The 576716-nt window shown below is 45.9% G+C and overlaps 1 protein-coding gene across 4 annotated transcripts; it reads right to left on the reverse strand.

Annotated features, from left to right (window-relative positions):
• Positions 1-28659: 28659 nt before the first annotated feature.
• SLC20A1 (solute carrier family 20 member 1) lies at positions 28660-312856 on the reverse strand. 4 transcript variants are annotated; one of them, XM_069619005.1, is made up of 11 exons: positions 312610-312856; positions 53928-54529; positions 49882-50022; positions 49701-49786; positions 44354-44450; positions 42050-42169; positions 36749-37036; positions 35447-36005; positions 33839-34024; positions 32884-32968; positions 28660-29586 (listed from the first exon to the last, which is right to left on the reverse strand). In XM_069619005.1, the coding sequence occupies exons 2-11, from the start codon at positions 54274-54276 to the stop codon at positions 29431-29433; spliced, it is 2067 nt and encodes a 688-aa protein (XP_069475106.1). In that variant the 5' UTR covers positions 54277-54529; positions 312610-312856; the 3' UTR covers positions 28660-29430. The 4 variants fall into 4 exon arrangements, with proteins under 4 accessions (XP_069475106.1, XP_069475108.1, XP_069475105.1 ...); XM_069619007.1 differs by lacking the exon at positions 312610-312856 and adding an exon at positions 59416-59565; XM_069619004.1 differs by lacking the exon at positions 312610-312856 and adding an exon at positions 58840-59078.
• Positions 312857-576716: the final 263860 nt, after the last annotated feature.

Consider the following 576716-nt stretch of genomic DNA (forward strand, 5'->3'; position numbering starts at 1 on the left):
GCAGCCACTTGAGGTACTAGGTATTCATTAGTTATGGGACCAATTGCCACGGTAGCTACTTGCACCTGGCATTCAATGATATATCTATTTCTCACTGCTCCCAACTGCAACTCATTTTGATAACTGCATGCTGTGTGCCCTGGGAACCGTTATCTGGTGGTGTTTCAGCTTCTAAGCAGAACTCCTATCGGCATACTGACCTTGGTGCTTGGGCTAATAGAGTACTGTGAGGCATGGAATTTTGTGTTAAGCAACTTTTATGTCAGGATGCAGTATTTGAGAATTTAGGCCATGCTGGATTTGGTCTGAGTAATGGTGGTACTTTGGTTCTTCCTTCGACATGTTGGTGTTCTTTGTGTCTTTTGCGTGCCACCATTTATTATTCCCTGTGCACATATGCTGCAACCTCTTCCTACCTTCCCATCTCTACTACTTGTATAACCCTCTGGGTATTCTGCAACCTTTCCCTACTTCTGTGAATGGACACTACTTCTCGACCTACTTGTGTTGCACAACCTATTCTACTATTCATGGTGGCTGCGTGACCATTGGTGTTTCACTGAACGTTACTCAGCTTGTATTTTCGTTCATGATTGGGAACAGGTAGGTGGGGGCGTGGCTAGACCCAGTGCAACTCATATGCACCATTCTCCTCCCCCTGTATAGGAGGTCGATTTCTTGGGACAATTTCATGCTACTAGCCTCCCAGAGGTCAGGGGGGACCCATGATATGCAAAAGACAGCTAACTACTAGCCGGGAGGATGTTATTGATCACTCATCTTACAGGCTGACAAAAAGAACATCTCAACTTTGTACTGCATACGTCACAATTGTATATATGGAAACAGATTATGAAATCATTTTATGCTAAAAGGAACCTTATATTTCAAATGGCTTTGATTGGCCATTTTACATAAAGGTCAAATATCACTTGTTTCCCATTGGACTTCCTGGAAAACATGACTTCCTATGCTAATTAGCAAGACTAGGTAGTTTCACAAATTTCACTAAACCAAGAGCTTTATGTTGCAATCTCAAAACTGAACAAAACAAGTTCTAGAAATGACAGACTTCTTCGGACTTCTAGTACATTCTGTTCAAGGTCACCTCCCCTTTCTGATCTGCTTCAACCCACTGCCACATTTTATTTATAAAAACCCTTTCAACACCACTATTAGGTACTGTATATTCCTACCATTTAAACTGCTGAATCACCACATACTGGCTTCTGTCCACTGCACTCCACACTTTCTGTGCTTCCAGCACTTCTAAATCTTCATGGAGTTTTGAGGCCTGTAGCTAACTGATACAATGGCTGCATTTTGCAGACATATATTCTACATCAGCAATCTATATTATGTTTGAATTATGCTGTGTGCAATGTAAGCATTCCTTTATGTTTCCCTAAATAACTGTGTCCATTATCACCCATTTCTAATGTTCCTACTTTTAATAAGGGGAGCCCAGCTGCCTCAATGGTCAATACTCCTGACCTTTATAATATTGGAGAGGAGGGAGGGGTATAGACCCTAAATACCATATTTACCTGTGTCACCAGAGAGAAAAAGACTGATCCTCTACACCTCTTTGACCACACCCCCATTTTCCTTCGTCCTGTCAGATCTGTATTTAGGTATCCAGACCACCTTAAGCTACCTCCTTGTTCTACGTACTTCTCTGGTCCAAATGTCATGAAGCAACCGTCTCCTTCACAATCAACCCAGGGTTGGGTGTAATTGCCATGGTCGGGAGGGGGCATGAACCTGGTGCAGATGGTCTAATAGGTCTTACAATTACATGCATCTGAGGTGTTTCATAGAGTGTGGACGTGCATCACTATCATTGCCCAATATTATCGTCATGTGCTGCTATATTACCCTTTTTCCAGTTTTCCTACACTGTGCTACAATTATTTGCAAGACGCAGAGGCCTGTTATTACCAATACCAGAACTGTTATTATAAGTTTCCTGGAACACTGTGTGCCAATTCTGCATGGAAGTTATTGCTTCTGTGAAGCTCTCATTATGCTCATCATGTGCTGGTTTGAATGTGCAGCCACTTCAGTCCGTTTTTGCACATACGCCTCTGGCAGCGAGTAGGTTGAGGACATCCCTATTTTGGAGAGTCATCAATCTCATAGCTCTCAGCTCCTCAATCACATTAAGCCCTTTTTCATTACTGGCTCCAACAGGGTAAATTTCATAACTGTGGTCACCATTTTCTTTTCTTTGATAAAATTATCTTCATAAAGCAAGTGTGATTTTTTTCACCCATTTTAAAGGAAGCCAAACTTCCCTGAAATCATCCACTTGTTTTGCATAATGCAATGTGCCCTGTTTACTGGTATTTCCTCAGCCACGAACAATCTGGACACACTCGAGGTGTATGGAAGGAGTGAGCATACAAAACAGTTTATCAGATTTCTCCCTTCCCACCTTGGTCATGTGTCTGTACCAAAGTTTATTTTTTTATTTTTTTAGCATGACCCTCAAAGTGTTGCCTTAAGAGGTATTTGTCATTACTCCCATCTCTCCTAACGTGTGTCTTCACTGCTAACTTCTCTGCCCTACCATCTTCGCGACTACAGCCTCTGGCCAGTTTTTCGGATGCTTCTTCTCTTGTGCAACATTAAATGAAGCTCTCTGACCTAGCCCCATTGAAACTGAAAACCATCAAACCAGAAACGCATCAGAACACTTGGTTCTCAGGGGATATTATCTCCGGCAGGCAAGCCAAGAGAGCCCTGGAGAGAGCTTGGCGGACAAACCCTAATAAAATGACCTTCACTGCATACAAACAATCTGTCAAGAAATGTAAGGCCATGATCATTTCTTCTAAAACCACATACTACAAGAGAATCAAACGCCCGATCGAATGTTGGGGAACGTTTAAGATTTTAGCTGACGTCCAGGACTCTCCCTTCCATAAATGACAATTCTGTAAAGGACTCTTCCTGGTGTCAAGAGATTTATAATAGCTTCATGACCAAAATTGCTGCTCACAAAGAAACCATCAAGAATATCCAAACTTCATCCCTTGAACCTGTTGCTCTGCAAAAAATCCCACATGGGCCCGCTCGTCATACCCATGATATCCCATTCTTTTCTTTTTGCCATTACTCTGAAGAGCAAGTGTGTAAGATCATTCAAGATTTAACGTCCACCTCCTGCCCCGTGGATGGTTGTCCTAACGATGTTTTTAAGGACTCCCTCGAACTCTTGGTGCCTCGGATGACAAAACTCATCAACCTTTCGGTTGGTGAGGGATTAGTTCCATCCTCCCTTAAGGTAGCTTGGGTTACACCCCTGCTTAGGAAAGCCAATTTGGATCCCTCGGTGAGTGACAATTACAGGCCCATTACTAATGTGCAGAATTTGGGGTTTGGAACCCTGTTGACCAGTGGCACTGGATCAGGTGTTAACCTGTTTCAATTTGAAGTGCTCAAGTTTCATTCCTCAATGATAATTGACACCATTTTAGGCTTTTGCGAAAAGATGCATTTATTGTGCCAGATGGTCAGTTGCACATTTTAGACAGAAATATTTGTCGCTTGTGTGACATGCAGCTTAGTGTACAATTTTTCAGACTTAGGTCATAAACTGCTTGTTTTTGCTTTCAGTGGACACGTGTTTCAACCATAGGTTTTTCTCAAGGCTGTGCAGTTTGGTGATGGTGGTGCAACTGTGCAGTAATAGTGACAAATAAGTGCAATTTGTATGGACGGTATGATACATGTTACAAGACCAATTTACATTCAGGTTTTCGTGGGGTATATGTTTAAGGTACATTGTATGAAGTATACACATTTACCCTCATTTTCCAGGATATTTTAAGATCATAAGTGGTGAGCCGTGAGTAGGGCACGCAGTGTGTTGCACGTGCGTGACATGTTGATACAATAACAGTGAGTTTAGTAGATATTCAGTTAAGTACATTTTAATAAGATCAGTTTTATTGCAATCCAAAGGAGAGAGGAGTAGTGGTGGGTTTCATTTGTGGTCTTGTGTAAGGCTGTTGTCAATAAGATTATGTAATTTAGGAGATGCTTACCAAGAACGTAGTTGCTTCCTGTCCTGTGTGGGCCTGAGTCAAGTATGGGCTCTTTGTGGGTATCTATGTAGCTTCTGTAGGGAACATAGAGCGTTTTTATGTAGGGACATTGGCCATAGCTAGTAAGGTAAAGCCATGGGGAATGTAGTGCTTTCAGGATTTGATGGGAGGCTGGTTAGTGGTTGGCGAGGAGGCATAATGATATGGCCGTTGCCATATGGGTTGTGCACGTTTGTATTAAGTGTGGGCGCAGTGGTCCCTGGCCAAGGTGGACAAGGGACATGTTGCGTAGTACTGTAGAAGCCTTGTGATAGGTGGCCCGTTGGGGCTGGGACAATGTGTGAGCAAGGCAGAGTGCTTGGTGGACATAGTGAAGCCAGGTTAGCCCAGTCGCAGTTATTCTTGTGTGCAGCATGGCGCAGGTTGGTCCCGAGAGTGCCATGTGCTGCTGTGTGGCAGGTTAGTGTGAGGAGCAGCGCAGGTAGAGGTGCGTGTGAAGCCAGTACCACAGGAGGTATCGCAGAAGGTTGGCTGGTGTAGCTGGTGAGGGGTCGAGTTGCATGCGTGGGGGTGATCGCATGGAGCCAACTTTAGTGAAAATTGCAGTTTGCAAAGGTCAGCCGATTTTAGTGCCTGGTTAAGGCGGGCAGGGTTTTATTGCTTTAAAATCAGTGTGCCCAAGGATGAGTAGGGATTTAGCCGTGCCGTGCAAAGAATGAGCTGCTTGGTCTCAGTGATCGTCTTATTAGCGATCCCGTTGGGCTTTTCCGTGTATCTTTATTGGGAGAGTTCCTATTGGGTGTTGGCAGCATGTTGCCGATTGGATGTGGGCCTATTCGTCATCGTGACGTACAGGGAAGTGAGTCAAAGAATAAGGATGTGGGCTGTCACATCATTCTAAAGTGCATGTCCCGAATTGGGCGGTTCAGTTAATTGTTGTGGACAGGAGTTGCGAGAGCGCGCATGTGATGTCCATAATAATGACGTGGGCCGTGAGGTGTTCCGAGGTGCGTGAAGTCCAGTGAATGGAGGACAGGAGTTTGTGCATGAGGCCAATTAAATGGGTGTTCCCTTGGCTGTTGTGTTGTAATGTGTCTTGCTAGCTGAGGGGATGACATCACTGTACATGGAACGTAGTGAGGTCAGTGTGAGTGGAGTGTTGGTGTGTTGGATCTGAAGGGGGTTCTATGCTTGGCAGTTGGAGATATGCTGGCTTGGATAGGACATGCCAATGTTTTGTTCCTGGCAATTGAACTACAATAAACCTACTTAATATCTTACCTGCTGGTCCGGGTGTTCTTCAGGTACCAAGATATTACACTGGCGACGAGGATGGGATGCTGTCGGAAGGGGACGGCCCAGAACCAGGAAACATTGCCCTCCATTGAAATCATGTCCTGCCAGCAGGTTTAAGCCCTGGTATTTTTAACTGGGCTGCAGATGCCTTTTCAGCAGACCTGGTGGTGCTGAGCAAAGGATCTGATCGGCACACAGGTCGGTGTGCGGTGCTGGAGGGGCAAATTGTTGAGTGCACCAGCGGAAAAGAAGGGGCCTTAACATATGTCCTGGAGGGTGCGTTGTCCATTCACAGTAAGCGCTTATGGCGTTCTATTAAGCGGCGCTGTGGTGGAGAGACAGCATTTGGCTTGTGTCCGGAGCACCCGGGTTGGAAATGGGCGCTGTGAAGCAGAGAGGCGCATGAAGGAGCGCTCTGATGCAGAGAGGCACATTGCGCGGGACCGGATCCAGCCTCCTGCTGTTGCATGGTGGTCCGCGACATTGCCCCATAGAGAGAGAGTCCGGGAGGTGGAGTTGCAGGGGCCGTGGACTTCAGTGGAACCGCAGCCATTCATGCGAGGCGGAGTTGTTGCCTCGCCGGCAGCTTAGGCGAAGTAATGACGTTGCCTTCCATTGGGCATGTGTTCCAGCAGCGGATGCTGGAGCGTGTGCGTTTATTGGATTCCATGCTGAACGTTCCCTACCTGTGACGTTGCCCGGAGCGCTGCGTGCGTTCCAGCCTGGGGAGCTGGAACGCAAGGAAGCATTTGGTCACGTCGACTATATCAGGTGTGGGGAAAAATTGGTCCGTTATGCCTGGTCTTGCCGGAGGAAAGGTGCATCAGTGGAAAGAGGGCATGGAGGGCGGTTTCAGAGTTTCCCCCCCTCTTTGTGTGGTAGCAAGCGGATCACAAGGTTGTGACATGGCAGTAATGGATCAAGGACGATGCGGTTCGTCAGTGAGGCGGATTTACCTACATGGGCGGACGTTGTTTGAAGCTGCAGGATCGTCTTTTGTGCGGCGTATACGTTAGATTTCTGCAGGATTGTCAGGGCAGGTATAGTGGAAAATTGCCTGTGCCCTGTGACTTGAGTTGTGTGCTGCGCGGGCTGGCAAGCAGTTGAGATATGTTCACTGCAGCCCGCCGCGAAAAGGAGAAAGTTCCATTTATACGGATATTGATCACTAGTGAATTAACATGCCATTGTGCTGGCTGTGTTGGGGTGTAGTGTGCGTGTGTATGGGCCCTTGTGAGTGAGTGGATGCGCGCGCTGAATGTTTTGTTTTGTATGTGTCTGGATGTGCGTTGTTACGGAATTTAGTGTTATTTGCAATTGCTGTGCGAGTGCGATTTGAGTGTATGGGTGTATTGTGTCTGAAATAGCATTGTGTTGGTGCCTGAAATTACATTGTGTTTTGTGTAACATACTTTCTTGCAGGTTTGCTGAACTTGTGGGACACTGGACTCGTGGGTGAGGGTATTCTCCCGCACAGACCAGGGGTTATGGTCTGGACATAATGTGTGTACTGAAAAAGAGTCTTCAACATTTAACAACTTTTCTCGCAGGTCGGATTCCCATTGTTGGGTTGCAAGGACTCGTGGGTGGGGTTACTTGCGCGTTTTGATTGTGACTGAGTACAGCATTGTTTTTTTTTTATTTCGGAAAAGGATCTTGATGTATTGAGTTACAGTCACTGTGTTTGAACATTTGCTAATTGCTAAAATGATTTTTGCACATATGCCACATTTATGCAACGTTTTGCGTGTATGCTCGCCCAGCGTGAGTTTGGAGGTGTGCATTTGGTGCGTGTGGTGAATACTTCAGTGTGTGGAACTGGGGTCCTGGGTGAGTGTGTATGCTGCCTTGGTGCAGTTTGGCTGGACCCGGGGTCCAAGGTAAGGGGTAGGTGTGCTTTGTGGTGCAGTAGGCTGGGCCAGGGGCCCATGGTGTTGTGGGGACGCTGCTTTTGAGCAGTTGGCTGGGCCTGGGGTCCAAGGTAGTGGTAGGTGTACTGCGCTTTGCAGCAGGCTGGACCAGGGGTCCGTGGTGGTTGGTGTGTGTGTGTCTGGTTTTTGTGGTTGGTCCTGTTTCCGCTTTCTTAAGGGATTTCTTCACGATTGTACAGGGTTTTTGTGGTGTTGTGGCACCCTTATGGGTGCTGTGGTGAACTGTATTGCGTTGTTGTGCTTGTTGCTCTGTTGAGCTGTATGGTACGCGCCCGGGGGTGGCAGCCCTAGTGTCCTAGGGGGCAGACTAGGACGGAAGGATGTTTGTGCACTGAGGGTTTAGGATTGTAAGGTAGATTTTCCATGTGTGGGCGCTGGGTCGTGGCAGGGCCTAGATTCCAAGGGGCAGCTTGGACAGGTGGAGGTGCTTAGTTTTTTATTTTTGTTTCTCGAAGGTTTTCCAGTTCTGTTCATGGGAGGAGTTAGCCCTTAGTAGATTGCGTTGGGTTCCTCACTGTTTTGGTTTTAGAGGGAGGAGTGGAATTGGTGTTGGAGTTGGGTGTTGGTTGACACGGGGTGTCATGTTGCACAATGTGTTGGCACGGGTGTTAGTATCCTGGGGGTGCCATGTAGGTATTATTGGGTTCTTATTCTTTTGGTGGAGCACTTTTCCCGTTTCATAGATCTTCCTTGGAGTGCTTGGGGTTATAGGTGTTATCTGAAGGCAGTTTCTTGTCGCCAGTGGTGTTGCTTGTTGGTGAATTACGTGCTGGACACACGTGCATGTCGGGGTTTTGTCTGGTGGTGGTCTTGGTGTGAACTTTCTCTGTTTCAACAAAGGAAAGGAGGGAGAAGTGTTGTAATGTGTCTTGCTAGCTGAGGGGATGACATCACTGTACATGGAATGTAGTGAGGTCAGTGTGAGTGGAGTGTTGGTGTGTTGGATCTGAAGGGGGTTCTATGCTTGACAGTTGGAGGTATGCTGGCTTGGATAGGACATGCCAATGTTTTGTTCCTGGCAATTGAGCTACAATAAACCTACTTAATATCTTACCTGCTGGTCCGGGTGTTCTTCAGGTACCAAGATATTACATTATGATGTGGAGTCCAGTAGGTTAGAGGAAGGGAAATGCGAGCGGGCGCATGCAGCCAGATACAAGGGGTGTTCCCTTTACATAATAGATGGTGGCAATGATTGGGCATTTCTGCGGATAGGTGTTCGTGAGTGAGGTTTAAGGTAGTTGTAGGTATGGTTGGGCGAGGGAGAAGTCTGTCAGGGGTTCAGGGTGTTTAACCCGCTGTACAATTCTAAAAGTGGGACTGCAGGAGCTCTGTCCCTTTGGAACCGCAGATACAGGCTGCAGGAAATAAAGCAAGCAGACAAATACCCACTATTTATGGATAAACAAATGGGTGTATGCTAGTGCAGAGATCCACAGTTCCATTGCTCCAACCACCCGACCTACTATTACTAATGTGCCATTTATCTTAAAAATCTTGGATAAACTGGTAGATCTTCAGTTTCAAAAACACCTTGAAGAACACAAGATCTTGGGCCTGCAACAATCTGGCTACAGAGCACAGCATGGGATGGAAACTGCCATACTGGCCCTTAAATCCACTGTGGCCTGAACGGCGGATAGAGGTCATCTAGCCCTGCTGCTGCTTCGGGACCTCTCCGCAGCCTTCGATCTAGTACACCACTCTAACTAGTGACTAGACTCAGAGAGGTTGCCCACTGTTCCACCCTAGCATCCAGTTGGATATCATCATTTTTGGGACCCCACACTGTCCAGGTATTTGCTGGGGATGATTACTCTGCACCAGTCCCCCAAACATGCAGTGTCCCCCAGGGCTCCTGTTTGTCCCATATTTTATTCAACATTTACATCCGGTCTTTGCTTGACCGGTTAGACGCCCTGAGTGTCCGTTACACAAACTACACCTATGACAATCTGGTTGTTGTTGAGCTCAGTGGTCATTATGATCAGGACCTGTTTGCTCTACAATGCCATCCAGGCATGCAATTCATTAGCACTTAATTGTAAGAAAACAGAACTCTTGATTGTTGCTTCTAAAGCAGGCTTGAGCAAATTGGCACCAGAGTACTCCAACTCTAGGATTGCGGGCAATATCATTGCAGTCTCGAAGAAAGTCAAGACCTTGACGAGGATCTATCCATGAGGCCCCATGTCTCTAACATTCGATCTACATGTGGTCTCATCACCAAACGTATAAACTACATTCGTCCTTTCCTCACTGTTGAGAACTGTGCCTTGCTCGCCACTGCTCTCGTCAATTCAAGACTATTATTCTAACAGCTTGTTGGTGGGTAACAGTTCTCAACATTCAGGCCCTGCAAGTGAACCAGAATAATGCTATCTGAGCAACCATGGGACTTTCTCGGCGTGCACATGTTTCTGTCGCCAGGAGAGCATTGCACTGCCTTCCGATCAAACAGAGGATCACCCATAATCCGGCTTATCTCTTAGATCGCGTTAAATCAAATTTCAATGCAAGGAACCTTCGTTCCTCTATGGCGCCTACTTTTATTCAGCCTAGATTCAAACTGGTATGCCTTGGAGGGACCAGTTTTGATGTTCAGGCAACCCTTTTGTGGAATCTTCTTCCTGCTTCCATAAATCAAGCTGTTAATCTGACCACTTTCAAGAAGGCAATTAAAACTCATCTCTTTAACCTCAAACTGGCCTAATTTAGTAGCCTTCCTCTGTTGCCTGCTCAAATCTTGAACCCTTTAACCTCAACCCGCACAAATTTAGTAGTCTTCCTTTGTTGCCTGCTCTAATCTAGCTTGAACCCTTTTCTCCCCTCAATTCTCTGTTTGTCTTATGTTCATTGTGTGCTCTGAGGCCCATGGGCGTGTGGTGCTATAAATTATTTTTTTTAATGATTGCTACATTGATACTATTATCACTAAAACATTCTTACTGCCATGGTGTAGGCAAACCAGAAAAAACTGCGATTATCGTGATGAAGATTTTCTCCAAATACCTCTCCTGTTGAAATAAGAGAAACGGTGTCTTTTGCTCTTGAAAAATACAGTTTCCGGTCGTGCATCGTTACATCTTACTTTGCTGGTCAGCACCCACCATCGCCCTTATCTAGGGTCTGGTCAATACTTCTTGCTCCTCTTCATCTGACAGGGCGGCGTTGCCTAGAATTCAAATCACCTATATGCACTGCTTTCTTTCTGTGCACTTTACTGTCATGCGGGTTGCATACTGGACAGAATGGGCCCTAGAATCGTTGCTTGTGCTACTAGCAGATGAAATTCCACACAAATTAAAACACCTGGCAACAATTGCAAGTGGGCTTTTACAGCATTTACATCTACAATTTCCTCACTTTTGACGTTGGTTTCTTCTTGCACCCCCCCGCAGTCATCCCCCCACAACACCTTTATCTTCCGAGAAATGATTTTCAAGTATTTAGTCATGGCAGTTAAATAATCATGCATTTAATTTCTGAGCAGTCACAGAACTCTGCATCCAATAGAGCACGTGTGAGAGGAGCAATGGGGACGCGTATCTGTCTGCCTGTCACCATTTCACGGGGCGTAAGGTGGTGGTCTGAGCCAGGCTGATTGCTTAAGGCAAAGAGACAGGGGAAGGCAGGGCAAGCAATTTTTGTTCAATGTATTTATCAATTTTGCTATGCATTCCTTCAGTAGGCCGTTGATGTGTTTCACTCTGCTGGCTTGTGGATGATGAGCATAACACAGTTTATACTTAATGCCAAGCAGGGATGTTACCTCAGAGTTTGGCATATTGTCTGTCTGCAGCACTTCGCACACTCCCCATCGGGGAAACACCTCACATACGTAAAACTCAGACGACTTGGCATCAGCATGGGTACATGGTCCTGCTTCTATCCAATGTGAAAAAGGACACCACCACGATCATGCATTGGTATCTATTACAACTTGGGGCTGTAAGGCAGGGTATTGCGCCTCATCTTTCAAGGTATGTCCAGTTGGCACATTGCACAATTAACAATAAGGTTCACATGTTCATGCAGATTTGAGATGAACCACTTCTGAAATATCTGTTGCCATATATTCCCTTGTGGTATGTGCTAGGCAGTGTAATTATTCCAGCTCTACTGTAAGTAATTTAAGGGGCAGTACAGGCTTCCCCGTGCTATTCGGTCACCATAGCAGGTCAGTGGGGGATAATGAACATCCCTGTTTAATCCACAGATCCTGTTCCGTCTGTGGTGCACAACCCTGTAGTTCCACTACTTGTCTCATCAGTAATGCATTATAGCCCTCCTTTACCTTCATGTTGAGCATTATTTTGTGTGGGGCAATTGTTCCCTCTGCTACTTGCAGGAAGTATGCTGCCCTTGTTGCATCTGCTGCTTTGTTGCCACAGGAAATTAAGACTGTACCCCTAGTGTCACCTGAGCACTTCACAGCAGCTGCCAGTGCATCTAATCTTCCTAGTAATGGGGCATGCTGTACTGGTGTGCTGTCTGCACACAGGAAGCTCCTTTTCCATCATGACAGTCCTGAATGTACTGTGGATGTCACGTGTGGAGTCCGGATAGTCACTAGCTGGTCCTAATGCTATTTCAATGCCAATATCTTTGCTGCCAACAGCTGCCTGCGCAGACAAATTTGCTGGTAATCCAATATTTTTCACAATCTCAAAATCATCACCCCTACACCTCATCGCCGCCGCTCCCAAATGCCTCAATCCAGTGCTCTGATCTATCATCGATAAACTGTCAAAGACCCCCCTCTCACCTCTCACCCACCCCCCCCACCCCAACTTTGTTTCTTTTACTGGGGGTACATTGTCATGTATGTCTGTAGATTGGTGCCACACGTTCTGGGTGAAAGGACTACGGCTGGGGCTGTGCGCGTTGTGCATCCTACTTGTAGCATCGTTGGCGTCAGCTCGATGGAGGCCCTCGGGGGTAGCGTGTCGGCATCGTCGACGCGGACACCGGGACTTTTCTGGGGCGTCGCGGCTGTGGTGGTTGCCTGTCGTGGATATGGAATACGTCGGACAACCCATCGAAAGAACGTTACCAGGTAAGACTGACCTAAAAGAGTAGGAAGATGGGCCAAATCTAGATTCCCGAAAGACCGGGCTCAAACCACTTGACAAAGCGGTTTGTTTTTATTTTTCAACACTTTTATTTAAACACAGATGTGCCACATACAAAGCCACTAATAAATTGTCATAATCCACAGGTCACAGTAGTATGAGAACACAGGAAGCCATTTTGCGTGTATGGTACTCAAAATGGCATTCTGCAGTAATAAAAGGTTTTGCGCTGTAGTGCACTGGAAAAAAATAAGTAAAAAGCAATTCAGTGCCACCAGAAGGTGTGATGGGCATATCACAAGGGCATATAAAATGCTGCCAGAGAAAGGGGAAAACAAAAAACCCTGAACCTGTCCACTTAAGGTGGTGTGTGTGGCAAAACATCAACACAAGAAAACATGAAAGAGAAGCACTCTCCGTGCACCGGTAGCCCCATGGGGCACCGGTAGCCCCATGGGGGCACCAGTGCCCCAAAAGTGGAGCAGGTAAATGAAGCTAACAAGTTTCAGAACATATTGAAACATGCTGGGGGTTCTATTCAAATGAATAGAGGGAAAGCGTCCAAAAGAACATTTTTCTGTAACGGGTAGGATCGAGTGAGAGCTTTTTAGACAAAGTAGTTGCCATCGCATTCTTATGTCCCAAAATGAAGGACAGGCCGGTTATGGCTATGAGTATTGGGGTCTACACGCTGAAAATATTCTTTGACACGCAGTGGGCATGGATGGAACAGGGGCAATGATCGCCCAAACTGACATATTATCTCAACTCTTCCCCCCTCAATTGGCTGGTGGGCAGCCTACACCTAGACAGAATTCTAAACATTAGCCTGCACCGCATCCAGATAGGATTGTGAAGGCCAACAAGTGCCACACTTAGACAAAACTGTGAATGCTAGCATGCTAAAGGTCAGGCAACCCACTAACCAATATAAGCTCAAACTCTGCATACTTTTCTCACTGAAAAAACTCACACAACGATCTCTCACACAACAAGCAGCACGCACTTCACAACATTGCACCACCACATAAACCGGAGCAACAGCACACGTGGACTGACACCGATCCAATACCCGCACCAAAGCTCAGCACCCGTGGTATTCCGAGTTGAAGCTGCCAACAGAACACCACTCCTCTCACTATCCTACTCCGTCTTCACCTTACTAACCCTTCCCACCTTATCCTTTACAGATCCACCAGAGCGCCTGGGGACCAATTCCATTGGTGACAGTGCGCGGTAGAAATACCTTTATTATTTAACATTTATATGTATTACAATCATGAACCCATTCTCCTCCCTCCACTGGTTCAGCAATGAACTTTGCAGGATTCACCGTTCAGCATCTAATGAGGTTTACTGATGAATTGGATATTATAATTTCATATTCAGAGGTTCCCTGTTCAGCAAACAAGGCATGTTCCACATACAATGTTACATGCATGCTACATACCTGCCCGTTACTGCAGACTTCTCCATCGCAAAGGATGCTGCAGCCAGTGCTGGTTTACATGGAAAATGTCCTCCTCACTGGGTCTACAATCCCATTGTAATATGCCAATGGTTTGTGTCTTGCGTAAGGACAGCTGCCATTGCATATCCATTTGAACATGAGAATACAAATCATCCTTGTAGTCCAGTATTCCTAACACAGGGGATGTATTTATGCTCGTTTCAGTGCCTCAAATTCATCCATCATCTAGTCTGTCCACATTAGGGGGCTCTTTCTGGGCTTCCTTCAATCCTTCTTAAAGGGCCCAAACATACATGCTGCAGTCAAAAATCCATATGTGACAATAGTTACATAGCCCCAGGAATTGCTGTAATTCTTTCATGGTCTATGGACTGGGTGTATTTGCAATTGCCTCTGCTCCGTCGGGAGCTATCCCCCCCCCTTTCATAGTATCTGGCACAAATATAGTACTTCTTCTGGCAATACTGCAATTTTCCTTTGTCCACATTGTATCCTTTCTCAACCCGAACTGTTAATAACGTTACCGAGTCTGTTCTGCAGTCATCCTCTGTGGTGCTGCACACTAGCAAAACATCAACATGCCGTATAATGGTTCTGTATGTTTCCCAAGTCCATCTGTAGCACTCTGAAAGACAGTGGCACTCACAGTACCCCTGTGGGAGTCGTGTGTTGGAGCCTACTCCTGTAATACACAAACGCTGTAAGATATTGGGAGCCAATGTGAAACTGAATGGAAAATAACACGTTTTTCTTTAGGTCAATCACTAAAGTGTGTAGTGGTAGGTTACACAAAACTGGAGTCGGGTTGGGCACAACTGTAAATTGCACCTTTACAATATTGTTTACGGGCGTAAATCTTGTACGATTCTTCAAGATACTCCTTTCGTCTTTTTCACTGGGTACACTCATGGCGATTGAGATGGCACAATGATACAGTCACATTAAGGCAGCAATTGTTTCATAAATGCCTTAGTCTGCCTCCCTTGACATGGGATGCCGTTTAACTCGTGTTAAGTTGCTCCCTCCTGCAATTTTATTTGTACTGCTCCAGTCCCTTCAAGCAGACCTACATCGTAAGGGACGCTAGTCCATAGTACACTTGATACTTTTACAGAATCTTGTTGCAAATAAGATGGTACCTTCTTAGCCAACAATATTAGAGTGGTTTCCCTGTAGTGTATTTTCAGTTGGTATGGAACAAATTTGTATCTGTATAGTCTTTGAACAGCTCATCTGTCATGTCGCTCAATCGCCGTGTTGAGTCCAGTGCTATGGCTGTGCACTAGGTAACACCATCCTCATCTGTCCCAGGTAACACTACTCTGCCCTTTTGCACCCCTGCTGCTTCTAAATGTATTATTACCTTCCTCTTCTGCACATCCATGGGTAATTCTGTTCTGAACAAAGACTCTGTGGGTAATCTTACAATGTATCCCGTTTTTTCCCCACAGAAGCCATCCTGGCACACCTGTATCCCGTAAACAAATAATTCTTAATTTAAAAAGGTATCCCTCATAATGCTTTCTGCACGTGCAATGCTCTTATAAAGTCTCTTCCATTTGCATAATGAACGCCCAGTGTGCAGCATGAAATCGTGTTTAACTTACTCAAGTCCCTTACCAATGTTAACCAATGTCTTTCGAGAATACAGCAATGGTGCAGCCATCGTATCTTCTATTGTTACAGATAGCTCGTCTGTGAATGAAGCCTTTGTCATAGCTCCAGAGAATCCTTGTGTCCATCGTTATTTGTTATGGTGGTAACCCCCCACTTCCCTGACAAGATCTTGTCGATCCAGTGAAAAACAAGAAAAAGAACATCCTATCCCCTATTATCACCACCATCTTCTAGGTCGGGAGTTGCTAATAGCACTGGACACTCCAAGCTTATCTCTGGCCGGTCTTATTGGGGATAAATGCTCATCCCTATTCCTGTAAAAGAGTTTGTGGCATAAAGTTCCTCTCCCACTGTCTGGGCCGTTGTGTTTGCATTTGTAATGGATTCAGCGATTGTTGTACTTGTGGCTGTGCAGTATGTTGTGGAAATGGTTGCTGTTGCATGTATTGAAATGTGCCCTGCTCTTGCTAGGTCTGTGCAGCATATTGTGGGGGAAATACAGCCCCCCCCCACTTGGGCTGGATGGATGCCATCCTTGGTTCATTGCCCCTCTGCTCCTACACACCCGTGCAGAATACCCAATCCTCCCAGGCAAACACTGCTCCAAAACCTCCAAATCATGGAACCCTCCCACCAAAACTACCTTCACATCCATATCCACCACCAACCCTGTGCCCTCTTCCCCTGGGTGTGTACCTCCTCTCCCTGGGGTAGTAATGACTTTCTCCTCTCCCTCCAGAATATCTGCTTGCTTCCTGCTTTGGATATTCTCTCAATGTTCTCCCCAATGTTAGTTATTGCTCCCTCTACTATTACCTGACAATTTCCTTTGCACCAATTTAGCTTCTTCTCTCTGCCCATCTTCTTCTCTTTCCTCATTCAACAATCATGGACATATTCACTACATTTCGGGTCATTGTTTCATCTCAATCCCTACAGTATTCTTCCGCTGTTATTGCGCTTTCAGGAGGACCATAGCATAAAATGTGATAAAACATGTTTATTTTTGTCCCACCTTTCCCCTGGTTTCTAAATGCCACTTTTGTGTTTCTTGTATATATGCTGCTGGATCCTCCGTTCTCATTTTACGTGTCATAATCGCCCTCATGTCTCTGGGTTTTGCACCCTTAAATCCCTCCAAATGTCCATTCTGCAAGTGAAAGGCAAACCATGTGCGTTACTTGGTGCCGTCACATCGGGATAACCTGCCTTTTTCCCTACATTATCCGATTGTTCTAGTAGTAATAAACTCTTCACGCCCCCCATTACCAATGTCATTTCACCGTCCTTTTCTCCAGCTCATGAATCCACTTCCCTGCCACTACAGTCAACGATGGTAAGTTAATCAAATGGCTTTTATCAGTTTGTGGCCACAGTACATACAGAGCTGCCCCCTCGCCTTTTGGAGCAAGTGTAACTGCATTTTCCCGGCCTTGCACACATGCAAAACCACCATCTTCGTCCCTTTTGATGTTATTGCCATGTGGCTTGTTCAACAGCTTGGCAAATTCCTTAATCTGGTCCCGTTTTTTCCTTCCTCAATGTAGTGGGAGAAGCTGGAGGAGCGATGGACCTGTGCTCTATAGTAGCTCATCATCCCACTAAGTGGATACTCGTGTGTGTTCGGGCACACTGACATGTTTGTGGCATTTCTTTATATCTCGACTGCCCCGCGAAGGAGGCTGGGCTTTACACTCTACCAAACGATCTTCCCCAACTACTGTCAAAATATCTGTCTCTTCAATACTTTTTCAACAAACAGCCTCCCACGCAGGTATTTTCATGCAGATACACATCCTACAATGCCCACGGTCTCCCCCATCTGCCAGTCCCACCCTCTGTGCCCAGCATGCCAACTGCAATACCAGGCAGGACAAACTCTTAAGTATGCACTCTAACCTCTCCCTATAGACTCTCTGCTGTCTAAGGGAGACATGGCAAGGAGCCCTCTACCCTTCAGACATTGGGCATCTCAGCAGTGCCTCCAAATGTTAGGATAGGCCCAAGTACAGCAAGAAAGCAAAAAACTCACAGCAACTCCAAGTGCATGAGAAAACAGCTTTATTCCGATACAAACAGCAGCTGGGAAACATACTAATGACGGTCTCAAAATGGCATTAGTAACAAGGTTTCAAGTAAGAAAATATTCATATTTGTCAGTTAATCATAAAAACGTATGCTCCTTGCTCGATTGGTTAGTAGAATATAGAACAGTTACCTATAGGTGAACCTTTTACTATTGCTCTTTCTTAACCAATAACTCCTAGGTACATCCTTCTACAAATGATACATTCCAATCCACCGAACCATTGGTTGGCACTCTACTACACTAGTTGATAAGAAACACAATTTGGTAGGTCAGTTTGCTCATCCGATCTCAAGCACTTTTATGCAGTGCCATGGTACATGCAGGGGAACGAGAGGTGGGTGAACCACTACAATCCAGTTTAAATAGGTTATTCCCTTTTCATTCCCAGGCTTGCCAGTCTGCTCGTGGCTTTGTAAGATCGTTTCCATGTCTGGATGTACTAACAAATTGGCAGGTGCACCATCTAATGGGGGCTGGAATAAACAACCATTGTTCGATCATGTGGTAGAGTACCACTGTTCAGAAATCAATTTAATCTATTGATTGGATTTGCTGCTATTGTAATGTGCGTGCTTTCCTTCGGCAGCCATTTGGGGCGCTGTTTCTTCATTTGTTATGGGATCTGCGCCTGGCATTCAAGGGTATATGAATTGGTCAATGCTACCAACTGCAACTCATTAACTTTGATAATCACATGTGGTGTGCCCTGGGAAACATTATCTGGTGGGTTTCAGCTTCCCCTCGGCATATCTACCTTGGTGCTTGGGCTGAGTATTGTGAGGCCTGGAACTTTGTGTTCAACAATGTCAGGATACAGTAATCGAGCCCTTGCACTATTGATTATGCACAGTTTATTCCGAGTAATGGCGGTACTTTGGTTCTTCCTTCGCCATGCAAGTGTTGTCTTTTTTGCATGCCATTTATTATTCCCTGCTGTGCATGCTGCAACCTCTTCCTACCTGCCCAGCTCTATGCTACGTGTATAACCCAGCATGGGTATTCAGCAACCTTTCTCTACTTCTGTGAATGGACACTACCTTCTCACCCTACTTGTATCGCACAACCTATTCTACTCTTCATAATGGCAGCATGACCATTGTTTTACTGACCCTTCCCAGCTTTTCGTTCATGATTAGGAACAGGTGGGGCATGGCTGGACCCAGTGCAACTCATCTGCACCATCACACCTCTTGAGCAGAAGCAGGATAATATGCAAGGCCATGTAGGTCAGCAACCCGAGGCAGAGATGGTGTTGAGTCACTCCACAAGTGACACCAGGTGCTGCAATGTTCCTATGCAAGCCAATTAACTTTACTCTCTGAAAGACAAGGCAGTGTGCCCATTTACATACAGAGGGGATCTGGTTCAATTATGAGGTAATCTATTGATGAAGACCTTAGTCAAAACAAATATATGTTAAGAATTCTAGACATTAAATCCTGAAGAGTGGTGGATACGCTCCAGGCTGGAAGCAGCAGAGCCAAATCAGTAGCTCAATATGGATCCACTATTTACATAGCTAGGACAGGATTCCATTCTTGCTGCTATTCAGCCAAACCATCACTGAATATCCTGGAATCCTCGACAAAGATTTTTCAGATGTGGGCTTACAAACACCAACTCGGGTAAAGTTGACATGCTTTTGTGGTGATTCGTAAGAAACCAAACAAGAGCATGGAATACAAAAACGTTGGAAAGAAAAGCGTCCTGTAGGCCAAGGAGAACTACGGTCAATTAAAGGAAATTTCCGTGTGGGGCTAGGTGTGGGACATTGTGCCAAAACAAAACCTAGGGAGGATTGAGCTAGGATAGCTAAGAGCACGGAAGGTAGCACCTAAACCGTAGCAGCCTTAATGTAAAACAAGTGATTGCAGCGCCATAAAAGGAAAAATGCATGTCTCAATGTGAACTTACAGGGACCAAAAGTGGGCATGGCTGGTGGCCACATACAGCCAGGTGCTTGAAGTTAATGTGCTTGCACAAGGTCAGATAGCCCAGAACACACATGGCGGTCCGTGCACCTAAGGAATCTACATGGACGTTCAAGGCAATCTAAGGACGAAGGGCAGTGACCAGATGACCCAACAGAATGAACCAGAGGGTGGCCCGGCTAGCAAATACAACCTGTTGGGGGTATTTGATACCGCCTCAATAAGAAGCGAAGAGTTAAACAGGCGCACGCGAGACAGAAGGTTGTGAATGGCGATTGTGAGGAGGGGACACCAGTGTAACACATTCATACCATACAAAGATTTTTTGGGATAGTTGGGAAAGAGGTATTTTGTGAATAGATGATGCTGTGCTCCATGCCCCCCTCATTGTGGAGAGCTTGTGTTAATCACTGAGACTTGGATCTGTGAGGTAAAACTCTGAAGGGCCAGGAAACTGGTATTGCAACATTCAACGCTCAGAGCAACAGCAGCTGCGGTCAGTTTCGGCCTATGGCTATTGTGGAGGAGAGATGTAATCAATGACTACATTCAATGACTGGGGATTCCGGCCACCTGGCAGGGCTGGGATTAAGAGGCGGACAATTAACGTGATGAACAAGTTACTTTCTTACCTGGTAACGTTCTTTCGATGGGATGGTCCGACGACGTATTCCATATCTATGACATGTAATCACCACAGCTGTGCTGCTTCGGAAACTTTTTCGGCGTCTGCGTCCTGTGTCGATGACGTCGATACGCCGTCGTCGAGGACCTCCTCCGACGTCATCCGATGTGATATGTAGGACGCACGACGCCCATAGCCTCAGTTGTAGTTTTTTCCCCCCAGAACGTGTGACATAAGTCAACTGCCAGTCAGACACAAAGCCTTGCGGAACGTAAGCTGCAATTGCAAAAGAAATTCTGCAGCGGGGAAGGCCGGGCGGGAGCGATATGGAATACGTCGTCGGACCATCCCATCGAAAGAACGTTACCAGGTAAGAAAGTAACTTGTTCTTCGAGGGGATTGGGTCCTCTGACGTATTCCATATGACTCCCAAAGCAGTACCAAAGCAAGGAGGAGGGAAAGAATTTAGAATAGCCAATCAAATAGCAGAGCAAAGGACCGCCTTGCCAAAGGCCAGATCCTGTGCCCGGATGGAATCAAGGGAATAGTGACGTACAAATGTATGTACTGAAGCCCAGGTGGCTGCATCACAGATGTTGCGAATAGGAACACCCCTCTGCAGGGCAGTAGACGCAGCCATACCCCTGGTAGAATGGGCCCGCAAGCCAGCCGGTGGGTCCTTACCCGCCAAACGGTAGCACTCCGAGATGGCCAAAACAATCCAGCGAGACAAGTCTGTTTCGTCACAGCTTGCCCCAAACGCTTTCCAGCGTAACCAATAAAGAGTTGATCATCCACTCTGACCCGGGACATGCGTGAAACATAAAAGCTCAAAGCTCTCCTAGGATCAAGCCTATGGAGCCTCTCCTCTTCCTTACCAGGATGCGGAGGAGGATAGAATGCCGGAAGAACAACCTTCTGGGCCAAATGAAATTCCGTCACTACCTTCGGAAGAAAAGAAGGACGAACTCTAAGGACAACCCTGTCCTTGTGAAATACAGTGAAGGGAGGCTTAACTGAAAGTGCCTGTAACTCACTCACTCTGCGAGCGGAAGTAACCGCAACTAAGAACACAGTTTTCAGAGTTAACAGCCTCAAAGGGCAAGAATGCAAAGGCTCAAACGGAGCACCCATAAGAAACTTAAGAACCAAGTTTAAACCCAACCGGGCACCAGGAAAGGTGACGGAGGGAACACATTAGTGAGCCCTTTCAGGAACTGTGAAATCAAAGGGATTTTAAAGTAAGAACACTCCTCAGACGAGCGCTTAAAGATGGACAGCGCCGCCAGGTAACCCTGAACGGTACCCACTTGCAAGCCCCTGTGGGCCAAAGAAAGCAAAAAGGACAGAACCATGGGGATGTCACACGCAAAAGGATCCACATTCTGAACTCTGCACCAGTCGCAGAACTTACGCCAACGGTACAGAGACTTTGTTGCCGGCCTTCGGGCCGAAAGCAACACCTCCATCACGTCCTCAGGGAGGTCCCAATCCTTATACCTCAACCTTTCAGAAGCCAAGCGTGAAGGTTGAGGGATCTGACCTCTGGATGGAGAACCAGATCCCCCCCTCCCGTGAGAGCAGATCGTCTCGGTAGAGAAGACGACGTGGAGGGCAGATGGATAAGTCGAGAAGGTCCGGGTACCACGTCCTCCGAGCCCACGCCGGGGCAATGAGGATCATCCGGGAACCGAACTTCCGTAACCTCCGCAGCACTTGCGGGATGACGGGGACTGGAGGAAACGCGTACAGCAGCGGGAATGACCACTCCACCACGAACGCGTCTCCTAAGGCTCCTTCTGGAGGAAATTCCCGCGAGCAAAACCTTTCGCACTTCCGGTTGACACTGGAGGCGATCTCCAGGAGAATCTCCTGAGCCAACTCCCACTCGTGAGAGATTGCGCTCTGCCTGCTCAGAGCGTCCGCCGTCCTGCTGGATGGCCCAGAACTCGAGCTGCATCGCCTCTCTGCACAGAGGAAGTGACCCTGCCCCCCCCTTTTTGTTGAGGTAGTGCATGGCCACTGTGTTGTCCGTCAGGATCAGGACAGTCTTCCCTCGCACAGACGGCAGAAAAGCCTTCAGGGCTAGCCTGACGGCCCTCAGCTCCAACAGATTGATATGGAGTCTGGACTCCGACGGAGACCAACGACCGCTGACTGTCAGCCCGTTGGCATGAGCTCCCCATCCCGTGAGGGATGCATCCGTCACAACCGTCACCTCCGGCCAGGGAAGCCAAAACGGAGCCCCCTTCATCAAGTTGCCTTCGACGGCCCACCACAGAAGGTCCCGGGCGACCGAGGACGGCACCTGAACCGAGTCCGACATCCTGCCGGAGGACTGCGACCATTGCGTCTCGAGTGCCCACTGCAAAGATCTCATCCGCAGGCGAGCCTCTGGCACCGGAAGAATGCAGGATGCCATGAGGCCGAGCAACCTCAAGAACTCGAACGCTGGGAGCGTCTGGGCATGCTGAAACTTGTGCACCATCTGCTGAATGTGAAGAGCCCTCACCTGGGGAGGAAAACACAGCCCCAGGGAAGTGTCGAGCACTGCTCCGATGTACAGGAGCCGCTGTGTTGGTGACAAATGGGACTTCTTTAAATTGAGGGAGAAGCCCAGCCTGTGAAGGGAGCGACAGGCGATCGATAGATGATCCAGGACTTGCTCGGGAGAGCTCCCCCTGATCAACCAATCGTCCAGGTAGGGGTAGACGTGAATCCCCCCTTGCCTGAGATGCGCTGCCACCACCAACATGAGCTTGGTGAAAACCCTCGGGGCGGAGGCCAATCCGAACGGCAGGACCCGAAACTGAAAGTGCGAGTCGCCAACCGCGAACCTCAGGTACTTCTTGTGCTTGGGATGGATCGGCACATGGAAGTAAGCATCCTTGAGGTCGAGTGACACCAACCAGTCCTGAAGGCGAAGGGCCTGGAGGACGAGAGAGAGTAACCATCTTGAACATGTCCTTCCTGAGGAGTTCGTTCAAACCGCGCAAGTCCATGATGGGTCTCAATCCCCCGTCTTTTTTCGAAACCAAAAAATAAGGGGAATACCATCCCTTGTTCCTCTCCGCCACAGGCACCAGTTCTATGGCGCCTTTCTCCAGCAGGGCTTGAATTTCCTGCGCAAGGAGCGGATCCGGACTCTGCAAAGAGAGGTTCCCCGGCGGATTGTCGCGAGGCCTGTGCCGAAAAGGAAGACAGTAGCCGTGGGTAATGATCTCCAGAACCCACACATCTGAAGTAATGGCTTGCCACTCTACAAGATGCTGCGCCAGCCTTCCCCCAACCGGCGAACCATGGGACATGGCCTCACGACTGAGTGGGAGCGGCTGCGGCGTTACCTGAGGGCAAAGAGGCGACTGCCCGAGCGGCCTTGGAACCACGGGCACCCTGTCGTCCACCTCTGGTACCCCTACGTTGGCCACTTTGACTGCCAGCTCCTCTCGCTATACTGAAGGATGAGTAATAGCGAAAGGAACCACCCCACCACTGCCGTCCCCTAGGACGAAAAGGCGGAGGTTGGCGAACTGCAGCGCCCAACGACTTCGCTGCAGCTTTTGAGGTCTGCAACCTCTCAAGGCTCTCGTCAGCCTTGCTGCCAAAAAGGCGTTCACCATCAAAGGGCAAGTTGAGGAGCCGGGACTGCACATCAGGAGCAAACCCCGACTTCCGCAACCACGCAAACCTGCGTATCACGGTGCTCGCCGCCATGGACCTACTGACGCATTCAGCCAAGTCCAGACCCGACCGAACGGACTCACACATGGCATCCTTACCATCCTGGACCATAGAAAGGAAACCAACCCGTTCATCCCCTTCGGGAATACGTTCAGCCGCTAACGCAACACAGTTCCACAGAGTGTGCGTGAAACGAGACAAGGCACAAATGGAGTTGGCCGCCTGAAGCGCCATACCACCAGAAGAAAACACATTCTTCGCCCAGCCATCAAAACGTTTGTCGTCCCTATCAGGAGGGATGGTAGGGTACGACGCCTGCTTTGCCGGGGCCGTGGCCGCCTGCACCACCAAACTTTCCGGAGTGGGGTGCCTGGTCAAGTAGCAGGGGTCGCTACTGGCAGGACGGTATTTACGCGACAAGGATCTGCCCACCGCCGGGAGACTCTCCGGAGCAGTCCAAGCCGCCGCCACCCTTCTCTGTAAAGCCATATGGAACGGCATTACCGGGTCAGTTGGGGGACCAACATCAAGGATGTCCGTCAGATCATCCTGCACAAACTCCCCTGGGGGAGCAGACCATCCCAGATACTCAGACACCCTAGCCATAAGGCGCCGGTACGAGGAATCGGCATGGGAGCCAGGCTCAGGCCTACAAAATTCCACCTCCGGAGAGGTGTCCAGTCCACTGGCATCATGCAGTGACTGCCTCAAATCGTCAAACTGACTAAGGCCCGAGACAATTGCATCTGGCACCAGACTAGGAACCAGGCCATCAGAATCCTCATCCGCCTCCGAAATATATTCCAGGTGGCGAAAAGGCACCCGAGAGTGCTTGCTCTTAACCAGAGCCTTCCTAGGGGGCACACCCGTGACACCTCCGACACGAAAGGCGTCGAGCGAATCGGCGTCGAGGAAATCGGCGTCGACGTCAGATGCAGCGCCTCCAGTATCGGCGGCGTCGACACAGCCCTCGAGGCCGGAGCCCCGAGCGTGTCCCTCGACGACCTGATCGTCGACGGCCTCGACGACGTCCTCGAAGCCGGAGCCTCGAGAAAGCCTGTCGACGCCCTCGACGCCTCAGACGTCGATGTCTTCCTCGAAGACTTCACAGGAGCACACGGTCTCGAACGCGTCGAGGACCGGGACCTGGAACGGCGAGACCGCTCCCGTGACTCGTGCCGACCACTCTTGCGAGCGGTGTCTCTCGACCTCACACTGCCGACCCCACTCGGGGGCGCGGACGGCTGAGTACCCTGCGACTCAAGAATCGCCAACATTTTCTTCCCGAAGGAAGCCCATTCCTCCGGCGTCGCACGGCTGGTGGGGTAACCGACGTGCCGTGCAGAATCCTCGGAAGAGGACCTGGAAGGCGACCGGTGACGGCGCTTCCGAGAATGCCTCGAAGAGGCTGAGGAGTGGCGAGACCCACTCCTAGAAGAAGACCGACGAGACTTCCGACGATGACGCGGAGAGTCACCCCTCGAATCATCCGTCGAAAGCCCCGCCGACTTCGACTTCCGGGGCTTGGACACCCGACCTACCGACAACTTATTCTTACGTTCGCGTAAGGCCTTGGACGTGAGCGACTGGCAGTCGATACAGACATCCGTGTCGTGGGCCTCCCCGAGGCACCAGAGGCAGGCGTCGTGCGAGTCAGTCACCGACATCTTGGACCCACACTCCCCGCACTTCTTAAAGCCCGGACGCGGGGTTGAAGACGAAGTGGAAGACATCGTCCGAAGGAAATTCACAAACGAACAGGTTCGAAGAACCAGAAAGAACAGAACTCCAAAGAGTCGAGGCTTAGAACCGAGAAACACGAAGCAACACGTTCGCGGAAAAAACGGAACTGAGGCTATGGGCGTCGTGCGTCCTACTTATCACATCGGATGAGGTCCTCGACGACGGCGTATCGACGTCATCGACGCAGACGCCGAAAAAGTTTCCGAAGCAGCACAGCTGTGGTGATTACATGTCATAGATATGGAATACGTCGGAGGACCCAATCCCCTCGAAGCAAGGGTTACTTGCAGGCGAGGTGCACAAATAGATCATGGATTTTAAGTTGTCAGGGTGTGAGACCATGTGTGCCACAGAATTCCCATAGTTTGGAATGAAACATGGAAACCACAAAGTTGTTTGGGGGGGGGGGATAAAACCAGCAATCAATAGATCAAAAGGAAGCTTGTTTCCCTCTTCACATCAATGGAATTTCCATAGAATGGCAATGTGCGTCACAAGTGGGGGTAAAGTTTTCCAATCAGATGGAACCGGTAATTGAAATCTGTAGTTGTGTAACTACGCGATGGGGCTGTGACCAAATATGGAAGGAACCCACAGAGGGATGTATTGTAAATATGAAAAATTCAATTAGAAGTTTAGAGGATGGGGATTAACCCCTTAATTGCTGAGCTTTAATCAAGTCTATGCAAAAGTATTGGCAATGAAGGGGATCCAATTACATTGTATACGTTTGGCCCATCATGTGGGTGGTGGAGGGGAGTGGGAGAATTGATGGAAGCCCTGGGAATGTTTTAACTGTTGCAAAAACTATAAATGGGTGCTCGGTGCGATTTGAAGAGACTGGTTAGTTTGACTCCTTTATGTCAGCTAGCCCCTCCCGGCTGTTTGCACAATAAACTTGCTTTACGGACAAACCCGTACTGGTGGTGGGCCTACTTTGGGTTAAGGTGATCAGGGTCCCACTCCCTCCAACAATTCCATGAATACCCAAAGCACCAGGGCTCAGTGTTGGGCAGAAATGTGAGGCAAGCAGTGGATTTATGGTGTGATCCACACAGGTAAGGTGATAGAGGAAAAATGCAAAGCACTCTTTAGGACTATAGCAATTGAGCCCAGAAAAGTAATCTGGATACGGGTACAGTGTTTCTGGATTGTTACAAAGTCTTTTCTACCGGTTATAACTTAAGACATGTAGGATAGACTTGCAGAGGGAACACAAGGGTTATGAATGTTTTGTCAATATGCTTTCATACTGTGCAAGCCACCAATGTAGTAGAGCACCTACTGTTGGCCATGGAGTGGTGTACTGTTGCCCCACCAGGGATATCCAGCTCCCCAGTCTGAAGGTCAAACATTAACAAGGGAAGATAAGAGGGTGAAAATAAGGCCATCTGCTACAATCATGGTGAGCTAGAGATGCAACAAGGGAAAATGCTGATAGTCTGGGCGCATCTCAGTCCTGCTCGGTGGACCATATTAGAGACAGTGGAGGGGTCCTAAAAAGTACTGTTCATTGGGTTTCCAAGGCAAGTGCTGGGAACTGCAAGTTGGAACACATTGGAATGTGGGATGCATGAGGAGCGAAAGTGTGCTCAAGCAACCCTGGGAAGTGTTTTATATTCCCATACATTGTATCCATTATTTTCTGGGACTTTAATATCTGAGCCAAGAAAGGCATAGTTCAAAATAAGACTAGGCAAGGTGAATGTTGCTGGTAACATATGGCAATGGAGCAGTTAAATGAGTAGAGCAAGAGTTTGCTCCATATCATGGTGAGACGGGGGTAGTATCAAAGTATAGTCTTCTATAGTGTGTGGGAAGGAGACTTCAGGAGTTATGGCCCTTTTCAGAAACAGAGTGCCACACAAACAAGGAGCCATGGTTACCCTGCCTAAAAGCTGAATGAGTGTGTAAAGAGCATAGATTCAAGTTAAAACACATTAAAGAATTGGAACAAATAAAACTCAATAGTACCGCGTAAAAAAATAAAAAACAAGCATGGAGTGAAGAACAGTGCAGCCACATAGCACAAAACATGCCCATATTTTGGCATAATATAAACCCCCGCCCCCCGAACTCCCAACAAAACAGCACCACAAAAGGTGGAATGTCCCAAATAGGTGAGTGGGTAACAACCCATTTTCCAAACATGCCTAGACAAGTTTGAGCACTGCTGAGCCAAAGACTGTACTCCTGTGAAACTACACTTCTGCAGTTGTGGTGAACGGAAAGACAAGGAATTCCAGGTGGACCAGACCACATTTAAGGAGAACTGTAGGCAATGTTTTAGGTACCATGAGAAAAAATAAATTTGTGGGAAGGCACAAGACGGCTGGTGAGAATGCATGTGCCATCCAGGCAGCATCAGTCTGGCAAATTCTTACAAATCCCACTAGACCCGCAGGGAAAGTTACCTTCGTTATATACTCTTAAGAGAAATGCACTCGCTCCATGGTACCAGACTTCATAATTGGTGTGCTGCCACCCTAACACCAGGCATGCACAGTGAAACATTTTGCCATTTACTGCAGAATTTAGAAGTACATTTCAAATCCAATCTTCAAACATGCTATACTAGCCAGTATAGTTGGAGTACCATGAAACTGGTACTCTCAAGTCATAAAATCTCAACCAAGCAAGGGGGGTAGATTTTGCTAGCCTGGAAAAGGATTGGCAGTTGTAGCCTATGGCAAAGGGGGGAAGCCCAAAGCACAGGGATTTTTTTAATTAAATCTGTTGGGCAGTCTAAAGGGACAGCAGATCATAGTATTGATAAACTGACTGGGCCATTAAATAAAGAGCACCAATCAATCCAAGCAGCAGCGAGCCTGTGGGGGTATGGCAGCTAGAGCATGTGTAAGGGAATAAGTGATGCCCTGCACCAATGCAACAGTTTCCTTGCGAAGAACAAATGTTTTGGTGCCTACCAGTAGCTATTACTTACCCACTCTGGGGTGAGAAAGATAGCCCAGTCATCCGATTTGAGGGGTTAAAGTTTACTTGGGGCTTTTTGTCATCATGGTCAAAAATATCAAGCATGTAGCACACCAGGCCATGTCGCAGTGCATCGTTAAGATGTTCATCGAACCAATTACTACTTTTAATCTACACAATTCAAACTTTGCTCAGAATGATACATCACAAGGGGTTGGGTTTAATGCTTGTTTATTGTTTATTTCACCAGCAACAAGAACAAACCAGTGAAAATGGATGTAAGCTGGAGAAGTTAAAAGCCCGCTACATATTCAGTGGCTACTCTCCTGGGCCGCACACCACATCACAACTGCTGCCTGACCTCCCCAAAGGTCAGCAGTGCTGCACACTCGGACCAAGGCCGGGCAAGACCGAGTAGAAACCTCCTGTGCCCCTGCAATTCTTAAAAACAAACCTGAAAATGTCGGTTTCCTTTTGGCTTTATTGGTTAAAAAAAAATCCCCCCAGCCCCTTCTTAGTAAGTAATGGGATTGGCTTTAATATCAATAGTGTACATTTTTCCCAACCTTGACCAGCATGGTAAGGGGACCGCAGCCTTGACATGAGCACCAACTCACTGTGCCAGCCAGTTATTGGGATTCTTAACCTCCCTTGCCCAAAAAGAGGGAGAAAACAAATCAATTGTTGGGAGTTTGTCGTGATAGAAAATAGAATACAGTGATCCACAGCTTTTTTTTTTTTTAACACTGAAGATAAGTGACAGCGATACAGTACATTAGCTACGTTTTGGAGACAGCAGTCAGATACTTAGTAGAAAAGCAGTTTTACAGCACAAATATACCGATATGGTTGCCCTCTCGTCCCCCCTCCTCATTCTGAAAGGATTGTTAAATCTTAGTAACACATGGAGTTGTTCGATTAAGGGAGGAGCAGGGAGTGCAGTCCACAGCGAGATGATACACAAGTTACGTCAGACCACTCTCGTTCACAGGATGGCGAATTTGAAGAGTGCCATAATAGCTGCACTAATAAGGCCGGAGATGGGAACGGTGACGAACCATGCTAAGAAGATGTTCCTGAAGAGGCGCCAGTCTACTGCTTTCCGCGAGCGGAGCCAGCCAACAGAGACAACTGAACCAACCTACAAGAGAAAATGAGAGCCTCAGAAGTGGCAAGCAGCTACATTTACTTCATACTGAATTCCACACAGTATTAAACCACCACTTCAGGTACTAAATCATGAGGCCTATGTGCTCTGGTGGCCGGCAGTCCATTGGATCACGTTAAACGACTACATTGGACACTAAAACATTTGTTTTTCAAATCTCACCCATCATCTCTCCAACAGACCACCATTGAGAGTGATCAATTGGTCTGTGTGTAGTCACCTATGCCAAATCCTGCACACATGCTACTGAAAAATGTACAAATCTACAGAAACATTAAGGAATTACACCTCTGCCGTTATTCTCTGGGAGACTGGATGCAAACTAAACTGGGTGATTAAGACGTGGTACTGATCACACCAGCTCGCCCGCTAATCTATGCCAAAGAAATTGGTCTACTCAACATGGCTGCATGCAGATCCTTCCAAATACAGGAAAATAGTTAGCCAGTCTCATACAAAAATGATCGGTCATGGTCATTAAAAAGGAGCAATTCTGATTTTAAACAAAAAATTGATACATGGTGCAAAGACATGCAACATTCCCGATTCTATCATGGCCAGTACACAAAGCAAAAGTCTAAAGGTACTCAAATATCTAGATCATCAAGTCCAAAGATGCAAGATTAAGCTTTTCTGTAGAATCACACGCCAGCTTTACTGCATCCATTTGAAGTGGGTTCCTCTATAGAATAGAATTTTTTTGGATATTTTGAAATGACCTTCACACAAGTACTTCAGAGACCAGTGGGCCAGAGTGTAAAGGGAGGAGTGCAATTCCGCAGTATTGGCATCTACATGAACCCACTGCAAGAGTGGACACATCTTTCAAGCAGCAAAACTAGTTTGTTTATTTGGTAATGCGCTCCGAGCCCGTGGGCATCTAGGCGCAACAGTACAAGAGGACTCGAAACTTAGTTACAAAGCCTGACACAGGCTAACACAGCAAAACAGTGGACACATACAGTGGGTGGTTCAATGCATATAAAATAACAAGGTTTAAGCACATAAGAGTAACATTTTAGCAGGTTGTGTCGTTTCCGCTAGGGTGAGGGTCGTTGCATGTCATTGTTGTGCAGCCATTTGAGAGCGTAGGATCTGAATCTTGTGTAGGGTAAGGGGCATCTAAGGTCAGAAGGGAGTATGTTCCATGCTTGTGCAGCTCTAACTGGGAAGCTAGCACCGCCCGCTGTGGTAAGTTTGAATCTGGGGACTTCCAATAGGAAGGTGTTGGCAGATCTCGTCAGTCGGTTAGAGGGTCTCCAGTTGATTCTTTCCGCTAGGTAGGAGGGTGCTTGATTGTTGAGGCATTTAGAAGTGAGGGAAATAGTTTTAAGTAGGATTCTGTCCTTTATTTTTAGCCAGTGGGCTTCTGTCCGGTGTTTGGAGATATGTTCTCTGCATGGGATGTTCAGTGCTGCTCTAAGCGCGTTATTTTGTAATCTCTGGAGTTTGTCGGTGACCGACTTGTTGGCACCTGAGTATAAAGCGTTGCAATAATCCAGTCTGGACATGACAAGGGCATTGGCCAAGGTGAGGCAGCTGGTACTGGACAGGAAGGGTCTAGCGGCCCGGATGAGTTTACACGTGTAGGTGGTTGAGGAGGCAAGGGAGTTCACTTGCTTTTTGAGGGTGAGAGCTGAGTCGAGGTAAAAACCCAGGGTTTTGACCTCGCGCATAACCTTGATAGTGTTATCATCAATGTTAAATGAGGTATAGTCCGGGGTGAGTTTGGATAATTTGTGGTCTGAACCAAGGAGCAGGATTTCAGTTTTATCGTCGTTCAGGCAGAGGCCATGTGTGGCCATCCATGCTTGAATGAGGATGTAAATTTTATTCACCAGAGCCAAGTCCACTTCATAGTTGCCCGAAAGGGGTATGAGGATCTGGGTGTCATCTGCGTAATTAGTGTGACGCCCAGTCTGTCCAACTTGTCGAACAATGGCTTGGTGAAGATATTGTACATAGTGGGTGAGACACAGGAGCCCTGTGGGACTCCACATGTGATTTGGATAGGGTCAGCCCACGTGGAAGTAGTAACATAACTAGTTCTAGATCACTGTCAGTCATAATTCATTTGCTTCGAAGATTAGGTCAGGTTGGGACTCTTAACAGCATTTCCATGGAAGACATCCACAGGCTCAAGGCCTCCCTCCCATTGGTCCGTGTTGGACGTCCCATGCTGACCGTAAGCTCATCCCAAGACCAAATTCCTACTGTACCAACACCACCGAACACCCCGAGATCCAGACCCAGCTCCCTATCAACTTCAAGGGCTTCAAACTCCAGCTGGCCACCTGCTCCAAAAGTCTCTTGGGTGAAACATTGACAGACCACTTTCCTTCAAACAGTATATTGCAAGGAAGACACAAATTGATATAAACTCTCGGCTGCGGAAAATAAAGCCCTTAATTCCAGCTGTGCAAGCATTTGTCCTCTCCTACCCGGATGCTGGCAACAGACTTTGGCACCTTGGAGCGGTGTGCTACATGTAGCAGCACGACTCAAAAATTCGACCTCATCACCCGTCCGAATTTCCCTGGCTCCATCTAGAAGCATGCACCATCTTCAAATCCCCACCATTAGCTATGGACACTAAAGGTTTGTCTTATGCATTTACCGTGGCAGATTTGGCATCCCTCTACAATTAGAAATGTTGGCAGGGTGGTCAAATACCAGCTTTTAGAAACAGAATGCTGAGTCATCCTAAACTGTGGGGGTCCTGGTTTGTAACCAGGAGATCGGCCACTGCCACCACTCCGTTCCCCCAGCATCAACACCGTGCAAGAGTTGGCATCAAAGATACTGGCTTTACAAAGCCATCAACCTGCCACCCCACTAGCTTAGACAGGGGGCGGCCACTCCCCTCTCCAAGAGTCTTTAAAGTAATTATTAATTCCAAAGCAAGACTGTTCCAAGAGTACCCTCTTGTTTCCATGATGGTCAGACTAGCAGATGGGAGAAAAATCCAAGCGCTTCAACCTGTCTTGGGTCCTAAACACTTGTGGAACATGGTATTCACAACAGCTTTTAGCCACAACCATGAGAGAGTCGTCATACACGCTGGCAACTCCATTTCCAAACATTTTTGATCTGGCAGAGATGGACCAGAATAATCCAGATTGCTTCTAAAGTGGCCATCACCCTAAATGAAGCCAACAAGTGGCTATAAATCTCACCACCAAGAAATCAATTTTTTGACTTGGTCCACCATTTTAAAAGAAAGTGAAGTCACAGGAAAAAAATACAAATATCAAACAATAGAGTACTTACTTTACAATGTGTTGTGCTGATGGGAAGGCCAACATTTGATGCAATCATGACTGTAAGAGCAGATGCCAATTCAATGCTGAAGCCACTGAAATGGAAATGTAAGGTTAGAGGTGATGCCAGGAAATAGGTTTAAAACACAACTTCATTAAGATGCACAAATTGTGCAGATGACCACGCAGAAAGTAAAATTGTGGGCGCTCCGTGACATGCAAGCTCTCCCCCCAACCCCCCCCAAGAGATTGCGCTCCCGTCATTGTTGAAACCCGCTGTGAGCTCATGTATGTGCACTTTTGGGCTGAGCAACTGGGGTTTGGGATTTAAGATCATCACTTCCCACACTGGCAAATTGCACTAACGGTTTTGCCATGCCACATCTCTCCAGGGCCCACCAGCAATGTTGCTCCAATTGCAGAACATAACCTGAAGCCAAGTGGCCATGGCTATCGCCCCTATCACCCAGCCTAGTAAATAACCAGATCCCCACTAGACGTGGCCACAGCCTTGTCCATTGTTGCAAACAGTCTAAAATACCACGACCAGCAGGCTGGACCTATAGCCAAAAGCATGTATTGTTGTATTCTTTAGCAAGCAAGGGACGCAAGAGCATGTAATCACTAATTTTGGGCACCTTCATTTATGCTCTGGTAAATGAACCGCAAAAAAAAAAAATAACTCATTTACTGGAGGGACTAGGAAAACGTGACAATGTAAAAGCTCCATAACCCTATTCCATTACCAGCCTTTCACACGCCTGTTGTGTGACCCGCACCCCTGAAGGGAAGGAAAGGGGGCAGAGGGAATAAACCGCACAAGTGCAAGAAGCTGAACAAAGGTGTGGATGAGTCATGAACCTGCAGCTATGAGATGTAGAATGGTGGAGTGCATGCCTTAAAAAAAGCATAATCCTACAAAACAACCTAAATAAAACAATCTGGAAGTAAACGGCTGGTCTTACCTGGAGGGGGTTATTGGGGTCAAGTCTTTGCCCATGGTCTGAATCACTCTCCTTCCCCAGACCCACAAACCAATGCAAATGCCAACACCTCCATAGAGAAGAAGCCAGATGGGGGTAGATGCTTTGGTAGCAACGTCACCTGTCTGATAGACCAGCCAAAGGGCAACTAGCGGTCCAATAGCATTGCTGCAAAATAAAAAAGAAATTCAGCAAGAATACTAAAAAAAACAACCGACTGTTCATAGCTCAGCATTGCAGAACAATCTCAAAGTTCCCCTGCTTGAAAGACTGAAACTGACAGTATGACCAGTCATGGCTGAGCTGCACAAATTACTAGTTCAAATAGGCGTAACCCTAAAGTTTTTATTCAGTCTTTTTTTTTAAAAAAAGACTGCCTGACAAAAAGCACTTGGAATGACGCGAAAAAAATGGACATCTACTGCCATCTAGGCAGGATGTGAAATTACAATTAGATGAGCCCCAGCATGCCCCATCTGTACTAGCCATGTCCCACTGTCATGTAGCTAAGGCACCAATTTGCTTGGGGAGCCAAATGTAGCGCCTGGGAGCGGTTGGTTTAAAGCTAACCAGTCTCTCCTAGGTTAGAAGGAGGATCTAAATGTCTCCCAGCAATTGTGAACCTGCTGGTTCAACCGATGCTAGACTATCATAAAACAAGAGTGCATAGTGCACTACCTGTCAGAAACGCTAGTTGGTCACCAAGGTGATGGTACAGCACTCTGCCTTGGTTTAGTAAAGGTCCCAAATAAGCAGAGGCGCATCCTGCAACACTGTTCTGGACAGGCCAATGCTTGTTAGTGGGTCTGCCGCTACACAGCGAGGCTGAAATCCTAACCAATGCGAAAGCAGGTGTTAAATGACATGTAGTACACACTTTAAATCCCCGCCCTCAGAGAGCGTGGAAGACTCCTTCAGAGTGAAAGCAGTCATAAAAAATGGCCAATACACCAACGACCTGTTATTCCAAACACATTGTAGTCGAGAGAAGACCAATAGCCATTTAAATATTACACCATTATAAAAATGTACATTACATAAATTTTTCAGAAAGAAACATTTCCTTTAAACCAATTTGTAAAATGCTCACTTTTCTATCTACATTTTCAATTCATTACCATGTTCAAGTGTGTTAACATACTGCACACAATTGTTTACATAAAGCATGTCCTTCGCATAGACCGAGTACCCAATAAGAATAGCAAAGACATTTTCTCCAATTAAACGAATTTCTATTGGTTATTCTTTGAACTACAATGTAGAGTAGTAACTGTATGCCGTAATTTGTGGAGAGTTTAAGGACATCACCACAATAAGCTTCTGCCCATTTGTATTACCGCAACTCATTTTTCAAGCACAACACAAAAAGACATTCCATAATCAGACAACCACTTAAAAAAAAAGGACAGTAGGTGCTAACACAAGGATAGCTTTGTTGCGCCATTTCATATCAGCACAACATATGCATTCCTATGGAGAGTTCTGTACTCCGCTCAAATATATACTAACCACACGATTTTAGAAAGAACAATGCTTTGTGACAAGCTGAACCGATATTGTTAAAAAAAAAAAATACACCAGTCTGCTCACCTGACGTCGTTACCGCCATGTGCAAAAGATCCAAAGCATGCAGTGAGGATCTGCAGGAACTGGAACAGCATGGAAACTTCGGGCTTGTCCTGATCATGCCATTCCTCTAGAGAGTGTGTGCTACCCTTTGGATCCTCTGGGCCCAACTCCACCTTGCCTTCATCCACCTCTGCCACTTCAGGAAGCGGGTCTGCCACTGCGTTACAGTAGCTGGTGTAGCTGTCCATACGAGTGCGCTTCTTATTTTCAGTCCCAGTCCAAGTAAGCTTCTCCAGCTCATCGCCCTTGGGTTCTGGGTCACGGGGGCGGAATGAATCCAGGGGCATGCCACAGATTGCCATGGTATAGGAGGTGTAGCTGTTGTTGCGCCTCAGGGGTCTGTCAGTGTTGTCCCCCATGCAGTCGCCCACCTTTGCCAGATGCAGCTTGTGCAGGAGGTCCTTGTAAAGACCAGAATCCTTGTGCACGGTATGATACTGATACTGCCCACTGGAGTTAATTTGGTTGCTGACGGTTTGATTGAACTGAACATGATTTCCACTTGGCAACTGTACACGACCTAAAAGGAGGAAAGACACATTCTTGTACAGTTCGATCACAGAATCGGAGCAAAGCAACACTGAATTCTGTGGTTTCTAGGTTATTATGCAACTAGCCAACATCATCTATTTTACAGACGGGACAAAATAAAGTTGAATTGAATACCTAGAGGTGGCTCACACCTAAAAACAGGGCCCACTCAGTGCCCACTTTAAAGAACAAGACAGGATTCCAACATCAAAAACGGAAGTGTTCACCCTCTAAATTCAGAAAGGTCATTCAAAGTCTTACATTTAAGTATACATGTGAAAAAGCGACACTAAAAACATCCCTTTCATTTGTCTTTTAGAAGCAATAGCTTACACCTCAAACAGGGCTACTGCAATGCAAGCCACGCAACTGGCTTGGGCAGACTCACCTGTGCTCCGTCTCCGACAGGCCATTTGGACCAGGTCTATTTGGTTCAAAGCCAAAAAAAGGTTTGCAAAGACATCTTTCCAGTAAAAATAACATATGGGTCCAGATAGTCTGCCATTTTGTTCTTTATTCAGCACAGACTCCTTAGATCGATTACAAGGAAGTCTGTCCTTGAGTGTACATGGCAGAAAATTAAGCCCATTCCCATGGAGTGTGAACCGAGTAGTACGTTTTTATTTGGAAAACGTACATGAACAATACTGAATGAAGCAAGAGAAGGGCTTCATACTGGGTTACCTATTCAGTTTGTTCAGAGTAGATTTCGAAGCATTTATCAGAACTCACCATTCATTGCACTGTCTATATTCGTTTCTTTCAGCTCCTGGCTAGAGTACTTCTCCCTCTCAGGCACGTCATCCGAGTCCCCGAGGTTGAAGGAAACAGTCCGCTCCTCTGCAGCAGCCCTGGGAACGACTGGCGTTTCTTCCCCCTCTAGGGGGCCCTTGTTCTCAATGCAGATGCCATTACAAAGCGGAATTTTCACCTCCTCCGTATCAGACTTCCGCAGGGAAGAGTGTCTTTCTCTGGACTTGATTGCCATGAGAGGGCTTTCGGAAGGGCTAGACTTGTGTCCTGTAGAAAGAGGGGATTTTACAAGAGCTTCCCACATAAGTGTTAGTGCAGATAACTACATTAGACATCTATAACAAAGATGCTATAATTGTTTGAGAAAAACTGGAGCCAGGCATTGGTTTGGCTACTTAACTATGAATAGGTTGGTGCCAAGAACAGCAAAGACATTCGCAAGCTACACCAACCTTCACTGAATCAGCGTCCCAAACGGTAAATTATACCAAACCATCACTCGCATTGTGTGAGGGAGCAGGGGGGGAGAAGACTAGCAGAACTAGGGAAGTCTTTCCACAATCCCCAGACAGTCCAAACCTTTGCAATGAGCACCAAATATCTGTAATTTTCCGGCAAGCAGCTTGGGGCAGACAGTTGACCAGTGTCAGCATTTGATGGCCAACCGTTAAAAAGGCCCTTTGAATGCCTGTATTAAACATGTAAGTTTTTTTGTTGTGCATTACAGGTCATCTTTTGGCCATGCCCATTTGTTTGTGGGCCCGTGCCCAGCAGTAGGCCTTTGCGCCCCCTTCCTCTCCGCAGACCCTTCCTGGTTTCCCAGCCCGCCCGCTTCCCGATCCGCACTCCCTCCCTTGGTCCATGCACTGTAGGCATTGAGTCTACCGCTTCCCGACCCGCCCAGGAACGCTCGCACTGGTCCACCTACACTTCATCACTGGTCCTCCAGGGCAGCCCTCTGTGGCTAAGGGCCCCAAGGCCAAGGGCGGCTCCTACATTGTCGGCTCCGAGATGTGTCTGCAGGTGTCCTCAGGGGAAGCCAGTGAAGCCAGCAGCCAACAGACACCAACAAAAACTGAGTGTGGCACGGGTTGGGAGTAGAGCAATCACTCCACTCCAGAAAACCACTGCCAATCTATCTTACTTCCCAATAACAGACTGCCATGGACTCACACCAGGTAACCACCAGACTGAACTTATCCACGACAGGATTGTAGAAGTTGCCTTGCATTACATAGTAACAGTTGTCAAGACCAACACGCACCGCATTTAGATGGAATTGTGAATATTGGCCTGCGTTGCATTTAGATAAGACTTTGAATATTAGCATGTGCAACACTCGTATGGAATTCTGAACCCTAGCTAGCGTCGCATCTAGATAGAAATGTGATTGTCAGCATGTGCCGCACCTAGATGGAATCCCATAATTGCAGGGACAGCAATGCCAACTAACCAACTAACAATATCATCCCTCTGCATACACCTCTCAAACTCTAACCAAGACAACCACAAGCCCGCACAAACTTCACCACAATGCAACAACTAAACAAACCACACAGACCATGCACAACAGCACACGACGACTATCGACCGTAAAACACCCCAAGCCCAGCCAACGGACCCACCGGGCTGAGGCTGCCAACAGCACATCACTGCTCTCTTGCACTTTTTCCAGCTTATTCCTACTAACCCACCCCCTCTCCTCACCTTTTTCAGAGCCGCCAGAGCGCCAGGGGACCACTTATAATGTTAAAGGACATTTGTACCGCGCACTAACACACTGGAAAGGTTCCTGCCCACTTTTGTAAGCAGTGTCAAGCGGTGGTGGTGGTGCAACTGTTCCTGGTATAATCCACTAGAGCAAAAGCTATGCTTTGGTCCAGCTGTCAGCAACAACTAAGTGCACCCAATTAAGGTGGCATGTCACTGCTCCAGAAAAGACATCACATTATGGATGATTTGTCTGGTATGCCATTAAAAAAGGTCTACAGCTAGAGTATAAATCATGCCCAGAAAACAGACTAAACAAGCTTAGACTCTGCGGATTCAGTATGCTCAAAGTGACTGATGGACAAGGGTAGAGCACAATTAAGTAGCCAATTAGTGATGACTGTGCAATAGGAAACAGGAAACCAAAAGGGTGAATAAAGCAAGGCAACAGCCAGGGAATGCACAATCCTATCAAACCACCCGACCTCTCCCTTCCTCACAAAAGGGACAGTCTGCAATACATAGAAAGGCCATTCCACTTGTTCTGATAGCTGCCAGGTCTTAAATTAGCCTCATCTTGGGGCAAACTCGCTTAACGAGGTGTGTGTGCCTGCGTGCAGGGGATTGGTGACTTGCATTGCAGATAAAAATCTGGTGAAGTCCAATCACAAACGCCCAACTCTTTGGGGAAACTTCTAGAAAGGGGACAAGTCTCTCCCGTTGCCTGGTTGACATACAAGCGGTTACATTATTCTCGACAAAGTCATGATTCATTAGTTAAGGTGTTCTTGTGTTGACATTGACCATCTGCTTCTTTGATCAAAATGGTATCTTTGATTATCCTTTATATTGAAGTCCGATTGTGATCCCTCATTCTTTTCACGAGACCTATTCAATCATCCCAACATGAGCCATCATTCACATTGTGTTTTACTAGTACTGTAGCTCTTCAGAGATCGAATAAGCTTAGGTTTATGACCGAGATGTACTATGGCCCCTTTACTCGTGGATAGAAAAATGGGTAAATATTTTCAGAAAGCAGGCAAACATGTGCTCATCTGCTCGATGTTTCCAATATGGTTTGGTAATTAGAGTATGATCATTTCAAACAGACGCCAGTCCTCAATTTTGAATTAAGGCCAGTTGAACTTTCTGAAACCCTGATCAAATATTTGATCATGAAAAGCATGTAACGTTTGTTTCTGCATTTATAATCATTTCCCCCAGAAGAGCTCCAGTAGTGAAACAGGTGAACAGGCAGAGGATGCTAGAATATATGGAGCATGATGCACGGTTTGAATAAATCGTGTGAAAAGATTATCAGGATATTCATCGGTTGGGATACTAGGATAAAGATGATCATAGATACTATTTTGATCAAGTGGAGGCTAACGAGTGGAGTGGTCAGTAGACTATAATAAACAGGACATCATAAAAATGAGAAAAAGTCAACAGATTACCTAAATGAAGCATAACTGGAATATAAAGATGTACAGAACACTTGGTTTTCCATTCAGTGATACATCAATTTAGAATGTAACCTCTAGGTCAACATCAAGGCAACAGAAGAGACTTTTCAAACTCCTTAGATCCGTTTCTTCCGTTCACGAATTTCAAGATAGTGACATTAATTGTTATACTTTTCAATCCATCAATTGAAAACAATGTTTAAAGCAGTTTTTTGCATTTCCACATTTCATATTCTACTGGGGCTAAACAGGCAGTGCATTCTTGAACTACCAAGATCGGGCCACACAATTAAGCCTCTAGAAAGGTTTGTGGGAGGATTGTTTTGCTACATACCTGCACCAAGCTAGATTATCTATACCCTGCCCGGTTTTGAAGCGATACACTCAGTATGGTTTGCTACACTGTCATGTGACGCCATTTCATGTTTTAAGCTGTAGAAACAGGTGTACGATTGTTCTATTGGGAGCAGGAAGCGACACCCTAAACACGCAAAAACAGGAAAACCCAGAAGGTAGACTTTGAAATATAATCTGTTAACTAGACCATACAACCTTGGTTTCACCCAACATTTGCATGGTGCCCTCCCTTAACATGACAGTAATTGAAGCCTAGGATGAGGCTAGTCAGAGGCCGGATTTATAGTGCCTAGGCTTGGCCTAATAGGATTCCTACCCAACACAAATATAACCACCATCTTCTAGGTCGTAGCAGGACTATGGAAGCTCCAGGAATGCTGAATTGGGGCTTCTGCTCCAAGGTAGCTGTGGTCGAAATCCTACGCTCAGTTAAATGTGCCCCCGCCCCCCATATGTATAGCTCCTGGCTGCTTAGGGCGCAGGTTAATAGAGGGGCTTTGCATGCTGTGTTTTCTTGTGCATGGTTTCTACATGCCTTGGCTCAGAAGGACACTAAGGCTCAGAAGTCTGACGATCACATGGTGATGTCCCTGTTCAGCAGGAACACAAAAATAATCCTGTAAACAGTAACCAAGAACTGTTACCAGGAAACCGTACACAATTCATGAACCCGAGTAACTAAAGTTGCCTCTTGCACGATCAGCAGGTGGAAATCAGTCTCAACTGGAAGCCATCCTGGGACTCACATGCAGCTTAGGAAGCACGAAATGTTAGCCAAGTAAACCACAGGGTTAGATTCTTCCAGTACACTGAAGGGGCTCCTGAAGCACTATAATCCTTCATGCCTGCAACATGACCTTTGCAGACTTGGTATACTTAGAATCCAGCAAGAGCTCGTTAAGAACGAGCCAACTGAGGGAGCAAGACGGGAGGGGCTGTTAAATCACCCGCCCAGGTCACTTTGAACAAGCTACTCTAGTCACTGGAAGAGTTTTAGATTTTAACGTGAAACTAAACTTTTGAAATCGGAATTGCGTTAATAGTTTATAGCATCACGATTATATTGTGCATACATTGATGTTACAATACATCAGAGCTATAAATAAATCTACCAGAGGAAAACACTGCAATAGAAACAATCCAAGGAAGCATCAAAATAAAGTAAATGGTTTTTTAAAAAAAGGGAGCGCGATTAACTATATAGTAACATGGTTTGGATCAAAAATAAAAAACGCGTTAAGTATATAATTCCAAGTCTTCTGTCTATTACCTGAAAACACTGCCTACCAAAGAGACGCCAGTTAAAAGTAGCAGGCATTATGGTTAAAGTAAACAGGTGATCACAAGCCACACCCAAGTGTAGCAATGCGCTAGTAGCACTTAATCATTTTAGCACAGCAAGTCCCCAAAAGCCGAGTTTGTATCAGTATGTTAATTGTCAACCAATTGAGATTTGTGTGGGGCAGGAGAGCAATCACTTTTTTTTTAAACAAAAAATGACAAACATCTCGGTTCTCAGCTTGCAAGCAGGCCAGAGGTTTTTGGGAGTGATTCACATAGTAGTACACCCCTGCAGGGTGAAGGAGAGCTGCAGTCTCAAGACGCTGGAGCCGAGTGGCAAGGCTGGGGAGACATCAGCGCACAGATAGTGATGGGCAGATAAATGAGCCCTCTAACAGTGCTTGCAGCAAAATAAGTTAGCCATTCTTCACATTTCATAACAGCAATTCAACATACTACTCACGCTCAATTTTCCTTTTCATCCGGGGACAGATGACGAACCAGACAAAAATCGCACATAAGACTGCGCAGCCCACAGCAATCAAGATGACACCCCAAACAGGAATCTTGTCAAAGCCAAGCACTGGAATAAAAAAAAAAAGTAAGTCCCAAGGCATGCAGCAATTGCCCCCTAATCCAAAATAAAAGTTTCTAGATACATCCCCTTTGCAGGGCCCAAGTGAGGAGGAGAAGCAAATTAAAAGAATGATGGGCCAACCAAGTACTAGAACTTCACAGAATTAATCTTTGTAAGTATGGGGCAGACTGTGGCGCTCCGACTTCTAGAAAAGCAACCCTAATCTACTTTAAGGGTAAAAACCCAGTGGGATTTCAATATGGGGGGGGCCAATGCAGGATATAGATGGGGTTGGCTTAACCAAATATGTAGCATCCCAGCAGCAATTTTGAGATGAAGTGACTGCTTCCAGGGTTGTCCATCTCTAGGCCCGGAAACCTGACAGGTTTTCAGGATATCCATGAATATTCATATGAAAAATGTTGCCTACATTTAGAATCATAAGCAAATTTCTCATTACCATTAATGAGGGGTATCTTTACGACATGGATCCAGGCCTCGAGGCCTGGAGTTGGATAACCCTGGTTTAGAAGCTTGAAACTGTATTGTATGACACCACTGTGTGTGAAACTCAAAATCCAAGCACAATCAAGGTAGTATAGGGGCTGCCTTTTCTATCAAGCTTCATACATCTGAAAACAGGTAATCTTTGTTAGGCCATGTATGCAGCAATACAGGCTCTGGTATCGTAACCTCAAGCTAGATGACTTCAATAGCTATAGCCCTAGCACTCTGACAGTCGGCTATATTATTTGAAAATCAAACCGATATTGCACTCAATTATGAGTAGCAATGAGTAGCAATGCAGAAGCAACTTGGAAGCATTCTCCCTTAAAACGTGTAGGTTTTTCAATTATTGCTTGCAATCCCTTGAAGAACGCAGTTTTGGTAAACTTCCATATCAGCATGTTATGGTCTTCAGAATATCCACGAAACAGCGTCTGCATTATCTGCCAATGAGCAACACCCAAGAGTGAGCTGCAGTTGTGCAGCGCCAAGATAAAGATGTAGGTCACGTGCAGCCAGCATCGCCTCAAATCAAAGAGGCCCAGCAAAATAAAAACAAGTAAATGTGTAAGTAGGTACAAAGCTGTCCCATCGCGATAGTTCACACAAATTCAGGGTTGATTGCACAAACTCAAGGTGTAACCGTAAGTAAACATGCCGAAATGATGGGTGTTTAATGTACATTTGTGCAGAGCACACTAATGCACTACGTCTGCCGGCAGAATGCTCAACAAATTCAGGCAAGAGTATGCTAGAGGTACTCCTCAACACCCCCCACCCCCCCAAGTCATCAAACCCACAGCAGGTTACAGATCTGAATAGATTTCAGCTCAAGATGGTCGCATTTTGAGGCTGCATTATCTTCGGCTTTTACCAACAGTGACGAAATAAATCCAAGAACTCTTGAAATGACCGCTTTTGAAGCCCTGACACTAAGTAAGTTAAATGCCCTTTGAATCGTGTCACTTACTGCAAAGATAAGTAACAACGCTCTCACAGGACAGCGTGGAAAAACGAACTAGCTGCAAATAAGTCAGTGGTCGTTTGTTAGCACATACCAGCATACTTCGGCCTACCAACTCAAGCTGCCCAAACTATTCAATGTGCTTTACTTAATTGTATGTCACATATGCGAGTAAGAAACCGCCCGCCCTTGCCAAAAAAAGATAAGAGCACCGCTTCAACTAGAGCAGGGGCCTGCAATATTTGGATGTTTTGGACAACTCCCATGATCCCTTGGTACAAACCATTGGTAGCGCCACAGGTCGCAAACCCCTGAAATGGAGCGGATTTAACCATGTTGCTCCAGAGGGACATAACTCTGTGCAAGCACAGCTAAGTCAAGCCACCCATTAGGAACCCAGAAAATCTTCGGTAAAATGTTCCTTTACTTCAATAATCATTAACTCTTCAAATCCTAGACATGGGAAGGTAGAGGGTACCCTGCTGGGGAGAGAAGAGTAGGAGTGCTCTACTAGTGTTGTGGGGCGGTAGACAATTCCAGATGTAATCACATCTTGTATACCTCTGCCCCCCACCCCCAAAAATTATCAAACACAGGAGTAAGACTGAAGATGTGGTTCCCCGTGTTAATTACCAGACAACTCCCACCCAAACTCCCTACATTACACACTTGAAATGTAAAGAGGCACTGGTGCCCTGCAGGACCCAATGCGTACTTACAAGGTGCGCCAGTGTACATGATGGAGAAGAGGTTGATACCAATTGTGCAGGCATAGAAAACCGGTAAAGCTCGCAGTCCATTAGGAACAGGATCAGCCTACGGGAAAAGAAAAAAGTAATGCACAAATTGCAAACAATTTTTCCCAACTAGCTATCTCGTATCGCCCATCTTATACGCACGTTTAATTGGGTTGATAATACAAATCTAGTCAAGATGCACTCAGCGGGTTTTATTGGCCTGTACCACAGTACATGTAGTTTTCCTAGCAGGCGTGCTAGTGTTTTTCAGCACACTCAGTCCTAGTATAGCCTCTCCCTAAAGTCGGTATGATACGGCTGCCAAGGGAACAAGGCCAGAAACAGAGGCCAAAACCTGCACTACAATCAGTGAACAAGGGGAATGGTGAGTCAAACAGTGGCTTAATCTAGCATAAATACCAATCCAAAAAAATGGGTATCAAACCGCAATCTTCCCTGCCCGAACCTGAAAAAAGTCATTCAAACAGCAAAAGCTTGGAAAACACATTTATGCTGCATTGAATAATCCAAAATGCAACAAGATATTAACACCAACCATCTACCAATGACAAGCGTAAAGGTAATCAATGTATTGCGTGGCGCGAGTGCAGCACCCATGGGTCTATTGTGTAGACTACATCCGGATTCTGCTCCTCCAGCAGCCCGGTGCCCTCAGGAGAGTGCCCACTTGACCACAGAAAACAGGGCCACCTCCATGCAACAGTCCTTTGTGCGCCACCACGGCCTAAACTTAGTCTGGGGCACTCATTCCCAATCTATGCCATTCTGGCAAATGACAACAGCACTTGGAAGAGCCCAGTCACTTCAACGGGCTGTGAGCCACTATCTGAAAGGGCTTGTTGCTGGATGCCAACCAGGTATTCAACTTGTAGGCCGAAATGCTCAGTGGACAGGTTAGCAAAAACTTGCTCCATAGCTTCCATGGGATGATCTGGGACCATGCAAGGACTGCCCCAGGACAACAAAAAAACTACAACCCTTGAGAAAAACGGAAATCAAGCTCTCCTAGCTCATTCCCTCGGGTGGAGGATCACCACAGTGATGCACTCGTAGACCACAGATATCAGGCAAACTGACTGCATCCATCAATTCTGCTCCTTGGTGTCTGGGGATTTTCCCCTGGAGGTGATTTTATGCCACTGTCAAATATGGTAGTCATTTCTTCATGCTACCTTAGATTCAGTCCCTCAACTGATGTATCCACTGCTTTGAACATGAGCCCAATCCAGGGTGCCACAGGACTCTGAAATTAACCACAGCCAAGGTACCGCTTTGCCAGAACAGATGAAAATTCCAAAGTCCGAGTTCTTTACAGATTTCTCCTTGCACTAATAAAAAGGTTAAATTACAACAGAAAATTCATCCAAAACCACTCAAAACAGGACAACTGAACACGCAAAGATGAGACTGATACACCTCTTTAAAAACTCCAAATCAATGCTTCTCCCAATATGGGTACACGAGCCTTGCCTTTGAACACATACAAAACACCTAGAAACAGGAGTTCCGAGTGCTCTGCATGCATCCACGCGACTGCAAAGACATCGTGCATTGTGCTCCTCCTTCGCCGATCAGCCAAAGAACGAAGACCATGCAAACTGCAGCAGAGTGCAATGTAAAGGCCAACATACGAAGACCAGAGGGGTTCCCATGGATCAGGTGCTTAGAAACAATCACCAACAAGCAGCTTCGTGGTGCACCGAATATGAAGGGGAGGAAAATACACAAAAAAACCTACATAAACCTTGTAAATGGCCTATTTGATGCTAAATGTGGGCGTTTTGAGGAGTAATTTCAGTTTACCAAAAGAACCATAACTGGTTTTTATAGAAACGTGAAGCAAGAATGCTGGTTCTTAACGGAAGTTGGTAGTCATGAAAGATAGGCAATCTCAGTAGATACAAGTTACCAAGATCCAGCTAACACAAATCAGACAAAAGCTGCTATGAGACAGATCATAAAGATAAAAAAGGAGAATACCAAATAAACAAACGAAAAGAGCTGCTCCGCTTTCACAAGTACGCCATAAACTGCGGAAGCTGATGAACAGCCCCCACCACCCCCATTTTGTGCATTAAGAAGGCAATAGTAGGGGTGCAGGTTTGAAGAAGCATGATACTGAAGCCCAGGGTCCTTCATTTTCTCGTTTGTAGCACCCCTTTACAAATCCATGCTGATTTGCTTATTTGCTTCAGCCTGGCTACAAATGTTTTATTCATAAAGGATATCACCCGGCCCAACAGTCACTCCATGTCCCTGCTAGTGTCAGAAACACCAAGCTGAAAATGGCTTTTGCAGTCAACCTGCAAAAGCCAACTCGTGATCAAATACATAAAGCATGTGATCAGAGCACAGCCCTGCATTCACAAAGAATAGCATCGAGTAGCCGGTTTTTGAGAAGATGCTGGCTATTCGCAATGTTTTCCATCCACGAAGCAGCCTAAGCCTGTCTTTTACTACAAGGAAGTGTACTGTACAGGTAAGGCTAGTGCTCATTCCTTGGTACAATCTCAGCAGTCTAATCCACAGCAGCTGCCATGCTGCAGTGTCTTGCTGTGGTGGACAGCAACAGATTTACCAAGCTGCAATGGTAGTGTGGGCATTGAAGTGAAAGGGAAGCAGAAAACACCCCCACCCTTCAAAAGAGGAATATGCTCCAAAGGTGACCACCCCTTTCCCCAAAATCGAGGCATTGAAGGGGTGGGGCGCAGTGCAACTAAACCAATCAGTTAAAGCTGCACAAGAGACCTAGAACTGCTACCTTGAGGGAAGGCTTTGTCAAGGAGAGCTTTCTCACTGCCTGTGTGTGCTCACTCACCACTTAGTCTGCATACATGTCTATCAATTGTTGGTTGGGGCATTGCCATTTGGGAAATCGCATTTCACTCTACAGTGCCCATGATAAGAGACTAGGGCTTAACATTACTATAAAAATGAGTCCTCATCTTACTTGATCTCTCTTCTGCCTTTGACACGTTCAACTATGCCATCCTGATCAACTGTCTGAAAACCTGGGCATCAGGCCCTGGCTTGGCTGACCTCTCCAATCGACCCTCCCAGGTCCAACTTAGGTCCTTCCTCTCCTCCATCTCCACCTGCGGTGTTCCCCAGGGGTCTAACCTCTCTCCCTGGCTGTTCAACCAATACTTGGCATTTCTTGTCCACCACATGGCCGCGATCTACCCCAACTTTCAGTGCTATGCGAACGACTCCGCTAATTTTCAGGCTCCCTTCCGCCACCTCTTCTTTCATCTCCGACTGTCCGTTATCCAGGAATGATGTGGCACTAACTAGCTCTGCCTTATGTAAGACAGATTCTCATCGGCACACCTGCTCCCTCCTTTCCTGTCACTCTCTGCCCCGGCCTCTTGGCCCTCTTCCTTCTCCCACCTGTGAGGCCAAAAACCTTGGTGTCATCTTAAACTCCACTCTCCTCACATCTCTGACGTCAGAAGTCACACTACCAGCTGCACCTCCTCAGAGGTATTCTTCCTTCCCTCTCCTTCCCCCAGAAGCTCACTGTCTCTAGAGCTCTGGTTCTCTCTAGGCTGGACTATTACAACAGCCTCTTTCTAAATCTACCTGCTTCTACTGTCCGCCCTCTGCAACTCATCCAGAACAGGACTGCGAGACTGGTCCTTGGCCTCAAGCCCAGGGATTGCATCTCTCCAGTACTGAAATACCTGCACTGGCTCCTGTGGCTGCGAGGATTAAGTTCAAAACCCTCTGCATTGTCCACAAGGCCTTCTGGGGCCTCATTACCGCCAACTCCCCCTTGCTAAATATCTTCCTCCTCGAACTGTTCGCTCATCTGCCTCCAACTCCCTCAGGGTCAGACGCTTCTCCAAGCAACGAGTTGGTGGTAATCTCTAGCCTCCCCAGAAACTTGAGAACCATCTCCGAAAGCACCCCAAGACCTTCCCCTTTGCTTCTGCTGTCTCTCCTCCGCTGAACTGACGAACTGCACTGGTCACCTGGCTACCCTCTGATCTTGGGCCCAGGTCCCCCTCCCCCACCAGCTGCACTTGGGGGGCTGTTTCTGTATCCCTACAGTTACCCCAGCTCTTTACACTTGCACTTACCTTAGCACTTGCCACTAGCTGGCCGTACCTTTACCTATTGTTTTTATTTATTCTTTACTGTTGATACCATGTATTGCACTTTCCCCCCTGGCTCCCCCCTGTTTCTAGGATGGTCATGGAGTCACCTCACAAATACATTTCAAGGTAATTAGATTGTTGTACAAAGACAAAATAAAATACAGCAATAAACTAACTGCTTCACTACAAGGATACAAATTTGAAAAGTTAAAAATGACACCTCAATACACAGAATAAAACGGTCTAAAAAAATATTAGATTACAATTAAACATTCTGAAAGGTAGTGCACCACCAACTGTGAAAGAACCCCAATAATCAAGATAATCCTATTCTTGGCTACCAGGGTTCCCCCAAGAGACTTCTCCTAAACCCACTGCCCTCCATCTATACTTGTTCAGTGCCAAATATTACAGTGCGGTTTAGCGTGAGTGCCCGAACTGACAGAAACAAACCCCCTTTGTCGCAACACCGGTGTTATGATTTTCATACTAACAGTTTGCAGAACAGAAGAAAGTGATCCAAAGATTACCACTCCACTGGACAAAAGCAAGTCCGTGTCAGCACTTTCCAGATATAGGCAACTGAATTACGTTTGATGAGGTTGAAACTTATTAGCACCAGGTTCATATGATGTGCAATAAATGGGCACTAGTCCAGGTATGGTTCCAATCTAATTGGAAACGAAATTGAGACAAGGCTTGCACAAGCTTAGGATCGAATAAGTCAAAGGGGACCCCTGATATACCAAGTATAGCTGGGTCAAACTCAGGCCTAGATAATTTGGGGTGCCTTGCACTGGATTATCAAACTACTACTGTATTCTCAGTTTAATATACCCATTGAATTGAGAGGAATTTAACAATTCATGGCGTTCCAATTATGTGCAAAATTCTCCGTTGGTTGAAGACAGACAAGTCACTCAACAGAGGCAATTCTAATGGTTCAACCTTGCCAAAAGATCTATGTTCATAGGCACAGTGCTAGGACATTGCGCTTCGGAAAAGTCTTGCCCCACATAAAACTCAAAATGCCTAACCAGAAATTACTTGTCTTAAGAAGGTTCCCAGCCTCATTGCTATGATGAGAAATCAAGCAAAGAGATTAGTGTTTCTGAATCGCGTTACGAGTTCTAGTTCAATCCCATCCAGAAAAAAATAAAATGCAATGATCTGCCACTTGGTTAGGTCAATACATTGGTGATCCTTACCTTACGCAAAATGAACTGCCGGACGACGAAGAAGAGCAAAGCAGACATGATACCAGAGAGAAGCGGTGAGATAAACCAAGACAAAACTAAAATGAGAAAAAAATATATATATTTTATACAGATGTGATTCTGCAGACAAAAATCAAATGCATTCACTAGATGAAAAGTTGCAACCACTTACCAATTCTAAGCAGCTCAATCCACTGGACTCCTTGCTGCCCTTTGGCCACCAGAGAGAAACCAATTGTGGCTCCCACAATACAATGGGTACCGGAAATGGGGAGCTTCAAAAACGAAGCAACTAGCTGCCATACAGCCGAACCTAAAAAGCAAATGACAAGCACTCGTTAGATTTCGTTGGTTGAAGAAATATCAAGGGATTGAGGCATGGATAAGGTCTAGGACTTTGAACATAGGATATAGTGCGATGTCACTTCCCAGAGAAAACGGAGCCAGGTGTGTTCCCAGTCCTTATGTGTCAGGGGCACCATAGGCCAATGCAGTCTTGGTGCGTAGCTTAATCAGACTCCCAATCCAAAACAAGTCTCAGTAATTGAGGTTCTAGACAAACAGTAAGTGCACATCCCTTTTGGAACATCTTACCAAGCACAGACCACTTCCAAGGTGTCCACCAGATGAAATGTAATACTCAAATCGGTCCTCGTTAGCTGGGAATGCTGTAAACTGTGTAAAGCATGCAGGTACAATGTGTTCATGCCAGTAGTGAGTTACCATTTAAGCGTTTTGTTGCCAGATCATGGTTGGCTTGTAAAACAAGAGTATTTATATTTGTAAACGATGTAAAGAAGTATCTTGTAAAGTTATTAGCAACCTGAGAAAAACCTACTCAGTTCAAGTCATTTGCAAGCAGATCCAACAATGTGCCGAGAGAGCCTCCAGTAAAGCATTAGTTTCTGTATAATGGCAGTTGCTTTGATGCTGGTGAGGTTTAGTTCCGAGTAGATACTCGGACATCTTGAGGGTAGTGAGATTTGTTTACAGTTTTTCCAATTGGGCAATTTTGCTAAAATGTGAAAAGCCCCAGGCCTCCACTCTATACAACAATGTGGTCTATGGGCAAGTCTTCTCTCACCCCCCCTTCCACCTAATCTCCCCCCCGCACTGTCCTCTTAATGTTGTTAAAATGAAAGGTCCATTTTTATAATCAAGTTGACACCTAGGTAGATATTCTTCCATGATGCCCAGGAACACAATATTCAATTTCCAAACAAACGTTGGTCTTAAATATCTCCTACCTACATAATTTAATTGGTGGGTCAGAAATATATGAATTGAACAATATTGGTGCGAATATGCAACCCTGTTCGAGACCCTAGAAGGTAGGAACATTCTTGGTAGTGTGCCACAATTGGGATACCTCAACCTCTGCGTTTGTGTAGAATGCCATTATTTGAATTAGGCCTGCTGCAGTTACCCATTTCAGGAGTTTCTGCTTTGATGGTATCAAAAGGCAGCATGTGCTAGGCTCTCGCAATACAAAGTTATTTTGCATGCAAAGCTTCCACACACAACTGAAAATGATTGCCTTCCACTGGTAAAGAAAAAAAATCCACATAGCAGGTAAAAATACCTACTCCATGGTTCTGCAACAGCCCTCGTCGGCACACTGAGGGATCATGGGAACTGTGGTCTACATCTGGAAAGCCAGACATTACAGACCCAACACTAAAACACACGCGAGTGAACCAATGAACGGTTCCAAATTAAAATAAATACATAATCTGGTCACCAAAACACCTCTTTGCACTGTTCCAATGAGTTTCACCAGAACAACCAGCCAAAGAATCACCACCCACTTCCTCTAGTAAAGGTGGTTATCCGACTACCACTTGAAACATTAGTTGAGGGGATTAACTCCAGGTAAAGCATGACGGGAGGAGAGAATATGGGAAAAATAATCTATACCTTCGCTATTCTAAGCAGTCATTGATAGCTGGAAGATGTCAGAGGGCTGTGGAGGAACAGGAAGTCCGTCTGTGTAGTATATATGTATGTGGGGGGGGGGGAGGGGGGGGGTTGATGCTGGAAAGGGCCCAGAAGGAGCAAGGGGTAGATTTGGGTTTTTTCCAGCGTTCACCCAAGAAACCTGGCCTTTTGTCAAAACTACAGACATTAGGTTAAGTGTTCCTGTATTAGGAGTAAAGCAGGAAGGATGTTTTGCTGCATTGCTTTAACAACGCGAGTAGGGTTATATTTTACTGTAAAAATCAATTTTGTAACCATGATCATTCTCAAGTCACCCTTTAGACACACCAGGAACCATGCTGACGTTGCAGTGGAGAGTAACCACAAGTGATGGGTGGAAGGTTTTGAATGAATCTGAACCACTGGTATTGCTCTGGGCAACCTTCCATACCACAGTTTTTAGCCTGTCTGCACCATTGCAAAGGCGATCCAGCCATATGTGGTACTGCCACCAATGGTGCATCCCAGCCCGAACTGGTAGGCCAGGTCCCCTCTGCATGGGAGCACAAGCAACCCCAGACATGTTTTGGCCTGGTTGGGCCTCCTTTGTGAGGTGCAGCGAGCAAGGGACCCACGTCTGGGCATACACTCTCACATAAGGAGACTGTTTGTCTCTATGTGAGCGAGGGTGTGCCCAGACGTGGGTCTCTTGCTCGCTGCGCCATAGAGGACCAAGCTGCACCTCACTGAGGAGGCCCAAGGCCGAAACATGTCTGGGATTGCTTGCAGAGGGGACCTGGCCTAGCAGTTCAGGCACAGCTGCACCCATCGGTGGCAGTACTTGACCGATTTATATATGACTGGATCGCGTTTGCAATGGTGCAGACGCTCTAAAAAACGATGGTGTGGAAGGTTGCTCAGAGCAGTGCCAGTGGTTCAGATTCATTTAAAACCTCTCCCCACCCCTATCACTTTTTTTGGTTATAGTTGCAGTGGAGAGGCCTTCACCCCAAATGCATTTGGAAACTAAACCATTATTTTCACATTTGAAGTAGACTAGTGTCACAGCATAAAATTGCCACTTTCCCCAAGTGCTCTACTTCTCCAGAATACACAGTTACCCCATAAATTAAGCCCCCCCCCCCCCTTAGTACACCAGGAGCAACGCAGCAAGTTATACATAAGGCCTTTACGGTAACAATGTGACCCCCCCCCCCGCCCCAAACCCCTAATGCATCCCACTACTTAAAACATGCATCCCTATGTGGGCCACGTTGTAAGGGGCTTTACAGATCAAGCTACGGTGCTCCAGTCTGGCTCATTCCCAGCAGCCTTTTTAATTAGCATGCCACTGACAATTTTCAAGCAAGCACTTGCAATGACTAAGAAGCAGATGAGGTGGACAGGAGAAGAGCCTATTCTCTTCTACTCCCCACTTCCAAGTCACCAGCTTTGATGCAGAGAGATGGTGTGCTATACAGGCCATCTTCCCCACCTTCAGTAAAAGATGGCATGTAGTTCATATTCATACACACCCAGAAACACTAAATAGTACAATCTTGATGATAAATTCCTCAGAACAAATGAGGCTGAAGTTGCACTCTAGTTGTCAGGCATAATAGCCAACACAGCCACTCGCTCACCACATTAATGCCAGTTCTACCTTTGTAGAGACACAAAGCAACCCATGGGTGAATTCTCATCAATGGTGCTTGCATGTGAGCGACAGGGCCTTTGTAGCGTGCCTGGTGTGAATGCAGGCGATTGGGAATGCATGAGAGAATGTTTGGTGTGCCTGAGAGAATGTTTGGCTGTGAGTGTAGGGATGCTTGTAGTGAAGGTTCCACTGCATGTCAGTCGGTGAGCTCCTTCCTGGATGATGGGAGCCAGTGGTTCATACTTGTCTTTTTATGGGATCATTACCTGACTGGAATAAAGCTAACTTGTGGAACCTGACAGATGTGTCCACGGAACTTACTTTTCTACAAGTGCCATACAATATATTCCAGTCCTGCCATTTTTTTTTTGATAAGCTACAGAACAATGCATTTCCAAAGGTCCGCTTACAATTGTCACCCAAAAAGCTTGCAATGGTTCGGCAGGTTAAGTTGAAGTTCAGGCTAATGGTGATAGTGTAAACGTAAATAACAAAGAAAGCTAAATTATCTGGTACATGTTAAACAAAATCCAATTGGCAAAAAAAGTATCCCTCCCAGCAAAATCATCGTAGCGTTACGTAAAATGACAGCCATGCACTCAAACAGGGACGGTGCTTATAGTCACATGCAGCAATTGACTTACCAAACATGGCACTCACAGATCCTGCCATCAGTAGCTCTTGGGTGGTGTTATACATCTCCACGTCAATAAGGCCCTTGCGGATCGTCTCGCTGACTTTAGCCCCCAGTAAGACAGAACCAACCGTCTCAAAGATGGATGCCAAGATGCATGCTTGTCGGAGGGTTACCACGCCAGATCCCACCGCTGTCCCGAAGGAGTTTGCCACATCATTGGCACCCACAGAAAAGGCAAGGATGAATGCAATGATGAAGCCCACCACAAGCAGCCAGAGGAATGCTGTCAAAGGCCCGCCACTCTCCAGCCCCACTGCACTTGTTACTAAACTCACCAAAGCTGTCGTTGATTCCATGTTTACAAAATATTAGTGGTTCAAAAAATATTACACTTGATATGTAAACAAAATGAGGTATGAAAATATTCAATAAATAATGTATTATAAAATTAAATAAGACTAAACTATGATATGTTTTGAGGTGTTAAAGTTATTGCTATCCTCTACGTATCAGCGTCTGTTTCCTAGAGTTCGTTTGGCGCTGGTGAGTTAAAGGAGATGAACAAAACCCCATTGTGTTGAAGGAAGATGTGCCAGCAGGTTCTTCATTCTGCAAAAGGGAAGGGAAAAAAAGCTTAGATGAGGACAGATGCAACATCGACGGAAAGGATTCAGTAGCAAATAGTGGCTAAAACATGTGATTTTACTATGTATTGGGGCAGTAGGTAAAGCAGACTTCACAATTGCTTTGTCCGCCAAAAATGGTTTAAGCAGATGTCAACACAGAAACTACTCAGTACAATGCAAAAGCTAGCATGCTTTAAAGGAAAAGACTTGTGGAGCACGGACTGATTTACTAAACATACTGAACAGCCGCCAAATGTAGTACTTGGGCGGGAAAACAATTACCAGCTCAAGCTTTCCATGGATACTTGCATCAACATGACCAGCACAGGGATGTTCAAAACGCAAAGTATTTCTATCTAGCTACTCCAACAGGAGGACACCATAAAAGGCAAACTGATCACAAGTACAGGACAGTCTGTTCCAACTTAACGCTACTTACCAGAAGTAACAAACCTCAATCAGATGAGGCATAACCGTTACTAGGGTAACAAATGGGATTGCCGGGAAAGATTCAGGCGTTGGATTTGTGGTGGCTTAGCAGCAGCACAGGCATTGTTGGCTCCACATTTTGTGAAGGTGTGTAGAAATAAGTTTCTCGGATAAACACTTCCGTGTGGTCTGCATATCCTGCATCTCATTAGGGAATACAGAGCATTCTGCTCATGAGAGAGGCGTGGGGGAGAAGTGTATTTTATTTCTGAATTGTTCCTAGTTTAACGGTCAAACACATTTCCTTCTGGTGCTCCCAAATGTTGAAATTACAGGGAAACGTGCCCATTCGCATAGGTAAACGCGAGAAATAAAACCTCGGTTCCACCGCAAACACTTTAACAACGAAAGGTGGGAAAAGTGCGGTTTCTTGCCAACACACAAACTACACAACAGACAGTTTGAGGACTTTATCGAATTTCGATAGTAATGCAACGACGACCGATTTGCAATCGGTCAACAGTGTTGAAATATGAGGCAAACCCAATCTACAAAATTGTAAACGTGATTGCTGCCCTGGAAACGTTTTACCCATTCGGACACGATCCCACTACAAAGTGATCTGGGCTGTAGATCCGACACGGGGGAAAATAGCGCACCTCCCGCCCTGGGTTTAAATTTGAAGTGACCTTCCCGCTCATTTTGAAGGACTCTGCAGAACAGCCGAGGAAACGGCTCTTCCCGCCCACCATGACCAGCCTCCCGCCTCGAGTCCCTCCCCCAGCACCAAAGCTAAAGCTGCCGGCTAGGGACGAGGGATATCAGTCATTAAATGATCCCAGTTTAAGATACGGAGAAGTCTTACAAGGAGGATGCACCTATAGTGTGGCAACATTGTAATGACAATATACAAGGAAAACGAGAAGGGACCGAGTCTTTCCAAACATAGCAAAAATACTTCAATAAATCTTCACAAAACACAAGTCATTTTTCGAAATTGCGTAGGCAATGCAATTCCAGGCTCCATCTCGTGTGCAAACATGCATGTGATACGTTGGCAGGGGGACAGAATAGCGTAAACCGATTGCACTAGCGTACACAAGCCATCATTTGGAGGGGTAAATTACAAAAAAAGCCCAAAGCACCGAGCCTCCTCTCCCTCCCCGACTAGAACAACACTTGAACCGCCAGAGCAGCCTCACTTGTTAACACCTTCGGGATGCAAAATACAAACTTCGCAGATGATAGATAAACCACTGGGCTTTCTTGCCACCTAGAGCAAATGTCAAATATACATCCACGAGTGGGATACACCGATAGCGTATGCATTTCAACACAAGGTTCCTTGATTAGATTAGCCCCCAGTTCATCAAACCGACAATAGACACCGCACCAACCCATCCAAACCAGCGGTCAGCAGTCCCATTTGGGTACCGCGGGCAGCTGAAAAGCGAGCAAGAGCTATTTATAAAACGAGACGCACCCTGGACGCTATGCGCGAGCTACCCTCCCGCTGGGAGCATGTGATCTCCATTCCAAACTTAAAGCAAGCTAATCATTGAAAAGGGACGATTTCTGGCCGAAAAGACGAGGCTCGAATGTGGTTTGAGAGGCATGATTACCAAAGTAGAGGTGATCACCCTTCCCTATTGCCAGAAGATTACACAACACCACAGAGCTAGTTCCCGCCGCATAAAAAGCCTTTCTTCTAGACTTGCATCTTGCTAAACCTGGCCGCCACTACACTCATACTCGAGGCCCACCAAAGGCACTCTCGCAATCCGACATGGCTAGACCAGCAAGCGCCCCACTGTGCTCGTCAGCGAAACCAGACTAGGGTGGAATCCACATCCTTACACCACTATAATCCACCGGAGGGGAGCTGTGACGGGCTACCCCGATCACGTGGTAACCCCAGGTCTCCAAAACCCTGTGAAAAACTCGTCTGGTGTGACGCATGGCCTAACATACAAGGCAAGGGGTCAACAAGGATGTAGCGGAACACAATGATTTAAGGGCAAGTACATTGGCATCATTCATTAACATTCAGTTTGCAATGGGGTCATACAAGACAATGGGCCTCAGTTAGGCAATAAATCCTCCAAAAAATAGCTCTGCGGAATTACTATTACCACTACTTGGTCAGGTGGAATTTCCACCTGAAGACAATTGGGGGTGGCAGTGTCATTCCCTGGCATTTTTGCGGAATTCTGCCAATTTTTCGGCATTGAGTGGGAAGATTTACAGCGAGGATTTTGCTAGAGGTAAATCCTCCACTTAAAACCCTAACTTTTGATGTAATGGTAAAATTGGTAGTAACTCGGTATCGCCAATTTTACCACTCACCGCAACTCTTAGTGAGGCTGTTTAGACTGCAAAAAAGAAACCAAGCAGGATGTAGGGGCAAGAAGGATTCCTGATAAAGCCTAAAATATTAAGGCAGAGCGCCCCTTGGTGAAGGCCACACGTGATGATACTTTAATACATAACTTAATCAGATTGTCAACACGAGTGCACAAGCTACCAGTAAAGCGGTGGTATTAAAACGTTTTCATACCGTGCCCACCGCTGGAGTAAAAATACCCCCCCCCCCCCGTCGTTAAAATGTAAGCAGATTATCTACTGTTTACATTAGCCTATTAAAAAGCAGTCAAATTAACAGTTTTTAAAAAAATTGAATCCTTTTTAAAGAACCTTTCGTCTCCCCCTTTTGAAGACCAGCGGGGTAGAGAATATCCAATAGGTTTGGTGATGTTGCTCATTCATCACGTGACCACTATTACCAGCATATTTTCAGTTAGTACAATTAAAAAAAAAGTGTCAGCATTTGGATTTTGTAACTATTAGCAACGTGTCCCATTTAGAATGGATACACACCACGAAGCAGAGCCCTTCAACACCCGACTGTGCACGCTGGTCTATCTCGAAGGACTCTCACCCAAAACAATCTTTCAAGAAAAAGGTGGTGGGGGCGTCGGAAGAAACATGCATGACGCGTTTCCGTTTAGTGAACTTGGTGTGCTTTTGCTTACTAGCTAACCCCGCCAATTCAGCACATCTCCCCACCTTTCTTGCCACGCTTTAGGTCAAGAGGACCTTCCCTGTAACAGACCAGTCGACAGCCAAGCATCTTGGGCTACAGTACCGATAATCATCAGTTGCAACAACGCTATAAAAATAAAAAATAAATTGATACCAAGTTTATTTTTGTTGCAAAAGCCTCCCATCGTCCCTGACCCCCGATTTTACCTCCCTCCACTCCCGCTCTAAGGGGGTTCGATGAAGAGCTCCTTCTGTGAAGCTTGCCCCCTTATGCCTCTGCCCCTTGTTCCGAAAGCTGGCGCCGGCCCCGCTGCACTGCGCGCACCATGTCCCTGGTAGACACGTGTTTGGTGTGAGGGCCGGGTGACAGACCTACATATAAGAGAGGGATAACACTACGACAGACATCGCTTGTGTTGAGGCGACCCTCCAAAATACTCAATGGGCGCCATGATTGCCCAGACGATGTGAATGTCAGGGACGAAGTTCCCGAGATCCAACGTGACATACAAGGACACGCAATACGGGGAAGTAGGGAGGTGGAGCGATGTAAAAGTCAAGTCTATTCAATGACACCAACACACATTTCACCGGAAGTACTTATAGAATACCATCTCTTACGCTATTCCCTCAGCCCTCCTAAATCGAGGTAGAGAAAGAAAGGCATATGCGTTCACCTCCCTAGGGAAGGCCAGCCTGTAGAAATCAGTTATTTTCTGGAAGAGAAATAACTGACAAAACGGCTCTAGCATTCACATGCACAAGAGTGGCTAATGGGACAGTGGCGGCCGGATACACTGCCTGAATATAGATTGTACTCACCAAACCCGGGACGTCACAGGCCGTACTACTTCGCCGCTCCTCACAGGCCACAAAACCGAAGACACGATCCCTCCGCCGCGCCTGCGCACACGCCGTCACCAATGGGTGAATAAACGGGAGAACCGTGTGGCGCTGAAACCACGCAAGCGGGAAAACACCGAGCTCGAGACCAACGTCACCGAGCGCGTGTTTTTTTAAAAAAAAAAGAAATAACCCAGTGCAGACCGCCGCCATTCACTGACAGGTCTAGCGCGCCGCCTGTATTTATAGAGCCTTCTCGGCACGCCCCGGCCGCGTCATTGCCGCACCCAACCAGCGCCGCCTCGGGGCGTCTTAATTAGATGATGGCCCCACCTCCATCCTGGTGTCACGTCAGTCATAAAGCTGGCTCTGCCCATCGACCGCCAACAAAACGTTCAGAGGGGTCCGGCCAGTGCGCTTCAGGGTTCACCCCAAAGAGCATTAGTTACAAGACAACGAGTCGCTATAATTATCTCGTTGGTTGGACCCTCAGTCACACACCAAACCCCACCCACAACCAACGAAAGTGTCAATCACAGCAGGGACCGAACCTACTCTGCAGGAGGCGACGTCCACATACTGGCCGCACCCCCATCCGCATAGAGAGCCTCCCACAATGACGGCTCTGCCCATCGACCTCTTTATTGCACAAACGCGAGGCACCCACCACCGACGCCCCTACCCGCATGCTGCAGAAACGTCACTAAATTCAGTCAGTGCCTCCTGTAAGCCGCAGTCAATCCAACGGCCGCCCCGCCCACCGGCTCGAAAAGGTTTAACTACCACTAACAAATACAAAGTGAATACGCACCGCCGAAAGCGCCACCACTCGACTTTCCAAAGTCCGCCTACCGTCTCAAGCAAACACACCACTTACACCAGAAAAACAATCCTAGCACAGAACAACGGCAGAGGCAACGTTTGGTGCCAGGGGAGTAGGGCATTGCCTCTCGTGAGAAGGAGAAATCGTGAATGCACATGCTTCGCTGTTCCATTTACAGTTTAGTACGAGACCGCCTTGTGCAGAAATGGTGCGATCGCTTACGGGTAATCTTGATTACTCCTAGTCCATACTTTCCTCGTCACAGTACTTACGTGTAAGGTCATCTACCTCTTTTCAGGAACTCCTTTTCTAACTTTATTCTTTTTCTCCTTGCTGTTCCCCACACTTCACTGAGGGTATAACCCCTTATTGGCCCCACAGACCTCAACTTATAACCTACTCTTTGCCCATTTCAGACAAGTAGGGCGGGAGAAGCAAGTCAAAAATACTGTGACGAAGAAAAGAAGGGCTAGAAGTAAGGAGGATTTATGTGAAGTAATCACCACATAACCTCCATGTGCCTTTTCCCCATCCCAGTACTTGTGAGGTATACCAACTTGATGTGATGGATGTGCCCAAAGAAAAACACTATCAATGCCAAGCGCATCATCCATTAACCGCATACCACGAAAGAGGATTCCCACACTCAAAACCCCAATTCCAAAAGCACCTTCCCCATGGATGTGCACACTTAATAGTGCTTTATAAAACCATTCAGGTTTTCCCCTGTGGCAGCATGGCATTGTATACTGCCCTTTATCAACACTCCTTGTGCTTTTGCACATGAAGCAGCAATTGTTTTTGTGGACCTTCCCTGGGGTTTGGGGGGGGAGGGGGAATCAGAACTTGATGACTGATAAGTGATGGAAATGGTTTCTCTCAGCCCACAGCTAAATAGGGTTCGAAATTGCTGGGAGCTAATTAGCTCCTGCTGCTAGCCCAGGAAAGCCTCGTTAGCTTAACACCAACCTCTCCCAGAAGCTTCTTTTGGCTCCTCATGCAAACTAAACATTTCTATGTGTCTCAACTTTCTGTATCTGGGAATGCATAAATAAGCATTAGATACTTCGGTGAGGCATTTAAAGCATAATGATTTGTATGCAAAGTTAAGTTTGCACACACAGAAAAGGTTTGTGGCACGTTTTGTGCTAGCTCCCGATTCTCTAAGGGTAGATCCTGCCTATAAGGTGATGGCAGAAGCCCGGGAGCTAGTTTGACCTCCAGCTTAATTTCGACCGCTGCTAGACATACGAACTGTGGCTTTCTGACCTGAATGTGCCACTCACAGAAGGGCTGACTCCCTAACGACCCGATACCTTTCTAGACAGATAGTGTGGTTCTACACTCTGAACCGCTAGTGGACTATAACCTTACTCCTCTGGGGAGGAAGGATTACGAAACAGGCTAGGAGGTGTTCCTCCCATCCTGTTTCTTAATCCTGCCTTCCCAGAGATACATGGAACTTGGAAGCCACGTTAGGAAGGAAAGCCAGGTCACAGATGAGAGAGAGGGCATCCTCGCAAATCACGAGATTTGCATGCAAAGGCACACATTTCCTCAAGCCTCCTGGCTGTTAAGGTTATTAGAAACATAATCCCAGGAATTTCAACTAAATTTCCTCCGATGGTTGAAAGGGATCCAATTGTAATATTTTCAACATGAGCGGCAGATCCCAAGGGGACAGCAATGAAGCTGCCACTGGTCTAGCAAGAGAACACCTTTTCAAAAGGCTATTCACCATGGCATAATCTTCAGAAGCCTTCCCCAGTTTCTATACAAACTGTCCTCTTGTTAAGGTAGAGACTGAAAGACACAAATTAAAACCTTCCTGAAGGCACTGTAGGATGTTGGTAACTGGGCTGAGGACTACTGAAACTCCTTTTTTAGCACACCAATCTTGAAAAATATCCCAGTGATTATTATAGGCCCTCAATGTGGAGGGTCTCTTATCTTTCTGAATTGCTTCAGCTAATTCTAAGGACAGGCCTGGCCATTGGAGCCTTTCCAACTCAATTTTCAGGCTGGAATAGTCTTGCCCTGAACCTGAAAGATGGGTACTGGATGTTTTTGGTCTAAGAAATTTTGTAGCTATTGTGAAACCAGCGCCTGCGAGGCCAAAATGGAACAACAACATGACAATTGCAACCGACTCCTTGATCTTTGGGTGCACCTTCAGGATTAGTGGAAGCAGAAGGCAGGCATACAGGGGGCCCTTCGGCTATGGTATGGCCCCTGCATCTATTTCCCACACACCCTAGCAAGGGAACCGTTCTGGGGTGATGCAAAGACGACACTGGTAGTCCCGAACTTCCTGCAAGTGCTGTGGAACACCTCCTCCTGAAGCTCTCTCAGCAAATGGAAAAACCCTGATTAACCTGTCTGCCGTTACACAGTCTAATCCTCGGATGTGAATTGCCTTGAGAGATAGGAGGTTCCTCTCCGCACAATTCCCCATGTTCTTTGTAAGAAGACCCAAGGCCCTGGAGCAGAAACCCACTGGTCTGTTGATGTAAGCGACTGCTATGGTAGTGCCTGTCTGGAGCAACACTGAATTCTCCTTTAGGGTTGAAGAGAAGGATGGAAGGGCCCTATACACCATTGCCAATTCTCTCAAATTCGAGGAATGAGCCGTCTCCCAAACTGACAGTTCTCTGATGAGATAGCTTCTTCCCCCTCTAATCCCTCACACTGGAGTCTGTGGTAAGACTGATCAGCAAGGGCCGATTTAAGGGAAACCCCATCAGAGGGCTGTCAAACTGAAGCCACCACTGAGATTGAGTCTCAGCCATGAGGGCACCAGGATCAAATCCTCAATGTCCTGGTGGTGGTCCTCTTTCCGGAACTTGTGGGCATTTCATAATAATGGTTTCATTGAATGCGGGCCCAAGGGACTAGAAACATACACAAGTTCATGTGTCCATGCACCTTTAGGAATTACCTTGCTGTCCCCTTGGATGAAGACCGAATGCCCCTCAGTCTCTCCTGTAATCTGGTCACTCAATCCTTTGTGAGCATGACCCTCCCCCACAGCTGTTCAGAATCGGTTACAACGAACCAGAGATCTTCGGAGGGAATCAACTGATTTTTCTATGTTGATGAGGAATTGCAGTGTCTCTAGGCACTTGCAGGTCTGGTAAACATATTGAATCAGCAGTTCTCTCGACAACACTTTGATCAACCAGTCCTCTAAATAGGGGAATACTTTAATTCCTTTCAGATGGAGATAAGCTACCAATGGTCCCATGACTTTCGTAAAGACACTGGGGGCAGACGTCAGTGCAAAGGGAATGGCTCTGAACGGAATGTGCCCCCCCTACAGAGAATCTCAGGAACTGTTGGTGTTTTTACCCCTTGGGATGTGGAAATAAGCATCCTGAAGGTCCAGGGATGCTAGGAAGTCTGTCTTGGACCACAGGAATGACCAGTTGGAGGAATTCTACCAGCAACCATTGTGACACAACCAAGATGAGTCTTTAGGTCTATGAGTTGGTAATTCCCAGATGGTTTGGGGACCAGAACACTATGGCATACACCCTTTATGGCCTTCTTCCATAGAACACTGTTGCAAGTAGTAATCCACACGGAAACCGCAGCAAGAGTTCTCATAGTTTAATGAAGGTAAGTGTAAAACACAAAAGGGCTCACACGGAGGAGACCCATCCTCACTCTTTCCCTCAAAGTGTCTACCCTCTGTCGCCTGCAACCAGCAACGTGTCCAAAGGACACAGTCACAGTAAGAGTGTAAGAGCGTGAGAGCTCCCGCTCAATGTTCTGCTTCCATTTATAGGCTAGAGCTTCCTTTTCTACAGTGGAGCACTATGTTTCAGCTCCTTGCAAAGCACAAGAGGCAAAAGCTATAGCCACTTCTTTCCCTTCTCCGATTTGGGTAAGCGCTGCGCTTTGTCCTATACTGCTAGCATCACTGGTGAGAATTGTTTGTTCAGAGTGTTAAACATTCCCAGAGGAAGGCACTCCTGCAATTTGTTCCTTTATGCTCTTAAAATCGTTTTCATGTGCTTTTGCCCATTCCAATTTGACCCTCTTTTGAAGTAATTCCCTAAGAGGAGTGCCCTTACAGGGAAAGCTTGCCATACATTTAGAGTCGAATTCTGCAAACCCTAAAATGCCGTATAGAGGTGGGGTGTACGAGCACCTCCTTCCCCCCGTTCCGGTACAACAGAAATGAATGGTGCATATTGCTACTGGAGTCTGCCTCCTCCTCACCATTATACCACCAAGGTGAAAGACGCCACTCACTGAAGCAGTCCTACAGACCATAACCGGACGACATCACCGAAGCATATAATCACTAAAATAGCGATCTCATATACCCCATCTCTTATGCTGGAATGAAAATCACACAAGAATACACAACTGCTTGCATGATGCAGAACGCAACTAAACAGAGAGGCCATGTTAATCAAGATGGAAGACACAGCCATGTTAAATGAATGGGAGCCATAGAGAGGCCTTAACACTGTAGGGAGAAACATTTAGTCTTGCCTAGGCAGAAAAAAAAGAGCCGAGCACGTACAGCTCACCAATTGCCAAGGTCATCATGGGAAAGCAGATTTGAGCCAGTATTGGAAAAATACAGACAATAAGCAAACCCCAGGTTAGAGACATAACTCCATCCGAAAAAACAGAAACACATGTTTCAGAAATGTCAGGTTCTCATCAGTTTACACCTGACACAGAGGAGAAAACATCCTGAGCAAGTCTCCAGAGGCCAAGGGAGGAGATAACATCCATAGTAAAACCAGCTTAATTCCTCACAAATTACTGAGCAGGATATTCTGAAATCCAGTCCCTACACAAGCAATTTGCAGTGGCAGATGTCTATTCAGAGACTTTCATTCCCATCCATTTCATTGGGAGAAAAGATACAATACAGCTTTTTCTTCAAACTGGGGGGCGCACCCGCCTAGGGGTGCATGGTGCAGTTTCCCCTCTACGTTTTATTTGCTACTCTGGGCCAAGAGAGCAGATGAAAGGGGGACTGGAAGGATGGGAGAATGACAGAATTAAGAGGGGCTAGGTAGGGGAAAGAAAATGAGAACTAGACAGGAGGGGAATGAGACTAGGAAGGAGAGATAATATGATTGACTAGGTGGGAGAGACAGAATGCAAGGGACAGACTAGGACAGAAAAAGGAGACCAAGTGCAGGGAGAAACAGACTAGGTGGGGGGCGTAAATACTAGAAGGGAGACAGACAAGGAGGGAGAGACAGTTAAAGCTGGAAACACAAAACAGGACGAGACACAGTAGGACAGAACGAGTGAGACAGGGAACAGGAAGGAGAGAGGATTGGAGGGAGACAGAATAGGAGGTATAGACAGAATAGGTGGGAGAGACAAGGACACAATTACATGAAGGCACAAAACAGGAGGGAGGGACAGTCCTGGACAGAATAGGAGGGAGAGGCAGAATGAAAGGGAGCGAGAATAGGAGTCCCAGACAGAACGTGAGGGACAGAAAAGGAGGGAGAGATAAGAGGAGACAGACAGAATAGGAGCGAGAAACAGGTTGGATAAACAGAAGAAGTGGGAGAGAAAAGGAAGAAATGGATGCGGTCTGGTAAGTGTGTGCTCATTCTCCACATTTCTGGATGCAAGGCTTCTGCAGTAGGATTCTGCCAAAAAAGCAAACTTCTCATCTCATGCTGCTTTTGATAGTAGTATTCTTATTGGACAAAAGAAATGCCCAATATTGAATTAGTGGTACCATCCCCATTTCACTCTCCTTAGAGACTTGAGATTGAGAGGCATATCAGTGTATTGGCACTCGGCATGCATAGTAGTTGACGTCAGAAGAAGGTTGTGAATAGGACATAGCGCATTGGCTCGTGGTTGTCGGCCCACAGTGGGGGCACCGACATGTCAGTGAAGAAAGGAGGAAAAGGCTTCCTTTAGTAATGATGTTAGGTGTTGACTGAGGAGCAATGGGCCTGCTAGCTCAAGAGTTTGAGGTTTTGAAAACAAAAAGATAGTACCATCGTAGTACCATTGGGTTGAGCTCAGGCAGCACTTTGAGGTTTGGATTGGTCTTTAAGGGCGGAGGTTAGAGTGGTGGCTTGTATTATTTTGTTTTTTTTGTGTTAGCGGTGCACCCAGGTATGCAGATAGTGTGTAATTGCATATGCAGAGGGCAAGTGATGTGGGTTGTGTAGTTTGGTTAGATAATGTAGTTTGTGTGCAAGTTGGGAGGTGTATTGTTTAATGAGATGCATGGCTAAAGTTGTTTAAGTTAGGTGTGCATCGTCTGTGCTTCAGCTTTGCCATTTGTCTAATGTATGCAAGTGTTTTGTCGCATTATTTGTGTTTGAGTGCAACATGTTCAGCTTCCGGAGAGAAATCCCCCCCCCACCCCCGGTGGTGGAGAAGCGAGGCCGTGTAAATGGCTGTCAGAAAGCCACATTTCATAGAAAGCAGGCTGTGTTCACAGAAAGCCACATGCGGAGGGCGGGGAGACGGAGCAGGCACTGGCTGTATGGCTCAGTTTCACAACATGTTTCTTGGAGTAACATAACATTTATTTTATTTATTTGCATTTATAGAGCGCACAACTGCCCTCGGGCATCGCGGCGCTGTTCAAGAAGGCTTACTTTGTTACATAAGTTCTTTTGAAGACATCCATACATACATGTTACATAGCCGCATGTAGCAGTGTGCAGCTCATTTGGTTACATAGTATTTGCAAAAACATGCAGTTTGCGTTACCCTCCTTGTAGGTCAGCAGCAGCATACTAGTACATAATTCAGGTGGCACAGACATGTTTCCCAGCCCCATGTTGCAGGGCAGCAGCAACATACAAATGCAAGGTCAAGATAGGTGGCACGGACAGGTTGCCCAACCCCTTCTTGTAGGGTGGCAGCAGCATAAATGCAGAGGTCAGATCAAGTGGTATGGACATGTTGCCCAGCCCTATGTTGCAGGGCGGTAGCAGTGCTGATGCGTTGAGACAATTTTAGATGGGTGTGGCTAGGATGGGATGGGATAGGAGAGGTTGGAAGGTGGGGTGTGGATGGCAAACTGGTGCCACATACGGGCGACCAAGGGGGTCGGGGGAGACAGCACCAAGCATACGGGCGACCAAGGGGGTCAAATTAAATTAAAATAAATTAAAAAAATTAAATTAAGTAGCAAGGTACAAGTATTGAGCATTTTGGTGGCTAATTGAAGTAAGGTTTATGGACCAACACCCTGAGAAGCCACATTTTGGAGGTATTGGAGAAGCAACACAGAAACATTTGAAAATAGGAAGAAGAGTTTTCTCCTTGGGAATGTCGATTTTGATCACATAACAATGACTGTAATGCAAGCATGCATGTATTAGGGAAGAAGCATGGGATTAAAGCGCTGTATTGACTAATGTTGGAATTGGCAATCATTGGTTGTTAACTTACATGTGAAACTAAGATGGCAAGTTTGGAAGAACAAGTTACTTTCTTCCCTGGTAACATTCTTTCGCCCGTAGCCTCAGTTGTAGTTTTTTCCCACAACGTGTGGCACCAATCTTCTGCCAGTATGACTACAGAAAGCCTTGCGGAAAACATAAGCTGCAATCGCATAACAAATTCTGTAGAGGGGCAGGCTCGGAGGGTGCGATGTGGAATACGTCTGAGGAACATCCCATCGAAAGAACGTTACCAGGTAAGAAAGTAACTTGTTCTTCGAGGGAATTGTGTCCTCCGACGTATTCCACATCTATGACAGACTCCCAAAGCAGTACCAACGTATGGAGGTGGGAAAAGAATTTAGAATTTTAGAATGCCCAATTAAATTGCAGAATAGAGGACCGCCTTGCCAAAGGCCATGTCTTGCCCATGGATAGAATCCAGGGAGTAGTGTTTCACAAAAGTATGGACAGAGGCCCGTGTGGCTGCTTGACAGATTTTACGAAATGGAACACCCCTCTGCAGAGCAGTAGAGGCGGCCACGCCCCTAGTAGAATGGGCCCGTAGGCCTACCAGAGGGTCCTTAACAGCCAGACGGAAGCATTCAGAGATTGTCAAGATAATCCATCTGGACAAGGTCTGCTTAGTAACAGCTTGACCCAAACGCCTTCCAGCGTATCCAACAAAGAGCTGATCGTCCACTCTGACCCGGGACATGCATGAGATGTAGAAACGTAAAGCTCTCCTAGTATCCAACCTGTGGAGTCTCTCCTCTTCCTTACCAGGATACGGAGGAGGATACAACACAGGAAGAACTACCTTCTGGCTTAAATGCAATTCCGACACAACCTTCGGAAGAAAAGAAGGACGAACCCTAAGGACAACCCTGTCCTTATGGAACACAGTGAAGGGTGGTTTGGCGGAAAGTGCCTGCAACTCACTCACTCTGCGTGCGGAAGTAACCACAACTAAAAATAGAGTTTTAAAGGTTAACAGTCTCAATGGACAAGAGTGCAAGGGCTCAAACGGAGCTCCCATGAGGAACTTTAAAACCAAATTCAAATCCCATCCCTGCACCTGGAAAGGCGACGGTGGAAACACACAAGTTAGCCGTTTCAGAAACTGAGAAATCAAAGGGATCTTAAAATAAGAACACTCCTCAGACGAGCGCTTAAATATGGACAGCGCCGCCAGGTATCCCTTATTGGTACCCACTTGCAGGCCCTTGTGGGCTAACAAAAGCAAAAAAGACAGAACCACAGGAATGGCACATGAAAAAGGATCCACATTCTTTACCCTGCACCAGTCGCAGAACTTTCTCCAACGGCAATGATACAGGGACTTTGTTGCAGGCCTTCTGGCCGAAAGCAACACCTCCATCACATCTTCACAGAGATCCCAATCCTTGTACCTCAACCTTTCAGAAACCAAGCATGAAGGTTGAGAGACTTGACCTCTGGATGGAGACCCCAAACTCCCTCCCGTGAGAGCACATTGTCTCGGTAGGGAAGACTGTGTGGAGGGGAGATGGACAAGTCGAGAGGGTACGGGTACCACACCCTCCTGGCCCATGCTGCAGCAATGAGGATCATTCGGGAACCGAACCTCCGTAACTTCTGCAGCACTTGCGGAATGACGGGGACTGGAGGAAACGCGTACAGCAGTGGGAAGGACCACTCCACTACGAACACGTCCCCTAAGGCTCCTCTTGGAGGAAATTCCCAAAAGCAGAATCTTTCGCACTTCCGGTTGACACTGGTGGCGAAGAGATCCACTTGTGGGGTCCCCCAAAGGGCGAGGATCTCCAGGAGAACCTCCTGAGCCAGCTCCCAATCGTGAGAGACAGTGCTCTGCCCCCCACTCCTTTTTGTTGAGGTAGTGCATGGCCACTGTATTGTCTGTCAGAATCAGGACATTCTTCCCTCGGACAGACGGCAGAAAAGCCTTCAGGGCTAGCCTGACGGCCCTCAGCTCCAACGGATTGATATGGAGTCTGGCATGAGCTCCCCATCCTGTGAGGGATGCGTCCATCACGATCATCACCTCCGGCCAAGGTAGCCAAAATGGAGCCCCCTTCATCAGATTGGCTTTGACGGCCCACCTCAGATGATCCTGGGCAACCGAGGGTGGCACCTGAACGGGATCCGACATCCTGCTGGAGGCTTGCGACCACTGCATTTTGAGAGCCCAGTGTAGGGATCTCATCCGCAGCCTGGCTTCTGGCACCAGAAGAATGCAGGATGCCATGAGGCCGAGCAACCTCAAGAACTCGAACGCCGGGAGACTCTGGGCACGTTGAAACTTGTCCACCATCTGCAGAATGTGATGAGCCCTCACCTGGGGAGGCGAACACTGCCCCAGAGATGTGTCGAGCACCGATCCGATGTACTGGAGCCGCGGGGTAGGTGTCAAGTGGGACTTCTTTAAGTTGAGGGAGAAGCCCAGCTTGTGTAGGGAGTGACAGGTGACTGACAGATGATCCAGGACTTGCTCGGGAGAGTGCGCCCTGATCAACCAATCGTCCAGGTAGGGGTAGACGTGAATCTCCCCCTTTCCTCAGATACGCTGCCACCACCACCACCACCACCATGAGCTTGGTGAAGACCCTTGGGGCGGAGGTCAATCCTAACGGCAGGACCCAAAACTGAAAATGTGAGTCGCCAACCACGAACGCCAAGTACTTCCTGTGCTTGCGATGAATCGTCACATGAAAGTAAGCATCCTTGAGGTCGAGAGACACCAACCAGTCCTGAAGTTGAAGGGCCTGGAGGACTTGAGAAAGAGTAATCATCTTGAACTTGTCCTTCCTGAGGAGCTTGTTCAAACCACGCAAGTCCACGATGGGTCTCAATCCCCCCCGTCTTTTTTCAGGATCAAAAAAATAAGGGGAATACCATCCCTTGTTCCTCTCAGGCACCAGTTCTATGGTGCCTTTCTCCAGCGCAAGGAGTGGATCCGGAATCTTCAAAGAGAGTTTCCCTGGTGGATTGTTGCGAGGCTTCTGCCGGAAAGGAAGACAGTAGCCGTAGGCTATCATCTCCAAAACCCACACTTCTGAAGTAATGGCACGCCATTCTACAAGATGCTGCGCCAGCCTTTCCCCAACCAGCGAACCATGGGACATGGCCTCATGACTGAGCTGAAGCGGCTGCAGCAGTGCCCGAGGGCAAAGAGGCAACTGCCCGAGCGGCTTGGGCACCTCGAGTACCTTGTTTTCCACCTCTGGTACTCCTACGTTGGCCCCTTTGATTGGCAGCTCCCCCTGATCTACCAAAGGTCGAGCATTATCGAAAGGAACCTCCCTTCCATTGCTGTCCCCTAGGACGAAAAGGCAGAGGTTGACGAACTGCAGCGCTCAACGACTTCGCTGCAGCTTTGGAGGTCTGCAACCTCTCAAGGCTCTCGTCTGCATTGCTGCCAAAAAGATGGTCACCATCAAACGGCATGTTGAGAAGCTGGGACTGTACATCAGGAGCAAACCCCGACTTCCGCAACCACGCAAACCTGCACATCATGGTGCTCGCTGCCATGGACCGGCTGACACAGTCTGCCACGTCCAGACCTGACTGAACGGATTCACACATGGCATCCTTGCCATCCTGAACGAGGGCAAGAAAACCATCCGTTCCTCCCCTTTGGGAATATGTTCAGCCGCCAAAGATACACAATTCCACAGAGTGTGAGTGAATCTTGCCAAGGCACAAACGGAGTTGGCTGCCTTTATAGCCATACCCCCAGATGAAAACACTTTCTTTGCCCAACCGTCTAAACGCTTGTCGTCCCTATCAGGAGGGATGGTAGGATAAGACGCCTGCTTTTCTGGGGCCGTAGCCGCCTACACCAAACTTTCCGGAGTGGGGTGCAGAGACAAGTAGCCGGGGTCGCAACTGGCTGGACGGTATTTTTTCAGCAACATCTTATTCACTGTCGGGAGACTCTCCGGAGCAGTCCAAGCCGCTGCCACCCTTCTTTGTAAGGCCATATGAAATGGCAGCACCGGGTCAGTGGGTGGACCTTGGTCCAAGATATCTGTCAGGTCATCCTGCAGAAAATCCACAGGTGGAGAAGACCACCCCAAATACGCTGTCACCCTCGACATGAGACGCCTGTATGAAGATTCGGGTCGAGTACCAGGCTCAGGCCTGCAAAATTCAACCTCTGGGGTGGTGTCCAGACCACTGGCGTCATGCAAAGATTGACACGGCTCTTACAACTGGCTATGACCAGACAACAGGTCATCAGGAACCTCCTGAGGAACCAGACCTTCCACATCCGACCCTTCATCCACCTCAGAGATATAATCCAGAGGCTGGAACAAATCCCTGGATGAGGGCACGGAAAAAGGCTCAAACACAGGCCTCACTGTCTTACTCAGGGCCTTCCTCTGTGTATCCACCGGTCTCTGGGGTACCTCCAATGAAGCCTCCTCAAAAGGCGTCAAAAGAATCGGCGCTGACTGCTTCAAGGCCGGAGCCTCGAGCATGTCCTTCGACGGCCCCGGCACCGATGGCGTTGATGACTTCCTCGGAGGCGGAGCCTCGAGAGAGTCCCTCGACGGACATGGCGCTGATGGCGTCGATGCCTTCTCAGAAGGCCTCACAGGCTCCAACGGTCTCGAAGGCGTCGAGGACTGGGACCTGGAGCGGGCACTGCTAGAGCAATCTACCTTGTCCGATCGGGACCTCGACGGCTCCTGTTGATCGCGCCGACCGCCTGAGCCCAAAAGGCGTGCGAGCGGTGGCCCTAGCGCGTTCCTTGCTGGCTTCTCTCGAAGGCGCGGACGGAACGGAGCTCTGCGATTCGAAAATCGCCATCATCTCCTTACGAAATGCGTCCCATTCTGCAGGAAAGGAATGCTTGTTGGGACAAGCTACGCGCCGTCTGGCGGAGAGGTAGAGGAATATGGCGGGAACCACTCCGGGACCGAGACCCCCTAGGCTTACGCCGACGCAGAGAGTTGCCCCTCGAATTGTCGGTCGAAAGCCCAGCGGATTTCGACTTTTGGGATTTGGAAACCCAACCTAGAGATAGCTTCTTCCGCTCCAGCAAGGCCTTCGAAGTCAAAGACTGGCAATCATCACAGTCATTGGTGGCATGGTCCTCGCCAGGCACCAGAGGCAGACGTCGTGCTGGTCCATAAGCGACATCTTGTAACCGCAGTCCCGACACTTCTTGAAGCCCGACCGAGGGGTAGAAGAAGACGGAAGACATGATTCTTTACAAAAACCAAGAATGAAGAACCGATTCAATCAGGAGAAGAACCGAGGCGCGCCGAGATTCCGAAGCGAACATGTTCACGGAAAAGACGGAACTGAGGCTACGGGCGTCGTGCGTCCTACTTATAACATCTGGTGACATCGGCTCGATGGAGGCCCTCAAGGACAGCGTATCGACGTCATCAACGCAGGACGCAGACATTTTTTCAAAAGCAGCACAGCTGTGGTGATTACCGGTCATAGATGTGGAATACGTCAGAAGAGACAATCCCATCGAAAGGTGCTTTGGGGAAGAAAGAAAAACAAATGGCAGTGGCACAGAGACGGGGGCCTTGGAAAAGGTGGTAAGTTTGGACCTTTGACAAGATAGGCAACGGGCGGCATAAAGTGTAGCATGCGTATAAGATGTGACATTTCGGAGAAGGGGGCTATGAAGTAGGTTAATTAATGAGGATTAATCCCTTCTTAAGGGTATGATCTGAGGCACATAAAGTGAGCGCGCATGAAAAATAGATCATGTAGTCGGACTAGAACATATAGGAATAAGTAAGGCTAGAGAGGATATAGTTGTGTGTATGTATACGACTAGGGCAGATTGTTGAATAAGACAGGTTTTTCAGATTTGCAATTCTTATCTAGATCAGGGTGAAGCAAAACATTGTGCATGGTAAGCATTGCTGGTGGAGAGAGCATTAGAATGGGTGCGATTACAGGTAACTATTATTAATGTAGGGCTTTAAGTGGGCCGGGGTCCAGCCCCAACAGTATCTAAATACTGCCCCAGAGCCAGGACTCATTGAACTATGTAACTTTTTAAATGAAATATATGAATAATAATGTTTTTAACAGTGTAGGTCACTTTTGGGAACGGCTTGATTGACATCAGCAAAAGAAATTTGAGATCGAGTGGTTTCCAATCAATGCAGCACAATGAAAAGATTACATTAGTTGATTTTGTCACAGTGTGTTAAGTTGCGGTCATTAGGGTGTCTTTACTTAGTATATTCGAAAAAATGAATTGTGTTTAAGATCGTATGGGGGTACAGACCCCATCTGGTTTGATTTGTTCACATTTGGATATGTTTATGTGGGTTCAAATTGTATGTACGCATTTGTGACATTGGTAACATTTCTTCAAAACTAGGGATCATTTGTTTTCATTGCACAAACATTTGATTAGCCCCATCAGACAACTCATTCAATCACACAGGTCACTTCTCGGTCTTTAAAGCCCACTCACTGTTGGGGTTTGGGACTGTGCCACACACTATTCAAGCCTTGCATTAGGACACATTAAATCCCCCTGATTTTCTTTATCTCATTTCACCACTGCGAGTACTTTCATCAGCAATGAGCATGACACTTTGAAGGGCACACTACAGTGTGTATAGGGCAGTCACACATATGGGTAGACGCTTTGATCGAGGAAGGGAACCCCTTTTTGGTGTGCATGCACATTGCGGGACGATAAGGGGATGCCTTGCCCAATGTTTTACACACACACACCCACACCCACACACAAAGTAGCCCAGTAATGAGTTCAAGGGTCACTGGATGGGCCAACACATTAGGTATCAAGACAGGGTCACGCAGAGACAGACATAATTATGAGCAGTACAAAGCCCCAGATATAGATGCACATAGCTTAGCTGTGCAAAAGAAACACCACAGGAAAGGTGAGGAGCATGTAGGACGGTGAGAGAGCGCGAGCGCGCACGTTTAGGACACATTTCCAGGGCATGTAAGAGCAGGTGAGGGATGTAACAAAATTGGCAGTATAAAAGAGGGGGATGGCACACCCTCCACAATACAGTGCATAACCACCTGAATATTATGCCCAAGATCACACAATGACACTCAGTGACAGACGCATGCGCCGCGAGTAAAATCTGCATCACAGACAAATGCATCCACTACAGGCACCAATGCAAAAACTGACACACACAGGATAGGGGGTGTGACGGTAGTGCGGGGGTGTCCTTTTAGGAGAGCATGACCTTTGTACACCATTCATGTCAGCATTCTATGGCCAAAGGAGCATGCCATTAGACTAGGAAGTAGTCCCTCATGAAACACATATATGGTCAGTATGAGTGACACGGATAAAGGGCTGACTATTGAGATTACCAACAGTGCCTTTATCCATATAAAAGGCACCCATAAAGGAGGAAGATGGGCAAGTGGTTACAAGCGTGCTAAACGGCTGCAATAGTGAGGGAGTACAGAGCTATTTCACACGGGAATAATGAGGGAGTGAAGTGGGAAATTGAAACAGCTCTCGATGGGGGGTAAGCGTACTCATTTGATAGACTGAGGCATGTTTAAATTAATGGGTAATCAATGTAAGTTTCATATACCAACTAAAATTTGAAAATAGAGACAGGGAGGATTTGGCACTAGTACTATGCACACTGTGAGCTAGTAGTACGCATGATGGTCACACACTGAAGGGAGCAAGGGCAGTTAGGAACAGTATAAGGGATACCAGGGAATGGAACAACTGGGAAATAAGGGGAGGAGAAGAAAGCATGGAGTAAATGGAGGTTAAGTTGGGGGTGCAGAAAGAAAAGCATTGTGCACAAAATATGTGGAAACAGAAGGGTCTCTCATTGGGAGATTGTCAGGCTACAAAGGGGGGGGGGGACAATACCCACAGTAGAGAAGGATCTCATCCCACAATACCAGACACTATACCTGCAACATAAATGTAGAGGAGCAGCCGCATGCTTCACCAGGAAACACCACCCCCCTACCTCCTGTATGTCGGAAGCCTGAGATTGTGCCATGTTGCACACCAGCATTTGTGACCATACCACGGCGAGTATTAGAAATAAGGTACCCTCTGAGAAGACCCTATCGTATGTATCCCCGAAGAGATGACAATCTGAGGGAGGAACTCCCTGAAGGAATATGAAAAGGAGCAGAAAGAGGAGCTGTGATGTCACCAAAGAAGAGCGTGACGCCCTGAGAATACTGGCTGAAGAGAATGTATGGATCTTACAGAAACTGATGACGAAGTTAAGAATCTAGTAACCTTTCATATGTGAAAAGAAGATTGCACGTGAGCAAAGCACTGCAGAAAATGCAAGCCTGTACAGATGCTGCAACATAAGTAGATTAAGTAATCTTAGCAGCTGGCTATTTGTAATGTATAGACTGCGGGCGAAGCTGCCATTGTATAGAAACTGGACATTGGTGTCATGAATTTAGTAAGCAGGACCCATAGAGAGGAAAGGCAGAGCACTGTGTCACAGCAAGAATAAGCTGAGATCATGGAAATGAACGGCGAAGCTGCCTGGCCTGGTATCAAAGTTGAAGCAGCCAAGGCGGTTATCTATTCTTGAAGGTGGTGAACGCGCAAAGCTGAATCATCAGAAAGAACACCAAGCGTGCTAAGTTTTATATATTTAAGACATTTAAATGCTGCAAAATGGACAAATCGTAGTCTGTCATGTGAGCCAAGTTTGGAAATAGAGTTGAGCATGGAGTTCTAGAACAACGATAGTGAAGGCCTGCACTCCCATATATTCCCACAGACAAGAATACTTTGCAAGACCAAGTTTAAAGACAATCTTCATGGCAGAAGGCATGGGTGACCAGAGATGTTCGGCTAATTGGGTGGGGAGGTAAAGTCAAATCCACATCCTGGCACCTGGGTTTGAATTTACGTGCTGCTAAGTGAACCGAATGTTTCAGACATGGCATGAACGTGCCAACCAATTTTAGAGGGCCGTATAACAGTGGGCCTTATAGCTTGAGAGCCAATGATATATCGGGTACTTAATAGTGTTGAAGATGACATGTTTTAGAGGTAGCATAAGTTGTCCACCTGACAGTGGATAGCCAATCGCAATCCCAGCCTGTATAGAAAGTATACTTAGATGTCCCCCTTGAATGTATCACAATCCCTCGTTGGTTTTTCTTATTTGCCATGTATTAGGACGTCACGTCTGACGTATTTTCTGCATATAAAGGATGTTTTATGAGAAATGCATTGAGAGCTCGAGCAAACGTCCGTTGAGGTCCGTTGTAACTACCTCTTTAGATAATTGTTAATGAAACAGCACCTTTGCCATCTTCCTGAGTTAGTTTTGATTATTTTCTGCATCCCCACCCACTGCATGCACGATACCCAAAGGGCAATATGCTCATAAGCATTGAGTAGCAGAAAACAGATTCTTGATTAAACCTAAAACAAGGGCCAGGAATGAAGGGCTGTAAGGAGAAGCACAATGTGCAGAATGGGGACACTGCCAGCGCAAGGAAGCAACATACACGAGTAAGTAACACAATATTTTGTATATGTTTCATGGACCCTGGGTGTGTCATAAGGTCAAGGGATGTCATTCTTTCATATGGCCTCATTGGTGTAGCATATTACTGTAACTGGAAGGAGCAAGTCACGAGGAGGCAAGAACTCGTGGATGTGAAGGGAAGGTGAATAGGGATGAAAGGTAGGTAATGGGGGAAGCAAAATGAGTTTGGGATGTTCTGTATTGGTCTCCATGAAAGAGGAGGCACAGGTGAGTAACGGGTACAAAGGGGAGTAGAGTGGTTTTGAATTATTAGTATCTCTCGTATAGTGCAACGGGCACAGGTAAAGTATGGTACTCAGAATTCCTTTGTCTTGGATGGCCACCTTCTATTAGATGCAGAACATGTAAATGTATTGACATGGTGTGCAATGTTTTTGCTATATTTGAAAAAATGCATGTTGTATGAGAAGAAAGTATGTTGGTGTTATCGGAGACGGGACAGAGATGTACACATTAGAGATGATAGTTAAACTTGTGTACACATATGTCACACCTGCATACACACTTGCATCACAGCGCTTGTGTCAGGGTTAGGAGTTCGAGTGTAAGGAAAGGTTTGCAAGGTAAATACAAAATTATCAGTTATGTTATTGCCAGGACAGCACAGCAGGAAACAGCAACGGTTGCAACACAACACAAAGAAGCATCAGCAGAAACGAAAAACTCACGTTTTTGGAAAGAACAGGGAAAGGGTTTTGGACTTCACATAAAAGCCACCACCCACAGCGCGTTGGCCCCAGAGCGCAGAGATTGCCAGCCCGTCACATGCAGGAATCACACAGTGGCAAGGTCAACGCCGCACACGCAGAAGGGAAAAAGAGAACTCATTTAAAAGGGGAGTAGCGTTCTACCTGTTACTTTATCATGACTTTTTGTCCCCATTTGGTCTCTCAGGTACATAATTAAATTCAGCTCATGAACATACCTGGAAGAAGGAGCAGAAGTGGCAAAGACAGGGAATGGATTTTGTTACAGTCGTTTGTTTTGTCCTTTGTTTCTCTTTTGTGTGGTTAAAGGAAAAGGGGGCAGATACTCCTCCAGTGAAATTAAAAGTGACGCAAAATAATATTAAAGGCAGAGGCAGATTGGATAGTGAGCATGTGTAATATGAATTAGACAAAAGGAGGTGAATAAGAGGAAGGAGTATTAGTAGCAAGTATTAAGGAAATAGGAGGGAGCGATTATAAAATGTAGATGCACTTCAAGAAACTCACCTGATCTTTCGTTTTATATCAGGCACGAAGGGACTTTTAAACAAACACATGAGGGAGGAATGCGCATCGAATGACCCCGCGCAGAGACAGAAGGCCCTATCGCCAAGACGTGCCTGTGGGACCCGGCCTAACACCCAGATGCCATGGAGCGGGGCACGAGAAAAAGCCCCCCTCCCGATTGTGTACTCCACCCACCCTGGTGCCCCCCCCCCCATGGCAACATTGTCACCTTGACTGACTATCCTACTACCCAGCATCCAGCTCCCTGAAGTAGGGCCCTCACATAAATAAAGAGGTCTTTGGACTCATGGAAGGAGCCGCACTCGTAATGAGGCCCACGGTAATGCGCATGCACACTTGCAACGCATGGATTACACTGCTGAAAAAAATGGTAGCTAGGTTTGTTTTTGCATTCTGCTGCCTCTACTTCTTTACCCTCATAGCATTAAGAAAAGCAACAATGTATTCGGCACCTGACCAAGTATATGTTCCAATAGTTACTGAAATAATGACCCCGACCCCTTGATGGTACCATGAAAGAGATGTAGCAGCTCCAACGGAGCGTCATTACCAATTTTAAACTCATAAATGCTTGCATGAAGAATTCGGCCCCCACCACTAACAATATTTAGTACCAGCAGCTATGGGTATGGAGGCTTCAGGAGAGGGCTGCCACATAAGCCCTCTCACTTCCCAGGCCCTGAGCGCCTCCAGGACTTTAGTGGCTACCGAAATACTGGCAACTAAGGCACAGTACCTGCTGCACTTGGCACAACTAGGGGCCGGTTCTAGGGAAAGTGGGCTACACTACGATGAATGCCACAAAAGACTTTCCCACATGAGGACAGCTATATGAAAACACAGACAATGATAGAGGATTGCTGAAGCGCAGTTGACATGATACAATAAACAAAGGTTGAAGTGAGAATAGTAACACACAGGGAATTGCAATGCCCCAAGAGAGGCATTGGGAATGCCTGAATGCTGAAAGAGACCCCAACTACTAGTATATGGACAGGTGTTTACAGGAGAAGAATGGGCCGAAGGGCTTCAGGGATGCAAAGCACAAGCACTTCTGACAGTTCCAGTGGAGGTGGTGTGGAGAGAAAATGAGGGGCAAGGTGCTCCAAGTTGCTCACATGGGTAGGAACCAAGGCAGGCCCTCTGCCCATAATGCCCTCCTAGTAGAACACCACCATGTTACCAGGATGATGGTCCAGTAAAGGATGGACACAACAGCGGCTGCAGACCCATTTCGTAGGTACATGGCATGAGAGGAGGCACAGCAGTACTCGTGGACCATTATTAGGCCTAAAGCCTACATGCAGATGCCCCCCTCAAATAGAGGAGGGCTATGAACCCTGGTGCCATTGAACACACCAGCCTTGGTGGGGCCCTAAAGGGGCAAAGATAGATGGGTTCCGCAAACTGGACACACCGGAGGAAGAAAAGATCACTGAAGCCAAGCAGAGTGAAGAGGAGAAAGTATTATCCACCAGATAGGCTATTCTGCAGTACAGGAGGATGGTGCAGACCAGACGGAGTTCTGCTACATGACCTGGATTGTGGACGAATACAGAAGGAGCTTAAGCAACCCGAGGGGGGTGGCAAAGGTGTGGAACCACAAGACACCCATCATTGGGCAGGGGCCTAAAGTATGTGTGGTTCATGTCTGACCAGAGGGAGGATTGTATGAGCACACCTCAGCCCCTATTCTGGCGTGACAGACATGAACGGATGCATATCGCTACTGGTGCTTAATCCCTCCCAAACATTATACTGCCACAGTAACAGATGCCACTCACTGAAGCAGCCCTACAGACCCAGACCATAACCGGAGGACATCACTGTAGCAATGAACCTGCAGGTGATGGGGCAACTTAATGAGTTGCAATTACGAAGAGTTGTCTGACATCATGGCTGAACATACACACACAGATGCGTTAGACATGAAGCACACATGCATCCCTGCACAAAGCTACACAGACACTAGGTCAAACTACTCTTAGACACAAAGAACATGTTTACATTCACTAACATAGAGATCACATACACCCCATCTCTCTTATGCTGGAATAAAAATTGCACAAGAGTACATATAACTGCTTGCTTTATGCAGAACACAACTAAACAGAGGCCATATAAAGCAAGATGGAAGACGCAGCCATTTTAGATGAATGGGAGCCATCGAGAGGCCTGAACACCGTAGGGAGAAATATTCAGTCTTTCTGAGCCAGTGAAAAGAGTCGAGCCCGTACAGCTCACCAGTTGCCAAGGTCATCATGGGAAGGCAGGTTTGAGCCTGCATTGGAAAAATACAGACAAGAAGTAAACCACAGGCGAGAGACATAACTATCTGAACAAAGAAAGAAACAAATGTTGCAGACATGTCAGGTTCCCATCAGCTTACACCTGACAGAGGAGAAAACAGCCTTAACAAGTCTCCAAAGGCCATGGGAGGTAATAACATCCATAGTAAAACCATCTTAAATCCTCACCCATTACTGAGCAGGATAATCTGAAATGTGGTCCCTATGCACGTGACTTGCAGTGACAGAGAATGCCTATTCAGAGACCTTCGTTCCGGAGAGTGGTAACCTTATTGGAACAGGGAGCACCCTGAGGCCCTTCTCACCACCCCCACTGTGCTCATGTGCTGGTAATCTTCCAAGGTACGAAGGCTGAGAAAGCTCCCACTGGCCAATCCCTATCCATCTTTAACACACGCTCACACTTTGTTGCAGCAGCCATACACAACACACTAGCATAACATGCTTGTACTTGCAACATTTATGAGGTGGTCACAGGTGGAGCCACCAGATTATGCGTATCCAATCAGAGCACTCACCCCATTTAGATACTATATGTAGTTTGCCCCACTAACCAACCCGCCTTAGGTTTTCATGGTATAATGTCATTTCTAACATCAGAACCCGATAAAAGAGGTTGACAAACCTGTCACCATTTGAGGGCATTGGAAATCCTGAGATGTCCAGTACCATCCCTGTTTTCTGAAATCTCGGTAAATAAAGCAGTGGCTTTGTTACATTTCTGGACTTCTCGGTTTCTTGGGAGTCGGGATTTCCCCTGACCCAGACCTCTTGCTTTTATGATGGGGCTTTCCCACTCCCACACTTCAATGCTCTTAAGCTATCATTCGTCTCGGGAGGATAGCTCGGGGGCAACATGCACGTCTTGGAAGCAAGACGACATGGAGCAACACAGGTTCGATCCCCGGGTCTGCGTTTAGAAACCTCAGGGTATTAAGCATGTTATAAATAGCCCATCATATCATATTCTGTGGAGTAGGGGTATTACTTACTGCCACTACCAAATTAGGCTTACGTTGAATTCCTTTGTGACTACATGTTATGCGATGTAACACCTCCTGCCGTAGTTTATGGAATTGAAGTGCTTTGCCTGTCAGAGAGGCAAATGAGGAGTATGATAGAACATTCAGTAGTGGTAGGGAGAAGCAAAGTCGGGTAGATGGTTGGAGTGAGGGCAAGGGATATTTAAGAGGCGCAGGAAGGCATGAGAAGAAAAAAGTAGAAGAGCCAATTTGTACAATTGGATAGAATAGATTGTGGGACTATTCTATGGAGTGCAGCGGCAAGAGAAGAGATAGCTGGAGAGGAGATGTTCTCTGTGCAACGGAAGTATTTCTGGAACTTGCAGGGTTTAGTGGATGTAAATATGTTTAAACTATGAAAATACTCATTAATTGTAAATATCATTTGAACAGCACAAGACAATTACTGCTCCTGATGAAGGGACGAAATTCTCGAAACACGATGGGCTGCTTTTGATTAAACATGATGGAATTCACACTGAGAAACGTGGTTGAGTGATAGATACTGTACATGATTTTATTTCAAATTAGAAGCACGATGTAACAAAAAATTAATCCTTACTTGGAAACTGTATAACTTTGAATGCATTTAATTTAAAAAACTTCATTGAAAGTATAATTCAGAGATATCTTGGTACCTTCAAACATTACAAATTAACCTTAAATTGCTGTCTGACATTAGGAGTGCATGGTACTGGGGTATCCAAAGTTTAGTGTAGACAAGGGGCCAAATATGACCCTCATGCCCCTGCATGACTCCACGAAGACAGAGAACGATAGATGCTCCTCGTTTTTAGGCCCATCTCCACAGTCATCGATGTATCGCAGTTGTGAAAAACGGTATTCTCTTCGACAACCGTTCAGACCCTACCCAATTGATGCTTTGGACGACATGGAATTAACTTTGAGCGATCAGGACGACTGACTGCAGAACCAGAAATCAATGACATCACTGACATCGCAAACTAAATCGCGTTTATACATGAAGTATATATCCATCCATTCATGAAGCTTCACGGACCTGCACTAGTTTATTGCATATAGGTACGAAGCATATGTTTCTGAACCACTTAGGCAGAGGACGAACACACATACATGTTTTTGTATTTATATCTTTTGCCAAAACTGAAACTGCAAGACGCAGCAGAACATGTGTATATATATATATATATATATATATATATATATATATATATATATATATATATATATATATATATATATATATAGCTTGCCTATGCTTAAACTGCTACTAACATGGAGAAGCCATAAGGGAGGCTATAGAAGTTATAGGCCGCCAGACCCATCAAGAAAGGAGACAAGTTCGAGCAGCTGGTGTGTCGGGTTCTGTTCTCTCATGGTTCCATTCTTTTCTCGCTTACCGCTCGCAGCAGCTTTCACTTTAACCTTTTCTTACTGCGGTTTCTGCTTTAGTGTGTGGGGTTCCTCAAGGCTCTGCCTCATCTCCCACTCTCTTCAATATCTGCATCCAGCCTCTGTTCGCTGTGATCCGCTCCCATGGATTTAGATGCTACTCCTATGCTGATGATACTCAGATTCTTGTTCGGCAGGATCTTCATCCAGCCCATGTCACTCAGCTGCGAGACCGCTTGTCAGCTGTGGGATGCTGGATGAGCAAGAATTGGCTCAAAATGAATGGAGAAAAGTCTGAGGTTATGGTTGCGGGCTCTACTACTGTCCCGTCCCCTTTAACTTAGTCTTTCTGGCCTTCCTCTTTTGGTTCCATTCCTGCTGCAGTCCCTGTGGTCAAGAATCTGGGTGTTAAGCTATCTGCTTCTCTTTCCATGGCCTCCCAGATTAGCTCAGTCTGTCAGGCTGGCCATTTTCAATTGAAAATGCTCAGAATTTTGCAGTTTATTCCCTCTCATTTGAGGGCTCCGGTGGTCTCTGCTCTGGTCCTTAGTCGGATTGACTATTGTAACTTTATATTTGGCCCAGCCTGACTACCTGTCACGCCGTCTTCAGATTCTCCAAAATTCAGCTGCCCGTCTTGCCACTGGGGCTTCCTATCGGGAGCATATTTCACCAGTTCTCAATGCCCTTCAGTGGTTGCCAGTGGCAAAATGTGTGCATTTTAAACATCTCTGTTTGGTACATAGGGCTTTCCATGCTGTTGGGCCGGAGTACCTGCAGTCGAAGTTTCAACCCTATACTCCTGCCTGCGCTCTACGTTCTAGGGATCGCCCTCTTCTGACTGTCCCTAGATTTCGTCGTGCTAGGATAGGAGGCCGCTCTGTCTGGTAAAGCTGCCATTTTGTGCAATTGCCTCCCTATTACTCTTCGCGCTGTGTCCGGCTACCTCCAAATCAGAAAGGCTCTGAAAACGTTACTCTTCTAACCTTTGTCCTTCATCTAATTTTGCTTCCTCAGTCATAGTGCCAGGTTGCCTCTGGGTGTTGGTTGCGCTGTACCTTGGTACAAAAAACATAACATACCAGACAAGCTGACATGATCGCCGCAGCTCGAGGCCAGCAGAAAACAGGACACCCAGCTAAGGACGAAGGGGGAGCAGGAAAATTCCAGCTACCGAGATAGTGAGCCACCTGGAGAAATTCAGGCTAAAATCCTCAATTACAGACGAGAGCGCTTCATTTCGTGGTCTCGACACACGTAACCCGGACAGAGAAGACCGTTCCCAGAGAAAAGAAGATACAAGTGTTACCTACATTCCGTTAAATGACTGCACTCTCACAGGCTTGGGCGATCAGAGAATAGCAACATTAGAGAACGCTTCACACCTCATGTTCTTTCCCAGCACCTTGAAGAGGTACATTCAGTCCGAGAACTGTCTGGGCTCCCAGGGGTGGACACACACACACTGTCCAATCTAAATTCGCCTTCAGCATGGGGATATGATTTGTTGCAAGGGCCAATGGTCTTTCTGTGACCGTGCAACATTGTAGATGGGTGCTCTTAGAGGTGGTACTAGGTGGGGCCACTGGACATGGCCAGTCAATCTCTAAACTAACCTATGTATTTTCTATATGTATCCTGCCCAGACCGACCAATCCGCATAGTCAATAGGTTTCCAGGAGGCAACTAGTGTTTGTGACGTCACGCTGGAACAAAAGCGGGTGACACATGCTTAGAAGCCGAGAGCTCTGGACAAACTGTTTTTCTGGTGTAGTCCCTGTTTGTTTGCTAACAAACCGTGACTTTGTCCTATAATTGAGTCTTCCGTTCTTGTGGTTGGGAGTTTCTGATGGGCCCAAGTGTACTCTGCTTTTATCTGGGGTGACTGCTAGAGGAGCCCGGCCACACTGTACACTAGGATACTACTCTCTAATGTGTATTTTTTGTATCCCATGTGTCAGGTATATTTTACCTTCCCGTGCACCCTTACTTGTGCAACATCTTATTGCATAGAAGTACAATCTACAACACAGGTGTGCTAGAGGTGATACTGTTTGAACAGACTGAGCCTTCCATAGTGTCATGGTGAGCCAAGGCATGTAGAAAACCATGCCAAAGAAAACAGTGCGGGAATCCCCTCCACATATTCCTCTAAGACTCAAACGGCCAGTTTCTAAGTATGGCAAACTGGAAGGAAATATGGGCACATTTAACTGAGGGTGGGATTTCGACCACGGCTTCCTTGGAAGTAGAATCCTAGTCTGGTTTTCCTGGATGTTCCAGAGTCCTGCTAGGACCTTTAAGGTAATGGTTATATTGGTGTGTGTGAGGCAGGACTACTCTTAAACTGGTTGCTTATGGGAGTTTTTACATAATCCAGCCTTTGATTAGCCTTCTCCCTCTGGGATGCAGTTTTATGGTCTAGTTAACAGATTAGATTTCCAGGTCTACCTTCTGTTTTATTAATTTATTGCGTGTTTAGGGTGGTTGCTACCTGCTGTCTTATGTCGGCTGCAAACATGCTTGAAAATGTGACATTTAAAGCAAAACAAAATGGAACCGCAATATAATATGACCTAACCAGCTAGTATAAAAGGAAACTAACATTCTCCACCCTCCCCCAAAAGGAGTGAGGGATCTTCCTGGGTAGATTCAATGCTAGTAACAACATTCTCATACACGCCGTTCCTAAATGACAACATAATGAATGGGGTCTCAAATTCTAGTAGGATCAACATGAGAAAAGTGTGGTTCAAGCACAGTTTATCAGAGGTTGTTACAGTTTGGGCCAACTAAGGGAAAACAAAAAAACAGTCTCTACTGACAAACTAAGAAAAGAAAGCGAACAGAAAACATTAAATGATAGGACAACTTCCTTGAGTGTTAAACAGTCAAGTCGCATTTGGTCAAACCCTGCCTGCAGTAGATCAGTTCAATCAATCACAGCCCTGGACTCCTTGTCTGGTAAAGCATAGTCCCTGCTTCCAATTCTCAATTCCAGGGAGGCGTTCTGTCCTGGGCCTCTGACCCATGTGTGCCCACAGGTTAGGGCAAACAAGGGTTGAAGTTGGGCACAGCAGAGGTTGGCCAAATCCCCTTGTGCCAGGAGTCTAGTCATCTGAAATCATCCAGAGGCTTTCCCTCAGCCCGATGGCCACCTTCCTGTCTCAGGGGCCTGGCTGTGATCCCGTCCTCCCATTCCTCCTCAACTGTCACACCAGTCTCACAACTCAAACAGAATGCGTCGGGTCCTGTAGAGCCAGGTTTGCGGCTTGTGGTTAAAGAGGCAAACAGGCAGTGTTGGTACACAGAGTTGGAGGATTCCTTTCAGTTGGGATAGAACTGGGAGAGGCTGGTCCCAATAAGGGAATTTTATGGAGTTCATGTTGGGGGTGTTACAATTTGGTGTTTTCCTTAATAGATAGCCAAAGACAACAATGGCTAACCCATTTGATATGGTGGGGAGGATTCTGAAATACGTTTGGAAAACATTCTTTTGGCCAAAAGTGAACCCCCAGAACTGCCTTTAGTCAAGCCATCTTCAGGGGAGGTCCCACCCTCGCAGCTTCCTTCAGTTTTGTGGCCCAGTTTCAGGTTTTTCACAGATCAGAGTTTACAATGGGAGGTCAACAAGGGACATTGTGATTGGAGAATATTGTGGTGCAGTGTTGTCAGAGCTGCACGTCTTGATTCAGAGTTGAATTAGCTTTGCACATAAGGGAGGTAGAATTTACTGGCAAGGGTATGAAGGGGGGAGATTGGGGTTCGGCCACCAGAAGGATCCCATGGGTTAATTACTGCAGAGCTCCATAAGGATCCCATGGGTTAATTACTGCAGAGCTCCATAGTATATAGATTTTAGTAGAGCCCTCCCTGCGCTCCACTTTCCAGCTTTATGGTGTGGTTCTAACAAGGAAGATCAGAGAATATGTGCGACTTCTTGGCACTTGTGTGCGCCGTTTCAGATCTTCGCTGGAAATCAGCAACCAAAGGTGTTGCAAACTGCAGAACAGTATCGTCAGTGGCGCAGTGCACTTGAGCAGATTTTCGTCTCAAAGGCCTTAGCGTTTCAGGGACTGGTAAGTAGCGTCACAGTGCACATTAAATGGTGGAGTGGTGCATGGTGGAAAAAGACTGTGCTCCAATTTAGGTGTCCATTAACCTTTCGGCATTACAGTATGAGTTCAGTAGTGACATTTTATTTGAAGTATTGGCCCATATCATTGAGCTGCCCAATATCAACGTGAGGACACTTGGGCCTGTATAGTGTATCTCTAACAATATTATTTTGGCTTTTCTCTCACACTTGGTTCAGCTGACTAATGAATCTCTGCCTCGAAAGGCAATGACATGAGTATCATGTTTCAGGCTAAGCCACCATCTTGATGGCATTTCAGAACCACTGATCGGAACCTATAGCTCCACAAAAAGAGGTCACAAAATAAAAAGGTTTAATGGATGTGACCCATTCCCCAGTCTACCCTTGGGGGCCGACAAGGGCGTGGCCAAGGCCTGCTGTGCGCTAGTGCATGCTGTCCCTGGGAAAGATCTATGGGAGGACCACCAGACCACTGCACTGGGTCCCCGCACTAAGGCAGATGGGCGGTCACAGAAGCACTAACCACATAGGCCCACCAACGACAATCAGTACAAAGGTGTCAGGAGTAAATCCCATGAGGATCCTTCCAATCATAAAATGAGGGTTTCTAGAGAGCTATTCCAACCACTAAGCCTGACCCCAGAATGCTGGGAGCACAGAACGATGCGGGGAACGGTCCACTTCTGCCTCAATCTTCTGGGAGAAAATGTAATGTATTGTCAAGCCCTCAAAGGGTACATAATAGGGATTCGGTGGAAATCAGTTCAGGAACCCCAAAACATAACAACCCAAAGACAAAGACCACAGCGTTTGACAGGACACTGGAGTAGGGCCAGGACGCGTCAAAGTCAAGAACTTTGCAAGAGACATTTCCTTTGCTCATGATTCTTTTGTGAAGAACTATTAAACATTCAACATATCCACTTTATGTTCTTGCAGATTCTACAAGTACCATTGTATACAATTTGGATTTTTACTTTAAACAATTTTTCATTCATCTTCTGCTACCAACAATTATTATCCTCACATAATAAATAGTTCTGTCTTTTTTCTTTCAAAAATAGCTATTGTTTAATACTGTGAAAGTCACCTGCCTCATTCCCGGGGAAAGGTGGGTGGTCTGGGGATTTTACAGGCAGAGTCAGGGGAGTTCACATCAGGTGGTTGTTCTCCAGAGCCAAAAGAGTGTCTTGACCCTACAAAGAAGAATGTAAGATCATGTTTAAATTCTACAATCCCTCCTGGATTTCTACTGAGGGCATGTCACCTGGCTCAAAGAAAGAAGATGATTACGTTAATGCATCAGCTCCCCATGGTGTGCTTGGGGTAGGTGCTTCCTAGGCATGAGGACAGGACTGGTTCATCCTAAAAGTAGTCACCTTAACCATCGCAAGACATCCTGAGCAAATCAAATGCCTGGAGCTGGATGTAGAAATAGAAGGAAGCATTCTAAGCCATCAAGTATGCCCTCTCCAATCCCACCATGGCCTACTTTGATGCTCAGAGATCCACCTAGGTAATGGAGGATGTACCTTAATGTGGTCTTGGCGCTGTGCTGTTGCATTTGGACCATCATGTTCCCTTAAGACCTGTAACATATACCCACTGAGAGCGATGCCATTGCTGTTCCGTGAAACTATCAATTCTTCCATCACTATCTCTATGGACAACTGTACATTATGGAGACGGACCACAAACTGCTAGTATGTCTTTTCAATGGCACAGCCTAACACTACCACCCTAAGAATCGACAAATGAGTGCTGAAGCTCCATGAATACTAATTCAAGGTGAAATTCTGTCCGGGGCTGGCAACCCAGGTCAGTCGTCTACCATTCAAATGAAGTCCAGCCATGAGAGCTGATCGAAACTAGGCCCATCACAACAAAAAGTCAGCCAAGCTCATAATGACCAGTGCCAACCCAATTATTCTCAAGATAGGGGGGATTTTTTGTGCTACCCAAAATAATGAATGTATTCAAACCATAGCAACCTACAAGAGTAGCTGATTGCCCAAGCCACTGGAAGAGTATTGATAATGCACACCAGAAGCCAAGAAGGAGGCACCTGTAAGCCACAATGAATGTACATCATGACTGCTGCTCTGCAGGAAACAAACTGTCATACCTCACTCCCTTACCGATTGGATCATGCAGCTGGTTCAAATCTGGCACCATGAAATGGTAAAAAATAACACCACACGTGGCAAAAGTCCCATTTCCAACAGAACAGATGTCAAGGTTGAGGTGGAAGTAGCCATGGGCCTGCTCTATCAGGCAGCAAGAATAGATGAAAAAAAGACCCCTCTCATTAGGACAACATACTCCTAAGCCTTTTTGAGATGGTGAGCGATGACTTTTGCACTCTGCTTCATGGACAACTGCTCCTGTAGCCCCTCCTTTGGTCCACGACAGGATCAACCTCAGAGAGACCTGGAAGCAGGTCTAGTATGAATGGAGATTGTCTCATGAACAACCAGCCCCTGAACACAGCCACATTCCTAATGGAATGCAGGGCACAAGGCCATTCCATCTACTTGCTCCCCAGACAGCAATGGAGCACAGATCTGTAGCCCAGACTCAATCCACAAATTGCAGCAAGTTTGTTCTCTCAGGGTATTTCAAGGTAGAGTTAACATTGTACTTCTTGTTGCCGCTCTACATAGTTCTGCACCACGGGTCCCTGCTTTTGCGAGTCTGCCCATGCACCCAGGGAGACATTTTGGGGATTTGAGTTACTTTTGTGGGCTCTGCTCCATGCTACACCTGCGGTGAACGTGGCTCTGACGTTGGCAAGTTTTGGGGAAAAAAAATGGGATAACAGGGATGTCTTGCATTCTCCTTTAATTTTATGACATTTTTGGACATGAACTTTGTTTCCAATAATGATGTCCCAGATAACTGTTTATTATACAATAAACAGTACAATGAATTGTACTTTTCTAAATAAATGCTTTCCCTCTTAAGGATTTCTCTCCAATTCTGCATCGGCTCAGATAAAACCAAACTGATACTTAATTGGTTCCCTGCCTAACCATGGTTTTGGATGGTGGGGCCTCCAAAGGTGCTGGGTGATGCCATAAGCAAGGTGATGGATCAGTGGTGCAGCATAGGGAGGATCTGATGGCCACCCCCACAATGCCACGTGTAGCAGGAAGGGATTCATAAAAGTGAAACCACAGATGTTCCTGTGTCTGTCTTTAAGGGAACCAAGGAGCGGCAGTCCAGCGAAGCCTGCAGCGCCTGTATGCTCGGCTCCCCTTGCATGGGTCCAGAAACAACACCATAATCTACCAAAGGAAAGAAAGGCACTTAAACTAGGACAGGAAATCGCAAAGGCAGTCAGCCAGTCCTCCACTCTCATACAGGCTGTCCACTGCAAGGACAGAACCCAAGTGTGACAACTGGAGAGGGCCAGGCAACAAGAGCGGCTTGCCAGACCCAAGTTCCACCTCAAACCCGATAGCTATTTTCAGTTGTGGGACCCACTAGCCAGTAACTGTACAAGCAACCAAAAGAGGGAGAAAGTTAGAAACTCCAAGATGGTGGACATGGTTTTTGAAGCGGTGGTCCAGCAGACACTAGAGACCCACCCAGGCCCAGCAAATATGACTCCCCAAGTTCCCTATGACATACATGCTCACCAGAGTGCCCTTGCCCTAGAGCGAGGCTGGACGTTGGGACAGGGTGCGGCTGGCGGTTAGAGGACCGCCCTAGGGGACGGCCATGCCAATCCCAAGTCCAACACTGGGTCTGTAAACCATCCTCGACAGCCAATCTATCTCATAGCTACCAAACCACAGTCCCCTTACACCAAGAGAGGCAGGAAGGTGGGGCCAAAGACCTACAAAAACCCAAGGGCTCAGTCAGCTGAAGGGGTGTTAGGAGGAAGAGCTCACCCGGAGACGAAGTCACAGCGTCCCTGGAGCCTGGGTATAGCAGGAGACATGAGGCTGAAGAGCGGGCCTGAAGAAATGGGGTAAGGAAGAGACATGGAGGGTGCAGTTGAGGCCCAAGAACCTTCGGAAGAACATATCCTTGAGGTGGAGAATTATGAGAATCAGCAGGCTTGGAGGAGCAAGACTAGGAGGACTGAGGAGAGAAAGGTCAGTTTGGGGAAGATAAACTCATAGGGCTGGGAGAAGGAAGACCCAGAGAGCTGGGAGGAGAATGACCCAGAGGAGTGTAAGGAAGTATACCCAAAAGGGTGAAGATGGTGGGTGTGTAAGTAAAGTAGAGGATCCTGGCCATTATATGAGAGGTGCCCAAAGGTGTAAAGAAGGTGGGAGAGTTAAGAGAATTGGAGAAACGCAATTGTTATAAGAATTGTGTCCAAAGGGCTGACGAAGAGTAGGTGGCTAGTTCAAGGGCTGTACAAGATAACCCACATCCTTTTAGCATTTCTGTAATGGGTTTTAAGTACTCAGACTACTCATGACTAAAGCTTGGAAATATCCTTCCCCTCAAATGCTGAAACTACTACTGTATGTTTCAAATCAATTTATAGAACAATCAATTACAAGTTATGTGAAGCTGTTCAATAGTGTTATGGAAGCAATGTGAAGACAGTATCTAAAAGGACAGTAAACACCATCTGGGATGGCAACTGTGCCTAAGGTTCCTGCAAATCGCATAAAAATACAAAAATGGTTGATCAGCAAAGGGTATTGGATTTAATACTTGACAATGCTCAAGGTGCAAAGTAGGAACAGGACTGAAGGAAAAACATAAGCAATCATACTGCTGCAGGAAAGCTTACAAAACACCTCACCAAAACCTAATGAAGCGGGATATGGCAAATCAGCAAACAAGTTCCACTACCTCACCTTTATCTCGCTCACACCCCAAAAGGAAAGGAGACCAGTACTGGAAGTGGAAACATGAGTACGAATAAGATAAGGCCACAATCTATTTGCTTTTTCAGAAAGGTCTTACACCGTGAATAAGCCTTATGTCCCTGATGTACCTTTCTTAACTCTACAAGCTGAGGCTCTACCACTCACAGATATGGGCCTCCTGGCAGAAGAACAAGTTACTTACCTTATCTGGTAATGTTCTTTCGATGGGATGTTCCTCCGACGTATTCCACATCTATGACAGGTAATGATCACAGCTGTGCTGCTTCGTAAAATTTTCGGCAGAGGCCGTCCTGCGTCGATGACGTTGATAGAGGGCCTCCGTCGAGGGTCAACGTCACCGGATGTTATATATAGGATGCACGGCAACCGTAGCCTCAGTTGTAGTTTTTTCCCAGAACGTGTGGCACCAAACTCCAATCAGTATGACTGCAGAAAGCCTTGTGGAAACGGAAGCTGCAATCGCATAAGAAATTCTTAGTAGAGGGGAAGGCTGGGAGCTGGGAGGGTTCGATGTGGAATACTTCAGAGAACATCCCATCGAAAGAACGTTACCACATAAGGTAAGTAACTTGTTCGAGGGGATTGTGTCCTCCGACGTATTCCACATCTATGACAGACTCCCAAAGCAGTACCAACGTATGGAGGTGGGAAAAGAATTTACAATTTATAATTTTAGAATGCCCAATCAAATTGCTGAATAAAGGACTGCCTTACCAAAGGCCAAATCCTGCCCATGAATGGAATCCAAGGAATAGTGTCTCACAAAAGTATGGATAGAGGCCCATGTGGCTGCTTCGCAAATATTGCGAATCAGAACACCCCTCTGCAGAGCAGTGGAGGCAGCCACACCCCTTGTAGAGTGAGCCCTTAAGCCTACTGGAGGTCCTTTCCCACCAACCGGTAACACTCAAGAGATCATCAAAATAATCCATCTAGACAAGGTCTGTTTGGAAACAGCTTGACCTAAGCGCCTTCCAGCATAACCAACAAAGAGCTGATCGTCCACTCTGACCCGGGACATCCGTGAGAGATAGAAACTCAAAGCCCTTCTAGGATCCAACCTATGGAGCCTCACTTCTTCCTCATCAGGATGTGGAGGAGGATAAAACGCCGGAAGGATCACCTTCTGGCTCAAATGGAATTCTGACACAACCTTCGGAAGAAAAGAAGGCCGCACCCGCAGGACAACCCTGTTCTTATGGAACACAGTAAAGGGTGGCTTGACGGAGGGTTCCTGCAACTCAATCACTCTGCGTGCGGAAGTAACCGCAACCAAAAATACAGTTTTAAAGGACAACAGTCGCAACGGACAAGAATGTAAGGGCCCAAACGGAGCTCCCATTAGGAACTTTAAAACCAAATTCAAATCCCATCCCGGCACCTGGAAAGGTGACAGAGGAAACACATTAGTTAGCCCTTTTAGAAACTGAGAAATCAAAGGGATCCTAAAATAAGAACATTCCTCAGACGAACGCTTAAATATGGACAGTTCCGCTAGGTAACCCTTAATGGTACCCACTTGCAGGCCCCTGTGGACTAAAGAAAGCAAAAAAGACAAAACCAAAGGAATGGAACATTGGAAAGGATCCACATTTTGTACCCTGCACCAGTCACAGAACTCTAACGGCAACGGTACAGGGATTTCGTTGCGGGCCTTCTGGCCGAAAGCAACACCTCCATCACGTCTTTGGGGAGGTCCCAATCCTTATACCTCAACCTTTCATATACCAAGCTTGAAAGCTGAGACACTTGACCTCCGTGTGGAGAACCCGACCCCCATCCCGTGAGAGCAGATCGTCTCGGTAGGGTAGACAGCGTGGAGGGCAGATGACATGTCTAGAAGGTCCAGGTACCACGCTCTCCTGGCCCATGCCGAAGCAATGAGGATCATCCGGGAACCGAACCGCCGCAACACCTGCAGAATGATGGGGACTGGAGGAAACGCGTACAGCAGTGGGAAGGACCACTCAACTACGAACGCGTCCCCCTAAGGCTCCTCTTGGAGGAAATTCCCACGAGCAGAATCTTTTGCACTTCCGATTAACACTGGTGGCGAAGAGATCCACGTGTGGGGTTCCCCAAAAGGCGAAGATCTCCAACAGAACTTCCTGAGCCAGCTCCCACTCATGAGAGACCGTGCTCTGCCTGCTCAGAGCGTCCGTCACTGCGTTTTCGTATCCGGCCAGATGAACTGCTGAGATCAAAATTTCCTGCTGGATGGCCCAGAACCAGAGCTGCATCGCCTCAATGCACAACGGGAGTGACCCTGCCCCACCCTTTTTTGTTGAGGTAGTGCATGGCCACTGTATTGTCCGTTATAATCAGGACATTCTTCCCCCACAAAGACAGCAGAAAAGCCTTCAGGGCCCGCAGTTCTAACAGATTGATGTGGAGTCATGACTCCGACGTAGACCAACGGCCGCTAGCTGCCAACTCGTTGGCATGAGTTCCCCAAACCTTGAGGGATGCTTCCTTCGCGATCATCACCTCCGGCCAAGGTTGCCAAAACGGAGCTCCCTTCATCAGATTGCCTTCGACAGGCCACCACAGAAGATCCTGTGCAACCGAGGGCGGAATCTGAATGGGATCCGACATCCTGCCGGATACCTGCGACCACTGCATCTTGAGAGCCCACTGCAGAGATCTCATCCACAGCCTGGCCTCTGGCACCAGGAAAATGCAGGATGCCATGAGGGCGAGCAACCTCAAGAACTCGAACGCCGGGAGACTCCGGGCATGTTGAAACTTGTCCACCATCAGCAGAATGTGATGAGCCCTCAGCTGGGGAGGCGAACACTGCCCCATGTATTGGAGCCGCTCGGTAGGTGTCAAATGGGACTTCTTTAAATTGGAGGGAGAAGCCCAGCTTGTGAAGGGGGTGGCAGGTGACGGATAGATGATCTAGGACTTGCTTGGACGAGTGCGCCCTGATCAGCCAATTTTCCAAGTAGGGGTAGACTTGAATCCCCCTTTTCCTGAGATACGCTACTACCACCACCACCACCACCAGTTTGTTGAAGACCCTTGGGGCGGAGGTCAATCCAAATGGCAGGACCCGAAACCGAAAATGCGAGTCGCCAACCGCGAACCTCAGGTACTTCCTGTGCTTGGGATGAATCGGCACATGAAAGTAAGCATTCTTGAGGTCGAGAGACACCAACCAATCCTGAAGTTGAAGGGCCTAGAGGACTTGAGAAAGAGTTACCATCTTGAACTTGTCCTTCTTGAGGAGCTTGTTCAGCCCACGCAAGTCCATGATGGGTCTCAATCCCCCGTCTTTTTTCAGGATCCAAAAATAAGGGGAATACCATCCCTTGTTCCTCTCCGCTACAGGCACCAGTTCTATGGCGCCTTTCTCCAGCAGGGATAGGATTTCCTGCGCAAGGAGCGGATCCGGATGCTTCAAAGAGCTTCCCCGGTGGATTGTCGTGAGGCCTCTGCTGGAAAGGAAGACAGTAGCCATGGGTTACAATCTCTAGAACCCACACATCTGAAGTAATGGCACGCCATTCTCCAAGATGCTGCGCAAGTCTGCCCCAACTGGCGAACCATGGGACATTGCCTCATGACTGAGCGGACATGGCTGCGGCAGTGCCTGAGGGCAAAGAGGCAACTGCCCGAGCAGCTTTGGCACCTCGAGTACCTTGCTTTCCACCTCTGGTACTCCTGTGGTGGCCCCTTTTGACTGGCAGCTCCTCTCGATCTACCAAAGGAAGAGTATTACCGAAAGGAACCTCCCCTCCATTGCTGTCCCCTAGGACAAAACGGCAGAGGATGACGTACTGCAACGCTCAAAGACTTCGCTGCAGCTTTGGAGGTCTGCAACCACTCAAGGCTCTCGTCAGCCTTGCTGCCAAACAGATGGACACCATCAAAGGGCATGTTGAGAAGCCGAGATTGCACATCAGGAGCAAACCCCGACTTCCGCAACCACGCAAACCTGCGTATCACGGTGCTCGCAGCCATGGACCGACTGACCGAGTCTGCCGTGTCCAAACCCGACTGAACGGCTTCACACATGGCATCCTTGCCGTCCTGCACGAGGGCTAGAAAACCATCTCGGTCCCCCCCCTTGGGGAATATGCTCAGCTGCCAAAGATGCACAATTCCACAGAGTGAGTGAATCCCGCCAAGGCACAAACGGAGTTGGCTGCCTTCAAAGCCATACCCCCCCAGATGAAAATACCTTCTTCGCCCAACCATCAAAGCGCTTATCGTCCCCATCAGGAGGGATGGTAGGGTACGCAGCCTGCTTTGCGGGGGCCGTAGCCACTTGCAACACCAAACTCTCCGGAGTAGGGTGCGTCGACAAGTAGCAGGGATCACTACTGGCTGGCCGTTTCTTTCCCGGAAGCGACTTAATCACTGCCGGGAGACTCTCCGGAGCAGTCCAAGCCGCCGCCACCCTTCTTTGCAAAGCCATGTGAAATGGCAACACCGGGTCAGTGGGTGGACCTTGGTCCAGGATGTCAGTCAGATCATCCTGATCAAAATCAACAGGTGCAGCAGACCACCCCAAGTATTCAGTCGCCCTCGACATGAGACGCCTATAAGAGGATTCAGCATGCGTCCCCGGCTCAGGCCTGCCAAACTCCACCTCCGGAGAGGTATCAAGACCACTGGCGTCATGCAGGGACTGACGGGAGTTCCTCCAATTGACTGTGCCCAGACACAAGGTCATCAGGAACATCAGGAGGAACACGCATCTTCTCCTCAGACCCTTCCTTCACCTCCGAAATATAATTCAAAGGTTGGAACAAATCCAATCTGGGAGGAGGAACAGAGTAGGGCTCAAAAACAGGCCTCACAGATTTACTGAGAGCTTTCCTCAGAGGTTCCACAGCCCTCCTGGCAAATCCTCCACAAACGGCGTCGAGGGATTCGGCGTCTGCATCGACCGAGGCACTGACGGTGTCGACAACCTCTTCGAGGCCAGAGCCCCGAGAGTGTCCCTCGACGGACACAGCGCCAATGGCGTCGACGCCTTCCTCGAAGGCTCCACAGGTTCCGAAGGTTTCGATGGTGTCGAGGACCCAGGACCTGGAACTGGCACGGCTATGGCGCTCTCCCTTGTCCGAGCGGGACCTCGATGGCTCCCGGTGATCGCGCCGACCACCCGAGCCTGAAGGCGTGCGAGTCGTGGACCGCCCGTTCCTTTACGGCTTCTTTCAAAGGCGCAGACGGAACTGTGCATTGCGATTCAAAAATTGCCAACATCTTGCCAGCGGAATGAATCCCATTCGGCCGGCGATGAAGCCTTGGTGGGACAAGTCAACAGTCTAGCGGAGTCCTCCGACGAAGACGGGGAAGGCGACCGGTGACAGCGCTTCCTAGAATGCCACGACGAGGCAGAGGAATGGCGGGAACCACTCCTAGACTGAGACCTCCTGGACTTTCACCAACGCAGAGAGTCGCCCCTCGAGTCATCGGTCAAAAACCCAGCGGACTTCGACTTATGGGGCTTAGACACCCTACCTACCTTCAATTTCTTCTTCCGTTCCCGCAAGGCCTTAGATGTCAGACTGACACTCCTCGCAGTCGTCGGTGGCTTGGCTTTCGCCGAGGCACCAAAGGCAGATGTCATGCGGGTCCGTGATGGACATCTTCGACCAGCAGTCCCGACACTTTTTAAAGCCCGACTTTGGGGTAGCAGAAGAAGACATTCGCACAGAAGAATCGAGCGCGCCGAGATTCCGAAGCTAACACGTTTCGGAAAAAACGGAACTGAGGCTACGGGCACCGTGCGTCCTATATATGACATCTGGTGACATCGACCCTCGATGGAGGCCCTCGAAGAACAACGTATCGTCGTCATCGAATCGGGACGCCCTCTGCCGAAAGTTTTCCGAAGCAGCACAGCTGTGGTCATTACCTGTCAGATGTGGAATACGTCGGAAGACACAATTCCCTCGAACTATACTCTAAAACCTTGTTACAAGCAGTCAACACCATTGCCCAGTTTTCTCCACGTTAGACGAAACCAACCACACATTGCAACTCCCGGTTTACCCCCGACCTCTCAGAACTATGTGCCAAAAAACAGAGCAGAGCTAAACTGGAAAAACTCCCCTTCTGACATTCACAAGCGGTTGTTTGCAACCTCTGCCAAAGCATACAAACAAGCTATCCTTCAAGCTAAATCTGATGTATAAAACACCAGAATAGGTAATGCTAAATCCAACTCCTGTGAGATCTTCTCGATTCTCAAGGAACCAGAATCCACCACCTCCCCCCCTGCCAATATTACTAAAGATGAAGCCCCGTGCACCATGATACAGAATGCTCTGACAAAATATCCACCCTTCAAGAAAAAATTGATGCTAAACAAGCCACCATCAGTGCCAGTCCTCATCACCGTCCCCTTCCCAATCTCTCCCCTACACGCCAAAACCCCACTTTCCACTTCAACCATGTCACACAAATTGAGGTCTGATATTTTGAATGGTTTGAAATTAATAAGCAAAGGTGACGCCTGCCCAGCTGCCATCATCAAGGACGGTTCTAAAGCCTTGACACCATTCATCACTTCCTTCATCAATGCTTCATTCGCAACTTGCCAGGTCCCTGCTACTCTTAAGGAAGCTTGGGTGCTACCCCTACTCAGAAAACAGACCTCAGACCCAGCCATGCCTACCAACTATCTACCTATAACCACGGTCTGCTTCCGCCTCAAGATCTTAGAGCCACATACCTTCAAATTCTCCTTACCTGGAATAAAACCAAATTCTGGTGTTGCGACAATCTGGTTTCCGACCAGGGCACAGCACAGAGTCTGCCTTACTGGAGCTAAAGAATCAGATAAACGAAATCAGAGGCACAGGAACTACTTCTAGATCTCGCTGCTACGTTTGATTCGGTTGACCACAATATCCACATCGGCAGTCAACTTCTCACCCGAAGCAACAAGCTGGATCGTCTCCTTCTTAGAAGGCCGACCAATGAAAATCTTCACCGATAATGCAAGTACTCCTCCAGCATTCCTCAATGGTCCTGTGTCTCCCCCACCCTGTACAACAATTTTACAAAATCCCTCTTTGTCCTACTAGACTCTTTAGGCATTACTTACACCAACTACGCAGACGATACCCGAATTCTCCTTCCACTCATGGGTAATCGCGACACAACACAGACTCTGCCGCACTAAATGAGGTCTACCAAGCCATCCAGGTCTGAATGGCCACACACCGTCTGTGTCTGAAGGACAAGACTGAAATCCTACTTGTGGGACCGCAGCCACTTTAAAAAAAAATAAATAAAAAAAAGGCCTGGCTCCCTCTCACACGCCAAGAAACACCATCGCCTCGTGACCCTTCCTCTCTACTGACAGCTGTCTTACTAGTGCTCGGGCAACCATTGGGTCCAGACTGGACAACTGCAATGTACTATTTGCAGACACTTGCACGCGCAACATCCAGAAAAACATCCAGAAAAAGCAAATCACACAAAACGATGTGCTGCCCTCAACATATCCAGGCAAGCCCACATCTCAGAGGCTATACGAAACGCCCACTCGCTTCCCATAAAAGATCAGATTACCTTTCATTCATAAATGCCTCTCCAACTCAGCACCACCCTACCTTTCCAAGAAGATCACCAAAGCCCAATCGTTGAGACTTACCAGATCAGCCTACACCCACCACCTGCTCACGCCCAAGTTCAGGCTATCTAGAGGGGAGGGAGGAGTCTAGCTTCCCGCCTGTGGCAGCCAAACTTTGGAACGTCCTCCCTCTTCATCAGAGCAGAGCAATCTTATACTTTTTGAAAACGTCTGAAATCCTGATGCGTCACAGAAGGTAGTACCTGAGAAGCATGCAATTTGTTTGTTTCTAAGGATATTGTTTGCCAAGTGTTTGGCTTTTGCAAGTATCCCGCTTTGACTGCTGTGGCTGGGCAAGGAAAGTCTGTCTAGAGGTTGCCAAACCTACAAAACATCAACTCCGGACGCAGAGCGTTGCAGAGTGTTTGCTGAATGTTCGGGATGGGAGAACTGGGAGCAGGAAGATGAGCCGCATCCCTATGGAGCCCCTGCTGGAAGCTGGATGCCATCAACGCATCCAACAGCAGGTGCGTCTAAATTTGATGAACGAAGTAGTGGAACCCGCCCTTTTGCTATGTGATCGCGGGAGCCCAACATCAGATTCAAGAGTCTCCATGGACCTCACTGCACCCAATAGCTCGCTTGTCAGAGACACAGGTGTTACAAAGGCCATAATACATGTAGCATCAGATACGGTGCAGGACAGGCATCCAAATATCAGTGTCCCGTAGTGAGAACTCTAAAAAATGAAAAATTCCAGACCCTGTCGCCTGGGGAAAACAGAAGTCACCCCAAATGCCATATGCCCTGAGGGGGGGGGGGGGGGGGGGGGGGGAAGAGAACCACAAAACCACTCAGTCTCTGACAATGGTAAATTTTAAGCAACCCGAGTAACCCCAAACTCCAAGATACATGTCGCTCTAGCAAAAGATGCAACAAATATACAAAGAAGAAATGGAAAACCTGGAGATTTGTGGGATTCTCTCTGCGCTGAGCACCAACAACACAGAAGATGTTGGGGCTCCCGGCAAAAACCGGGGAGATGCTACTGATGGCTGGGTAGTGGAATTTCTGTGAACCCACGCACGCAAGTTCCCTTATCTACTGTTGACACTGAAAGAGAAAACCCTCCCCACAAACCCCCACCAACCCATCAAATGGCTCTCTCCAATCCTTCTGAGACATTGACATGTGAAAGGGATCCATCTTATCCCCAGCTCCCGTGTCCCCATGCCGCCAAGTTAGAACATGACGTTTCAACTCCTGGAGCAACCCTGAGAACCCAGGTGACCCCCAAAGGGCTCAGACCTACTGCCAGGTAGAAACCACAGGGAGGCAGGAAACCCAAACCCAAAACACCCGGAGGGGAGAAATATAAATCTGAAGCATCTAGATTGAGCAATTCAAAACGACCCAGAGACCACGAATGGCCATCCTAAAACCTGCTCCCATGACAGTGACCTCCATTCTGACACAAGGGAAAATCCTACCCAGGTGGTCTGCCAAACAAAAGACATGTAAGGAACTGAGCCCAAAGAGAGCAAAAAGCAATAGTGTGGAATCTGGAGCAGACCTGGACTGGGCAGACATTCCAGCAAAATAATCTAGACCCTGTGAGGTCGATACTTTATCAGGCATTTTAGAGTCCTGGAAGTGTAATCCACAACAAGGGCCCACCCTCTCCAACAGGAGTACACAAGGCAATGATAACAAGTACAGGAGCGGATCCTCCAGCAACGCATAATCCTCGGAAATGGAATAGTAAGGAGTCCTCTCCCCTGACAGAGATCAGAGAGCAAATCTGCAAGAAAAATCTGCTAAATTTACAAAACCAGAGGCGTGCAAAGGACGAAGAAGCCTTTCTGCCTTCCTAGGCAGCTAATCTGCAATATACCATTGTCTCAGCAGTTCTAATTACCCTGGCCCCCTACCTGAAACTGTACAAGAACCTGAGTGAAAACTATAAAGATCAAACTACTTTACTTGTACTGATGAATTCCAAACTGATCTATGTGGAGTCCTTCATAGAGTCGATAAGGGAGAAAAGAGCTAGGGAAAAAGAAATGGAGGGCCTTGTCAGGGCTGGACCGGGTAGGTGGTCTGGTAGCCGGAAAGGGCCTGCAGAGGTTCATAGGATAGGAGGTTGTTTCCTTCAGTATAAATATAGGAGGCTGCCCAAGTTAAGATGGAGGAATGTTCGCTTTATCCGATTGGTGGAGAGAACAATGGTATCGTTGCTCTGATCGGATTGGTGGAGGGAATCATGCTTGGGCATTTGGCTGGTGAGCAAAGATTCTAAACTGCCTTTCATCCATAGTTAGTTAGAGGCAGGTAATATGTTTTTTGAGTTCCTTAACTAAGGCCTATCCAGAGAATCCAGTTCAGAAGTAAGAAAATTGCAGTGACTGAAGGAGTTCATTAGAAGATCACAGGTGGGAGCTTTTCATTTAAAAGGTTAAGATATTATGGAAAAGAAAGATTCAGGAATGTAAAGAAGAGAACATACAAAGCTCAAGAAGTAATTGGTAAAGAATAACTTCCATGAAACCTTTAATTGAGACTGTATATTTATTGCTGTAAATAGTTAGTTGCAGGAACGTTGCACTACTAGCAATTCGTTTGAGAGATAAGAAGATATCTGACAAGGAAGTTGTTAGCGTGATGTTTACTAATGTTAATTCCTAACATTCGTTACATTCAAAGACAAAGAAATACTTGAATGCAGTTTCAGTGCGGCGTGTTTTGTAACTATTACCACGTGTTTAATGTGCAAGCATGTGTGAAAGATACTCAAAAAATAGCGTTGTGAAAGAAGTGCGCGGTAATGTTAATGAATGCTGTGCGCGTCTCAGTTTGGCCAGTGAAAGCGTGTCGCATGCTCGGAAGTTAATGAGGAAATCACACAGCGTTGCGAAGGCAGTGTGCATTTCAGTTGGGCTGGAGAAAGCGTGTTGCAAGCTTCGGTGAAATATTCAATATATTAATTTATGCGCAAGAGTTGCGCGGTGATGTATTCAAGGCGCGAGTTAAGTCCGGTAATCCAAGGACTAAAAGCGCATGTTGTGTATATATATTTAAAATCGGTGTCTCGTTGGCGCGTATAGAATGTGCTCGTAATATAAAACTCGCGTACTAACATTACTGCGTGTTAATTGCAGTGCCTTTGAGTTCACTTCATCAAACCTGTTTTCTCATTAACTCTTCAAATCAGCTATACATTGCGGAGAAAGGAACTCTTTATACAGTAGCACCCATGAAGGTAGAAAGAGGACTACCATAGTTTCCCCATCAACAAGGAAAAGAAGCTCTTCATTCAGCAGCATGCAGAAAAGTTACAACACCAGATAACATTTAGCTGAAGTTATTTGATAAACTAGCTATAGAGAAGAGAAAAGAAAAGAGTTGAAGACTTTTCGCAAATCTCCACTCATTTTCTCCACTTCAATTCTTTCCCACCACACAACCAAAGTCTCTACTAGCAAGCTCAAAGAACTCAGTGAAATATATACACCCGCATTAAGGTCCCCCAACCAACCTCCGCTGAAACAGATTCAGTTAGCAAACCACAAACTAACGTACCAATGCAAAAAATAAATTTTAGATTCCTTGTGTCCCGAAAAAAATAAATAACAGAAAACCCCCATCCTTAACATACTCCCCACCTCATCACCACATGTTCCACTTGGAATGTAAATGGATTGAATAATGTGAAAAAAAAGATGAAACTATTGAATTTTTTGGATGAGCAGAGGAGTGATATATGTTTCGTGCAAGAGACATACTTGGTGAAAGATGAGGTGGAAAAGTTGAAGAAAGGTTGGGTGGGGAGAGTGTATGGTGCTTCATTCAATACAAAATCCAGAGGTGTGGTGATCTTGATCGGAAAAAATATTCCTATTAAGGTTCTGAAAGAAGTATCGGACAAGGAGGGACGGATGATTGCTCTGCTGATTGATATACAGAGTCAATTGGCGTCTTTGTGTAATATCTATGCGCCATCAGTGGATGATGGGTCCTTTTTTAGATATGTGGCGCAGACGCTACAGGACATGGGATCTAGGAACATAGTCTTAGGTGGCGATTTCAATATTGTTTTGGACCCGAATATGGACAGAAGCGGGAAAACAGCCAAGGGAGGTGTTGATAGGCAATACTTGGCTATGGTTGATTTACTTTTGACACATGACCTGAAAGATTGTTGGAGGTTGGAGAACCCTTCCAGTAGGGAGTATAGTTTGCTTTATTCTAGACTAGACATGTTTTTGATAGCTGGTAGAATGACATAATTCTATAAAACGAGTGAGATTGGTAGTATACTTTTAACTACCATTCGCATGTAACTATGCATTTGCGGTTGAGGTATGCCTTAAACAAGCATACTTTTTTGGAGATTAAATACCTCATTACTTCAAAAGGATGATGTGGTGTATACGTTGCAAAAAGAGATTGAATGTTTTGTAACGTGTAATCATACAGGAGAAATGCGTCCTGGTATAGTTTGGGAAGCACTGAAGTGCACAATGCGGGGTCATTTGATTGGTGTCTCTAGTGGATTAAAAAAACGGAGCGATAACAGCGAGGCAGAACTAAGGAAAAAGATAAGTGATTTATCCAGAAAAATGGCAGATCCAGTGAGTGTTGATGCAGTGTCAGAATTGAAAAGGGTGAAGAGAGAGTTGAAATCATTGATAAATTATTGCGTTCTGTACGCTCATCTATCTTAAATGTGCATACTATGAGAAGGGTGAAAAATGTGATAGGTGGTTAGTTTATAGATTGAGGAAGAGAGAAGCTGAAAGATCCATACCTTTGATTCGAGATCAGAATGACAAAATTACATGTCAACTGGGTGAGATTAACAATGTTTTTTGTGAATTTTATGTGAATCTATATAAAAATGAGCCGGAGGTGACTGGCAGGGGTGAAGACTTTCTGGACAAAGTGGGTCTTTCTAAGATTACTGAGAATGATTCGAGGTTGCTGGAAGAGAATATTACAGTTGAGGAAATTAAGAAGGCTATTGGGAAACTGAATGTGGGGAAAGCCCCTGGCCCTGATAAGTTTCCAGTTGAATTTTAGAGGTTATTGCCGAATTCTGCAATCCAACTTTTGAGGGATATGTATATGGAGTCGATGGTTAATGGTGTGTTGCCGGAATCTACTAGACATGCTATGATTTCTGTCTTTCCGAAAAAGGGAAAAGATGACACCCTTCCTTCGAGTTATAGGCCTATAAGTCTTTTAAACAAAATTCTGGCGAAGATGTTAGCGATTAGACTGGAAAATTTGCTTCCGTCGCTAATTCATAACCACCAATTGGGCTTTGTGAAGGGAAGGAGGACTTCCAGTAACATCAGGAACATTTTGAATGCTATTTCGAAAGCGAAAGATCAACATGGAGACAGTACTATTCTATCCTTAGATGCTGAAAAAGCTGTCGACAAAGTAAATTGGAATTTTCTCTTCTCAGTATTGACCAGGATGTGTTTTGGTGAGAAATTTGTTTAATGGATTAGATTGCTGTACAATGATCCGACTGCTGAGGTTAACACTAATGGTATGCAGTCAGGGAAATTCAAGTTGGGTAGAGGAACTAGGAACGGGTGCCCTTTGTTGCCGCTACTATTTGTGATTGCATTAGAACCATTGGCTGAGACCATCAGAGCGGCTGATGAAGTGGTGGGGCAATCGAGCTGGGGATTACAGCAAAAGATTTGGTTATTTGCAGATGATATGCTCCTGGTCCTTGGTGATCTTAAAAGGTCTGTACCGGCGCTCATGAAGATAATGGCAGACTTCCGATTGTGTTCTGGATACAAGATCAATTGGACCAAATCGGAGATCATGCCTCTATCACATTTTGTTGATAGGAAATTTGTAATGGATTTAGGATTTCAATGGTGTGCAGATAAATTGCTATATTTGGGGATTTGGCTGACTCCTGAGATTAGAGACATGATACCGGAAAATATAAGAGTCGTGTGTAGTGGGTTTAAGGATTGATCTGGACAGATGGAGTTTATTAAACCTTTCCTTATGGGGCAAGGTGAATGCCTTGAAAATGGTCTCTGCCCCGAGAATTGATTATGTTTTGAGTATGCTTCCTTTAATGATGCCGTCGACATTTTCGAAGGATTTGGACAGAATGCTTCAAGAATTCTTTTGGGATAAGAAGCCCCCAAAGTTGAAGTTTGGAAATTGCAGTTGCCCCTTAATAGGGGCGGTTTAGGAGTTCCTAATTTCAGAGCCTATCATCTGGCTTTCATGTTGGAATTTGAGGAAGACATGCATGATGTGTGGGTGGAGGCTGAAACTAGCTTTGATGGGCCTTTGACACCACAAAGTATATTAACTTCTATCTCGAAAAAGAGTTGTGAAAAAGATCTGTTGATTGAGAACTTGAGGAATTCATGGAAGAATGTATGCGTATATTTGGGTGTGGACGCATTTAAGAAGCCTGGTGCCTCCATATGGTTGAACCCCACCATGGGCGTGATCTTAGGGGGTACAGGGGTGTTTGTCCCCCCCCAACTTTCATGGCACACCATTTTGTCCCCATTCATTTGGCTGGGGCACCTTTTCTTCATATGTCATGTTCCCCCCAATATTTTCAGCAAAGTTACTCCACTGAACCCCGCTATTAAAATAAATGGTAATGTAGTTTTATGGGCGGATTGGTTTTTGTGGTGAGTACGTTGGGTGGCTGATCGGTTTAAAAATGATATTTGGATGACTGCGAGGGAATTGCAGCAGCACTATAACAGAGAACTTTAAAACCTCTGATTACCTAAAACTTAAACGGGTGATTGGGATTGTAGACTTTGAGCGGAGAATTGATTTGAATCTGTTTACTAGGAAGGCGATAGGGGGAGAAGAAGGCCTGGCCAGTCGAGTATAAAAAGTGATAGTGTCAAATTATACTGGTAATGACTTAAGAGAGGAGTGGAGTAGAAGAATTGGATCGGATATCTCTGAAGATTTGTGGCAACAAATGTGTGTTAATGTTAAATTGTGCTCTTTGGGATTTACGGAGAAGTCAAGACAGATAAAGATTCTTAATCGGATTTATTGGAAGCCAGAGAAAATGTGGAGGAGAGGGATGTTGGGAGCTCGGATTGTTGATGCATGCATGTGTCGGGTACGTTGGAGCATAATCTGCAGGTTGGTGAGATTGTTCTCGGGTTTGTGATGAGGTGATTGAAGAGTTGCCTGTTCTGGACTTCAAAGTGGTGATATTGGGGAGTTATAAGCCTTTGGGTGATCTTACTCAAAATCAGAAGAAGTGGTTATTCAGAGGGGCAATAATTGGTAAGAAAATCATTTTGCGGAATTGGAAATCTACATTGACTTTGAATATTGAGACATGGTTGACTGAAATGCACACCTTGGCAGACATGGAGAGGATGCTTTACAGGAGAGAAGGGAAAACGGGTTTATTTGAGAAAATCTGGGGTACATTTCTTCAGTTATACTAGACTTGGTGTAGTACGTGTGTAAGTGGGGGGATGGGAGGGTGGGTAATTGAGAGATGCAACAGATTTGGGGGGGTTATATGATTTGTAGCTCGCACTGTACATAGTTGTTTTGCAAAATGCATTGATTGTTTTCAGTATTTATCTGTTTCATGGAATGTATTTTAATGTTTGTAACATGTTATATTGTAAATAAACGTTTAAAAAGAAAAAAAAAGCATTGAAGACTTGAAATTCAGTCATTTGTGTATTTATTTAAACTGGTCCTAAAAGCACTACTAAGCCTTTTGAGAAAGGTTCAAGGAGTTACCCCTGAGGAGTATACAATATACTTTTCATGGTTTTGCAAAGACTTTCGTAATGAATATTTATGCCTCTAGGAAATTAGTAGGGGTTTATAAGGTAGAGTAAATCACTTTTTTGTTGAATACCTAAAGTAATCAATCTTGCGGTTTGTGTTTATAACCTAAACATTTGTCTTTACTACAGAGTACTGAGATGGCCTGAAGGTTGCAAGGCAGCAGTATCTCTTATTTTCTCCACTTCCCCTTTCCCGTTCTAGCAGTTCTCGACCCAGCTGTAAAATATAGAGGCCAGTCTGCCCAGTCCGCTGTGCTTTTCTCTGCGTGGAGCTGCTTCTGCTGCAACTTGCCTGCCTGCTTTCCAGTCCGCGTTCTATTGTTATTGAGACTGTGCTTAAAAACCTAATTTCCGCGCGGAGTCCGGAACAGAGTCCAGTCTGCCCAGTCCGTCTGAGTCTGCCTAAGGTACTCGTATCCAGCATGGCTGATTGCATAGAACCTGGTTCTCTGCCTGGTCCTCAGACCCGCCACAAAACTCTCCAACAACGGCGGATGTTACACCCATGGACTCCTGCTTCCCAGAAAGGCCTGCTAGACGGCAAGGTAAGCAAGCTATGCAAATCAAGTAAACAGGCTGCTTCTGTAATGCAAAATATTCATGCTTCTACCTTGCCGATTGCGGTGCCCGTGGCTACCGAAGATGCTTCCATTCAATCCGTAGCGATGAGCACAATGGCTACCATTTCTCCACTTGCAAATGCAAATGTCACTATCTGCTCATCAGACTTGTGCGACCTTCCTCAGGCTGAAGTGGCCCTATGCCCGTCCATGTTGCTGTTGCTATCTAATCTCGCACCAATACCAGAGCCGGAGCTTAGTATGGCTCCAAGACCGTCACCCTCGAACACTGACTCTGCGGACATCTACTTCTCCCCGTTCGCCATAACGGACGCAGGGATCATGAGCGTCTCACAAGTCGTGCAGGCTGATTTTGTTGAATTTAATGCTGGCCCACCGATTCCATTGGTTTCTAGTTCTGCTGCTCTGAACCCATGTGATGGTGCGATTGATGACCTCGCCTCTGCTTACACCAACACGTCTGCGCCCCCAGAACTGTGCGCACCAACAGAACCTAAAATAGGTGAATGTGGTTCTCTGGCATTATCAGAAAAAGGCCTGGTAACTGCAAACCCGACAAACATGCTTAGCCCTTGCTTGCGCCCAGATATTCGTCTTTCTTTACCATCATATGATTTGCCAAAATTCACTATCCTCAGACCGAATCCCTAATGCCATATCACGAGGTTTGCCGCTTTGTCCCCTTGTTTTGGGAAATGCCGATTCCCCTTTGGCGAAGGGTAGGGGCCGACCTGCATACTGCACTTCGACTGCAAGTGTCAACAGTGGATCGCAGCGGCCAGGCCTGCGATTGAGGGATCAAAACGACTTTTCACAACTCTCGACCCTGCAAGCCTCCAATAACTTGACTTTGCAGACTTCTCCTAAAACTTCTGCAAGCACCTCGTTCCAGCAAATCGTCAACCTTGTCCTAGGCGCTTTCACTGCATCTATGCCTCAGCAAGTGCCTCCATGTGGTCAGGAGGATGAAATAACGGGACTTGTCAACCTGCCTCATCAATCAGCCGACCATACTATTCGTAAAAAAAAAAAATCAAGAGAAATTCCTGAGTCAGTCATTTGTTCACAGATTCAAACTCCTAACAAAGAATCATCACGCCGAGCAAGCCTGACTGCTGATTGTCCCACTACTCCATCTGTCAAATCAAGTCCATCAGTTACTGCAGCAATCCAAATACATAATAATGTTCTTGCGGCCTCTTCACAAGCGATGATTCGTTCGTTAAACTCTACGAATCCATGAATGATTCTATTTGCACCCAGGCTGCCATTTTAACGTCGTTAAGTACTAAAATGGAACAAATTGATAATTTCACCCAATTTTTGAAACAACAAATGCAGGCTGAAGCTGAATCGATGATGCAATGGCAACTTCGGCTCACTGACCTAGCGGCACGCCATCACTGTCATGCAGTAAAATGGATGCGCCAGAAGGTACATTCATCTGATGACTCATGTGGCTGGAAGCCAAAAATATTGAGGAAAGAAAATTCGGCCAATTTCGTTCGGTGTTTCCATTGATAACCAACCAATCATGAATTCCGTTCAGGCCTTGGCCTCTTGTGATGCAATGCACGTTGTACCGAGCGACCTTCCTCCATCACTATGTACTGACACAGTGGTACACTCGGAAATTGATGCGGCTGAGTCTATTTTGATGGGCAAAAAAATAAATTTGGTAACCTCAGTGGTGGGGGCACCTGCCATTGGGCCTGAAAGTCCATCTCAAGGACTGCCCAAAGCAGTCACACAAGCACAGCCATGCTCTTCATTTGGCATTTTGTCCGGCTCTGTGAAATAGAGTAATCTCTGCGGTTCGTTGAAAGAGCCGGCAGATTCTTCCTTTGCCACTCCAACACCAAAAAATGTATAAGAAATTTGACGACACCCGCCCCCGCAAGACTGAGTCTATTCTCACGTAATTCCAGTGCCGATGATTTAGCCAACTCTATAAAGTACCCAATTGCACTTTGCCGGCCGCGAAGCCATCTTCAAAAAGAAGGCGCATTAGCTCTGGTGATTGCTCGTCTGCGATTTCAGTGGTGTCTGAATCCATAAATCTTTGTGATTTATCCACGTACACTTGTTCTGAGGAGGAAGCCAGTCCCCTGTCTCATGCTGCTGTTCCAAATTCAGATGCGAGTTGTCCAAGCCGTCAAGCTAATAATGACAACTGTCTTCCTTCCTTGAATAGACATGTCGAGTTTCAATCAATCTTTAACTGGTCTTGAGGACGGAAGAGTGTCAAATTCACCTTCGGGTGCTCTGTACCTAAACCCTAAGCTTACTCAGAATCAACGCAAACATTTTACACATTTCAAATCTCGAGTTCACGACTTAAAGTCAACTCATCAAGGCGACTACAGTCGTAAGCTAAGTCTTCAGAATATCCACAGTGATGATAAAGAGCTGAACCTCAACCAAGGTAATGTGTTGAGACTGTTCAAGTGTGTTCTACCTCTCAGCTTGATAAATACAGACGATATTAAAATCGTGGAATACGTGACGGAGCAGTGTTCAGATTCAGTTTTGCTCCATATTGACTCAGCTGGGGTACGCAATACGCTTCTTAAAACAGCTGATGACTACCTCGTCTTTGGATTCTAAATTTCCCTGGAACCTATGAAGGCTTGTGGTCCGCACTCTACGGTTTCTGAGGATCCAAAGTTGAAGGCCAAGAAGATCTCTAATATGTCTCACATGCGAAATCTCATGCGCACTGTACCAACTCAAACCCGTATGGTGAACCCAAATGCTAGCCTTGTAATTCCAGAGAGACGCCCAGACCAGGCTTAGCCACGATTGAAGGTTACCTAAGTGCAATATTCCATCTTATGGCACACTTGTGGGTTTAAACATTTAATAACTTTGAGGTCTCCCTTGAGCATGTATTTGCTATCTGTTTGCAGGAAACGTGGTTAATAGACACCCCTTGGAGAGATGGCTATACTATGTCGATAAATCCAGATGTTAAAAATGCTCAAGGAAGACCGAGTGCTGGTTTATTGATAATGACCTGCATAACTCAAAACTGGTCATCACTGATCTGCATGAACCCTAATCCATATGTACAGGGAATCATTATGCACACAATGCATTTAAATCCAGTGCTCAAAAAATACCTTCCAATTGCCAATTCTTACTGGAATCCTGTAAAAATCTCTGCAAAGGTTTTTGTCAACACTATACGTAAATGAATCGATGATGCAATGTTGATGTACAACAACCTAACAATCAACTGTTCATAGTTCCATTTTAATCAGTCAACTCAATGTTACAAACGACGTCCCATGAGAGATGTAGCTGCTAGAGGGCAATTGTGGTCTGATGCCATGAATTTGTGTGATTGTGTAATGTTAAACGGTGCAGTAACGGGTGATATCCCGGCTCAGCCAACCTGGCACCGTGACTCTTCTCACAGTATCATTGATTACTTTTGGATCTCAAGTCTGGAAATTCAAACCACGTCCCATAGTGATCACAAGACACTGAAACTCAATTGTTTAATGGAAACTGCCTTTTCAGGTCCCCTATATAATGTACCGGTAGAATCAAATTGGACGGGAATCTTCGAATAAATGCCTCCCAAATTAGCCATCTCACTGCCAGATTCACCAGTCTATTGAATGGTGTCGACTACCCCATCCTATTATCCGACTACCAAAGCGCTAATATTGTTCTGGGTCGTAACCGAACTCCACATAAACAACAGTTTAGTTCTGTTATGCATATGGAAAAAAAAGCAATGCGACGGGACTTGCGGTTAATAAAAAAAACTACCCCAGAAAGTCAAGTCCAAGAAGCTGTGAGAGCGAGAAGAGCTAGCTACAGAAATTGGTTAACTTCACACAAATCTGTCATCACACAAGACAGCGCAGAGCTGATGATGAAGCAGATTATTACCAAGAACTCTTGTGAAATTTGGCAGGTATTGAAGGTATCTGCTGATCGATCACTTATGCCACAAAATACCATCTCAGGTGACAGATGGACCAGATACTATTCTGGTGTCTTTGCCAGCCCGACTACTCTCTTAGAGTGTCCTCCAATTGCAACCAATGAGCCTTGGGCAGTTACAATGTTGTGTGACAAAATTGAACTCGCAATTATGCGATTAAAGAACTCTCGAGCTGCTGGCCCAGATCTGATCAGCAACGTGATGCTCAAACAGAACCCAATGGCTTGGGCCCTCTTTAATGAAAAGCTGTTTGCCATCATTGCCTTATCTAAACGTCTGCCTGACTCATGGTTATCGGCAATTGTAGTACCCATTCATAAGGAAGATAGCTGGGACCTCCCTGACAACTATCGTCCCATTGCTTTGTTGGATTCGATCGGGAAGATTTTTGGGTTCCAGCTTCGCCTGAATCTAATTCTATGGGCTCAGTCAGCCGGCATTCTTGATGTACGGCAAACAGGCTTTACAAAAGGTGTAGGTGTGGATGTTAATCTTGTCTTACTTTCCATTTTCAAACTTGAAGCCAAGAAAGCAGGACATACTCTACATCTTGCATTTATCGATATGAAGCAAGCCTTCGATTGTATAAATCGAAGCCTGCTTTGGAACACACTAAAAGTGGAATTGCCCTTCAAATATTCTTGATCCTATAATTACTCTCCATTCGAATACAACAATTTGGGTACGTAAATGGAGTTCATCAGGGGTGTCCTCTTGCCGCTGACTTCTTTAAAATATTTTTGGAGGACTTGCCAAACCATCTCAGTCAGGTAAATTGTTTTTCTACAAGGCTCAATCGAGTTCCGGTATCATGTATTGCATACGCTGACGATCTTGTGTTGATTGATAAAACCCAAATTGGTTTGCAAAGACTTCTCACTTCTTTAAATGAGTACCTTGCGATCAATGAGCTCACAATCAACACAGGAAAAACAAAAATTGTATCCATTGGCGCTGTCTCGAACAAAAGGGCCAGAGTGTTCAGGTGGGTTGTTGGCAACCAATTTCTTGATACTGTGGACTCAAAATATTTGGGCGTGCAGTTCAATAATTCCATCTGCGAACAACATTCGGTGAACGATTTCAAATCGAGAACCACAATGCTTTCTCTTCAAGCTGCTAAAATAAACAAATGCTATGGCAAATTTTCTTTATCACCGGTCCTGACATTTTATCTGCAAAAGGTTGTTCCTATTCTAACTTTCGGAGCTGAAGCCAGCTGGAACATCAGTGAGGAATACTGGAATATTCTCAAAGGGCGATTCTGGCGATATGTCCTTAAGTTAACACAATGTGTTTCAATGACAGGTCTACGACATGAGCTGTCATTGAACTCATTACATAGTCACGTGGTTTGGAAATCAATCATGTTAATGCGAAAAATGAGCGCTGAAAAACCAATACTCGCTTATCAAATATTTAACAAAATCCATGTTGACGTTAATGTTTCTTTATGGGACATGTGGCTCCTTAGAGTGCATGCTTGGGTAGATGCTGAGGATATTTCTGAGTATGATCTCTTAACTCGACCACAACATGCAAAAAAAAAAAATTGAAATGTGGACTTGGATCACTAATCTAGCCAAACGGGAAAAATTGTCAACACACTGGATAGGTATCACACATAACAAACTTAATAACCAGTCATCTTATCTTCTATAAGGTCTATCTCGCTACTATCGTGAGCAATTCCTTAGATTTCGTTTGAACATCTTGAAATCTAAGGAAATATTATGGCTACGAAAAGAAAAGTCGACAAAAGACAACTTATGTCACTTTTGTTTCTTGTCAGTTGAATCACTAAAACATCTGGTTACTGAATGTGAGAAAACCAGTGCTTCCCGAGTTGTACATCTTGGCCAATTTGCTCCTTTAGACGCTGACATGATTGAATGGTGGGCTAGGATCTCATCTGGTAACAATACAAAACACGTTTGTGCTCTGGTAAACTACGTAGACGATTTACTAAAACATCCTAGCTGAGTAGTGTACAATTTGTATCGATACTGCCACATTCTGTTTTGTACTTTTTATTATTTTATTCCTTTATTTGTAAATTGGCTGAAATGTTATTTCTCTTCTGTGGTTTGCTACTGAAATTTCCTTTTCTTTTTTGATTTTATGTTTGCACTGGAGGGTTTGAGATGTGTTTTGAGTTTGTTGTTGTGGATTTGAAACAAAACGTTTTTATGTTAAAACTGTAGATATATATATATATATATAGATGAGAATGAGAGAGAGAATGAGAGAGAGAATGAGAGAGAGAATGAGAGAGAGAATGAAAATGAGAGCGAGAATGAGAATGAGAATGAGAGAATGAGAATGAGAGAAACTCCTGGTGAGGGTCTGTGGGGCCAGCCTCATCTCCTGTGGACTTCAGTAAGCCTGCCCTGACGGGCGTAATCCTCAAATCCCTGATTGATTTGATGCAAGATGCCAAGACGGACAAGCAGATTTTCCTGGATGGGGTCAGCAAAATCGCCTCTTGGTCTACAACCAAAAAGCAAACTCAGGACTCACAACAAGTCCCTCCTGAGGGAACTAAAAAAAGGGGTTGAACCCTGTGTTCAAGGTCTAAGGAAACCCTCCAATAGCCCCTATCCACTGGCCAGAGAGACCTGGGGGCGCCTGGTCCCGTTGACCTAAGAGAAAGGGCCCAGGATCCCCCACAAGATTTGGTCCCTTCCCCCATAGAACCACCTTGTATACCCATGACCATAGGAGCAGGCACAATGGTGGAACAAATTCGGGGTGAACCTGGGCAAACCCCAGCGGTGGAGGGGCCGCAAACTGTTGACTTGCTTGACCAATCTGAAAAACACTACACCAGAAGAAACCCTTTCTCCATTTTTGATCATTCTAAACCAACAGAGAGCAGTTGATCCTAGCACAAAAAGACGAACAAGCGAAGAAATAAAAAAACATGAGGAAACCAAAGACAATGAAACCCGGTGGATCGTGAAGTTTTTTAGAAATCTTAAGAATTTGTCCCCAAGCTTCCCGATAAAAACTGGGAAAAAAAGAGGGAGGAAACACGTACCTCACAAACTAGTGATTAGTGGGATCCAAGACTCTTAAAAGAATACTAAGAGCAGAAGACGGTCCGATTCTAAATAGATCAAATATCATGAATCTGTTATATCCATTCCTAAACTAAGAGTGATCAATACTGATGATATAAAGATAGTGGACTTTATCAATTAAAGTGGAAATGATTGAGTAAATCTGCACATGGGCTCTGCCTCCTTGGCCTCATTGCTCCTGGAAGCAAACGACGATCTCCACACTCTGGGGTTCAATTTAAGGAGAAGTGAGACCTGGAAGATGGCAGATCATCCAAAATCAGAGTAAGAAAGGGCTGGATCCCACGTTGAAAACTGCCAGGAACCTGCCGTTACGCTCACCTGGCTCCCACAGGGGTGTCGGTCGGACCCGGACAGCTGCGGTCTCCACCCACATGATGCGTAGTGCAGCGATGACTGACTGGATCCGCCCTCCTAATCTTGTCTGCTTAACCCGTAGAAATATTCTCCTGCAAGTGTGGAGATGGATTTAGCCACTTGTGGATTCAAGTGATGGCACCCCACAGTCCTCCCCAACTAATCTCCTACGAAATGCCCTCACAGCAATCTCACCTTATATTCTTGAAAGATGAGCTCTCCATCCTGCGTGGATTTGCAGGGGCGCGTCGATTCCAGTTACTTTACTGGTTTGAAGGCTCAGGAGAGTTTGAGAGTATAGATTGAGGTTCCTGGTGAGGACCAGTAAGTATTAAGTTCATAGAGTTCAATATGTCCGATGTTCACTCTTGTTCCCCCCTTCCTTTCTTGTCTTGCAGCTGGCTCGTGAAAAGATGCTCTTGTGGCAGCTGGTGGCACTCAGGTAAGAGTCTGTATTACCCGGCGCTGTCCGGTAAATGTTGCCCGAGGAAAACGTGTTTTGTCTCTCTTTACAATGCGGCACGTGAAAATATGGAGAGTCACAAAAGGATGCCTCCGGTGGTAATTCAGGTAAGTCTATGGTGGTAAGAATTATATGTTGGTTCCCTCGGATCACCTTGTGGTTTTCTTTTGTCTCCTAGGTGCCGAGGTTCGACGAAGAAATGATGGAGGCAGCGCCGACCCGAAGGATGCTGTGAAGACTGGGGAGTATGGTGCGGCACTGCAGCTGGAGGTGCGGCGCAAGCAGAAATGATGTTCTTTACAGGTCCGGAGACAAGATGGATCCAGAATCAGGTGTGGAATAGAAATAAGTTAGTTTTCTAACCTTGTCCCTTTCTTTCCTCTTTGTTTTAGGAGCTCTGGATTCCAGGCGGGCGTGGCAGAAGACTGGATGCAGGCTGCAGGCACGGTGAGTGTTACGCTGCTGGATGCAGAATAACGCGAAGCGTGTGTTGCTGGTCGGCTGTGGTTTGAATCGCCTCAAAAGTAGTCCCAGGTAAGAAGTCCCTAGAACCACACCCGAGTAAAAATTAGTTCCTGTAGAAAAATAGTCACTTTCAGGCTTCATGTTGGATTGGAGTCATTTGCAGCATGGTCTGCCTGAGGTAAGTAATGACTATGAGCCTGGCGCCTTAGGCACCAGGACTGATTCCTACTATGAGCCTGGCGCCTAAGGCGCCAGGACTGAACCCAGATAGCCCCTAGCCGGGGCTGCTGAGGTTTTACTAAATGTCTAGATGCCTGCTCCCGGGGCTGATGGACTTGGTCCGGATGCCTGGGGGTAGGCATCATGACACCTGCTCCGAAATGGCAGTCAGGTCCCTCATTTTTACAAATACAAAGTGAGGGGCTAACCAGCAAGACCCAGCACAAGATCGCAATACATGGGACCAACGTTGGAAACAAGCTAAGAAGGACAGTGATCCAAGAGCGCAAGGTAATTCCCCTTAGCCAGGAAGCGCAGTCATGGAGCTGGCTAGCCAGAGCTTTGGCGTCAAGCACCCATGAATAGAGTCAGAAGATAAAAGGTCCTAGAAATCGGGTCCTGGAACACTCAGGGCCACGTGCATCTTTTCAACAGGATGGTCCCAGTTATTGCAAAACTGATATGTTCCGGAATGGTAAAAGAAAACACAGCTACCTGCAAAGAAACACTACAACTAGGAGGGGGAGAAGTAGACTTAGTCTATTACCTAAAAATATCCCCCAGCTAAGAAGCTCCTTACTAGCATGGCAAGACCAAGATGCGGAAGGAGTCGAATATGATATCTGACTGCATTCAGAGAGCCCCCACAAAAAGATCTGTGACCGACACACGAACCAAGGCACGTATATGATAATGAGGTGGTAGCCCAAAAATAAACTACTAAGAAAGGATCTACAGGGACTACAAACCGAACCAAACAGAGGATCTTCTAAGGAAAAGGAGACACAAATATAAGAACAGGATCAAATCCCATAAAACCACGATTCTGCAAAAAGACGCAGAAATGAGGCTACAAGCACTAAATAACAACACCACCACCACCTTGTGGCAGCTCCTGAACGAGAAGGGGGGTGCCCCTTATCCATACCAATTAAACCCCATCCCAGAAGACACCGGGGTAAGTCATTTCGGAAGTTTGTTTGAAGCAATAGATCCCAGAAATAGACAAATGTCAGAATCTTCCGGGCCTAAATTGAGATTGACAGACGATATTCTAATGTTAACCAGATAAGCTGGTCCCGAGCCCCTGGTCACGACGGCCTCTCAGACGCCATATCAAAAGCAGCCCCTGAAGCGTGGGCAGATTCTTACCTTGTTCTCTTCTGTAGAATACGTCTTAAGGGAAAAATCCGGACGTCCTGGAAAGCTGCAGTGGTGGTCAAATCACCCTTTTGGACATCATGGGGAAAAGATTTGCCATTGTTCTCTTACAGCATCAGAACAAGTGGGTGTCCTATCAAGGAGCTATGCTACTTACCAAACAGGTTTCGTCAAAGAAGTTGGATGCAACCTAAACTTACTACTGATCGGTCTCCTGAAATTGAGGACCACAAGGGGAAATGGAAAAATATACCTTACATGTATAGACTTGGAGCATGCTTTCGACAGCATAGATCGAGAGCTATTGTGGCAAAAACTAAAATCACGAAGATGCCCAAAGGATCTACTGCTAGCCATTAAGGACCTAGATTCAGGGACCACCATGCAGATACAGATGGATCAGCAGGGAAACTTGACCAGGAAAATCTTCACCTACAAGGACTTAACACAAGACTGCCCCCCAGACCCTGCTCTATTTAATGTTTTAATTGAGGATATAAAGAAAGCCCTGGCTGACAAAACTACCTTCCCTCCAAAGATAAACGGAACAGATATAGGCTGGCTCCTATATGCAGACGATTTGGTGCTCCTGAATCAGATGCCAATTGGCCTGCTAAGAAAAGTAAACATTCTGCAGACCTATGTAGATAAAAATTCCCTCAAGATGAACACAACTAAATCAGAAATATCATTTGGAGACCAAATATGCCAAAAGAAAAAAAAGAGTTAAGCTGGCTAATCAATGGGAAACGTCCGCGTCCAACTAAAGAAATCAAATATCTTGGGTCAACAACAAGCGTAAACGGAGGTGAAAGATTGCCTAAAGAGGAAGATGACACATTTAACTTCTCAGGGAATCACGATTGACCGAAGGTTTCGAATATTTTCCCTTCTTCCATCAATACCTACTACAATCAAAAGGTGATACCAGTGCTTACCTATGGGGCACAGGCATGTCTGGGGCTCCGATGGAAAGTATGGGATTACCTTGAAGGATATTTCTGGAAGAGGGTTTTGCACCTATCTAAATTGATACCAGTAGCAATCCTCTGACACAAGATTGGTCTACTATAACTATGTGAGAGTAGTATGGAAGGCTCTGCTGCTCTTCAGGAAGGTGAATCTGACCCATAGCCCCCCGCAGTTTGATGTGATGAAGGTAAAAGATTTAGGTATGAGTGAGTGGGTGTTGAACTTGAGGCTGGATAATTGTAAACACACAAGGGGGGGTTCTCGGAGTTTCTCTACTAACGGCCTATATCCCCGGTTAGAGTCTCAGAGTCTTTAGCTCATCCTCCTTTGACAGAAGAGACATTTCCACTACATATCAGTCTTTGTCCTGGCCAAGGGCAGTCCAGCACTGCAATGCCTGCCAATTCCCTTCTGAAGAAGAGTACCAACAGCAACCCCAGACACATGTTTTGGCCTGGTTGGGCCTAGTCAGTGGGGTGGAGCTGTGCCTCTCTAAGAACAGTGAGCAAGGGTCTGGGGTTGCTGTTGGTACTTTTGTTCAGAAGAGAATTGCCTGGCATTTCGGTGCTGGACTGCCACAGTCAGGAGAAAGACTGATATGTATTGGAAATTTCTCTTCTGTGAAGGATGGTGAGCTAAAGACTCTAGTTGAGATTCCAACCCGGGATATAGGCCGGTAGAGAGAAACTCCCAGAACCCCCTTACTTATGCATATTAAGTAGCTTTGTGTTTTCACCCCAAGTTACTAGGGTATTCCAGACGTGGAATCCTTGCTCACTTTCTTAGAGAGGCACAGCTCCACTTCACTGACGAGGCCCAACCAGGCCAAAACAGATGTCTGGGGTTGCTGTTGGTACCCTTGTTCAGAAGAGAATTGCCTGGCATTTCGTTGCTGGACTGCTCGAGGCAGGACAAGGACTGATGTGTATTGGAAATTTCTCTTGTGTGAAAGGATGGTGAGCTAAAGACTCTGGTTGAGACTCAAACCCGGGATATAGGCCGGTAGAGAGAAATTCCCAGAACCCCCTTACTTATAGATCATTGTAAAGCCATCCTATGGAAGTTAGGCACTTCTAATGATGTCCTCTATAAGAACCCTATGTACGTGAAAAAGATCTTGTGGGCAGACGACTGGCACGAAATGGAACAAAGAAGATCAAATTCCACTATACATACACTTTCAAAAAGCATCTTTGAACTACCAAATGTCACCCTCCAATATCTGAGAAGATTTCCTAACAAAGTGATCTGTTCTTAAGATTTCGACAGAATGTTCTCCACACAAAAGTCACCCTACAAAGATATGGGGGCAAATCAGGGAATGACAAGTGCTGCATATGTGGTCTGCAGCCAGAATCTTTGAAACATCTGACTAAACTGAAAGATCTAAGAACAATATATCTATATAACCACATGAACGGAAAATTGGGCTGGACTCAGAAAGTTGTTGGGAGCACCCGTACGGGGGAAAAAGTCCCAGAACAATATATGCCTTGGTAAAATTCCTTGAGGCGATTTTTGGAGAAATCAAGGCGCAAGGATCAAAGTCACCATTACCCACCACCTAAAAAGCACATGGGCTACAACGAATGGAGGGTCATAACTAATATGTAACATGTTTTAAACCGAGTAGGATGTAATGTAGGAGGATGGTGAAAAGGTTTGTAATAAACTAAATGCAAATAAAAACACTTTTTAAAACTCCTTTGCATTTGTAATGTGAACTGTAAAATCGCCTCGATGCCTCTGGGCTTAGTGCGCTTTATAAATGTAAAAATAAATAAAATAATTACAATCATGGAAAGCCTGCTGTGGTCTGAAAATATCTAGTGGTCAAATATCTAGTGGTCAATCCAATTTGAGCATGCATCCAATGATTCTAAACTGCCATTTAATGACTGCTCTTAGCTCTCACTTGCTTTCTCAATTAGTGAGGCGCCTTCTAGACCAGAGTATCAGACCTTCACCATTTTTATCTTGGAATTATCCGTTTACCTCACCAAACCTCTGCCCTAATTTTACAAACTTTGGTATAATTTTGCTACAAGACGTTTGGTTGCTTACGTGCCCTCTGCTACATGGCTACTCTGGTCTTTCTACAGCCAACTTCTGCGGGACCTAAGGGTAGACCTTCATGAGTACTCCCAACTGCTTTTGCGATTAGCAGTTTTATGGACTTACAAACACTGCCTTCTACCATTTCTACCATATACCATTTCTGGTATTTTGGCTGTTTCTGATAAATCTGCCAACATGGGTCCTTTTCAGGAATTTCTTACACTGAAGATATTGGAATCCTGCTATGGAGGGTTTAGACCACATTTTGGACCGTCTCTGCTTTATTTTAGCTGTTTTGTTTGAACAGGGTTATCCTAATGACATTTTATTAAAATCAGGGATTTTAACAGTGTTTTCCCAGTCATTGTTGCGAATTCCCAGGTAATTAATTTAAATTCTGAAACCCAACACTCTAAGAGAGCAATGTCAAGGGGCGTTAAATGGCTCAGTTTTTTGGAGACTTGGGGTCTTTTCAAATTCGATGGTAACTTTAATGGGCTATACCTTCAGCCTCTACTTGGCATAACCACTTCACTTCTTTCGCTACGGATTACATTTCAGCTTCTTCTAGCATTTTTTTTATTGTGTGCCCACTTTGGCATAAATCACACTATCTTAAGTGATCACAACTGGCTGTATGCTGAATTGGAGTCTTTACTGTCAGAAGTGAAGTTCTATAGAAAATCTCATTCCTACACTGTCATCCAAAGGGAATCATCTCCAGTGGCATAAGAAAAACCTTAATATTTATACTTGGGCACAAGAGACCGATCATTTTTTGTCTTTGTGTCTTGCCCTGGTCACAAATGGAACAAGTTGCTATGCAATCAATGACGTCTCTAGACATAGGCCACCTCAACCACCTATGCAACAATTCCAGAGTCTTAGTATTTCCAGGATGCACTGCCACTAGAGAATCGTGGCACCAACACATGGCACAGAGTTGGGTTTCGGAATCAGGGATGTATATCTTGTCCTGGATATATGGTAGACCGTTGATAACCTACGTGTTGATATCTGTCACTTCGTCAGAATGAGAAAGCACCCAGGTATGTAATTTTGTCCCACAGAGACCCCTGTGGAGTACAGCCACAAGCCACCTGGTGAGGCAATAAGAGGGGTTGCTTCCCTTCTGGCGAGAAATCATCAACCCCTAGGCGAGATGGGGCATCCACCTTAGTATGGCGAGCAGCAGGCCTGCGAGTGATAAAAATCAAAAAGGGAAAAGAAAAAATGCAATTGTGCTTGCCTAGCAGATTAACATTGCACTGAACTTAGGTCCAATAAATGGGGACACCATTCCTTGAAAGCATCCCTGATGGCCAGGAGTTCACGTTCAGTGATAGTATAGTTCCGTTGTGAGTCTGTAAGGTTAGGTGAATAGAAGGCCACAGGATGGATCTCACCGGTACCAGGACACGATTGGGACAGGACAGCTCCAATGGCACATTGGAAGCATCAGCTTCTACCATGAAAGGTAACATAGGATCGGGATGCAGTAATACAGGAGCAGAGGTAAAGGCCTACTTAAGACGCACACACGTTTCCTGGGCATCAGGATTCCACCTAAAAGGCGATTTAGGACTTGTCAAGCTGGTTAAGAGTGCCACAATGGTGGAAAATGAGAATAAACCTCCTGTAAAAATGAGTATTACGAAGTACTTGAACAGACCATAGCGTGTTTTAAATGCCGTTTCCACTCAACCCCTTGTATAATGCGCACTAAATTATAGGCGCCCTTCAAATCCACTTGGTGAAGATGACAGAGGAACCCAACTGATCTAACAAAACAGAGAAGAGGAAGCAGGTATTGGTTTTTTACAGTTCTGGCATTGAGGGCTCTAACCGATACAGGGCCTGAGGCCCCCTTCCTTTTTAGGCACAAAAACAAGGGAGAGGCAGCAGCGGATCTGGAAGGACAGATAAAACCATTAACCAGGGCCGAATCCAGATAATCATTGAGGATCTGATCTTCCTTTATGGTAAGAGAATACACACGGCCAGAAGGGATCTTAGAATCAGATCTTTCGGACAATCATAAGGCCTGTGAGGGGGTAAGTGCTCTGCCTCGTGTTTATTGAAGACATCAAGATACTCCTTATAATAGACAGGAACAAGTGTCAGGATGCCTGGAAACGGCACAGATAGAGGAGACCACCTCAAGAAAAGCCTTGCAATGAGAAACAGCTTCAGCGCCAAAACAAGAATCTTGACAATGCGTGGAAAAGGAGACTTCATGAGTAACCCAGTCTATGTGGGGGTTGTGCCGCTGTAACCAGGGGATCCCTAAAATAACTATATTATGAGGGGCAGCAATGAGATCACAAGAAAGCTGTTCCTGATGCCCAGGACTGGTAGTCATAACGATAACAGGAGTTTGTTCCACCACCGGCCCAGATATTAGGGCGGTACCATCAAAAGCATTGACCATTTCGGGATTGGGTCGTCCTGACTGCAGCAATACCAATTTGCCAGACATAGGGGATATCGATATAATGGCTTGTGGCCCCAGAATCCAGTACAGCTGGCTTGTGTCTGGATATGCAAGCCATCAGACAAGTGGAAGGTAACAGACAAACAAGCAGTTAACAGGGCCACTGAAGACAAGGATTCCAAAGGATCAGCACCCGACAGCGGGACTCATACTGCAGCCGGGCTTTGGAGTTTCCCGACTTTCGTACAGGCTTTTTTGGGCAGTTTTGCAGCATATGTTCAGCCAAGCCACAATACATGCACAGGTTCGAGGACCGCCTACGTTTCCTTTCAGCTGAGGGTAAAAGGCCACATACCGGTCCAATTTGCATGGGCTCTGCATCCAGGGTTGAGGTGGCAAAGGTTTCTGTTCTAAGAGGGGGAACAGGGGAAGTTTTCTTTTCGCCTTTGCTTCCAGCCCTTCGAGCGTCTATTTGAAGGACCAAATCGAGGAGGTCCGGGTACTCCCCAGGTACTGTAGCAATAATATTCTTCAATTCATCGGAAAGCCCTTTATAAAGGTCTGCTGCCTTCTTCTCCTCAGGCCACCCCGTCTCAGCAGCCGACTGATTGAATCGGTCCAAATAGGTAAGTAACGAGGTGCCTCCCTGTTGGAGTTCCAAAAATTCCAAATCGGTGGCTTGCGATTTGCATCGGGTATCAAATACCAGGTTCATGGAATTAATTCGGGCATCCCAATCATATCTATTGGATACCAGTAGTGGATTGGCCCAGGCTGCTGCGGTGCCACCCAAATAGGAATATACAAAGGCTGCCTTAGTAGTGGAGTCAAGGAATGAAGCAGGGTGGCAGAGAAAATAAAATTTGCACCGATTGATGAAAGTATGATACGACTTTTGATCACCCTGAAACCGTTCCGGAGGCAGTAATGGAAACTGGGTAGACATTAATTCTGGGACTGGATCCTGCTGCAGTATGGGATAGAATGGGCCGTAACACCCGAGTAGTCCCGAGTCCCTAGATGAGGAACGCGCTAGTTCTTGCAGCGCATCCATTCTACGATGGACGTCCGACTGAGCAGTGGTCATGTCTCTGCGCAAATCCACAACTAACTTAACAGGCTGGACAAAGTATCTGCCACATCGATAAGAGGACTTCTGATTCTGTTATACTTACAGTGGTTAGTAGTGGACGCCCAATAAGCCTCTGAAGACCAGAGGATGTGTTGTTGAATCTCAATTGATCTGCCCTGTAAAGGCCTCCTTCAAGAGGGTGAACTTTCCTATGAAATACCACTCTGTCCGAGGTAACTAGACAGAAGTTAAGCTGGAAGAGCAAAATACCACTGGGTATTCACCAGCCTGAAAAGAAAGTAAGAACAATTTAGTACCGGAAGAATGAGGAATGTATAAGTAACAATTTTATGTTAAATGGAACTAACCTGAATGGGCTGGGAATTTGCTTAGTATGGAGGGTGGCAAAAAACTTTAATTCCGGTATTTTAAGTAACATTTCCTGATGGAACTCCTGGATATTAGTGGCAGGTTAGTAAAGGACCGGTTTTCCCCACGCGGAACAAGGGCGCTTTAATGGAAACAGAAGTGCTAGGGAAAACAGCAAGGCGTCCACAGTTCAAAGCACTCTGATTTAACATAAGCAGTTCTTAACAAGGGAAATCCAGTGACAATCCGTTAGGAGTTGTCGAAACAGAAAGTATATTGTGCCTCCTATTGTAATAAATATATTAATATTGGCCTACGCCAAGCTGCTCGAAAGTCGCTTGCGAAAGAAATCTGTGCTGCAAGGTCCTGACCTTAAATCCATGTAAGCCGCCATTTTATGTGAAACTGCCATTTTAGGATTCGTTGTGTAAAAGTCACCCTGTGAGCCGAAATGGTGGACGATGTCATTCCAGAATACAACATGGCCGTCTTAACCTCTGTACATAGCTAATATGTAATTTGCCTGCGGGCCACTTGTTGAGGTCATGAACTGAGACCTTGTCCTTCATTGACCTATGTGTAGAAGGATTACTCGTACAATGAAAACTAATCCACGAGCATATGTTGAGACAATGTATTCAAATACTGAACGAAGAACATCTGTTTAACTACATTGTATTAATGTTTAAGAAGGCCTGCATGGAAAACTTTAGAATACACAGTTATTGTATACGCTTGTTGATACATGTATTAAAGGCAAACCAGTTATATGCGGTTATTTGAGACTTGGCACGAACCCTAGATCGGTGATGTATTAAAAGGAATATTAACCCGAAGTGGGGCTGGACATCGCGCCCACTAAATGTATAAAAAGTGAATGCATTCTAATGTACAGTGTCTCTCACTGAACACACTGAACCACGCTGGAGTTCATTGCGTTGTACTGAGGGCCGATAGCTATCTGATTTTGCTCTGTTTTTTGTAACTGGGTTCAGTATAAAATAAAGTACTTTGTATGTTCCTTTGTAACCCGTGTTCGGTGTGTTTCCTTTTGGGGTACTCAGCCTCGATATTCTTTTTCTGTTTTCACAGAGTAAATAAGTCAAAAACCAGGTAAGCAAAGTACCAATTCGGGATCCAAGAGGAAAAATCCATTTACCAGTGTCGAAGTAGGAGGAACAAAGTCCGTAGAATGCAGGAGTCGGTAACCAGGAAACAACAAAGAATGAACGGGAGCGAGGGTTCAAAGAGGTCATAAGAAGCACTGGCGTATAGTATTGGGCTAGGCGTGTTGAGTGGGCGCAGAGGTGGGTGTATACATGAGCGTATACATGAAGTCCGTGTGCGCCGCGCTGACATTGCAGTCAACGGAGAGCCGAGAGCCGGGGGGGGGGGCGCCTAAGCCGCGCTGTTCCAAGAGGCGCCATGGCAACCTCCAAGTATGCTGGAGCGGGAATGCAGGTCTTCCGTGCCGTGGACAGCTACGGCGATGAAGGCTAGAAGCCAGAGCCGTGGCAATAGTGCTCACAATCCCGCCCCATTCTCTAAATACCACCACTCTTCAGAGGCAACTAATCTGGCTGAACCTTGAGAGGAGGGTCAAATAGGCTGAGCAGGAACAAAAGAGAACAGGGTCACATAGGGATTTATGTGCGTGGAGGACAGCGTGTAAGAAACTTAAGGAGCATCTTGCCGATAGAGCTGCGCAGGCAATGTTAAAGACTAAACAATTTTTTTATGCAAATGGGAATTGGGCCAATCATCTTCTGGTAGCCATGCTGCAGCGAGGGGACGCTGATAAACTGAGGATATTTGAGGTTCACGTTGGGTGGGTGTTTTGGAGGGGAGACTGGTCAGGCCCAATATTTGAGGGACGCAGACCCACTGAAGCTAACAGTTGAAACCCGTGAGGCTTTGAAGTCCAGATTGTGCCTGGGAATGTGGAATGGGCTATTAAAACGTTGACAAATAAAGCCCTTGGTCTGGTAGGTTTACAGCTTCCTTCAATAAAAGGTTTTGCTCTCTTCTGGTTGCCCCACTGGTATATCTCTGCAATTTGTTTTTGGTGTCTGGGAAGGTGGCCCGCCTCTATGGGTGCCTCCACCACTGTATTGATCCGCAAATCGGGGAAGGATCCAACGATCTACGATTCCTATCCCTCCATCACCCTTACCAATATAGCCTCAAAACTATTTTCAAAGATTCTCGCCCTCCACATGATGGAGGTTCTCCCCAGGGTTATAGACAGTGATCAGACAGGGTTCATCACAGGTTGCAGCACCCACAATAACGTCCAAATCCAGCACCACCTGGCAACCAACCAGATCTTGAGAGTCCGACAATCTGGCTTCCGGCCAGACCATGGCACAGAGTCAGCACTCCTTGACCTCAAAAACTAGATTGACGAGCTCAGGGATGAAGGGAACCCTGCCCCGTTACTCCTTGACTTATCCGCAGTGCTCGATCAATTCGATCACAAAATTCTTTGCCATCCCCCGACTACCTCAGCATCATTCTCACCAGAAGCTACGACCTGGATCGCCTCCTTCTTAGAAGGAAGAGCCAGGAGGGTCTCTGCTGAAAATGCAAGCGCTCCAACAGCTCCAATAAATTGTGGGGTTCCATATGGGTCTTGTGCCTCTCCCACGCTATACAATATTTTTGGTGTCCAGTCATTTGGTCGACTACAAACTGGTCGACTGCAATTTGGTCGACGTCATTTGGTCGAAAACCAAATGGTCGAATTTTTTTATTTTTTATTTATATATGTGTTTTGTGGGTTTTCGTTTAGAAAAAAAAAAGAAAGAAAAAAAAAGGGGTTTGGGGGGACCCCCCTCAAAAAAAAGGGGTAAAAATAAAAAAAATAAAAATTCGACCATTTGGTTTTCGACCAAATTGATTCGACCAGTTGTCCAGTCGACCAATTGTTTTCGACCAAATGACTGGCAACCATATTTTCACTAAACCACTCTTCGACCTCTTGTACTCCCTTGGGATAGCCTACACCAACTAGGCCAACGACACGCATATTTTTCTGCTCCTATCTGGAATCCAAGCCAAAGACGCAGACACCATGAGCTCATGGATGGCAATGCATGGACTATGTCTGAATGACGAGAAGCTGAACTCCTTCTGATCAGTCCTGCAACAGTGCTTAAAACTGGCCATTCAACATTGACAGCACTCAGATCACCGTCTCCCCTGCTGTGAAAAAGATGGGAGTATACACTGACACTACCCTATCCCTAACTCGACAGGTGATTGCAATTTCCTCCTCAGTAGCATACACCACTAATTTGAAATATGCCGCCAGACCCTTCCCGTCTACGGATAGTTGCCCAACGATTGCTCGGGCTGTGATAAGTGCCAGACTAGACTACTGCAATGCACCCTTTGCTGGCACGTACGCACACAGACAATCCAAAACAATGCCCTTCATGCAGCATTAAACATCTCTAAAATGGAACACATCTCCACCACCCAGAGAGACGTCCATTTGCTACCAATCCAAGAAAGGATCAGGTTCAAGACCCTTTCCATCATCCACAGGTGCATCTCCGGATATACCCACCCTACTTGTCCCAGAAAATCACCAAGACCTGCTCGTCTAGGCCCACCAGAACTCCTTACACACATAGCCTGGTCCAGCCCAAATTCAAACATGCCAAAGCGGGAGGCTCTAGCGATCCCCCCCATTGCTGCCAAACAATGGTACTCCCTCCCCCTTGCGATGAGAGCTGAACAATCTTATTGGGTTTTCCGCAGAGCTCTCATAGTGGATGCATTACCTCTCTGTGCCTTTGCATGTAACACACCACTGCTGTAATCTGCATGCAACTATCTTTCTGACTGTATTATTCATCGCCTAAATGGCCACTTGTAACATTCTGACTGTAAGCATCTCCACCCAAATTACCACATGTAACCGGTTCCTGCAACAGCGCCTTGATGCCTCCAGGTTTTTGTGCACTTTACAAATGCAAAAATGAATATTAAATAACGTGAGACGGTCCTTAATCTGCTAAAAGTGGGGCAGCTCTCGGGGTGGATGTGGGGATCGTCGCGCTGGACGCCCATAAAGCTTTGACAGGGTGGACTGGGGTTGCCTCGGGGGCGGGGTTCTAGAACAATTTGGGGTTGGTCTGAGGTTTATCAAATGGGTTATGGTCATTTATCGGGATAAATCGACCTCTCTCCATGCTAATGGGCGGCTATCGTCTAGTTTGCCAATAACCAGGGACACCAGGCAGGGCTGCCCGCTATCCCCACTGATGTTTGCGCGTAGCATGGAGCTGCTTTCCAGCCGTATTAGGGGAAACACAGGCATAGAAGGGATTGGGGGGGATAAGCTATAAGATCTCTCTCTCTAAGCAGATGACATCCTGCTAACTTTGCGAAAACCACCACGCCACATTGGTTGAGCTATTACGGGAGCTAGTAGATTTTGGTCAGGTCCCCGGCTTCAAAATTTATTTTGACAAGTTGCATGGGTTCGATGTTTCCTTGAGATCCCAAGATAGGTTGGAGCTCTGACCCAGATACAATGGTCCCGGGTGTCTATCCCCTACCTAGGTGTACATATCCCCAGTAGGATTTCAGAGGTTTTTCACTGTCATTTCCCGCCTTTGTTCCAGGAGTTGTCTGAGGATTTAATTTGGTGGGGGCGGCAGGAAACATCCTGGTTTGGCAGGTTAAAATTAATTTCATCCCTCGGGTACTTTACCTTTGTTCAGTGCTGCCGGTTAGGATCCCTGACTCAGCTTCACACACTTCAGGGGTGGATTCTCAAATTCATATGTGGTAATAAGCAAGACCCACAGGGCAGGTGGTCTAGGAGTCCATGACATATTTCGCTATAAACTCAGCGGTGCAGGTTTCACATGTGCTCACCTGGGGAGACGCCACTATGCAACCGAAATGGAAAGTAATCGAGCAAGCCCATTCGGTAGTGCAGTTGATTCATCTCCAATATGTAGAGAACAGCTGCATGATACCAGACTGCAGATTCTCACTCTTAACCACAACTTGAAACACACTTTACTATATGCAGAGGGCACTATGCAGCTGGAGCACAGCGCTAGGGGAGGGCCCGTTCGCACCTATCCGGAGAAATACAGGCTATGAAACAGTGTGCGATAGTAGGAGATTTGAGGCATGGGCAACTGGTGGGTTGGTGACTCGCAGCAAAGGGAGGGGAGCCCACTGACCTTTCAAGGGTTTCAAAGGAACCTTTTCCATGCCCTAAATTAGCAATTTCGCCATGCGCTTTTGAGACACTGGGCTTCCCACCCGCCCACGAAACGTGGGGCCACTAGGCCACTAAATGCTCTTGAATTGGTTGTTCCTGTGGGAAGGCAGGAGGGTGTTTCTCAGGGGCGGGTCTCCCAACTATATACGCTGTTAGACACAGTGGACCCAGTGGTGCGCTTGCCATATATGAGTAAGTGGGAGGGTGATTTGGTGGGCCAATAGAGGATGAAGCGTGGTTTAGAATATAGGCGAGGATGCATACATCCTCACAGATTATATTTATTTCTTATAAAGCTCAACATGCCGGTAGGCCTCAGTGTGCTACATAAAACATACAAGATAAGAACAATAACAAGAAATCATAAGCAGAACATCCGATAGAAAAGAAAAATCAGGAGTGCAATAATAGTCAACTCAACAAATCCTATAGGTGCACCGGGGTATCAGTACAGGATAATCCTCACATTGGTAGGAGATGACATTGTCTAGGTTCTTGCATAAACTAAGGAACTATGGTAGATTATTTTGGCCACATCCTATAATAATACAGTCTGTATAACTCTTAGTTCACCAGGATTTAACTTGTACCCTACGCAGAAACCTCAAGTCCTGGGTTTGAATATGGTTTTGCCCCATTCTTTGGTGCAACCATGACCAGAGCTTTGTTCCTAAGCGCCTCCCTTGGCTCAGGAAAATATGCAAATTCTCCACATTGGTAATAATGATTACGATTGAGACCCTTCTCTTTTTATTTTCTTCGCTTTCCTTCTAGACCCTAGACTGAAAGATGGATTTTAAGGATTTTCCAAGGAACAATCTTGTAAAAATTGTTTTTTTTCCCCTTTAAACAATTAAATCAAGTAAAAAAAAAAAAAGATTTTGTGTATCTATAAGAAGTCCCCTCATGATCTTTTCAATATCTTTAGGCATTAGGAATTTCCTAATACGAATGTCCTTTGGTGGTAAAACATCCTGGATGAATTTAGAGAGAACCACCGATCCAACTGGTTTCAGGTTGGATGGGATAGTACCATGGAGAGATTCCATTACGGAGCTCTGGACTGGGCAGGGCAGGTTAATAATATCTGGGGTTCACCTGTTTTTAGAATTCTACTATTCAATGTTCCCGAAAAGAACGTTTCAGTTGGACTGGTCTGGCTATATTGATAGCGTTAACAGGATGATCTGTTTGAGAACAGTTATCCGCTCTTTCAGCATGCAAATGTCGTACCCTCATATCCAGTGGGTCAACCCAAGAGCAGAATTGAGGTAGCGGATGATTCATTCTTGGATAAGTGCCCATCTTTCAACATTGATTACTTCAGCATCTGCCCTAAACATGTTCGAGGATTGTATCAGTGCTTCTGTTAGAGCACCCTCCTGTCAGAGGCTGCATAGTCACCGCCAATGAGGAGGCTAAGGTATTGGTGTTGCAGGTTTTGATTCTCCAGTGGCATATCCCCCAATTTATCCAAATGTTCCTTCAGTAATGGTTTAGTGGGAGGGGATAATACGTCCTTCCCCACCTCCATGCTGATTATAGAAGTATCCCTGATTAATCCCAATACCCCGTCTCAGCAGCCGACTGATTGAATCGGTCCAAATAGGTAAGTAACGAGGTGCCTCCCTGTTGGAGTTCCAAAAATTCCAAATCGGTGGCTTGCGATTTGCATCGGGTATCAAATACCAGGTTCATGGAATTAATTCGGGCATCCCAATCATATCTATTGGATACCAGTAGTGGATTGGCCCAGGCTGCTGCGGTGCCACCCAAATAGGAATATACAAAGGCTGCCTTAGTAGTGGAGTCAAGGAATGAAGCAGGGTGGCAGAGAAAATAAAATTTGCACCGATTGATGAAAGTATGATACGACTTTTGATCACCCTGAAACCGTTCCGGAGGCAGTAATGGAAACTGGGTAGACATTAATTCTGGGACTGGATCCTGCTGCAGTATGGGATAGAATGGGCCGTAACACCCGAGTAGTCCCGAGTCCCTAGATGAGGAACGCGCTAGTTCTTGCAGCGCATCCATTCTACGATGGACGTCCGACTGAGCAGTGGTCATGTCTCTGCGCAAATCCACAACTAACTTAACAGGCTGGACAAAGTATCTGCCACATCGATAAGAGGACTTCTGATTCTGTTATACTTACAGTGGTTAGTAGTGGACGCCCAATAAGCCTCTGAAGACCAGAGGATGTGTTGTTGAATCTCAATTGATCTGCCCTGTAAAGGCCTCCTTCAAGAGGGTGAACTTTCCTATGAAATACCACTCTGTCCGAGGTAACTAGACAGAAGTTAAGCTGGAAGAGCAAAATACCACTGGGTATTCACCAGCCTGAAAAGAAAGTAAGAACAATTTAGTACCGGAAGAATGAGGAATGTATAAGTAACAATTTTATGTTAAATGGAACTAACCTGAATGGGCTGGGAATTTGCTTAGTATGGAGGGTGGCAAAAAACTTTAATTCCGGTATTTTAAGTAACATTTCCTGATGGAACTCCTGGATATTAGTGGCAGGTTAGTAAAGGACCGGTTTTCCCCACGCGGAACAAGGGCGCTTTAATGGAAACAGAAGTGCTAGGGAAAACAGCAAGGCGTCCACAGTTCAAAGCACTCTGATTTAACATAAGCAGTTCTTAACAAGGGAAATCCAGTGACAATCCGTTAGGAGTTGTCGAAACAGAAAGTATATTGTGCCTCCTATTGTAATAAATATATTAATATTGGCCTACGCCAAGCTGCTCGAAAGTCGCTTGCGAAAGAAATCTGTGCTGCAAGGTCCTGACCTTAAATCCATGTAAGCCGCCATTTTATGTGAAACTGCCATTTTAGGATTCGTTGTGTAAAAGTCACCCTGTGAGCCGAAATGGTGGACGATGTCATTCCAGAATACAACATGGCCGTCTTAACCTCTGTACATAGCTAATATGTAATTTGCCTGCGGGCCACTTGTTGAGGTCATGAACTGAGACCTTGTCCTTCATTGACCTATGTGTAGAAGGATTACTCGTACAATGAAAACTAATCCACGAGCATATGTTGAGACAATGTATTCAAATACTGAACGAAGAACATCTGTTTAACTACATTGTATTAATGTTTAAGAAGGCCTGCATGGAAAACTTTAGAATACACAGTTATTGTATACGCTTGTTGATACATGTATTAAAGGCAAACCAGTTATATGCGGTTATTTGAGACTTGGCACGAACCCTAGATCGGTGATGTATTAAAAGGAATATTAACCCGAAGTGGGGCTGGACATCGCGCCCACTAAATGTATAAAAAGATAATGCATTCTAATGTACAGTGTCTCTCACTGAACACACTGAACCACGCTGGAGTTCATTGCGTTGTACTGAGGGCCGATAGCTATCTGATTTTGCTCTGTTTTTTGTAACTGGGTTCAGTATAAAATAAAGTACTTTGTGTGTTCCTTTGTAACCCGTGTTCGGTGTGTTTCCTTTTGGGGTACTCAGCCTCGATATTCTTTTTCTGTTTTCACAGAGTAAATAAGTCAAAAACCAGGTAAGCAAAGTACCAATTCGGGATCCAAGAGGAAAAATCCATTTACCAGTGTCGAAGTAGGAGGAACAAAGTCCGTAGAATGCAGGAGTCGGTAACCAGGAAACAACAAAGAATGAACGGGAGCGAGGGTTCAAAGAGGTCATAAGAAGCACTGGCGTATAGTATTGGGCTAGGCGTGTTGAGTGGGCGCAGAGGTGGGTGTATACATGAGCGTATACATGAAGTCCGTGTGCGCCGCGCTAACATTGCAGTCAACGGAGAGCCGAGAGCCGGGGGGGGGGGCGCCTAAGCCGCGCTGTTCCAAGAGGCGCCATGGCAACCTCCAAGTATGCTGGAGCGGGAATGCAGGTCTTCCGTGCCGTGGACAGCTACGGCGATGAAGGCTAGAAGCCAGAGCCGTGGCAATAGTGCTCACAATCCCGCCCCATTCTCTAAATACCACCACTCTTCAGAGGCAACTAATCTGGCTGAACCTTGAGAGGAGGGTCAAATAGGCTGAGCAGGAACAAAAGAGAACAGGGTCACATAGGGATTTATGTGCGTGGAGGACAGCGTGTAAGAAACTTAAGGAGCATCTTGCCGATAGAGCTGCGCAGGCAATGTTAAAGACTAAACAATTTTTTTATGCAAATGGGAATTGGGCCAATCATCTTCTGGTAGCCATGCTGCAGCGAGGGGACGCTGATAAACTGAGGATATTTGAGGTTCACGTTGGGTGGGTGTTTTGGAGGGGAGACTGGTCAGGCCCAATATTTGAGGGACGCAGACCCACTGAAGCTAACAGTTGAAACCCGTGAGGCTTTGAAGTCCAGATTGTGCCTGGGAATGTGGAATGGGCTATTAAAACGTTGACAAATAAAGCCCTTGGTCTGGTAGGTTTACAGCTTCCTTCAATAAAAGGTTTTGCTCTCTTCTGGTTGCCCCACTGGTATATCTCTGCAATTTGTTTTTGGTGTCTGGGAAGGTGGCCCGCCTCTATGGGTGCCTCCACCACTGTATTGATCCGCAAATCGGGGAAGGATCCAACGATCTACGATTCCTATCCCTCCATCACCCTTACCAATATAGCCTCAAAACTATTTTCAAAGATTCTCGCCCTCCACATGATGGAGGTTCTCCCCAGGGTTATAGACAGTGATCAGACAGGGTTCATCACAGGTTGCAGCACCCACAATAACGTCCAAATCCAGCACCACCTGGCAACCAACCAGATCTTGAGAGTCCGACAATCTGGCTTCCGGCCAGACCATGGCACAGAGTCAGCACTCCTTGACCTCAAAAACTAGATTGACGAGCTCAGGGATGAAGGGAACCCTGCCCCGTTACTCCTTGACTTATCCGCAGTGCTCGATCAATTCGATCACAAAATTCTTTGCCATCCCCCGACTACCTCAGCATCATTCTCACCAGAAGCTACGACCTGGATCGCCTCCTTCTTAGAAGGAAGAGCCAGGAGGGTCTCTGCTGAAAATGCAAGCGCTCCAACAGCTCCAATAAATTGTGGGGTTCCATATGGGTCTTGTGCCTCTCCCACGCTATACAATATTTTTGGTGTCCAGTCATTTGGTCGACTAAAAACTGGTCGACTGCAATTTGGTCGACGTCATTTGGTCGAAAACCAAATGGTCGAATTTTTTTATTTTTTATTTATATATGTGTTTTGTGGGTTTTCGTTTAGAGAAAAAAAAAAGGGGATTGGGGGGACCCCCCTCAAAAAAAAGGGGTAAAAATAAAAAAAATAAAAATTCGACCATTTGGTTTTCGACCAAATTGATTCGACCAGTTGTCCAGTCGACCAATTGTTTTCGACCAAATGACTGGCAACCATATTTTCACTAAACCACTCTTCGACCTCTTGTACTCCCTTGGGATAGCCTACACCAACTATGCCAACGACACGCATATTTTTCTGCTCCTATCTGGAATCCAAGCCAAAGACGCAGACACCATGAGCTCATGGATGGCAATGCATGGACTATGTCTGAATGACGAGAAGCTGAACTCCTTCTGATCAGTCCTGCAACAGTGCTTAAAACTGGCCATTCAACATTGACAGCACTCAGATCACCGTCTCCCCTGCTGTGAAAAAGATGGGAGTATACACTGACACTACCCTATCCCTAACTCGACAGGTGATTGCAATTTCCTCCTCAGTAGCATACACCACTAATTTGAAATATGCCGCCAGACCCTTCCCGTCTACGGATAGTTGCCCAACGATTGCTCGGGCTGTGATAAGTGCCAGACTAGACTACTGCAATGCACCCTTTGCTGGCACGTACGCACACAGACAATCCAAAACAATGCCCTTCATGCAGCATTAAACATCTCTAAAATGGAACACATCTCCACCACCCAGAGAGACGTCCATTTGCTACCAATCCAAGAAAGGATCAGGTTCAAGACCCTTTCCATCATCCACAGGTGCATCTCCGGATATACCCACCCTACTTGTCCCAGAAAATCACCAAGACCTGCTCGTCTAGGCCCACCAGAACTCCTTACACACATAGCCTGGTCCAGCCCAAATTCAAACATGCCAAAGCGGGAGGCTCTAGCGATCCCCCCCATTGCTGCCAAACAATGGTACTCCCTCCCCCTTGCGATGAGAGCTGAACAATCTTATTGGGTTTTCCGCAGAGCTCTCATAGTGGATGCATTACCTCTCTGTGCCTTTGCATGTAACACACCACTGCTGTAATCTGCATGCAACTATCTTTCTGACTGTATTATTCATCGCCTAAATGGCCACTTGTAACATTCTGACTGTAAGCATCTCCACCCAAATTACCACATGTAACCGGTTCCTGCAACAGCGCCTTGATGCCTCCAGGTTTTTGTGCACTTTACAAATGCAAAAATGAATATTAAATAACGTGAGACGGTCCTTAATCTGCTAAAAGTGGGGCAGCTCTCGGGGTGGATGTGGGGATCGTCGCGCTGGACGCCCATAAAGCTTTGACAGGGTGGACTGGGGTTGCCTCGGGGGCGGGGTTCTAGAACAATTTGGGGTTGGTCTGAGGTTTATCAAATGGGTTATGGTCATTTATCGGGATAAATCGACCTCTCTCCATGCTAATGGGCGGCTATCGTCTAGTTTGCCAATAACCAGGGACACCAGGCAGGGCTGCCCGCTATCCCCACTGATGTTTGCGCGTAGCATGGAGCTGCTTTCCAGCCGTATTAGGGGAAACACAGGCATAGAAGGGATTGGGGGGGATAAGCTATAAGATCTCTCTCTCTAAGCAGATGACATCCTGCTAACTTTGCGAAAACCACCACGCCACATTGGTTGAGCTATTACGGGAGCTAGTAGATTTTGGTCAGGTCCCCGGCTTCAAAATTTATTTTGACAAGTTGCATGGGTTCGATGTTTCCTTGAGATCCCAAGATAGGTTGGAGCTCTGACCCAGATACAATGGTCCCGGGTGTCTATCCCCTACCTAGGTGTACATATCCCCAGTAGGATTTCAGAGGTTTTTCACTGTCATTTCCCGCCTTTGTTCCAGGAGTTGTCTGAGGATTTAATTTGGTGGGGGGCGGCAGGAAACATCCTGGTTTGGCAGGTTAAAATTAATTTCATCCCTCGGGTACTTTACCTTTGTTCAGTGCTGCCGGTTAGGATCCCTGACTCAGCTTCACACACTTCAGGGGTGGATTCTCAAATTCATATGTGGTAATAAGCAAGACCCACAGGGCAGGTGGTCTAGGAGTCCATGACATATTTCGCTATAAACTCAGCGGTGCAGGTTTCACATGTGCTCACCTGGGGAGACGCCACTATGCAACCGAAATGGAAAGTAATCGAGCAAGCCCATTCGGTAGTGCAGTTGATTCATCTCCAATATGTAGAGAACAGCTGCATGATACCAGACTGCAGATTCTCACTCTTAACCACAACTTGAAACACACTTTACTATATGCAGAGGGCACTATGCAGCTGGAGCACAGCGCTAGGGGAGGGCCCGTTCGCACCTATCCGGAGAAATACAGGCTATGAAACAGTGTGCGATAGTAGGAGATTTGAGGCATGGGCAACTGGTGGGTTGGTGACTCGCAGCAAAGGGAGGGGAGCCCACTGACCTTTCAAGGGTTTCAAAGGAACCTTTTCCATGCCCTAAATTAGCAATTTCGCCATGCGCTTTTGAGACACTGGGCTTCCCACCCGCCCACGAAACGTGGGGCCACTAGGCCACTAAATGCTCTTGAATTGGTTGTTCCTGTGGGAAGGCAGGAGGGTGTTTCTCAGGGGCGGGTCTCCCAACTATATACGCTGTTAGACACAGTGGACCCAGTGGTGCGCTTGCCATATATGAGTAAGTGGGAGGGTGATTTGGTGGGCCAATAGAGGATGAAGCGTGGTTTAGAATATAGGCGAGGATGCATACATCCTCACAGATTATATTTATTTCTTATAAAGCTCAACATGCCGGTAGGCCTCAGTGTGCTACATAAAACATACAAGATAAGAACAATAACAAGAAATCATAAGCAGAACATCCGATAGAAAAGAAAAATCAGGAGTGCAATAATAGTCAACTCAACAAATCCTATAGGTGCACCGGGGTATCAGTACAGGATAATCCTCACATTGGTAGGAGATGACATTGTCTAGGTTCTTGCATAAACTAAGGAACTATGGTAGATTATTTTGGCCACATCCTATAATAATACAGTCTGTATAACTCTTAGTTCACCAGGATTTAACTTGTACCCTACGCAGAAACCTCAAGTCCTGGGTTTGAATATGGTTTTGCCCCATTCTTTGGTGCAACCATGACCAGAACTTTGTTCCTAAGCGCCTCCCTTGGCTCAGGAAAATATGCAAATTCTCCACATTGGTAATAATGATTACGATTGAGACCCTTCTCTTTTTATTTTCTTCGCTTTCCTTCTAGACCCTAGACTGAAAGATGGATTTTAAGGATTTTCCAAGGAACAATCTTGTAAAAATAGTTTTTTTTCCCTTTAAACAATTAAATCAAGTAAAAAAAAAAAAAGATTTTGTGTATCTATAAGAAGTCCCCTCATGATCTTTTCAATATCTTTAGGCATTAGGAATTTCCTAATACGAATGTCCTTTGGTGGTAAAACATCCTGGATGAATTTAGAGAGAACCACCGATCCAACTGGTTTCAGGTTGGATGGGATAGTACCATGGAGAGATTCCATTACGGAGCTCTGGACTGGGCAGGGCAGGTTAATAATATCTGGGGTTCACCTGTTTTTAGAATTCTACTATTCAATGTTCCCGAAAAGAACGTTTCAGTTGGACTGGTCTGGCTATATTGATAGCGTTAACAGGATGATCTGTTTGAGAACAGTTATCCGCTCTTTCAGCATGCAAACGTCGTACCCTCATATCCAGTGGGTCAACCCAAGAGCAGAATTGAGGTAGCGGATGATTCATTCTTGGATAAGTGCCCATCTTTCAACATTGATTACTTCAGCATCTGCCCTAAACATGTTCGAGGATTGTATCAGTGCTTCTGTTAGAGCACCCTCCTGTCAGAGGCTGCATAGTCACCGCCAATGAGGAGGCTAAGGTATTGGTGTTGCAGGTTTTGATTCTCCAGTGGCATATCCCCCAATGTATCCAAATGTTCCTTCAGTAATGGTTTAGTGGGAGGGGATAATACGTCCTTCCCCACCTCCATGCTGATTATAGAAGTATCCCTGATTAATCCCAATACTCCTGGCTCAAATGCATCAATAGATTGTAGCCTCCTAGCCTGGAGCCTTTGTTTCCTCTGACCACTCCGATCCATAACTTCTGCCAATTGACTACTGTTCATATTAGAGGCTGAAAACTCAGAAGGAGAGCCGGGCTGCTTAGTACCAATTCCAACTTGGCGGAACTAATTCCTTGCACCTGGTCTATGGAGGCGTGGACATTGGGGAGGTCTCAATTACAATTTCAGGCATCATTTCTGAAACATGGGGGATGAGCATGCACTCTAGTAACTGGCCTTATGTGGGCCACAATTGTTAGATTAATAAAGGCAAAAGGGGACCTAACCTGCTCACAAACAGTGGGTAGTAGTTCCCTGTACCCCAATATCAGTAGGCGTGAGCGTTAAACATTATGAGCGTTATAGCTCAGTAAGGGCCTATGACACAAATATAGCAATTTAGAAAAGGCCTAATGTTTTTTCTGACATGCTCTGTGCTTAGCCTCAGAAAGCTCAACAACATAAGGGACTCAACATGGCCCGACAGACTCCTGGGCAACAGCAGATTTACCAAGGAGGCATCGCAACATACAGAACGCCCACCCAACTGAAGCCACCGATGCACGGATCCCAAAATCAGAAGGAAACAACTCCAACGCCGCAGCAGTCCGGCAAAGCTGAGCGGCAGGACCAGAAGGCCCTGCAAAGGTGGAAACATTTGTGAAACAAGTTCATGACAGCCGAGGTATGAGAAGTCCCACAGCCTTCAGACCTGCTGAAGGGAGAGCTCAGGCCGCCACCCACCAACAAGCCGCACCGCAGCGTGCACACAAACATGTATGCACATGCAACCGGCTACCTCAGTCAGTTAGGGGCTGCCCCTACAAATTCTGTAACAGATGGTACCTCACGCTGGAGAGGCTTCACTGCATGTCAGCTGATTACTCTGAACTGCTGGCGTAGTTGCGTTGCAGTGGATTCTCTCTTTCACATGGTATGGACGTGTGGGAATGTGGGTCTTTTAAGGAGTGCTGTACAAAATCAAGGATGTCACAGGGTTGCCTCTTCCCATGGATCCCTAGGTGGGACTCCTAGGTTGCGGATCCAATGGCCACCCCGATTGGACACTTTATTGGCAGCTACATTAACTATCGCTCGAAACTGGAAATCTGTGGAAGGTCCAGTGCTCCAGATGTGGTGTGGAAAAAATGACTGCATTGTGTGGGGGGAGGTATAGCAAGTATGTGTCCGTCCGGAAGCTTTTCATTGACTTTACAGAAAACCGCCCAGTGATAGTGGCCAAACCCTCACTTATGCGACACTTTGTTTTAATGAGGCTGGTTTGTAAGGCGGCGTTAGGGTTGAAAGATTAATGGGCGGTGGGGGTCAGGGTTATTAGATTTCTCCTGATGCGCATTACATATGCCATTCCATACCTCTGCTATTGTATTTGTGTTCATGCATATGTCATTTCCCACATTATGTTAAATAGATGTTTTTTGAAGAAAAAGAAAGATTGCCATATCGGTACTTAATGTTTGAAAGGCCTGCGGGGCTTAGAAGAGGGTTGATATACTGAGCTCAGAGATTTCAAAATTCACTAAGTAGGTGGCTGGGTCTTCCCCATTATGCAATTTCTGCAGGATTGTAGGGGGCACAGAAGTTTGTTCCCATCTCTCCGTCATATAACTAACAATAGGGTAGGATCTTTCCATTGCTGAAGCATCCTGGAGGCTTGGCAGTCTGCTTCTATTAGCTTGGGTATTTCTCATTCGGCTGGTTCTTTCCCTGGCCTCCCGTATCTGTTCCAACAAACCCCTTTTCAATAACTCCACCAGGTCAGTGGGTTTCTCTGGAAGTTCTGCTCCGTTTGGGGTACCGTCATACCTGGCTGATTCCGAAGAGTACTTAGATTCCTCTGTTAGGGAGTCAAGACTAAGGAATTCCAGTTCCACGCCCACCTCTCAGATCCATTGGTGAAGGGTCTCAGTGCCCGCAGTCACCCAGGAGTCTCCTGATTTCTGAACGAGGCATTTGTTACTTCGAACCACCCAAGTCTCACTTGCTCTCATCTCTCTCGTGCTCTTGTACTCTTCACTTCTGTTCATTCCTGCTGTTACTTTACCTGACCTTTCACCCCGTAATCTCCATTTCTCTACCTCACGCTCCCCCTGTTATTCCGCCTTACCGCTACTACTTTCTCTGACCAACTACAGAATCCGCTCCACACTACACACCTCCTCCCACACTCACCCTCTTTCACTATCCAGCCAACTTGCTCTCTCAGTCTCATTTACTCCCCTACTCTTTCACCAAGTCTCAATCACCCTACTCACTACACACCCAAGTACCACTTTCACCAACTAGTACCTCATCTTCCCCACTCTCCCCGCTAGTCTTCTCCGCTCTCCGCTCCATTGTCCTTCCACCACCTGGTCTCTTGGTCCGCCTCCCCCACTTGATCTCAGTCGAACACCACACTATCCCATTCTCCCATCCTTCCCTTTTTATCCTGCCCCTAGCCCCCTTCCTTTGGCACTCAGGATCACCTGGTTCTCTGGTCCAATCTCTGCCTTGCTCTCGCCCAGCGGCCGGGTTACACAGGTGTGTAGCCATAATGCACCCTCTAAGCCCCGCCCCTTTCCAAACATGGTTCGGCCAGTGTTTGACATTCGCTGTTCCGGGTCTCGATTGCAAGAGTGCGTAGTCAGTTGTGGATGAGCATCTTTATTTTCGGTTTGCATTGAGCAACGTTCCGACGGCTATCCTTTCGCCACCCATCTCTTGCCGTTGAGTTGCATCCGATGTCCTCCGCCACAAGGATTTATGGGTAGGATAGTTCTGAAATGGAAGCGAGAAAACACTGGACAGCATGTTGTACGGCAGGTATGGGATTATTATGAGTGGTACTTTCCTTTTGCAATCAGGCACAAAAAGGGGAGTAGGGCAGAAACTGGAGCTCTCCCTACTCCCTCACCCCGCCTCTGGGGAAGGGCTGGCTCTGGCACACACTCTGGTAGGCCACCTGCCCCAAGTTGGACGCAGTCCCCATTTCCCCTAGACATAACATATATATATTCCTTAACAAAGGGCATGGTTATATTCAGCAGCATTTAATTCCCTAAATCCAACCTGCCATATCTATGACAATCAGACTTGTAGTGCAATATGTGATGCACCAGTTTCCTAAACAAACATTTTGCAACAACCTGTCACAATCTAGGGCTGAACAAATATCTTACTTTAGTTTCTTAAAGGCCACCTCCTGTGGTGCTCCCCATTTGAATAAAATGTGTTACTAGTTCAAATCTTTTCACTAAAGCTGAATTCTTTCCAGCGGACAGCCTATAAATGTTAGCAAACCTTTGTTACCACCATAAAGTGTGCAAAATATACAATCCTGTTTGCCTTGTACTTAAAAAGAAGATATGGTTTAACGGGAACTTAAAAAACACGGAATTCAAATTTCTCTAATTTGGCATCTAGGATCAGTGGTTTAGTGCTCTCAGTTCGGTGCGGTTTTGGAAATTCATTAAAGTAAACAACAAAATATAAACAAACAGCTCAACTATACAATTTTAAAAAGTTTACATCGGCTAGTGTATTGCATCCCTTTGTTAAAAACGGACCCATCTTTAAAAATGGACCTATCTTTTCTTAATCCCAAGGTTGTAAACCCAAGGGAAATAGGGTGGCTCCTTCCACTTGACCCTAACCACTGGCTGAAGGGAACCATCTCATGCTGGTGGTTGCTAAGGATGATTGAGCCGCTCTCTGGTTCTGTGGTTATATTAACCCAGCAAGACTGAAAATTGGTCTATAAGCCCCAAGACAATTTGCGGAGGGCCAAATGTGGTCCTCATTAAACTCCCTGTTGCTCCAGCAGATGCAACCCTCAGTCAAAGGCCAAACAAGGAGGTTTATAGGTACATCTGGTGCAGCCTTTGGTTTCAGGCTGAAAGCTCGTCTTATGGGAAGGGGAGGCTTAGTTTACAGCTTAGCACATGGATGCAAACTCAATAAACAGGGCCTTAGAAGGTTATTATAAAAAACGAACATTTTATTCCCAGAATAATATAGCACAATTAGAGTTTAAAAATGGCAAAAATGTTGGCGCCCCTCCACTGAGAGCAAACAGCCAAATAAACTGCTGAATGGCATGGTTCACATTGAGGAAGGTCCACAACCACCTTTTAGCTCATTGTACCTTAGGAGAAATAACAATTTGCATACAAGTCTGATCGCACCCACAAGCACAGTCCGGCACCAAAATGCTTGGTACATTTTAGAATTGTTATTTAGTCAAACTATGCTTAGGAAAAGTAAAGGAAAAATACTAACTGGACTACAGGCCTATCTCACGCCTGCAATCTACTGAAGCAATCGTGTTTGAGAATCTTATTTTTAAAATTTATTTGAATTCAGCTGAGTAAACTCAACTTTTTCAAAAACATTTTTAAATTGCACTTAAAATCTGCAAGTTTACAAATTTACAATCTCCTTGCTGAACACTGAAATCTCATAATATATATATATATATATATATCCAAGCTGAAGACTAAGAAGGAGCAGTCCAGTTACAGCTGCCGCATCCCCACACAAGAAATGTCCTGCACGAGGCACTCCTTGATGTATGTAGAAAAGTATAAAGTTATGTAATAGTAGTATAAAGCAATTATTCGGGGAGCACAGGTGCGGGGGAGAAGAGACAGACCTGGCACATGGGCTGTTCAATAATGACGTGATTAAGGGTTCCCAAAATTAGTGAACTTGCGTCCCCTGCACACTATCTAAAGCCAAAATTAGGCAAGACGTTTTATTGCGAATAAATCCTAATAAATATGTTGAGTTGTCTGGATCTAGACAAACATTTAATGTGTCTTTAGATACTCCACATTAGATAACATTCAATATTCAACAAAACATAATAACTTTTCTCAATTTGTTTTTGGTACAAAAAATAATATATTTTAACAAATAAAACCCAGCATGTTTCGAGAATTCATCTCTTCATCAGGGGTTCAACATTATTTCATATTCCTTCATAATTTCTAAAAATAATACAAAAAGATATACCGTATACATGTACTTGTCTTCAATACACAAATATGAATGTGAACATCATGAAGTTAAACTTAAGTAATAAATGTAATAGCATCTGTATATGTAAGTACCTAAAATTCCTCTGGTCCAACTTGCACAAATGTGCTATGGACAATGATAGATGGAGCTGTCCAAATGTGGTAAGTGGCCCACTGCTCCTTGAGGTACAAGATTGGATGTCTTTTCTAAACACACATTCAAACCAAAGTCCAGGTCACATAGGTTTCAAGGTAAAGGATGAAGGAAAGACCAACTATCTCACCTTTTCTTCTTGAAGCTCACCATGAGGAACTAATAGCAGTCCCAAGTCCTGCAGAATATGCTCCTCCCTATAAGGATGGAATCACCAAAACAAAGATAAGGGGCTATGTAATTGTATAGTGCATGCGATATATGCTATATATCTCAATAATGGAACTCCAGGACTCTGCGCCAATTATTCAAATACAATTACTGTGCTTTAATCACTGTTAAAACAAAAAAAGTGCCCTTGTTGATAACACGTGTTTCAGCTCAGCAGAGCCTCTCTCAAATCTGGGCTGAATCTATACAGATATTCCAATATGATTCTCGTCTCCTTGCACAGTAAATTAGAAATATTCATTTAAAATTGAAAGTTCGTGCTCAGCCAACGCGAGGGAATACTTTGTGCTGCAGAATGGATGAATATTTCTAATTTACTGTGCAAGGCGACGAGAATCACATTGGAATATCTGTATAGATTCAGCCCAGATTTGAGAAAGGCTCTGCTGAGCCGAAACACGTGTTATCAACAAGGGCATTTTTTTGTTTCAACAGTGATTAAAGCACAGTACCTGTATTTGTAACCTAAGGGGTTCGGCTTTAGGGCCAGGTACCTGCTCACCCTGCAACCCTCCCACACTGCCTCCAGGCCACCCCTTGCACTGGGGTCTGTATCTGTACCCATACAGCCCCACCTTTTTCTTCCTGCACTTATCAGACCTACTCTGTCTGCTGCCTTAAACCTAGCACTTGCAAATTGCTGGCTGCTCTACCACTGTTTGTTGCCTTTATTATTTATTAATTTATTATTATTTATCTGTTTCTCCTCTGCTCCGCACTTTCCACTTCTCCCCCCTTCCATGCACTTTTCCCCCTCCCCCTCTCCCATGCACTTGCGCGTTCAGTGTCACTGGGCCTAGTAAGATCGCTGTTTTGTTCTCCCCTGTTCCCCTCCCTTGCCTTGTCGCGCTCTTAAACACTTGTGTACGAGCGCGAGAGAAATAAAATATCAATATCAATATACCTTAAACTTAACCTATTAAGAATGTGGTGTCATAAGGAGTGGCCAAGCAGACCAGCTGTGATAAAAGCCAAACCTTTTTGATATCTCAATAATGGATTCAGAAACAGTACTCATCTATGCTTCTGTTCCCAATTTCAAACAGAAACCCTGGCCATCTACTGCAGCCTTCCGGCACCCACACCCACAATCCCATTGGACTCTGGGAAGAGGGCAAGTGCAATTCATGCATAGAGACCACCATTGATAATGCCATGGCAACCCAGACCCTTAGATTAGGGGTTAGTCACAGAGATACCTATATTTCTAGGAGCACAGTCCCTTAGGACCCATGTTTCTGAGACCAGAAACATCTCATGCAGACACTTTTTGAAATTGTGAACAGAAGGATTGGGGAGTTGTTGAATATTTATTGAACAAGCTCACTAATGTGAAGTATCCAAGGACACATTGAATGTGCATCTTAATCCAGACAAAGCAACATATTTATTAGGATTTATTCTCAATGAAACTTCTTGCCTAATTTTGTGCAGGGGACACGAGTTCCCCAATTTTGGGAACCCTTATGGCCGCAATCCTCACAACACGCCAGTTTAGTAGTGTACAAAGATGGGGTGAACCTCTGTCTAGACACAGACAGTACATGGAAAATTCGGGTGTGAAAATGTATAGTCTCCAAACCGTTGCAAGACTTCCCAATACTGCAAATATGGAAGAGTCCAAAGAGAAGTGCACAGATATAGAAGGAGCACACAGACTGTTCATAAAGTTTAAACAACCTCCTAAGGACACAAACAATACTTGATGCTTTATGCTCGACGGTTCACATAAAAATGGGAAGGTTGTAGCTCCTCAGTCAAGAGGCATGTGATGCAGGAAAGGGGATTTTAGACACTTTGCAACAAGTGCAGGCTCTATGTAATAACAACTCTTAAACCCCTGGATAGAATACATGCAGCAAGGCTTTTCCCCCCACAAATACTACAGTATAGGAAATACTGACTGGCACTGCAGTCCTTAAGAAACTCCAGGTCCCAAATTAAGGTATTGAAAAATGCAAATAAAGTTCTTTGAAAAAAATACTAGTAAATAATAATTCATATGATATAATAGGTCATCTATAACGTGCTTAATACCCAGAGGTTTCTAAGCGTGGACCCGGGTATCGAACCTGTGCTGCTCCGTGTCGACTTGCTTCCAAGGCGAGCATGTTGCCCCTGAGCTATCCTCCCGAGCTCTCCTCCCGAGTTTAAACATGAATCACATCTTTGTTGGAACATCATTTATTCATGCATAAAGCTCAGGGCCTGTGATGCCAGTTTATAAAACAAAAACAGATTAATATGGCCGTAGTAGAGTCACTCAAACAGATGTCAAAGCTTCCCAGAAGGATCAAAAAGTAGTGCAGACAAAATTATTTTCCAAAGAAGCAATTCAACGAAGACAAGACATTAACTTGACCAGTATCCGTCACAATGACCATCTTCAGTAGCCGACATTTTCCCCAAGAACAAAGAATATAGATAGCATTTTTAGGGAAGGAACCACCTAACTGATATTCATCAAGGTAAAACAACTTTAATAATGTATATTGTTAACAGGAGAAACTAAACAAACACCACTAATAAGAAGAACTATAAAAAATAATGAAGAAAAAAAAGAACAATCTGTGGAATAGAGTACAGAAGTAGAAGTATTTAAAGGGATGAAGAAAACCCAGTACCTCACACCATGGTACAGTCACCCACACCACGAACACCTACATGGCTGCTGACATCAAGCACCTTACAATGAGCAAGCAAAAATCCAGAAAGGAAAGAAGTACTAATTCAACATAATACACAAAAAACTAAGAATGTGCTAGAAAGTTATCTAAATGGAGGTAAGCATAAAGGCCAAAAAAAGAGCACAGAAAAGGAAAGCAAAAAATGAAAAAAGCAGACAAAGTTCCCCAAAAAAGCAAAGTAACATCACATAATAAAAAAATATACATAGCAAAAATGAACTACAAATATCAGGATGAAAACATAAAAATACGAATTAGAAAAGTATGAATGAACTAAATAATGGCACAAATCCACAAGCATCCAAGAAAGCAGATAACCAGAATCACAATAATGAAAAATCAATAGACTGACTCAAGCTAATAAGAATCATTCCGGCTGACCTTTGAGGAATAAAAGAGAAAGTCTCCATCCCAAATCTATGTCACCTCCACAAGGATGACACATGACGAATTCCAGAATCTGAAAATGTATTTGGGAAATATAATTATCATATTCTAAAAAGTGATGGGCCAAGGACAATTGCAGATTCTTAGTGTGTATGTTAGAATGATGATCATTTTGACAAATCAGGGCGGGCCGGCAGATCTCACCAACATAATATAGCCCACAAAGGCAACATGTTGAGTATACAACATTTGAGGTATTACAAGTAGCATAATGAAGCGGTTTAATACCTTCACCACTATAGAGATAGAGAACGGTCTCCCTGGACTATATGACGACATTTTTTTGGCATAGACAAGGGAGAATATCTTGCTTCTAAGTAACAATGGATGTGTGTCTCAGGGGCCATCAACCCTAATTAATAAAGTACAGTAATTGTTGCTAAATGTTTATATACACACATTTTCCAGACCAGGAATAATTCTGCAGTACAACAATGAAGTTGCATGACTTGCCAATTAGTTTGAATAATCCATGCTATGTGAGGACTTGATAAAGGTCACTGTTGGAGACTCCCAAAGTGAATGAGAGGAAAGTAATTATTGGGAGTGGGAATTCGTTATAGCTAATTAGTGGTCAATAGAGGTAGAGCAGGGGTCTGCAACGTTTGCCTCTCATGATTTGGGTTTACTACAACTCCCATCAGCCCTAGTCAGTTTAGGCAATGGTGAGGGATCATGAGTGGCAGTCCAAAATCTCTGGAGAGCCGGAGGTTGGGGGATTCGTAAGAATTTCTCAGCCTTTAGTTTTTCTTGTTTACAAAGTTCCACATTGTCGGACACCAATCAAGATGCGCCAAAATTGCAAGTATGGAAGATTGTTTGAGGTGGAAGACGTGACATGATTTAGTTTTAAATTAACCATTACTGAGTGAGATGTGTACTTCTAAAAAAAAATAATAAATCGCCACGGACACCAGGGGTTAATCGGAATTCCACACCATCGTCACATGAATGAAGGTTTAAAAATGTATTCAACGTTGGTATTTGTTAGCTACCAAATATCAAAAAGGTCATCAATATAACAGCACCATCAGTGATGCACGTGGTAACAAGTGTTACTCAATACAATCTGGTAAAACTCCAGATGAATGAGGCTATTGGCTTAAGCAGGTGCCATTCATTAAACTTGTAAATTAAATTGCTGTTAACATTCTTTTAAAAATGATAACAACGTGAAGGAACTAAAAGAAATGTGGTATGAGAAACAGCATTGGCTCATCTCAATAGTAGACATTGTGCAGCCATTTTACCATCCCTGTGAAGAATGATCCAGTAGAGGCTTTTGGCATCCAGAGCAAGGAAAATACAACCCGAATTGAAATCGTTCAAAGCAAAAAGTAGTTTCAGGAATCCAGAAGGGTTTGGTAAATATATAGGAGAATTAGTCACCAGTCGTCGTAGAAGAGCATCAATATGTATCCCCATATGTTGCAACACACTGCCAGTGGTGGCTACGATGGGGCAACTGGGAGGATGTAAAGGATTTGTAAATTTTAGTTAAGCAGTAAAAGGAGACATCACCAAATATATTTTTCTGAAAGTTGGCTCATACACTTATTGATTTTAATCTGGTGTATGTAAGGAAAAGTACCGCCTGCCCCCCCCTCCTCCCTTTTCTCTGCTGGTTTGATAGTTATAGGTCAACTGGAAGCTAGGCCTTTCAGTACTTTGCATTGATTAGTGGACATATTGCCACAACTCTAGTCACACCTGTAAGCTGATTAATATGTTCTTATGAACATTCTAATTTTTTTGTGCAACAAGCATCTTCTTCTTTAGTTCCACAAGCTCAGCCTCCAAAGTGTCTGGGTCACTTAAGACAACAATCTAGTCAGTGACCAGGTAGAGAGAACATCGCATTTATGGCAACTGATCCCAGGCACAAGGATGGGTGCAGCACACAAGTGAAGTCTTTGAACGGTTTCCAAGCTTACTCTTGAGGGTGAACACCAAGAATAGCTCTTTAAGGGGTGTCAAAAGACTTGCCCAGAAACTACATAGTAATATCGGTGTAAGAATGGGGTTGTCAAAGCCAAAGTAGCAGAACCTGACCCTAGTAAGTGGCAGCCAGTGTAATTTCTGCATGGTCATAGGACCACAAGCAGATGACCATTTCTGTATCGGAATTAGGATGTTGGCAATCCCAGCACTTAAAGAGGAACGGTACCCCACTTCTAGTGAAACATACAAGTGCAGCTCTTCTACTCCCGTAATCAGTCATTTCAAGTCCCAAGTGGGCTCCATTAATATTGAAAGGCTACACATCATGCATAAGGATGGCAACTCAGCTCACGGCTTCTCTGACATGAAGTATTACATTCATACACTGGATTGCCAAGCATAGCACCATTTCCAGTGTAGTGAGAGTTCTATTTCATTCTGGCTTTACAGAGCTCTCTCTATGGAGTAAATGTGGCAGCCACAGATTGGGGGTGATCTAAACTTAGAACCCCCCCACAAAAGTGTACTTCGGCCTTTATGTTCAACAGTCGGTTCAACAAAAGCAAGTTGAGTGGTCTGAAACTCACAGCTATATCTGGTGGAACTTACAACCAACATTCCCACCTACACCTCTATCATGTGATAATGGCAGGATTTCCTTAGCAGTCTCTTCCTTTGGTGCACTGGGTAAACTTCACTATAACTCATGGAAAGGGCGAAATTTCAAAGAGAAAGAATTGCAAGTAAAACATAAAAAGAAAAAGCAGTGGGGCTTTGTTTATCATAATGGTGTGGCAGCTGAACGCTGTGATTTCCTTTAATAAACCATATACCCAAATACTCTGTATTCTCTTTAGTATCACTATCAGGTCAAAGCAGTTATATAGTAACGTATACCCTCGGTACTAGGTGTCAGGGTATAAGATTGCTGTGAGCTATTTAGCTACTGCTTCTGGACTATTTGTCTCTTCTCCCCAGAGGCGTGCCACCCCCTTTGAGGCTAGTGAGGGGAGCCCACTCAGCAAGACCATCCATAGAGGTCTGGGCAATTGGGACGCTACTTGGATTGACTCCCCTCTTGGGGACAAGGACTCCCATTCTGAACCCTGCAAGAAACTCCCAGTTCAGTACACCTTATCTGCCAATATGAGAATTGAAAAGACATTTCTTCAATCTCTTTGGCTTCAGTAATGGTGGATCTCACCTGAACGGCACAGTCAAAGAAGAACGAAACACCCCTTTTGCTTGGGACACCTACGCAGAGGCGGGCCCATGAAGTGAAGCCATCCCGGAGGAGTGGAGCCACGCTAGACCGCGGAGCCAAGGGTAGCATGGAAATCAAATATATTGCTCACACGATGCTGAAAAGCTGGCGTCCTAACTAACCGAGAAGCCAAGGTCAGGAAAGAGGCAGAGACCTAAAAGCAACTATCTTGCCTGAAGGCATGACCACATGGAGACGTGGTGGGCCTGGGCCCGTTAACTGATGCCAAGACCAAACTGTAGAGGAGACCCTGGATTCCTGAGCTCTGCATGAGCATTGCATTAGCTGTCAAGACCAGCAATGGAATTGAAGCAAACGCTGCCGAGGAGGTGAGACCACGTACCAAGGATAGAAAAGGTGAAAGGAAGTGAGCCAGGATGGTCCCAGAGAGGCCTGCCATAGCTAGCCGGGAGATCAGGATGGAGTGGTTGACAGTGCCCCACTCCACCCTGTTCTACCAGCATGATCAAATCATCAATCACGGACGCCAGGACACACTCCGTGCCCCACCACAGGCGGAAGCAAGATTGAAAAGAGTCAAAAAACGAGGATAATTCCAAAAAAGAAGAAAGAAGAGGCGAGACTAGAGATTCAAGTAGCTTCATGGAAAAAGGGAGGAGGGAAATAGGCCGAAAATGTGCTAATACTGTAGCGTCGAGAAAAGGCTTTGTAAAGGGATGACTGTCGCTTGCTTCAGTTCCATGGGAATCAGACCTGCCCAACAGGCATAGTTCACGGCGCCAGTAACTAAGGGCAACAAACTCAGCATAATTGCCTTAAGTGTGGCCAGACGAATTGGGTCTGAGGGGGCGGCCGATTTGAGTCGGCGAATGGATCGATCGATGGCCTCTGCGTGGTAGTCTCGATAGGCATAGAAGACAAAGGTTACACAGCATGTCCTCAAGCAATGGTTTCCTGAATTTTTTCCATGTTTTCCTGAATTTTTTCCATGTTGGGGAAAAAAAAAATCCGAGAGAGAGTCGCACAGTGCCTGCGATGGCCGGACCTCTCAAGAGAGGTGAGAGGAGGATGAGAATGATCTCACCACCGAAAAATGTTCCCTGGGTTGATTCCGGGCACACTACCTTCTGAGTGCAGAACGTCCATTTGGCCACCAACATCTCTTGATAATAGCTTTTAGTGATCAATCGCAGCATAGCTTTCTCAGCCAGGCCATAGGAATGACGCCATTTTCGCTCTGCCTGTCTTCACAAGCAGTCAGGAGGCTTTCAGTTGGTCACTGACCCATTGTTCGGAGGGAGCCCTCCAAGTTTGCATCAGTTTCAGAGGGGCTACTTGATCAGCCACTTTACCCGAAAGTTAGATTTGTGGCACGCTATGCACCAGCTCCTGGTTCTCTACAGGTAACTCCTGCCTACTAGGTGATGCCCAATACCCAAGTGCTAGCTTTAGCTCCTGAAATCTTAATTTCTAATCCGAGATATACTTATCGCTGAACTGCAGTGACAAAAAGAAACACTTCTCTTCACACCAACCTGAATCAGAAAAATATAACTAAATGTATGGCAGTGTAAGCTTCAAGAAAGAACAAACATGTAGGGGAGCTCAGGCAAAGAGTAGCGCAGATTTACAAACCTCTACAAAGATAACCAGTTTTCTTCTTTATTTAACTTTCCTCCTCATGTGGCATCACTGTTTTAGTCCAGCCTTTTGCAATGGACACTTTCAGTACCTCTATTTCCTCACTCCAAGGTCCTATCAAAGGCATCGAATGATGGTACAATGATAAAACCGATGCAGAGATCATTTCCTTGTGGCTGAACGCCTCGGTATAGTCCCATTAGGCCTTAGCAAACAATACTTCTGTAACTCACATCCTTAATTTACACTTGCTTTGAAGCACAGGAACTGTACATTTCTTGCAATGTTCGAAGTCCTATTTAATTTATTCAACTGCACTTGTCAATCTTTCTACACAGTCGCTGCATTTAAGATATGGCAGGTATTTTATTAATAACACAGAACATGGGTGCATCAGTCACGTCAAATGATAGCTTTTCTTATTCATGGTTCTGTATACTTCTCTACAACAGGTATGGCTGACCGGTAACTCGGCCAGTTGTTAAATCAGATCAATCCACTGCTCAAACTAATGTAAGAACATCTCCTCCAATGGGCAATGGGATTCCGTATTCTTATGAACCAAGTATCCTACGAAACTCCCAGCTGCCACAGAGTCCAATGTTTTATCTTTGACCAATAATCGCTTCATAGGATGGTACCATTATCGTACTGTGAACCAATCACTCCAACTTTGTCTTTATGAAATTATAATTTTTCATACAGTCTTTTCCATAGTGGCTAGTAGACCACGGGTGCTTTCGACCTACATGTGCCCCCACCAACCTCCTTCTCACGGCTACTCTTCTGCATTATTACAAGTTATGCCACATTCTCATCTCCTGTACATCTTTCAGTAAAGGATTACCAGATTGAAGGCACATCCTCTTATACACAGAACTCCAAACATATGAACATTCCCCACATATGAACGCATACTATCTTCTCATTGACAGATCAAAGTCTGTCAATGAGAAGATATGCGTGAATTAGGAAGGACAATTGGCACAGTTTGATGACTAGGAACATTGCTAGCATCATGTGACAAAGGCGCCGTCAACAGAGTAAGCGAAAGAGAGGCCACTAGAGACTCTGGGTAGCTGGCCTCGCTGACCCACAAATTCCAGAGACAGTTTTAGGGTTGGGGTTGCCAAAATAGATTTCTCCACCAAGCAGACGTATTGCTACACAGTGCGTGCGAGGAGCACGTTATGCCAGTTTGGCCCTTGTGTGGCGAGTCAAAGGTAATTGGAGGGGACAAAGGTCACAGGTTTAGCTCAGACCTATATTCCCAGCGAGCACCTATGCATTTAGAAGAGCTGGTACCTTGCGGTCGCGTGGAGGCAAGCTTGGTTGGCGGAGTAGCTGGCAGGTGGGGATGTGTGATCAGGAGGGGGGAGCAGGTAGGCATCACCTTTCTTCAACGATGGCTGGTGGAGCTTAAACCCACTCACTGAAAGTTGGTGGACCGCAATTTTGAAGCTTTTGAACACAGAACTACACTCTATGGTAGGAAAATAAAATTTAAAAAACACCTGGAGAATTGATAGTTCGGTCAGATGCTTACCAATCTGAGGGCTCGGTTTCAGTTTACTATTTCTAGATTAAGGTATCCTGCACATCAGAAGGGCTATAAAAGGAAGAGAAGTTAGATGATGGGTTGGGAGATGGGAGTCGGTGTACAGCGAGGAGAAGGAAAACAGAGCAAAGGAAGAATAGGGTAGGAGAGAGAGCAGAGAGTACAAGGAGAATGAAAATCGCTGCCAGCGGAAAGGACAAGGAGGAGAGGGAAGGAGAAAAGGGAGAGGAGTGAGCGGGAGAGTGGAGTAGACAGAAAGTAGAGAAAAAGGGGAGGGGAAAAACAGGCCAGAGGAGGGGAAGAGAAAAAAAATAGAGGGGAGGTGACAAAGGCAAGCAGTGTACTCAGCAAAGAAAAAGAACAGAAAAGGTGGAAGAGAGAAAAGGGGAATGGGGATAGTGCACAGAATTTCAGTATTGGTAAAAATGCTCGAGTGGTAGGGAAGTCTCAGAGTGCGACCAGAGATTCTTAAGGCCTACCAATAGAGATTGCCCATTGCCAATGGGAGGAGGTAAACCCAATAACGCCTGGGGTTCAACGAGAGAACCGGACGCCTTCCTCTCTTCAAGATGACTTAGGGCACCAGGGGCGGAGGTCTTGCCTGGTAAACTAAAACTGCTGGAGGAGCAAGATGCCCCAGCCAAACCCAGAGCCAACCACAAAAGATCAGACGACGGACAAGAAAGAAGTGTTGGGTACTATAAATCCCAAAGAATGTGGTTGTTTGCCGCCAGGACGATGGAACGGTTTTAGGGGAGGAAGGGAAAGTATGAGGGGTACAATCATGAAGATTGCAGTGATTGTTTTGTGAGGATCCCAACACCTATCCCATGGGCCCAGTGAAGATATAAACCCACACTTGGCTTCGACCAGAGTCCCCAGTAAAATGTTCTGTGTAAGAAATTGCATAACCTTAATGTGGGGCTTCATCTTTTAACACTACAGTTATCTTGTAATGAAGTTTGTTTTCACTGGGATTTTTTCAGCTGTTTGTTTTTGTGAAGATTTATTTATTTATTTATTTTTTTTTAAAAGAAGGGGTTTACATTAATCCTTAAGCATCCTGGGGCTGCACATGCTAAATTCCTCTTTACTTATATGCCTAGGGCCATTTTAAAGTAATGCGCAACTGGTTCATAGTGATCACAAATATTTTGTTCCCCAATGCGTATTACACTAAAATTCTAGAGGGGATGAAATGTGTGCAAAGGGGTTTTATTCTTATACACTAGTAATACTCTAGTGAACCGCTGATCTTCAATAGATCTGAATATTCAAATATGTGTTTGGGCTACATGTGTTTAGCTCCTAGAACTTCTTCAGGGCCTTAGATCATGCATTAAAATGCCCAGGCGCCAAGCGCTATGAAAATTCTATAGAAATACAAAACAAAAAATACAAAATAAGATTCAGAGAAAATATTTAGGTGTTGCAAACAAACGGACCCACAAATCATTAAAGTGTATCCCGAAAACACAAAGTGAGCATATAAATACACATTGGCAATGAATTAGATCATCATTTTATCATCGCGGTTTATAGGAGGGTAGAGAAAAGAAAAACAACAAATGATATGACAATTAAAAACATACAATAAATTATATAGGCTAAAAAATAGTAAAACAAGATTTATATTAAAGAAAACATTAGTTTAAAAAATGTATGCGACTTCCAAATCAAAGGTTTTGTGTATACATCATTCATTGGGAAAGGGCTTAATGCTTATGATATATGGTATTTATAACGCGCCTATACACAAGTGTTTCAAGGCGTGACGAGGCAAGGGAGCGGGAACAGAGGGGAGACAGACAACGATCCTACTAGGCCAGGTGTCATTCAGATCGCGCAAGTGCATGGGAAGGGGGAAAATGCGGGGGAATCGTGCAGTGCATGGGATAATAGAATAAATAAACAATAAGTTAAAGTACAGCCATCTGGTGGCATGCGCAAGCGTTAAGTGCAGACATCAGGTGTCAAGTGCTGGTAGTGGGACTGTAGGGATACAGAAAACAGTTCCCAGGTGCGGGGGTTGCCGGGAAGGCAGTGAAGGTGTGCGACTGGCGGGGGAGGTGACCTGGGCCCGAGAACAGAGGGTGGCCAGGTAACCAGTGCAGTTTCAGTTTTAGCCAGGAGGTCAGCAGGGGAGAGGAGGATAAAAAGCAGAGGCGAAGAGAAAGGTTTTGCGGTGCCTCCGGAACCCGAGATGATTCTCAAGTTTCAGGGAGGCTGTTACAGAGGGAGGCCCCAGTCGAAGAAAGAGAACTACCACCAACTTGTTGCTTGGAGAAGGGACTGACCCTGAGGGAGTTGGAGGCAGATGAGCGAAGAGTTCGAGAAGGAAGATATTTCGGAAGAGAGAGTTGGAGGTATTGAGGCCCCAGCCTTGTGATGAAGAGTCTGTTCTGCCTTTCTATTGTTATCCTCGGTGGTGAAGACATAAGAAATGTTGGCTACTGTGCCCATGTGATGAATAGTATTCTAATATTTTACTGTTATATAGGACACAGCCCATGTTATGACTTCTAGAGGTATCTAATCTTTAAAATGAGGCACTCGCCTATTTAGATTAATTATCTGGCATTGGTTGTTGATGAGATGGGCCTGTATACATCTCCTTATATTCCAAATCACCAGATATTATGCATAGTTATTCCTGTTTTCAACATGGAAATTCCTGGTTATTTTCTAATTGCAAATGTATGCACCTATATGTGACTAGTTCATAGCTGCAACAGCCAGGGCTCAAACATAAGCCTCCATCAACTTGTGCGTACAATTTGTTTCCGAGGCTTTGCAAACAGTTAAACTTGGGATACACAAAAAGAAAAGGGCCAAGTGGCAAGCTAGTCAAGCTTCCCCCCCAGTGCATTAACAGTGGCTGAAAGGGGACTTCCTTAGAATGCTGGGGGTCTGATCCTCCCGATGAAAGAACGAACAGTGTGTGTGTTGCTTCTACATCTTTCATAGAGCATTACATTGCGCTGATGCAACTGCTTCAGAGCGCCTGGTTGTGAAGGAGTTCGATGGGGATCCAAAGGGCAGCCCATTGTTTGGATGGGTCAAGCACATAGTCACTGGCTAATCCCGAGTAGGTGTCCGTTTGATAGCCTGCCCGCTCCATTTTGCAGTTAAAAAGATAGCCTTGTTTTGAAGGAATTCTATCCTTCCATTACCTTGGTGTTATGGCAGCATGGAGGAGGAGTAGGCCAATCTGGAGTATGGTGCCTAAACATTATGTTTGCGGGGAGCGGGGGTAATGGGGAGTGGTATGGTAGGCTATACTAGCATGTTAGAATACCAGAGGAGGGAAGGATAGACAGTAAGTCATCAATGAGCTGATCACTGCAGTAAGTTCGTCTGCAGGCGCAGGTCAAAGGGGCATTGGGGGGCGGGGGGGAGCAAAGGGCATTAGAACTTCAGGGTTCTTCCATCAAACTTCTTGCATCTTGCCTGAATGATAGGCAATGGAATATTGGCGGCTGATCGCTAATGTCCGGACAGTAGAGAGGCTCCATTCAGTGCTGGTATAACAAATCCATCATTATGCCCAAGAAACGACTGTGGGGAGATGAATACGACGAGGGGAGGGGATAAATAAACGCATACATTTAATTTTGAAAAAGAAGCAAAATCGCCTTAAAAAGGAAACTGCCCTTCGGTAACATGGAAGGAAGAATTAAAATAAAACACAAGGATAAGAAAGAGTGGAAGACAGTTACTGTATGTGATTGTGGACATCAGTTTTACATGTTCTTACTGATCATTTTAAAATTGAATAATTATGCAGACTTGTTTTGGCTGTGCCATGCTCTTATCCGTGGCCTCTTGGTTAAGTCCAAACATAAGACACGATGTAGGATATACGCAGGGTTCTGCCTCATTTTACATAAAAGAAATGCAGTGGTACACTAGTTCCTTCTTCCAATGCCCCCCCCACCCCCGAGGGTTGGGCATACCTGCTTGGTGCAATGTGGGATGGTGTGACTAGATTTTGCAGGGCTACGTTTGGTTCCCAATACAGCAATGCCGAGCATGCTGCCACACTGGCAGCGCCAACAAGTACAGAGTTGAAGGTGGCCTTGCGGCTGAGATCTTCGCAGTAAGGAGTGAGTGTTTGCTGGTGAGAAGACACTTCTTTGCACAGGAGTGATCTTTAGGGCATGTTCTGGGCCCTTTCTGAGGACTCTCAAAAAAAGCCAGAATGAATTAGGTTGTGGAGGCTCGACATGCAGCCCCTCGGAGGTCTTTCTAATTGTGTACTCGTGGTGGCCATCTTGGATTGGTGTTCCTTTCAAATATAGCTAAGGCAGAAAGGAGCAGGGGGGAGCAAAGGAGGGGTTGAAGACCCTGACCATAATAAGAAAAAGGGGCAGAAAGGTGTCCCCAAAAGAATCATTGGAGGTGTGGACCTGACAAGTCAAGGGAAGAAGCTCCTTTGTTTTATTAATGCCTTACATGCGGCCCGACGTGTAAAGACAAAACTATACACATGGTGGTCAAGGCAATGGGGTCTAAAGTTCAGACAAAGGAAGCCATAGGGTGGATGGAGGAAAAGGTTGTTCATTGACACATCACTGTAACCCAGCAGTGACTCATTTGAGGGTACAGAGAAGTTTCATTGTGCTGTGGAAAACATTGGGAGGATATTCATGGATAACATGCAGAGAGGTGAAGCGATGCAGGTATTGGGGGGGGGGGTGCCCAGAGATCCCAGTGGAAGATTGGTGTATAAAATTGGAAGATGTTCTGGTGAAGTTGGATGGGCCACTGGGGGTAGAATGATTTCCCACAGATAATGAAAATTAAGGATTGCAACAGCGGGTGAGACAAGGATAGGTTGGGTGGAGGAACTGTGATGGCAGTGCAGTGGACAGCTGGGGTGAGGGCAAAGCTGCATCAAGGAGAGTTCAGACCACTTGAGATGTTCTTGAAGGACCAGCAGCTTTTCTTGCTTGACTTAAGTCTTTGGACGTGGTGCAGAAAGGGGCGTTTCTAAGACTATGGGCTTCGAATCTGTCTAAAGGTGGAACATCAAGATGATAACTATGGTTTCATTCAGGTGGATGCAGCCAGGTACTTTAAGCAGAATTCTGCTTCCAGCAGAATTAAGATTCTGGAAATTACAAGTTTAAAACCTGTGTTCCTTTGACCTTGGTGTATGTTCTTGTCATTGGGTGTGTGGGGGGAGCATTCGATCCCATGTTCAAGTTTATTTGGTGCTTTGTTGGCCCAGGGAGAGTTTTTCTTTTTAGAGCTTGTTAGAGTGGATTGAAGATGGCGAATATCCATTTACTCAACTCCCTCTTTCTGTATTCGCCCACCACCTTTGGTCGGCCCTCGACCACAGCGATTGGCTTTTTTTCCCGCTCAATGGGGGAAATTCAATTTAAACTAAAGGGGCTCTTAAGGGGAGATTATATTCAGATCTTGGAGCTGAACTTTATCATGGAGATTGCATTGTTGGTTTGTGTTCTTGTAATTTTGCACAAGTTTACTGTTCAAAAAATAGTTTTATGACAAAAGAAAGCTTTTGTTTGTATACACGAATTTTATTTTTGGATGCAATTTATATTTTTCCTGCTATAGGATTATTTACAACACTGATATTCCAGGATAACAATCTAAACATTTCCATGATAAAAAAAAAACAATAGTTGCAGAATAGAATTATCCTGTGCACTTAATAATAGTGTATTAATACGCAAAATCTTACTATTGCCACACAGCTGACTAGGATCAACACAAGGGTAGACATGAGAAATCCCTATAAAAGGCATTTATTACGATTAATTAAAATGTTGGGCCAAATCAAGAATGAAACGTAAAAAACCCAGTCACAAAAGCAGGATGGCTTCACTGTGCTTGGAATGGTTAAAGTCTTTTAGTTTAAATATGTCAGTCCGGATTCTCTCCCCAGTGTAGATCAGTTCTTTCTGGCCTCTTTGGTTCACTGTATTGGTCCTCTGCTTCTTGTCCTTTATGCGTTGAGCCCCTCGTCCGGGTTCTCTGGGTCCCAGCAAAGGCAGGAGGTGTCATAGGGCCATATGCGACAAAACCCCAGTGCTTCCACAAAGACGTCAGCAGAGTTGGTGCTCCTGTTCTGTCACCATCTTCCTGTAACCGATGCCTGGCACATCATCCAAAGGCCTGACCTTGGTTCAGCCTCGACATCTTGCTGCATTCTCCTATCTAGGGGAACTTCTCTTGTCCTTTCTATTCCCTCCTCTCTAGCCTTTCTGTCCTGATCGACCTTCTAAACAGTCCCCACATACTCTGCACTCGCCCTCTTCAAGGTTCGAAGGCCCTTCTCCAGACCATCGACCACACTTCTAAAGTGACTATTTTGAACTGCTCCTGAGTCCTTTCTTTCTCCAAAATTTTGTTCACTCTTCTTCTGCTGCTACATTTCTTGCTCTCATGTCTCCTCCCCTCTCCCCACGATTTCTCCTTCCAAACTCCTTCCTCTCATGTTTGATTCTCCAGTCTCCTAACATTTCCTTCTAATCTTCCCTTCCCACTCTTTTCCCACTCATTTCTTCACAAGCCACATCTCAGGCCTGCTCCTACTGGCAATTAGATAGTTGGTCAGACTTGCCTCTATTTTCCCTGGCTTTGGCGACAGGTGAATAGGGATGTGTGTCTGAATAAATGTGCTAAGATACTTCATACAAGTAAGAACACTCCTTAATGGGTGAAGACCACAGTTTTACATCTCCATGGTGAGTCTCCTGACACAGCACTAGGTAAAGAGGGAGGGGGGGGGGGGAGTCGTCCAGGAAAAGACGCTGGTACTTCCTAGAAAACGGAGGGGATTCCTGATCTAAATCTAAAAAGTTAGCCACACCCATTTCTGTGTACATCTTACCCGTAAAAGTCTAATTTAAGCAGTCTCCCTGATGGGGAGAAAGCCACACCAAAGATGGTCGATATATGCCTCCACCTTCTCATGCCCAAGCCCCACACACTTACTGTTCAAGCCCTATCCCTTTTCTGTGCAAACCCCATCCCCTATCCATGTCCCATCCCTTCCTGTCTATGCTCCTTTCCAATGAACTCCCCCTTTCTGTCCAAGCCCACCCCCCCCCAGATCCCGCCCACTTCTTGTCATCTCAGGAAGTTCCAGCTATCATGATGCATGACCAACCCGATTTCCTGTCTAACCCTGCATCAGAATTGACAGACCCATTTATAATGTTCACCAGGAACCAGAAAAGTCACCCTCTTCCTAGTGAAGCCAGACTGCATAAAGGGCACAGGTCACCAGAAGTCGTGCACCCACATGTATGAAGCTGGGAAGTGAAGACCTGCCCCAAGAGTCCCAGAAAATGTTTGCCTATTACCCCACTAGCCACAGCCCCCTGGAGGGTGGGTGCGATATTATATACATACACACATGTACACTCTCAGAACAGCCTAATATGAAGAGAAAGATCTCAGGAATATTTTGAACTCTACACAGGGTGGGACTAGGCCATAAAATTGTCTCGGGCACCAATGAAAAAGTTGCCCACAGTTGCAAATGGATATTCATTCCGTTTGTGACACTGTTTGAATAGTATCCAAGGGTTTTTTTTTTTGATGAAGTGTGATGCAAATCGTGCATTATAAAGAAGGTTTATTCAGCAACACTGGTCAAAAATACTAGCCGCAGAGTGAATTAACTCAAACTGGCCCAAATCTGCCAGAAAAGTGGCCCACTTTGACCCAAAAAACTGGCCCACACCAGCATTTTGTGCTTTTGGTTCGGCCATGGGCCGATTGCACTGTAGGCCAGTCCGAGCCTGACTCTACATAAAAGAAAAAAAAAAGACTTCAGCCAGGAAGAGAGAGAACTATTACTCTAAGGCTTGGGTACAATTGACAAGTATTGCTGCAATCCGTCTCGCCCACCATTGTTGGAGGATAACAAGCACCTTTTTCGTGACGAGCCAGGCCTTGAAGACAATACGAGACCAGGGCTGTTAAGCTGCACCTCGAATTGCCTGAGCTAATATTGCCCAGAAGTCTGAGTCGTCTTGTGAAGCGGTTGTAAATAAAAGAGAACCAGATTCGATGTCAAGACCGGAGACGGGCATTATGCACCTCTTTCTTTAACATAGAAGCTCAAGCAGCCAGATTAAAGCAATATAACCCGAGGAGGGGGGCATTACCTATGCAATAATGCCCCCCTCCACCAAGGGTTATATTGCCATTAGTACCCTGGCACGTTGTACCAGGGTACTAATTGCAATTTATCTTGAGTTGAGAGATGGTGCTGCAACAGTTTTTTTGACTGGAGAAAAAAAAAAAAAGCAAAATAAATTACAGCCACTGATCGGGAAAAGGGACTACATGTCAAAAATGTATGTAAAAATAAAATGAACAAAGAAAACGGCTGCCATTGAAGGGGCGACTGTACTAAACGTAGTCCTCCCTTGCCATGGTGGCCACTCGCAGAAAGAACTCCAGGGCGGCGGTGCTCAGTGCTTTTTACAAGTGCATTGACCCTCACCGGGTACTAATTAAGCAAACAAAACATTACACGAAATCAAGAACTTTTTAACTGACCAAAAAAAAAAAAGAACAGATCTCTGAGGCATCTGTAGTGCAAAACCAGGGACCAGCTGAATTCTTTACCCATCAGCAACACCCAGACCTTGAAAAGCCCCTTTCTACTCTGATGTCCTCTTTCCTAATTGTTCACGCAGCAGATAAGTAGCTTTCCTAATTTTCGAAATATGGCTTTTGTCTGGTTATAGTTTGGTCTGTTTGATGTGAAAGTGCAGGAGCTTAAAAGAACCTTTTATTCGGCACAGCATTGGCTGGCTTCTTGGTCACAGCCTCACCCCCCTTTTGCGCTTCCTAACAATACGTTAAGCGTGAGATCCCTAGTTTTAGGATCCGGTGCACACGCAATTCGTTTTTTCTTCACAGCAATGCTCAGCACTCTTAGCCACCGATCATGCATTGGACGTGCTTAGCCAAGCATCAGCTCTCGAAAAAAGGGCCATGCTGATCACCGGCTATGTCAGAAGACTCCTTCATAATGCCAGCTTCCTGCGCTGAAACAGTATTAGCTGGCGATCTTTTCAGGAAGAGTGCTTAGTCTGCTTTCCGTGCAAACATATCCTTAGGCGTGTTACACGGTCATTATGCAAGTCAGGGAAGCCGTCTGTGAGAAAGCTGAAGGTGTCTCACCCACTAATGCCCGGGGATCAGTCATCCAGTTGGCCAGGACACAGCCATCACTTTTGGATCCAGTTCCTGGGTGTGGACCAGTGCGGCAGGATCACCTGGATGAGGGTTCTTTGGGAAGTGGAAGTGGGACACTGAATGGTGAGACGTGGAATCCCCTTCCTTGTAAGACTTTTTCCCCATCCTACCAAGTAGAATACTTAGAAACTCAACACCCCCCCTTTTCTGATCAACACTATCTCACAGACAGTTCACTGTAAGAGAAAATGACTAACACCCGAACAGTATACCTGAAAATCCCAATACAATGGTCAGACAGGGCCCGGCAATTACTAATCATTACACACACACCTGACTTCATCACACTTCCCCCACACGGATAAAAGGCAGAGCACGAAAGCACACTGAGCAAGGCAAAGCACACAAGGAAGCATCAGTTCCAAGATGGCACTTTAACACAAGGAGAAAGACGGCAAGACCGAAGATGGTTGCAAGGAGGGAAGTGCTGCTGACCTTTTCAGAGAAAGGCCATAACGTTCAAGAGCCTATGAGGATAAGAAACGCAAGACCCAGAATCAATGCTGAAGAGATGTGCATTGTGTGTCAGAGGTACCCGGGGCTCTCCTGCGTCGGTAGCCCAGGCAGGGAGGATCATTTTCCGCCATGGTACTGTCCTTGGCTCCTACAACAAAGCAGCCACAGTAAAGTCAGCACAGCCGGTGAGTTGGGGAGACTGATACCAAACCGGTCTTTGTTGAAGCCAAGGTTGCAAGCAGCAACATTGTATAGAGAAAACTGAAGAGAACAGTGTGAAGTGTATGTGACTGGCGACGCAAATATAATTAAACAGCAGAGGAGTGACTGAACTTTTGAAGCCAAGACCGATACCATAAATGGAGTGGTCCGGCACCACCTGGGTGTTCATTCAAAGGTCTCTGTTAGGTATCCAACTGAAAGGTAGCAAATGTAAAAAGGAATCGCGAAATTGAAGTGGTCCTGCAGCAGGTCAAGCCAAACCCAGTGCACATTCAAGTCTTCGATAGTTGATGCCAACTGAAATTGGTCCGAACCCAACTAAGGCAGACTAATTGTAATAAGGCTGAAGGGGATCCAGGGTGAACCGTGAGTCAACCGAGAAAGAATGACCTACGAACAGTGTGAAACAGGATCTGATCCAGAATGAGGGAGATCCAAGGGGAACGAACATTGCATTAAAAGGGATCTGAGCCCGGCTGAGGGGGATCCGGGGTGAATAGTGAATCTCCTGAATTGAGAACTTGTAAGAGGAAAATAACTTAATTTGTTTTGATGTATCAGGCCCTCTACATGAAGATAATTTGATTGGCAGTGAGATTTGGGCACAGAAGGCCCTGGTGCTAATGGTTGAACTGTATCATTGTGCAAAAGAAGCCAAAGATTGTGCTATGCTCGAGTGAACCGTCTTGTCCCGTGTTGAAAACGTGTTGCATGTAGAGGTAAGGATTGGCAATAGTTCTTTTTAGTATAGGCCCTTTTACTTTGACAAGACACCCCTAGGACTGCATTTTTTGATGGTCGTAGCTTGCTTCCATCCGTAGATTTAGGATTAGATAGGCGTTTATCGTACCCTTGTTGAAGCTCAATAAACAGCCTAGAACTGTGGTCACTTGTGTGTCTGACTGTTGATGCCATGCCTTCATTACATATCCTAATACCTTCTTGGAACTGCAGAGTTTTGTGCCAAAGCCCTGCAAGCCTCGAGGCTCAGCAGCCAACTGAGGGCTTGTGATTTTTAAACAAGGACAGAGACCTAATTACAAGCCTCAGGACATATTTCGACCCAATTACAAGCCTCAGGACATATTGCGGCAGTATGGTGCAGCAGGCACCTAGGAGAGGCCGTCCATTCAAAGCAGGACCTGTTCCGGGCAGTCCCTTTTAAAAAGGTACTGGGCTCATCCGTAGATTACTTTTTCCTCGTCAACTCAGCCTCATCAACATTTAAAATTGAATGCAGGGGACCCCACAGCCCGTAATTGCTAACATTGGTAGTCCACTGCATGCAATTAAATAAACAGGTGGGTATGAAGGTTATTTATTATATATATATATATATATATATATATATATATATATATATATATATATATATATATATATATATATATATTGAAAAAAGAGGAGAGGGGCGCTCTCCAGTTCCCTGCACAGTAAACCTTCTCAGCCACAGGTGTTCTCCTCCGACCGGTTTCTGTGCCAATACACGTCATCAGGGAGGCTGTCTTAACTTGCAGCTCACAGCAAGTGCAGGTGTTAACACTTAGTGAGGATTCTGCTGCAAGGACTTCTGGTAGCTGTAGTCATCAGGTTTGCAAGGAACAGACTCACACCCAATCCCACAGTGGGGAAAGGGGGGGAGTAGCCTACAGTGAGGCACTCCAAAGTTGGGCATAAATTACCCCGGTGCAGCACCCTATTAGATTTCTGAAGATTCCACCCTTCAGAAAACTTACAAATGTGGTGAAAAAAAGAGGAGGAGAGGGGCGCACTCCAGTTCCCTGCACAGTAAACCTTCTCAGCCACAGGTGTTCTCCTCCGACCGGTTTCTGTGCCAATACACGTCATCAGGGAGGCTGTCTTAACTTGCAGCTCACAGCAAGTGCAGGTGTTAACACTTAGTGAGGATTCTGCTGCAAGGACTTCTGGTAGCTGTAGTCATCAGGTTTGCAAGGAACAGACTCACACCCAATCCCACAGTGGGGAAAGGGGGGGAGTAGCCTACAGTGAGGCACTCCAAAGTTGGGCATAAATTACCCCGGTGCAGCACCCTATTAGATTTCTGAAGATTCCACCCTTCAGAAAACTTACAAATGTGGTGAAAAAAAGAGGAGGAGAAGGGCGCACTCCAGTTCCCTGCACAGTAAACCTTCTCAGCCACAGGTGTTCTCCTCCGACCGGTTTCTGTGCCAATACACGTCATCAGGGAGGCTGTCTTAACTTGCAGCTCACAGCAAGTGCAGGTGTTAACACTTAGTGAGGATTCTGCTGCAAGGACTTCTGGTAGCTGTAGTCATCAGGTTTGCAAGGAACAGACTCACACCCAATCCCACAGTGGGGAAAGGGGGGGAGTAGCCTACAGTGAGGCACTCCAAAGTTACCAGAAGTCCTTGCAGCAGAATCCTCACTAAGTGTTAACACCTGCACTTGCTGTGAGCTGCAAGTTAAGACAGCCTCCCTGATGACGTGTATTGGCACAGAAACCGGTCGGAGGAGAACACCTGTGGCTGAGAAGGTTTACTGTGCAGGGAACTGGAGTGCGCCCCTCTCCTCTTTTTTCAACACATTTGTAAGTTTTCTGAAGGGTGGAATCTTCAGAAATCTAATAGGGTGCTGCACCGGGGTAATTTATGCCCAACTTTGGAGTGCCTCACTGTAGGCTACTCCCCCCCCCCTTTCCCCACTGTGGGATTGGGTGTGAGTCTGTTCCTTGCAAACCTGATGACTACAGCTACCAGAAGTCCTTGCAGCAGAATCCTCACTAAGTGTTAACACCTGCACTTGCTGTGAGCTGCAAGTTAAGACAGCCTCCCTGATGACGTGTATTGGCACAGAAACCGGTCGGAGGAGAACACCTGTGGCTGAGAAGGTTTACTGTGCAGGGAACTGGAGTGCGCCCCTCTCCTCTTTTTTCAACACATTTGTAAGTTTTCTGAAGGGTGGAATCTTCAGAAATCTAATAGGGTGCTGCACCGGGGTAATTTATGCCCAACTTTGGAGTGCCTCACTGTAGGCTACTCCCCCCCCTTTCCCCACTGTGGGATTGGGTGTGAGTCTGTTCCTTGCAAACCTGATGACTACAGCTACCAGAAGTCCTTGCAGCAGAATCCTCACTAAGTGTTAACACCTGCACTTGCTGTGAGCTGCAAGTTAAGACAGCCTCCCTGATGACGTGTATTGGCACAGAAACCGGTCGGAGGAGAACACCTGTGGCTGAGAAGGTTTACTGTGCAGGGAACTGGAGTGCGCCCCTCTCCTCTTTTTTCAACACATTTGTAAGTTTTCTGAAGGGTGGAATCTTCAGAAATCTAATAGGGTGCTGCACCGGGGTAATTTATGCCCAACCATGAATAAACCTATATAAAATGCAAACGGTAGCAGGAAAAAGTTCTGCAAAGTGTATATGTTAAAAATCAAGGGCAAATGCACACATCACTATGTTCTGGCCTGCCAAACCAGATTAGGCCAACTACATTTCATTACCTAATGAGCCTACTAGAAGGGACAATTCTCTCAGTCTTGCATTTGTTATTGTCTTCAGAATAAACGAGCTCATAGGGGGATGCTAGAAAGTAGCCCCTTCTTTCTAGTTTCAACACTTATCGTGTCCTAATGTAGACCATGTTTTCCTCAGGACTGGCTCCCTTGGTGTGATAATCAGAGGGGAATTCCTGAATCTGAAAAATATAACCAACGCAAGCTCATAATGGAATATGTGTCAGAGATAGCAACTCGAACTGTACTCCTAAATCAGGGACAGATCCAGCCAAATCACATGAATCATTTGCAGGTAGATTTAGGCCAGTTCATTTGCACAAAAATAGATGAGAAACCTGAAAGACAATCGAAAAACCGGCATCGAGTCAAGTGGAAAACGCTCATAGCTGTGATATTCAGAAAACTCAAAGATGGTGTAGCATAAGCAAAATGGAACAACTGTACATACTGGGGTATTTAAAGATGTAGGTTTGCCCTCAGATAATGACCGTCAATCAATTCCAGAGTTATTCGCAGATGGCACAGCAAAAATTAGTGTCACATAGTGCCCACCAAATGACCTGAATAACAAATATGAACACTGAATTGCCGCGTTCGGTTGTTAAGAAAGCTCCTCTAATGCCATGGTTTCTAAAGGTTTCAAGCAAGACTTTAGGTCAAAATCGGAGAAAATCAGTCAACCCATCCTATTTAGGCTTCTACATACTGTGAAGGCGTCATGAAATAAGACAGACCACAGACTTAAAGTTCAAACAAAAGATATTAACTTAAATGTCAGGATGATAGAAGGCCTAACTTGCCCTATGCTAAGGTGGCATTTCCCTACCTGAACAAAACTAAGGAAAGTCTGTGTCAAAGAGTTCAATTTAAAAGTCGGTCTGTGTCCAAAACCTATTCTTGCCCTCACAGCTAAAGCTAACCAATGTGTAGGAATGTTACTAACAAAACAAACCATGTTTAACTCAAAGTCTGAGTTTCTTCCAGCTCTCAGCTTTCTTTCAGCTCCCCTTCCCCAACTGCAAGAAAGTTCCATAAAAAGTCTCAAGAAAGTCTCAAAATTACCTGTCGCACGTTTAAGGTAGCACAGTTTCAAACAATCCTCTGGGTTCCTTTCCCCATGTTCAAAGCAACACAGTTCACAAATAAAGCAAAAGGGGTCTTGAAGCCTTGCCCTCAAGACAATGTGTGCAGTTCCTCAAGTCCTAGTGTTCCCTTCCTCAAGATTTCAACTCTGCCAAGTTTATTTCTGTCTTTTCAAATGTAGAACATAACTGGAGGTCAGCCTGACCCTCCTTCTGGTTTGCCGCACCATTTTGCTCGAAATGATTCTCCTTGGTTTCTTTCACAATGCCTTTGATTTCTCCACATTCAGAGCTCACTGGTCTAGGCGCACACTTGTCACACCACAAGGTCCACCCATCACAGGTCACGCAACCAGGGTTCTAAGGTTGTGAGGCCACACAGGTTTCTACAGCTCCTGCCCCTGTGTACCAAGTCACTTTCACTTAATTCCTCTTTGTTGGCCTCTTGGCATTATGTGCAAGTTTTACACTTCTCTGGCTTTTCCTGATCAACCTCTTGGTTCTGCCATCACTTGTCACACACCTCTTGCCAATCTGTGGCCTTGCCGTATTGCATTCACTCATAAAAGTTCACCTGTGTGGGTTTTTATTCATATTCCACCTTCTGTGGCATTTCATATCCCACCTTCTGTGGCATTTTTTTTTTCTTTCACACTTCTGCCCCTTTTCCACCGTTTATTTTCACATGGTCAATTTGGTTGTCCTTCGAGATTTGCTTTGCCCATAAAAGGTTTTATTGCTTTCAGTATTCAAATAGGTTTAACTTCAAGGTTTAATTTAGTTTGAAATTTAATAGTCATCTGTTATGTTTATTTTCACATTTTCATTCAGTTTGGTGTTCAAAATACATTAATTAGGCTTACATTTAAGTTTCCATTCAGTTCGATATTTCCGATGCATTCATAATGCTTCATTTTCCTTTTTCAGGCAGTTCAGTATTTACAATGCATTAGTAATATTTAGTTTCAAGTTTCCAGTTGGTTCAGTATTCAATAAGTATTTGCTGAGCTTAATTAAAAAAATGGTAACGTATTCATGGTCTGTTCGGTGCACCCCGGTGCCCAAGTGCTCTCCCAGACACTCACTGGCTCTTTGCAGCTCCTTCAGACGGTCCCCGCAGCTTCCTCTCTTCTTGCGAGGTAGACGGTCCGTCTGGTGCAAGCCCCATTCACATGCCGGACATTCGTCTCTGAATGCCGGCAATTGGAGAGGTTTCTCTCCTGACACAGAAGGCGTCCTCTCTCTCCATCAGTCGCCTGCAGCTCCCGCTGCTCGCGTTCTGTGCTGCAGGCCCCCACACCTGTAGCCGCGGCTCAGCTCACTTGTCTTGGGCTTCAGAAGTTCCCTGGGTTAGGTTTGAAACCAGAAGGTGTCTCACCCTCTAGTACCCGGGGATCTTTCCCTCTCTCTCCCTCTCTCTCTCTCTCTCTCTTTCTCCCTCTCCCTCTCTCTCTCCCTCTCTCTCTCTCTCTCTAGTGGCCAGGGCATGGCCATCGCCTTTGGATCCAGACCCTGGACCAGTGCGGGAGGATTACCCGAGTAAGGAGTCTTCATGGAGTGGGAGACCCAATGGAGAGACGCTGAATCCCCCTCCCTGTAACACTTTTACCCCATCCTACCCGATAGGATATCTAGAAACTCTACCACCCACCCCCTTTCCCTTCACGAACACTTCACACAGACAGTCAGCTCTGGGAGAAAACAGTCTCACACCCGAGCATTGTACCCGACATGTCTCGCTACTATGGTCAGGCAAAGTCAGGTAATTATTGGTATTCACTCACACCTGACACAGATAAAAGGCGGACCACGAGGGCACATACTGAGCGAGGAAAGGCACAAGTAGTAGCAGTACTTTTCATCTGCAGCTGAAGCTGAACGAGGGAAGAAAGATGGCAAACCAAGAAGGGTATGCAAGGTCTTTTAGTCGAGAAACCGTTAGTTTCCAGAATCCTTCAAACTAGAAAGTATAAGGCCCGGAAACCAAACTGAAGAATCCTGTATTGTGTGTCGGAGATACCCGAGGGCCCTCCTGCATGGCTGACAGAGTGGCAGCTCTGGGACCGTCCTTGGCTCCAAGATCAAAAGCAGCACCTGAGAGATCAACACAGCCGGTGAGTAGGGGAGACCAATACGAGGCCGGACTGTGTTGAGTCTAGGCTGCAAGCAGAAAAATTGTGTAAAGAGTGCAACGACGAAGACGCAAGGAAAGCTTAATTGTTGATGGATTATTGAACATTACAATGCAGAAGGATGCAATACCAGTCACTGAGTGGTCCGGCGCCATGTGGGTGCTCAATCAAAGGTCTCAGTAAAGGTCTCCAGCCAAGAAGTGACAGAAACAAAAGTAAGGAGATTGTGTGAAGTGAATCAAAGTGGTCCTGCGACGGTTTAAGCAAAACCCATCGAACATTCGAAAGCCTTCACTTTTATGATATCAAGAGGAAACCGTAGAAAGTGATATTATATGGTCTAAGCCCGAACGAGGGAGACCAAAAGGTGAATATTGTGCTAAAGGAATCCGAGGGAGATCCATGGTCCGAGCCCGAATGAGGGAGACCCATGATGAATACTGATAGCAAGAACTTGTACATGTGAAAATCCTGATAAGAAAGTAACTTTGGTGCTCGTTTGTGATGACAGGCCCTCTGCAGTAAGACTGTTGCTGGAAAGGAGATTTTGGCATACGGCCTAGATACCCATGTTGTGAACTGTATCCTCGTGGCCGAGAAGCCAGAGTGTGTATGAAGCTCGAACGTGCCGCCTTAAAACATGGGGAAGGGAGGCCAACTGCTCAACTATCCTGACAGATTATTTCTTGAACACTTTTCATTTGCATACACTATTGTCCCACACCATTTTATATTTATAAGGATTGGCAATAGGTTTATTAGTATAGGTCCTTTTATTTTGACAGACTCGACTAGGACTTCGTTATTTGATGGTCGTAGCTTGCTCCCATCCTTAGATTTAGATAGGCGTTCAACCAACCCATTAAAGCACATTAAAAACCCTTGAACTTTGCTCATTAAAAACCCTTGAACTTTGAACAATTGTGTCCGTCTTCACTGTGTGATAACATGCCTTCCTTACAGTCATCTGCCTAGCTCCTGCTCTGGTTCCACCACAGCTGCCTCCACACAAAGGGTCCCCTGTTGGTTTCTCCCACGCAGGCCTCCCCGTTTCTCCCCTGTCCTGTTCTTTGACCCTCATTTTATATACTTACAACCAGTTAACAGGTTGCAGGTGTAGATCCTCTTAATTAGGATTGCCTGACCATGATTAAAGGAACATGCCTGACTCTTTGCAGGTATTTTCTTCATCCCAGTACCAAAGTGGTAAAATAAAGGTGTAGGGTGTATTACTCTCAGTCTCCTCTTTCTCGTCCCAGTACCTTCAAATGTCAAATATCTGGAAATGAGGGGATAGTGCTTGCAATAGGCCATGAAGGTCGGGGGAGGGTTAGGTTGGTTATTAATAGATAATGGGTGGTACCATGTCTCGCTTGTGGGTACCCCACTTCCAATGCCAGAGGACCCTCCACCCAGGTGATTCCCCCCTCACTTCTCCACCTCCAGTGTCAGGATCCAAGAGCGATGGCCTACCCCTGGCCACCTGAGAAGAGGACCCAATACCCTCCGGTTTCTCACAATACTCTGCTAACCCGTTGTGGATCAAGCAAGTAGTTGCGCCGACAAACATTTGTGAACAAACTCCAGGCGGATGGTCTACACGTTCCATACTATAAAAAGCAGCTGCGGGGTGCTTTTCTGCACACACAAGATCAAGAGACCGGTAGGTCTAGATGCCGGACATGCATTTGTCCGTCCCATGTTAAGTGAAAATGTACAGAAACACATCATAGAAACAACAATTCTCACAATGGCAAGGATTGGAAGCTCAATTTTCATAGCACAGGCAGAAGCTCTTGGGTCGTATATATTGTGCAATGCCCAGGTTTGAAGATGTACGTGGGAAAAACGACCAGGCAGGTGAAGATCCAAGACTATGACCGTCCCATTAGTGGCACAGTTGTCTGAAAAATGCATACACTGCCAAGACATGCGTTTTATGTAAGAGCCTGAACAAGTTTTTAAAATGCAGAGAGTTTGCGCTATGTTTTAGGAATGCTTGTGCACACAGATCTGGTTCATGTTCAGAGAAAGTTAGTGTTATGTGGGTATATGTTTGAAAATCAAATGCTAGCAGGGTGCATGTTCACTGCACTTGGGAAGGTTGATGAAGAAACCCATAGTTACAACATTTGTGCGCCGTTCATAGGTTTTGTCTAGCACTATGCAGATTATTATAACAGGGTGCAAAGTATTAAGTTGCAAGCTACTAGTCAGCCATGAAAACGTCACTAGCCACCCGAATTCTATAGATACAAACAGCACATAATTTCTTACTTGCCAAAAGTCAAATGCAACTAGCCTGATTATAACTAGCAATGTTTTGAAATATCTCAAAATCGGATCTTGGCATTCTGCCAGAATCTGCAGAACTCTAAAGCATTGGACACATTTGTGCCAGCACACGATTGTCGGTCCTTGATGAATACAGATATCACCAAGTCTTGGCATCTGCAACCATAGACTTTATTGCTACAAGTATAAGAGATGACACCAAGGTGGCACTAATGTCAAACCACCATGCCAGCCATCTATAATCAAGTCAACAAAGTTGTGGGATTAACTCTAGAAAGAGTGACAATATTTACGCCTGTTGGGAGTATATTGAAATTAAATCACAAAAGAGCCCTGCTTACAGCTGCCTTTCCAATATGTCATAACCATAAGGACTCGGCAGGTACATTTTCTGATGAGGCACTGGATGGTAAAAACGCAGGATTTATCAAGATGGTCACATTTGCATTCCAGAGTCGTCCCTAGGATCCGATTGGACGTTTATATTCCGATCGCTTTGTTCAGGAGAAACCATTGGCCAACTGTGTTGATGTGAGCAGGGCCTCATATTGTTTGATAAGTGGCCATTAAGGGCCCTAGAAACGTTTAATCATCTTGGCCAGCTTGCTCATCAAGCTGGTGTAGGCCTCCCAACTCGAGGTTTTGCCTGCATGAAACCTACAGGTTCCCGAAAACCAAATATTCTGCCTCAAGACAAAGAAGGTGTCTCTGGAAGTCTTCAGCATCCCTGTTGGCAGCTGGATTGCAGCCAATGTAACCTATTCCTAGGTCAACTGCCAAATATCATCATACTAGGATTTTGTAGATAATACAGCTTTTTCAGTCAATTAAGCATCCAGCACTATTCAATTCAAGCACAACCACATACTATGCAACTATAATCCTCAATGGGAATTGAATACATAAAAAAACTGCATAGACCAAATTTCGTCTCACGGGCTAATAAGATGCGGAATGCTGTAACAGGGATATCGAAAGTGATGCTCTGCTTGCCTTCAGTTTGTCTCCAGTTTTAGACTCTGGAGACCATTGTAACCATATACACCTAACAACCTGTAACGACTAGTATGAACATACAAGTTTAATCAATATTTGACAATTAAGTTACAGATCAGCAATAAGTGGGAAATAGTATATGATTACATGCGAAGGTCTGGCATGGGAAGTCTGCAGTTGGACTTCTTTCTCAGGAGTCATTGAAACGCCTAACAAGCATCCTGCGATGAGTAAACAAGGCGAGACCTTGCAAATAAAATTCAGGTCCACATGAAGATGGCCAGCCGTGGAGGCCCAGTATCAAGGACCAGAGAGGAACAGCCTAGCCTAGCCCAGTCCCCTCAAAATGAAATACACAGGGGCGCAGTGGGTGGTTCAGAACACTTTGAGGGTGCAGCAGCAGGAGGCGGTGACCTGCGGGCGCCACTGTGCTCTTGTCTGTGACAAGGCCAAGGATAAGAGTTTCATGGACTTCCAGGTGGCGTCTACGAAGTATTCTAGGCAAAAATTGCGCCTCTTTTGAGGCCTTCCTCAAGCATTGTGTCGGAACCTCTCAACCCATCCATAGCTAGCACACAAACTGTATCAAACTTGTCAGAATTTAAGCAAACGGAAATGAGTTGCCAAAGTATACCTGACAGTTCATTATCAGAGGGTGTTTAGTTTATTCTACATTTGAACAATTATATGGGGTCTTATTTTTGAGCTACCGTTTTTTTTTGGCAATTGGGTTTCGAAAGAGCCTCTTATTAGTAGCAAAAAAAAAGAAGAAAGACTAGCCTGCGTTTATTACCTGCCATCTGTGAGCCCAGTCGGTCTGTAGCAGCCAGATGACAGGCCGCAGCTCGTCTGGATACAACAGCTGACCACTACATTCCAGACAGGGAGCCATCACCTCTCTTCTGATTAACTATTACCTGTGGACAGTGTCCGGATTTCAGATGCGAGGCCTCGGCAGACTCTCGGGTCCCACCTGGAGTGCCAAGGGGAATTTTCTGCCCGCTAGTTGCCGCCGTCATGACCACATCAGACAAACGGTACCTTCAGAAAGCCCTTTTATTTTGCCCGAGGGAACAGGGTTTTCTGGAATACTCCGGTCCTTCTGTGTGAGCGTGTCACTCCGAACGTCCTAAACGGCAGCTAGCCCTCTTGAAGATATCCAAGTCAGGCTTAAACTGCTAAACACCGGGCCTTGATCCCTGAAGTACGCAATCGTCGCTTATCACGGCTTTCAGGCACGCTAATCTCCACTGGAGCCCAATTAGCAAATGATTAGAAGTATGACTCGCGTTCTGTGAGCCGCAGGTTTAAATAGCAACGTGTAATTTTAATCCACAGATTCTGAACCAGCCATCCTAGAAAATGCACAAAGTTACAAGCGCATAATGATACAATGTATAGCAATTCTAGATGCGCACTTTCCATTTCTTCTCAAATGGAGCGGTTTAAAAATAAGGTCCAATTGCTTTGCAATTTTCCCGTGTAGAAAATAAGGAATTCGTGAATGTTTCAAAAAGCTTTTGCTTAGCCCCCGCTCGAAAAGGAGTGACTGGCTTGCAATGCTGCCGATTCTGTGACCGTTTGTCCAAGGATTGCGTCGATTGCCTTCGGATTAATGACAGTGCCGGCATTATAGACTAGCACACTTGTGTGGATCCTCCCCCCCGCCCCCCAGCACATTTCAAATTATTTTTGCAGGGGGCTACAACATCCAGTTACTGATGAAGTGTACAGGCCTCACCCACTGGATGGCAGAGGTGTGATTTTTTTCAATGGTTCTAATATATCTTTATAAAAGTGAACATGTGTGGGTTTGTGGCTGGGTTGTGTGGGCTGGCGAAGTGTTCCCGATACAAATCCACGCCATTTCAACAATCTGCACCAAATTTTGCATAGTTACCAGCTAGGACCCTCCAGACATTACTTGCTAAATGACATTTGGAAACCCCAACCCTGTCCGCGGATTTCAGCACCTTTACACGAGGCGGTTGCCTGAAATCGGCGAAACACCAGTATGGCATAGAAGGACCGGTCCTCAATCCGACAATGCACGGTTTCTGGGATATTTTCACTGCAATGCACCGCAAAAGACTGCACCCATGCCAGAGTGAGGCAACAGGAGAGAAGAAAGCACAGCAGGTCCCGGTGTGCAGCAGCACACCAGCTCTCACCGCTCCCCTACCCCCAATGTCTGCTCTGGGGAATGTCAGTCAGCCACACACACACCCATTCTCACTGCATTTTACTTCAGAGTGCAAAGCACATGAAGTGATAAGGGAATCGGAACAGCGACATACAGGATCATTGATTTTCACAATTGATGACAGTGTTGTCATGTCTGTCCACAAAACCCGTTCGGAAAACAGGTTCTTTTTGCTAGTATCATATATATTGAATGACTCATTGAAAGCTGGTGCAGATTCAAGCCCAGTGGAGGAATCGCTGTTTCTGGAACCTCAATTGCATTTTTCAGGCCCACATGGATTCATAGATTTACATACAGAAATGGTAAATAGCAAGGCTTCGTCTTCGGATGTTTGATTGTGACAGGTATTGGGCACATTGTCAGGCCATTCACAGCAGTACCATGGTGAGTCAGCCCGTCACCCCGTTTGTTGGATGCTACCTGAAGGTAGCCCTCCGTAGCTTGCTCTTGTGCACCTCTACACCTGCTGGGCCCTTAGGAGAAACTGATTGACTCTCGAGCCAGAGGTGCTCTCAGCCCTCGTGATGCTGCTGGGAAGGTCTGCTTAGGAAGGGTCTAGTCCATTGAGTAGCTCTTGGCAAATGACGGTCGGCAAATGACGGTCGGGGCCGCTGGTGTAATGAGAAAAACACACACAAAGTTCTGCTCTCCGAGTTGACTGGTGTCCGTGCCCCCTGCTCGCCCATTAGGCATGGTGACGTTTCCAGATGTCACTACATAGTTGCGTGCTGGTGTGCATGTGGGCAACGGGGTGTGCAGCACTAAACGCATTGCATCACATCCCTTCCCACTAAAAATAAACTTCAACAGGTCTGATTGTCGAGCTGTTCTACCCCATTACATAGACCTTAAATCGCCAAAGGAGTCCGACATCTCGTCTAGTAGGGCAACGGTGTTGCACTCAGCTGTTCTTAGCCACAGCTCCGACTTTCCTCCACTGGTTCTGGAGCCCGTTCATTCAGGTGGTCCCTGAATGGGTTTCATCTCCAACATAGTCTTGTATTTCTTCTCCAGTTTGGTCTTCCTCGAGGAGGGTGGTTCATCCACGCCATCGGTAGTGTTTCCGCATCTCGCCAGGAGTTTAAAACCCGATTAGTTTCTTGGAACAGATGTGGAGCCTCTGGGGACAGTTATCATGGTACCTTCCTTTGCTTTAACCACCATTGGCTCCGGGCCGAATGGCAGAAGGAACTTCTCTCGTGGTCTTGACTTCTTCACCAGGACAGAGTCCCTGACTTAGGCATCCGTAGATGGCTCTTTGCAGGTATCCCCCAGTCTCCGTAGCAATGTGTAGTGTCTTTCTAAGTGTGTGCATAAAGTTCTCTTTAGCCACAGTAGCTTGCAGCCAGCACAGCGTAATTCTTCAATGTTGTATTTCTAGGTTGTCTAGAAATTCTCTCAATTCACGTCCTCAAAAAGGGGTACATTATCTGATTTGATGTATACGGGTAGGCCATGCGTTGCAAATCTTTTTGAATTTGGGTATTACCTAGTTCGCTGACAGACTCAACTACTTTGACCCCTGGGTAGTGTGAGAATTCATCCACTACGACGACTAAAGTGCGTTTCCCATCTGGTAGGGATCCAAACATCTGGTAGGGATCCAAAGTCAGTGCCGATTATGTCCCAGGGTGTGCCGCCTCTGGGCATGGATTGTAAGAGTGCTAGGAGTGATGCAGCGGCCATTGCTTGGCACAGGCACCTCACAATGATAGTCTTGACTGTGGGTCCAAGCTCAGGAAACCAGACATTCTTTCAGGTGGGCCTTAGTTTTGCACATGCCTTTGTGCTCTAAATGGTTGAAGCGCACAACTTTGTCAGTGAAGCTGGGATGATAATTCAGGAGCCTCTTCGAAGAAGCCATTCTTCTGACCTTGAGAGTTCATCTTAGTGAAAGAAGAGGTTTTTCCAGGCGCTGTTGTGCAGCGGCAAGGCCATGCTTAATCGTAATGAGATACTCAAAGCTATCTATGGCTTCCTTGATTTCCCCCAGGGACAGGGTCCTGGGGACATTGCTCGTCGTGATGATGTGCACTTGTTCTTTCACGCAGATTGCAGTCTATTTTTCTCGTGTTGCGGCTTTGTGTGCGTTCTGTGATAGAAGAGCATCCAGTTTTCCAGCTCCAGGACAGGACTTATCTTCATGTTTAACTCTAGCAGCTGGAGTGTCCACTTTTCTGTGCCTCAGGGGGAGCATAACGAGGATCCGTTAAAGATGGGGGAATCCGCGATTTGTGATCTGAGGAGACCTTGAAAAGTTCTGCCATTGAGGTGCAGGATGAAGTGTCTATACAAAACCAAACAGCAGCTATGGCTGCTTTTTCGAATTTGCGAGTACCTGGTCTCTGGAGGGGTGAACGCTCGGCTTGCAAAAGCCACTGGAAGGATATTTCCCGATATAGAGCATTGGGTAAGAACAGCATCCAGCTCGTGGGGGCTGACATTCAAAATTTGTCACTGGTAAAAATTATGACATTTTGATGTCTTGCATCAGCGCATTTTGTGTGTACTTTAATGCTTTTTCTTGCAGCTAGCCCCATTTCCACATTTTCCAACAACTGCATCCGCTTTCTGAGGGGTTCTGTGAGAGTAGCAAGGTTGGGGATAAACCTCTTGCAGTACTTAACAATCCCTAGGAAGGTGCACCCTTCTGATTGGTCCTTCGAGGCAAGGTTGTCTTGAGGTCTTCCTCTTTTTGTGGGTTCCGCCGAGACCCTTTCCTTCTGGAAAACAGACCTAAAAAATTCTAGCCGTTGTTTGTGAAACTCGCACTTCTTTTTAAAGTCAGCCCATGGTGTCTCAGCCGCTGTAGACCGGTTGTCATCTGGTGATGGTGTTCAAACGACGTTATTGCAAATATCAGGATGCCGTTACTTGCATTAAGGATGCCTGCAATGACCCAGTGGATGGTGTTTTGAAAAACTTCAGCTGCAGAGGAGATGCCGAAGCAGAGTCTCTTGTAGTAATGGAGTGCTATGTGTTAGGAGAACGATATAATGACTTGAGGCTTTGTCTAACAGGATTTGATCATATCCTGCAGATAGGTCAAGCTTTGAAAAATAATTCACACCCTGAATATACGCAAGGAGGTCATCCAAAGCAGGCATTGGGTGACTCTCCTGTTTGATGGTGCAGTTAGGTAGGCAATGTCTTCACAGATGCGCACCTGGTCTGGTCACTTCATTTTCTGCCTGCTAAGATGGCCAATACCATGGGGTGGGGCCCACTGCCTTCTCAATGATGCCAACCTGTTCCATCTTGCATTCCTCTTCTCCTTGCGGCAGTAGGTCGAAGGGAATGCACCTGTGCTTGAATGCCACCGGTTGGAGGTCTTAACAATATGCAACCGTACCTCTTGAGATCGCAGGCAGTCGAAGCCTTGGAAGAGGTCTTATTCTTCTAGGAGGCTCTTTATCTAGTCTTCATGTCCGCAAAAGGCAAACTGGACCAACGCTAAATCCTCAGTAGCTCAGCTGTTTCAGCAGGAGTGATGGATATTTTGCTATGCACCACAACCTCTTCCTATTGCAACGTCGCCTTGGCCACAACATCGAGTGGAGTAAGTATGTCGCTGCCTTACATGAAAATCGTTACTTTGGTGGGTGTGCTTTGAGTTGTTTGAATTTCGTGCTGCCCATGACATTTGCGAGGGGCCTGTATCGATCAGCACAGCTATCCGAGTGCCCCCTACAATGATTCTGCAGCACGGTTGTCAACATCGCCATGAACTATGTATGGCCTAGTGTGCATGTGGTTGCTGCAGGACCAGTATCAGAAAGCGCACATGCAAACATTTTTGTATCTCTTCATCAGCAATGCTAAGTCACCAGGGGTAGAAGCATCCTAGATGGCAATACAAAAGTGGCTCCACAGTGAAATCATGGATTCCTACGTCAAAGTTGTACCCACCCAATGGGACAGTCTTCTACAAGCCCTTCTGCACATTGTCACTGTGGTATTAGAAAGTGCCATGACGTGGAATACTTGGTTTGGACATTCTCTACATTAGAACACTATAAAGAATCAAATGTATTACATACAAATAATAAGTTCCAGTTTATTTGAAGAAAGCAGATGTCAATTTCAAAATCAGAAATGGCTTATACTAACATATTTACAAATGGCAGACGCATTCCCACAAATGGTATCTGTACCCTTCTGAAAAAAGTAGGGGGACTCCGTCCACCCTCGACTTGAGCCCAGGCCTAGGACCCAAACACCTCTGAAAATGTTTGTCTTCCTCCTGCAACAGCACAAGGCCCTTCTAAGCTGATGATCAATTGAGGAAGCTCTCAACACCTTAAGAGAGCAAATACTACAGACTCCACGCTAGCTGCATGCTTTAAAAAAAAAACCAGAAACGGGCCACTGTAGTGAAGCTAGCTCATAAGCACATGCCCTCGATCTCTAGAAAAAACTGCTAGAGCGGTCTGGCGGTTTCATAAGATTGTTGTTGCGCGGTGAGGTCGCGCTTGTTCCAGCTTTTTAAGCAGTAGCTGGTGGAATACCACGGGTAGCAGGTGGAAGACTTAATGCTGCTACTAAGAAAGGGAAATTAGAAAGTCAGTCACGCTATGTCTGGTGCCCGAAATGAAGGCAGTTTTCAACAGGCTTGATTTACTTATGAAAAGTAATGCCAACCTGTAGACGACCATTCTTCAAAATTATCTGATTGATTTGGCCAGTAACAAAAAGTCACATCCTGTACACAGCTGATCCGTCAGCTCCAAACACACCTGAAGCCTCAATGTGTAGGCCCCCTTTAAGGATTTCTGAACATAGCCAGTGCTACAGGAATATATTTGATGCTCTTACTGTGTCCAGCCCTAGTTCTTATATACATTAGGGTGACGTAGACTGTTAAGGGTGCATTAAAGGCACACAGTATTTGCATGGAAAATGTTTGGGCACTGTGACAAGGTCATCTGCCTGGCTCCCACACTAAGGGTTTGTTTCAGGGGGTCGGGCACCACACTGAGGCAGTGGACGATGGAGACAGTTGCTGCAACCCTTTCTATGAACCTCTTGCCCAACCGAGATCCTAGAACCTCCTGTAGGCAGACCCAAAGCCAGTGCAAGAAAAACTTTTTTTCCACTTTATCCAGAGTCAATTGCATTTGACAGATGGTAATTACATTTGTCCTGGTTCCCGACAGCGGATTAGACGGCGCGTGATACAAAGTTACTAATTTGTTGTGCCTAATTATACATTTTCCAGTAATGGAAAAATATGGGCTTAATTGAATTAACGCCATTTTTTACGGCACTGCCAAATTTCAGGCAACATAAAGGAATTCCCACCGAAAAACATCGGTAAATCATCCAGTAACAATTCCTCTGGATGAACTAGTGCCAAAATGAAAGCATTAATTCCTCTGTTTTAAAAGGTGAAATAACACCAACAGTTGGTCGTAATTCCTTAAACAAAACAAATTAGTGCAGTAATCACCACCACAGGTGGAGGTAAATGCATTCCAGTGAAGCCACATCTGCATCCAATGGCATGCAAGTGTTCACAACCACACCTTCTCCAAACGCAAATCCAAGGAATCTGCAGAACGTTGCAGATGTGGACTATGGCCTAAACAATGTGCTTCCGTTTATGGAGTTGCAGAGACATGCAGTGCAGCAGGCAAGGATACCAACTCAACAACCACTGAGGAGACGTGTGAGGGCGAGGCCGTCCATACTTCTCTCCCGACCCTCCCACTGGACACTGATGGATGACTAAGTAATTGAAGACCATCAGATGAACCGGGACTCCATTGCAGTGGTTTATGGTCTTTCCAACGAAAACTTTCCAACGCAAGTTTTTTGCATCGAAACCTATCCATCGAAAATATTAGCTTCAAATGCATTTTTTTTGTATTTTTGGGTGGGGGTCTCCCTCCCAGCCCCCTGTTTTTCACACTTAAAAACCCACCCCAATGAAAATTAACCCTTTACCCTACACATGGATCGAATGCATATATATTTTCGATGGATAGGTTTCGATGGAAACATTCCACCACCACATCCTCGTGCAGCGCTGGTCTCTTGGTCCTCCTCCTGCCACCTCTGACCTCGCCCTTATAAGCCGGCTTCCTGTTAGCACCTTACATTCCCTCCCGTCCCCCCATCCCGTCATGGACTGTCTTAACCTAACCAATCTCAACTATTTCCATAGGGGTGTGTGGGTAGAGCATGGAAAAGGGCCTTTAACCCTGCCCCCCCCCTTCTTTCTGCGCAGGATGTCCACTTTAAGGCTAGAAAAACAAAAACAAATTTCAAAGCGTTCATGCTGGTTGCCTTCCCCAGCTATCATGACCTTTCTGTAGGCTCTGTTCAATGCAAGTGCCTGTGGGTTAGTGGTCTCACACGCGCATTCATGGCGATGGATCCAGATTCTTGCCACCTGTGGCACTCGGCTGCCCGACTCCTTCGATAGCCAGCCACAGCCCACACTGCAGAGCGGCATGCAGTCCCTCTCACTGTCGCGGCTCTGTCGCGGACTAGCTGGTGTCCACCTTCTGCTGTGCCCGCCACCCTCCCATCCATGGTGCTCACCCGCCTGGTCCTACTCCTGCATAAGCTTGCTCGCACCCGCCTGGACTGCAGGGACGTCGTTGCAGGGCCTCGGATCCCACCTCCATCAGCAGAAGGCCAGACTGACTCCAGAAAAGCACTGCCTCCATTCACTTGTGCACACGAGCGAGGGCTAGTATTAGGGACATCTGTTGTTGGACCCGATTCCCCAAGCAAGAATCCCTCTCGGCATCTTCTCCTGACAAGTCACAAGGGGAACAGGGGTAGTACCATCACATGTGATGCACTCATGCACAACCTGCCTAATGGATCATGCAAAGGCCTACATGAAAGCAAGATTACATGTTTCTGACTGTCTGACCCTTCCAAGTATTTTTATAGTTGAAGTGCTTTGTAGGCCCTTTCACACAAAAACCTGTATGGACTACAGTTCCCAAAATGCCTACCAGAAAATCCCTAAAATGTGTCATGTCCACTATCACTCCCCCACTCTACTCGGGGACAGTGTGATATGAGTGGGCATCATGCTTGAGCCCCCAGGTATGCATTAATGTTTGCACCCCAACCCTTGCGTATAGATAGGTAGGTCCACCCAACCACGAACAGCACAAGATGCAGAGGTTGATTGCAAAAGCACAACAATGAGTATGGAGACTTTGTAGTTGGGGATATGGAGGCGAGAATGGTGGGAAACAGACTATTGGGCAGCATTTGCAGTAATCTTGGGCCATTCTATATTAAAAGCCCCCCCAAATGTTGGGATTATATATATATATATATATATATATATATACACACACACACACACAAAGCCAAGCAACACAGTAGATTCATGTACACTCTCACTACAAACACCCCCTTCGTCAATTACTTCTCTTACATATTGCAGGTGCCTTCCACTATCTGCAGCTGCCATGGTGTAGGACCCCCCCCCCCTTCCCACCAGGAACCCCAGGATGCCACAGGAGCTGACCTAAACGAGCCACACGTCCAGACCATGGTGTGCGAATAGAGGGAACACGTGGACAGCTTGGGGGAAGATGGCTGCCTCCAGAGTCCAGACAGATGGGGCCCTATGGTACAGCCCTGAGAAAGTGGGAAATGTGGTCATGGTCTGTGCAATGCTGCACACAGTATTCATTAGGAGGAATGTCTCCAGGGCACCACAGAACAGCCACTCTTCCCAGACTCAGATCATAATTGTCTAGGGGTGGCTAGGATGATGGAAGGGAAGGACGCATCATCCACCAGGCGCTCATTAAAAAACTATTTTTGAACACACCTTTCACTGTACAGTTACTCAAGACTAAAATCACATCTATGACAGCTAATTATCACTGGATACTTTTGCTGGATTTAGAACTAGCCCATTTAGGTACACGCCTTTATCATACTGATGCCCTCGTCCACAATGTACATGCCATCCCAGCACCGTCATCCCCATAAGAATGTGGGATGGCATTCCCTATTTCTGTGAGGTCTTGCCACGAGCTGCTCTGGCGAGAGGCCTTACCAGAGAGCTGGGGCCAAATCCCTCCATGGATGGGTCCGAGGAGTGGGCGGAGTCACCCCCGTCCATGGGCGTAATTTTAGGGGGGGACAGGGGTGTTTGTCCCCCCCAACTTTCATGGCACACCCTTTGTCCCCATTCATTTTGCTGGGGCACTTTTTCTTCAGATGTCATGTACCCCCCAACATTTTCAGCAAAGTTACTCCACTGCCCCCGTCCCGCATCAAGGGCAATGGCCGTTGGCATGGACTCCTGGGGCGCCTGGGATTCCACCTGCAAGGCCTGCCTTTGCTAAGCATGCCCCAATAGACACCAATGTGCTTCTGGGGGCACACTGACTTGGTGCTGCATACCCTCCTCCCAGTGGGTGCATACTGCTATTCCTGTGTACACTACTCCCGGTTCATCTGGGTGTTCAGCTTTGCTGTGGCAGAGGGATCCATGTGATCACTGCAATATATTTTTGCCGAAAACGAAAATGTTACTTTAAAAAAACAAAACATTTCCCTGCAAATATATACAAGGGACACCATATAACCCCACACCCCATACTTTCTTTATATTTTGTATAAGCCTCCCCACCCCCCCACATATAATTGCAGAGATATGTGCATGTCGAAATTGGACTTTTTCGTTTCCGCCAATTTCCAGTTCGCAGGGATGACATGAGGCGGTGGCAGAGTGCTATGAGAGTTGGGTGGTGTGGCACTATGTAGTCATTCAGTGGCTGAATTGTGGGTCCTTTGGCAGCTGAGCCCTGCACATCCCTCTCAGCCTCCCTAGTGTGTCTACAATCCCCACGGTCTCTCCAAGGGCAACATGTCTGGGTGCACCAACTTCACGGGGTGCAGCATCTGTGTGGAAAACGCAGAATGTGACATTTTTGTGGGCAACCAGAGGATGCATATATTGCTGTCAGGGAGATGCTTTCACTGTTCTGGAGCAGATTTGGAACATCGCCTTTAACCTGCGGACATACAACATTGCAACCTCAACATCAAGCATCCCTTTATGCAGGACAGGCCCTCGCACATCTCTTTCCATTGCATCAGTGGGACCAATGTCCCTGCGCAATTACCGGTTTTTGGGAGAATACTGGTGGCCAGAGGCTTTGCTAGGGGGGGAGGGGGGGGGTAAGGGGCTATAGCCCCTGATCTTTTTGTTGTAGCCCCGGATAGAATCTCAGGAGCTACAACCAAAAGGTTAGCTAGCCCCCAGTCCCGTCAGTTCCAACATCAGCCTAACCCAGGTCTTTTTCAGACCTAGCAACAACCCTGCCGGTGGCATCCTGAGGAGACGTCATTTTGGATGGCTAGGCGGTCAGTCGGTGGCAGGCCTGCAGGGACAGCACAGGGGCGCACCGGTGATTTCCATGCTACACTGCATTCTGCATGGGCCACAAGAATAGGCTACTCTGTCTAACGCCCCACTCTTCTGCACAATGTAACAGCACACACACGTGCGCATGCACACATCCTGGTAATGTTTGGCCTCCCGTCAGATGCTGGTGTGGTGGGGTCTGATCCACTAATGCCCGCAGCTGCTCCTCCAACTGTGTGAGGGTGATGTCAGGTGATGGGCCTCCCACTGTGTCACTGGCATGGATATGGAGGTCTAACAACTTACGAAAGTCAAATCAACATCACCGAAACCTTAACATTCTCTTGCTTTATAAAAAAGAAAAACATCTTAAAGTCTTGCTCAATTTTGTGTTTCGTTTGTATACGGATACTGTATGTGTGCCTTTTTGTTCTACACATTTGCATTTTAGTGTGAACATTTGGTATGCCGGTATATTTTATTAGTGGGTGTGGGTGTATGCTTTGTGGTCGTTTAAAAGTATATATTATTTCTCTTTATTTAAGATGGTAATGTGTGTTTTAGAGTGCATGCTTGGAAAGGCTTTTGGTGGTGCATGCTGAGAAAACATACATATGCACCGATTCTACTTTTTACCTGCCATCTGAGAGGATGAGTTAATGTTGGTTTTGTTTTATGTTCTGCTTATTGTTTAATAATTCGATAAACCTCAATGCTGGCCTTTCTTAAAATTTATAGATTTTAACTTTGCAAGAATAGTAACATGGACTGTTTTTGAAAAGGAAGGGCCACAGATTTCCTCGTTTTTGGAGATGATGTATTTAAACGTTCACATGCATGTGTTCATACATCTGCATTCTTGCTAGTTTCTGAATTGACCACTGTTGATTTTGTACGATGATTCCCGCACCATACGTAGTTAACGCTGAACGATAGCTCAGCGGGTTGAGCACTCGCGACTGCAATCTGTGTATGATCTGCAGGCTCCAGGTTTGAATCCTGGCAAAGCCAACTCAACCTTTCATCCTTCTTCGGTTAAGTGATCATTGTATGTGAAGTTTCCTTTGTACAGGGCTTTGGTAAAAGCGCTATAACTAAATCATCATTATTATTCCGTGTGGCAGTACCAGCTATACCTATGAGAATGTCACCAATCCGGATTGTGGGAGGCTACTTAATACGAGTTAGAACAATCCTTCCATGCATACTGTCCCCCTCCCCCCTCGCTACAATGTGCATCGTCTTTCGAAGAATATTAGTTTGTATTTCACTACTATGGGAACTAATTTACCCTCAGAGGTTGCGTTTGTCCCACATGACACCTTATGTAAAAGGTCAATATTAGGCATTTGCTAGATGCACTTATGTGTATTGCAATCCTTTGTGTTAAATTAGTACTATTGCAAATGTTTTTACAATTTTGCTGCGCTACATTTGTGGAACTGAGCCAACACCCTCATCTATTATTTTTTTCTATTTTGGATTCATATTTTAATTGACTGATGTCCATGTTGATGGGAGTCTTCATTTGGAGTACACGTTCTATGACATTTGGCCAGCCAAAGCTTCAGCAGAGAGGGATCTCGTCTGTACATGGTTTGCAGCAGAAAGGGAAAAGGTTTCCGTTTGTGTGGTTTGCTGGGAGAGCATGGTCAGAGGTTTGGCCAACTGTTTGCAGCCTGACTTGCTTGTTCTGGAAGCGCGTGGAAGCGCAAGTTACAGCACGAGGCACTGCTTTGTTGCCCGTCTGCTGTCCGTTTGTTTTTAGTTATTCCACGTAGTCTGAGCGGTTAGGCGCGTGCCGCATGTGCATAGTGAGGAAATGCATTGTGTGCACTTGTTTTTGTTATGCATGATAATGGTGACATTCTATGATAGTTGTTGCATGGTGACATTATAGGATTCATCTCGCTTCCATTTTGTGTATATGAATTTTCAGATTGTATTTTGCATGCTAGTTTCGTTGCACCATCCCTGTCCTTATGTCCCTGTGACTGTGCCGCTATGACACAGTTACAGAATTTGTCATGGCATGTGTGGTTTAAAGCAGCGTAGGATGATTTAATCAGGCAACGTGATTTGGAGGAAGTTTCAAAATGTTCATTTATTTAATAACGTTCTTTTTATTAACCTGTGGCCCCCCCAAGTTAACAGTATTGATCCCATAGAGCACCCCCCCCCCTTTTGGGACAAGAAAATACACAGGTTTGCATTTATTAATAAAATATAAATAATTAAAACAAACAAATTACCAAACCATGAAATTCTAACATCAATGGATAACATGAAAGTAAAGCACAGGTGTTGCTTTGTGCACATTTCAAACATCCTGAGCGTGCATCCGCTATGCTTTGGTCCGCCATGCTTTGAACAGTGTACGAGGGCTCGAGATACAAGGGCCATTTTCTTTTTTAAAACATTAAAATCAGAACATTCTTACCAATCTAAACTTTCTACTTATTCAGTGCAACTAACACCCGCACCCCCCACCCAAATCAATAGACATGTCGGAATCTTAAACAGCATTCTAGAAAACGCAATTGAAACAAGCTACTCAACACTCCTGCATGTAAATTGCTTGTAAAAAGGAAAATGTATGTTAGATCGATTCTGTTCAATGGTGTTCCTATTGCATTGGGGTATATCAATTTAAATTTGCAGTGGCGGCTGTTGACTTTGAAAGGTGGTGGGGCGAACATTTCTGTGGGCGAATTGATAAGCGAGCGAGCCCAACCCACATCAAGGGAGGTCCAGGGGTTTTCCCCCACACAATTCTTGGAAAAATGGCTTCCAAAATGTGCAATTTACTGTCCAAACCCACACAAATAGGACCTAAAAACCATTCGGTTTTGGGTACTTCGGTAGGGTGATATTGTATGTAAATATGGTCTAAAGTGCTTTGGCGAAAGCACTATATAAATATTATTTCAAATGCAATACTGCGATGGAGTCTATTTGAAATGGAAGCAATGGCACGCCGTCTGTTCTGCATGCAAAGTATCTACTACTATAGTCTAGGCGTACTTGAAACCTGTTGCCCCCCTGCCTTTGGGGACACATCTTGGAAGGATGATTCGTTCGTGGGTGCATGTCCTAGGGGCCACGTAGGGGTGGAGACCACTAAAGAGCAACCACCATCTTCTGCAGGGCTCCTGGGCATATTTGATTACAATACGTTTCTGCCTCGCTGGTTTCCACGTGTGTTCTTCAGCACCACTGAGGCTGGATAAAACATCCACTTTACACTCGGTTTACCCAGCTCAAGCATCTGGCCCGTATACTGTAAAAGTAAATAAGACTCAGAGGACTCGCAGCCGTCCCTTGATTTAGTGAGTTCCCCTAACTGTAACTCGCAGAGTTTGCATATCAAGGTGCACATAGTTTGGGGTCCTTTATTGTGGGAGAAGTCATCACAGAGCACTTTCGTTGTCCCTCAAATTTAATAAATCAAGCCTTGTGCTAACCACTCATTTCAGGTGATTGTAATATCAACAAACAGCTGCCCAGCCTGCAGCTCACTAGTTTGCCTCTAACTGCCCAACCTGCGAGCTTCACCGCAGTTTGCAGTTCACCATAAGGGGACAGGAGCTGCATGCCCAGCCGCTGCATGCCCAGCCGCATCTCCCTCGCTGTCTAGGCTTCCAGACAAGAAGAAACTTTGCCTGTGACTGGATTAGTGAATTCAATGCTTTGCTTCATGGTCCTGCAGATGCTGCCACAGTATATAGCAGTGCTGGCTGAAGGGGAAACCTAGTAAAGTCCACCTTGTATTAAAGCAGCGTTAACCTTCTCTTTCATTAAAAGAAAGGCACCCCCGCTATTCAGTCTTTAGTGCATTTGAGACTCTCCTCCTATTGGGGTCATTTACTCATCTAGCCTATCTACAGACTGCATTAAAGCAACAGGGATGGAAGTTGCTCTCCCCAGCCCCACCTGCTCACTTTGCCCTTGGCCAGCTCTTGCACATAACAGAGACTGCACCTATCCCACATGCACCCCTTTTGCTCGAGAAAATTGCCTTACAGGGCAGTGCAAATTTCAACCCAAGAAAGACATTTCTCAAGGTTGTAGAGCCACACACAGCAACTTAGTTTGTTTCTAAACATGCCTCAATTCTCCTCCCACAAAGCTCTCAAGATGACACTGCACTAGTGATCCCTAATAAGGGTGAAAGCAGGCATGTAGTTGTCTGCAGCCTTGACAGATGTCCATCTTGGGTTGATAAAGCTACGTATAAGGGAAGTTGCAGAGTGTAAACACGTTATCATGCTACCAGCGTGCTGCTGCCAGTCCACGGAACAGTGTTTTTATTGCAGTTTTAAAAACAGGTTTAGCCTTTTATGCACCCCCCCACTCCAACTGCCTATTGTTGGATTCTTTTATTATTTATTTATTATTTATTTCTGTAGCTTGGGGACTGCTCACTACCTCATGTCATTGAAATGCAAATTGACACCCACAACAATGCCGAGAGGTGAACCACAATGCGTAGACGGTATGACAATTGCTGGTGTTTAAACACCAAAGAATACGTGGGAATAGGCTGGTTCTGCACTGAATTATCCAAGATTCGTGACGGGCTGTAGGTAATTTAAAATTACTTAAATATTAAAGAACAGCACAACTAGCTCCCCTGTCAGAAGACAGGTGTTCTTTAAAATCATCACAACTGTGTTTCTACGGTCTGTCCAAGTCCATGAACATTGTGGCCTTCATCACACAATCGCTGCCAATGAATAGTGCAATTTTGTTGCTGGACAAAAATAAGCTTAGTGCAAATGTCGTTTGAACCAATGCTTGTGCATCAGGGGACTACTCTGAGTGCAGTTTAGGAATAGGGCTTTGCGTGAAAATATTGAACGTTTCATATTTGGAAGAACAGTGGGGAGGAGGCTTTCTTCTAGCGAGAGTTTGCATCATGTATCGCACGCTGCGCAGTTCGTCAGGATGGGTTCTGTACATAATGGATAAAGTTAACAAATCTTCACCGTTCAGTAGCGTACCCAGACCGTACGTAGTTTAACCTCTGCGCTCATAGATGTGTGCTCCTTCGTGCATGCGCATACCTTTGCTGCTTTTATTATCACACCCTCTCCTCTGATCAGAAAAAGAAACAAGTTACTTATCTGTAACTGTTGTTCTCCAGCATGGGTCTGGCATGGATTCACATGCTCATGAATATTACCAGTCGTCAGGCTGGGAATCCTCGGTAAAAGAAACAAAAAAATCAGTTTCGTTTCTGAACTGTCTTTCTCCTAATAACCAATCACTGGTCTCTGGGTCATACTGCCCCCAGCCAATGACTGCCCTCTACCTAAGCCCCTCCTCAGGCAGCCATCTTCAGATTTGGAGGCACGTCAAGTGGCAGTAGGACCAAGAGAAGAACCGCAGAGGGGTAGGCGGGAGGGTTCGCATGTGAATCCATGCCAGACCCATGCTGGAGAACAACAGTTACAGGTAAGTAACTTGTTCCTTCTTCAGCATGGGGTCTGGCATGGATTCACATGCTCATGAATACAAGAATACATAGCAGTACACACATGCACAACCAAGGGAGGTGGCAAGGCTCAACATTAAGCATTTCAACAACTCAACATTAAGCATCTCTTACCTCCTCACCAGGCTCACCTTAAGTGAACAGGTTGCGCAGCACTGCTTGACACTCTGGAATCCTCCCTGGAATCCCAGTCAACGCAGTAGAATCTCATGAAGGTGTGCGTCAACCTCCACGTAGCAGCACTGCAGATGTCCAGCAGGGACACACCAGACAGGAACGCCGTAGTTGCAGCGATCCCGCTGGGCGAATGGGCTCTCGGACAGCCAGGCAACGGTCGGTTTGCCAACCGGTGACAGTGTGATGCAGCCGGAGAGCCACCTGGAAATGGAAGCCTTGGAGAGGGCCTTCCCTTGGTTCACAGGGCCAAAGTCCACAAACAGCTGTGACATCTTCCGAAAACTCTTTGTGTGGTCCACGTAGAACTTCAGCGCTCTAGCCACATCCAGCGAGTGCAAAGTCCTCTCATCCGGCGACGAAGGGAAGAAAACAGGTAACACCAAGGGCTCGTTGAGATGGAAGTCCGACGGCACCTTGGGCATGAAGGAGGGGTGCGTCCTCAGCACGACCATCGTTGCATGAAAAGTCAAGTACGGAGGCTTACAGGAGAGGGCCGGGATCTCTCCCACTCGTCGTGCGGAGGTGATGGCCACCAGGAATGCTGTCTTCCACGACAGGAATTTCAGAGGTGCCGAATACAGAGGCTCGAACAGGGGAGCCATGAGCCTAGTCCGCACCACATTGAGCTCCCACGCCGGGGCCCGCAGCCTTCACTGGCGGAAATGAGTGGAAAAGTCCTTTCATGAACTCCTTAACCAGGCGGTGCGACCACAGCAACGATTGTCCCAGAGTTCTGGTGTAGCGGGAGATAGCCGCCAGATGGATCTTGATAGAGGCGTGCGCCAACCCCGCCTTGGCCAGTGACATTAAGTATGGCAGCACTTGAGGGGCTGCAATCCGTAGAGGGTTTATCTTCTGTGCACGGCACCAGACGTTGAACCTCTTCCATTTATGTCCGTAGCACTTAAGAGTCGAAGAAGCCCTGGCCTTGACAAGCACCTCCTTACAGTCCGCCGGGATCTCGTATCCACTAAACTCTAGTGCTGCAGGAGCCAGGCCTGCAGATTCAGCGACGACGGGTCATGGTGCATGATCGCGCCTCCTTCCCTGGCAAGAAGATCTGCGTCCGCCGGAAGCTTGACTGGAGGGGACGCTGACAAGTCCAGAAGGTACAGGTACCATATCTGCCTCAGCCACGCCGGTGCGACGAGGATCATCCTGCACCGGGACCATCTGACTGTATGCGTTCCCAACAGTGGGAACGCATAGAGGAACAGGCCGTCCCAGGGGAATGAGAACGCATCCCCCCCATGCTCCCTGGCTGGAGATACCTCCTGGCGAACCTCCGGCACTTGCTGTTCGTTGCTGTCGCCAACAGATCGATCTGGGGATTGCCCCATCATCGAAAAAGTAGGTCCATCTGATCCTGCCAAAGTTCCCACTGCTGAGTGAGTCGGCTCCTGCCAGATGAAAGGGTTCCAGGTACATCCTTCGAGTGACGACCCAGCTCCATAGGTTCTGCGCTTCCTTGGAGAGAGCAGGCGATCTGGTGCCCCCCTGCTTTCGGATGTAGAACATCATCATGGTTTTGTCGATGAAGACTCGCACCACCCTGCCCTTGAGGAACGGGAGGAATGACTTGAGGGCTCAAACACATGGCCCAGAGCTCCAGGACGTTGTTCTGCAACAACTTCTCCGGGAGCCACAGACCTCTTGCGTGGAGATCTCAGGTGTGTGCGCCCCATCCCTCCAGGGAGGTGTCTGTTGTCGCAGTCTCCCGATGGGCCGGGGGTCTGGAAGTCCGTGCCCGCCGGAAGATGCGCATGGACCCCACCACCATAGAATCGCCCAACGGAATGTCTCGTTGAGGGTGATCCTGACCTCGAAGCTTCCCTTCCCCTGCATCCAACGGGCGTCGAGGAACTCCTGCAGCGGCCGCATCCGCAGTCTGCATAGCCGAACAAGGTAGATGCATGACAACAATGCTGAGCAGGGACTTGATGAACCTCACCCTGGCAACCTTCATGGCCAACAGCCGTTGTACCTTGCCCAGGATGGCCTTTATCCTGTCCTCCGACGGTGCGGCTAGACGCGCCACCGTGTTGAGTTTGGCTCCCAGGAACTGGGCGTCCTGCGATGGTTCCAAGCAGGATTACGCATAGTTTATCGAGAACCCCATCTCCGTGAGCAGGCGGACTGTCCTCGCTGTGTGTTCGACAGTGAAGTATTTTTTGAGGCAGCAGATATCTAGGATGGGCCGCCAGCCGCAGGTCTTCTACCGAACGAGGAAGTACCGTAAGTATACTCTGGAGCCCCAGAGCCTCTTTTGGATGAGCTCTATCACGCCCTTCTTTTTCTAGGGGTACGAGCAATGCTATAGTTGAGGAATGCGGTTCTCTTTCCTGGCCACAGGTGGAAAACAGGGACACTTCCTTTGGAACTCCATAATGTGCCCGTGGGCCAGGGCATCCAGCACCCAATGGTCGGTGGAGATGGATTTCCATGCGCCGAAGTTCGCCAGCCAGCCTCCCACTGGGGTGCTTGAGTGGGGGCCCCGACGTCATGGCTGGTTCAGTCCTGCTTCGCCGAGGCCTTACCACCTTGGACCCCTTGGCGACAACGACGATATCTGCTGGCCTTGTTGCGGCTTCTGATAGGCTTCCTGCAACGAAGAACGGGCCGCCTGACGGTATGAAGAAGAGCTGCCGCCGAATCCTTTTGAGGCACCGGATGACTTGCCTCCGGAGAGCCGAAAGGACGGCTGTCGATGGAGCGTGCCCAATACACGGGCCGTCTGTGTCTGCCTTAATGGCATGCAGCGACCTGTCTACTGCCTTGCCGAACAAGTTGGTCCTGTCGAAGGGCATGTCCAGTACCCTCGTCTGAACGTCCTGACAGAAGTTGGTGGCCCTGAACCAGCCCCGCCGGCGAAGGCAAACGCGGTTGCCCATCTGGCGGAAGCCGGTGTCGGCAATGTCTGAGGCCACTGTGATGGCGTGGTGCGAAGCAACCTCACATTCTTGTAATATTCCAAGGGCTTCCGCCCTCTTGTTGTCTGGGAGGAAGACCAGGAGGGGGACGATTTTAAAACACAGCTCCCTATCGTAGCTGGCCACAATAGCGACAGCGTTGGCCGCCTTAATGGTCGTCGCCGCCGAGATGACCCGACGTCCCATGGTGTCCAGCTTCTTCCCCTCGCCGTCCGGCGGGGAAGTGGAAATCGGCACCCCAGCCAATTTCTTCTTGGCTGCCGCGGAGACCACTATGTCCGGGGACGGCTGCGCTCTGAGGCACATCGGTGCAGAGTCCGGAACCCGGTACCTCTTCTCATACCGGTCCCTCTTCGCTGGGGCCAAGGATGGGTTCTTCAGGAGAGCCAGCCCCTCGTCCCAGATGTCGTCCAACAACGGGACCAAGAGCATGGTCTTCCTCTTGGCTTCTCGTTGTTGGTAAAGGATTCCCTGCTTCTGCTCTTCGGGGGATAGCTGAAAAAGCTCTGAGGCCCAAGCGATCATGGTATGAAAGGAGCCAATTTCGTTGGGAGGAGAAGCCCAGGGTGGGGGCGACGGGAGATCAGTTCCGTTGTAGTCATCGTCTGTCCCCAACGTTGCTGTCTCTGTCTCAGTCTCGTCCCTCGGGGGAGGGGTGGATGGACCCACCTTCGCTTGGATGGTGGGCTCTCTGAAGGTCCAGGCGCAGCTGGATTGTCCGCCGGAGGCAAGGGCATCCTTGTCCTTATTTCTGTGCACAGCATGTGCAAAGCTAGCAAGATGTTCTCCGACCTGTCTGCCAGTGGAGGCAGCAGTTGCAACGGTAGCGTCAGCAGCAGTGTAAAGTCCTCCGGCTCTTTGTCTATCTGCCGTTCCTCGCCGTCTCCGTCGCGTTCCACATCTGCCTCGTCGGGATCCTTCCCGTAGGCTCCAACATCGGCAAATTGCTTGTCAAGAACCGACTTGAGTCCTGAAGGCTCGTCCTCGGAGGAGATATCGAGTCCAATAGGACTATCGTGCCCTCTCCCCTTTTCTCACCCAGGGGCTTCATGGGGGTATTGTCGATGGGCGTGAAAAACTATTCCCTCCGGCCGGGCACGGAAACTCTTGGCTTGGGGGCCATCTCCACTGGGGCTGTCCCCGTGGTCTTCACCAGGGATGCTGCCACCCCCTCAATCGAGGCCTTAGCCTGGTGAATCTGGGCTTTCACGACCTTAGGCGCGTCTGAGGCCCTCACCGTGGGGGGAGGGCCACCGCCTCGCTCCCCCTTGGCTTTTTCCATCGGAACCGACTGGGTCTTCTCCAGAAGCTTCCCCGGGTTGTCCAAATTCCTCTTTATCGAGCCAGAGCGTTGTCTCGTGGTTGACAGCGTCGGTTATGCTGCGCCCGGCCTGGCAGCCGAGGAGCCCGTACCAACGGCACTCCCGGTGCCCGCGGTGCTTTGCCTTATGTTGGGGCCCCCCCCCCATCGCCGGAGCGCCCTCAAAGGTCTTCGAAGACCACTCGGATTTCCTCTTGGGAGAGGTACGTTGCCGGGGCTCACCTGCCGCCAGGCTCTTTGACTCCAGCCAGTCAGCGAGTAGCTTGTGACAATCCTTCATGGTCCAGGAGGACCTGTCCTTGCAGAACGTACAAGTCTCCTCAACGTGCGATGTTTCCGCGTGAAGGCGGTAGACGCACCGAGAGTGCCCATCCTCCTTGAAGGCGTGCTGTAGTCCACATACTGGGGAAATCCTAAACAGAGGCGTCGAGTCTTTGTCTTCGGCCATGACCACGAGGGGTAGGCCTCCAAGATCTTCTGGAATCCCCCAAGAAGTGAAATTCCAAATAACATTTAAAAAAAAAAAAAAAGTCTTGAGGGGCATAGAGATTTCCGAAACAGGTCCCCGTTGATCAGAAGATGAATCGGTGGAGCTTGTGGCTCAAAATGACCGAACAAATAAGAGTAAACTCTTTAGAAAACACAGTAAAAAGCTTGAGAGCTAAGCACGAGGACTCCCAACGCTTGAACATGCGGTAAAAATCTGAAGATGGCTGCCTGAGGAGGGGCTTAGGTAGAGGGCAGTCATTGGCTGGGGGCAGTATGACCCAGAGACCAGCGATTGGTTATTAGGAGAAAGACAGTTCAGAAATGAAAAACTGATTTTTTCTTTTACCGAGGATTCCCAGCCAGAGGACAGGGAATATTCATGAGCATGTGAATCCATGCCAGACCCCATGCTGGAGAACCCTTTAATACTGAGAACGGAAATGTTGAACTCTGGCAGCTGGCTACTGCTGCATGAACCAGAGGCCTCGAGAAGAGTGTAGAGCTCCTGGGTGCTACCCCAGCCAGCGTCACATTGCAGGAGTCAAGACTGCAGGCACACACCGGCAAGATTTGCTAAAGGCCCCACTGCTCAAATACCACCTGACACACATGTCCTGACCAAATGAAGGCCAAATTAAACCACCATTTCAGCAAAGGTGGTGGCATATAAAATCATCTTTGCAAGCGATACACTGACTTAAATGATTTTATACGCTACCGCCTTGGGTTCTTTGAACTCACACCGAGTTCAAGCACTCCCTCTTCAATTTTGGTGAAATCCAAGAGGGAGTTCTCGAACTCTATATGAGTCATGCCTGGGCCGGAATGCCCAAGTCTTGATGCCAGACTGGCAGCGGGAATTGGGAGCAAGAGCTGGTACGGAGTATTGGTCAAACAATGCAGTCCAGTAATAGACCTGTAGCTGCCTGTGGTTCAGGCCCAATTCCAGATAAAGATTTAATTTTTTGGACTCTGGGACATTAATAAGGATCTACTCCCTTCCTTAATCATAATAACAGCTTGTTTTGAACCAACAACAGTGACTGAGTTTAAGACAGCTCTCTTATTAAATAGAGGTGTAATAGCCTCAGTATACATACATCACAGGCTATATGTGTGTTTTACATATAACAGCTAATTTGAGCCGGGTATTTCACTGTGTTTGATACTAATGTTGTTTAAGTGTTGTATGTAATTATGCTCTTTTTCAATTAATTATTATTTTCACTCATTCCTCCCAAAATTTTTTTGCATGAACTGTATTTGTTTTTCTGTTTCTTCATTGATTATTGTATTGAATATTCCCAAAAAACAATATATTTTTTCACATTGGATGCTGATATGGTGTTCTCTTTTTCCTTGTTTTCTTGTGAGATGATGTACAGATGATTTCTCTCAAAACAGGTTGGACTGGGAAGGTTTAGATAATTGTACCTAGTAACCAATTATCTGCGTAACAGCACCTTTTCTTGTTTGGATATAATATATACATGCCCCAGACAGTTACGTTTCCCTACGGGCAGACCAACACCATCATTGGCTGGCCTCTTTTTGTGAATTCAGTGGTTCAGGCCCAGGCTGCAGGCACAGTTCTTCTTGAACTCAGTAGTTAGTTGATTACTTATAAATAGTAAGTTACTATTTACAGGACGAGTCCACTCCACAAGCAGCAAGACAACAAACTTAGACAAGGCTGCACCGCTCTGCTATCTCTAAGCAGGCCCTTGGCTAGGTGGCTGACCACACCCTGGCTCGCTTTACTGACTTCGAGTTCAACTTGAAGATCATTGAGATGGCGCGTGTTCGCCTGCACCCATCACACATCAACGATTTTCATTGGCAGCTGAGAACCAGCAAATGAAAATTCTGTTGCTATGCTACTGATTAGCATAGAATTTACTGACAGTGCCATTTGCGCACAAGTTAATACGGCGGGGCCACAGCTCTAGCGCCCCGCCAGCATCTACAAACAAATTATTACGTAAACCTATCAGCTGCATGCTGTTTACTATTAAAACGGAGTTAAATGGGACACGCCCTTCTGTGTTAACTTGTACGACCCAGCGCGATCCCTGTCAACGCAAGATAATTATGTATTTATTTAATGATAAAATACTGCAGCCATCCATGTGACAATTGTAAACATGCTTTGTCTGCTCCCGGGGGGGGGGGGTCTGCACCCCCACCCTAAATAAGTGGCCACCACTGTACATTTGTCATTTTTGACATGCAACTTAAAGGTGGGAAAATTGGGTAGCACTTATTACAACCCTATCCCCTGATTCTTAAATGGTTCATCGCCAGTAACCGAACTCTGCCCGATGATGCAACCAGGGAAGGACTTCAATTACATGCTTTTTCTAAAGTATGCACTGTGGCGATTCACAGGATCTTGCCACTTCTCTCCAGGGACAGGCAAGGGTGGTGAGCCTGCTATGCAACAATCTCTCTAGGGGTGTAAGCGGGACCTCACAAGAGCGATACCCCTCTTGGGGATAGGAATTCCCCAATCCTCTTTCCTATGAGACCCTCATTGTCCCAAGAAGTCCAACCTAAAGAAACAACTGTTTGCGGTAAGGTCTCTTCTTTTATTCAAGCAAGACTTGAAACCACTGAGAAGAGGAAGAGTAAAAGAGACATGAAGAATGGCAATGGGTTGGAACCCAATAGTAGTGAGAAGAAGAAGAGTGAAGGAGCAATAACAATTACTCCTTCAGTGAAGATACCCAGTACTGGGAAGAGTTGGCCCCAAGGAGGCATAAATAATACATCTGAGAAACGAAGAACTGTTATCATTCGCTGGGGATGACCCAGCAACAGAAGATAAAAGATAAGGACAGTGGAAGGACTTGATAAAGGGATAAGCCAGTGACAAGCCTGTAGAGCCCACGGGAACTCAAACCTGGAGAAGAGAAGTCCATGGGAAGAAGCTGGTCCTCAGTCCAGCGCAGAACTGACTTGGAAGCAATCCGTGAGCCGGCAAAGGGCTGACTCACTTGAAGCCTGGAAGAATTTGGACAGTGGCGTGACCTCAGGGAGGTTGACTGTTTGGTCAGTAAACAGCACCTGAACCGCCAAAGCTGAAGCTGAGAAGAGAAACGCTGAAAGCGCATACCGGAAAGAGCCAGCCTGTGACCACAGGAAGGTGGTGTTGGGAGCAGTGGGAGACATGGAAGGGGTCCGGGAATTTTTGAAACCTTAAGAAAGCTAAAGAGTGTTTACAGGAGTGATCGCCTTTATCACAGTAATTGTGAAGAAAAGGCATAAGTGGTACAGGAGATTGTGAAAACCCTAACAGAAACCAAGAGTGGTATGGCAGTAATCTCCCTCATCACGAGATTAACGTCACTTGTCCCAATAGCAGGAAGAACAGTTTGCTGAACCAAGAAACCAAGACAGAGAGAACATATGAACAGTTAAGGAAAAAACTGTTTTGGACACTGAGAGCCAATAGTCATTGGACACTTGAGAAAGACCAAAGAAGTCCCTTTCAGGAGCTGCAGGGGCTAATCAGAACCGTTACCAGGGACTATAAAGTGGTCAGTCATCAAGGCTGGGCAAGCATGGCCAGGAGAAGGGAGTCATTCTCCTGAGCCCCTTTTTTGTTTTCAGAGTCCTTTTTGATTAGTGGTAGGTTCGCTTTTGGCCAGAGTCTTTGCTTTGGACAAACCACCCTGATGACGAGCACCCTTTTTAGAGTTCTGTAGGGTAAGGCAAACCCTTTATTATAAGGAAAGGTAGGTCTTTTTCTTATTATTTCAATAAAAGCCTTGTGTAAAATGGCACTCTTTGTCGGAATACTACTTCTGAAACAGCACACAGTAAAATGTCCTTTTAGTTACCAAAATAATACTTCTGGCATCTCCCAGTATGCACACATTAAGACCTATTCTATCAAATACAGAATTCCAGAAGCACACACACTTTTGAATTGTTCCCCAACTTTTAAGGATGTACAGTCAATTTACATACCCACCAATACTTATGAATGATAGAGGGAATGGTTTATTCTACTCTCCTTTAGGGTATATTTGCCCTAAGAATTAGATTTCCTCTTGGCATTATAGTTACATAGAACTTTCTTTTGGCAGGTCTCACAGACAGGTGGGCAACCTCTTAAGGACTAGGTACATTCTCACCATCTAACCGCAGGTAAGCATCAGTCAGCAAAAGAGTGTTCACTTCCTTCCACAGTTGGTCTCCCCCTTTCTGTATTGGTACCAGTTGGCTGTCCTTTCCACTGTGGAAGGCCTGGGTCTTTAACTCCAAGTAGGTCTCTATTAATATTTCATTCTCCTTTCAGTCGTTATCAATTGTTCTTTCTCTCCATCAATGAGTGAGCAAGTGTCCCCAGAATAGATGGGTTTGAACACAGAGCAAAAAACACACCCCTTTAAGGGGTGTATCATTTCTCTAATCTAATTGGTCAATGTATGTGATTCGACAGTGTTCCAAAAGCAGCATCACAGTAAACCAACACCTCTGTAGTCATTGGGCACTTTAATGAGGAGGGTTGTCTGGTGGGAGTAATTTCCAAACCCAGTTCCCTCACATTTGATGTGATGTCATCTTTGAGATTTTGACATTAGGCATTTGTAACTTTCTAAAACACCATATTCCACACATGATCATATTAGTAATCGGTTCATCAGATTGCTCTCACTCAGGCAAATTAAATGATGCAGCCTGATCTTGGCAAGAGATTGGATGTGTGCTACACATTTGTCTTTTTTGCTCCAATACCTTTACACATACATACAATTTCCAGCTCAGAATAACAGGCTATATAAAATCACGCTGCCGGCCATTCTAGGACGGCCATCCGGAGAGGGCAAAAACCAATTCATATGGATGCTGATAATATGTCGTCAGATATACTGTATTAACATTATCACATTGACAACAAGACAGAATTAGTATATGTTTTCATCATTATATTTTATATTCAGATTGATCGAGTGACATATCCAATTTAAACATTGGAACCAACCAAACCATTACCAGACGATATTACCACACCTTGAAAATGAGGGTCATAAAACGTGTCAGGAACGGCTAATAAGATTATTTGACCAGAATAATCGAACATTAAAAACAGTATCTGCAATCAGCACTACTTACTATTCAGTATATTTATTGCGTACAAGCGCACACACAAGGAAGTGGTTGTTACAATTATATAAAATCACTAACACGAGGGCCATTTCTGTGCCAAGCTATGCATATTCACCCAATTGACCTGATTTTTATATATATATATATATATATATATATATATACACACACACACACACACACACACACACACACCCCCCGCCCGTATGGAACATTAAAAAAAAATAAAAGTCTCTAGGACCTTCAGTCTGAATTTACAAGCAAAAAAGTTCTCTGACCAGATATATTACATGTGAGTTGGGGAATTTAGGACTCCAGTGAATGCTGTTGCCATGGCAAATGTTGACTGTAGCGATGCTTGCAGGGCCATTTATGACTTCAGTCAGGCCACCCTTTGAATGTTTTCAGGCTCTCGCAGCCCCTTGCATGAGCCATCCAGTCTTCCCAGGCGTGAAGAGTTTCCTTCAGGAGAGGCCTGGCTGATTGAAATATCAGATTAGATAAGAGGGGACCCCAAATGACTGCTGATTCGAATACATTCAATGTATATTTAAGGATTGCAGCCCAAGTTCAGACACAGATCCAAGTTCTAATTGGGTGCTATTTGTATTTATTGCAGGGCCTGGAACATGTGAAGCAACTCCAGGCACAGCTATATGGTTGTTATGGTTCAGCTTCCAAAGAACCATGTCCTGTGGCTTGTGGGGGGGGGGGTCAGAAAAATGTCACTTTGCTTTCTATTCCCAAAAGCTGCTATTTCTCAAAAGAAGGTTTGAAATGTCCTTTTATTCTCTATGTTGCAATTGTTATTTCAAAAGAACAACATTATAACATTGTATTTGCTTATTCAAGTCCTAGCAAAGACTTTATATTTTAAAGCATCCGTAGGCTTTACAGTGCCGATTCTTAATCCTGTTAGGAAATAAAAACAAACACTAGCAGAAGAATGCAGGCTCAGATTTGTTTTGGGGGATGTTCTATGAAAGACTGCTTTTCATCCCACATTGGATTGTTTTTCCATTTCAATAAAGGTTTACTGGATTCTTCCATTTAACAATTCCTTTTTGTGCCTCATCAAATAATGTTAAACATATGCTTTTATTTCAGATATGATATATGGTATTTATAACACGCCTATACACAAGTGTTTCAAGGCATGACGAGGCAAGGGAGGGGAACAAAGGGAGGACGGACAACGATCCTACTAGGCCAGGTGTCATTCACATCGCGCAAGTGTGTGGGAAGGGGGCAGGGAAAGTGCAGTACATGGCAAGATGATAACAATAAGTAGGTAGCTGCCAGAAAGTGGCAAGTGCATGGTTAAGTGTAGACATCAGGTGTCAAGGGCTGGGAGGGGGACAGTAGGGATACAGAGACAGTCCCCAAGTGCAGGGGTTGCCAGGTGGGCAGTGCAGGTGTGAAACACTGGCGGGGGAGGACCTGGCCCCGAGAGCAGAGGGTGTTCAGGTAGCCAGTGCAGTTTCCAGTTACACTAGGAGGTCAGCAGAGGAGGGGAGGAGAAAAGGCAGACGCAAAGAGAAAGGTTTTGAGGAGCTTCTGGAAATGGAGATGGTTCTCCTCAAGTTTAAGGGAGGCAGGGAGGCTGTTCCAGAGGGAGACACCAGCCGAGGAAAGATCTACCACCAACTTGTTGCTTGGAGAAGCGACTGACCCTGAGGGAGTTGGAGGCGGATGAGTGAAGAGCTTGAGAAGGGCGATTTTAGGAAGAGAGTTGAAGGTATTGAGGCCCTAGGCCCCAGAAGGCCTTGTGAACGATGCAGATGACTTTGAACTTAATCCTTGCAGCCATTGGGAGCCAGTGCAGAGATTTCATTCCTGGAGAGATACGATCCCTGGGCTTGAGGCCAAGGACAAGTCTTGCAGTCCTGTTCTGTGTGAGTTGCAGAGGTTGGAGAGTAGAAGCAGGCAGATTTAGAAAGAGGCTGTTGCAATAGTCCAGCCTAGAGAGAACCATAGCTCTGGAGACACTGAGCTTCTGGGGGAAGGAGAGGAAAGGAAGAATACCTCTCAGGAGGTGCAGCTGGTAATGTGACTTCTTAGAGATGTCAGAGATGTAAGGAGAGAAGGAGCATGTGGAGTCGAAGATGACCCTATGGTTCTTAGCCTTGCAGGTGGGAGCGGGAAGAGGGCCAAGAGAGGCTGGCCAGCGAACTGCAGGGAAGGAGGGGGTGGGGGTGCCGATGAGGAGAATCTCACACTTACTGGCATTAAGGCAGACGTCATTGGCAGCACACCACTCCTGGATAGCAGACAGACAGTCAGAGATGAGAGAGGGAGAGGAGGAGGCCAAGGGTAGTCTGAAAATGAGCTGGGTGTCATCCGCATAGCACTGAAAGTTGGGGCAGAGAGCGGTGATGTGGTGGGCGAGGAGTGCCAGGTATTGGTTGAACAGCCAGGGAGAGAGGTTAGCCCCCTGGGGGACACCAGAGGTAGAGAAAAATATAGCGAAGAGGAAGGACCCAAGTTGGACCAGGGAGGGTTGGTCAGAAGAAAAAAGTCAGCCAAACCAGAGCCTGACCAGTGATACCCAGGTTATCACAGAGACGGTTGAGCAGCATGGGATGCTTGACAGTGTCAAAGGCAGAAGAGAGATCAAGCAAGATAGGACACGGGGGTGTTAGAGTCAAGGTTGGAGAGCACGTCATCACAGATGTTCAGGAGAGCAGTTTCCGTGCTTCTGGCAGCTCTGAAGCCAGACTGATGGTCATGAAGACAACCAACAGATTCAGTGTGGAGATTAAGCTGGGAGATGGGCAGTTTCTCCAGGAGCTTGCCCAGGAAGGGAGTGATGGAGATTTGGGCGATAGTTTGCCGGGAAGAGGGTGCAAAGGGGAGTGCTTCAGGGTGGGGGCGGCAGTGGGAAGACTCCAGTGGCGAAGGAGTGATTGCAGAAATCAGCCAGGGCAGGAGCCAGGGAGTCGATGTGGTCCTTGATAGTTTTGGAAGCACGGGGGTGAACCCGTTTAGATTTGTCTAGCAACCTTGTTTGCAGAGAAAAGGGGAAAGGCAGAGAAGGAGGGAGGGAAGGTGGCTGCAAACAGTGCACATTCCCTCACACGTTTTTCTTCAGATGCGGTGCGCAGGCTGAAGCTTGCATGTTTGTTTTTAAAATGGCAATTTTCTGTCTTTGCATTCTTTTCTTCATTATACTTTTACCTACAGTAGGTTTGGTTATTTAGTTGTAACATTTGCATGCCAGGATGCTCGTGTGACCGATGGTCCTGGTTCCTTTGTTTTCACGTCGTCCTACTCATTTGCATGCTGTGATAGCGTGTTGCAATGCAAGTGTAGATGTGGCATCACAGATGTTTTGCTTTTTAGATTTAGTGTGTGTACACGCCAGGGCCTGTACATGTTTTGAGCATTTTGCGCAGAATATTTTTGGTTTCATTTTGTCCCTCCAACCCTTATGCACATTACTGAATATTTGACAGAATATATTTAATTTTTCTGTACATTTTTCACTTAGTTTTGACTCTCTGCCCCTATCGCACATGACTGAATAGGGTTGTAGGTTTATGTCCATTTGTTGGGGGACTATTTCGTGCATTATGCAGCATATTTTCATTGCGTTTGTCCCCCTGTGAATGTTTAGAAACATCATTAATTTATTTGGGCCCTAAAAAGTGAAAATATCTTCAGATTGGCTGATGTGATTTTCAAACTTTTTCTGGGATGTACTACTTCAGCCCAAGGCTCTTGTCTCTAACAAAAGTCTCGAACATCGAAGCATGCAATTTTGAGATACTGTGGGCTAAAGTGATTTTTTTAGCCTATGCAGAAAGCCCTATGCAAAACAATAGTTTTTTTGTATCCATCATCTTCGGCATGAAACCGTTCATCAATTTTTGTCCAAGTTTAGCATGAGTGATCACATATGCAGACATCGACTGCATGTATGATGACATTCCATGGAGAATAAAAAGTAAAAAACTTTTTGCATTTTCCTATGTAGAGTTCAATGCAACTCAAGTTTACAGCCACAATCTCACACACATGTAAAAAAATAGATTTGCAAACACGACTCTATAGTGACGAGTACATTGACATTTTCATAGGACATGCAAAAAATGTTGTCCTCTGTACGTTTTCCTTTTGTGAATTTAAGCTAAAAACATTTGGCATGCAACTGATCAGGATAAACCTGGTGGAGTTTCATCATCGATTTCATGCATAAAATGATTGAGGGAAGTAAAAAAAAAAAAAAAATATTCTCCATGGAGATTTCCATAGTGGGAGTTGGGGGAGGGGCTTTGTTCGATTTATGTAATGGGGAGAAACTAGTATGTCAAAAAAATTAAGAAAAATGCACATTTCGGACATATGTTGCGGACTTAGCACCATTGTATGCGAGGGCCATAGGATGTGTTCTGGTGTGTGATTGTATGTATGAACGGTCTGAACATTTCTATGGCACCATTGTATGCGAGGGCCATAGGATGTGTTCTGGTGTGTGATTGTATGTATGAACGGTCTGAACATTTCTATGGCACCATTGTATGCGAGGGCCATAGGATGTGTTCTGGTGTGTGATTGTATGCATGAACGGTCTGAACATTTCTATGGCACCATTGTATGCGAGGGCCATAGGATGTGTTCTGGTGTGTGATTGTATGCATGAACGGTCTGAACATTTCTATGGCACCATTGTATGCGAGGGCCATAGGATGTGTTCTGGTGTGTGATTGTATGCATGAACGGTCTGAACATTTCTATGGCACCATTGTATGCGAGGGCCATAGGATGTGTTCTGGTGTGTGATTGTATGCATGAACGGTCTGAACATTTCTATGGCATTTTTGCAGTTACGGTTATATTTTTACTTCACGTTTAATGTTTTCTTTTCTATTTTTGCAGTGTATTTTCGAAGAGCGATTTCCGAATGTATGCCCACTGCATTCAGAGCGCGCAGCATTCCTTTTGAACAGTGAATCGTGATGCAACAGTGCGGGCCACCATAACGCAAGTGATTTTGCAGGGAGGCACCTAGCTCCTGGGCATTTACATCTCAGTAAGCAGGAGCTACTTCTGGGCAACCAGGGGTAGTTCTATTGTATTTCACAAATTTACCTCCAATATGAGGTGCAAACTAATACTCGTTTGTCCATTATAAATGACCCCTTAAGCTTTCAAGGTCTTCCAAATGTGTCCCAAGGATAATGTATACGCATTCACAAAGACACATTGTTAGTCTTACAAAAGTAGGTTTTGATGGGAGCAGCTGGCCTACTCCTGGTAGCTGTTGGTGTCAAGCTAACCGGGCTCTCCTGAGCTATAACCAGGAGCTAAATAGCTCTCAGCTCCTGGAAATTTCGAACCCAGAGTTTGTGTATTATTTGCCATATGTTTAAAGTGCAAAGTGTTGGTTAAAACCTGTCCCTGTTAATCACGGAGTCATTTTTTTTTTCATTTTGGCATGCGTTTTCATGGTCAGGTATGTTGTATTATTAATCTTTCCATGGATGAAATGCTGATCCATGTGTAGTGAGATGGTTATTCCTGAGCAGGCATGGTTTTGCTGTAGATCCACGGATGACATGTTCTGGTTAAGCAAATGGTGTCTAGTAAGGTTTTCTTTTTTTAGATGATGCATGAATTAACTAATCTGTCTGCAGTGCAAAATACGTAAAATATGCCATTCATTTCCATTAATCTTGCTTTGTGTTCTACGTTAAGTGGGTCTGTGTTAACCTGCTTTCATCTTTTGAAATTGGAACAGGATCCATGGAGTTTTGTGTACAGAATTTCATTGTTTAATGAAAATTACAGTGCACTTGTAGCAACACCTTTCATGTCTGGCAAACCTTGGGCATTTGATACATGCTACATCCAAAATTGTGTCTGATGCACGAACTGTAGAAAGACTTTAATGACGTTTCCCTAATGTGTTGAATGAGTACACAGGAAGCATCTGGCTTGTTGTCTAGATCAGATCGTATTCCCTTTGCATAATGTTGCAATTTGTGTTGCTGTATTGTATGCCATCTCAGTCTATGCCCAGGCATTCTTTATTGATTTTGAATTGTGGCCTTGGTAAAGTTGTGTCTCAACAATGTACGGTGTAACAACTGTCTCCATTTGTCTTGGTGTGTTCTGTGGAGTGTGCTACGGGATGTTTTTAAGGCTTAATTGTAGTAGTCTCAGCAGAAGTGGTTAGTTTTCTTCTCTGTAGTGCAAAGGCTGTATTCCTTTTGGCACCTCTGGATGTGTCTAGATGTCCCCAGTTAGGCCTTGCACCTGGTCACGCGTGATAACATAAGGAATAAACTTTCCTCTGCACAGTTGTGCAAATGCAAGTTGTTATGCATCGGTGGTGTAATGTTCCATATCATTTACTGCAGCCTTATGGCCATGTGACGCACATTAAGCGGTGGGTCGATTTCTTAACGTATCACTACATGCTGCAAATTAAATGACGATACCCATGATGGATGGTCCTACATGGTATGCACCATTAATGTTACAAATAATAATTCTATTCTGTTATGCAGCCTTCTTTTAGAGGGGTTCCTTAGTGGTGCTATGCATCGGTGGTATCATGTTTTGGATCCTTTAGTGGTGCGGTATGAACCTTTGATCCATATGTAGAAGGGATGGATAAGCAATAAGGTGCTTGACTCGAATGCCGGTTGAGCGAAGAAAATAGGTTGGAATCTGCTCGAGCCATTTGAGCCTCCATGGAGAAGACTTGCGAGCAGAGGCGGTAAATGTCTGACTCGGCTCAAATTGGTTCAAGCCGATTCCAGCCATAGATCACCATGGCTCAAATTGGGTTAATCAATATTGCAGTCCATATAGTTTTTAAGAAAGGATGGGGCAGATTCTAAAAACCTTTTTTGGTACAAGTGATGAGAGGTGCTTCGCCTCATCACTTCTGGCAAATAAAATGTATACCCTATTCTCAAAGGGCATTTGTGCGATTAAAAGTGCACCCTAAATTCACAAATAGAATGCTCTTTGAAACGTGCAGAACATGGTCACATTTCCCAGTGTCCATTTGGAATAGGCACAATGCAGGTCAGTGTCATTACAAACCCCGTCATTCATTTTCTGTCAAATGGAAATGCCCTGGTATGAACCACTGCTGTCCCACTTACATTTCTACCCCACAAACAGGGATATTAATGCTTTTTTATTTTTACCATTTCACAATGACCGGCTCTTCAAGGGCTTGTCACTGTGAAAGGTGCTTGCAGATCCCACTTTTTTACTGGGAGCCTGTCATACATTGTGTAGGGTGTGTGCTACCGAACTAATGTTTTAATGGGGGCTGGCCAGTGTATCATTTGCACTGGCACACAGCACCTCGGAAATGCTCAGGACCTCTGCGAACAAGGTGATCTTTTTTGTGGTGAAAGTGATCAGATCCGGAATACGGGTCAGGAGGTATGACCAATGTCTTTATAATTATTTAGAATTTCTGGACCAGACATCTCATCACTGGCAATGTGGATGGCGAAAGCTCAGTTTAGGTTTTGTCAAGCTGCAATTACGTGTCCATGGGTCAACATCTGGAAGACGTGTAACCAGCGTCTTCCTAGAGACGGCATGGGAGAAATGTGCAACTCCTGCAACAAATTCAAGCCCTAGATGCTTAAAAGTCAAAACAGCAGCATTGGAGAGGCCATATAATTAAGATCACCAAAGCAGGTCCTCCAAAGAAGACATCAAATATCTAGATGAAGTAGTGGCAGGGAAAGTTTGGGGCGTCAACCCAGACTACCAAATTAAAGGGGAATCCCAAAGCTCCTGCCAAGTCGATCCTCTTCTCTGAAGGGTCTTCTGAAAAAGCAACACAGGAGCCACCATGTGGTCTGAATAGGGCCTGGGCAGTGGCTATACCTAAATCACTGTTAAAGGCAGCAAAAGGGTCAGCACCCATCCCACCCTGAAAACAGGTGGCACTACCTCACACACCAAGATCCATAAGAAATCGGAAGCGGGGGGTGGAGGGGGTCTACCGACTCAAAGAAAAGGCACACATGACAGCAAACCACACCGTATCCAAACGCAGGGTTGAGTTGTCTCGGAAGACACCCGGCACTTGGAGTCGGGAATTCAACCTTAACCCAGACCATACCACATTTATACCCATTTTCAATCAACACTCAAAAACACAGGCATAAAGCCTGTAAATTACACCCCAGGATGGACATAGGTTTCCCTTATGGGGGTCGCAGGGGAGAGGGAGGGTTACAAAAAGGAGGATGAACCACTTTGCTTCCAGAACAGGACAGCTCCCACCATGCAAAACCAGGCCTTTGCTTGGGGTATGACCAATGCTGAAATATTAATATGCGAAAGAAGAAATGGAAAACGGGTCAAGTCTCATAAGGGTTGGCAGCCCGCTTCGAAGGTTACTCGACTAGACTTTGCTCATTCAGGAGATATTCTGGAGGACCGTGAAACAGTGTGTGTTCCAGGTGTATATCCAGAAAGGCAAAGATATGGGGAAGAGGACTACCTGATGAACTCACCTGATTACATTTTGCCATAGAAACGCAAGAGGAAGAAGCTAGAGATTTCATTAAGGGGGGGGGGGAGGACTGGTTGAACCTTGGCTATATGGCCCAATGTGTCGTACAATGAATTCCATAAAGACGCAGATGCACAAAATTGCATGACAAATCTCACACAACAGGATACAACCGATGGGCAGGTGTCCTGCTGGTCATCCCTGCAGGAGGTTAGCATTTTGGTGACTTAGAATGGGAGCTCAGTGAATGTCGGATGGGTGATGAGGCACGAGTGCCCTGAGGGTCACTTGGGACCTGAGCTGCCATTCCCGAGAATGGTCAGTGGGTGTGCTCCTATCTTCATGCAACTTCAAGAGTAACTGGAACTTTGTGACGAGTGTACATTAAATCTGTTCCGCTGAGTGACCTAGAACATAATACTGGCAACAAGCTGGTCTTCGAAAAGGAACCCTACATATGCTGGTGAGGGGGGCACAGCAAGGACAGCACCCCCCATAACCCGCAAACATTCATCCATCCTCAAGTGAGGTTTTGTTTGTTGCACTGAAAGTGATCAACCGCTACTTAAGTCAAGCGGTTTACTTAACTGGTAAAGCCATGCTACTAGCTCTGCTTTACAAGGGATTTTAGATTACTGCTGGCTTAACGTTAACGTAGCTACTCGAGGAAACGTTGTGCACAAGGCAGTGGTTTACACTTCCTAATAGAAGATTCCGGTCCTGTTGCAAATTACGGCGTCCATTTGGGTTTTGTGTTGATTGTCGAGCGCTTGGGTGGGTTTGAGACGCCTCACTTTCGGGACTGTGCAGTCACACAAGAGTGCGAGCCTCCCACTCTAGTGAATGCCCAGTCCCTCAGGTTCGTCTACCACGCCTGCCACCACGCCCCTCTGGTTCTGGTGCTTCTGTAAAGTGATGCTCCCTATGGAGAACCCCATTTTAAAATGTGTGCAATTTGGAGGTTGCAATTTCCCCAGGGGTGTCTCGCACCTCTGAGGTGAGTTTTTTTGGGTGCTGTTAAAATAAGAAGCTGACGGTACTCTTAGGTGTGTGAATTCTCCATAAATTCTATGGAGAATTTAGGACGTGCCGCTACTCCAAGGTGATTCTAGTAAGAAAGGAGCTCGAGTAATACAAATAAAGACCAGGCAGGTTTTGGCCATCCTAATTGAAAGGCGCGAGTATTCATCCCAGGTGGTTTTCCTTATTTATTTAATTTATTTGAATTTATAAAGTGCTCAGCGGCTCTAAGGCATCGCAGCGCTGCTACAGAAGGTTCGCTTGCATAGAGATAACACGTAACAATGCAAATGTTCAGTATGTTCCATGGTTACAGAGGAACTACATTATGCATATTCTAGTTGAACAGCTTAGTTTTCAATGCTTTTCTGAACATGGTGAAAGAAGTTTCTTTTCTAAGGTTGAGTGGTAGTGTACTCCACTTTCTTGGTGCTAGCACCGAGAAACTGACACCACCAGCTTTGGATCTTTTGAAGGTCGGTACTGATAGTTGGTGTGAGTATGTTGACCGTTTAGCTCCGTTTCCGGACACCTGGTGAATTTGTTCTGATAGGTAGGGGGCGGAATGAGAGAGGCATCTGTGGGTGATAGTAAGGGGAACCAGTATGCGCTCTTTGACTGGGAGCCAGTGGGCATCCCGTCTGGCTGGGAGATGTGCTCCCTCTTAGGAATACTGAGATCCGCTCCGAGCGCCTTGTTTTGTGTAGTTTAGGTTCTTGGATGAGGTGCCTAGGAGCAGGACATTGCAGCAGTCCAGCCTTGCACCTATGGTGGCTCTGGCTAGATTGTGGCAGTTATTGACCAAGAGATAGGGTTTAACCACATTTATGATTTTGATAACTGATGGCTGATGAGGATGAGATAGCGCTGACTTGATGTTTCATTGGAAGGCTGGAGCCAAGATATACACCCAGTGTTTTAACTGCGGCAGAGACCGTGATTACAGTATTCTCAATGCTGAAGGTGCTGTATTGGGTGTCAAGTTTGTTCAGAATTTCCTTGTACTGTGTACTCGGGAATCAGTCTCCCATTGTGAGCTCATTTACATATAACCTACCCTTCTGTACTCCAAGGGGGACTTCTTTTTGTATAGCTAAGTATAGAAACCAACAGTATTTCAAGGTTAATTTCCCCTTTTTGTATAGCTAAGTATAGAAACCAACAGTATTTCAAGGTTAATTTCCCCTTGTTATGGAATTGCCATTACTCCAAGGTGATTCTGAAATATAAATAACCTTCAATTACTCCAAGAGGAACTTCTCTTGTGTTTGGAGCCAGTATACACAAACACTATTATTTCAATGCAAGTCCCAGCTTATATTCTAACAGTATTTTCCCCTGTTTGAGGTGGCGTCTACTTTCGTGCCTTTGTGATTGAAGTGGTTTCACAGGGGTACTCCACCTTGGGGACTGAATGTGCCAATGAGATCTCCACATGGCTCACTCTTCCCCTTACTCTGGTTGCAAAGTGCTTCCTCCACAAGTACATGTTCTCCTCAAAGCTAAAGCTTCTGGTTTGTGCGGGAATGTTAGCGTCAGTCTGACTCGTTTACACATGATAAGGGAAAGTAATAGTTATGTACTCCTGTGCAAGTGTCCTGGTGGTCATCCCTGAATGTTTGAATGTTGGACGGGATAGGATTGTTGTGTTCTGGGTGTCACTTGGGACCCGAGCTGGACTGCCAGAGGGTGGGAGATGGGTATGCCCCCTTGTCTTCATGTAAGTAACTGGACCCTTTACGCAGTGGTCGAAGTGTTCGAAAAGTAGTGGAACTATGTTCCCTACGGGCCTACACCGCTCCCCGCAAACCCCATTGCCATGCCCCCTCCCGTGCACAATACAAACCCCAAAACACATGTGCCTGCTGTTTAAGGGAAGGTTCAGTGCAGTGCACTGAAAGTGCAAGTTTCAACTTCTTCCTAAACGAAACCATTCCGGAACGTTTTTTTTTAAATAAAAGTATAGGAACGGTAAAACCTAATTAAAAGACGTATGGCAGCACCGCTCCTAACAGCTCCCGCCCACTTCGACCACTGCCTTTACGACTTATGTGCAATAAAGCTGCACGCCTGCTGCAGCCAAATGCATCAATGCACGGATTGAAAAGAAATGCAATGCATCACCCTAGGACCTATTATTTAGAAGAGGACAGCTACAACCAGATTCCCTTTTAGTAGTAGTTGGTCATTTACATAGGGCCTTTACACCATTTGTACGGCCTCAACTCACTTGTATTGATATTGTATTTGTATCATGCTCATACACGTGTTTCAGAGTGCGACGAGGCAAGGGAGGGGAACAAGGGGGTACAAAAACAACAATCTTACTAGGCCCAGGGACATTGAAAACACGCAAGTGCATGGGAGAGGTAAAGTGGAAAGTGCATGGGAGGGGGGAGAAGTGGAAAGTGCTGAGCAAAGAAACACATATAAATAATACATAAATAGTAAAATGCAACAAACAATGGTAGTGCAGCCAGCATGTGGCAAGTGCTAGGTATAAGGCAACAGACAGGGTGTGAGTGCAGAAAAAAGGGGGGGGGGAAGAGAGGGGAGACTGTATGGTTAAAGATACAGACCATAGTGCAAAGGATCGGCAAGAGGCAGTGCGGGTGGGCAGCAAGGTGAGCAGGTACCTGGGCCCGAAAGTCAGAGGGTAAACCAAGTACACAGTGCTGAGACAGAGGAGGAGCGAAGGTAGAAACAAAGAGGAAGGTCTTGAGGTGCTTCCGGAAACGGAGATGGTTCTCCTTAAGTTTCAAAATGGCAAGGAGGCTGTTCCTGGGGGAGGCCCCAGCCGAAGGCAGATCTACCCCCAGCTTCTTTGAAAAAATACTGATCCTGACAGAGTTGGAGGTAGTGGAGCAAAGAGCTCGGGAGGGAAGGTATTTACGGAGGGACAGCTGAAGGCATTTTGGACCCAGGCCCCAGAAAGCCTTGTGGGCAATGCAAAGGGTTTTGAAATTAATCCATGCAGCAGCCACTGGGAGCCAATGGAGAGATTTCAGTGCTGGAGAAATATGATCCCAGGACTTGAGGCCAAGGACAAGTCTTGCAGTCCTGTTCTGGTTAAGTTGCAAAGGGCGGCGAGTAGAAGCAGGTAGATTTAGAAAGAGGCTGTTCCAATAATCCAACCTAGAGAGAACCAGGACTCGAGAGAACGAGGTTCTGGGGGAAGGATAGGAAAGGCAGAATACCTCTGAGGAGGAGCAATAGGAAGTTAGACTTTTTTGAGACATCAGGATGTGGGTAGAGAACATGGAGTCAAAGATGACCCCAAAGTCCTTAGCCTCACAGGTGGGAGTAGGAGGAGGGCCAAGTGAGGCCGGCCAGAGAGTTACAGGAAAGGAGGTTGACGGGGGTGCAGATGAGGAGGATCATCTTCTTGCTGGCATTCAGGCAGAAATCGTTGGCAGCACACCACTCCTGAATGGCAGATAGGCAATCAGAGATGAGAGAAGGAGAGGAAGTGGCCGAGGGGAGCTTGAAAATGAGTTGAGTGTCATCATAACACTGAAAGTTGGAGCACAAAATGGCGATGCGGTGGGCGGAAGTTGCCAGGTATTGGTTGAAGAGCCATGGTGAGAGGTTAGACCCTTGGGGAACACCGCAGGTAGAAAGGAAGATAGATGAAAGGAAGGACCCAAGTGGATCTGGGAGGGTCGATCGGAGAGGAAAGAGGTCAGCCAAGCCAGAGTCTGACCGGTGAAACTCAGGTTATCACAGAGACAGTTGAGCAGGATGGTATGGTTGACCACGTCAAAGGCAGAAGAGAGATGGAGTAGGATGCGGACAGAGGGGATGTTAGAATCTAGTTTTGAGAACAGATCTTCATGGATCTTCAGGAGAGCAGTTTCCGTGCTTCTGGCAGTTCTAGAGCCAGATTGGTGGCCATGGAGACAACCAACAGAATCAGAGTGAAGGTTGAGCTGTGAGATGACCAGCTTTTCCAGGAGTTTGCCTCAACTGACACACGCTTCATGGGCCATGGGCTGGATGTCCGAGAAGGTAAATAGCAGTGTTGGAGTACACAAGGCCTGGGAGAAGAGAGAGAGATGAGAGGAGAGGAGGGAGTGATCGATCTAAGAGAGGGGGGGATGTTCGGGGGGGATGTTCAGAGGGATGGAGAGGGGGAGGTCAGAGGAGATCAAGGCATGAAGTGTATGACCTGCAGAGTCGGGCCCCTGCGGGGAGAATAGAAGGGGAGAGGGAATCACAGAGGTCTTGGAAGAGTACAGAGGAGGAAGGAGAGTCTAGATAGATATTAAGGTCCCCAAGAACGAGTTGAGTGGTTGAGGCCAGGAGGGAGGAGGAGAGGTCAGCCCACTCAGAGATATTAGGTGATCTGACCAGGAGGCCGGTAGATAGTAGCCATGGTGAGAGTGACTGGGAGAGAGAGAGCAAGCCTGCAGATGAGGTTTTCGAAAGAGGGGTGTGTGCGTAGGAATATGGAGGCAGGAATCTACTCCAGAAAGATCAGGGCTACACCCTGTCCGGGCCGGGCGGATCTGGGTGCGGAGAGGATCTTGTAGTCATCAGGGAGGAGTGTCAAAGCTTGTGACAGAGCTGGCCGTGAACCATGTCTCGGTAAGACCGAGGACATCGAGGTCGAGTTCTTCAAGGAGGTGGCAGATGTCAGGGGAGTGTTTTGACAGCAGAGCGATAGTGGAGAGAGGCAAGATGAAGAAGGTTGTCAGCCTTAAAGGCCTTCTGGGGAGGGGTACAAATCAGAGCTACGCCCTGCAGAGGAGGAGAAGGAGCCCGCGGTGGGGCAGAGGAGGAGGAGGAGAAGGGCAACGTAGCCAAGGATGAGACGAGGAGACAGCAGGAGATGGAAGAAAGTTGATGAGGCGAGGGACGTGCCTATCAAAGAGGAGGAGATTGGCCTGAGGGCCTTGCACCATGACGGTGCCATTAAGGTAGACATTAATAATGACTTTAGAAAAGTTGAAGGGAGTCATGAGAGCTTCCCAGCAGGTGCCACCATTAATGGGAGGAGGAGGAGACAGAACAGAGCACAGAGATCATATGAAGAGTCCATAGATCTGGTGAAGGAACGACAAAGAGGATATTGGCGAGTATCTGTCTCGAGGGAGCGCTGGAATAGGCGTCAGCGATAGGGAGACCAGGGTTGGAGGCCAAGATATCTTTTTTGAACTTCTTCCTACCAGACGTAGTGAGAAGGGAGAAGCTGTTGGAGAAAATAGGAGAAACAGAAAGTGCCATGGGTGTGGTAGTGAGACAAAAACGGGGAGGCGGGGTGGAGAAGCAGGGGCGGGACAAGGAGAACAGTGAAGTCACTGGGCCAGCAAGTTATAGAAGGCAACAAAAACAAGCAGGGTGCAGAGCAAGTTAGCAAAAACACAGTAGGATTTGAAATCTTAGCAAAATGCAAAACACAGCAGGATGTGAATTTTACCAAAATGAAAAACACAGCAGCCTTTGGAAAGTAAGATTTAGTTTCAGATGCTTGCAGAGGGTGTGAAAATATGCAATGCAAATTCAGTAAGTAAGCATGGGAGAAGCAAGCAGAGAAAGGCAGTAAAAGTCAAAAAAGGGAAGGAGTGAGTCCAGAGGGGGGAACTAACCTATAGATAAGGTGGTGTCAATGGCAAGGTAGTCCAGATTTCATGAAGAGTGAGGCGGCAGCAGCATCATCATCATCGAAGTTCAGGTGCTGGGGGAAGAAGGACCACAAGTAGCATTCAGGGGGCAGACAGGGGCCTTTGCAGTGGGCCTTGTTTGCTGGTGCGAGCTCCCGTCTCCCGGTGACCCTGATTGGGCTGGAAAGGAAGTCTTTGCCCAATCACAAGAGCCCAGGCCTCATGCAAAAAGAGAAGCCACCAGGTGGAGAATCGGGGACAGCCATCTTAGAAGTAGGCAGCTTGTAGGCAGATAGTGGGAGATAAATCATCAAAGGCAATATGCAACCCGTAAATCTTCAATTCGCAAGTGCTGAATGTAATGAACAAACATGGCAGTGGGCAGTGCAAGCAGCACAAAGAATTTTGCAATTAATCGGGCCAAGTCGCACTTCCGAAACAAAATTCACAAATGTGCTCAAATTGAAAGCCACAATTTAGGCATGTGCAGGCAAAGGTAGAAAAGTGGAGATTGAGAGTCTTGCAGACCTACCTTCGAAGTACAGCATGGAATGCAGCACCCAGCACAACAGCATCGATGGAGAGAGGAACACCGTCCGGGGACCGAAGTGCAAAACATGGGAAAGATTGTCAGAGGGTTGTAATGCGTGTCTGCATTTAGCTCAAGTAATTTATTGGTGGGATAGCCAATCCCCAGTAAGCTACCCAGGATTGTCAGGCATGTTGATGAGTGGAGAGAGGAGATCAGGTGATAACACGAGTGCAAGAGACTCGTTATGTGTCCAGCTACACACAGTTGTTGGACAAAGCTGAGCTCTGACGGCAGAGGTGTTATCCTTTATGTTTAGTGTATTAAGATGAATGCGTGTCAGAATACAGCCCCATCAGCATGGAATGCGACAGGTTTAATACATTAGGTATACTTTAGTGAATGCCTTGGGTCCTGTCCTTCAACCTATTCTAAAGTTTAGGTAGAAAAAGACATTAGTGGCTGCCTTCTGCATGCGGCCAGCTGTCATGTATTTTGTCTAGATTCAATCCATAGACTACACTCTACAATCACCTAGCTGTAATATATTGGTTACATTCAACATTCAACTGGGTTCAGAACACTCAGTGCATTCCACATCCTCCTAGACACAGTACATTGGGTACATTCTACATTCAACCAAATTCAATAATTTGGCTACATGTTACATTGACAGATTCAATAAATTGGCCAGTTTTAAATTCAACTAGATTCAATGCAGGGTTACATTCTGCCATTGACCTAGAATCAAAATTGGCCACATTCTACGTTCAGCCAGATTAAGTACAGTTGGCTTCAATCTGCCTTCACATTGGCTGTCCTCCCAGCGCAACACAGAAGTTAACCCCCTTCTCCCATGTGGAGTACATAACCACCCCTAACATTCATTCAAATGCAAAACCCACCACCAACACCTCTCAAGTGCAGCAACCCAGCCACGTCCAAGTGCATATGAGCCATGTGATTAAGTTGGGCATTGTGTTGAGGTATTCCAATGGACAGGTCATCTGCTCTAGTCCGGGTTTATATTTTATCTTGCTCTGGGCAAAACAGTTAGGGGGCCCTGAGCAGTATCAGTGCCCAGGCGATGTGGGATGAGTGTAACGGGGGAGTGGTCTTCAGGTTTCTTGGGGAGGCGAAATATCCAGGTTTTCAGTGCCTTCCTGAAGGAAAGGTAGTCCTCTTCAAAGTGTATGATTGGCGGGAGGGTGTTCCAGATGGTGGCGGCTTGGACAGAAAAGGCGGATCCTCCAACTCTTGTGGAGTTGCAAAGGGGGATAACCTCGAGGTGTGCAGAGCCTGATGTAAGGTTTGGCAACGTAAAAGTTTGTCTTGTAGGAACTCAGTGCCCATCTTGTGAAGGGCACAGCGACTGATGCACATACCTTTGAAAGTTGTCCTTCGGCTGACTAGGAGCCAGACAGGGAGCCAGTGAAGCACTCTAAGGGCAGAGGAGAGGTGTTCTCAAGGTAGGAGCAAGGAGTCTGACTGCAGAGTTTTGGATCCACTCGAGTTTCCTGAGCCGGTAGGTGCCCAGAGATGGAGGGAGTTGCCATAGTCCAGGCGGGAAATAATGATAGCCAGGATTGCTGAGATTCTGAGGATAAGAAAGGTAGGGAAAGATTTGTCCGAGGGTGCACAGGTGGAAATTGCATGTTCTTGATACCGTGTTGACGTAGTAAGAGAGCTAGGAGCTAGATCAGAGTCCAAGGTGCATCCCAGGTTTTTCACCAAGTTGGATGCTACTGGTGGGGGTCATAGCGAGGCCGGCCAGGGTGTGGCTTGGGGGTGGGGGAGACGTTTTTCTGCAGATCATGTTTTCAGTTTTACCGGGGTTGATGAGGAGGTGGTTGGCTGTCATCCAGTGGTCGACTGCCAAGAGGCAGGAGTCGTCAGGGTGGGAGGAAGGAAATAGTTATTTTGGGCATCCTAAAAATGATTTGGGTGTTGTTGGTGAAATTGTAGCAGGTTAGATTATGAGAGCGGGTGAGCGCAGGAAGAGGGCTCAGGTAGAGGTTGAAGAGGAGGAGCGATATTCAGGATCCCTGTGGGACACCTTTAGAGGCGGGGGCCGGGGGAGAGCCAGGAGAAAAGGGGGAGGAATGTGACTTGTAAACAGTTGGAGTGGAAAGAGAAGATCCACCCGAGGGTGGAATCCTTGATGCCCAGAGAGTGGAGTCTGTATAGGAGGATGGAGTGGACTATAATGTTGAAGGACACTGAAAGGTCAAGGAGGAGGAATGCAGCACAGCCTTTGGAGTCTGCCGTTCTTTTCTTGTCATCCCAGATGTAGACAAGAGAGGTTTCTGTTCCTCTGAGGGGTCTAAAACTAGAATGAGCTGTGCAGTCTATGAGTTTGGCTTTGAAGTATGTATTGGAAATTGGGTGGTAGTTGGCACGAAAGAGTGTGGAGGGTGGGCTTTTAAGTAGGGGTTTAACATGTGAGGTTTTAAGTGCTGGTGAGGGGGAAGATCAGAGAATGGTTAATCATGTCGCGAGCAGTGCTGTCAGGACATGTTGAAGACAGAATGTTCTTTAAGAGAGCGGGGGATCCAGAGGGATCATCAGGGGATCCAGAAGATCGGCTTTGGGATAGAGGTTTCAGGCAATCTGAGTAGGAGAGGTTCTTAAATGAGGAGAGCACCAGGTGCGCCAGAGTGGGAAGGGAGTAGTCTGGCAGAGAGAGGAACTGATGTTAACTTGCTGGTGATGGAGTGGCATTGATCAATGGCACCGTTTAGAAGTGGGCTGATAGGGCATTGCAGAGTGCCTGGGAGATGGGGGGCTAGGAGGGGGGCGCAGGTAGGAGCAGTTTGGAGACCTGAATTCTGCAATGATGCTATGGAGTTCCCTGCTAGGGTTATGGGAGTTGGCTATTCGGCTCCCATAGAAGGATGTTTTGGCTTTTCCGATTTCCTTCCTATATGCTCTGGTCTGTCTAGCGTAGGGAGCTCCATTTAAGGGCATAGAGTTGGACTGCCAGGTGCGTTACAGGCAATGTTTAAGGGTTGGGAGGGGATGAATCATTTGGGAATGGGGCACCTTCTCTGGGAGGCAGATCTCATAGGCGTGAGTGGGGTGAGGGAGCTAGAGAGCCAGTGGTCAAAAAGGACAATGGAGGGAAGACCCTCGTCAAGGATAGGGAGGGAGCTGTGGCGGGAGTTGGCCAGGTTGGGGTTAATGATGACCTTGTTTCAAAGATGAACGGGGAGGGTTTGCTAGGGCTGGAGGAACAGGAGGGAAAGGGGAGGGAGTAGTGATATTGAAAAGATGACCGAGTGATCAGTCCAAAGGAGAGGGCGACGAGGTACAGTGGAAATCAGGTCAGTGGAGCTGAACACACATCAAGGGTATAAGATACTATGTGGGTGATGTGAGAAATCAGTTGGGACAAGTTGAGCACTTCCCTGTTATATAGTATTCGGGTGGGTCATGGGGTTAGATGGAATATCAAACCAAATGTGAGATCCACTAGAACGCTGCGGGAGGGGTTTGGCAAAGGGATGGATGAAACAAAGTGATTTATGGAGTCTGCAAAGTTTCCATTGTAGCCAGGGGGTCTGTAGAGGAAGAAACTGAGCAAAGGAGGGTGGTGCAAGTTCGAATTTCAAAGGTTGAGCCTCCCAATCAGGGCTGCAAGGTTGTTTATCAGTGTGTAACAAAGTGAGGCGTTGTTTGTATAGGATGGCAAGTCCTCCAGCTCTGCCAGATAGGTTGTGCATGACTAGAGTATCCGAATGAGGAAGGCGTCATGTGCGATGGGTTCAAAGTCATCAGAGAATCATGCTTCAGTGATAAAGAGTAAATCTGGGTTTTCGTCGGAGATAAAGTAAAAAAATAAATAAATATCAAGCTTTTTTTAATGTACAGATCTGCTGTTAAGGATGCAAGAAAGCAATTAGGGTGTAGTGTGAGAAACCAGAAGGTACGACTGTCATCCAGGTGGTCAGGACACGGCCATCGCTTTTGGATCCATTTCCTGGCGGTGGACCAGTGTGAGAGGATCACCTGGATAAGGGTTTTTTGGGGATTGAGACACCGGATGGAGGATACTTCCCCTCCCCCCCCTGGAACCCCCTCTCCCCATCCCCTTATCCCCATCCCCCCCCCCCCCAACACCCACTGTGAACAAAGATGGACTAACACCAGAGCCATATACCTGACATGTCCCAATAAACTGGTCAGAGAATTACTAATCATTACACACACCTGACTTCCATCACACTTCCGCACACGGATTAAATGTCAGATCACAAAAGGACACCGAGCAAGGCAAAGCACACGAGGAAGCAGCAGTTCTAAGATGGCAGTTTAATACGAGGCGAAAGACGGCAAGACCAGAAAGGGTTGCAAGGAGGGAAGTACTCTTGACCTTTTCAGACCGTTATTTTCATGAACCTTGTAAAATAAGAACCCTAAGACCTAACTTAAGCTGAAGAAACCTGCATTGGGGTCTTCAGAGATACCCGGGGCTCTCCCGCGTCGAAAACCAAGACGGGGAAGAGCGTTTGCCGCTGTGGCACTGTCCTTGGCTCCTACAACAATGCAGTGCCAGTAAAGACAGCGCAGCCGGTGAGCCGGAGAGACTGATACCAGACCAGTCTGTGTTAGACCAAGGTTGCAGGCAGCAACATTGTATGAAGAAATCTAAAAATAACAGTGTGCCAAATGTATGTGACGAGTGACACAAATATAAATGAAAACCAGGAGTGACTGAACTGGAGGCCTCGAAAGATTCCGTATACAGAGTGGTCCGGCACCATGTGGGTGCTCATTCGAAGGTCTGTGTTAGCTATCCAACTGGTTGGCAACTGTGAAAAGGGAATTTTGAGATTGAAGTGGTCCTGCAACAGGTCAAGTAAAACCATGTGCACAATCGAAAGTCTTCGATAGTTTAATGCGAACTGAAAGTGGTCAGAGCCCGGCTGAGTGAGACTAATTGTGTAAAAGGAAGGATCTGATGCCAGCTGAGGGGAATCCAGGGTCAAGTGTGAGTCACCCGACAAAGAATATTCTCTGAACATTGTAGAAAAAAAAATAAGGGATCCGAGTCCAGCTGAGGGGGATCCAGAGTTAATCACTGGAACTGAATACTTCTAAGAGGAAAGGAACTGTGTTTTGTTTTGGTACATTAGGCCCTCTGAATCAAGAGGCTTTGATAAGTAAAGAGACGTGGGCACAGAAAGGCCCGATGCTGGCAATCGAACTGTATCCTCATGGCAAAGAAGCCAGAGTGTGAGCCGCCTTGTCCCGTGCTTAGAATGTGGGTAAGGGAGGCCAATGGCCTGAACCTCCCGACATATCATTTTGTGAACACTTAATCTCTTTTTCATGAACACTATCCCACACCATTTGTATTTTGCAGTGAGGATTGGAAATAGGTGTTGTTAGTATAGACCCTTTTATTTTGACAAGACGCCACTAGGACTTCATTGCTATTATTATATGGTCGTCGCTTGCTCCCATCTGTAGATTTAGGATTAGTTAGGCGTTTATCACACTCGTGTAAACACCCTTGAACTGTGGTCACTTGTGTCCGTCTTACTGTTGATACCATGCCTTTCGTACAGTAGCAGAAAAGGAGGGAAGGATTTGCTGTAGGAGCAAGGTATGCACGTTTCTTGCAGGGGTCACAGTGGAAATGTAAGGGTCTGAAAAGGAGTGTGGGGGAAAGGTGGTATTGGGGTGGATGGGGATATCAGGGAAGAGTGCTTGAGAGGGATGACTCCTTGACGGGTGGAGAAAGGTGTGATGACTGGGTAACTGCATGTAAACACTGTGGCACACGCTGGCTTCCACAGCAGACTCCCATGCAAACAAAGTAGCTACATCTTGTGATGAATCAGGTGGACTCCTCTTTGTTTTTCCAGAATTGACCTACTCCCATGTGGCCAGGGGACGGCAGCTTCTACCTGATGCTGAGCCTGGGGGCGGCTGTATGAGGGAGGATCACATGGGAGGCTACAGTTACAGGGCAGATGTCATGACTTCACCAGATGAGACGGGGGATCCCCCCCCTCCTTTCCTTTGAGGAAGACCCTCTGATGCATATGGTTAACAGCATATGGTCAGGTACTGGTTTCCCCCTATAGAGGCAGTCCTGACACCTCATTGTCCCTTAGGTCAAAACTACATCTTTGACCTAGACACACAAGACTCCAACGGAGGACCCCTTTTTGCTTCCGAGATGTCTGCACATGTAAAACCACTGAGGAAAACTACTCCAAGGTTATGTATCCAATGACATCTATGTACTCCAGCTATCATAATCCCTGAAGTACTGAGCCGAGGAAGATGAAGGAGTTGAAACAAGTTAGCAGAAGCTTGAAGCTCAATGCGCAGACTAGTTCGACAGAACTAATTGTGTGTGGGACATTTAACGCAAGCAACAGCACTACAGACAGGGGCAGCACAGGAGAAGACGTTGGCTCCAGAGAAAATGCTGGTGTGGGAGAAGCAGAAAGTGCCTTGGAAGCGCAAAAGAGTTCCTGGGTGCTCAGCAGCTCGATGGAGCGTTCTCCAAACCGGGACCTACAGGGAAGCAGGCGTGCAACCGCAGAGCCACGAGTGAAGCCGGAAGGGTGTCTGCAGCATCCAGAGTGGGAAGCAAGCTGCAGAAGCACAAGCAGGACCTGAGACACTGGAGAGAACCGGCGAGTTAACCCAAAGCAAGTGAGGACCCCCAGATGTTCTGGAAACCACGCCAATGACAGTTTGAACATTTTGAGGTTACAGATACTGAAAATACAAGACATTTATTTGAATGCAGAAAAGGCAATGCGCAGAATCAGAAGTTAATAAGAAGTGTATTTGAATGTAGACAAGGCAAAGTAGAGAGTCAAGCGCAAAAGAGATACAAGTGCATGAGATGCAAGTGTGGGGCAAAGTTTGAACAAATATCAACGTAGACAGATATACCAAACATGCCACAGTATATACAGTTTTGGTGTTACAGAGGAACTATGAACTGCATATGAAGTAATGTCAGGGGAGTATGCCAGGCAGTGGGAGTTGCATAAAAAGAAGTCCTGGCAGGAGAGTTCACCAGGCATTTGGGGTTGCACAAATAATCCTGTCAGGGGAGTATACCAGGAGATTTGCAAAGCTACAAGAAATACCAAACAAAGGAACAGTGTTTGCTACACAAAATAGACTTGTGTTACATAAAGACTGTTACAAAGTCCTGGCAGGATAGTACACCAGGCAGTGGGAATAGCATACAAAGTCCTAGCAGAGGATTATGCTGGGCGAGTTGCAAAGCTACAAGGAAAACTACAGAAGAACAGTGTTCGTTAATTAAAAGGATATACTTGAGACTGTTGCTGAACATTTTGAACAACAGGAACATTGTGAATTCAGGAAAAACAACAAAAACAACTGTTAGTAAAAGAGTCACTGCCATCCATTTCTAATCCATGGGAAGGTAACCACTGTCTGGGTCCAAGGTCTTTCACATTGGAGAACATTTTTGTTGAAGTAATTCTAATCTTTAGCTGCGAACACCGTTTTGCCAATACCAGATTGAAGACATTTCCTTGCACACTATTCTTTTGGTTGTAGTGTGAGGGTCAGGATAGGATGTTTTGGACACAAGTATGGCTTTTCAGTTATTGACATCCTGACAGACAGATCCTTAGTTTTGGTTGTAGGTAGGGAAACTCCTCTTTAGCATAGTTCAGAGGCATTTTCCCCAACCCATTTTCATTTGAAAAGTAGTTAACCAAGAACATGACAACTTTGTGTCCGGCTTTCATTTCTGCTCCTTACAATCTACTCTGTGTGGGTACAAATTTGCCTACCACTGAGGCCTTCCACGTCTGCATTGCTAGTCAGTAGGTATGAGCAGGCAAAGTAGGATGATATGCAAGCAGGGGTGGACAAGCCTTCAGGGAACTCAGGAGATTTCCCGGTGGGCCCCTGCATCATGTGCCTCTTGTGTGGTTGCCCATTTTATTTCCATTATTTTGGGAAAGGTTTTGGGCTTGCGCACACTGTGTAACAGGGGGCACTTTGAGAAACAATTCAAGGGCCTATTTTGGTTCCCAGTCCACCTCTGCATGCATGCCCTCCTGATGACATGCCAGATTGAGTGAGAACCGAAGCCAAGGGCATAATACAGGAGGGGCAATTGGCTGCTGATGCGGTTATCAAAAGTACCCTAGTTGTGTCTAACTGCAGGACATAAGGTATCAAACGCAGAAGCCCTAAAACACCATTCATTGCCACTAGTGACTGTTTTTCCACCAGAAACACAGGGGGCGAAATCATTGGATGGAGAGGGCAGGTTTGGGAAGACAGCTGCAATGGCAGCTGCAATGCCTTGGAAGAGGCAAAGAAAAATCTATGAAGTCACTGGGCACATTCTCAGGGTGCACCTTTTGTGTAGAGGTTCATCCAGCACAAGCAAGAGTTAAGGAACATAAAAGGCTCCATGCTGTCAACAGGTTATTCAAACAAACCAGAGCTGCTGGCTGCAGGACCCACAGCATGACCTCCATATTTCCTTACCAACTCCCATATTCCCATGCAGCCGCCAAGGAGAAGGTTCAACCTCCTACACGAGAACGTTTGTACCTCGGCACCTGACTGAGAAAGGAATGCTCAGAATACAGCGCTTGGGTTGGAATATACAGTTGAAATGTGTCCTGAAGGTACTCTGCACCCACTGAATAGAAAACATGGTGAACGATGCAGAGCACATTAAAACACAATGAGATGACCCACTGTCAGCCAGTGCAATACACGAAGGACTGGTGAGATGGAGGAGCGAAGAGTACCACCAGTGGCCAGTCTGGCTGCAGAATTCTGCAACATCTCCAGCCTGTTCAAGTGGTATAGAGGCTGAGCTAAATAAATGGGAGTTGCAGTAGTCAATCATTGCAAGAAAGGAAGATGAAGATGACCAGTGGGCCCCTAAAGGTGAGCTGGTAGCTAGGGGAGAACCTTCAGAAGGATTTTAAGTTTGAAGAAGCCGTTTTTTTTGCAGATCATACTGACCTGGGCTGCTGCAGAGAGACGCAGAATTTTACAGCCCAGGTCCTTCACCATTGCCACTGGAGTGGGCCCAGCAAAATTGGCCAGAAAGCCTGTGCCCTGAGAGAGGTGGATGAGAGGGGCCCAACCACCAGAACCTCCGTTTTGTCAGCATTCAGCTTCAGTCAGTTTTGATTCCTCCAACTACCCATGGATTCCAAGCAGCCACGCAGATAAGTCAGCGACCATCAGCCGCTGCCAGACAGAGCCACACAACGATTTGAGCATCGTCAGCATACGAGTCGCACCATGGCGATCCCGGTGTTCACAGGATGGCTATGGATATATGGAAGTCCATTGTGGCTGTGTATCAAACTTTCTTGGGAATAGAGAAACCATTGGTTCCAAAGGGGCTGGGGGGAGGTAATGCATTGCGGCTATAGGATGCCATTATTGCACAAAAGAGAAGGAATCTTCGTAGGGAGATCGGGAAGATACAATATTCTATTCTGCCATTTGAGAAATTAATATTGCTAACTTAAAGACTAAATGTAAGAACTGGGCCAGGAAACACAAAACATCTACGAGTGCCAATTGTCGCGTTGTGCATCTTGCTTTGCATAACAAAGACGGCTGGAAATTCTGTTATTATGGGAAATGCATGATGCTAAATTATGTGAGATTATTACAGAGTGGAATGGATAAAATATGTTGCCACATTATAACGAATGCAGGTGGTGAGGTTCTGTTTAATGAAACATCGGATGAGAATGTGCAACTATTCCCAGAAAGTTCTTGTCTTGGTTTGATTTTAAGCGAGATATTATTGACATCATCAATAAACTAAAGGCCTGCTGGGCCAGACGGGATTGTAAATGTGGTTTGAGAAGTAATCCTGAATTCTGGGCTACTTTATTGATGCTAATTTTGGAATATTATAAATACGGCGAAAATACCATTGAGCTGGAAAAAGGCCATTTTTGTTGCAGGATTTAAAAAAGGGAGAGAGATCTAATTTATGAATCGGATCTTTGTCCGATTCCATCTCAAAAATCTTCGTGTCCTGCATTTTAGTGAAGTTGAATGCCCTGGGTGTGGAAGAAAAAAATACAAAGATCTAAAACCTCAACAGATGAGATTTCAAAAAGGCTTTTGTACTATAGATAATATTTGGAATATTGTGCACCAGATTAGGAGTACTCTACTGTGTAAAGATCAAAAACTGTATCTCTGCTTTGTTGATTATTCAAAAGCGTTTGATGCTTTTTTACGTCAATGATTTTTGGATAAATTGAACGGCTGGGGCATTGATCTTGGCTTATTGTACTTCATTAAGCAACTATATACTGGTACTTCGGTTAAGATTAGGCTAAATATGGAAGGTTTGCCATCTGCTGAAATACCCACAAATCATGGGGTAAACCAAAGTTGCGTAATTGCTCCCAGTCTATATAACCTCTATGTAGCAGATCTGTGTTGAGCTATGGAGAATATTAACTTCCCTCTTCGTATTAACACTACTGTACTGTTGTGGATATCTTATGCGGATGATACAGTTACAACGGACAGGACGGATGTAGGTCTGCAACATAGTTTGAATGCCTTGCTGAAGTATACATGGGAAAATGGTTTAGTGCTTAGTAATAAATTGTGCAGGTGGGTATTGATGAACTTCGATCCACTGGTTTTACATTGAAGATCAATGCGATTTCAGTCGAGTCCGTGGAAAATTATCTGTATTTAGCGATTATGATTGGCTCTCAGCTGGGAAAGGAAATGCTGTGTTGATCAATTCAACCAAAAGCATTAGGAAGATTCAATCATTTAGAACGGCATATGGAGGATATTCCGTGGAAGGAATGATTAAGCTTTAGCGCGAGTATCGTCCCCTCTATATTGTATGGATTGAATGTGGTTTTAGAAAAGGAAATCCTCTGGCTCAAAAAAGATGAGGCTAAAATATGGCAGCAATCTCTGGGGCTTCCTAATGTAGTGCCGGGCGAGGCATTGTGCTGTGAATTGGGCCAGACTTCTATTTTGACACTATTGAAGATTGCGAGAAGCTCCTTCTATTTGAAAAGTCTAACTTTTGAGGGGCATCAAGCAACTTTATTGGTGCTGTTCACTGCACATGTTTGTGGCTCTCAAGCATTTCGACTTTGTTAAGGAGGTTATGGGCTTCCACTCTAATATTGGATTCTGAGTCACCTTACCGATTAATGTGGGCCTTGCAACAAAGGAAACGTAGCACAAAGCTACATGTTAGGGCAGGGTTGAGCTGCTTAATCATTTCTCAGGGTGAAATGTATGGCAATTATATAAGGCAGCAGTTTTATTTATTGAAAGCTCGACAGTTGACTGCATTCATAATGAGTATTCGTTTTTATATTTTACACCATGGATAATCTGCGTGTAAGGTCCAACATCTCCCTATCACAGAGAGGGTGCCACTTATGCAGGAAGGAAATGGAGACCGTGAGGCATATATTGACTGCATGTGTCATGATGGAAAGTATATATGTAAAGGGATATAGTACATTTGTGACAAATAGTGCTCATGTTGCAGGAGAGCCATTGTGGGCAAAATATTTTTCTAGATTACCTTTAATTGTTGCTGCTGAAGCATTTTATATCTGGCAGGAATTCCAAAGGAAGCTTAATTTTATGTAAATAATGAGTATGTAGTATTTTATGTTTTTATTTCGATATAGATTGTAAAATATTTATGTAATATTTATTGATGATATTTGAGGAAGTGTTATGAATTGATGTGTTGTTCCATTTATAACTTGTTTGATAAATTGATTCATTGGTTTGCATATTTGTGGGAAGATTCAATGCTAACCAATACACAAGAAATCTTTAATTTTTTTTTAAAAGAATGGCCTCAAAGCAATGCGTCCAATCTTGTGTGCTTCCTTTTAAATCCCATAGGGGCAGAGTACAGTAATGTGGCTGTGCACAAGATGCAATCAGAACACTGGACACAGTACAGAACAGGGATGGCACAGCACAGTACATATACCTCAGATGGCAGACAAAGTTCCCACCAAGGAAATACGCCTCCTGCTTCATGCAGAGGTTACAGTGCACCTAGAAAAGGGGGTGAAAGAGGAGGTTCCCCACCAAGGCAGAAACTGGAGCATCTTATACTGCCTTGTCCCAAGAAAAGATCTCACACGCGGTCTATGGACCACGCAGGATCTAAACCGAGAATCAATTGTAATTCCTAATCCGGATACTGGGAACACTGGTAATAAACAACTGAGAAACCAGAGAGTAGTTTAATTACAAATAAACACGGACATTCAAAAGAATTCTCGGAGGCAATAACAGGAGTCTCCTAATACGAATTACCCCCATATAGTAAATGTTTGAAGAATGATTTTTGGTTATGACATGTATCCAATTACAAGGAAGAAACACAAAGACCTATTCAGAGTCTCTCATAATTGAGAGAACGGTTGAGAAATGTACAATTAAATGAGTCCACTAATGCAGAGAATTACGAATGTGACAAGCTACTGTTCACAAGAAAGAAAACCAAGGCCCTGAAGAAGAGCACATTGTGGTCTCTACCTTGCCCAACCATGTGAAACACGCGATGGCCTGTTTGAATTGTTTTGACAACATTAGGATACATACCATTTTCAAATTTGAAAGTTTTCTCAAGAGGATTGCAAGAATGGGACCAAACGTTCCTTTGCAAACAGGGAATCAATACATTTGTCATTTATACAGCAGATTAAAGACTAACACGGGGTTCATATATAAAACTAAAGGAAGTGGGGGACCGAAAGGAGAGGCCCCAAACAATACAGCATGAGACCCTGCAAACTTGTATTTTGGGTGATGCAGCATTGTCTCAGGTGGTCTTTGTTTTCATCCAGTACAATACCGTAAATAAATCTGGCTGGTTCCGTTTGCAAATAAATTAGGGGGTCTCTAATCAATCACTTTGTCACTCAGTACATGAGGAATTCAGTGAGTAAATCACCTTCATATTTGTAAACAAAATTACCCAGAAAGAGCCAGCAGGTGGTAAATTGGGCTCCCCTCTCGCCCCCCCACCCCCCGCACTGACCTTTCATTGTTCTGCCATGCAGAGGTGAATACATTTGTCCCATGATGATCTGCAGCCACTCACCCCACACCCTGCATCCCCTTACTTCCATTGCTTCATCTAGGGTTTTGGCACGAACAGTGCTTAATGGTGTGTACATATGCTCGACGAAAGAAACAGTGTTCAAGCTATGTCACTTGAAACGTGAATAGGCTGACCAAAGACAGACCTCTTGAAATGTTTCACCCGGCTTTCAGATTTGGTGTGGGGCAGGCAATATGCTTGGGAATGATTAAATTCAAGATGGTGCTCGAGTTATGTACCCAAAATTACAAACCCAGGAAAATCCCATTAGAGAACATTGCCATACTAATCTATGCACCACACCGCTCACTCAGAGAAGGGGTCAGAGTGGGGGTGGAAGCAAAGTCCAAACAGTTTAAAAAGGGCCCTCCAAGCAACTTAAGCTGGCCCTGAAAACACGAGAAAGGAAAGGGTGACAAATAGCACCAATGTAAACTGCTGGCTGTTTTGCATAAAGTCCAAGTGCATTTTGGCAAGAGAAAAAGGACCATAACGTTTTGTATTTGAAAAATATGTTTGACAGTGATTCAAGCCTGCAACCCTCCCGAGTACATAATGACAACTGGCCATGCTGCTAACTCTGCTAATATCTGCAGACCAAGAACCATATAAACTCATTTAGAGCGCCTCAGCGTTTGATTGCGAGGCATTCCCTGTTCTGCTTGAGCAGAAGACCGATTGTTTCCCTGCAAGGTTTCATTTCGCTGCTTTTTAAAAATCGATCCATCCCTTCTATTGTAAATTAGCACGAGTCTCCTGTGTCTGGTGCTTATTTTTTGGGGACCAAGGTACCTCCGACAGTGCCCCTGCTCGGGGGCAGTTGGGGTTTTTGGAGATTGCCAGGGATCTGTTCTTACAATCACTGACCAATTTAAAGCCTTGCCCTGGCTGGCACCTTTTGTTATTCGAAGCAGCGTTTCATGTAAAACTTTTTAGCCAACTGAAGCTGCATTGGGGCCTATCCAACTAAAATTCCAACACCCGGATGTTTTTTCCTTTCGCTCCCTTCTACTCAACTCCCTTCTTTTCCTCCCACTCATTTTCTCTCCCCATGTCCCTCTCATACCGTTGCTCTTTCTGCCTCTACTACTCTCCATTCCCCCTATTTTCCACTCTACTGCTCCTTTCTCTACTCTCCACTCCTCAGACTACTCTCTCCTCCCTCCTCTCAACTGCTTCCCACTACGCGGATATCCTGCTACTCTCTGCTACAATCTCCTCCCACCCCTCACTACACCCTCCTCTCACTCTCCCTCTCCCTCTGGCACTTCAACGTCAGTCACTCGCTTCACTCCCACATACACTTAGCAGTAGTAAAAGGAAGAACATTGGATTTCGTTCTAAGGTTTATGGTTTCTCATCTCTGTTATCTGGCCCCTGGAGGACACCACGGCAAAGATTGCCCGGGGAACCGGCTCATATGGAAAGCCAATGGAGGGGGGGGGGGGGCAACAGGGTACAAAAAGGACAAGTGAGCATGAGTTGTTTTGGTGAGGTCAAAGGAGAAGGCAGACAGAGACCAGGCAGAGGCAGGACGGTGGAGGAGAGCATGGGTGGAGCGTGGCAGGGAATTACAGAAAGTATTAGTAAGGTGAGATATTGATTGGTGAGAGAAAGTGGTACTTGAGTATGCGAGTGCTTGTATGGCGAGTGAGGATAGTAACTGAAGTTGATCGCCAGAGTAGGAACAGTAAGGGAGTGCGTGAAAGGAGGGGAGACTGTGAGAGGAGGGTGGAGTGTAGGGTGGGAGGAGAGTAGTGGATAGTAGAGGGGAGGATAGATTAGTGGAGAGGGGAGTAGTCAGGAGGGCAGGAGAATGGAGGGTAGTAGCGCGTGAGAGTGCAACAGTAGATGGAGGAACATTGGAGGGCCAGAGAGCAATGTAGATTGGAAGGAAGAGGTGGGTAGAAGGAAGGGAAAGAAAGAAAAGAATATCAGGGCAACGAGTGTGAGAGGAAGATCGAGTGAGGCCAGTGTGTCTGGAAGGCCTGACTTCTTGAGATCATTCTTCTTGTTGGACCCCAGGTTAGGATACACATAGAAGACTCCAGTGGGAGTTAGGGAGAGAAGGTGGTTGCCTTCCTCATCACTAGCCAGCCAGATTTATATAGTAGGGGATACCGATCTCTAGGGACCACCTTAGGCTAAAGCGAAGCCTGGGCTAGAGTGGAGGGACACGAGAGAAAGGGGCAGCCATTAGTTGGACCCTATTTGAGCATTTAATAAAACTCTTGAACCACCATTGATAGTTACTGTGTCCTTAACGCCATCTGTGACAAAAAGGATTTACACTTAAAGTTCCTTTAGGAAATGTGTGTTGCAAGCAAACTCTACAAGGCCGCATTATTGTAGTTCTTGACCAATGACAGCTCAGAAGGTATGTGGTCAAATACCTAGATAGCAGAGCGGGTCAAATTCCAGCATGACTGTTTAACCAAAATGTGCAGCGGGTCAAATTCCAGCATGACTGTTTAACCAAAATGTGCGATTCTGGCCGAATAATTTATTCTCGCTGTGCTTCAACTACAAAAACTCCTTAGAAGTGATTACATTCGCACTATTTGAAAACAAGCCTCCCTTACAGTGGAGCAGACTTACTGATTTTGAGGACAAAATGGCCATTGCATAGAATTGAGTTATTGTAGCACTGACTTTCCCTCGGGCCCAAAACACTTTATTTTGGGGGGTGCAGGGGTCAGATCTATTCTCAGTAGCCAGTCAGGGAACCAGAGATTCTAGTGTAGTGGACTGGCTGCAGCAGAACCAACATTCATTTCAGCCCCTGGTGCTGCCCAGTCACAAGAGTCTCTTGGGCTGGCCAGAGCTCAGCCCCAGAGGTGAAAAAGTTGATCTCTTTGCTATGCCTGGTTATAGAGTCTTGTTTAGCACAACTTCTGGCATGTTCATGTTTCTTTGATGCTTCAGAATCTTCAAGAGGCGGGGCAATGAACAAGCAAAGGAGCAGAGTGGGCAGGGCACAGGTGTAATGTGTGCAGAGCTGAAAAGACGGATCTATGTAGCCTTACCAAAAAATGGTTTGCCAAATGCAACTTTGCCGAATTCTTAGCCGAATGTACCATTTTTTTTTTTAACGCAAAATGCGGGATCACCCTGCACTAGACTGCACAACCCTTTATGCCCCTGAAATTCACCACTCTATATCTATACCTTGCCCATACTTACTGTGTGTAGTTTTGAGATTTAAAAAACACAAACTGCAAAGTCAATTCGCCAACGCTGTATTCAGCAAAAGTGCAGAGTACTGAAAAGACAGGCTCCTAAATATGAGACATTTGGTGAGTTGAGTGAATCAGAGGCTAGTGTGCACCATACTGCATTAATGCAAATTGCCTGGATGTCTTGTGTGTCTGGCAGAACAGTGATGAAGAAGAGCGTAGGAGGCGGTGTTGATGCATTTGTGGTGGGTCGGTGTGGCCTTTAGGGAAAATGAGTGTAGACACACGCGTCTTGGAGTTGTGTACATTCCACTGTGTTAACCTGCGCTTTTATTGATCGACTTGTGTGTCGAGATGTGCTACCAATTGGTGGGAATATTGGTGAATGTTACAATGACTAGGAGGCGATTCATGTAATTATGCGATTCATGTTATTATGCTGAAACAAGCTTTATTCGGCAGGATGTCACAAAAGCGACAAAAATACATAAACACACATCATGAATACAATCCATCGATGCAAATATCAGCACAACAGTCTACAAATCGTTAACATGCATCATTGCTCATATAACAATTAAATGTGATGCAAGGATAAAAAGAAAATTCCACAACCCCTGCATTTGTCCATTTATACACATAGCCAATAAGCCAAACTTTGTTCATTCCTCTGTTCCCTTTTCTTTTCCCTTTAAGAAAATTAGCTGGAATGAGACAGAAGTTTTGTAAAATGGCAAACTTGACCGCAGTTTTATTTTTCACAAGAAAAGAATCACTGCACACATTTAGTGAAATTCAGTCTGTGAGTCTGGCATTTGCTCTGTGTCCAATCCGCCTGCTTCCCCCTATTCCTTTGCATAAAGTCCATAGTAGGCCCAACTCTCCCAGCCCTTTGTGCCTGAGCCTACCCTGCCCCTGCAGGTGTCCGTGGGCGGGGAGAGCGCCGTTTCTTCTGGGGGAAGCTGAGCCCTTGTTACCACCAGACGCCCTTGCCGTTAGGCTCCCAAGTGGCGATAGTCGTCTTTTGTGCTTGGTTGCCCAAACACCGCCACGCCACCTGGTGGGTTACCGTCCACCGTGGCTCCGCCTCTCTCCTTATTCCTTTTATAACTCCAGCAGCTTTGTACATATATTCCAGTAGAACAGCTCCATCCCCATTGCCGACAGATGTATTCCATATTTTAAAAAATATTCAGGGGTTTTTAAGTCGATCAGGCCATGTCTGATGTGTTGGAAGCCTCTGCCCTTGCAGAATTTAGACAATGCCGCAATTCAACTTCTTCTTTGATCTTTCCACTGCCGTGTGGCTCTCAGCCCCACTCATTCCAGCCTGGGAATTACCTCAGACCATACGATCTCCCGTCTCCCCCAGCTGTGCGGAGATCTCCTCCAATGTTAACATGTCCCTCAACAAGACCCCAATCCCTAAGCTGGTCCAATCGTTTCCCCCCTCTCTCCCCAAGTGGATCCCCAGCACATCAGGCCTCTGCTGTTTAACCAGTAATTTCCGCAGTAGCCCTTGCAACTGTGCCTATTTCATCCCTGGCACCCCGTGCCTCCGGATCTCGCCAGCCGTCAGCTCCTCCTGCTGCGGTGTCCAGCCAGCCCTAGACCTTGAAATAAACGAGTGCCCCACCACCCAAAAGGAGCACCTCTTCCTCCTCCGTGAAGCTGGTAATGAGAAGGAGATGAGATGGCAAGTTATATTACATTTTCTCTGGCCTGATGTACCTTTTAAAACACCCTGAAGACCATCTGCCCTACTTCCTGATGTCTTCCGCCCTTAAACCCCCGGCCGCTGCAGAGGTGGCCGCCCCTATCCTGAAAGAATGGGTCCCGAACCGCCCCTCTGTTAACCCCATCTTTGCCAGTGCCAATTCCATCACCTTCTTGAACTGGAAGCGGCTCAAAGCGGACCCGTCCCCATGTAACAGCAGTGGCGCCCCAGAATCCGAAGGCAGACGCTGCTGCAAGAAGCTGCCCAGGTCCGCCACTGGGCATAGCAGACTTGCTTGTATGGCATGTAGTGTCAATGCCACCCCTTTCCCCTTCTGGTCAGTTTTCGACCTGCGCACATAAATGATCACCTGGGTGCTACTTGACTACACGTCCCTCAGTAGCAGGAAGCCATTCCCTCCCCCCCCCCCTTTGTTTTCGGGCACCAGCTCACTCACCCCGAGAGCCCCAAAGAATGCAATTGTGAAGGCAACTGTAAATAGCACTCTCTCCGTTTTGCTGCTGCATATTGTGTTTAGAAATTTAATTAACCCATGCAGTTTAACTACGTCGATGGGACACCGATCAGGCTTTAGTAACGTTTGCTTGCCCCATCCTCTCATGGCCAAAGTGATGTAGTGCTCCTTGGTGGGGTCCTTTTCACCCGGCAGTTTGGCATAATAAGCTATTGCAGCCAAATGATACATCATCCAAGCTCCAGTTCTCCCCATCCTCCAGCACCAGCCCACAAAGGCCCGCACCGGTAACTCTCCCTGCCCCTCGGGGAGTACATCCCTTTGAAATGCTGTGAACTGTTCCCAACAAGCCCTGTACCTCTTTGCTGTGCCTGGCGCCAGAGCTGTGTCTATCAGAGAGCTCAGATCCCCCCCAATCATCCCCCACCAATACTCCTTGAATGGGCCATCACCTTCCTTGCTTCTGGGCAGCTGTCTCGAAACTTCTCCCACTGTAAACGAGACAGAGAATCAGCGGCTGTGTTTTTGACGCCAGGAATGTGCCGGGCCCTGACCTCGATGTTTAAAGTCAGCAGGCATTTAGTGAGTTCCATGAGCAACCTCAACACCCTTACATTGCTTGATGACCCCAGATTGATAATCTGAACCACTGCCAAAGACACACTTTTGTTCTCCAGGTGTTCCCCCCACAATTTAAATGCAACTACAATGGGGAATAATTCCAACAACGTGATGTCCTTTGTGATTCCCTTCATATGCCATTCCGCTGGCCATGCCATGCCGCACTACCTGACCCCCAGGATTGCCCCGAAACCGTGAGACCCTGAAGAATCAGTAAATAGTTTGAGTCTTTCGCTGCTGGCACAGTCCTCCTTCGAGATTGAGACACCATTTGACTCTTCCAGAAATGTTTCCCCACTTCTGGAGGTCTTACTTCACCTCTGATCCCAACCGGACATGTTGGGAGGCGTGCTGTAAACCCACTGTCTTCAGTTCCATACCTCTGGCAAATACCTTCACTGCGTGTATTACTCTCCCAGCAAAATTAAGGTTACCCACCAGTGACTGCAGCTCCCTCAAGGTTGCTTTGCTCTTCCCCTTCAATCCCTTTACTATGACCTTCAATTTCTGCACCTTGTCCTGCGGGATCCTGCATTCGCCCTTGACTGAGTCGATTTCTATTCCCAGGAATGTCAATGTAGTGGCTGTACCTACTGTCTTCCCAGCTGCCAGTGGGACCCCCATGTGCACCATCAGCCCCTGAAATGCCTCCATGAGTGCCCTGCACTCACCTGTCCATTCTTTCCCAATGAACAGAAAATCATCCAAATATTGCGAGATCCCACCTTCCTTAATCTTTTCCCTTACAGTAAATTCCAGGAAGGTACTGAACGCTTCAAAGTAGGAGCATGAAATGGCACAGCCCATTGACAGACATTTGTCATATAAATATTTGTTGTCCACCTTGAACCCCAGCAAGTGATGGCTCTCTGTGAATTGGCAAGAGCCTGAAGGCTGACTCAATGTCTGACTTCCCCATTAGCGCACCCCTCCCCCCGCTTTCACCATTTGTATAGCGTCATCCAAGGATGCATACTGAACCCTAAACAACTCCTCTGGTATCCCATCATTCACAGATTGTCATTCTGGAAAGGAGAGGTGGTGGATCAGGCAGTACTGGCCTTCCTCCTTTTTGGGCACCAGCCCCAGTGGTGACACCACTAAATTGTCCATGGGAAGGGAACAGAAGGGGCCCGCCATTCTACCTAGCTTGATTTATTTTCCTACTTTCCGCTCCACCACCTACGGCCTATTTAGTGCTGACCGTAAGTTGATTGCCTCCCAAACCCCCAGGTCTCTTGCTCCAGGGATCTTAAAACCCCACCTGAACCCTTGCCAAAACAACTTTGCATCCACCTTGTTGTGATATATATTAAAAAAAAGGAGTCATGGCAAGGAAGTTAACTGGAGTGGGTAAATTTGTTTTAATCATACTCCTGCCTCTCACAGGTTTGTCAAAATTGCTTCTCTCATTGAGTGCCTCATTCTCCCTTTGTCTTCGCTTTAGGTTTGCTGTTGCTTTTATGCTTTGCTTGAAGTGGAGCTTCGAGCCCGCACCCCTTGGGTGCCTGAATTTGCATGCATTCCCACAGGAGCAAACCTCCAGTAATCAGCTCGCTCCCCCTGGTAGGTTGCTGCCCGATAGACCCAGGAGGAGGGCCCAAGGAAGGACCCCCTTGTCTCGCTGTGCATAACTCCCTCTGCCGCTCCAAACCTGAGACTTCTCCCCTTGCTGCTTGTCCCCGGGTTCCCTGGCAGGCCTCATCTTATCAATGTATCCCCCCACCCCCCCGACATCCACTTCATCCCAGGACATAGCAGGCCACACTTGCATTTTCAACCTGAAGCCCTGATCATAATCCAGCCACCCTTCCTCCCCATACATCAGGTACAGGTCATGTATATATTGCTCATAGGCCACCATTGATAATGCGTCATGCGGGTATTTCTCAAGCATCACAGACATATAAATTCAAAATGCTCTGAGCCAATTGTGGATACTGTGTTCCACCTTAGACCTCTCCTTTTCCTTTTTTTCTTTCTCCTTTTCCGACAGGTCTTTCAAACCTTCCCCCAACGGTACAATCACTAATAAGTCAAAGACGTCCACAAATTCCTTCCGCCATAGCCTCTCCTTGGTGGCCCATGGGATGTGCCACACTAATGAGTTGACTGCCGCCCTCACCGGTGCAAACCCTGGCATTGCTCTGCCATACTGTGTTACCTTCCCCCAAGCTCCAGCAGACCCCCAAGTTGGTTGGGATCCCTGGCGAAGGCTGTGCCCGATTCTCCCCACTAAAATTGAGAGCCCCAGGTCCCTGCCCCCACCAACCTTGACCATTCTGCGTCCCAGCTGGACTGGATGCTTGGGACAGCTGACTGACCCCCTCCCCTTCCCAATTGGGCCTGTACTTGGCAGACCGACCGATAAAATCCCCCCCCCCGGCGGAATCACACCCCTTTGAGCTACTTGCCCGCCCACAGGTGAAAATGCATGATAAATTCCACTCTCAAACCCACCTGAGCCCTGGGTCATCCCTTGCTGCGACAGCACCCCATTTCCATTTACTACATTTCCCAGCATACTGTCATTACCACATACATTTTGCACTTGCCCATTTTTCCCCCATGCCTTCATGCACTCCATGAAAATACCTTAGACCATCTCAAGGGATGTGGGCCCCTGCGCAGCTCTCTCCACCGGCCTGGTTGCAGGAGTGCTGGCTGTGCTCCCACCTTTCCTTGGAGCCTCAGCAGGTGTTGGAGCCGGTAAGGCTGCATCCTCCTGCGTCCTCCCTTTCCCTCTAGGTTTCTTGGTGGCGTTCGACTGCTCCTTGTTCGCCTTGACAGTCATAGTCCTCTTTTTTTTCTTTGCCTGGAACTTCTTCCTCATCATGTTCCTCCTCCTCCTCATCTTCCCGAACCTCAATTTCCACCAGTGCCCCTTCACTGCCAGTCCTGAAACATGAGCGTTGAGCCATTCACCTGACTGGGCCTGGGAAGCTCCTGTCCTGTTGGGGCCACCATTGTGTTCATCCAATCGGGCCCATGGGTTGCTGCAGCTAGCCTTGCCATCTCTAAAAAGGCCTCCAGCTCCATTTTTAGTAAGCCTGCTGAAACCAAAGTTTACCGGCTCCTGCTGCAGTTTCCCCGCTGCCTGGCCTCCTCTGCCGCTGAGGCGTGCGCGCTGTGCCTTCTTTTCCTCTCCTTCTGCCGTTTTCCTTCTCCTCCTTTGTGTCGGATCCCTTGACTCAGCACCTTGCTTTTCCAACCTCTCCGAGCCCTGGGAAAGGCAGTGGGGACCAGGGTCTGTACCAGGGACCTGTTGATCTACAGTCAAATGCTCTACCACTGAGCAATATATCGCTGAGCAATATCCCCCACAAGTGCTGGTCCGGTGTGCTTGTTGCAGCGGGCACTCCGCTCCCTTTTGGGAGTTTGTTCGCGTGTGTAAGCCGCTGCACTGCTGCCCCACACGTTTTTCACCCGGGCAGCCCAGTTTGTGCGTTCACGGCCCATCCTTTCTCTTGCTCCGTCCTCGGCAAGTTCTCCCGATAAGGGCCGCAGCTTCCACAGCCCCCTGCAGCTCCTTACCTACTGGCCGGTACTTCCGTTGACCTCTACCGTGCTCCGAACGCCTCTTTCCTGGCGCAGCATTGCTCGCACTGGATTCCCGTTCCTGGGCTCCTGCCCCGCCTTCTTCCGCTCCACCTGAACGTTCTTCACCCAACACAGCGACGCTGTTCCCCCCCAGCTCTGCTAGCTCACCGTGGCACTGCGTCCCGCTTCGCTGCAGCAGCTTGACCTGCTCGGCCACTCCTCCGCCCGACGCTCCAGACACGGGCTCCACCCCCTCAGCAGTCCCGGTAAGTGCGCTAAAACACGGCCACTTCCTGGTTCTGCATTCTTGCTCCGCTGGTCCGACGCTGCTTCCTAGAAGCACGGTAGTCGTACCGAGTCCTCCCTCCGGATCTCCTCTCAGCTGGGCAAGACCTCTTCCTCGAGCAAAGTCCTGGAAACGAAACCCTTCTCTCCGAACGGCGGAGCGGGCGTCCTACTGCAGGTGCTGGATGCTTCCTGCTGTAGGACGCCCGCTCGTTATAAAGGACTTACCCCACCCTCTTCCTTTGTTTGCCCTTTGCGGCTTTGTTGTTTTTGGGGCCGGTCTGAGCCCGTGCCCTCCCCTTACCCGGGGGGCGGGGGAGGGGAGAAGTAGTAGAGGCAGCCCCAGCAGGTGTTACCGGGCCGCCTCCTCAATTTTCTCTTTGTTTTCCGGTCGGCAGCTTCAATAAGAGGTTAAAACACTAATTCTATAGAGCCACACGTGATCAATATACACTTAAGAACAAAGATGTTATTATAGCTTGCCCAGCAGACCACACAATAACTAGGGGACACGCTTTTTCACTTTCGACTCGTCACAGGTGGTGACATTTATTTTGTTTATACCCATCCAAAACCTTCTTTCTCCAGGTGTTATGACTGGCCATGCTACGCTGTGGATGTCGGAGTAAGTCATGCTAGGCCAGGTCATACCACCTATTCAGGGCCCCGAGACCTACCTTTGGACCCCTCAAAGAAACTGCAATGTTAGCGTCATTGCCGCTTTTTGCAATGTAGCTGCACAATGAACTAGCAGCCGACAAAGCCAAGCTCACAGCATTGTTGTGCTGCCAAGTACCGAGGGAAACGTGCACTTTGGCCTTACATCCAATCATGCCAAGGGCAATGTCAGTGGCCCGACCTGCCTTAAACGGCACCATGTGTTGCGACGGACAGTTTCCACAAACATTCCTCGTGGGACAAACACCTCCTGCAAGTAGGTACGCATGGCCCAAAGTAGAGTCATGAATGGACACAAACCGACTGCCCACCATTCGGAGCATTAGCCGCCCCTTTCCTCTCCGCAAAATGTCAGTCTAGTAGCGCTGCTGGCAGACAGACTAGCTTACTCTAGGGGCCTGCAAGTGCAACCATTGCCTCTCCGGATATATTAGACGACCCCGACCCACCCGCCCACAATCGGGGATAGCGAGCATAATCAACGTTGAAGGAAAACATGGGAGCGGTAGTGCAAAACATGTGCAGACGCCTGCAGTGTACATTTCTAACCTGCAGGGTACGACTATAACTGCAGCGGTCGCTTTAAGATCTGGAGCCATTTTGCCTTCATTGCAACCTGCATTCACGCTTTTTGTTTAAGTGTCTTTTCTTATTTGAATATTTGGAGATTTCGTGTTCTACTGCGAATTATATTGCATTTAACACAACGGTGTTGTATGGATTGCTCACCCTTTCATACCATGCATATTGTGTAATACGTAGAAGCCTTGAACAGGTCTGTTACATCACTCCTTAATTTACGTAAGCCACACCTCTTGTAGCGGTTCCTTAGTTACTTACCCTGCAATACATATTGGTGTGCAACTTTAACCTCTCCCCTCCTCATTGATTACCCCACTTAAGGGATGTCCGAAGGCCCATTCACCTCTGTGCAAGGAGGCGGGTTCTCTCCAAAGCTTAAAGTAACAGGCCGTGTCTGTCGTTATTCTAATGGGCTAATGGGTGAGCAATGGCTTCCTCGTCCCGTTACCTGTAATTGAGCGAGCCACAGTAGTACCAATCAGGGTCGGACTGGGACAAGAAATAGGCCCGGTCACCCACAAAAAAAGTGGCCCACCTGTCGCCTCACGACCCTTGACCTCTGATTACATCACCGGAAGTGATGTCATTTGACCCCACCCCAAAGTGACATCCCGGGAAGCAATGAAACACGACCTTTCACCACTTGACAAAACAGGAAATGGCATCAAATAGCAGTGGGCTTAAGTACATAAATTACTGTGAATCCAAGCAGAGGTCCAAGGCCAAATGATATGTTATTGTATAGCACTTACGCTTAAGCTCTTTTTTTACAGAACAAATATACATACAATATCACCCAACCTGTGTTGGTACTCACTTATCGACCTAAGAAGGATGAAAGGCTTTTGGAAAAAAAAAAATTCAAAATAAAAAAAAATGGAAAAAATATTTTTTTTTTCTTCAAAACCGGCCCAGGCATGGCCAGGAACCGGCCCCCACGTCCCAGGGACGATTTCGGCTCGGCAAAGGGGCCAATACGACCCTGGTACCAATGCTTCCCTGCCGTTCTACGTCACCGGCTCCTCTTCATAATACATGGGAGGGATGTCTGCAAGACGCTCGAGACTGCAGCAGGAACTCTCTGCCTTCTACCCATATGAGAGATAATTGCTGTCGTGAAACAAGCGTGTCCCTTCTATGGGAGCCGCATGCCCCATAACACCTTCAGCCTTACTCCCGGCGCCCCCATTTACAGGCTGCCTGCCAATGGTTGCTCTGCGAGGTGTCCTTCCGGGTGATTCAGCTCCCACAGCTCTCATGATAGATTATAATTCCACGTGAAAGCTCGAGCACTTGCCAGGGGGGGGGGGGGGGGAAGAGGGACTGTTCATGCGAAGAACACGGTTTCAGAGCTACTGAAGACATGCCAAGTTTCACCGGAAAGAGGGAGAAAGGAATGTACCCGTAGTATTGCATTGGGGTCTTCATTATTTTAGGAGGGAGCGAATGCTGGAGTTGGTCTCTCTTTGCAGGAGACTCCTGCGATGCGGGAGACTTGGCGTGTCTGCTACTTTCCCCTTTAAAAAAAAAAAAAGCCTACAGAAACGTTTTCCGGAAGAAAAAAAGTGCACGATCACCGGAAGTGTCCGCCCTCCATCCAGCATGATATATACATATTTTAGAGGACCACATTTACCAGGTAGCCCCCATTCTACCGTAGCAAAGGAGAATGTTTGGGGATTTCAGGTGTGACCCTACAGAGATAATTCGTGTCAGCCCCTCAAGGGAAGTGGAGTATCCCCAGGCCTGATCCTGCTTGATCAGTCTGGAATCGGGCACACGAGTGCTTTGGCGAGTCTGGCTGCAGCATTCGGCGCGGTGTCCCGAGGGTGTGCGTAGAGGCCCGGGGGCCGGGTGACTGCACTGCCGGCAGTGGACGTCTCTTTTGACCATTTAAACGCAGCGCGCATTTCAGGCACATTCTCCTTTGAATTACAACATTACACACGCAACGAACAAGGGGTGTGTTACGGTCATCCTCTGGCCTTAAGGATTTGTTATTTATATAGCGCTTTCGTTAAAGCGCTGCACGTGGAATATTTCACATATAGTCATCATTCAACCGAAGTTGGTACTCGTTTTTCGAGTACTGTGAAGGATGAAATGCGGGGGTTGCCCTCTCGTGATTCAAAACTGCTGAGCTATCTTCCAGGCTTACACACATTTGGGTTATGGAACAATGGTCGCATTCTTAGAAGATACTACTGCAAAGCTCTTCGGATGCTTTAGAGAGTTCTTGAAAGCTCCTGTGGAATGATTCAAGGGAATACAGATTACATACGGTCTACGTAGGACACAGGCTTTTAAGCGCAGCAAAGGTCAGTGCTGGTGGCCGAAGCCACTTCATCCCATTAGGAAACTACGTGGGAAGAGTTAATAGGCGACTGAATTGATGCACATCACAAAGGCTGTCCCGAGTGCCAACTACTTGCTCGACAAGCTTTCATTGTGTTTAAAAGGAGAGCCCACAAACGCAGCCCGCCAGACACAGACTTTAGGGGTTGGGCCCTGGATAGATAACAGATTGTCTTGGTCCTGGATGACATTTTGAAGAGCATACAAATGGGCTGTGGACATCCTCTCCATGCCCTTGCCCACCCTCTTGCTTGAAAAACAAATATGCATCACTTTTTATCTACATTACTGAACCCCTTGAGCCAGGTGTCTGCAACCTAAAGGTCTCCGAGTGTTTTGGACTTCGACTCCCACAATTCCTCACCTTTGGCTGTGATGTCTAGAGCGGATGGGAAAAGTAGTCCAAAACATCTGGAGAGCCACATGTTGCAAACCCCAACCTTAAAAGGTGGGATATTATACTTGTGCCTTGCTTAATCATACACAGGCAGTACTCATGGCAGAGTATCTGCCAACCTAAGATTTACCGAAAACTATTTTGTTTCTTTTTTTTTTTTAAATGACCCTCTGGAGGCCTCCATAACCAATTTCACAACATTACTGTTGGACTGGTGCGAGAACAGTGAGACAGTAGCCAAGGAATAACAATGCTCGATTGACATCCAAGCAGCGGGCAGGGGTGCACGCGACACTACTGCTGACTTTGGGCCACACCTTCCACCCCTTTCCAAGGGACTGCAGCCGGTCTAGGTCTCTAGTGGGAAGTGACTATCAAGCCCCTCCCTCCGCAGACTTTTCAAGGGGGGCCCAACATTTTGTGTTACACCATTGAGCAAGTAGAGGGGTCGTCAGTCATGAGGTACTGAAGATCTGTGAACCAGAACTGGGGCTTACTACTGGGGGATAGTGGAAGCACTCTTGCCGCCCTACCATATTCAATCTTCGCAACCACTTTGGGTATCGGAGTCTCGCAGGGGAGAGGCAGTTGGGCTATCGGTTAGTCCTCCTTCAGGCTTTCCCAGAGAAGTCCAGCCAGGGCCGATCCTGAAGCAGAGAGCAAGGTTCAAATAAATTACCAATCATTATGCCCAGATGTTGAAGGTTTCTTCAGCACCTGTTTGACTACCCAATAAGCTAGTAGGAAACAGCCATAAGGGTCAGTTCACCGGAAAGTACGGCCCAAGATGAACTGGCCTGTAGTGACATTGGGCCTCATTACAAGTATGGAGGTAGCCATGCCGCTTTTAGCAGCATGGCTACCCCATACCAGGTACCGGGTACCGGTCCCCTGAATAGGGAAATACCAGGCTATTCTGACCTTGGAGGGCGCGGTATTTCCCCATTAAAGGGACCCAGACCCGGTACATCCCCATTCCCATTTGGGCCGCCATAGGGCTCAATGGGAATGGGGAGGATGCCAACAATGGGCTCGTTAATGACGGGCCCGTTTGCATCCTGGTCTGCTCATAATGAGGCGGTAGGGGGTTCACGGCGCCGGCAGCTCTACTGGCGCCGTTAACCCCCTACCGCCTGGGTCGTAATGAGGCCCATTGTCATTTTTCCCCATTGCACAATTAAGCTTTACCACCCGATCTGGCCTGTCGGCCCAGGGCCCGAGTTAAAAGGCCAAACGGAGCAAGGGCTTTTTACGAGGGTCCCCCGGCCGACAACACCCGATCTAGCGGGCCGGATCGGGTGTTCGTGCTTTTGGCACCCTGGGTTGCCAACACGGGCATACTGGTTTATAAAGAACTCTGGAGATTTCCCGGTGGGCCTTTGCACCCTGGCCCTCTTGGGTGGTATTTCCAAATGTTCCCATAGGAAAAGGGTTGGGCTTGCTGAAAATGTGTAATATCGGGCCACTTTGAAAATTATTTCCAGGGCCTCTTTTCGTTGCCAGTCCACCCCTAGTTGCCAATCCAGTAACCTGGGACACAGAGAATTGTGTTTTGATGGAATGAACGGGAAGCCTCACGGCATCCCGTTTAATCAAAATACTGTACCAAGATGCCCACCACAGAGATGGAAAACGGGGCTCCATATGGAGCCCCTATTCCATTTCCATGGCAGCCACAACAGAGCGGGAGCTGAAGCAGATGCGGCGGCAGCGGATCTGATGCTGCCAAAATCAGGTAAGTGGGGCTGAGGGGGGATTGAAACATAAGGGAAGGGACGTGGATGGGTGCGTGGGGGGGAGATGGCGGACGGGGGGGAAGCAGCCATGAGGCAGCTCGGAACGCAGGCTTAGATTGGCTGTTTCAGCACACGTTCCGAGCACCCCCTAGCGGTTGCAGCCCCCGTGCCAGGGGCTGATGTCGCTGAAAGCCAATAACTTACACCAGGCAGCATCTTTGCATCCAATTGATTTCACTTAGATCTTAAGGACTTCAAGATGGACCGAGCATGTACGATTCTGCTCAAGCCCCACCAACCTTCCAAATGGTGCAAGACTGACAAGTGCCCGTCTGCTCCAGTCCTTCCAACATTTCAGCTGTACAGCCTTGACCCCCATTACCCATCAGCCTTCCAGATTCGCCGGGCTGCCTGGGATTCTCTCGACTGACCGGTCAGCCAGCCGATGGGTGCATGATCTTCTGAATAGCAACGAACCCGGCAGCCTCACCTTGCTGCAAGGCCTAGGGCTGCCATTCATCGAAAAGGAGGCCGAGGCAGTACATGGGAGGGCTCCGAGTGACAGCTCTAAAATACTGCCTAACATGCTAGGGGAGCGCAGACAGCAGCAGAAATCAGGACAGGTGGGAGCCATGTCCATGGGCTAGTGCTGTACGGCAAACTGGATAAGTCCTACATTCCAGACTTCAGTAATCCTCTCCAATTGGGGAGGATGCGGGGGCTAATTAAGCAGCAAAAATTGTTTCACACCACTGCAGTAACTGGGGCTAAGAGGAACACTTTACACACAGACATCAAAATGAATAAATAAAAAAAGTGTGGTTTCTTGGAACGTTACTAGAATTCCTCATGCAGCTGAAAGAAGTGCAGAGAAAATGATTTTTCTCATGCAAACAAAGTTCAAGGCCCTATGAGGTCGCGACGAAAGATCAGTTGTAAAAAAAAAAAAAAATTTACAAATATCTTGCTTCTCTAAGAGACAATTTTGCTGAATCAAATGATTACAAGGTCTTCCTTTCCATAAACCAGAAAGGGGGCACTGGGATATAAGGAGAAGGTCTCCAAGTCATTGTGGCGGCTCTGGGAGGTCACGTCTCGATGAACATTCAGAGGCCCCAGTACTTAAGTCCATCAGGTGAGACATGGTAGAACCACGAGAATAGATCAGGAAGAATCTCAGGCCCACTTCATTTGGACGGTTCCAGGGGTGTTTGGTGGATCGGACCAGAAAGGTCGACACACAGATTCCTGGGTACTCTGAAGCGCTGAGGATGGCCGGTGCTTGTCCCATCATGCAGATTCCATAGCCAGCTCTACGGGTAACTGAACGTGCTCGTGAGAGGCTGCGCCAGTCGGCTCTTTCCATGGGTCATTCTTCCATATGCCCACATTGGATGGTTCACTGTAGCTTTAATCAGCCCGGACTGCCCTACTGCAAAGTGTCCTGGTGAAGGCAGGCTCTGGAGCACGCAGTGAAACTACCGACAGCTCCCAGCAAGGAGCAGTGCTGTTTACAGACTGTCCGTCTAGTGCCCTGGCTGGTGATTTTTGATTGACAGAAAGAGCTGTCTTTAGTTTATGTCAACAATTCTATGTTCACAGATTGGAATTCCTAACGTTTTGTAAAAAGTGAAGAAGACGGACCCTGTGTTGCGAACAGGTAGTGTTTAGGGTCGTTAAAAAAAAAAATATTTAAAAAACTGGTATACGGGGCGGGTGGTCCTCATCTGCTGTCAGCATGTATGCATGCATGCGTGAATGTAGTTATGCTCCTGACACTGAACGGTTTTGGTACTTTGGGTGCCAAGTGCAAACCAAAGGGAAGCAAAGCTATTGCTACCGAGGCATCGGTTGAGGCATGAATTGGATCAGTGGTGCCCAAAATGCAGCCCTTCAGTACATCATTTATGGCCCTCCAGGTCACAGGAATTTTATGCCAAAAAGCAAGTCAACCGGTCACTGGTAATTCCATTACAAGTCTAGGTATCACGTGCTACAGTAAAAAAGTACATCTTAAAACATGTGTTTAAAAAGAAAAAAAATCTAATTCATGCCCCGACGCCGCTGCCACCCAGTCAGCCCCATGGATAGTTTGGCCTACTGTATGGGACTTGCGTGGTACATTCGGCCCTCCAGCGAAAACAATTGTGCACCCTTGCATTGGACAGTGCATACATTCATTTGGAATGTTGCAGATCAGTACATAAAATATCAATGTGTCTGAGTAGCACAAACACCAGACTGCTAATTAGGAATAGTGTTGCAGTGTACATTCTACAATGATGGAAAGGGGAGACCGTGAAAAGGCACCGGCAGGACTGTCCCATTGCAAGGCTGCGTTGACCTAGGGTCCGGTCAGCGGCAGCAAAGAGGTGGAAGCAGGCAGGAAGCATCAGCCAAGTCCTCCCGCCTACCACCGTGTGCTGCCAATGGCAGCAGGAACGAGGAAGCTGGCAGGGCTGGCAGACCACAGCAATGGTCAATACAATTAGAGTCACATGGGTGTCTGGATTCTGTCTCCCCCAGTATATTTCAACACATCACAAACAGAATCTATTTTGTTAAAATAGTTTAAACCTATAGCTTGAGTCCTTAGCTCTAACTAAATGTCCCTATGGAGGAAAGGAATCTGTTCCTGGTTTTATCCAGAGAACAATGAAGAGAATTTAAGTTCCCAAACCGGGAACTTACGTCCCCTGCACACTATCTAATATCTGGAATACCAGACCAACAAGTAGATATATTTAACAATTGATTTTTCTTAATAAATTCAAGAAAGTCTGTAAATGGTAATGCATAAAAAGCGGTAATATGTTCAAAACAATGACTTTGAATCAGGTAAGGTTACAAGAAACATTCTTGATTGTTTATTCTTGATGTTGAAGCTGTGGAAGGCCCAACGCGTTTCGAGTGCTACAACACTCTTCATCAGGGGCAATAACAAGGGTTTCTAGGAAAAAATATATATATAATATGTACATTAGGAATATATTTACAATAACAACATTTGTTCAACAACATTTCCAAATGACTCATTTTAGATCAGGATATGTATCACAATAACACATGGCATTCAAGGATTACCTATGTAACAGGACGTATGACATTTTTGAATATACTGAGTATATATTAACCCTCAAGGGGACAACCTATCCTCCATTAATACCTGTAGAAACTAATGGACAATTCACTAGGTAAGTAGTATCTTCACTGCTATGATCGAAATGAGGGAATATATAGAAAAAATATATAGAGAATAACTTCTGAAAGTCAATACATTGAAGTTTAAATAAGATAGAGTGAGCAACTGTGTAATTATATAAAGAGTCTAACCTTGTGTTTTTTATACAAATGAGAGAGGTACTTCAAGAGAACGGAGGTGGTCTGGGGCGGGAAAACTAGGCCTTCGTCCAAACAAGACAGCGGGTCTTAGCTGGTAAATCCTTATCTGTAGAGATGAACATCAAAAACGTCTATTTAGATCATTGTATGTGACATAGTTGCAATAGAATAAGTTAAGCCAGTAATGAGTCACTTACAGCGGTAACGCGGTTGACCAATATCAACGAAAGCTGAGGGGAAGTGGTAGGTAATGACCGCAAAAGGTATGGAAGTTGTTCAGGGCTGGAGCGCTGAGAAAAAGTAAGTAGGGTCTCAGTAATGGACACAAGAAGTGAACAGGGTGTTCGAAAGCTTTGTTGTGAAAGAAAGGGGTGAGCCAGTATTGGAAGCTAAAAATTCTTACCTAGTGTAAACCAGTGTGGCACACATGGAGACCAGCTGCCGAAGGGTTGCTCGACTCCATGGGAAGTGCCGCCACTGTTTATCAAATAGTTAGTAGTGTGACGTAATCACGTGCTTGCGTGTAATGCGTCATACTGTGCGCTGAGCTCTAGGCTTGGATAGACGAAAGTTAGCCACAATTAAATCTAATTAGTCTCCTCTGGAAGGATGCTTTACAGGGGCAAGTACGGCTGTAAGAGCTTAATCAGTTGAGTGAGAAGAGAAAAAAGAAAAAAACAGACCGCGGCGTGTTTACAATGTGACGTCATTACGCAAAGGCGTCCATGATGCAACATGTAAACAAACCTAGTGACGGGGTGAAGGAAATTATATCATGTGTTCTTAAAGTTAATGACAATGCCCAAAATGTGCATAATCCTTGATGGTTAAAATTAATATAATTCGTGCGAGGATCTGGACTCTAAATGGCTAAGCTTATAAAAATCATATGGATCAACATCCACGCATTTAAAGTATCATGAATAAAATACAATTAGAAAACTGGAGTTGTAGTTGTAATTATAGTAAAAAATAGTTGATACTAATGGTTAGGTACATTCTCATAATGCTACCAACCAATGCCATCCTGCCCACCCTTTTGGTTCACAGTATAGTAAGGGGAATATCAATTGTACAGATTGTATAATACCGGGATGGAGTCAACAAAATGTCTGGATATGAATAAACTTTGAAAACATTTTAACATTTCTATTTAGCTGTCCAAGTTGGTTGGTTCACAGTCTTATAATGTGGTTATGAAAATTCTAACCAACAATCATAGCAAGTGTTTTAAAGAGACGTTGTTGGAGATGCATGGAAAGAGAACATTTGTTTAAATGAATGGTCCTAAATAGTACTCTTCATTTAGACCAAGTGGGGTCATTGCATCTAGTCTATGAATCCAGTACAATTCTTTTTGTGCCAAGAGTTTGGGGTGATAAACAGTGGCGGCACTTCCCATGGAGTCGAGCAACCCTTCGGCAGCTGGTCTCCATGTGTGCCACACTGGTTTACACTAGGTAAGAATTTTTAGCTTCCAATACTGGCTCACCCCTTTCTTTCACAACAAAGCTTTCGAACACCCTGTTCACTTCTTGTGTCCATTACTGAGACCCTACTTACTTTTTCTCAGCGCTCCAGCCCTGAACAACTTCCATACCTTTTGCGGTCATTACCTACCACTTCCCCTCACCTTTCGTTGATATTGGTCAACCGCGTTACCGCTGTAAGTGACTCATTACTGGCTTAACTTATTCTATTGCAACTATGTCACATACAATGATCTAAATAGACGTTTTTGATGTTCATCTCTACAGATAAGGATTTACCATCTAAGACCCGCTGTCTTGTTTGGACGAAGGCCTAGTTTTCCCGCCCCAGACCACCTCCGTTCTCTTGAAGTACCTCTCTCATTTGTATAAAAAACACAAGGTTAGACTCTTTATATAATTACACAGTTGCTCACTCTATCTTATTTAAACTTCAATGTATTGACTTTCAGAAGTTATTCTCTATATATTTTTTCTATATATTCCCTCATTTCGATCATAGCAGTGAAGATACTACTTACCTAGTGAATTGTCCATTAGTTTCTACAGGTATTAATGGAGGATAGGTTGTCCCCTTGAGGGTTAATATATACTCAGTATATTCAAAAATGTCATACGTCCTGTTACATAGGTAATCCTTGAATGCCATGTGTTATTGTGATACATATCCTGATCTAAAAGGAGTCATTTGGAAATGTTGTTGAACAAATGTTGTTATTGTAAATATATTCCTAATGTACATATTATATATATATTTTTTCCTAGAAACCCTTGTTATTGCCCCTGATGAAGAGTGTTGTAGCACTCGAAACGCGTTGGGCCTTCCACAGCTTCAACATCAAGAATAAACAATCAAGAATGTTTCTTGTAACCTTACCTGATTCAAAGTCATTGTTTTGAACATATTACCGCTTTTTATGCATTACCATTTACAGACTTTCTTGAATTTATTAAGAAAAATCAATTGTTAAATATATCTACTTGTTGGTCTGGTATTCCAGATATTAGATAGTGTGCAGGGGACGTAGGTTCCCGGTTTGGGAACTTAAATTCTCTTCATTGTATTGTGCAACCAAGGTGTCATGGTTGCCCCTCTCTCCTCTGCACCTCATACTTGATAAGCATTTTGTCTAAACACCTAGTATCCAAGTTGACTATTAATATTTAAAACATTTTTCGTCACTAGGGTGTGCCATAGTTGTCCTATCCTTCCCTTCTTGCAATTGTTACCCCGTAAGGGGTTGACACCTTACTCTGGACCTGAGCACCCCAATATCTTTGAGATGTCATTTTCTAAAATCAATAGCTTAACAGACAAAGCAGCAACTACCTTAGCGTTTTCGGATGAAGAGGCCGTTAGGATCTTAGGCCTAATCAGAGATACTAGTACGGAGGCAATCAATAGAGAAAATCCAGAAATACTCATTCAACGACTTGAACGACTTATTAGGAGAGAAATCTCACAGAAACTTCACGCTACTACTTTAACCCAGTACTATAAGGCCAAGAGAATTCCGAGAGGACTAAGGGTATACCTGCGCCCGACACTTTGTAAGGACAATAAGGAGTTTGTAAAACGTTGGGAGCACATCCTAAACAAATGTTCCCTTGATCTGATATTACTTACCATAGAGGAACTCGCAAAAACACTTAATATCATCAACCAAGAGATTGAAGAAGTCTCTACACAACTTTTGAAACTCAAAACTGCATCTGAACTCCAAACAATTTTGGAAGATACCAACAATAAGCTCGATAGTTATAAACGGGATATTGAGCAACGAAAGATTCGTAAATTCCGGAGAGACACATTAGACTACGCCAGAGAAATAGTATACACTTGGCAAGACTACTATAGTAACCACAAACCAAGACCTGGTCCATCCGGAGTTCCCAAGAAACCATCTCCTGACAACAATACAGATAGCAGTGACATTACAAGTGGGGAACTAGAAGAACAACCTAGTGTAAGTTCAGCAACCCCAATCAACACCCTCATAGTGACAGACAGCAGTGACCCTACCCCAAGGATAATAGATACATCCATTCCAATAATCCCGGCGCAGCCTTTTTTAGGAGACGCCCGACCAGAAGAGGGCAAAAGAAAACCAGGCCAAAAAAACAAATAGAGTCACCCCTGATCATTAATATCTCTTCAAGACAGTTGTCTAAAACTCAGATTGATACGCTTAATCTTGGGATATCATTTATCCCCACGAACTCAACTAACCTCTTTGAAGAAGAAGTTAATCTTTTCAAGTTGTTACGCAAAATGGAACTAAAAATCTTTTTTGACAATCTGGGAGAAATAACCCCAGCCAAACAACATGATTTTCTAGAGATGAAGAACCAGAGTAATTTCCATCCGCAAATTAACAATCCACTCCTTAATCTCTTTAAAACCAAAACCACTCGTGACCTGAGAAAAATCAAATATGAGACCTCTACTCAGCAGAATATTCGGCGTCATCAACTCAAACTAATTAAAGAACTTGCCAATGACACTTCTATCACAATTAAACAAGCCGACAAAGGAGGAGCCCTTGTACTCATGGACACAAATCTATACAACACGGGCTGTCTTAAACTACTGGATGATAGACAAACTTACTTACTGCTTGACAACGATCCTACAAATGACATCAGCACCATCATTAAACAGACAATTGAAAAGGCTAGTACGATGGATTGGATTTCAGACAAAACGGAAGAATTTTTAATTAAAACTAACCCAATCATCCCAGTTTTCTATGGGCTACCTAAAATTCATTAAGATCCCAAAGACCCGCCCTTTAGACCAATCGTCGCTGGAACTGACAGTATATTTCAACCTTTGGCGGTCTACCTTGATACAGCGCTGCAACCCCTGGTACAGAAAATACCGACATACCTACAAGACACCACACATTTTCTCCAGAAAATCAACAACTTACAGATCAGTTTTCCGGATCCTCTAATATTCTCTATGGACGTCACAAGTCTATACACTTCAATTCCCCACGATGAAGGCATAGCGGCCCTAGAATGGTTTCTTTTACAACATGATGAAATTCAGATTCAAAAAACCTTTGCTATTGAACTTATCAATCTGATACTCTACAACAATTATTTCAGATTTAATGATAAGTACTATTTACAGATTTCGGGTACCTCTATGGGTTCGGCTGTGGCTCCGTCCTACGCAAATATCTTCATGTTCTACTTTGAGAAAACTTTTGTTTTGGATCAACCTCATTGGAAACACAGAATACATTGCTGGTTAAGATATATTGACGATGTATTTGGCATTTGGAACGGCACACAGCAGGAACTGACAGATTTTTGGCAATATATTAACCAAAGTAACCCACGAATCAAATTCACTATGGAAATTGGCACACCACAGGTGAACTTTCTGGACGTAACAGTAGAATGGAAAAACATGGAATTAACAACACTAATGTACAGAAAACCAACTGATGTTAACAGTTCCCTTCATTTCAACAGTTTTCATCCGAGACATTTAAAAGAAAACCTACCATATAGCCAACTATTGCGGGCTAAACGGATAACCTCCAACATTGAAAAACTTCAGACAGAATTTGATACAATACGATCAAGATTTGTAGAAAGAGGTTTCCCGGAAGAAGTAGTAGCTCAAGCTATTTCCAGGACAGAAGCACACCCCCGTAACTTATTACTTAACAAACAACCGAAACAAACTCAGTCAAACCTCATTTACACATTGAAGTACTCTGCCCAGAGCTTTCAAGTCAAAAAAATCATCACGAAGAATTGGGATCTTATAAAATCGGATCCTAACCTCAACCGTCTCTTTCCAGTCCCCCCAATGCTAGCATACAAAAGAGGACGGAATTTCAGAGATATGCTAATCAAAGCTGAAAGACCTAAAAAATCTACCCAAAGGACTTTGAAGCCATCAAGTAATGGCACTTTTCCTTGCCTTAATTGTCAACACTGCTCGAACATCATCAAAGGTAATTACATCAGACATCCGAACAATGGTAAAAAGATTTTCCTAAAAAACTTCGCTACCTGTGATTCCAAAAATGTCATCTACACCATTAGATGCCCCTGTGGGAAATACTATGTTGGAAAAACCAGTAGAAAAGCTAAAGAAAGATGGACTGAACATAAGTCTCAGATTCGCACAAAAAATGTGAAGTCACCTGTATTCCGGCATTTTAGAGACAATAAGCATAATATCTCGCAAATGAGATTTGCCATACTAGAGGTATTACACCCCCTCCAACGAGGAGGTGACCTACCCAAACTCTTGGCACAAAAAGAATTGTACTGGATTCATAGACTAGATGCAATGACCCCACTTGGTCTAAATGAAGAGTACTATTTAGGACCATTCATTTAAACAAATGTTCTCTTTCCATGCATCTCCAACAACGTCTCTTTAAAACACTTGCTATGATTGTTGGTTAGAATTTTCATAACCACATTATAAGACTGTGAACCAACCAACTTGGACAGCTAAATAGAAATGTTAAAATGTTTTCAAAGTTTATTCATATCCAGACATTTTGTTGACTCCATCCCAGTATTATACAATCTGTACAATTGATATTCCCCTTACTATACTGTGAACCAAAAGGGTGGGCAGGATGGCATTGGTTGGTAGCATTATGAGAATGTACCTAACCATTAGTAACAACTATTTTTTACTATAATTACAACTACAACTCCAGTTTTCTAATTGTATTTTATTCATGATACTTTAAATGCGTGGATGTTGATCCATATGATTTTTATAAGCTTAGCCATTTAGAGTCCAGATCCTCGCACGAATTATATTAATTTTAACCATCAAGGATTATGCACATTTTGGGCATTGTCATTAACTTTAAGAACACATGATATCATTTCCTTCACCCCGTCACTAGGTTTGTTTACATGTTGCATCATGGACGCCTTTGCGTAATGACGTCACATTGTAAACACGCCGCGGTCTGTTTTTTTCTTTTTTCTCTTCTCACTCAACTGATTAAGCTCTTACAGCCGTACTTGCCCCTGTAAAGCATCCTTCCAGAGGAGACTAATTAGATTTAATTGTGGCTAACTTTCGTCTATCCAAGCCTAGAGCTCAGCGCACAGTATGACGCATTACACGCAAGCACGTGATTACGTCATACTACTAACTATTTGATAAACAGTGGCGGCACTTCCCATGGAGTCGAGCAACCCTTCGGCAGCTGGTCTCCATGTGTGCCACACTGGTTTACACTAGGTAAGAATTTTTAGCTTCCAATACTGGCTCACCCCTTTTTTTCACAACAAAGCTTTCGAACACCCTGTTCACTTCTTGTGTCCATTACTGAGACCCTACTTACTTTTTCTCAGCGCTCCAGCCCTGAACAACTTCCATACCTTTTGCGGTCATTACCTACCACTTCCCCTCAGCTTTCGTTGATATTGGTCAACCGCGTTACCGCTGTAAGTGACTCATTACTGGCTTAACTTATTCTATTGCAACTATGTCACATACAATGATCTAAATAGACGTTTTTGATGTTCATCTCTACAGATAAGGATTTACCATCTAAGACCCGCTGTCTTGTTTGGACGAAGGCCTAGTTTTCCCGCCCCAGACCACCTCCGTTCTCTTGAAGTACCTCTCTCATTTGTATAAAAAACACAAGGTTAGACTCTTTATATAATTACACAGTTGCTCACTCTATCTTATTTAAACTTCAATGTATTGACTTTCAGAAGTTATTCTCTATATATTTTTTCTATATATTCCCTCATTTCGATCATAGCAGTGAAGATACTACTTACCTAGTGAATTGTCCATTAGTTTCTACAGGTATTAATGGAGGATAGGTTGTCCCCTTGAGGGTTAATATATACTCAGTATATTCAAAAATGTCATACGTCCTGTTACATAGGTAATCCTTGAATGCCATGTGTTATTGTGATACATATCCTGATCTAAAATGAGTCATTTGGAAATGTTGTTGAACAAATGTTGTTATTGTAAATATATTCCTAATGTACATATTATATATATATTTTTTCCTAGAAACCCTTGTTATTGCCCCTGATGAAGAGTGTTGTAGCACTCGAAACGCGTTGGGCCTTCCACAGCTTCAACATCAAGAATAAACAATCAAGAATGTTTCTTGTAACCTTACCTGATTCAAAGTCATTGTTTTGAACATATTACCGCTTTTTATGCATTACCATTTACAGACTTTCTTGAATTTATTAAGAAAAATCAATTGTTAAATATATCTACTTGTTGGTCTGGTATTCCAGATATTAGATAGTGTGCAGGGGACGTAGGTTCCCGGTTTGGGAACTTAAATTCTCTTCATTGTATTGTGCAACCAAGGTGTCATGGTTGCCCCTCTCTCCTCTGCACCTCATACTTGATAAGCATTTTGTCTAAACACCTAGTATCCAAGTTGACTATTAATATTTAAAACATTTTTCGTCACTAGGGTGTGCCATAGTTGTCCTATCCTTCCCTTCTTTATCCAGAGAACAGCCAAAGGGGCACTCGCCCTATCCTGGCTCACTACTTTCCTACGATTACTAAAAAGAGGTGCACACCCTTGGGAGTCAACAAATGTCTTTTAATCATGTCGCTAGCCCTCGGTGTGACATATATAAAAATCACAGAGATCATTGGTCCAGAATCTATAGGTCCAATCACTGCTGCGTACTAAAAATACAATGGATATTATTTTCGAGCTCATATATTACTTCCTTATGAGACAGGTGGTACAGGTCATCACCCTGAACCCATATTTGTCAACCGGTTTCAGCGGGGAAATATAGTTTGCCGCTTTCTTCAGGACTATAGAGATATTTTTTAGCACTCTATACATTCACATATAGACAGTGATAAAGATTCTCTGTCTTTCAATTTCTTTGTCTGGATCCAGCGTGTTCCATTTCTAGATGGGACATCTCATCTGCGTATCAGCTCCCTGTAAGGGGAAATTCACATATCAGAGGCCTCAAAGTTTATGACTACTGTACATTCTATGGTACTCTTATCCGTCTGATTTCTTACCACCATCTGTTGTCTGTTATGATAGGTCATCAATTCAGGTCTTCTTTTCCTCTCAGGAGTTCTGATCTCTATTGAGAAAGAAATTACCCCCGGAAGATCAGAAGACATGCGAAGAAAAGGGCACGCAATATTCCAAGAGAAACAACATTGGAACAGCACCCTAGAAAAGATAGAGAGGACAACCAGATCACGGCGGTCTTTAGCCATTCCCCTATAATAAACCGAATAAAAAAAGAAATCAAAAGACTCTGGCCCATTCTAAATGTGGGAGACAGAACCTTGGACCCACCGACCTCTGCCATCAAGAGGAGACGGAACATAAGGGACCTATTAGTACACACTTACAAGGAAGAAAATGATAACCAAAATGACAACCAACTAAGGGTATGGAACACAACGAAGCCCACAGGACATACACCATGTGGAACCTGTGCTGCCTGTCCTTTTACAGATCGATCCACAACTGTGGACATTGGCTGGAATACGCCATGGAATCAAAGGATGCTGACGAATTGTAACACCTCTAATATAGTGTCACTGTAATAAGATCTACATCGGGATGACAACCAGGAAAATAAAAATAAGAATAGGTGAACATCGATCGAACATCAGGACAAAAAGAATTAATGCACCACTAGTGGAACACTATTTGCTGCATAAACATTCTGAGAACGACATACACTGGACTATCCTTGAGAAAGTCAATACCCCACGGAGGGGTGGAGACCTAGCAGCCATGTTACTGAAACGAGAACTATGGATTTTTAGATTAAAAAGCCAGATCATTGGCCTCAATGAAGGTATATGTTGGCAAACTTTAGCAGTTCAAAAATAAGTTCCCCTTTTTTTCCAGTATTCACACAGGACCATATATACATGGCCCGCACTTCGTTCCATTAAGCATGGCAGAATAATTCAAAACTGCAAAAAATAGCGCAATATGTCATAATAATAGCAGTAACTCGACTGCCTTGGTATAGTTACCATCAATATATAGTTGAAGTATACACACCAGGTAAGCGTGTGCAACGTAAGAGATTGCTATACTGACAAACGACAACAATGCTAAAAATAAAGGAAGGACCAGTGGTCCTGGCCGTAATATAAATAACCCTTCCCAAGATGGCGGCCGCGTTTAGAACGAGGGAACGGATCCGGATAAGAGCCTGAACATGAAGTACTAGGTAAGAAACTCAATTGCTGCATTTAGATCTGAGAAAGCCTTTGAAGTCGTGCGTTTCAAAATTCGCACCGGCATCACAGATGCGCTACGCGCGTACCCTTTTGTAAAAGTGTCAGACTTACGCGTAAGCAACGCGCAACACACGCAGCATTTTTCTCAACACAGGGAAGCGCCGCGGGGAACAGATCCTGCCGTCCCTTACCTGGACAGGGAATAGTGAAATCCAACAGCAGCTTGAACAGCGAGAGATCTAGCATAGCTCGCGACCCAGCATTGGTCGGGGAAATGAAATACTTGACATACTGTAACTAGTTACGGATATGTCTGTCTATGAGGACTGTGGTTTGGGGAAGGATACTTAGGATACGTACCTTCAACAATATTATTTCTTTACATTTTGCAGGAATAACTGCACCGCCACACGAGACCTGTGAGAGAAAGAAAAAACAAGAATAGATGTGAATACCGTGCACTGAAAACCAAGTGACGGTAAGTATGACAATATTGAAGTAATAAGACCTTACACTGGATTTATGCAGGATAGGGGGTTGAAATATATCTGACCAGGAATTCTTTACTCAATAGAGATCAGAACTCCTGAGAGGAAAAGAAGACCTGAATTGATGACCTATCATAACAGACAACAGATAGTGGTAAGAAATCAGACGGATAAGAGTACCATAGAATGTACAGTAGTCAAACTTCGAGGCCTCTGATGTGTGCATTTTCCCTTACAGGGAGCGGATACGCAGATGAGATGTCCCATCTAGAAATGGAACACGCTGGATCCAGGCAAAGAAATTGAAAGACAGAGAATCTTTATCACTGTCTATATGTGAACGTATAGAGTGCTAAAAAATATCTCTATAGTCCTGAAGAAAGCGGCAAACTATATTTCCCCGCTGAAACCGGTTGACAAATATGGGTTCAGGGTGATGACCTGTACCACCTGTCTCATAAGGAAGTAATATATGAGCTCGAAAATAATATCCATTGTATTTTTAGTACGCAGCAGTGATTGGACCTATAGATTCTGGACCAATGATCTCTGTGATTTTTATATATAAGTCACACCGAGGGCTAGCGACATGATTAAAAGAAATTTGTTGACTCCCAAGGGTGTGCACCTCTTTTTAGTAATCGTAGGAAAGTAGTGAGCCAGGATAGGGGGAGTAGCCCTTTGGCTGTTCTCTGGATAAAACCAGGAACAGATTCCTTTCCTCCATAGGGACATTTAGTTAGAGCTAAGGACTCAAGCTATAGGTTTAAACTATTTTAACAAAATAGATTCGGTTTGTGATGTGTTGAAATATACTGGGGGAGACAGAATCCAGACACCCATGTGACTAATTGTATTGACCATTGCTGTGGTCTGCCAGCTTCCTCGTTCCTGCTGCCATTGGCAGCACACGGTGGTAGGCGGGAGGACTTGGCTGATGCTTCCTGCCTGCTTCCACCTCTTTGCTGCCGCTGACCGGACCCTAGAACAGGCAGCAGCATGCGGCAAACACAAGGGAGTTGATGGCAATCCTTGGCCAAGGGGCCTGTGCCAGAAGAAGGCAATAGTGGTCCATTATAGTTACTAAAGTAGCTGGGTATTCGATCGTGGTCTTTGGAAATTAGCAATTAACTACCCATTACAAGGCAATATTTGGCAGAGGGTCAAGTACCTGGTTAGTTGATGCAAATCTTTGGCCGTGGGACCAGGGGTGTTGCTAGGTCTGGAACTGATCCGGGGCTTCACTAATGCCGGGATTGTCGGGATTCCGGGTTAGCTAGTCTTTTGGTTGTAGACCCTGGGATTCTATCTGGAGCGACAACCAAAAGCCCCAGGGCTATAGCTCCCTAAACCCCCCGCTAGCAACACTGCGTGGGACAGTTGCCAGACCTAAGGTTTGGAGCAAACTGCTTACCCAACGTTGGCAATCTGTGACACAGTTTGAGCATTTTATAGAAATCCTTGGCAATGGGCGACTACTTGTGTATTTGATGACAATCATTGGCAGTGCAACAAGTATGTGCGGGATTGCAGTCCTCGGCATCGGGCGATATCCAATACCGATCTGATACCGATCTTTGGCAAAGCAGCCAGTTTCTTTTTGGCCATGTTATCGCTCTCGTTAGTTCCTCTGCCAGAAAAGGCCAAACTGCTGCCGTTGGCTATGCTTGTTTCATCATGAAGCAGTCCAAGGGTCTGTCGCCACAACCCGGACATTTGAAACAAGACCGCGCAGTGCTCTTAACAATAGAAAAGGCAAACAGAGCAGCGCTTGTTGTCTTAAGTGATTCACATTGCAGGGCGGCTCTGCCATGAATAGGCGCCATAGAAAGGCCCGAATCCTCATCTATTCTGGGCTCACACAGTGCAGGCTGTTAGAGCCTGGGACATGTCCTAGCAGCTTCCTCTATGATCAGATGTTCATATGTTGTAGAAGCACTGCAGGCGTAAAGTAGCGATTCTACACATCTGTGCCAGATGCCAGAGCTGCCGCCACCCCAAGGCTACCATCCTCCCTCAAACTCTTCCTAAACAGCAATGTTTTGCACATTAAACATCAGGCCTCCGGTTCTCAATTTTTACCGATTTTATTACGAATAGATGGAAATTAATATGTTCTTCCTTTTTAATTTTTAAAGAAAAAGGGAATCCCCACAGAAACGCATGTCTCTTGCTTGGTTCTACAAGTTGCCAATGATTACTTGCAGGCCAGCGGCCGAGAGAGGCTGAACAAGGAACCGATTTCCCTTTGAAGTTGTTTAAATGGCTGCTGCTGCCAAGTTGCTCAGTTCAGCAGCAAGAGCAGAAGCAGGTATTAGTTCCTAAGGTAACAATGGATATTGGCTTCAAATGACATCTCTGGGAGTCCCATTATAGGCACCCAAGGGCTCATTTAGATTGTCTAAATGATGAATAAAACGTGGACAAATACTACCTGCAACTAAAAAAAAAAAAAAACAAGCAAAAACTAAATGTTGGTAAATATAGATAAAATGGCCAAAGAATAAACACACTGAACAAAGATGGAAACGCTGGAAAACGAAATGCCATATAAGCTGGGTCTTTATAGCATAGCATATAACGCACCACTAGGTCCTAGGAGCCGAGACATCGACGGCTACCAGCACAGCAGTTGCATTTCACCAAGTCTACGGATCTCAAGCGGCCCCAGATGTGACACAGGAACAGGTGCCTTATCAACTTTAGAAGAATGGGGAGTTTGTCTTGACTTGTGCATTAACCCCCACACCCCACCACTACTTAGCCACGTCAGCAGCTATCGATCAGCATTTTCAGTCTGTTCTTTGCAAATGTAGTCTTACCCAGCTTTGAGAGTGCTAAATATTGATTAAAAGGAAAAACAGAACGAAATGTGTAGATTCCTTGCTAATTAGAGTATCATTTTTAGCTTGGGTTGCGCCGAAACTATTGCATTAGAGTACAGATAGGGAGAAATGGCATATGAGGAGAGACACAACGCTTGTATGCGTTTGGTTATTTACCCACCCCATGAATGCCTATGGCCATTCCCACTCAGTACCCCCCCAGCCCAAAACACCACTTTCAGCTTGCTTTATTCAAGCCTTACCATCAAACTTTGCACTGGAAATGCCTTCCGTTTTGTCTTCTGAGAGTTAATGACTTAATTGGAGTTGTAAACGCGATACTGGTGTACTAAAAATATCTTAACCAGGTCTGTTTAGACGCACTATGCGTGTCCTTCACTGAAGTCCTGTTAAAAACAAGCATTGGCAAAGCCAACAGGGTTGGCTTGTGTATAAGTATAAGCCATTTAGATGCCCTTGTAATAGCACCATTTTCAACCCGTTACCATAAATAGCAAGTTATACTACTACGGCAGTGCCTGGCAAGTGCGTTTCCCATGCCTACACAAAAGGCCAAACTGTTGGCATTGCCAATGCTTGTTTCAATAGTGTTCAGGCTAGTACTTCACAAGAAGGTTGTTACCTTAAGACATTTAGGATATGGCTGGTAAGCGAGTGCATCCCTCCAGGTGCCAGGCCCCACTTCTACCCATACGTCAGCAATCATCGTCTCCCAGTTCTTGTTTTTCTGCCCCAATCGGTTGGACGTGAGAAAGTTTCTCCAAGTGGCACCTCTTTTATGGGTAGAATTTCACTTTTTGTGAAATATGTGCATATTTTTTCAATTTAATTATTTGCTATTTTGCACTCAAAGCTTCCCTTGTTGTGAAACTACCATTATGTCTGAATTCTGTGTGGGAATTAAGCCAAGGAAGTGAACATATGCTTTGTATCTATGATATGGCATTTATAACGTGCCAGTGTTTCAAGGCGCGAAGAGGCAAGGGAAGGGGGAACAGAGGGAAGACAGAGGCAGCGATCCTACTAGGCCAGGTGACATTGAGATCGCGCAAGTACAGGGGAGGGGGAAAAAGGAAAAAGTACGGGGGGGGCAAGGTGGGGAAGGGGCAGTGCAATACATAGGATCAACAGTAAAATAAAATTAAAAAAGAATAACAGGTAAAAAGTGCGGCCAGCTTGTGGCAAGTGCAGGGGTAAGTACAGACATCAAGTGTCAAGTGCTCGTAGGGGACTGTAGGGATACAGAAACAGCCCCCAAGTGCTGGTGTTGCCTGGAAGGCAGTGCAGGTGCGCAACTGGCGGGGGAGGGGTCCTGGGCCCGAGATCAGAGGGTAGCCAGGTGACCAGTGCAGTTGCAATCAGGAGTTCAGCAGGGGAGAGGAGGTGAGAAAGCAGAAGCAAAGAGGAAGGTCTTCAGGTGCTTCCGGAGATGATTCTCCTCAAGTTTCAGGGAGGCTGTTCCAGAGGGAGGCCCCAGCCGAAGAGAGATCTTGCACCAAACCTTTGTTATGATAAAGCTTGAACTCTGTGGAAGGACAGAAGACTACTGTGATGAGGCATCCATTCTGAGGGTGTGTGACAGTCACCTGGGAACTAGAATAGCTCCCCTGGAGAACCCCAATTCCCATGGGTCAGAAAACACCTTTGAAATATGAGCGCATAGGAAGAGCAGAAAGCTTCATGTAGTCAAACATCCCCTCCGAACATGGGAAAGAGGTGGTCACTTCAAGTAAGCTGAAAGAGAGCTTGGCAACAAACCAAACAATGGATTTGCTACTTTGTTTTATTAGAACATGCTGCCGGAGAAAAACCCAGCACGACTTGCAGAAATAAAATACAACCCTCTCCGTGTTGGTTCCCCGGAAAGAACCAACAAGCGTGTCCCATACAACTTTGTAGTTGGCATTATTCTATCTCTCCAGCAAGCATGGTGGCAAATAGAAGATTGCCATTATTATGCCACAAACACATGGCATCCAGAGTAAACACATTTGTTTCTTTTCAAGGATTACCTGCAGATTTCAATACTTACATTAGATGCTGGGCATACAGCAGAGCACCTAGGACAAAGGAAGCCTCAGGGAAGTGGGATGAGAACCTCCAGGCCAGTTTAAATTCCAAAATGGCAGCAGGTTTGGGTCAGACCAATGAGAAGCCACCTGACCAGGAGCACATGGTCCAATCAGGGAACATCACCAGGGAACATCACCAACCCCTTCACCTTAGGTGCAAGCTATTCTCCTGAAACACCACCCAAGGGACAAGCATTTTTCAGATAAAAAGGCAGCCAGCACAGGCAGGCATTGTCAATCCTGGGAAGAACTTTATTGAGGCAGATCCTCAAGGACCCACGTGCGGGACTGAAAGCAGACAAGGAGAATGGAGAGAGCTGGCTGAAAGGGCAGCGGTCCCTGAGAGGCCTAGACGAGCTAGACAAAGGAGCGTCCTCAAGAAGAAAAATAACAAGGTGAAGCACTAGATGGAGTTGTGGCGAGTCCAGAGAAGCATAGATCACTAGAAGGGGTTTACCCTATGGGACAGGGAGCTAGCGAAGGAATAGGTTATGTACCTGTAACTCCTGTTCTCCAGTGTTGGTATCTTTCATAGGCTCACATGCGGTTTGAATATTCACAGCGGTCAGGCTGGGACTCCTCGGTAACATTAAAGCAGTTTTCATTTGGATTTGAAATTGCAGTCACTTCAGTTTTCTTTTAGAGTAGTTTTGAATCACATTGCCACGAAACCAATAGGCAAAGACTTCCTTAGCTCCACCCCTGGAAGCCATCTTTAGATTCGCATATCGCACGTGAAAGCAGCATTATGAGCCAAGCGGGGTAAGCGGGAGGTTCACATGTGAATCTATGAAAGATGCCAATGTTGAAAAACAGAAGTTACAGAGAAGTAATATTCTTTATCCGGCATTGGGTCTTTCATGAATTCATGTGCATCAATATCCACATACGTATACCATGCAAAGGGTTGGACCTTTAGGAAAAAAATCATGCGAAGCAATTGCTTGGGCCACTCTGGACTACTCTGTGGAATTTCTGTTGACGCAGTAGAATCTACAGGTGTGGACAGACGTCCATGTGGCTGCCCTGCCCTGCAGATATTGAACAGCGGGGCACCCGAGAGGAAGCCAGTGGCGAAAGAAATGGCCCTTTTGAGTGTGCTTTAGGTCGACAAAAGGCCTGTTAGCGATTAAGTGACAGAAACTACAGGCCAAAAGATGGAGGACTTGGACAGTCCCTTAGCCACAGCTGTGGGACCAAAGGCCACAAACAACTGAGAGGTGTTATTTCGTCATTGCGTTTAAGACATGATTTTCTGAGAGTGGCTGCTTTAACCTACAAAGATGCAGACCTGCCATGTTAGGAATGCCAAGAAGCTATGCTATGAGAGGCGGTCTTTTTGAAGAACACGGGTGAGCACTTTAGCCAAATTAAAAAAGCAGATTACATCTTTAGATGTATCGTTTTCTTTATCATTATATGTGGTGGGGTTACCTTATACATTCAAACTATTTTATTAGATTTCAGCCCTCTCAGAACAGAATGTGTACAAGGGACCAGTAAAACAGTGGCTGTTGGCAATATTCCATTCAGAATTCTTCCTTCGGGGGCGATCATTGGAAAACAGAAGGTTTATGGCACGCTATTCAAAGTACTCGGGATTTTCTTTTAACACCATTCGCTACATTATAGTCTTCTCAATTTGAAAGGTTACTTTTGTCTCATGTGTTCACAGAAACATGAGAAGATATGTGCTTGGAGAGAATTACATTTAGAGTAATAATAAATCAATTTCTGGAGGAAGTATCTGCCTTTGAACGATTCAGGTACTGGTATATCCAAAAACGCAGTGAGGTGAATTAATTAAGTGACTAAGCAAGTAATAGGTGAAAGATCATTAGAGTCTATTACTTTTCTTTTTTTTAAATTATACAAGGAACGTAACATGTATACACATATTGGGGATATTACATACTACTAGAACAAGGAGAAGTTGCATAATGTATTCTCTTTGAAAAGATATCAGACCCCAAATTGTGTAATCCACAGTCTTGAGAACTAGACTAGCAGGAAACCAATTCGATTAGACCCCTGAGGAATGTCCAACATTAATAATACAGGACAGAAACATGTAGGGTAGTATTCTGCCGAATGCATGCCTTGAAGCTGGTACGTCTGGATTCTTCATCAAACTGACGAATTTATGGTGGTGTCAATTATGTGGGATTAAATGGGAATGAGCCAATGTACTTTTGCATACAATGTGTACACATTTAGTGTTTTATCTCGCTATGGATATGCATTTTTGTGTGATGGTAATTTTTAAGTTTGAATAATTTGTACATTTATTGCTTTGTCATCGATTGCATTTTTCTTTATGTTGAGAACTACTTTATGGGAAGGTGGTTTTGTGATATGGTCTAAAATAAAAATCTGTTTTTTGTATTTGAAATGTATAAATATGATCTTAAATACAAATATTTTCATGAGTAATTGTAACACGAGGGTCCCTCCTTTTTTGGTTTGTTAAAAGGCAACAAACCTAAATGTGCAGGTGATACCGTCACATACCACGTGCAGCCTCTGACTCTGCAATAATGCCATCATATGCCTGGTGTAGTCCCCATTTGTTGAGGAATAGACCAGATCTTCCTATCCTGGAAATTTTTAAAAGAAACATTTCAGATTTCAATTTGTTGCAAAACCACGTTTACAATCCTCCCCAGCCCCAGGCTCGCCACAAAAAGAAAAATTCCATTTACTGTCAATGGGATTTTGGGGAGATCTTCCGAAAATGAAGTTGAAATAGAAAGCATGTTAGCTATTGGTGAACACCCAAACAGACATGGTGGGTGTTCAGGGATGCAAGAGGCCAGCATCTCAGAAAATCAAAGTAGGTCAATGGCACAGCCAGTTGCACGTCTGTCAGGACCAGATAAGAAATGGACTGTCTCATTCCCACCTGGCTTTCTGCATTACAGGTATATGAGCAGAAACAGACCACAGGTTGCACAGGTCTGTCGGACCCCGGGCACAGCACAACAAGTCAATGACCCCCTCTTCTACCACCTGCTCCCTTTAATGCTAATTAAATTGACACTTGTGTAGCACAGATAGCTATTTAAATCATCCTGTTAAATTAAAGCACAGCTCACCTTGCACTCCTCTCTTGCCCTCAGGACTCCCTCCACCCTTTTTCCTTTGTTCATTGCAGTTTCAAAGGGGCTAATGGAGTGTGAGTGCAGCAGTATTTATCTCCTCGAGTACCAAAGGCCTATGTGGGAGTGGTACACAAGTTTTCTTTTTCAAATAATTGCAAACCAGAAATAATCAGGAACATACTTTTGTTAAGCCAAATATATCGTTTTTGGCATAGACCCATTCGAATTAAATTATTTTACTTACTCCAGGGTTGTAGTTTAGCTGTAAGGGATTGTAGAAGTTCACCATGATTTTCCGTGTACAGTGTGCTCCCGTCTTTTGAAACCATGATCCCCAAATAACGGATATGTATAGGTGACCATTTAAATCCATGTGTATCCGACAGTTCTCTAGTTCTGGGTGTGAGCGGGAACAGTTCCGACTTAGATCCGTTGATCTTGTATCCCGAGTACTCTGATAATGTCTCAACCTCCGACATGATTGGCTCTAGGTTTACCTCCGGGTTCCTAATGTATAATAGGGTATTGTCTGCATATAGGGAGATGATTTGCGGTTTCCCAGTCATATTATATATATAGCATTATAGAATTTGGGGTCATCCATGTTGGGGCCATACGTGTCAACCAAAACCATCTTTCGTCCTGCCAACTCTCCCCATACCAAAACATATCTTCCCTGTTGATCTATCTTAACATTATGAGTACGGAAGCCCAGTTTCGGGTGTATTAGGGTAAGGACTCCTCTAGACTGGGAGGAGTATTCAGTATAATATCTCAGTGAGCCCCACCTAGAAAGGAAATTGGAGCAAACCTGCCCCAGTGCGTGCGTCTCCTGCAACAGTATAATCTGAGGGTTATGTCTGGTAACATATGCTGCAATTTTCCTAGATTTAATTGGGTTGTTCAAGCCCCGTATGTTCCATGAGAGGAGTTTAACACTTACACCTTTGTCACTCAGTACCATAGTATAATTTCAATATCCATGTGTGAAGTAGTTCGCCTGTGCCATAAACCGTAACCGTCGTACCTGCTGCAACCTGACTCTGTATTTTAAACCATTTGCCAACCACGGCAAAACGTTGTGCCCTTCCCCCACCCCCACCCTCACCATCAACCCCAACCCGATGATGTATCCCTTCCCCCATAACCTGTGGAACGTTCCTGAGGGTCGCCAGTCGCAGTCGCCAGGCCTCCGTCAGTAGAGGCTCACGATCCCAACTTTTTCAAAACAATATCAACTGGGGCCGTCATTCCCAAGAGGGTCAGCCACATGACTTGAACAGGATGTTTCCATACTCTCATTTCAGTCTGCTGAGTCCGGGATGCCCTCCCCCGGTCCGGAGGCCTATTCCGATCTCGTGGATGATCTTCCGGAGGTATGGGGATGGACGACTCGATGTACGAAATGGCATCCGCCGGGTTCTCAAAGAAATGCGATCTGCCTCCATGTTGAATCCGCAATGTCGCTGGGAAGATGAGGGCATACGGGACATGGCGCAATCTCAAAAGCCCTTTGGCCTGTTTGTAGGATCTGCGTTGCATCTGAACGCTGGTCGAGAAATCCGGATATATGTGAACTTTGCTACCTTCGTATTGCAGAGAGCCCTTTTCTCTGGACAGCTTGAGCACCGTGTCCCTATCTCTGTAATTGATGAGACGGACAATGATTGTGCGCGGTGGCGCCCCAGGGGTGGGCGTTGGCGCCAGTGTACGATGAGCCCTCTCAACTAGAGAGTGGTCAGAGAAGGATTCCGTTCCCAGAAGGGTTTTCAACAGGGCCTCTACCTGTCTCTCCATCGGGCCCTTGCAGAAGGATTCTGGAATGGCGACAACACGGATATTGTTTCTCCTAGATCTAGATTCAAGGTCTTCGCATTTTGCTTGAGTTTTGCGCAGTTCTCCCTTAAGCTGTGCTATGTCGCGGCCATGTTGTGTTATCGCATCCTCATTACTACTGATTCTGCTTTCGGCCTCAGTGATGCGAGAGCTTTCCTTGTCTACTCTAGCCTTAAGGGAGCTGAAGGTTGAAACAATATCGTCCAGCTTAACATTCAACACTAGGAAGCCGTTCTGTACCATGGACATTAGACGGTCCTCTCTGGCGTCATGCCCCGTCTCAGCAAGATTGTCATTTCCCATGGATGTGGCTGTCGGTGTCCCATGAGGTTGGGAGCTGGTAAAGGAGTCCATCGGGCCAGTTTTCTTCCCCCTGTGCTTTTCTTCTTGTTTCGGCCCATGAGCCATCTATACGAAGCAAGGATCGATGACGTGGGTCAGGGCAGTCTCACACAATGTATAATATCGTTCGTGCAGTTGGCTCTGTTACACTACTCGATGAGTACTGGTATATCAACTCTCATAACCCAAAGAAGTCGTTGCTGCATGGGTTCCGGGCCGCTCTGCCGTGAGGTAATATTCCCATGTGTCCTGCCTGATAATGTAAATTGGATTTTTATTGGTGGTATGTTGCAGGCAGGTGTTATGCCCATTGTAGGAGCTGCCAACCAAAGTGTCACAGTGGGTCGGGGCTGAGCTCAGGTCTCTGCCTATATTGATTCAGGTTTTGCGCAGCGTGGCAGCAGTGCTACGATACCTTTGGTCGCACCAGTCCTTATATATGGAGGACTTCCACCATTTTCGCCATCAGCCCGTCTCCTCTCAACCCTCCAACCGATTACTGGTGGTGTGTCAGGTTGCCTTTAGCGCCCATACATGGCAACGGATGTCCAGTCACTCAAGTTTGTGGCGCAGTCTGGCCAGCTGTATTAGTGGACCAATTTGCCACGGATCACATACTTCTTCCAATGGTGCAGGTCTGATAACAGGATCAGTAGAATTGTACGGGCCTCTCTCAGCGACAAACAGCAGAGGGGCAGCACCCTCAGTTAAACAGCACAGAGGTTTTGCAGGTATAATATAGCGCAAAGTCCACTCTATGGATGTAGTGTGCCACGTTAATCAGCGTCTCCGATTGGCGGGCAATACATGGAGGATATTTACGGATTAGTCCGCAAGCCGCTGTATGTTCGCCTCAATGCAGCTGGGTCCGTGCACTTTAAAGCCCCTCACCTGCTTTTGCAGCACCAGTCGGAGCACGATCGGCGGCAGACCCACAGCTGGGGCACTGCATGGGAGACCGCGCGTCGACCCAGCCATTGTTCGGGAGGTGGGTAGTAGCCGCAGTCACTCCTCCGTCTTGCGGGGACCTCGGCGCCAACACACACGGTCCACCCGCAAGCCCACGTATCAAGGCAGCACCGCCGGGATCAGCGCACCTCCCCGCACGGCCCTGCGGCGCCTGCAGAGCCTCGGTCTGGCATGTGACTCTTCCGAATCTCAGGGGCAGCTCGCGGTCAGCCGGGCAGGCCGCCTCGTGAAACGGAGCTCCGAACTCTGCCGTGCCTCCGCGGTTTCACACAGGATTTGCTCACAGCGTGCAGTAAGAATGCAGGCAACAGCCGATGTAGTCGCTTCCTCTCTTTGCAGCACCAAACAGGATTAATTTATATTAAGGATGTCCTCGGGATCGGAGCACTCCAATCAGGCGGCCATTTTAGTTGCGCCCAACAGCGCCCCCCACGAAAATGATATTTCTGATAGGACATTTGTACATTGGAGAAATCTGATAAAAGAATAGATCCTCCCAGGTCTGCTCCTTACCCATTCTTTATTTATTTGAATTTTTATAACCGACCACATGCGTTATACCACATGTGACCTCAGGAGCAAGGAGTAATCAGGGGGAAAGAGGAGCGAGAGCAAGCTACGTTCAACCTGGATTGAGGTTGAACAGATGGGTCTTTAGAAATGCCAGATTGTCAGACAGACGTATACGCCCGGGGAGAGAGTTCTATTGGAGAGGTGCCTGGACATCAAAGGAGATCCCTCCAAAGCACACCAGCTTGTGTCTGGGCAAATGTAGGGTAAGCCGCAGAGCGGAGCTGTCTCCCTCCTACATGGCGTTTAATGCGATCACTTGGGTATGTTGGGCAGGTGTTGGAGCGACATTTGGAGGACGTCAAGATCTTGTGCGTGATCCTGTGCTGGATAGGCAACCAATGAAGTGCCCTTCTAGCATCTGAGACATAAATACATTTGGACATACCGTGGATGGCTCGAACTGCACCATTCTGGGTGACCTACAGAGCTTGTATATTTGAGTGCGTAGTACCTGCTAGCAGACTAGTGCAATAGTCGAGTCTGGAGTTCACTAGTGCAGAGGGAAGTAATGCACAGACCTTGGTGGTTGGAAAAGGGCGGATGTAGTTTATCTGCTTCGTGATGAGACTGCAGGAGGATCCAATAAAGGAAACATGCGGTATCATGGTCTCCAAGATAAATGCCATATACAGCATGTTCAATACTATTGCCATCCCAGATGACTGGGATGAAAGTTCCCGCCTGCCTTAAAATAGACTATTACCTTTTCTCTGTCCAACACCCTCGTCGAAAAATCCCCACCCCACCATGTGCTGACCTCATCCTAGCAGGACAACATCTCGAAGGACCCCGAAAGGCTACCTTCATTGGGGACATAATGAGGTCCTAATTCTACATGATTTTCTCTGGGGAAGCCCCTAGTTGGAGAATATTTTCTAGATGGGGGTATACCTTAGTGAGTAAGGTTGAGTCTTCTGCAATGTCCTTTCTCGGTCATTAGATCCCACTATCACCGGACATCAAAAGTCACCCTTGACTTGCCCACCATAACACTACATAGAGTTTGCCAGAGGGGGTTTTGGACCCTTTTAAAAGGCATTTCATCAATGAGGTCATAGCGCTTATTTTGGATCAGGGCACAAGCTACATTCAAGTTACTTCCACGAGTGGCAAAGGTTGGATGAGCTGGGGAACTTTTCCCCCATTCAAAGTTTAAAAGCATGCTTGAATGCAGAGCATTTTCCACTGGTGCCACTGCCACCCTTTACTATAAAAGGAGGTGGGATCTGGTTGGGGTATGCCGTACATTTCATTATCCAGTCCGACAACCCAAATGCTTATATTAATGTTACATCTATCTTTTATATAGAAAAATGCAAAAATGTTTTCTTCTGTAACTTTTGTTCTCATACATGAAAATTCCCCAAATTTGGCATGCAACCGATTTGGCCAAATCCAAATACTCACGCCAAATGTGGGGCAAGTTACTTTTGCCTGGGAATTTCCATAAAGGCTGAAGAATGCATTAGTTGGCCTCGATCTCTCAAAATGGTCTGCTTGGATTTGCAATTTTTGGTCAACACGCATTGTTTGAATTAGCGCAAGCTGCAAATATTTAACAAATGTAAAATCAGATCACCCAAAATTGAGATATTGATTTTAAAAGTAAAAAAATAATCAATGTTTTGAATATGTGCAATGGTTGCAGCGAACCAAACAAACATTTACATCACCAAACAGCCGCAAACAGTTGCACAGCAATGGGTGATACAATCATCCTCAGCTTCCAACACACATGGAAGCAACTAAACTGCTCACACATCCATACTATGTTGCACAATAAAAGGAATGCTTGCCAGGGCAAAGTTCATTAAGCATGACCACGTGCGAACAAGCAATGCAATGACCAATCACACACCCACATCGGACCCTAAACCCGCCCCTGCCTAAACATGCAACCTAAATAGGCACACTCACATTTGTGTCACTAGGAGGGGGACTTAAATCGGTCAACAACCAAAGGAACATCCACAGTGGCGCAGAGAGAGCCAGCCACCAGATCTATGAGCAGAATATACATTATTTGTTCATCCCAATGTAACACTCATTTACAAACACTCATTTACAAACACACACACACACACACAAATGCACACCTTGACTTGTACATGCAACACTCACAAATCGGACATTAAAACAAACTGCTTTGTCGAGGTGACAGAGTTCGAACACATGGAGTCTGCTACTGGGTTTGGTAAGTGACACAGAGGCCATGAAGTCGAAAGCATGGGCTTAGAAAACATTGGTGGTCTCCCAACATCTGTTTGCCTGTTTACATCATCATCATCTTGTCTCTGGGCAGACAATAACACACATGAGGAGAACATGAAGAACAGCAACAAAGCTCAGTGAAAGGACTGGAAAGCCTGCAGTGCAGTGCCCTCCTCGATTCGGGATTGCTCGTCTACATCGGCACTTATCCTTGCGAGTAAGAGCCAAATCCTAGAGCATACAAATGTAAACATCCATGTATTGATTGGGCTTATGGTTCTCAAGCAAATGCAACAGTCATTGATGAAACATGGAAAGGACATAGAAAAGTGAGCACATTAAAAGATTAATATCATGAATGCACCTCACCATACATACACAGACCAAATAACAAAACAAAATAATACGGGGCAAAAAAACCCATCCCCCATCACACTCCTGCATAGTCACGGTTATCAAAATAACGGTCAACAGCAACATGCATGCACCACCCACAACCCCATCAAAAGGGCAAAAAAAAGTCTGCGTCACTCTAAAGCAGAGTGAAGGAAATCAAACTCTGGCCAGAACCAAGTGAAGATATTCAAAGCCTGGTAAATAAAGATCCCATAAGTCAACACGAAATGTTATTAAGTTAAAAACACCAGAGAGTTTGGAAACATGATGTTTTTGTATGTTTATTCTTTTTTAGATATTGTCCCTGAAGATTGTAAATTTTGACCTAAGTGCATTGGGCACAATTTGCAACAGGCCCATCTCTTAAACCCTTCCTTTTTTGGAATAAAATTTCATTTTGAAAAAAACGACCAAACTTTTTGATGGATCATTACTTTGCAATATCTGTAATAATCACTACAACGGAAAGTGAAGAACGAACTTAGTGGACTTCCACGTATTTTCTCATTATCACACACTAAACAAAACACAAGATTGTGTATCGAAATTCACGACTTTGCACTTTAAAAACAAAACAACTCACAGCGCATCTAAATACACACCAAGACATACAACATAATGCCCGCATCCTAATAGCCACCCAGCAACACTCTTTAGTGCCACAATAAAACCATCCCGTAATTCCATTTGAAAGAGACTGAATAACAGCGAATCCTGAAACCCAGCCCACCCAAACAGATCAAGTCATACCAAAATTAGCTTTACTAATGCGCCACTTTAATACCTATGTCCCAGTTGCACAGGGCATTAAACCCACCAAAACACCACACACAATTTAGCACATGTCAATTGTGCAGTGTATTAGAAAGCATACTGAAGAATTAAAAAGGAAACGTGCATAGCACCTTAAAAAAGGGCACAAAACATCTCAAACACTGACTAATCCCAACATATACAAGTAACAGCAGAACAGCATAGCAAAGAAAATATGCATACACTAGATTTTCGCACACACCCAACGATTGTTACTGTGCCACAGTCGAGCAGCATATTAAAAACACTCATCGCACACATTAAACTAATGTAATAAATGAGCGTGGCACTTTAAAAAGATATCACACACAATTTAAAAAAAAAAAAAATAAAAAATAAAAAATAAAAAAACACCCCACCCGCCCCAATGAATTATCAGCCCGACTTGCATAAAAAGGACAAGTAGTATGTATGGCAGAGCGGCACGGCTTAAATCTAAAGAAGGGGTAGCAGGATGAGACAGAGGTACCTACACACACTTATCCATAAAGACATACACCAGCCCGATATTTAAACTAATAGGGATCTCTGTGTAATTTAATACATGGATATATTTTTCACTAGAAGTACCTAAGCACGTCTAGTCATTGTATGTATAGAACAGTCATATATTCGAGGACTCTCCCTGACACTAGTGTAATAATGGGCAACAGCAACATGCATGCACCACCCCACAACCCCATCAAAAGGACAAAAAAAGTATATTTTGACATGCCACTAAATGTCACGGAGAAGCGCAAAAAAAAGAAAACAATTTCTATTCTGGTTTGAGGGCTAGAAATACAAGTGGGACAGCAGCCGTTCATACTGCGATGTTCCACTTTAAAGAAATAAAAAATAAAAACCTTTAATAAAAAAAAAAATGCATGACGGGGTCAGGAATGGCCCTGCGGTGCAATGTACACCCCCGGCATCTGTTTCAAACAGGCGGAGGGGAATATAGATTCAATTCGTGAGCCTTTTAAAGTGCATCCTGTTAGTGAAATGCCGGCTGAGTTACACAAATAGGCAAAGAGGTATATACACAAAAGGGGCCATATTCTCAAAACAAAATGATGAGTGTTAACATGAATAGAGCACATAATCACTCGCGCCAACATTTATTTTGAGAATCTGGCCCCATTTGGGTTTCTTATTTTAGATTTGACTGGTTTTGAATTAAATAGTTGTGTGATCTCGTGTGATGATCAACTTTTTTTGGTACTAATTAGATTTCACCTTTGATATGCATGCTTAAGGTTATTTTGTCTCCAGTGTTTAACCCTCAACTTCTTTACAGTAATTAGTGATGCATTTTCGAAATGTTCATAAACCGTCTGTTTGGACCCTTAGCTAATTGGGTGGCTAACTTAATTTAAGCATTTGCTTCAGACATGTGACCAACAGGGGTGTGAAACTCCTATCGCGCCACTCCTAGGACAAGCTCTTTGTTAACGGATAACACAATTGAATAAACATTGTCCCCTGGGCAAGTAGACAGTTGGTAAAGTTAGCATAGGTTTTTTGGACTTCCAAAAGACACGCTTGGATCGATGGTGTCCCTGGGAGCATCATGGCATGTAAAGGACAGGTTTTAGACTGAGAAGGAGTGATATTCTGGGCAATGTTAAGGAACTTTAGTGGGGGCGGGGAGAAGTTTAATTCTGGGAGAAGTGGCTGTAGCCCAGAGATTCAATAAGGAAGGCCGGACGAAGCTTTGGTCGGGAGATACACAAAGCTAGAACTGTCACAGCTCATTAGTAGCGAGTAGATTATTCACGTGGTGACAATTATGCAATTATATTTTTGTGCACGTAGAGAATTCATGCACCACCTCAGTCTTTAATTAATTGTACATCATCTGAAGTAGTGGTTTTGCTAAAATGTTGGGACAGATGGTGCCAATAATGTAAAGCGTCCTTCATCCATGTGCAGATGCAATCCTGCTACTATTTTCAACTCAAGACCACCGGACTACATCCTCAGTCTTAGCACCAAGGATCAACCTACCAACTTGACCTCAAAGCTCAATGCACCTCTTCCCCTCTCCCCCCACACCCACCAAAGTGACGGGAGAATGACACCCCTACATATACTCCAGCTGTACACGATTGCATGGATTTATTAGATTGTCTCGGGAGGATAGCTCAGGGGCAACGTGCTCGCCTTAGAAACAAGACGACGTGGAGCAACACATGCTCGATCCCCAGGTGCGCTTAGAAACCTCTTCGGTATTCAGCGCGTTATAAATGACCAATTATAAAATATAAATATATAATTTAGGTTAAAGAAAATGAATGTGTTTTTTCCATTATCCTCAGCAAAGCTTCAGTACTTAATTGTGCTGTCCAACTCATAGATACACATTTATTTTGCATGTGGTAGGCCCCGATTGATCAGTATAAAAGCTACACACTTCGATAAACCAATGTTTTAGTTACATCTGAACGTGTTGTATTACATTAATTACTAAGCATGTATCTGAAATGTATAAAATAGCATGTTGTTTCTGTGCATGTCAAGGTTGTAGCTGCTCCCCGCATGAAACCCAAGGTGGGGGAGGGGGGGCGTCAATCCCCCGGGGATACAAGTCTTTCCTCCCAAGAGCACTGCACCAGGGAAGCAAGAATCACACAGATGCACAGAGCTTGGATGAAAAGGCGGGAGGATGTCCCCTGGCTCTCCCAAGCACAAGACACAACCAAAAGTAAGCTTAACAGGGGAAGGTCAACATTAACGTGCCAAGTTATTATATACTCATGAATTCCTTCCAACAACACCCACCTGGAAAAAGGCACCCGGAACAACTCACCAGAGACGGATACATCACACGTAAACAGGCGCATAGGGGGCCTAGACCATACGCCACGAGAATTCCACTAAAGCCTCGAAAGGGTCCGTTAGGAAGAATGTGTATTCCAACATTACATTCAGTTCTAGTCCGTTCTCCCCTGTAGAAATCAGCAGATGTAAAGGTCCAAGGAAATAGAGGAGGTGCTGCAGGGGATGCCACAAAGAAATCCCAGATGAGCCAGCTGGATTCAACTCGAGCTATACAAACCCAAGAGCAAGACAAGAACCAGAGTCCGTGGTGCACGTCTGGTCATACACAGGTAACCCCCAAGCAGAGGTACAACAGCCCAAAATAGAAGTCAAACTCCAAAACGCCAGAAAAAAACAAAGTCACGAGAAACACTATTCGGAGTTCTGTCACACACACTGCTAATTGCTGCAAGGAGTCACTTGGCCAACGATTGGCAGAGAATCACGTCTTCCAATGCTGCTCCGGAGCACGTGCCACATTTACTAAATCTAGGCCTCAGGGGGACAAGTACATTTTTTACAGGAGTAGATGTATGTAACATCGTGTACCTTGGACAAATAGATTTAAAAAAAAGATTCCACACCCCTGGAATAACTTGCACTTTGCAAGTTCAAAACTCATGGTAGAGGCGACGCAGCGCTACATCCTTCCAAGGTCGATAAATTGAGTATCATTAAATTGGGTAATAACACTGGTTACAACAGCAAAAAGAAGCGGGAGGAATCTGGTATGAAGGTCTACATAGCAACACAGATTATTACATCTCGATGAGCGATGTTTGTATACTCTCCATACTTTCACCATCCCCCCACCCAACTGCTTAGTTGGACTGAAGTCTCTACCTAAAGGTTAGCTAAGCATACATCCGTGTCTTTTAGCTCGACTCTCTTGCATGCGCCAACACGAGGGAGTTCTATATTGACTCTCCCAAATTATAACTCAGCAATACATATCCACTTCATAGCACTCAAAGCTTCCTGGGGAAATGGGTCTGTATGAACCAAAGGGCATGCCCCAGCTGTCATCTTTCCAATTAGACATTTTCCAGTTTGAGGCATTAGGCATGAAAATAAAAAAAAACACCAATAACAGCCTGTAGTGCAGAGCTGGGGGGTTTTCAAGTTTTCTTTGTGAAGTTTAAAGCCAAACTCTACGCTTAGGCTCACATTACTTTGCATTCTAGTACTTTCAGTTTTCAAACTAGGATGGGAAAATCAAACTATTTACTTAGCATATTTCTAGAGGGTGTACGTGCATCAGGTTGGCTTGGTGTGTGATGTGCGTACTTTTCAAGCCATCTCTTCTCTATAAAACAAAGTATTCTTGGAAGCCAAACCTGAACACACATGTCTAACAACTAGAGCTCACACAATATGCGGTCAATTATCCAAGTTGCAGACTGGATTCAAATCTTTGCTTCACTGGCATTTTTTGTTTGTTATTGGGACATCGATGTATCCAATTGTGCCTTATCTCTCACAATTACAAGTCCATACACGTGATCAGTTCTCCATGCGATTCATGAAAAGTCTAGCTCATGGCATTGCCCCATTTACAACAGTGACTAGACTTTTGCTGCACTTCACAGAGTTATTGGTCTGTCAGCATTCACCTGGCAAATTGGTGTAATGTAACTTCCCCACATCCCATCCGTTGTGGCATTTTCTGTGATGCCACTTCCGTTTTGGTCAACAATTCTGAAAATTGGAGGCCCTTGCACGTTTTTGCAAGAACTCACAAATTCTAGAACCAGCCCTCCGCAGTCAGGAGCTAATGGAGCAGCACGGTAATTGAAAGGGTGAGGGAAAAAAAAAACATTTCACTGCTTGGTCTCTCATCACCTTGACACAAGATTGTGCATTTATTTTTTGCCATATAACGCACCACACACTTCGGCACATTCGCATTCCTGGAGACCTAAGAACATAAAATAAGGCACTGTTAAACTTTTTATAACATTAAACATTAACAGAGAACGGACAATCAGTCCTTTCACTTCTCCTCCACAAGCACACTGCATCATCAGATCCAGGCAGCGGCACCGAGGAAGGCCAGGAAAGCTTGGAAATACAGTCAAAGCTTTGTCATCAGGCAACTTATTTACCAAAAAGCTCCCTTACCCAGCAACTGCATTACTAGTGATATTAACAGTTCTTGTTAAAACAATGCCAGATAAGGTTTTAGAGCCGGATAAAAAAGCTAACCAGCAAAGAAGCTTGGTTATCCGGCATGTTCGTTTCGGTATCCGTTTGGGAGAAGTACCATTCAATTAACTGGAATTTTGGATTAGCCGGTATCATGGAGCTCCGCATGGTGCCGGATAACCAAGCTTGTACTGTAGATTTGTCAACATGAGTTTGCTTCTAGGAACGGTTGTCGAATATGGGCCTAATTCACAAAGACTTGCACGGCAGGAAATCAGAGGCCGCCCGAGAATCTCGGAATTGATCGTGATACCCGATTCACAAAGCCCAAAACTAGAGCACGTCCTGAACTTCTTGGAGCATTTCTGAGATGCCCTTGAGTACATCTCGCATGTGTACATCAGTAACCCCAAAGAGGTTCTAGCCAGCACCACAATTAGGCGCACTATAAAGCGAGCAAATCAGAGAGGCACAAAGACATGCTCCAGTCCAAATCAGGCCCTATAGGAGCTACAAATCCAGCACATGGGTTGCAGAGGACCGCGTTGAGTTATTATATATATATATATTTTTATTCTGTTTGTTTTGTTATACTCTGGTATGTGTCCAAATTTGTGATGTTTATGGGTCGGTATTGTGCCTTTTCTCATGTGACTGGTGGCAGGGGCTACACAGCAACACTGCTTGACGAACATAGGCCGCCCTGAGATGTAGCATAGGCTTACAACTGAGGTTTTAAACCTGTGGCTGCCCAGATGTTTTGGACTACAACCCCCATCACCCCCTCAAAATTGACTTTGCTAGCTATGGATGATGGACGTTGTAGTTCAGAACATCTAGAGAGCAAACGATTGCAACCCCCTGGCCTTGAGGTAGTGAGCTTTGGCAATGCTCTGAAACTTCAGGACATTCTCAAAAGGCATAGAACAGAGCTTGGGATGTGTGCCCTCATAAAACATGTTATGATTTTGGTACATAAGTGGCAGTATATGTTGACAAAGTTGTCTAGGAACCTTCTCTTGGAGGTAGGAGGCATGCGCTTCAATGAAAGCTCAGCAGGTATAGCAAAACGCTTAACAACCTGGTACAAGGCGTCCATCCTTAAATATGTCCTTGGGATACTCAAGGTTACGCTCACTACATACCGACACTGAATCAGTCGTAATGGTCTCCGGAAAATGAAACAATGACTATAAGCCTGGACCTGCAACCAAAAAATACACACTACTTCCACCACAAGACACTCCCCAGATACACTACCCAAGCAACAATTACCTGAAGACGACCTAGTGGGAGTGAAGTCGACGAGCGACTAATTATGGACTTAAATTTGTGGCATTTTGAGAGGGCCTTACCCACTCCTAAGCCACACAAAGTTCTGGGTACCTCAACATTACACAATAGGAAAGTGAGCACATAGCTGGGTGAGGAAACCAAATGGTGTGGTGGAGACACCTTCAACGATTACCATTAAGTTTTGTCTGGGTTAGAAAGTGGGTCACCAACTGTTTTGCCCTGGCTCGGAGCTCTCTTTGAGGAATTGATTTAGTGGACTTGATGGTGGAGATTGTGTGGGTTGATTTGCTGGTAACAGAGTAGTTGGCTTTGCCACTACATAACAAGTTTTTCTTTGGGTGTAGGTTTCGGGTAAGGTTATGATAGGATATGGCATTTATAACACGCCTATACACAAGTGTTTCAAGGCGCGACGGGGCAAGGGAGGGGGAATAGGAGAAAGACAGACAACAATCTTACTAAGCACAGTGTCATTCAGATTGTGCAAGTGCATAGGAAGGGACAGTGCAGTACATGGGATAAAAGAATAGAGAAATACAAATACGGCCAACTGGGTCCAACTGGGGAAAGTGCAAGGTAAGTGCAGTCATAAGTGCTGGTAGGGGGACTGTAGGGATACAGAAACAGTCACCAGGGCCCGAGATCAGAAGGGTGGCCAGGTAACCAGTGCAATCTCAGTTGCAACCAGGAATTCAGCAGGGGAGAGGCGGAGAGAGCGCAGAAGCAAAGAGGAAGGTTTTAAGGTGCTTCCGGAAGATGGTTCTCAAGTTTCAGGGAGGCTGTTCCAGAGGGAGGCCCCGGCCGAAGAGAGAGATCTACCACCAACTTGATGCTTGGAGAAGCGGCTGACCCCAAGGGAGTTGGATGAGCAAAGAGCTCGAGGAGGAAGATATTTAGGAAGAGACAGTTGTAGTTTTAGGGCATGGTTACTCATTATGTGACCCTACAAATGTTTTGGATTACAACTCCCATGATCCTTCACTGCTAAATGTGCTGGCTAGAGCTGATAGCAGTGGAAGTTCAAAACCTCTGGATGGTCACATAATGAGCAACTATGTTTTAGGGCTGCAGGAGCTACCTTTGGGGAACCAGGAGCTAGTAAATGGAGCACAGAAAATGTAAATTGTGTGCAAGATGTAACTCTAACTGTGTCGATTATATGTTATCCAATATTCTTTAAATGTTCCTTAGATGTGCCCTTTATTCTTTTATACACATCCAAACCTAAGCAGTTAATATCACATAGCTAGGTTTGTAAGGCACCACTGGCCTGCAAAGTCAAAAGTACCTCCGGGTAGCCGTTTTTTTCTAGCTGACTCGACTCCCCTTAGCTATAACCAGGAGCTAAGCGGCTCCAAGCGCCTGGCAATTTCAAATCCTGTGCCACTACTCCTGAACAATGAGACTAGCCAACCATGTCTTATTCCTTTAAGAACTGGGCATCAGAAAAATAGAATCTTGTTCATCCTCTTAAGTACACATGCAAATGGGGCCCTTGTAATAGCAGAGTGTGACCAATTCACAGTAAAAATAGCGCGTGGTCAAATCCCAATTGAAACTTTATATAGAAACCTTTACCCTCCCCCCCATGTAATATTCTGTTCCTCAGGGGAATTCCCTTTACATGTTTTAAGGGTATCTGTAAATGTCCAATCCCAATAAACATTTTTGATCCCTTTGATGTGGGAACAATCAATACCTTCTGGCTTACCTCTGAAAAGAATGCCCCTCATCAACCCCAGATTCACGTCACAACAAAGAGCCAGAAATGCTCGCAGCCACCCATCTTGTTTCGGACGAATCCCGAGTGCACCAATGATTGACAAATACACTGAAAGGCATCCTCTCAGCCAGCCATACAGAGCAAATACAATGTTAATCTTTACAAGTGTAGGAGAAGAACCTTAGATCGTGGATGGAGACACCTATATGGACAGCCTTGACTAAAGCACCAAGAAGGTGTTAGACATGAAGCAGCGTTAGACATGAAGCACACTCGGTCCTGCACCGCATTACATAAACACATTTGTATACATGAGGAACATACTTACCCAGTTCTATAGCTAGAGGACAGATACATACTGTCAATGTGTTCATTCTTTTTGCAATAGCCAAATGCAGCAACGCATAACTGCAGATGCTTATAACAATGATCGAGTGGACATACAGGAGTATGTTTGGTGCCTGACGGAACAACGTATTACTAACATATAGGGAACCTAGTATAATAGACAATGTACAAACTGCATTATAAAGTTAGTAAAATTACAGCAGGCCTCAAACCAGCAAGCATGAGATGAGCGGTGCTGATTCAAGCTGCAGAGGGAGCAAGACGGGCTCACAGCCAAGATCATAGAAACAAGGACGCATTCCCATCTCCAGACGACAAGGGGACCAGCTGCAGAAAATCAGAATAAATTCTCATAAATATGAGCTGAAGAGCTCAAATTTGTGTTCTCTAAACACGTGGTACAGCCAAACGAGACAATGGACAGTCATCTGTGGTGGGAAAGCAGAGCCAATCCCAGCAAACCAGACGCTAACTGCAACTAGTGATGCGACATGAGAAGCATATTCTCATAGGCAAAGCTGGTACACACAAGTTACAATACAGACACAATCGTTCACATCACCTTGAAGAGGTGCACAGAGGGCTGAGAACTCGATCAAGTCCCAGGCCTGGGCAGATCAACTCTAACCAATCACAGTTTAGAAACCCAGGGGTGGATGGAAAGGGGCACAAACCAACTACTCTGCAACAATGTAATAGATAGTTTCTTGGGGATGGGAAAGGCCGACCACCTGACATGCAAGGACCAGTGGACCACCACCTATAGGCAGTAATGCTCACAGGGCCCAATCCCTCGTGCTGATAGGTGGGGAAGGGCCCAAGTGATGCCAGCGTCACACAAAACCATGCTGCACGCCATGAGGAGCTGAGATGTACCAGAGAATTCCTGTTTTCTTGTATTGATCTCTGTTGGTTTTATCTGCAATAAACCACAGTTTGTACTTGACGTTGACCAAGTCCTGCGTTTATTCTGGGGAGGATGTTGGACCCTCGAAGTCAAGTGGACCCCCAACCACGCTCTGGCCTACCTGGGAGTCCCTCCCAACACCTCAGGCGTAACCCCATATCTAACTTAGACAACACGGTTTGCATGTGTATGGCCCAGGGCCTAGCTTGGCCCCTACTGGCCTGCAGGGCATTCGACATAGCCCCCTTGTATTTTCCGAGAAGCGCATTCGACCCAAGTCATAATTTAAGATGGCATCATAATCTATTCCTGGTCAATTTCTAATCAAAGGGGAACATTTGGGGTTCCCCTGGGTAAGGCGAACAGCTTCATAAAGAATGAGTTTTCCCCTACCACCAAAGGGTCAATGTTAATATAGCCTCAGGGCTCTGCACGATACAAAGTAGGCATGAACAAGTACATCCCAAAGGGACCAATACTAGGTGAAATAGCTCGTCCTCCAAAGCGTTAGAAAAAAAATCCAGTCACCCCACAGCATCTATTCATAAAAAGCTTGCATTTACGAAGTGGGGAGGTCCCCATTACACCTTATTACTTAAGTGTACGCCTAAGCAATCAAAGTATTCTTAAATCTTGATCCAACCCCCAGTGGTCGAAGTGTACGAAAAGAAGTAGTGGAACTATGTTCCCTGCTGGCCTGCCCCTGCTCCCCACACACCCCATTGCCACAACCCCTCCCCCACACAATACACCCCCCAACCAATTGCACCTGCTGTTTAAGGGAACGCTCAGTGCAGTGCACTGAAAGTGAAGGTTTCAACTTCTCCCTACACTTTTATTTTAAAACAAAACCATTCCAGAAAGGTTTCTTTTTAAAATAAAAGTATAGGAGCTGTACAAGGCAATTAAAAAAAGTATAGGAGCACCGCTCCCGACCACTCCCGCTCACTTCGACCACTGCCAACCCCCCCCTTAAATTTAATCACCAATTTCTTAAGATTTACTTTTGTGACATCCCATGGCTTTTGTTTTAAAGAAGTTGGTAGTGATGAGTTTTGTATCACAGATACAGGCAAACTAACAAAGTTTACTTAAGAAGATAGGCATTTTGGAAATGAGGGCAGCATCATCCATGAATAGACTTGTCCCCATTTTGTTGCATCAGCAAGGAGAGGGAGCATAAGTAATGAACTTGCCAAATTATTAATAAAGATCAAAAACAACATGGGGGCCAATTGACAACCCTGTCAAACCCCGGTATTAACTTGGAAGGTACAGGTACGTTCACCTGTTGCATCCCACCTTACTGATGTCCTATACTAACTATAAAGCAAAATGATGGCCCTTAGAATTTAGGGGTGCGCTTTTAAGTTTTCTTTTGTAGTTGGTGCAAGTGGATCTAGGTCATGTGACCTCTCCCCACCCACCTGCTTAACCTTGCCCTTTCCTTTCTTCAATATTACATCACAAGATGTCTCTTGCCCAAAACGCAAGCACTCAGTCTGCATCCTGCTCCCACGCACTTCCAGCCACAGAACCTCATCCTGATCACTACCCACACAGCACCTCAAAAACTCACAGGCAACCTCAGACTTTGCAGATCTCTTCAACACTCACAGCCTAGATGCGCTCTGTCACAGAGACCCGGTTCACCTCCACATACATCCTGGATGTTGTCAACTCCACATGCTACAGCATTCAACACAAGGATCACCAAGGGAAGACCAGGGGACGGTTCTCTATAATCCACAAGACCTCAAAGGGATGCACCTCACAGGAGCTAACCACATCAGCATCCATGGAACTCCTCACTTGCCACTCACTCATGCTCAGACAGCTACCTTCAACCTTATCTACCGACCACCCCAAAACCAACAAGGCCTTCCTTGACGAAACCTAAGATCCCATCCCCACAACATCCATCAACAACACAACCAACACCTTCCTTGGAGACCTTAAACTCGCTGAGACCCAGGCCACCAAGAAAAGTAAAGAGACTTTACTCAAACTGCTCGATAACATAGACATCAAGCCACTATTCAAAGAATTAACCTATAACAAATGCAACACACTCGACTGTGAGTTTACCACCTCTGCAGCCATCGTATGTCTGCACCCCTACCTTTCTAATGGAAAGACTACACAGCCATACCCATCCTGCTCAAATCACATTTTCGGCCAACTCAAACCTAGCAAGACACCACATGGCTCTTCCAAGACCTTTCCCATCGATGCATTGGAACATAACCTCATCACCTTGCCCTCAACGCCTGATCCCTTGGAGAAAGTCAACACCCATTTCAGCAGACTCAACCACACCGAGTCCACCAACATCCAGCCCTACAGATCAGGGGTGTATCGGCCACTTTTACTCCCTCAAAATAGGGAAAGACTTGCAACAGAAAATAGGGAGTAAAAATACTAGTAATAAAATAAAATATGGGAACCAGACACATATGGCATTGTTCCCCTGCTTTCACCCAAACAGTTCCATGGATGTGTTTCGACCCATAGTTCATGTAGCACCACAGGAAGAAACAACTAATTATGGAGGAGGTTAAATGTATCTTTTATTAGGCATGAATAACTTGGAGCAAAGATGCATTTCTCACAAAAACATTTGTTTTACAGTAGAACATATGTTTACTCGTTTATAAAACACTCCCTTGAGGAAGGGGACTAAGGGATATTTTTACTCCCTAAAATTGTACTCCCAACTTTAAAAAAGAATAGGGCGTAAAATAGTCTCACTTTAAAAACGTATCTGGAGCACTGGCAACACCTGTGCACCACTGAAACCTCGACTCAAAACATAAGCCCTGCATACCTTGATGGACACAGGAACTCAGTGACAGCAAGCGCATCATCCTCAGAAAAGAAAAGCTCTGCAGAATATCCCATCAACTGAAGGCCTCATCAACCTGAGAACCCTTTGATGAGCAGGAAGGACACATTGCCAGAGCCAACACGACAACCATCATGAAAGAATCCAACAAGAACAAAGCACTCCAAGCTATGAAGCATTTCATCAACCCGCTACCAGACCCTGCAATAACACAATCCAGTGACAAATGCAGCACCATCAACAGCTTCTTCACAGACAAATGAGGCAACAGGTTGACAGCTCCAAACACACCACAGATATCTCCACACATACCAGCCCGCAACATATCAAGATGGACCCAATTCGGGACAATTACTCAAGGAAACCTGGCTAACACTCTTGCAGCCCTCAAACCCACCAACTACAAAAAAGAATCACCCCATCGCCATTGTGAAGGTCATTAAAAGCGAACCATTCACACCACTTAACATATCTCCCACACAAGGCCCCCTACCTGATGCACTGACTAAGGGACAGACTCATCACTGCTGAAGAAACTCAGTTGACCCAGAAGATCTGGCCAACTATCTCCCCATCACATATCTACCCTTCCTCAGCAAAGTGACTGAGAAAACTTGCTATCCAATTGAACAAAAGGATCAATCAGCACGGTCTCCTATAGGACTACCAATCTGGTTTCCAACCATGAGCAGCATTGGAGACAGCCACCATCCAATGTATCGATGACGCCCACACCCTGGATAAAGTGGAGCCCCGCTTACTTCTTCTCGACACCTTTGCTATCTTCGATACCTTTGACCATTAAGCCCTCAATCAACATCCTTGACACATGCATGGGCTTTGATGGAACTGTCCAGCAGTGGTCCCCCACCCTCATACATCCAAAAAAGACCAACCTGTGCAGATTGGTCCAAACAGATCTTAGCACTGTCCAATAACCCACAGAGTTCCACAAGGTTCCATCCTGTCCCCCCAACACCTTGAACCTCAGGAGGAAACTCCTCGCCAACACCGACATCAAGATACAACAATATACAAATGACACATAGCTTTCCATAAAGATCGATTACATTAACAACATCCATCGACTCAAGCACTTTGACGCTAATGTAAACCTGGGTGTCAAGTGCCTACCCGAAGCACAAACCTGCAAAAAACAAATTAAATTAATCAACCTTTTATAAACACACTTAATACCGGAGACTACGCGCAGGATGGGGATTCGAACCTGTGTTGCTCTGCATTGTCTTGATTCCAAGAAAAACGTTTTGCCCCCGAGCTATCCTCCAGGTTCCTTTATTCTCCTAGTAAAACCCACCAAGCATGCCCAAGTGCTGTATTTGCTGGCTGACATGAAGCTCATACAATGGACACCTAATTTCTAACAAAGTGCAAAGTCTCTCAACCTGTGAATATTCATTCCAATCACCCATCACCAAGCAGATCCAAGCGTTAGGCAGAATTGCATGCAGTACCCTCTGGGACCACCACATACAATTAGGACTACAGGTGTAAGCAAAACCAACCTTTGGTATAAGTCTGTACTATATAGTTTTTGGTAGGGAGCTGAACAGCCAGGCTCATCTCAAGAGGGAATGTGAGCAGTAAAAGGATGTTACACAGAGGTTTTACAATGTTATGTTTAAAGGTACTTATATAGCGCACTGTCACCAACGGAATTGGTCCCCAGGCGCTCTGGCGGATCTGTAAACAAGAAGGACGGGTAGGGTTAGTCGCGAGGAGGGGATAAGGAGAGTGGGAGAAGTGGTGTGCTGTTGGCAGCTTCAGCTCGGTATATACTGAGCGCTGGGGTTTGGTGCTAGTATCGGATCGGGCGAGGCCTCGGGTGCTGTGGGTGATGTTTATGTGTTGTTGATGCGGTGTGGTAAAGTATGTGCGGATTGCTGGGAGAGAGATGGTTGTGTGGCTTAAGTATGCAGAAGATTGAGGGTTGGGTTAGTGGGGTCTGTATTCTGATTCAGGTACTTCTGGTTCCGTTAGAGTTGTATACCTGTGGGTTGAGTTGTTGCTGGTTCCTCGTGGGCCGACTCGCTTTGGTAGTGCTGCACTGATCCAGCTGATCACTGTGGTTCAAATGGACACTTACACTCAAGGTTTCTTGGTAAAACACTTATTTATTACACAGCCATTTAGAAAACATTCACTAGAAGGAGGAAACTTAATATTATACACAAACACTTCAGTACTGAACCAATACATTTCTGTAAATTAGGCTCCCCTGAAATAGGAGCAAAATGGCATTTCAGTTACTTTCAATGAGAGTAAAAGGCACAAGTTAATAGAATAGATCACAAATACTTTCTTAGGCAGTGCAAATAGTTTCAGTTCATTAGAGGACTCGATTCAGTTCAATAGGCCTAGGCCAAAGTCAATGGGCTAGTGTCTTGGATAGGAAAGACCAGTTCTTGTAGTAAACGGTAAAGTATTTTCCAAAGTTCTCATAGTTTGTACGAAAAACAATCATATGTTGGGTCACAAGCTGGTTAAGCCTGCAAGTTGGGAAAGTTGCACAAACTCACCACGAGAGATACATTCTCTCAATCGGGTTGGAACAGTACCTTAATATGAAGAAAAAGATGCAGTTGAAGACTTTGGTTCCTGGCAGTTCCTGCAGATCTCACTGTTCCTGAACCTCCATCGTGGGGACAAGAGGGAGGATATTGGGGGACTCCTGCACTGCATGGGATCGTCGGAAAACAGACAAAATGGAGTTACTTCAGTTCGAGTAGCTGTAGTCAAGCACGCAAGCTGGTGTCCTTCCCCCGGTTAAACCTAACCAGCTCCACGAACGGTATCCAGGTAGCTTACGAATTGATTGGTCCCACCAACTCAAAGGAAGAAGTCGTCCTTGAAGGGGCTTCTCTGTTGATGAACTTGGCGATTCGGACCTGCAGCAGGACTTCACCGGGCAAACCAACTGTCCAGGAGTTGCATCAGCCGTCTCTTCCAGCTCGTCTTCGGTTCTTTCCTTCCGGTGGTTGACTCTGCTTTCCAGTCCAAGAGACTCTCCTTTTAAACAGTTTTCTCCCTTTCATTCCAGTCTAGCCGCCGCTCACTCAGCAGGGTGGCTGTCCTTGCCGGACAGTCAGCCAGCCAATCACGCCAGAGTGCATTTGGGTCTCCCAGGAGACCAAGCACAGGGAGTTTCGGGCACCTCCCTCACTTCCTGCCCACCCAGACACTCCGACACCAGAGGCGGTCTTCAGTCCTGAAGCCCACCAAAAGGCATAGAAACAAAGGGACCAAACATGGTTTGGTGCACAGAGACAAACTCTAGACGGACCTTTCCAAAAGAAACGGCGAAAAAAAGAAGACCGGACCTGTTTAAACAAAGGGGCTTAAGGCGCCACTGAAAAACATGGCTCCTGCGATTTTTAGCTACCGGTGTTCGCAGTCGGAAAAAATCATGGTAGTTTTGTAAAACCACTGCCACCAGCCATTTTTGATAGGAAAGGGTAGCATTCGACTGCTACATGAGTATTTAGGCACAGGGGATTCTAGGTAACCCCTCCAGCACTCTATTGTCAGATAGTGTGTGCTGGGTCTAGAATTTGAAAAGACAAGTAAAGTCAATTTCACTTTACATTCTCTGGGGAACAGTAGTTCCCCCAAGAGAAGGTATTTAAACCTTTTGGAAGTCTAAAATACATCCTTGTGTCACTGCACTGAGGGTGCTGTGTAACACATGAAAAGATGACGCCCATGGAGTTATCTAAATCTCCATAATCAAAGAAAACAAGAGTAAAACACACATCAAAATACATGAGTGGGAAAAGAGGCTCTTTCCAGGTAAAAAAAAAAATCAAGTCCTCAAAATCCAGCAAAGTTACTAGGGGTCTCTAAGGTGAAGGGAATTCGCACATTTATGAAAATTCTCCCTACTCGTCCCCCCAGACTAAGGGACAGGGGGATTTAATCCACCCCTGGATGAATCCTTACTCCAGTCGGTCAAACATTCTGGAGAGACCATCAGCATTTTGGGAATTACACCCCGACTTGTGTTCAATGGTAAAAATCAAACCCCTGTAGGCTGATTGACCATTTTAACAATTTAGGATTCCCCCCCCCGCCCCTTCATCTGCATTAACCATCTCAAGGGTTGGTGGTCAGTCTGAATCACAAAAGTAGATCCATAAAAGTATTCTTCAGTGACCACACAAGAGCAAAACATTCTCATTCAATGGTTGCCCACCTTGTTTCTGGTTACTTCAGCTTTCTGCTGATGAAGCAGATGGGGTGCTCCCTACCTTTCTCATTCAGCTGCCTCAGAACTGCAGGAGCTCTCAAGGCTAGAGCTTGACAAAGGGCTTTCTCAAGTCCTTCGAATCCCTTTGTGAACTCTCATTCCATCTGAACCTTTTTTGAAATTTGGGTGCAGAGACTACAATTCAAGGGAGAAGCTATGGACCCATAGTTCTCTATGAAGTTCCTATAATAACCAGTGAGACCTAATAAGGCTCTCACTTGGGTTTGAGTAGTAGGGGTGGCCCATTCTTGTACAGCTTGTACTTTGCAAGGCAATGGCCTCATTTCACCTCCTCCCACCTCATGTCCACGGTAGACCGCTTTGCTCTGACCAATTTGACATTTACTTGCCTTTATGGTCAGACGGGCCTGTTCAAGAGCCTCCAAAACATATCCTAAGTGGTCAACATGTTCTTTCCAAGTAGGGCTGAACACTGCAATGTCATCCAAGTATGCCATGCAGAAGTCCTCCATCCCATTCAGAACTTGATTAACCATCCTTTGGAATGTTGCAGGTGCATTCTTTAAACCAAAAGGCATTACCTTAAACTGGTATAGGCCTGCTGGGGTTGGAAATGCAGTTTTCTCCTTGGCATGGTCTGTCAGAGCTATTTGCCAATAGCCTGACATTAGGTCAAATGTACTGAGGTACTTGGCTGAACCAAGTTTGTCCAGCAGCTCATCTGTCCTTGGTAAAGCATGGGCATCAGTCTTAGTGACTGCATTTAGAGCTCCATGGTCCACACAGAATCTCAACTCCTTGGATCCTGCCTTTGGTACTAGTACACCTGGACTAGACCATGGACTGGTAGAGGGTTCCATTACCTAGTGATCAAGCATCTTGTTGATCTCTTCCTTTACGTGGATTCTTACATGGTCTGACATCCTGGAACCTCTGCATTTAACAGGTAAACAGTCACCAGTGAGAATATCATGCTGGCCCCAAGGGGTGAAGCCTGGTGATAGTGAAAACAGGGAGGCAAACTGATTTAACAGAAACGTGCACCACTCCTGTTGTTCCAGTGTCAGATTAGAAGAGATTAACTCTCATTTTCTCATCTAAAGGTTGTCCCCTGAGGAGATCAGGGAGAGGTTCACTCTCTTCCTCCTCTTGAGCTGAAGCTAGAAGCAAAGCTCCCACTTCTGGTCTTTAGACATGGGCTTTTAATCCTCAGGATTGCCCAAGTCCACCAGGTAATTGACCTCTCCAAGTTTTCCCACAACCTTGAAGGGTCCAATCCATTTGTCCTGTAAGGCCCTCTGCCTTGTAGTTATCATAATTAAAACGTGTTGGGCTTGAGTAAACTCAACCATGTTGGCCTTCTGGTCATGCCAATGCTTCACCAGAGCCTGACCTGCTTTTAAATTATCAGATGCTTTTGTCATCATGTGTGTCATTCTCCTCTGGAGACCTAACACAGTCAGTGACTCTCACTGGCTTGGGAGAAGGGGCACTCTCCAATCCCTCCTTAATTACAGCCCATGGACCTCTAACTGGATGACCATAGAGAAGCTCAAAGGGACTAAATCCAACTCCCTCCTGGGGGACTGCTCTATAAGCAAATAGAAGGCATGGCAGTAGCAGATCCCGCTTTCATCTAAGGGATTCCTCTAAAGCACCCATTATGTTCTTCATAATATGGTTAAACCTCTGCACCAACCCATTTGTCTGGGGATGGTAGGCAGGTGAGAACTTGTAACTCACTCCACAGTTTTTTCACATGGCCTGCATGTAGTGGGACCTACAATTTGATCCCCCGTCAGAGATGACTTGCTTAGGAAATCCTACCCTGGTAAAAATACAAAGTAGGGCCTTAGCAACAGCCTGGGCTGTAACAGCCCTCATAGGTATAACTTTAGGATACCTAGTAGCATGTTCTACTACAACCAATATCGATTGCCTGAAGAGTTTGTAGGGTCTAAGGGACCAACAATGTCTATTCCTACCCTCTGAAACGGGACTCGCAACACTGCGAGAGGCGACAAAGGTGCCACATTCTTCACTCCATTCTTGCCAGATTTCTGACAAGTGTGACAGCTCCTACAGAAATGTATCTACATCAGACCCCAATTTAGGCCAGTAGAAATATAGAGAAAGCCTTTGCTTGGTCTTCTTGAAGCTCAAGTGACCAGCCAAAGGAATCTCATGGGCTAACTGGAGGAATTGGTGTCTGGTCTCTAGAGGCACTACAAGTCTTCCGTAGTCCCCTGGGATAGACTCGGTTGGTTCACTGTAGAAGATGCCATCTTCCCAGTACAACCTATGCTTCCCTGGCTCTTGCCCGTCCAGCTGGGAAGCTGCCTTGTTGGCGAAGACCTTCAAGAGTAGGGCACTCTTTGACCTCTGCTGAAGTCTGCCCTACAGGGGCCACCTTCTGCCAGTAAAGACTGCAGCTCAGGACGGTCTTTAGGATCCAGATCTCCAAGAGGGGTAAGGGCTTCTTCCAGCTCTGAATCTTCTGCAGCTGATTCAACCTTTCCTGGTTGTTCCTCACACTCAGCCTCAGCTGGTGGAGCAGTCACAGGTGTGACTTTGGACAGTCCTCTCAGGGATGTCCTGGTTGGTAGCACAGGAGAGCTTTCTGGCTTTTTCTTTGAGACCTTGGTTTTCCTCTGTGTCTCATTAGTCTTTGAAATAGCACTTAGTAATTCTTGTGGACTGGTGTTAGAGAGGAATCTATAACATCCTCTGGAGAGCCATCTAAGGTACTCTCCCTGGCGCTCCTTGTCTGCTCCGGTTTCCTTTTGTTGGTAGGCCTGGGGGTGCTTGATACAAGAGTTTAAGTCATTCCCCAAAAGGACTCTGCCAGGCACCTCACATCGTACACTAACAGGTATTTTGACAGTCATGTTGTTGCACTGGATGAGAGCTGGTAGTCTAGGAAGCATTTGGACAGGGCCTCCAGCAAGCTTAGTGAGGCCTTTGGGTGCCTTGGCAACATCCCCAGGTTTGGAAATAAAAGATTCATACATCACTGTAATGCTGTCCCCAGTGTCTCTAATGGCAGGGGTCTCCTGGCCATTTACAAGTACACTGTCTTTGTAATATTATGTAGTGTTATCTGGAATTGAATTATAGACCTCTAAATTCTGCTGTTCCCACAGACCCAGGGACACTAAAGAAACACTGGCAGAGACTCCAATGGGGTCTTCAGCCAGTAGTTGAAAGTTTACATTTGCCATTTGTACTTCTCCCTCTGGGGAGAAGGCTCAGGAGACAGTGCGGACACCTGAAGGTTTACCCATGCATCTGGGATCCCCTCTCACATGGTCAGTAGACCCACAAGCATAACATTTTCCAAATGTTTTGACAAATGGGGGTTTCTGCTGACCTTCCTATGGTTTGGCACCAGAGGTTTCACTAGCCTGATTTGGTTTCCCTTGTGGCTTACCCTTTTTCTGTTTGGAGCCCTCTTTTGGATTGGAGGTATTAGAATTCTCTTTGCCATATTTCTTTTGCTGCTTCCCATCATCCTTCTTCTGAGTTGCCCCAGAATCCATTTGAGTAACCCTGTTGGCAACCCACAAATCAGCAGCCTTTGCTAACTTCTTTGGATAATTTCCTTAGAGTCAGCCAAGTGCTGTCTCAGCTAAGGAGAGCAGGCATCAAAAATAGATTCTAACAAAAATAGATGTATAATTCCTTCAAAAGTAACTCTGTTACCCTTTACCCAACCATCTAAGTTCTTCAAACATTCACACACCCAGGTAGCCCAAGGGGTATCATCATGCTTTTTTAGGGTCCTAAACCTCTTTAAGTACTGGGAACGAGTTTCCCCAAATCTAGCTATCAAAGCTAGCTTCCCATTTTCATACTCCAAGCTTTCAAGCTCCCCCACCTCCATTGCAGCATCAGTTGCAACCTGGGGGAGACTAGACAAAAGCCAAGGAATCAACTGATTTCATGTGAAACCCTGAATCCCATAGTTATATTCAAAAGCAGCCAACCAATCCAAAACATCAAGTCTCACCTCATACATACTCACAGCTCTTTAGGCATGCAATGTCTCTTAGGACTGGAAGACCTATTAGACTTTGGAATAGAACCATTTTCAAGAGACAATTTCTTCATGTCAAGAGCATGATGCAGTTCCATTTCTCTGAGTTTAATTTGTTGATGTTTACTTTCAGTTTGCATTTGGAGCCTTTTGAACTCTAACTCAAGCCTCATTTTTTCAAGAGAGACACATTCTGGACTCAGTACTGGACCTGGTAGGGTCCCTGTGGCTATAGGTTGCTGGCCTAAAGCAGGTAGAGATTCAGTGGGGCCGACATCCTGAGACTTCTCTGACTCTTCCAGCGCCTCAATAACAGACTCTGAATCATTATCATCCCCATCAACACCATCCACATTTGCTGAGGGCGTAGGGGTTATAGCTCTACCTCCCAGTCTTTGATGATTCAAGAATTTCTCAATCAATTCATTTTTCTTGCCTTTAACAGAGAGAGACCTGACATTACACATCTTTTAGTTGATCTACTGTTAGAATGATCAGGGCTTCCCGTTTGAAGTTATCCATATTTGGCATTATAAAACAATTGCTTTTCTAGTGGTGCTTAGCCTTGTGAAGATTATTTGAACAAAAGTAAGAGTAGCACTCTCAATGTTAACAACTATACTTATCCTCACCGCTTGTCGCCAGCGTTAGGCAGAATTGCATGCAGTACCATCTGGGACCACCACATACAATTAGGACTACAGGTGTAAGCAAAACCAACCTTTGGTACAAGTCTGTACTACACAGTTTGGTAGCGAGCTGAGCAGCCAGGCTTATCTCAAGAGGGAATGTGAGCAGTACAGGATTGTTACACAGAGGTTATCACAGTGGTTCAAGTAGACACTTACACAAGGTTTCTTGGTAAAACACATTAATTTATTACACAGTCATTTAGACAACATTCACTAGAAGGTGGCAACTTAATTATACACAAACACACTTCAGTACTGAACCAATACGTTTCTGAGTAAATTAGGCTCCCCTGAAATAGGAGCAAAATGGCATTTCAGTTACTTTCTGGGAGTAAAAGGCACAAGTTAATAGATCTGAAATACCTTCAGTTCACTAGAGGACTCGATTCAGTTCAATAGGCCTAGGCCAAGTCAATGGGCTAGTGTCTTGGATAGGAAAGAGCAGTTCTTGTAGTAAACGGTAAAATCTTTGCCAAAGTTCTCAGAAGTAGTTTGTACAAAAAAGAATCATATGCTGGGTCACAAGCTGATTAGGCCTGCAAGTTGGGAAAGTTACACAAACTTTCACAGTGAGAGCTATGTTCTCTCAATCGGGTTGGCACAGTACCTTAATATGAAGAAAAAGATGCAGCTGAAGACATTGGTTCCTGGCAGTTCCTGCAGATCTCAATGTTCCTGAGCCTCAGTCGTGGGGACAAGAGGGAGGACGTCGGGGGACTCCTGCACCGCACGGGATCGTCAGAAAATGCGGACAAATTGAGTTACTTCAGTTCCAGTAGCTGTAGTCAAGCACACAAGCTGGTGATCTTCCCCCTGGTTAAACCTAACCAGCTCCGAGAATGGTATCCTGGGGTGTCTAGTCAAAGGATCCAATATAAAGGGTCGACAGGTCCAAGGATCGACACCAAAGGGTCGACAGGTCAAAGGATCGAATTTTTATTTTTCACATTTTTTTGGGGGGGAAAAAAAGTGTTTTTTAGCGCAAAAAAAAAAAAAAAGTGAAAATGTTTTTTTTAAAAAAAAAAAAATCAATCCTTTGACCTGTCGACACTTTCACTGTCGATCCTTTTACCTAGAACCGTATCCAGGTGGCTTACGAGTTGATTGGTGCCACCGACTCAAAGAGTCGTCCTTGAAGGGGCTTCTCTGTCGAGATGAACTTGGAGATTCGGACCTGCAGCAGGGCTTCATCTGGCAAACCAACAGTCCTCTTCCAGCTCGTCTTCGGTTCTTTCGTTCCAGTGGTCGACTCTGCTTTCCAATCCAAGAGACTCGCCTTTTAATCATTCTCCCTTTCATTCCAGCCTAGCTGCCACTCACCCAGCAGGGTGGCTGTCCTTGCCGGACAGTCAGCCAGCCAATCACGCCAATGCGTTTGGGTGTCCTAGGAGACTAAGCACAGGGAGTTCGGGCACTTCCCTCACTTCCAGCCCACCCCAGACACTCGCCAGATGCGATCTTCAGTCCTGAAGCCCGCCAAAAGGCATAGAAACAAAAGGGACCAAACCTAGATTGGCGTGCATAGACAAACTATAGAAAGGCCTTCCCAAAAAGAAACAGCGAAAAAAGAAGACGGGACCTGTTGAAACAAAGGGGCTAAAGGCACCGTCTTGAAAAACATGGCTCCCGTGATTTTTATCTATCGGTGTTCGCGGACGGGAATAATCATGGTAGTTCGTTGTAAAGCACCACTCTACCTGGCTGAAAAACATCTCTGCGGGCATGCGCACCACCAAAAGCCACAACGTCGACAGACTCAAAAGAACTGCAAGTGGGGAAAAAGGAAGCAGGCCTTTTCCTGCTATGCATGCACCCGTCCTGGGGTAGGTTACAAATGCAGATACGACTGGCCGTCTCCATCCTTCACTTGTGGAGAGACCTGAAGACCCTACTCTCGAAAGAGCAACTCGCCAAAGACTGCTCCACTCAACCCTTTCTCGACCTGTAGTGTTCTCCAGTTCCCTGCACTCATTGCCTATATCAACTCTTCTGCTATGCCTACACCCTGTGTGTCCTGCATCATATCCCATGCCCCCATGTGTGTCCTCCAATGCAATGGTTCAGCTTACAGTTGGTGCCAAGGCACCATTAGCCAAAACTAGAAAGTATTGAGACTCTTCAGCTTAAACATCAATGTAAAAAAGTTACCATAACGCTCCCTTTCCATTATAAAAGTAGACACTTAAGGACTACTGTGAAGGAGTTGCAGTGTGTCCCCTCCTATCCCCAAATCTCTCTCCTGCCATACAAGCAGTGACAGTCAAAATCCTTAACCTAACTTGTGTGGGGGAAAGTTTGGGAATTGAAAAATATATTTACACCCTTCATAGAACCGCATTATAAATGTTGTTGAAAGTTTGGGAATTGAAAACTGTATATACACCCTTGCATATAACTGCATTATACATTTTTTGAGAGTAGGTGCTGCAAACTGCCATGTTTTAACCACTGTGCCTTGCTCGTCAATGTATGAGGCGAGACTGTAGATTGTACTGTGTATGTCTTTGCAATAAAGGCGCCTTGCCTAGTGTGCAAGAATGCTCGCCTTCGCATCTCCCTTCTGATGTATTTCTCTTTTGGCATATGTAAGCGTGATTTAGGCTCCCGCTTTTGTAGTAAAAGCGATGTTAGGAAGAAGCTGTTCCTGTAAAGCAGTGTGTCGGAAGCGGTTGTGTAGACTCAGTGCGGCTTGATACTAGCTGAACTCTTGACGAATTTGTTAAGACTGCGTATGTTCTCTGCTGTTAGGTATTACTTCTGACCTCCCTTGACGGCGCCTCTGTGAGAGATTCCCTTCATTGAAGTCGCTCCGTTGAAGCTCTGTCGAAGCCCTCGTCAAAGGCTCCCCCTTAACTCTGAAGAGTTTTGGTTTCGGAGGGAGCGGTCAAGTTGCGCGGCAGCCGTGGTGGCTTATGGGGGGGGTACCCAAGGCCCTGCTTAAGATAGCTGACAGAGATGAGATGATGTGCTGTTGATTTTGAGGGCTGTTATAAGCGGTGTTGCTGTTTTGGAATGCTCCAGCGGTTAGTAGCTGGGTTCCTGTGTTGGTCTAGAAATTACCCTTCACCCGCCACTCGCTGTTGATTTTTGGAACTCTGTGTGATATCCACCACTTTAACTAATGGTGTTAAGGCATAGCATTATTGCTGTTCACAGAGTGACTGCGGGCGTGATAGACTTTGTTCGGTTTTGTGTGGTATCCACAATTTCAATTAACGGCAAGAAGTGTTGCCATTTTTTCTTGTCAACAGGGTGACTGCAGGCATGTTATCTTTTGAGCTCCGTTTGTGTGTAACTTTCCTGATAAGTTTGGACAAGCTGCAGACTCGTCTGTGGGCTATATCTGTCCTTTAATGGGATGGTATACCCGGTTTGCACGAAAGTGATCTGTCTGGGATCATGATAGCAATCTCTAGCGGGGTACATACTGCGCCTGTGTAAACCACTGCTTGGATTACCTGTGGTTGTCAACAAATGGACCCTTTTTTGTTTGGAATAGAGAGCCTTCAGCAGCAGCGCCTTCAGCAGCGGGTGGATAGTGCTTGATTGTGCTTTCCAATTGATACCATGTAAAGAGTGCTACTGATACACTCCAGCTACTGATACACTCCACAGGCTGATCAAGAGTGCCTCTGGGATACCGCCCATGGCACAGCAGACTGAGGGTGGGGCCGATTAGAGCTTCAGGTACAGCCATGTTGAACTCCTGCACCCCAATGGTCTTCAACCAATCCCCCAAACACACACGGCAGCTGCAATCTCAGGTTGAGAGTATGATGCAGGGGCGGGGGTGGGGCTTAGGGGCCGGGGAGGCAGTATATGTTGAGATGGATTTCTGAACTCTGACCTGGTGGACAGAGGTTCAGAAGGTCAAACTAGTTTCCTAACCTTCTGGACAAGCCAGACCAATCAAGGTAGCTATGGCGGCGGTCAAGGCTAGGTCTCAGGAGGAGTGGGGGTGACTGAAGATCGCAATGAGCACATAGAGTAAAGGACACTTACAAACCACTCCCAGTCAGGTGTATATATATAAAAAATACAAATACATTTATCCCAAGGCCTTTGCAAGTCAACACAAAGTATGAAAATCACAGCAGTACTATTAAATCAACACAATCCTATTTATACACATATATACAAGACCAATGGGGTCCAAAGGATGAATGCACCAAATGAGTCCACAACCTAAACAGGGAAGTAAGCAGGCAGTGCAAATAGCCTTTAGGCCCTTCTGCATCAAACACAATCCTAACTGAAAGGCAGTCCAATCCCTAAGATGAGGGGAGCCTAATGCTCAAATTTACTTGCGAAGCTGGCGCACGCAGTAGTTCAAATGGGCAAAGCAGGGTCTTTTGTAGGATCTGTAGCAGCTCAGGAAGGGAGGTGAGGTGAGGTGATGCAGAATAGGTTCACACTATTCGAGGAGGGCCTCCACCTGAGGGCAGAGTCGATTCCAAGCATTGGGAATAGTTTTCTAGTTCTCACTAGCAGCGGAAAGGAGAGGGGCCCTCAGGGGCCACTTGTGCATAAAAATGGATGGATGCGCTAGGGGCCACCGGTTAGGGTTGCAATTACTCACCGACCCCGGACCAAACTTTGGCAGCCAAGTCCACTTCGGTTGCAGGTTCAAAAGCGGCAATCTTGAGGACCTGCTGCTTTCAGCAACAAAGATAGCGTTGATTCCCCTGCGGGACAGTAACGATTTCTCTGCTCATGGTGGATGGATCAGGCCAGTTCTGCCGTAGCAGGCTTCAGGGCACAGAGGACCACAGATGCAATGAACTTGCAAAGTTCGTCACCACGTCTGGGTGACACAGCAACCGTGTAAACTCTGGTTTAGGCACACTCACTTTACTCCAGACCTGGGAATGCCAAGTGTACGAAATTCAGTGTGAGAGTGACATGAACACAGAGCTTGTGATGTGCCAAATTTCAAGGGCCTGCTTGAAACGGCGGCAGTATCAGGGCAAAACATCTGCGCAAACTGGTCAGTCCACTGGTTGGCCCAGGGACACTTCCGAAAAGGCTTACTTGCAGGTTAAGATGAAGGTGCTGATAATAGTTGGTCCCACTATTCTAATGGGTCGAAGCGTCTTCGCAGACCTTCTAGGACGACCAGATGCTGAGGGGTCCAGTGGGACGACAGCAGGCTCAGGCTGCCAAACCTAGCGGGTCACCAGCGGTTCCTAGACTCAGCTTCTTAGTTTCAGGATACTTGGATCCTATCCTGCGTTCAGTGAGAACTCCAGAGATCGACATGGTATGGGTGTCTGGGGCCTTCTCTTAGCCAGAATCTCCTTTGCGCCAAAACGAAGAGGACCCAATGGGAGATCTGCTCACATAAAGGCATACCATACGTGGACCAATCATGGACCAAAGTGGTCCCAGGCATTCACAGCACTCCAGACTCTCTTGCATCCAGGATGTGTATTGGAACCAGACGTTCCATCCTACATCCTTGGGGGGCGCACACAAGGCATGCAGAAGCCCGCGAAAGCTTGGCGCTTCGCTGGAAAATGCATGCCCAAATAAGGACTGACCCGGGTTGGCTCGACCTGGGGAAGGTAAAGAGGCAAGATGGCCAAAATGACAGGACAAAACCTTGTGGAGTGAACATTTTGGAGCCAGGCCACCTAACTGTGCCAAACACGGTAATTGCGGTTTACCTGGCAAGAAAGGTTTAAAATATGGGAAATGATAAGCTGCCACCAGCCCCGTCCAATGCACATCTGCACTTCTCCTAAAAAATCCTTTGAGTGTATGTAGGGCCTTTGGAAATGACTAGACCCAAGTGCACTGTAGGGATGTAACGGTATACCGTTAAAGATACCGTGAACCAATTAATTGAACAATAATAACCATCACATTGTTTATACCGTTATACCGTTCATACCGTTAAGTGTGCTTTTCAATCTGATTTGGAAAGGCTGCAGTAAGCAAGTGCTGCGCAGTCTTGTTCTTGCACTCTTGGATGTGCCGTCTGCCAAGTAGTTTCAGTTTGAGCAATTTTTAATGCCATTCCATAAACCACACGTGCCTGACACAAAATCAATATGTTAGCAATAGGAAGAATAAATACAGTGCCAAGGAGGAAAAGGGTTTGCTCTTTTTTTATTTATATTTTTTTTAAAGCGCTCACACAGCCCGCATGCATGGCGGCGCTGAAAGAAATTGTTTGTTTATTTAGTTGTGTAATTGTTTTTGTCTTAGTTGCGTATTTATAACACGCTTAAACACCCAGAGGTTTCTAAGCGCGGACCCAGGGATCGAACCTGTGTTGCTTCGTGTCGTTTTGCTTCCAAGGCGCGCACGTTGCCGCTGAGCTGTCCTCCCGGGACTTTAGGTTGGCGGCTTTGGGGTTTATATATTTATAATGGATAATGTTTTCTAAACATATGACAATGGGGGATTTCCCCGGTTCTATCATTGAATTTACATATAATAAGTCACACTGCGTAATTTACTCATCTCTGTGGGTATTCCCTGCTGCCATACCAAAGGGTAAAATGTCCGTGATTACTGAACACCTTTTGGCCCGGAAGTAAACTAAAGGCTGTAACGTAAAGAGTGTGTGTGTGCGCATGCGCACAAGCGTATACTACGTCAGACTCCATTGATCTGTGGCATGCAGGTTATCAAGCTGGCAACATGTTCATCTTCACCAGTAGCCAGTGGGGGAGCTAAAAGCCTAAATGACCACTTAAGAAAAGCTATTCAGTTTGCTTTGACAGTCGCAGCAGGGCTCCCCCCCCTCCTCCTCCTCTCCACACGTGTGTTTGTGTATGGTGGAAGCAAGGGCTGGCATTTCAGTGGAAAGTATTTTGAAAAGCCCAATTCTGGCCCGGAGTGCCTGGTTTTGTTTGTGATGAATAATCTGACAATTTATGACCTTTTAGAAAATATTTGTTAAGATTAGTTAACTCCACCTGCTATACCGCGATAACCATGATATACCGTCATTTGGCAAGAAGGTTATTGTACCGTCATAAAACTAATACCGTGACACCCCTACTGCACTGTAGTGTAAGGTATATTGTACACTTGTTACAGGTTGCAGAAAAGTTGCAACATGGACAAGGACTAAGGGAAACAAAGTCTCCCAGTACTGACTGTCTTTAAGGGCATGTCAGTTTACCCAAGAAAAGTGAGCGAAAATCCCAGGGGGGGGGGTACAGCAGAAGGCTGTGCTCCTCTGGTAAAGTCAGACTACAGTGTTCCTTCGGCACCCGTTTGCATCTTTCCTATGTTGTCTTCAATCTCCACTGATTATTTGACAAACAAACGTGTGCGTTTTCAAGCTACCAGTGACATCGAGGCAACCAGTGACATCGAGGCAACCAGTGACATCGAGGCAACCAGTGACATCGAGCTCACGCGGAGGAGGGGGAATACAATCTTGCCCCCATTCCTCCCCTCTTAGTCGTTCAGACAAGACGTCAATCATGATCCATTTGTGTTTGGCTCCCACCAGTCCTACTCTTTTTTGTTTAAGGATGATGTTGTTAATGTGGAGGGTCCTAAAGGCGTAGACTACACTCGAGGTAACATCTTGTTGGGCAAAAATATCCTTGGCTCCTCTGGGTCTTCTTCGACAGTCAAAGCAGGCTCTGTCCCCACGGATGAATCTTGGGGGGGGTGAGGGGAATTCAACTTGAACTTACAGATATAGAATGGCTATCAGGGTTTTGGTCAAAAGAAAGTTCAAGACCGTAACAGGTCCTCCGTCAGTAAGGCCGGGAACGCATGGACTGTTGTGTGTGCTAATAATTGTTCCCAGAAACGTACCTGGTTTGGCTGTTCTTCCCGCTTTGGATAACAGTGGGCAGTTGAATTCAGACCAGAGGGTGGACCTGCAGTCGGGCCCTAATAGGGAAACTAACCAAGACATTGCTGGTGCCACATTCTATCAATCAACAGCGTCCTATCAACTTGAGGGCTAAATCCCCGTTTTCCGCCCCGGCTGGTGACTTTTGGAGCAAATCCCCCCCACCCAGCACACCATACAGATTGAGAGATCCACACACATGGGGACATTTCTCCTCCAACATTAACAAAGAGCTTACGGCCCTACATAACCAGCAAGAACTGGTCTCGAGAGCCGTAAGGGCCAATACAGACATCCTCAATCTGCTGGATGAAAAACTATACTTCGTAGAAGGTTATTTTAGTGGTTTTGGATTGAGAGAAGGGGCAAACGGTCCACTACCGCCTGGCTATTCTGAGCCCACGCAGGCTGCTTCTATGCAAACCATTGTGCCCCTAAATCTTCCAGGCTGTGCAGAGTACTACTCTGGAACATGTGTCCATGGTTTTGATTGAGCCCACTGACGCACCTACTCCACTGTTGGAGTGTAGTGTTCAGGCTGAACAGACTTGGGTGCCTACAGAACTTCCCTGTAACACCTCCTGGGCAGAGGGTGACACGTCGGAGTGTGAGGTAGAATGCAATGGCTCGGTTGAGTATCCCTCCTCTCCTCCTTTTTCTACTTATACTACCAGGAGAAAAATGAATAAAGGGAAACCAAATAGAATAATTAACCAGTGGTCAAAATCAAGGTCTGCTAATGCATCAAGAAAACATGATATGATATGGCATTTATAACGCGCCTATACACAAGTGTTTCAAGGCCCGTCGAGGCAAGGGAGGGGAAAACAGACAACAATCCTACTAGGCCAGGTGTCATTCAGATCGCACAAGTGCGAGGGTAGGGAGAAAGGGAGTGCCAGGGGGAAAGTGCAGTACATGGGAAAGAAGAATAAATAAAAACGGCCTGATGGTGGCAAGTGCAAGGTAAGTGCAGACATAAGTGCTGGAAGGGGGACTGTAAGGATACAGAACCAGTCCTTAAGTGCAGGGGGTTGCCAGGGAGGCAGGGCAGGTGTGTAAAAGGCGGGACCTGGCCCTAAGATCAGAAAGGGTGGCCAGGTAACCAGTGCAGATTCGGCAGGGAATTTCAGCAGGGGAGAGAGGCAGAGAAAGCAGAAGCAAAGAGGAAGGTTTTGAGGTGTTTCCGGAACCGGAGATAGTTCTCCTCAAGTGTCAGGGAAGCAGGAAGGCTGTTCCAGAGGGAAGCCCCTGCCGAAGAGAGAGAGAGATCGACCACCAACTCGTTGCTTGGAGAAACAGCTAATCCTGAGGGAGTTGGAGGCAGATGAGCAAAGAGCCCGAGAAGGAAGGTATTTAGGAAGAGAGAGTTGAAGGTAATGCGGCCCCAGGCCCCAGAAGGCATTGTGGATAATGCAGAGGGTTTTGAACCTAATCCTTGCAGCCACTGGGAGCCAGTGCAGAGATTTCAGTCCTGGAGAGATATGATCCCTGGGCTTGAGGCCAAGGACAAGTCTTGCAGTCCTGTTTTGGATAAGTTGCAGAGGGCAGAGAGTAGAGGCAGGCAGATTTAAATAGAGTCTGTTGCAATAGTCCAGCTTAGAGAGAACCAGGGCTCTTGAGATGGTGAGCTTCTGAGGGAAGGAGAGGAAGAATACCTCCGAGGAGGTGCAGCTGGTAGTGTGACTTCTTAGAGACGTCGGAGATGTGAGGAGAGAAGGAGAGTGTGGAGTTGAAGATGACCCCGAGGTTTTTAGCCTTGCAGGTGGGAGCAGGAAGAGGGCCAAGAGAGGCTGGCCAGAGAGCTGAAGGGAAGGAGGGAGAGGGTGTTGCGATTCTTACTGGCATTAAGGCAGGGGTCATTGGCAGCACACCACTCCTGGATACCAGACAGACAGTCAGAGATGAGGGAAGGAGAGGGGAATGCCGAGGGTAGCCTGAAAATTAGCTGGGTATCATCCGCATAGCACTGAAAATTGGGGCAGAGAGCGGCGATGCGGTGGGCAAGGAGTTCCCGATATTGGTTGAACAGCCAAGGAGAAAGGTTAGAACCCTGGGGGACGCCACAGGTAGAGAAAAAGATATCGGAGAGGAAGGACCCAAGTTGGACCTGGGAGGGTCGGTCGGAGAAGAAAGAAGTCAGCCACGCCAGAGCCTTTCCAGTGATACCCAGGTTATCACGGAGATGGTTGAGCAGGATGGCGTGGTTGACAGTGTCAAAGGCAGAAGAGAGATCAAGCAAGATAAGGACACACGGGGTGTTGGAGTCAAGGTTGGAGAGAAGGTCTTCACGGATGTGCAGGAGAGCAGTTTCCGTGCTTCTGGCAGCCCTGAAGCCAGGCTGATGGTCATGAAGACAACCAACACATTCAGTGTGGAGATTAAGATGGGAGATGGCCCGTATCTCCAGAAGCTTGCCCAGGAAGGGAGTGATGGAGAGTCGGCGATAGTTAGCCGGGCAGGAGGGGTCAGCAGAGGGTTTCTTAAGAAGAGGGTGCACAAGGGAGTGCTTCAGGGGGGATGGGAAGACTCCAGTGGCAAAGGAGTGATTCCAGAAATCAGCCAGGGCAGGAGCCATGTAGTCGATGTGGTCCTTGATAGTTTTGGAGGAACAGGGGTGAACCTGTTTTGACGAGAATTTCATAGATCGGACTTGTCGAGAAACCTCGTCTGCCGAAAAAAGGGGAAAGGAAGAGAGGGAGGGGGGTGGCAGCAGAAGGGCCAGAGGAAGAGCAGGGGATGCAGGGAGGGAGTCGATAGGAGGAGTGAGGACAGGATGTCCTGAGTTTTGGAAATGAAGTGAGAAGCCAGTCCCGTGCAGAGGGCCTGGGAAGGGACAGGAGAGTTAGAGACTGCAGCAGGATTGGCCAGTTCCTTGCGGATTTTAAAGAGTTCACCCAAGTTGTTAGATGCCGCAGAGATCCGGGCTTGGATGTGGGCTCTCTTCTTTTCTCTCTTCTACAGTTAATGAACTACCAGACAATGACATTACGATTGATCTAAATGAGCAGGGAGTAGATCCAGCTATAGAGCTGAGGCCTGTTGTGACATCTAGCCAAGTGAATCCGGGGACCAAAAAGAAATCTAAACAGGGACCGTCTGCTAACACCTCTTTACCCCCGATAACGATAGACTGGCCCACTAGCCCCATCATCCCCTCCCTGCAGTTGGGTTATGACCAGCAATCTACTGAAGGTGAAATAACAAGGGAGGTTTTTAATCTATCAGTGGCATTGAACAGAGGACAACAGTCAAAACTTAGCACCCTGTGGCCCTCGATGGTCACACTGCCTAAGGCCAGTGTGGTGTAGAGGCCTTTGAATGAAGTGGTACCTCAACCGCATGTGACTCAGGCCATTTGCTCAGGTCGTGGGGCTCCTGCGGTGGATCTACCCAGAGAAACTTGAGACTTGAACTCTGCAGATTCAGGGAAATTCCAATGAAGGGGGAGCAAACTATTTGAATAGTCAGACTGGTTGTGCTCTGAATAACCCCTCTAGGGTCTAGTCTGGAACCTAATTGTGGGGGGGGCTGGATAGATGTGGGGGGGGGGCAAAGTTAATTGGTTGGAAGCTGGGCAACATGTGTCGGGTGCAAACGATTAAACAGGTCTAGTGTATTGGAGACATTCGTGCAAATCCCTTCGCTAAGGTCTTCACAATCTGAGGATATTGAATGTATTGCCCTATCCATGGTCACAAGTAATCGCATGGTTTCACACTTCTTCTCTAACTTCGTATCTAATTTGGTCTGGTCTCAGAGGGGGACTTTGAAGTCTTGGGCTATCAAAACAACGGAAGCTGCAAAGATTTTTCTGTCTCCAGCATTGGCCTCCGACCCATCACTCACAATTGTGGACTCTATAACCGCACAAGCATTAGCTAGTATTCAATCTGCTAGCTCTAACGTTGTACAGGATTGGTCTTGGATTGAGGGGACCATTAAAGCCTTTCTGTCTCTTACAGCAGGGTCGAAGCAATACTAGTATTGGGGAGATTTAAGATTCTCTCGTGGAACACATGTGGGTTGAAAAACTGTTTGATAATTGGAACAATTCAGCGGAGATGAGCAAATGTAACATTCTGTTTCTACAAGAAACGATGCGTATGGCACCCTTTGTACTAGAGGGGTACTCTTCTGTACCTTCTATTGTGAAGTGTGGGGATAAGGGGAGACCAAGTGGGGGCCTGGCTATTGCTATGAACACCAGCCTGTTGATCTGTGCCACACTTTGGTTTGAGGGCGAGGGTATCCTGGCAGTGCATCCCTCCTTCTTGGATGAGATGGGGACGTTCTCCTTGTAAACATATATTGGAACCCGGCAAAACAAACCATTTCTGCACTTCACTAGCTATTAACACAGACCTTTGACTCATGGCAAACGGCGGGCTACCAACATGCTATGATTGGGGGGGGGGGGCACTTCAACGCCCTCTGTGCCACCACAGTGGCATCTATACCTTATTCCAGGCGGGGGAGGGCAAAAAACTCCATGTGGGGCTTGAGCTGGGGCACGTTTATGTCAGCTTGGGATCTGCATCTACATCTACTGAAGGTGGGCCATCTGAAGGTGGAACATCCCCGAACGGAAGACCTCTTTACATGGCATAGGGGCTCCTCCAAATCATGGTTAGACTATTTCTCTCCCTCTCTCAAGGCTAGGTCCTCCTACTTGCATGTGCAGGATGCAGCGGTTAGTGACCATCTCATTATCCACTGAGTGAAAACACATGCAGGTCCGATGTATCTGATGCCCTAGCGCTGACAATATGGCAGAACAAAGGGCGGCCTTGTCACTGGGATTCTCAAATGTATATTAAAACTTAGGAACAACCTAATCCCGAGTGCACATGGCAGTAATCAAGACATCTGGAGGGCCTCTAAACTACCTGCAGAGCAGATGCCACTGGATCTGTGTATTGGTAAATGTATACGCAGGGCTTCTTCAGAGACAGCGAGGCATGCCAAGGGATCCCATCCCCATTTGTTTGACAAAAGAATAAGAGACTCCAAGCTGCCGTCTCTATAGAGGAATTTGTCAGTCTCAAGAGGCAGGAGTGCCAACGTCATAGGAACCTTGTGAAAGCCTTAAGATATCAACCCCATGTCACGCTCACCCGATTCCCACGGAGGCGCAGGTCTGGCTTCGAGTGCTGATGCTTCTTCAATGGTGAAGCGCAGGACTCTGATGATGGACAGGAAGGGGCCCTCTACTCTGGCTTTTCTGGCTCGCAGGAATATTCCCCTGTGCGTGAAAAGGGAGTATTACCTACTGACGGAATAATGCTCAAGCCTCCCACTCCCTTCCAACCCTCCTCGATACCCTTCCACGATTCCCCGTGAAGTCTCACCTTAGGGTCTGGAAGGATGAGTTCTCCATCCTGCTTCTGATGCAGGGGCGCGTTGAAACCCAGTTACTTCACTGGATTGAGGTTTGATGGGTGTTCAAAATAAGCTTGACTATTCAGGTGAGGCGCTGTAAGAGTTCTGTTGCAAGTTCAAAAGTTGAAGCTTAATAATAATGTTCATTGTCTTATTGCAGCAAGCGCTAATGCCTTTTTCCCCTTAGGGGCCGGGGTTCGGAATGCCGGAGATATGGCGCCGACCCAAAGTGTAAGTTCTGGATGAGCGTTCAGGTAATGTCTTTGCATTCGCTCATTCAATGTCTTTGTCTTTTTTCCCCATTGGGGCCGGGGTCCGGAATGCCAGGAAGTGGCAGGACCCGAAATGAAAATGACTCAACAGGTAAGTCTTAGAAGGAAACTGAGCTTTTCCTATTTCCCTTCCTTCTCTCACCTTGTTTTCTTGTCTTTTCTCTCTAGGCTCTGGGAAGTGGGTGCGGATCCGGATGATCGCTGCTGAAGATGGAGGCGCCCAGGAAAGGCGAGTGAAATGCAGCACTGCAGCGATTTAGGTCTTCCCTTTCAGGATCGTCGGTGTGATGTCCCTGTGATGCAGCTTTAGCAGGTAAGGTCTTCTTTCTCGCCAATTCTCTCTTATCTCCCTTTGCAGGCAACCCAGGATGCTGACAGGCGTGGCTGAAGTCCAGATGCAGGAGCTGACACGGTGAGCATCCAGCTGCGAGGAGCAGAACAACGCGAAGCGCGAGTTGCTGATCGGGCGTGGTTTAAATAGCTTTGGAAGAAGTTCCAGGCATGTATCCTTCCACCGATCAGGTATGTATCCTTCCCCGACCACACCCAGGTGGAAAGTAGTCCCACAGGTAAAGTAGTTCCATTCAGGCCTCAAGAGGGCCTGGATGTAGCAGCATGGTCTGCATCAGGCACTTCCTGGGGGGGAATGATGTCTGCCTCTGGGGTTGTTGGGTCGGACCTGCCTCCTCGGAGGTAGGCACCATGACACCCCACCTTAGAGATAACCAATATATGCTGAGGTTGCTCTTAAAAGGCTGACAACAGACAAGTTTGGAAGACCATCAACTCTAAGGAGGATGGCATATTATCTTCAGAGGCTGATGTAATTCTGGAAAATACTTGGGTCTCCTTCATTGAGGGAACATTTGAATCTCCATTGGATGCCAAGTGCTCCTTTCCACAGTTTGAAAACACCAAGAAACTTTACCCTTGCCCTTAGACGTTGGCCGACACAGTATGGGCCATCAATAAAATTAAGCACTCTAGGGTGCCGGGACCGGATTGGCTTCCCCTTTTTTACTCAAAAAAGACCCGTCTGCCTGGGCTGGTTGGCTAAAATCTTATTTGGATTCCATCTACGCTATCCACAAGGTGCCGATCTCATGGACGGAAGTCCACCGTAATAACCATCTTCAAGAAAGGTGACCCCCATGATCCGGCCAACTATCAGGCCCATTGCCTTGATCCACTCCACCTGTAAAGTGTTTTCCATACTGCTGCTTACAGATCTAAATAACTATCTAGTGAAGGCAAACACTCCATGCCGCTTTCTGGTTGGGTTCAAGCAGCAGGTTGGAACTCCCCTCAATGCTACACTAGTGAAACATCTGTTACTTAGTGCCAAGGCTTTTCAGGGGGGCAATATCTACATGGCCTCCCTCAATCTCTCTTCGCCTTTCGACTGTGTGGAGTGCCAGCGGCTTTGGGGCAAGCTATAAGACTGAAGGTGCCCTACGAGCTGGTTTGTTTACTGGCAGCATTGCATCATAACTCGACGGTCAGGATTTGCCTTAACAAGGAGGGGGCCGTTACTAAACCCATTCATGTCTCCTTGGGACTAAGACAGGGGTGCACATTGGCACTGACCTTGTTTAATTTGTATGACATTGAATATCTATGGGAGAGACAGGATCCGATTGCCGTAAGTTTGGGGCATCTGAGACTCCACTGACTGACCTTTGCGGATTATATCATCATTTTTGATGAGACACCACGGGGACTCTAAGCAAACTGAACATCTTTGCTGCCTATACCACATTGAATAATCTGGCAATCAATGGTGCAAAACCGAAGGTGGTGATTTTTTCGAAGTTTAATAATCCTAAACTCATGAGATGATGCTCCGGTTGGATAAGGTTGTAAGGGTGCTATCCATGCGCTACCTGGGTTACAATCTATCCAACACTGGGTCTATCGAAATGTGGACATGCGCACTAAAGGAGAAGCCGGGTTCCTTTATTGTCTCATATGAAGTGCATTTTCTGGAAACTTTGTAGGTTCTCTATCCTCCCTGTTCTTAAATTACTACCTAGGCAAGATAGAGCGGATACTATTGTATGGGTTAGATATAGCGTCCGTAGAACTTGGTGCCTGTCTGAACGTCATGCAAGGGACTATCTGTTGGGGCTAGCCTTGGCAGTGCCGAATGGTATTTTCAGGCATGAATTCACTGCAGGCCAGATTCCAATGGAGACAGTTATTGTCCTATTGGAAGTTTCTTTGCCCTCCTAGTAATTGACTATACACGGACCTGAATCTGTCCAGTCTTTGAAAGGGTTTTGAGACATTATGGACAAATTACTGGAACGTATAGGCTCGAATGTAATCCTCACGCAGTGAAGGCCAAGTTATTTAGGGATGATTGGAGAATTACAATTGAATCCATCAATATTCCACGTACCAGGAATATGCAAGCTTCCCCCACGGATTGGGTCAGCTCCCATCATATCTAAAATGTTTTCCCTGCGCAAAGTCCCATACGGTTTATATGAGATTTAGGCTGAACCAAATTCATACCTATGAACGCACAAGGAATTGGTATACTTCAGAGGGGGCTGGCGCAGGGGCTAATTGCACACTGGATTCTAGATTGTTACACTTTGAGTTCGATCAGAAGAAAGTGCTTTGACAAAGAACTGTATAGCTTTGCCTCAGAGTTTTCAAAACAATTACTGTAGTCACGCGTTATATGAGGTAATAACGTAACCCTTATTAACTTGCTTCTTCGATTCCTAAATGAAGCTGAACTGACATGAAGGTCTTAGATATGTAAAGATGTATTTGAATGATTTATTAGTTGGAAGGGTCGGTTGATGACGCAATGTGAACGTATTGTAGGTCATGTTAATTTTTTAATTCTAATGTACGTTTTCTATTTTTGTACTTTGTGTAAGTTTTTTTTTGTAAACAATATCACAAATAAAAAAAAATGTAACAAGCGACGTTAGTCATCATATTACAAGCAGTCTCCACCCGCCTCAGAGCATGAGTCAATCTTCAAGGAGTATATTCACCTTGAACAACAATTTTTTTATGGTATGCGGCCCTCCCCGAGACCTGGCCCCGTTGGGACAAACCCTTCCATTGAAACACATGCATTCCTTTGGCTAGTGCACGCACCGCGGTGGGGTTGCACTTGCACCCAAGTCTTGTGCTGCCGTGGATTCTGTTATGCTATTGCTTTTTCCCAGTAAATTGTTCACCAATCACTGGAATCGCGGGTGGTCATTTTTCCACCTCACTGGTTTGCACAGTATACAGTGATGTTAACGAATCGAAAATAACAAATGGCTTTTATAAGGAACCCTAAATAACGAAAAACACAGAATTTTCTGTTAAAAGGTATATATGGGGATAAGGGAATAAAAAAGGGTGGGAGTGGGGTAATAAAGCTAGGGAAGTGGATGTGGGGAACCCCCCTCAAAATAATGTACGAGTTAAAAACGTTTTCATTATTATTTGATTCGCTATGATCACATGGAACTGGTTGCACATTGCTTTATTATTTTATCTTGCACTCTAAATTGTCATTTTGTTAAACATCTAACTACCTGTGAAGGACTCCCTGTATTTGCCTTGGAAGCTGGCACATATTTTGTAGGCAATGGTAGCTTTGTGGGGGCTTTTCCGTGGAAATGTTCCAACACAGTTTCAATCGCCTGAATATTCACCTATAAGAAAAGCGCTGCTGATAACAAGGACGCGTGTCAGAGAAAGAGGTGAAAGCCCTTTGCTAATGTGCTGGAGCGTTCATCCCCAAGACACCGTGTATCATCTCATCTGTGTCCGGTCTAGTTCATGAGAACTATGTAATTGAGCTAGGTCTGGTCAACAAGAGCCCAAATTTAGAGTGGTGCAGTGGGGTCCAATTCACCAAACAGGGCTGTACATCTGGAGCTGTGGACACCCACCAGCCTGTTATTTTATCATCATCATCATCTTAGGCCTTGTGGTCTATAATTCATCATCATTGATGCGAAGGAATACAAGCCCCAGAATACAAGGAAAACGCGGAACAGGATTAGATCTTACGAACTGTAATGGGAATGTTGACATGAATGTTCTAACAATTTTGTAAAGTGATAGGTAGGCACTTCTGAATGGATAATGGGGAAACTGCCGCTGATGGCCCACCTCACCACTCAAACGTGTATAATATAAATCACTGTTAAAAATAAATAAGATTACACCATTGGGCAGTTGCGATCCGTTGACTCTAGACCACCGGGCTATCTGGCCAGATCAACAATCGTTTGTTAAACGAAAGCATGGTCGAGGACACGTTTCGGTAATTCCCGAGAGTTGACAACCGTGTAGTGACAGCGGCTCTGATACAAAGGATTGCAAAGGCAGGGGGCAAGCCAAGGCGTGCCTTCTTGGAATCCGGGGAAGGAGTTAGAAAGCTGCTGCTGCTGCCGCCCCGCCCGCCACGCACCTCGTGACAGCGAGCGTGCAATGCAGGCTTGTGTTTAGCGGAGCGGTGGCAAGCGAGGAGGGGCGAAGCAGGAGGCGGCCCTCGCATCTGTGTTTGTTTGCAGTAGCCTTGGCGAATCTTACCTAGCGGCCCCAGCAGGGAGCGAGTTCAGTGCCCGCGGGCGGAGGAATGTAGTCCGGGCTGCAGCGGGACACAATGTGCCAGTGCTTGGGCGGAGTGGAGATGAGAGGCGGAGGGAGGGGTGTCCTCGGGGCCAGACAAGCCTTGGAACGGCACCAGTTCGGAAATACGGAAGAGGAAGAGGTGGGGCCCTAGGGCGCGGGTTCAAGGGAGGCGCCAGGTGAGGGCGCTATGGGTTCAAGGGAACGTGACTATCTGAGTCAACGTGAGCACCAATAGAAATCAAGTGCAAGCAATGAGCATAATGGACGCTTGCGCACTTATGTTACAGAGGAATATTTCTAAACTAACGCACGAATAACTAATGAACAGCACAGCCGCGTTGGACCTTTCAGGGGGTAACAAAAACTTGTGGCATGATTATTAGATCTCTTATATTCCAAATCGCGGAAACTTTCGGGAAAGATTGGCATCTGGTCACAAATTCTTTAATATGTTTGGAACAAATTCGTAGATCATTTGGGACCCACAGTGCCCTTTTGAGCCCCCTGATTGTATTCATGGGGTCTGTTCCACAGATTATAGTAAATATGATTGGAAAATATGTTCTGAACAAAACCAAACCCCTATCTAAAGAAATGATTAGACTAACAAATGACAGCCTTGCTGGGTTGGCCCTGACTCTTGGCACAGTCGGTAGGATCTAAAATCATTGCAAAATTATGTTTTTTCACAGTACCTGTTGTGTCTCTTTAAGGAACACACGCAACAGGGTGATGTAACTCTGTCGCGTGTACTAGTTAATAAATGGGGCATGTCACGTGGTGCAGTAGAGCACGCGTGGGTCCCGGACAGCGAGCAGTTTGTCTTGTGTAGTCTGAGGCCAGGGGGTCTCACGGTGCATACAACCCACAGGGTCTTCATAACATTGGCGACAAAGGAGGTCGACCATGCCTGCACGTACCCACTGAGCTAGGCGGCAGTGACATCTGAGCCACGGCTCAAGGGGACAAATGTACGCCAGCCGCAGAGCCGACGCGTACACTGTTTTCTACCGCCATTTTATGTCATAGTAATCACAGAGGTTGCTGCTCCCTAAGGGAGTGCTTGTGCGCAAACTTGGCTCCATTTCTGGAATTCCCACAGGCACGTGGGTGAACACACACCGCTGAGGTGTTTATCCCTCATCTAAGAGACAGTAGGTGAGAGGCACATGTGACTGTGACTTTTTTAAAAAAGGTGTGTGTTTTTATGCTCTTTTTTTGTGCTGTATTCATCTGGGCTGGGTGCAGCTGGAGGAAAACTTTAAAAGGGGACACTGGTGTTTTCCACACATTTTCTGTGTGCCCAGTTTTTCTCTGCTGTGTGGAGGTGGGACTGGCTGTGTTTGGGAGACTGTGGAGCTGCTCCTGGTGGAGGACCCTCAAGGTGTTTTTGTTCTGGTTCCAGTGGGGTTGCGGCCCCTAATAGAAAAGGGGTGCTTGTGTGCTCACCAAAATGGTAGATGAACAGAATGCAGGAGGTGCTGATGGTGGGGCCGCACATGCTGTGCAAGGAAGAGCGTGAATGCCACGACAACAAGAGGCTCTAGCCCCAATGTCTGAATTTGATAGCTCGGGCACCATCCAGCCTGGGTCCGAGGTGGACTTCGTGGGTCGATCGTTTGGACATATGTTTCAGAGCCACAGAGGGAAAGCAAAGTTGCAAACCTCATTTATTCGGCTGGCCCTGCAGTGCAGCAGATCTTCAAGACTTTGCAACCAGCTGATGATTCATATGCTGCAGATGTGCTTTGTGAACATTTCATGCCCCTTGCGAACATGAACTATTAGAGGTTTGTGATGTGCAACGCGAGGCAGAATGACGATGAATCCCTTGACTCGCTTCATGGCCGTTTGCGGCGCATGGCGTCAAAGTGTGGCTGGGACAATGAACGGGATGATCCGAAACCAGTTAATCCACGGGTGTGGATCAGGCAAGCTGCGCCGTTCAGTGATGCGGGAACCTGGTTTGACCCTATCCTGGAGCTTGGACGATCCCATGAGGTAGCAGAGACACGTGCCTCGAAGATGGACGCCACAATATGGTCACTTAAGGTTGACGAGGTATGTGCCATAAATCGCGGCCAAGGGGTTAGAGGGGCTTGGAGGCCCACAGTGCCGTCAAGAGAAAGGAGGGCCAGGGTGCCAGAGTCATGCCTGAAGTGTGGATATGAACTTACACACACCCGATAGAGTGCCCGGCAAAGGGCAAGGCGTGTGGATGGTGCAACAATGTTGACCACCACGCACGCATGTGGTGAGAGCCTCTTCCAGTGGTAGTACAGAGGGGCCCTGTTAGAGCTGGATTTTTCAGGCAGTAATGCCCACCAAATGTGGCTCCCGTTGACCAGGAGGAGCAAGGGATTGGGCAGGAGGGTGTAGAAGAAGAAGATTAGGAGAACTTTTTTTTCATATGGAGCGTGAGTGCACTGAAGGTGAAAGCCAGGGGCAACCGAAGTGTATGGTACAGGTTGATGGTTCACCCGTGCCTGTGTTGGTGGACACGGGCATCTATCAACGTCATGGCGAAGGGACACTATGATGCAATGAAGGACGCTCCGGCACTGGTACGGCCGAGAGCGTGCATCTTTACGTTCGGAGGGGACCAACTGATCCCACTGGTTGGGGTGTTTGTGTCGAAGGTGGAACATGGCTCCAGCTCTATTAGGGCCAGGTTTTTTGTCACGGACATGATTGCAAACACGTTGCTGAGCTGGGCAGTGGCCAAAACCCGGGGAATCGTGAGCTTCGTGTACAGTTTGTACTTGAAAGAGGTGCAGGACGTGCTGGAAATGTTTGCCAGGGTGTTCGTTGGAGTTGGTCAGATGGTGGTCGAACCGGTCAGATTGCACATTTATGATTTATGATTCCATCCGCCCTGTTGCCCTGAAACACCGGTGGGTTTCATTTCATTTAAGCGACTTGATGGAAAAAGAGCTAGGCAATCTCATTGTTTTGGACATCATTGAGAAAGTGGAAGGGCCAACATCCTGGGTGTCGCCCATTGTCATTGCACGGAAGCCCAAGTAACCCGACTCTGTCAGGATATGTGTGGACATGCGTTTTCCCAACAAGGCAATAAAAAAGGAGCCATATTTGACCTCCACGATCGACGAGATCATAGCTGAGCTGCAAGAGGCAAGATTCTTTTCTGAAGCTCGGCTTGAGCGCTGGATACCATCAGGTCATGCTGCACCCGACTCCAGGTACATTACCACATTCACAATACACCAGGGTCTGTACAGATACAAGCGCCTTCATTTTCGTGTGTCGTCGGCGGCTGAGGTGTTCCAGAACATCATTAGGGGTGGTTTGGCTGATTTGGAGGGGGTCATAAACATAAGTGACAATATTTTAGTGTTTGCAAGGTCAGAAGTGGAACACATGTCATGATTGGTCAGTGCGCTGGAACGTGCTCAGGCGCTGGGTCCACTGAGAGAAAGTTTCTGAAGACCGGCATTCAGTTCTTCGGCTTTGTGTTCAAGGAAGGCAGTGTATCGCATGACCCTCGGAAAGTGAGAGACATCATGGAGGCTAGGCCCTGAGAGACAGTCACAGAAGTGCACAGTTTCCTGGGGATGGTAACGTACTGCGGGCGTTTCATCAGGAACCTAACCACACGGTCGGAGCCACTGAAGAACTTGATGAGGTAAGATACCACCTAGCAATGGGGCCCTCTGGAGCAGGCCGCATTCGAGGATGTGAAGTTGGCCCTTACGGCCGAGGACACAATGGCATTTTATATTTTACCCGTCTCTGCCTTCTGAAATGGTGGTTGACGCAAGCCTGTTTGCACTGGGGGTGCTGAGTCTGATTGCGGTGGCCAGCCGCATGCTCTCGGATGCAGAGTAAAGGTACTCTGAGATCGAGCTGTAGGCTCTCAGTGCTCCTCGGGTGTAAGCATTTTTGCCTGTATGTGCTGGGCCGACCAGTCACAGTGCTGATGGACGACAAACCTCTGTTGCCAATCATGGCAGGTTCATCCTCCAAGCCCTTGGACAGAATTGAGCAGTGAATTCTGGCTCTTTTGGAGTACGTAGTGTCGCAGGTGTGAATAATGTGGCTGATTATCTGTCAAGGCACACCCAGACAGGAGTGAATGGTGGGACGTGCACAGTGGAGATCTCGATGAACATGTGCAAGTTATCACTGAGGCGCCCACGCCATGCTAATCCAGGAGTTGGAGAAGGCGTCAGGAGAGGACGAATGTTATTGCCTCCTCAGAGGGGCCCTTCAAAAGGGGGAATGGAAGACTGTTCTGGAAGGCCTTGACAGACGGACTCAAGAGGCCTGCACGACGTTGGTGCAGCTGTGGAGGGTCTGTGACAAATTGCCATTTGCAGACTCGGGTCTCCTGTTACGCGGGACAGAATTGTCATACCTGGAAGCCTGGTCCAGCAGGTGATCGAGCTCGCTCACCAGGGACATCAAGGGGTGGTAAAGATGAAGGCTCCTCTGAGGCAGAAGGTTTGGTTTCCCAGCCTGCAGAGGTAGCTCAAAGAGTAGATGGCGGGCTGTGTGTAGTGCCAGACTGTGGCCCCGGTACAGAAGGAGCCCACAATTGCATCCATGCCTCGGGGCATACATCCATGGGAGGTGGTGCATGCAGACTTCAGGTGCATGGGGCGCTACACACACTTTCTTCTATTAGTGGACCAGTGGTCGAGGTACCCAGAAGTCCAGCTCATGGATTCGGTGTCATGTGGCGATGCAGCGATGGCGTTGGAAAAGATATTTGCCACTCACGAGTTTCCCCAGGTGGTGTGCACTGACAACGGGCCGACGTTCCAAGGGGAAAGTTTCAGCCAACTCATGATGGAGTACGGAATACGGCATCGGAAGATAACACTGTTGTGGCCAAGAGCCAATGGAGAAGCAGAGCGATTCATGATGACACTGACCAAGGTGTTCTGCATTGCCTACGGCCAGGGTCAGTGTCTCAAGAGGGCTCTTTAACGGTTCCTGAGGGAATATCAGGTGATGCCCCACTCCTCCACAGGAGTAGCGCCGGCAGAGGTGATGTGCAGGAGATGTCCGAGAGGTCTCCTGCCAGATGCAGGAGACAGGGAACCAGGGATGATCGAAGATGAACGAGTGCACGAGGAAAGGAGGTCCCGGAATGAGAGTGAGAACATCAGGTGAGGACTCCGGTCATATTAACTGGTGCTGAGTTGATTGTGAGGAATCGACATGTACAAGGCAAGCGTTCCCTGCCATTCGCACTCAACCCCATGGGTGTGATTGCAGTAAAAGGGTTAATGGTAAATGCCTCTCATGGAACGGCTACTGTCACGAGAAATGCCAGCTTCTTCAAGAGCTTCTTCAAGAGGCTTGTGGAGAGCGGCATATCTGAAGTGTCTCTCAAGAGATGATGTGAAGGTGGAGGGACTGATTACTATCCGGATCCCCTAGACAGAGGGGGCACATGTGAGGAGAGGCCGAGCTGGGAAGGGGGCTGGCGGTACCTGCAACATGCAGGAAGGGGAAGACCTGCTCACCTCAAGGACTATGGGCTGGACACATGAAATGGACACTGGACGCTGGTCCGAGTGACTGAGTTATAATTGTTGTTGGGGGTTGCATAATCAATGTTGTTAAACGTTTTGTTGTTATAAAAAAGGAGGAGTGTGGTGTTCCTTTAAGGAACACATGTGGCAGAGTGACGTAACTCTGTTGCGTGTGCCAGTTAATAAATGGGGCCTGTCACGTGGTGCGGTAGAGCACGTTTGGAGCCCGGACAGCGAGCAACTTGTCATGTGTTGTCTGTGGGGCTGGGGAGGCTCAAGGTGCATACGACCCCACTGTGTCTACATAACAGTACCCACTGACACAGCACATGGGCACATCCTTGGATCATCCCAGAGGCAAGGTCTCTGATCCGCATGCCCAGACCGAAACCGTAAATCGGGTCCAGAGGATGATAATAACCTCTGGACGCACCAAGAGCTGGGTATGGTCAAACCGTCAAACGCCATGCCCCGGACAACTGAAGATAGTCAATTGAATTAAGAAGGATGGACTAACATACATGTCTCTATTATACTTTAAAAAAATGTGAGGAGCATTTCTTAGTAGTCCACTTGAGGGTAACAGTGGTTTGTATTGCGCTGTCCTATTGGCAAACGGGTTGGGGGGGCATTTATACCACAATTGGTAGCTATTACCCTAAACGTTGCCAGTAATAAATGCTCTGTGGTAGGGACAATTCTAACCATAACCATCTAAAATATGCATGTAACTCCAATGAACCGTATTCAGTTGCTTTCTGAAACTGGGTTTCCACCCCATAAATACCCAAAATAAATATAACTAACAAGCTGTTTTAACCAAATCATCCTTGAACATGCAATATGTGGCTATGAGAAATGTGCAGGTGCTTGACCTTGCCATGTCCTTTTTTCCCCCGCTGGAAGGTGTGGACTGCAGTCCCCCTTTGGTAGGCTTCCGAACTGCCACCTAATCCAGGAGGTTCTCTAAAATAAAACCGCAGTGAGGGTCAGGCCTGCAAACGCCAGGGCCCATAGACTAGGGAAGCCCTCAAGGCTAGGAAAGACCTCACGCACGCCCTTCCACTCCCTTTATTTGTTTTGGAAGCAGGCACATATTTTGTAGATAATTGCAGCTTTGTGGGGGCTTTCAGTTGGAAATATTCCATCAAGATTTCAATTGCCTAAACATTCACCAATAGGGAAAGCGCCGCTGTTAACAAGGAAACATGTTACATAACTAAGTGCTAGACCTTTGTTAATGTGCTGGCCGCTCATCCTCAGACACCGTTCATCATCTGTATCCCAGCTAGCCCATGACAGGTATGTAATTGAGCTAGGTCCAGTCAACAAGAGACCAGAATTTGAGGGGGTCTAGAGGGTGGGGGTGGTAAATGATGAAAAGAACAAAATCTCCACATACCTGCTGCCTACCACGTCCCGATCAGGAGATCGCATCATCACTTCCTCTGATTCGCAGTGGGGATGCATCACTTTCCGTTCCAGGTCCTAGTATTTGGTCTGCAGACAGCCCCAAGGGTGTTCATAAAGGTCTTGGTTCCAGTGGCGGTGTTGCTTCATCTAGAGGGGGTTCAGGTATTTCCTTACCTAGATGATTGGTTGGTGAAGGCATCCTCGAAAGTCCTTTTGGACGAGGGGCTCAGTCTACATGCTCTTGATTTTACTATTCTGGGGTTCTTGGGCAACTGGTGGAAACCCTTTCTCTTGCCCTCGCATTATCCGCTGGGCACTGGGGTGCAATTTTAGACAGATCTAGAATGGGCCTTGCTTCCGATGGAACAAGCAGTTTGTGTTCGGAGTTTGTTACAACATGTGAGCAAGATGGAGGTGGTATGATCCAGGGTGCTGCTCAGGGCACAGGGGCCTATGGCATATTGAGTGTTTGTGGTTCTATGGTACAATGGCACTGTAGGCCTGTAGTGACTCATCTTCAGTATTGGTGCCCAGAGTCACAGGATTTCAAGTCTCTGTCGCAAGTGACTCGTAGGCTGAACAACACTGAGGAAGAGTTTCTCGCTGGTGTGATCAGTGCTGGTCACTCTTAGCACTGATTCCAGCGGCTCAGTCTGGAGAGCAACTCTGGGGGATCTCACATATCAGGAGGTGTGGAATCAGATGGATATAATCCATTCCTCTAAGTGGAAGAAGTTGGCAGTGATTCCCAGGGCCCAAGTGGTCTTTTTGAACAAGGCACAAGGGCACCTGGGGTTGCCCCAGAGACACAATAGGTTAGCAGTAGCTTATCTAGTGAACAAGTGGGCTTTGGGGCTATTGCTTTGCGTACTTCACCAGAATTGAACATAGAGTCCTTGAAGACAGTGCATATCAGTAGAGTGAACAATGACACCGCAGACCGCTTCAGCTGGGCGTTTCCCTCCTCTCAGGAGTTGTCTCTGCAACTGGAGCTGTTTTGGAAAATGGGGGTGAGATTTGGCATCCCTAGCCTGGATTTCTTTGCTACTCGGGGAGACTACTCGGCTTCCTTTGTTCTGCTCCAGGTTCCCGAGCAATTGTGCTTGTGGGGTGGATGTGGCTGCAGGCCTTGAGGGGGAAGATGGAAATATCTCTGGTGAGATGGTAAGTGTGGAAGTTGAGAGGAGAGGCTGGTAGCCTTTAGACATAACTCCTCAGGTGGCCCAACCCCTTCAGAAATGCAGAAAGCCAACCAATTGGAGTGCTATAATGGGAAGTGGAAAAATGTTCTGTCCGCATATGTACAGATTGGGTTTCAGGTAATGTCCCGTGACATGGCAACAATACCGCAATATCTACCTGATGGTTTTGGGAAGGGCCTTGCCGGATCTCGTTTAAGAGCTCAATAGGTGGATGTGGAGGTCTTTTAAGACCCCTGACGGGATATCTCCGAAGGGTACGATCTCGTCGGGTGCCTGTTAAGGTTTTGCCCTTTCCAGTCCAGTGGATTTTCAGGGGCTCCTCCTTTGGCTCTTCCGCTGTTTTTGAAGTTTCTTCAGGGGGACACGTTTTGAGCCAGTGGAAGATATCAAAGTAAAATGATTGACTCTGAAGACAGTCTTCTTGGTGGCTCTCGCCATTGCCTGTAGGCTGGTGGAGATTGGCCTACTTTTATGTAAAGAGCTTTTCCTGAAAGTTCTACCAGAAGCATGTGTGCTTCACTGTAATCCTGGGTTCTCCCAAAGGTGGCTTCTAAACGGAACAGGTCTCAGGACATTACATTACTGGCTTTTTATCACTTTAGGGAAGAGGAAAGGTTGCATGATTTGATGTCTGAAGGGTGGTATTCACATACATTAAAAGGAAAGTGGACAATTTGTTTGCCACACCTGGGGCCTCAGGTGCTGGCATAAAGGCTTCAGTGGTTTCCATTAGTTAATGAATCTGAACAATTTTCTGCATGGCTTACGAGGTGGCAGTGGTAATGCTGTCTATGATGATAAATGGGGCGTTGACCAGAGACATGGCAATGTCTGGTGGTGGCGGGGGGATTAGTTTGCCCAGGTAGTCTCTCTGCAGGACATTTTCAGCGCGGCTAAGTGGGCTGACCCAAATACATTCATCACACATTTTCAGCTGAATGTGACTAGTCAGGAGGCCTGTGCATTTGGTACCGATGTTATGAATTCTGGCACACATCAAGGAAAGCGGGTGTCAGTTATCTGTCATTAAAGTTGGTGATGGGGTGCGTTACAGCATATATTTGTGTTGTGTGGTGTTTCATAGGCCTTATCTTTATATTTGATATTCCTCAAAAGTAAGTACTGGGAGGTGGAAGAAGGACATGGAGGTAATGCTTAGATTACATGCTGGGAATCCTCATTGCTCCTAGTCCTACTCTTCCTTGTCACAGTACTTGTGACAACCTCTCTCTCCTGGGGAGGGATTGTAGGGCCCACGATCCTCGGTGGGGAATGGTTAACAAGATGATTGGTGACGGCAGGTATGGATGGGAGGTGAAACATTTAATAGGCTAAAATATTCCTGTCAATCAAGGCTGGACCTCAAATGTAAGTACTTTGACGATGAAGAATGGGGCTAGGAGTAATGATGATTGTGGTAAGTAATCTAAGCATTTTTCTACAGGGACAGGTTTGTATTAAATCCTGGATTTACAAACTCTTTTAGGGAGCAGCCAGAGCTGTTGTACTACCAAAAGGGATAAGGATTCTTCTGATTTCTCCCGGTTCATCAGGTGGGGTTCCAAGTCACACAGGGAAGGGAGAGGAATGTGAGGATCCAAAAGCTTGACTGTCACCCTCTCATACAACTCTCTTTTTCTCGCTGTGAAGGCATTCTGGAGTAAGACACAGACAACAGATTCTGAATTAGAAATAAAACACTTTATTAACTTACAAGTCAGAATGGAAGATGGCCTAACTTGCCCTCTACAATGGTGTAATTTCCCTACCAAAACAAAACTAAGGAAGGTCAGAGTCAAAGGGTTCCACTTAGGAATCTGTCTGTGTCCAAAACCTATACTTGCCCTCACAACCTATCTATACAATGTGTAGGGATGTCGGCAACCAACAGAAACAGTGTCCAACACAAACTGCTGAGCTCCGTCCAGCTCACAGCTTCCTTTCAGCTCCATTCCCCAAGTATAAAACAGTTCCAACAAAAGGCTTAGGATTGTCTTCGTTAATTTCAGGATGATATAATTTGAACCAATACTCAGGGTTCCCTTCCCCAAAACTCAGTTTCAATATCACACTAGTGTTCTCAGTCTTCTGCAAGTTCTGTGCCACACTTGCACCCTCTTTGGATGATTGATCATTGTACAAGTATCTTGACTGCTAGTTAAACTTCAGTTGGAGGTCATTCCTTTTCAAAGTATATTTTTATTATGTACAATTTTCTCCAACTTTGTTATTTGATAGGTCTCTCTTTGATTCATTCTTAAAGTTCACCTCAAGTTCCATTCACTTTCACTGTTAAGGTTCCATTCATTTTAAAGTTCAGTATGCACTGGAGCTTCATTTAAATTCAAAGTTCTGTTCACTTGAAAGTTCAACGCATAAGGATTTTACTTGGATTGAAGTTCCATTCATTTCTCAGTTAGGTACGTGTTGATTTTATTCAAATTTAAAGCTCCATTCACTTTTAATCCCCGTATATAACAGTTTTGCTTATTTATTAAATGTTCATTCAGTTCGGACTTAAATTACCATAAGGAGTTTTCATTCAGTATGGAATTCAATAAATGTATTTATTTATTATTTATTCGCATTTGATTAAGCGCACAGGCAGCCCAGTGGGCATCGTGGCGCTTGTTACGAAAATTTGACAATGACTTATTACAACATACAGGGAAGTCATTACTTAGTTACGATAGTAGAAATTGCAGATATAGGGAGGAGAGAGAGGGGAGGAGGAAGAGTTAGTTGAACAGTGTAGTTTTGAGTTTTTTCGGAAAACCGAGAGTGAGGATTCTGCTCTGAGCAATGACCATAAGGTCGAATTTGTTAAAGTTTTCATTCAGTTCGACCCGTTGTTTAATATCTTTGTAAGTTGCCTTTGATGTGGCAGGAGTGCTATGCTATGTTATGCTATGCTATGTTATGCAATACTATGCTATGGTATGCTACATTTGGCTCTCCCATATAGCTAGGCCTCAGACTCTCCATGGCAACCCACTCTGCCTCCGACTGTGTCCCTCTGCACGCAGCATCCCGGACAGGCCCAAACCCCTTCTAGGGCAGAGGACACATCAGTCCTTCCCTTGCGCGTATTCTCTACAAGTATAGCATTAGCCCCGTATATGGGAGATAACAGGGGGGTTTCTGCGAATGCCGCTTATTCATAATACAACACGATGTCCCTGCAGGGCTGCCTCACAAGTGAGCTGTCGACAGTCTTGCCAAACATCTGCAATATCGTGCCAAGTAACACCACCTTTGTGAAAGTACTGAAACATATTAGTGTTTGTCTTTGATATGCTATATAAACTGGCACTCTTGGGTGGGGGCCCTAGAGGGAGCTCTATGTGCCAAACTACTTTAACACTTGCATGCTGTGTTGATGCTGATCCCTCTGTATGCCATGTAATTGCGATATAATACAAGAAGCATGATTTGCCATCAGTCTGTGTCCCTCCCCTATTTGCTTATATTACTTATTGTCTGCAAGCTGAGGTCAGCCCTTGGGAAGAGGGCCGCTTTTGGCCACGACACCTTTACTGAAGTGCCCAGCACCCTGAGACTTTCAAAAACGTGCTCTCATACATACGACCACTTTCCTACAAAGTATTCTTAATAGTTCCGTAATTGACAAGGATTCAAATCAGAAACCTTCGAAAACGTGTCTCTTCAAACACACGACCACTCCGATACAATGTATTCCAAAACCAAAGTTCAAAACACTCACATACTGGGTTTTTCCTTTGATAGAATCTAACCGGTTGCATCCACAGGGTTTTCCAGCATTGCAGATTGTTTGGCCTTCTGCTCTCCGCACCAGGGTTCTGCCTTCTGCCCTTCAGGCACTCCTGTGTCAGCTTCTGTCCACAGGAGAACGAGCACCGTGAACCCCAGAAAAAACGACAGCCTCTCTGCTCAGCTCCCTTCCCAGCGTTCAGTCGGATCCATGGAGCCTCAGCTCCCATGCCGTATTTCTATAAACCATGGGCATGCTTCACAAACATGGTTCCCTGCTGCTTCTCTTGGCCTCTCTGCTGCTGCTTCAACACCACCGCCACCGCCTCTCTCTCTGCCTCTTGATTTGAGTTCCTTATGTACAGCTGCATCCCTTTGACAGGCTGCAGGTGCGAATATCCAATTGGCGCTGCCCGACCATAATCAAAGGGACATGCTTGACCCTGCCAGTTCTTAGCAGGCATCCTCCTCGTCCCAGTGCCAGAGTGTTGAAAGCATCTAGTCTTCATTACTCCCAATTGCTTATTCTTTGGCCCAGTCCTGCTAGTGGTCATATATGAGGAATTAAGGGGGACTGACTCAAGGGGGGACCATGAAGACTGGGGAAGGGTTTGGTTGGTCGTTAGTAGGGAAAGGGGGATATCATGTCCCTCCCAAGGGCATCCCACTCACAGTCCCCAAGGACCTTTCACCCAGGTGATACTCCCATGCTTTCCCATGGACAGGGTTAGGATCCAAAGGCGATGGCCTTTCTCTGGCCACCTGCGCAGAGGACCCATGGTGAATAGTAGTAGGGTTGGTTTTGAACCATGGTAAGAAAGATCTCATGATCGTTGGTACTAGGCCTAGACGTGCTAAGCTTGCGGTGGATTATCAATCCTTCCGCATTGCGAATCATGACATTCCCACAAAAGGGAAAATAAAAATATTAGGAGTTACATTTGATCAGACATTAAGTATGTCTACCAAGCTCAAAAGTCTTATCTCTCCTCCGGTTTATTATATTCGGCTATATATGTCCCAAGAGGGATGTGAAACGATTGCCCGTGCCACCATCTCATCTAAAATTGATTATTGTGGCTCTCTCTTGTATGGGTGGGAAAGATGGAACTTGCCAAATTGCAAGTTATACAAAACAGCTCTATCAGAGCAATCATGGAGATGCACAAGTATGCACATGTTTCCGAGGTACGAAGAAGCCTGCACTGGCTGCCCATTGCCGAGAGAATAGATTTTAGGTTACTCACCGTTACCTATAAATCTCTGGCAGGGCTTTTTCCTGCCTACATCGCAGGCAGACCGAAAAATAAACCGGAGGTACGCTCTGTCCGTTCTAACAATATGAAATGACTGCAAATACTAAAGCCTCACTTGAACATGGACAGAAACGGGGCTTACTGGATGGCAGCACTTGCGAAATGGAATATTTTGCCCATAGAGTTGAGAAACTGCTCATCCTTGGAAAGATTTAAGAAACAACTTAAAACATTTCTGTTTAGATAATTAGGGGTAACTAGACTCTTGCCCCCTGCCCCTGTTTTCTCTTCTCCTTTGCTCTTTTTTGCCCGTTTTGGAAGAATTTAAGAAACAACCTTAAACTCTTCTTCTTAGTTAATTGGGGTTAGCCAGTCTCTCTGCCTACCCCCGTGCTTTTCTCTTCACCTCTGTTTTCGGGAACCCGTATGCCTCTGGGCCACCTTTGGTTGTACCTTATAAATAAGCTAAAGTAAAAATAAAGTAAAGTAGTGAGAATACCCTCAGGTTTCTCGCATCACCCTTAGATGATCCCATCTCCTGCTTGCTGATCTGGGCCATCGCCTGTTTGGTGTGGTCGCACCCATCCTAGACTAAGTGTCTGGGGGCCTGCACTGGGATAGGATTATCTTCCACCCTGTGCAACTTTGGGATCAGGATATGTATGCTCAGCGTTTCCCCAGTACTTCCGATCCTTTGCCCCAGGAGCATTCCTCTTTTTAGTTGTCCTTTCCTTTTCTTCGTTAGTTCCCTGCTTCCCTTCTGTTTCATCTTGAACGGCCTATTCGAAAATGCTATAAATTAAAAACATGCATTATTTACCACAAGCATTTTTCAGTAACTGACCCTTCCAAGTACTGGCACCAAAAACATAATTGGTAAAAAGGTGGGTCTCGAGCCTGCGAGCTTAGAGAGCCAAGCTACACCTCACTGATGATGGCCAGTGAGGCTGAAACATGTCTGGTGCTGCTTGTGGTCTCAGCTGCAAAGGAATGTAGAAATTTGGTCTGGAGTGGCCTTTTTTGGGGTGGTGCCAAGCCTGATTTGCATATGGTCATTCCCCTTCTGTAATGACATGGCAGTCTGGAGACTCATGGCCTGGAGGGTTGCCCTGAGTAATTACCAGTGCTTAGGATTAATTAATTATCTCCCAGCTATCAACCTTACCTTCAGCGTTGCAATTATCATCCAGAGTGGGACAGGTATTTCCCAGTGTGGGTCCTGTGAGAAACCTGAAGGTGTCTCACCCGCTGGTCCCTGGGGATCTGTCCTCCAGGTGGCAGGAACATGGCCATCGCTTTTGGATACAGTTCATGGGGGTGGACCAGCGTGGGAGGATCACCTGGACGAGGGGTCTTCGGAGAGTGGGAGTGGGACACCGGATGGTGGGACGCGGTATCCACTTCCCTGTAACACCTTTCCCCTATCCTACCAGGTTGGATACTTAGGAACTCAAACCCCTAACCCCCTTCCCTGACACAAACACTTTCTCACGAACAGCTCACTGTGAGAGAAAACGGGCTAACACCCGAGTCATATACCTGACTGTTAGGGAGAATTCTCACCCAAGTGCTAAATTCCCTCGACCTTAGAGTCCTCCAGCTCTTTTGCTATATTTTGGGACTTTGAACTTTTCATTTTCAATGTGTTTTCTGTGTTTGTTTCTTTGGATATGGAGTTTTAGACAAACTCCATAGGCATCATATTTTTCTTGTGTGTCACACAGCACCATCAGTGCAGTGGCACAGGGATGTCTTTCAGACTTCCCAAGGTTTAAATTCCTTCTCTGGGACTGACTACTGTCTCCCAGTGCATGCAAAGTTAAATTGACTTTGCTAGTCTTTTTAAATTTATAGACCCAGCACAAAATATCTTTCTATAGAGTGCTGGAGGGGCTGTCTAAAATCCCCTATGTCTAAACACTCATGTAACAGTCAAATGTTACCCTTTCCTCTTGAAATGGCTGGTGGCAGTGGTTTTAGAACAAACTACCATGATATTTCATGACCGCGAACACCGGTAGCTAAAAATCGGGTCAGCCATGTTTTTCAATATGGCGCCCAAGACCCCTCTGTAAAAACAGACTCCGGTCATCCTTTTTTGATGTTTCTTTTAGGAAAGGTCCTTCTTCTGTTTGTCTCTGCGCACCAAACCAGGTTTGGTCCCTTTGTTCGATGCCCTTTGGCGGGCTTCAGTGCTGAAGCCCTCCTTTGGCGCCTGAGTGTCTGGGGTGGACAGGATGTGAGGGAGGTGCCAGAAACTCCCTGTGCTTAGTCTCCTAGGAGACCTGAATGCACTCTGGCGTGATTGGCTGGCTGATTGCCCGGCAAGGACAGCCACCCTGCTGTGTGAGTGGCAGATAGGCAGGAATGAATGGGAGAAAACTGTTTAAAAGCAGGTCTCTGGGACTTGGAAGGCAGTCGGCTACTGGAATGAAAGAACCGAAGACGAGCTGAAGGAAGACGACTGCTGCAACTCCTGGACCATTGGTTTGCCCGGTGAAACCCTGCTGCAGGTCTGAATTGCTTGAAACTCCCTCGACAGAGAGGCCCTTCAAGGATGACTTCTTCCCTTGAGCTGGTGGGAACAACCAACTCGCAAGCCACCTGGACACCATCTCCATGCTGGTCGAATTTTCTTCAGAGTTCTGTTGAAAACCAGATAGCCAGTGAGAAGGATACCAGTTTGTGGACTTTAAGGCAGTCACACCTTAAACCGAATTTTAGCCAAGCTTGTGGCCTCTTCCCTGGGCAGTGCAGGAATCTCCCGACGTCCTCCTTCTTGTCCCCACGACTGAAGCTCAGGAACAGCGAGATCTGCAGCAACTGCCAGGAACAACTGCCTCAGCTACAGCTTTTCTTCATACATAAGGTACTGTGCAAACGCGGTGTGGAAATCCTTTCTGCCGCTGTGAAAGTTTGTGAAACTTTCCCAACTTTGGAGTTTTGTTCGCTTCTAACCCAACATATAACTCTTTTTCTGGCAAACTACTTCTAAGAACATTGGCAAAGACTTAATTGTTTACTGCCAGAACTGTGCTAGACTATCCAAGACACTCAACCATTGACTTTGGCCAAGGCCTATTGAATTGAATTGCCTTTTGTAGTGAAATTAAGCTATTTGCCCTGCCTCTGAAAGTAATTTTGTTTTGATTCTTATAACCTTTGTCTTTCTACCCATTTTGAAAGTTACGGGAGTGCCATTTTGCTCCCACTTCAGGGGAGCCTAACTTGTTCAGAAACGTATTGGTTGTGTACTGTAGTGTATTATAGTGTGATATTGAGCTGATTCTTACTAGTGGGATGTTTTCTAACTGAATGTGTAAATAAATGTATATTATTTTACCAAGAAACCTTGAGTGTTTGCTTGAACTACTTTGATTGCAAGTCCTTTGTGTAACATCTTGTGCTGCTCACATCCCTCTTGAGATAAATCTGGCTGCTCAGCCACTGCTCAAAAAGCATTGCTACAAGCATCAGAAATTCGAGCACAGAAAGAGTTCATGCTGGCTCTCCTACAATTCATTTCTGAAAATTCTTACTTCCAATACCGCAATCAATTTTACCTTCAAACCTCGGGGACATCCATGGGAGCGACAATGGCACCCTCATATGCCAACAGCTTTATGTATAAGTTTGAGACTGATAATGTACTTAATAACCAACGTTGGAAGAATGACATTCACCTTTGGACTCGGTACATTGACGATATTTTTGGAGTATGGAGAGGCACAAGGATATCCTTTGATACTTTCTTTGAATATCTAAACAACATAGATAAACGGATCCAATTCACGAGAGAAATTTCTTATGATACTATCACCTTCTTGGATGTTTCCATCAAAAAAGAGACCACGTGTTACAGCACTTCAATCTTCCGTAAACCTACTGATCGCAACAACCTTCTACATCGTCTGAGTTTTCACCAGCCCAGTTTACTCAAAAATCTCCCATATAGTCAACTCCTAAGGGTTAAGAAGATTGTCAGCGACCCCAATGATTGTTTAGCCCAACAACAGATTATGAAAGAGAAGGTTTTAGCCCGGGGCTACAAACAAGCAGAACTGGACACAGCATCAGCCAGGGTCAACAGCCTGACACGAGAGACCTTGCTATCTACCCAAAATCCTATAAAAAAGAGAGAACTTAAAACACCTGTCTTTGTATCAAAATTCTCTATCCAGAGCAATAGAATTAAGAAGACCATCAGTAAGCACTGGGGATCTTTAAAAATGACATGAGTACAAAATTTATTCACAGAATTACCGGTGTTTGCTTACCAACGTAGCAGGAATCTGAGAGATGAACTTGTACACACAAGACCACCCCTTAAGGAACCGATAACCCAACGGACGGGTACATACCCCTGTCTGAACTGTACTAACTGCAACTTAGTTATCAAGGGAGATTCCATTAACCATCCCAGAGCAGGGAAAAAGATTTTGCTAAAAAACTATGGAACCTGTGACAGCACCAACATAATTTATGGCATTAAATGCCCGTGTGGAAAATTCTATGTGGACCAATCCACAAGAATGGCCAAAACAAGGTGGAATGAGCATCATTCATGTATTCGTAATGCTAACACCAACTCTGCCGTAGCACGGCACTGGTTGGAGAATGGACATAATTTGACTCAGATTAGATTTGTGGTCTTAGAGGTACTCACAAGAAACAACCCACATGAAGACCTTAACCAGCGATTGAATCGCAGGGAGTCATTCTGGATTGACAAACTTGGGAGTCTGGTTCCCAATGGGATTAACGAGGAGATTAATTATCACTGTTTTCTTTAATTTTGTTATCTCTTTGCTTTCAAGGTATTATTTCTAGCAACCATTTACTGTGATATATATTATGTGTTATGGATTTAGACCACCCCGCTGTGTTTCCTAGACGTTGGTCTGGGACCCAAGGTGCCGTCTGGCAACGACACCATTACAGTGGGTTGGTACTTGCAGCATGACTCATGCATCTTATTTCTCCTGTGATTTTTCCTATGACTACACAAAATAGCCTCAGATGCCGTCGTTTGATGACATGATCCAGTGTGGACATATATATATATATATATATATATATATATATATATATATATAATAATGTTGATATAGATGTTATCACTATGTGTTTACTTTGCAACTTCCTTTTATTAGCCCAGCATTCTTTAGGGCTCTTTTGTATTTGCCATTTCTCTTTTATGATTCTCTTATCTTCTTGCACTAATTCCATCCCTGTTACTTTGTCTTGTATTGGAGTATGTCTTTCATGTCTATGCTTTCAGTTTCCTTGTTTTTACATCATTTTGTTTCCACAATTCTTGACATATTCCCATTAAGGCGTATAATTAGTTTATAGCTCTAAATTATCACTTAGAAACCCATTTGCTGTCATTTGTCCCAGAGAGCGTGCCTCGCCAGGCCGCGATCACGTGATTTATTAAAGGAGCGTTGTCTGGGCAACGCTCCGATGCGAACAACGCAGCTACACGCCGACAAGTGAGAGGAACAGTCCGACTCCTCGCTGGTCCCATGGTAAGCTCCCCTGACGTTATGACACGTACTGTTTACACGGATCCCACCCGGGTTCCTTACAATGTCTCTCTTACATTTCAGCTTATCTGCGCCTTGGTGCTGATTTTGTCCGGGCAGCTTTCTGCCCACCACATGGTTCTGGTTCTCCAAGCCACTTTCCATGCAAGCATTCTGCCATTTTCTCAGGTAAACGCGTGCTGTATTTCTTGTCATCGCTAACCTCATTACTTACAGACTTCTTATTGCTCATTCTTTCTCTTTTTCTATTTTTTCTTTTATGTATCAACCGATTTTTCTACCACTACAATGATTGGTATGTTATTTATATATATATATATTTGTGAATGTGCATTGTGATACACTTTCTTTTGGATGTTTTGTAAATATACATTTTAACTACAGACTTGCCCTGACGAAGGATTTGTAAATCCGAAATGCATTGGCAAAAAATTGTTTTGGTCTGACATAAAATGCTATTGGCTTTTTTCTTCCTCACTAAGAATATATTAGTGACGCCTCATACCAAGAGACGTATTTTTTTCACAGAACCAGTGATTGATAAAAACCTTTATGAAATACCACTGAACTTTCATTATTATCATTATTTTTTGAATATGTAAACAATTTTACTTTGGAGTCTATCAAGCTTTGTAGAGTTTAGATAACTTACATACCCTGATTGGGTCTTCTAAGAGAGCGGCTGTGTGACCTTGCATTCCACTTGGTCTTTGGCTTTTTGTGTATTTTTGAATTAGGGTGTCTCCGGTCTGTGTTAGAACCAAGGTTGCAAGCAGCATCATTGTATGAAGAAATCTGAAGAGCACAGTGTGTAAAGCATATGTGACGAACAACGCAAATATAATTGAACATTAAAGGAGTGACTAAACTTTTGAAGCCAAGATAGATACCGTGTACAGGCTGGTCCGGAGCCATGTGTGTGCTCAATCGAAGGTCTCTGTTAGGTATCCAACTGAGAGGTGTCAAATATAAAAAGGAATTGTGAAATCGAAGTGGTCCTGCACATTTGAAAGTCTTCGATGGTTAATGCAGACTGAAATTGGTCCGAGCCTGGCTGAGGGAGACTAATTGTGTAAAAGGAAGGATCTGAGCCCAGCTGAGGGGAATCCGGGTGAACCGTGAGTCACCCGAGAAAGCATATTCTCTGAACATTGGAGAAGGGGATCTGAGCCTGGAAGAGGGGGATCCAAAGTAATGATTGTTGTGTAAAAGAGATCTGAACCTGGCTGAGGGGGATCCAGGGTGAAGAGTGAATCACCTGAATTGAGTACTTGTAAGAGGAAAGGAAGTTTATGTTTATTTTGGTACATAAGATCCACTGAATCAAGAGACTTTGATTAAAAAAAAAAGAGACTTGGGCACAGAAGGACCTGATACTGGTTATGGAACTCTATCCTCGTGCCAAAGAAGCGAGAGCTTGTGCTATGCTCAAGTGAACCTCCTTGTCCCATACTAAAAACATGGGGAACGGAGGCCAAAGGCCTGAACATCCTGACATATCATTTTTGTGAGCACCTTTTTCTTTTTCATAAACACTACCCCACACTATTAGAATTTAGAGGTAAACATTAGCAATAGTTCTTTTCAGAATAGGCCCTTTTATTTTAATGAGACTCCACTAGGACTGTATTATTATTATTTGATGGTTGTAGCTTGCACCCCTCTGTAGATTTAAGATTTGATAGGCGTTTATCACACCCTTGTTGAAGGTCAATAAATACCCTTGAACTGTGGCCACTTGTGTCTGTCTTACTGTTGATACCATGCCTTCATTACAGTCCCGAGCTTGCTATGCGTAGACACCCAAGCTAAACCTCTGTGATTATGCCAAAACATGCCTGGGGTTCCTTGTGCAGATGAGATGTGACCTAGCGGTTTGGGCTATACTTCCCTTTTTGTGATGGGGCCAGGCCTGATTTACATATGGCCTTTCCACTTTTGTAATGGCTTGGCAGACAGAGAAATTATGGTCTGGAGAGTTGCCCAGAGCAAGTGTCTATGGTTCAGATTCAGACACAACCTCCCAGTCATCAATCTTCTGTGTTTCTTTTTCCACACAAGTGCTAGGTGACCGGTCTGGTAAATAACCACCTGACTTATGCCCAGGGGCTCTGGGATACAATAGCATCCAGGCATCTGAAAAATCTGCAATGATGTATGCAGCCCTGAGATAATACCACTGCACAGGCAACACCACATTTCATTTTGAAAATAAAAGGCCAGTAGGAACATGCTGTTCCTCAGAAACTAGGCACATTACTGACTTCAACAACAGAAGACTTATCGAGACACTGTGATGGGATACCATCTGGTGAAGGTGTGAAAGCCCTGGCTTTTCTTTATTTTTTATTAAATAATAGAATGATGCAAATAATCTGTGGAGGGAGGCCTACGAAATTGGCACACCTTTCATACAATTCTCCATGCCAATAGCATAGTGCATACATGTGCCATTGCTGAACAAGTCTCCTGACAACCGTAGCACTTTCATTGGAACAGGGCATACATGTGCATTCCTGACAACTTTTGTGACCGAAAGTCACAGCAGACAGAGGAGGCATTTTAAATTCTGCACCTCCGATAAAAGAAATATAATAATTGTTGCCTTTTCAGTCTGGTGGCAGAGTAATCTGTAAAGATAAACCAGACCTTGTTGCTATGGCATGGTGACTGCTAAGAGAACACAATTATTAAAGCCACACCAATTTGATATCATGCCAGGGTCAACCCTGTGAGCCTGTGTCACTGATGTCAAGGCAAGGTATATTCATGGCTAGTCTGGCTGTCTCCAATGCTCCAAGTGAGAAAATATCCAGGATTTTGTCTTCCTTTGAATCCCTGTGAAGAAGGATAATGCCTCCCCTCAGGCACAGGAGATGGCACCAGGAGATCCTGTGGGATCCCTGCTTGAAAGAGACACAACAAAGGCCAGCCTCACACCAGGGTGCTGCACTACATAGGGCCTTCTGAGTTATCAGGCATGTGAAAGCGACGGAGTAAGAGTAGCCATAGAGGGAAAGGTGGACCATAGAATGGGCTCAACCATCTTGGTTTTCTGTTCGGGCTCTTTCCATTTCTGTCCACTTTATTTCCTGCAGGACAAGGCACTCTGGGCATGATTTAATAAGGCAAGGGTCACTTCAAACGGAAGAGGGATTAGAACCCCTTACATCAGGCTTCCTTTTTATCAAATTCTCAATGACAATTTGCCTTTACAAGTAGGCTTGCCTTTATAAGTTCTCCTACTCTTTCCTTGATTCATCTCAGGACCATCAAGAGAAGAAGGATAGACTTTTGGACCTCTGGTAGGAGTGCAGTCAACTCCAAAGCCCTTCACTATCGAGATGAAGACAGAAGGCATCCAAGGTAGAGGAGAGCTCTGTCCCTAACCATCCCCATGGACTAGTGGGGGTGACTGCTGTTAGAGAAAGGCCTCACTGATGGCTGCACCAGAGCCAAGTCCATGATCAGTGGAGGTGAAGCCCCCTGTAGAAGTCAGCCAAGCTTCCAGGAGTGGGGGCACAACCAAAGGACTTATTGTGTCCCTGAATCGAGCCTCCCAGCAACCCAGAAGTCAAGAACCATCTCTGGGTCCAGATTCCCACCAAACCTCATTGTGCCACATGCCATTGTTGCTTGGACCGCACTGCATATTGCACCCAGCCTCAACTGACATTGCTTTAATTGCTTGCCTGATCACCTTTGCACAAATACCCAAGTGCTATTCTCTTCCAGTTCTGTATTTTCTGTGTTCTCTCCACATTGGTGGGCTTTTGTTAGTGTTTCTAGCTAGCTGTTTGCATATTTTATAAAGTATGTATATTTTTATAAAACCTTGTTTCGCCATTCTTTTGTTATGGAGTCTTTGCACTATTGCGGTTTGGGTTGCTACTGTTAACACTTAACACCCCTCCTTAGAGCATAGCTTGCCCTCAGCCCATGTTAATACAAAATCTAAAGGAGGTATACCTCTCGACTGCGTCTGTTTTACCTTTATGATTGGGATCTCTACTGGTTTAGTACTATTGTGGGGCTAAGTAGGCGGATTAGCCACTACTCATCCCTGTTTTCCCACAGAGCAATAGTCATTTTGTCACAGACACCCAGTCTAGAACCCCTCTCCATTTGACTTGGGGGATGCACACTCCGGAATCATGTACAAAATACAAGTAACCCCAGTAGCTTGATGGTATAGTGTTGCACAACACTTTACCTCTAAACATGACAAACCATCCCAGTAGGTCCCGTTTGGTCCAGCGAAATGGCACTGGCTGCCCTCTGGGTGCTGGTCATCTAGGGGAGGCAGCTTCATCCTTGGAAAGCCATTGCCCTCAGGTCGAGCCTAGCTCCCTTTCCAAATGTAACTCGGGCAACTTCCCAGAAAAACTGAAGCAGAACATTGATGGCGTTCCCCATGGTAATGGCCAGATTATGTTTCATAATCCTCACAACACTAGGCCCTCTCCCACACCACACTACTCACTAATGAGATTTAGCTGCTCTCTCAAAACCAATTTCCCAAACTTCTTTCCTAGGGCATGACCTCACCAGTTCCTTTTCCTACTTTACCCAATAGTATAATAGGTTGGTGACATAATGCCTCCTCCTGTACTTCCCAAGCCCATCACTGTATAAGAAGCAACCCCTCCCCTACCTCACAGATGAGTCGGGAGGGTCGCGAGTCCGGCGACGAGAGAAGAGGCCTAGTGTTAATGAGGATTAGTCAGCAAAAACTAGCCTTTTTACCCTCAACCTCCTCACTCGTCACTTTCCTCACTAATAAGGAAATACTCAACAAAATGGTTGCATCCTAGAAAAAGAAACAACACTGACCGGTACTGCAAAAACTCTGTTATTCAGAACAAATCCAATCTACCACATAATTACTGGTGTAGAACCTATTTATGCACAGTAGTACTCACATGAACATCATCAGGTAACCACACCTGCACCTGATAATGTGAAATCAATCTGTGAGGAGACTAACAAGTGGTAGCCCTGCACACATTGATAAAAGTAATGCATACTGCCTCTGCCCAGGAAACTGAGACGTCTCATGTTGAACGACCCAGTATTATAGGAGAACATTAGACCCACATGCCTCATATCCCATGGCAACCAGGACTTAGGTCCACTTGCTTGAAGTAAGCCCCTCCACCCTCCAAAGGCCACAAACAAATTATCCTTGCTATCCCCTTTGGTCCTTTCCAGATTGCACTAAATAGATGTCTTTATGTCCAATAAATGGAAAGACCTATCTGTGAGGAACATGAGGGCATCCTCAGATCTACTACCCCTGGATCCACTTCCCAGGTGGTCATGGAAAGGGCATTGCTAATGGATCCCGACCCTGGGGGTGGAAATGTGCGGGAGGATCACCTGGGTGGAGGGACCTTGGAGAGTGGGGAGAGGATATCTTTGAGTGAGACATGGTATTCCCCTTTCCCTTATCACAATAACCCCTACTCTCCCCCTGCCTTTATAGGTTATTTTCAGTCATCTCCTCTTGAGATGAGGACGAGGTAACTAAGAGTTGTATACACTGCCATTCATTCACACCACTCTCGTACTGAGACGAGGAAGAGGACCGCAGGGGAATACTATTGCAAGAGTCAGGCATGTCCAGCAAATAAGATTAATTATGGTCAGGCAATTGAAACAAGGACTTGCACCTGCAACCCGTTAACAGGCCACAGGTTTGCACCTGTGGCCTCCCAAAAAAGGAGGGACTGCCAGCAGAGAAGGGCGAAGGAGAGAAACCTGCCTGAAGGACAGGAGGTGGCTGACGGTGGAGCAGGCTGGAGGGGGCCTGGCGGGAAGGATGCCAGTCGCTTCAGTCGAGTGAAAGTGATGCTGAGTCCGAACGGGCTGTGAGAGGTTCGAGATACATGTAGCCTCCGTTGCCTTGTGCCCACAGCCGGTCTAGTGGTACACGGATGGCTCCCAAGCATTACATGCCGCTGGTAGCATCTGCAAGGGAAGAGAGAGCTACCTACAACAAGTAGCGAGGGTCGAAGAAGGTAAGCGCTGCTCGATAGGCTCCCAAAAAGTATACAGAGAGCGAAAGGAAGCCGGAATGAAGAGGGAAGACAACCGGAAGAGCGGCCGCATACCAGTGAGAGGAGTAAAGGGAACACACATACCGGGGCACTCGTGGGGCTGCAAACGGGCATACAGTAATGCTGAACACACTGAAACCTGCGATAATTAGTCGTGGAACCATGATTGAGCTTTTTGATTGCAGAGCAAGCTGCAAGTTGTTGTGAGAGCATTTAAAGATGAAACAAGTGATATTGAATACCGAACTAAAAGAAAGTTATGATGGATATATGAACTACATGAAAAGCAAGTGATGAACACTTAAAGGCAAATGATGAACAATTATGAACAAGATGAAAAGCAAGTGATGAGCACTTATGAATGCTGTGAAAGTAAAGTGGTGAAAAGGGTGAACACCACAGAGTCATTTGTGTGCAAAACACATTGTTGCAAAACTAAGAGACTGCTAAGGAGAATCAGAAATGAATGTGAACTCATAAACTCATGACACAAATAGAGAGAGAGAAAACCTGTGTTTTCAAGCAAACCCAAAGGATACAGAAGAATAAAAGGGTGCCTAGGGTTATCAGTGGCGTGACCTGTAATAGGTGGACCGTGTGGTCCGACAACTACTGCGTGACCCTTGCCTGGAAAGAGCAAAGGTAGATAAAGATAAAGAAACTGTATTCCATAAAAGGATTGCTGAAGTGATTGAGAAAGAGAGAAATCTCTACGAACTATTGAAAGCTTGAAGGATTACAAAGTTGAACTGCAACAGTTTTATTTTTTAACTGATTGTAGGTTTTGAAGCTGGTTGGAAGCTGGAAAAGCTGTCCTCTTGCAGAAGAGATCCCAGAGACTTTGTGAACTGTGTTGGCCTCTTGGAGAAGAAAGGCCAAGACCTTTTGGAAATATTGTGAACTTGGGGAAGAGGAAGCTGAAAAATAAGCCAGGAGCTGGAGTATGGGTAAATCCCATTCATGGAGTCCCAATGGACTCCAGTAGGGGATTTGGCGGCATTTTGCTTTTTGTGCCGGTAGGGCACTTGGCTTACCTCCAGATTTTAGCTGGAGGTAACCTAGGTGCCCCACCGGCAAACCTGTAGTCGTCTGGTCCAGTAAAGTGCTGGTATCCATGAATACCAGCTGTTTTTTACCAGACCGGTTGATTTAGAATGAGACCCGTTATCTGGAACACTGTTTCCTTTGTTGCTGACATCCCTACGCACTGTTTACCTTTAGTTGTGAGGGCAAGTGTAGGTTTTTGACACAGGAAACTCAAAACATAAGTAGTACTGGGTAGAGAGGGAACCTGGAGGGTTCCATTCCTTAAGCACAAAGCCAGAACATTGTCAAGTACCAAGTTGGAAATGGTGGAATTGGGTTAAGAAAAGCTTTTCTTCCTGGAAAGAGAGATTAGGCATACAGAACATGCAGAGAGGATGAGGACTGTACTGCGAGTAATTGATGAACTTTTAAAGCCTTTTTAAAAAGATGTCTAAGGGATTGGGCCAGGCAAAAGCCAAGGACAGGGGCTATTGCTCCATCCTCATTTTTGTGTGTAATTTGTGTTCTAATTGGTAGGGCCATATAGCTAATAGGGTTTGGCCTAAGGACTATTTCTTTTGGACTTTGACAAGCATCCTTACTTTTCGTTTGTTAGGCAGGGAATTCCCCTCATAGCAGCGGGCAAGATAGGTTTTTTGATTATTATTTAAATAACCACCCATGAACATGTCATAACTTAATACAAAACCTTCTTCTCTTTTGCCACATATGGTGTCAGACGTGGGATGTAGGCCAGTTGATATAAGCTGGGGACCCCTTCTATTCACAAAGTTGACAGAGAAAGCCAAAGCCCCAACTCTGGAAAAACCCTCAAACATTTCACAACATAGTCCAACTCTTTCTTCTGTTTTACTACAATGACCTGAATTTCTTTTTCCCTCAAGGTTGCTTCCCAGCCCTTCTAACGGTATCTGTTGTCACTGCTTCTGCTGATGGAGGGTCAACTGGACTCCCTTTTCCAGAAACACCAACCAACACCGTAATGAATAGCATAGTAAATGTGGGGTGACTGGAATCATCTGAACTGATTTGATTGAGTTAGTCTTGAAGGTTAAGTCTTGACTGTTGTCAGGATTTGATTTCCATTGGTTTATTATGAAATCCATCTTCCTAACAAGGAAGTATGTGATCTCTGTGTACTTTCCTGTTCTGACACTGGAAGGAAAATAAATAAACCAGCTGTCTAGGAAGGGATGTACCTGGACACCTGCAGATGAAGAATATCGATCATCGATTTGGGCCTGAATAGAGAACTGGAAGGGCTGACCTTGCAGGGTGAACCACAGAAATCTCTAGTTAGCTGGGAATATTGGGATTTGGTGATAAGCATCTTCAAGATCGACTGAAACCCTCCCTGATGCACCAGTGGAAGGAAAGACAGTGATTTCCATCTTGAAAAGTGAATACCTCATCCATTTGTCAAATCCTTCGGGTTGAGTATCATTCAAAATCCTCTGATGCCTTCTCCACAAAAGACAAACAAATCATATCTTCTTCCTTTCTCCTGAAGTGCACCTGGCACAATCGATTTCTTTGTCAGGAGTGTCACTGGAACGCATCTGCTCTCTCCTGCTGAGGAGGAGTTCTAATGACTCCAGACTCGGGCAGAGGGGAGCTGAATTTTAACTTGTATCTCTGCACAATTTGCCAGGCCTAGGGCTCCATGAGAATTTCTTTCTAAGCTTGTATGAAGCACTGTAATTGGTCCCTTACCAGCGCTTCTTTCCTTGAGGACCAATAGTCAAGAATTTGTCTTGTTGTAACTGAAAGAAGGGATGGAAGATGAGCTTTGACCCCCTTGGATGGAGGAACCACCTAGACTGTTTTCAGACCCTGACGGTCACCTGGTATTCTTGGAAACCATGTCTCTGGTTGATGGCTCGGGCTGATGACTCTTCTTGATGAGGTGTATTTACCCTGTAGACGGTAGGAGTACTTTAAATCCTCAAAGGTCATTTCACCATGCCATCCAATTTTGGCCCTAAAGCATTTCCCCTTTGAAAGGCATATGAAGAACAATGCTCTTCTGAGAGGCAGCTTTCTTTCATTCTTAGATGTGAATATGATGTCTCACAGTGACTGATGCGCAGCCTGGAATTGCAGCAGCTGGTATTGAATACATTTCCATGACAGACATGAACTGTCCATCATGGCTAAAGCCTCTGAGTAGTTATCCTTCTATCCAACGTAGAAATAGAGGAGCTGAAAGTCCTTCAGAGTTACCTGTGCCATAAAGTTCATAAACATTACTGATCGTAGAGATACATTGGGTTCCGTAGCTGGATTAAATTTTTCCTCGGACTCAGCTGTAAACTATGCAGCACAGTACAAAAGGTAGACAGGTATCAGGTAACAAAGGTTTGTAAACCCCTAGGACAACTGTCTACAGTTGAGGGCTCTGCTATACTTGGCAAGGGCCATGTGAGCTGCACAGAAAATAACATCCCAGTCCTGGCTGCGTGAGGCGACCCAAACCAACCTACCCCGGCCTGCCCCAGACAGGCCCTTTCTAAAAGTCCTCCTGAGCCGCTTATGTTGGCAGCTCGGGAGGTGACGAGTAGAAGCACGTTCTGACCCAGAGGACGAAGCAGTAAAGAGGAAGGAGCAGGATGTGGAAAGTCACTGGCTACCATGACGAGGCTGCCCGGGTGAAGCTCCGGTGTCCTCTCCTCTGTGTCTCTACAATGCATTGCAGAAGGGAAGGCCTGGGAGAGGAGGCGGCTGTGGGGCAGCGGTGATTACAGTGGTGTCCCCATAGCAGCGGAGACACCGCGTGAATCCGAGATGGCTTTGGGTACAGCATTGACAGTGGTGACACCCCCACGCTGACAGGGACACTCCCTGAAGCGAAGATGGTGCCCGGGAGTGAGGGGGTGGCGTGGGCAGCCTCCATGCCAACAGGGACGCCCAGAAGACTTTAAAGTGGCTGTGGGGTGCGGCAGTGATTATGGGTGGGCTCCACAGCCTATGGGGCCCAACATGAAGAGAGTATGAGTGCCACACGTTGTGGCAGTGATGTACAGACCACCATGCATGCAGGGGGCCGCCCAGAGACATTAAGAACAGCGCAGGCCACACAGCGATGAGGGTGGCCTCATCTGGTGGACGGAGCCATGAAGAAGAAGAAAATAATGGGGCCATGTTCCATATATTATTTGGGGCCAGGCCCATTCAGCACATGCACAGCCAACCACCAGAGTCAGAACCAAAGGTACTGTGAAGGGGGTGACTGACTTCAGCAGCCCTCCCCATTGCGGAATAATGCACTATATGTTTTAAATGTTGTATCTCAGTGTACATATGTATGTATATTTATGTGTATATATTTAAGTATGTAATTTATGATAAGTAGAGTAATGGTTAAATAGGGAAAAGTAGAGCGAGGAATTATTTAGAGGGAATCTTAAGAAGGACTGTTAATTAGTCGTAGGAGGATGAGTATATATAAAGGGGTAGAGGGGAGGTACCCTGGCTTGAGGTAGCGAGATGATGTGGCGGCCTGTCTGAGGTTACCTAAATAAGGGTGCTCACCCTGATAGGCCATCCTTTGGCCTCACTCTTCATGTGGGTGGTACCTAGAGTTAGGGACGGTGTCTGTTGCATTAGTCTTACCCTATGAGTCCCCAAGACCCCTAAAAGGAAGGGTGAGCCGATGTAGCAGATCCTCATTTAGTTAAAACTCACATCACAGGGATGTAAGAAAGGGAAGCAGACATTGGGCCTCATCATGAGTTTGGCCTGAGTCCTTAAATGGAACAGTAACAGTATTACCGCTGCATTTAAGGGCTGGCCAAATCACGAGTTGGGCATAAAATGGCATTTTTACCTCCAGCTTTTTGCTGGAGGTAAACATTACCATTTTCGGGCCGTTTCAGGGCGTTTTTCGGGCCATTTACAGACCCTATGGGCAAAGGGGATTTACCTCACCCCGGCACCTCATGATCTGGCGCAAATTGCACCGGGCCAAGTTGTGGTAGCGCTATTAGCATTGGGCAGTACCCCGGCGGTATTACCAATGGGATACCCCCCAACTCGTGAGGAGGCCCAATTTTAAGAAGGTTTAAGTGTTCTTATATATAAAGAGAGTTCCCCATTGGGATCCCTATAAAATCACCTTGGTGTCTTGGTGTCTGTGTCCAATTAATAAAGTAAGAACTCAGGGTGTAGCCCATCTCCGGTTAACAACAATTTTATTTTATAGGCTTAACAAATAGACATTTTTTCGTGTCTTGCACCACATGTCAGTAGACCACGAATTTGTCCATTTCGACCTGCCATTTGTTGCTTTTTGATTTAATTATGCTAGTTGCTATTACTCCTCTTGGCCTCTGGAGACTTGGTTGCTCTGTCTTATATGTGCTTTCTTCACCATTGATTGTCCAATACTTGGCACATGCAGATGTTTTCACTTCTGCTTAATCTAATAGAAATGTGCCCTTCGTTCATAGCTTATCCTGGTTAACTCCCTTTGTACTTTCCATTTATGTCTTGCTGTGTCATCCTTAATCTTGGTAAAACAGATATTCTTTGTTTCTTGCATGAAGCTGTTTTCTGCAGCATTTCTGATCTGTGGCCCTGGTTTGTCTCTGAGGTTGTTTTGACACGATCCAACGTCAGTCTTTTCATCATGGTGCTTTCCTCACGTTATAGTTTCTACTGCAGCAAGCTTCTATGTAACTGAGCTACCTTGCGTTTCTGGTATATACATTTACTACTCATCTAGTTAATCATTCGCATAACGTTTCAGTACTTCTTAGTATCTTCTATCTATGATGTCACTTTACTCTGGTCGGACTTCACTTACAGCTCTTATATGTCCAATGGTGTATGCTGACATCCTTCCACCACATCAGCACAAGGGTGAATTCGATACAGTTGTTTGAGTGCATAATGTCTCTCATTCCTTCGATACGGTATTGGGGTAATACTTGATGTCATACACAGAGCCTTCTTGCTATTCTTCCTGTATGTCTGAGGTGAGGGGGTGGGCACTAGAGATGATGTCAGCTGCTTCTCTACATTCCCACCTCTGGTCGAGTGCGCGACCCCCTCCTCAATCTTCTCCACCTTCTCTTCACACTGTGGATTCTTTGGGATCCACATCTGCATCACCCCCCTCAGGTGACCTGCATTCTTTATGTGTTCATCCACACTCCAAGTCATATAGCTGCATTCCCTGCACGGTGGACAGAATACCCAATGCCCAACATATTTCTTGTGGTGCTTAAGGTATTAGACATTTGTTCCTGAGGGTGCTAGGGGACTTTCCTTTATATTTTCACAGGTGGAGCTCTCATCTTGCATGCGTTCAACAATTTTAGCATTTGTATTGATCATTATCTTCATCCCAACAGCTTTCTTTGCTCTCTTTTGACATTGTCCAATGATGATTCTCACAGCGCAGAATCCCAGCATCACCAACACTAGTACTGCTCCTAGTAATTTGAAAGCATTCGCCATTCAGGTTGAAATCTACAAAAGCAAGGATGAGAACCAGTCATCTCCTTCCGTCACGTCTACATTTTCTTCCATCTTCATGTGTAAGTTTGACAAAGTTGTTATTGCCTCTGTCAGGATTCTATTTTCTCCATCATGGGCAGATATGTAAGTACAGCAAGAAGGCCCTATCTTGGCACAAACGCCTCCTTCCATTGCTGTACTTAAGGCCAAGACATACCTGTTCTGGAGAGTCATCAATCGAATGGCCTTTAATTGTTCTGGAATCTCATTGAATCCTTTTATAGTGATGTTGATTGTCTGTAGCAACTCCCATCTGGTGATTTGTAACCACTTGGCATTCACTGCAGTCAGGAGCCCTGGCATGAATATAGATGTAAGTATCATTGCCATCTTTCCAAATAATGTATGCTCATATGGAATGCTGTCATAAGCTTTTATTGATTTTGCAGAGAAATAGTTCTCTCTTTTCAGCCGAAGAAGGGTTAGTGATCTTTTCTTTCAATGATGTGCATCCATTTTTGGAAAGCTTTCAATCTGACAATCACTTTGGGGAATTCCTAATGCAGGAACGCGTATAATTACTATAGAGCATATTCCTTCCCAATTCCTAGGCAGCTGCATATAAGCTTTATATCCACAGGCCCAATAGTGGTCCATCAGCACAGCAGTTCCTCCATTAATTCCCGAGACATCATTATCTGGTACATTGGTTTATTTTCTCCAATTTTAAACAGTCCTCTATTTCGGAAACATAGTGTGGCATTCTTCATTGACAATCTGGATAGAGGCCCTGCTTCATCCTTGACCCATGTTAGTAGCTTACAATACTTAGCCCATGAATGTAGGCATATGTCGTTTACTAGTTGCACTATGCTTACTGATTCCTTCTGAAATGAGTGTGCGGTGCATGATAACATTCCTTCTTCCCATCCTGTACTGGTTGCAACTCGTCCATATACCAATAGCTGAGGTCTCTCCTAGCATCCCGGTACTCCTGGTGTTTCCTGTATGTCAGAACATCCCAGTCTCTTCATTTCAACAACCTTTACTTGTTCTCCAGTCATGGATTAATTTATAAGCATCTAGCTCATCCAGCCTATCAGCCTATCTCTTTACCAATCCTTTGTGTTTTCACAAAAGCATCTTCATATGGAAATGATCTTCTTGATCGCAATCGTAGGGTTGCCCATCTTCCTTCGAATTGTTGTATGGTTGTGCACACTGCCAGATGGATGAGATGCTTTGCATCATGTAAAGATATTTCTCTTGCAATAAATGTTCTGGCTGTGCTCATGGTACAAGGGATGAGAGAACACACAGAGCAGTTTTCCTCTGATGTTCTCCTCCCCATCTCCTTCATGTGCTGATACCACATATTATTCATTAAATGGTCAGAATTATCAAGATATGAGTTTATATCCTCATTATCTTCTGCAGCATCTCTCTTTGTCCGGACAATTTGTTCAGAGACATTTACGAAAATATTGGTTGTACCGTCACTAGGGATAATCATAGGAACATCATCACTTAATATTTCAATTGCATTATTTAGTATCAATTGTCGAAAAGCCGTAATGATGAGGAAGAAAAGGCAAATAATTGTACAGAATGATAATATAAGCATCAATCCAAATGAACCTATTGGTGTTCTCACAGACATGGTAATTTTTGTATTCTGAAATATTCTCATTCTCTTTTTTCTTTCGATGTGTGTTTAGGTCACTTTTATCGAGTACTTCTCTTTTTTACAATAAATATTGCAGGATAATTGCAAGGACATCTCTTAAAATAATAGGGCCGTTTTTAAGATCCCCTAAAATTGTTACAGCATCCACATTTTTTCTTACTAAAGCTGGGTAAGACTGGAGAATATACGTGAAAAGAGTATGCAAAAATGTACAAAATATTACATGTATAGGAAACATTAAATAATATATTCATATACATTGTTGCTTAGTTTCTGGCACATTGTTCCTTTTTCCTAACTAGAATTGTTCTGTAATTGCTGCAATGTTCACTTCCCTTCAAACTTGGAAATGGCTGCAAAGTTTAGAAATGTTCTTTTATTCTGATTAATCTTTGGTTTTGCCCTTGGTAGGTGATCTTGTGATCCGTGGAACCTGTTCTCTTGCTTCACTGTCATGGGTTACCCGAGGGGTAGGGGTCTCTCGTTTGTAGAGCTTCATGTCACTCAGATGCCGCCAGGCTCTTATATTTTTTATTTGACAGCTGTGGGCGTGACCTCTTCTACTAGGTACGGCCCTACAAAACTGAGCTTATTCCATGTGCGCACAAAACTTTGCGCTAGCACCTGGTTCCCTGGGTGCAAACTAGACTGTTTTAACAATTTGCTGAGATCATTGGTTTGGCTCTCTTCCTCAATCTTCTTAGACCCTTCCCTCCGCTGCTTGATCTGTTGAGAGATAAAAGGAACACTAGCGGTCATATTTGTCAAATAGTCATGCATCTGAACACCTAAAGGCTTCACTACACTGTGAGCATCAGTTTCTGTTCTAGTGCTCCACCTTTTATCCCTGTGGGGAAGGAAAAGGGCCATTAGGTGTGTGTGATTCTAATCAATTGCCTGACATTGCCTGACCCTTGTATTGGGACATGTCAAGTAAATGGCTCTAGTGTTAGTCCATTGTCTGGTGTGTCGTGCAAAAGTGTTTGTGTTGGAAAAGGGGCGGGGTCAGTAGTTTTGAATGTCCTGCGTGGTAGGATGGGGAAAAGGTGTTGAAAGAAGGGGGATACCGCGTCCCACCTGTCGGTCTCCCACTCCCTGAGGACCCCCAATCCAGGTGATCCTCCCTCACCGGTCCACCCCAGGAACTGGATCCAATAGCGATGGCAGTGTCCTGGCCACCTGGATGACAGATCCCCGGGGACTAGCTAGGGAGACACCTTCAGGTTTCTTAAATGCCTTTCCTCCATGTGATGTAGCCACAATTGATTCACAGGAGAACCAGGAAAGAAAATCCATGTTTTCCTGGTCTGGTCTTTTCCTTTCCGGTGTTCCTCTATGAAACAATAGGGTTGTAGGTCTAGAAACCATTGCACGACCCAAGGGTTGGACTCTTTACGTTGGCTAATCCAAACTAAGGGTGAGTGGTTTGTAATTAGGGTAAACATTCGTCCCAATAGGTAATATCTAAGGTGGATAATGGCCCACTTGATGGCTAGGGCCTCTAGTTCCACCACAGAGTCATTTTTTCACATGGGAACAACTTGCAACTGGTGTATAGTATGGGATGTTCTAGTCCTTTACAAATTTGGGACAGGACTGCTCCTAACCCTGTAAGAGAGGCATCCGTCTGAAGCACAAACTCTTTCGGGAATTCAACTACCTTTAGGATTGGGTTTTGGCATAATGTCTGTTTTAAGATGTTATAGCATATCTCATTGTCATCGTTCCAATTAGGTTTCTGGGGTTCGGCATTTTTAAGTTTGTCTGTTAGCCGGGCTGTTTTGTCCGAAAAGTTTGGGATAAATCTACAATAATATCCTATTAGACCAAGGAAAGCCCTAAGATCTCTTTTGGTCTTGGGAGTTGGAGAATCCCAGATGGTTTTTACCTTTTCATGTTGGGATTGTACATTCCCATTCCCTACAAAAAAGCCAAGGTATTTCACGGCTGATTGGGCCAATCTGCATTTAGCTGGATTAGCAGTTAGGTCAGCATTCCTGAGGAATTTCATGATGGTATAAAGGTGGAACAGATGGTCCTCCCAGGTTTTATTATAAATGATAATATCATCAATGTAAGCTCCACAGAAATCAGAATAGGGCCGTAGGATGTTATACATAAAGTGTTGGAACGTAGCTGGTGCACTGTGTAGGCCGAAAGGGAGGACTTTAAACTGGAATAACCTTAGAGGTGTTGAAAATGCATTTTGTTCCTTATCTGGCCCATATACGGGGACTTGCCAGTAGCCCTTTGTTAAATCTAGGATGGATAGAAAGGTGGCTGTTCTGAGTATATCAATTACGTCATCAATGCGTGGCATGGGATAAGCATCGAAGTCTCATATGGCATTAACTTGATGGAAGTCTATGCAGAATGTCCAGGAATGGTCAGGTTTAGTGACCAACCCTGTAGGAGAGGACCATGGACTTGAGACGGGCTCAATGATATTAGCCTTCAGCATTTTGTTGACTTCCTCAATCACTATCTGTTTATGTGCCTCTGGTAGACGATAGGGTTTTAAATTAACTACTTTGCCTTTAGGGGTTCGAATATAATGGTATGTACCTTTTACTCTTCCTGGTTTTTCTGAGAATACATCAGGGAATGAGACCACTACATCTTTTAGATCTTCTTGTTGTTGGATAGATAACTCAGAAGTAATTAAGTTATCTATATCTTCGGGAACCAGTCAAGCTAGTACTTTGGTATGGGTGGCTGACGGGTTCTCCTTCCACTCTTTTAAGAGGTTGATGTGATATAAGTGAACTTTTTGTTTTCGGTCTGGTTGGGCTATTTTATACGTGTAAGTTCCTGTTCATTCTATTATCTTGTAATGTCTGTGCCACTTGGAAACAAGTTTGTTCTCTGAGGTGGATTAAAGGACTAGTCCTTTCTGTGCAATAGAAAAAGATCTAAATTGACTTTTTTATCATAATTGCCCTTTTGTTGGCTCTGGGCCTTTCCCATATGAGTACAAACTAAGTTCTGAACCAAAGTCATGTGCTCTCGCATGCTACTGGTGGTTTGTGATATCGGAATGGGAGCCTCCTCTCGTTCTTCCCAGGTTTCCCACAGCATGTCCAGGACATCTGTCAGTTCTCGTCCATAGAGTAGCTCAAAGGGAGAGAACCCTGTAGAGGTTTGCGGGGTTTTCCTCACTGCAAATAGTGCCCATGGGATCAATCGATCCCAGTCTTTCCCGTCCTTGTCTACCAATTTCCGTAGAATTAGTTTCAGGGTCTTATTGAATCTTCCTACTAGACCATCGGTTTGAGGATGGTACACAGATGTTTGCAAGGTCGTAATGCGGAGGAGCTCTTTGACTTTGGCTACAAACGTACCCTTAAAATTCGAACCTTGTTCGGTTAGTATTTCTTTAGAATAACCGACCATAGAGAAATACGGTAGAAGATGTTTTAGGATCTGCTGAGCGGTATTATTTCGCATTGGGAATGCCTCGGGATATCGGGTTGCATAATCCATGATCACCAGGACATACTTGTTGCTTAATTTAGATGTTTTTAGAGGTCCTATTATGTCCATACCAATTCTACGAAAGGGGACTTCTATGATCGGCCATGGGTTCAGAGGGGCAGGTACTGGGATGTGGGGACTGGCCTTTTCACATATTTCACACGTTTGTATGAAAGTTTTTATATCTGCGAGGATACCTGGCCAGTAAAACTTTCCACTAATATGTGCATGGGTTTTAACATGTTCCAAATGCCCTCCTGTGAGATGGGAATGTGTGCTCTCTAGCATGACCTTTTGGTGGCTTTTAGGTATTACCAGTTTATAAAACCTTCTGGGGAGGTTTCTCTTCTGTAAAGTAACCCAAGATTTAAGAAGAAAAAGAAACTTCCGTTCTCTACGCCTTCCTCTTCTGGACTTGCATGTAAAAAAGCTTCAGTGAGGGCTGGATCATTTTGCTGGGCAAAGGATAGGTCGGGATAGATCGTGGGTTCTTCTCCTTTCTTGTCTTCAATCTTAAGAGATTTATCAGCTTCCCCAAAGCCTAAATTACTTCTTTCTGTTTTATCTGGTTCGCTTTCTTTGAATTGAGTGAACAGAGCTCTTTCAAGAATTGCCTACACAATTTGGTCCCCCGGCGTACCTCAAAAGGGACAGCGCCATGATTCTGTAACATTCACGTCTCCCCAGAAGTCGGGGTCATTAACGCCCGCTAAGACATCTATCCCGAACTTCCATGCTAAACCAGATTTTGGGGCTAATCGTCTGTAGCATCCCAGAGTGGGTATCAAAACCAAGTCTGTTGGAATCATTCCTCTTTTCCCAGGGGGGATAATAGCTTCCCTACTGCTACAGATATAAAACCCCATTGATTCCATGGTGACGATGGAAGGGTTAGAGGCTCTCTGACTAAGGTTTTGAAATTGTAGGGTCCCCCAATTTGTTTCAATTGAATCACATCCCACTTCTAACTCCATATCTAAGGAACTCATGGTGGCAAAATTAAAGACAAACACAAGTGATCAGTTCAAGGGTGTTTATTAAACTGTATGCGGGTTGGAAAAACACCTAATCTAAACCTAAATCTAAGATGGGAGCAAGCGTCAAACATCAAATGAAAATAAGGCAGTCCTAGTGGCTTCATGTCAAATAAAAAGGGCCTGTACTAGGAAACCTATTGCCAAACCGTACAACTAATACAAAAAGGGTTTGGGGGTGGTTTTTAAGAAAAGAAAGAAGTGTTCACAAATAATAGATAAGGAGAAGTTGGGCCCTAGATTGAAACACACCTTGCGCTTCACTCTTAATTTCATTAAGTTGGATTGGTAGCAGCATGGTCACGCGTGGGTGGATGTGAAGCCAACACTTCCTGGTTGGTAGAATCAGAAAGCAAGCTCCTGGATACCTTGCATTATTTGGTTGAAATGATTAATTTGTTTTTATTTTTTATTTATTTGTTATGGTTTATATAAACCTTACAAAGTATTAAAAAACACACTTTATCAAACGTATTTACACAACTTTGACATAAAATAAGTACCAATCACAAAAGAAGAAATACAGAATCAAATACAAAGAACAAGTACAAATACAATCAAAAAAATAAAAAAAATTGACCAAAATTTCAGAGAAAAAAAAACAGCAGAAAAAAGAAGTCACCAAATAGGATTAACATTCTCTCCCATTAAATACAGTTGATACCTTTTAAAAGAGATCACAAAAATTTCTCAAAAACTTTGCAACCCTAATATTTAAATTGCTTTTACTACAATGGAGCATTCTATACCAGATGAAATCCCTATCCACATTAGCAGTATTAGATACATATTGACTGAAGTATAGAAGTCTTTTGGCCTTGAGTGCCGGACACACCAGCAAAATATGTTTTAAATTCTCAACCGTCCCCTCTACACAGCAGAATCTACACCAGGCCCAGGACCCTTTCAAGGTCAATCTAATGGAATTAACCTGGTTTGTAGCAATGACATTAAATCTAAAACGCATAAAATAATTTCTTATTCGTTTACTATCCTAGTTTTGGCTAAATACTGTTCCATAACTGGCAACCATTTATTCAAAGCACATACTTGATTATAGAGTCCAAGATTTTATTTTTTGGATGTAACCAATCAAACCCCATCAAACTTTCTTTCACCCGTGTGGTTTTATTCTTGAGAGAGGTTACTGACATACCTAGAAATTTCAGAGTCTTTGTATCTTGAATCTTTGTAGTTTCGGCATTCAACTCTTGTATAAAAGGGTTACCAATGTCCTGACCTACACAACAGTAGAGTGTATTAGTTTCACTAGACATACATTTCCTCCACAGCTTTAGTCTTTTCCAAGTTACGTAAGCCAATAGAGTTTAGACCAAATTCATACAGAATTAACTCAAAAGGAATTGATTTAGGTAGGAAATACAAAACAGATTTCCAGATATAACTCTCAGTGGAGGACCAATCCCCCTCATATTTAAGAGGCTGTAATTCTGCCCCATAGATTAATCTAGGGATGACCTTTTTCTGTAGAATTCTCTCAGAGGACTCATTGTAAATCTGCCATATCTGGATTCGATTACTCTCATTTCACGGATTGCAATGTCCGCCTTAAATCTAAGTTGAGTTCTAAATACTGATCTTAAATTGGACCCTGATATAACAAAACCTAAGTATTTAAACACAGGCTGGGCTCTAAGACGGGAGTTACCACATGACCAGGTAAGCGAATCCAACTTCTTATTTCTGTCACCCAAACAAACTATCACGGTTTTAGCCGAGTTAATCTTCAGCAGTAAAGAAGAAATACATTCTTAAAGGCTTTAAGCAATCTTTGAAGACCGATCTTTGTGTTATCGATAAGGAGGAAGTCATCAGCATAAGCTAGCCATGCTAAACGGATGTTCCGTATTTTGGGAGCTACGAGGCCTTTATTCGACAGGGCGGTATTCGCACCACTCACGTAAAGGTTGAATATTGTAGGTGCCAACCTACAGCCCTGACGCAGACCGTTATATACAGTCAGTGCATTCGAAAGAATACCCTCAGCATCCATCCTTACCCTTATTTCTGTATCTGAGTATATAGCCCTGACTATATCCAACAGAATTGGAGGCATATTTAATGTTCTCAGTCTCTGCCAAAGGGTCATCCTGTCCACCAAATCAAAAGCAGAGATTAAGTCCATAGACACAACAAAGATAGGTAAAGCACCCTTCTTTATTGCTTCAGCTCGCAGGCAGCTAAGTATCATCCCTCCACATTCGGTTCCCATATTTTTTCTAAAACCGATTTGTCTAATATCTGTCATGACCCGGCGAAATTGCCCCTTCTGGACCTCATGGTCATTGTCACGAAGGGCTTGTACTCCTTGTTCCTCCCAACATGGCCGTACCAAGCTCCGTGCTACACACTAGCTTTCACGTCGTGGCACGTACTATAAATTGGTCACGCCCCCGCGGGTCCGCGCTGTCTTCGGTAGTGACCCGACGTGTGCTTACTCTCTACATTGGTTTCCTTTGATCCTCTACTTCCTTCCTTGCCTTTTATCCTGTTCCTGGGTCCCCCCCCACTTACTCGTTCATCGCTAATCCTCGATACCCTGGAACCACGAACTTCCCGGAACTCTGAACGCGTCCTGCAACCTGCCGAGGCTCGGGCAAGCCTATTCAAGACCCGAACGATCCACAGGAAGAGTCCTGCGGCCGAACAAGGGAGATCCCGATCACAGGTGAGACGGGGGAGATTTACGACAATATCGAGAATTTTTCCTTCAAGCATCCACTTGTGAATTTCCTTCAATACAACTGAAGCAAACAATTTGGATTCTGGATCCGAAATGGCAATTGGCCTATAGCTTAGGGGACATTGTCGAGAACCCTTTTTAAAGATTAGGATAATAATAGAAATCCTCCATGACAGAGGAAGAACTCTGGTTAATAGTATATTATTGAACAAACTAGAGAGTATTCTTGCCCATATCAGAGGTTCACGTTTGAACATTTTATTGGAAAGGTTGTTCGGCCCAAGCGCACCCGAATTTTTAGATTTAGATATTAAATCAACGATGTCCCTCGTGCTAAATTTCAAGAGCCATTGGGATCCACAATTCAATGCATCTTTTACATCATGATTTTTAGTGTGATATAAATCGGCAAAATGTCCCAGCCAAGTAGATTCGTTAATAGGATTGAGAAGTGTCTCTTTCTGAGGTTTCTCAAGGTTGTTAATTAAGTTCCAGAAATTGCTGGAGTTATGTCCTCGTAGGGAGTTTAACTTAATTTCACCATCCCTCTGATATTTAACCATACGATGTTGGATAGACCAATTTTTATATTTTTGCTTTATTTTCTTTACCATGGCCACAGTATCAGTAGTATCATACCCCGCTTTCCAAGCCTGTCTGATCTCTTTCCTCATCCGACACTTCCTGTCCTTCACTGCCCCATCAAAATAATGGGTCTTAAAATTATTACTTATATTCTTCTTGCCGAAGGAATCCTCAATTTTTCTAAGAGAACTAATAATATAGTCTGTAAATTTAACAGCCGAATATGTATCGACCCGTTGATTATCAGAAAAGGTCAAAAGGTCTCATAATCTTTAATCACGGGGGCAGTGAATGAAGTGTTTTTTTCTCAGTCCATTTGATTCTATTCCATGCATGATTAATTTCCAAGGGATGATTATACATCATTTTTTATTTTGAGTGACCCACAGTGTCCAATACAAGAGAGAGCATACAGTGGTCACCGAGATTAGTATCAATGATGTCCAGCCTTCCAGTACAGTTGAACACACCCACCGAACAAATAATGTAATCAATAGTGGATTTGTAACCTTGCGCTTTCCAAGTAGGAAGAGGATTAGCCACAACTACCAATCCCCATATCTCAATAAAATGCGACCAAATTCTACCTCGACCCTTAGGGTTATCAGCTGCTGGTAATACGGTCTCATAGTTACCAGTATACAGGTCACCAAGAGGAGAATCAACAGGAATATCAGCATTTAGGTCGCCAACAATAACAATGTGTCGCCCAGGATTAGCAACCAACCAGGTTTCAAATAATGAACCCAAATTCCACAGTTCCAACCTTAATTGATTATCAGAGTAATCTGCCTGGTTCCAATATATATTCACTAACAGAAATGCAGTGTCCACCGCGTTAAACTTTAATATGTAACCCATAACTAAAAAGTGGTCCGAAAAAGCCCATTCACCTGTGATTCTAGGGTCAATGACATTTTTCACTGCCGTTATAAGACCACCTTTAAGTCTACCACGCCTGCCCCCTTTTGCGGTTAGTGACGAAACCGTGAAACCCTCCCAGCATAGGTGAACCCTAGACCAGGTTTCTTGAATGCAGAAAAACTCATACCGTGCTAGATCATTCATAAGGCTGGAATTGTGCAACAGATGGGAAGATCCTCGCGAATTCCAACTTAGTATTTTCAAGATTATTTTTTCGGTTACTAAAGGGCCTTCGCCAGTTTTTTAAGAGTATCAATAGATTCACGTAGGGTCAGGGCAAGCCACCTCCAATCTTGTGTATCCGACTTCTCAGTTACAGGCACAGATCCCCCCACCACGCTATTAGGGTACAATTCCTTCGCTTGACCACTTAGTTAAAAGCGACTGTTTTACCAATGGTTGAGTATATACGTATTCAAAGATGTCATAGCCTCTTCGTTGAAGCTGTTCTGCCTCTTTCAGGAGAAGATTTCTAACCAAAGGTGATGGAATAACTAGACGAACGTAATCGAGACGTTGTCTATGTATGTAGTCACTAAGTCAATGTCGGCAGAAGTGATCAAGCTAAGATCTGGAATTTGACCCAATAATGATAGTATGAATGGCCTATTTAGTGAGGGCATAGTAGGGTCATTAAAAAGTGTTGGCAGAACAAGCCCCGGTAGCTCCGGCCTTACGGGTTCTTTTAGGTCAAGCATCCGGTAATCCAGTGGCTGTTCGATACCCTTTTCTTGAACACTAGAATTAATCATTCCAGACCTCCCCTCACCCAGATCAGCACAGTATTCCTCATAGCTTCCAACATCATTCCTACCCAGTGAATGTCCTGCCAACATATTAAACAGGTCTTTAGAGTGTTTTTCCTTAAGTGTTTTTATTATGGATTCATAGAAGGCCTCATTATTCACAGTCCATTTGGTATCCATCTCATTACTCATATTGGAGACATGTCTGACAGACTTTTCAGGATTTACAGCAGTTTCTCTCCTTTTTGCTTCAGTATTTATGTTGTTAGATGTTTTACCCGATACGATTTTCCAATCGTGACTACCCATTCCAGTATTAACCGAAATACCTACATGATTCCTCACTGGGACGGCCTCATGACTGAGTACACCTTCCTTACTAGTCTTTGTTTCAAGAATGACAGGCCCTTTTTCGTTAGCCAGAATAATATCTTCGCCCTCTAGAGGACTTTGTGATTCCACCGAGGATACATATGGCAAGGCGGCATTAAAAATCTCATATAGATCATCTCGATGGTTTTTCTTTTTCAGAATATCACAGAGTAGATGGTCCCCTTCAAAATAGGAACTCTGTGTGAATTGATCAATACCTCTACTTTTTTTTAAAGGTTGGTCTTTCATTCCTACAGACTTATTGCTTTGCAATTTTTTCTCTACACCGACTAGTTGTACCTCAGCAACCTCTTCGTAAGTGAGATCTCCGAGGAATTTTCTAGAAGACTTCATCTGCCCTCCCTGTTTATAACCATTATTTTTTTTTCTTCAATTTGGCCAACTTTTTCCCATGTCTTTTAGAGAGTTTAGAATCATTCACACCCGGCTCTTCTATATTTCCGGGAATTTTCCCCACCTGCTCAGATTGAACTTTATCCGCGGAATCGGACTTGGTACTACCCATGCCGATCCCCACAGCAGAATCCTTAGTAGCAGGTATAACAATAATCTCATCAGCTGACTGAACAGAGAGAGACTTTATAGGACCAGAGCTAACAACATTCAGCCTGAAATTGTCATCCAGCCTTACCGTCATAATTTTACTCAATGAATCAGATAATTTACCTGGGAGCAAAGACATTTCAGAGACTAAATCCCCAATAGCTTTCGTTTGATTCCGCAATTCAGTAAGCATGAGCCGGTTAAAGAGACTCATCATCATAGAGAAATCAGATGCCGATGTGTCAGGCATACTTGTAGCAGATTTCAGAGCATGGCTTGGAAATTGATTAGATAGATCCAGCAAATTGTCATAATTAAAATCACTAGGAAAACCGTTGTCATTATCAGGTATCTGCAGCTCAGAGTCAATGCCAGAACCGAAAGCCTTGGTTTTATCACCCATAATATTAGACATCTCCTCATCCCCAAATAATGGTTGAGAGGAGTCTATGGTCTCCCCATTCTGTTTACCCAACAGGGAGCACTCTTGTGCACACTGCAACAATTCAACCTCCTCATCGTTAACTTCAGGCAAAGGTAAGGCAGCAGCACGGGCAAGACTAGCACGTCTTGTGCTCACTGCTGGAAAAAAGTCAGCGCCCGCTTCTTTACGCATCTGCGGTATTTTAAGTTTCCTCATAGTTACACTTGAAGCCACAAAGTAGCGGCTTCCCTATTAACAGAGATGAATAAATAAAGACAACACACAACAGCACCGCAGCTGCCGCCAGCCGAACAGCCAAACAGCCAGCCACTTGGTCCACTTGGGAGGGCGCGCGGGTGCGCAGGCACCGGACCTGATGTAGGCTGTCGGGAGGAGGGGGCAGGGCTTGAAAGCGGGCTCAGTTAACTAGAGAAGATAGAAAAAGAAGCGTAAGCAACGCAAACAAATGTAAACCAAACGTAATGTCCACAATGTCCACAATGAGAGTGCAGGCAAGAGCTCCTGAACACCACTCACAGGCACAGGTTTCCACAATGAAATAAACGGCGTCTTCCTCTCGCCGACGGCACTCGCTGGAGCGGCTGTAATCAGCAATGCACAGAGTCACCAGCCAAACAGCCAGCCACTTGGTCCACTTGGGTGCGCGTGCGGGTGCGCAGGCACAGGACCTGATGTAGGCTGTCAGGAGGAGGGGGCGGGGCTTGAAAGCGGGCTCAGTTAAAGGCACAGGTTTCCACAAATGAAATAAACGGCATCTTCCTCTCGCCGACGGCACTCGCTGGAACGGCTGTAATCAGCAAAGCACAGAATCACCAGCCAAACAGCCAGCCATTTGGTCCACTTGGGTGGTAGGATTAATATCAAGACAGTAGTTGGTTTAGAAACCCAAGTAGATTTATTGGAGTAGTAGAGACATATAGTTTAGTGAGTCTGTCGACACATGTTTTGGCCTCTAGGGTCCTTATCAAGGCTAGAAAATGCTTGTATTGCCCCTGCGATTCCTGGGCAGATGGTCTACAGTATAGGCAAAGGTGTGCTTTGGTCCACCCTCTGTAATGGTGGGCTGCTCTTGGGTAGGCTTCTGTCCGTGATTCCGTTGCTGTGTATTGCAACACGTTTGAGGCGACTGTCAAAAGATAGAAAAGACAAAAAACATATGTATGTTCATAACCTGAACAAATAGATTATAAGGCAATGTGCCTACACATTAAATAGATCAACATAGGTGTGAATACAATGCCCGTGAGGACAGAACATCAATGAACATGAATGAATCTGAAATCATACATAAACACAAGTAGTGGATTGAGATGGCTAGAGTCTATGCCAAAAACACTGTAATTACAGTGGTGTTAAAATGCATGAGGCGTGAAAATCAGAATGGCATTTCTGCAGGGTGGAAGGGTTTAAGCTGCCTTCTTCAGGACCAACAGACTGTTCTGGACCCTATAGGACATGAATAAAACATTGTCTCAGTCTAACCAAATACGGAATGAATACAAATCAATTACCCAAGTGTGACAGGAAACATCAAACAATAAGGAAACAAATCACCAGAGAGCGAAGAGTATCACATAGTGCCAACCTGTCCAGTTGAACCCAAAATGCTAAAGAGGGGAGGGGCCCCCGCCCGGAGTTAGAGAAAGTCATCTAGAACGGGGGTGACAGAAGAGAACCAAGAGGTGCTGTAGTTGACAGCCGTGACCAATATGAGGACACATAAATGTCACCTAAACACAATCTGCCAGCAAGAAGAGGATCATTGCAAAGGGGTCAGTTCACCACTATGAGGAAGAGAGGGAGGAGGACTATTGCGCTACTAGCAAGAAGAAGGTGCAGCCGCAGCAGGCAGCTGACTCGAATAGTTAAAGGGAAACAGTACGTCAGCATGTGTCTGACTTTGTTGCCAACCTGAAAAAACAACAATACAAATGCCCATTGCTTTGTTTTAGCGGATGGTCGCTTACTAATTGCCATTTTACAAATAACGCACAACAAAGGGTTGTTAGGTGGACATTAGTTAAAATTAAGTACACATTTCAGAGCCTACCTTCAGGTGCTGCTGTGGGTAACTGCTGCTCGTACATGGCTACCGAGCAGATACAGGAAAAACAGACAAGCGAGCAACAGGCCGTTGCTGATGGCTGATTGATGACCCTTCATGTGTCAAAAACAGAAACATCCCACACCATGGGGGCTCTGGCACTTCTGCACCTGACGAGTGACCAGTGTTCGATGATTCTTGTGTGTACCGATCGTGATGTTTTATCCATATAGTTTAGGCCACAAGGGCTTTGGATAATACAGTATATGGCCCATGGTATCCTGCAATTAGTGTGTTGGTGGAGTTCCCATGTTCTGCCAGCTATGTCAAATCATTGAATCTTTTTGCAGATCGAACATGTGCTGCATGGGAAGTGTTCTGTAAGTGGTCTAAGGTCCCAGCTCATGGTTATTGACCTGTTGACTTTGGGGGTTGCGTGTACTAGCTGATCTTGCATGTTTTTCTGACGCTTAAAAGTGAACATAGTCAGTGGTTCATTTGGCAAACTGAGTTGCACAAAAGGCCAGAATTTACGGATCAGCTTTTTGAGTGAAAAGGTATCAGGGCTGTAGGTAAGCACACAGACCAATTTATCCTATTTGGTATTAGATCTGCTTGAAAGAGGGTCTCTCGTGGGGTAAATCTTGCTCTCTTGAGTGAGCGGGTTACTTGTTTTTTGGGGTAGCCTCGTGCACGTAACCTGAATGCCAGCTGCTCAGCATTCTGGTCATAGTCTGTCAGGAGGGTGCAGTTTGCGTCAGATCCTGAGAAATTGCCCATATGGTAAGCTCTCCTTTTGACAGCGTGGATTGAAGCTCACAAAGTGCAACAAGGTATTCCTGTCTGTGGGTTTTTTGTAGAGAGAGCAAATACGTTTGTTCTGATGATTTTTAATTGTATGATCAAGAAAGTGTATTTCTTGATGACTGGCTGTCATGGTGAAGTTAATGTTAGCATGTCGATTATTAAGCCACTGTAGAAACTCAGTGACAAGCTCATATGACCCATTCCAAATAGGAATAATGTCATTGATGTAGCGACGCCAAGTGTCAATATGTTCCCTGAATGGGTTTGTGTCAGTCAGAATAAAACTGTCCTCAAATGCCGCCATGAATATAGTAGCCAGTTTGGGAGAGAATGCTGCTCCCATTTCTGTTTCTCTAGTTTGTTTAAAAAATGTATCCTTGTACTTGAAGACCTTTCTGTGTAGTGCCAAGGAGAGGAGTTCTAGGATGAATTCCACAGGTACTTGAAAAGATTGGGCAGCCTGTATAAATGAATCTTGTATACATTGAATGACTTAATCCTGTGGGATGCTGGGGTATAAGGCCCTAATGTCCATAGTGAACAGTATATTAGTGGTGGGGTCAAAAACCTAACCTTTCTGAATAGTTCAATTACTGAGGTGCTGTCCCTCAAGTAAATACTTGTTTGTTGGCTAATGGGTTGTAAGAATTTGTCATTGTATTGGCAGATGGGTTCTAGAACTTTGCCACATCCTGCGACGATCGGTCTCCCAAATGGGTTAAGGGCATTTTTGTGGGTTTTGGGGATGGTGTAGAAAGATGGACTCGAGCCTTGACTGGTATTAAGGAAAATAAAATCCTTTTTTGTCAGCTAGTTTCTTTGTAGTACGTAGTCAGTAATTTCTTGAATATTACTATTAAGGTCAGCAGTAGGATCTTTGCTGAGTTTTGAATAGCTGCCAGGCTCATTCAGAAGTTGCATTACCATGAGATGGTACTGTTCCGGATTCATGACTACTATCCTTCCTCCTTTGTCAGCAGGTTTAATAATCACCTGTTTGTTGTACGCTGGTGAACGAAGTGCAATCAGTTCAGCATTAGACAGATTTTATCTTATGGGATGACACACATTTTGCAGTTTCCTAAGTTCTTTAAGGACGCAAAGTAAGAACTTCCTTGGGTAATGTATTATCTTGAGGTGTAAAGTTAGATGCAGGGCGTAGGCCTGTGTCACTCGCTAATTCAAGCGTTTCATGATCTTTAAAAAAAGGTTTAAGCCTAATAGTTCTCAAGAATTGTGTAACATCAGTTTCTGTCTGAAACCAACTTGTTGGGCTACAAGCAATGAAAGTCAGGTCTTTAGATAGAACATTGGCCTCTGCTAGTGTCAAAGTATAGTTAGAAAGGTTGAAAATTGGAAGTCCTACTGGTTCCATGCTTGTCTGTAACCCATCCGCCTCCGTGTTCTCGGTTGATGTTGGTATCATCCCCAGCACACATGCCCCCTCCCCCACCAACTCCCCAGCACACATACCCTCCTCCCCCACCAACTCCCCAGCACACATGCTTCCCTCCCCCCACCAACTCTCCAGCACACATTTCCCACTCCCTAACAGAGTGCATATGGGTCCATGTGCCCAGCCCTCAGGCCAACAGTGCATTGTCCATCTAACAAGGACGTTGTCGCTTTCCACGTCCTCTGCCTTCAGGTGAGTGCTGTTGCGAATACCGCAGTGAACGATGCCTGGGGGACCCCTGTAGGGAGCCCTCGGTGGGGGTTGTTGAGGTGGATGGCAGCGATGGAGCCAACTGCAGCTGCTGTCTGTGGAGGTTATTTGCCTCATGCATCTGTTCTGCATGTGCAGATTGCACCTTGCTTAGTTCACGTACTCTCTGGCCAAACCCTGTGAGTGCCTCAACTTTACGTGTGGAGGCATTGTCGTGCACCATGATTTTTGCAGCCCTACAAATTGCATTAATAATGGGGTGGTGGTGCTGGTGGAGGCCCATCTGGGCAGACGTTGGGATGGGCTTGCCCCCTCGTCATCCACGTTGCCCTCCGATGATGCTTACGTGCCTGTAGGGTACATGGGGTATGGCATGAGGAGAGGGCACCTCAGATTATTTTCATGCATTTCATGGTTAAGGGGGGGAGGCAGGACAGTTTTAACCATGCTTGCCCTGACCTGTTGAGTATTCACGATGTTGGTATTACTGGGGTATACTATGTGGTTGGGGGACACAGTTTGGACTTGTTGAGATAGCATTTTCAGCTATATGATGTCATGTCAATGAGGGTGGTGCACTGCTTCTCCCATGGTGTCAGCCCGTGGAGGTGGTGCCCCTCTGCCAGTCGCCATGGACTCACTCCTGTGCTGGGCCCCAGACACGGATCCGTAAGTCATTGAAACGCTTGCGGCAGTCCTCTCCATCCCTGTGGACACGGCCCGCCGCAGTGACCTTGTAGCTGATGGATGTCCAGATCTGGGTGTGCCGCTGTGTGCCCGTCTATTTTTGTTGTAGGCCATAGAGATCATGCTGGTGGTAAATTATTTCCTCCACCAGTGTTGACAGTTCAGAGTCAAAAAACGTGGGTTTCTGCACAATGGTCAGGGCAGACTTGCCCCTCACATGATCCTGAGACATTTTTTGAGATTTTTTGGTGTGGATGGCATCCAGGAGCTGCGAGTTTGATTGGATTGTGATTTCCAAAATGGCCACTGCGTTGTTTTCCGTTCCAGCAGTGACACATTTCTTGCAGCGCTAATAGCGTGGGACGCCAACGGTAATGCAATGTACACTGAGTTTTTGGGTTCTCAGCCACTATTACTGCTGGACGCTATTTGCGTTAACACCCGGTCCGTGTGCGCGTGCCCGCCAACCCGAGATGGGGCATTGTTTGCGCCACAACTTACAGCGTTATTGCAAATACCGCTTGGTATATGCGCCCGGATACCGCCAAACTCGTGATGAGGCCCTATACATAAATTAAAAAACTCTCACTCGTCCAATATACTAAGCTTAAGAAATGCCCCCAAAGCCTGCGTTGTCCCATCCCTGAACAACCCCAATCGACAGATGGCCTTCGGCCTCAGATTTTTTCCCTGTCCTGAGCACTTCCAATATTCAGTTGCCCCACAGACCTGCAGTCTCCAATACCCGAATCCCCTTCCAAGGCCGAAATGTCTCCTCAACCCGAATGGCCATGGGCCCTGCTCGGCATCACTGTGCAACCCTGCATGTACCCTACCAGCCCTGAATGTCCAATTTCACCAAATTACCTCCCAGTCTTGTATGAACCATGATTGAATGCCCATCACCCCAAGCCCAACCTTAAAGACTACACTGCCATTTTAAGACTTTTACCGGGCAGAGGAGGTGTGCCAGACAAGATAGAGTTGCCACCAAAACCCTGCCTCTATAGATTTTTACACTGAACTGGAAAAGGGAGTCAGGATGATGAATTTTACACTTCAGGTTGTGCCCTATCTCTGATGCCCAATCTAATTCATGTGATTGCCTCTTAGATACCCTTAACCTCATATAATGCAGAGATGTTCCTAGGGAACCCACATGGTCTCTGCCCGCTCTGGAATCCCTACTCAGAACCCTCCTCTGCAACTATTCTCTCCCACTGTCTACATGCTCTTTATCTCTTCTACTCCTCCCTGTGCTCCCTCACCCTCATCCAGGACGTCGCTCAACACTCCACTGCCAGAAATACCAGCCTATTCCAGGGAGCCTCAGGACATCGCCTCAAAGGGACCTTACAAGTGGGGCACCAGTACAAAGAAATCTCTCAAGGAGGATCACTACCAAGAAGTCACCATGGCAACTCCAAATGAAGGCTCTTAGTTGCCCGCCGGGCCTCCCACACTAACATTCTAAACCTAAATGCTCAAATACACTATACACATACCAACAAAGCCACAAGACAACTGTATAACCCTCCCAACAGAAATCAAGCAATGGGAATGCTACACCTCTGCAATCAACTTAAATATTGAAGTTTCCACCAATGCAGGCTAGCATCATGGGTAAACAGGGCTATGCTTTGGACACAAATGCCTCTATGCTCTTGACAGAACACCTAGAAACAGACCCTCACACAGAGCGCACAGTACCTTTGGTCTGCTTGCATCACACAGCAGTAACACTACCTGTATTTTCCTCTCTAACCACTAATCGCACCAACCCCTCTTTCAGATCTGCCTGAGCACCTGGAGACCATACCCATGTCTGCAGTGTGCAGTATAAATCCCACTAACAGCACTTCAGGAATGATATGAAGGCTCTACCCTTAAAAGAACAGCTTGCCAATCATTGCTTGCTCCACTCCACCCTACTTCTCCCTATGTGGAGCACCCCCTCCCGCTGCTGCTGTCCCACCTCTTCATGCTCCTCTGGTGTTCCCACAACCCCATTTGAGCCCCACTTGGTGCACCTCCTTTGTTCAATGCTCTGATGTTTCCGAATGTTGCGAAGGACGCAGAAACAGCACCTCATGCAGGTTAATGCCTCATAGTCATGGCGTAAACACCAAAGGTAAGGCACGGAATACAAGCTCATTCTGAATCCCATAACGGGTCATTGGTGTGGCACAAAAGCTGAGTAACATAAAGTAACAAATTGTGTATAAAGCTCCGAAAGATGACAACATAGAGATCCAAATATTACTCACTCACTATCAGTGAAGTATATTGACGAGGACTGACAACTGAAATGTGGGATTCGGAGTCCAAACTTTGCATAAATAATGTAGATTACCCCTGCTTATAGCACAGGGATTCTTGATTCTATTAAAGACAAGGAGGCGAGCATTATGCTTCATCTTCCATTTATTCCTGTCTCCAGCATTTTCAACAATAAACACATTTTTGTAATTTACCACATGAGAAAAACATTTTTATTTTTTTACTTTTTCAACTAGAAAACTAAATTTCCCTTATGTCCCAGGCACACTGTAGTACCACAGTCCTGGTCACATGATCCTAGCCCGTCCTCTTCCTGTTCTCTCCCTCTTCCTGAATGCTCTCAACTGCACTCCAACTTGAACTGAACTCTAAACTCGTCCAAACATGGTCTTGGTTCTTTCCAGTGTCCTCTTCTGCAATTCTTCCACATTAAACTGCCGGTCTTGCTCTCAAGCAGATTGTGCATTCCCTTAGCTTGGCTCAACTGTTCTTCTGGTCATTTCCTAATGAAACGATACAACAGAGCATATTAGGGAGGCGGATACATACCCTATTTTGGGAGAAAACGTATCATGAGTACATCGTAATATGAGAACATTAACTCTCCCGTGTATCTAGGGTGGGAAAATAAGGCTTGCCTCCTTGTCTTTAATAGAATGAAGACTCCCTGCACTATTAGCAGGGGTAATCTTCATTCTATGTCAGGACGGAGGCGGCCATTATGCTTGTACAAACCTTGTCATCACTGTCTTTGCTATTTACTGTACAGGCTTAAAATAGAATGTTCTAAAAGTATTATCACTGGCCCAGTCGGCCGCATGTAGCATATCCTGCAACATCGCGCCCTTTGCTAGTGCTTTTGAAGCCATCGTGCCCTTAACAGAATGTGCTCCAAACTTGGTCATATCTATTCCTGCTAACTGTATCACTTCTCTCACCCATCTTGCTATGGTGGCTGTCGCTACTGCCTTGTGGGGTTTTCTGCGTGCTATTAGCAATTGCGTCGTCCCTATCGACCTCATCTCTGCAGTCTTATGTTTGTATTCTTTTTATACAGGCTGCTACAAACCATTTGGAGTATTCCTGAAGGTAGGGCTAGACTATTGTTGTTGAATATGTCTTAGTTCTTCTTACTGGGGTGAAGGTTACTCCTTCTGGTCCGTACACTTATCTATTTACATCTAGAGCTCTGATATCTGCTACTCTCCTACATGACACCAGGCATAAAAGCATCACCAGTTTCCCTGACAATTGTTTCAGTGAGAGGTATCTGTTCCCTGGCCAGCTGGCTAATCATTTCAGGACTACCGAAACATCCCATAAGGTGTCATACTTTGGCTTTGGCGGTTTCTCAAATCGTATTCCTTTCAGTAATCTAACCACCGATATGTTCTCCCCTATGGGCAATACCTCTATGGGTATGTGACCTGCTGATATTGCGGATGTGTATAGTCCAATCGTTCTATATGCTTTCCCGTCTTGGAGTAGCTCTGCTAAGAAGTTCAATATCTCTATTAGAGGGGCTGAAACGGGATTAAGACTTCTCCCTTTGCACTACCGTGACCATCTACTTCAAGCTGCATCGTAGCTCCTTCTCGTCGATGGTGCCCATGAATCCTCAATGAGGCTAGCAGCCTGCACCAAAATTCCTGGGAGATTCCAGGGTCTCCTGCTATCATGAGTCCCTCTCACTCTCAGAGGATGAAACGACCGAAGTGGGTCTGTGGGAAGACTGTCTCCTGGGGGTAGTACTCTTGGGTAATTGGTCACTAGTTCCATCAAAGTTCGATTTCCAGATCAGGGCCACTACTATCATTGTCGCTCTCTCTCTGCAAACTTTCGTTAACACCCTGTTCATCATAATAAATGGCGGGAAGGCGTAGTGCATCCCCTCTCTCCAATCTTGGAGAAATGCATATATGCCTGCCACAATGGGGTCTAGTCTCCAGCTGAAGTATCTGCTCTTTTGCGCGTTCAGTCTGGACGCAAACGGGTCTGTGTGTGCTGGCTCCCAGACCTCCTCTATCTGTCGAAATAGGGTCTTGTCTAGCATCCAGTCGCTACTGCTACTACATTGAGCAACCTGAGAGATACTCTGCTACTAGTGAGGTCGCTGACTCTAGGCAGGAGTGCCAGAAATACTTGTCCAGTTCCGCTAATAATTTGGACTTCATCCCTCCTAAATGATTGATGTATCTGACTGCTGATATGTTGTCCATCTTCAGCAGGATACACAAGTTCACTCTGTCTTTCATAAATGCCTTGATTGCAAACGACCCGGCTAACAGTTATAAACAGTTGATGTGTAATTTGAGTTGCTCCGTACTCCATTTTCCACTTGTCTGTAGCTCTCCGCAGCAATCTCACCAGCCTGCTTTGCTGGCATATGATTCTATCACAAAATCGGGCTCATTGGTGAATATGGCTTTCCCGTTCCAGGCATCCATATTCTGTAGCTACCATTCTAATTCTGTCTTTGAGTCTACGTCTAACGGTATTAGTTGATGGTATCGAAGACCTTGTTTTAAGTGTTTTATCTTCAGTCGTTAGAGGGCTCGATAATGTAGGGGCCCTGAAAATATCGCTTGGATCAGTGCTGCAAGCAGACCAACTACTCTTGCTATCTTCCACACGGAAAGTACGCTTTTGCCAAGGTAATTTCTTATCTCTCTCTTTATGTCTTTTATCTTCTTGGACGACAATTGTAGCATAACCGTCCTGGTGTCTACGACGAACCCTAGGAACTCTATCCTCCTCGTTGGTATGACCTCTGATTTCTCCCGATTCACTAGGAATCCTAGGGACATCAGAAAGACTGTTACCCAGTTTGTCTGGTATCAAAGCTTTTCTCTGCTATTCGCCATCAGCAGGATATAGTCTAGGTATATTATCATCCTTATCCCTTTCTCTCTGATTGCCGCGGCTATCAGCCTCATGTTTTTGGTGAATGCCCATGATGCTGAGGCTAGCCCAAATGGCATCGTCGCAAACTGCCAACATTGCCCATCCCAGTCGAATGCTAGGAAGGGGCGGTCTTCCTCTTGGACTGGTATAGTGAGGTATGCGTCCTTCAGATCCACTCTCGTGAGCCAATCGCCCTGTATGAGGGTATCTCTGAGCTGATGGATTCCCTCCATCTTGAAGTGGTGGTAGACCACTCAGTTATTCATCTCTCACACATTTATTACAGGCCTTACTTTGTCCTTTGTGCACTAGGAACATGTTGCTTATATATTTTGTGGGTTGTCGTGCAAGGCTCTATTGCTCTTTTGAGTGCTATGCTCCGCAGTTTTGCGTGTAAGGTCTCCTTCTCTAACTGTGCTGAGTGCAAGGGGTGAGGGGTCGGATTGTGTGGGTACATGTGTAAGTTCTAGCTGCAGCCCTCTGACTGTCTGCAATACCCGAGCGTTGCTGGAAATCTTGCGCCAGTTCTCCCCAAATTCTAATGTGCTTCCCCCCACTGGTGGGTACGTGTACTGTCTCACCTGCGGGGAAGTTCTGTCCTCTTCCCTGTCCTCTGCTTCGCCTTTCCATCGGGAAACGTCCTCTTGGGGAAAGAAGGCACCCTGCTGCCTCTTTTCCCAATATTGGGCCCTGTTGTTCTGAGGCATTCTCATGGCTTGGTAGCGACCGGTCACTCGGCCTCGGTACTGACCGGTCCCAGCAAAAACTCTACAGGGGAATATTTTCTTTATTGAGGCTTGGGCTTTTTCCAAGGAGGTGTAGGTTCCTACAAACCTCCTCATTTCCTTCACGAAGGTCTCTCCAAATCGTAGTCCTTGAGCTGCTTTGCCTGCTTCGTAGGACACCAGATCACCTAGCTTGGGGTCTATTTTAAGGAAGAGTCCCCTTTTGCGCTCAAATGAAATAGCACAATTAGCGTTACCGAGGAGGCTTACTGCCCGTTGGGAACAGTTAGCGAGTACCTCCGGGTCCACGTCTTCCCCTGTATCTTTTGCTCGTTCGGCCAGGTCCATGATCTTTGCGAAGGGCCCCGCTAGATTGAGCACATTTTCTTGACAACTTCGCCAGGATCTATCAATCCCTTTTCTGGTATCTGTGGTGGTCTTTGAAAAAAAGGCTAGCATCTTCGGATCGAGCTCTGGTGCTTCTGCTACTTTCCCTGGTAGTTCAGGTTTAGGGCATTCTGCCTGCATCCTCTGTCTTGCCTCTTTCTCTAGGGCGTTGCGTAACCTGTGGGTCATGTATTTAGTAACCCTCGGTGATGGCAACCAGTCCGAGGATTTAGGGTTTCAGATGTCTTCTGGCTTGAACATATTCGAGATTCCCTCTTCGTCCTCTGTATTGTTGAGTTTCTTCAACCTTTTTTTAGGTGCCCTCCTAGTACCCATTCCGACGCCATGAGCAGGGAGGAACTTCTCCCTCACTCACCACCCTTTTCCCCTCACAGGAGTGGCAACAGGTTATTAGAAGTCTTAGCACTAAGTGCCAAAAGGAGACAGAAGCTCTAGCAAGAACAACTCTCTTTTTCCAAACTGTTGCTTATCAGCAAAGATCTCAAGAATGAATTTAACAACGACGATGAAGCTGTATGCTCTCTTTCACCCACGCCTAATCCTTTACAGTTAAAAGTATACAACCCCCACGATCAAGGAGTGAAAAATCGGATTTTTCCCAAGAATAAGGAATCTGATAACCCTGAAGGTTACATCCCGATGGGTGCCCAGTCTGGGTTAACCCAAAAAATTCCAAAAGGGGAGCAGATAGGGGAAAATCCAGCAGTAAGTACAGATATGGGGTGGCTGACCCCAAGATACCAGTGACTTGGCAACTTTTCAAGGAATAGTTGCTGTGGGACCTCACAGCCTGTTCTAACATGGAAGACTTTCAGAGATGGGTGTTGTCTGTTGGTCCTAACACACCCACCCCACCTTTGCCACACCCACAGAAGCCCACTCAAACAGAACCTGAAGGAATGGAAAAATCATCAAAAACATCCCTCTACCATTATGGTGTCCATCAGGGTTGCCAAACAGACCCTACAGTGTCCCCCCTCTCAGGCTTGCCCTTGCAGGTGAAGGCTGTCTTGTCTGCTGCCTGTCTGGTGAGTGAACTACCACGGGAGGCCCACGATTTGCTTGATCCTAAACTCTGGCAAATTCGTGCTAAACAAATCGCAGTGGCGAATGCCAAACCTAAGCAGGTGACTTTTAGGAGCTTGCACACAAGGAAGTCACAAATGCCCAATATCGATAACATGTGTATTAAAATCTTTGTCATTGATCAAAGGAACTTTGTGATTACCAATATTGAGAAGGTGGGTGGAAAAGAGTCTAGATGAGAGTTGTCAGAATGTCGGACCTGAAGATCTTACGTAGGATTGACCTGAGTGACTGGTGCTCGCAGCAAACAAGTGACTGTGTCCTAGTGGGTTGTGGGTTCAGTACTTTACCCTCATATCTCAGATTATGTAAATAACTCCCTAGGGGTTGCTCGAATTGTAAACTGATACTCTAATGCCCCCCGTTCCAACGGGCATACCTCTATTTCAAGCTAGAGCCCCAATGTCACTGCCATATTTTTGCGCTTTAGTCTCTTATGGTTTTTGATTTGGCGATTGTGCTGCTTCTTTTATATTGCATCCTGCTTTCCCTTTTAATGTTTCATGTTTTATATTTTTGTGTTAATTGTCTATATGCGCCATCATGCCTCTGAGTCCATTGTGCGCGGTACAAATGTAATAAAGTAAAGTAAAGGTGGGGGTCTGCACTTCCTCCTTATCGCCTTCCTTGTCCTCACCCTGTGAGGATTGCGGAAACCTGTGAGTTCCTCTTTGGGGTCCTGTCCGTCATTGCCCATATTATCTTTCCTCAGGTAGGGGGTCTTGAGGGTCGGCACTTCCGACTTCTGCGTGAATGCATCATGCAGTCTTATTAATGCGTCGGTAGCCTCTGGGGCCTTCGGTTTTGCCCCGTCTGGATGACCCAGGGTTTCAGGAGAGTTCTTTCTCTTCCGGGTCGTCTTACACCCCTGTGGGTCCTCTGGCATGACCCTTGTGGGCGTGCTTTCTTTGGGTATGGTGCTTGTTTACTTCTGGCTCAGATATGTCTCGATGGTTTCTAGTCTTTCTTGTAGGGGTTTCACCCCTTGAGCCACTGCCTCTAGCAGTGAGTCTCCCAGCACTTTCTTGAAGCTATAGTCTAGATCCTCAGAGTAGGGTGCCTCTTGCTTCTCCTCGCTCCACTCCAATTCTGCCATTCTTTCTGTGCTGTAATGTGCCTTTCAATACCTGTTCAGGTGTAGTGGCACGTCCACTAGCTCATTGTGTGATATAATCTGAGGCTGCACCTTCTGCCCTGCTGAGCAGGCTTCTGTATAAGGGCCCTGTGTCCACTATTAATCTGCTTGTGACTGGCTGTAGAATTTGAGCTTTATTCTCCTTGTATCCTAGGACTTTAGAGTTCTCTTCCTGCTCTGCGGGTGTCAGGCGCACTTTAAAAGTATGATTTAGCACTCCGAAATAAACACTAATATTCTCGTAATTACACCACGTGCTCCTCAGTATCCTGATTTTTGGCTTAGATGCTAACTGTTGTGCGCTATCACATTACAGTATCTAGTATTCTAACTCACAGTATTTAGATAGATATAAGCAAAAGCTACACAGCTTAATATGAATGGTACTTATCTGCATGAAGAGCAGGAAAGAAGAGGGAGCGAACAGGAAGAGGAAGGACTAGGATCATGTGACCAGGACTGTGGGACTACAGTGTGCCTGGGACATAAGGGAAATGTAGTTTTCTAGTTGAAAACGCAACAAAAAGAAATGTGTTTTCCTTGTGGGAAGTTACAAGAATTTGTTTATTCTTGAAAATGATGGAGACTTGAATCAATGGAAGATGAAGCATAATGATCGCCTCCGTTTTGACATAGAATTAGAGACAGAGTTAGAAAAATATATTTTTCCAAACGAGTTAGGCTATATTATTACAGGGAATTCAATGCTCAAAAGGCAAACTATATTCACCTCATATGTCGGGTGCAGTGGTGAATCAAAAAAATTGCATATGTCTGACATGAGGCCGGGTGTCCAAAATCCCAACCCAAGGTCCAAGTCTCAACGGGATATATGTTTTGCATGCACCAACTCAAGCCAAGCCCAATGAGACACGGTTCAAGTTTCTGCAATCCTCCTAGAAATAGTCACGATTTAAGTCGTTTTGACGTGAGCGCACATTTCCAAAGCATGTCATTTTGTAGCTTTTGAGACTAGTTTCGTAACCATGCAAGCCCATCTTGATCCTTGTTTGAAAATTATGCAAAATTGTCTGAAAGGTTTATATACTTGGGTAAAAGTTTTTGCCAGGATACCCCCTTATTCCAGAAAGTCAGCTCCTTTGTCCCCTTTTTGTAGTGCAAATAGTTGTTGATGGGTGATACGGTTCCCTCCGGACTCCTGGAATCCCCCTCTGTGGACAGTGAACCCCCTGCGTGGAAGATAATGTAAGACTCATCCTCTCTCTCTGAAGTTTAAGATCCTTAAAATGAGGTAAATACTTCATACCGTCTTGGAAATCCATGATGGCTTAAAGAACAGGAGTACCCAGGGCTAAGGGGCAATATAACATACTGAATGGAATGGGGTACATTGAAGACCCTCCTGCCATAATCTGACACCTGAAGGGGCAGCCTTCTCATTCCTTGCCTCAGTGTAACAAATCTTGTTGTCGTTTGTGATGGAGCTATCTGTCCTCGTGCCTTTTGCCATGGCCTATTCTCAACTCCCGCAGATATTTCCATTGAAATCTGCCAGATATCAGTATTTAGTAAGGGTCTGAATTTACTGCATATACATATTTAAGATTGGCAGTGTTGTGGAATTGCTATAGTACCCCCGCACCCCTTGATCCATGACCTTGTTTCTTTCAATGTCAGCATGATTCTCTTCACCTTCTTGCAGTCGTGGCACCCACTTTAGGCGAAGGGATGGATCCCACAGCGTTGTGGGGACTTTGATGGATCCAGACTCCACCTTTTATCTTGCCATCGCCTCACCTCATCGACCACCCTGTGAAGAACCCCTTGCAGGGTTTCTGCACCATTCTGTTCTGCAGTTATGAAGCTGCCACAACACCAGATGATGGGGGTTGGCTGGTGCAAGGTAATGACCAGGGATTCAAGCCCCTCCAAGTTACCTGACTGGAGTTGTCCTGACTGGCAAAACAGTGCCCACTAAGCAAAGCACCGGAGCAAGTTCAAATTAGGTTTGAGACGACTCTCAGACTGCCAACCAACATGCTAAGAAAGACAAACTGAGCACCTGGTGTTTGTATGTCTCAGGCAGCACTTGAAACTAATGTTCATGCCTCCCATAACCCTTATAATGCACAATGTATGTGGGAGGTCAGGAGATACATATATGCAGAGAGACAGTGATATATATATATATATATATATATATATATATATATATATATATATATATATATATATTCACTGAAAAAACGTTGTTAAAGGGACGTTATAGTTAGGTTGATCTAATAAAAACCTATGAAATTCAATAAAAAAATGTTGTTAAGGGGACGTTATGGTTAAAAGTAAAACCAAAAAACCTCAGAAATTCGCCAGTTTTGGTAAGCTAAGCAACCGTACCTCGCACCACCAGCGTGCACTGCTAAGACTAGCACCCAGTAATGAGATTTTCCAACATCACCATTAGCATTTTGTGTTATGCTATTGTGAATAATGTGGCATTCATCCCCCGTTCCAGGGACTGCAACAGGGAATAACAGCCCAGCGTGGATAATAACGACACCGGACCGGTATCCCCCATTTCAGCTCCTGAAATTGGGGATGAAAGCCATTAGCAACCCAGGTTCCCAAAGCGGGAACCCAGGGTGCTAAAAAAATAGAATTGTTCTTCCTACTCCGGGACACCTGCGTCCCGCTGTAGGAAGGAAAATCCTTTTCCAGGATGACCACCATGGAAAGGGAAGGCATGGAAGGCAGGGCTCCGTACAGAGCCCCTCCTCCCTTTCCATAGCAGCCTGCAGAAGGCGAAGAGAGAACCCTTTGAACATATCACCACAAGCACATTTGTTTTCCCTTTCAAACCTATCACACTTTCGAATACCTTTACCACATAGCTGGTCCCCGCTGGACATGGCCACTTCAACCCCATTTGTCGTCCTACGCGGTCAGGGCCAGTAGCTAGATTGTCCAGGTCATGACCTTATGCCATGACCCAGACAATGTGGCCACTGCCCATGGCCAGAGGCCATACCTCAGTCACCAAAGATATATCACTATTTTATGTACCTACATTATGACACTTGTCAAAAACTAAAACAAAGGCACATTTGCAAAACCATGCTTTAAGGTCCTTGCCAATGCTCCTTACACGGGTTTGCTGGAAACCCGCCCATGTTTTGTTTGTTCAAAAGTGTCAACATGTATGAACATACAATAGTCATATAACTTAGCAGCCATTTGACAAAATCCATTCAGACTTTACACGAACATTCAAGGTTTGGTCTATAATCTTTCTGAAAACTTTTTCCACATTCTTCAAATGGCAACAAAGTTATAAGCCATCTAAAAATGTTTAGACCCCCTCTAATTTAACCCCCTCTTGACAAAATCCCACCAAACTTTACACATACATGTATATCCAGATCTAACAAAGTTTTGCAAACATTTGTGTCGATTCGTCAAATGGCACCACATTTATAAGCCTTTACAATAATTTGGACCTCCTCCAATTGTGCCCCATCTTGACAGAATTCCACCAAACTTTGCAAAAACATTTATATCTAAATTTACAATAGTTATGTGAACTTTTGTGCAGATTCGTCAAATGGCACCACATTTATAAGCCTTTACAATATTTTGGGACCCCCCTCTAATTTTGATCTCTCTTGACAAAACAGCTCCACACTTTCCAAAACCATTCAGAATCAGGTCTAGGATAAAATTCCAAAACTTCATGCAGTTTCATTGATTGGTGCCAAAGTTCTAAGCCATCCAAAAACTGCTTTTGACTAAACTACTGGACGGATTCACACCAAATTTACAAAAGCACGCTTTCGGGACCAAGCCGCTTGCTCCTGCCGCAAATTTGGTGAAAATACATCCAGCCGTTTTGGCTATAAACGTGAGCAATTTATTATTTCCATTGCGTCTATGCAAAAGAAATAATTTTGCCCCTCCCTACAACTTTGTCTCCCCCTTGATGAAACTTCACCAAACTTGCCAAAATTATTTAGAGGGGGCCCATATACATTTTTTTTTGCAAAGTTTGGTAAGGCTTCGTCTAGGGGGAGCAAAGTTATAAGAAGCCCAAAAAGTGCTCTTCTTCAAATGAGTTGAGCAACTTAACCATAAATACAGGGCCGCCATATATATATATATATATATATATATATATATATATACATATATATATATATATATATATATATATATATATATATATATATATATATATATAGAAGGAGGACAGAAAGCATGAAAGCTAGAAAGTGCAAAAGAAAGAAACAAAGAGAAAGAAGAGCTGTCTGCAGATGCCAGTGCGGCATGAGTACAGGGAGTAGGCCAGGGTGCAGGGTGTTTGCCTCGTTTGACCTTTCCATGCTTTGCTGTGACTTAATAGCCTTTTTAATGCCTTGTCATGCATGACCTTATCATGCTTGCTAGACCATGTTATGCCGTGTTATGTGTGGCTTGGTTGTTTGCACCCCTTGGGGCCTGACTTTCAATCGTATACTTTACTGCTCCCAGGTCCCCTACTGTGATTCTGCCTGCTGGTTTTTTCTCCCATGTGCCCCACTGTAATTGTGATCCTTTGTGTCCCACTCTAAATGTGTCCTTGTGGAGTTTTGCCCCCTGGTATTCCACTGTGATGTTGCCCCTCTGGAGCCCAACGCACTTAGTGCTCTGCTGTGTTGTAGCTTTCTGATGCCCAATGTAATTTAGGTGATTGGCACCTAGATATTGTACTTGACTTTCTAGCTTGCTGAGCTGTTCTTAAGGACCTCACCTGGTCTTTGCACTCTCTGGAGTGAGAACTTTACCCAGGAATTATTCTAGCCCACTGTCTACTTGGCACCCACTGCGGCATGCTCCCCTATGTCTTCCATTCCTTCCTCTGTTTCCCCACTTTCACCCAGGGCCAGTTGTTTCACACTCCAGTGCCAGCGATACCAGCCCACTTAAGAGACATCGCCCGCAGGGCACCCCTATCGAGACATTAACACAGCCACACAGGAAGCTCCAAGTTGCCCATTGGCCCTTTCACTAACCTCCCTGCAGTAACATTCTCAACCTCTATGCTCAGACACACTATATCAACTAAGCCACTCACACACAGCAATTGAATCACCCACACAACAGACATCAAACAACATATACACGTAGATTTGTAGAGGTGTAGCATCCTAACAGCCCTGGCGGATGTCCTTAGCACCGCAGACACACGAGTCTCCCCTCTGTAAACAAATGCCCCTATGTTCTTAACACAGAACACCTAGAATCTGACCTGTGTACAGAGCACAGGGTACATCTGGTATGTGCGCTTGAACACAACAGCAAAGAGATCCTGCATTTTCTCTCCCTCCTCACTAATCTAGCCCACCCCTCTCTTTCAGATCTGACAGAGCATCTGGCAACCCTGAGAATGGCAGCAGTGCATGCTATCAATCCCTGTAACATACCATTAGGTAATGCACATGGGCTTGTTTTGCTTGGGTCCTGTTAAGTCTGTGTTCCCTTCCGAAGAGCAACATACCAAACTGACATGCCTTGCATGTTCTATTTGTCCAGCAAGAACCTGTGCAACCCCACAGCTCCACGGCAAGGGGATTATTGAAGAGCTTCCCACCTTCACTAGACTCCACGCGAGTCATGTTGGAGCTCTCTGCAATGGGTACAGTACAGTGGGATACCATTGCACCATCCACCCAAGCAAAATGAATGAGGTTCTGGACAATTCTTCACTTATATGTATGATTATGCTAAATATTTTCATGAGAATGTATTACAGAGATGGTGCAGGGCCTTTAAACCTGCCGTGTAGCTACACTGAGGTGCTTAAGATTACTAAATCGAAATTATACTAATAGGCTTTATGTGAATGCACGAATACTACATGTTGCAGCAGATTTGCAATAGCGGAACAGTTGCTTAGAAATGTAATTTAAGAAGTAATATAAGAGAGGGGGTAGGGTGTGGGGGGAGAGCATACTAGGGAAATCCTGTTCTACAACCGCATACTTTTTGTGTAATAAACACTTAGCAATCCTACAGTTTGGCTACTCACACCACATTAATGCCCTATGTACTCCCACCATTTGCTATATTTTGCCAGATACACAAACCGTCCATCATTTTCTGTAATCCCTTGGCCTACTCGACACCATATCCCTTGTTTTGCCACCAAATACCCTGGCACTCTCATTAGATGCTGAGTTTTGACATCAAATGCGCAGCTACTCACATCAATTGCCAGCTGTTGTCATTGCGTACCACAGGGAGCCAATTCAGGGTATGTTGCTGGATCGGAGCATAGCAGCCCTGTGTTCATCCAGCCCTACACTACTCTGCCACTGTCTTTGGCAGAGGCCTTGTTGGGTAGGGCGGTGGAGCTCATGGGGATATAGCCCCGGGTCTTTTGCCCCAGGCCCCGTGCGGCACAAAGTGCGGCATGATAAAGGGCCTGGGGGGTTAGGCACAGGGTGGAGGGAAGCCAAACGGCGCGAATGATAAAGGGAGGGGCAGCCAAGTGGCGCCCCCACCCGCAGCGTAGCCTAGGCAACTCAAGCTTGCAGGGGAAAGGTGTGAGAAATAGCAACATGGGGGCAGGAGGAAGTCCTGCCCCCAGCTAGCAACAATAGGCCAAGGGGGTTTAAATACCCCTGAGAAAGAAGGCAAGCTACACTCAGGTAAGGAGCTCACCTAATACGGGTAGGCTCCCAGGGCCTTGATCAGGGGGAGATAGGAAAGTTTTTTCGTTTTTCCGTTTTGCCTCTATGGGCTTCTCAGGATTACGTTTTTCTTTCTCCCTTTCTACAGCGACGAGCCGCGGAGAGATCGCTGGTGGCAGGAGCCGGGGCCGGAGCGGAGTGGAGAAGAGGACCACAGGAGCGGGCACCAGTGCGACGTCGGAGACGCGTAGAGGAGACTGGGAGCAGGAGTCGGAGCCTGGGGAGAAGATTAGCGTCAGGTGCTGGTGCCCAGCTACAAGTCCATTGGCCGCGGGTTTTCGAGGAGCAGCGGGAGGAGCACCAGCGGCGTGAAGACGACGTAGTTCCTCACGCAGCAACGGCAGCCGGCGGCAGCGGCCACGGAGGGGCGGAGTTCCCATAGCAAGGCGAGCCGCGTCAGAAGGACGCAAATACAGGAAGTCAGGCGCCAGTCTCCGTGGCGCAGAGAATAAGGCATTAAGCTTTCAATACAGGTGACTCGAGTTCTGGCCCCACGATAGGTGTGTCGTTTTTTATTGGACACTTTTACATTTTGGGGGAAATATTTCTGCAGCAGCACGAGATTGAGGAGGAATTGGCACTCACAGCTTTAGTGCTACTAAAAACAGGATTGCTGTGTACGACACAAGAGTGGAGATAGGTGTGTCGTTTTTTATTGGACACTTTTGCATTTTTGGGGGAAATATTCCTGCAGCAGCACGAGATTGATGCAGAATTGGCACTCACAGCTTTAGAGCTACAAAAAACAGGTTTGCTGCGTGCAAGACACAAAGAAAGGCCGGGGAACGGCCTACCACACATAGGAACATAATTTAGAGAGGAAGATCCCAGAGAAAAAACGTGTGAAGCAGTGGCAGAAGCAAGGTCAAGAAGAGCGCAAGAATTTAGCGCATGGGCTAAAAAAGCAGAAAAGGAATATGGAGCACAATGGGTACTGGAGCTGATGCAGAAGGAGGAGAAGGCAAGGGCAATGTTGCCTTTGCTACTAGAGGAGTCCAACAGCAGCGAAGATGAGGCAATAATACCACAAGGCCAGAAATGGGCGAGAGAAGCGGCAGAGGGGCCGCAGGAACAGCCGGACCAGCCCAAGAAGAAGCAAAAGAAAACCAACAAAAAAGGTAAAGAAAAAATTGATAATAACATTGGGGAAAAAATTGTCAAAATGTTAAAAGAATGCATAACGGTTCAGGGTAAGTCGCCCAGAACTCAAGAGGGCAAGGAGAAAAGACGGAAAAACCGCAGGTCTGAGCAAACAGCAGTAACATCAGACAAAGAGGAGAGAAGCGAAGATGAGGAAAGAGAACATTTAAAGGCTTGGGTGAGATGGAAGGGGGTAATACGCAAAGATAGGCAGAAGTAGACCAGGGCAGAAGGGGCTGGAGGTGGTCGGGGAGCTGATGGATCAGGCACGACAGGCAGCGGGGCACCCATCACGCAGGGGGATGGACAAGGGGTGTTACCAGGTGCCACCCCTCAAGGGGCAAACACCGGCATACCGGTGGCACCGACCGGGCTCACGAGCATAACAGTACAAGAACCTGCCACAGTAATGACGAAATATGGCAGGGCCACGGTTGGGAAGGACGCACAGGGACGTTCGATGAAGGCCCAAGCATGGTACATTAACGAGAAAGTGAAGGAGAAGATATGGAGGAAAGAATTTATAGACATCTTTTCATTGCTAGATGTACAGAAGAGAGGTCAGAATGTAGCACTGGAAGACATAAAAGAAGATGAGAATGGATTACTGAAGAGGGCATCGGTAGCTAGGAATTTCGATAATTGGACAGCGGCTTTCAAATTATGTCCACCATTATCCTGCAGAAATATCCAGAAGATGGGTTGTCACTGATAACATACCAGCAGAGGGTGTTAAAGGTTTACAAAGCATTTGGGGGGGATGCATGGAAAGAATACGACCATGAATTTAGAAAAGAAATGGATTGCTTCCCAGACATAGGTTGGGACGAAGAGAATTTCAACCTATACATATTTAATGGTCTAAAAGAAAAATGGGACGCTAGGGAGCAGAGCAGCTCGGGGGGCTATCAAAGGAGGCAATATTGGCAGTACGATTCCAGAAACGATTATAGATATGGAAACAGAAGATATGAGAGCAATTATGACAGATCAATGGAGCAGAGTTTTCGGAGCAGGCAATACAACACACAGAGAAGTTGGCAGAACAATATATTGCCAACAGCACAAGGGGGTGGGAGATGTACCAATGGGCCGACTAGGACAGAGACAGCACAATGTAGAAACTTCAAAAACGGGGTACCATGCAGCTGGGGCCAGAAATGCAAATTTAGCCACAGATGTGAAATTTGTAGGGGCGAACATAGTACAGCAAAATGTACCAGAACAACATCTAGCACACACAGGGCTCTGGAGAAACGGAACTGAAAAAAACATGGAAAAGGGGGCCACACCCGTTAAAGTTGAAAGAATGGAAAAGTGGCTACAGGTATTCCCAGACAAAGAAATCGCAGAGACGATCAGAAGAGGCTTCCAGGAGGGCTTCAAGATACCTTTTGAGGGCCAGGGTTCCCAGAATATCCCGAAAAACCTGAAATCTGCCTTAGAAAACAGAGTGTTGGTGGGCCGAAAGATCAGGAAAAAAGTAGAACTGGGTAGGATAGGGGGACCATACAGGTCTCCCCCATTTGACGAATATATATGCTCACCATTGGGTGTGGTCCCAAAGAAGGAACCGGGCGAGTTCAGGCTGATACATCACTTATCATACCCCCCTGGGGCATCAGTAAACGACGGCATATCACAAGAGGCAGCATTGGTGGCATATGCAGATTTTCAGGATGCAGTGCAGGTGGTCAGGAAAGCAGGGAAAGGGGCATGGATGGCGAAGGTAGATATAAAATCAGCTTTTCGCTTACTACCAGTTAACTGGGAATCTCAAAGTTGGCTATGCATGCACTGGGAGGGCAAATATTATGTTGACAAATGCCTACTAATGGGTTGCGCTATCTCATGTGCATATTTTGAGAAAGTGAGTTCGCTCTTACAATGCTCACACACAATGGAGCTAGAGGAGGCACAAATTGTCCACTACTTGGACGATTTTTTATTCGTGGGACCGCAGGGTTCCGAGTTATGTGGGGCAACCTTAAATAAATTCATGTCATTAGCGGAGGAGTGGGGTTTCCCGCTGGCAGAAGAAAAAACAATGGTTCCTACTCAGAGAATACAATTTCTGGGTATAGAAATAGACTCAAGAAAGGGAGTGTGCAGGATCCCGGAGGAAAAAGTAGCAGACCTCTTGAGTACAATCAAAAGCCTAAGTGGAAAAAACAAGGCCAAGGTTAGGGAACTACAATCTCTGGCAGGAAAACTAAACTTTGCTGGACGGGTTATACCGCAAGGCAGGATATTTCAGAGAAGGATCGAACAGCGAACAAGAGGGGCAAAAGAAGGTCACCACAGAGTCAGAATTGGCAGAGGTATCAAGAAAGATTTGGAAGTGTGGGGTGTATTCCTGAAAGCATTCAACGGAGCGGTAATCTGGCGCTCACCACTAAATGAGGAAAGCAATAGGGTACCATTTACAGACGCAGCCGGGGGTTTTGGTTTTGGGGCAATATTGGGTACAAACTGGTGCGCAGAAGAGTGGCCAAATGCATGGCGGGTGGCATCTTGGACGAGTAATATCACATTATTGGAGCTGTTCCCTATCTGGGTAGCTCTATGTGCTTGGGAGGCAGAGCTGAATAGCAAGGAGCTGAATGTGTGGTCAGACAATATGGCGGTAGTGCATGTAGTAAACAATGGAAGCGCATCATGCCCGCTGGTATTGGAATTGATGAGGGCAATTACATTGGAGTGTCTGAATAATAATGTGGCACTAAAAGCGAGGCATATCGCCGGGGAAGCAAATGTGGTCGCTGACGCCTTGTCTCGTTTCCAGTGGGACAAATTTCGGGAGCTACGGCCGGACGCAAACAGGAAAAAAACGCCCACGCCACTAAAGGCATGGGTTCCATTAGAAGCAATGGAGAAAAAACGGTCAGCTACCAGGTTGACTCAGAAGAGGAGGTACAAGGCCAGGTGATAGAAAGATTGGCCAGGAACGCCATAACATACAAGACTGGTAAGCAATACAAAAAGAATGTAAATAATGTGTTAAAAGAAACTGGTTTACAAAATGTGGGGGAGATCACAATCTCCAAAATGTGTGCATTCCTGGAGAAAGCATTTGCGCAAGGGAAAAGAAAAAGCTGGGCGGCAGCTCATTTGGCCGCCGTCGCATATACTGCTAAGGTGGCAGGGGTGACAGACCCAACTTGCAGCCCTCGGATAAAATATGCAATGAAGGGCTGGGCAAAATTGGAAGGAAAGAAGCCGGATAGGAGGAGACCCCTTAATTTTTGCAAAATTTTAAAACTCTTGCAGTTGTTGGAAGGCACGTGCAGCGACAGTTATGAGACAAAGCTGTTCAGGGCTGCATTTGCGCTAGCGTATTACGGGGCGTTCAGGATTGGGGAACTAGTAGCACGCAACACGGTGGCAGGGGACGGCCTGGCAAGAGGAGACATCAGCGTGGGGTCCAAGGGCATGTCAATTCTACTTAGGAAATCGAAGACAGACCAAATGGGAAAAGGTAGAACAATAGAACTGAATTGTATTAAGGATAGGGGGCACTGCCCCAGGTGCATTACACAAGAATTCATCGAGGTACGGCCCGACGTAGGGGGCCAACTACTAATCCATAGGGACGGCAGGGCTCTCAGCAGATATCAATTCCAGGCAGTGCTAAAGAAAACCATAGCCGTAGCGGGATGGGATGCAGCGGAATTTGGGACCCATTCCTTTTTAATAGGGGCAGCCACATCAGCATGGGCAGGAGGTTTGGGAGAGAAAGGAGTGACAAAAATCAGGGGGTGGAGGTCTCAATGCTTCAAAAGATATGTAAGAGAACATTTGATATGATTTCTTTTCTATCCACCCCATGCAGATACGAGCCCATACAAGTCGGCATGGATAGTCGGCCATTCATTCGTAACCCGGGCAGGCAGGTGGATCGAAGATTTCAAAGAGGGTCTACATTTTAAAAAGACAATAACTTCCTTGTGGGGCCTTCCTGGGATGCACTGGGAGGACATCCACGACCGGTTGTCGGATTTGATCGGTTTCAGGGATCCACCCGAGTACCTGGTAATCCACCTCGGCGGAAATTATCTAGTCAAAACAAATAAAGGGGAACTGCTGCGCAACATGTGCGAGTCCCTAAGGGCGATAGCGCATTGCTGGTGGAAAACCGAAATTTTCATGTCGGAGATAATCACACACAGAATTTGGTACGGCGCGCACAGGAGGCATGCAATTGAAGTTGCAAGGAAAAAGCTCAACAAAGCGGTAGAAAAGTACTGCAAAAGCATGGGGCTCCATTTTATAAAGCATGGTTTGTCTCAGAACAATCCAGACTTGTTCCACCAGGATGGGATACACTTATCCAACAAAGGGATGGGAATTTTTACGGATAACATTTTTAGAGCTTTAGCGGAACGAGGTTGTAAGTAGGGACGCCTTTTGGGGGGGACCTGAGCGGCTGAGGCTTCACCCACTCAGGTGTGGCGGCACATGTCCAGGATCGGATGCCCCGGGTAAATAAGACCAGCCAAGAAGTGGGAGGGGCATCTACACATCCGGGACACGATGGGCCCAAAAGCGAGTGGTGTCATTTATTACTTGTCATGATATTATTGGTACTATTGTTTTGTAGAAAATAAAAATAAGCCTACGGCCATAATTTTTCCATCAACTAAAACTCTGTCTGTTTATTACTGCAGTATTTGGGGCCCAGGGTTAGGGAATCTCAGCGAAGGGGAACCCACACTACTCAGCCTATGCCCCAGGCCCCGTGCTGCACAAAGTGCGGCACGATAAAGGGCCTGGGGGGTTAGGCGCAGGGTGGGGGGAAGCCAAACGGCGCGAATGATAAAGAGAGGGGCAGCCAAGCGGCGCCCCCACCCGCAGCGTAGCCTAGGCAACTTAAGCTTGCATGGGAAAGGTGTGAGAAATAGCAACATGGGGGCAGGAGGAAGTCCTGCCCCCAGCTAGCAACAATAGGCCAAGGGGCTATAAATACCCCTGAGAAAGAAGGCAAGCTACACTCAGGTAAGGAGCTCACCTAATACGGGTAGGCTCCCAGGGCCTGGATCAGGGGGAGATAGGAACGTTTTTGCTACCCAACCCACCCAGCAAATGGGCAAGGAGAAAAGAACATGGAACAGGAACACCGAGTACTTCCTTCGGTACACGGTCACAGAATGTCGTAGGCGGCAGCACGTGTCCAGGATCGGATGCCCCGGGTTAATAAGACCAGCCAAGAAGTGGGAGGGGCATCTACACATCCGGGACACAATGGGCCCAAAAGCGAGTGGTGTCATTTATTACTTGTCATGATATTATTGGTACTATTGTTTTGTAGAACATAAAATAAGCCGACGGCCATAATTTTTCCATCAACTAAAACTCTGTCTGTTTATTACTGCAGAATTTGGGGACCAGGGTTAGGGAATCTGAGCGGAGGGGAACCCACACTACTCAGCCTATGGTTGTAGCTCTGGATAGAAGCTCAGGGGCTACAACCAAAAGGCTAGCTAGCCCAGAGTCCTGACAATAGCCTAGCCCCATATATTTTACAAACCTAGCAACACCCCTGGTCTTTGGCAGCCAGCCAGATTGCTGAAGTAGGCGGCTGGGACGCAAGGACGTTCTACTCCTCCCTGGAACCCTCAAGAGAGGTCCTTGCAACTGCCCAAGCTGGAGCGAGCATAGAGGCTGGCAGAGGAGCGGATGGACACAACACCCTCTCTTGTGACAATTCATTATTTAAACGTGCATACTACCTACCAGAGACCAGTCTCTAAGTGCAGGAGCGGGATTCAAAAGTATATTGCTCTGCGTTCTCTTGCTTCCAAGACAAACCACCTGGCCTCTGAGCTATCCAGCCGGCCCCAAGAGTTTCATGGTATCTCTCCTTTCCCTCTGCAATGTTGTACGTTCGCTCAGGCAAATTCACAGAGGACTTTTTTTTTTAAATGAGTCAAATTATTTTGTAGTCAGAGCACTGTCTACCTTTGCAAGCACATATGAACAAACACAATTAAAAAGGCACCTGTGATACATTTCAATATAAAAATAGAACAACCAGCCAGGAAACCCTCGTATGGTTGTAGGCACCAGTCAGCAGCTGTGTTGCTTATGGTACGGTTCTTTACTACTCATGGCACTGTTCAGGTAACATAGTAATGCTCTGAATTGATCCAGAAACCTGGCTTTGTTCACCTTTCTTTCACCATTGAGATTATGCTCGCAGCTCAGAAACAAAAAGAACACATTTCAGCCATAGTACAGCCACTGTCATGCCCCGCTCATGCCTTCTCTTGTGCTGATTGCTATGGGAAACCAGGTGCTCAAATGATGTCTTATGTGTTTTTTTCGGGTCCTCTTATCAAACAGAAGGTGACTCCAAACAGTTTCGGGCACTACTTTGTTTCGATTGCTCTTCTTTGTTGTTGAAGTCCTGAAAGACTGTGTTGGCATCTGTGAAGTCATGAGCAGTGCGGATTACCATGAACTGATCGGAAAAAAAAGAGCTACTGAGAAATGACCGAATTTCTTTTGACCACATATTTTTTTAATAATGGGGGAGGCAGACCCCCGCACCCGTACCACGTCCCCCTACATTAACCTATCCCCTCAGCCCAGCCCTCATCTATTTTTAATAAAAAGGATTTTTTTTACAAAGATCCCAAACAAATTCGGTCATTTCTCATTAGGTATTTTTGTATTCGATCATTTCTGCAGATACCGAGCAGTGCACAGCGGTGTCAGAGTTGTGGCTGTTTTATAATGCAGTGTTGCAGTTACAGTGATTTCCAGGCCTCACAATGTGCACTCACCGCTAGGCATTGGCTGGTGATAATTGACTCTTGGAGACATTGGGTCATTAGGTGTCCCACGCTCTGGAATAAATGCTGGTACAAATGCCGGTAATTCCGGCACCAGCATTATTTCCGGACCGGGGAAAAACACGTTTGCCGGTGGGGGCAGAGATCTACGGCAGGCCTGGCCTGCCGGTAGATCTGGCCCCATGCCAGAATCACCGGCACTGGTAGTACCAGTGATTCCAGCTATCCCATCCTATGGAGTCGAGTGGGACTCATGGAATGGGAAATCACCGGCGTCTCCGCTGCCCCTAATATCCCAGTAATACCGGGATATCAGGCGGTGGAGATGGTAGGAGCAGTTTCCCATTATCCCGTCAGAATTGCCCAGGGGATACCGGGAAACCTGTATGAGCCCCATTGTGTGCTATGTGAAGGGGCGAGGGACTTTACATGGCGGGGAACTTGCAACTATGTGTACCCCTGTAGAAACCAGAAATTACAAATGTGGGCGTTTTTGTTTTGCACTGCAACCATAATGTTCCTTTTCACTGAGTGAGAGTTTAGAGATTGTTTTTGTATTTAGGGAAATATTATGATACTGACCCTTTAACCAAAGTGTATTACTGAAATTGCAATGATTTTTAATGCAATGCAGTACCAACATTTAGCATGGTGAATGGCCTCAGGCCAGAGCCTAGGAGCCACGTGCAGGAATGTAGTGCTTGGCACACTTGGTCAGGTTACGCAAAACATGGGCATCGCTGTACCAAGTACAGAGGAAGGTGCAGTATAGCTGTGTAATACTGGAGACAGGGCCTGTGCTCAACATGAATTATCCACTTTGCTCGGCCGGGCCAGAGTCCTGGATATGGCTTTCGCAGTCAGGATACAGAGGAGCAGCTCCACCGAGCATTGCCACCTGCTCTCCTTTATCCTCGACGGTACAGGTTAGGGTTTTCCTCTCAGTTCCTTGTAATTGACAAGTCAGAGGTGTAGGAATGTGTCCCGGTTCTGCCTCAGGCCCAGTCACCTCTTATGCCGATCTCCTGCGCCTCCTCACCCCTTCCCCGCCCCCCCTCCCTTGCAGGAGGAATGGAGCCTACCTAGACTGTGGCCTTTCCTTTCCTCTCTCTCCAATGAGGTACATGTTGGGTACAGAAAATACTTCTTCCTGAAGAGGGACATCCATTGGAAAATAATTGATCATATGCACCCATCATACTACTTGAATAGAAAGGTATGCAGCCGGGCAGCATGTTCTAGTTTTCAGGGGCTGCGATATGGCAACCCTGCGGGGTTGGTAATGGGTGAAAGGAAAGGGAGTATGAAAACAGACGACCAGAGGGAGAGCAAAGAGTGAAACACCATCAAAAAAGGAAGGAGGGAAAAGAGAGATGAGTGGGAGTAGGAGGATAGAGTCAGAGGAGAAGGAGTGAGTGATAGGTTATAAGAGAGAGAGTTTAGATTGGGACTAGCCCATCGGTGGACTGGAAGTGGGGAGGCACAGGGAAGTGGGAAGATGAAAGGGGAGGAGACACAATGGAAGAATGCATCCAAGACTTGCTAAAAGAGAGATGGGGAGAGATGCTGTATACCAGGTTATTTTTGCCCTGGCCTTGCAGCTCGACACCTGCCACGAGACCAGGGAGGAACCACTACACATCACCCTCTTCAGTACAGCTGAAATGGAAGGGAAATTACACAAAGGACAAGCCAAAACCCTGGGCGTTTATCTGGAATCCTCCACCTAGCGCAGAGGCACATGTTAACCAGGTGACTAAAAACGGCCAATATTACCTTAGGCTGCTCAGGAACATAAAACCTTTCATCTCAGAAGATAACTGCATTACTATAGCCCGAGCCATCATTCTGTCAAGACTCTTCTGTAATGCCATACGCATCATAAAAGGGGTTTCCCGGAGGACCAGGTTTACACTATCAGGAAGGATGTACACTGGCTCCCAGTAACAGCACGAATCCAGTTTAAGGCAGCCACCATGGTTCATAGGTGCCTCTGTAACAAAGCCCCTACATGCTCGATGAAAAGACTGGTCATCTACGAATCAAGGAGGACTCTGCACTCAGACAATTCTGTCTTCTTTTGTTTCCCCAGATTCATGCGGACAAATGGCTTAGGCAGATCCTTTCCCGTCAAGGCAGCTCGTTTCGGGAACTCCCTACCTCTGGAGTTGCGACAGGAAGCTAATCTGCTCACTTTCCCCAAATCCCTGAAGACTCTGTCATTTAGCTGAAGGGGGCTTTTCAGTAGAACCCACCGAGATTTCCTGCTCTGTGCTGTCTTACATGTTCCTACCCTTGTGTCCCTGTGCACCCTGATGCCTGCAGGTTTTTTAAGCGTGTTACAAAAGAAACACATAAATAAAGGATGGAGAGGCACAATGTTTGGTTGAATCATCAGTAGTTGGCCTGCTTAGTGATGCCCCAGAGAAGGAAGCAATTACAGTGGCATTACATTGGCATTCCTTCTTGCCTCGGAAGGTTGGCATTACCTTCCGAGTTGTGCATTGCCCATCCCCTGATTACTCTAGATGATTTACAAGGAATGGAGCACTGCTCAGCCTGCCCACTCCCCCTCACAGTGCATTAAGAGAACAATTGGATCGAACACTCTGAGTAAGACATCGCTTGGGACAGGCCAATTACACAAGGTGAATTGGAGCAAGATGGTCAATTGGAGCTGCACCGTTTTAGCAGAGAATTATAACACATTACCAATAATGCACATTATATGCATGCACATGTTCTCTGCCACATGCCAATTGGTGGTCCCTTCTTTCCATTCCCTTGATGCCGTCAAAGAAAAGACGAGGAAGGGGCGAGAGAACCACTCAGCGAGGGAGTCCAATTAACACAGTCCCTGTGGTTTGTATTTGTGGCACCCTCCTTGGTGTATCCCACTCTGCGGTGCATGGTTGGGGAGGGCAGAGCCTCTCTTCTCAGGTGTCTTCTGCTAGCGCAATGCATACTGCCACGCTGCCGCTGTCCCGCTAATCTATGAGTACCCGTAAGTGCACCTTTGCCATTAGCCACAGTGCTGCCACAGCTTTGCCCGTCTTCTCTTCATGGAGTCTAGCATTTGTTCACCCGTTCAACACGCTCACGGTATGCAAGGCCAGGCCTCTGGGGCGGAAGCTTTATCTTTGACCTCTGTCTGCTGGCACCACTTCCTCTCCTAGGCCACCTAGGTTTCAGAATAGCCCTGGAATCCTTTTCCACATCTGCTGGCTTCTGGGCCACTGTTGTTGCTCCATTCCTCCCCACCACAGCATTAGGGGAATGGATGCAGCAGATCTTGGAATGCCTAACCAGTGGTGTCTCCAGTGATACAAATTAAGGGGGCACAGAAGGGGCCACGGGCAAAAGTAGGGGGACCACTTGAACATTTATGATGTGAATGTTTTACCCAAATTGACATGGGGGGGAAGTAGCCCAAAATGAACCTAGGGTGGTAAACATGGTGCATTTCTACAGTACAATGTTTGGGGAAAGTTGGATAAAAAGACATTGACAAGTAATTTTGTAGGAACAATTAAATATGCTAACATTTCAATTGCCTGGGCATCAACTGTAAGCACAATACCAATTATGCACCATAGGTCAGCATAAATTACACCAGTTTTAACATTGTGCTTGGAAATCATGCAGTGCACAGCATTGGGTTCGGAAATGTCAGAATATGACAGAATTGAATGAAAGGTGTTATCACCAAACTCCAGGCTACTTCAAGCTATATATACCCTAGTGTTGATTAAATGCTGCAGGGTGATGTCAATTCAGGATGACCCGTGTTGCTCTATTACGGGAAGTTGCTAATAGAAGTGCCAACCTGCCTGAGATAATGTTTAAATACACCATGGTTCTCCTAAAAACTGCAGTGTGCAGCACAATGTGCCAGTCTGCCAGTTAAGCATAGTCTTACCAGTTTTAAACAAGTCTACTTAATTACAGACAACATAATGCCAGGTCCTGCAATAATATGCCAAGTGTACCTTCAAATGCCCCAATAATACCATCATATGCCTTGTCAGCCACCATATGTAATGCATAGCCTTGCAGGGACCCCAATAATATGCAAGTGTAAATTCAAATGCACCAATAAAGCAATTATATGGTTGGTAGAGTCATCACAATTCCAAACTCAAATGACCCAACACCACCACACCAACACCACCCAAAGCGCTAGCCCCATACCTGCCATCCTGCCCCCCATCAGCAAGAGCACAAGCCCTATATCTGACATCGTGCCCCCCACCCATGATTGCAAGCACCATATCTGGTCTCTAAGCCCCACAGCCACCCAGAGCACAAGCCCTATACCTGACATTGTGGCCTCAACACTAAGATTGCAAGCCTCATAGATGGTGGCATCCTGCCTCCCCACCACCCAGAGCACAAGCCCCATACATGACATCCTGCCCCACTACCTAGAGCACAAGCCCCACACCTAGCATGCTGCCCCCCCCACCAAGGTTGCAAGCCCTAAACCTGACATTCTGCCCCCCACCACCCAGAGCACAAACCCAATACTTGGCTATTCCCCCTGAATACTCCATCTCCAGATGTGACCGCACCCCCAGAGGTGGCAGGATTGCATTCATCCATAGAAATTCACTAGGATTTAGAACCCTACCTAGTACCAAATTGGAATCTACCAAGCTACTTTCTGTCAAACTTCCACTATCTGCCAACCAAACAGCCACTCTACATCTAATTTACAGACCCCCGGGTCCACCCACTTTGTTTGTGGACGACATTACCTCCTTAGTACTGGACAAAGCTAAAACTAACTCTCAAACTATCATCCTGGGAGACCTGAATCTAGGTCACCAAGACCCTAATGACCCCACGGTCATTGACGTCACCAACACTAACGGATCTAGGTTTCCCCCATCATATACAAGAACCCACCCACATCAAAGGGAGGTCCTTAGACTGGCTAAGCGACACTAACTGTAAAATCAGCCTACTTTCAAATGCTCCATGCGCCTGGTCTAATCACCATATCATCATGTTCAACACTGAAGCAACTCACCTACCTACGCCCGCCATCGCCCCGGCCATCCCTACCAGAAACAAAAAAAACATAACTTCTGAAAAGCTACTCCCCCTTATCCTTCCCACCCTCAATAATGTCACCGACCTCTGTTCGGACCCTACCACCTTAGCTGACACATATAACCAGACAGTGCTCTCAGCCATGAATTCCATTGCCCGGCTTAAACTAAGGAGACCCTACAAAGAAGCCATACTGCAGGCCAAAAAAAGAGTCCCACAATACCCGCATCCTAACAGCACAATCAAATACCAAGGAACTATTCAAAATTCTTAAGGAACTTGAGACTCCCGCAACACCCCCTGACTCCTGCACCAAAGATAGCAATTGGTGTGCCAATATACAAACAGCACTTCTGGGCAAAATCGCATCCCTCCAATCTAAAATTAGAGACAAGCAAAACTCCTTACAGACAGATCAACTTCTAACTGTTCCTATGACCAGCACATGCCAAGCCAATCTGAATTGTAAACCGTTCGCCTTCGCCCTGCTCACTATTCCTGAAGTAGAAGGGATTATAAACAACCTCAAGCCTTCTAATTGCCAAGGGGACCCTTGTCCGGCTCCCATCATGAAGGAAGCTTGTCACGATCTAGCCCCCTTCATCACGGCCTTCATTAACGCCTCCTTCAAAACAGGCATAGTCCCTGAGAACATCAAGGACGCCTGGGTGATCCCTTTACTCAAAAAACCAACCCTTGACCCTAATATACCGACTAACTTTAGACCCATCACTACGGTCCCATTCCTGCTCAAGATTCTAGATCGTGCAGCTTACCTGCAGATCCAAGAATATCTTGAATCCAACAATCTTCTTGGGTTAAGACAATCTGGCTTCCGCCCTAAACATGGGACTGAAACAGCCTTGATCGATCTGAAAACCCAAATAGAGATCCTAAAGGACAATGGGAAGCTAGCGCTACTCCTTCTCCTCGATCTCGCCACGGCATTCGATTTGGTTAATCACCAAATACATTGCAAACATCTTAAAGCAGTGGCACACTTCTCAGACTCCGCCAAAGCGTGGATCCGCTCGTTCTTAAGTAACAGATCCATGCAAGTCTTCTCGATCACAGCTTCTGCTGACCCCTCTCCGATTCACTGCGGTGTCCCTCAAGGGTCCTGTGTATCGCCCACTCTCTACAACGTGTTCACCAAACCCCTTTTTGATGTGCTCGATTATCTGGGTGTCTCCTACACTAATTACGTGGATGACACCCAGATACTCATTCCCATCACTGGTGATCACATAGCCGATACTAAATCCTTGAATGATCCCTATTTAGTCATCCAGGCCTGGATGGCTCAACATGAATTATGCCTTAACAAAGACAAGACGGAGCTCTTATTACTAGGTTCAGCCCAACGCCTTAGTAAACTAGACCAAGCCTTCAAGTCTTTCAACATTGATGGCAACAACATCAAGGTCTATGAAGACACTAAAACGCTAGGAGTTTATCTGGACTCTGCTCTCTCTCTGAATAGACAAACGAATGCAGTAGGGTCGGCGTCGGCCTACACTTGCAAACTTATCTCCGCTTGCAGACCTTTACTGAACTCGCACAATTGCATTACTCTGGCAAGAACACTTATTATGTCCAAAATTGACTAATGCAGCACCCTCTACTTGGGGACTAGCCAGGCTAACCTCAACAAACTGCAAACTATCCAGAATAACGCCATCGGGGCAGCCTGCAATATCCCTAGGCGATCCCATTTTTCTAACGTCAGATCCGATCTACGTTGGCTTTCAGTGAAACATAGAATAACCCTAAAAACCCTAGCTCTAACTCATAAATGCCTGGACAACAAAGCCCCACCTTACCTCGCCTCCCGTCTCACACTTCACACCTCCACGCGACCCACTAGAACACCACATATTCACAGCCTCATTGTGCCTAGATTTAAACTCCAAAAAGCTGGTGGTGGGAGCTTCCCGGTCCTAGCTTCTAAGCTCTGTAACTCCTTGCCTACTCCCATTAGAACTGAGCCGTCTTTCCTAACCTTCAAGAATAAAACCAAATTGTGGTTGTTTACGCAAAACGCCTAAAGAGCACCACACCTAAAATGTGGCACTTACTTGTAATATACTGCAACTGTGTATATATATTCTGTATTGTACTGTAAATATGTTTACTGCCTGTAATGTAACTGTGTACTTAAGTATATGTGCCCGGTTGCCCTCGGGCCTGGCTGCGCTTTACAAATAAACCGAATTACAAAATTACAAATACTGCCCCCACCACCAAGATTGCAAGCCCCTTGCCTGCCATCCTATCCTGCACCACCCAGAGCACAAACCCAATACTTGGCATACTGCCCCCACCCCCAAGATTGCAAGCCCCATGCCTGTCATCCTATCCAACACCACCCAGAGCACAAACCCAATACTTGGCATACTGCCCACAACCACCAAGCTTGCAAGCCCCATGCCTGCCATCCTATCCCCCACCACCCAGAGCACAAACCCAATATTTGGCATACTGCCCACAAACACCAGGATTGCAAGCCCAATACCTGGCATAGTCCAATACCTGACATACCGCCGCCCACTACCCTGTCCCCCACCACCCAAAGCACATCCCTAATACCTGGCATACTGCCGCCCACCACCAAGAATGCAAGCCCCATGCCTGGCATCTTATCCTGCACTGCCCAGAGCACAAACCCAGTACATGGAATCCTGCTCCCCAACAAACAGAGCAGGAGTCCCATGCCTGGCTCCTGTTGGTCCTGAGGCATCAGCCTGGCAGAACTTCCTCTTTTGTTCTATACTTTCTTTCTCCATATCGAGGCAGCAAGCACAGCAGCCTCAGCCTGCACCGGCCCTGGGGGGGGGGGGAGTAATTCACACCATTTTGTAGGGGAGGCAGGTGCCCTGCGCCCCAGGCCCCACCCTAGAGAAACTGCTGTACCTGACCCATGCATCTGATCCCCCGTCCGGATGTGTAACACCTCAAATGGTCCTGGTGGGCCCAACCATGTTGGACCTCACAAGTGAGGAACTACACTCCCCCAAGCCACACCCCTCTTGAAGGGCAAGGGGCCTGTCTCCCGCCTAATCCCAGTGATGGCAACACTCCCCGCAATCAACACAACTTCCCCTCGTACTCGTCAACCCCTGTCTAATCATTTCATACACTATTCAACAACTCCATGCTACAAAGGTGGGCGCATCTCCGTCTGTAATGCTTGCAAACTGCCATTGAAACATCTGATAAAAAGAGAAATTATACAGCACTGCATGAGTGTGGATTCTTGGTGAAAGGTAAGTGGTAGCTCGAAAATTGCCATGCCCAATTGATCGAGAGGCTTTAAGGAGGTATACAGAAAGCGATGGAGATGCGGCCAATCAAAGTAGAGCAGGATGGAAGTGGGACTCCCATAGAGAAAAATAAAACCAGTTGGAGGAGGAAGGACAAGGATGATGTGGGGCTTACAGTACAGAGCGGGCGGTATGAGACTGCGTGTAGCACTCTAGTGTTCAGCGCGGCACCGTAATGTCAGCGGGTGCCACGGGTTGGCGCACACACACGCATGCGATCATGTGGTAACACCAGGAAGCGTCATAGATAAAATGAAGGTGGTAGAACGAGAGCACGGGTTCATTTGCACCAGAGCCCTGATCTGGTGTGCGTATCCCTTCTTGGGTGCCCTGTCCCTGCAAGAGCCACTTCCCCACATATCTGGGTATGTGATCCCCAGGCCTGAAAATAGGTGTGTGACCTGTGATCACTCCAGAAGCTCTGATGCCCAAGGACCCCACAACTGACGATGAGAATGGCTGACTCAGATGATGAGCCCATCTCTTGCTTGGCTGCTCCTAGGCTACCTGTGGCAAACAAGCAAGACGGCGTGTCTATCCCCATTGAAGAGTACAACATTCAGGGTACGGCTTCAGCACTTGGGCCCAAGTTAGCCACCTGGACCGAATGACTCGGACTAAACTTTGACACCAATGATGATCCAGATAACGACAGACGGAAGACATCTGCCCTCATCTTATACACAGGTCCTAGTGTGCACTACATTTTCAAAACTCTTCCCTCGAATGACGACTCATACGACGGTGTAAAAGAGTCCAGGCCGAGTATTTCAACCCACAGGCGAACAGGGATTCAGAGCGTTTCCATCTATGACAGGCGAGGCCAGCAGCAATGGAGCTGATTGATGCGTTTCAGGCAATAAGCATCCACGGGCGCCATGGTAGAGGAAACCAATGAGGTGAGAGCTCTGCTAATCAAAGGGTGCCACTGCAACAAACTTCGACTCCAGCTTCTGAAGGAGCCTGCAATTCTGCTACAATGTATCCTGGAGCGGGGCAGGTCGCACAAACTTACAGAAGTCACAGCTGGGCAAATGGAAACTGCATTCCGGACTCTAGATTTCCAAGAGGTACTGGCCATAATCAAACACCAACCTGGAAGAGCGGTGGCAGCCAGTCAACCGGGGAACAATGGCCGAAAGATGGAGTGCGACAGCCTGTCTGCGCTACCACACAGTACTTTGAATACCATGCGTCTTGCCGCACCGCATGGGGTGCAACACATGTGTACACTTTGGATACTTCACCAAGATATGCAAGTGGGTAAATCTGCAACGTCATCGAGAGGCCAGGCGCAAGGTCCATGGCACGTGCCTCAAGTTGACATTGAAGAATTCCCCAATCCCGAGGACTCAGATGATGATCGCAACGTCTTCATCACCTCAGCACTGGAGCGCAAGCAATCCAAGCAGCGACAACCATGAGGCTGGATCCTGATTGAGGGGAAACCATGCTGGCAATCATTGACACAGGTGCATCGTTTTATGTCATGAGCTCAGGTCAGTTCTCTGGGATGAAGATCCACCCATCAATTGGGTCCACAAGAGAACATATTTTCGCATACAGGAGCGACCCGGCGATACCTTTGCAAGGGGTTGCGCGAATGAACTTCCAACACAAGAATGCCACAACACTCGGGAAGGTCTATGTCACAGAAATGGACATCGTCACTCTGTTGAGCTTGTGACAGCACCGAAGAACTGGAATGTAGAGGCAAAGAAACCAGGCCAATATAATTAAGGCAAGATGGTTTATTGCATATTAGGGAGGCTGGATATAAGAGACCCCCAACCATCTCCCAGAGCAGCATCAACTGATCTCAACTCAAACAGTAACATTCTATAAACAAAGCATAAGAACTTTCATGGTGTCATCACTAGACAGGGTTCTATATAGATACAGAAGCTGCCCAGTTAAACACCATAACACACCCCCCCTTATCAAATATAACAAAACCTGTTCACACAACAAATGAATTTAGATGTACAACTATTACACTAATATGAATATAGCATGGGATACACACCCTAAGCTACACGGTTGAGACAAGACATGTGCATCTCCTCAGCAGGTCTTATCCCTTACCTTTGCAACTCTCGCCAAACTCCACACCTGTCCACTCTCCAATTTCACAGCTCCCTCAAAACCTTGTGCGACCCTAACAGGCTCTGAATACAACAGATCTCCCTTCTTCTTTATGACCGCTTTCCTTATCCTGACCAGATCACCAACTTCAACTGTTGTTCTCCTTCTAGGAAACTTCTCATTGACCTCTTTGATCCTCTTCTTCTTTTGTTCATCCATACTCCTTTTCACTTCCTCCACCACTTTAACTGTCTCTCTCGCCCGACCTAACCAAGCCGGGGACAACATCGTACTACCCCTCCGTCCTCTCATTAACTCAAATGGGCTGACTCCTCCTGTTTCAGTGTTTGGGGCCATCCGCAAAGCATACATTTGTTCCTTTACAGCAACCTTCCTGTCTAGCCCACTCGCAACTGCATTCCTAATGCCTTCCATTATACAGCGGTTGACCCTTTCAATCATACCATTGGCTTAAGGATAATATAATGCCGTCTTTTTATGTTTGACACCACATTTGTACATGGACTCCTGAAAGAATGCTCCCATAAACTGTGGGCCATTGTCCGTCAACACGCTTCTGGGCAACCCTTCCCTCTCAAATATTTCTTCCAAAAATGCAACAACTGACTGACCTGTGACTTCTCTCAATATTTTGAACTGCGTCCACCTCGAGAACCTATCCACTAAGGCTAACACAAACCTACCTCGGCCTCTACCCATATCCACTGGTCCCAAAACATCCATGGCAAGATCCTGCCAGACACCATTGGGACTTTCAACTCCACTTACAGGTTGCACCACAGCAGAAATACCTTTTCCCGACCTTACGCAATCTATACACCCTCCTACAGTCTTCTCAATCTCGCGGTCCATACCTGGCCACCAATAATCAGCCTTAATACGGTCCCAATATGACCTTGATGGGCAATAGCTATAAGTCTTTTCCTTAGGCACATGGGAACAACTAGTTTGTCCCATTGATATATCAGCCCATCTTTCACTGAAAGTTCAACTCTCACCTCCCACAGAGCTCGTTCTTTGCCAGATAATAATCTCCTCTCCGGCCAGCCATCTTTAATGAAACTCGATACGCACCTCCACATCTCATTGGATAAAGATGCTTCAATCCATTCTTCTTTGCACACCTTCAACCATGGCAAAAACCATGTTCACATTCACAACTAACCCTTCCTCATCATCCTCATCTTTGACTCTTACTCTGGATGCATGATCAGCCTGCACATTATCCTTACCAGCCACTACTTCAATGTTAAACTTGTGACATTGCAGTCTTGTCACCCAACAGGCAACCCTTCTAGACACCTTGTCCAAACCTTTGCTTTCAAAAATGGCCTTCAATGGTTTGTGATCCGTTCTCAATACAAATTCCTGTCCCCACACAAAGTTTCTCAGCTTTTCTATCCCCCAATGACATGCCAAGGCCTCTTTTTCCAACACAGAATAATTTAGTTCAGGACCTCTCAACATGCGTGATGCATGCAACACCACTGACTCTCCCCCACCAATTCCTGCTTGTGACATAACCACTCCGATGCCAGTATCGCTCGCATCAACAGATAATAACGTCCTCTTCTTGGTATCATACATTGACAGTGGCTTGGCCATATCGATTTGGGACTTGATCTCAACAAATTCTCTTTCACATTCTCCATCCCAAACAAACTCCACCCCTTTCCTTAACAATGCTCTGAGTGAGTGCACTGTATCAGCATAGTTTTCTATGAAACTGTGGTAAAACTCTATTGTTCCCAAAAATGATTGTAACTCTGCCTTATTCTTCGGTGATTGCAATCTTTTTATACCATCTACTAGAGTTTTCTTGGGTTTCAGGCCTTCTTCCGATATTTCATGTCCTAAATATTCTACAACCTGAGTGGAAAAAACGCATTTCTCACTACGCAAGGTAATGCCTTGTGCTCTGAATATATCCAAAACCGTACACAATTTCCTTTTTAGCTCCTCTTCATTACTTCCACAAATCGTCATCCTGAAAGCACCATACATTTGAAATACCTTTGAACAACCCATCCATGACTTTCTGGAAGACCGATGAAGCCGATATTAACTCGAATGGCATGTGCCAAAACTGGTAGATGCCTTTGTATGTAATAAAAGCCGTCAGCTTCCGTGATTCTACATCTAGGTTAAGCTGATGATAAGCACTCGCCATGTCTAATTTGGCAAAGTATTTGACGTTCCCTATTCTAGTCAAGAGTTCTTCCATATTCCGGAGCGGATGCCGGTCTGCTACTACACACCGATTTAACTCTCTCAAATCTATACATACCATCAAATCACCACTTGACTTTTTCACAACCACCACGGGAGAAATCCATTCAACCACCTTCGCTGGTTCAATTATCCCAGCTTTCTCTAGTTTCTCCAACTCCACTCTCACAGCATCACGCATTGACACCGGCAACGGCCTAACTTTTGCAGCCACAGGCCTGCAACCAACCCTCAAAACAATCTTATGCACCATCCCTTTTAAGCACCCAACTCTTTTGTTAAAAACTTCAGGATATTTGCCGGTTAGACTCTTGGGATTGTCATCCATACCGCATTCCACAGATATTCTCCCTACATTCAACACTTGTTCTTTGCTATTAGGATCTAATTTAATACATAGACCCCTTTGCTCTTTCCATCCCAACAAAGTCTCACCTTTCTTGGTGATGTACAATTTGCCATACGTAGTTCTGTCTTTAAATTTGAACGTTGCCGGGCAACAACCCAACACATCAATTCTGCTGCCACCATATCCCCCTGGAGTTTTGTCCGACGGGCTTAAATCATCCATCCTACCCCCAATAACATTTTCATATACAGCCTTTGACAGTAAGGTAATTTTCGAACATGAATCTGCCAACATTTTAACCTGGCAACCGTTTACCTCCACCCAAGCTGAAGGATGTTCGCATTCATCAATTTCTGAACATTGAGCCATATTTACAGTACCGATTTCATTTTCTCAACCTTCATATTCATCTGAGGAGGGTCCATCAACCTCCTCGACTATCGTGAGACTCCTCCCAGCTCCGACACTGTAATTGGAACAACAATTTTCAAAATGTCCCCATCGTTTACACTTATTACACAAAGCTCTTCTCCCAGGGCATATCGGAGAGTTAGATAGGTGACGGGCACTCCCACACCTAAAACATAGGCGTTCCTCTCTCCTTTTTCCCCCTTGTGCATTTTCTCTTTGCGTAGCCTTATTGGCTACTGGGACATTATTGCCACCTTTCCCTTGGTACATGTCGCCCCGTTTGGACATTTTCCATTTCCTTTTCTTCTGGTCCTTGACTACATCTCTTTTTCTATCACCAACTTTCAAGACTTAAGTCTGTTGAAGAGTTTCGGATTCTTTCACAACAAGCTTCGCCACACATTTCAAAGTATGCGCAATTCTTTTTGCAATGCCCACTACTTCATCTACGCATGGATCATCCTTTAGCCATATTTCCTCTCTAATTTTGTCATTTGAGCAGTGTAACATGAACTGATCTCTAATATGCTCATCCAGTTTTCCCCAAACTTGCAATTAAGTGACAAACGCCTCAGCGCAGTAATGTATTCCTCCACAGTCTCACCGTCATGCTGGTATCTCATACCAAAATGGTAACGTTCCAACACAGTACTTATCTTTAGTTCAAAATGTTTGTCCAGTTTCCCCAATGCCAAATCAAAATCATTTGCACCTTCCTCAACATCTAATTCACTCAAATCTGGTAGATTTTCAAAGATTCTCTACCCTTCGTACCCGAGAAGGTGCATGAGCATGGACACCTTTCTCTCAACTGACATGCCATTACCACAAGTAGCCTTCACATAATGTAGGAACCCTTTCTTCCAGGGCCCCCACTTGATCCTAGGAGGGCCAGGGGTGGGCAAAAACATTTGTGGGCCCGGAATGCCAGACAAAGCCATGGCTCTGGTATGATGTCAGTCGCACACAGTTGCACTTGTGTGCACACAAATGACTAGCAATGTGCAGGACACTGGTATGTTCTCACCTCTGGGTTTTCACAGCGTTATTCCCGAGTTGCTAAATACGTCCCTCGTTGCCGCCTCCCACAAGTGGCCCTAGGCAGATGGTCACGCTGCTGCTTTCCTTACCGTGATGCACGCGCAATATAACTATATCCATCCAAATGCACTCTGACCTAATGCCAAACGTTGATCTGCTTTCAGGAAATCTGCACTCCGACGTAAGTTTGCTCTCCGGGGTTCCTCCCTTCCAGATATGTGGTGTGGCGTCTACCATGCCTCTCTCCTCCAGATGCACTGGGAATCGCTGGGCGGAGCCCGGACCCTCTTCCTTACTCATGACGCGTCACGATACACAATCGCGGGTGCTTTAATCGAGCACGAGCCTCGAGCGCGAGCACAGCTTCCCTTCGTGCTCTCGAGACGGGCTCGCACCGTCCCCGAAAAGCGACTCCAGAGGGCCGGCAGACCCGGTGCGCTCTCACCTTCCTCACTTGCACTCGAGGGAGCGGCCACCGAGGGAGCACGGGTGGTCGCCGGCACCAGGCGCTCAGAGAGGCCCAAGAGATCGCCGGCACCATACAAGACCGGCAGGTCCGCGGGATCAGAATGCAGCTCAGCAGTTTGGTGCCAGGTAGGACCAGGGCGCATTGGGCTATTCCGAACAGCACGGCTCCGTCAGAAAGGCCTCTCGGTCGGGGGTCTCGAATCTTGAAAGTGATTAGTAATCCAGCAGCTGCTTCCCCTTTGCATTACAACCCATCCTCGTCGCCATGTGTAGAGGCAAAGAAACCAGGCCAATATAATTAAGGCAAGATGGTTTATTGCATATTAGGGAGGCTGGATATAGGAGACCCCCAACCATCTCCCAGAGCAGCATCAACTGATCTCAACTCAAACAGTAACATTCTATAAACAAAGCATAAGAACTTTCATGGTGTCATCACGAGACAGGGTTCTATCTAGATACAGAAGCTGCCCAGTTAAACACCATAACATGGAACTTGTCAAGAATGCCTTTGCAGTGAACCTGGAGAACATAGAGGGTCTGCTGGCTGAATTTCCCAACATCTTCGAGGGGATTAGCTGTCTCTGCTCACACGCAATACACCTCACTGATCCCACGATACAGCCAGTGGTGGAACAAGAACTCCGTAACCTAGACGAGGCTGGTATAATCGAGAAGGCAGACAGCCCTACTACATGGGTATCTGCCATCGTCGTGGCCTGGAAACCCAAGAGCCCTCAAGAAGTTTGTATTTGCGAAAGGCTGTCAATACTTCTCCAAACTGGAGCTGAGGGCAGGCTAGTACCAGCTCCGCTGCACGATGAGTCACGATACATCACGGCCGTCTCATCTTATGCAGCCCTACCCAAGTACATATTGTTATTTTGTGGCTGTATGCGCTAACGTCCCATTTGGTCTCAAGTATGATGTTTTGTTTAGATCTATGTCAATACTGAGAGTAAAAAAAAAAAAAAAATAGGGCTTTTTTTCACCCATTTTTACTGCATATGTATGCGAGGGGAAGCCCTCCGCAGCCCCCTCAATTCCGGTTCTATGTCATTTCATCGACGGTCGTAATTTTGATGGATTTTTTACGAGTATTTTTTTACCCCAAAAGCTCATCGAAATTGATTTTTATTTTTGGTTGGTTCCACCCCAATCCCCCATCCCCTATTGTTTTTTTTTTACTATTCCCGACCCCCCCCCCCACCTCTTACATACACTTTCCCAACCCCCGTTATATTTCGATGAGTTTTTTCAGTAAAAAATACTCTTTAAAAACCCATTGAAATTACAACCATTGATGAAAGGACATTATACCTCAATACCACTCAACCTTTTTTTACTTCACCGACCCCCCCCCCCACATATATATGTGGTAAAATGGGGGTGTTGAATGTCGGCATTTTGAGCTTTGATTTTTTTTGGCATTCTCTGTTTTGGTATGTTGCCGTTTTTGTAGTTATTCACAGAAACACGTTCTTTGTTCAGATATATTTGATTATGTTGTAATCGTTTTGCATAACAAAAAGCCAACACTTGTCTGAAGGCATACACAATTTCACCTGTGCATGTGGGGATGTTTCTGTGAATAACTACAAAAAAACATCATACTTGAAACCAAATGGGACTTGAGCGCACCTGAGCGCATACAGGCACAAAATAATAATTGCAAACAATTTGTTCTGTGGCACTGAGCATAGCTAATGTGGTTGTGCCGATGCTGCTGCCCTAATCACTAGGAGTAATTTTAACCTAGCGCAGAGAGTCTAGTATCTATATGCTCAATTCTATAAGCAATACACTATACAGGTCTAAGCGTCTCAGTTTCATTGTCTCCTTGGCCGCTGAGGTCTTCCAGAGCTCCATCCGAGGAGTCGTAGCCGGCATTCCCGGCGTCATCGTCAGCAATGATATCTTGAGTTTTGCGGCCACATACCGCGCCTGCATGCAGTCTTGGGGAAGATCTTTGAATAAGAACAAGTACGAATTCCCGAAGGATCGCCTGCAGTTATTCGGATTTGTGTTCCACAAAGAGGACATGTTGGCGGGTCCATGGAAAATCTAGGACATTAAAGCAGCTATGGCCCAAAAGACCAGTAGGCAGTTCAGAGTTTCTTAGGCCTAGTCAACTATTGTGGCTGTTTCATAACTCACTTGGCTTCCATATCTGAACCACTGAAAAGGTGTACAAAGGCCTCAACACCATGGGTGTGCAATGCAGAACACCAAGCAGCTTTTGAGGCGACCATGTCATGTTTTGATCCGGCTCTGCCAACAAAACTGGTGGTGGATGAGTGCCCCCATGGTCTGGGCGTGGTGCTGACTCAACAGACACTGAAGGGGGAGATTCTGACCATTGCATATGGCAGCAGGGCTCTGACGGAGCCAGGGTCAAGCTACTCACAGATCGAGAAGGGGGCAATCTCCGTACTATGGGGTTGTGACCACCTCGACTTGTATGGGCTGGCGTTCAAGGTACGGTCTGATCACAAGCCACTGATACCAGTTTTCTCTTGTTCGCCCCCCACCCCTCACCACCCCTGCGGATTGTGAAATGGTCTCTTCCGCTGCAAGAGTATGACTTTGTGATTGAGCACATGCCTGGGTCAGGCAATCCGTCTGACTTCTTTTCATGGAACCCAATGGCTGCTATGCCGAAGGAGTGCAAACTGGTAGATTGACTGTACAACATGTACTCCTGGTGGCATCAACCACATGATATGATAGGTTATTTATAACGCGCTTAATGCAGAGCGGTTTCTAAGCACGGACACAGGGATCGAACCTGTGTGGCTCTGTGTCATCTTGCTTCCAAGGCGAGCACGATGCCGCTGAGCTATCCTCCCGAGACTGCCCAATGTTCTGACACTGGAAGATGTACATTCGGCCTCTCTGCAGGATGAATGTTTTGGTGTGATCAAGGAGGCCCTCCTGTCCGGGCACTGAAGAAACTTTCTACATGAGCAACAACACAATATTGAATCGGCCCATCAGAAGTTGCGGACGATGAAAGCAGCTGGCCCTCTCCACAGATGATCTGTTCCTCAGTGGCTCTAGATTGGTGATTCCAGCAAAACTGATGTAGGGCATTAGGGAGTCCGGAAGACAAACTCTTGTCTCAGAGAGAAGGTCTGCTTTTCAGGGCTAGAACCCACTGTAGAAGCCATTGTGTCGAGATGCATCCCATGACAGTCATTAGGAATCGCTGGACCTCTGGCTCCCATCAAGTCGATGCCCACAGGTGAATATCCACGGGAGCAGATCAGTGTTGAATTTGAGTCCCTCCGGGATGGGAGATAGACCCTGATTGAACACTCACACTAACCCGAAGTGGAGATTTTCGAGGCGATGACAGTGGCAGTTGTGATTCTGGAGCTGGGGAGAATCTTCATGACGCATGACCTGCCGGCTGTTCTAAAGTCTGACAATGGAGCCTCATTTCAAGGGTTAGAAATTAAAGATTTTCTGCAGAGGCTATGAGTTCTACGTAAACAAATAACTCCCTGTTGGACTCAGGCATACAGGGATGCTGAGAGATTCATGAGGACCCCAAACAAGAATTTGTGCATCACCTGAAAGGAAAACAGCGATACTGAGAGAGCGATATACCAATTTCTGAGGGAGTATTGGTCATCGCCCCATGCCTCAACAGGGGTTGCTCCTGCGACAGCCCTGATGGGGAGAGAATCGCATACTCTTATACCTAGCATCCCTAAGTGGAGGCCGACGGATATGGACAATGAAGCGTCCTGGCCAAGAGGCAACAAATGAATGAGGTGGAGGGTCGACGAAGAGGTGTCATGTCATCCTCGCTGGATGTGAGGAACTGGTACTCGTAAGGAATAAAGGGCCACAGAGCAAGTTTGCTTTGCCCTTTGATCCACTCCCCTGAGAGTAGTAGCCCGGGATGGACGTATGGCTACGGCGCGAAGAGGGTCGTCGTCGATCACCAGGAACATTTCACACTTCAAACAGCTGCCAGGCCGGCCAGAGGAGCCAGTGAAAGTTCTGGCACAGCAAGCGGTGTCAGGAGAAGAAAACAATGAAAAGAACAGTCAAGCGGTCGAGAACAACAGTGGCCAAGAGTCCCAAGCGCCGCTCTGGGAAGAAGAAGCACGGACGAAACCAGAGCAATAGGTCAGCATACCCTGCCATCTCAGGTGAGCAGTTAGGTTCCCAGCAGGACTGAAGGACTATGTATGTGACTGAGTAAGGGGTGTGTTGCTGAGTGGAGTAGCTATTTTTGTGAGAGGAGATGGGATGCAAGAGCGCGTGTAGCCACGTCAGCAGGTGCCGTGGGCTGATCCACATACACGCACGCATCCAATTATGTGGTGACGCCAGGAAGCGCCACCACAGAAAATAAAGGCAGTGCAACAAGCGCACAGGCTCAGCTGCACCAGAGCCCTGATCTGGTGTCCGTCTCCCTCTTTGGGTGCCATGTCCCTGCAAAAGCCACTTCCCACACATATCCATGCATTCAATCCCCAGGCCTAAATGATTGGGCCTGGGAATAGGCGTTACATATGATCATTCCAGAAGGTCTGATCCCTCCTCCCCCCAAGAACCCCACAGTGAGCATAGTATAAGAGTGGGCTTGTGGGAAGAGTGGCTCACATAAGATTTCAATGAGAGAGAGAAGGAAAGAGGGAGAAGGAAACAGACAGAAGGAGGCAGAGGGATAAAGAGAAGGGAAGCTAGAGAATGCAAGAAAAACTAGACAGGAGTAAGAGGCAGAGGGAGAGGGGTGAAAGAAGGAAAGAGATAAATAGCAAAGGAAAGAGAAAAACGAGAGAGAGCAGGAGAGAGAGAGAAAAGGAAAGAGCGAGGGTGGGAGGAGAAGAGAGATGGACGGGTGCAGGGAAATTGAAGTTCCTAGGGGAGCTGTGCTGCCCATGGTAGACCTAGGCTTGAGACCTCGGTGACTTTTGACCAGAGAGACTTTGCCGCAACTTCCCTTTTCCTGGCACCAGACACCGGAGGGGTTTGGTTACATTTTTACAAACCTAGTAGAAGTAGTTAAACGGTTGTTAGTCTCTTACACTCTTCTTTTATTGACCGGATGTAAAATCCATTGGCATTTTTGTTTTAATGGAGGTTTCACGCGTCATTTTTTTGGACTTACTGAAGCTAAAAATAGATTGTCACCAGAACGGAAGGAGCTTCAAAACGATGCCATGACTTTGCAGAAATAGCTGCGGCTCTGACGGGCTTTGTGAATGTAGCCACAGCTATGCTTGCACTGGAAACCATCGGCTGTGGTCTTTTTTTAGCCAGAACGTTCACTAGCAATCACAGTCAAGAGGAAGTCCGTGGAAGAAGGGGCAAGCGGCGAAGAGGTCAAAGGTCGCAACAAGACCATACAAGGTTGAACTTCAAGAGATCAGAGGCACAGAGCTGTGAGTGAGCCTTGCCATACCTCTCAACCATTTGTGTTGTAAAGGCGGGTGAAAACACCCGATTTTATTTTTGGCGGGTGAGAGGCCCATTGAAATGAATGGGCGTGCAAGAGGCTTGGCGGGTGAATCAGCTGTTTACAAGGCGGGTGACACCCGCCAAAAGCGTGTGAGTTGAGAGCTATGCCTTGCAGGTGGGACTGAAGTGTGAGCTACACATATGTATTTTCTATAATCGATTACAATTCGGCTACAAAATTATGGGAGCCTCATTCTGGTTATTCTGCTGGATGGAACCCACAAATGACCGCTCTGACCCACCGCTTTAGTGCCGGTAAACATGAAAACATTAAAGAAAGTGTCCATCTGTGTGACGTACCTACACAGTGATGGAAATGGAAAAAATGTACTGGGGGAACCCTCTCATCCTTGCAGGGGCGGGCTATGGGTAGAAGGGGGCGGTGCATACAAGCAAAGAGCATTATGGGAACATAAGAATGTCCACAATTTAAAATTTGAAATATGTCTTATAGTGATTCAGCAAAAATCCCTTTTGAGCAAATAATGGAAGTTGGAGTCTGCAATTTGAATTGGTCACAGTACTCACCCTGACAAAATATAATTCTGCACATTGTAGGCCATATTTACCAGTATGGACAGCTCCAACAAGTATTGGATGAAGGCTTTGGATGTTTCTGTATTCACTTTAATGCGCTGAGTCTACTGAAAGTGTCTACTTGTTGAAACGTGTGTTGCTCGTGCGTGTGATAACTCGGCTTCCGGACAGATCCTGTTCTGAAGCCGAGTTAACACGCGCACAAGCGACCTGCGCTTCGAAAGGTGCTGCAGAGCGGGTTGCACATCCGTGTGTTAACGTGGCTTCAGAGCAGATCTGTAAGTGTTGTGTCAAGTGCTGCCTTGCGGGAGCGCTGCTCCGCCTTGTTCCGGCCCATTTACTGCACTGTATCTACACTCAAAAGAAACATATAATTATATCATATTCATTTGCTCAATGTCATAAAAACAGATATGCAACGCTCTTCGCCAGCTAGTGCAAAATGGGATTTCCTCCGAACACACCCTAATAAAGAGCATGCTCATTTTGGTTATAGACCTGGTTTGCATTGCACCACCATCGGAGAACCTTGCTGGTTATTTTATTAACTTCTACTCAAACACATTTACCTGAAAACCTTAATTTCTAGCAGGGATTGGTAACCTTTTAAAGGAGCGGCAGGGGCACTCTTAGCAGCTACCCCGATTACCAGCAAGAGGATACCAACAAAGCCCCTTCCACAAGAATGGAAGACTGAACCATAGGGCAAAGTTTACTGTCTTTATCATCCAACAAAATGACAGGGATAACACTAGAACACCATGTTGTTTCCAGATCTCTTGTCCTCCAAACGTGTCCCACAACATTTTTACCATACATGATGTCTCAAGAGCAAGTTGCACCCCCCAGGGAATGGGATAGGTCAGTTTAGGAAAACTATATATACAATACATAGGGGTTAGTTTGGTTATTGGATCGCCATATCTGGTGGCTCCTCCTAGGACCACCTCTAAAGGTAACAAATACAAAGTTGCAGGTTAGCAGGGAAATTATTGGCCCCTGCAACATAATATGCCTTAATGTAAAAGGTAGCTAAGGATTGGACAGAAACGTGTCTTGCCAGCCTTGGGAGCTAGGACAGCTACCAAGCGGGGTGAACCTTTTCAAGGCGGTGGGGACGATCTCAAAGGTGCTGTATTTTCCCATCATATTGCCATCTCTGATCGCTTAAGCCCTGGGAGAGTACATCCAGTTTTGAACCTGTGTAGTAATTGTATTGAACTGAGGGGATCGCCTCAGCCCTTTAAGAGAAGGTAGCAATACAGTGAGATAGATAGAGATGCAGAAGTTACTCAAACATCACTAATCAAAACGACTCAGGTAGTTGGCAAAAGGTTGACTGTTTTAATATCAATTATTTAAAACAGGGAGTATAACGGTCATGAACAGATGTCTCACTGCATTATCTCTCCATTTGTTTCAGGAAAAAAACACGAGTTATATAATAAAAACTCGTCATGGATGAAGTGAACCTACGAATGTACTAACATCATCCTACGTGGCAAACTACTAAAACCTAGTGGCAAATGTGATAGGCTCAAAAGGGACATCTATCTGTACGTTCCATACTAGTCTAAGAAAGTGATAGGCTTTTTAATATCAGGTGGGGCAACTAAGCCCTCCTCTCAACAAGTCACTATGAACATCACTAAATACACAATGTCCTATTGGTTATACAAACTATAGGGCTCTTAATTATGTGGCCCCTACAATTTGTTGGCACTCTTACATTCGTCAGTACTTTTCCACCTATGTTTAGCAGCATGCAGGCTAGACTTCCAGGTGCTGGTGAGCTGGTCTTAACCATAGCTTCCCAACAATTAGCATATCATCTATCATCACCTCAGTAGTCTGCAGTCAATTAAGGCTTTAAACTTGTCCTTGGAAATGTTCCTTGCTCTGGAGAATTCAGGCGAGTGAAGGCATGCTCTGCATTCATGCGTCGGTGTGGTCTATTATGTTTGTCAAACTTCATCCTTCCACGTGACTGAACACCACAAATTGGAGCTCCGGTGCATTTAAAAGACTATTTTTTAATAGACCTCTGACGTCTTTCTTGTTTTTGTCCATGCCTTTGACTTAGAGTTTTGTTCTTTCACACGATTTGTAACTACTTTCTGGTCATATAAGTCTGATAAGACCTCGGCTTCTTGGTATTCATCCATCCTCACCTTTCTGAGATCTGCTTCTGTAATTCAATTGCTTTTTCAACTGCAACACACTGGAAAAGAGGCCTTCCTTCTTTTGATCTAGCTCTGCTATAACACATTGTGGAAAAAGTCCATAATGTACTCATTCCTATATATAAATGTACGTTGGCGCTTGCCGCAATCTATTCACTATATAGCGAGCCTCAAGAATACTTAATCTGCTTGCGTTTCGTTGCATATGTACACGTGTAAAATGACTTGATATCTTCATCGTTTCTGTAGCATAGGTTTCTTCATCTTGAGCTCACAATGTTACTTATCTTTGATACTTTCTTGATGCATTATAAATTTTCTTCATTCTCTTGTCTCTGCATCTCTTCTATGAACATCAGTTCAGCTTTGAGTGTGACGTCATCATTCTTCTCTTCCAGTCATTGTTCCTGCTTCTTCTGGAATTTCATTCAAATGCCCATCATACTGTCGTGTACGCACTTATGGCTTTCTCAATGGGAACCTTGCTTCCAGGATTCTTCTCGGTATTGGTATTTTCACTGGTACTGCACGCGTCTCACACTCTGTTTCCCAACATATAGGCAATGTGAGCGAGATGGTTGAGATGGGGGTACTTGGCTCCTCCTCTACACTCCCCCCTCTGGGCGATTCATCGACCACTCTCCCATCATTCTTCACATCCAAACATCCTTGTCTGAAGAAATGCTTTTTCGGAACCCATATCCTAATGACTCCATTCAGGCATCCAGCTGATTTCACATGCTCATCTTTGTTCCACGTCATGAGCATGCACTGTCCACTTGGACTGCAATAGATCCATTTTCCCACGCACTTCTTGTGATTTTTTGGATACAGGAACTTCGTTCCCTCAGGTGCACGGATACTGGGCTTCACAAAGTCTCTGAGTTCCTCATCTGTCAGGTCTCTGGCCATCCATCCTGATTCAACATCGATCATGATCTTCATCCCTATGACTCTCTTTGCTGTCTTCTTGCATTGTGGGATTAATATTCTATCCACATAGAATCCAAGCAACACCATCATGATCAGGGCTCCAAGAAACTTGAATATGTCTTCCATCCATTGTGGAACCCAAGAAAAGAGCATCCCAAACCAGCTATCATCAGCAATGTCTTCCACTTCGTCTATCATCTGGACGTGTAACCTCATCAACATCTCTATGGCCTCTGTCAAGGTGCCATTCTCGTCATCATGAGAAGGTATGAATGTGCAACATGATTCTCTGATTTTTGCACAAACACCTCCATCCATAGCTGTAATCATGTCCAGGACGTATCTATTTCGAAGCGTCATCACTCGTATGGCTCTCATCTCTTCTCTGATAGCATTGAATCCCTTTATGGTAATGTTGATTGTCTGCAGCAATTCCCATCTGGTGATCTGCAGCCATTTAGTAATTGCTCCAACTTGGATACTTGGCATAAAGATCAACGTGAATACCGATGAAGTCTGGCTGAACAGTCTGTGTGCATAAGGAATGGCATCAAAAGCTTCTATTGACTTGGCTGAGAAATAGTTCTCTCTCTTCATTCGATTTATCAGCTCCACAGATCTCTTCTTTTTCAGGTGAGCATCTGCTTTTGGAAAGCTGTTAATGCTTAAGTTACCTTTCGGAATCAGCAATGCCGGAAAATGAACATTCACTAATGAACACTTTCCTGCCCAATCCTTGGGTAGCTTCATATAAACTCTGGATCCACATGCCCAGAAATGATCCATAATTACTGCTGTTCCAAGTTTCATTCCTGGTACTTCAAAGATTCAACTACAGTTCTGGTTTTCTCTGACTTTTCTTGTGCCATTGTTCAGGGATGTTGCTAGGTCTGTAAAAGATCAAGGGCTAAACTAATGTCGGGGATGGCGGGATTCGGGGATAGCTATAGCCTTTTGGTTGTAGTCCCTGAGCTTCTATCCGGGGGCTACAACCAAACGATCCAGGGCTGTAGCCCCCTCAGCCCCCCTAGCAACACCTCTGCCATTGTTTCTGAAGCAAGGCTTTGCACTTTCCAAAGGCACTATCTGCCAGGGTCTTCTTCTATCTTCAACCCAGATCAGTAGCTTAGCAAGTCTTGGCCATATGGGCTTGCATCCATTTCTGTACAATGTCAATGACTGGCTGATAACAACCAATGATCGCCCAGGCTCTGCAGATCACCACTCCTTCTTCCCATCCATCTGGTGATAGCACTGATCCCCAAATCTGCATCTGACCTCTGTTTTTCCATCTATGAATTTCTTCTGCAGATTTTCCTAGACTCTCAAGACTTTTGTTTACTTCCCATCTGATTTCAGCTCCCTTTACTCCAGGCTTTTCATATTTTATCATGTGATTCTTGGTATGTGCCCTGTCTCTTGTCTTTGTGTCTTGGATATAATCATCTTCATCTGGATCTGCCCATTTAGTTGCCCATTTGAGATAGGCATCTCGACCCATAAACTGGCCTCTTGTAAGGCAGAGTGATATGCGTGATAGACAATGTGATGTCCGGACATCTATTTCAATAGCTATGAAGATTTTAGACTTCCCTATGCTATAGGGCATGAGTGCACATACAAAGAATTCCTCCTTTGAGGTCCTCCCTCCAACTTCGTTCATATGCTGGTACCATATGTTATTCCCCAAGTGTGCTGTACTATCCAGGTAGTCATTTAACTCTTGGTCATCCTCCTTAGTACTTCGTTAGGCCTCAGTCTTTTCTTTTGAACTTCTATAATCATCTCATGAAGAATGTCAGCATAATTCCTTCTTACTGGACCAATCATAGATACATTTGTCAGTGGACTTGGTGTTTTTACTTGTGCTACCTGTGTAGGAGAAAGTTCCAAAAGCCTCATCCTATTAATATGATGTGCAGGCATAACAATGTCTCGTATAATCTCCATGTGTGATCTCCTCTTAATAGGTAGCCTAGCTTTATCCATTTCAGAACTAGGTGCCTTTGAATGTACCTCTAAAGTAGAGATAATTACATAGGTCTCGGCTGCCTTGTAGTTGCCACATCTATACCCTCCTCCTGCATAGGAAGATACACAGGAATCATTTCTCTATTTGGATTCACATAGTAAACAGTGCGCACTGTAAGTCAAAGAAGTATCACTATGAACAAAATGCATGTGTAAATTATATACAAGTAAGCCCGTTTCTTACAACAATAACGTCTTGCACAAGTTGGACGTCTCTCGTTGTCTGACATCACGTTGTCGCTATTGACGCTGCCCATTATCTCTTTTTTAAGGAAGGAAAAACCAAATCAGGCAACATCATGCAATACTCTGGAAACTGCCAAATTTTCTCCACAAGCTTCTTGATCAGCTGACTGAGGCGATCAACAAAGGTCCCAATGAAGACAAAGGAATCGTCCTTTCTTCAGATGAAATAAAGATTCTCTTTTAGCAAGAAGTAAACCACTACAGCTATTAGGCTCTGGATTTCTTCTTTGAAAAGCTCATTCTGTTCTCAGTGTTCTTTCAGAATACAAATTAACCCACGTTATTATATCTCGTAACAATTCGTTAAGTGCCATGTTGTTACTCGGGTCTCTCAAAAATGCGCGGACATCCGTTTGTCTTCCAATAAGATGCGGGCATTCCTCAATCAGGTAATAAAACACCATGCTAACCAGTCTATGTGCATTGTCATCAGATAGGGGCATTTGTGTTTTCCCCATTGTACTTAGGAAGCTGAAGAACTTGCTCGGTTATAGCTATGAGCAATCTCCTCACAATTGGACCAGACTGAGGCTCTTGCAGGAAATTATGAATGTCAGCATTTCTCCCCACCAGCGCATGGCAGTATGAAAAACAGCAAGGATGATCCGACGAACGTTGTCATTAGGCACAACCATGGGCACCTCCGAAAAGAAACTCAGTGAGAAAGGAATCAGGAAACTGTTCCCTCTTCCAGTCATCAAAAAGGAACTCCAAATTTAGCATGCTTTCCTTCTCAATCAAGACTTAATCATGTCTCAGTCCAATTTCAACAAACTACTGTGGCTCAAGAACAGATAGCTTCTCTTAACTCCTTTTTTAGTAACTTAAAACAGTGTCCCGAAACAAGCCACAGTCCAATATACTCTTTATTTGTCTACTCCAGTTTCTATGTCCTTCTTCCTCCTCATGGACCTAGTCTGCATGTGCTGATGTTCTTCCCTGATGCTTGCTTCCGACAGGGGTTCGGGTGAAGAGGGATCTCCAGCACATATCTTCAAGTCTCCAAAAAATAACCATGCACGTCTGCCTTGCACTTTCACTGCAGACGGCATGATATCTTCCACAATGAATGGGCCTTTAAAGCGTGGCTCGTGCCATTTCCTAGTGAAATTCCTTATTAAGATTTGATCACCTGGTTGTTGTAGCATATCCTTCTCTGTTCTCTGTCCCACACCCCTTTCGTTTAGCTGTTCTGAAATGACAGAGATACTTGAAGTCATACAGATTAAGTAAACACGTAACTCCTTTCCTAACAATTCTGCTGTCGTCTCGGCATCACTTCTAGTTCTAGATGGAGGTGTGAGGGATGTCCTCATTCGCCTCATTGTCACTATTTCATGTGGTGTAAGATGATGGTCGGAACCTGGTTGATTTCTCAATGCATACAATGTCAATGGCAGGCACTGCAACCATCCTTTCTTCAGTGTAAGTTTCAATTTGGCTTTTCTTTCTTTAAGCAGGCCGTTGAGTCTCTCACTATTCGCTTGAAGTGATAAGCCGTTGAAATCCTGTCCTTTATACTAAGCAACAAGCTTATTTGTTCAAAGACTTCATTAACAAAATGAGGGCCATTATCTGATCTTAATACTTCACATATACTACATCTAGGAAACACTTCTTGTACTACAAATGTTGCTGTGCAGGTGGAATCTGGATGTGTACATGGACCAGCCTCAATCCACTTTCAAAAGGGACATACCACTACAATCATATACCTATATCCATTACAAGCTTGCAGCATGTCGACATAGTCGATATGTAAATGCTGAAAAGGACCATTAGGTCTTGGGATAACTCCTCCAACTGTATGCAGTGTGTGCCCAGCAGTAAGCTTTTGACATCCAATACAATTTACTAGATAAAATGCAATGTGTTCTACTAAATTTGGAACAAACCAATCCTCCGCAATTGTTGTGGTGAGGCTCTCTCTAGTAACATGCGCATGGTAGTGTAGCTGTTCTAATGCCACCCTTCATAAGGCTACAGGCATCACCGATTTACCAGTGCTGTCTTGTCTCCACAGTGCTTCGGAAGGGCTTAAAGAACACCCCCTCTGCATCCACAGGTCTTTCTCATCCTGAGGCGCTTCCCCTTGAATTCTACAAGCTGAGTCTTAGACAGGTTATTATAACAATCAGACACACCCATCATCACCACCATGCTTTCATTCGCAGCAGGCATATCACATTTCATAACATAACATTCTCTGAATATGCAACACGTTTTGCTTCCTTGTCTGCTGCTTGATTTTCACGTGAGATAAAATCTGCCCTTTTAGTGTGAGCTGTGCATTTAACGACTGCGATGGCTACTGGGAGTTGTAGTGTTTTAATGAGCCTATCCAATAAGGCTGCATGCCGTACTGGACAGCCATCCACTCTGAGGAAGCCCCTCCTTTTCCAACGTGCTAGCCCTGCGTGCACAGTCAATGTCACATAGGCGGAGTCACTGTACACCTTTACTTCCTGGTCTGCATGATTTTCGAGCACGACTATCAGCACCACTAATTCTGCAGCCTGTGCTGAAAAGTGAGACAGTAGTCATGCTCATATTAACACTTCAAATTCCCCATTGGCCCTGTGCTTTACCACAGCAGCACCTGTATACCTTTGCCCATCATTTTGATCGATTCTGGATGAACCGTCAATAAAAAGAATCTCCCCTGCTGCAAACACATTCTCCTTTACTCTTGGGATCTCATCATAAAATACTTCATAGTTCGAACAATCGTGCGCATGCTCATCTTCTTCCAGTGGTTCTGCTACAAACATGGCAGGATTCACTATTCTGCAACAAACTAATTTAATCGCTGGATTTGATATAACCATCTCGCAAGCAGACACCCTTTGAGAAGTTAACGTGCCTTTAGGTTTTTCCAAAATGGCAAATAACGCATTTTCAACAAATAACATCATGGAACACCCCATTACTATACTTGCAGCCTTCTCAATGGCGAATGCGGCGGCTGCCAAAGATTGTGACCCCTCATTACTGGGTCTAAAATCCCACTGTAATATGCAAGGGGCTTGTACCCCAACGCCGTCCTCTGTGTAAGTACTGCCGTCATAACAGTGCCATTCGTGTGCGAAAACAAAAAGAATTGGGAATTCGTAGAACTGGAGCTGTGCAGATTTCTTTTTTCAATTCATCTAACCCTTGTTCCATTTCCTCAGTCCAAACAATATTTTCCTGTGTTGCCTGTGCTTTCTTTAGAGCTTGCAACAAGGGCCTTATGTATGAACTGTAATCGAATTCCCATGCTCTCACATAATTACATAGTCCCAAAAATCTTTGCGTGGGCTTTATCGCATGTGGCATTACTGTTTTCAAAATAGCCTCAGCTCTCTCTGGAGTAACCTTTTTTCCTTAATGCGAAATTAACTGACCTATGTACAACACTTCTTCTTGGCAATACTGCACTTTCTCTTTGTCTACTTTATATCCTTTCTCTGCAAGAATAATCATCAGTTGAACTGAATCACATCTGGATTGCAACACAACACTTTCCAAAATCAATATTGCTTAAATCCATCTGCAAAACTCTATAAAAAATTGATGGAGACTCACAGTACCCTTGAGGTAATCTCGTGCTTTTTAACTTAGTCTGATGAAATGCAAATGACGTCAGATCTTGAAAATCCATATGTAATGGGATTGAGAAAAACGCATTTTTCAAGTCAATCACCGTGAAATATCCCGCTCAACAGGGATACTACACAAAATTGTTGCCGAATTAGGAACTAGAGGAAACTCAGCCTCTACAATCTGGTTAATCGGGCGAAGGTCTTGCACTAGATGCCACGAACCCCCTTTACTGTTTTTGATCTGATACACTGACGTATTGCACAGTGACTCTGACATCACTAAGATACCCTGATCCATCATGGCGAATGTTGTCTTAAAAATACCTTAATCTGCCCCTCGAGACATGGTATACTGTCATGCTCGAGGTAAAATTGCCCCTGGTTTCAATTTAACCTTTACTTTTCCAGCTCCCTCCAGTGGACTTTAGAGATCACACCTTTCTCAGATAATTTTCTCTGCACCCTCATCGCTGCCTTGCACAGGCGACTCATATGCTGGATTGCTGTACCCTGTCACTGCCTTAAGCTCTCTTAATAGGTACAGTCCATCATTTTTTTTGCTATCGCTGTGTACTTCAGGCGTGGCCAGAGGAGCAGAAGACTCCTCACCCCCCTCTTTGCATATGTTCAGTACCCAGTCTTCAGGAGGCGGTTCTTCCCTTTCCCCCTGGTACATTTTCCAGAGCTCTAAGCTTGCTAACCTTTTCTCTAACCTGTTTCCCGTGTATGCTGCATGCAACTATGTCGTCATATGCTGCAAAACTGCCTTTGATAGTAATCCCCCATGTGGCCATGGCATGAACATCTTGTCTGCTGTGCCCTTAACCCATTCCGCACTATACTGTTTGAGTTTGGGTGCGTGTTTTGGCAACTGTTTGCAGAGATGTGTAAGCGGAATAACATCCTCCATTTTGACTCGTCACTCTTGACTATCAATACTCACCTTTACACTTTGCATGCTTTCAAAATTACGTTTCAAGAAAATAATACAATATGAGCGTGCACCAACCGTTGCAGACTCCAAACCCTCTATTTCATGTTTTACTCCAAACTACTTTATTCGTTAAAAAACCATCAATTCAATTTCAACGAATAAATAATTAATTCTTAAATCTTGCGTTTTCCATTTCTCTTCTCTTAATTTCTCTATTATTTCTTCACCACATATAAAACTGTACAATCACACAAAACAGACAAACTGACATACTCGACCGGCCACATATATCTCAGTCTGCGATCCTCAAGACTTATCCTGCCCCTAATATATACCCTGATTGGAATGTGAACCATTCTCTTTGGATTGTCTTTAAACAAATCTCTAGCCTACATCACCAGTAAATGGGCTCTAGATATGGTCCTTCTGTTACGTCTTTACGACGCAGGACACTGGGCTTACTCTACTGTGAAGCTCCACATCTCACAGTTTCTCAATTGCATGGCTCCTCTCCTCAAGTCAATTACTTAATAACTCGATGTTCATCGTCTCGAGTTGCTTTTTACCCCAAAACCTCCCTACATTACTCATCTCCTCTTGTCACTTTCTCCACTCACTGCTCATTCACAATTTTGCCACCTCACTCAGTTTTACTCACCATTTGCTTTTTCGACTTCCAACTCTTGGGATTGCTGCATTGTTATCAGCCTTTTCAACCTTTCATCCGTTCAGCTTCCTGTAGAAATCGGGAGGGGTTTCCGCCTCAAAACAAGGGACCCGTCTAACCTTTGCTTGCAAGACTTGTGTCTTAAAAACTGGTTCCGCTATCTACAGGGAGCTTCATATCCTTTCAGTTAAATGACAGAGGATGCTAGATATTGCCGGGAACCCAATACATACTATCTTGATGGGTCTTTAACCATCATCACTCTGCTAGCATGTGAACTGAGGGGATCATCTCAGCCCGTAAAAGACAAAGTATCAATACAGTGAGATGAATAGAGATGCAGAAGTTACTCAAACATCAATATTCAAAAATGACTCAGGTAGTTGGCAAAAGGTTAACTGTTTTAATATCAATTATCTAAAACAGGGAGTATAACCGACATCAACAGACGTCTCAATGCATGATCTCTCCATTTGCTTCAGAAAAAACATGAGTCATATAATAAAAACTCGTCATGGATGACGTGAACCTACGAATTTACTAACTTCATCCTACGTGGCAAACTACTAAAACCTACTGGCAAATGTGATACGCTCAAAAGGGACGTCTAGGTAGACGATCCATACTAGTCTAAGAAAGTGATAGGCTTTTTAACATCAGGTGGTGCAACTAAGCCCTCCCCTCAACAAGTCACTATGAACATCACTAAATACACGACTTCCCATTGGTTATACAAACTATAGGGCTCTTAATTATGCAGCCCCTACGATTGGTTGGTACTCTTACAGTCATCAGTACTTTTCCACCTATGTTTAGCAACACGCAGGCTAGACTTCCAGGTGCTGGTGAGCTGGCCATAAGCATAGCTTCCCATCAATTAGCATATCATCTATCATCACCTCAGTAGTCTGCTGTCAATTAAGGCTTTGAACTTGTCCTTGGAAATGTTCCTTACTCTGGAGAATTCAGGGGAGTGAAGGCACGCTCTGCCTTCATGCGTAGGTGCGGTCCATTATGTTTGTCCAACTTCATCCTTCCACGTGACTGAAGACCACAAATTCGAGCTCCGGTGCATTTAAAATACTATTTTTTAATAGACCTCTGACATCTTTCTTGTTTTTGTCCATGCCTTATGAACTAGAGTTTTGTTCTTTCACATGATTTGTAACTACGTTTTGCTCATCCAAGTCTGATATGACCTAGGCTTCTTGGTATTCATCCAACCTCCCCTTTCTAAAATCTCCTTCTCTAATTCAATTGCCTTTTCAACTGCAACACACTGGAAAAGAGGCCTTCCTTCTTTTGCACCATACCCATTTTCCCCAATAGTCACATTTGTTGAATGGAAACTTGAACACTGTTCCTGATCGTAACAGAAGACACTGGGCCTCATTACAACCCTGGTGTTAAGGGGTTAACGGCGCCGTAAAAGGCTGCGGTGCCGTTAAACCCTTAACGCCGGATTCACACTTTAACGCCTGCTTTTTGCAGGCGTTAAAGTCCAACCCGCTAAGGGACCTTGGTGCTAATTACGGCACCATAATTTACGGTGCCGTAATTAGCGCCTTCCCCATTCCCATTGAGCCCTATGGGCCAAAAATGGGAATGGGGAAGGGGCCATGGTGAATGGGGATTTACCGCCCCGCCAACCTTGGAATGGGGCGGTAAATCCGCCATCCTCCATGGCGGAATCCGGCATGGACCATGGTGCTAATAGCTAATAGCACCATCGTCCAACGCCAGGGTTGTAATGAGGCCCACTGTGTCAGCTGTGATTTTAGCGCATTACGTGTCTTTGTTTCTTCATCTTCTTCTGTCTCTAAGTGCAATAATACTTTCATCCCTATGGTCTTTTCAGGCCTCCTTCCATAGCTGTATGAGGGTCTAGAACGTATAGGTTCTGTAAAGCCATCAACCTGACAGCTCTCAATTCTTCTTTGATGAAATTGAACCCCTTAACAGTTGAATGTATTAGCTGCATCAGCTCCCATCATGTGATCTGGAGCCATTTGGCATTCACATTTGCTTGGATCACCAGAACAATAGACACAAAGAACATCTCATTCCTGCTAACAGTCTATGTTCTGGCTATATTGCGTCCAATGCATCTTCCATTTTTGATGACGCATAGTTCCTTCTCTTCACTCTTGTCAGCTCTACAGATCTCTTCTTCCTTTGATGAGCATCCATTTTAGGGAATTCATCTACTTGTATGTCTTCCCGTAGTATTACTAATGCTGGTGTGTTCAGCTGTACAAGAGAATATATCTCTCCCTAGTTATTTGACTATGGCATTTATGCCTTTGACCCGCAGGCCCAGTAGAGATCTATTAGCACTGGTGTACCGATGCTCATGGCAGGTATCTTCAATATCTGCTTGCATCCTTCACTCTCTCCAACCTTCACTGGTCCATTATTACGGAAACACAATGATGCACTCTCAAGTGGTATAATTGGCATTGGACCTGCTTCATTCTCTAACCATGTGAGCAACGTTGCACTTGCTTCCCATTCCTTGAGGCAGCTGTCATTTCTTTTTTGTGCTATTTCTACTGGAACTGTTAGGACCATGTGTGCTGTGCTCCCAACCATTACCTCTTTCCACCCTTCTGCTGTGTAGATTTGTCCATATACTAATAGCTGTGGTCTTTCCCAGCATCCTGGCATTCCTCCTATTTTCTTTTGTCCTTTCTTGGGGCATTGCAATTCCTTTGTGTCACTACCTTTGCTTCCCCCTTGTGTGGGCCATCAGGAATGTACTCTATTGTCTTGTCAGTGAGTGCTCCAGTAGTCATCTATCATGTCTTGAGTCTTGATGTAACTGTCTTCATACAGGAACGTCTTCCGCAACATCCATCTTAATGTGACCCATCTCCCTTGAAATCTGCCTATTGTGGTGCAGAGCGATAGATGCATGAGGCATTGTGCTCTGGCGGTTGGAATTTCAATTGCTACAAATGTTCTGGATGTACTCATGGCATAGTGGATAAGAGAGCATACATGACAGCTCTCCTTCGTACAGTGGCATAACACAAAATGTGCCCCCCCCACGAGACCTCCCAATGGGCGCCCCCTAAGCTCGCCCCAACATAGTTATGCCCCACCCACCAATTTAGACCACGCCCACCAATATGTGCCCCACCCATACACATTTGCTCCACTGGTATATGTATGCTCCACTCATAGCTATTTGTCCCACTCATACCATGACAAGCATCTGCACTTAAGTACAACCTTCTCACTTTTATTTCGTAAACATTTCTAGCAATTAACGTACAATGTATTGTATCTAATACATAGCAAAGTCAGAATATAATGCAATACTCATGTTATCCTACAACACATACAAACTAAGCAAATATACATAAAGAAGTTATAAAGATAACAAGCCTCAAATTAAGAGTATAGTGATCGAAGTCAAATATTATAAAATATATGCGTCTGCCTGTCAGTAACACAATATAGTCATTATCCCAAATCAAGTATTGGAAATTTGGAATTGCAGGTTTCCAAAAATAAAACAATCTTAATAACATATGTATATTCGCATATTAATACAAAGAAAAGGCATACGCTCATGCCAATAGACACTGCATAAACATCAATGGGAAACAGAAAAGGCAATTGAGCAGTGGAAAGAGAGCAAAATGGTCTCACCAGCTAGACTATGGCCATTCCCACCAATTCCTGCCTCTCCCCTCTCCAAACACATCCTCCTAGTGTCTGTGTAACATCAAACTGCGTACTCAAAGTGCCTGACAGGGTTATTTCAAACAAGTTGTCTGAGAGTTAAAGGTTTAATTGGAACTGTACATGTGCTGCTGGTGTAATAAAAACGTCTTTAACACGTCCGTCTTCGGTGCTCCCACTTTCCTTTCATATACCCCTCCCTCACCAGATCCCTCGCTGTGCTTTGAGACATAATGGATTTCTACTCAGTCTGCGCCGTCCCTTAGTGGCTCTCATGCTACAGCTAGGCTATTGCTTTGTAGACAAAGCAGCAATGCTGAAAGACTGTTCCCTTTTTTCTCCCAAGCAAACCGTGCTCCCCCATTAGGCTGTGTGAGCCTAACCCGCGGCTTCATCCCTCACATCGAGGCTGCCAGCATGGCTGATAAGAAGAGAATACTGAATACCAACGAATAGATAAAGGGCTCCTACACGAGGGATGCGTGCGCAAAACCTCTCCACCTTATCCAGGGCAGTTTCTAGCCAACTTGGTGCCCAGGGCGAAACATCAGAATGAACAAATGAATGAATGAATAAATGAATGAATTATTGTTTATTTGTATAGGGCCTATACACAATGTGTTTCAAAGCGCTTTAAGGAGGGAGGGGAACAAGGGAGATCAACAGTTACATTCTTACAGGTCCTTGAAACAAATCAGAATGTGAAGAGAACTATCATATCATAGCAGATAGTAGAAGTGCATGGAACAATAAGGGGGAGGCGAGGAAGGAAAACAAAGGAGACAAAACTAGCAGTAGCATTACTATGCCTGACGACAATTGTTGCAGTGCAAGAGTGATAAGAGGAGGGGGAGGAGGGTTGGGGAGCCTGGGGGAGGAGGGGCGGGGAGGGTGGGTGAGAAGGGAAGGGAGAGGAACAAAACAATGACTATCTTAAGGGTCAGCGACTGACCAAGGTAGTGCTGGGGAGGGCGAGGGAGGAGAAGACAAAGGGAAAACAGGGGGGACAGATAAGCTATTATCAGAGGTGAGGGCCAATGATAAGAGTAAGTGCTAAAATAAGAGAGAGGGGGGCATTCACAGGCACACAGGGGGCGGGGGTGGTGAGAGGGGGCATTCACAGGGGGGTGGGGGTAGTGAGAGGGGGCATTCACAGGCACGCGGGGGCAGGGGTAGTGGGAGGGGGCATTCACAGGCACGTGGGGCAGGGGTGGTGGGAGGGGGGCATTCACAGGCACACGGGGGTGGTGAGAGGGGGCATTCACAGGCACACGGGGGTGGGGGTGGTGAGAGGGGGATTCACAGGCACGCAGGGGTGGTGAGAGGGGTCATTCACAGGCACGCATGGGGTGGGGGTGGTGGGAGGGGGCATTCACAGGCACACGGGAGAGGGGGTGGTGAGAGGGGGCATTCACAGGCATGCGGGGGCGGGTATGGTGAGTGGGGATTCACAGGCACGCGGGGCGAGGGTGGTGAGAGGAGGCATTCACAGGCACGCGGGGGTGGGGGTGGTGAGAGGGGGCATTCACAGGCATGCAGGGGTGCTGAGAGGGGGCATTTACAGCAAGCAGGGGGTGAGGGTGGTGAGAGGGGGCATTCACAGGCACGCGGGGGTGGGGGTGGTAGGAGGGGGTATTCACAGGCACGCGGGTGGGGGTGGTGGGAGGGGGCATTCACAGGCATGCAGGAGCAGGGGTGGTGGGAAGGGGCATTCACAGGCACTCAGGGGTTGTGAGAGGGGGCATTCACAGGCATGCAGGGGCGGTGGGAGGGGGCATTCACAGGCACGCATGGCGGGGCGGTGGGAGGGGGTATTCACAGGCACGCGGGAGCGGGTGTGGTGAGAGGGGGCATTCACAGGCACGCAGGAGTGGGGGTGGTGAGAGGGGGCATTCACAGGCACGCGGGGGGCAGGGGTGGTGGGAGGGGCATTCACAGGCATGCAGGGGTGGTGAGAGGTGGCATTCACAGGCCCGCGGGGTTAGGGTGGTGAGAGGGGGATGGGGTATTAACAGGCACGTGGGGCGGGGGTGGTGAGAGGGGGCATTCACAGGCACGCGGGGGGCGGGGTGGCGTACCGTGGTGGACAGGGGTAGATATGGCCTTTGTTGTGGGCCGTCGCTAGCCTGGCCGGCTCCCGCCTCCCAGTTGCTGCCATTGGCTAAAGATGGCCAAGGCAACCAATGGGAGAGGGAGGCAGGAGATGGCCCAGAAATTAAGGCACAATAACAACTTTGAAATAAACGTGCAAACAGCCATTTTAGAAAGGCCTTCTGGCAACAGGCATGAATATGGCAGAGCATATATAAATCCCAAGTGGGAAGTGCGCTGAGCCCAACATGCAGAATGAACAAGCCAGTGTGCACGCATGGTCATAATGTGCATTTAAAGTCAATTTAGATGGTCACTCGCAGCATCCAAAGAAAATGTTCAAAGTGTCTTGTTCCTTACCCCCAGCCATGCACAGCAGTGATGGCAGTCCGGTGCAGGTGGAAAAAAGCTTGGGAGCAGAGGGAAAGGGGCTCCGTCCGGGTCAGGAGATAGGAAGAAATGAAAGTGGATGGTGGAAGGGCCTCGTTCTGATCCTTCGGTAGTGTGGCCGGCTCCCGCCTCCCGGTTGCTGCCATTGGCTAAAGGGGGCCAAGGCAACCAATGGGAGAGGGAGGCAGGAGCTGGCCCAGACATGAAGGCACAATAACAACTTCGAAATAAACGTGCAAACGGCCATCTTAGAAAGGCCTTCTGGCAACAGGCATGAATATGGCAGAGCATATATAAATCCCAAGTGGGATGTGCTCTGAGCGCTACATGCAGAATGAACAAGCCAGTGTGTATGCACGGTCATAATGTGCATTTAAAGTCAATTTAGACGGTCGCTTGCAGCATCCAAAGAAAATGCTCAAAGTGTCTTGTTCCTTACCCCCAGCCATGTGCCCCCGACTGGCTCACGTCACTCCCAAACTACACCTCTGTCTTGCGACAAAACCCCTCCTCAATATGAATTAATAATTTCAATATAAATGAAGCTGGTTTCATTACGTTGTATTTCAAGTACTTTACAGAAGAATTGTAATGTGAAAACACAGATGTTGCTGCCCAAGTAAATGGTCTTTTCTGTCACCTGTTATTAGGAAAGGCATTGCCTGAATGCAGTTTCAAACTGTCAGTACTGGCACACAGCAGTGTGACCCGCCTACCCGGGGTATGAGGGCCCACTGACCACTGGCCCTGTGTTGCAGGTGTTCTATTCGTACCACCTCACTTGTATTTCGCAAGGGGCAATACTAGACTAACCATATGAATTATTGTCTGATAGTAGGTTATCATTCCAAGATGGACAGTCTGGTACGCTCTTAATGTACTCTTTCAAAACACCTCTCTGAGAGTGGGAAAGGGGACAGATAGCACCAATGAGGATTCCTGTATGCTTTGTATTAAATCAGAGCATTTCACAGGACTATAACAGTGATTAGAGATCTCCATATTGGATAAACAAGTCTGTGATAAAAGGATTGTATGTGTGAATCTCTAAATTAATAACCGATGCATTGGCTTGGTGCTCACATCACAGTTCACAATGCTCACCCTAACATTAAAATGTTTGTAACCATGAACCATACATGCTCATTTGGGCAGTTTAAGTTTTTGGATGTGAGTATTAAATGACTGTAAATTCACACTCAAATGGGATATAAGGGCTCTTTTGCTTCTTGTTTCTGAAGAAATTTAGATGAGGAAGGGCTGGGTCTCAGTGTGAGTATGTCCAACCCCAACAAGGAAACATCTCTAGGGAATTATATCTACAGACAGGACAGGATACTGCACAAGAGACCCAATAAACAATGCACCGAAAGGTTAGACAGAAAGGATTGTACCTCTTACAAACTTTAGCCTGATCAGTAATAAGTTGATGAAGCTTTTTAAACAAAACCGGCCTCTAAAGCATGGTAAAGGGTCCAAAGTTCCTCAGCCACTACCTCCTCATTATTACGCAGCTCTCAGTGGTTCTTCCGGCAAAAAAGAGCAGGCCCATGCTCTAACAGAGCTGGCATTAGCATCTCTTATTAGTGCTGGCCTGCAGCTTGTGAAAATCATGGTATGGCAGTGAAGAAAGTGGATGTATAATTTGAGGCAACTTCTTTGATTGCTTTATGTGTTTAAGTGTGGGCACAGTATGGCATGCTCATCCGAGCCACATACACAAAACATTCCCGTGTGCTATTGTATGGACATTGGATACACCAGAAAACAACAGGTATATGTGCTGTTACATAAGGAAGCACCACATAGATAGATGCCATTAACCAACAGGGTGGTGGCTTGGGCAGCGCGCAAATCATCGCTGCACACATATCACTGCATTGATTTGCCATGGACTACTTTCTGCATGGTGAACTCTCCTTTCCTAATCAAGGTGCAAAGTGGTATTGAAGGGCCATCTGGTGTGCGCGCTAGGCCGTCGTCGGCTTGTTTAGAAAATTAAAAGACCTTTGCTGCTAAACTGATGCATTTAGTCCATGTCCCAAAGCAGCCACTAGAATACATAAGCAAGAAAATGACACATTAACCTTCCCAGGGATACATGTAACTAACAGTGATATTAAAAAAAAGGTTTTGGTGTGTCAAATAAAGACATGTTAATTCTTTTTTGCATCGGTTTGATCAGCTAACTGAGGTTCCATGTCTTAAAATCGTGGCAAAAATGGCTGTGTATACAAGATATTGTGGCAAAAATGCTGTGGTTTTGCTTCCACAATCTTGTAAAGGATGTGGGGGACACCCCCGCAACCCACAGACCCATTATACCATTTAAGGGAAGTGGGGGGACACCCCTGCAACCCCCGCCCTTAAATGGTATAATGGGGTACACCTTTATCGTGTCAAACCACTGCATTTTTGCCGTCATCTTTTACTGCCGACATTTTTGCCTCGATTTTATTACCTGATACCCTAACTGACACTTGTGGCCTGGTGAATAAAAATGCCCCAAGTAACGTTCAGTTCTTAACACTGAAATGTTTAGCACATACTGTATAAAAGCAATGGCCTGTTAAATGAGCCATTGCTTATAAATTGCCCCACTTGAAAGGCTGTCAGGACAAGGCATGAGGTGCACAGGGTGTGTGACTCCAGAGCATAGTCACACGCTGCGTTTGGAATATGCATTCCTTTGTTTGCATATGCCGAACGCATCGCATTCGGCAGAGATCACACAGAGGCTGTGATAAAAACACGCCTGAGGCCGCAACCTCACCTCAGGTGTGTTTATGGTCCATGCCCCTAAGGCGCACAGTCGGCATGTGAAAACACACAACACAGCAGAAGCTAGCAGTAAAGTATGATGCATGCTGGCAGTGCCTAGCACGACACATGCACCATCATAGTACAAGGCTGCCTGCACTAGTTAAAATAAAAATGACTTACCTTCAATTGACGAGTCCATGTTCAGTCAAAGAAAGTGAAGTCCCGAGTGAGTCCCGCCGACCTTCCAAACAGAAGCCTTAGATCCTGTCCGACACAGGCGGGCGACTCCCTCCTTGCTCCTTCTCACTATAACAGACCGTCACAGTACGGTCAGCACGTGGTGTCAGGGTGAGGCTCATCTCGCTCTCCTTTCTAAGAGCTTGTGGCACTTGCGGAGCAGGGCTTGCCATAGCTGTGCGTGCACCGTGAGCTCGAGCTCGGCAATGCGCAAGGCATTGGCAACTGTGTGTGTTTGCCTGCCTGGCGCCGCGGCCCACTGCAGTGCAGAGTACTGTAGTGCAGCAGCACCTGACGGCACTGTGAGACCCAGCTGAGACAGAGTGCCACTAGGCCACTGTAGTCTCTGGGTTATATGGTGCCGCCGTGAGGGCCCTCATATTTGCTTGCTATCTTTGTATTGTATAATATTGTATTTTGGCCGGCTCCCTCTGACTGAGAGCATAGCACAGTGATGTTTCTCGGAGAGCGGCCATGTTGCCTCCCTCAGCCATGATGGCGCAGCGGCCCATATTACGCCACTGCCTTTGTAGTTTCTTTCCCCACCTTGGTCATGTGCTTGTTGGCGATATAGACCAGATCAGTCCTAGTCAAAGTCTGCATCTACCCTGTGTTTAAGCCTTTTTACTTCTTTGGCAGCTTTGGTCATCTGCCCAGATATGGCTTCCCTAAAAGCATGGATAGGGGTTGCGTTAATAGGATTCAAAGCATGGGCATGCCAAAATAAAACCTTTGTAATGCAAAGAGTGTAAAGAAGTAGAGACAGGAAGACACAAAACATCATTTCAGCAGTTTGAATTACTGTGTCCATTTTGTAGTACCAGTTGTCCTCTGTGTCGGTCCGAAAATCTGTGAGTGTCCCCCGAAAAGCCTAAAAAATGCATAATTATTGTTTTAGTGTGCTCGGTTAAGCTCTTCGTCTAAAATATTGGGGGAGTGCTGCATGAAACAACCGCTCCCACACCAAACGGATTCTAGCACTGCTTAGTAATGTTATGACAGCGGGGTCTCTGTGGGTTAGACATGGGTAGGTTTGTGCCATGTAAAGCAGAAAAGCATGAAAAAACAATCTAGGAAGGATCATCCGTTCAGTCTTAGATTAAATTACAAATCTAATAAAGTGCCCCTCAGAGGGACTCCATTGCAACTTTGCATCTTCTTTCTGGACTGCCCTACCCCCTACCATTAGAGCCATTCCCAACTTGATACTCTTCAGAAAAACTCTGATAACTCATCTTTTCAGGTAAACCCATGGTCTTAGTAGTCATGCCTTCTTGTGTTTCCTGAATTGTTGCTATAATCAACTGTGCCGTCCCTCCGTTGTCCTTATGTGTTTTTTTTTGCGCCCCAATGCCTGGGGGCTGTCAGCACACTATAAATCTATAAATAAATAAAAAAGATAAAGTTCCTTCCCTAAATCTAGTCATTGACCGAGTTAATCTTTTCTCCAATGATTCTTTGTCTTGTTCTTCTTGCATCAAATCCTCTTCGTTCTGGCGGGAAAATGTCTCACCTCAGCAGGGCTTGATGAGTTCAATGTAATTCCAGGCTTTTTCCCCACTCAATTTAACAGCACAATCAATGGCCTGCTCTACAAGATAGCGTGCCTCAAACCTTGTCTTGAACCAAAGCCTGACAAGATTTTGCAAGAGAACTGAGTCTCCTGGATAAAGAAGTGGTTGTGTTAACAGTTCATAGTTCATTTCTGGTGTGTTGTCTTCCTCAATCTTCTTCGACCTCTGCAGCCAGGTTTGAAGCTGTTGAGAGATAAAAGAGGCACTAGCCATATGGTACTCATGCATTTAATTTCCTAAGACAACAGCCGAACTGTGGCCATCTGTCAGTGCTCTGGTGGGAGGAACAAGTGGAAGTAATGTGCGTCATCCTGTCACCACCTCATGGGGAGTTAAGTGGTGGTCGGATCCATGCTGGTTGCACAATGCATACAAAGCTAGGAGCAGGCAATGAACCCATTCTTTTTTCAACATGGCTTTAAATTGCTTGTGGGTAATAAGCACAGGAGAACTTGTGCGTGATCCCCAATAGAGCTGTTATATGCTGAAAGGTTTCATTTAAGAAGTGAGGTCCATTGTCAGAGCGCAGGACCTCGTACACCCCCCATCGTGAGAATACCTCTATTACGAGGAATTTTGCAGCTTTGAGGGCATCAGAGTGTGAACAGGGACCAGCTTCGATACACCAGGTAAATGGGCATGCAACCATTATCATGTAGCTGTAGCCTTTGCATACTTGGATCATATCAACATAGTCTACATGGAGATGTTGAAAAGGCCCAGTTACGCGTAAAGTATTGCCCGCATTCAACTTTTTCAGACAGTGCAATTTTCAATTTTTGGACAGAACCACTCTTCCTCAATGTGTGTGGCAAGTACATCCCTACCTAAATGAGTGGGATGATGTAATTGTGTGAGTCCAATCTGCAACAATGCTACTGGGATCACTAGCCTGCCTGCGCTCTCCTGTTGCCATAATGCATCTGTAGTGGTTATTGAACAACCCCTCTTCACCCATAATTCCTTTTGTTGTAATGTGCCTTGCCCTGAAACTCCATTGTCTACATGCCAGGTAGTGAACCATACCCTTCCTTCAATATCATATTGCGTATATGTGTGTTTAATGGAGTATCAAACTCATTTATTACTGTGAAATATGCTGCACGCTTCCCTTCTGCGTCTGTGGCTTCATTGCCATGGAAGACGAGGTCCTCCCTCTTCGTGTGTACTTGGCACTTCACGACTGCTGTGGCTGATGGGAGTTGTAGTGCGTCTATGAGTCTACCCGATAGGGGTGTGTGCTGCACCCGTGTGCTGTCAGCACATTGGAAGATCCTCTTCTGCCATTGTGACAGTCCAGCATGTACTGTAGACGTCACGTAAGCTGAACTGGAATACAATGTAACCTCCTTGTCTTTGCGAGCTTCTAATGCCATTATGAAAACCACTAATTCTGCTTCTTGTGCTGTAAAATGTGAAGGCAATCTCGTGCTTGCTACTACTATGCTACTACTATGACTGTCCCGTCTGATTTCAGTCTCACCACTGCTGTCCCAGTATGACTTTCTCCCATCGTCTGGTCTATAGTTGATGACCCATCAATGAAAAGCATCTCTTCCCCTCAAGGGCATTCTCCCCCACTTCAGGAATGATGTCATATTTTTCCATGTACATGGTACAATCGTGCACATAGTCTCCCTCTTCCACTGGCTCAGCTACAAATGTTGCTGCGTTTACAATTCTGCATTTTACTACTTTTATTCCTGAATTCAAGATAATGGGCCTCATTACGAGCCCAGTGGTAGTAGTGCCGGTAAAACCGGTAGGCTGCCGCCAGACTCGTGGGGATTTACCGGCTCCAGACTTGCCGGAATCACCGGGGCATTATAGCCCCGGTCGTCTGGTAATTCCGAAGCCGGCATTCCGTTACTCTCCATTCCCGACTCCACAGGAATGGGGGCAGTGGGAACACCAGCACCATTTACCATGGTCATTGTAATGTCAGACCTGGCCTGTGTAACATCACACGGCCACATAACTCGGAGTTAACCGGTCTGGAAAATGGTGCCAGTACGGTTTTACTGTTAAATCCGGACTGGTTAACTCGTAATGAGGCCCAATGACTTTGTATCCAGATACTCTCAGGGAGGACAATGAGCTTTTGGGATTTTCGAGGATCTCAAAGAGGGCATGCTCCACATAAAGTGTGGTGCTGCACCTCATTGTGATACTCGCCAACATTTCTACTGCAAATGTAGCAGCTGCCAAAGCTTGTTCACAAGGATAATGTCTTCTCATCACTGAGTCTAAACGGCCACTATAGAAAGCCATTGGCTTGTGTCCTAAGGTTGTCTTTTGCGTGAGCACCACAATCATCACTACTCGGTTGGAGTGTGAGAACAGGTAGAATTCATCATGATAATTGGAAATCCCGAACACGGGAGCTGTGCATATTGCCTTATTTAGCTCCTTGAATGCTTCAGTCATTTCACGTGTCCATGCTAGGTTACCATCCCCTCTCTTTGCCTCACGAAGCCTGCTTAATAGGTGTCTCATATATGTGCTTTAGTCAAATAGCCATGCTCTGCAATGATTACAGAGTCCCAAGAATTGGTGCATCTCTCTCACTGTCTTCGAGAACAGCGTTCTGAAGATCGCCACCGCCCTTTCTGGGGTTACCTTTCTGCTTTCCTGCGATATCAACTGTCTGATGTGCAACACTTTCTCCTGGCAATATTGTACTTTTGCCTTATCTACCTTGTAACCTTTCTCTGCTAATACTGGCAGCAAGTGCACTGAGTCATTTCAACACGGCTCTTCAGATTTGCTGAAAATTAAAATGTCATCTACATACTGAATGATGGTACTCTGGATCTGTATGTTGCAGAGGTCCATTCGGAGGACCTTATTAAAGCTAGAGGGTGATACTCACAGTACCCCTGTGGTAATCTTGTGTGTTTCCACTTCCAGTGTCTATATAGGAAGGAAGTCAAGTCCTGTGACTCTTCATGGAGTGGTATAGAAAAGAAGGCATTCTTCAAATCTATTACAGTGAAATGGGTATCTTCCGGCAGAATGCTACATAAAATTGTTGCTGGATTGGGAACTAAATGAAATTCTGCCTCACTAATTTGGTTCAAAGGACATTGATTTTAATGAAACGCCTTGATCCCCCTGTCGCCTTCTTCACAGAGTATACAGCAGGGACTAGAATGCCTATTAATTTGGCAAAATAGCCCCTGGCTTTAGCTTTATTTCTACTCATTCTCCGGGCAAGAGAGCTGTCTCTTCTGCTCCTATAAAGTTCCCCTATTCTTCTTGGTATTCCCTCTCCACCATCGTCATTTAGATGTGTCAAGTCTGTTTTAATGTCCATTTCTTTATTAGAATGTATCTCCCTATTCTTGTCTCTTTCCCGTTTACGTCTCCTATCCTCCTCTTCTTCTCTCCATCAGCGTTCTTTAACAAGTCACTCGACTTCCAACATTCTTTTCTCCCTCTTTATTTGCAATTGTCTCTCCTTCTCTTTAGTCTTCCTCCTCGCTGTCTCCTCTAGCTCTCTCTGCTTTTTCTTCTCACTCTCCTCTTTTTTACTCTCTCTTCTGCTCATTCTCTTCTCAACCTGTCATAGTCCTCCTTCTCTTCCCTTTCTCTTCTCTGTCCTTCCTCCATTATCTCTGCCCATTCTTTAGCTTCTTCCTCCGCATCTTTATGATTCAGAGCTTCCTCTCTCGCATGTTCCATCTTGCTTGTGGTCTTCCTGTCCAGTTTAAGCCAATCTGTCCACCTACCCATTCGTTTGTCAAGATTATTGCCTCATGATCCTTACTATATCCTGTCCGTCCCTCATTGTCTTTCTCAGTTTTGCTTGCAAGTCACTGCGTTCCTTATGCTCATCGCTGTTAACCTGCACTTTTTTATTTGCCTGCTTCACGCCACTAAGTGTGCCTTCGCTGCTATACACTGGAGGTGCACAAATAGGATTGGTGTATCCTGCTGGTGCTTTCAACTCATCTAAGGGGTAACATCCCTGACTTTCTGCTGTTGGGTCTACGTCTGTGGTTTGAGGAGGAGGAGGAGGAGTGGTAGCCGACAGCGGTTTACCTTCCATATCGTGTTGACTCAGCATCTATTGCTTGTGGATCAAGTCCCCTTCTTCATCCTGAAACATTTTCCATAGCTCTAATATAGCCAACTGGTTACTTAATTTATTCCCATTATAAGCTGCATGTAAGCACGTGCTCATCTGTTGCTGCACACATTTGGAAAACCTTCCATCTTTGGGCCATGGCTTTGCCAACTTGCCCTCTGTATCACAAGTCCACAAGTCTGAGCTATACTTGCGGATTTTGTCTTGATATCGCGGGAGGGACTTGCATAAATGTTGGGTGGGTGTATCCCTCATTTTAACACTTTACATTTTGTAATCATCAATACTTACTTGACCTCAAATCGGGATTTCAATGCGTTCAATTTACCTTTGTAAATTTACAATTTACATAATTAACATCACTTTTTGATCAAATTTCTCAAAACCATGACAGTTCAAAGAATCTTTTCAACGGCCTCTCTGGCTCGCCACCCTTAAGAACTGTGTGCATCGTGCACCACCCACACTGTGTTTTCTGCCCTTAAGGCCCAAACCATGAATCCATTCATGTGCTCCTCGAGCTCCACCCAAATAACACTTCTCATCGATACAAGCAAAAGTTCAACAAACAAAATCCACCACCTTCTGTGCACCTTGTCCTATTCGACAACCTCACAGGTGATGTCACCAGCTGTCCAGAGGAAAATCCCTTAATACTTCACTATATATGTCCACTTTTAATAACATACAAACAATAACAAAACATGACACAACGCACGGCCGTCTTCCTGCCTCGCAGGGTATCCCAAAATTGTGGTCCTTCTTCTATAGCACTGCATATAGGAATGCATCTCAAAGAGATAAATTGAGAAATCATCTTCCATGATATAAGTTAGCCTCTCCTGCTAATACCCATACACAGGTAACCATACATAATCATCCATTAACCATGCTAAACTGCCTAACCTATAGGTATCCTTTGTAAAAAATGTGTTAGGTTTTTCATCCATAAACAAGGCTAATGTCTCGAATATAGGTAATCTTTTTATAATGCTTTTATATTTTTGATCCATAAACTAAGCTGCCCATCTAAGCTGACCACCTGAACTTGACTGCCCAAGCAATGGGTAACCTTTACACAGAAACACAAAAACATAGAATCACAACACTAAGCGGAACTTTCCCTTCCCCTATATTTACCAAATAGTTGAGTCTATACTTACACTCTGTGATCCACTGAAGCTCCTCCGACACCGACTCTCCCACACTCTGCAGTCCGGTCTGCTTGGCGTCCCACTGGGAGCAGGCAAGAATTCCTTCAATGCGGCTCCTGATGGCCTCTTCACTTATTCCCACACGTGGTATTGGGGTCCGATTCTCGCAAGTCGCTGAGCAGCCCTTCGAGAATGCGGCAGGATGATGCGGCCTTAATGCCAAAAGGTCTTAGCGACCATCCTCTGTTGCCAGTTCTAAAGGAGCGACAGGGGCACTCTTAGCAACTACCCCGATTACCAGCAAGAGGATACCTGGGCCCCAACTAAACCCCGCCGCAAAAACAGAAGACTCAACTATAGGGCGTACTGTCTTTATTATCCAACAAAATGACCGCGATTACACTAGAATAGCATGTGGTTCCCAGAGCACTCATCCTCCAAACGTGTGTCATAAAGTTTTAACCATACATGATGCCACAAGAGCAAGTTGCATCCCCCAAAACCTATCAGGGAAGGGGATTGTCAGTTTAGCAAAACTATATATACAATATATAGGGGTTAGTTTGGTTATTGGATTGCCATATCTGGTGGCTCCTCCTAGGATCACCTATAAAGGTAACAAATACAAAGTTGCAGGTTAGAAAGGAAACTATTGGCCGCTGCAACATAATATGCCTTAACATGAAAAGTAGTTAAGGATTGGACAGAACGTGTCATCCCATCCTTGTGACCTTGGACAGCTACTAAACTGCGTGAACCTTCTCAATGCAATGGGAACGATCTTGAATTTGTTGTATGTTCCCATCATTTTGCCATTTCTGATCGCCTAAGCCCTGAGAGAGTACATCCAGTTTTTAACCTGTGTAGTAATTGTATCTTTCCACCTATGGTTCGATGGGATGCTTTCCTCCATCTACCTCGAGTGAATAGGCATTGTCATCTTCTTCCAGGTTACGTGTGAAGGGACCATGAAATGGTGCTCTCCTGCTTACAATTATGAGGATTTTAAGCTACATTCCTTGCAGGTGTCTTGTCGCCTTGGTAAACTAAAACTTTCTGTCTCTGCTCGTCCTTGTCTAGCATGTGCACTGTGTCTGTGCTGGAAGCTCTGTCTGTCTCTAGCTGAATCAGGCTGGCAGCTTCTCCATGTATTTGAAGTCTGTCTTATCTTCCCCATTTACTTCAGTGTACCTATGGCCTCCATCTTTGTTCTCATGGCATTCCGTGTTAGTCGCGGTTAAGCATGTGCAAGCTGGATATTTGGTTTCTTGGCATCTTACTGTTTCTGCTTAGCAAAGGATATGTGTGTGTGTCAGTCCTCTATCTGCATGAGTCATAAGCATTTGTTATGTGTCTATCCATAGTAAATTAATGAGTGTTCATGTAGCTTTGTGCGTGGATGCCTATATGCTTCACGTCTACTTGCACCTATGTCATGATGTCAGTATCAGTTTTTCGAAGTTAACGTCAGTCAACTTGTTCGATCGAAGACAAATCTATCTCCTCCATATTGTCAATCAGGTATGGTTTGAATGGTTGGCTGAGTGAGTAACGTTTCTGGCATCTGCGCTACATTGATGATGGTAATGAAGGGCCTAGAAGTGATGTACATCTGTCATTTCTCTGCCTCCGGGCTGCGAGTCGGGTGGGGGTCACGAGGGCCACACTTGCACCTCCGTCTTCAACCTGCGTTTTATTTTCCTAACCGTTTTGGACTCGCACTGCCACGATCCCTCACCTTTCCCTATGCTGGCGACAGATTATGGGTCTTGTAGTTTGAAACGTCTGAAGAGCCAAAGGATGCAGACCTCTGTTCTGTACAAACAAATGTGTTTAGTATACCTACGCCAAGGATCGCAACCATTCAGGCCCACTCCTTCCACTGTCAAGCTTCTGTAAGGAAGGCAGAAAAGAAATGCGAACCTTTATAATAAAAAACATTTAAACATACATTAAGAAACCCAGTTTCACTGAGATCACCCGGCCAGCAAATCAGCGTGAGGCAGGTACTGTCTGCTACCGCATATGGAGCCCCTCAAGGCTATACAATCTAAATACATGGTTTTGCTATGTTTGTTTGCAGCATTCTGCTTCAATTCCTTCCCAAAAGTGCACTATGCCTGTTATACAAGTAACTAACATGCTTCTATTTTATATGAACATCCTCAGAGTATTATGTGTGTGTCGGGTGGGGCGCTAGGGGTCGTCGATATATAGTATTAGGGAACACAAATATGGATTAAGGTTTTAAGGATAGCATATTAAGATTACACTTGGAAGGTCACAGAGAAGGGGGGTGCTAGTGGGAAAACAACTGTGGTTTCTGTAATGTCCTACTTTTATTATTATTGTTATTTGTTCAGAGGAGCAGTCCTCTGTTTATTGCAGTTGCTTGTGGGCTGCGTCCCACGTGATTAGGGAGGCGGGGTTACCGCCAATTAGGCAATTCACGTTTGATTAAAGACCTGTTGACACGCACCTGCCTCCGGTCCTGATTGATTGATTGCATTCATTATTGATAACGAGTATATACGATTGTATGCTGCTCTACGAAGGTATTCAGTGAATATTTAACAATGGCGATGAGGTTTCCGTGAAACGGCGCCGGAGCCGGAAGGTCCTGCCAGTCACCCGACACTGACTCGAGGATCCCACCTGCCTAACCTGCAGCACCGGAGCCGTTTACGACTCACGCGGCGCAAGCATCCGCACAAGTAAGAAGACCCGACTTCATATGCAGCAATCGTTTGAGCAGACAGAATCCGGCAACTCATGTATTACGCGCACCGCGTAACACACATGGAGTCCAGCCACAACAATATGCGCATACCCGGCACGCTGTGAAGAAACCGTTACAAGCAGGTTCATAGTGGATGTCAATACGCTTCACAAGAAGTCATCACGGCTGCATTTCCAAGGACTAAACACGTGTGCAGGCATCAAAAAATGCACGCGTTCTCTTTCAGAGTTACCACGACGAACAAGGCACCGCCAGCGGCAGTAAGAAGGCAAACATGTCGGAAGACAACACAGACAGTGGAATTCTGAGCCCCTCCTCCAGCTCCACACCTCGGCAAGCCGCTAACAAAGATGACAGTGGCTCAGAATCCTTACAACTACAAGCTGTGCCACCATTCGACATGTCAGACACCAGCAGCCTCGCCCCCATATGGGCCAGATGGCTCAAGGAACTGCATATCTACATAGACGCATCAGGGGTAAGGGAGGGGCGTCGACTCAGAGGTATACTACTCCATTCTCTAGGACCTGTAGTACGGGACATCGTTTTTGAAATGCCTGAATCTTCCACGGACACTTTTTAAGGCATCATTGACGCACGAAATGCCTACTTCGCACCCTTACGAAATGTTGATTATGAACGACACATTTTCCACACATCTACACAGGATAGCAGTGAAAGTAGGGACAACTTTGTAATGCGTTTAAGGAAAATAGCAAAATATTGTGATTTTGATAGATATTCAACGGATGAAGCAATAAAGTCCCAAACCATCGCTGGCTGCGCATCGCACGAGTTCAGAAAGAAACTACTTCAAAAAAGCAGGACACTGGAAGAGATATTGCAACTCGCACGAGCGGACGCCGCCCTCATGCAACAAACAGAATCACTTGATAACATCAAAATCACGCAGTCTGCTTCCACTGCATCAGTATGCCCCATCAGAACATCGACAGACTCATATCCCGCTGAACAAAAAAAATGTTACAGGTGCGGTTTCAAATTTCCACATGTAGGCACATGTCCTGCCATCGGACACAACTGTGACAAGTGCGGAGGCGAAAACCACTTCCAATCCGTGTGCATAAATGTCAATTTCTTCCAGCCGACTGATATCTACAAGGACACGAAGAGACAAGATCGAACCTCGACGAGAGAAAGTTCGAGATCTCGCAGGAGGCAGTCGCCTGCAACATCCAGACACCAACCCCAAAGCTCATCCCGCGACACGCCACGAGAGGAGAGAAGGCGGGAAGAGAGAAGAGACTACTCGAGCCGCACTAGCACCAGACATGATTCGCAAAGGAGACACTCCAGACAGAAGATCAGATATCTAGAAAATTTGCCTCGCAGAAGACAGGAATCGCACTCATCCTCATCCAGCAGGGAAAGGAAAAGGGGCTATGTACACGCAATTGGAAACAGCATACCCGCAGAATACAGTCCCACCCTGCTACTACAAATTAATGGGCAAAACAAAGAATTTCTAATTGACACGGGAGCAACGGTAAATGTCATAAATGATGAGACTTATAATCTACTCAACTACAAGAAGTCACTGAAAGAAGCAGACACATTAATATATCCATGCCGCTCCAACAAGCCTCTCAACTGCCAAGGGATGTTCACGGCACACTGGCAATATAAAGACAAAAATCAAATATATGTCATTAAAGGGGACGTGCCAGGCGGCAGCATTCTGAGCTTCAAATCTGCGATCCAAATGGGACTCATTCAAATCATGTATCAAATAATGTCGCATACACGACCAGCCTGAAGGACATGATGAAAAAAATGTTTCCCTCTCTATTCAAGGGGCTGGAAAAATTAAAGGACAAACAAGTAAAGCTGCACATCAATCCCCAGATACCTCCGACAGCGCAGCACTACAGGGGCATACCTCTCAACAAACAAAGACACATGGAGGACGAGATTCAATCATTATTACAGCAGGACATCATAGAACCAGCATCAAGACCAACTCCCTGGGTGTCTCCCATTGTACCCGTACCGAAAAAGGACAACAAGGATAGCATTCGCATTTGCGTGGACATGAGGGCCCCAAACGTGGCCATAGAGTGGGAACGACACCTTGCCCCAAGAATGACTGAAATGATGCACCTACTGCTCTGATCGAAAGTGTTCTCGAAATTAGACTTAAATAAGGGATATCACCAACTAGAGCTACACCCTGATTCAAGATATATCACCACTTTTTCAACCCACCTGGGCTTATTCAGGTATAAAAGGCTCAGTTTTGGGGTATCTACGGCTGCCGAAATCTTCCAAAATGATAAAACACATCCCCAACTATTTAAACTACTCAGGCGACATATTCATTTTCGGCACCCCACAAGACAGCCATGATGATACTCTGAGGAGAGTCTGCATGGCACTAGAAAATGCCCACCTCACACTCAACCCGGACAAATGTGAGATCAGCACATCCACTGTCATATTCTTTGGACATATCTTCTCAAAAGATGGCCTGAAACCAGATCCGGAAAAGGTTCAAGCGCTGGTAGAGACGCCCACACCCACATCAGTTTCAGCCGTACGCTCATTCCTGGGAATGGCGAGCTACTGCACTCATTATATACAAGATTTCGTCTCTGTGAGCACGCCTCTTCGATTGCTAACTGGGAAGCATCAAGAATTCCAGTGGTCAGATACCTGTGAACAAGCATTTCAAGAAATTAAGAAAAGAATCGCAACGGCTTCATGCATGGCATACTACGACCCTGACCTTGACATGGAACTCACAGTAGACGCCAGCCCAGTTGGACAAGGAGCAATCCTAGCACAATCCAGGCGTGGTGCATCACCTGACTCTCCGAAGAGAATTGTAGCGTATGCAAGCCGCAGTCTCTCCAACACAGAATGTGCATACTCCCAACCCGAAAAAGAGAGCTTAGCAGTAGTATGGGCGTGTGAGCACTATCATCTATTTCTGTATGGACAACCGTTTACCATAGTTATGGACCACCAGGCTCTCACCACCATCTATGGAAAACTGACAGCCAAAATGCCACCACGGATCGCCAGATGGGGTTTAAGGCTACAAGAATACTCATTCAAGATAATCCATCGACCAGGCAAAGACAACAATCCTGCAGACTTTCTATCACGCTATCCACTTCCGGCTCAAGATGAGCGCCAATCACACAAAGCAAACCAATATCTACGGTACCTAGTCAGCAGTGCGCTACCCAAATCCATCACCACAGCCCAGCTACTAGAAGCGACACAAAAGGACATACTACTCCAGAAAGTACAATCCTGCCTAAAGTCGAACCAATGGCAGAACAGACCCAAAGGGGCACCTTCCCTGTCCACGGAGGAGGAACAACACTTTCGCACATTCAAACTCATCCGACATACCCTGTCCACGTCACCCGAAGGCCTGCTATTGAAAGAAAACAGAATAGTAATTCCGGCAACCCTGCAAGACCAGGTACTGGATATCGCCCATGCCGGACACAGAGGAATAGTGTCAACCAAGAGACAACTAAGAACGAAGGTATGGTTCCCATCCATAGACGAACGGGTGGAACAACTACTAAGAAAATGCTTACCCTGTCAGGTGGTGGCTCCGCGCACATTCCCGAGCCTCTTAAAACATCTGAGATGCCTCTGCAGGTGTGGGATGAGGTAGCAGTGGATATGTTTGGGCTGCTGGCAAACGGCAAATATGTGCTTGTGATGATTGGTGAAATGTCACGATTCCCAGGAGTACATTTGATTCACTCGACCAGTGCTCAAGCCGTCATACCTGCACTGGACAAAACTTTTGCTGACTACGGCATCCCCTCACGAGTCAAATCTGATAACGGGCCTCCTTTCACGAGTCATGACTTTGCTATGTTCGCAGAACACCTAGGCTTCCAACATCACAAGGTCACACCACTGTGGCCACAGGCAAACGGAATGGTGGAACGTTTCATGGGAAACCTTAAACGCACGCTCCAGATCTGTTCCATCACAAACGGGTCATTCATGCAAGCCATCTGCACGTTACTACGAGAATATCGGAATACACCGCATAGCTCAACTGGCAAATGCCCATCAATGCTAATGTTCGGACGTGTCATCAGAACAAGGCTTCCCCACTATGCACGGAACAAGGATGATTCCACGCACATACAGAATGCCAGAAGCAAGGACCAAGAAAGCAAGGACAAAATGAAGGAATACGCAGGTGCCAGAAGAAGGGCCAGACCCAGCACCATTCGCATTGGTGACCAGGTATTAGTGCGACAAAACCAAGTCACTAAGGACATGCCTGCTTTCAAGCCAGACCCCATGACAGTGACTCACATCCAAGGGTCGATGGTAATGGCTGCTAGCCCTCATGGCACAATCACCAGGAATTCATCCTTTTTCAAGACTTTCAACAGCACGGACACCCCTGTCAGCACCTCAATGACACTGACAGATGATTCGTCAGATAAGGACTCTGAATATCATGAAGAGGAAAGAGACGCTGATGATAGTGGCAGTGACAGTGACGGCACTCCAGTGAAACTGGTCCCACCGGCGCGCAGCCCATCCAAGAGGGTCATCCGCAGACCCACGAGATGGATTGAAGAGTTCGATTGAACAGTATTAAAGTATTTGTTCAAGGAGAGGGGAGATGTAATGTCCTACTTTTATTATTATTGTTATTTGTTCAGAGGAGCAGTCCTCTGTTTATTGCAGTTGCTTGTGGGTTGCGTCCCACGTGATTAGGGAGGCGGGGTTACCGCCAATTAGGCAGTTCACGTTTGATTAAAGACCTGTTGACACGCACCTGCCTCCGGTCCTGATTGATTGATTGCATTCATTATTGATCACGAGCATATACGATTGTATGCTGCTCTACGAAGGTATTCAGTGAATATTTAAAAGTTTCTCTAGTATTTCATTTGGCCATTGTGGGAAACACCCAAACATTGTGGAATCTTGTTGGGGGAAAAAAAAACAACCTGCTATCACATTTCCTTTTAATACCTTTATTCCAACCATAAGCAGAAGGTTGTGCATTTGGTTGCATTGCTGGGATTATGTGTCTTTTGGTACTTTAAAGCAGAATTTAATTTTTGAGTGTCCGGATCCCAACTTTCTGGATTTCCTACACTGTTTGCTGACTTATTTATTTACTTTTTTTTGTAACAAGGGGGGGCTCATAGTGAAGTCCCCTGCCACTGCAACCCCTTTCTGGTGTACTTCATTAGAAGCCCACATGGCTAGTAGGGCAGGCGTGTGTTTTAAGCACCACATGTTTGTCCCAGGGTGGTCTGTCAGTCTGAAAGTGTGTTGTGGAGAAGGTTGAGTCAACTATGATTTAGTAATTGGCAACTCACGGGTTGTAGCCTCTTTTCCCACAAAGGAAATCACTTTCTACGAAAACTTGAACTGCCTCGAGGTGAGAGCTTACGATTGCACTTGCGTGCAAGCACGTTGTCTCCGGCCAATTTTTGTCATTTGCACTGCAGAGTGCAACTAAGAAGTGTAAAGAGATGGTGGAAGCCACTTTACACTTTTCTATTTGCACTCCGAAGTGCAGATAGAGTAAATGCCACCGCCATGTATGCATGGCAGGCAGCGTTTATAATGATTTCATATGGAAATCACCTGCTTTTTCCAAAAATCAGGCGCTTTCCATGGGAAAACATTGGTTTCACACCAGCATGAAAATCTCATGCTGGCATGAAACCAAGATTTCTTTGAAGGCACAGGGCAAACGGGAGGTGGATAATTAACTCCTGTTATGCCACTATCCTCTGCCTTAAAAAACAATGAAAATCCTTGGAGCATGAATGGAGGCGTTAAGGCAGACCCAACTGTGTTATGCATGTCTTTAGCCCCTCCATTTAAGGTCTGGTGGCTTTGAACATGAGTTCCATAGTAGCCCAATGCATCTGTATGGTACCTGTTAGAATGGATTTCTAAACTCTGCTCTGGTGAACATATGTTTAGGAAGCCACCCTTGTTAGTGAAACTGGGAACACTTCTGGGAAGATAGCCAGACCAATTCACGGTAGCTTGGAGAGCAGTCAAGGCTAAGTCACAGGAGGAGTGGGAGTGATCTGAGTTCTTTGATGAGCACACACAGTAAGACACCAAGGCACTCATCATGAGTTGGGCGGTATCCCAGCAGTATTCCCGCCAGGATAGTGCCCGCGCTAATAGCGCTACTGCCATCCGGTCTGGATCACAGGTTTCGTGGAACGGTCCTTCCCCATCCCCCATTGGGCTCATTTGGGAATTCCCCATTCCCAATGGGGAATTTTTGGCATGATTACGTTTGGCGGTATTACCACGCGGTAATAGCATCGAAAATCAGCAAATTCCCAGCGGATTTCCCACCAGCTCAGAGCTGGGGGTAAATACTGCCAAGGAGAAAAGATTATTCGAAAGTAGAATCCTCACGTCCCCCCGCACACTATCAAATGCTGTGGAAAACAGTCAAGATTTCTGTTGAAAAGTTCTACATTTCACTCAAGTGATTCATCAAAGACGACATATCAAGTCAATTATAGTGAAATAATGTATATTTGATCTTATATAAAACAGTGTTGTACAAAAGAAAGCAAAATTGCAAATCCGTTTTCTAGGACGGACGTGTTTCGATGATAAATCATCTTCTAGAGCCTTACAGACTTTTTATTAATGTCGATTGAGTTCTCTCATGTTCTAGGACGCAAATGTGATCAATCATCATGGATTCCCACCTCTTGGTGCTCTACTGGTTATGTCAGGAGAGTGTACCCCTAGTGGTGTGTGTCCTCGAGACTGAAGTTGTCTGACCATAAATTAGAGATGGAGATAGGTTCTCCACTTGGGTCGTCATTAATGGTGCACTGTTCAGGATCTGGAGGTGGGTATTCATAAAACCTCATCCGGGAGCGGTCGAGGCACGTGCTATTCTGGAAAGAGTCTGTCTCCCTGGTAACAACCTCAGTTGTGTTGATAAATGACTCGGCATAGATATGTGCTTTCGGTGCCTGTGCTTCTTATGTTTTGCAGAGTAGGATGACACAATATTGTGTTTAGATCTGCTTTTGTCCGCGCCCTGAGAGCAACAGGGATCAAAAGCACCTTTCAGAGTCACCCTTTTCACACAAGTAGAAATGCGAGACAATGGGGCTTTGGTGGTTTTGTGCCAGGATCACAGTTCCTCCCCTGCACCTTTAATTCCCTTTTAAGAATAAGAAAAACTATCGTAAACTCTGATCCATCAACATTGGTGTGCACTGATATTTCTTAGCTTTAGGTAAATACTGCCAAACCCATGGATGAACAAGGGGCCACCGGTAATTGGTTTCAGTGCTCACCGCCCTTAGCTTGGTTTGGGTCCAAAATTGGCAGACCTGGAGAGGGTCGCCAGAGGTATAATTTCCCGCCCTTGATTCGGCTTCAAAGGACACAAGTGCTGTGGGTGCAGATGCGGGTCCGGTTTACACCAGGAGCTGTATCTCTCGTCTCAGTTACAGGATAAAGGAAACATTGATGCAGCCGGTCTCAGGGCACCAGAAGGGACGTGGGAAAACCACCTTCAGCGACCTTTACAGTGCTGCAGTGATACCCAACTATCGCGGTCTGACGCACGCTTCTCTCTCGCGGCCCAAAGCAGCTGGAACGATGGAATATGGCAAGAAGGTTCTTTGTAGTGCAAGCTAGAATTCCCCAAAAGTTTGAAGCAAAACTCAATGGGCAATGCTCCTGCATGGGTGCCAAGTTTCAAGCTAGGCAGTCCACTGGATGGCCCAGGATTCCGAACAAGCTTGTTTGCAGAGAAACCAGGAGGTTTCGAGAGTGATTGGTCCTACCACTGCAAGGGGTTGAATCACCTTTGCAGGTCTTTGGCGATCGAGCGCAAAGCAGGGCTCTACTGGGACAACAGCGAGCTCAGGGTGCCAACCTTCTGCACGGTCCTGGTAAATCCTTGGGTCTGTTTGGCTTTTCTGGATACTTGGCTCTGTTGACAGGTTCAGACCTATTGCTGATCTGCAGGTCTGCATTCAGGACCCCTCCTCACACCCCCAAGTCAGGTGAGTGCTCGCACCCAGTCGGCCAATGAGGAGATCTGCCCCACTCATGCAGGCAAGAAGTGGTCAAATCAGGGACTACTGTGGCTCTCATGCTCTCATGCACACCAGAAATCCTGGCACCAGTAGTATGGATTGAGACCAGACAGTCCGAGCCCACTTCCTGGGTACCCACATACGCAGTAGCCCGCGAGAGGCAAGACTTTTGCAGGCAACTGCATGCCCAAAACGGAATTCCCATGTCACACAGACCAGGGGGGAGGCCAATGGACAAAATGGCAAAAGAGTAGACAGAAGACCTCATGGTAAGGCCATGGCAGACACTAGCCACAGTCATGAGCCAAATGTGGTGAGCATGGTATGGCTCTGTAAAAAGTTATACGAGTATATGAAAAAGCTTCTACTGCCACCAGTCCACTCCTGAAGCACATTGTCCAGTCACCAAAAATTCCCTTGTCAATTGTTAGGACCTGAAAACTCAAGGACCCCATTGTGCGGTACAGTAATGTACTTTGCGCAATGATAAAGTGTTACCAAAAGAGGTAACAAAGTCAAAAGACTAAGAGACACAATGTTTCTCAGTACTGACAGCCTGAAGGAGGACCTGTCAGTTTCCCCATAAGGATGAACGAAAGCCCAGTGGAGTGCAGCTTTGGGCTCTGCTCCACTGGCCAAGGTCAGGCCAGGAAGCTGTGACAAAAGCAAAATGTTTGGGGAGTCCACAAATATAGAGGTAAATTAGTAGTAAGAGAAATGTTCTCTAACAGTAGCCATGGGTGTACTAATGCACTTTTAGAAGCCCTGCTCCTGGCCATTTTGTTTAAGGCCATTGTGTTGTCTATGTGGACCAGAAGGCATGGCCAAACTGGCTGTTTTGCTGATGTGGGCTCACGCTGATCTCAAAAAGACACCTTCAGTTTTAGTGGTGTAAAGCCCTCCAGACCTCCTTGTCTGCATCCTGTGTGGGTGGCCCATTGAGTTTTGGAGTTTTTAGGGCCATCCTGATTGGTTGACCCCTTAAATCTGTGTGGTATTTCTTGTTGTGTGATTGGAGAGCTGGCTTTGGCCAGCCCATCAGTGGGGGACCCCATGTCTCCCTTGCTCAGATTCTGAACTTGAATTCTTGGAAGCCAGCTGCTGAAGATGCGCTGCTGTGGTGGACGCTGGTGTGGCCATTCTAGCTGGACCCTTGTTCCCTGCACCTTCCCTGTTTATGGAATCCGATCTTGGGTTTACCCTTCTCCCATCTTCCTAGCTGGCTGGACTAGCTGTTCCATTCTATGACATCTTTTTGGTTTCATTACTCCCTCCCGTGCACATTCTTAAGGCTTAAGTGGCTAAAGGTGGGGAATGCTCCCGGCGTGCCAGTGGGGTGCCCTTGCTCCACCTTAGCTCTGTTCTTGGGGTGTTGTGGGGTGGCTTCTGCCACTGCAACCATCATGGGGCGGGTTCTTGCTCGCTGGCTGCCCCTTCTTGCTCCCCCAAGCTGATCTGGAACCCTAGTGTCTTCATGATCCTGTTGCAGTCTTCATGAATGCTGATACTTCTGCCTTGTGGGCCACCCTCCCAGGTGTCCAGGGTGTTATTCCTTTGCTACTCTGGATCCTTATTCTGCACCAGCTGTTCCTGGGCTGATCAACTTAAGAGCCGTCACTGGGGGTACTTGCCCCTGGGGTCCTGGCGCTGTTGTTGGTTTTGTCTGCAGGCATCTGGAATCTTTGGAGGGTAAGCTTTAGTTTATCCACTGAGCGGATACCTAGTGCTCCATGCGGGTCGGGCCTGATTTTGAGCTTCATGTAAAATAGGAAAAGTGTCATTCTCTGGTGTAGCAACACTTTTCTTTTTTAATATACAACCTGTACACATATAAATATAAACCCAGAGGAACCTCGTGTGGCCTTCGGCTTGAGATGGGCTTGATCCAAGCCTGTAATATGAAACAAATAAGAAAAGTGTCGTTTCCTCACGGAAGGACACTTTTTTTTATTGTAGATGGTGCTCAGAATCAGGCTCTTCGAGTTCACCATCAAAAGTGCAAAGGAATCAATAGTATATTAAGAGGGCTGTCACTGCAAATCTGAGCTTCAAAACATCTGACGGAAGCGGAACAACCCCACCTCCACCAAACCCCCCTACCCTCCCTCGGCCCGTGCCCCAACCCTTCTCAGTAGCTGCCTATCACGCTTGCCCAATGCACACAGCTCACTAACTTCCACTCTTGGCCGCTGGCCCCCCTTCCGTTGCACAGAGAGGAAGCAATCCCAAGATGTCCTCCTTCCGCGCGAGATAAGATAGCACTATGTGTAACGTTACCAGACTTTTATGGCTGGGCCCGGGTCACCAGTCCCTGTAAAATTTACAGCTGAACTAGGCCGACATCCCCTCCCTAGAACGAAAACGCCAAAAGCATTCGAGCCTCTCCATTTTCTGGGGGATTTCTTTTGGAGGACTGGATTCGACTGGTATATTTGCCATATATCTTTTGAATAGTGTGTCAAAATAATTTATAGCAGAAGCAATAGTAAAAAATAAACAGGTTAAGCAGGCATTCCCAAACACATGCGATATTCCAAGTGATAATCAGAGCATGCGTGCCACATCATTCCTTTCTGCGCGATATTCCGAGTGATATTCAGAGCATGCGCGCCACATCATTCCTTTCTGCGTGATATTCCGAGTGATATTCAGAGCATGCGCGCCACATCATTCCTTTCTGCGCGATATTCCGAGTGATATTCAGCGCATGCGTGCCACATCATTCCTTTCTGCGCGATATTCCGAGTGATATTCAGAGCATGCGCGCCACATCATTCCTTTCTGCGCGATATTCCGAGTGATAATCAGAACATGCGCGCCAATGCGTGCCACATCATTCCTTTCTGTGCGATATTCCGAGTGATATTCAGAGCATGCGCGCCACAACATTCCTTTCTGCGCGATATTCCGAGTGATATTCAGAGCATGCGCGCCACATCATTCCTTTCTGCGCGATACTCTGAGTGATAATCAGAGCATGCGCGCCACATCATTCCTTTCTGCGCGATATTCGAGTGATAATCAGAGCATGCGCGCCACATCATTCCTTTCTGCGCGATATTCCGAGTGATAATCAGAGCATGCGTGCCACATCATTCCTTTCTGCGCGATATTCCTAGTGATAATCAGAGCATGCGTGCCACATCATTCCTTTCTGCGCGATATTCGAGTGATAATCAGTGCATGCGCGCCACATCATTCCTTTCTGCGCGATATTCCCAGTGATAATCAGAGCATGCGCGCCACATCATTCCTTTCTGCGCGATATTCCGAGTGATAATCAGAGCATGCGCGCCACATCATTCCTTTCTGCGCGATATTCCGAGTGATAATCAGAACATGCGCGCCGCATCATTCCTTTCCGGGTTTTGTGAGAGACCCATGACTCAAGTGGTGGTGCCACGAGTAAACAAATGGACAATTCATCACTGTGCACTATATACACGGTCAATATTATAATCCTACACCGAGCAACGCCACACACTACTGACTGAGGCTACTGAGCCATATATTAGTGAGGCTGTCTCCACGGCACACTCTGAGCTGACTCGCTGCTGGACACTTACAGCTATGGTAGTAAAGGAGAACAAGGCCCAGTGAGGTGAAGTGATTCGCTCAGGAGCACATGACCTGTTAAGAGGGAAGCCAGCATTTGAGCCGTGATTTTCTGGTCTCGAAGTTTACAATTGAGAGATCGCTGTAGACTGCATTGTCTTCTTCAACTTACTTTTTAGAAGCACGATATAATGCTGTCTCTGCAGGTGTATTTTAAAGGCTAAACTAGCACTATGTTCGCTAAATCTGACTGGCTCAGCAACAACTCATATCAAACATCAACCCAACGACACAGAAAGCGCCTCAATAGAAACAAGTCAGTACATAAAAACAAGCAGACTCACTTCTGGAAAAAGAAAGTGTCGCAGTCGACCCCACAATGATTTTAAAGGGTCCAATGCTGTGTAAATTACAGACATATCTCAGCAACAGTCACTCAACCTGCTGATCTACCTTTCCAGCTTTGTGCCTTGTCATTCAACTTTGAATGAATTCAGGTTAGGGTGTGGACCCCGTGCTAAGTGCCAGTGTCATATAAACATTGCTTTACAGGGGTCTGCAACCTATTGCTCTCCAGGTGTTTGGGATTACATCACCCATCATCCCTAACACTTTTTATCTCCATGCATACAGCATTCATGTACCACCCTGTGGGTGGTGTGACTTGTGTTCTATGGCATTAGTGTATTATCTTAGGTGAAATAAATCATAACTGCATCACAATTCATCAACAATAATTACAAAGGATCAATAAGGTGCAAGGCCTTATGTGACCTCTTCCCTCTCTGCAGGCCTCCAGCTTCCACACTGAGACTTAAGGCAGCCAGTTACATGGCTCAGTGGGTCACACGCCTGGTGCAGAGTGCAAGTGATGGGTTCTGATACTAGCGAAGAGAAATCAGGTTTTCAGCCGTGCGAAGTCAAGAAATGACATTTATTTAACAGTGCCATTTGTTTAAGCCGAAAGAAACAATTCACTGTGGTATGCGTTACATTACAGTAAAACATAATTTGTGGTCTGGAATTTTGGAATATTTTCATGAAGTGCTTTTTGAAAGGCTTGTTTCACTAATCCGTTAAAGTAGCTCAGTGGATTGAGCGCTCTCTGCAGCGATCTGCGTGGCATCTGCAGGTCACAGGTTCAAATGCGGCAAGGTCAACCTAGCCTTTCATCCTCCCGGGATCGTTACACGAGTACCAACTTCTGGTAGAAAGTGCTTTGGCAAAAGTGCTACATAAATAACACATCATTATCCCTGTTTAGAAAATACCATACGCCAGGGTATAGCTGTCCCTGAAGAAGGCTGAGAGGTGAACCTGAAACACGTAGAGATATAAGAATCCCTGACGTTCTTTGGAATCATTGAAATACTTAAAACAACTCATAATGGAAATTGATTGAGGCTGTACATGAATAGACACCTGCTCATTAGTTATTTAGACGTTTTTACTGACCTTCTTGTGAAGAAAGACGCATTGGGGTTCATTATATCATAAAATAAGAAATGTGCAAATATAATGGGCACCGTTTTGGAGCCGCTCAGCAGCTGTCATCAGGTAGTAGAGTGGGATGACTCTGCAGGCACTCCCTGCTTCTTCCTTTGAGTTTATCTGATGCCTTAGAGGTGTTTCTATGTGTTTCAGTAGCATTGGGAGCATCACGTGAGAGTCTGGCATCGGTCCTTGTTATAATGTAGTTCCTGTATATAGTTGTGCATTAGATAAAGGGGGGAGATGTGTCCCGAAATTCCAACTTTTTTCCGGCCCCCCCCTTACACCACATATATATGTGGGGGGTATGGGATATAATAGTAGTATGGAGGGCCACAGGGGTCTCCCCCTGAATATGTGTGTGGTGTAAAGAGTGTTGGGGCAAACATAAAAAAAGTCGTCTTTTTCAGCCGTTGGAATTCTGGGAGTCGTAGTAATCCTATAGATCCTTACGACATCGCATCAAGATGGTCCAGCATTTGATGAGTCATAATGTTGACGCCAGAAATAGGCACTTATGTAAGAGGCACATAATGTTGTTACCGGCCTCCATTCAAGGCCCTGTGTGGCTGAGTCCGGCCGGCACCGATAATTATAATTGTTCTTTTCTTCTTTAGGACGAGATGGCTGATACAGTAGGAGCATCCTTTTGATTCAGGAGCATAGTAAGTGCTCCCCCTTTTCCTGTTTGTATTTTGAGTACCTGTTGATGAGAATATAGAATTATGCAAACTTTCATTTGGCAATTAGCCTTTTTGTTTAGCTAAAGGTATCGAGTGGTGAGAATGCACAACAAAGTTGAGGCAAGCGGTCTCATATGGCACCCTTCTGAAATGAATGTTGGCTTCGCTGCACATGGCTCTGTAAGAGAAGGGGTACGGGGTGTTGGTGGGACAGAGGGAAGGTAGATGCGAAAGCTCCTGGTAATGATGACTGCAGGTCAGAGGTACCCCTTACCTGTGAACCTTATTATGTGTTCTTGGGGCGGAGAGGGTCTATACGGTGGCAACTTCCTGTTATGGCAACTTATTGAGTGTACCTACCTACATTGAAATTAATTTGTGTAAGGTGAATTCCTCTTTGGGTGTAATATTTCAGGAGGCTTTTCCTTTGGGACGGTTTCTTGATTATACCCTTATTTGCGCTTTAGGATTATATCACTGCTGTTCGTATCGACAAGACATCTGTCCTCAGAGATTCATGACATCTCATCCAGGTACACGTATTATATATGTGCATATTTTTCAATTAGTCTAATTGGATGATATCCTCTTGTTATCTTTTGCTCCTTATTGGTTTAAGATGGATCACCAGCCATTATTACTTAATATCGATGATGAAAGATATTCATCATCTTAGCACAGTAGCAATGATGTATCATATAGTATATATTCAAAATAGATCCTTTCATATACATTATAATATTGTTCTTATTCTCCACTTGTTGTGCTAAGGTGAAGAGTGATCACTGATGCCCTGCAGAAACTGGCCAGGCCTTATTATATCTGTAAGGGACTGGGATTCCAATGAAACGCGGGTTGGCATGAGAACGGTGCAAGATCAGGACCTACTGCTCAACAATTGACTGTCGTAATTGAAAGCGGTGCTGTTGTTAGTGAACGTATGATGAAAGGACTGTATTACAAACCAAAGCTGCATCTATGCAACTAAGAAAGAAGCAAGGACACGCAGGAACGTGTCACACTCCATGCTCACGGAAACTAGCCGAGGGCATGGCTACTCACCCGCACGTATCTGCTATCATACACCGCTCTAAGACACTTTGCACAGCGCCTCTGCCACGAGAATGCGGCTATCCCCCACGATAAAAATGTGGTCTAGTTGCACAAATAATGACTCTCCTACTCCGGCATTCTCTCCAGAACACCTCTGGGCACCCATCTACATTGCAGCTCGACATGGGTGACTAACAGGAGCTTGGCCGCCTCTCCCTACCTTCGTATTGGTCAAAATGCACACACAGATTCTAGACTGGTCCGACGAATTTCCTATATCTGGACTGCGGTCCCCTGATAGCATTCAACTTGCAGCGCGTTGGACCATACCAATGGTGAAAGGTGCTCTACAAATGACCATTACATGATATGATGTTGAGAGAATACCTATGTATATAGAAACAAATTTAATATATCTATTGCACTCTGCGCTTTGATAAACTTAAATGTTTTTCAATAACATTTCTCAGATGCCCTTTGTGAATCTGGCTTCTCCTTTCTTAGGCGCAAGTGATGAGATGTACCTCATCACTTGCCCCCCAAAAAGTTTTGTGGATTTGGTCCTTAGTGTGCAAGGATAAACAGTAGCACCACTTCAGAGTTCTCTTTTCTCCAAACGGCTTGGTCACACATGGTAGCAAGTCAGTTTTAGAACAGTGGTTCTGTTTAGTGCTGTTTGTTATGCTTAGCTTGTCCCAGTTAGCAAGTCATACAAGAAAGTAGTGGTAGTCTTGCTTGCGGTGAAACAGCCTTTCTCACCACAGCAAGGCCGGGCTTGACTAAATGCTACATGCAATAGCAGTGGCACTGTTCAGCCTGAACACCCCGTGTTCTCTTCCCGCTCCACAGCTAGGCCACACTTTGGTAACAAACTGTACTTCAAAGAAGTGGCACAGTTTAACCTGCCCCTTTGAGCTTGCTTTTCTGCCAACAGCTAGGCTTCACAAAAATACATTATGTTTAATCTATTTAGACTACCACTCGACTAGCTTGCCTCTGTTCTCAGAGGCATAGCTAGGATTGTCTAACAAGTGGGGCCTGAAGCTAATGTAGTTGTGCCCAGCACTGTGATATTAACATCTGTAAATGCCAACACAGTGCTGCTAAGTGGGCATTTACAGATTTCGGGTGGGCCTTGGCCACTCAGGCCCTACCTCGTCTACACCTCTCTGTTGACTGCTCCTCTGACTGATTGACACCATGACATTTCCCCAAACTGGCTCTTGCATTAATGCCCCGATACATGTGCTTTGATAGTACAGCAGATCAATTAGCATCTTGTATCCTTACCCAACCTAGACTATGCCCCTTAGTATCTGCTATTATATTGGGCAGTAGTCCAACCACTCCTAGACCATCACCAGATTAATTTGCTCTTAGATGGCGCCTGGCCAGTTCGCTCTTCCTTGGCGGCCCCTCAAATCAACGTGTTCCTAGACGGTGCCCTAAGCTGTGCCCCAGCGTGGTTGTTGCTTGCTTGTGCTTCAGATCATTTAGTTAGACTGCTCTGAGTAGAGCGCTCAGCACCTAGTACGGACCCCAGACTATGCATTCAGATCATGCATCCGGCTATCTTGCTCACAGATGCATCCGGAACAATTTGTTCTTGATTGTGCCTTAAATTATTAAGGTGTGAGAGGACTGTGTCACTGACCAATTTTCACCTCTACGGTTGCCCCGTATTTATTTGTCCCAAGATTCTCCTGCACTGGGACCGCCTTACTATCTTTCCAAACATGGTTACATGTGATGTCACCGAACGAAAAAATTACGAAAACCTGTTTAACTAAACATTTTTGCCGAAAAAAATACCAATATCATTTTTTTTTAATTGGGGGATCCCCTTCTAAACTCCCGGTTTCTCTTCATTTATTATCCCACCCCATCCCTCTCCCCACCCGTTTTAACCCCTTACCCCAACCCCATCTATATATTTAAAAAACTGTGGTTTCTTTGGTAAAAATGTTTAGGTAAAAATTGTAATTTTAGATTCGGTAAAATCACTGCATACCAATGCACACCTTGTATGGGACTACTTTAGATCTCTAGTCTCTCCTCTCGGTTATACCCATTTGACAAAGCCACCTTCTCCGTCATCGCTTCATACATGGATACTCATTGTGCATGATATGCATACAATTTCCTGGCCCATTAAAATTCAAAAACCCAAACAAATGTCACACAAATAGACTTCATGAATTTGCAAAGTTTCACAAAAACATATTGCTTGTGATGTAGTCCAGTTTGGTGGTTTACCTGGACACAGCCAAATATTTTGATTCTGCACCAGTCCTCAGGGAAAGGGTTATTTTATGTTGTGTTATGTTAAAGGATATTTATACCGTGCCCTATCAACACCAGAGTGGTCCCCTGGCACTCTGGCAGATCTGAAAGTTAAGAGGGTAGGATTGGTCAGTATGGTGTAGCGAGATAAAGGCAGAGCGAGAGTTGTGATGTTCTCTTGGCAGCTTCGGTTCGTTTAGTACTGTTCGCTGAGCATGGGTGCAGTTTCCGGATCTGTGGGCTTCTACGTGCTGTTGTGTGAGACTATGTGTGGCTTGTTTTATTGTTGCAGTGTAGTGAAGTGCTTGAGGTTTGTGGTGCAGGAGAGTGGTTGTGTTTGTTTAAGGGTTTGAGAGGCGTGTGCCAAGAGTTGAGGTTTCAGCAGATGGGTTAGTGGGTTATCTCACTCTTTTAGGCATCTGTGTTGGGTGTCTTTGACCTTGCTGTCTGCTGGGGCATTCACCTGTTTCTGATGCTGTCTAGTGATCCGTGGGCAGTACAGGAGGTGAGGGCCTCCCCCATCCAGGGTTAAGATTGCTAAGGTTATGGGTTGCTCTTTGGTCGTAAGAGGGCTCTGCCTAGCATCGTCTCCCTGAGCTGCTACGGCGTGGTCCCCTCCCTATGAATTCTAAGCGCTCCCTGTCCTATCGGGTGTTAGTGTTTAATGCTCCTTCGTCCCTAGTAATGGTCCCTGTCCCTTGGGCCTGGCGAGGGGGTTTTGCTTGGGAGCGGTGAGTCGTGGGTTTAAAAAGAAAAAAACATGTATTACCCTTTTTTCGAATGATTCCTTCTGGTTCTGTGGATAAGAGCCAGGTTTTGAGTAGTTTCCTGAATTGCAAGTGGTTCTTTGTATTTCATATGTTTTTCGGGGGTGTTCAAAGTTTTTCCTGCCAGGGGAGAGAAGGAGGATCCCTCCAGCTTTTTCCTTGTGTAAGGTTTTGGTTCTAGGTGGATGTCGTGGCTTGATCTGAGTGTTCTTGTCGGTTGGTGAGTCGTTATTTTCTTTTGTTGGAATTCTGCTCCATGGCCGTGGATTGCTCTGTGCATTATGCACATTGTTTTAAATGTGATTCGTTGTTTGATTGGAAGCCAGTGTAACATTTTTAGCGCTGGGGTGATGTGGTCTCTTCGTGATAGTTTGAGGAGGAGTCTAGCCGCTGCATTTTGGATATGTTGCAGTTTCTTCAGTAGGTGTTCTGGCATTCTGAAGTAGACGCTGTTGGCCTAGTCAATTATTGACATGACGTGGGCGATGACTGTCAGTGTCTTATGGGTGAAGGACAGGAATTGTAGGATTCTTTTTACCGGGTGTAGGAGGAAAAAGCATTTCTTGATTATTGCATTTCCTTGTGGTTCTAAAGTTAGCACGTTGTTCATTAGGATTCCAAGTTTCTTTACTAAATTCAATAGTGTGGGTGCCTTTCCTATTTCTGTGGGCCGTGGGAGAGAAATGTTATTTTCCATGTTTTGGGATACAATCATGATTTCTGTCTTGCCTGGGTTAAGTTTTAGGCTGTTTGTGTTAATCCAGTCGTAGAGTTCTTTGAGACATTCTCCCAGCGTTGTGTTCTCTTCTTGTCTATCTTCAATTTTATAGATGATTTGTGTGTTATCTGCGTAGTTGTAGCATGTAAGGTTGTGTTTTTTGATGATATTGATTAGCACGGCCAGGTAGATGTTGAAGAACAGTGGGGATAGGGATGAGCCTTGTGGTACTCCACAGTCAGTGTCCCGTGGAGTGGATCTGAAGGGTTTTATCCAGTTTCCGTTCTATTTGCTAGGAATGATTTTATCCAGAGTAGGGCTAAATATGTTATTCCTTTATTCTCTTGATGAGGATGTCATGGCTGACTGTGTCGAGCGCTGCAGAGAGGTCGAGTATTATTAGGGCAGATTTTGTGGTGGAGTCTGCGTTTGTCTTTAGGTCATTCCAGATAGATGGGAGTGCTGTTTCTGTTGCTCTTGCGGGGTTAAAGCCGACTTGCGCCTATTCCAGCTTCTGGTGTTTTTCTACATGCTCTTGTGTTAGTTTGTAGATGTAGGTTTCTAGCAATTTTGCTGGGTAGAGGATGTTTGAAATAGGTCTGTAGTTGGAGAGTTCTTCCACGTCACCTCTCGTGTCCTGGAAGAGTGGTATGATGTGCGCTGATCTGAATGATCACGGTACGTTCCAACTGCGTTGTCTCAAAGGGTGCGCAAAATAAAGAAATACATCAATGAAGCCAGCAATTGTCATTTTAAAGGCCCGGATGGGAGTGTAGCAGCTTCCCCGTCCGATCCTCCACCAATACCCTACCTCGATGCTGGTTATGCCACCCTTGGAATAAGATCTGCAAGCCTCCATACTTCTCCAATGCAGGAGTGTGGGGTCAAGGCAGACACATTTGACCCTCGCAGAGTTGGCCTCAATGGTGGAAGGGCTCCGAGTCTGCCACCACCTGTGCAGTCTCCCCTCTGTGGATCTGCACGTGTTTGTTTCGCAAAGGGCCAACACGAGGACTTTGTGTCTTAGTGTTATCATCTTGCGGTGCCATTGACAATCCCCAATGTACACACAAAATAGAAAGTGCAGGTCACTGTGCACCGCTGAGAATCCACTATTGCATGACACGCTGCTCGCTATATCAGTCCTCGCTTGAAAACTGCACTAAGTACCTTGTTTGTTGGAAGACTAACAGGCCGCAGATCAAACAAAAAAGGAATGGCTTTTTTTAAAATCAAGAAACAAGTACTGAAAACCCAGGCAGTCGATAGAGCAAATCAATGCGGTCAACAGACTTTGCTCTTTGATCAGACTTTTAACATTTGATATTGAACACGTCACCCAGTGTTTGTTCTTCTGTGAAGTGGGCAGAAGGGCTCTCTGCAATTACAGGGCACTAATAAAACAGAACAGGAGGCAAGAATAGTCACTAGTACGAGAGGCAGGGTCAGTATAAGAAATAAGGCAAGAGGTGATGGGGAAGAGGATGTGGGAGGCGGTGATAAATTAGACAATGGCAGGAAGGCACCTTTACCATTGCATACCATATGCTTTGCCTATTCTGAGTGTAATGTGGGGATCATTCTGCCATGCCTTTTACACACAGATTTTGGAACCTGCTTCCAACACATTATTTATTTATTCGAATTTGTAGAGCGTGCATCAGCCCGTGGGCACACGAAGAGGACCTTAAGGCACGTCCAGCATCCAGGGCCTGTATACACGCATTCGAGCCTGAAATCCTAAGCCTGGGCGTGGTGGTCAGCAGCGCTATAAGTGGCCAGCAGTACCTGACTCTCAATACTGGCACTTCTCATTTTTGTTCGTTTTGAGAACCTGCCATTCTACAAGCTGAAGGAGAGTACTGGTACTCAAATATGTGGCAAGGACCAATATGCTCAATTTGAACTGCAATGTGCTGAAAGAAAAAGCTAACATAGACATTCACTGTGGGGAGCAACGCCAGTCCCATCCTCCCCCGTCTTTGAGCTTTAGTTCTAGGTGATCACATGATGTCAACTACTCCCTGTATGCCGGGCCAATTGAAGGGTTTCTTTAATGAATCCGCTGGCCGGTTCAAATTAGCCATTCCCTTTGAGATGATAAAAGGGTGCCTTGCAATGTTGTATCACTTGTGTGGTCAAAAACATGACAACTCTTGTGACATGAACTGTGCTCTGTTATTGGATGCAGAGTAGTGTGAGCATCCTTCCGAATGGGAGATTTGAGGCATAGCTGCATGGCGGTGGAAGTAGTCATTTTCGTGGGGAAATGTGCTTGTATCTCTGTGGAGGTGTAATTGGTTGGTATCACCGAATACTGCTGGTTGTGGGGCGGCAATTCAAGAGAGCCTGTGAAGGGAATGCTGACTTTTCCACACCCCTAACAGTTCTGTTTGTTCTATTTTGCATTGGCCATGGAACGCGTGTGCTTAGACAGCCTCCTTCCTCCTTCTCCCTACGTGGAAGGAGCACAGAAATATGCTGGCCTCAATGTCTGCATCTTTGGCCTACCACCTGTACTTTTAACATACCTGATGTTTGGTAAGCATAATGCCCAGATGGCCTTCATGTGACATTGCGATGATGTTGGTGACTAAAGCGTCTGAGGCAGGAGCTGTCTCCTTGCATAACGGAACCCTTATTCCTCAGATTCCTAGGTCCTTGCTCTACATTCCTCTCGGATTGGCCAGCCCTCCTTCATGTCGAAGTTGATGCCATTGAGAGCCGAGTTGGCAGACACTTATGCTAGCTAAGTGCACTCACTGACGCTTGCTGCTATGTGTGTTGAGAAAGGCACCTTCAGTAGAGGCCTACCCATGTTTGCTCCTGTCCGTTTTGTTGAAACCTAGTGTGGGCAGGTTTGAAAGGCAATCTGCTAGTTTGTTGCTCCCACCTTTGGTGAATTCAATCTTAAAGTTGAATTCTTGCCATGTTAATGTTAATCAGGCCAATGAAGAATTAACGCTCCTGGTGCTCCCAGGTGCGAAGTGTTTGTGATTGTTACGCAGCTGGAAAGGTCAACTCCAAAATTTGTTTTGAACGTTTTCTGTTGCCCAGGTGGGTGCATTGCATGCATGCATCTCTCATTCGATAACCACCCATGCCTCCTCAGAATGGGGGGAGGCAAAGGCCACAAAGTGTTCCTGGAGCCTTACATCATTCACGCGCATAGGCCATAGGTGTGAGTGGTGGCCTCTGTGATGGTGGCGTCTTCTGGTCGACATGGATTTTGATGACACCGAAGGCTGCCCAAATCGTCTAATAGAATACAATGTTTTCAGCAGGGCACACAGTGGCTCGGTTCTTGTGGGGAATTGTTCTACTAACAAGGTGTAATATTCTGCAAGACCCATAAAGGATCACAGTTGGTATCTAATGATGGCGCATTGGCAGAGATACATTTTGGACGGCATCTGCCAAAGAAGTCTTTGGTTTTTCTCCTGCTGCAGAACATCCACATCCAAGGTATTCCACCCTTGAAGTAACTGGTACTACTCTAAACTACATACCTATCCAAACCTCTCGCAAGGCCCTCATTGGCAATCGCCAAAGACCCACCCTGGTGCATCAAAAAACCAAACTGTCCCAGGCCTCCATGCTTGATCTAATGCCCAGGACCGATACCGCATATTGAACCAATCATGCCACCAGGCCGACTCTGATGCCAGGTTGATCTAGAACCTTAACCATGGCATACTGCCCTGTATACAGGGTACACCGGAACCGCTGTTCCATGTCAATGGTAAATGCCTGAGATATTTAGGTAGTGCTCTAAGACTATTGTCAGTGGCACGACATCATTGGCTGCACCTTTTCATGGCATGATGATTAGGGCCACGTGAAGGCTTTGGTTAGGTGTGTGGGTTTACAGCATTTTATTTATTTATTTTTATATTTGTAAAGCGGCTGGCAGCCAGGAGGCATCGTGGCGCTGTTTCAAGAAGACTTAGTTACAGGTGTTGGGGTAGGCATAAATTATACATTGTTAACAGGCAGTGTTGCAATGATCATAGGTTATACATTTTTACAGACAGTGTTCCAGTGGTCAAATGCCTTACAGGTAGGCATGATGAGCGAGTGGCTTACACGAACAACAGGGTTTTTAAAGCTTTTCTGAAGGCTGTGTGGGATTCCATGCCTCTGATGGCGGGAGGTAGTAGGTTCCAGTTGGTCGCCGCAAGGACTGGGAAGCTGGAGCCGCCTGCTCTAATCCTGAGGCTTTTGGGAATAGAAAGACGGTTGGTTTAACCAGATCTAGCAGGTCTGCTTGATGGGGGCGCATAGAATCTTTGTGCGAGGTACCGAGGTGCTGTGTCGTGGCGACATTTGTGGGTGAGTGCAAGGGATTTAAAGAGGATACGTTCTTTAACGGGCAGCCAGTGGACGGATTTTCTGGTGTCCGAACTGTTTTCTCTTTTCGAGATTCCTGTGGCTGCTCTGAGAGCATTGTTCTGCACTGTTTGAAGTTTCTTGATGTTCTTCCTGATTGAAGATGGTGGTTGCAGTTTCTTTTGTTTCACATGATACTGATGCAGTATAAAGGCAGCTGTGGTCAGGCAACGCCTCTAACCTCTCTTCCATGGTCATTGAGGGGTTCCTCAGTTGCTTGGTCTCAGATGTCTAGCCACGATGCAAGGCATGCTCCAAAGTTTTCTGTTTGTACCTACCATGTTTCTCCCTGAATGTGCCAATTTCCTGGAGTGCCGGGCGTACCTCGGATTTCAGGGGGGAGGGTGGTTAGGGAATATAGGTTTAACTGTGCTGAATGAAGGCTGTGCTTGAGGGGGGCGAGGGAGGGGAGTGCTTTGCCCTCCACTCTGGAGACTCTCTGCTGCTAGTGCTGCCATGGCTTCCTTGTCCCAATGTGGCATGGTGGCGAACTCTGTCAGTCCCACTGCTTCCCTCATCCTTGAACCCCAGTAACATCAGGGTGCTGTGCCAGTAGGCCAGGGAGCTGCATCAATATACCATGGGGTATCCCCAAATCCACAAGGTATGAGTGTGCCCGTGGTGCTGCTTCAATAGGCAAGGGCATCTTTGCCCCTGATTCTTTGTTCCGAAGTGCTCATGAACTGCAAATCAGCTGAAGCAGTCCAATAGTGGCTTTCCTTGGGTAGCACCTTTCTAATGTAGGTCCTAGAGGAGGAGCTTGATGACCCAAGGTGAAGCGAGAATCCACATTCAGAGCCCTGCATTTTTTCATGGCATTCTCTCGAGCCCATTGGGAATCAAGGCATTTAGAAGAAGGGAAGGGTTAAGAACAGCAGACATCAGCTCAAATGCTCCAGGTTGGTCTTCGCCTCACTACCCAGTGCCCAGAGCCCCAGACATTGTACTCCCTCCTGCCTTCATATCAGGCCTTGCACACTTCAGATGTTCAGTGACTGGATGGATTGTGCTAATGGCTGGCGCCTCCCTATCAGCCACTTAAGGAAATTACTGATAATGATAATAATTTAGCCTTTATATAGCGCTATGAACCCTCGGTATCTGAGCGCTGATTATAATTACCCACGGTGTGTGGTGCTCATTTATCGACCTCGGAAGGATGATAGGCTGAGTTTGGCTCTGCCGGGATTCAAACCTGCATCAGCAGGCTCTGCACAGACGTCAAAGCAAGAGCTCTACTTGCTGTGTTATCAGACTGACTGATGCACTTAAAGTTTGCCAACCTGTATAGTCTCTAGAAGCATTTTGCAATTTTCAAGTATAGCCTGCACTCAGACGGGTGTATCTCAGGTGTAGATTGTCTGGATGGATTGAGCCATTGGTCTATTGCACCCCCATACCAGTGTATGGGAGGATAGGTCTGTAGGACCCCCCTCCCCTGCATTGCCCACCTATGTGAGGCTCATGACTCATCTGCAGCCCCCCATGCACCTGGGCCCGGGTGGCAGGATGGCTGCGGATCGACACGTGAGGCTGCACGGCCAGTAGCCTGGCATAACATAGACACCATTTTGTAATAAGCAAGACTCCATTTTAAGTGTGCTGAACCCAGGCCCATGCAGAATAGCCGGCGTACAAATCTGCAGCTTGGCCCCTATTTGACCGCACATGGAGAGGCCTGCACTTCCCCCAGCCTCCACCCCATGGCAGATCCGCTGAAAGCCCGTTCTCACGAGCAACTTGACACAAACTAGTAACAGAACAAACACTGTATCATTTACCTTCCGCAGTACATCATTGCCCTAGGAATGACCGGACTTGTAGTTCGAGTCTGGAAAAGAACAAAAACCATTCCTCTCAAATATACCGCGACCCCGTGCCTAACCCCTGCACGAGTTATATATAGTGCCCCTGACCCCCTTCCCAGTTCCCCAGATGAAGTGTTAACTATACATACTAAACCCTCGAGTCTCTCAGCCTTATTCCTGTTGCTAAAGAATGTGTAGTAATTAAGGTTAAATGTATAATACAAACCACTTATATTAAAGCGAAGTGAGTGACCCCGCACACCCTCAAGATGCCTTCATGTTCCTAGGCTCAGTGTATAACTACTCGAATATCCACTCTGTGCCAACCAATGTTTGCTGCTATTGTAAAAAGGCTAATTGAAAAAGCAATATATAAAATGCTTGTGTATGATGTAACGAATATGTCGTATTGCATGTAAACTACATAGGGTATCGAATTAGTTTGTAATATAATTGAAATGTTAGATTAACATGTTGCTTTCATGCTCCTGAGTATATGACCCAACCTGACACTACCTCATGTTTGTTATTCGTTCGCCTTTCTCATGAATTACAAGTATTTGACCGTCTAACGTTATGTACTGCATGTGATATTGGAAAATCTCCATTGTCATGAACTTAGTAATGTAAACATATGTAAACGACAGAAATATTAATTTCCCTAATGCTCCCAGCTTCAGCATTCGTCCCCACCAATGGTATATTGTGCAGCCCCGTGAATAGAGAGTTGCTCAGAGTTACAAGGCCATCTCCCCCTCCTCCCACCAAGGCCCGCAGGGGCTCGCTGGTGTTCGAGCAGCACAGACTAGCCTCCCAGCATTCCTGCTGGACTCGCTTCAGGTATTTACCTCCCCCATGACAGAGACCGCGATGGCCAGGCCAAATGAATTATGAGCTACCTGGTCCTAAATCCCACCACCTTTGAGGTGCCAGCTTGGTGCCCCCACTGACCCAATGGTATCCCAGGTTGCCCCAAATCCAACTGACCACAAAGGCAGTTGTCCGTCCTGTGTGCAAACATCCCCCATAGTCATCATTCACTGCATCAAACAGAGTAAGATGATGAAGATAGCCTGACCCATGCCCCCTGATAAGACACCTGGACCCACGAGACTGGACCCCTTGCTACTGACAACTTTATGATGATGTATGGACACAGCCTCGTATTGCATATTGTTTCCCTGGGCCCCCACCCAGGTATAAGATTAACGTGTTAGAAGTTTTAAATTAGAACTTGGTATAGATGAGTGTGATGAATGGGTATGAAAGGCCACAAGGGCAAGTTTCTAGAAATATCGTGTTGAATCTCCATTGACAGCCAGCGCCCAAGAGCTCCACCCCAATGATCCCAGCTGACCCAAGCACGTCGTGATGCCACCACGTGGATCTCCGCCAATCATGGAGCACCGAACCTATATTCTACATAATAGCTAGACATCGCCATCCAATCCCCAATACTGTGTGGCCCCTATAGCCTACCTCATGCATGACGTGTATTTGTAATATAACTGACTGTCTTTGCTATTGTCAGACAGAGCGCTCTCGGAGTTTGCAGAGTCCTTTGCATGCCCTATTTGATTTAGATGAAAACCTGTTAACTTCACGCGCACTTGGTCGTGGTCTCGTTCCCTCCTGGGGTGTGTCCTGTATTGCCTCTCAGTAAGGGGGATTTTCTGCCTTATTGGGGGACGCTTACTTTCACCAGCCACTTAGGGAATTGTTTGATGGACCTTTAGTTATTTCATGCACTTTCAGCTTTTTTTGCACATCTCTCTGAAAGAATTTGCACTTTAAACAATTTGATGTATGGTCAGGAACAAGAGTAGTTTTTAATTTGCTAGAAATGTGTTTTGACCAATTTTAATTATGCGTTTGATTTGCGTGTTTGAATAAATACCCCTTGATTCTATTTTTGTGTGGAGATTTATTGAAAAACTAGGAGGATGGATTCCCCTTTTTGTAATTAATTAAGCATTTGCATGAGCACCTTCTAATATCCTTTATATATTCACGTTCTATGAAGACATTAGGCCTCAGATACCGTGCCAGAAAAACTGGCAGGTAGCCGCCGGACCCGTAATGATTTACCGGTGCCCGACTTGTCAGAATAACCGGGGCATTACAGCCCCGGCAGTCCGGTAAGTCAGGCACCGGTAAAATGTCTGATCCCCATTCCTAGGACTACATGGGAATGCGGACCACGGAAGCACCGGCACCGTTAATAATGGTGCCGCTGCTTCCGTGAAAGTGTGCTGGCAGGTGCTGTTTCGTCTGCCCGGGTCAGACCTGGTGGGTGAAACGGCACCCGCCAGCAAACTCGTAGTTTGCCGGTCTGGAAACAACAGTGCCGGTTAGCTTACCGGCACTGTTGCTTCCGGACCGGCAAACTTGTAATGAGGCCCATTGTGTTTTATATATATATATATCTCTTCTGGGCACTGATGAACGTCAGGCAGGGTGAGTAGCACTCTTCACATCCATAAAGTAAACATATCCGGACACCAAAATAGTAGTAAAATACACGTCTTTATTAGTGCCTTGCAAGTTGGCACAAAAGTTAAAAGGCCATCAAAATGTGGCCCTCCCAAAGTGCATAATAAAAGTGCGCGTTGGGAACATTAATATATGAGTGTGTCCTGGTCTTCATAGTATGTCCAGGATCCCTGGTGTTATGTTCTCTTCATGCCAGCATCATACAGTCAGTTCCCAGCTTGCAGAGGCGTAAGAGCATGAGGCTCACTGTCCGCCTGCTCCTGGCAGGAAAGGCAGGAAAGGCCTCAGGCAGACTCTTCATGGCGGCTCAGGCCCCGGTTTCTCTAGGGGCCATCATTCTAAACATGCAGAAGCTGATAGTCCGCCTGACAGGGCACATGTGTCCACCAGAGGAATATTCCACTGGCTGGGATTCCTAACAAGCCCCCACTCAACCCGGGCAGCTTAAACCACTAAATCTCCACCTCTAGTCTCCCTCTAGGCTCACAAATTCCATCTCCTCTTCTACACCTAGGCTACATCTACACTTAGAATCCGACGCAACCTATCATGTAATTCAGCATATTAACCACAAGAACCCTCTTCTGTTGTGTGAACTTTAACCCCTCATCTGTCATTAGAAACTGCTTCTCAGCATTTCTACGGCCTTAAGCTCAAGACCACTCGTGTTTGCAATTAGGCCAAACTGCCTCCCTAAGGCCCCTCTTCAGCTTTCCCAAAACACATCTGACCCCCCCCCCTTTCCTATATATTCTCAACTTTGCGGGAAAGCGGTTTGCCACCTACACATAGGTATTTAGCTATTAGCTTTCTCATGTAACCTCTGAATGCACTGGTGAAAACCAGTCCCAGTGGCGGCCCATTCGGTTCACCAAAAACGACTGGATGGGTAGATTGGATTAATCCTAGCCACTGATATTTTCTCTGGACAGCTTCCCAATCCATTTTCCTTGAAAGCTCGCTGCATTACTACAGAAGGGGAATACCATCATAAAATCATTTGCGCTCCCACAACAAAATTGACAATTGAAACCAAAGGTCACATCTCTTCTGCATAGCATCCCAATAAACACCAGGGATGACCCTGCCGCACTGGCCGTGATTGGTGAGCTTAACTCTGCCCCTTAGGGGGACTTTGCAGACCACACAGAAATTGATGGATGAAAATCTTTCAATGAAGCCTAACTAGACGCAACTACACCAAGGAGCTTTCCATTACATGATGTTAGTCAATTATGCATTACAGATGAGGATCAATAAAGCCAATGCATGCCTGCTGCAGTTGCTTCTGTTGCTATGCAACCGCTCGGGCTAGACGGCTCCCTTCTGGGGCTGGACCGCTCCCTTCTGGGGCTTCACCAAGACCGATTTGCCTACGGCTGGGCCCCTTCTGCAATTCTGCATACAACCTAAAATAACAATGGAATGAAAGATGTTCAGAAGAATCCCTGGTGGTTATGATTCATGTAACGCTTTCCCTCTTTCACGTTTTAGATGTTTTTAGCAACCCATCATTCTTTCAGATGGGAACACTTACAATTTATTTGGCTGCATCAAGTCACATCACTTGCACTTCGGCATTCAAAAAAACTACTTTGAAGTGGAGACTTGATATATATCCAAGGCACATCGGCGTCATCGATGTGACGCAGTATTGGATGTGGATGAACAAACCATCTTCTCTTTGAAGAAGTTCTCGTCTGTCTGCCCTTTTGCGGACTGTGTGGACCCATAACACTAGATAAATGAACAGCCTTTTGCCTGACCTCACATACAATAAAATATTCCAGTATCTCCTAGAGGTTTCTTCTCTGTATCCTGCCTCATGGCACCCTTATTCTTGTCCCCGCCACCTCCTCTGTTGGCCTTATTCCTTGTTCCATAACTATTTCCTAGGCCCTTCATCTGCATTTCTAACTGGATCCCCAAACTATTTTCTTCCTTACAGGTTTTCCTTGCTCTACCACTCATTAAGTCATTGTAAATCCTGGTGGCCTTTCAATTCCCTTTTTTTCATCCTCCTTCTGTTGGTCCTATTCGCTGTTATCGGTTCTGTTTCTCAACTCTGTCCCTCTGGCATTCGGTCATATTCTGGTTCTCCGTCCAGTCTTCTAGCTCCACTGTTTGCTCTGTTGCTGCTCTTCATGAGTATCATTTTCCCAGCTCTGTTCCTTCCTCCTGGAATTTGTATGCCTTTTATTTTTTATTAATTCCATTCGGGTGTTTGTTGAGGACTCTTTTCCAGTTTATAGTCGCTTCAGGCAGTGGTGGGTGGGCAGGATGAAGGTTAGCATAGGTTCTGAGGATTCCTATGATCGGTGCTTGAAATGTGGTGGCAGGTGCCCACTAAGCTAGGGTGGCATTATGGAAGCTTTGTGACATTTGTAGGGTGCACGCACTATCATTCCGCAGGCTGCAATGATTCCTTTTCACACTCGCCAAAACAGTATTCCATAAGTTTCCATAATGCTACCCGTGGTGGGCAAAATAATGCCTGGCCTCTTTACCCTTTGTGTCTTTCCCTTCTGGATATCTCGTATACGCTTTCTCTTCACGTCTCCCTCTGACCAGTTGTTTCATATAAACGCCCTCAGTCTCTACTAGGAGCTCTTTCTTTGTCTTCCTTCGATGCTCCATACCCGTTACATCTGTGTTTTGGTGTGCCTTGCTGTTTGGGTCCCTCTCTATTTGGGTCATGCTCTCACTCCCCGACCTTCACTCCCTCGTTATTTCTCTTACTATGATATGATAGGTTATTTATATCCCGCTTAATACCCAGAGGTTTCTAAGCGCGGACCGGGGATTGAACCTGTGGTACTCTGTGTCGTCTTGCTTCCAAGGCGAGCACGTTGCCCCTGAGCTATCTTCCTGAGACTATCTGTCTGTGCCTGCTTTATTTGTGTCCCTCTATTTGTCTCAGTGTCTCTGTGTTCTTCTCTGGGTGTGGGTCCCTCTAGTTCTTACCCACATTCCAGGTCTTTGTATCGGCCTCTCTTTCGCCCATGGTCTACACTCTAGTTGTGTCCCTCTCTGATTATGTGACACCTGCGCCGTCACTTACTCTATATGTGTCCCTCTGTTCAGGTCCCACTTCTTTATTGCTCCCACTCTATCTCTGTCAGGCTCGCACACTCTTAACCTCACTCACTCTTTGTTTGTCCCTCTCTGTCGTAGTGTTCACGCCCCTCTCTGTTTCTTTCCCTTTTTCTGTGTCACACTCTGACACTTTATTTTTTTAATACAATTATTTGGATTTCTGTTTGTCTTGTAAAACAATACAAAAAGCAAAACTTGGGAGGTTCCCACATTGTATACACACAAACAGTCGTATGTATTCACAAACATTGTGAGACATCCGTGAAAGTTCTCATAATCATGGGGTGGGGGGGAGAGGGGGCAGTAAGAGCTACAAGTCGGAACAGTTTTGTCATTACCTGGCCCTTAGAATACACACAAAAACAAAAACTGGTAACTGCTGAAAAATCAACAAAGATTGTCAGTTTCTTAGGCAACTAGACATCTCAACTCAGATATCGAAAAACAACCTTAATTCTACATAGTATTCGGGATTTACATAGTTGCTCTTATCCTCTACTTACTTCCGCAGGCAATGAGCGACCCTCCAATCATTGGAGATCCATAAGAATATGTCTAAAGCATAGATATGAAAGGTCAAACATCTCCTCTACCCTTTTTTAATTCCTCACTGCTCAGTGTGGTCCAATGAGGGCTCCCTAGGTGTATTGTATGCCTCCCACATTAGGACTCTCCAACCATCCAAACCATCTATCGGTCTAGCCTCGCCACTTATAAAGCTAGGCATCCCTTCTGAACTGCTTTCCCCCAATAATTAAACCAATCAGTGCAATTCTCCATAAGTACCTACACATAAACAGAACATCCGTATTCTAGGGACAAAGACAAACACATGTGTCCTCATATAAAACATCAACCAACAGCTATTCAAGTAAAATCTTGTCACTATCTCGAGGCCCCACTTCGGGAATTGATTTCAAAGATCCTCCACTCTTTCTCCATCTCAAAGGATGTATTCCTTGTCTTTCCAAGCCACTCTTAATTTAGCTGGTCTCAGCATCCCTGCTTTTACACCTGGATCCAGGAAAGAATTCTTGAGAACATTCTATCACTTTCTTCTTTTCTCCATTAGCGCTGCCAGTCCAAGAAGAAGAGAATCTTCTGCTGGTCATGTTTGCGATTCCCCTTAGCTGTTAAAATTCTCTATCTCCCGCATCTGAACATTTAATAGTAAGTTGATGTGGTCCCGCTAGTATTTCCTGGCAACAGAGGGCATCTTTATTCGATAACATTTATCAATATATATAGGGTCATCCTCGTTTCAAAGTCGAGGATTTATGGAATCCAAGTTGAGGCCACTGGATCATCACACTCAGCGCCAGGTGGGGGGAGCCCTATGACCCTGATTTGCTTTGCTCAGACTGCATTCTCCAAGTACTCCAGTCTACTTTCCATGACTCTGTTTCCCCTGATTGTTGCTTCTAGGTCTTTCCCAGCTGTTTCACAACTGGGAGCATCTGCACACACTGTTGGTCCACTTGATTGGTCCTCGGCTCAAGGGTAGAGGTTCCAGAATCCAGCTGTGCTACCGTCTCAGCCATTTTGTCGAACGTATTCTCTAGTCGTGTCATCGACTTTTGGATCTGTCCCAGTGCAGCTATCACCAGGTATTATGCAGGGGAGGATGGTCTGGATCGTTTCTGACCGTGTTGCCTATTAGTTAAACTGCAGGGTGTAAAGATGTTGGAATCAGTGGATTTATCCTTCTTTTTATTTTTTACGTTGCCATTCTTGTTGTTGCTTTCCCACGTCTTGATCTTCTCAGACTTAAGGATCCTAACTAAAGTCTGTATGGGCCTTTCCTTTCCTCTTCCTTGGTCATCATATGTAAAGGAATGCAATGGTTAAGGGCCTTGGTACATTGTCATTCTAACTTTTAGAAGTAAAATTGTGACCTTACTGGTAATAAATATTCAGCAGGTTCCAGCTTTCCATGATTAGTCCTGCTGTTTGATGTAATGTCAGCCTTCCACGCGACTTCAGTATGGCAAGGCACACTGACTTGGGCTACCCTTATTAAAGATGGCATCCACCGCAATCAAAAAAGGACTAACACCATGCAGCCCTGATTCTTCCATTTCCGTCGAACTGACTGGTGCAGGCTGTTATCTCACAGCCGTGTGCTGCACTCCGCTGTGCCGACACCAGGAGCTCAACTCACCGCAGGATGACATCGTCTCCTTCAGATCCCTCCTCCAATGTCAGCCGGAACCAGCACGGACCGTGCGCCGGGCACTGATATGTTAATCTACGCAGTCTCCAGGAACATTGGGACCAGGTCCTACCCCTGGTGTCGCTCTGTATTTGCATCACTATCTACTTAGGTCCCTCTCTGGTTGTAGGCCTCTCTTCTTGTTTCCCTCTCTATAGACCTCATTGTCAATTTCTTTGGACCTCTTGTTATGCACCCTAGCTATGCCCATCTGTTTGCTCTTGGTCTCTTGGTCTCACTCTCACTTTCTTCTCTGTCTGCTTTTCTCCCTTGTGCCCCCTTATTCCACCTATTTTGCTTTAGTTTGAGGTTCATTTCGCCACACGTGCCTGAACGCGACAGACTGCAAAGTTATAATGCAGTCAGTTGCATGAGACAGTGTGCAAGGATTTGCAATCTGGCATGCAAATTTGCTTATCATTAAGAGTCGCATTGATGATTTTCATCACAGAAAATCTTGTGACTAAAGTGCTTGAAAATTCCCATAAATCTAAAAGCTTGTCACATTGAGGCAAAAGCACGTGTTGGGGGCCTGTTAGTGGATGTGGCCCTCTCTTAGTTGCTGGCCCAAGTGAGCCCATAACTAAGGAGTAGCTTCCCTGTGTCATTGCTGCTCACCAACTTCAAGTGAACGAGAACACACACACACACACACACACACACACACACACACACACACACACACACACACACACACACACACACACACACACACACACACACACACACACACACACACACACACACACACACACACACACACACACACACACACACACACACACACACACACACACACACACACACACACACACACACACACACACACACACACACACACACACACACACACACACACACACACACACACACACACACACACACACACACACACACACACACACACACACACACACACACACACACACACACACACACACACACACACACACACACACACACACACACACACACACACACACACACACACACACACACACACACACAGCACATGCACTCACTCATTCACACTCACGCAAACAACATACACTTGCTCACTCACACGTGCACCTAAATACACAAACCGTGACCTGCATGTCAGAGTGCCACAATAGTGTTGCTTCATGCTCTCCAAATGTGCGGGAGGTTCAGGAGCGCTTCCAGGCACATTTTCAGAGTTTGAAGGTAAGGTGTCAGCATTATGCAGATGATGCCCTGCTATACTTCAGACTGACCAGAGAACTCGTTCAAGATGATCAGAACCCTACTGTAGTCCTCAATTCCATAAGAACTTGGATGCACCAGAACTGGGAAAGCCTCAACTGTAGCAAAACTGAGCTCGCTGTCGATAGCACACAACAGCATGTTAGAAAGATCCTACTTCAGCTTTTACTATTGAGACCAAGCAGTATCCTGTACTGCCACATTTAAAGACTTTTGGCACTATGGTTGACTGCCAGCTTGTGATAACCCAAGTCAAAACACCTGTGAGCTCAACATGCTGCAGCAATGATATTTTGAAAAGGATACAGAATGTTGTGATGAATCTCACATGGGTACGGTAGCCAAATAATGATTGTTGGAGCCATCCTGAATTACAATCCAAGAAGATTATAATCAAAATTGCTCAGACTGAAAAAGCAGGTTATTACAGGATAATGTTGCCAGGGTTATCTCAAATGCCCCCTCTGTCTCCGATGCCACTCCTATTCTTCCCTACCTTCATTAGTCGGGGTTGGCATATTGTGACCACTCCCAGAATATCCTAGTCTGTGGGGAGGGAAAATTAACAGAGGGCAAGATAATGGGAAAAAGGGGTAAAGAGTGATAAGAGCAATAGACAGGGATGCAGCTAGGCCAAGAGTTTGATTGCATGGGTGTGGATGAATGTGGATCCACCTCAGTGGATCAAATGCCTGTTATGAAGACAGGACGAACAGTATGCTTTGCATTCCTTCAAAAGCCACATATCCATGTGAGGCAGATTCAGAGCATTAGAAACATGGCCCTCATTACAAGTCAGGCGTTAAGGGGTTAACAGCGCCGTAAAGAGCGTCGGCACCGTTAAACCCTTAACGCCTGATTCACACTTTAACGCCTGCTTTTTGCAGGCGTTAAAGTCCAAGGCGCTGAGCGACCTTGGTGCTAATTACGGCACCGTAATTTACGGTGCTGTAATTAGCGCCTTCCCCATCCCCATTATGCCCTATGGGGCAAAAATGGGAATGGGGAAGGGCAAATGGTGAATGGGGAATTACCGCCCCACTCACCTTGGAATGGGGCGGTAATTCCGCCATCCACTATGGCGGAATCCGGCATGGACCATGGTGCTAATAGCACCTCGGTCCACCGCCTGACTTGTAATGAGGGCCAATGTCCTTACAATATTCTTGCAGTGTTTGGATGAGTCATGGCCTCAAGAAAAGCTAGAACCGCATAGCACAATCTGTAGAGGCCTTTGACCTGGTTTGTACATTTACGACCGTTAATTCATTCCTGAAAGTAGCGCAAGGCCTGAGCTAAGGAGTGGCCTGATCAAGAGTTGTTCATGTTGAAGTTGGAATGTGGTTTGTAAACATAAGGATTGGAGATTGGTGGTTGAGATTAGGGGACCTCTTCATTTGTGAAAATAAGAGGCTATGTTTAGTGGTTTTCGTTAGATGTGTCCGATTTTGAACATTGTAATGTTTTAAGCAGTTCATCTATGATAGAAAATGGTGGATATTTAGGCTTCTGCTTAAAACATTAGTCAAAACAGGATGTTGAAAATTGAGTTGGGTCTAGGAGGTAGATTTCAAGTGCCAGATGAGCAGTCTGTATTATGCACATGAGAGCTCATCACATTATAAGGTCCCATACTCCAGGAGTAAGCTTAAACTGTGTAACACATATATTTTAGTTGGTTGTGAAAGCAAATTGTGAGAATTTGATTTAGTATTTCACTGAGTCCACAAGGTGTGTAAATAAAAAATATAATACAATATGCAAGGGTTGGCCATCTCCAGGCCTCGGAGGCTGGAAACATGTACGATTTTAAGGATATCCCTCATTAATATTCATGATACATTTGCATACAATGGTTCTAAATACATGCGCATATTTTCTCATGATTATTAATGAGGGATATCCTGAAAACCCATCAGGAGTCCGGAATTCGAAGACAACCATGTGTACATATAGACAAGTGCGCAGTGATAGATGCGACAAATAACAGTACTTATTTATTTCTAAGATATTTTGTTGGAACGCTTCAAAACTATAACATAACGTGCAAAAACATTGTAAGTATTAACCAAAGTCAAGATGTTAAATGGGTTTTTTGCTATAAAGTCTGTGTGGATTATCATTCTCCATATAAATATTAAATACTTAAGCAGTAATCCTTGTGTAATTCGAGTGATTGGCTGTAAAGTCTATGAACAATGACATTTAAGCCTGAAAAACACTTATGTTTGATCGAACCATGGTACGTAGAGTGGTTTCCTCCTAGATTCACTGGTTCTGAAATCTGCAATTTCATCTGGGGCATTACTGATCCAGGTATCAAAAGTGTTAATGCCTGTGAGATGCTCAGTTAGGGTGTTAGTGTCTGGGGAGGATTTGATCAAGACGATAGCTAGCTCAGCCCGAACGTTAATATTTTTCCAGTTTCTGTGGATTTTATTTGGTCTGCTATTGGTGTGTGTGGAATGCGATGGAGAAGAAGAGGAAAATGTGGTCCATCCACAGAACAATGATCGTCGGTAAGGACAGGAGAAGCGGGCAGGCTCAAAAGGGCATCCAGTGCGTGGTCTGCCTTGTGCATTGTTTCAGTACTTACAATGTGTTAATCGAACCCTTTGGGACTGGATAGGCTGTTTGTGAGGTTGTTTTGTGGTTGTTAAATTCATAGATACAAATCTCCTAGGCTAAAGAGTTTGGGATGTGAAGTACGATTGCAAGAAGTAAAATATGCTAATTCGTCTCTGAAGGTGGTGTTTTAGCCCAGAGGTCTGTATATCAGGTGGATAGAGAAGGAGGGAGTTACCTTAGGGTGGATTAGCATTGATTCACAATGAGGTGCTGATAGTTTTGGGAAATATATGATTGATAAGCCTTTCTTGCATGTTAGTGGAATCACCCCTGCTATTAGTGTTCTCTTCTTCGGAATCATTTTGTAGCCTCTTGGTATTGCTTTATGGATGATGTGGGGGTAGTCGCTCTTGAGCCAAGTTTAAGAAATAGCAGTTTAGGCTCATGTTAAGAGATTAAATCCAACTGTTCATATTTATGTTTAGACATGGAATGTATATTGAGATGGGAGAGAGGGAAGGGGGTCTTGCATGATTTTTCAGTTTAGGCGTTTCACATGTGTTTGAGATTTTTAGTGTTGTCATGGTTTCCATCAATGGCGATCAATTGTAGCTCCCAGGTGAGGGCTGCATTGTTATCAGATCTCTTCTTCTGTGGGTGAGTCTCAGAGTTGCAGGGGTTCTTAAAGGGATCTGGTCACGGTAGGTTATTTGAGATGAGGTGGAGAGTGTTGTGATCAGAGTATTTGGGGTTTTGTAGTTGGTGGGTGGACGAAGCTGATGATATAAAGTGTGTAGAGGTCCCTGCTGGGTTACAGAATTGAGGGTTAGGAACATGTGTTACACTTTCAGAGTAGAAACAAGTGTTCTCAGCGCGGAGCTCCCACTCTTGACGCTGTCATTGTGGCTCTCCTCCCTGCCCTGGCAGCACCTGACAGAGGTGGCCAGGGCACCTAAATCACTCGGCCCCTGCCCCGCTCCTTCCCAGTTTAGGGTAGGGGCTTCCATGGCAATGCCTCTCTCCTCATCGCTCCATCCACACTGAACAGACTCAGCCCAGGCACGTGAAATCCCCCTCTCTCTTTCTACTCTCTTGCCCCCCACTCCTTACCTTGGTAGGGTGAGGGGCAGTACCCTTACTGCTTGCAGTTATTGCCGTGCTGCAGGAAGCTGAGGTACAGCTTTTTCCTCCCCGTACCTGGTTGCTGGGAACTAGCCCAATCACATCCCTCGCGAGTGCAGCAGAGTGAGTCACTTGGTGTGCTGCAAGCTCCAAGTGGCGCAGCAACTGCAATGCGCTGCACACTGGGGCTGGCCAAGTAAGTGGCGGTCCACTGGTGGCTCGTTTTTACTGCTGGTTACTGCAGCAATAGCATGATCTCTAGGTCTCAGGTTCTTCTAAATTGCCAACTCAGTAGGTCCATGCACATTGCGCTGTGGGCGCACCATTAGGTAGATATTTGATTTCAACAGTAGTGTGGTTTTCATAAGCCCCATCTAACCTGCAGTTTTGTAGACCACAAAATGTGCACTTGCCACTAGCCATTGGTGAGTGATAATTGACTCTGGCTGAGCATGAAATGGTGTGATGTGTGCATGTACAGAATTGGGGGGGAAAGAGACTTGTTATGCCTTGCGGATTAAAACATTTACCCCTGGCATTAGGATTCCCCTCAGCAACATTTGCCCATGCTCGCTGTGCATTGCAAACCTATTTGAACACCCATTGTCATAGAGTATAGTGTGACGAAGTGACCACACTGACTCCACTCCATCAGTCTGGGCATGATACCCCCAGATCCACAACAGCAGCTGGCTGCAGTCAAAGTGTAATTTCATCATAGACCATTCCCTTTGGGATAAACAAGCCAGAAAAAAACGACCTGTCCGATAATTCACATCTTGAACACCACCAGGACTCGATCCAGGGAGTGGCATTTTGGACCGGGGAGGGAACAGATCATACAGAAGACCAGTCGGGTCACCTACGCCAGGAAGAAGGCTGGAAATCATGTCCCTAGGCCAGATAACCCAAACCATGTTAACAAACCAACAAAAAAGGGAGTACATCTCTCATAATCCCTTGTGCCCAACAAAGGAAAACCCGAAACGGACTAGCAAAACATTCTTACGGATTTGGAATTGGGAAGATAATAGGGAAGGCTGGGATAACCCAGGGGAGTGTTTTACACCACCCAAATGAGGCACTATTGGGGAACACACACCGCTCACCAATTCGATATCCAGAGTGGCAGCGGGAAGCCCAGTCTTCACCCATACAGTTAATGCACCCAGAGAGAGAGAGAGAGAGAGACCCACTTCCTTCCCAGACTGCAACAAATGCTGGGGAGGAGAGAAGTCATTTCTCCCTCAGTTGCCAGCACATGCGAGACAGAATCACCTGCAGCTGCAGCCTTCATTAAAAGCAAGGTAAAGGAAATCAAGCAAAGCAGAAACATTCTTCCAAACTGCCAACCCTCTGGAGTACTGCTCAATGGCAGTAGCATTTGGAGTAGCTACGATGCTACTCCATGGAACAGCAAACGGTTCTGATTAAGTTCCTATTCATTGCATTGTCCTTATAAATAAATAGTCGTCTACTGAAACCTGCAGAATCATATTTGTGTCTTAGTGAATATTGTCATTGTCTTTTCTTTTTAGAAAGAGCCACCCCACAGGAGTACATATCCTGAGCAGTTTGACATAGGAGATCACCAAAACAAAATTCAGAGAAGGGAAATCCCCCAGCCTGTGACAGATGAAAGAAACAGCAGACCTGTAGTGAAAGAACAGATTGTAAGACCCAGTGAGAGGCAAAGGACCAGGGGGGCGAATCAAATTGGACTTGGGTTTGCCCTGGGGCCAGTTTTATAAGCCACATTATGCACAGATGGGCAGGATTGCCAGCATTGCCAGATCACGGCGCAGTGTAGGCACGGATGGATGCACTCATGATGTACAGTACTACAATGCGAGTTGGTCGGACGAAAACAAACATCAAAGAAAGCTAACACTTAGTTACTAAGCGTTCACTTTACTTTGAGATGCAAAAAAACTTTTTTTTTTTTTTTTTTTTTACACATTTCATGCTGGGATCTGGCGCGCCCCACAGTTTGAAGACCTCTGGTCTAATGTAAGTCAAGAAAGGGGCACAAGCCAAAGGCGATATGAAAAGCCCCCGTTGAAAGCCAGCAAAACGTATCTAAATGGTCATTAGCTGATCGCAAGTTGAGGGACCACATTTGGTACATCTGGTGCTGAGGCAGTTCACAATGACTCGTCTAGAGTTACTCTGAAGCGAGGGGGTGGCTTTTGTTTCACGTGTTCTCCGTCCCCCATAGTGGCACTCTCTCCCCTTCTTACTCATTCCGTGGAATCTATCTTTTTTCGAGACAAGAGATTCACAGGACGTTTCGAACCGCATACCTTGCTAATGACGGCACATAGTACAGAACAAGAAGTTCTTTTCGAGGGACAAAGTGAAAGCCGAGGAATAAGGTAAAACATACTCATGCTTTTAACTTGGAGAAACAGAGCCATTGGCTTCCTCGCCATCCTACACGGTCACTGTGCACGCAAAGAGAGGATTGGAGGGAGAGTGGGGCAGGCGTCTTGTTGGATGGGCAAAGATCTGGATGAATGAGGGGGGGGAAATCTGCATTGGTCTAAACACAGAGGCCTTGGTTGGGTTTCGTCACCCGCCATGGAATTAGCTGACTCCTCTGCCAAGCCTCCTAAATGCCCATTTACTTCAATGGGCTCTCACCGGCTTCTCATTGCTTCTCTCATAGTCTTGTAACGCGGGGATTAGTCACCTGGGACAGCTGTGCTTTCCGAGGCTTACATCTGTAACCTGAAAATAGCTCTGCTGTGTCTATAAGCGACATGTCCAAGCGCTGTGTAACCGGAAGAACAGCTCGAATGTGTGAGCTGAGCAGTTTAAAAAACCTGTCTACACTGAGAGACAGCCCTGTCTTCCAAGGGGTGTGTTTGTAAGAAGGGCTGTAATCTGAGGGGTTTCCTTTCTGATTTGAGACTAACATGTACGCTCTGTGCACCCCTGACCTTGCAGGGTCCCCCCAGTCTTCCATCCAAGGAAGATAGCACGAAGGATGCCATGTGAATTACTCACCCCTATTTAGTGTGCTTAACCACTGAACAGGAGAAAGCTACCTTGCGTAGTAGGATAACACGAATAGTGGTAGAATCATAAAGTACTATATTTCGGAAACCTTTTCTGGCTGTGCTATGTTTAGCTATCTCACAGTTGCTAAATATAAATTGCACATTTGTTTAAATGTATTTATTTACTTATTCGTCATTCTTTTCGGATTTGCATTTTTCACTGGACCTTATGTGTCACCCCCATTGCTCTTTCACCATTTTTCGTGTAATTTACCTTTTTTAATTACTTCCACTTGTTTCCACATTTTCACTTCCTTACTTTTTAACACCTTTCTCCCTCTTTAGTGCAAGGACAGAGTGTTCGATCGGTCCAGATACAGGAAAACATCCTGCTCCTGTCCTTAATTATATTTGACATTTTCAATCCACTTGTGTTGCCTCCTTTTACTTTATTAACCACTTCTCCATCAGTGAAGTCATTTTTTTAAAGACTAGGTAATTTTATCGAACGTGTAACTTTCATTCATTCTTTATTTTCTACCTGTGCTTTATTGTTGCTACTATCGCTCCAGTGGTATCACTATTATTATGCATTAGGCCCCTTTATTGTTATTATTTTTAGCAAATGCATTGAAATATTTAGAATGAGACAGCCAATCAGGGTGCTGGGGACGCAGCCTAGGGCAGGCCCTGAGATGAAGGCACTCATGATAATGCTGGCACATTAACATTCTAATAACTTCACTTGAGCTGGGAGTCTTTCAATAACATTGATGTCTGTGCCACACCTTACTTGCAGGACCACACTTGTGGCTCGGATCCATAATTAAGCAATATGACCCAAGCGGCGGGGGCATTACCGACTCAGGTAATCCCCCGCGGCCCATAGTTACAGGCCCGAGCGAAGCCACGCCCCCTGCCGAGGACAAGGTGGCTGGAATCCCGTCTGAGAATCGAAAGATTCTCAGCTGGGTAAGGACCCGACGAGAGCCAATCAGAATGCGAGTTGCATTCTGCTTGACTCTCGCCGGGTACTAATCTAGATTAAGCCCATTTACTACCATTATTGACCATCCCTGCATTTACTAATGCAGTATTACTGTTAATATTACTTTAACTACAGTACATCTATATTATACATTTTGAAAAATATTAGGCTGTTTCCTGACGCCGCCCTTCAGAAATGCACGGCCGTTGTGCCAGTTGGCCCCCGAACGTCAGGCATTGCATTGGCGCAAACGCGCGTGCAGGTTTGTATAGCGCCACTTGTCTCTGTCATCGAGCTCATGGCTCAATTTGTTTGAAATGTTGCCTTTGTAATCTGTGTTATCATTTGCTTTCTTTCCTCTTTAGTGTATGTGCGTCACAGAGAGCAGGCACATGGTGACACTGACAGCAGGCCCTCAGTCTAGTAAAAATAGCAACATACCTAAATGGAGGCGCTGCTGGAGCCCCTGTTTGCCACCCTTGCACTGTAAGGAGGACACAAAAGTCGTTTTGCGTATGATTGTTGATAAAGACGTGCAGAGGATGCCTTTGAATCGTTAACACCCTCCACACTGCAAGCTGAAAGGTTAAACATGGATTATTGTGTGTTTGCAGTCGAATATGTCCTGGCACTCTGCTTTAGCTAATATGTGTGCACACACTTAGACTTGTAAGTCTAATAAAGGTCTTTCATGGATCTATTTATCTTTGATTTGTGGCAAGCACAGTCTCCCCAGCTGCCACACCCAATTACCACAGCACAGCGCTGGATGCAGAATCCGCTTTTACTTGGTGCAGTTTTGTATGGGCAGACCACGTACATCCAAGGGCTTAGTCAATAATCTTGGGGTGGGTGATGTTCTGGGTTTTTTCCAACATCGTTTTCGTATACCCAACTAAAAAGGAGAGCGTGGCGAGTTAACTGGCGCTTTGAGATGTACTTTTAATGGAACAATCCCTTGTTTTCCTTACATTTTAAGGATGTATCTGAAGTCTTACTTGTGAAGAAATGACTGCTTCTCTGCAGGAGTGCCGGGATGAGTAGTGTTCACAACGCCTACCATAAGCTCGCCCTTGCTCAGTCTCATTTGCTCCAATGACTTGAAGGGAGTGTTGGTCCTTGGAATTAGCAATTTTCTCTGAAAAAGCAAAGTCGTTGCCTGAAAATCCATCCCGCCTTGCTCCTTGGGACTTTTGGGCATTGTGTGCTTTGCACGTTAAGACTTGGAATGGTTTGCATCCATGTCATCATGTAAGACCCCACTCAGGTTAATAAATGAGTATCGACTTCAGTTGGGAATAATTGTATGTGTAGACACTCTGTGCTCTATGTACAGTGCTTTGGCAAAAGCGTTATATAAATAAATCATTATCAAATGCCAGGGCCATGGCTTCTGCCTGGGGTACCTGAGTGGGTTGCTCACAAATTAAGTATCCACCTGCTGTTGTTGCTCACGGTGGAGACAGCCTGCACTTCACAAGTACGAATCCTACATGTGCCCATTCGGCCTTTCATTTTCTGAGGTGGTTCATACACAGGCCACCATTCATTAGAATAATAGCGCCTGCTATTACAGCACTAAGAGCAGGATTAATCAGGTGCGAGCATAAAGCACACTACATAAGAATGCAAATGATATGATGGGCGGAAGTGGGACCCTGAATGCAGCTGTGTGGTGTGGTCAAATGTATGCATTCTGCTGGCTGTGTTGGTTTTCTCATTGTCCTGCAGGAATGCTCCTGCTGCCATATCAAGATTCATGTAATTGTGGAATAGTTATAGTTTGTATGTCATGTAGTGTTCTGGAATATTGTTATGCTATATTGCTGTGCACTACTAGCCCTTCACTCTGCAGCCGCAGGGATAGCACAGTGTTTCTGGATGATGCCTGGGATCCAGGGGCATTCCTTTACCTCCTGCTTAACATATCTTTGTCACAACCATCCCTCAGCTGTATGTATATGTATGTATATAATATATACTGTGTTTCTATAGTTTTATTCTTTTTTATGTTTTTCTCAGCCAGATAAAACCTCAGTTATCCACTCCAACCATCAACAGCCAGAGAAGCCCAGACCTGCAGTGGGTAAGTAACCGCTAGTAGTTACTTGTATGCCTCTTCCTATTATCTATCTTCCTCTCTACCTGTGGTGTTCCCCAGGGGTTTAACCTCTTGCCCCGGCTTTTCAACCAATACCTGGCACCTCTCGCCCACTGCATTGCCATTTTCTGCTCAAATTTCCAGATCTACGCTTGTGAAACCAGTTATTGTACCGAGAAGCCTGGTTTGTTATCATAAGAGTATTGTTACTCATTGTTAGAGAATCATTACCCATTTAGGGATTAGTTATCCATCATTCATTCTGATTAGTACTGACTAGAAATGACATGAAGTAGTGACATTAGACTATCCACATATTATGTATGCATTTGCATTTGCTATAGAAACAGGCCTGTTATATTTGAAGTGCCATATAGAGACACATGTTATATTTGTAGAGACATGTAGACACATGTAGAGATATGTTGTTATGTATTATGTATGCATTGTAGAGAGACAGGTATGAGTGTGCACTTTGAATATGCATTGAGCTTTGAGTATAGTGCTTGGTATGAATGAATGTGTTAGGCACTACATTCAAGAATAGAGAAAGAGAGAGGCCTATGGCATTTTGAAGCCATCCTGAATGAGACACACAGAAGCGCTGCAGGACTGTGGAAGTTGCTATGAGTTACTGCGAAAGATTGGAATGTGCAAACAGTTTCTTAGCAGACAGAGATTAGATGTGACTTTTGCCACGGAGAGGGCTGGCTTATCAGGCCCTGGGCTGGTGTTCGCAGACAGCGAAAAGGTGAGGGCAGGCAGCAGCAGAAAGGGAGAGGAACCTTTGCATGGAGAGACATGCAAGAAGAGATGGATTTGAATGGAGGAATATGGAGAGAGATGGATGGATGGTAACTGAAGCACTGATAGCATGGTATAGATATATAGAAAATGTCACAATGACAAGAACACGCAGTGATTGAAAAAGTACAAGACATGCATCACAGACATTTAGGCAGTGCTCAGATTTAGAAATGCTGACAGATAGACAGAGAGGCATTTTAACTTAGAGAGACATGTAACCATGGATATGTATTTACGTCATTGAATAGTATAATGAGAGGTGAGGCTCTGGGATTTGGAATGCTGCTCTCTGCTGATCTGCTCTATGAGATAGAAAGGGAGTTGGTAGTCGAGATGCTAGTTGTTGGAGATGGAGTTCTAGATGGAGATGAAACACTGATGCTCTGAGAGATTGGGAGATCGAGGGAGCTGCTCTCTGAGATGGAAGAGAGATGTTTGGCGGTGGCATAGGAGAGACATTTTGGATGACTCTGAGAGAGGAAGCAGAAGGGGAAGCATTCTGATGGGAGCTGATGAGATCGATCTGGCAGAGAGGGGCCAAGGAGAGGCCCTGACTGACTGGCTGGTTGCAGAGTTAGCTAGAGAGGAGAGACAGAGCAACACAGAGCAAAAGGGGAGTATTGATGAGACATGTGCATGGGCAATTAGGACAGACACTCACACAGAGATTTGGCTGACATGATAGATGGGATAATCAAACAGGGATTGTCTTAGAGACAGAGTGTGAAGTGTGGTGTGGATTGGAGAGGAATGGGGTGGATTGGAGTCATTATTAGATTGCTTGCATTATAAGCCTGTAAGACTTATAGTTATTGCATTGCATTGTAGATTTGCACCAAAAGCATAAAAGGTGCAAATTCGAGATTTGCATTATAATAGTGTTTGCATCATACATTGCTATGTATGAATAAAAGTGTTTCTATTGTTGAATCGATTCATGTGTTTTCTTTGTGTCTTATGTTAGTGTGTCCATAGGAGTAACTTAGGAGTAATTTAGGAGTAACACAGTGCACAAAGGCCCTGAGATACAAGAGCAGGGGGGCATAGTGATCCACATCCCTAGGGGGTAGATTTGTGCTGGACACGCTGACAACACTCAACTCATTTTCAGGCTGCCCTAGGCCACCTCCTCTCCCTCTCATTTCTGATTGCTTAACTGCCATTCAAGATAGGTTTTCCGCCAATGATCTTTGTCTGAATGCCAGCAAGAAGGAGATCCTCCTCATCAGCACACTGTCACCATCCCTTCCACTCACTCTTCCTAGCGGGCCTCCCCTGGCCCTCCTCCTACCTCCACCTGCGAGGCTAAGAACCTCGGGCCACACTTTCCTTCTCTGCCCACATCTCTCATGTCTCTAAAAAGTCAAACTTCCTACTGCACCTCCTCAGAGGTACTCTGCCTTTCCTCTCCTTCCCCCTGAAGCTCGTGGTCTCCCAAGCTCTGGTTCTCTCTAGGTTGGACTATTGTAACAGCCTCTTTCTAAATCTACCTGCCTCTACTCTCCGCCCTCTGCAACTAATCCAGAACAGGACTGCAACACTTGTCCTTGGCCTCAAGCTCTGGGATTGTGTCTCTCCAGCTCTGAAAGCTCTTCATCGGCTCCCAGTGGATGCAAGGATTCAATTCAAAACCCTCTGCATTGTCCACAAGACTTTCTGGGGCCTGGGTCCAAAATACCTTCTGCTATCCTCTGCAAATACCTCCCTTCTCGAGCTCTTCGCTCCTCTACCTCTAATTCCCTTAGGGTCAGTTGTTTTTCAAAGAAACGAGCTGGGGGTAGATATCTGTCTTTGGATGGGGCCTCCCTCTGGACCAGCCTCCCTGCCACTCTAAAACATGTGGAGAACCATCTACATTCCGGAAGCACCTCAAGACCTTACTTATTGCTTCTGCCTTGGGTCCCCCTCTCCCCTGCTGATATGCTCTCTCTTGGCACCTTGTACCTGGCCACCCTCTGTCCTTTGGGCCAAGGTACCTGCTCACCCTGACACCCTCCTGCACTGCCTCCGGGCCACCCCTTGCACTGCGGTCTGTATCTGTACCCATACAGCCCCCTTTTTTCTTCCTGCATTCATCAGACCTACCCTGTCTGCTGCCTTAAACCCAGCACTTGCCAATTGCTGGCTACACTACCACTGTTTGTTGCCTTTATTATATATTTATTGTTATTTATCTGTTTCTCCTCTGCACTCTCCACCTCTCCCCCCTTCCATTCACTTTTCCCCTCCCCCTCTCCCATGCACTTCCACATTCTCAATGTCACTGGGCCTAGTAAGATCGTTGTTTTGTTGTCCCCTGTTCTCCTCCCTTGCCTTGTCGCGCTCTGAAACACTTGTGTACGAGCGCAATAGAAATAAAACATCAATATCAATATCAATGAAAGGTAGCCCTGTCTGGGACACTTCGGTCATTTTGGCGGCCTCTCTGCCCACCTGCTGTGACCACAGGGGAGTGTGTTTGCGCCAGTGACCAGGCAGGATTCCTATCCTGATCTTCTAGGCCTAGATTAGAGTTGTGCAATCAATTGGCCACCTTTTCCAGTCTGGTTAAGTTGTGTTCTTGTGAGGGATGCATAATCCATCCCGCCGAAATTTGTGCCTGCCCTGCGCCCCACACATAAGAAAACCAGGGATTACTGTTGCAGGTCACGAAAAAGGGTTCACAAGCAGCCAGGGGTACTAGAATGGTTGCACAAATATCGCCTTTGTGTGCAAACAACATGAATACACTTGCTATAAATGTATGCAATATTGCATGCCATTCTTTGCACTTGAGAACATGTTATGTATACACAACATAATACAGCTTTTCCTTGTTAGGTAACATTTTTGATCAGACTTCAGACCACAATACAATGTACAGACCAGCAGGAGAAATAACATTAACACACCCAGCCATATTTGTGCTTGAGTTGATTCCTGTAACACTCAGCGTTTTATAGACACAACTAGGCATTGTTCCCTTATTGGAGGAAGGAGGTTACCTAAACGTATTTGCTTTTCATGGAAAGTCTGCTTTAATGGCACTGTCAGAGGCACACAGTAAAGGTCAGCCAGAATGACAAACTGTGACCTGAGGTAAAGATCAGTCAAAAACCTTAACACGCTTGTTTTTTCTTATTGTATTTCTAGTTGCTATGGCAGAGAGGTGGGATATTTTTATGTTCTAGCTCTAGGACATACCGTCCCACCGCCAGGCTGGGTTTCCTCTATGGCTAGGTTGCTTGGACTGACTGTAACATAGGCAAGAGTCCCATTAAGGTAATGTTATCTTTTGTCAAAAATTGATAAAATAAGAAAGAAAAGAAGGATCTGAAAATCTCCAAGACAAGAAGAAAAAGTGACTTGGGGAAGAAGTCAGAGAAAACAAAACAAATGAAGATATGTTTCCAATTTAGACCATCACAAAGCCACGTGGCATCGCTGGGACAACAGTGGGAGGTGAGTCTCTGAAATTACTGAGAAGGACATTCTGTCAGGGATCAGGAATGAGAGGCAGACACAAAGTTGTAATGTTTTCAACATTAGACATTTCACATTTTCATTAAAATAAAAGGGGTGGCTAAAGGTCTTGCTGCCCCTATCCAAATGAGAGTTTCCCTACCTATGAAACCAAAACTAAAGATCAGTCTGTGTCTCGTCGTCAAACATATAAAGTGTCTTGTGTCCAAAACATAGTACTCTGACTCTCAAACTGAAAATTATCAATTAATCGTGCAAGGAAATGTATCAGATTTAAATTCTTGCAAAAGGTGTTCATAATGAAATAAATAGATAAATCCAACAGAAACAGTATTTTCCAAGATTTAGTTCTTGGATCCAGAAGGTGATTCTTCCTTCCCCCAAATATTTTAAGTAAGATGGCAAAAGTGTCTTTTTAAAATAATAGCTTCTAAAGAATGGCACAAGTGTTTCTTTCAAACAATAGCTTCTTAAGGATGGCACAAGTGTCTCGCTCAAACAATGGCAAAAGTGTCTCTCCTGAACAACAGTTCTTTGAAGTTGGCAAATTTGTCAAAATTGTTTCTTTCAAATAATTATTCCTTTAGAATAACAACAACAATGTCTCTGGTATTCTTCTTTACTATATAATTTGAAAAATAAACAAGTTTCTTTGTACAACTTTAACTGAACCCCTAGTATACTCCGGAACCAGTAGGCCCTTTAATCGAGGTAACGATTTATCAGATGGATGGGATGCAGAATTTACTCTTACACCAATAATAAGACTGACTCAGGAAGTTGGCAAAACTTAGCTGTTTTATCCGCAATTATCTAAAACAGGGATTCCAACGGACATCAACGGACGCCTCACAGTATTTCTCTCAACGATTTACATGAATAAACACAATTATATAGTAGAAACTCGTCATGAGTGATGTCATACTATGTGGCAAAATAAGAAAACCTAAGATGGATTGTGATTGGTCTACGGGGAACATCTATGTATACTTTCTATGGGGAATAGGAATATTATTGGGTCTCTACAGTCAGGTGGACAACTTATGCCCACCCCTAGCGTAAGGCATCCTCAGTGTCATAAAATACATGTTTCATTGGCTTTCAATCTATAGGTCTCTTTGCTAAGTGGCCCTCTATAATTGGTTGGCACGCTTGTACCCTTCCGGAATATTGCCCTCCCTTGCAGCACGCAAGTTGGTACCCAGGTGCTGGTGGGTTGGACTCAACCATGTCTCCCCACCCAATTAGCCCATCATCCATCATCACTCCTGATGTCTGCGATTCGAATAGTCTTTGAACTCTGCCTTGCAAAGTATCACTGCGCCTGAGAATAGAAGGGAGTGTGAGTATGGTCTTATCTTCAAGTCTCGGTGTAGCTTGCCCAAAGTCTGTGTTCGTCTCGACCATGTGACAGGAGACCGTGTTTGAGCTCTTTCTTACGTATTTAACACTATTAAATTAATAAAACCTGGCGCTTCTAGTGTTTTTCCATTACACCTCAACAGGAGCTTGCCTTGCTTCTCACGTTCATTGTATCTTCTCGAATAGATAACCAGTTTCTTGGCTGCCCCAACCCTTGACACTGGGCCAGACAAGCTTTCTCAAATCTTCCCTCATCGTCAGCTGTTTTCTTCTACTGCGGCACACTTTCAGCCCTTCTGTTCATGGGGTCCTAGTTTGCTAAAAACACGATGTGGAACATCCAGATTCTATATACAGATAGATATAAAATGGCGGCACCGCCTGCAGTCTATTCACTAAGTATAGCCAGCCTTTATGATTACTTAGCCTACTTGCTTTACAGAATCTGTACAGTTATGAAGCGATTTGCATTTTTCTTCAGTGCTCTTCACGCGTGCAATCTTCATTCCCGCCCATGAAATGTTACTCGACTTTTTGCTTTGTCATCAGATTCTATAAGGTCTATTCACCTTCTTCATTGGCATCACTTCTGGGTGTGTCATTTCTGCTTCATGTGAAGTCCCCAGTCTCTTGCCTTCACCATTTCACACTTCTTCAGGAACCTCCGTTAAGAGACTGTAATTTCTTTGCAGATACTGTCACAACCACAGGGTACACAGGGTTAGTACGCCCAAACTACTCCCTTTCATATCACCCACTCATCTCACACACAACTAGGAAAGGGCTCAGTTGGACTCTGGCCTGGTGCACCTGGCACCAAATACATGCCCATTAGAACACCACTGTGAGGCTGGCACCAAATACATGCCCATTAGAATACCACTGTGAGGCATCCTTGTCCAGTACCTTCAAGATGGTGGTAGAAGTCAGCTTCAGCAGAGTTTTACTTCCTACAGACTAGCTGCTGGGCGTGGCTGGGAGTGGCAAGGTATAAAAGGCCATGCCCTAGCATGCAGCCTTGCTTCGTGTTACTCTGCTCAAGGCAGTGTAACGCTCACCGGCCCGGCTCTTTTAAGCCCTGAGAAACTTACCTGAAGATTCAGATCATCGCTCCTGACCGCTCCTACAATCCAGTCGCGGTCATCTGGCTTGCGGGAATATTCACGCGCCTGGAACCCGATGAGTCATCTGTTCTGCATCTCTTCTCCTCACGACGGCGGTTCTCTATCCGCGTTTCCCGAATCGGTGAACAGCTGCTGCAACCCGCTCGGCTACTCCACTGCAGCTCCGGCAACACCTGAGAAGAAAGGCACACAAAAGACAGTAAGCAACGCAAGAAGTAAGTGGTAGTGCATGAAATTAGCAAGAAAACAGTACAAGCTATACGCGCAAGGACAAGGACAATAAGCAAGCACTAATCAGACAAGAACGTTAAGAAAACGAAAGGCGCAAACCAGCAATATTTCAAGTGCTGGATACAGATGGGCATTCAAACAACGGGCACATAGACTAGAGAAGACGTGCTTGCAAGAACTTACCATAAAAGAACATTTTCAAACGCTGCAGCAGGCCTCGGCTTGGACTTACAGATCAGTGAAGTAACTGATTTGCCTGCAACAGATAGCGCCCCTGCTGAAGAAGAAAGCAGGATGAAGAGCCATCCTTCAATGACTACACGGTGAGCCAGACATATACATTACCCGGGAAGCACAGGGTACTGGGAAACAGGGGAGGGAGTTCAACAGCCCACTTGACCGTAACACACTAATTTCTGTGATGTCTTGTGTTGTCTTGTAGATTTAACCCCATCCCGAGTCCAGAGGGTCCAGCCACGGGTCCAGCACGTGGTGAGAGGTTCCGGGCGCTCCTGCAAAGTTAAGGTGAGCGTAATACATCATATAGGGCTTTCTCAATGGAAACCTTGTCTCAAGGATTTTTCGTGGGATAGGTACCATTATTGGCATTGTGCAGGTCGCAATTTCTGGCTTCCAACGTATAGGAAGAATGGGGGCGGGACTTCCAGTAGAGGCATTTAGCACCTCCTCTAGACTCCCCCTTCTGGTTGATTCATCGACCACTCTCCCATCAGTCTTCATGTCTAGACATCCTCGTCTGAAAAAGTGCTTTTTTGGAGTCCATATCTTCATTACTCCTTTCAGAGATCCTGCTGATTTTACATGTTCGGACTGCAGTAGATCCAACTTCCCACATACTTCTTGTGGTTTCTTGGATACAGGAACTTCGTTCCCTTGGGTGCTAGAATACTCACTTCTATATATTTTCTGATTTCCTTATCTGTCAGCTCTTTCGGTCCAGACCCAGACTCGACATCGATCATGATCTTCATTCTGACTGCCTTCTTTGCTGTCTTCTTGCACTGTGTGATTATTATTCTGATCACACAGAATCTGAACATGATCATCACTAAAAGTGCTGTGAGGAACTTGAAGATATTCAGCATCCATCGTGGAACCCATGAGAAGATTGATGTAAACCAGCTTTCATCTGCAATATCTTCTACTTCATCTTCCATCTTGATGTGCAAGTTCATCAGCATCGTTATGGCCTCTGTCAAGGTCCCATTCTCATTGTCATGAGAAGGTATGAATGTGCAACATGATTCTCTGATTTTGGCACAAACACCTCCATCCATAGCTGTAATCATGTCCAAGACATATCTATTCTGCAGGGTCATCAGTCTTACGGCTCTCAATTCTTCCTTGATAGCGTTGAATCCCTTTATGGTAGTGTTGATCGTCTGCAGAAGCTCCCAGTGAGTGATTTGTAACCACTTTGCATTTGCCATTGTCTGGACCCCTGGCATGAAGATTGTTGCGAACACTGCCGAAGTCTGACTGAATAACCGGTGTTCATACGGAATAGAATCTGTAACGCTCACCAGGTATCCACGGGGACGTCACTCAGCCTGTTCTGACCTCTTACGACCTCAAACCCTTCCCTAGAGACTGGGCCTTGTTTTCTTGGAATGTGTGCTCTCCGTCCTGCTTTCAGCGCAGGGGCGTGTTGATTGATGCGGACTTGTTGCTGCCTAGTTAATTCACTGGCAAGAGTCCGACAGGTAAGTATAATGAGTCTTTTGAACAGATCTCTAACTTGGTTCCTTTCCTTCCTTAGATGATGGCCAGCATCCGGGGATAGCGACGTGCTGCTGAGATGAGTAGCACTGAAGGTGAGTGAGAGCGTGATGCGCAATGCAACCCTTTCGTATTTGTATTGAACTGAGTTCTTTTCCTGTATCTTTTAGGTGCTGCAACGTTTTCAGCATGGATGCCGGTTATGAAGAAGAAATGCGCTGAGTAAGCGAGGTATGCGGTGCCTCTAGACGTTTCCACGCTAACCTGGAGTGTCTTTGCCCTCTTGCAGATGGATGAGAAGTTCCGGAGACAGAGTTCCCCCAGAGCGGCTGGGATTCAGGTAAGCGTTTGAAGCTCGTACAGTGTTTAAAAATAAGCGAAGATTTGCTGAATGCTTACTAATGGCTTTTTTCTGTTCTTTTCCCTTTTCCTTAGCAAGTGGCGTGCCGGGATGGGAATGACACCGCCGAAGATGCCCGCAGAACAGAAGGAGCGATGAATGATGGGCAGAAGCCCCGCAAGGTAAGGCTGTTCCTAACGGTGTTCTTGTTCTTGCAGGAGCTGAGCACAGAAGAAAGATGCAGGCCTACTGGAGACCGATCCGAACACAGTGAGTGTCACGGTGCAGGTGCAGAAAACACAAAGCATGTTTCTCAACCTGGGCGTGGCTTAAATAGTCTCTGTGTATCCCAGGTGTCTCTGGGCTGAACCACACCCAAAAGACTAGACTGCACATGCAGTTCTGGGAACTGAAATATGTGGGAGCATCCATCTTGTCCCCATCAATGCACTACAAGTCCAATCCCCAATGTTATCCTATGGGAGTGAGTGAGTCTGGTGCCACAAGTGCCAAGTCTGACTCCAAGTGGGTCTTTGGAGGGATGGAGAGGCCCTTGAGGGCCATGTAGGTGATCATGGCCTGGTTCCAGCCTGACATCTTGGAGGGCTGGAGACATGAGGGGCAGGAATCATGACAGCACTCCCCTCCAATGCCCCTCTCAAGGTGGCTCTTCTGTCTGGTCCTGGTTTGTTTGGATGGTTTTGATGAAATCGTCTAAGCAAGCGAGGTGCATGGATGTACTCACAAGGCTCTCATGTCCTGTCTTGTGGACCATACCCCTTCCAGTCTACTAAGTAGTATAATTTGGATCTGACGTACTTTGAATCCAGGATGTCCTTGACTTCGAATTCTGGCTCCCCGGCGACTACTACTGGCTGCTGTAGCATTGCTACCCGGGTCTCAGGTTGAACAGGTTTAAGGAGAGACACGTGGAACACAGGATGAATCTGCATGTTTCACGGCAGAGCTAGTCTGACCGCCACAGGATTTATCACGGAGGTGACGGTGAATGGACCCAGGTATCTTGGACGGAAAGTTCGGGTTCCTTTAATGGGCACGTGTTTAGACGCCAGCCAGACTTTGTCTACCACTTGGTAGTTGGGGGCCTTTGCTTGGTGTTCATTAGCAAACTTCTTTTGGCGATTCTTAGCTTGAAGTAGGTGCTCAGCTGCCCTTTTAAAGGTTTGAGAAATGGTCGTGTGCAGGGTTTTGACTGCTGACATTGCCAGGGTTTTAGGAACGTCCAACTCAGAAGTACGTGGGTGCCTGCCATACATGGTATAAAAGGGTGTCTGCCCAGTGCTGGTGTGTAGGGAATTATTATAAGCATATTCAGCTATCCATAATAGGTCGAACCAGCTTCCTTCAGCTTGGTGTAATATGCAACGCAGACTGCTCGAGCGTCTGATTTGTCCTCTCAGTTTGACCATCCGTTTGGGGATGGTGACTGGTGGATAGCCGGATGTCGATATGGGCCTAGAGCAGCATTTTCTCCAGAAGTTAGATACAAACTGAGTACCTTGGTCTGAGACCAAAACTGAAGGAAACCCATGGAGCCGTACGATGCCTTCATGAAATACCTTTGCCAGAGTGGAAGCATTTGGGAGCCCCTTAAGAGGAATGAAATGTGCCATTTTTGAAAATAGGTCCACGACCACAAGAATAGTGTTAAACCCTTGACTGGGTGGTAAATCAGTAATAAAATCGAGGGACAACGTGTGCTAGGGTGCTGGTGGGATTTCCAATGGTTGTAATAGCCCAGCCGGTTTCTGCTTGGATGACTTGTTTTGAGCACACACTCCACAAGATAGGATGAATTGGATAATGTCTTTACGCCACGTAGGCTACCAATAATTTGGTTTTACCTTGGCTAGGGTTTTAGCGATTCCGGTGTGGCCCTCGATCAAGGAATCATGAAAACCGGACATGACTTGTTCTCGTAGTTCTTGGTTTGGGAAGAATAAACGATTCCTGAAGTAGGGCAACTGATCTTTTATCATGTAATGTTCTCCTTGTGCACTCCACACTTGTAATTGCTCTGGACTCATCAGGTTTTGGATTTCTTCATGTAATTCTTTCTGAGTTATGGTTGCTGTGATTCCTAGGAGCTTGTCACTCGGGATGATTGCTGTTGGGTCAGGGGTCTGATACCCTTGTTCTTCCACCTCCATACGGGAGAGGGCATCGGCCTTCCCGTTTTTCACCCCTGGTCAAAATGTAATCACATAGTCATATTCAGCAAAAAAAGAGCCCAACGTAGTTGTTGTGAGGATTGGGCCTTTGCCATTTTTAGGTACTGGAGGTTCTGGTGGTCAGTTATTACTGTGATTGTGTGTCTGGCGCCCAAGAGGTAGTGTCGCCATGCCTTAAAGGCTGACTTAATGGCCCGGAGTTCTTTGTCTGTGATAGCGTAATTGAGTTCAGGGGGTGTGAATTTACGCGACCAGAAGGCAACAGGGTGTAACTGGCCTGTTTCGGGGTCCTTTTGTGAGAGGACGGCTGCCAAAGCCATGCTTGAGGCATCTGTTTCCACAAGGTATGGGAGATCCGGGCGAGGATGCTGTAAGATTGGGGCAGATGTGAATCTTTCTTTGAGTTCCTGGAAAGCTTCCTCGGCTTCTGTTGTCCACTGGAACTTTTAGTTGCTTTTCCTTGGCAATGACGTGATGGGATGCACGATTTGTGAAAATCCTGGGATGATCCCGTGGTAGAAGTTTGCAAAACCCAGCATACTTTGAACCCCCTTGAATGAATTTGGGGATGGCAAGTTCAGGATAGCATCTACCTTGTGTACATCCATTTGGATTCCATTCGGGCTGAGAATAAAGGCCAGGAATTCTACCTCGGAGACGTGGAATGAGCACTTTTTGAGCTTGGCGTAGAGCAGGTGTTGACAGAGTTTCTCCAATACGGATCGGACGTGTTTAACGTGGTCCTGCTTTAATGCGGAATATACTAGAATATCGTTGATGTACACTAAAGCACAGACATCAATCAATTCCCGTAGAACATCGTTCATGAAGTATTGAAATGCTGCAGGTGCATTGCAAAGGCCAAAGGGCATTACTTGATATTCGTACAAGCCGTATTTGGTGCGAAAAGCAGTTTTCCATTTGTCCCCCTGTTTTACGCGAACAAGGTGATAGTTTTGTGTAGATTTGGGCATCTTTGACTTGATCAAGCAATTCAGGGATCAGTGGCAGGGGGTAGCGTTTTTTTACGGTAATCTGGTTCAGTGCACGATAGTCGATGCACGTTCTCAAGTCCCCCTCCTTTTTTGGTACGAAGAATAGAGGACTGGCTGCTGGAGACTTCGAGGGACGGATGAACCCGTTGGCAAGGTATTGGTCAAGAAAGGCCTTCATGTGCTGGTTTTCTGGTTCCGTGAGTGCGTAAATTAGCCCACAAGGGATTTGTGCGCCGGATATCAGGTTAATTTGGCAATCGTATGGTCTATGCGGTGGCAGGGTATTAGCCTGTTCTTTCCGAAAGACATCTTGAAAGTCCTGGTATTCACTTGGTAGGGTGCCGATTGCCACAGTCGCAAGCGTGGAGGTTCTGGTGTCTATTGGTTGTTTCTTTTGGCGATAACATGTGTGGGCGCAAGTTCCGGGAAAGGTTTATTCTTTTGCTCGCCAATCGATTAGAGGATTGTGAGCTACCAACCATGGCATTCCCAAAATCAACCAGAACTGTGGTGCCTTAATGATGTCGAAAACGATAGATTCATGGTGTCCATCCTGGCACAGAAGGGTTAAAGCTGCAGTGCATTGGGATACTGGACCAGAAGCTATTTCCGTGCCACCGACAGAGGTAACAGTGTCGGCGGTTGATTTATGGCATAACGGAAGCCCCATCTTTGCTGCAAGATCCTGGTCGATGTAATTCCCAACAGCTCCACTGTCAATGTACGCTCTTACTGCGTGCATCCGAGATGGTTGTTGGTGATTGATCAAGACCACAGATAGTGCAAAATGGGAGGTCTGTAGTTCGCTTTATTCGCTCGACAAATGGACTCCTACACTTGCCGGGCTGGGGAGTTTTCCGATTCCTTGATGTTATCTTCCTTGTCCGTGGCCCCTACCGTCCTCCTCGGTGGCTTCACAGGGCACTCTTTAAGGAAATGACCTGATCTTCCACAGTACAGACATAACTGCTGCTGTCTCCTTTTATCCCTTTCCACTTTAGTCAGGGGGGATCTGATCCCCCCGATTTGCATTGGTTCTCCTGAACCTTCCGTTGCGCAGGCAATATTGTACATACATAGGCCGAGGGTCCGGTCTGGTTCGATCTGCTCTTCGGTCCTGCAACCTATGATCCAGTTGAGCAACAAGGTCAATGAATTCTGAGCAGTCTTTCGGGGGTTTCACTACTTGTGCGAGAACATCCTTGAGCTCCCCCTGCAACCCCTGATGAAATAATGCGGTTCTCTTCTCCACTGGCCACTTTGCTTCAACTACAAGTCTATTGAACGTGGCTATGTATGTTAATAGGTCTTGATTCCCTTAGTGTAGGGACAGAAGTTCGTTGTGTAATGCCTGCCCATGAGTACGACGGGCAAACAGCTTTTCCATCTCCTGCTGAAAGCCCCTGAAGTCATGCAGGAAAGGATCATCTTGGGCAACAAAGGGTACAAACCAGTCCGCGGCGCTACCACTCAAGTAGGATAGCACAAAAGCGACCCGTGATTGGTCATTTGGAAAGGCCCCTCGTCTACAAAGGAAGTGCAGACGGCACTGGTTCATGAACGTTGCAAACCTCTTTGGATCCCCTGTAAATTGTTCGGGCAAGGCCAAGGGAACTGCCCTAGGAAGGGTTATCTGAACGGGATTGGCTGATGGTGCTGGCATCGAGGGCACGCTTCCCGGCAATGGTGCATGCCCTGCTTGTGACTGGAGAAGTTGCCGACTTAAATCATCAGTGCGTTCTTTGGCTACTATCAGCTCTCTCCTCAGGGTGTTGGTCTCCTGCCTGGCTGCATGTACTTCGGAACGTAGCTGCCCCAACACGTGGGCTAACTGGTCGGTTTCTGACATTTCCATGACACCCAGGTGGATTTTGATGTGAGTATTTGTGTTCTGTAATGCTCACCTGGTATCCACGGGAACGTCACTCAGCCTGTTCTGACCTCTTACGACCTCGAACCCTTCCCTGGAGTCTACTCGACTGGAGACTGGGCCTTGTTTTCTTGGAAAGTGTGCTCTCTATCCTGCTTTCAGCGCAGAGGCGCGTTGATTGATGCAGGCTCGTTGCTGCCTAGTTACTTCACTGGCAAGAGTCCGACAGGTAAGTATAATGAGTCTTTTGAACAGTTCTCTAACTTCCTTAGATGATGGCCGGCGTCCGGGGATGGCGACGTGCTGCTGAGATGAGTAGGGCTGAAGGTGAGTGAGAGCGCGATGCGCAATGCAACCTTTTCGTATTTGTATTGAACTGAGTTCTTTTTCTGTGTCTTTTAGGTACCGTGACGTTTTCAGCATGGATGCCGGTTATGAAAAAGAAATGCGGTGAGTAAGCGCGGTATGCGGTGCCTCTAGATGTTTCCACGCTAACCTGGAGTGTCTTTTCCCTCTTGCAGATGGATGAGAAGTTCCGGAGACAGAGTTCCCCGGGAGCGGCTGGGATTCAGGTAAGCGTTTGAAGCTCGTACAGTGTTTAAAAATAAGCAAAGATTTGCTGAATGCTTACTAATGCCTTTTTTCTGTTCTTTTCCCTTTTCCTTAGCAAGTGGCGTGCCGGGATGGAAATGACACTGCCGAAGATGGCCACAGAACAGAAGGAGCTATGAATGATGGGCAGAAGCGCTGCAAGGTAAGGCTGTTCCGAACGGTGTTCTTGTTCTTGCAGGATCTGAGCGCAGAAGAAAGATGCAGGCCTACTTGAGACCGATTTGAACACGGTGAGTGTCACACTGCAGGTGCAGAAAAACACAGAATGTTTCTCAGCCTGGGCATGGCTTAAATAGTCTCTGGGTATCCCAGGTGACTCTGGGCTGAACCACACCCACAAGACTAGACTGCACATGCAGTTCTGTGAACCGAAATATGTGGGGGCATCCATCTTGTCCCCATCAATGCACTACAAGTCCAATCCCCAATGTTTTCCTATGGGAGTGAGTGAGTCTGGTGCCACAAGCACCAAGTCTGACTCCAAGTGGGTCTTTGGAGGGATGGAGAGGCCCTTGACGGCCATGTAGGTGATCGTGGCCTGACTCCAGCCTGACATCTTGGAGGGCTGGATCATGACAAATCAAAGGCTTCTATCGATTTAGTTGAAAAGTAGTTCTCCCTCTTTGTTCGATTGAGAAATTCATGTGATCTCCTCTTTCTTAAATGAGCCTTTGCTTTTGGAAACTCTCCAATGTTCAGGTCACTCTTCTGAATCACCAACGCTGGAACATGAACAATCACTATAGAACATAGCCCTCCGCAGTCCTTGGGCAACTTCATATAAACCCTGGTTCCACAGGCCCAGTAATGGTCCATTATCACTACTGTCCCATGCTTTGTTCCTGGTACATTGAAGTTTTGGTGGCACAGCCTATTTATTCCAACCTTTCTTGTGCCATTGTTCCTGAAACACAAGGATGCATTCGCTAGAGGTACTAACTGTAAAGGTCCTCCTTTATCAATCGACCAATGTGGGCAACTTTGCAATGTTCGGCCAGTGATGCTTTCACTCATTCTCTGCATGCCACACAATTGCTTCAGTTAGTGCTGGTGCCTTGCACACAATCAGGCCTTCCTCCCATCCATCTGGAGAAAGCACTGTTCCCTTGATTTGCAGCCAACTTCTCTACTTGCACCTTCATTTTTCTTCAGGGTCCTTTTCTTGACAATTGAGCTTTCTATTTAGTTCCCATCTGATTCCTGCTCCATTCATTCAAGACTGTTCATATCTTATTATATGATCTCTGGTGTGGGGTCTCTCTCTTGTCTGTAGGTCTCGCACATAATCATCTTCTTCTGGAGCTGTCTTCTAGGTCACCCATACCAAGGATGCTGTTGGACCCTAGAACTGACCTCTCGTATGGCAGAGTTCAAGGTGCGTCAGGCACTTAGCTTTCTGGACTGCCACTTCTATAGCTATGAAAATCTTGGAATTCCCTATAGCATAAGGTAGGGGAGCACAAACATAAAAAACTCTCTTTGGATGTTCTGATACCACATGTTATTACTTAAGTGCGCTGTACTGTCTAAATAATTATTGAACTCATAATCGTCTTCCCTTGTGCTTCTCCTGTGTTTCCCTCTTAGAAGGAGGGTGCAAGCATAATGCTCATGAAGTACATCAATGAGGGTTCTTCCTACAGAAGGAATCATAGGAACACTTGTCATAGAAATGGGTGGCCTCACACGTGCCACTGGTGTAGGGATAATCACAAACGGCCTTGGCCTTTCAATAATAGACAATTCTGTGAGAGTCACTGGAGTTGGAAGAATCAAAGGGACATCTACCTTGCTTGGACCAATGAAGTAAACAGTATGGATCAACAAAATCAGGAAAACAATGATAAATGCTGAGCACGCATATATTATGCACCAATACATTAATCCCCACCATTTACGATTCTCCACATGTCGTTGAGTTTGCTCCCTTTCAAAACTGTGCCATTCTCGACAGTCCTCATTATGCCTGTGTACTGCTTTGAGGAAGGAAAACATCTTTTTAATAAGGCAACTCTGTTAAATCGTCAGGTAACTGTAGGATCTGTTCAACTATCGCCATAAGCAGCCTCCTAATTGCAGGACCATTTTTAGGATCTTGCAGGAAAAACACGTATGTTAGAACTACGCCAAACACGAGCAGGATAAGCTTGAAGTATGCAAACAGAAAAAGGGATAAGTATCCTATGGGCATCGGCATCTGTTAGAACCATTGAATTAGCCAAACAGAAACTCAGTGAGAAATGAGTCTGGAAACTGCTCACATTTCCAGTCGTCAAATTTGAACTTCAGATTTGGCATATTTAGTATGTCAACACTTTCTAAAATCCAATTAATAGATTCCTGTGACTCAAGGATTTGGTTTGCACTCCTGCTATTATATCTATAAAGAGTGTCTAGGGTGAGTCACAGTCTAAATGCTCACTTGCATTAATTTAGTTAGCAACCTTAGCGTTCTTCTTCCTCGTCATCAATCGGTTCTGCATATGCTGAACTTCTTGCCTTGCTTCCGAATCGATCGTTGGGAGTGTGTGGGTCTCACCAGTGTACGGATTTACATTGATTGGATGAATCCAGGCACGTCTCTCTTTGACCTTTACAGCTGAGGGAGTAATATTCTCTACAATAAAGGAACCACTAAAGCGTGGCTTGTGCCACTTCCGGATGAGGTTGCGCACTAGGACTGAATCTCCAACAGTCTAGTCTAGTCTAGGTACAGGAAGTAGTTCTTGAAGTCTGGTTGCTGAATGGTCTTCATCTGTGTCCTGAGACCGACCCTCCATTACTCTTGATTTGATCTGAAATATCTAGTGGTCAGACATGTCAAATAAGCACGTAACTTATTTCCCAACAATTCTGCAGTCTTCCGGGCGTCACTTCTGCTCCTTGATGGAGGAGACAAAGGCGTTCTCATTTGCCTCCCTGTCACTAAGTCATGGGGTGTGAGGTGGTGGTCCAACCCAGGCTGATTCCCTAATGCATGTAATGCAAGGGGCAGGCAGTAAAGCCATCCCTTCTTCAGTGTCCATTTCCATTTTGCAAATATCTCTTTAAGGAGACTGTTGAGTCTCTCACATATTCCATTCGCTTGCGGGTGATAAGCAGAAGAAAAGGTGTGTTTTATACTAAGCAATAAGCTAATCTGTTCAAATACTTCATTCACAAAATCGGGCATATTGTCGGATCTCAGCACCTCAAATACTCCACATCTGGAAAAGACTTCTTGGACTAAAAGATGTGCTGCGCATTTGCCACCAGGGTGTGTACAAGGACCTGCTTTGATCCACCTAGAAAAGGGACATAACACCACTATCATATACCTGTATACACTACATACCTGCATCATATCAACATAATCGATATGTAAATGCTGAAAAGGAACGTTTGGTTGAGGAATCACTTTTGACATATGATGCAATTCATTACATAAAATGCTACGTGTTCCAACAGGTTCTGTTGAACCAATCCTCTGCAATTGCTGCTGCAAGACTTTCCCTTCCATGCACTTTCTCTCTTTTCCCTTTTCCATGCACTTGCCCTTTCTTAATGTCACTGGGCCTAGCAAGAACGCTGTTTTTTAAAAATGTGTTCTCCCTTGTTTCCCTCCCTTTTGCCTGGTCACGCTCTGAAACACTTGTGTACGAGCGCGATATAAATATAACATTCTTTCATCATTTAATTTCAATAATGCTGCATGTTGAACTGGAGTGCCATCCGTTCAGAGGTAGCCCCTCCTTTTCCAATGTGCTAGCCCTGTGTGCACGGTTGACATCACTTAGGCGGAGTCACTGTATGCGGTTACTTCCTGACATGCATGATTTTCGAGCGCAACAATAAGCACCACCAAGTCTGCTGCTTGCGCTGAAAAGTGAGAGGATAGTCTTGCACTTTCTACAACCTCAAATTCCCTGTTTGCTCTACACCTCACTACAGCAGCAGTTGAACGGCTTTCCCCATCAGTTTGATCAATTTTTTGAAGACCTGTCAATAAATAGAACCCCCCCACTAGCACATTTTCCTTTATGCGTGGGATGTCATCATAAAATTCCTCGCAGTTAGCACAGTCATGCACATGCTCACCCTCTACCCAGGTTCGGCTACAAACGTGGCAGGGTTCACTATTTTCCACCTGACTATTTGAATCGCTCGATTCGATATAACAACTCATATGCAGAAGCCCTCTGAGATGTCAATGTACCCTTAGGTTTCACCAAAATGGCAAACAAAGCATGTTCAACAAACAATGTCATAGAACACCCCATCACAAAACTGGTAGAATTCTCGATTGCGAACGCGGCTGCTGCCAGCGATCATTCTCAAAGGAAAGTGCCCTCTCATAACTGGATCCAGAAACCCACTATAATATGTCAGAGGTTTATACCCTAACATAGTCCTCTGTGTAAGCACTGCTGTCATGACTGTCCCATTTGTTTGCGAAAATAAAAATAACTCCTCATCATAGTTGGGAATTCCTAAAACCGAAGCTGTACAAATTGCTTTCTTTAGTTCTTCAAACCCTCCGTCCATTTCCTCAGTCCATTCTATTTTTTCCTTATTCACTTGTGCTTTCTTCAGAGTCTGAAAAAGGGTGTCTTGTATATGAACTATAATCAAATGCCCATGCTCTAACATAGTTGCATAATCCCAAAAACTGCTGCATGTGTTTTACCATATGCGGTTTGGCACTTTTCATAATTGCCTCAGCTCTTTCAGGTGTGATCCTTTTTCCCTCATGTGAGATCAAATGGCATATATACAACACTTCTTCTTGACAATATTGCAACTTGTCTTTGTCTACCTTATATCCCTTGTCTGCTAGGATAGTCATTAACTGAATCAAGTCTTGTCTACACTCATCTTCTGTTGTGCTGTAAACCAAAATATCATCTACGTACTGTATCACAACGCTTTTCAAATTAATAATGCATAAGTCCATCTGAAGGACCCTATTAAAGATTGATGGAGACTCACAGTACCCTTGGGGCAAATGAGTGCTCTTCAGTTTAGTTTGGCGAAACATAAATGATGTAAGGTCTTGGGAGTCCTTATGCAACGGATTGAGAAAAACACATTTTTCAAGTCAATCACCGTAAAATATCGTGCTTCTGCTGGGACACTACATAGTATCATCGCCTGTTTCGGGAACTAAAGGAAACTCTGCCTCTACAATCTGGTTAATTGGTCTCATATCTTGAATAAATCTCCATGACCCTCCCTTTGATTTTTTAATGGCATACACTGCAGTATTACACAGTGACTCTGATGTCACTAAAATACCTTGTTCCATCAGGGCTGATATATTCTTTAAAATACCCTCATCCGCCTCTCGAGACATGGGCTACTGTCTTGCCCGAGGTAAAATTGCTCCTGGCTTTAGCTTAATCTTGACCTCCCCTATCCCCTTCAATAGGCCTACGTCATAGGGGCCTGTAGTCCATAGAGAGTTTGGCACTTTTTCCAAATCCTCATAAAACAATGCTGGGTGCCCGTCGTACTATCACCATTCGCTGTGGGATCTCTCTTTTCTCTATTCTGATCCAGTTTGCAATACTCATCTCGAATATTACTTCATCATCTGATGGATCATTTCTGAACATGTCTTCGTCTGTGCCATCAGTCAATCTATACCCTTACCCAATGGCAATCACTGTTCTCCATGGCCTGTCCTCGTTATCGGGTCCTTCGAGTCTGGCCATCTCCCCTTACACTATGGCTGCATTTAACTCTAGGGGAATAATCTGCCCCCCCTCTTCTTCCATAGGTATCTGTTGCCTGAACAAAATCTCATCAGGTATTCTAATAATCTTTGACACTAAGCCGGGTAGCCATGTCAACAAAATGCGTACCCCATAAAGAAAGACTTCTACCTATATTCCTCGCCGAGCCATTTGACATGCAAATGCCAATATGAAATCACCCACATTCATATAATGTATCCCTCAAGTAGAACACACTCTGCCTACATCAGTAAAAGAAATCGTCATATTAAACTTTGTCATTAAATATCTTCCTAGAATGTTAACTGGTGTCTGCCTTGTACACAATAATGGAACAGACATGTCACACTCTGAGATGGAGACTGGTAATTCATCAGTAAAAGGAAATGGACTCGTAGCTCCAGAGAAACCTTGCATATTCATAGCATTTCCTGACATTGAGTTTTTTCCCTCTCGTATACATGAACAAGTAGCCCCACTGTTTACTAGAAGAAAAAAAAGATTTGCCTCCTATAGTTACATCAACCCTTGGTTCCTCCTGGGGACCTAGTGTCACTGATAGTACTGAACACATCAAGTCGCCCTGTGAGCAGTCCTATTGTGGATACATACTTATCCCCGTACCTCTGAAAGGACTTCCTCCTACCACAGTGACACCCCTTACTCTCGGTGTCAGTGGCTGTCCTGTGTTTGCATTCTGCTGTATCTGAATGGGTGTGTGCTGCGGCTGCCCTTGTGGATTGTGCTGTGGCTGCAACTCCTGTTGCATTTGGGGCAGTTGTGCTTGATACACTGTCTAATCTTGGGCAAACCCATCCCTGGCTTGTGAGCTATATGGAGCTATATGCCGGAGGATAAGCTGTCCCCCCTCTTGAGAATTGCCCATTCTGTACATACCCGTGGCTTCCACATGTGCGCGCAATGTGCCCTGTCATCCCACATGTCCAACATACAGGAGGAGCTCTTCTGATTTGTCCCCCTTAATTAAATCCTCCTTGCATATTCTGATTATCATTCTGCATATTCTGAAAACCGCCTTGATTATTCTGAAAACCACCTCTTCCTCTGTAGCCCATTCCTCTGCCTCGCTGCATAAACCCATTCCCTCCTTGATCCATTTGCCATTGATCATTCATCTGTGATGTACCCATTGCTTGTTGCATTGCCAATCCTTCTCCGCTTGTCAATACCGCCCCTTCTATGGCGTACTTTGACCATTTCTTCTGCACTAACTTGGTTCCCTCAAGTTTCATAACATCTTCCATCTTCCTATTTTTCTCTTGCAACAACCGACAGTGATGCACTATAGTCAACTATATTTCTGGTCATGGCTTCGCTTCCATTCCCACTCATTTCTTGAGCTGTCTCTGTACCTGTTCTGGCAATCCCTGACATAAAATGTGGTAAAATACTGCCACTGATTTGCCACATGGTTCCCGCATTTCAAGAGTCCACCATTCTTGAATACTATGAATGTAAGCTAGCAGATCTTCGCCATCCTTCATCTAAAGTGCCATAATTGCACCCATATCTGACCTATCGGGATATTGCACCCTGAGCACTCTCCAGACTTCTGCTCAACAATTGTTAAATGGCGCTCCACCGTGCGCTGTGTACTGTGCTGTGACACTTGAATATCCTGCTCTTGTCCAAATGTCATCAGCCCTTTCCCCAGGAATGGCTGCTAGGAGACCCTTAATGTCCCCTATTGCTAGAGTATTTCCCTTGGCATCTTTTCTAGCTCATAAATCCATTTTCCTGCACCCACCGTTAAACTTAAATGATCCTTATCTATTTGTGGCCAAGGAATATACTGCGGTCTGGCCCCTCCTTTCTCCAATAAAGGGTACTGCGTGAACCCAAAACGCAATACGCTCCCATTGTTTGCCTATCCATAGTGGGAACAATTGTTCCTGATTGCCGTCTGCCTGGCAATGACCTCAACCTGCTCACACATGGTGGCAACTCTCCCTTCTCACTATGCGGTCGCTCTGGATACGCTATAGGATCTGGCGTCCTATCCTTAGGCTGCTCTAGATAAGACCATCTTACTTCCTTATCTGTCTGCAGACATTGCTCGGAACCACATGCACCTCCTCCCACTTCCAAACAGAAGGTTTCTCTCTCTTTGTCTGACATATCTAGTCCCAACTAGTATGGCTATCTTCTCTTTCATCTTTATCTAAAGTTAGCCTGTATAAGGACAAGGCTCTATGCTTGAGACTGAACAGGTCTCTTTCTTCGCTTTGTGATTGGAAGGCTAGGGAATGTTCTCCCTTCCCTCGGCTTCCCGATTTGCTACTTTCTCTTAAGTCTTGATAAGCTTTATTGATCCTCTCCCCGAAACTCCCTATGTCAGAATTCTCCTCTAGGGCTACCGTAGATGGTCCTGACGGTGCTCCCTTTGATGGGCGGAACTCCTCTATATTGCCCCATGGCATTTCTGGACTTGGTTGCATTGATTCTTTCTGAATGCGATCAATATCATGTTCCCTTTGTCTCCTTTTTCGCTACTATTTCTTCATCTAATAATCTTTGCTTTCTCACTTTCCATCAAATTTGTTCCTCTTCTTGTCTTTTCTCTTCTCTTCTTCCATTCGCTCTAAACTCTTCTTCACCCCCTTTGTCTTTGTATTCTTTTATCCCTTAATTTCTGTGCTTTGTCCTCTTCTCTCTTCTTTTCTTGCCTATCTCGTTCATCGATTGCTCTCTGTCTGTTGTCATATTTCCTTTGCTCCTCTGCCGTTTGTTCCTTCTTTTGCTGTTCTTCCTGATACATCTGTTTTCACCTCTGCCTACTCTTTCTCTGATGTACATCCTCTTTCAATCACTTTTCTCATTCCTTGTCTTTTCTATCCTGCTCATCTTGATCTTCCTTTTGCCTGACTTCCTCAATGCTTTTTCCATCAAGCTTGAGCAATATCTGAGCGTTATCTCGTCAGCTTTATCCTTTTCTCCTTTCCATCTCTTAATCTCTCGTTCTATATCTGTGGTTACATTTGATCATTCACTTTTCTCCTCTCTGTTCTAAAGATCGTAAAGATCTCCTCCTTTCTTCTTGTCACTTCTGGGCTATCGTCACTGCTATAAGCTGGTGATTCATATATCAGGTTGCAATACCCTGCCACTGCTTTTAGTTCCTTTAACGGATACAATCCTACATCTTCTGTACTATCACCGTTTACTTCTGGTGAGGTAATGGAAGCAGAAGGCTCAACACCTTTCTCCTGACACTGATTAAGCATCCAATCCTCAGGAGGCAGATTCTCCCGCTCCTCCTGGTACGTCTTCCAGAGCTCTAAAATAGCTAACCTCTTCTCCAATTTCTTCCCTGTGTACGCAGCATGCAGGTATGTGTTCATGTATTGTACAACCACTTTTTTTTTTGATAACACATTTTATTGTATTTTCGGTTCAACATCATAAAACATACATTCTTCTTATAAACATACAACCTGTATGACCAGTGGAACAGTCCTTGGCCAGGCAAAAAGAAAACGTGAAAGTAAGGAAGAAAAAGAAGAAAGGAAGAAAGAGGAGAAAAGGGTCTTGTGGTGTCCGTTGTTTCTCACGCTACGTGCCAGATCAGAGTACTCTTGCACAATGCACATTGTGCCCTACCGTCCATTATTCAGGTTATTGCAGTCACTGTGCCTCCTCCCACCTGTTCCATATCTTATCTGCTTTCTTCGGGCATCCCCTGGCTGCACATACTCTCCTTTCCATCGCGATGCATATGTTGACGTCCGTCACCCATTGTTCGTACTGTGGCGTGGTTGCCAAACCCCATAATTGTGCAATGTTCCTTTTAATAATCGCCGAGGCCGTCGATAAAAGCAGCTTCTCATATTTAGATGCCTCTCCCTCTTCCTCTATCCCGAGCAGGAGTAGCTTTGGGTCTCTGTGTATCATTCTCCCCAGTACCCGTGAAAGTTCATCGCAGCATTTTTGCCAGTACTGTCTTATATGGGTGCAGTCCCATAGTATGTGACAAAAAGGTTCCCTCTTCCCTCTTGCATCGGAGACAGTGTGGGTCGAATGTCTTCCCCCAACGATATAATGCCACCCTGGGGTAGTAAATTCTATGCAGAATTTTCAGTTGTACAAGTCTAAGTCTGGCTGAAATGGCCACCTCCCGGGGGTACATGAGGGCCCCCACCCAGTCTTCTGACTGTATGAGTCCTAGGTCCCTTTCCCACTTGCCCCTTAGGCTGTTTAGTTCAGTGGTGGCAAAGGAAGTGATGGCAGTATACATGGTAGACGTTACTTTGGCCTCTATGCTTGTCTCCACTATGTTTCTTTCGAGGGGAGTGCTTTCGGCCATGTCTTTAAGTGCCGGGAGATGGGCTTGTAGGGCATGTTGCATCTGTGTATATTGGAACCGTTCAGTGTCAGGGAGGTGGAACCTGGACTCTAGTGTTTCGAAGGACACCAATTTGCCCTCTTCTACGATATCACCCACCGTGCTGATATCACACTGTAACCATGTACGCCATCTCGGCAGTTTCTTTACCTCGGGTAAGTTTCTGTTGTTCCACAGGGGCTGTAGTGGAGTGATCTTCCTCTCCCATCCCAGGAACTTGTGCGTGTCTGTCCATACTCGGGCAATGTGTGAGAGCATTGTTTATGGAGCTGAGTTACGAGACGCTTTGTAAAGGAGTTCAGTTTGTGGTCTAGCGCGTTCACTGGCCCTCCCCAGTCTATTGTGTGGCAACGTAGTGTCCCCGTGCAGCAAGTCGTTGACCACTGCCATTTGACTAGCCCAGTAGTAGGACTGTAGGCGGGGGAGCCCTATCCCTCTCTCCCAGATGGAGCGTTGTAGAGTACCCAGCGCAATACGTGAATGTCCGTTTTTCCACAGGAGCTTCCTCAGTGTATTATCTATCTTTTTAAATTCTTCCACCGGGACGTGTAGCGGGGCATTTTGTAGAATGTATAGGAAGTGTGGGAGAGCCATCATTTTAAACAATGCCGCTCTTCCCTGTAGGGTCAGTGGGAGGGAGACCCAGTGCCTAGCATCTTCTATGAACCTGGTCGTTATCGGGTGAAGATTATTAGCCACGTACCTGCTCAGGTCGTTAGTAACTTGTATGCCAAGGTATTTAAACTGTTCGGTTTCTAGGCGGAAGGGAGAGTTAGCTGGTGGAGTGAAAGTAGTGGTGCCTATTGGGAATAGTATTGATTTGGGCCAGTTTACTCTTAGCCCGCTGAAAGTACTGTAGCTGTCTAGTATGGCTGCGATCGTGGAGCAGGCCTGGTGTGGGTCTTTTAAGTAGAGAAGCAAGTCGTCCGCGTATAGGGAGACCCTATCCTCCCGCCCATCTTCCCACTGGATACCACACCAAGCCGGTGACGTTCTCAATGCCTCAGCTAGCGGTTCCACAGCCAGGGCAAATATCATGGCGGAAAATGGACATCCCTGTCTAGTTCCCTTCCCGAGCTTAAAGGTGTGCGATGGCCACCCATTCACTCTCATTTGTGCCTCTGGGGATTCATATAGGAGTTGCACCCAGCTCAGAAACTGGGGACCAAACCCCATCCGGCCCATTATTTCCCAAATTGCCTCCCAGTACACCGAGTCGAAAGCCTTTTCGAAGTCAATCGCTAGTACAGCCAGGGGGCCTCGGGTGGAGTGCGCTTTCTCTATTACAGTGTGTAGCCTGTGGATGTTCATGCGGGTCGACTGTTTCGGCATGCAACCGCACTGGTCGGGATGAATTAGTGTTGTGATGACCTTTTGTAATCGGTTAGCCAGTACTTTCGCTAGTATTTTGGTCTCACTATTGATGAGTGAGATTGGTCGGTATGAGCTACAGAGGTCCGGCGGTTTGTCTGCTTTGGGAATCACTATCACTGTGGCCTTCCGGAGATCTGCCGGTAGGCGTCCTCTCTCCTTGCACTGTAGGAACATTTGCAGTAGGTGGGGGGCAATCACATTTGTTCCGAGTTTGCCCCACAACTCAATCGGGAAGCCATTTGGCCCTGGTGTCTTTCCCGTCTGGAGTTCTGACATGGCCGCTATCAGTTCCTCCTCTGTGATATCTTCCTCAAGTAGAGCTTGCTGCTCAGCGCTTACAGTGGGCAGGGCTATGTCATCTAGCACCGATCTATTGATGGGCGATGTGGGTGACCTGTAAAGTTCCGTATAGTAAGCCGCGAAGCCCTCGGCTATATCGCTGTCGGTCCGTAAGGGTTCAGCTTCTTCTGATCTTAGCGCCCTGACCTGGCCGCTGCCTGTCTCACGTTTCTCTAACCATGCCAGCATTTTGCCGGCTTTATCGCCGGTCTCATATATTCTAGCTCTCGTCGTCATATGTGCCTGCCTAGCGTTATCTAACGCAATATTCTGTAAACGTTTTTGAGCAAGTGTTAGCGCTCGATTTGTTTCTGGCTGATCTAGTGCTAGGTGGTTAAGTTTGGCCTGGGTCACTTGTGCTTCGGCTTCCACCAATTTCTGTTGGTGTTTCTTACGGTGTGCAGCGGACCATGCTAGGATCTCACCCCTCAGCACTGGTTTGAGTGCCTCCCACAGGATCTCCGGATCATCTACTGATCCTGTGTTTAACTCAAAATAGGTTTCTGTCGTTCGTTGTATTTGCTCCAGAAAGTCTGGGAAGCCCAAGTAATAGTTATTTAAGCGCCAGGAGGGGGGCGGACATCGCCTAGCCATGTTAAGCTCAATTAGCAGGGGGGAGTGATCTGATATGCCGCGCGGCAGCAGAGTTGCCTTTGTGGCCCTGTGAGCCTCTGGCCCGGGCAGAAAGAAGTAGTCTAATCGCGATAATGAGGCGTGTGCCCCTGAGTGGAAGGAGTATTCCCTTGCGTCCGGGTGCAGGTCGCGCCATACGTCCTGCAGTCCCATGGCTGTGGTGAACGCCGCTAATTTGGTGCGAACAGTGGGATTTCTTCCTCTCAAGTGTGAGCGGTCCATCCCCACCTCCATGACTTCGTTGAAGTCACCCCCAATTACTAGTAGGTTTGAGTTATCACCCGAGATCAGAGGTGTAATGTCCTGTAGTAGGGTGGTGAGCAGTGTCGGTGGCGAGTAGACCCCGAGTAAAGTTATCGTCTGGTTCCATAGTGTTCCAGTAATAAGTGTGTATCTGCCGCCGGTGTCATGGTCAGGGGTAATCGTTTATGTATTAAGATAAGCACCCCCCGGGAGCCCGTAGTGAACCCAGCATGTATTGCAATTCTATAGTTGGTGCGTTTAAATAGGGTACATGTAGTGCCTGCTAGGTGGGTTTCTGTAAGGAAGGCTATGTCTGGTGTGTGGCGATTTAGGAGTTGTGTGATAAGTCGTCTCTTGATTCCTGCTCCCATCCCATTAACATTCCAGGTTAGGAGTCGTAGGGTCTTGACATCAGTGTTAATGGAGGCCATCTGGTAAAGAGTGCAGGTTGATCATCGGCTGATAGCACCATGTGCACATGCCATTTGCGGATGGTGTTGTGGCATAGCGTTCTAGGTTTGAGCTTTGGACCCTTTTCTGAACAAAACCGTAATTAAACAAACTTCCCATCCCACACCCTATACTCCTTCTAACTCGAAGCATCTGTCGCCCGAACATTCAACGAAACAAGCCTCAGCTAACCGTGGCTGAGTGCGCCCGCTAACAAATGAACAAATAAACTATTCGGAGTTGTGTAGGCTCCGGTCGCACCAGAGGAGAAGGGGGGGGGCTCTCCCATCTGGCCTGGCCGCTTAGCTGTGTGTCTCCTCGCGGCTAGTCCATAAACGTGGTCAGTAAAAGGTTCTTGTACAGTACCTTAGGCCCCGCACGGTCAGGTCTCGAGAGATTCTGTTCGCATCTTTTCTGGGAGTCAGTGCTGTTATCCCTGCAGTTGTGGTGCGATTCCCGGTGTAGGCGGTTGTAGATCTGGCGGGTCAGGACCCGGTCGGGCGCGGGGTGCTCTGTTTCTCTGTCTGTTGCCCCTTGCTGCCTGCCAGTCTCCCTCGATATGTTGTTCCGCCCATCTCCTCCCCTCTCCGGGGTCGGTGAAGTGGACTGTTGTGCCTCGATGGTAGATTTTAAGTTGGGCAGGGAACATCAGGCCATATTTTACTTTGAGGGCTTGTAGTTGTTTTTTTAATGGATCAAACGATTGTCTAGCCTTTTGCACTTCCCTGGTGTAATCTGGGAAGAATGCTATTTTGGATCCGTTATAGGTGAGGGTGCCTTTCGCCCTTGCGGACTGGATCAGCGCATCGCGATCACGATAGTTCAAAAGTTTGGCAATCACTGTGCGAGGCGGGGCGCCCGGAATTGGACGACCCGTCGGCACTCGGTGGACTCGTTCAATGGAAAAGAAATTGGAGAATGTATTGTCTTCAAACATGTCTGTAAGCCACTGTTCCAGAAACAGCTCCATATGTGGGCCTTCCGCTTTTTCCGGCAGCCCCAGGATCCTTACGTTATTTCGCCTGGATCTGCCCTCACTCCCATCCACCCGTTCCTCCATGGTTTTCAATCGTGTTGTAACTCTAGCCAACTGCTGTTCTATGTTCCTTATTCCATCCTCCGCACCCGAAATACGTTGTTCTGACTCACCGGTACGCAATGTCAGCTTCTGGAGGTCATGTCGCAGGAGGGAAACGTCCATGCTGATGCCGTCCATTTTCTGCTCCATGGAAGCGCGCAAGTCGGCTATGGCCGCCATGATGTCCTTTAGGGAGATCGTGCCCTCTGTTTCCGCCATGGCGTTCGTTTGGTCATGCACTTGTTCTGGCTGGCCGTTAGTTGTTGGCGTAGTAAATTGATCAATCCTGCTCTGGGATATCAATCTTCTGGATTTTTCTTTGCCCATGCCGGATGCCGATATGTATTGCAGTCCAGACTGCTGTAAAGGGGTGGCGGCAACACTTTCCACCGGTCTCGGCACCGGGGTAGTCCTCTATGCTCCACTCGGCGGGGCTTTTTCTCCTCGTTCGCCGCGGTGTCTGGCGGGCAACCAGTTCACCTCCTCGACCAGTTCTCGGGCTCCTCTCCACTGGTCCTGGCCCGGTCGTGCCGCTCGGGGCGTGCGGTAAGAGTCTCGCCCTCGCCATCCAGAGCCGCCCAGCAGATTGTTGTTATATGTAGCGTATAGGGCGTTTTGCTGTACGGTTTGCGGTGGATGGTCGCGGTATTCCCTCAGAACGCCTTCCCGCCGTTCCGCCTCGCTCTGGTGAGGGCGGCCATTTTGATCGTGCGATGCCGCCCGCGCGGCGCCTCCTTTCCGCCGCTCCGAACTCGCTCAAAGTGGTGCGTTTCGGCCCGGAACTTTCCCTGCGTGTGCCAGGGGCACTTGCCTTCAGGAGGGTATGTTTTTTGGAAGGATTTGCCACTCGTAGCAGGCTATTTATTCAGGCTGTTTGCTGTGGCCGTCGGAGCGCCAGGAGCTCACGTCCTCATCGTCCCGTTGCTGGCCTCGCCCCCAACCACTTTTGACAGCGATCTCCCTTGTGGCCATGGCATGAACATTTTGTCTGCTGTGCCCTTTACCCTTTTTGCAATATACTGTTTGAGTTTAGGTGCGTGTTTCGGCAGCGTCTTGCACAGGTGCATCGGTGGAGTAATATCTCTCAATTGACTGTCAATTCTTACCATCGGTTACACAGATACCTTTCATAAGAACAACAAATATGAGCACCTCCAACCTCCTCCGTTGAAGCCTCTATTTCTCAATTATCTCAACCTACTCTTCGATCAGTGCCGACAATGCCTAAAAAATAGGTAATAACTTTTGATCTCTACTTCAACTTTGCACAGTTTACTCTTGTCGCTCTTTGACACCTCTTTTCATTTACATAATATACAAAACATAGACAAACAGACTAGTCAACCTTTCACATATATACCATAGTACTCCTTTTCTCTTAGCCCCTAAAATACCCTGATTGGAGTTTGAGTCATTCCCTATCATAAACCTGTTTATGTGAGGCCTAGTTATCCCCGATTGGGCTTTTGAAAGGACTCCTTCTACACCTGCCTTGAGGTAAGAAACCGTGATCTACAAATGCTCCTTGTTTTCACTATAACGCTCCTCATTTTCACTATAATGCTCCTCGTTATATTTTAAACAACCCCCTGTTAATTTTTCTACATTACCACAATCCCATCCCCTTATTTTACCAGTTTGCTCAATCTACTCACCATTCGTTCTTCAGCTCAAGGCCTTCATTATCGTCTCCCCTCCTCCAATAAACCACCGTCACCTTCTGTCCTCTCAGCGCCTGTGGAAAGCAGGAGGGATTTTGTCAAACAGGGACCCGTCCCATCTATATCGATCTTGCAAGTTTTCTATATCGGCCGATGTCCTCAGAAAACTTTGCGATCTTCCAGCTAGATGCCGGATGTTGTCCGATCGTCCGAAACACTGGAGACCTACTGGTGGATAGGTACTGTAACCATCCTATCTCTGCTACCACGTGAACCCGTAGGCCCTTTAAGCGAGGTAACGATTTTTCCGATGGATGGGGATGCAGAATTTACTCTTACATCAATAATAATACTGACTCAGTTGGATTGTGGTTGGTTTACGGGGAACATCTAGGTATACTTTCTGTGGGGAATTGGATTGTGATTGGGTCTCTACAGTCAGGTGGACAACTTATGCCTACTCCTAGTGCAAGTCATCCTCAGTGTCATAAAATACACGCTTAATTGGCTTTCAATCTATAGGGATCTTTGCTATGTGGCCCTCTATGATTGGTTGGCACGCTTGTACCTTCCGAAATATTCCACTCGGTAGCAGCACGCAAGCTGGTACCCCAGGTGCTGGTGGGTTAGACTTGACTATGCCTCCCCATCCAATTAGCCCATCATCCACCATCACTCCTGCTGTTTGCCTTTCGAGTTGTCTATGAACTCGGCCTTGCAAAGTAACAGAGTGCCTAAGAATAGAAGGGAGTGTGAGCATTGTCTTATCTTCAAGTCTCGGTGTAGATTGCCTAAAGTCTATTTTCATCTCGACCATGTGATAGGAGAAAGTGTTTGAGCTCTTTCTTTTGTATTTAACACTATTAAATTAATAAAACCTGGGGCTTCTAGTGTTTTTCCATTACACCTCAACAGGAGCTTGCCTTGCTTCTCACGTTCATTGTATCTTCTCAAATAGATAACCAGTTTCTTGGCTGCCCCAACCCTTGACACTGGGCCAACAAAGTTTCTTGAATCTTCCCTCATCATCAGCTGTTTTCTTCTACTGCGCCACACTTTCAGCTCTTCTGTTCATGGGGTCCTAGTTTGCTAAAACACGACGTGGAACATCCAGATTCTATATACATATATATAAAATTGTGGCACCGCCTGCAGTCTATTCACTAAGTACCCCGGCATAGGTGAGTCCCCCTGCAGGCCCTCGACACCCAGCACCCCATTTCAGCCCAATATCGTGTTCAGAGAACACGTGGAGCGCGGCCATGCAGCGCGCCACAGCCGTATTCAGGCTCTGGGCTTGTCCCGCCTCCCGGACGGTCCGTGCCTCTGATTGGTTGGCCTGGAGTCACCCACAAGACCGGGCCTATGGCGTGGAATCCACCCCTGAGCTGCCTCCTTCCCACCATTTCCCCGGCATAGGTGAGTCCCCCTGCAGGCCCTCAACACCCAGCACCCAATTTCAGCCCAATATCGTGTTCAGAGAACACGTGGAGCGCGGCCATGCAGCGCGCCACAGCCGTATTCAGGCTCTGGGCTTGTCCCGCCTCCCGGACGGTCCGTGCCTCTGATTGGTTGGCCTGAAGTCACCCACAAGACCGGGCCTACGGCGTGGAATCCACCCCTGAGCTGCCTCCTTCCCACCATTTCCCCGGCATAGGTGAGTCCCCCTGGAGGCCCTCAACACCCAGCACCCAATTTCAGCACAATATCGTGTTCACAGAACACGTGGAGCGCGGCCTTGCAGTATGCCACAGCCGTATTCAGGCTCTGGGCTTGTCCCGCCTCCCGGACGGTCCGTGCCCATGATTGGTTGGCCTGGAATCAACCACAACACGGGGCCTACGGTGTGCAATCCGCCCGTGAGCTGCCTCATTCCCACCATTTCCCCGGCATAGGTGGGTCCCCCTGCAGGCCCTCGACACCCAGCACCCCATTTCAGCCCAATATTGTGTTCACAGAACACATGGAGCGCGGTCTTGCAGCGCGCAACAGACGTATTCAGGCTCTGGGCTTGTCCTACCTCCCGGATGGTCCGTGCCCCTGATTGGTTGGCCTGGAATCACCCACAACAACAGGCCTACAGCGTGGAATCCACCCGTGAGCTGCCTCATTCCCACCATTTCCCCGGCATAGGTGGGTCCCACTGTAGGCCCTCGACACCCAGCACCCCATTTCAGCCCAATATTGTGTTCACAGAACATGTGGAGCGCGGTCTTGCAGCGCGCCACAGACGTATTCAGGCTCTGGGCTTGTCCCGCCTCCCGGACGGTCCGTGCCCCTGATTGGTTGGCCTGGAATCACCCACAACAACAGGCCTACAGCATGGAATCCACCCGTGAGCTGCCTCATTCCCACCATTTCCCCGGCATAGGTGGGTCCCACTGCAGGCCCTCGACACCCAGCACCCCATTTCAGCCCAATATTGTGTTCACAGAACACGTGGAGCGCGGTCTTGCAGCGCGCCACAGACGTATTCAGGCTCTGGGCTTGTCCTACCTCCCGGACGGTCCGTGCCCCTGATTGGTTGGCCTGGAATCACCCACAACAGCAGGCCAATGGCGTGGAATCCGCCCTCTGCATATAGCTCAGTAGGGCAGGCAGCCCCCTGCCTGGCAGCCCCTGCGGCTAAGGACCCAAGGCAAAGGGCAGCTCCTGCATTGGCGGCTCCAAGATGTGTTTGCCGGTGTCAGCAGGGGAAGCCAAAGAAGCCAGAAGTCAACAGACACCAACAAAAACTGTAAGTGTGGCACGGGTGGGGTGTAGAGCAATTACTCTACTCCAAAAAGCCCTTGCCACTCTACCTTACCTTTCGATTTTGTGGATTGCCATAGCCTCGCACCATGCACACTTGGAGAGATTTGTGACCACCAGCCTAAATCTACTCAAGGTTGACTGGACTGTGAATGCTGCCTGCATTACATACTAACCTAACTACTTGCCAATGTTAGCATGTACCACACTTAGATGGAATTCTCAATTTTGGCTTGCTTCACATCTGAACGGGATTGTGAATGTTAGCATGTACCACACTTAGATGGAATTCTTGACTTTAGTCTGCTTCGCATCTAGACAGGATTATGAATGTTAGCATGTACCACACTTAGATGGAATTCTCAATTTTAGCTTGCGTCACATCTAGACAGGATTATGAATTTTAGCATGTACCACACTTAGATGGAATTCTTGAGTTTAGTCTGCTTCACATCTAGACAGGATTGTTAATGTTAGCATGTACCACACTTAGATGGAATTCTCAACTTTAGCTTGCGTTACATCTAGACAGGATTATGAATGTTAGCATGTACCACACTTAGATGGAATTCTTGACTTTAGTCTGATTCGCATCTAGACAGGATTATGAATTTTAGCGTGTACCACACATAGACGGATTTCTCGATATGAATGTTAGCATGTACTTAGATGGAATTCTCAATTTTAGCTTGCGTCACATCTAGACAGGATCATGAATTTTAGCATGCACCACACTTAGATGGAATTCTTGAATTTAGTCTGCTCCACATCTATAGAGGATTATGAATGCTAGCATGTGCCACACTTAGATGAAACTGTGAATGATGACAAGTGAAACACCCGAATGGAATCATGATCACTAGCCTTACTCACATCTAGACAAAATTTTGAAATTAGCAAGCGCCAGACACTCAGAAGGAATAGTGAATGATAACAAGCGTCACACCTAGACACAATTGCAAGGACAGAAAGGCCAACTAACCAATCCACTAACAATCTCATCTCTTTGCATATACTGCTCAAACTCTAACCAAACATAAACACAACCCTAAAACGCAGCAATCCACGCAAACTTCACTACACTGCAACAATAAAACATACCGCACATAGACTTGCACAACAGCACACGATGACTACGGACAGTAAAACACCCCAAGCCCAGCCAACGGACCCACCGGGCTGAGGCTGCCAACAGCAAATCACTGCTCTCATGCACTTTTCCAGCTTATTCCCACTAACTCACCCCCCCTCTCCCTCTTTCAGAGCCGCCAGAAGGTCAGGGGAACACTCCGGTGGTGATAGTGCGTGGTACAAATATCCTTTAACATTAACATTAACATTAACAATAACATTAACATGGTTACTTAGTCTACTTGCATTACAGCATCTGTACAGTTAGAAAGTGATTTGAATTTTTCCTCAGTGCTCTTCACATGTGTAATCTTCATTCCCGCACATTAAATGTTACTTGACTTTTTACTTTGTCACCAGATTCTATAAAGTCTATTCACCCTCTTGTTTGGCATCTCTTCTGGGTGCGTCATTTCTGCTTCATGTGACGTCACCAGTCTCTTGCCTTCACCATGTCACGCTTCTTCAGGAACCTCCTTTAAGAGACTGTAATTTCTCCGCGGATACATCATATAGGGCTTTCTCAATGAATACCTTGTCTCGAGGATTCTTTGTGGGATATGTACCATTATTGGCATTGCGCATGTTGCAATTTCCGGCTTCCAACATATAGGAAGAATGGGGTGGGACTTCAGGTAGAGGGATTTGGCTCCTCTTCTACACTCCTCTGCCAGGAATTCTATTTCTGAGTCTCACAGATTCCCTGGTATACTCTCCTGCCAGGTATCTGTCCACTCCTGATACAATTTGACTGGACCTCCTGGTATACTCCCCTGCCAGGAATACCTTCCTGGGTTTTACAGATCTCCAGGTATACTCTCCTGCCAGGTATCTTGCCTCCCAATGTTCACTGCATGGTGTGTTCCTTTTCACCAGGACTTCCTCTTGAATTCACTGCCCTTTATTTCAGCACAGTTGTATTACTTCACTGTACTCAACTTTGTTGGCTTTAGGTACTACATGTCCCAATGTTGCCCACACTGATATCTCATGTATGGAGACTTGTTCAAGTTTTTCCTTTTTATATTCTCATGAGTACTCATTTGCTTAGGCTAATGCTTGCTCCATCTTTCCCCATTCGGACATCTCATGAATGGAGATTAGTTTAAGTTATGTCTTTGTATTTCAATTGGTTGGTATTCAAATATCCTTAACTGTTCACATAACTGTTGGTATGCCTGGGGTGCCTCAATGGCTGTAAGTGGACTCACCAGTGTACTGAAGCGTCCCCGGCTAATGGCATGTTGCTGCGGTGAAGCTCCCGCTTCTGAACAGGCTTTTTTGCACTGCAGACCTCTATCCCGGTCTCCGGACTGCTTCACGTTCATCCGCCAGCACGCCCACTGCTTCTCTGCACAACCGTGTTCCTGACAGTTTTGCTGCTGCTGCCAGTTCCTCAACGGCTCTCTCTCTGTGCCTGTGGTGTACCTTCTTGCCTCGCAGCATACTAGTAAGTCAAGCTTGCGAGCAGCAGAGTAGAAGCGTATGCTTTCCCCAGTACAGTGCTTCCCTGTACTGCTGTCTGCCTCAGCTCTGCATCTCTCATCTCGACTTCACTTGCTTCTTCTCCGGTTCTGGTGATCTGAATATGGATATTATCTTTAAATGTCCCACTCACTCGGCTTCTCCAGAACAACCAGTCATCATGCTTGACTTTGTGTTTCTTCTGATCCACATTAACTCCTTTCTCCTCTTCCTCGTCTTAGTACTTAGGGTTTTCTGGGAATTGGAGTGCACAGTATTTCTATGATTTCCAATGTGATATTGTTCAGAATTTCTATTCAGAAAACCATTAGAATTAGGAGATGCTACATGTGCATTATGAGTATGTGAGGCATGAATGATGTTTTGCCTAGAGTGACTATAGAGAAGGGTTTGGGGGGGCTTACTAGGGGAAGGACTTGTATAGTGACAAGAAGCCATCAAGCATTTAGGAAGAATGAAGTCTTGTTCTCTTGGAAGGGAAGAATACTGCAACTCTCCTGATGGGGTCACCACTTTTCCCCAACAGACATCTCCCACGTGAGCCTCCTGCAGAATACCACCCCAGGGTCAGGTAGTGGCTGCCATCACCTGGCCAAATGGGAGGAGATTTTTGATTCCTTAGGAATTATCACAATCCCCACAGAGGCGGTTGTAGCAGCAACTAGACTGTCATAAATAATTGAAGATCCCTCTACCTATAGAGACAGTAGTAGAAACCAGTCTGTTCAGAAGAACTGTGAACATCCCACCAGAGGAAGTGGCAGGAAGTACTGCCAGTCTATCAAATATATTCTATGATACCTCCACCGCAGAGGAAGTAGCAGAGACTAGACTGTCAGAAAGACATGAGGACACCCCCCAAGAAGAAGAAGAAGAAGAAGAGGGATCCAGTGGTACCCGTCAGTCACAAATAAGTGTTTATGCCCCAACTGTGCCAGTAACTGGCCTGTCCTAAAGAATTAAGGACACATCCCATCCCACTGAGAAAGTGGGAGCCTATGGTACCAGTCTAGTGCTAGTCATTCAGAAGAATCTTTAACTGCTTTACTAAATACAGCACTAAAACAACTGGCAGATAATAACTCTATTGTCATCAAAGCAGCAGATAAGGGTGGTGGAGTAGTAGTGCAAAGTAGAGATCAATACAAGCAAATGGTGCTATTACTCCTGAATGAAGAGGAAAACTACAAAAAACTACGTAAAGACCCCACTGCAGAAATAAAGACCAAAATTAAAGAAACTACAGAATTTGCCCTGTCCAACAACTGGATATCTGAAAAAGAAGAAATCTTTTTGAACAACTCGGAAGGACAGACTCCTGCATTTTACGCCCTTCCCAAACTGCATAAAAACCAGACAATGCCACCCGGCCGACCTATAGTGTCAGGCTGTGGCTCGATATTGGAACCAATTGCTAAATTCATTGACTTTTTCTTGAAACCCCTTAGTCAACAAACACCGACCTATTTACGAGATACTATGTCGACCATCAATAAATTTGAGCATCAACCCTTCAATCCCTCTGAAGACATATTAGTCACCATGGACATAAACAGCCTCTACACCAGCATTCCGCAAGACTCGCGATTGAATGCATTAGACATCATCTCACACACCATATGTCACAGACAAGAGTCCCTACTGACTTCCTAACTGAGCTGTTAGAACTTGCACTCACTAACAACTTTTTTCAATTTGAGGAAACTTTCTACCTGCAAATCCGCGGAACAGCAATGGGAGCAGCATTTGCCCCGAGCATGGCTATCATCTTTATGGCGGAATATGAATACAATAATGTACTGAATATACGTAATCCATTCCTTGACAACATAGTGCTCTGGCACAGGTACATTGATGACATTATTTTTATTTGGAAAGGAGAGGAGGACAATTTAACAAACTTTTTCAACTGGATCAATAACTGTACAGAAGAAATAAAATTTACCATCAACAGCAGCAATTCCAGTATTAATTTCCTTGATTTAACCATCAGACCTAAAAACAATCAACTGGAATGCACCATGTACAAAAAGGAAACTGATCGAAATACAGTACTTCATTATAAAAGCAACCACCCACGGAATCTAAGAGACAACCTCCCATATGGACAGTTTCTACGGGTGCGTAGAAACTGCACAGACATTGCAGAATTCAAAACTAATGCTTCTGCCTTGGAAGAGAAGTTGAAAGCCAGAGGATACCCCAAAAAACTACTCAGAGATACTAAGAAGAGAGCCAGGTTTACACCCCGAGAAGTTTTACTTTCGCCAAAATTCACAGCAACCAGGAAGACAACATCATGGCCTGTGTCACCACATTTGGTCCTAATACTACCAAGCTCAAATGCCTTATAAAAAAATTCTGGCCACTTATTCAGCTTAGCTTGCCGGAAGAACCCATACCTAGAATGGCTTTGAAGAGATCTAAGAACCTTAAGGACATGCTTACACACGCAAGGATGAGCAAAAACAGCACCAGATCCTCCTTATGGAACCTGAGGGAAATCAATGGGCACCATCTATGCGGAAATTGCGCTGTATGCAAACAAACCAAAAAAATGACCTCCTTCTACATAGGCACTAAGGAATGGAAATTAAGACATTTCTCCAATTGTAAATCGAGCAATGTGATTTACATCATTGAATGCCCCTGCGGACTCAGATATGTGGGACAAACATCTAGACCGGTACACAAGAGGATTGGGGAACACCGGTCCCGCATTCGATGCGAAACCATCACGGCACCACTGGTACCACATTTTCTCGAACACAAGCATAACCTGGACAGCTTTCTATGGTGGGTTGCAGATAAAGTATACAACACCAGCAACCTCAGCAATTCCTTAAATTTTAAAGAATCCTGGTGGATGTACAAACTTCAGGCCATCACAACAGGCCTTAATGAAGCACAGCCCCAGAGCCAGTTCTAATGACCTCCTGTTCCGAGCCTCACGAACAAGTTCACCTCTGACAGGGTGGATTTTGTTCTTTTCACCCACACTAGGGGCTCTGACCATCCTTTAACACAATTGGGCAGGCAGCCATTTGTTACCCACAGCACTAGACCTCTTTTATTCACTTCTGGATTTTGGGTCATGCTTGCGCTTTTGCCCTGCCCTAACTGTTGTACACGTCACCTGTATTTCAATCTATATCTGATCTCCACTGCCCTGGCCCCGTGACAGCTCTTTTTCTGCCTCACGGGGCCGATACCGGGCAACTATGAAGCCGGCCCTTCTGAGCATGCGCGTCTGCTCTACTGCGCTCCTTTGAGCACACGCACTTACAGAATTGCAACTCACCGGCACGCCCAGATCACTCGGCAGCTTCCCTCTCATTACATGGGGCCGTTGCCTAGTAAGCATGCCGCCGGCCTCGTCTTAATGCTACTGAGCATGCGCGCTAAATCAGTATTCTTATTTAGGCGCATGCTCAGTCCAGAACCATACCGCACAGCTCCATTTTGACTCCAGAGGCCACACGGAGCACCGGATTTCTTTCCATACGGACGAATACAAGGTAACTGTCTTTCTGAGGAGCTAACGATGTCCTGGCACCCCTTCCTTTCAGTGAATCAGTCACAGGCTGGTTCACCACAATTTAGTCAAAATCAGGCCCAGTAAAGGCCCCCTTTTTATTTCCCAATTTTTCTGTTTTTCTGTGTAGGCAGACGCTTGCAGCTTCCTTCTAATCCAGCATGCTAGGCTCATTCCAGCACGCCATTTCTAGCTCGTACCTTGCATAGCAGCAGCAAACCACAAAGGGGCTATTTTGCAGCACCCTCTAAAGGTACTATACACCTCCAATACTTACTTACTTCATGGCTATATCATTGGGCAATGGAGGGGGATATGTTGAGCACACTGTGTATTTTATGTCACACTAAAGCCATTTTCAGTGCTCTGCTTCTCCTCTATCCAGCATATTGTAGCACAAGCCTATGTTATTTATAGAGGAACATCTCATCCTATATCTTACTAGCCTTGGGCCTCCATCCAGTACCTTGGCCGATGTGAGGCTATTCTCTGTTTACCAATATAAGTTAACTAGACATGTTTCTTTGAGTTTTAATTAAAGGGTCTTGTATCCTTGTGACAATGACATGTATATGTACATGCATTTTAAACCACTGTGCGTCTTCTACTTCCCTTTTTTTGATAATCCACTTTAGTAATACGAGCTTCCCTTTAACTTTCTACAGGGAACTCCACTCCTTGGCTCCATGAAGAAGGCTGTGACCCACCAAAAGCCGAAACGTCCAGGGACTCCTTCACCCTAGCAGTGTGATAGGATCCCCCTTAAAATCTTAGTCGAGATTTACTTCAGTGACGTCGATCAACTACTTTCTGGTCACCCTTTAGCCTGGCTATGATAGACCCATCCAAGGTCTTTACATCTTTTTAGGATTATTGTGGTTACACCAGTTACACGTTGCATTGGGTAAAACCTGTTATAAATCCTGTTGGGTAGAATCATTCTACAATTAGAAAAACAATAAAATAGAATGTATTAGTGGCAAACATGATGCCTTTGTACTATCATTTTGTTTTGGATCAATGTTAACACACAGCACGTGCCTGTATGTACTGACTCTACTTTTTGTTTCATACTTTGCACCGATACCTGTTTGTATTTTGTTGTGTCATTTGGGTGAAATATGTGCACCCTGATATATGATATTTACAATTCTTTCACAAAATGTTTAAAGAAATAAGGACAGCCACTTAATAAAAGCTGGTCCTTTACAAACCAATGATTGAGCACAAGTGGTTTATTACCGTTCTTTTCATGTACTGCTATATTTGATAACTATATAAATTGGGACACCCTTAGATAGCGGATTGTCTTTAAAATCACACTGCAATGAATAAACTGCAGCCAGCTTAGACTTCTCCAGTCATGACAACCCCCCTTTTTGTACACATTTATTAACGGCCCTTAGTCCTGAGTCTGGTTCGGGCTCCCCCTCCTGTATACATTACTAAATACAGAAGACTCAGAGAACTGGGGTGTGGAGCACAGATCACGGAAATATGATCCAGTGGTGGCAGACTATTTGTTTCAACGTCCAAAATCAGATCAACTTTCCCATTTCTTTCACTACCATCCAATTCAACCTCACAAACGTAAACAAATTAAAGCAGAGTTAGCATTTTGGAGGAAAGATGGGAGTTTCTTTGGCGTTTACTAAACGTGGAGAGCGTGGTCCTTTCATACATGGATGAAAAACTGGAGACATATTTACCACCACATTATAAAACATGAATCAAGCCAAGGTCATCAGAGGTGCAGGAATTCCTATATGAAGACCTTTTCAGGGGTTGACAGAAGCAGTCTGCTTTCCCACTGACAGAAGTTTGCTTGAAGTGATCAAAGGAGAGACATATTGGAGCATGTAATTGACGTTGTAAATGTCATTGGAAAAAGGGGAAATCAGAGTCCATTTCTGACCTGGATAATGAAGAGCTGGATCTTGACAACTTCTTTAAAATACTTCTGCTCCTACAGGGCTATTTTCAATTCAGATAGACTCAACCCAAGATGTGAGTGCTACTGATCAGTGCTCTATAATTATTAGATATGTTACAGACATTGTCGATGAACGCCCGCCAGCAGTAACCAACTGCACTACTGGAAAGGGTCTGTTTGAATTGGTGCAGAGTGTTATTTAAGGTAATTGTCTTGACCTAAGGAAGTGCATTGTTAATTCAACCAATGGTGCATCCAATATGCAGAGCCAGTACAATGGTCTCACATCCTGGCTCAGCAAGGAATCCTCTGGTCAAATACATGTTTTGTGCTATGCACATGTATTTAATCTTGTACTTGTAGAAGGGACACATGTATCAAATGAATCCACGTCTTTGTTTGGCCTGTTAAACTCCTGTGCCATTTTTTCATGAGTCCTAAAAAAAGGATGGAGGTGTGGTGTGAGATGTCTATGAAAGGCTGCACAGTCCAAATAATAGGAGAAACAACGTGGCGGGCAAAGGATGTGGCATTACAGAAGGTTTTTGGCTCTTTTAATAAACCGGACAAAGCAATGTTCATTGATGTGGTTGCAGCACTCAATAATATTGGTTCAAATACAGATAAATTCCATTCACACGTCTGTTACCAAGCTTTAAACTGTGCTGAGGCTTTGTGCAAATACCGAACAGTGCTCACAGCGCAGTTATAGCTTTATTTAATTGTACAACCCCATTGTCTGTCTCCAGAAAAGTGCAATGGACATCCTCCAGGCACAACAAATGGTCTCAGACACTTCAAAAGTGCTTGCTGCACAGTCAAGAAATGTTCATTTCATATTCTGTGCAGCAGAAAAATTTGCAGAATGGGCCAACGTGGGCTTGGAAGAAAGAGTGTGAGGTAAAGGAGTGGAAACAGCATTTCCTGAGTGGAGAGTATCCCACAAAAAGAGGGTGCCGGGAATGAGTGCAAGGGGTGAGCCGACGTTGGCTAAAGACTGGTTTAGTCACTGGTCGAAGTAGGTGGGAGCGGTTGGGAGCGGTGCTCCTCTACTTTTTTAAATTAAGTTTTACTGTTCCTATACTTTTCTTTTTTATAAAGAAACTGTTCTGGAATGGTTTTGAATTAAAATAAAAGTGTAGGAAGAAGTTGAAACTTGCACTTCAGTGCACTGCACTGAATGGTCCCTTAAACAACATGCATATTTATTTAGGGGGTTTTATGGTGTGTGGGAGGAGGTGTGGCAATGGGGTTTGTGGGGAGTGGGACAGGCCCGCTGGGAACATAGTTCCACTACTACTTTTCGGACACTTCGACCACTGGGTTTAGTGTTAGTGTACATAATGCTGGTATGTACACCATTATTCAAAGAATAACTAGTTGTTTTAAAATCCACTCATCTCTTGCCGCAGATATATCATGCTTGTATCCCAAACATTTCAGTGAACGTCTACCCGACAAAGCTCTTAGAAATATTTGCTCCTTGCTTGAAAGACTGGATGATTCCATAACATTACAGGGGTTATGGGAAGAACTCGTGGACTTTGCAGCCAAGTGGTCTAAACTGAGGAGGACACTACCAGAAGAGTATGCCTTGCCTTTAAAAACCTACGTAGTGAAGATCCAGCACTACAAGGATTTGGAGACCAACCTAAACATTTAGTACAGAAATGCAATTCATGCAGTAACTGTGCAGTATGTTGTATAAACTTTTCAGTAGTGCTTACTGCCAATTGTAGTTGGCATACAAGTTCACCTTGACCTTATCTTGTACACAAGTAACATGTGAAAGAAGTTTTTTGAAAATGAAGAATATTAAAACTCACCTAAGAAACCACCTCAGCCAGGAGAACCTCAAAGCCTTTTATGCTCATGCAAAATACAGACATAATCGACCTGGTTGCACTAACAAGTGCATTGTTGAAGGAACTCTTGATTAAGTGATTTTATAGGTTTGCAGGTAGAGTTTTGTGCCAGCTTGTCTATGCATGCAGCCATGTAATTAGATTGTATGGCCAAGCCACATTTCTTGAAGGTAAACAGCTGAAATGTGTCTTTTAAAGTAAAACAGTAAATTTGAGTTTGGATAAGTTACCAACTAACATCTTAAAAACGTACTGTATCACACCTGCAAGATTCACATTTGAACATCATCACTTAAAACACTACAACCTAAAAGACTTAGGGGCTGATTCATGGAATTATTTGCGAAAAAAACGGGGATTTGTGCGCCATTGTGCCCGCAAATCCCTATTTAACAAATGGGGATTTGCGGGCAGAATGGCGCACAAATCCCCGTTTTGGCGCAAATAATTCCATGAATCAGCCCCTTAGTTCATTTGAAATGCGAAATACATGTACTCTGAAAGCAAGATGTGTCCAATCAAAGATCACAGTGGGAAGGGTGACACAGTACTTAGAATCATAAAGTTTCTGTTTCTGAGAAGATGGTACCCTTCCTAAAGACAGTGTTGACATGTCTGCACTGTCATCACAGGGGACAATATATGAATCATTCATTTTTAAATCTTTCTGTATCTATAGATTTTGAGTGCAGCTATAGGACTTTCAACAGAAAAAAATACTTTCTACAGAACTGTAATTATGCAAAGTTATTTTACTTTATGAGTTGTGTTGTAATGTTTGAGCATAAATACAACTGGCAAGGCACTTTCCGGTGTCATCATTTTGCTGTATTGCTTATTAAATGCAAATGTATTTTCGTTACTGGTGGCAACTAGAAGACATGCCTTGATTCTGGTTCTGAAAAATAGTATAAGATTTAGATATGTGATGTTGTTGTCTTTTTTAAAAATAGAACAAAAGGAATGCTATCACTGGTTTTTGCAAGCGTTTACACAAAACATTACATGCAACAAACACCATTAACCCTCCATAAGTATAATTTTCTGTAAAGTCATGAATTGACGTGATTCACAGATAAGGGTGTGAGGGCCACTTTTTTGTAGGTGAGCGGCGGGCCACTTTTTTTAGGTACCCCAGCCTATTTCTTGTCCCAGTACTACCCTGAGAAGGACTGCTGGACTGGCTGTAAGACTTGGAGTGGAAGAATGGATTGCAACACCCAGAGAGGAGGGGGAAATTGCTGTTCAGATTGCAAGACCTGGCCCGGAGTGGTTAATTTTAACTCCTGGAAAAGCAAGGCTGATTGTAAGACCCAGATAAGAGAGACTGGTTGTAAAACCTGGAGATCAGAGGAAACTTAAACTGGAGGCCCGGCATACAGAAAAGGAAGGAGATTGAAGCAAAGACCAAACAGCAGTTTAATAGAGAGCTGGCAACAGCCCTTGTCAAAAAAAGGGCAGAGGAAGCAAAGAGGGTGTCCTTTGATGAGGAAAAGACAGAGAAGTTGAAGATGGAGGCTCTGACCAAGTGGAAAACAGAGCAGGAAAGGGCAGAGTCCAAGATAAGAGACAGAACAGGTGGATGCCCTGAACAGAGACAAGGAAGAAGTTCCCCAAAGGGACTGTGAAGTAGCACCTGGATCGTTTCAAGTGTCGAATGGGATTACCACAATAAATTATATCAGGCCAAAATAACCAGACAGACTCAAGGAATGTGGTAAAATACTAATTTATTATCAGTTCAATAAAGTAGGGAAATCTGGTGAACAAACAGATTGCTTGAAGATCACACACTATCAATGCATTTTAGTTACACAAAGGGTTTTATACCTTGACATACATCAGCTATGACATCAGTCTACGTGGCTAACAGTAAAAACCTACTGGGTGGAGGGATTGGTTAAGGGAAACGTATATCCCTATAATTTGTATAAGTGTTAGTAGGATCTTTGGATGCCCCTTATGTGGTGAGCACGCCTTGAACTACCTCTAACTACATAAAATACTGATAATAGCATAGCAACGGCAGCGGATTTACCTCTGCAACAGTGTATGGTCCACCATTACATAGGCCCTAATGATTGGTTGGCACTCTCTTACCAACCTTGGACATTCGGGTAGTTAGCAGCACGTAAGCACAGAATACCCTCTGAGTCTACAGGTCCCAGGCTCCCCCGCCAGTCATTTGCATTTGCCTCCGGGCCACTGCACTTTGTTCAACATTACTGCACTTTCAGCTTACGCTCCTTGAGTTGGACAACCTCTCTGCACTTAACACAGGGCGCTGCTGGACCGGAGTCTTTGTTCCCTACACCCCCACCCCTCGTCTCTGCTCCTCCCTCAGTACGTATGCATGACCTAAATGAACTAGGACTAGTTAGTGCATCTGTCCTGTCCACCCCCATCAGTTTCCTTCCCCCCCTCTGACCATTTTTCTCCCCCCTCCTGAGCTTGGTGTCAACTGTACCACTCATGCACTTGCACTAGGAGAAATGTCTTCAGGCCTAGTATGCTAGTTTTCTGTTTAGATCATTAGGAATTTTCAAGAGCTAAGAATGATTACTGTATTACCTTGTTCCCATCCCGCCTTGAAGTGCTTTGAAGCACTTCAATTGTGTATAAGCGCTATATTAATAAACAATAAATAAATAAATAAATAAATAAATAAACCCAGATGCTAGGGAACAACGTCAGACAACTGTCTTTTACTAGTTAATTAGCCTCCCATCTCTCATCAGTTAGGCCCTAAGCCAAGACTACTTCTTTGTAGTTGACCTTGCTGACTGTTCTCTTCCTCAGAACTTTAAAAGGAGTGAGAACATCATTCTCATGAGCTACTTGTTGAGGGGTCGCTAGTGTATAGCATAGCAAAATTCCACAGGATCAGAAAGGCATTGCCATTTAAATGAGCTGGTACCAGGTCTGCTTGCAGTATCTCCCACATCTGAAAGCCGCGGTCCTCCAATCACTGGTGCAGAGATCCCGCATGCAACAGAGTGCCTCATGAGGACGTCTGGCCTCACATTGCTCTCTTTTGCCAGATGGAGTGCCTGGAGGGAAATGCCCCTGGCAATCAGCCACATCCAGTGTCTGCACCTCTCGGCACAGTTTGAGGGAGCTAATTCCCTGCACAGTGTATTGATGTAGTAAGCTCTGAGACCCTTTACTGTCTTTCACTGCAGCTGTGACTGAAGCACATGCAGGGCAAAGATAATCGCCCGAGTATCAAAGGGTTGATGTAGAACAGCATGCCCCTCACCAACCATCTCAACCGAACATTCAGTTCGTTCAAAGGTGCACTGCAATCTGTCATGAACGCATCCATGAGGAGCAGTTACAGAAACAATGGGAGTACAAACGGTTTACTTACCTGCCATAACATAGTGCTCCCATACCAGCTAATGTCCTGCTCAAAGCTCAAGCTCAACTGCAGCTAATCTCCGGGGATCCCGACAGTTTACACTGAAATCCTGAGCTCCCACTGGGGCGCCCTTATGTGAAGCCTCGCTTTAGGGACGTGAAGAATGCATGAGGTCATCAGCCCCAGGAGCCTCAAGAAAATACAGGCTGCGAACATGGCTCCACATGTGAACTTGTCCGTGGTTGATCAGATCGCTTCAAATCTCTGGTGCCAGGAATCAGTGGCAGAGCCAGGGGGGCAGGAGGGTCGGTCACCCCCTGGCCTCCCATAGGATGCTTGCTTGGGTTCTTCTTTTGTTGAAATTCACACACCTTTCCTTGTAGGAATTGACAAGTCTTTTGAGTCACAAGAAATGAGCATGGTGGGGTTATATTGCCCTTATTTTAACATCTTATTCGAAATTAACATAATTACACGCATTTGTTGACACTGTTAAGATACTATGTCACTCAAAGTACTATTTGCTCATTTGCCTTTTTGTAGACCTATGAAGCCTGAAGTTTGAAGATAAATTGTGACTGTATTTAAGAAATATTGCTCCTGACGAAGGGCCTAAGATCCCGAAACGCATAGAGCTCATGATCTTTGTTTGTTATTATTTACCATTTTTGTGTATAACACTAATTCAATTCTGACTTTAGTTAGAACAAACCAGGAATGGATAGATTGTCTAATTGTTTACGAACATATGTAAACTTTGAGTGAGTGATTGGTGTGCAGGGGACGGGAGTGTCCACCAATTGGGACACTATTTGTTTCTTGTTTCATAGCAGCAGCTTGTTGTTCCAGAGCTGCTTTTTCTCCCCAGCACCCACAACATACTTTAGCATAATTAACAACAGGTCTCCAGCGTTTATATCATTAATCCCTTAATAGGTGTGCGTGCCGCTAGGTCTCGACTGTCCCTTCAGGGGCTAACAACCCCCTCTGCCGCGAGCACCGAAAGCAGCCTCTGCCAGTTCCAGGAAGTGTTAGATCAAAATAGTGTTGGGCATAGTGTCGGGCAGCAGTACACTCTAAGTCAAGTTGGCCTTCTTCAGGTTTAAGGAAAATCCCAACACTTGCATCAGCTCCATGGTCCGTTGAAGTGCAGATTGCACCCCCTCTCAACTGCACTTCATCGGCCAGTTGTTGAGGTAACACACCTGCCGGACATAAATGGTATGCCGTGACTGCAATCACCTTGGTGATGTTATGCTGAAGGGCAGCACCATGAATTGCCAGCAGTGACTTGTGGACAAACTACAGGAGTTGTATGTGAGCCGGAAACAGGTACGTGAAAATAAGCATCCTTGAGGTCCAAGGACATCCTGTCGCCATGGCAGCACGCCCAAAACATGGGACAGCATCATCACTTTTAACTTCTCTTTTAAATGTACTTGCTTCGTCCCGCTTATCTAAGAAGGGCCTCCTGGCCCTCAACTTGCCTAGCTCTTTCTGGCAAGAAATCTCGAGTAACACCCAGTGGGGGGCTCTCCCTCAGGGCCTCCTCTGTAGCCCTTTAAAGAGGGGGTCCTGCTGTACCTCAGGAGCAGCTCTCCCTGATATTGCTCCTGCCGCTGGTGCTATCTGTGTCAGTACCATTGGGAACATTTTCTTTAAAACACCACACCGCGAAACCTCAACCATTAGCGTAGTAGGAGTTATGCTTTACGCCCCTCTTCAACCCCAGGTGCTTGTTCTGTAGAGCTCATAATTTACATTTTGGGTATAAAGGAAGGGACGAATAGCAGGAGTTGTCTGCAGAGGCACTGGGCATTTGGAGAGGGCAGAGTTGACTAGGGGGTTGGCAAGGTCACCCTACACATCCAAGCATACCTACAGCTATCCGTTTTGGAATGCGCAGACAGGTCCAAAGACCACATCTGAAGTCTTACACTAAGCTGCGAGAAGCGAAGTACCACACAGCACTGACATGAATTCTGCGAATGGTAATAGGAACGAGCAGGGTAACAACAAGGAGAAGGAGTAGGGTGGCAATTAAAAAACATGAAAGTTGCCATTGAGATATTTAGAGATTGTTACAGACTTGTTGATTACGGAATGCACCTCATAACCACCTCCAGTGATCCATAAAGATCAGAACAGAGTTGTTAACTTACGTGGCTAGACCAGTCAGTGATCGAAGTGAGCGGGAACGGTCGGGAGCGGTGTTCCACTACTTTTACTTTTATCTTTTTACCATTCTTCTAGTTTTTACGACCATATTCACTATTCTATACAGAGGATGTGTCCCTTCATGTCCCTGTGCAAGTGTGAAGTTGTCATAGGAGCCTGAGTTACTAATCACTTGCCGCGGCTGCAACACCATGTCACATGTGGCACTATGCTTCCACCTCCCCTCTCCCCTGCCGAGGCCACAGTTCCACCACTTTGTTTGGAACACTTCTACCACTGCAGAGATTGACAAACTAGAGCCCGTATTGGCTACATCTGAAAGGCAAGACATGCAAAGTGGATGTGGTTCAGTAAAAGGTACCCAAGCATGTTGATGTGAAACTTTTCGTTATAGTCGCAAGGTGCGGGGGGGAGGGGGGGCCACACAAGTGATATTTAAAACTGCATGCAGAGCAGTGCTGCGAAAAGATGTGACAGGGCACAACATGTTACAGATCAACCAGTGACTGACACTAGGCGCATACAAATGGGACCCGCGGGGCAGGGCTGGGGCCACCCTCATTATTTTTAGAGGGGTGGTTGGGGGACAGTTGTGAAATCTGGTTGAGAGTGGGCCCACTGGCCCATTGCACTGTTGACACCCCCCCCCCTTCGAGTTCAACGGGCTGAATAGCTGTGACACCTTCCTCTCGCCCATTACCTGCACCTTTCACCCCATTTCAGAGACCCTTTAGTTTAACAAAGCAAAGCTAATCATTGGAGGGGGGCCCAGCTATAAACTGAGTCCAGCCGTAGGGGGTATAAAGTCACATGGGCAGGCTATTGTTCTCTGTCTCTGTAGGTTTGCTGCTGCTGCCACGTTGATGAATGTTAAAATGTAAATACCCTGCTCTCCCAGCTGAGACATTTGACCGCCTCCCGGTATCACCCCTTTCCCATTGGAGCCCTGTGCTGAGCATCCAGGCAGAGGGCTGCCGTATGCCTGCATCCTCTTCAAAGTGGGAGAGCCTAGACCCGGGGGCTGGCGTCGCCCCTGCCTGGGGCGGGGCCTTCTAAGGTAAAAAACATGGCTGCGAGAGCACGGAGATGCTTCGAGAAAGTGAAATGAAGGGACCAAATAGAACGGGTGAATAGCTTAAAGGAGAGTTCCGGGACTTTTTTTTTATTGTCCCTACGGTTCGGCCATGTGTTTTTAAGCATAACTCGGTAGATCGTAGAAAACTTTCCTATGGACCTTACCCGACTTTTCGTCCATTAACGCACTCGAAATCAGCCGCCATTTTATGATAATCCTATCACTTGCCGCATCGCCCTGGCTCACCTGCTTTTGCGGCACTAAATCAAATCCCCCGCCCCTGAGCCTGACATCAGCAGACGCGTACCGCCCATTTCCCAACGCCAAAGCACGTTTCGTGTCAACAATCGCTGCGCCTCAGCTAATGAAGTGTCGCCATGGAAATGGCAGGACGCCTCTTTCCTCAATAAGTATAAACACACCGTTTCACAACACACAGCAGCAGATTTTCGAATCCATTCCTCTCTCTGTGTTACTTTGAGTATTCTGTGACTCGTTTCTGTGCTCTGGTCAGCTACCTTCGCCGCTTCTAGGCCTTGTGAACACCTGTACCATCTCTGTAAATTATTTTACTTTCTTTACCACACAATGGCTACAATAATGCCGTATATGTACGAGCCCGAGTACACCGAGGAAGAACTACTGGAAAGGCAAGCACGCGAAAACGATGGGGATTCGGACGGCAGTTGGGAGGACCAGTCAACGGATGAAGAGCGTGGACCATGTCGCATGGACGGCGTCTCCACCTGGTGCATGTGCAATCGGTGCGAGCTAATGCCAACTGAGGAGGAGAACTGCTGCTGCCGTGAAAATTCCGGGTGCTTGGCCTACATTTCGGAAGGCGAGCCAAGTCCGCAATGCATCACCGAGCTGCCAGAGTTCAGCGAAGCCTGCCTCTCACGGACCGTGTTGAGGATGATGATGGTGCTTATGCACGAACTTTGCGGCACTGTTCGTCCGCGTAATCCGAGTAACGAGTAAGTATACTCTGGTTGTGATGTCAGTGATGCCACTACTATTTCATGGTCGTCTCCCACATATAAAACTACATCTACATATCATTCGAATGCATGTAAATTGGTTCCATGTTGTGCATTTTCTAGATAGAATTTTTTTCAAAGCAGAATGACATTTTTTACCTGAATCGACAGTGATAAGAAAATGTTGTCATTTTAATACAGTTTGCATCTTTCATTTTCACAGGTGGTACAGGCTGGTGGCCTATCGTTGCTTCACTTGGTGGCTTCACGGGAGGCTCGGACACCGCGTTCGGAGAGTAATACCTGCCTGTGCGGTACTTGCCATTAGACAACATTTCCCCAGCGACAGTGGACAATACCGCGGATTTTCCCGGGATGTGCTGCAACCGCAACTTTACAATGTGTAATGTTTATTATTTATGTTCAATTGAAATTAAGATCTAAAATAAAACACAACATATATTTTAACAATGGTTGTTTTGATTTTTTAAATCAATCTAGTGTGTCTCCATTGAATAGTCTTCCTGTGCCTTGTCTTGTCACACCACATGTCTCCGGCCAGCATCCTCCCTCACGCTGGCCGCCCACCTTCAATCCACATAACCGTTGAACCCATATGCAGCAGACATACATATGTTATTTTGCGGGTTGGCATCAAGCCTAGGCATCCAGGGTCTCCAGGGTGAACTGCACCCATATATTCTCCTGGGACGGTGAGGTATTTATAAACTCACCCCCCTGCCTTCCATGTACTATCAAAGGCAGTTCGCACCGGGGTACTTGTGCTGGCAAGTGGAGCTGTCAGGGAGCGATAAAGGCCAAGAGGTGCCAAAGACCATGTACACTTCAAAGTGGTCTATAGCGCATGGGTTGTTGTTCCCATGTCTACCTCCAGACCCCGTGTCTCCTGCCAAGCATCCCCCTCACGCTGGACGGCCCCCTGCAATCCACATAAGTGTGTCTCCATTCACGAGTCTTCCTGTGTCTTGTCTGCACGACCACCGCCCCAATCCACCCCCCGCCCTATCAAAGGCAGTTCGCACCGGGGTACTTGTGCTGGCAAGTGGAGCTGTCAGGGAGCGATAAAGGCCAAGAGGTGCCAAAGACCATGTACACTTCAAAGTGGTCTATAGCGCATGGGTTGTTGTTCCCATGTCTACCTCCAGACCCCGTGTCTCCTGCCAAGCATCCCCCCTCACGCTGGACGTGATTCATACACGTCATTCATTCACAAACACACCCCTGTTTCGAATTCTTTATAACCCACTTCATATTTATAATGAGAACTTCTTTGCACTTTGCTAGTCAACCCGTGAAGGTGCTGGTTATCTGCTCTTCGTCTCTGTGAACTTCCGTGACCACTTCGAGGAAACTCGTCAGTTTGCAACCTGTGAACTGCTCCCTGTTCTTCGACAAGAAACTACTCTGATCCCTGCATCTAACTGTTTGCTCGTCAAGGTAAGGCCATGTACCATACTCATTTTGCGTCCAATTTCTTTTCGTTCAAGACAGTACATGCAAGGAACTAGTCATATGTTCTGAGTTTAGTCAAATTATTTTTCTATTTTTTTAAAGTTATTCAAATACTTATCCGCATGTGAATAACGTGTATAGTTCCAAGAACCAAAACATACCTTGCATTGAACCTTTTATGTGTCATTTAATTTTTTAACACATTGGTATTCATAGAGAATTGTTGATCTTTACTTTTCAGAACTTTCCACAATGCCTGCCTGTTCCATTGGCGGTTGCCCTTCGAAGACCCATAATAAATCTGAAGGTACTATAATGCATGTTTTCCCTAAGACAATAGATCAGATAAGAGAATGGGTCCGATATTGCGGATATCCACCCTCTGAGCTTGAAAGTAGAGTCCTAGAAGTCTTTGCGGACAAGAGGGGTGATCGATACCGCATCTGCAGCAGGCACTTTACCTCTGACATGTACTCCACATCATTGCTAATAAAGAAGAACACACCGCGAGCGAGGCGAAAATTGCTCTCCACCGCTATTCCCACTCTATTCGTCCACATCCCTCCACTGGTGAGTCAAGTTTACGTATTTATCTCTCGGCCTTGCGGTAGTGTGTAGCATTAGCTAACAATAATTTCCCCATTTATGTATCCACTCAATATGAAGGCGGAAGATTCTCCATCCGTGTCGTTATTGCATTCATCAGCCACTTCAAGCGCCTATCGGGTAATCTTACTTAGCTATTCTGCCATTGACTTGTTTTAGGCATGTAAATCAACAGTTTTAATTTATCGTGTAATTATTTTACCTAATGGTACACCCTTGTACTCGTCCTCTAGTCTTTGTTTTGAGTTATAATTATTGTTATCCAAAATAATTCAAGTACTGTCTTTCAGGGAGATGCTGAGGAGTCCAACGTATTGACGACTACCGTTGATGTCACTCAGATGCTCGAGGTACGTTTCAGGACAGTTCCATCGATGGAGATCATCAGATCTTGCATTCTTGTAGCGTGATTGTTACACACAATGTTTCTTTCGTTTTTAGCCATTGATATGTCCTTCTGTCAGCTCGATCAAGCGAGATCATATGACGTGATTACATCCGCTATACTTCCTTCTTTATTAACGCAAGTACTATGTTTCAGGGAGATGACGGAGCTTCTTCTACAAGAACATCACCCCTAGTAGTTGATGCAGATTTCTGGGTGGTGACACTTCCAACGATCGAGCAAATCGAATCATATTTAGATATCCATTATTTATTTTAGACAACTGATCATTTGTGCAGGTCTATTTAGATGAGCCGTTGACGCCTGCACAAACTTTATGTTCTTTTTATCAAAATAGAAAACCATACTAATGCAATTACTGTGTTTCAGGGAGTCACTGAAGCATCATCTTCAATAATATCATCAATGGAAGTCTATGAGGAGCCCAAGGTATGGATCTTGACAGTTCCATCTAACTAGATCAACAATGCGTGAATAATTGTCGTTTGAATGTTCTACACAAAGCGTTCATTCGTGTTTTGCTATTGAGATGTACGTGGGTATTGGTCCCCAAGTACATTTTGTGTTTTCGATATTATTATACATACTAATGAAAGTTCTATGTTTCAGGGAGTCGATGGAGCGTCAGTGCGTGATGGATGTGCTTATCAGGAAAACATAGTCGTTGCAGCGCAAGAGGAAGTGGAGACATATACACACGAGTCGGAGCAACAGCGTCCTGATGTTGAAGTTCGAGGCAAGAAAGTTTCAAAGAAAAGAAAGCAAAAGAAGGTTAGTGTCCTGGTCACTATATTATGTTGTTTTTCACTGTTAATAGTTCAATACTGTAAGTTGTGTTTAAACTGAACACCCCTTTTCCAATCTGTCCTCTAGTTGCGAGTGGGTGTACGAACTAGATCTACACAGACAGTGAAGCGAACGAGAGATGTTGCTTGTCAAACCTTTTGGCAGGGACTTGAGACTGGAGAAGCATCGTGCCAATGGGAAGAATATGAAGTGATTGACAACGGAGCTATACCACCACCAGCCATTGATAGTGAATGTCCTCCTGGTAGTTCGGATGCAGTCGGAGATCAATTCACAGAATCCACACCCGCAAAAACTAAGACCGCGAGAAAGTTGAAGAAATTGTTTTATTCACCCATCGCCGGAGAAGGAACAGATGTTGCAATGGAAGAGAATGAAGTAGGCGACAATGAAACACCATCAATATCACTGAACATAGCGGAAGACGATATCAGAGATTCTACCTTTCATGTGAGTGACATGTCCTCAACGTTACAGGCCGAACCAGCTGGGATGCAGAGTGACAGTATAAGGAAAGAGGCCAAATTCATTGTATTCGATAGTTGTTTGATTGATATTATTATTCGGATTAAATGTGGGCATTTGGTTGGTGGGGAAGTATGTGGGGAGCCATTGATTAATGTGACTCGTGCAATTCGAGGCACTAACCTTAAAATACATGCCACCTGTACAAAATATCATCCTTTCACATGGTCTGCACAACCTATGCTGGGACAACTGCCAGCAGGCAATCTACTTTGTGCAGCGGCTGCACTTTTTAGTGGTTCAAGTTTTAAAAAATTAGAGTCTTTCTTTCAGTTTGTGGGAATCCATTTCATTGCGAAAACTCAGTTCTACAAATACCAAACCGATTATCTATTTCCAGCCATTAGCGAAGCTTGGAGAATGGAAAAAATGTCTATTGATAGTACATTCGCGGGCAAACGGTTCAGGCTAGCCGGTGATGGACAGTGCGACAGCCCAGGATTTTCAGCCAAGTACTGCACCTACCACTTTCAGGACATGGAAAGTAAGAAAATTGTGAGTTCGGTGGTCGTGCAGGTGTCACAAAGTACATCCTCAGTGGCCATGGAGAAAGTTGGCTTTGTAGCATCATTGCAAGAACTACAATCGCGGGGAATGGTGATCGACCTGATAGCCACGGACAGACACGTTTCAATTGCCAAGACAATGAGAGAACAGTACAAAAATATAAATCACCAATTTGACGTTTGGCATCTTGCAAAATCAATCAATAAAAAATTGTCGGCTGCAGGTAAAAAAAAAGAATTGCAAGGTATTTCACAGTGGTCCAAGTCAATCAGCAACCATCTTTGGTGGAGCTCAAAAACATGTGGAGGGTCGTTGGAAATTCTACTGGAAAAATGGCGGTCAGTAATGCCACACTGTACAAACGTTCACCGATGGAACACGAACCAACATTTCCACAATTGTGAACATGGCCATTTGTCCACAGAGGAGGCACGGAAGAAGAAGTGGTTGATTCCTTCATCACCCACTCACAAAGCCATTGAAAAGATTGTATTTGATAAAACTATAACAAAAGCTTTGAGGGGACTCACGGAATTCTGCCACACAGGAGATTTGGAGGTGTTCCACAATATGTGCCTCAAGTACAGGCCAAAACGATTGCATTTTGGCATGGAGGGCATGATAAATCGGACTCTTTTAGCGGTCTTGGCACATAACCATAATGTTGGCCGTCAACAAAGTAGGACGACCGGAACTTTAGGGACGCTTCGCTACAATAAGGCCTTCACTAAAAGAAGTAAACAATGGGTGATCAAACCAGTGTTTGAGGATATGCAATATGAGTTTATTGAGAAACTTATTGTTGACGTCCTATATAGGCACATAAATGGAGTTGTGAACGAACCTGTGCAGGGGACAACTGCATTGCCACCCAACATTGCATCTGTTCCATGTCCACCTAAAGAAGAACTCATTGAGAAATACACATCACGGTTTAAATGATTGTAATTTCATTGTCTGTTCTCTCAAGTCTCCTCATGTCGCAGGCCCATTGAATATGTGTATCTATCCAACCTTGTTCATTTGCGCATTAAATTAAACCAAACAGTAATATAAATCATTTTTCAAAAAATATAGAATGTCTCCGTATTTATGGTTCTGTGTGGCTGCAAAGCACGCAGACAAAATGCAAAGATGGAGTGTAAATTTCAAGTCCTGTGAGAATGCCTTACACTCAATGTAGCTAACTAGGAATGTGTGCTCGTTCAAAGTGAAGGTCAGCTGCTTTGATTTTTTCTCGGGTGCCAGAATGGCACACGACTCAGTATAAGGTTCTATTGTATTTTGACCTTGACAGGCCGGGACCACGTAAGAAACGATAATGAATATAATTTCAGAAACGAAAGCCATTTCATGTTCGTTCATTAGAAGAAATAACGTCGGCATAGAAGGAGTGGTATTTCGGGGCTGCCCTACGCACAGACGCAATGGAAAATGCAAATATAATGTAAGTAAGTCTTTAGATGAGTTTATACCGCAATTTAATTACTATACAGTTGCTTTAAAGACGGGTTAAGTTGTACTTGTTCGTTCTATGTGGCATGTTGTTTTGTACCGCGCACTATCTTGGGGAGAACCGTCTACTTTTACGGAAGCACCTCAAAACCTTTGCTTCTGCTTTCTCTCTCCCTCTCCCCTGCAACAACTGGTCCACTGTCTGCGATCTCGGTCCTGGGCCCTTCCACTCTCCACCTGCACTCCCTGTCAACCCCTGCACTGAGGGACTGTCTCAGTATCCTACAGCCCCCCCTTGACGTTTAAAACCCAGTTGCACTGTCCTAGCTATGAAATAATTTACCGACCGAATATATAAAATGAATAATTTTAATAAAGATCTGATGGTGAGACTAATTTCATTGTTTATGTTTTTCAAACAGGTACATCATGCATTACTGCATGTGTCACGAGTACCAGACACCGGCGGACGGCTTCTTTAACCGCCAGTTGCTTCTCCGCGTGAACAACGTTACCACCCTGACCATTTTATGGGACGATCGCCAAGTACAAGTATGCCCTTACGCGGTACTAACGGCTAGATGCAACTTACAGACCGTTGTGGTGGCCTAGTGCCTCGTTGTTGGAACAGCCATGCGATTATCAGTGCGACGGAAGAGCTTATTTTATCGTAAACCAACACCCTGTTTACTGCACATGAACATCGCTTGCCTCAAGACGAACTATTTTGGATCGAGAGCAAATAAAAATGAAAATCGCTGAATATTCTATAAACATTTGATGTCCAATAAATGTACTTTGCCAAATGTACAATCTTGCAGTTTGCTTTTAAACCACAGTTTGATATTCCGAATTGTGGCGCTGTATTGTGAGATGATCTAAGACCCTGTGTACAGCAAAGGAACATCGCGTGCCTCAAAACGAACTATTTTGGATCGAGAGCAAATAAAAAAGAAAATCGCTGAATATTCTCTAAACATTTGATGTCAAATAAATGTACTTTACCAAATTTACAATCTTGCGGTTTGATTTAAAAGTACAGTTTCATATTGCGAATTGTGGCGCGCTGTGTTGTGTGAGCTGATCTGTGTTGATTTCGGGGTTCTGTGTGGAGTCGCGTAGAAGACGCCTGGGCGCGTTTGCCTACGCAGCACAGTCACGTCACGGATAGAGGCGGGGAATATGAATGTTTTGATAAAGTCTGTTTCAGGGGCGGGGGATTTGATTTAGTGCCGCAAAAGCAGGTGAGCCTGGGCGATGCGGCAAGTGATAGGATTATCATAAAATGGCGGCTGATTTCGAGTGCGTTAATGGACGAAAAGTCGGGTAAGGTCCATAGGAAAGTTTTCTACGATCTACCGAGTTATGCTTAAAAACACATGGCCGAACCGTAGGGACAATAAAAAAAAAGTCCCGGAACTCTCCTTTAAGCCCAACCAGGGGTGTTCCTAGGTCTGGAAAAGACCCGGGGCTACGCTAATGTCGGAACTGTTGGGACTGGGGGCTAGCTGGCCTTTTGGTTGTAGCTCCTGAGATTCTATCCGGTGCTACAACCAAAAGACCAGGCACTATAGCCCCCTTAGCCCCCCCCCCTACCCCCCTAGCAACGCCTCTGAGCCCAACACGCTTGCCTTTTGAACAGGATGAGTGCTGCAAGGGAACAATATGACTGTCAGGCTGACTCTCAGCACCTGCTTCTCATGAGAGCGATAAACAGAGTCCCAAGAGCGGGTACTAATAGTCACATTGATTATTACAGCGCTTAGAAACTGGAAGAATCCTAAGCTCTGCAGTAAGCAGCAAAAGGCGCAGTAATGCAGTCTCACTGGCAGACAGGGTTATTCAACATTGCTAGGAGATGCACTGATGTGCCAGAGTGGCATCGCTTGGATGGACCTGGGGAGCTGGGGGGGACCAGGCCCCTCCTCTGAAATCCTGCCCCCCCCCCCCTTGTGCCCACCCTACCTCAGCTTGGCTACTTTCTCTGCACTGTCTAGTACTGTGTCTGCACAGCACACACACAGGGCCGCAATCAATGCTGCTGCACAACAATGAAGAGCTGTTAAGCCACCCTGCAGCCAAGAGCAGCCCCTCCAATCAGAATGTAGCCCACAAAACCGCTAATGATAGGCCATTAGTGACTTCATGTTTTAGTGCCTGCATTCTGATGGGATGGGAGGTGCACAAAAGAGGTGTGGTATTTGGTGTGCACAAAAGATTCTCTGCAGGAGTGCCTCACACATTGCCCTTTTATAGGTGCCCCCCCTACTTTTGTCTGTGCCCCAGTACTTGTGTCTGTGGTCCCCTCTGTGCCCCTTCTAAATTTGATTCCTGGTGACGCCACTGGTGTGCCATCAAACTAATCTCAACCGGAAAACACAACTCTGACATTAATGTCAATAGCTAGCAACAGGTGCTGTAATTGAGTTCTGACAGGTCAACCAGAGACCCAGAGCAAGGCACGCAGGCGCAGAAAGGTGCTCCCAGTCAAACGGTGGCCTCTCTAGAAATCCAGATTGTCGGGGAGGGTGGCCCAAAGGAGGGGGCACAACTAGAGGAAGGGTGGGGGCACAAACAAATAAGGGTCAACAGGCCAAACTGCTTTAAGTAAACATATATTTTACCATCTCTTTGCATCTATTGAAATGGTGACATTATGGAAGTTGACAGTAGGTTGAAGACAGGAACAGATGTGCATCAAGTTAATAAATAAACACCCGAACACGCTAATGTATGCTCTTTAGCTGCAAAAAAAGGGCCAAAACAAATCTTCTAAGGGCATTTGGTCTTCCAAGTGTTTTACTGTGTTTTGTTCATTGAGTTCATTGTATGCTCCTGTGTAGCTCTAGCTCTAAATCAATGAAAACAATCAGTGGTCAAGTCCTAAACATTTAAGTGGGGGGACTCATCAACAAACACAATGGGATGTGACGTCGCCAGAAATTTGCATAACAAGGTGAAATATGCACATTTCATTAAATTGGGTTTGCATAACCACACACATTGCACAGGACAATCAGCATTTTCCTTTCATAAAATCAGCACACACACGAAACCAAGAGTGGATATTTAATACTAATAGTGTTTTTGAAAATGTTAAAAGGTGCGCATGTTTTAAACTCTAAGAACCAATAGAGATGTTTTCCCTGGGACTTGCAGTACCCAAATGGGACATTTCACCTTAAATTGTTTGTTATATAGTGCAGTGGTGAAGTGTCCGGCCTACAAAACTGATGACTGTGTTTTGATCCCTGAGGACGGCTTTAATTCATAAATTCAAAGTGGACGTTCAATGTTTCTCATTTCAGCTGGGGGGGACTCAGTCCACCCTCTGAATAAAGTGGGAGGACTCCGCCCCCCCCCCCGTGTACCCTCGACTTGAGCCCTGAAAAAAATACATAACAAAAGAAATGAACAGTCTGCAATCACCCCGACTGTTCGACTTCATGATGTTCCTTGAAGGTCCACCGCACTCTGAAGTGCACCTCTGCCAAATCTACCTCAGCCATATTACAACGGCAACATGACAATTCAGCTCTTCTCCTTAAAGTGCCCGCTCAGTGCCTTCAACAGAAAACACATACAAACGTTCCAGCTAACCCATCTTTATTCTTTACCAGTGATAGTACCACAATGATATGTAGGGTTTCATGATTAATACCTCCCTTGTTTTAATGCTGCTGGAAGTGCTTTCACCGCGCAACTGTAATGCAATGGGGTCTTGAATAGCGCATCTCTGAAATTTGTGGTGGCTTTATGGCATGAGGCTCTGCCAAAAAATAGTGGGTGGTTCTAATGCAGGAGCAGGTGTGAAACATGGCCCTAATGTGTGCGGACGGGAAGCACCAGTGACCTTATTGTGGGTATAGTTCTAGGTGATTTGTGGCATTGAAACTTGGGCATGTGCTCTAGCCTTCGGGAAAAGATCTATTAGAAAATAGCACTGGGGACACTGGGAGAGTCCATGTCAGGACACAGTGTGGGAACGTGCCAAATATATACCAAGCTCTGCAAAGACCTCTGTGCTGCTCCCTACGGGTTTCTGTGGTTGTGGTCTTGTTAGCAGGCATACACCTGCGTGCATTTTATGGTCCGTGTGTGTAGTTAAGGATTTTAGTAGATTGAAAGGTCAGTCGATTAGTTGCGCAAGGTGGTGTCGAGCTTGTGACGAGTCCTGTTATTGGAATTTTAGGGCTAGACTGAAGCGGTAGTGTTCAAGTTGTGTTCTTATCCATTGAGATGAAGTATTGTTACTATTCTGTGCTCCATTTTAAGATGAATGTCGGAATGTGTCAGTGTTGTTTATTTCTTTTATTTTTATTTCTTATTATTTATATAGCGCAGGTATAGGAGCGCTTACATGAAAAACTAAAAAGAAAAACATAACCAATGGCGGTATAAGCGGGGCAGGGACCAACCAAAGAAGAAGAAATTAGTGGAACAGCACTGTCTTTAAACCACATTAGAACCTGATAAGGAACTGGCAGGATCTCAGATAAGGTGGGAGGGCGTTCCAGCATTTAGGTGCAACATAGGGACAAGACCCTTGAGCTACTAGAGTCAATTTAGCCCTAGGTGCATGCAAAAAAAGGAGTTGCTGGATCTAAGCACCGATTGCCAGGCACGCCTATTGGACAAGCATACTGGGCTTGCCCAAAAGAGGCACTTGTGTGTAATAGAAAGCAAATGGAAGGTGACTCTGGCAGCCACTGGTAGCCAGTGCAAGGCTTTCCTAGCCCCCAAAATGTGATCCTTCCTGCGTAGGCCCTCCACAGCCTGGACCGCATTGTTTTGCACAGTCAGCAAGCGGGCCAACGCTCCTTTGCCAGTGCCTTGCAGCACACCGGAACAATAGTCCAGTTTAGCACCAGTTACGGCTCTTGCAATTATGGTGCAATTACTATGGATTAGGAATGATCTGAGGTGGGCCCAACAGTTTAAGGTAATTAGATGTGGATTAAACCAGGCTATTCACATGTGTCTTCATTTTTAGTTCTTGGTCCAGTATGATCCCAAGAGTCTTAACTCTGGAGAGTGTGGCGATGGAGCTTCCAGCAATTTGAAACTAGCAGAACTCCGGACTCAGCTTTCTCAGCTGAGAGGCCTTGCCCATTATCATAAACTCTGTTTTAGAGTCGTTTAGGGCTAGGCAGCTATCCACCAATCAAATCTGGATGAGAGAGTAAACTGAATTGATGGTTTCAGTATCATTAGTGTAGTCCCCAAAGAGAGGTATGAGACACTGGGTACCATCAGCGTAATTTGTGTAAAATACCTCATTTGTGTTATGGTGATGTCTTAGCATAGTCTTATATTATTGTTCTGAGTGGAACTCTGGTGAGAGATGCTATGACATGATGCTATGGCATGTAAGTTCTGGAGCACTGCTTGTAGAATGTTATTGCTTGACTAACCAGTCAGTTGATGATACACTGAGGAGATGGTTGGGGGTCTCTACTACCCAGTCTTCCTTGTAAGCAATAAACCATCTGTCTAACTTATATTGCGTGGTTCTTTGCCTCTACATATAGCGATGAGGATGGGATTGCTGTAATACTGCCTAGCGATGGAGCGACGACTGCAGTGCATTTTTTTTGAGGATTTGAGACCCCCGACCGCGAGGCCCGCAGAGGAGAAGCTGCCCCACTCCTTGCAACCCCGTATGAGAAGAGATGCTCCTGCACTCATCTGAGTCTACCAGGAGGTATCCAGAGTGTAGATCTGGGCTGGCGTCTCCCAACGAATTTCGCTTGTTGCAGCGTCTCCACACGCAATCCGCATGTGAGTGTGCTGAGCGCCAGTTCCTCTGCTTGATCTGAGTCATTTTGAGAAGAAGGTGTGCGGCGAGCACGATGGAAAGACTCAATTGTTGAGTCCGTAAGGAGTCACGTGCCCCGTCACGTGTGCGGAAGGAAGGTCAGGAAGCAAATCACATTGTTTAGATCTACCCAGGGCCACTTGTGGGAGGCGGCAACGTGGGATAGCTGTCGTGTATCAAAATATTGCTATCCAAATGAATTCTGGACTTGCATATGGAGTTTTAACTGAGGTGAGCATCAAGTAAGGAGTCTTCTTTGCTTTGTGGATTTGTGCGTGCCATTCGGAAGTTTTGCAGAGAGCATGGCTTTGTCAGGAATTCCAGGACCCCAAATGTTCCTACCTTCTCCTGGCCCTCCAAGAATCAAATGGGGGCCCTGGAAGAGAGGCTTCTTACATTATGTGAAGGCCACCTGTGGCAATGGTATGTCAGTAGGAAGGAAGGTATCTATGCTCACGCATCTCCTGGGTTATGAGGGGCAGCACATTTTCGAAACCTTGCCTAATTTGAGTGAATTGGATGTTGAAGAGGGTATGAATGAATTTGATGAAGCATTGGCAAAACTAGACAAACATTTCGAGGCAAAAATAAGTACTGTGTTAGAACTCTATCATTTCGGTATGAGAACGCAGCATGAGGGTGAGACGGTAGAAGAATACATTACTGCCCTGAGACATTTATCGTTGAACTGCAAATTTGGTGAAAGCTTAGATGAACACATTAGAGATCAATTCATGCTACACTGTTCTAATGACAAGATTAGGGAAGAAGTGTGGCTAAAAAATGACCCTTGCCTTGATGAAGTTGTCGCTATTGCAAAAAGAATTGAGCATACTTTGCTATGTGTGGCGAAGTTAACCACAAAAGAATCCAAAGTTGTTCAACAGGTTGAAGTTCTAAAAGTGGGAGACAAAAAGAGAGATGCTGTCAAAGACCAAAGAAAACAGAAACGTAAAATGTCCAAACGTGGTGACTTGTACCAAGGGAAGAGCGGAAATGCAGCTAAGATAGCAAATAAGTTTACCCAAAAAGAAAATATTCCAGGGGGAAAAAGGAGAGAGGAACGACTGTGTTTTCGGTGTGGAAGTGCCCGACACCTATCTACCTCTCCGATATGTCCTGCGAGAAAGGCGAACTGCAACATTTGTAAAAGATGGGGGCATTTTGAGAATTGCTGTACTAATTACAATATTGGCGCTGGTAGGAGTATTATGTTTGTCGAGGAGGCTGATGATCCATCGTCAGAGGATTGTGAGGGTTCAGAAAACAAAATCGTTACTGTGAACATGGTTAAATGTTCTGAAGTTGATGAGTGTGATCACCCGTCTGCCTGGATTGAAGTGAATGGATGCCAGGTCAAAATGCTTGCAGACTCTTGCTCCAAAATCACTTTGATGTCTAAGACTGTTTTTGAAAATGTTCTGGGTGGCAGGATGGATGATTTAAGCCCGTCGGACAAGACCCCTGGGGACTATAATGGTGGGAAAATCAATGTATTAGGTTGTTGTTTGGCAACATTCAAATTTAAAGATAGAGTTACGTATGGCAAATTGTATATCACCAAGAAGGGTGAGACATTGTTAGGATGGAAAGAGCAAAGGGGACTATGTATTAAGCTAGATCCCAATAGCAAGGAACAGGTGTTAAATGTGGAGAAAGTGTCAGTGAGTAACGGGTTGGATGACAGTGCCTTGGGTTTAATTGCCAAATATCCTGATATTTTCAACAAGGGTGTTGGTTGCCTCAAAGGGATGGTCCACAAAATTGTCTTAAAGGATGGTTGCACGCCTGTGGCGGCAAAACTCAGGCCGTTGCCAGTGTCAATGCATAAAGCTGTGAGAATGGAGTTGGAGAAATTGGAGAAAGCTGGCATTATTGAACCAGCCAAGGCTGTTGAATGGATTTCTCCTGTCGTTGTGGTTAAAAAGCCTAGTGGGGATTTGAGGGTATGTATTGACTTGAGAGAATTGAACCGTTGTGCGGTTGCCGAACGTCATCCACTTCCCAACATGGGAGAACTTTTAAGCAGAATTGGTAATGCCAAATACTTTGCCAAGTTAGATATGGCCAGTGCCTATCATCAAATTAACTTAGATGTTGAGTCACGAAAACTGACGGCCTTTATTACATATAAAGGTATCTATCAATTTAGGCGCATGCCATTCGGTTTAATATCGGCTTCATCTGTTTTCCAAAAAGTCCTGGATGGATTATTCAGGGGTGTCACAAATGTCTGGTGTTTTCAAGATGACGTGTTAATTTGTGGAAGAACTGAAGAGGAATTGAGAAGGAAAGTGGAGATGGTTTTAGAAATTTTCAGAGTGCGTGGTATTACTTTGAGAAGTGAGAAATGTGTTTTTTTCACTCAGGTGGTGGAGTATTTAGGGCATGAAATATCTGAGGAAGGTCTAAAGCCAAAGAGAGAGCTCGTAGATGGAATAAAGAAAATGAGGTCTCCAAAGAATAAGGCAGAACTTTGATCATTCTTGGGGACAATAGAATTTTACCATTGTTTCATAGAAAATTATGCTGACAGTGTTACCGCACTGAGGGCATTGTTGAGAAAAGGTGTATAATTTGTTTGGGACAGAGAGTGCAAAAGTGAATTTAACGAGATCAAGTCCAAAATCGACATGGCCAAACCCCTAGCCATGTACGATACTAGAAAAAAGACAATATTGTCAGTGGATGCGAGTGAAACCGGCATTGGAGTGGTGATGTCACAAGTGGGAATTGATGGAGCAGAATCGGTAGTGTTGCATGCTTCCCGAATGTTGAGGGGTCCCGAACTAAACAACTCCGTTTTAGAAAAAGAGGCATTGGCGTGTCATTGGGGATTGAAAAACTAAAAAACTTTGTGTGGGGTCAGGATTTTGTATTGAGAACAGATAATAAGCCGTTGAAAGCCATTTTTGAAAGTAAAGGTCTAGACAAAGTTTCTAGAAGAGTGGCTTGTTGGGTGACCAGATTACAATGCCACAAGTTCAGTATTGAGGTCGTGGCAGGTAAAAACAATGTGCAGGCAGATCATGCGTCGAGAATAAGTGTGGAAGATGAGGATGATGGAAGGCCGTCTGCAGAAATCGAGATTATGGTGTTTGCCACCGTGGAAGGTGTAATTCACAAAGAAGAGTGGGTTAGAACGTTGACATCAGATGAAATGTGGAGGCGCATAATACATTTCATCAGAGAGGGGTGGCCCGAGAAGAGGTTACTGTCTGGTGAAGAAAGGGCTTTGTGGGAGGTGAGATTCGAACTCTCGGTGAAGGACGGTTTGATATATCGGTGGGACAGGCTTGTGGTCCCTACTTGTCTGAGGAGAAGTCTTATTGCCATTGCGCATCAAGGTCATATTGGGACATATAAAACTAAAGAAGTAATTAAGGCTGATTATTGGGGGCCGGGTTTAGACCGTGAGATTGAGAAGACAGTTGGTGGATGTGTAGATTGTGTAAAGTCTGGGAAGAACTTATCTGCGGTGGGGCAGCCGATGAGAAGAGTTGAAAGTCCAAAGGGTGTCTGGCAGGATCTAGCCATGGATGTCTTAGGCCCAGTAGATGTGGGTAGTGGTCAGGGTAGATTTGTGCTGGCTTTGGTGGATATGTTCTCATGATGGACGGAGTTCAAAATAATGAGGGTTGTCACAGGACAAGCTATAGTGGCATTCTTGGAAGAAATATTTGAGAGAGAAGGGTTACCTAGGAGCATGTTGACAGATAATGGTCCACAGTTCACTGGGGGCATCTTTCAGGAGTACATGTACAAGTGTGGTATTAAACATAAAAAGACGGCACTATATTACCCTCAAGCCAATGGTGTGATTGAGAGGGTTAACCGCTGTATAATGGAGGGGATTAGGGGGGCAAGTGCATGTGGTATGGACAGGAAGGTCGCGGTCAAGGACCGAATGTATGCATTGCGGATGGCTCCTAATACTGAAACAGGGGTTAGCCCATTTGAGTTAATAAGAGGCCGGGGGGGCAACACTTTATTGGCTCCAGCTTGGTTAGGTCAGGCGAGAGAAACTGATCAGGTGGTAGATGAAGTAAAAAGAAGAATGGATGAGTGAAAGAAAAAATGGGTCAAGAAAATTAACGAGAAGTTTCCAAGAAGGAGGACGGTTGTTGAAGTTGGTGATCTGGTCAGAATCAGAAAAGCTGTTATCGCAAAGAAAGGTGATCCTCTGTATTTGGATCCAGTTAGGGTTGCTCACGTTTTTGAGGGTGCTGTTCAATTGGAAAGTGGTCAGGTGTGGAATTTATCAAGAGTAGCCAAGGTGAGGAGATGAAATGTATATATATTTTCTCTCAGGTTATTAAAAATGCAATGCACATATATTATCTTTCAATCTTTATAACATTTTTCCTTTTGTGGGTATGTGTTAAAATATACCTGTATATAGTTTTTTATTGTGATAAGGGAGGGTGGTGTTATGGTGATGTCTTAGCATAGTCTTATATCATTGTGCTGAGTGGAACTCTGGTGAGAGATGCTATGACATGATGCTATGACATGTAAGTTCTGGAGCACTGCTTGTAGAATGTTATTGCTTGACTAACCAGTCAGTTGATGATACACTGAGGAGATGGTTGGGGGTCTCTACTACCCAGACTTCCTTGTAAGCAATAAACCATCTGTCTAACTTATATTGCGTGGTTCTTTGCCTCTACAATTCCCATCAAGCAGTTTGAATAAAGGCTTGGTAAAGATGTTGAATAATGTGGGGGACAAACATGCTCCCTGAGGAGCTCAACATGTCACCATTAAATACTCAGCCATGACATTACCACTGACCACTTTAGCTCCTTTGGCTAGGAAAGATTCAACCCAGCTGGCCGCAGCTGGTGAGAACGAGGCAGAGTGTAATATCCTAGTAGCCAGCCGTGCATGGTCAACTAGGTCGAAAGCTGCCGACAAGTCCAGGAGCACTATGAGAGCTGTGCCGCCTTTCTCAAAGACTGGAAGGATGCTTGCCTTCAGGTCAAGCAGGGCTCAGTCTGTTCCATGCACACTGTGAAAACCTGGTTGCCGCTGACCTAAGATGTTATAATTGTACAGAAAATCATACACTTGAATATAGGCAGCTCGAGCCAAGGTTTTTATCAGGAACAGGGAGTTGGTAATGGTCCTATAATTTGATGGTATATTCAGATCAAGATATGGTTTCTTAAGTAAAGGCGAAATCCATGCCTGCGTAATGCCTGTCAGAACAGCGGTTTTCCCGAATGAAGTATGAATGCATTTAGTGATCAGGGAATAAGCTGCTCGGCACAAGCCTTTACAACCGAAGCAGGACATGCATCTCCCTTACAATGAATGTGTTTGAGTTGTTGTAATATGGCTTCTTGTTCCGTAACCTGGCTAAACTCAAATGCGGGGATGTTATTATCAGATCTAGTCAGTTCTGAGCTTGACCGCGACACCTCAAGTACGGCCGTTTTATTAGGGATACCCTCTTGACGTTTTTAAATATTATTGGCCATGAAGTCCTGAATGGACGTACACCATCCTTTATCTTTGTTGACCGGAGGTGAGGATCATCAAGCTCTTAAAGAAATTTAACATTTTCTTTGTATTGGAGCTGGCATTTTCAATCCTGTGATTATAAGTCATTTCTTTTGCTAGAATAATAGCAGCCTTATGCTTCTTGGCTGCAAGATTATATTTATTTCTATTTTCATCAGAGTTGGCTTTTTCCTTATTTCAAAGGCTTTGCGTTTGGTAATCTTAAATTCATGAATTTCCGGGGAATACCAAACTTTAGTGGTCTTTTTCCTAACCATCCTGTTTTTTTCTGGAGCCACTACGTTGACTGCATTAAGCATCATGTCCTGATATAGCTCCGGAAGATTGGCTGCTGACTCATACCGGGCCAGGTTGTCCAATGTTGTTTTTAGGTGGGACCCCATTGATTCCGCAGTAAGCATGTGCATATTTCTTGAAGCAATGTAGATCCTGTCTCCTTTAGTTTTGTTTTGCTGTGCATTGCAAACAACACCAAAGTGAATGAGAGAATTGTCTGACCACGGGCCCCAATCAATTCTAAATTCTTAATAGCAACCTGATGACTAGCAATTCATTTAAAGGGATAGTGCATTCAAAAATATTATTCTCCCAATCGTTCGGGCATGTATTTTTCAGCCTATGGTGATTGATCGTAAAAAACGTTCCTATGTTTCTTACCTTGGTTTTCCTCACTTTTACACATGCGAAAACAAGGAGTCAGGCGCGGACATCTTGTGCTAATCTTATACGTTGATCCATCTCCCTAAATTCGAGTGCCCCTGCGGCACTAAGTCATATTCCCCGCCCCTGAAGCTGACATCACTCCACGCTTACGCCCCTTTTCTTTTTTTTAATGAAATGGTTTACAGTTTACATAAACGTTTACCAAAGTACATCATCATATAAGAGAAGATCATCATTCATTCATTCCTGCACTACCTTAACCAAAACCACCTCTAGATATTTAACTAAGCAAATTACCACTTCAGTCTTTCTCCTGCATAAAGTGCTTCCCACCAAGCTTCAGCATCGAGACCAAACAGAGGTTTTAGATGTTTACTAAAGTATAAGGTCCTCAAAGGTCTCAATTTTGGGCAATATAGAACTAAGTGTTTAAAAGTCTCTTTCTCCTTGTCACAAAATCTGCAATTGGGGTGGCTACTTAGTCCATGTCTGAAAAGAGTTGTGTTATTGTGAAGAATATTTAGCCGAAATCTCAAAAGCAGTTGACGATGATTGATACTTGGAAACTTAATCAAATAAGATGGAGTTTGATTATAAGATCCCAACATGATCTTTGGTGTCATATGTATCTGACAGAGGGATCTCCTGGTTTCCGTACTCCCAAGCTTTAGTCCATACCATCTTTTTAACAAGGCAGGGATTTGTTGACAAGGTCTCTTTCGAGGTACCAAGATCAGCAAGAATCTTTGAGCATATTTGAGACCATGTCTGTAATGGCCAATCCGTGTAGTTTCCAAAATTGGTTGACAGAATAGAAAATTGTGGCAAACTAGAGGAATAGATTTTACTATACAGTTGAAGCGTGTTATGATATGATATGATATGGCATTTATAGCGTGCCTATACACAAGTGTTTCAAGGTGCGACGAGGCAGGGGGGAACAAGGGGAGACAGACAACAATCCTACTAGGCCAGGTGTCATTCAGATCGCGCAAGTGCAAGGGTAGAGGGGAAGGGAAAAGTGCAAGGGGGAAGGGAGACAGGAAAGTGCAGGACAGGGTTAGTAGAACAACAAGATAAATACTAAGGGCCAGCTGGTGGCAAGTGCAAGGTAAGTGCAGACAAGTGCTGGGAAGGGGTTGGGGGGCTGTAGTGATACAGAGACAGTCCTGCAGTGCAGGGGTTGTCAGGGAGGCAGTGCAGGGGAGAGTGGCTGGGCCAAGGACCGAGATCGGTGAGTGGCCCAGTTGCAGATTCAGTGCAGTTTCAGTAATTTTAGCAGGGGAGAGGAGGAGAGAAAGCGGAGGCAAAGAGGAAGGTTTTGAGGTGCTTCCGGAACCGGAGATGGCTCTCCTCAAGTTTCAGGGAGGCCGGAAGGCTGTTCCAGAGGGAGGCCCCTGCTGAGGGGAGAGATCTGCCCCCAACTCGTTGCTTGGAAAAGCGGCTGACCCTGAAGGAGTTGGAGGCGGATGAGCGAAGAGCTCGAGAAGGAAGATATTTAGGAAGAGAGAGTTGAAGGTATTTTGGCCCAAGGCCCCAGAAGGCCTTGTGGACAATGCCGAGGGTTTTGAACTTAATCCTTGCAGCCACTGGGAGCCAGTGTAGCGATTGCAGTCCTGGAGAGATACAGTCCCTGGGCTTGAGGCCCAGGACAAGTCTTGCAGTCCTGTTCTGGATGAGTTGAAAAGGGCGGAGAGTAGAGGCAGGCAGAGTTAGATAGAGGTTGTTACAGTAGTCCAGCTTCGAGCTTCTGGGGGAAGGAGAGGAAAGGAAGGATACCTCTCAGGAGGTGTGGCTGGTAGTGAGACTTCTTAGAGACGTCAGAAATTTGAGGAGAGAAAGAGAGTGTGGAGTCGAAGATGACCCCAAGGTTTTTTGCCTTGCAGGTAGGAGCAGGAAGAGGGCCAAGAGAGGCCGGCCAGAGAGCTGCAGAGAAGGAGGGAGTGGGTGTGCCGATGAGTAGGATCTCAGTCTTACTGGCATTCAGGCACAGGTCATTTGTGGCACACCATTCCTGGATAGCAGAAAGACAGTCAGAGATAAGGGAAGGAGAAGAGGAGGCCGAGGGTAGCCTGAAAATGAGCTGGGTATCATCTGCATAGCACTGAAAGTTGGGGCAGAGAGCGGCGATGCGGTGGGCAAGAAGTGCCAGATACTGATTGAACAGCCAGGGAGAGAGGTTAGATCCCTGGGGACACCACAGGTAGAGAAAAATATGTCAGAGAGGAAGGACCCCAGTTGGACCTGGGAGGGTCGATCAGAGAGGAAAGAGGTCAGCCACACCAGAGCCTGACCAGTGATACCCAGGTTATCACGGAGACGGTTGAGCAGGATGGTATGGTTGACAGTATCAAAGGCAGAAGAGAGATCAAGCAAAATGAGAACACATGGAGTGTTAGAGTCAAGGTTCGAGAGCAGGTCCTCACAGATGTTCAGGAGAGCAGTTTCCATGCTTCTGGCAGCTCTGAAGCCTGACTGATGGTCATGAAGACTACCAACAGAATCGGCATGGAGATTAAGCTGGGAGATGGCCAGTTTCTCCAGGAGCTTGCCCAGGAAGGGAGTGATAGAGATTGCGCGATAGTTAGCCGGGCAGGAGGGGTCGGAAGAGGGTTTCTTAAGAAGGGGCTGCACAAGGGAGTGCTTGAGGGGGGATGGCAAGACTCCAGAAGTGAAGGAGTGATTTTAGAAGTCAGCCAGGGCAGGAGCCAAGGAGTCAATGTGGTCCTTGATAGTTTTGGAGGAACAGGGGTGGACCTGTTTTGACAAGACTTTCATAGATCGGACTTGTCTCGAAACCTCGTCGGCAGAAAAAAGGGGAAAGGCAGAGAAGGAGGGAGAAGGGGTGGCTGCAGAGGGGCCAGAGGAAGAGGAGGGAATAGAGGGGGGAGGTGATAGGAGGAGAGCGAGGACAGGATGCACTGAGTTTTTGAAATGAAGTGAGAGGCCAGTGCCGTGCAGAGGGCCTGCGAGGGGACAGGAGAGGTAGAGACTGCAGCAGGGTTGGCCAGCTCCTTGCAGATTTTAAAGAGTTCGGCCGAATTGTTAGATGCCGCAGAGATGCAGGCTTGGATAAGGGCTCTCTTCTTGGTGAGAACGGAGAGAGAGGGGAGTGGAGAGAGGGACAGAGAGGGGAAGGTCAGAAGAGATCAGGGCATCAAGAGTGTGCCCTGCAGAATGAGTCGGCGCAGACGGGAGAATAGAGAGAGAGAGGGAGTTGCAGAGGTCGTGAAAGAGTCCCGAGGGGGAATAGGAGGCATCCAGGTGGATGTTGAAGTCTCCAAGAAAGAGGAGTTGAGTGGTTGAGGACAGGAGTGAGGAAGAGAGGTCTGCCCACTCGGATAGGAAGTAGGAAATTTGACCAGGTGGCCGATAGATGGTAGCCACGGTAAGGGAATGGCTAGGGGAGAGAGAGAGAGTCACAGACAAGGCATTCAAAAGAGGAGTAAGTCTGCGTAGGAGTGACAGTGGCAGGAATCCACTCAGGGAAAATAAGGGCCACACCCCCCCAGTACGGTTGGGTCTGGGCACGGAGAGGATCTTGTAACCATTGGGTAGGAGTGTGTCAAAGCTGGTGACAGAGCTGGCTGTGAACCATGTCTCAGTGAAACCGAGGACGTCAAGGTCCAGTTCCTCAAGGAGGCGACAGATGTCAGAGGAATGTTTGACAGCAGAGCGAGAGTTAAGAGTGGCAATGAGGAGAAGGTTGCCATCCTTGAAGGACTTCCGGGGAGGGGTACAGATCAGAGGTACGCCCTGCAGAGGTGAAGAGGGAGCACAAGAGGGGGCAGGGAGGGAGGGTGAAGGCAAGGTAGCCAAGGACAGAGGAGGGGGGACAGCAGGAGAGGAAAGGAAGTTGATGAGGCACGGGAAGCATCTATCAAAGAGTTGGAGGTTGGCCTGAGGGCCTTGGACCAAGACGGTCACATTTGCATAGACATTAATGATGGCCTTAGAGGAGTGGAAGGAGGCCAAGAGGACATCCCAGCAGGTGCCACCATTAATGGGAGAAGAGGAGAAACGAGAGAGCACAGAGACCATATGAAGGGTCCATAGGTCAGGAGAAGGCACGAGAAAGAGGATGTCAGTGAGAGTTTCCTTTGAGGAGGGACTGGTGTAGGTGTCAGCGATAGGGAGGCCTGGGTTGGAGACCCGGATGTCCTTTTTAAACTTCTTCCTACCAGATTTAGTGAGGAGAGCAGGATAGTTGATAGAGAAGCAATTAGAGAAGATAGGCGAAATAGAGAGCACCATAGAATAGGAGGGGGGGAGACGGACAAGAGCAAGCGGACAGGGAGTGAGCGGCAAGCCCTAGTTACCACATTTCAGAACAACAGACAACACAGTAATAGCGTATTAGGTACCCAGTGGAGAGGCCACCTAAGTGTGAGAATCCTGCGAAGGGAGAAAAAGCCCTAGTTTACCACAAGTTGCAGAGCACAGTGAACACACAGTAAAAGCATATTAGGTACCCAGTGGAGAGGCCACCTAAGTGTGAGAATCCTGCGAAGAGAGAAAAAGCCCTAGTTTACCACAAGTTGCAGAGCACAGTGAACACACATTCCATTTAACCCTCACATACAACGATAAAAGGCTGATTTCATGATGTATGACCGCCACGGGTACCGCATTAGGCAGTTGTAGCACTGAGCGCCAGAATGTTCCTTCCAATTGGTCCCATACAATAGCAGGAAGGCTAAGGGAGGCTTCAGCACTGTATGTCAACATGGGCACAACTTCCTGATTGTAGAAATGAATAACCGGCATGAGTGAAAATTTCCCATATTTGTGGCATATCAACTTTGCTTGGGCCGATAGTTGAAGGACTTTTCTAATAAAATGTTCATGCCATGGAGATTCTTTTACCTTCGCACTGATTATTATGCCCAAGTATTTTACTTATTTTCAGAAAGCCAATGCACGTCTCATGTCAAGTTTCTCCGTGTGCAAGCTATTGACGTCCATGTTAATGGCTGGACGCTTCTTTCCTCAATAAGTATAAACAGACCCCTTCTCATCAGACAACATCAGGGTTGCTTTTTCATTGTTTCACTGTCTTTTTTTTTGATTGCCTGTGACTCGTTTCCGCTCCGTTCAGCTACTTTCTTAGCACAAAGCCCATGCGAACAGATACTTGTACTAGCATTACTATTGATTTCAATCGTTACTTGCGTTTTATTTAAAAATGTGTTGCATAATGGCAGCAATACATCCCTACCAGTACGAGCCTGAGTATTCAGAGGAGGAAGTAATTGAAAGAGAACGGTGCAGAAACAATGGGGAATCGAACGATAGTGGGGAAGATGAATCACCGGAGCATGAGCCTGAGCCTAGTCGCATTGAAGACATTTCCACCTGGTTTACCTGCAATCGCTGCGACGTCATGCCAACCGAAATGGAGAACTGCTGCTGCAAAGAAAGCAGATGACATACCTCCGCTATGCGTTACCAAGCTGCATGACTTCAAGGCAGCCTACCTCACAAGGTCCGTGTTTAAAATAATGATGGTGCTTATGCACGAACTTCGCGCAACAGTTCGCTGTCGCAATCCAAGTAACGAGTAAGTGTACTCTAGGTGTGATGTCATTTTGACCACTTAGACAAATATTATTTCATGTTTGTACCCTACATTGTCGTAACTAGGATCGATCACTGACAAATTAATTTAGTCTTCAAAAAGGACATATTCCTCTCCCTTTTTGCAAAGCGGAGTGTTCATCGCTTACGTGTGTTTCACTTTCAACTAATAAACAATATTTCTCTGTGGCTCAAAGCGTTATGGATTGAATGGGTGTTCACTCTTGCAATGTGTCTAGACTCCAAAGCCCAGGTTAATTTATCAATAAAGTGACATTTTTAATGGCAACTATGTCATAGAATTCAGGATGCATTTTCAAGTCAGGTGTTCACTCATGCAATGTCTCTAGACTACAAATCCCAAGTTCATTTATCAATAAAGTGATGTTTGTAAGGTCAACTATGTCATAGAATTCAGGATGCATTTTCAAGTAAGGCTGGAACACTTATATGGTTAATTCAATTACAATATGTATGTTTCTCTTTCACAAGTGGTACAGGTTAGTGGCCTACCCTTCATTTACATGGTGGCTTTATGTTAGGCTTGGATTCCGCGTTCAACGAGTAATACCTGCTTGTGCTGCTGGAACCATTCTCGCAAAATTCCCCAGTGACAGCGGACAGCATACAATGTGCAGTTCGTTTGTGCAATCAACATCACCAAACTAAATAAAATACAAATGAGCATATACGAATAGTTGTTTACATTTTTCAGTGAAACAAGAACACGCTCACTCAATTCTGAGGGACATGAAATAATGGTTGGTGCCTTTTTGTGCTCACATTGCCCGCAACAAGTCATAGCCCCTCCATTATACCCCACTCCAGTTCTGGGTTTGTGGGAACGGCCAATGTGCCAAACACCATGTACACTTTGAAAGGGATCTTCTGCACAGTGACCATTGTTCTCATGGCCTCCCCAGACCCAGTGTCTCCAGACTCCCCTCTGCAAGACCCCGCCCTTACAATCCACATAAGTGTGTCTCCTTTCAGTAGTGTTCTGGGCATTTTACGCTCGTCACATGCCCATCCATCCCCCCTCCAGTATCAATGTACCAGCATCACTGATGACATCATGAATAGGGTGCACATTCTAGCATTGCATCGGTGAGGGGCCTATGGAAAAGTTGAGACTATATGGAAAACAAGCTGATAATTGGCTGCCGTCTCTCCGTTACTCTTGCCACATGTGGGTCCGCTGGGCTCATCTCCGCGGTGTGAACATCAGGGCAAGGGAACACACATCTTTCAAACTAAAACAAACAACAGGATCTGATAATGCAGAAATAATGGCACACATACAATCTTGCATGAATAGGTTTATTCGGGTTGCATGAGCTCATATATATTGGCATTCTAAACTTTACCCTGTTAGATTCTCTTTGATACCGCAAACTCTTCACCCAGGTGCCCCCAAAGGTTTGATCTGCCATCTGGCCTGCTTGGGTACTCATAAAATAGGTAGACTTTTGTTGTTCTTTGGGAAAATATATTACCACACAGGATTAGAGCTGTTTTGGAAGTCCGTGAGTGATCAGGGCACTGGAAAGTAGGATGGGTATCACCATCAAAGAAACTGGGGGGGGTCGGAGATGGGGCCTCTGGACTGTCAGGGTGGTGGTTGGGAGAGCACGGGAAGTTTAGTGGAGATGAATGGGCACTTGGCTTATGACTTCTCACTGTCTCACGCTCTTCGCAGTGCACAGTCTTTCGGAAATCATACCACAGGATTGTAACAAGGCATGGCTGGCTTCCAGGAGAACAGGGCTCGAGCAGAGCTGGTAAGGGGGAGGTGATGGTGTGGGCTGGCTGTGCGAGGTGCTACAGATGATGGATGAGATCTGCATTTCTACATATAGATTGTTTTTCGGGCCTGTTAGACAAGATGGCGTTGGGACTAGTTCAAAATGGTTTCTCATGGCTGAGTTGGGGGCTATAAAGTATGGGTTATTTTCTATGGGCTGTGGTGCAACAAAACGCTGCAGGGGTGGCTACGCCTCCCCCCTTTGTTATTACATATGGTATGTTTCTAGAGCACCGCAAGGGTGCGGGGGAAATATTGTCTCCTTACCAACAACGGTGACCATTGTTGTCATGGCCTCCCAAGGCTCAGTGGGCCTCATTACAATTATGGCGGTAAGGCAACAATGGTGCTGGTATTGCTACCGGCACCGATGCTACCGTACCGCCATACTATGAGTTCAGACCTGGTGGCTCAAAGGGCACCCGCGAGCAGAACATGATGGTAGCACCGGTACCGGTGCTACCACCCTCCCCATTCCCATTCAGCCCTATGGGTCCGAATGGGGATGGGGAGTCCCTTATTACCGGCACCCGCGAATTGGCAATTACCCGGTCCGCCAAACTCGGCATGACCCGGTAATTGCCCATTCACGTGTGCCGGGATTTTTGATAAGTTTGGAGGTAGCCTGTCTGTATTTCAGGCATGGCTACCTCCAAACTCGTAATGAGGCCCACTGTCTCCAAACTTCCCCCTTAGAGACACCCCCTCGCACCGGCAATCCACACACGTGTGTCTCCCTTCTGCTGTTTCCAGGCCTTTTGCGCTTGCCCCATGCCCATCCTTCCCCCCTCCAGTATCAATGGCATTTCGCACCTGAGGCCATGCGCAAGCAAGGGGGCTGGGTGGGTGTGAACGGCCAAGGTGCCAAACACCATGTACACTTCAAAAGGGATCTTCTGCACGGTGACCATTGTTCTCATGGTCTCCCCAGACCCAGTGTCTCCAAGCTCCCCTCTTCAAGACTGTACTCCAGCAATCCACATAAATGTGTCTCACTTCTGCAGTGTTCTATGCCTTTTGCGCTCACTCCATGCCCATCCGTCCCCCCTCCAGTATCAATGGCATTTTGCACCTGTGGCCAAGTGCAAGCAAGGGGGCTGGGTGGGTGTGAACTGCCAAGGTGACAAACACCATGTACACTTCAAAAGAGATCTTCTGCACAGTGACCATTGTTCTCATGGCCTCCCCAGACCTAGTTGATCCAGACTCCCCTCTGCAAGACCCCCCAACAAACACGTCACACATTCACATACACACCCACTTTTCTAATCCCTTACAAACACCTTGACATTTAACAGGAGAACACCTCTGTGGTCAATACTGTATCTGTTTGTCATGCAACTTGTTCCCCAGATAGTTGCTCCCCTGCTTGTTGAATTGGCGTGTTTGTTCGTCCAGGTAAGGGTGGTAGGTCACTGAATTTCCTTCTCTATATTCATCGACTGCTGATCTCAATTTGTTTTACTATTTCCACCAATTGTACCGGCCATTGTACAATTCATTTCACCCAATGACTTCACCATTGTCTAATGTTTCAAGTATTTTCATCTAAATAAATACCACATTGCATCTTTGTCCTTTGTAATAGAATTGAATATTTCATGGGACATGTCTGTAAGCATGTTCCCTTTTGATGCATGAACGTACATGCAACGGACGAGTAACACGTTACAAATAGCGGTATACCAATCATATCTGTAATAAAGTTACTGATGTGTTCATTCGACAACGCTAAAAATATTGTTCCTCTTTGAAAAAAACTAATAATGCATAGAAAGCTGTAATACAATCAAATCAATCACTTGCATACAGTAATTTTTTTAAATTATTTATATATTTTTATTGAGGTCTAAGAGACAATTAAAGAATGCCAGCCTGTATGGTACTCGGTTGCCCTTCTAAGAGCCATTCAAAAAGTCCAGGCATTGCCCTGCATACATTCCCGAAGGATATTGATTTAATAAGAGAATGGGTTAAATACTGTGGTTTTCGGGTGGGCGAGATTGAAAGTAGAGCCCAGGCTGTCTTGACGGACGTGAGGGTCAATCGATTCCGCATCTGCAGCTGACACTTTACCGACGATATGTACGAACGATCCGATTACACTAAAAAGCGTTGACTCCGAATTCTTCGTAAATTGCTTCCACATGAAATTCCAACCGAATGTATGCACACGCTACCTCAGGTGAGTCTTGAGTAATGAATTAGCTGTGTTTGTTGTTATGTTGGACGATGGGCTGCATAAATAAGTACTATCAATGATCTCTCTATCTAAATCTGGTAGGGTACTGAAATGGTAACTTCATGAACGGATTTGAGCTTTCAGTGTATATTTACTATAAAAGTGTCTTGGTAAAACTGCACGTCCAAGTGTCATCGCGTGTAATCGGAGGGAAGTGAGCGTACACGCGATTGGCCTGGGTACGTGTGTTTCGGGGTGCGTGGGAAGTTCCACACGCGATTAGCCTGGGTACGTGTGTTTCGGGGTGCGCTGGAACTTTCACACGCGATTGGTGGAAATCCACGTGTGCTCTGTCATCACGTGTAATGAGGGAAACACCCGCGCACGTCACGTCACAGATGCGTTCACGTGCTAAGGGTCTTTGGTCCAATGAAATCGCATATGCGTGCTGACGTGCATATGCGCTAAGGGCCTTTCCTCGATTTACACGCAGACGTGCAGGATTTTCACGTGCCAATTCACTCCATATCAAGCTGGCCACGCGTAAGCACACGGAAGACCACGCTCCTGCCCAGAAGGCCGAATCACTGCCCTCCAGAGCCCCGAGCACGCTCCCACCTGCCATCTGCTGCTGCCTGACTGCCTGCTGCCCACGTGCCCTGCCATTTGCTGCCTGCACATCAGCCAGGGGTGCTGTTGCTGTGACCACCCCTGCTGGAACCGAAGACTCTCGACTGGGATTCCATCGCTCCACAGCCCAGACCCAGGACCCAGTTGCCCACCCACTCCTCCCTCTGGGGTTGTCATGTCGGGCACTGCAACATTTGGCACCACTGACAACCCCCGGCCAGAGAGGCAGAGGGGCACCAGCTTCAGTGCCAGGGAAGTTGGTGTCCTGGTGGAGCAAGTCCTGGGGCAGTATGATGCCCTCTTCGGAAGTTCCCGCGCCGACAAGGAAGGATGGACTCGGATCTGGACTGACATCGTGACTGCCATCAACACGGAGGGGGTGACAGTCCGCGATTTACAACATGTCAAGAAGCGCTGGGAGGACTTCAGGTCCAGGACCCTGAACAAGGCCCGGCACCTCTTGAAGGCAGCGGATGCTAAGGGGTGCCGGGGCCACTTGTCGGAAGATCAGATGAGGGTCCTGGAACGCATATCCCCAGCGCTCCACGTCCAGGTCCTTGAGAGGCAGACCCGTCTGGAGTTGAGCGGTAAGTGTACATGCATCGTGATTGTGAGCTGTGCGTGTGGTGATGTTTCATTAGTGTGCAGGTTGCACATCTGTTTGTATGGGGTCGGGTATGGGTGGGGGTGTACAGGGCCGTGAGGCTAACACATGCGAGGGCTGTAATGTGTGAGACATGGATGGTGCTTGTGTGTGTAGGCTTGCATGCCAAATGCAGTTGTGTGGGCACACATGTTTGGATGAATGTGTATGTAAGTAGACATGTTTGTGATGTCACGCATGTATGTTGTTTTCAGCTGCATGTATCAGCACTGTGTACATGTGCATTTGTGTGTATTTGACAAGGGTGCAACAGTGATGCAACATGGATGCATTTGACAGCGGGATGTGGAAGCCTGATTGGCAGATGTGACATGGATGCCCATCTGCACACTGCGACACTTGGCAGAGGTGTACACATGCATGCAAGTGTGGTGGTGTGTGTACATGTGTAGTGCACTTCCTGTGTTGCATGTGATGTCTGGCTCAGCTTTGCCTGCTCATGCTGTTGTATGTGTATGGATGGTGCTGGCAATTGCGATATGGAAGTGGTATGGCTCATGTGTGCAAGTTGAAATGACATGTGTGTTGGGGATTGTGATGGCATGTCTGAGGTTTGCCAATGCCACTCATGTACAACTGTCATGTGTGTATGTGTCCATTGTACAGTGCCCTGATGCCTGTGTTTTATTTCTCCCTGTCTGCAGCGTCAACTGATGAAGAGGGCGGAGAAGGTGCTGTGGAGCACAACGGCGGGGATCCCACCGCCAGCCGGAGACGCAAGGCCCGGCTCACCTCCCATGTTGTGATCTCGTCGGGGAGTGAGGAGTCCGGTGCCGCGTCCCAGGCCGCAGCTGCCAGGGGGAGGTCCAAGAGGCGGAGGTTTGAGTTGGACTCCTCGGCAGCAGAAGGGGAAGCTTGGGACCCCACATGGCCCAACGGGGGAAGATGGCACGGAGTCATCCAGGTTGGTGGGGGGTTTGGTGGAGGAGGAGGCCGTGCAAGCAACAGAGACGGGGTCTGGAGGTGGGGATCCCACTGGTGCTAGTGGTGCAGTGCAGGACCAGGGACAGGAGGCAACACAGGCCGCCGCGGAGGTGCCTGTGTGCAATCCTGTCCCTGATCCTGTCCCTGCATCATCTTGCACCAGCAGGGATACCTACGTCCAGACCCGTATTCAGGCAGGGGATGAGCTAACGACAACTGATTTCCTCTGCCTGTGGACGTGGCTATCCGGGTCCGGGTTGAGCCTGTCCTGACTGGTGTGGCGTTGCGTCAACGGGCCATGCGAGGTGACCTGCAGTCTTTTCATGAGGAGACTGCACGTCATCTCGAATGGCTCGTTGACCGCGTCAGCCTACTGGGACAGGTCACCCAGGCCGGATTCCTCCGTTTGATGGGGCTTGCTCCGACCCCCTCCTCAACTGAACCCCCTATGCGCCAGTCGTCCTCCGTGCCATCTTCCCACCCATCAGACACCTGGGTGCCCTGTGGAGCTGCCTCTGACGTTGCGGCCAGGCTGGCGGAGGAGGCATCCCTGCCACAGTCGGGAGTCGGACGTCCAGCAGGGGTGGCCACATCAACGACTGCACCCCAGCCGGCGGAGGATGTGCAGGCAGCAGGAGGCAGTGCACCGGCAGAGGCACAGCAGCAGCAGCAACGTGGTGGGAGCCATGAAGGCTCGGGGCCTTCAACATCGGAGGGGCAGGCATCGGCCGGAGGGCAGGAGGACCCAGGACAGGGAGTGTCTTCTGTGTGGCAGCGGTTGGGCCACGCCATAGATGCGGAGCGGCAGCGGGCGGAAGAGGCATGGCTCACAATGGTCAGGGCGGAGAACTCCATGCGGAGGGTCCTGAGGCGGGCCGAGTGCCTCGAGGCAATCCGCAGGGGGTTGGAGGTGGACACGTCGACGGCCCTGCGGACCCTCGGGGCCATGGAGGAGGACCGCCTCCAGGACATTGAGCAGGAGTTTGATGATGCCCTGGCCCGGGACATCCAAAAGTGAGCCGTCAGACTAGCCCGCTGCCCTTGTACATAGTTATGTAGTTAGTGTTAGGTTTCCTTTGTTTTTGATTTTATTTTGGACCTTTTGGACAATGGGCCACATTTTCGTATATAGTTTTTTTTTATTCGTTAGTGTTGTTAGGTAGGTTTCATTTCTTTTGTTGGGATAATGGACCCTGGCCTGTTCATCTGTACATAGTTCACTGTTGGATTTTCTTTTTCTTTCACAATTTACCCATGGAGCGATGGCTTTCAATTATTATTTTCCATTGGATTTTCTTTTTGGACTGTGACTTTGGACACCATTCCTTTGGATTATGATTTTTGGTTTTGCTTTTTTTCACGGACATGCTTCTTTTCATTTTTGTACATTCCCATTTCTGTTTCTTTATTTTTGATTCATTTTATGTTTCCTTTAATACATATTTTTAGATCGAACTTCAATGTGTAGTATCATCTCATTGGTTTCATGCATATCATGATATGGGTTTTGAGATTCATTGACACCCATTGGGTATGTGAGAGACATGTGTTTGTTACAGTGCTGGGGGGTGGGGGTGCAGGGGAACATGAGTTGGACATGGGTGGGGGCCTGCTGGCAGGTGCCCCACAGTGCTGGGGGGTGGGGGTGCAGGGGAACATGAGTTGGACATGAGTGGGGGCCTGCTGGCAGGTGCCCCACAGTGCTGGGGGGTGGGGGTGCAGGGGAACATGAGTTGGACATGGGTGGGGGCCTGCTGGCAGGTGCCCCACAGTGCTGGGGGGTGGGGGTGCAGGGGAACACGAGTTGGACATGGGTGGGGGCCTGCTGGCAGGTGCCCCACAGTGCTGGGGGGTGGGGATGCAGGGGAACACGAGTTGGACATGGGTGGGGGCCTGCTGGCAGGTGCCCCACAGTGCTGGGGGGTGGGGGTGCAGGGGAACACGAGTTGGACATGGGTGGGGGCCTGCTGGCAGGTGCCCCACAGTGCTGGGGGGCGGGGGTGCAGGGGAACACGAGCTGGGCATGAGGGGGGGCCTGCTGGCAGGTGCCCCACAGTGCTGGGGGGTGGGGGTGATAGGGGACATGAGTGGGGGCCTGGTGGAGGCTTCCTCTGCACTGCTGGGGGGTGGGGGTGGTGGGAGAGATGGATGGGGGCCTGGTGGAGGCTGCCCTTGGTGGCTGGGGGGTGGGGGTCATAGGGGACATGAGTGGGGGCCTGGTGGAGGCTGCCCCTGCACTGCCGGGGGGTGGGGGTGGTGGGAGACATGATGGGGGCCTGGTGGAGGCTGCCCCTGCACTGCTGGGGGGTGGGGGTGATGGGAGACATGAGTGGGGGCCTGGTGGAGGCTGCCCCTGCACTGCTGGGGGGTGGGGGTGATGTGAGACATGAGTGGGGGCCTGGTGGAGGCTGCCCCTGCACTGCTGGGGGGTGGGGGTGATGGGAGACATGGTGGGGGCCTGGTGGAGGCTGCCCCTGGTGGCTGGGGGGTGGGGGTCGTGGGAGACAGTAGTGGGGGCCTGGTGGAGGCTGCCCCTGCACTGCTGGGGGGTGGGGGTGCAGGGGGATATGAGTGCGGGCCTGGTGGAGGGTGCCCCTGGTGGCTGAGGGGTGGGGGTGCAGAGAGACATGAGTTGGACATGAGTGGGGGCCTGGTGGAGGCTGCCCCTGGTGGCTGGGGGGTGGGGGTGGTGGGAGACATGTGTTGGTGATCAGTACTGCAAGGTGACATGTGGTTTGGCTGGTGGGCATGGCCATGGTGGATGGGTTGCCTGTGGGACATGAGCAGGGGTGCAGGGTAGTCCCCTGCGGTGTGGGCTGCCTGCAGGGGCCGTGGAGGGTGTAGAGGGAACACCTGGGAGGACCCACATGACCAAATCACGTGTAGCATTCCCTGGCACCACCGAAATACACGTACCCCGCTCAATCGCGTGTGTACCTTCCCGCGCAACCCCGAAATACACGTACCCCGCTCAATCGCGTGTGTAACTTCCTGCGCAACCCCGAAATACACGTACCCCGCTCAATCGCGTGTGTAACTTCCTGCGCACCCCCGAAATACACGTACCCAGCTCAATCGCGTGTGTAACTTCCCGCGCACCCCTGAAATACACGTACCCTGCTCAATCGCGTGTGTAACTTCCCACGCACCCCCGAAATACACGTACCCCACTCAATCGCGTGTGTAACTTCCCGCGCAACCCCGAAATACACGTACCCCGCTCAATCGCGTGTGTAACTTTCCCGCGCACCCCAGAAATACACGTGCCCCGCTCCCACAGGCCCAATTGCTGTATATTGCCACTTTTGTAATGCGCAGGGACGCTACTGCCTGCCTTCGTGTGGCGGATGTGTTTCGGCTTGTGCGTGTCTTTGGCTGTGCGTGGCTTTGCCCTATTCGATTCCATGAATACGTGTGGTTCGAGTGCGTGTGGGCGTTCCGTCTGCTTCCATGCAGTACATCCCCAGTTACGCCCTTATTTTCGCGCGTTGTTCCCCATTCCGCGCGTTACATCCCGTGTTCCGCCCACTTTCTGGTGTATGCGCCGAGGTTGCGCGCTTTCACTGTGCGCGTTGCGCACGCCTTTCGGGATGTTGCAGTGACGTGTGCATGGGTTTGGCGCACATCCTGGGGAAAAACGCGCAGGGACTTCCATGAATCGCACCCGTACGCGTGCGCCTGTTTTTTTGCGCTTGCACCTGCTTGCGCCTGCTTGCGCAAAGATTTTCGGCGCACGTTTGTTCCATGAATCGGCCCCTAAGTGGCATGTATGGGTGTCCCTCTATATGTAAAATTGTTTGAATCTCATTGTCACAGTTCCATTTCGCTGTTTCACCCGTACTAAAAAAAGGACTGAGTTACAGGTGTATGCTTGAACTTCGGCCACAATCACTTCATCCTTTGCAACTGGTCCAGAGCATGAGGTATGCGTGCTTCCTCCCTAATGCAGAATACAGTACAAAATGTTTGAGGGCAACATTACAATCAGTATGTTTTGCACAGGGATTTCTGATGAAGCACATGTGTCATCTCTGAAGGTTATCAGGTGTAATGTGAAAGGGACATTATGACTGTTTACAAGGGTATGTTCATACAAATGTTCCCTTAGTGTTGCGAGAACAAACCCTGTAGTTTACGGTTCTTAATCATTTAGTACTATTTTGTCTGTAAGTGCACAGTGCAATGAAATATTTTAATTTCCAGTACGATTCACTTTTCCTTTTTTTTATTGAATATTCTGTCCAAGGAATGTACACAAGTTGTGGAAATAGAAGAGAAGGCACATGGACCAGAGGTGAACATAACCTAAATATTAAATACTATTGGACATCACATAGTATTTGGAATACATTTTAATGTTGTAATTTTTCCTATTCTATCAAGTTGGTTCTGTTTGTAGATATGTACAGATGTTGGTTTGCGATAAAATGAAATGTGCTGGATGTATACCATATAAAAATGTTTTTTTTTCAGCATGCTGGTGCAGTGGTAAAAAAGAAGGCCACGGTTTCCAAGAAAACAAATAAAACAAGGGTAACGAACAAACAAGTTTGCTTTGTAGAACTTTTTAAGCTGGTGATTTATTCATATGATGTTTTTCTTTACAAAGTGGTATTTGCTGTATATGTGCTATACATTGAGCATGTTTCTCAACACATCTTTTAGAGATCCAGAAGGATGTGAAGTATAAAGACACAGACAACAAATGAAACAAAAGATGTTACTTGCCAAACAGATTTCACAGTGAAGCAACTACTATTTGAGGCACAGCATTGTCCAATCAATAAGCAGACTTGTGATGCTTATGCCTAATGGCCGGAAACTGAATGTAATGTGACCGGCGATCGGTGCAAAGTGTCCATGGACCAATGTTACCATGTGACAACTCGACAAGATGAGACTGAACACAATGAAGATGCATTGCAATTCCTCGCAGACCCCTTGACACAATCTACACCTGCCAAAAATGTTCCACCAAAGAAACATGTGATTATATCTGTTTTTCCAATTCTCATGCAAATATCACAACCTGAAATAACAGAGATTGAAGCTTCAACGGAACTGACGGAGGAACTTGCCAAAGACCTCGACTTCAGTTGGCCTAGTTTTGTCGATTTGTCCTCCACAGCCAAATCACAAACCACATTCATGACGGACGATTGGCTGATTAAGGAGCAAAAATACATTTTATTTGACAGCTGCCTGCCAGAGATTGTACAGATACTGAAATGTGTCCATACATTAAGGGGGAACATATGCGGGGAGCCATTGGTGAATGTATCTCATGTATTACAAGGCACTAACCTGAAAATCCAAGCCAGCTGTGTCCTCCTCCATAGTACATTTTCATGGTCCACTCACCTGATGGTGGGCAAAGTGCCAGCTGGAATTCTGCTATATTCAGCAGCTTTACTTTTCAGTGGGTCTACTTTTGGTAAGATTTCCAGTTTCAGTAAATTTGTGGGAGTTGAGTTCCTTGCAAAAACCCAGTACTTTTACATATTAAAGGCAATTATTATTCCCATCGATTAGTGAAGCCTGGAAAGTTGAACAGATGCCAATCAAAAGCACATTCTCTGGCAAACATTTTTGGCTAGCTAGTAATGGACAGTGTGACAGCCCAGGATTTTCAGCAAAGTACTTCACATACCACTTTCAAGACATGGAAAGTAAACAAAATTGTGAGTTCGGAGATAGTGCAGGTGTCCGAATGTACATCTTGTGTGGCCATGGAGAAACATGGTTTCATCAAATCCTTTGAATTTCATCAATCGAGGGGGATGTAAATTTGAGCTGATAGCCACTGCCAGGCATGTTTCGATAGCCAAGACCATGCGAAAGCAGTTTCCACACATTTCTCATAAATTCGATGTATGGCACGTTGCCAAATCAGTCAATAAAAAAATGACAGCTGCTAGTAGAAAAAAGTGGTGTCAGTTTATCAGCAACCACCTTTGGTGGATCTCCAAAAATTGTGATGGGTCTGTAGAAATTCTACTTGAGAAATGGCATTCAGTGATGCACCATTGTTCCAACATACACTCATGGACAGAAAACCAACATTTTCACAAATGTGCACATGGACCTTTATCTGAGGAGCAGAAACAAAATAAGAAGTGGTTGGTGCCATGTTCACCTCCACACAAAGCTCTTGAGAAGATTGTGTACGATAAAACTCTATCCAGAGACATGAAGGGACTCAAAGAATTCTGTCATACTGGAGATTTGGAGGTGTTCCACAATATGTGCCAAAAGTACAGGCCCAAAAGGTTGCATTTTGGCATTGATGGTATGGAGGCCAGAACAAGACTAGCTGTATTTGCAGGTATGCAGTTACATTTTCGGATGCACAATTTCGAATGCATTAATGTTGAAAAAAAATGTCGTATTTTTTGTTTTTTAATATATATTTTTTATTTTATAGTTTTTTTTGGGTTTAGTTAGTAATAAAAGGGTCAATTAAAAAGAACGGGGGGTTAGGGGGGAACCCTCCATTAAATAAATATATAAATCAACATTTTTTTCGACATTTTTCATTCGACATTAAGGCATTCAAAATTATTACATTCGAAAATGTCACTATAAACCATATTTGCACGCAACAAGAACGTTGGGAGGGAACAAGCGGAACTTCAAGACATTTCAGGTTGCATCGTTACCTCAAGGCCTTCACAAAACAAAGCAAACAATGGGTGGTTAAGCCAATATACCATGATATGGAATTTGAATTTGTGAAAGATTTGACATTGAATGTGTCGGCCATGCATACTCATGGAATCGATCCAGATTTTGTTACTAGGCACATAAGGTGCCACAAAACATTGCAAACAAGCCATGTGCACCTAAAGAGGTACTTGCAGAACCGTTGACTTCCCGATATAAATAATTTGTAGGTGCCTTCACAATCTGCTTACAATATCATTTCCCCAATGTTTGCATATCATATCATCAACAATTGAATGCTATTACACTAACATTTGATGCTACAAACAGTATTAAAAAATATTTAATTGTACAGATAGTATTTGGTGTATGATTCATTAATGTATTTCATTCACCTTCCCTTCATCGATATTTATGTTCCTCGAACAATAAGACACATGCCTGCGATTGCTATTCGTGATATATTTGAAAATGGAATTGCCCTAGCACATCAGTGCTGCAATGCCTATTTCGGTTGCTGAAATAATGATGGGCAAATTGTATATTAGCCATCAATCAACAGGACACTGAGACTTGGTGTCTGATAAACCCTTAATTCTTGACCCAAACCACATACACAGATGTTTTGCTTGGAACTGGCACTGAAAGCCTATGGTGGGTAATATGTTCATAGCAATGATCAATCGACTGACCTGTGTCAACCCCCTAACTTCCAGAATGTTCTGCCTTAGTAATTTTTAAAAAAATGTTTAAACACCTTGACGATTAGGCCCCTATTTACTCTCTCTGATATTATTTCAGTATTTTGATGTATGAGATTTTCGGGTTTCTCCATAGCTCTAAATAGCACACCATTGAGTCCAAAATTTCATTTTCAAAAGTATCCTCTTAGTCAACATTTTGGCAATTAGTGCCTGCTGTTCCTGGGTTTCCATACAGTGTGACTCTGTGTTTTGCTTTGCATGTGCCCCCCTTGTGTCCTTCCCTTGTGTTTTTCACAGCCCCCTCCAACACCATTCATCTTCTTGCCTCTGCCTACCAACTCCCTGGTGCTCTCTGTCTCTCCTATCTTTTGTAACTGTTTCTCTATCGACTACCCTGCTCTTCTAACTAAATCTGGTAGGAAGAAGTTTACAAGGACTTCTTAGTCTCCAACCCCAGCCTTCCTATCGCTGATACCTATACCTGTGCTACGTGCAGGCAAACCCTTTGGTGACATCCTCTTTATCGTTCCCTCACCACACTTATGGACTTAACATATTGTCTCTGTCATCTCTCCTTTCTCTTCTTCTGACAATGATGGTGGCACCCGGCGGGAGGCCCTCTTGGCCTCCTTCCACTCTGTGCAAGGTCATCATTAATGTTTACATAATGCCTCTTAATTAAGAAGTCTCCTTATTAAAGTCTCCTTCTTAGAGAATTTAACATCCAACTGGATGCTTTGTGTACTTCCTTAGGACACACAGAAAACTGCTCTCCAGAACATCTTTGAGGACATGCTTTCTAACCTTGATTCCTTCACTCCCTGTGTCCTCATCTTACTCAGTCTCTACTCAGCCTTTGACATGGGGAACCCTACCATCCTTTTCAACCATCTCCATGATAACCGGGGTTATCACCAATCATGCCCTGGCTTTGCTGACTTCTTTGCTCTCCGATCAAACCTCCCGCTTCCAACTTGGTTCCTTCCTCTACTTTGGCTGACTTCTTTCCTCTCCGATCAAACCTCCCGCTTCCAACTTGGTTCCTTCCTCTACTCTATCTCTATCTGCTTTTTCTCCCCCTATCCCCTGCTTATCTGCTGACTGAAACTGAATCTGTGCTGGTTGCAAGGTCTGACCTGGCTACCCTTTGATTTTGGAGCTAGGTCCCCTGCCCGCCAGTGGCCCACCTGCACTGCCTCCCTGACAACACTTGCACTCAGGGACTGTTTCCGTATCCCTACAGCACTCTAACAGCAATTGACACCTGTTGTCTGCAATTACCCTTGCACATTCCGCCTTCTGTCCACGCTTTTTATTTATTGGATTCTTTTATTTTTTTCGACTGTTTATCCTATGCACTCCACTGGCCCCTCCACCTTTCCCACGGCACTTTTAACCTTGCCCCCCCCTTCCTTTTGCGCTTTCGCGATATCAATGTCACCTGGACTAACAAGATCGTTGTCTCTGTCTTCCCACTGTCTCCCCTCCCTTGCCTCATTGCGTCTTGAAGCACTTGTGCATATGTGCGTTATAAATGCCATATCATTTCAGCATATGATATTGCGATCTGTTTTGTACAGACACAAAAGGAATCCTAGGTTGCATGAGGCTTTCAGTGCCTTGTACTATCAGTTTTACTTACCTTCAGTGTAACCGTGGCCAAAAACTAATTTGAAGTCATGACTTCCCATGCTCTCTGAAGCGAAAAGCAACTGTCAATGAATATTATGCCCCAAGGTCCAACTCTCCTTGAATGACAGTTATACAGGATACAATTCATAGTTCTATACCAATTCATAGTTCTATACCGTGCCTATTATAGACTATGTGATTTCTTGCTGAGATTCACGGCACAAAGGATAGAGTCTAGCAAAGAAATTCTATGTTGGGTCATTTGGCCTGCACTCACTAGCTGTTTTCAGATTTAGAAAACTGATCTGCCGCGAAGGGCACACCCTGCTACAATAGTGGGAACCAATTCTTCATCGCCTCAGGCCCCTTCCTGACTTGCTCCGGCCTTACCAAGAAGATAAGCTTGTCGCTTGACCATCGCGATTGCGTGACTTCGTGCACTACTGAAATGTTGAGCACAGGGCTACAGACTTCTCAGGTCCACGTTTGAAAATAAGGTGAAAGAATCTGAAAAATTGGCTAACGCTCATCCGTGCTTAACCTATGCACACGCACTGCCGATTGAGACAAGGCATAGTCGGATCATAAATACAACTAACCGGGTATAGGGAAGCAATGTGACCTGTCTCGCTTGAACCTAGACAGGGCTGCCTCAGGTGGGATAGATAGTGTGAACGGCTGTCCCATGTTACGCTCAGAACCTAATAAATACAAAACTCTTGTGAACTAAGCAAAGAGATAGGTTGCAGGGTTTAACAAGATTAACTTTATTCCGAAATTAAATAATAATCAACAAAGGTAGATGCTGTTCGTGAATGTTCAGACTCCAGATCTAATGCTTTTGCCTATGGAAAGGCCTCAGCCATCACATATAGGTTCATAACCGGCACTAGTGATGGGTGAGGCAGAATTCAAGATTGCGCGGCATTATTGGTTGCCAACAATTTGTTTATTTTTCTTGTGTTTTTTGAATGCCATGTGCACCTGCTGTGCTCAATTCTCAATTGAGTAACTTCGTGGGATGATGCTTGTGGGGAAAGAAGAAATGTACCAGTTCACACTGCGGCATCTTCTCTGGTATGTTTTAATATTGTGGCATTAATTCACAAAAACGAAACCTACCAAACATAGGCGGTGAAAACAAGCTTCAATTGTTATGTGACCTTGGACCGAAGGGAGCAATCGCCAGACTAGAAGGACAGAAGCTGTGGAATACCCGCAAAAATTATAACATTTGCTGTTATGAAACTGGACATTGGAACATTTTGTTTCAATTTATGCAAACTGTTGTTCAGAGCAAACACTGCCCGTTACGCCAAGAGAATGGAACAACCACACATAATGTAAGTTGAACTATACATAATATTTTTGCGATGGAGAAAAGAGGAAAATGTTCTTTTTGCATATCGGAGAAATTAGCGATGTGCTAAAATGGCATTTTGACATAAAGAGTGGACAGAATACGTTGTTGCATATACCGCGCCATATTTAAAATACTTGTTATTGGTTTTGATTAAGTCGGAAGGAGTAAAGTTTGAGATTTTTTGCCTGTATTGATTATTGGCATTGTTATGGGTTGTTCACTAGAGCATAGTGTGACGATTACTCATAGATGAGACAAAAGCACAACCTGTATGCAGTCTAGTGATATCTAAACCACTTTGTCCCTTGAAATGTCAGGGTGTGCAATTAAGGTTGTATTATTGAAAGGGGCGGGGTCAGAACATTTTCCAAGGGTAATTGGTTCGCTTTTCTATAGATAATATTCTCAGTTCCTTTACAATGCCATCTGTCTGTTGTCCCATTTCTGAGTCAATGTATCCATACCTTTGGGAGCTATACCAACTGCTCAGCGCTAACTCTTCATGCATATTGTAGTCTAAAATAGTCCCCCACGTTGTCTGTGTGTGTTCATTGTGTGTGCTTTGTGTTCGTTATTCTGTTTGATCCGGTGCAGAATTACAACATAAATTAGAATAAAGAATGGATACTAAAATATATTTTTATTCTGTTATTCTGTTATCTACACAGATATACTGTACCGTTCTGTGAATGCCATAGTTTACAGCTACCGCGGTAAGGCTTTTTCAACCAACAATGGCAGATACGCCTAATCGCATCGTTCAGCATCACCATCACCATCATGTGGGACGATAGACCGGGACCGATATGCCCTTTGGCGGTACTAGCGACAAGGAGCAACCTGTCATTGTTTACAGAGTAGCAAAAATCTGATGCGTCAAACCCACATCTTCTACCGAAAGGAACACCATGTGCGTCATTTTAAACTTTTGCCACTCGAGCCTAAGGACACACAACTATTGGTGGTTCATCGCAATCAGTGGATCACAATGTGGTTTTTGGAGTGTTCTTTGATAAATAAAAGCACTTGCAAAATTGCAGATTAATGATTTCTTTAAATTTATTGTTAGCAAATTCGATTTGGGACGCACAGTGAGAGGATGTGTGTGTGTTGATCTTCCATGTTCTGCATCAACTGATGTTATTACGTGGGTGATGACTGAACGTGTTTGGCTAACTGCCCACTAATGTCATGAAAATAGGTGGAGCATATTGTTTGGAATAGTGGTGTCAGCTTCAGGGGCAGGACATATGATTTAGTGCCGCAGGGGCACTCGAATTTAGGGCGATGGATCAAAAGATAAGATTGGCCCAAGATGGCTGCACCTGACTCCGAGTTTTCGCATGTGTAAAAGTGAGGAAAACTAAGGCAAGATGCATAAGAATGTTTTTTTTACGATCGATCACCGTATGCTGAAAAACACATGCCGGAACGATCGGTACAATAATATTTTTCAGCGCGCTATCCCTTTAAGCATCCTGCCTTTGACTTGCGCGGCATCTAGGACTTGATGAAAGAAACCCAAGTGCGTCAGTGCAGACTCAATGACTGCCGCAGTGGAGTCAGAACTGTCAGCAAGCACAAGATTGAAATCACCCAAGATCATGACTTTGGGCAGCGGTTTGAGCAGGGGCATCCACATGTCGCAAAATTGCACATGGAAGTTAGGCATTATGGATGGAGGGTGATAAACAAGAATGAGGTTGATAGTAGTATTATAGTCAGCCAACAACTTAACATGCAGAATCTCACAGTCCAGCGGGCCCCAGATAACAACTTTGTGTATCTGCAGAGAAGCCTGATATATAATAGCCACACCGCCACCTCGACCTGATTTACGATCATCTGCTCTAAGAATTTGGTAGCTGGGAGGAATGGCCAGCGCCAGGGCAGGACCAGCTGCGTCATGTAGCCATATTTCTGTATCAAAAGGATATCCATATGCCTATTCATTGAGTAGTCAGCTACCTCTGTATCACGTTTCATCAAGGAGCGGATGTTAAGTAATAAGTAGTTGAGAGCTCTACTATGGCCTTGACCACCAAAGGGCCTCCTATGAATCCTTTTAAAGGCAGACGTATTATCCTTTCAGGCACCAGAGCCTATAATCCCATTAACCTCTGACTGAGTTGCCAGGTCAGAACCAACTGCTGGGCAACTAACACAAGCATTCTTCTCCATACCTATACACTGTATGGCAGACTGCTTCTGTAAAATAGGGGTGACAGAAGGAATTCTGTTGTATGTCTGATGGAGTGAAGAGTTGGCGAGAATGGTGTTCTTGATTTAGGTTTTGTGCACATGTATACTGCCCAGGTCAGTGTGGTTGATCAAATTGCCTCAGTCTCTATTTTGTCCTGGTTTGCAAGGGTGGTGCTCTCATCGGTCTTTGTGTTCAGATTTTTGATGACTATGATGTTGTTAAAATCGGCGTGATCCATCCCTTGGGAGTTGCAGGACAATACTGGTTCATCTGAGTGGTTCTGCTGGGTCTTAGAGACCCAGCCTGTGGTGGATAGAGGCTTCAGAAGGCATCATCTAGTTTGTTTGTTGCGGTCAAGTAAACAGGCAGGTTTTAAAGAGATTTTCCAAAGAGTATGTGATATTCTGTTGTGCGGAGTTGCATGGGCATTGAGATCCTTTGGCGGGTTAATTGGAAAGAGAAGAAGGATCTTCAAGGTACTCAATTCATCAACTTTAGAAGGATGACCAGCCAAGTCGACCCTCCCAGAATTCAAATCTGTGACTGCAGGTTACACACAGATAACCGAAGGGAGCACTTAATTGGCCAGACATTTTGCCACCAGACATCATTGATTAGAAAACAATCTGCCCTTTTTGGCCATGGAAATACCCCAACATTTGGGAATAACAGCTATGCGCGCAAAGGGCTAACTTCTTTACACTACGTTTTTATAGTATGCATAAAATGCAGAAACAAAGCTCTTGAATTTTGCACTTTAAGGGCTCTGTTCAACTCCATGCTTTCAGCACATTTCATTTGTCATCTCTGTACAATAACTGTCGTTTTTTGTGTATTTGTTAATAACATCAATCTTTTGAAAAGATATGCATATCCAATTATACATAGTAAAATTGAGCACAACAAAATCGAAAATGTCACTGTACATATTACAAATAAATAGCAACAATTCACCAGAGTTAAATTCATTCATAGTGCCAATTCGTGGTTATAACAACTTGATCTGAGCAAGAAGAGCAAGAAACTTCACAACGGCAATGTGGAACGAGGTGCACAATCCGCTCAACAACCGGCTCCAGAAATGATGCTGGTCAACACAGTCAGCTCTGTGAACAAACTTACTAAAATACGTTATTTGGAGATAATTCAACTCCGCACATTCTAAAATTACATGTTTCAATGACTCATTTTCTCAGGGTCTTCAAAATAGCGACAATAAGCTTGGTCATAAGTCAAGACCTTTCTTATAGCTAAAATGTCCCTAGTTAGGAGTAGATTGAAGCATAATCTCATACATGTAGAGGATACACATTTAGAGGGCAATGTTTTCAATACAGAGCTAAAGCATCCTGCTTCTTATGATCGTCCCATAGCTGAGCATACAACGGATGGCTATGCACATTTTCAAGAGTTTCAATCCAATCTCTTTCATAAACAGCCTTTTTGATCGTACCTGGATTATCAATAAGAGACGCCGTTGTTAGATCCATTCTGCCTAAAATAGACACACATTGAATGACAAAATTGGTGACCGCATTATCCCCCCTCTTAATGACAACATCGTTCAGATCAACAAAAAAGGAACTTTCAGCAGGACCCAGAATCTTCATATAGAAACACAGCAATCTCTATATTGCGACCGCCTAAATGGATCTAGTCCCTAACTCTCAGCGTATTCATGGCCACTGGGATGCAGGTTGGGAGTTTTAACACAGGTAGCCTTAATCTCACCTTCAGTTTCGCAAGAAGCTGAATCATAGTAAACTGCAATAGCTCTATTCCCTAGATCACTCTGGGAATAAACTTCTGCGCAAAGTACTTAAAGGTGCCAGGGTAAATTTACTGAATGTGTTGTTAATTTTACTCATCTGGGCAGCTAAATCATCCACCTTATGCTGAAGGTATTCTCAGATTAATAATTTGTTTGTTTATGTGCTTATGGGAAAACCCAAATTCACTAATGGTTCTATTGTCTCCAATTCAGAAGGATCTAAATACCATGCATGCTTTAATAATTTGTGCAAACATTTAAAAGCAAAGATTTTAGTCTAAGAAGTATTGATTTGAAATAATTGCTTGTCGCATTATTGTTAAACACATGTAGAAGCCTTTGGAGACCTACTGGAGTTCTGTCTATGAGCAGAAAGTTGTCTGGATAAGCAAGCCAAGAGATGCCCAGATCGCCAATTGTGGGAGAAATGAAAGTGGCTGCCTCCAGGCTCTGCCCATTGTCTGAGAATAGAGGTTGAAGAGGCAGGGTGCCAAATTCCAACCCTCTTTCAAACCCGCATAGGTCTGGATATTCTGTGACAAGGCGCCCTGATGATCTAGGCGGACCAGGATATTTGAGTGATGGTGTAAGCCTATTATGACGTTCAACAGGCCTACCAGCAATGAATTATGAAACCATTTAGCTTGGTGCCTACCGCAACCTGAAAACTGGCCTGGTTCTTCACTAACCTTCCAGTTTCCAGAGCCCGCCTTGACAGATCCTTTAAAACAAAGGCAGAAAATACGTTGCCATCAGTATCTAAAATGCTGATGGGCCTTTAATGTTTGGGCTCTATTCAATTGCCCCGCTTAAACATTGGTTTGATATGTGCTGTCTCTCAGCTCCTAGATAATTCATGTCTCAGCAGAATCTGTTTAAACAGATAAAATATGGCAGATGCCCATATATCGGCGTCTGACTTAAGGAGCAGGTTGGAGAACTGGTTGGGGCCTGCTGCTCGAGAGGAACTAGCCTTATAGCTATGTCCTTCTTATCAAATTCAACATGCCAATCTGCTTCCAGGACTGTTTTAGGAACAATAGGGTCACCTACTATCTCCCTATATAACTCACCTAAATAGGTTTTCCAAGTTTCTTCCGGTATCCGATTAGTTTGGTTCTCAACCTGGCTCACTTCCATCAAATTAATTAATTCCCAAAAATGTATGTCCGAATTCTTTGTCATTACTTCCAGCATGTTTTCCCCATTGCGCTGGAAGAGAAAATACCTGTAATGCCTAAACCAATTGCGCCTTTTTTACCATTGCACACATGCTTGCTAGGTCTCCACCAGATATTTTCAACTCTCTAATCCATTTACGGGGGGCTAGCTTCTTGTCGTCGGCCAAGGCGTCATAGGAATGCTTATGAACAGTTTTAACTGTAGTTCCTGAGCCCAATCTATGATTTGCAGGCTGGAAATTCTGAATTATGTCTGTGATGTAACGGTACAGACGATCTTGATTACATTTTTCTCACTTCCATGAATCAATGGCAAAGTCAAGATCTTTTCGCAATTTACAGTTATGTTTTTGCATGTTAGCTTCATTCCACCTTACTTGGAAGTCTGGCACGTTTTCCAGATACATCTGTGGGTCCGCCATTGTTACTGGCTTGATAGAGACTTCCAATTGGCGAGATTACATGCTATGATCACTGAACTGTGAAGGACTAGCAATTGGATTGGTACATTTATGGAAAAGAGATTGAGCGACAAAAATATAGCCCAGCACTGAACAGGAAGAACCTCGATTCCAAGTATAACTCATGGGCATTTCCCCCCTCACATTTCTGTTCAATTGATAAAGACTGAAAACCCTACTGTAAATTCCCTTTACAGTAGGAATTTAGGTCACCCGCCACCAAGGTGTTACCAAATCCAGGGGCAGACTTCCAATCATTTAACACCCCATATAACTGTTCCAAGAATCAATCTAAGTGCATAATCCCCTTATTCCAATAGGTATTGACAATTAACCTTTCAATCAATTAATCATGTTGGAAGTCAAGTGAGGCACATAAGGCACCTCTAATATTCACGTCTACCCTTTTAGCTTTCAAACCAGTAGTCATTTTAACGCCCATTAATATCCCCCAAAAAGATGGCCTGACTCTCTGTGTTCTTCTGATTGATCGAAACTGACGTAGCCATCCATTACAGGAGACTACATTAACCAAGTCCTCTCAATTAATAAAATGTCATGATGCCTCTGCTGACTTTCAAATATAGGATCACAACAAAGTTGAGTAAAACCTTGAGAGTTCCATGTGACAAGCTTCAGGGTCCATATTTCGAGGCACCAGTCCCTGCTACTTCTTTTAGGTGTGACCCATTCAACCCAGCATCCCCAGTTGTTTTACCACTGTATGTAGGCTGAACCTGATGTGTTACCCCCCACCTCCTTGACCACCAACTGGAATGCGCATATCCATCATAACACCCTCTTATCCCCATCAGATATGCCGTTGTAGAGGAGGTCCCAGACATGGCCTGCACCCCTTCCCCTCATTTCGAGGTACCAGGAGCGTACTCGCCAAGGTATGTGACGTATGAAGAGCAAATGAACCTACAAAGAGCTGCACTGGGACTCTGCCCAGTATACATCAGAAGATCCATTCCGGTTGAAGCACCCATAACCAGACAACACTGGACAGCACGGTACCCTATTAGACAGCCATATCAGCCGCTGTTACGAAATGAGGAGTACCTACACACAGTCCACGAAGAGACCCCAAAAGCCTTAATGGAAGGCCAGTGGAAATGACACAAGGGCCTGGACAGATCCGTGAATGAATACAAGCAGCTATCGAAGATAACACGCCAGTGCGAGTAACTATGAAATTGATTGGAATAGGCACAGAGAGGAGACAATGTTACAACGTGAGGAAACAGTGTTACGAGACAAGATGGCAGCAACAGTCCTGTTAAACGTGTGTAAATAGGCTTGAAATGCAAGGTGCTAAGAAATCGATATTTATTGCTTGCAATGCTTAATAGAAGATAGAGCGGCAAGCGCCAACCGTATATCTACCTCAATAAGGCACATTATACAAGTGCGACTCCATTTTGTAAAAGCAGAAAGGTACCCAGGCGGCCAGAGGCCTGACAGGCCAAGTTTCGAAACCCAGCTAAAGGCAAGAGAAGGAGCGGAATCGAAACTCAACAAAGAGAGGCTCATGCCTAGGAAATCGATGTCAACCAGCGAAAGGGAGGAGATCGTCAGTTAACAAGACTCAAAC

This window comes from Ambystoma mexicanum, chromosome 10 (assembly GCF_040938575.1).
Source record: "Ambystoma mexicanum isolate Mex_15411 chromosome 10, UKY_AmexF1_1, whole genome shotgun sequence".
NCBI classification, from domain to species: Eukaryota; Metazoa; Chordata; class Amphibia; order Caudata; family Ambystomatidae; genus Ambystoma; species Ambystoma mexicanum.

Coding starts and splice junctions, on each gene's coding strand:
- SLC20A1 (XM_069619005.1), bottom strand. CDS start 54,276: ATGGAATCAACGACAGCTTTGGTGAGTTTAGTAACAAGTGCAGTGGGG. Junction 50,023..53,927: donor ATCTGTGAGTGCCATGTTTG/GTAAGTCAATTG, acceptor TTTGCTTTTTAG/GTTCGGCTGTATGGCAGCTA. Junction 29,587..32,883: donor TCAGCACAACACATTGTAAA/GTAAGTACTCTA, acceptor TTTCTCTTGTAG/GTTGGTTCAGTTGTCTCTGT.